The sequence below is a fragment of the Nyctibius grandis genome, chromosome 3 (assembly GCF_013368605.1).
Source record: "Nyctibius grandis isolate bNycGra1 chromosome 3, bNycGra1.pri, whole genome shotgun sequence".
Taxonomy (NCBI): Eukaryota; Metazoa; Chordata; class Aves; order Nyctibiiformes; family Nyctibiidae; genus Nyctibius; species Nyctibius grandis.
In genome coordinates, this window is record NC_090660.1 from 36,256,763 (window position 1) to 36,788,854 (window position 532,092).

Below are 532,092 nucleotides of genomic sequence, written 5' to 3' on the forward strand. Positions count from 1 at the left end.
TTTTCTGACTTGCAAGCCACAACCTCAGGCTACAACCCATGTAGAAGACATTTTAAATTAGCAAAACAGAAAACAGCTCGATGGCCCAAAGGCAACAGGATTCTTGTCCCATTCAGCCCTCAAGCAGGAGATTTTAACCAAGAATCCTAGTAGGGAATTATTTTGCAAGTCTTCAAAAAGCAAATGTTCAAAATTGTCACCTGCAGCCTGAGAAAGATATTTAATTGCTCCCATAAGCATGGGATATGCATGAGTTCTCTGTTTGCCTATGCATACAAATATTTATGATCAAATTTACATGCACATTGATGTACACAAGAGAGATGAGGTAAGACAGAATCACAGAATCACAGAATGTTAGGGATTGGAAGGGACCTCGAAAGATCATCTAGTCCAATCCCCCTGCCGGAGCAGGATTGCCTAGACCATATCACACAGGAACGCGTCCAGGCGGGTTTTGAATGTCTCCAGAGAAGGACACTCCACAACCTCTCTGGGCAGCCTGTTCCAGTGTTCGGTCACCCTCACCGTAAAGAAGTTTTTCCTCATATTTATGTGGAACCTCCTGTGTTCCAGCTTGCACCCATTGTCCCTTGTCCTGTCAAGGGATGTCACTGAGAAGAGCCTGGCTCCATCCTCATGACACTTGCCCTTTACATATTTATAAACATTAATGAGGTCACCCCTCAGTCTCCTCTTCTCTAACCTAAAGAGACCCAGCTCCCTCAGCCTCTCCTCATAAGGGAGATGTTCCACTCCCTTAATCATCTTCGTGGCTCTGCGCTGGACTCTCTCTAGCAGTTCCCTGTCCTTCTTGAACTGAGGGGCCCAGAACTGGACACAATATTCCACATGCGGCCTCACCAGGGCAGAGTAGAGGGGGAGGAGAACCTCTCTTGACCTGCTAACCACACCCCTTCTAATACACCCCAGGATGCCATTGGCCTTCTTGGCCACAAGGGCACACTGCTGGCTCATGGTCATCCTGCTGTCCACTAGGACCCCCAGGTCCCTTTCCCCTACGCTGCTCTCCAACAGCTCTGTCCCCAACTTGTACTGGTACATGGGGTTGTTCTTGCCCAGATGCAGGACTTTACACTTGCCCTTATTATATTTCATTAAATTTCTCCCCGCCCAACTCTCCAGCCTGTCCAGGTCCCTCTGAATGGCTGCACAGCCTTCCGTTGTGTCAGCCACTCCTCCCAGTTTTGTGTCATCAGCGAACTTGCTGACAGTGCACTCTATTCCCTCATCCAAGTCATTAATGAATATATTGAATAGAACTGGTCCCAGTACTGACCCTTGAGGGACTCCGCTAGACACATGCCTCCAACTGGACTCTGTCCCATTGACCACCACTCTCTGGCTTCTTTCCTTCAGCCAGTTCACAATCCACCTCACTACCCGATCATCCAGACCACACTTCCTCAGTTTAGCTGTGAGGATGCTGTGGGAGACCGTGTCAAATGCTTTACTGAAATCGAGATAGACCACATCCACAGCTTTACCATCATCTATCCACCTGGTTACGTCCTCATAAAAGGCTATCAAGTTGGTTAAGCATGACTTCCCCTTGGTGAAGCCATGCTGAGTGCCCCTAATGATCCCGCTATCCTTGATGTGCCTAGAGACAGCACCAAGAACAAGTTGTTCCATCACCTTTCCGGGGATGGAGGTGAGGCTGACCGGTCTATAGTTACCCGCGTCCTCCTTCTTGCCCTTTTTGAAGACTGGAGTGACATTCGCTTTGCTCCAGTCCTCAGGCACCTCCCCCATTGCCCACGACTTTGCAAAGATGATGGAGAGTGGCCTAGCAATGACTTCCGCCAGCTCCCTCAGCACCCGCGGGTGCATCCCATCAAGGCCCATGGATTTATGGACGTCCAGATTGTTTAATTGGTCCCTGACCCAGCCCTCATCTACCAAGACAGATTCCTCCTCTATCCTGACTTCTTCTGGGGCCTCAGGGGTCCGGGGCTCCTCAGGACAGCCTCCAGCAGTATAGACAGAGGCAAAGAAGGCATTCAGTAACTCCGCCTTCTTTTTATCCTCTGTCTCCAGGGCCCCAACCTCATTCATCAGTGGGCCTACATTGCCTCTAGTGTTGGCTTTACCTGCAATGTATTTGAAGAAGCCCTTTCTGTTGTCCTGGACCTCTCTTGCAAGGTTTAATTCCAAGGAGGCTTTAGCTTTCCTAGTTGCCTCCCTACATCCTCTGAAAACAGACTTATATTCCTCCCAAGTGGCCAGCCCCTCCTTCCACGATCTGTACACCCTCTTCTTCCACTTGAGTTTGCCCAGCAGTTCCCTGTTTAACCATGCAGGTCTCCTGGTACCCTTCCTTGACTTCCTACCTGCTGGGATGCTCTGATCTTGAGCTCAGAAGAAGCAGTCCTTGAATGCTAACCAACTCTCTTGGGCCCCCTTACCTTCTAGTACCCTGTCCCATGGGATTTCCCCTAGCAATTGCTTGAAAAGGCCAAAGTTGGCCCTCCTGAAGTCCAGGGTTGTGATTCTGCTAGCTATTCTGTTCCTGCCACATGAGATCCTGAACTCTACCATCTCGTGGTCACTACCACCAAGGCTGCCCTCAACCTTCACCGCTTCAACCAGACCCTCCTTGTTAGTGAGGATAAGATCCAGCAGCGCTCCTCTCCTAGTTGGCTCATCCACCATTTGCATCAGAAAGTTATCATCAATGCACTGGAGGAACCTCCTGGACTGAAGATGGCTGGCTGAGTAGGCCTCCCAGCAAATATCAGGGTAGTTGAAATCCCCCATGACAACCAGGCCCTGTAATTGCGAGACTGCTCTCAGCTGCCTGCAGAAGGCCTCATCACCCTCCTCATCCTGATCTGGTGGCCTGTAATAGACACCCACAACAGTATCACCCCTGCCAGCCTGCCCCTTAATTCGCACCTACAAACTCTCAACTCGCTCCTGATCCGCCCCTGGACAGAACTCAATATATTCTAGCTGCTCACTCACATAAAGAGCAACTCCACCACCTCTCCTTAGTGGCCTGTCTTTCCTGAACAAGACATAGCCATCCATGACCACATTCCAGTCATGCAAGGCATCCCACCAAGTCTCTGTAATTGCCACTAGGTCTTAGCCCCCCGACCGAACACGGATTTCTAACTCCTCCTGTTTATTCCCCATGCTGCGTGCATTGGTGTACAGGCATTTCAGGGAGCGAGCTGAGCACACCGATTTCACCCCAGGGGGATGGGAGGCCTCCTGGTCTACCTCAACACTAGAGTGTTGCCCCAGCGGTGCAAGCCCAGCTACTACCCCATCCCCCTTCGAATCTAGTTTAAAGCTCTCCGAATGAGCCCTGCTAATTCCCATCCCAGCACACTTTTGCCCCTACGACATAAACCTTTCCCATGTATTACGGTCACGCCTGGTGTCTTATAAAACCAGCCATTATCAAAGAACCCAAAGTCCTGCCTGTAGCACCAGTCTTGTAGCCAGGCATTAATAGAGAGAATCCTACTATTCCATCCCACGTCATCACCTGAAAATGGAAGGAGGGAGGAGAAAACAACTTGTGCCCTTCCAGCCCTTCCAACAAATTATCCAGAAAACTTAAAATATGCAGTGTGTATCTGCTCCACATTGGAAGACGCAGACTGCATCTGGTACAATGTCTTATTAGGTTCTATAGTAACTGTGCCCATTCCAGGAAAATATCTTGATTTTACTCTGAAAAGTTAGACGAAAATCCTGCTCTGTGTACACCAGGGGCTGGAAAGGCAAAAGATTAATAAATAAAAATATTTGGATGCATAAAGAATGGGATGGAAACTAATACAGAAAATATTACAATGGATTTATGGAGATGACTTCTTTTTACTCTTAAAATTCTCTCTACAATTTTCATCTTTCCACCCCCCAAAATATAAACTAAAGATACAGCATGTTCAGAGATAGACTAAAAAATAGCAGAGGAATGTAAAACTTCCATAAGAGAGGAAGAAAATACTAGATGTGTTTATTTTACAAAGGAAGTGTATAAAAATGAAGATGACAAAACTATTTAAAACAATGAATGCTGTAGAAAAGGAAAAATACTAATATCTATGTAGTTGTCTTATAATGCAAGCTTTCAAGAAAATTGAAAATAGGGGAATTCCAAAATGCTGATGAGGAACGGCTTTAAAAAAAATACATATTTAGCCTGTGGAATTCATTGCTGTGAGACTGTGGTGAGGTCAAGTACATGTCGGCATTCAAGAAAGGAGGGAGTGTTTACACTGATAAGAACATATGAACTTAGAAAAGTGTATTAAAGAAGAATATTTAAAACTAAAACTGTTGTGCAGTATACAAAATCATCTGCTAAATAGTGTTTATCGTTAAAATGGTATGTACAAATTATCTTGCAATTGCTTATGATGAAGTCTCATGCTCTGGGATAGGTGATATTGGTCACTAGGACTAATATTCTTCTGATTTAACTGTCCCCAGAAATTTGTTTATGATCTTGTGTTTACAAAACTAGTAACAAGTAATTTTGCTTTCGGGATGTTTATATCAGCATAGGACTCTTTATGTCAAAATAAATAATGCTGAATTATCTACAGTCACTTCACATGAAAGTTGATACAAACACTCCCCTGTGTTTTCTTCAAATGACAAATATTTATTCTTGGTCCAAGCTTGGAATACACCTGTTGGATGTGTACACACTGACTGGGGAAAATATGTTAAGCAGTATCGTAATTAACAGCAAGCTAACCTAAGGTGCAAAAGTCCAACTGTGAAGACAAGTTTTAAATGCTGTGGAAGCTCATTTTGTTGATAAAAGGATTGATAAACTGCCAAGCACACCTTCAAGCATTTGTAGTCTTTTCCCACAAACACTTTTCCCCTTGAAATGTGTTTATTTTAACCTTCCTAGATTATAGATCAATTTGCACCAAATGAGCATTCACAATGCAAAGTGGAGACACAAAATGATGAACTATAATAATTTCTCCTCCAAAGTTTAGTTTATACAAGTCACAAAGGCAAAACTCAGCACTACGTTATGAGATATAAAGTGGTGTGATGACAATTACTTAATCAGTGGGTTAATGTTGATGGTAAGATACAAATTAAAGCAAATTTCAGACGCTCAGGTTTCAAACTAAAGTGTGTGGTTTCCCTCAAGGAAAGGCCATTCTTATTTACTATTAGAAAAATACTTTAAAAAATGAACTGGGTCTTGATAGTTTTTCAGGAGCTCTCAGTTATGGTCACGTGCCAGCAAATGGCCACCATGTTCCCGACTGTTGTCTGTTAAAGGTCTGTACTGCTTGTGTCCAGTCTGGCATTTGTTTCTGTCAAACTGAAAAAGCAAAAAAGGTCATCACAGCTACAGTGTTTCTGTCAGTAGGTTACTTTATTCCCATTTCCTTTTTGTTAATTCTTTAATGATAGGAGTACAAATGTGTGTGAAACACAGGCTTTTTGGCTTAGAAGAAAATTACTTTAAAGAAAGTTAAAAGAGCAGTGACAAGAATTCCATCTGAATATATCATTTGTTTGCAAAGTAATGTAAGCCTTGTTAGTCCTCACATCATTAGACCACATACACCAGTAGACTTAATCAATGGCAGTCTCTTCCTATTTTCCAAGAAATACTGATGAGCTGAGTTTTATGGTAAGACTAGCAAGATATCATTAACTTTGATAAAATCAACTTCAATCCATATCAAAAATCAAATGTCAAAGAATACAACTATCTTACTAAACCATTCTCACTGCTGCTTGGTGGTTTTTTCAGTTAGCCAGTTCATCTGCTTTTTTATGATGGAGAAGGAGGATTGTGCTATATTCTTTATCCCACTGAAATGTAATTATTGCTGAGCCAAAAAAAAATCAGTTTGAACAATGCTTTCATCTGACTATTGGGCAGGGAATGACTGAAATTTTTTGGGGGTCCTTACAGAATTTTCCATACCAGGACAGAGAACCAGTCTGTTGTAGTTTCACCTAGCTTCTCGAACTAGCCTTTGCCTCACGTCCTCTCTGAAGACAAAGTTCAGCAAACCTCTGTAACACTGTGCATCGCAACAGTGTGCATCACAGAACGAGTAGTAAAATGAAGAGAAGCAAGCTCCCTCTACGCCCTTCCAGAAAATGAACTTCAAAATTGATTAAACAGTGTTTCAACTCAAAAGCCAGACTGTGTTAGAATACAGGCTAGTATATTTTCGATAAACTTGAAGTGAGGAATCCAGAGCAGAAACAGAAAATTCTTGTAGCCAACTCCTCCTGCAACGTTCTTGCAGCATAGAATCAGACCTTGCTTTCAGTTTTATTTGTAGTCAACTCAGTAACTTTCTGAGTTGCAGCAGACTCTGCAGACTCCTCTCTGCTCCTTAGCAGGTTTTCTTTCCAGCACTTCTGTGCCCTAACTCAGCAACCTCTCTGTCTGAGCATGATTTGCAGGCTCTGAGGTCTCTCCTGTGATCCTCACTCTCTGCCTTGCCATACCCTTCAAGCTGTGCGACCTCCTCCCCCTCATCCTATCAGCCATTTCCAGGAAAGCAGCAACATTCACATCCTCTGGAGGGATCCACCCAGCTTCTTATTTTTAAAGAAGGATAATGAAAAAATGGACAGAAAATCTATAAAAGATACACCATAGTGATAAAAGGGAGGACTTTGATTTGTAGCTTGAGTTTTTGTCTGATTTTAAATGGCCAGCTCTGGAGAATCAGTCATGATTTCAAAAATCACATACGGTTACAGCCCTGTAACGTTACTAATGACGAAGATCCCACAAGCAGAAATAGTTCTTAAGTGATGCTTGTTTGTTTCCCTTTGTCTCTCACCCATGTCCGTAGGACACCTTAGACACTTTTGTGGCCTCACTGACGTCCACGGGCTTGAGAGTTTGAGCAGTTACAGTTAACTAGAATTTGATAAAGATGGATGGTTCTTGGTTGGAGGTGTGATGTGTAGGGTTATCAAGAGGAACAGCAGGAAGCATTCCCTTAGAATCAGAGAAAATGGCTTTGCACACATATATACATGCTTACACAGATGCAGAATAAATTTTCAGAATAAATTTTACTTTACAACTTCATATGTTGCACATCTTTTGATTCTGAGAAAGAATCAGGACTGACTAGCAGGGGTCAGTATCTGCCAGCTCACCCCCTCACTTGTTGAAGAACTTAAATGTGAATGAATCCAGTGGCTTGAAGAATCAGGCAAGGGGATCTCATGATTAAGCCCTGTAAATGCTGACACAGTAAAATTCGAGCACAACGTTAAAGTCACTCACAGTGACTTTTTCAAAGTCTCACTACATATTTCCTCCTTCTCTGTGCAGCCTGGTGTTAGCTGCAGAACATCCATCCACACAGAATCACAGAATCAATCAGGTTGGAAGAGCCTAGGGAAGTGATTGTCCCTCTGTACTGGGCACTGGTGAGGCCACACCTTGAGTACTGTGTCCAGTTCTGGGCCCCGCACTTCAAGAAAGATGTTGAGGTGTGGGAGCAAGTCCAGAGGAGGGTGACCAAGCTGGTGAAGGGTCTGGAGGGTCTGACCTATGAGGAACGGCTGAGGGAGCTGGGGTTGTTTAGCCTGGAGAAGAGGAGGCTCAGAGGTGACCTTATGGCAGTCTACAACTACCTGAAGGGAGGTTGTAGCGGAGTGGGAGTCGGCCTCTTCTCCCAGGCAACTAGCGATAGGACAAGAGGACATAGCCTCAGTCTTCACCAGGGGAGGTTCAGGTTGGACATTAGGAAGCATTTCTTCTCAGAAAGGGTCATTAGACATTGGAACGGGTTGCCCAGGGAGGTGGTGGAGTCACCATCTCTGGATGTGTTTAAGAAAAGACTGGACATTGCACTTAGTGCCATGGTCTAGTTAACATGGTGGTGTCAGGGCAATGGTTGGACTTGATGATCCCAGAGGTCTCTTCCAGCATAAGCGGAGGTCACTGGCAGATGCTCTTTTAACACATAGCATTCTTAGAGGTTTTGAAACCTGGCTATAGGCAAGTCAGACTTGGGCAGCCAACAGCAGTGGCTACTTTTGACATTGTCTCCATTTTGTCTGGTAACACTCCATCCGTAAAATGGAGGTAAAATTACTTCTTCTCTGCAGAGGAGTGCTGTGAAAATAAATTAATAAGTAGTTGTGAAGCATTCATCTGTTTTAGTCCTGAGCACTGGAGGAAATATCTCGAGGAAATTAGTTCTGTCATCAGAACAGAGTTTAAGTAGCATGAAATGGATATGGCAGGAGGAGGCCTTGAGCATTAAACAGTGAAGGTGAAACAATAAAATATCTGTGCACATGAATTAAGCTTCCTTGCCTGTGTGCTGAAGGAGGCAGGAGTCCTGCAAGAGACTGAAGTGTGCTTGTGTAACCAAAGAGTGTATTAAATGGCACTGTGCAGAGTGCACATCATAGAAGTCTCACTTTTCCACCCTTTCAGCAGTGGTTACATCTTTCAGACCTGGCTATCTTAGGGGAAGACCTTGCACAGAAGAAGGTGTATTGGGTTTGCATTGCAAGGTTTAGGCAGTGGAGGGGCTACAGGGGTGGCTTCTGTGAGAAGCTGCTAGAAGCTTCCCCTATGTCCAATAGAGCCAATGCCAGAAGGCTCCAAGATGGACCCACTGCTGGTCAAGGCTGAGTCCATCAGCAACGGTGGTAGTGACTCTGGGATAACGTATTTAAGAAGGGGGAAAAACCTGCGCAACTGCTGCTGGAGAGAGGAGTGAGAATATGTGAGAGCAACAACTCTGCAGACACCAAGGTCAGTGAAGAAGGAGGGGGAGGAGGTGCTCCAGGCGTCAGAGCAGAGATTACCCTGCAGCCCATGGTTGAGACCATGGTGAGGCAGGTTGTACCCCTGCAGCCCACAGAGGACCCCACGTCAGAGCAGGTGGATGCCCAAAGGAGTCTGTGACACTGTGGGAAGCCCCATGCTGAAGGAGGCTCCTGGCAGGAACTGTGGACCCATGGAGGGAGGAGCCCAGGCTGGAGCAGGTTTGCTGGTAGGACACGTGACCCCATGGGGGACCCACACTGGAGACGTCTGTTCCTGAAAGACTGCACCCCCTGGAAAGGCTCCACGCTGGAGCAGTTCGTGAAGAACTGTAGCCCATGGGAAGGACTCACGCTGGAGAATTTTGTGGAGGACTGTCTCCCGTGGGAAGGACCCCACGCTGGAGTAGGGGAAGAGTGTGAGGAGTCCTCCCCCTGAGTAGGAAGAGTGGCAGAGACAATGTGTGATGAACTGATGACAACCCCCATTCCCCATCCCCCTGCGCTGCTTGGTGGGGAGGAAGTAGAGAAATCGTGAGTGAAGTTGAGCCCAAGAAGAAGGGAGGGGTGGGCGGAAGGTGTTTTAAGATTTTTTTTTATTTCTCATTACCCTACTCTGATTTGATTGGTAACAAATTAAACTAATTTCCCTGAGCGGAGTCTGTTTTGCCCATGACGGTAATTGGTGAGTGATCTCTCCCTGTCCTTACCTCGACCCACAAGCCTTTCATTATATTTTCTCTCCCCTGTCCAGCTGAGGAAAGGAGTGATAGAGCAGCTTTGGTAGGCACCTGGCATCAAGCCAGCGTCAACCCACCACAAACCTGACCACGGAGACCATCACACAGTTCACTCACGAATGTGGCCACACAAGTAAAGTCTCCTTGGAATCGAGGGAGGTGGCTGGGTTTTTGATATGGTGAGACCTGGCAAGTTGACTATATTAGACCACTGCCACGAACACGCCAAAGCAAGCGCTACATACTCACCGTGGTGGAAACAACTACTGGTTAGCTAGAAACATAACCTGTAAACCATGCCACTGCCCGAAACACCGTCTTAGGCCTCGAAAGGCAAATTTTGTGGCAACATGGTACCCCAAAAAGAATTGAATCAGACAATGGGACTCATTTCTAAAATAACCTCATAAACTCCTGGGCAAAGAAACACAGCACTGAGTGGTTGTATCACATACCCTATTAGCCACAAGTCTCTGGAAAGATTGAGAGATAATGGACTGTTAAAAACTATGTTGGGAGCATTGGGCAACGGGGCATGGAAGCACTGGGATACAAACTTTGCAGAAGCCACTTGACGGGTTAACACCACAGGATCAGCAAACTGTCCTGGTCCTGCCCAAACAAAACCTCTACATACTGCGGGAGGAGATAGTCCCGAGGTGCACATAGGGAAGTGGTTGGGGGAGGCAATGTGGATTGCTTCTCCCGTGGGAAAAATCAAACCCATTCCTGGGAATGTCTTCGCTCAAGGACCTGGGTGTACTTGGTAGGTAATGCAGAAGGATCAGGAGACCCCGTGTGTGCCTCAAGAAGATTTAACCCTGGGGGAAAAATAATCTGTGATGTGAGTTGTATGTTGTAGGAAGTAATGTATCAGGAACGACCTGAACCAACGAAGAGTGAGTTTTGCAAGGAACCAGATGAGTGCAACAATGACCCAAACCGAGCCGGTGTTGGTGCCCAACAATTGAACATACTGCTTCTCGTGTCCTGAGCACTCATCTTGACAGATGGGGCCTAAGTCATAGCCTGTTCTTCTGAACATCTGCTGTGCTTTGTACTGGTAGCTAGAAAGGTGTTGATAACACCAGTGTTTTGGCTACTGCTGAACAGTGCACGCACAGCATCAAGGCTGTCTCTCCAACATTCCCCCCTCACCAGTAGGCTGAGGGGTGGGCAAGATCTTGGGAGGGGACATAGCCAGGACAGCTGACCTAAACTGACAAAAGGGATATTCCATACCATATGACATCTGCTCAGCAATAAAAATTAAGTGAAAGGAGGAAGGGAGGGGCGGGGAGGGGCATTTGTTATTACAACGTTTGTCTTCCAGAGCAACTGCTATGTGTACTGAAGACCTGCTTCCCCGGAAGTGGCTGGACATCGTTTGTTTACGGGAAGTAGAAAATAAATCTTTTATTTTCCTTTGTTTCCACGTGCAGCCTTTGCTTTTGCTTTATTAAACTGCCTTTATCTTGACCCACGAGTTTTTTTCCATCTCATTTTCTCCCCCCTCCCCAACCTGCTGAGAAGGCAAGTGATAGAGTGGCTTGGTGGGCACCTGGCATCCAGCCAAGGTCAACCCACCAGAGAAGGTGAACTCTGTAGGATCACCATCAGAACACCTAAGATTATTTCCTGGGATTGTATGATCCGTGGATTCAGGGCTTGGTTTTTACAGATCTGTGCAGGATCTTTGGACATTGAGTGGTTTTGGAATTGTGTACCTCGAACTCACCTTCACCACCAACCTACAGTATTAGCCAGTGTTAGTAGCATAAAGTATTACTTCATATACAGCATCAGCCAGCCAACAGGAGAACAATTTTCAGTAAGAATCAACTGTATTTGAATGTGTGATTCTGCAATTAAAGCTCGATTCAGACCACTGACAGTCTTTGGGGCCATTATAAGTCCTTAGCTCCTAAACAAAAAGGTTTCTGTTAAGGTGGGCTTTTCTGTGAACGTTCTCTATGATCCAGTCATATGACATCCAATTCATTTCCCATTGCAATCAATAAGAAAACCACTTCTGTAAAAAAAGTATCATATTAGAATTGTATCTTTGAGTCACAGGCTCCTCAGTGTCCCCATCTGCAGGGCAGGAATAAGCAGGCAACATTTAACGGTAGCAAAGTGCTTTGAGATCCCTGGATGAAGGAGGCTGAAATCCATGGTATTATTCTTGGTCTCGTGACAGACTGGATTTCACTTGCACACCATTATTTTGAGAAGTGTGTTATGTTATTTGCCTGTCCACGCTAACAATGACAATAAATCACTCTCCACACTTCACTAAAAGAACTAAGCGTTATTTACAGATTATAGTGTGGATAAGGCAGAAATACTGTTCCCATCACTACAGTAAAGGATCTGTCAGCACTTTCATTACTGTACTTTAATTCCAGCGGTTTGCAAGCCCATTTTGATTACCATTACCAAATAGACTGCTATTTTTCAGCTTTATTAATGTTAAGTAAATAAATCATGGAAGTTAAAAATGCATTTGTTCTCCCATAACTAAAATTGGCTTGAAGTTGAAAAAATGAAATTTGGAAAGCATTTTATTTTGTCCAAAAGAGAGAGATAAAGAAGCTACTGGCCACTTCACATGCTTACACTGTAATCCCATGATTGTGCATCTAGCTCTGTATTGACAGGATGATATACTGGAAAAACTAATATTCCTATGGAGGTAGTCCAATTGCTCTGATACCGAGTATTATTTTTTAAAACTGCTTAAATAGATATTTATGTTGTGTCTGGGTGGTCCTTATGTTAAAGAATATGCTTTCAATAACTTTCCATCAAACACATATTTTTATTTTTAAAAAAGAGGAAATTAAAGACAAAAATGGTGTTATTTTAACATTCAGGTTTCAACAATAATGAAATTCAAATTTAAGCTTGACACACCATCTTAACTCATTCAACAAGGTATTTTTAAGAAATGCGAATAATGAGATGAGTTAAGAAGAATAAATCAGCCCTAAATGAAAACTCCTAAATTATGCTTCATTCCTGAAAAATGCATGCACATGAAGGATTTCCCCCTTATGTTTTTGTAAAAAGAACTTGGGAGCTTAAAACTGTGAACTCTACTTGATCGTGAGCAGGCTTTGTTTTTTGAAAAATGCTTGGCATGGACTCAGGAACCCCAAGGTCAGCAAGTTACACAGCCCGTCTCGGTTGCCTGCTCCAGGAAGGGGACTCAGTAGTCCATGATACCTCTGAAGGCAAACGGACCACAGCTTGGACCCTGCTGACAATTCCACAGAGCTCCTGAACGCTGATTTCATTCAGCGTGACTAAGGAAAACGCGCTCTCTCTCTGAAAAGGCCTTATCTTCTGTGATGAGAAATGGGGTGAGACAATCACATATGCTGTTCTTTTTGTGTCTCTGATTGTCTTTCCAGATGCAATGCCCATGGTGCCTCATGCCGTGTGCCACTGACAGGCAGTATCTGGCTGTTCGTTTGCATTCTACTGTGTGTTAAGGTCTTTTAAACGTCATCTATGCTCATTTAAAAGGCTGTAGTGGGACAGAAAGAAGGCAGGTTGCCTGCTTGCCTTGTTTTAGCTGCTGTACTGCACAAATACAACCTTGTGGAAGGAGAGGAGAGGAGAGCGTGCTCTGCTAAAGGCTGTAAAGCAGAATGGAGCAGGGGAAGGCCTTCTCAAAGGGCAAGGTATGGCTCTGTAGCAGAAGCAGAAACGTGACTGCTTGGAAGAGGAGGGAGCAAACTACATAAAGCCCTGGCTCAGGCTGATGGAAAAAGACTGTAGCTTCAGAAGGTCTCTGAAGAATATGTAAAAAGGTGGGAAACTATTCAAAAATGGAATTTAGACAAATGTCTCTCCCTCCCTCTACACACACACACACACACGCACACTGACCTTGTAATGTTATCCTGTTTTATTCAGCAGATCTGTGTTTTCTCTTTCCACCTGTATTGTTTTAATTCAAATTCAAATAAAATCCAGCTTCTGAAATTCAAAGGTCTGTAGTGTTTTGGGGATGTTTACAATAAGGAAAAAGCATAGGTAGATGCAACTCAAAGCTCTGGCTCACTCAGGATCCTTTCACATTTATCGTACAGAATGGTTTGGGTTGGAAGGGACTTTAAAGATCATCTAGTTCCAACCCCCCTGCCACAGGCAGGGACACCTTTCCACTAGACCAGGTTGCTCAAAGCCCCATACAATCTGGCCTTAAACACTGCCAGGGAGGGGGCATCCACAACTTCCCTGGGTAACCTGTTCCAGTGTCTCACCACCCTCACAGGAAAGAATTTCTTCCTGATATCTGATCTAAATCTACCCTCTCTCAGTTTAAAACCGTTACCCCTCGTCCTATCACTACATGCCCTTGTAAAAAGTCCCTCTCCTGCTTTCCTGTAGGCTCCATTCAGGTACCGGAAGGCTGCTATAAGGTCTCCCCGGAGCCTTCTCTTCTCCAGGCTGAAGAGCCCCAACTCTCTCAGCCTTGCTCTATTTTCTTTCAAGCAGCCTGGTCACAAAAAGTATCTCCACTGGCCACCTTGTATTTGGAAATCCGGTTGAAGATCACAACGTACAATGTCTAATTCTTCCTTATGGGATTTAGAGTCTGTGGCTAGACGTTTTGATGCTGAACCTTAGAGTTATCTGATCTCTACAAGGATTGCACTCATCCTTCATTTTTGTTTTCTGGTATTGGAGGAAAGACAGCTGATGTTGTCACAGAGACATGTTAAAAAATCTTGGCTTCCCTGATTTAATTAAAACTGCCCCCCCAAATATTAATGCCTCAGCAATGAGACAAGTGCCATATATTAATTAGCAAAAGTCAGTATTAATCCAACAAAAAGCAATCTTACGCTACCTCATACTGATCATTGATTAGCAGCAAACGTACAAATTAGTTTTACAAAATTGGAAGCATAATATAAATGGTAATTAAGTAAATTATGATTAACAAACCCAAAATATCCTGTTTAGTCTTGACTTTACGTGGTAACAAAAATGCGCAACATAAATAAGCAGACAGATATGCAGCAATACTCTGCATACTCTAGTTTTCTCTAGAAACTAAATTGTCAGTACTAAAGCAGAAACAAAATACATTTCTTTGTAAAATACGAATTTTCAATTGCTTAGATATAAAACTCAAAACCAGGACTTCACCATGTGTAACTTTTGATGGTGCATGAGAATCACAATCAAGAGAGAGAGATGAGAAATGGGGTGAGACAGCCCATAGGCCCTTTTTCTTGTCCAAGCTGAGGGAGAGGAAAAGAAGAAGTAGATAAAACATCAGCTGTGAAATATCTGAAACAGTAAGATAGCTTCTAAGTTTTAAAATCCTTCTTGATTTTAGCAATCTTTACGCTGGATGCTCTTTTCTCAAAATACGCATAACTGCAGGCGAAACCGAATCACGACCAGTTAGTTCTGAGAATAACAGAAACAGAAGGACAGACCATATGTGGACAGAAATCCCCTTTTGTCCCAGCGCTGACAAATACTCCCAAACCGGCAATCATTTTGGGAGGAAACAGTTGTTTCATGCAAACACTATGATCTAGAGGTCATGCTTTCTTGCTTAAGACGTATCATTTCTGTGATAAATTCCCCGTTTCTCTCAGTGCTGCAGCTCTTGGCCCACAGCCCTCTCCACGAAGGACGAAAGGATAGGCAGTCGTGAACCATGGCCATAAAGGATGGTGCATCCCCTTGGGTATATGATCAGCCCATGGAAATGCAGGCATTCCCCCAGGACAGTGAGACTCTTTGCTCTCTGTATTTCACCTGTAACATATTTCATGTTTCTTCTCCTGCACCTCGTGCCCCATAGAGTGAAGAGACCAGTGTGCGTGCATCCTTGATCCCCACAGATGAGGTTGCAGACTCTGTAACACAGCAGAGAGCTGATCGCGGAGTGTGATGCTGTGCTCTGCACCTGCCCCAGGCGCCCGTCGCTTTGTCCAAGCCTTTCCCTCAAGAAGGTAAAACCAGGCCTAAGGCAAGACAAAAGCTGAGGTGCAAAGCCAGGCGGATTCTGGCTGTCTCCTGTCTGGGGTGGGGGGACTGCCCAGGCCGTGAGCTCTGGGAAGCCAAATGAACCCTGGTATGTAAAACCCTAACGGCAAAGAGGGTTTTGTACGAATACAGAGAAACCCACCCGACAATCTTGGTCGAATACCCAGGTTTCAGGTCAGTTTCTAATTTTTTTTTTTTAAGTAAGTATTATTTAAAGCTTCCTTTTTGAACTGGATAAACACTACACTAAAGATTTAGGACACTTGGGATGTTTGGGACAGCAAGACCGAGCACAATACCAGCCTACTTGTAACGGGAGGGGCCCTGCGCCCCGCCGCGCCGTGAGGGGCTGGCCCTGCCGCGCCATCCGCCCCGCGGCCCCTTCCCTCGCGGCCGGGGCGACTCTCTGCGCCCCCTCTTCACCCGCTCCCCACAAACCCCTGACGGGGTGCGGTGCCCGAGGCCGGAGGTCTCCGCCCGGGCGGCGGCCGTTATTCCACCCTGAGGCGAAGGTCTCTCGGCCCTCATAGGGGAGGAGGGAAGGCTGCGGAGGAAGGGTCCCTCCCTCTCCCCCGCCGCAGCGGCTGAGGCTAGCGGCCCCGCTTGCTTTCTCTTCCCCCTCCGCCCGGCCCGGCGGAGGCGGGGGATCCCGGGCGGACTCTCCTTCCCGCCCGCCGCGGGGAGGTCTCCTTAGGCGGGGGGGAGGAGGGGGCCGCCCGGGCGCCCTTGAGGGCGGGCGCCGCCGGTGGCCGCGAGGGGGCGCTGGCCGCCCTCCGCCCGGCGCTGCCTGCGCCGGCCGCGGCAGTCCCGCTGCCCGCTCGGCGCGCAGCGGCCGGGCATGGGGGAGCTGCTGCTGCTGCTGCTGCTGCAGCCGCCACCGCCGCCTCCTTTCTCGCCCTGAAGCGCGCCCGCACTCGTGGATCCCGGCGGGGAAAGGGCCATGGGCCGCCTCCCCGAGGTGCGGCGGCTGTGAGGCGGCCAGCGCTCGCTCAGGGAGCCGGGAGGCTGTCCAGCCTGCGCCGGGGGGGCTGCGGCCGGGAGGAGAGTGCCGCTTCCAGCTGGCGGCGGGCACGCACGCAGCGCCTCGGTGTCGGTGACTTGGGGGTGCCCGCTCCGCCGCCCGCGCCCCAGCCGCGCCCGGCCGCGGCGGTGGATGGATGCGCCATGGCCACGCTGGTGTGCCGGGTGCAGCTGCTGGATGACACCGACCCCTTCAACAGCACCAACTTCCCCGAGCCCACCCGGCCGCCGCTGTACACCTTCCGGGAGGACATCCCGCTCGCCACCCAGCTGGCCGGGGTGCACCGCCTTCTCCGCGCCCCGCAGAAGGTACCGAGGGAGGGTGAGGGTGTGGGGGGCACCGGGCGAAGGGCAGCGGCCTCCCCGCGGGAGCCAGCAGCGGGCAAAACGGGCCGAGAGGCTGTGGCTGGCCCCCGGCCCCAGAGGGGCTGCAGCCCGGGCTCCGCGGGGCTGCGCGGGAGGGCGCCCGGCGGCGGGGCTGCCCCGCAGCGCCGGGGGCCGCCGGCGCTATCCCTCGCCCCGGCAGTATAAGTATTTCCTTAAGTCCTGGGGAGAGGCCCGGGGGGCGCCGGCGGTGCTCCCGTGCTGCTCCCGTGTGTTCCCGAACGCCTTCAAGGGGAGCTACTGCCACTGCTTCAGCTGTGGCTGCTGTACGTTTTCCTCAGGAGCACCCCCACCCCCCCCACCCCGCCCAAACCAAAGCCCTGGTTGGGTATCAAATATTACATGTCTGTCCCTTGCAAGTGACTTCTGAATATCTGGGGATATTGAGGAATAACGTGTTGTTTAAGGACAGCCGAGCTGCAGGGAGCACGGTCGCGCAGGCAGGATCTGAGCTTTGCTGTGGTAAGGTTTAATGAGCTAGGCAGTTACAGCCAGGGCTTTGGTAAAAATAGCTGTGTCTGCTGCCCTTGAAACAATTGGTACCGCTAGTCCCCCTTGCGAAGAGCTGAGGCATGTTACTGTGACGGCCCTTGTCAAATCTTACCTATCTCTTCTTGCATACTTCTTCTAGTACGTAGGCTGGCATCTGCAGTTCTGCCCTTGAAGTCAGGCACTCGGGCATGATACTTGAATTTTCAGTTTTCAAAGCAATGCCATTGATTGACATAATAATAATGTCCTTTCATTATTATCTTGTATCTGCACGTTAGTTCTATAGAGCGCACCGAAGAATAAAGGAAAAATGCCCACTTCCTTTTTTTTTCCCAGAAAAAAAAGCAAAGTAAAAGTTATAAAACTTTTTCATTTGCTCTCTGGTAAAGTGGGAGGAAAATACTCTCTTAACATCACTTGTTGTATTGTATCTTGCTCTTGGGAGCTTGTGGGAAGATGACAAAGGGCTGTGTGTGCCCTTAGATTTAAGGATATCCAAAACCCCATAAAAGTATTTCAGAGAAAAAGCTCTTGGAGCAGACAGAAGTTTTTCATTTGGAGAATGGTTTCTCGCATAATAGTTGCCAAGGATACAGCATCCAGCGAGCAGAGCTCTGCCTAATGCACAAAACCTTTGGAAGCTCTTGGTGCGCTGGGTCAGTTCTGTTTTCATGTGCTTGGTCGTCCCCAATTCAGAGACTGGTCCCATTGTTTTCAAGGGAGGCTTTTTTTTGGAGTCAGAGCTAATTAAAAGAAAGGCAGGACAGATTCCGACACCTAATGAAGTAAATAAAAAGATAGTTTTAAATATGGATTTACAGTTCATGCAACCTCGTTTAGAGTATTCCACTATATGTGTTTTGCTTTTACTTTGCTTTGAATACTGTCCTGGCATTTTTTTTTTGTAACCCTGTACTAACCCAAAAATCCCCAGGGTTCAGTGTTTTAGGAACTGCCCAAAATCCACAGCCACTTCTATACATTTAACCCCTGTCCTGTGTTTCAGTGTGTGGCGTGTTTCAGAAGTTTGTTTAATGTTTGGAAACTGGACTTACAGACTTTGGATGAAAGATGGCATAAGTCTGTAGAAGTGCTGTAAAACCAGCTATTGAAAGATAACTACCCCGCTAAACGCAATTCCTGGCTCAGTGACTTGTTAATCTGAGGTTCTGACTCTTACGTTTTGTTTCTGCTGTTTTAATGATGTGGACAGGCTCATTGAAATTTGCTTACATGGTTACAGTTACGTTTGTTTTTGCAGAATCAGGGCCCATTTCTAGACTCCTTAATTATGTCTCTTGGCCTCCTTTTAGCTTCTACAAAGAAGAAAAAAAAGGGTTGATTAGACTCTCTTAACTTTAGTACATATACTGAAAGCTTAGTTCTTTGTGTGCGCTTGCTGTCAGTGCAGCCTTTCTGTGTTTGGCGTTACATCTCTGTGTTTAATTTTTAGAACCAACTGGTTTATATCGCTTTTTAAGGATAAGCTTTTCATGTTCTTCTTTGGAGGTAGAGATTTTTTCTGTAGCTTTTCCTCAAGACCATCACCTGGTCTCTAGAAGATCACCATGTTAGTTGACCGAGAAGGATTTTGCTCCATTTCTCCCAGAGATCAGGACAAACTCGCTGATCTGAGGAATGCAGCTGTCAAAGCACAGCGTAGGTTGAAACTCAGGTGTCAGTTCAGGTTGACATATTTGAGCTATTGGACTGATGGTCCATTTAGTATCTTGATGGTGACTAGAGCAAAATATCTTGAAACGGATGTAGGCGTTTATAACTCAAATACTTAGTAACACTGATCTCTGACTGACTCCTGAAATCTTCTAAACTGTTGGCCTTTTTGCCAGCAAGTTCAAATGATCAGTGCTAGTTTTCTTTAGTTTTTAAGTTATTGTCTTTAGACTTGGATGAATATTCACTTATTCTCTGAACAGAGGTGACAACTTGCTGCCTTCAAATCACCAGCTGGTTTGTACAGTCTGCATAGATGATGCACTGCTGTGGGATATACTTGAGAGAGTGAAGTCAGTAGCGGGAATCCAGCTCACTTTAGTGGGTGTCGGATTTTGCCGTTGCTGGGATGAAATTTGTAGTGATGACAGTGCTTTTTGTAGTTAAAAAAATAATTTGTATATTGCAAGTCATTGTAAGTTAAATATTATAAACAATTATTAAGAAAACCATTTAAGACTCAAATGCTTTGACATTCTGACCTGTCACAGTGTGGTGTTAGTAGCTTTTTTGTAACCAATAAATGTTGTCGTTTGACTCCAAAGGTCAGCTTTTCTTTGGAAGTACAACTCTTGATTTCATATGCTGGTTTTGCTACTTCTTCTCTTTAAACTTACAAGTATACTTGAGTCTGGGTGCAAGTCTAGATCTATGAAGTGTCTTCTGAGTGGCAATGTTTTTAGATCCTTGTGGGGGAGCGCAGTGAAGTTAGGTGACTGAGTTCCCTGAACACTGACTGGGATGGGCTTTACTGCCCTGAACTCCTCAAGCATCTGGATGAGGCAGAGCACCTAAACTGGTTGACAGGGAAAACTGAGGAGGAAGGTATCTGCAATCCTTCTTTTGCTTGGAATTAGGTGCTTAATTAAAACCTCCTCCCTCACCCTTTTCCCCACCTTCTCTCTGTGCGCATACCTTTCCCTTCAGCCATATCTCTGGATGAAGCAGCTTACTGTACCCTGGGTTGTGCTCAGTTTGCCTTGTGTGTGCGGCAGCCGTGCCCGGCGGACGTGTGCCGAACTGAACCCCATGGGGCAGGGCACTGCTGTCTGGAACGCTTGCCTTGGATATCCCCCATGGTGTCAGGTGCCCTGGTGCTAGATGGTGACACACCATCTTAGTTGCCGATGCAATGATGTACCACAAATTCTGTTGTGGTATTTTTAGCCACATCTGCACATTCTCGCTGAGTAACTAAGCCACGTTGCACAGCTTTTGTGGGTTGCTTACATTGATTTGACTGCCCAAGGTGCCATTTTGGATATGGCTGCTCTGTTTCTGAGGATTTTAGGTCTCTCTTACTGTCTGTTGTGTGAACGAGAACTGGATCTAGTCTGGGCTCTGAATTCGGATGTCCCTTTTGCCCATTTCTGTGAACCTTGGGAAAATTCAGAACTGGATCTAAATTTCTTGCTCAGGCCCAGTGCCAATAATGCGCTTTGAATCTAATTTGGTATTTTGGGTTTGTTGGTTTTGAATTGCTTTGAGTTACTTGATACTTGTGACTTGCTGACACAGGGTCGTTCAGGAGAGTAGATATATATACATGGCCGATGTCAACTGGTGTGCTTTTTTTAGAGATCTTTGTTATAACTTATTCATATAATTACAGAACACTGAGTATGTTGCTATATTCTGTTTTCACATCCCACGGTACTGGTCAGTGTTGGGGAAGCTCTGTAAGAAATACATATTTATAATAACACAGGAAATCACACTGTCTAATTTATCAAGAAAATGTAATTTGAAGTACTTCGAGTAATAATGGAAAACCAAAAAAATCTCATAGTGCATATGGTGTACTGGTGGTCATGGTGGAAAGGGGAGATACAATGCCGTAAGGATAGTTGTTTTGATCTCCTGTTCCTTCTGAGAAAACTGGAGGCAACTTCTGTGTTTAAATCTCTTCCAAGAATTTGTAATTAGGAACAGTGTCATTCAAAAAAGAGTGGTATAAGCAAATAAATCCAATGAGCACTAGAGGGAATCGGGAGATTCATTCATAAAGAAACCATCCAGATTTCTGTCTTCAGCTGCTGTGGTTTAGCCCTAGATTAAAGCCTGGACTGACTCTGGGGCATGGAGTGATGTAAACTGATAGCAGGGGCTGTTCCACTGGTTTTTGTCCTGGCATGAAGCTCAGCTGTGGCATTGAACTCAGTGCCAGGCTATATGCTGGCATCAGCTTCAGGTTTGCTGAGAGCAGAAGACCTACCAACTGGCTCCTTTTCCCTGGGCTTCCTTGAAGCACAGTGGCATGAAGAAATGCCTTGGCACCCGGAGGCTAGGCAGAAGAAGAGAGGCTGGTTTGGATCCTGATCTGGCTGGAGGTGGAGGTAAATAGAGCAGCCATTCTCTGAAGAGAGCACTTTTGGGTTGGTCGTTATGCTCTTCATAGGAGCTGAAGAATAGAAGATAGAAACTGGAATATCTTTGTCCCTGGAAAAATGAACCCACAGGCAGGGGAAATTAGCTGATATCTTCTGCAAGTATCACTGGTGAGGCTTGGGGTGGGTGGTTGGGGAATATTTTGGTCAAGGGCTGTCAAGACGCCTAGGTCTTTCATATTCTTCCTGAAGCAGGTGAACACCAGCCATTTCTCATCATTCAAGAGAAGAGGGGATTTAACAGAACAGTTATTTCCATCAGGTTTCCAAAGTGTTCTGGATCTAGCCAAGTATTTCTGGAGTTGACAAAATCCTGTGCTTGAAGAGATTGACCCTGTAGTGATCGTGTGTGTGCTTGAATTTTCTAGGGAAGTGTTTATCAGGGCAAAGGGGTTAGGATCCAGGTCTGTCTTTCAGCTTGAAAGCACGAGCTGCATCAGAGTCCTGTGTGAAACACACTCTTCTGAGGCAGTATAAACACCCGCCCAAAAGCACAGCTGTGAAAACCTGTGTGATCTCAGGCAACTTGTTCTCTTCTGTGTTGTGGCCCTTCGAAGGAGCGGAGATACCTGTACAGCAGATATGAACTGTCAAATGCTGGGCTTTATCTCCAGCAGTTTAATATAAGAGGTCTTTGAAGTTCTTGCGAGGTTCTTCTGACAAGTTGTAGTTTGGGCAAGTTGTATTTCAGTTCAGTTGTTTGATCTAGGCATAAAAGCAGGAGAGCAGACCTATCCTGGAGGTCTAATTCCTGAATTTGACACTTCTCTCTAAAGTTTCTCAGTGTGGCTGCTCGTAGCTCAAGAGTCTTTGTAGAGCTCAGTGTCAAGAATGATGGGAGCGAGTGTGATGTCAGGAGGTAGTTCTCAGGGTTCCGTTCAGTTTTGAAATCACAGATTGGACAGATGCGGTATCTGGAAAGTTGCATCACCATGCATTTACTGGAGGTTTGTAATCAAACAAAGGAGGCAAATAGGAAGAAGTTAGACCTTGCTTTGAAGTCTTGTACTTGCAGTTACAAATTCCAATGTTTTCTTTCAAAACCACTTTTAGATACCTCCTTTCTTCCAAACTCTGCCAAAAGTGCTGTATGAAGATAGCCAACAGCTTCAGTTAGACTAAGATGATTTCAGCCCATCTGTATGTTGGTGGAGGAATGGTCAGAGAAAGATGTGGGACCTGGCATGTTGCAATCTCCTCTTCCATGTTGTCCCAAATAAGAACAAAAGTTCTAAAAACTTTCAGGAAGAGTTTTCTCTTTCTGGTGCTTGCACAACTGTCCTACTTCACAAGTAGTTAGGGTCTAAATGAGAGTCCCTGTTCTTTCTGTCTGATCTCACTCACTGGTTGTGAGGATGAGTATTACAATCCTTGTGCAACTGTGTGCAAGGCAGTCAGGCTGTAAGTCAACCATCCATCGCATTGTCACCTGTGACAATGTACTTGGTTTTACAGACCACTTCTCTGACTGGAATTCAGCCAGGACAGGTTGGTACCTCTACTCTTTCAAAAAGTGTCATGTATTTTTCGCTGACCCAGAGTGGTCTGGGCTGGGGCTATCCACTTCCTTTGGTAAGCAGTGCTTCAGTGGGCTGTACCCACGTGCTAGGATATTACTTCATTACTGGCTCAGAGGAAAGGGTGCCAGCTACTACACCTCTGTCATCACTTTCCACACCACCTGGATTGCATTATATTAGTACTAACTTTATATTGTATCACAGTTATTAATAAGACAGCAAGGAATGTTGTTACATATTTTTAGCAGAGGAACAAGTTGGGACAAAAGTAGCAGTGAGCTCTCTAGTAGGCCCAGCTACCTAGAAACATCTGCAACTATCTGGCATATGAAACTATTGAAGTAAAGGTGAGTGAGACTTGAAAGTTCACTTTGCACATGTCATCAGCTTAACACATATATATTAAAAAAATGCATTGCAGTTTCCAATTCCAAACAGTTAAAAAGAAGTAATTCTGTCATTCCCAGCATTTTAAGAATGCTTTTTTAAAAAAAAAGAAAAAGGCTTAGACCTTTTCTTTTACCTTCAGTAAGACTACTTGGCTTTAGTAGTCATACTTCTAAACTGACCCTTTATCCATTTTGTGAGTAGGATATTTATTTGAATTACAAAGTCCTGGAAAATTGCTAATTTTGATCCTGGATGCCTAGTCACTATTGCTAAACAAGGGCAACGTATTATTAATCTTTTGGTCATATAGGTCATCATTTTATATGGTAGTGCTCAGTAGGCTGTATACAAAGAGTGCGGTGACTGAAAAAGCAGCTTCATCTCCTTTTAGTCATAGTTCTAGAGTGATTTTTGAGGCAAAGTATATATATACTTGGGAAAATGAGACTTGGACAGTGTTGCCTTGTGTTTACTAGCAGTTAAACTGTTGATATCAGGAAAATGAGAAGAAGGTGCATAAATAAACAAGTTGTAATACAAAGTCAAGTCACATACACATGATTACATGCAGTAGTGGAGGGGTGCGTATGGTTTGAAGCTTTATGATCATCAGCCACAAAGATAGTAAGCTGTATCTTGTGCTTTGTGTAGATAAACCAGTTGTATTGCTTTAACTCTATTGATACAGACAAACCAATACAATTTTCCTCTTGTACGTAGCATGTATGATTATATTGGCATAAAATGCACTTACAGATAGCTTCTTCCCTATTTAGGAAAGAAAGTTATGCCTTCATCTTGGTTTCTGCGCTATCTTCTGGTTTTAGAAACTACAGACTATGCCAGTTAAAAAGATAATTGTAAGTAACATAGGTATTGTTTCAAAAATAAAAATATGAGACATTTCAGCACTGTTCTTTGAAGCTAGGTACCTCAGATTTACTAATGAACCCTTCAGCCTTTGGAAGTGAAATTGAGAAAATATGTATTTTCTTTAGAATTGTAAATTTACTACTGCAGCCACATGTAAACACTTCAGAGGTAAAGTAGCTGCTTCAGCTGCTGGTGAGCTGCCTGGGGATTTTGTGTCTAGCTTTTTCTGATGCCTCTGTTACCAGCAAGGGGAAGATGAAGTTCCTGGCCTCTCTGGTGGGATTGCTCAGTGTGTTCATTGTGAACCACCTGGCATGATTTGGGGGCTGGCAAAAGAGGAAGCTGTGGCTCTCATAGCTGTGCTAGCAAGGTTGCTCATCCAAGGGTCCTATGCCAGGTAAGGCTAGCTGAAAAAGCACATCCTGTCTGTTTTCTTACTTCATTACTACAAGGCTATTTTACAGTAAGGTTTGAAAGGAAAAAGCATAATAGCAGGGCATGCAATCAGTACACCAACAGGAATCTCATCTATGCCAGGGAAATGCAGAACGGGGACTTGGGCCTGGTTTTTGTCAGGGTGGAACAGAAATTCTGAGTTTTCTCCAGAGCACCAGTGATGACCCCATTCTAGCTGTGGGATAGACATAAATAGACTTCTAGTACTCAGAAACACTTGGCATTTTATGGGAAGTGGAGAAATTGAAACAGCTACCTATCTGCCCTCTCTTTATTACAGTACTGCAGCAGCTATCCCTGGAGCATGACCTTTGGCTCCACGCACAAAGGTTTTTTTTCCTCCCCTTTATCTCCAGCTTTGTGAGGGAGTTGGCTTGCAAAAATCTGGAGTCCACTGCCCTCTTTATGGGAGGTCTTGGTGTCTCTGGTCGGGGAGACTTTCCCAGGTTTGCCAGGCAGAGAATTAAGGATACCTGTTGAGCTTTATTCTTTGAACCTGAGAGGTGTAGCAGTCCTGCAGGGCCTGAGCCATTAAAGGCGATGAGCAGATGGAGAAGAAGAGGGAATAAGCAACAAAGGAGAAGGAAAATGGTGTTATTTCCTGCCACCCTTGGAAGAAAGGGGAGATTTTTGAAACTGTGAGGATCATCTGTGCTGCCCTGTCTCATAGGTATTGAAGACCTCTGTGGCTGACCATTGCCTATCAAAAGTAAGTGATTTTGTGAAATTTTCTTAGTGTTTTGGTGCGGTTTGTGTTTGTTTTTGGTTTTTTTTTTTTTAACTTGGTTGCTTGCAAAAGTGCAAGGACTGAGAAGCCTGGTAGTGGTGAGTGCCAAGGAAAGGAAATGAGGTGCAGGCTCACCCACTCTGGTTATGAAAGTGTGTTGGTCCTAAGGCTAGTGCCTTCTGAATTTCAAAAGTTTCCCTCATGAGGTAGATTTCGTCAAACTCCTTCCTTTGGGTGTCTTTATAGGAAACTGTAATGTGATTTGAAAATGTCCGTTTTTTGAAAAACTGTGTGCCTGAGGAAGAAAAGTTACTGCTAGGGCAAATTACCCTATTTGTGCTTTTCACTCTCTACACGTGTTTCTTCCTTGTTTTCATCATTCTTTCTTTCAAGTACACTGTATCGTGCTACCAGTTGAGTCAAGCTTCTCTTACGAATGCAGAAGGCCTCTACCTCTCCAGAGACCACAAGTACAGCATGCAGGCTTTATTCACAAGTGGAAAAGCAGGGTATAAGTAAAACATGGTATTTTGTTTCAGACAGACGTGACTGATTTAACCTGTGTTAGTATTCTAAATGATTAATGTATTGCAATGATCATTGCTGGTCACAGCTGAAGGACTCTCATTTCACTGTGAATTTTTTGTTCTGGTTTGATTATAATATATGAGATGTTAGAAAGATGCAGAAAGAAGTGCAGCTTTTCTGGATTTAGTATCCACTGTTCTGATTGCCTGTGAACCAAGCATTCCCTTCCTGTCTTATGCACTCTTCATTTTATACTGTAATGCTCTTTGTTATGTTTGCTTGTTTATGTCTTTTTTGCACATTGGGAAAGTGGAGAGGGAGGTGCTGATCTCTTCTCCCTGGTATCCAGTGAGAGGACATGTGGGAATTGCTCAAAGCTGCGCCAGGGGAGGTTCAGACTGGACATTAGAAAGCATTTCTTTACCAAGAGGGTGGGTGAACACTAGAACAGGCTTCCTAGAGAGGTGGTCGATACCTCATGCCTGTCAGTGTTTAAGAGACATCAGGACAACGCCCTTAATAGCATGCTTTAACTTTTGGTCAGGCAGTTGGACTAGATGATCATTGTAGGTCTCTTCCAATTGAAACATTCTATTCTACTCACATTTTTGAGCAGAAGTGAACTTGACTTATTGAAAGTAGTGCATTTAAATTTGTTATAATTGCTTTGTAGGCGGTAACTTATTCTTGTTAGATGCTGAGTTCAACTGGGTTTTTTAGCCTAATTAAAAAGTTAATTTGTCTGCACTATTGTTTCAGCTACTGTATGATGGTTTTACTGAGTGCTATTCTGCCTTGTGTGTGTGTGTTACTGTAGTTAAGAAGCTTCTTGTAGTTTTAATTTTGGCTTAGAGAAGGAAAATGAGCCATTTTTCTGATGAAGCTGAATGTTGTGGGGGAAGTGGTGGAAGAAAATCCTGAACTTTCAGAAGGTAGAGGAGTATAGTTTCTGAGACTTAGACTGTGTTTCTCAGTTCAGATGCTACTGAATTATGCTTTTAGGTTTCCTGTTGTCTTGATGGAGTTTTTTTTGCTTGCTTTTGAAATGTGGAGGAAAAAAGCCACCGCAGTTATGAATGTGAATTCCTGATGAGCCTAGGGTATGCCCGTATCTTTGCATTTCTGAACTTTACTATTCAGATTCTCAGAGTTCAGTTTTCCTAGTGCTTTTATTTCGCTTGCTGAAGAGAAGTGATCAGCACTCAAAAAAGTGCCCTTCAGAGAAACAACACCCTGCGGTATGATTGAAATCTGAAAATGGACAGAATTATCTCAAGATGTAGATATTCTTTGTTTGCTAATTAGATGTGCCTTAATTTATATGTTTGTTGAGCTTGAAAGTCTTCAGAAACATGTATGTGTTCCTTGTAGTCTTTCTTTTGTTAAGGGGTCTATTTTGTAAGGAAGCGTCTCCTAATGTTCATCTGTACAAAGACTTTGAAGAGGAAGAGAATCCTGTTTAGGCTAGTTTTCAGCAGCTGTATCAAAAACAATTAAAGCTCCTGGAAAAGTGGTAATGAAACACAGCCTTACTCTTCCTCACATCATTGATTAGTATTCAGCTGCAGCTTTAGTGTATGAAAGTAATTACTATTTGATAGATCGTTTAGATATATCCTAGAGGATAAGTGATCACATTGTGGTGTCATTTTTTTGTCTGAAAACATTAGGTTCTATAGGTCCTAAGTCTGAAGCTGTCTGTTACACAGCAAGCTTAGGTTTTTATCATTAAAAAAAAAAAAATAAGGTTGTATAGTTGGTAGGGGAAAAGCCTGAAAATGTGACTCCTGAAGATTAAAAAGACAGCAAGAGCTTAACATTTTTTTAGCTAAGAGTTAACACTTGAATGCATAAAAACTTCCTGGCTTAAAGAAAAGAAATTTAAAAATATTTTTATTCAGTGCTACGAAGGATTTAAAAGCATCCTTGCAAATGGTGTTTCAAAACAGGTCCTGTAACTCCTACCTCAGCACAGAAGTTCAGGAACATGCAGGGTGAGGACTGAGTTGTCTCCTCATTGGCAGTATTTTCAGGGCGGGATTGAAGTGGACTACTTTAGCGTTAACAATGCTAAGTCATCTGAACAGCTGCCAATGAAGGTAAAAGGATATTGATTTTCAAGGTTGCCAAAATGTTGTCTGTCTTTCATGAGCGCTAAATTGTATGGAAAGGAATTGGAGTAAAACTGTCATTTGTTTTAATGTTTTCCTTCGTGGACTATTAATCAAGATGGGCGAGATGCGAGTGTGTGCTCTGCCAATAAAGACATCCACTAGTGCAGAGCAACTGTGTCTAGTGCTGCTTCTCCCAACCTTGACTCCAGTTTACAATCACGTTCTCAACATGTTTCAACATGTAATTGCGTTGGCCTATATACAGCAATGTGGCTGTCTTGAGCTTTCATCCTAGCCCTTCTAAGTGTGCTGATTGAATTGCAGGCTAAAAATAGGCTCTGCTCAGACTGTTGCGTGCTATCAGTTGCGCTCTGCTTTGGCAGTTTGTTGGTAACATGACATAATTAAAAGTTGACAAAGGCAATAGGCAGAATGCTGTCCAGCAACTTCTAGGATTTTATAGTTGAACAACATATTTTCTTAACTTGATGAAGTTGGCTAGTATGGTTATACCTCAAATAAGTGACCTACTGCATTAAATTCTTTGTTAGTTCTGGTAGGCTGCTGAAAGAATGTTCTTGCCTTAAAACCATTCTTTAGATTGATATTGCTTCTGTGGGAAAGACACTGGTAATAGACCATAGCATTTGGAAATCATTACGGTTAGGTGTTATTTGAGTGACAAAAAGGAGATTAGAAATATTTTTCAGTGAAGTGTAAGTTGAGCTATATTTACTTCCTTTATGTTGTTATGGTTTGTCACTGATATTCCAGCAAATATTTCAGAAAGATATATGCAGCTGACGAGGGGAGAATAGCTTGCTATCTCAGAAGTAGTCATCAGCTAGTGTTATTTTAAGTTCCAAGGGAGATTGATTAAAATTATGCTCTTGTGTTCCTCATCCACCAAATTAGATTTCTTGAAATAAAAACAGTAATCAAAATCTCTGAGATAATTAAGCACCAACTCATAAAATATAGTTTGAAGAGGTATTTAAATGAAAAAACCCTTTTTCCTCAGTGAATTCTTCTGAAAGAACTGGTTTGGAATGCAGGCTGCCAAGTACTCAGTCTTTGTGTTTAGATGTTAAAATCAGGGAAGGGAAAATAAACTACAAAAAATTGCTGTAAAAAGATTACTTTCTTGGACGATTTTGTGTATATGTAGATGTAATCAAAGCAATGTTATACCTACATTTGTTTTCTCATGTTGGTTATTTGTCCATTTCTTCTAAGTCAGCCGAGTTAAGACTGAAGTGTGTTCTGTAGGTGAGTCACGGGAGGTTATTATTGAAGCTGAAGTCGTGCCCGCATGTTACTTTTTAACCGTCTGGCTGTTTGACAATTTAAAATAAAAGTGAGTGATCTCATGCTGTATTTCCATGTGGCTACTAATAATTTCTGTGGTTTGAGTTATTTCTGAAGGCAGATTCCTAAGAGAACCAAAGGCTGATGGAGTTGGGGTGATTGTACATGAGAAGAAGAAAAAGAGGGAAGTTTTGTTCTATAAAGGAAATCTATAAAGTTTTCCTGGCCCAGAAACAGGAATACAGTCATGAGGAGGCTGTTAGCCAAGTTTAGTATCTATTGTAGACTGTACTTCGTCAGTTGTAACTTAGTGAATAGGTGTCATGTCAAGACATTTTGCAGGAGAATCTGTTCTAGCAAACTGTAAGCCTTGATTATTTTCAGGTATCTCTTTTAAATATTGATAGGATTTGTAGTGAGAAATTGTAATTAGCTGCTTGGGGGAGTATTTGAGTGATTTGGCCTGAGTATTCTTACCATAGCCTGTAACAGCATACTTGTGTAACCTTGTGACTGTCCTACCAGGGAATTTGACTCTCCTATTTGCTGTTGCAGAGGAACCTATTTTGGCTTGATCATAAAGCTGTCATCACTGGGCAATGACCTGAGTGGTGCTCATATTATTGTCTGTCTTTATGAGCTACTAATGGAAATGGAAAAACCTATTTACTTAATCAGATGCTATGGAAGCTCATTAGTGTGTTTAGTTTGTTACGGAGAAGGGAGGTGAGTGCAAATCCCCAGTCACAGAATGTTTATACAAACACATTGAGGTGTTTGGGCAATTTCAAAGGCCTGTGTAGCAAAGCAATGTTTGTGCCATCTCTCATTCTTCCACTTGCTGTTTTTCAGTATTGCAGCCCGCACTGTAGCAGGAGGTGCAGGCTCAGTTTACAAGTGGTGGTGGTTTGCAGGTCACTGTGAGTTGGCCTCCTCAAGGAGACAGACTTTGGCCGTTGATGATAACTACTTCGTTACTCTTGATGGATGAAACCATGGTGATGGGTATTTTGTGCATGGGACAAGTACAAGTAACTGTCTCAAGTAAACAGGGCCTGCTCCTTTCTTCCACTGTAGGTAACAGTGGAAGAAAACTAGCCTGGAGAGAGGCTGTAGTTTTTCAAGAAAAGTGCTTATTTAAAACCTAGAAATAGTAGTATTATAATTTTTTGGTTCTCACAAGCAATTTCTAGAGGGCTGTCTATGAAAAGAGTGCTGCCATAACCTGCAGTGCTAACAAAAAGATAAGCTAGTAATGAAATTACGTTTAAGTTGTATATTACAACCTAATACTGAAAGCCTTGTGTACTCTAGCCCATATTCGTTAGTTACAGTTGGGAAACATGTACTGGTAGTTGCAGAGATGCTTGCACAGGGTAGCATAAATCTTGTAATTTTTTGAGGTCAATGAGTGAAGAGCTTCTGTTTAAAGTTGAGGAGAGCTAAAGTTTTGAAGCCTTTATATGCAGATAGATGGGACTGGTAGAGTTACTACAGTAGTGCAAAAGGAAAAAAAAAAAAAAACAAAACACAAACCAAAACCCTTGTAATGCAGACAAGGCCTACCTTGCCCTTGGACGCACACGTACATTTGTGGCAGAATGGGGAATGCAAAATAAATGTTCTGTTTCCTGTATTAACTCTTGGACAATAGCCATTCCTTCTTCCCAGAAACACAAGAGGTTTTGGAGCGTGGGCTATCGGCTTTTTGGGCGCAGGAGCGGGTGGGTGGGAGGAGGAGAGCGGTGCCTGGGATTCCAGGAGAAGCTCCTCAGCAGAATGTCTCCTTATGGCAAAATTGACGTAAAGTTTAAATACCAGTGTTGCTGCTGGCAGATTATGGAGTTAATGTTCTGTTTATGCAGTTCTCCTTTGGGTGTTACATTGTGCCCTTAGCATAGTCTCCTAAAGCTGTACAAAACCAAACAAAGTACTAAGCTGATGATCAAGCTTTTATTGGCACCTTGTTTTGTTCTTGTCCAGGAGAAAATAGGTTTGTACTTACTCTGTTATTTTATGATTTGGGGGCAGGGGAATTGTTTTGCTATCTTTAAATTCCTCAAGCTTCTGTAAGTGAAAATAAGGTTAAAGAAGTATATCTATTGCTTAGAAGAAAAAATACTAAGTCTTTCCAGCTTCCCTGAAATAAGTGTTACAGCTGAGCCAGCCCCTGAGAAAACTTTTGCAACTCATTTCACAAATGAATTGGTATCCAGCTGTTTTATTGGTCTGGAGGAAAAATACTTATGTCTCATCAGTGCCATAGCGGCAAGTGTCTAAATTTGCTGTGAAGAAAACAGTGTGTTTTTAATGTATCTTAGATGAAACATGTTTAAGTTACGGTTTTAATATACTAGTTCAATGTAGTAAAAATGCCCAGTTAGTGCAATAAAACTGTATCTAGATGGACTATTTTTTTCCTCAAGTGTAAACCTCATATATTTGAAAGTAGTTAGTTGAATATTTGTTGGAAAAGTTTTTGGGATGAAAGGTTTTACAGAATCTGTCATGATAGCAATGTCAATAAGTGCTTAAGCAATTGATTTGGAAATGGAGCTCTTGCCAACATTGAGTCTTCTCCTTTGCCCGAAGGGACCTATATCTCCCATTTCTCACCTCTCAGGAGAGGGCTGTTAAATGGGAGTGGACCATTCCAAAAATAGAAATCCAATGTCCAGGACAGTGATGATGTTTGACAATATGACACAGGCTGTGATCACCCTAGTTTGGGCATGTTGAATTATGTAGTTCACACAGGGAAGGTGTTAATGAGACTTGCCTTTGGGATGTGCTTTTTTTTAATGGGCTTAGGAGCCTTTTAACTGTTGTGTTTCCTATTAGAACGCTAGTGATATTTGGAATTGATTAATGAGTAGGAACTCAGTTTAAAAAACAGTATAAATTTTTGCTATAGCAATTTAAGTCATTTAAATTGGAAGAAGGTAGGAAGGAACATATAAATTGGAACCTAAATAAAAATATCACATTAATCTTAACATTTGATTTGGGAACAAGAGTTTTTGAACTACCCTCAGATATTGGGAGAGACCATAGAAAATGAATGATGGAAAGAGATTTGCTTGCAAAAATACTTCTTGTTGAAGGAACACACCATGTTGGCATATGTAATGAGAGACTCTCTTGATGTGTGAGGTGCTCTCAATGCAAATGTATTTTAGTTAATTTTAATCTTACTTACCAGATTGTTATGGGACGGTTGTCAGAGGTGAGAATATTTTCTCCATACTCTTGGTGGCACAGTGCTGGCTATTACTTTGACACCAGGCCTTACAAGAAGTAATTTTGGTACTTTCCTGGGTGTCTCCGTAGCATGGTGATCGATGACTGGTACTTGGAAGACGTTTTCCTAGTTGCTTAGCTATCACCACTGAGGTTTTCTAGATATGGGTCAGAGAAGGCATTGTTCTTGGAAGTTTGAGTCATCTGAAGTAGATGCAGTGGACTAGTGGGCCATGAGTATGGCATTAATGTGCGGCTCATCTAAACTTGCGAACGTTATTTTTCCAAGAGCTCTTTATAGTGAAGCAACGGCTTAAGCAGTAAGTTTCTGTGGTAACACTATCCTTATGTAAATTACAGTAATTGTTTTATTATCCAAAACCAAGGTATTTCTTTCAAACATACTGCAGATATTATTTGATTACTGAATGGACACTTAGTGCCTTTTGAGCACGGCTGATATGCATCCTTCATCCTGCTTTTTCTTCTGATTATGTACTTACATCGTCTGTTACCCCTTTGTTAATCTGCCTTGATCATGCTGTCAAATTATTCAGTCTTCATAATGTAAGACTAAACAGCTTATAGTTTGTACTTGTCTGTTGAACTTCATAGTTCTTCTGCTTTTTCTCCTTCCTGGAAAAAAAATATACCCTACTTTCTACTGGAATGGCGGTTTTGTCACGAGCCATCATTTAGGCTTGTGTAACAGTCAGCCAGTAACTGCTATAAGCTTTGCATGGAATTTGTTGCATTTTTTTTATATTGTTTTAGGTTTGTAAGCAAATGAAATGTTACTGAAGATTATAGAGCTATGTGAAGCTTGAAATGTTTAAGGGTAACTCAGCAGAGTGGTTTGTGAACCAAAAGTACTCTCAGCACAAGTTTAACCGTAGGCAGTAATGAATATAGATTCCTTTCTCTTAGCATCCTGTTGAGGTTTCGGCAGCCACTATGTCTTTTCCAGCCAAAGGGGCTCAGCTTGTTATCGTGACACCTTTGTTAAGCAATCAGGGCTGACCCTTCAGGAATGGAAATTATCGAATGACTTGATTCCACTCTTCGGAAGATGATCATAGTGTACCAAAAAGACCTGTAACTGGTGAAAAGAATCTTGTGAATATTTTGTGCTAAATGTACCACTGTTCTGAAGTGCGACTTGTGTCACCTGATGCTGAATTCCAACCAAGGCTGTAGCGGGAGGGAAGCAGGGATGCCTGTGTCAGCCCCTGACGTTTTATGTTTTCATTTATATGCTGAGGTGCTCTTATATGCCTTTCTGCAATGTGACCCTCTGTGCCCTAAAGCTATGTAAGCTTTGTTGTTGTTTTATGGATTCAGTTTTCTGGTTTGGTGTCTCAGCAAACTGAGTGACTGAGAGCTGATTCTGTCACTCTCGCTTGGATGGTTGCCTTCGCTTAGCAGGGAACCCTGCTCCCCCCACATCTCACAAGGCAATTAAGGTTCACAAATATCTTTAAAATCTAGACCATCTCAGTACTGTTGGGATGAAAAAGTTACTGCATATGCCCAATGGCTGAGATCTTTAATCCACTGATGCTTTAGTTCTCCAGAGGAGCCCTAGGTCTCACTGGCTGTGGTACAGGCTGGCCTCTGACCACCTCTCCCATAAGAACTGGCAGGAGGTTGCTGGAGACCACATCAGGTGTTTAAACCAAAACGCAAGCCAACGAAGTGAGTCTGCTAAAATTCAAATGAATTAAAAACCGCCCAAACAAAAATGTAGGTGTTACTTAGCTTGATGTGGCCTTGCACCCTTGTCGCGTGGGCCATCTCCTTCCCTTTGCTGCCAGCTTTCTGGAGGAGAGCGGCCAGCTGTGCCTGTGTAGCCTGGCACCATTCCTCACTCAGTTTGATTGTCACCTAGCAGAGACTGAGGTGGTTGCTGCTCTGGTGTCTGCCCAGGGAGCTTGTGGTGAGACTGAAGATGCGAAAGTTGCTTTTGGGACAGGGACTGTCTGTGCCAGGGCCCACTAGCCTCTGCTTTTCTGGCATTTTGAGGGCTGTGGTCACAGGCAATCTTTCTAGGTTGAGCATAGCAAAGGGGTAAGGAGGAGGGAGGCAGGCACAGACCAGGAAAGGTCCTGAAACTTAGGATCCAGTGCCTGTGGCGGCCAAGACTGCAAACACTAAAGGAGGATTTTTGCTCCCCTGGTCTACTACAGACAAGAAAACTAGCATTGTCAAAGCTAACGGGGGGAGCCTAATGCTGGGGTTCACAGATACTGTATAAGCTTAAATAGCAAATCTTCACTCGCAGGATTTCTGTGTGTCACGTACTTGCAGCATTGCTGACTTTTGTATGCAACGCTGAACTTTGTGTCGTGGTTCCCCTACGGTGTAAGGACAAGGTTACCACTTATATAACAATTGCAAAGTACAGTAGAAATTGATTGCAGATCTATATTGTAGGCTGTTTACAATCCCCTACCCTGATTATTTAATAAGTTGTTTCTAAAGAAGGACTATATTTATTCACTAGTAATCAATATTTTCATATGGTTCTGGAAGGGCAGTCAGGACAAATGAATTACGTGTATTAACTTTTTTGTTGGTGCATAGAGCTTGCAGTTACTCATCCAGTTGCTGATCAGTGCAATTTGTTGCTCTAAACATAGTGCAATTTCATATCTTAATCATTATGTCTGACTGGAAAAGAAGGGAGTAAAAGAGAAGTACCATAGATTTCATTCTTGTGCTAAAAGTATTTTGTGCCCCAATAAACATAAAATCAAGATGTTTAAATTTTTTACTAGTGCAGCTCAAGAGATTACTTCTTACAGTTAGTCTATTTTTTTTTTTTAAAAATCATTCTGTTAAAGATTACCTTCTCTGAATATGTTCAGGGAAAACAGCTAATTTAGGCAAGAACAAGCTGCCTTCAGAGCTAAACAAAATTACATACTCCAAGGAAATCCTTGTAAGCTAGATTGCCAGAGCTCTCTACTTTGCTCTGAGACTCGGGAGGTATAGAAGACGACTGTGTATGCAGATTTGTGGAAGAGCTGGGTTTATGGTGAGAATGAGAAGTCAGTGTACAGCCATGGTTATGATGAGATCTGACTCTCATTCCAGTGAGGGAGAACACTTACTTTTTTGTTTGCTCCCTGTAAATCAGGACCCTCATCTTTTCCTGCTTGGTATTTCCCAGTGTATGTTTTTGGCAATCTGAGACATCTGTGCACACAGAATCTGTCTGTCCCTACAGGTGGCCGTGTGGAGTCCCAGTATCTTCTTTGGGAATTGTGCCTATATATCTATGAGGAGTGGGAGACGTTGCCACCAGAATAATGAGACAAGAGTATGTTGAATAAACCTGTGAACCCAGTCTTATATAGTGCTGCTCAAGATGGCAGCTGACATATTTCCTATTTAAGAAAAAGCATGTGATATTAGTTTTTCTTTCCAGCATTTCTTGCTTAGAATTCTTCTGCCACTCTCTGAGGAAAAAAAAAAGTCTAAAATAAGCAAAAACCAAAACTGCAAAGAGAAGTAAGTAGTATTCTTTTCTTAAATGGGTATGTGAGCCTTTACTCAGGTCTGAAATAGAAGTAGGAGCTCTGAGGCCTGAATGTCAGGAACACTTGCTGATAGCTTAACTGGATCATGTTAACACGTTAAACAATTTGAGAGGTACGATGGCCGATAACTGCAGTACAGAGACAATGTTAGCAAATGTAGTTAGTCCCTGTCCTGGTGGGGAGAAAGAGGCAGAAGTTACTGCCTACAAGACATTGGAAAGTTACCTATTGATGAGGAGGTACAGAGAGAGACACAACATACTGGCTGCTGAAAAATCATGACCATCAGGGATTATGCATCTTATTACTTAAAAGATAATTTATAGGTCTTCACATCATTAAAGATACAGTAAGACTGTCTACTCAAAATAGTAATTTACAAGTCTTATAGAAATGGAAACAAGCCCTTCTTTTGACCTGCTTCATGTAATTGCAAATAGAGATTGTGTATTTTTTAAATTATATTCATTCTGTCAAATTTTGCCTGCCTTGGTATGCCAAGCAAGGATAGAGAACATGCAAGATACTTCTGAGATGCAAGGATTAGGAAGACTTAATTGCTGCTCATTCCATTAAATGATCCTAAATCCATGTGGTGCTGTCTGCACCCATAACCTATGAATACATTTATAATAATCCCATAAGCAACTTGTTGGAAAGAAAATCCTCATGGCTGTCATGTTGGAAGAATAAGTTTGGACTATTAGATATCTGAGACATCTGGAAGGGCCATGAATTTCCTGGTGGAAAACACCTCAGTGAAACATCTGGGGCTTATTTCTGTGTCTAAACCCAAATAACCTGAAAACTGTTTGAAGCATGTCTTTAAACATAAAAGCTAGCGGGACATTTGCTCTACCAGTGAAGAGTAATGAAATGCTTCAGAAAAAAAGAACACAAAAAACCCAACCTGAAATACTGCTGCTATAGAAATTAAAGTATCATTTTCAAAAAAGGAAGAAAGAGTAGGAATGTCTTCATATGCATGTTGCTCTTTGCACTGAAGTAACGCTTAGAGAAAATGCTTTCTGATTTTTTTCTCTTTTTTTTTTTTTTTTTTTTTTTTTTTTGTGGAGGGGAAAAGTGTATTTTTAATTTCTTACTCTGAACCTTCTTCATGCATGATGAAAAGGTGCATTCCTCTCCTGGTTTAGTATGATTGAGTCAGCTATTCCTTGCTTGGCCAAGCTGAACAACCATAGCTGTTGTTTTCTTTTTAATTGGGATTCACAATGGCTTTTGGATCATCAGAAACTTCCTACTACTTAGGTTGTCAGCAGTTTTCCAATCTGTGGATCTTTGTTGTTGGCTTGTGTTTTGTTTGGGTTTTTTCCTTTGGACCACTGCCAGGACAGGCTTCAATGTTGCCTCTTGCCTCCTTTTTTTTTTTTTTTTTTTTTAATTTATTTTTTTTGCTCTGGAAGGTGAAAGCTCAGCCAGAGGGACCGGAGGCAGGAGAAGCGTGGGTCTCCATGGCCACACGGATGCCCCAGGGTGCCCAGGGTTGCCATGGCCATGCACCAACCAACTACAACAGCAAAGCGCCTGTGGAGAATTTCAAAACTCTTTCCTCTTTCACAGACTGCCTTTTGAATACATCCCCAAAACTCAGTCCTTTTTTTTTTTTTTTTTTCCCTTTTAAATAGAGCAGGGCTAGTTTAGCAACAGGGGAGTGTTTGAGCACTGAAAACCAAACAAATGTTTGGTCCTTCTTGCGTGTTGAAGGGACCTGTTTCTTATTTCACTGACAGGCTGTTGGAGAAGATGACATCATCCCTGTGGAGCCGATAAGGTTACACCGGTGGATACATTGTGAGCTTAGAATGGCACCAAAGACCTTGATGCTTTGCAAACTGCGATTGTTTTTCTGTTTGTTTTTTTTTTTCTTTACTTAAGAGTTTTGCCTCTGTCCTTTTACGGTGTAGTATAAGATGGCAGCTTAACCAAGCCAAGCTACTCTTCCCACTGTAAGAATTGCTTTCAAATTAATGGGCAGACAAAAGTACCATGAATAAAACAGAGCTTTGTGCTTCATGTTTCAGAGTTTTTGATTATAGCTAGCTGTCGCTGGAGTGTGTAAGCTGTGTGAGACATTGGCCTGTAGTGAATGAAACTGGAAGGATGAATAGCTACAGCTCCGAGGTAAAGCTCAGTTATGTTTTTGTGGTGTAATAGCAGTTAAGGTTATACTGAAAATAAATCAGTTCTTGCTGTAATTCATAGTAAAATCGATACTGGAGAGAGAGAGTAATGGTTATGCTTTTTTTTCTTGAATGTGTTGTTTACTTGTTTCTGTGTTTTAGGGTTGTGCTACTGGGTTTTTTTAAGTCAGTGAAAAGAGAGTATCGTGATTAGAAAGGGAATATGGAAAGCGAGAGACATACCTGTCTCTCCCCTTCCTACTAGTCGCTCAAAATGCGTGCTGTTTTTATCAGAGAGGAGGGGTTTACATTTTGTTTGAGGCAGGTACTTTTTAATGAGATTAAAGCTACTTTGTGGAAGGGAAACCTATTTTGTTCACTGTTATTAGTTAACATGATGCTTTTTTCTAGGATAAGGTAGTATATAATTATTTCTTGTGTCAGAAGAAAGCATATACTTTTGTTTCCAGACTTCTGAGAATGCATCAAGTGCCAAAAGGCCATATTTGGAGAGGAGGGATGAGCTTGTGACAAATGCCTTGATCTAAGGCTTGGGAGAACATTTGCTCTTTCTGAATGTGCCAAAAGCTTGCTGTTTGACTGTGGGTTAACCACCTTAGGGTTGATTCTGCTGTGGGAAGTGTGACTCTTCCCGCTGCTTTAAATTTACTCCTAGCTTTGTTCCAAATTGCAGGTATTGGGCATGTTTCTCCATGTGAAAACCTTCAAACTCTTTTCAACATTTAGTATTAAAGGTGTCTCCTCTACATGCAGCCACGTTCCCTTTATAAACTACATCCACATTCTCATTCAACTCAAAAACATAAATCAGTGTCTTTATTGAGTTTTGGGTTTTTTTTGCCAAAGAATATTCTTCCATCACAGAGTTGGGAAGTCCCTAGTTTTGTGAAGTGCAGGAGTATGGTGTTCCTGCACCTTCTGGGAAATACCTAACCAACTGGTCCGTACAGCTTCAGGACATATGTGTATGTGATAAGGTATTCCAAATTATTTTGCTACAGGCGGCTGTGAGGAGCACTTGAATTCAACGAAATGGTTATCAAGGCTTATCTATGGTACAAAATGTTACACCAGTTGATTTGGGAATAGAGAGCTGTGTGCAGTCTAGGCCAGCTCCTTAGAGCATACTCCTAAGGGCCAGATTCCACCAATCCACTTAGTCATCTCCAAAATAATTTTGACAGCTTAGTCTTCAAAAGATGTCCACAGCGTCTTCCTCTTCCTCACTAATTCTCGGATATGTAGGGGTTTGTAGTTCCATAATACATTGGCTTTGGTGGCACGTCAGCATCAGACACTTCCAACCAGCTGCTCCTGGGCTGTTTTTACAACTTGATGGCCAGCTGCATTGCAAGGAAACCCAACCATTTGTCATGAGGTAGGTTGTCAGTGATTTAAGTTAAAAGTAACCACAACAAAGTTGTTGCAACTGCTGGACAGAGGACTGGAGTACATACATGAGGCTATTGGCTCTAAAGTTGACAAGTGCCAGCATGGCCAATGACAGCATTTAGGTACACAAAGGTGCCGTGTACGTTTGGTCTGTAGGTGTCTGTGAACATTCCCAGCATCTTTTCTGCAGGCAAATCCATTTGGAATTGACAAGCTAGACATCTGTAAGTTTAATTAATCAAGTACTGCAGAAGACCATGTTCAGTCTTAGTGGGTTTGACCCATGTTATCTATCAAAACCGCTATTTGTGTTTTATTTTGGTTATTTGAATATTTTTTTAGAATATTGGGAGCAAGCACTGAAAACAAGTGGATTGGTTTATATGAGCTTTTATAGCAAAGTACAGGTACATTTTGGTGCTTCTGTGCATAGAAGAAAGTGATAACTATGGCAGCGATCTACAGTAGCTAATACCAGATGGTTTAGAGGGATACTCGAGTACCACCCTGATGGACCAATTTAAATAATAGATACTGGATGGCTGATGTCTTGAAACATACGTGTTTTACATGCTCTTAATTACAAGAAATTAGCCTTCCTTTTCCTAGTAGTATTTAATTGCATTTGATCTCTAAGCTTTGAACTCTAATTATAAGCATTATTGGCCCATTATGTACTGTATTTAAGGCTCACTTTTAACAGTTTTGTATTTCTTTCATTTACTTATTCCTTTGTTCTGAAAAAGGCTAAGAGGATAATTCGCTTTTTTTTTGTTCTTGAGTACCATGATCCTTTCTTGCTTTTTCCCAAACTATCTCAGTCTTTTTGTTCTTTTATGGCATTGCCTTGTCCTTGCTGATACTATTTAGAGCCTGTCTGCTGCCAAGGAAAATAGATCAGGAGTTTATTACTAAAGCCATTTGTTTCTAGTAATTTTCTCTCTATGCCCTTTGAAACAGGGTGATGATCAGAGTGTAAGCAGGGAATGAATATTGTTGAGATATGGCTGGTAATGCTGCATTCATTCTTTCCTTACAAACTTATATTTTACTGAGTTGGAGAGTGTGGTTTTCTGTTTCAGTATTGTTCAGATGTGATCCTAATGAATGCAGAGGTTCTCTTTTGTTTGCCTGTTCTAGTCCAGACAACTGTTTTAAAGCTGGGGGTTGAAGCTGCTTGGCAGCTAATCAAACAAGGAAGAAATGGATGATTAAAAAAAAATAAAATGATGAAGCATAAGTGCCAAATAAATTCTGCTCAAGGGTAGAAAATCTGACTTTAGATCCCTCGTGCTTTTATAAAATCTGGAAGTAGTAGTTAAGGAGAGAGTCTGCAGGGTACATGTACTTTCACCATTTTTTCAGTGTTCTTGTATTGAGTTTCATTCTCTTAAACTTTTTAATCACGCTCTTTTAATGACTTCCCAACTGATGTTTGGTTTTGAAAACACAAAGCCTTTAAGAGGCAGTCTAAGTATTAGGAAGAGTTGATGGCTGTAGTCATTAGAATATCGTTAGTAGGCAAAATCTTTCATATAAACCTCCAAGATTCAGGCTGTGTCTGAAAAATGATTCTGTTGACAAGTGTATGGTGTTCTCTTTGGTAATCCTGCTATGCTTTATTTTCTTTTGTATTCCATACAAACCTTTGGTGTGAATGTGTTTAGTGTATTTTCCTGTATCTTAACCCATGGGTTTGTGCTAGTGTTTTGGTTTGATTTTTTTTTTTTTTTTTTTTTTTTTTTTTTAGCTTTCAAATAAGTAACCAGAAGCCTCTGAGTGAAATTTTGGTTATAACAAAAGACAATTTACCCCGAGCTTCCTGTTTCTTTTACTGACTCTATATTTGACTCTCATCAACTCCTAATTTCCTCTGCTTTGGCCCTCAGAAGTTTGTGAATTTTGCCAGAACTGCAGTCGTTTCAGGACTACTACCCATTCCTCTCCCCCTGAAGCTGTCTTGTTTTACCCAAAACCTCCCTGCTCTGGGTTTCCAGATGGCCTGGTATCTTGTCTCTACTTTTTACTTTTGATTTTTTTGTAGAGGAGGGATCATAGATACAAATAAGCTCTTCTCTCAAATACTGATTTTTAGGTACAGCTTACCTCAGGACTGATGTTTCAGCTGCATTATTTTTAAAAGGGTGCAGGTGTGAGTCATGTGGGTGGAAATGCAATCTGCATGTTAGGTTAGGGATCGGTGTCTTACTTTTTGTGGAATATTGTCTAGTGGGTGCTTAGCCACTGTGTCAATGAAACCACCACTGCTGAAGATGGGTTGCGTTTGTTGCTTACTGTGTGCTTGCTGTGCGGCTTTAAATGGTGCGGGCGGTTCTGCGGGAGTCCAGTATTTTAGTTTTGTGATAGGGTAGTGAGCAAGCTGTGGTTTCCCAAATGCAGATGGAGTAGTGATGGTGAAATCCTTAGAACAACCTGTGTCTTTTAATTGTTCAGACAAGGTGGAGGGAGGATACTAATAGCTTGTTCTTTTTCAATGAAGTACTTCACAGTTTTTATATTAACAGAAATACAAAAGAAGCCAGCTGGAATTGTTTGCCACAAAATAAGTATGATTTTTGCTTTTCTGGACTACTTCTTACCTTTAAAAGAATAATTTCTGAGATTTTTAACTCTTTTTTTTTTTTCCTATACATACATACACACACTGAACAAAAGACTCCTCAGATGATAAACTCCATTGAAGTTAATTCTTTCCCTCCTCCTCTCCCTTTTCTTGACCTGTCTTCTTCTTAGAGATTATTTCCATTTCCTTGAATACCTTCACAGTAATTCCAGCCAAATGGTAATGATAGCGTGTCAGCTGTAGACATCCCCTGTGTATCAACCAAAAAGCTGTATATACTTCCACATAAAGGATCCTGGTTTTATGGCCCCTCTCCTTTCTGTTCAGCTGAAGATGTACCTAACCACAAAAGTGGAAAGAGCTAGCCCTTTGTTGTCTTAGTTAGAAAAAGCTGAATACAGATGGGGAAAGGGAATGGAAGAATCTAGGTGCCAAAAAGTTAATGACAGGATGCAGAGGTTAGGTTATTCTCATCCTGTAGGTTCATTGTGTTTACTATGGGAAACCTAGAAAATGCAGTAGGTTTTTTGGGTTAAAGAACTGGAGAGTTTTTGGTCTAAACAATTTGACTTCGCGAAGTTCTACTGTTGCATTTGGTTTGCATGTCATCTCAAATTTAACTTAAAATAATTGAATTAAGTGGGGGAGAAAGAATGTGTGTTAGTTCCCCATGCAGCATGGAATTCTGCATAGCTTTTATGCAGAAATACAATTATTTTTAGTGTTTTCAGTTAGCTTTTAAAAGTTTAAATTAAACATTGCAGTAACCCCTATCTCTAGATGAATTTGTTTGGCTTTCTTATTCCGTGGCTGTTGACATTTTGAGCACTCGTGCTTTCTAACAATGCCCGTGTGGCTGCTGTTGGAAGCCACGGTGTCATATTTGGACACAGATACTCTGGTAAACTCTGAACTGTTCCCTGTGGAGCACGGTGTTAAAGGAAATCATGAAGCAAAAGGTCTGCGAGTCAGTGACATAATTGTCTAAAAGTAGCAACAGGTAGGTATCTATGCGTTACATTTTTGCTGTGGTGTGTTGCGTGTATTTCAGAGCCCCCCGAAAGAGCAGTTTCAGAATTTTGAACTCTGAACTTCCTTCTGTTACTCTTAAGTCAAACCCCTGATATTGGTATAACAGCTTTCTGTGTTTGTTTTCAGTGTCTTTGTTATTTCAGCAGAATATTTTTATTGGCAGTGTATTGTTCCAGTAGCTCTTGAGGATCTAATGTGGCATTAATGTTTCACTTCATGCACTGTATTACCTGACCCCAGGAGTATTTTGTGGCGTCTACAAGACCAGAGATAAAAGCTGCTGTTTCACATTAGGAGTGCAGACTACATTCAGAATACTAGCGTTTTCGTGTCAGATTAGCAATTTTTAAAGCAATTGTGCTCCGACAACCCTACGCCTGATTGTGCAAAACTTTGGACTATACCTTGTGTGTAGGCACGGCTCCGTCAATGCAACTGCACATAAGCTCCTCAAAGTGTACAAAGTTTGTGAAGTAGTTTGACAATGGCAATTACAGTGCTAAAAATAAACCAGAGGTGCATTAGCATTAATAATTACTCCTACAAGCTATGCTAATCATTACTGAAGAGCTGCAAAATTGGGGAATACTCTTGTACCTGCTGAATTACTTCTTATAATGTTAAGTCACAGATCTAGCAAATCAGTTTGTTTTTTTTTTTTTCCTCCAACCTCTAAATGAGTATGGAAAAGCAAGTTTGCTGGAGTTCAGAAACCTTGCTGACTTTTCTGAGCATGGATGGCTGAAGGTGGCACAGCTGCCTTCTCCATAAGCAGCCTTCTATATAGAGCATGTGCCTGACCTTACTTTTAAAAGTCTGAGCTCATAGAAGTATTGGGTTTATTGCAATTTTTAAAGAATTTTTAAGAAAAGACTGTGAGTTACAAAACTGTATTTAAAAAGAAAAAAAAAGTGTGGGGAGGAGTATCGTTTTGTTTTAAGGAATTGCAATGGAGCTTCTTGGAGCATAGGGACTGTTAGATCAAGACACAGTGATTGTATGTTGGGTTGCTATTATACTTGAAGATGAGAGCAGTTTTTAAGAGTATACTTAATTCTGGGCACTAACATTTGGCTTACATACAGATTACTTGCTTTCCTTTCATCTCAGAATCACAGAATCAATCAGGTTGGAAGAGACCTCTGGGATCATTGAGTCCAACCATTGCCCTGACACCACCATGTCAACTAGACCATGGCACTAAGTGCCATGTCCAGTCTTTTCTTAAACACATCCAGAGATGGTGGCTCCACCACCTCCCCGGGCAGTCTGTTCCAAAGTCTAATGACCCTTTCTGAGAAGAAATGCTTCCTAATGTTCAACCTGAACCTCCCCTGGTGAAGCTTGAGGCTATGTCCTCTTGTCCTATCGGTAGTTGCCTGGGAGAAGAGGCCGACTCCCACTCCGCTACAACCTCCCTTCAGGTAGTTGTAGACTGCAATAAGGTCACTTCTGAGCCTCCTCTTCTCCAGGGTAAACAACCCCAGCCCCCTCAGCTGTTCCTCATAGGTCATACCCTTCACCAGCTTGGTCACCCTCCTCTGGACTTGTTCCAACACCTCAACATCTTTCTTGAAGTGCGGGGTCCAGAACTGGACACAATATTCAAGGTGCGGCCTCACCAGTGCTGAGTACAGAGGGACGATCACTTCCCTAGACCGGCTGGCTACACTATTCTTAATAGAGGCCAGGATGCCATTGGCCTTCTTGGCCACCTGGTCATTAATGTCAAGCTTTTTACCTGAGGTGGGTCATGTGACGTCACTCCTGGGCTAGATGCTTTGGTCTTTCTCCATTGTGTTGCCCCAAATGATGATGACTGGAACATGCATAACCATGGCACAGACCAGGTAGCACCTACTCACAGGAGAAGGGAGAGACTGAGGCACTCTGTGAGAAGGCAGTCAGTGATGGCTCTGAAGCCAGATAATTATTCTGATAGGTTGGCTGTGGTCTGTGGGATGCAATTAGACCATTCCCTTTTTTCCTTACTTTGTGAGAACTAACAGGGACAGCAATCCTGTTACATTTTAAAGGGCCAACCATGTGCAGGTGCAGAAAACTTGCATCTGCTGATCTGCAACTCAAAAAATTTAAAAAGTGTTAAAATATGAGGCCTTCTGGATGTAGCATGGTCATTCTCAGACTGAAACTTGGCCTTGCATGGTAAAGTATTAAATATTTATTTGCACAAATCAGTTTGTGCAGTTTGCTTAGAAATATGGAATATGTTTGGGCTGGTAAGCAGACAGAACTGGTGGTTTGGGTTTTTTTGGTGGTTTTTTTATTTTTTTTTCCTTGAGTAGAATTGGTTTTAGTAAAGAAGGGGAGGAGATGGCAATGCAGAGGGAAAACTGGCATTTGTTGGCCTTGGTAACAGGATCATAGTTGCACTAGAAACAGCCGAACCAGAAGGAAGCATGTTTAAAAACTGCGTAGCTGGAGTGTGCAAATGTGTCAGGCTTGTGATGTGTAAAGGAAAACAAGGCTTTGGATTTAGAAAGGAAAAACTGAGCGTAACAGAACTTTGCTTTTTATCAACCCTACTCTGCAAAGCATCGTGGAGGTGAATAAGGAGCACGCCAACACTAATGAGAAAAATTACCAGCCAATAATGTTTAAATGAAAGATGAACTGAGACATTTGAGTAAGATAAGGATTTTCTGAGTCTGTGCCAGAAGCTAGAATTCAAGAGGGATTTTTATTTCTGCAGCTTGATACTGGATTACTCTAATCTCTCCCTTTCTTTCTCATTCCTTTTCCCTGTAGTTTTGGAAGCAACCAAATGAGCAAAATAATCATCCAGTAGCTCCAGGTAGAAATACTGGAAATCTGGTGACAGTCAGTTGTACTTTCAGCTAGTGGCTGCGAAGTCAAGTGACTCCGGTGATTTATAGTAACACCAGTAAACAAGCGTATCCTCCTATCTGGTCATGTAGGGAGCCCTTCATCCTATGAATGTGATCCTTGAGTGCTATCTGAACTGAATTTTTGAATGGTGCCTACCTTTATTTAAATGGAAGATAAAATCATGAGGACGTTTGGCTCTATCTTTGCACACACTGGCTGCTGACTTGGTAACACCTTCTTGGCATTTAGGGGAGATGTGAAAAGCCACTTATCCAAAATATGTTCTTCTGACTGGTTTCTTGGGGCAGGGGGATTGGGAGTGAGGAAAGAGCAGCTCTCCATGATTGTTTTAGAAAAATACAGTTCTGTGGTCTTTGAACAAACAGGGAAGGAGAAGCTTTTCTGATGTCTTGTGGCTCTGCTGTGCTTTTTGAAAAAGCGGGAGGGTGGCTCTGGCATTTCCCCCCCCTTAACCTTTGCCAACCTACTGCTGCCTTGGGACAAAGAAGCTAAAACCAGCCAAAGGAAAGTCCACTTTGGATGTGTGCTCATCTAGCAAAGCCTTCTGGAAGAGGAGAAAACAGACTTGCAGGAGCTTCTGTTGGCATGGTAAGGTGCGTGTTGCCTCTGAGTTGAATTATTTACCCACTGGGCTTTTCGAGTGAGAAGACTGGTGTGCACGTGGAGCACTCACAAGCATGTGCAAGGAGGGCTGGTAGCAGTACGTGGTCGGAGGGTGGATGTGTGGGTTGCGTGTGTTGGAAGCAGACATTTTGTTCTTTCCTCACACCCCTCACCCTCTGGTTTTAGGTGTTTCTCTTGGATTGTAGGAAGCTAAAGGCAGTAGATGAAAATGACTGAACTCAGTTGTTGGGTTTTTTTTTCTTTCATTCAGCTAGTTTCTGAAAGTGTCAGTGGTCGTTTATTGGCATCAGGTAACTGGCTGGTGGTCACCTTTTCTTGATGCTGTTCTTTTTTCCCCTCTGCTGTTCCTTGATCCTTTTGGTGATGTGCTTCAACTCTGAAATTCAGAGAACTGGGGAGCTTTCCTGTTGCACAGCAACAAGGTCTTCTTTATGAAGAGAAATGGGTGTTTCCTCTTTCTGTGGGTCAGTGCTTGAAACGAGAAAAAAGTCATCACTGGTGTACCACTGTCAAACTATTTTGAGCCTTCTTAAGCTTTATAGCCTTGTAGTATAAATTATTTTGGCCCTACAGGTTGAGGGACTGGGCACTGCTAGCTGGATTTGCTTACCTGCGACAAAAGAAGACAAAGCGAGCTTCTGCCCTATGTTCTTGATTTTCTGGCAGCCTATAAGGAACATGAGCATGAGTTGGTTGTTTAACTTTCCAACCTGTGTGTGTTTACGTGGCAGACGGGTGCATTGCCGCTGAGGGCTCTCTGGGTGCTGGTGAGGTGGGGAAAACACCCCAGGCAGGCAAAGCCTGAGCTTTGCAGCTCTGCCCTTGCTGTGCCTGTTTCTGGTTATAATTGAAGCCAGGACACCCTTCTCTTGTTGTATGGTACAGTTTCACTTTGTAATGGGTTAAACGGCAAAGGATGAGGGAGTAGGAAGCTCTGCTTTAACTGTTTAATCGGAAGGTTTTTTTGCTTTTGCGTGGTTGTGTACAACTTTTTAGAGTTAAACTTATAACAGTGTAACTATAAACTTATAATAGTGTAGTTATTGCTTGTAATAATCCTGTGGTCTTTTTATGTACTTCCTGTTCATTTTTCTTACATTACCCTTACATTTTCTTACATTTCCATTCTTCTGTGGGAAAACTCTTTCAGGGTTATTTAAAGAGTTTCTAACTGTGGTGATGACTCACAAGGGCATCAGTAAAATTTCTTGTGCCGAAACTATCATTCTGTTTCACTGTTTAAAAAACCTATTCTTAAGTACTTATGTGGAGACGATTACAAGACTTAAGACAAACATTTATGGTACACAAAATAAAAATTGTGAATGTAACCTTGATTTCTTTTTTTCCCCCCCACTGGGACACGGACATTATGAGTCGGGCATTAGTGATATGATCACATGCTTCTTAATTCTTCATGCCTTGTCTTATTGAAAGCACAGTGTGATTCTGCTCTGAGAACACCTGCACAACAATGTGTGTGACCTGTCTCATTTCCTTAAGATGTTTAGGAAGTGAATGAAGAGGGAATCTGCAGGAGAGAAAAGTATGTTGTGGTTGCAGACAGCGCATGCTGCTGTCCTGAAGTTCTGGTGTTTATCTGCACTTGTTTGGCTCTGGCTTCTGGGACAAAACTGTTCCTTCTCCTCTGAGGGCTCAACTTTTGATTCAGGGATCTGACCCTCAAATTCAGTCAATTGTTACTTTTTTCAAAACTGCAGGGAAAAATACATGCATATATATATCCATATATGTGCATACATGAAACTGTTGGGATGGTGATGTTCAGGTCCATGTTGTGTGCATGATGCTTTTTTGGTTTTCCATTCGTGACTGTCATGGTTGGAGCATAGGTACTATGATGGCTGGATCGTGTGGGTCAGTTACTACTGTGTGGATACCAGCTATGATGCAAGAAAGCCCAAACATCTCTTGGTTTCTGTTTTGGAACATTTACTACAGAAAAACTGGTTTAATATAGTAGCTCTACATGCATTTCAGGCTGTCTTATAGAAACATCTGGTTCTCTCACTGTTTCTGTTTCTGGTCAATTATGGAAAATCAACAAAGAGCTAGTGAGGTCAGTGCTGCTTAAGATGCCTTTTCCAGGTTCTCCTCTTGTCTAAACTAGACAGCTATAGATCAGTGAATCAGCACCTAAGTACCTCTACTTCTTGATACCTGTCTTGTCATGACAGAGTACAGATCTTAACGTTTCAATGAGGTTTCAGTATGAAACTGAAGGTGGTAATTAGCACATGAGTTAAATATTTAGTGAGGAAGACTTGCATGACAGTCTCATTCTCCTTGCTTCCTTCATGTAAACCCAGTGGGAGGATAGTTGCTGATAGCTCTGACCATCCACAGCTGGTGACACTAGCTAAAACACTTGTTTTGGTGACTGTTGCATATACCTTAGCTTTTGTTCCTCCACTCTTGTGAAAGAGACTACTCCTAGATAGACCCACTCTTCAAAGAGACAAGAGAATTTGGGAATATCCATAGGGAATGAAAAATATGCTCTGGATATTTTAGAATCACAGGATGGTTTGGGTTGGAAGGGGCCTTCACGATCATCTAGTTCCAACCCCCCTGCCATGGGCAGGGACGCCTTCCACTAGACCAGGTTGCTCAAAGCCACATCCAGCCTGGCCTTGAACACTTCCAGGGAGGGGGCATCCACAGCTTCTGTGGGCAACCTGTTCCAGTGTCTCACCATCCTCACAGTATAGAATTTCTTCCTAAGATCTAATCTAAATCTACCCTCTTTCAGTTTAAAATGGTTACCCCTTGCCCTATCACTACATGCCCTTGCAAAAGCTCTTTTCTCAAGAAACTGTTAATTTGAGAAGATGAGAATGTAATTGAAATGCATACATAGTTTTTTATAGCTTTACAGAGGCTTATATAATCATTTGATGCTTAAGCTAAAATTTAAAAACTTGAAGTCTTGCAGAAGACTGAGAATGGAGTGAACCTGTCTTTGACTTGTAGAAGTAGCATTACACTTGTCCCATTTCATGGTGTGTCTCCCTGCTGATGTTTCCATGATACCTGTAGTATTCTTTTAATGTGACTATAGGAAGGTATGGAAAATTGCTGTAAATCTACAGGATGAGTTGCATTTAAATGACTTGTATCAATCTTTTGGCTTTCTGATCAATATAGAAAAGTGTGATACAAAAAATGATAGATGATTTGAAGGGACCGGCAAGACAGATTTTAGAACAAATGGGTTTGTAAGCTTATGAAAAGATCTTGGAGAATCTGCCCTTGTGGCAGTAGTATAAAAGAGTTATGCAGTTTAATAACAACAAAATGCAGATCTGAATTTTGGTACCGGTAAGGAATACTGAAGAGTTAAACAGAATTGTGAAGAACAAAGTGAAATAAATGGAATTAATTTCTAAAAAGTTGAATAGCAGTCTTGTTCGTGATTATGGAAAACAGCTCAGTTAAATGTTTATTGAAATACTGTCTTTATAGATTCTGCCTTTTGACTGTCCTAAGAGAAGATGTCTGTTAATAAGGATTTTAATGTGAATTATGATCAATGGGAAGAGCATATCATGAATGAACTGGATGGGGCCATTTGTGAGGGTCTCCAGAGACAGAAGTGATGCATAGCAGATAAATACAGGATTAACATTGAGCAGAGGGGAGAGACCAATGTCCTGAATTGTTACTAATAAGCACTAATGAGTTAACATCAGCTATCCTTTGTGCTGAAAAAGGCAGGCGATTTACTAATTAAAAATACTTCATAAGGTGGCTTCCCTTTTTTTAAAATATGTGACCAAGTGAAGCTTGGAAGCAAAGTGATCCTATATAAGGAGGATTTTAGAGTTAATTGCCTTAATACTTACGCTCTTTTTAAAAGAAGTGGTGTTTTGCTCCCTTCCATCTGTGTGTACACATGAAGAGAAGAAAAAATGTTTTTAGCAAGACTCGGTGTTAAGTAATGGAAATAAAAGATGTTGCCGTTTCTCCCATTAGCCTAACTCCTATTAATGGATACAGTGTATAATGCACAGTGCTTTAAAGCCTGAATGAATACTATGTTCAACTGAAACTATGGAGATGAGATGAAAGCAGGTAGAATGTACTATTCTTCTTCATTTTGTACATGAAGTACTTCCTGTTCTCATCGTGCTTTTTCTACACTAAAGTCATAAGACATTAATAAAGCACAGTTCCTTTTCCCTAATTATGGAGTATAATTGGAAATTGTGGGCAAATCTCCTAATCTCCATAGTGACAGCAGAACATTTATCTAATTAGTAGTTTGCCTTTTGGCATTACTTTGAATAAATTAACATTTCATTAGATACCCTGAGCTAGTGGGAAAAAGTTTCCCAGAGTAGTATTTAGTCTGTCTTCTCTAAACAGTGTATTTTGAATTAGCATAGGTTAATAATATCCTTTGTAAGTGGAAAGATACAGAGCAGTAATACTGTTGTTAATATCAGAGGGCTGTGCTTGGAGGTTCTTTGCTTTCTTTAATCCCCAGGAGTCAGAGTGAAAACTTTTGTCACCTTATTTGATGACTTACTCTTTCCCAAGGGGATAAAAAGGAAAGAGAAAAATGGAACATGTTTGAAATACAACTTGACCTCCTCCCTCTACCCTTTCCCTCTCTCCAGAGGATGAACTTTTCTTTCAGATGGCAAACAGTGCAAAGCATAGTGGTGTGGACTAACTCAAAAGTCACGCTCTATCTCTTGCTAATTATAATGAGCTCTTCTGCAATATTTCCAATGCAGCTAATCCAGAATAATCAATGACTATGTGTATTCTTGCGTATATAAAGCAGTGATAGGAAGCTGGGTGACGAAGTTTTGGTATTGACTGCCAGATAAGAAGTATGGCTGGTTGTCATGCTTTCCTGAACAGCTACTGGGAACCCCTGACTTTGATGGGAAGTTAAAAGAGTTAATTCATCAAAGATAGATTCTCATTGATTTTTCTTTCCTAGTGTTAAAAAGAGCAGAAAGAAAAATTCTTGCATGTCATAAAGGGTTGTAATTTCCTTTCCTTGAGTCACTGGCTGTTTCAGACCCTTGCTTACCCCTTCAAAGAGTCATTGGCTGCCACCTGTGGCAGAAGATTGACTGGAGGTATGGTGTTTAAATATTCTTCTCTTCCCAACGTGGCCTTTGCAGCAGGGACATACATTTACACCACCGTTGTCACAGTTGCCTTTTGGTAGATAGAGGCATGCAAAGGACACGTCAGTTTGTTTTGCCAAACCCAGCGGAATGAAACTTCTTCTGTTTGGCAGGTCAGTCTGAGACTGCTTGGCTGTCAGACTGGATTTTGTATCTAGTAGCACAACGCATCTGGGGCTTACAATATTTGTGAACTTGGAGCCAGTTACAAAAGGACCCCCAGCGGGGTGTTGACATGCAAAGGTCCAGAGCAGCCTGCCTGGGTGGGCTCAGTGGAGGCAGTTTCTCTGCTTCTGGGCTGGCTTCTCTGAGTGGATGGTCACTTCACAGAATCACAGAATCAGTCAGGTTGGAAGAGACCTCAGGGATCATCGAGTCCAACCATTGCCCTGACACCACCATGTCAACTACACCATGGCACTAAGTGCCATGTCCAGTCTTTTCTTAAACACATCCAGAGATGGTGGCTCCACCACCTCCCTGGGCAGCCCATTCCAATGTCTAATGACCCTTTCTGAGAAGAAATGCTTCCTAATGTCCAACCTGAACCTCCCCTGGTGAAGCTTGAGGCTATGTCCTCTTGTCCTATCGGTAGTTGCCTGGGAGAAGAGGCCGACTCCCACTCCGCTACAACCTCCCTTCAGGTAGTTGTAGACTGCAATAAGGTCACCTCTGAGCCTCCTCTTCTCCAGGCTAAACAACCCTAGCTCCCTCAGCCGTTCCTCATAGGTCAGACCCTCCAGACCCTTCACCAGCTTAGTCGCCCTCCTCTGGACTTGTTCCAACACCTCAACATCTTTCTTGAAGTGCGGGGCCCAGAACTGGACACAGTACTCAAGGTGCTGCCTCACCAGTGCCAAGTACAGAGGGACGATCGCTTCCCTAGACCAGCTGGCTACACTATCCTTAATAGAGGCCAGGATGCCATTGGCCTTCTTGGCCACCTGGGCACACTGCTGGCTCATGTTTAGCCGTCTGTCGATCAGCACCCCCAGGTCTCTTTCCACCGGGCCGCTTTCTAACCACTCTTCCCCCAGCCTGTAGCGCTGCATGGGGTTGTTGTGGCCCAAGTGTAAGACCCGGCACTTGTTCTTGTTGAACCTCATGCCGTTGGTCTCGGCCCATCTATCTAACCTGTCCAGATCCCTCTGTAGGGCCTTCCTACCCTCCAGCAGATCGACACTCCCGCCCAGCTTGGTGTCATCTGCAAATTTACTGAGGGTGCACTCAATCCCTACGTCTAGATCATCTATAAAGATATTGAACAGCACCGGCCCCAGAACTGAGCCCCTGGGGAACACCGCTAGTGACCGGCCGCCAGTTGGACTTTGCCCCCATTCACCACCACTCTCTGGGCTCGGCCATCCAGCCAGTTTTTAACCCATCGAAGAGTCCACTTACTCCATAGTGGTGAGGTAGGACAACCCTGTACTTTCACCTGCCCTTTGGTAAATGTTTTCTTGTTTCCCTGTCCTGGGAAGGCTTTTTTCTTCGTTCCTTGTGATTTGACACTGGGTTATTTCATGGTGAGAGAGGAGCTCATGTTACTTTCTAGCTCTTCTCTTGGGATTCTTCAGTTACCCCTCTCAATCCAGTAATTATTTTGTATTCCTGTGCAATGAGTTGGCCAGAGTTTTGGGGTGGATCTTCCCTAGACCTTCTGTGATGAGCTCCCTGTAAAAAAATCCAGAAAACTCCTTTTCTAATTTTGATCAAATCTAACTATTTTTAACAGCTGAAGCAATTAATGGAAAGCTTGAAGATAAGGGAAGACAGGAAGTAAATAAAGGGTTTATTAATTGCTCTCTCTTTCAGCGTCGTTGCAGGCAGGTTTCTGCTTTCAGGTCTGGTCCTTGGTTACCTCAGTACCTTTGCAGGAAGCTGGTACGGGTGTCCAGTCCTCCCCTGGCCAGTGCCTAGAAAGGTCTTCTCTGCAACCTCTGAGGCTGGTTAGTGCCTGGCCCTAAAATGAGAACACCAGAAAATGTGGGTCTTGGTTGACTGCACTCGATGCAGGACCCCAACTCTGGGCTGCCACACCTTGCTCTGTCCCTTGGCTGTATCCTTCCTCATACGGGACATTCAGTAGCTCACAAAAAAGCTGCTTCTTCCTTCCACCGCCATCCAGAGGCCCAGAAACTCTATTTAAATATACTGTAAGAAAACAGTCATTCGTATCTGAGATATATATATTTAAATTAACTTCTCTTTCCTTATGGGATTCTAAAGGCACTGTGATAAACCTTTCTAATCTCCTTCTGTGTGTTCAAATAAATAAATCTCTCTGTGTTTGTTAGTTGTGTTGATATTGTTGTGACCAAGCATGGTCTAGTGAATGTGGACTTGAGATTGCATAAATTGCCGAACTGCTGAACAGCACCTGTTTTATTATACACTCCCTAAATATGGTTTGTTTTAGGGAGATCTTATCTGGGGACCTGGAAAATGGGAAGACGATGTTAGAATGACTGCTGTAATCTAATGATCTGAATTTTGTTCTACAGCTTGATGACTGCACCCTGCAATTGTCTCACAACGGTACCTATCTGGATCTAGAATCCACCCTAGCAGAACAAAGAGATGAATTGGAAGGCTTCCAGGAGGATGCTGGGTAAGTAAATGTTTACTAAATTTAGATAAATAAGCGTATTTGTCCAGAAGCATTGAGGTTTCAGGAGTGTGTGGTTAACTTGGTATGTTCAGGTCAGCATAGGAACAGAAAAGATGAAATTCTGCCCCTTTCCATGATTAAGAATATTATGACTTCTCTATCTACATTCACTCTTAGGTTTTCTCTAAAAGATGGCATTCTGTAAGAAATCTATCAAGATTAATGTCTTGACTAGTCTAATAAATTTTTATAGTTACTTGGAACTTGATAAACGAGGGTGGTTGGTTCTGAGAACTTGGAGATCTTTCTTATATGATAATAGATGGTGTAGATTATATTGGGATGGTGCCCCTGAAGTTATAAACTCAATTTCTTTGTGCCTTGAGATTTAAGTCCTCCTTCTATGTTCTTGGAGAAAAGACCTGTATTGATTTTTTTTTTACTCCTGGCATTGATTTAGCCAGCCTGGGGTGTGTGTGTGTTGTGTTGTTGTTTTAGGAATATTCTCCTTTCTTGCCTTTTTTTTTTTTTTTTTTTTTTTTTTTTATGATTGCTGGAGCACATGGATTGCTATGACACAACTTTCCATAAACCATCTCTGATGAGAACTGAAAGTGAAAACAAAAGTTAACATCAATCTGTGTCTGTGTGAATGCACATATAAAATTTGCTTTTTAGAAGAATTTTTTTTCTGGGCCTTTTAGGTGATTGTCTTGTTAAAGACATGAAATGAACAGACAGTCTAGAGCTATTTTTGCCTTGCTGGTTCCTACCTTGGACTGGATAGTTGCAGTTAATTTTATGGGTGTGTTTTGGCATGGACTTCTTGCGTGTGAGTAATGTAGCTGTGCCGGAAGGAAATTAACTGCATTCTGAATTGGTCAGGGCTTGTTAACACTAAGAGATGCAGCCCTTTTGCATATACTGGTTTCTCTACTTTTTGTGATAGCTGTCTTGCCTTTGTTTGATGAATACTTCTTACAAATTTAAACTGTGCATCTGAAGATTATTTTATGTGGAGAAGAATTTTAAAGAATATGTTAAAGATATTAATGTGCGTGCATTTGTGTATGTCTTCTTCATTCATACCAGTTTTGGACATGTTTTTATAACTATTGAAAGATAAAGAAACTGTTCTGTTAGAAATTAAATTGGTTAGAAGAGAGTTCTTCAATAGACAAAACAGCCAATACAGCTGAACTGAGCCTCCCTTCCTATGCAGTAGGAGTGTTGAGTATAGAAGTGGATCTAGTCTTTGGTTTTATGCAGAGGTGATAAAAATTGCTGCAAAGAACAGCAAGCTCTTATTTCCAACTAACTTTATAATTAGTTGAAAGCAAGTAAGACGAAGGAAAAACTTCCTATTTTGATAGTTTTTTTTGTAGTAATATGTGTGAGTTTGTCACCGTTTTTTCCTTTCCATTAATAACTGCTATAATTCTAGTAACTTTAACTTCATTGCTTTTGATATCCCACAATGGCCTTGCCGAGCAATTCCGCAAGCTAGAGACTGGTTGGTGCTTTTCCTGCCAGACTTTGCACTTGAAATGGCAAGCTACCTTCCACCCTGTTTTAATTTCTGCTTCCTTTGGGCACATAAAGTCAATGATATGAATTGTTCCTGAAACATGATTCTAATTTTCTCTGTGATGGCTATCCTAGGGAAAAAAACCCAAGAAAGCAAAGCATGTGGACCTAACTGTGCTGCTTGGAATTGCATGTCTATGGCGTTGTTTTGAGCTCAAAAATCAGATTATGTTTTTGTGTACTTTGCATGTGTGTGCAGGTCTCCTCTTAATTGTGCAACCTGTTGTCAGCTGAGTAATCGCTTCTTCCAATGGCTTGTCCTGCCAGGTCATATGAGGTCTGCTGGAAGGTCCTTCATTCCTCTGCAAAGATGAATAGGGAGGTATGAAACTGGATGTACTAAGGTGCATCACAAAAGCTTGGGCTACGAATTATTATTGTAATTATCTTTTGAAATGGGTTTTGTGAAATGAAAGAGAACAACTGTTGTGTCTGTTGTAGTCATGTATGTAGCCCTCACCTTCACTGGTCTTGTCCTCCTCTCTGAAGTTGTCCATTTGGTAATTGTGGGCCAATAGGAAGTGCCGTGTGTTCATGTTTCAGCTGCCTGCCTTAGGTGCAACACCAGGACTGGCTCTTAGGTGCAACACTGAGACAGACTGTCTTAGATGCTGCCATTGTAGCTGTTGTGACCCATCTTTCTTTGATGTCTTCCCACTACTGTCCTCCTTCAAGCCCTGCTTTCTTAGCTTTATGATAAATTACACAGGTAGTGGTAGTTGCAAAAGGCTGAAGTGGTGAGAATGGAGGGAAGGAAGAATGAGGGGTGTATTGGGGGGTAAATCAGTGAGGGAACCACAGAGGAGCACAAAAAGACAGATGTGCTCTGCTGCAGAGGGAAGAGGGGGTGATTGCTTGGAGGGATGCTCCTCTTAGCACCTCTTCAGAGGTGCCTGTAGGTAGAAGCAGTATACTTCCCTCGGATAATCCTAGCTTGTGCTTACCCTGCAGTGCTGCCTAAGGACATGGGGGTTGTGCTTTAACTTGATTGTTGTGAGGTTGAAGATCTTTGGTTCCATCTCCCCTACACACACATACCCAATAACTTGCAGGTTGGAGCCCTGAACTCCTAGCATTTTGCTCTGCTGCGGTGGGATGCAGGTCAGTGAAATATAAAACCTTGCATTTAGGAGTAATTGGCTAGAGGACAAGCAGGTACTGATGAAGCAGAAAATGAAGAAAGGGGAACACCTGACTTGTCAACAGCTTGGCAAGAAAAGAGCTGACATTTTTTTGGAACAGGAGGCTGAAAGCAAGTCAGTGATTATGGTGCTGTGAGAAAGGTAAGGGCATCCTAGGGTATAAAGGAGGAATTTAGCCAATGAAATGCAATCAACTTGGTATCTTCAGTACGAGTGAGGCTTCTGCTGGATTTCTGATCCCATTTTTGTCCACATTTCAGGAGAGAATAGGAGGAAGATTAACAAGAACAACAGAGCTTTTAAGAATCTGTGAGATGGCTTCCCTATATGACTTGATCACATCGTCACTTCAGAGTAAATGCAACTCATGTGACGTTATCCAGAAAAAAGGAATGTTTTAGACATAGGGTAGCAAATGCAATCAGAAATGTCTCCCTCCATCCCAGGTTCTAGCAAACTAAACTCTCTTCTTGGGTCTTGCAGCACCTTGCAGCTCTGATCTTTTGCCCCTGCAGAGACCAAGGCACTGACCTGGAGTGCTCCCGAGCTGGAGCTGCTGGATGCCGGCATTGGGTTCTTAGCAGCAGCCTGCTGTCTGTGAGGGACTGGCCACAGAAACCACTTAGTCTGTCTCTTTCTCTCTGGGTCATTTCAAGGTCTTGCTCTTAATCCTCAAAGCTTTTAATTTTCTGAGATTAGGCTACCTCAGGACCTGCATCTCTGCCATGCCAAGGCTGCTGTGCTCATCAGGGTCACTGAAGCTTGCTGAACTCTGAATAGAGGGATTTAGTAGCTGGATATTCATGGCATTTTGAAAATTTTAGATCCGAAACTGTGGAAACTCCCATTGAAAGTGAACAGGTTGTCTTGCAGTCTGTTTTCAGCATCTTTTTGCCAAATGTTCCTATTTGCCCAGGAAAAGCTGTAAAATTTTTTTTTTTTTTTTTAACACACTGCTGAAAGGAGACTTAAAAATAAATAAACAAACCATGCAAGAAACACAATCTTACAGATTTTTATTGGTGTGAGAGGCTGCAGGTATCTGTTTTCTCTTGGAAGAATTGGATGACTGTAGTGAAAAATGAGAACGATTTTTCTTCAAGAGGAAAGAAAATGATGGTGGCAGTTAGGCTGGAGGTCTGTGATGTGTATCTGTAAATAACAAGTGTAAGAAACACATGCACTCAGACACAATCTCAAATGAATCCTCTTTCATTACTGAATATAATGAAAAGAGGCTTTTCGTAGTTGCTATCCACTCTAGCAGAATCTAAACTTCTGTTTAGGGAAGGAGAAAACCCAGCACACAAACCCTCTTAGCCTGTAGAGCTAACTCTGAGCAAAACGTGGACAGGGACAGGACAGTTCTCCTGTGTCCACAACTCTCACTGCTGCCATTTGCACCCTTGGGAACAGCTGTAGGATTCAGGAGAATCAGATTGTTTTTACATGGGTGTTTTTTTTTTTTTGGGACAGTCAGGGTGAACAGTGGGGCCAAGCAATGAGGCAGGCCCTGCAGACGGTATCACGACCAGGAAACGGGTCAATAAGAGCATGTAGGGAAGCTGCCTTGTTTTTCAAGTCTGGCATGTATTCATGGTTTGTTTGCTTGCTGTGGTTTTTTTTTTTCCCCTTGCTCCCAACACAAGTTATTTTGTGGATGCTTAATTGTGTGAGGAGGTAATGTGGAGGTAGTTTAGGTGAGCTGGCGGTTTTGTTAAGGTGCCTGTGGCAGGTGATGCTCTTTTCCTTTGTTTACTTGTGATTTTATAGAGTGAGCAAGAATTGTCAAGAAGTTTATGTATTTAAATTACCATATAATTGCCCAAGTTCTTTTTATGGGCATGTCTTAACAGGCCCTAATGGTAGTTACCCACAAGGTAACTAAAGGTCTTAAACTGCAGAACACAAAAGCTTCTTCAGACAGCACACTGCACAATGGAGGTTTCGTCAGAGAATACATTTTCAAGACTTCTGTTCAGGAGATAGATTGTTTCAAAGTACTTCTGACAAATCACTTCAGTGCTATTTTTTTTTTGCATTCCTTCTAGACACCCTGTCCCAAGCCACTTTGGCAGGGTGAGTCCCATTTAAGTTGGATACCGGGCATTTTCTCTCTGGATGCTGCTGTTCATTCTGGGCTCAATTCAGAATCTGTGGAGGGGAATGGAGTCTGGCAGGGATATTTAGTATTCTTTTCCTGCTTATGTACTGTATTTTTTGCCAGCTTAGACTTTGTGATTAGCACAATTGTGAAAATAAAAACTTTTTGTCATTTTTTTACATGAGGAAGTTGGGGATGCATTTGAAGATTAACTTGGTTTTTGTCTAATAAAAATGATGTGGCTCATTTTTTGAAGCAGTACTGCAAACTAGCAGATCCTATGCTGATTTTTTATTAGTTTGGACAGAGTGTATTTGTATTAGTTCACTGTTGGAAGATGCTCTCAACTTATGACAGCTTTCTCTCCATGTTTTGTCTTGATATCGGTTCCATAATGTTTCTCAATTCAAACAGCAAGAAAAATAAGGGAGGTGCCTGTGGGAGATTGTGATGGTGTTGCTGCAAACAGTAGAGATCGTGACTGCTCATTGCAATGATTTACCCCATGTTTTGAAAAATGCATCAGTTCATCTGAATATTTTTATTTTTGTGATATTTAGTTATTACTCTGACCAAATGCTGAATCTGAAAAATGTAATGGGTGGTCACAATAAAAACATGCAACAAAGCAAAAAAAGCCACAAACAACCAACAACCAAACCCACAACCCAAAAAACACCAAACCAAAAAACCCCAACAAAACCCAAAGAAACAAACAACCCCAGTCAAGACAAGCTTCTTTCTATCAAGAAGACTGAATTAGTTTAGAAAGCCACTGCACACTTAGAGCAGGTAGGGTGTGGAAGCCTTTCTCGTATTTTGCTTAAGGTGCTCTTTATATGTTGCATGACATCATCTGTACTTATCCAGGTGCAAGGACCAGAAAGGCTCAGAACTCCAGAGGAACATGATGTTGCATGGGGCTGAGCCACAAAGTGATTCAAATGATGCTGCATTTGATCTCAACCCTCTTAGGTCTTGAATAGCCTGATGTGTTCAAGGATCTCCCTAAGTGGGACCCTCCTGCTGTCTCTCATGCTCTTTGGTTAGAATCTGGATGTATTCAAGCTGTCATATAGCTGAGAGTTTATGGTAAATTTTGGAAGGTATAAGACTTTCTACAGGGTAGCAGTATTCACAGAATCACAGAATCACAGAATGTTAGGGATTGGAAGGGACCTCGAAAGATCATCTAGTCCAATCCCCCTGCCGGGGCAGGATTGCCTAGACCATATCACACAGGAACGCGTCCAGGCGGGTTTTGAATGTCTCCAGAGAAGGACACTCCACAACCTCTCTGGGCAGCCTGTTCCAGTGTTCGGTCACCCTCACCGTAAAGAAGTTTTTCCTCATATTTAAGTGGAACCTCCTGTGTTCCAGCTTGCACCCATTGCCCCTTGTCCTGTCAATGAATGCCACTGAGAAGAGCCTGGCTCCATCCTCATGACACTTGCCCTTTACATATTTATAAACATTAATGAGGTCACCCCTCAGTCTCCTCTTCTCCAAGCTAAAGAGACCCAGCTCCCTCAGCCTCTCCTCATAAGGGAGATGTTCCACTCCCTTAATCATCTTCGTGGCTCTGTGCTGGATGCCATTGGCCTTCTTGGCCACAAGGGCACATTGCTGGCTCATGGTCATCCTACTGTCCCCTAGGACTCCCAGGTCCCTTTACCCTACGCTGCTCTCTAACAGGTCTGCCCCCAACTTGTACTCATGCATGGGGTTGTTCTTGCCCAGGTGCAGGACTCTACACTTGCCCTTGTTATATTTCATTAAATTTCTCCCCGCCCAACTCTCCAGCCTGTCTAGGTCTCTCTGAATGGCAGCACAGCCTTCCGTTGTGTCAGCCACTCCTCACAGTTTTGTGTCATCTTGCCCCATGCGTCTGGGGATAGAGTCAAAAGCCCACATAGGCTTTTGGGATCTGGGGCATCACCTCAAAGCCCAAGCAGTAAAATGTTCTATGGTCTGGTTTTGTCCCGTGGAGGTTTTTTGTGGATATTTTTTTGGTGAGGGTGTTTTTCTGTTGGGATTTTTTGAGAGCTTGACTCATGATTTTATAGCTTGAGGTTGTCAATACTGAAACAGCTGCATCTCCTCCTCTTCCACTATGCCCCAGAGTTTACTCACAGCTCTCTGTTGTCGAGGGAAAAATCTGTATCTGTACCAAGATGTCCGTGGAAACATTTGAAGATTTGCTATTTTTGAATTTGTGATTACTGCTGGCAAATGAATGCAATAAGAGCGCTTTTCTTCAAAAAGGATTTCCATTGGAAAATGTATTGCAAAAATACTGTTGTGCTTAGCTCTCTCCCAGCCCATTACGTACCAAATACAGTGCCAAACCAAAAAGCGTGTGAATAATTCTTACAGTTTTTCCTAGGACAACCTTCTAAGATGGTCTAATTTGGCATTCAGGTTTACATATGAAAATAACAGAGGAGTCCAATATTTTAGAGTGGAAACTTAAATAAAAACAGCTTATAGAAACAGCTGATGCCAGATGTTTTATTTAAAAACATATAATTTTATTAACATTGAAGCTCCTTAATAGCTGTGTTTGCACTCTGCCCTCCTCATCGATGATGAGGTTATAAGCTAAGTGAGCAGCTCTCGAGGCTTGGAAATGTGTTTCTCTTCAATTTGTGAGGAGGAAATCGCTTCCTCTCTCCATAAACAGATCATCTGTGGGGCTTCAGGTATAGCTGCCAGAAAGCACTGTAGGACTGCTCTGAATTCAACTCCTGTTGCGAGTAAAACCATTGATTTGAGGATCTGCACCTTGAACACCACCACCAGGTGCACCCACCGTTTGCTGGTGCAGCTTGCAAATGGAGGTAGAATTGCAGTGTAATTGCCCGCAGTGTGCAGGCAGCCGAGTGAGTTTGAGCTGGGTAATTAGTAAAAGCTGTGACCTTGCTACGCTTCATATTCCACAGCAACTATTTGTGTGTGTGCTCCTACTCTGGAGTAAATGCAAAGTAGATTTGTATAGGCAAGCTCACACTCTGTTTATCCCATGGGAATTTGTCTGTGTGCTTGGTGTGTTTATTTGTTTTGCCACCAACTAAACTAAGGTAATAATCTGCTTCTGATTAAGTAAGTGTCTCTAATTTAACCTTCAGTTGTGAACTAACAGCTTAAACCACTGCAAATCTGTGACTAGACCAGGATCTCCAGTAATGAAGCCGTGAAAACTAGCGACTTCTGCCAGGGTGAAGACCACAGCAGTATGGCAAAACAGTGATTTATTTCATGTTTACTGCTCAGTAATTGCGCTCGCTAGCAAAGGCATTGATGGCTCGGCAATGAATGGAAAGTCCATTTCCCAACTGGAATTAATATGGACAGATAAGTGGCTTGAGGGCAAAGTGTTACATTTAAGAACTTGTATGTCAAGTTACGAAGGAGCCCTTGCCAAATATGGTACTGATGGAAAACTTCCAAAAAGCAGAGAGAGACCCAAAGAACCATATTGTTCAATGCAAAGTAGAATTTATTTTTATGTACTTATACTTACATACACACATGCATGTCCTACTGCAAAGTAGGACAGTTTTAAAATACTTCTTGCTGAGTCTGGTTAAACCGGTCACATCCTGAGAAAGAGCATAATTGGCAAATTAAGCCAGTAGGACATTGCTTTGCAATGTGTTCTGTGTCACTTTGGGAAATCTCTTCTTCAGGTTATTATCCTTTTAATATCATCAATTACATTGGAAAATCATAAAAGAATAGGGGTTGTTTCCTCAAGGTATTAGAGAATGATTTCTGATAGAAGGGGGAAGTTCATGAAAAATTATTAAAGACATTTTTTTCCAATCTATTTAAGTCATTTTTTTTATCATTTTAATTATGAAAAAAATTAGAGCTCTTTTTCGGTACTGTAAGTCAGAGTTAAGTAGGGTAGCAAGGGTCTTTGTGAGAATGAAGTGATTGTACAGGTGCCCTTTGCTTCTGCTCTGCACCTGTGGAATTTTTCTTACGGACTCAGTCTGGCACTTTGTTCTCCTGGAACCAGAACTGTGGGTCCCACGATGTGGCTGGGAGCACCAAAGGAACCCTTTGCCTGGAAAGATGGAAGCATCAAGTGACCCAACTGGGAAAGGGTAATTTTTTTGTACTTTCCTCCTTGCCCCTTTGTCCTGTAGGTTCTCCATTAAACCTTCTGCTGGTTTTTGTTTGTTTATTTTTCAAAAATCCTTATATTTCAAGGCATCTGTTTCTCCAAGTTTTTAAATGAAAAGGTTTTAAATGAAAATCCTAGTGTAATACAAACTTCAAAGTGCAGGTGATAGCAAAACCACAAGACCAGAAGTTACCCAGTGTAAAGATGCCTGGGAGGAATGTGTAGCCAGAGTTTGAGAGATACTGACAGTGGTGGGAAATACATAACCTAAGAACTGGAAAGCATTGGTCAAGTGATGTGTCATCTCTGCAGAAGAACATGTTGCAAGGTTGACAAGAAGTGAGGAAGCAAGCCTTCTGTTTTTGTGTTTTACTCAGAAGCAATATTATTGTTAAAATAGCACTTCTAACACAAATCTCTTCACCATTTGCCAACTCATAAAGCTTGTGTTTTCTTAATGCAAGAATATAAGGTAGAGATTTAACTAATCATACCATCCGTGTTTCACAAAATGACAGGATAAACTTCCCGATGAAAACAATTATATATGGGTTGAGCTTTTGGGGTGGGAAGGGACACAGCTTTATTCATGATTAAGGACAGCTCTTCAAAAATGGTCACTTGCCGACTGTAAAGGCAGCAGTCAGCCCTCAAATATTTTAGGGGCTGTTAGAAGGTTATTGTTTTAACGTGTGTAAATTGAGCCATTAACAACTGGGAAATAACCAGCATGATGATTTAGAAAGTAAGGGAAGGCGGTGGGGAGGGAATTCTCGTTTTCCAGCTTCTGATGTTTGCTTGCACAGAAACTACTAAAAAGGACAAATGGAACAAATGGTCCCCCATTTTAACTTGCTGCATTTCACAGTGTGTGAAAGTGATTCATTGTCTTTTGGCAAAAATCATTGCCTTGTGGTGAGGTACACAGAAGACTCCACCCAGATCTTTACCGACATATACTCAGAACACATTAGTAATAAATAATTAGGCACTATTAATGTGGCTTATGAGGCATACATGGTGAATCCCTTGAATGTTTTTCTCAACCCTTTTGAGTTTCTCATTTTCTTCCCCCTTCTCCTTCCATCCTGTTTAATTTCCATTTAAAGAAAGGAAGAACAAGAAAGATGAAACCTCTGCCTAGTAAACATGCTTGGGAAGGGTAGGTGGATGTAAAAACCCAGCACCTTGTAGTGACAGTCTGTATGTAGTCCTTATATGCAGAGTTACATGGGCAAGGGTGTGTCAGCCAGGGTGTTCTTCCTTGCCTTGGCATTCACATGTGACTTTTTGCATGGTATATAGGTGGTTAGTAGGGAGTGAGGCAGTTAATTGCTAAATTCATGTTGGCAAACACAGAACATAATATTGGAATAATCTGCAGGGGAAAAAACATGTACAAGTGCCAGCATACTTTGTTCCTTTGCATACTGTTGCTTATACTAATAATCTGCAAGATTTTGCCTGCCCAGTTTTTGTTTAGGGAATATGCCATTGGATTATTTCTACCTGGATTAGTCAAGTTTTAATTACTTTAACTTTTTTAATGAAGAGTGAACAAGCATCTGAATAGTCTCTGTCTGTTTACTTGTTTTTAACCACTCTTGTCAAATGATTGTTACTTTAGTAAATGTGTTGTGGTCCAGGAATGCTCTGAATAAAACCACTAGTTTAAATGATGAGATGTCTTGCAAGTGTATTGCAAGAACAGGATGCAGACACATTCTGACTTCACAGTGAGTTTTTAGATGGAAAAACTGAGGTAAGAAAGGAAAGTCTACTGACTTCATTTAAAGATGAGTGTGTTTGCCTCCAACTGCCTGTCATGCACCAGAAAGGGTGACTTGGTGCTGTCGTCCATTTAAAGTGTGTTGGAGGTGAATCTTAGCATTTAAAAGACTTTTTAAAAAATTTATTTTATTTTCCAAGCTCCTTTGTTTCCATTATTCAATGAGAATAACATGATCTTGAACATGACAGTTGGATCATTGGATAATGATCTGTGAAGAACTTCAAAAACATTGTTTGTTTGGAGAAGATTTTCAAATGACTTTCAGAGAGATTCTTAATTCCTTTCTCCATGCACATGTGTGCTCTCGCGCTCTCTCAAAGAACTTGGCTTTTGTACAACATTTTTTTTTTAAGTGTCAGAATTTTTTTTTGCATCTCTTGAGTCTCCAATTGAATGGAGAAGCATATCACATTGAAACTGCAGTCAAACCGTATCTTAACAGCTTTGAAATCAAAGCCTAGGATTTATGCTGTCTGATTAATAGCAGGTTAAGAAACACTTTCCTTATTGTGTGTGTGCTGGCTTGCAGATCTTTTTCAGGGAAAACTTGATAGACTTGAGTGCTTGAACTCTGGCAAAAATTTCATCCCTTATGCATTCAACAAGGCGTAGTTTGTTTTCCACTGCTGATGTGGAGTACCTTAAACTATGAAGCGATTGACTGTGAGGCAATACCCCATTGCAGAAGCATTTTTCACTCCCTGAAAGGTGAAGATGGAAATGCATAGGTGCTGAAATGAAAACGTGAATGCTAGTTGCAAAAATAATGCACTTGAGAGTGTGTCTGTTGCCATGCATTTGCTTCTGGTGGCATGCTACTGTCCAGGCTTCTTTCGTGGGATTCAATGGCTCCTTCTTGAGCTTAGGGATTGTTGTTGATGCTGTTCTCATTAAGCTACTCCTCTTGAAAAACGTGGATGTGATTATTGGAGAAGGTTGATGGTCCACCAAGAAACCTGAGTGCTATGAGAGGCTGTAACAAAATGTGAAGCATGTGTTAGGCATGTGTGCTTTGAAAGCTTTCCATGAAGAGCAGCATCTGTGTTAGGTTTTCATAATGGTTAGGTTGTTACATCAGGCAGAAGTAGATGCAAAATTCTTATGGGATAAGTTGTCAAGTTAGTCTGGCTTTAAATGTTGGCCAAGTCTGAAAACATTTTTGATGTTATTAAGTTGAGGTTAGTTTTCATCCAGCCTATGTCCTCTTTGGGATAAACAGGCAACAGCCCATGGTGTTAGTTTAGCTTGATTCCGTAACCCATCGTGTTTACTATGCTAGTGGTCATGAAGGATGATGAAAATATCTTATTATTTCAATAGAGTCTTGTGACAAGGTAAACTGATGCCTGGCTGATCTGATACCACGTGGTTTAGAGCTGGCCTTGCTGTGAGCGACTTACTGGTACTGAACCAAATAACAATATGAAACACTGATTTTGGAGGGAGGTTTGAAGGATGGGGGGTGAGAAACCTTCCTGTGTAATAACAGTTGAAACTAATAAAAATGCAAGGTGCCCATAGCGTTTGCTAGTATCTGTTTTCATCTTTATTTTCCCTAATTTGGTGAAACTGAAGAGGGCAAGCCTTTATCTAACACGTAGGTTTTTATGTAGTGTTTCACAAGTTACACGCAGGCTACAAGCATGAGCAGATTGGTCTTTACAGTGCTCCTTTGAAGCAGGATGAGGAGGAGTGGATGTGAGGAGGGAGCATATAAGCTGTGCTGTCAGCCCAGTGTAGCGGAGCAAATAGGAATAATACGGTCCATGCTCTGGACCTCCAGACTTAGAATCCCTTTGCTGCTGCCGTTAGTTTAAATGGAAACTTTTAGGATTTGTTTTCCATCGCATCCAGGCTGCCTTGCCAGAAGCTCAGCTGGGATCTGAAACCTCATAGTTTAAAACACCAAAACAAAATCCTCCCAACAAGATGCATCACTCGTAAAGAAAGTCCAGTCACCAGTGTGGTAGGCTTAGTGGTATAACCCAAATTATAGATCACAGAGATGGGGGATTTCTCTTATTTGCTGTGTAGCCATATGAATGTGTGTAGCACTTCACAGAAGATTCAGATCCAAGTTTGCTGTTATAGAGTTAAGTTTTCTTGTATTCTTTAAATACTTAAAATAGGGAAGAATACACAGATACTAGCCAGAGTAGAGCTTAGACAGTCTTATCTACATTGATTGAAAGGTTCCAAGTTGTTAGTGAATTAAAATTGTGGCTTTTAACAGCACCAGACTTTGCTCCTCTTATGATGACCTTTTTATGATTCAGATACCTGTGCTACTATGAAGAACAGTAAGTTTGCTTGCTAGAGAGTGTTAAAACACTTGCAGTTGATCTGTCACTGTGCTATAGACCTGTGGCTTTTTCCATGGTTGTAGAAAATATCGTTTAGAAAGTGAAACAGGAGGAACCCAGAAGGGTGTAGCACAACCTGTTCTTGTAGAATTAACACCTTCTATCTAATGATCTCTTATTGAGATGCTAAATAATGATTAAGAAAGCTTGAAAAGTAATTTTCTACTTCAGTTTTAAATGATAAAGTAATGTGTTTTCAGAAGCATGAGTATTTTAAAAGAAACTAAATTTATTGAATTGAAATATCTAGGCCTTTATCAAAATATCAGGAGATCTGAAAGGTTGCCTGTCCTGAAAGAAAGGTTTGTCAGGAAAGAAGGAAAACGTTGAAATAGAAAATGTATGCTAATTGATGCATTCTCTTATTGTACAAAGATGAACTTTGATAGGGAAGTGACTGTGGTCTTCCTTGCTAATAATGACAATGAATCATAACTGGATATTTACATAAAAATCCCCTTTTTGATACCAGCAACTCTTTGGTATAGATCTGAGGAGGAGGGATGTCTGTGTCATAATAAAATAGGCTCCTGTAAAAATTCCTTTCAAAATTTCCTTGAAACATTAAGAGGAAAACAGTGGAGGAGTTCTGGGGGGTTTGGCTTTTTTGTTTCTTGGTTTGGTGTTGTGTTTTTTTTTTTTTCCCCCCCTCTTCTTTCTTCATTTTTTCTCCCTAATGCAACAGTCTCACTGTTTCTCTTCTGGTCAGGGGATTGCTAGGCTCAAACCTAGGCTTTATTTTGGAACAAATAACCATTTAAGACAGCCAGTCTAGGTACTATTTTCAAAAGTCATATAAATAAAGTTTTGGAAGTAGATAATTGAGTGCAACTATTTGTAATATAGCACATAAACAAGGACAAAATAAAGCATTTGTATTCCAGGTGACGTGCACTTAGGGAGCTGTTGGCGTGGATTTGTTTACGTTGACTTATTAGAGAAGTCGAATATAGAAAACATTCTGTATCTTGGTAACTCCAAAGACTAGAAGTTAATCTGGTAGCAATAATGATTTTGATATCAACGTAGGTGTCAAAAGAATGTGATGTCAGTACAATATGTGAAATTTATCTACTCTAATCCTGCTAATTGCAGCTATTAAATTAACTCTATTAAATACTGCTTGGTTTTTTTTTTACAAATACTAGCCAGTTGCACTCGCTGGAACATTTTATTTCTTTTTGTTTTTTTTTTCAGAAGTCATATGAAGAAAACTACAAGCCTTAGTTAAGAGTAGGTTACAGGCTTTGTTACATGCCTAGGTTTTGTTTTTAATAAATGAAGCCTGTTTGTTTGAAATAATTTTTCCCAGTATATTTTTGAATCTTTTTTGTTTTTAATGCAAATGCCCTGTCTGTCCCACAGTACCCCCTCTCCCCTCTCCAGGTATCAGGACAAACTCGCCCACAGCCATGGTATTTAATGCTATTTGACCAGTAGTTCGTGAAGCTATGAAATCATGGATGGATTTAATGTTACTCCTTTTTTGGTATTTATCATTGTAAGATGCTTGCCACTAAATTGATGTGTGTGTCCTTTTGCAAAAATGTTATTAACGCTGCATGATAGTCAAAAGCATTCAGCAGGGAATTGCATAGTTTTTGGTGTTTTACCTGTTATTAGTCTTATCGTAATTAGTTTCTGTGTGGTAAATCTAGTATGTCTAAAACCATTAAATGCCTCTGTAGTGAGTTTTCAGCTTTGTAATTTCTGGGGTTTGAATCATATTGATTTTTGGTAGGCTGGAAAAGTTGACGATATTGTAGAAGAGAGCTTGCTCTAAACTTTGCTCTAAATTTTCAGGGCTCTTTGTAGGGAGGTGATGTAGTGAGGGAAGTAGCACCACTGTTGAAGCTTGGTGAACTACCAAAAAAAAATTGTTTATATTGAGGAACATCATGCATTAGATTTTTAGAAAAGAGGAAAAAAACTATTAAATTGTAATGAGCCTGAATCTCAACAAGCCTTATAATGGTGCTGATTTCTTAAGTTCTTGTGTTCCTTCAATCTCTTTCTGATGGCTGAGCACTACTTGCTGTCCAGTTCTTCCCCAGACCTGTAGATTTCAGCAGAGAGCTGGTGAACTCAGCATACTTTGTACCCTCCAGACTGCTGAAGCACTAAAGAATACCATAATAATAATGCCCGTTATATGTTACTTTAAGACACTAGCAATTTCTTTTAGTTGATTGATTTTTCAGGATGGGAGGAATGATCTGGCAGATTATGTAGGCTTCCTTTTTCTTCATTAACTTGAGCAAAACTGATCTGGGTTATCTATTTACAGTTTCTGTTCTGAGATAGCAAAGCAAGTGCTGCTCAATTTTTCCATTTTCTGGTTTTGTAATTTTGGAGGTTTTGTGTATGTCAGGAGTAACAGAGTTCAAAAGTCTGGTTGATTAGGACCCTGAAATTTACGTTGAGGTAAAAGAAAGGCAATTAGAAGGTTGGAATAGGTTGAAAAGCTGAACGTTGGACCTTTGATGTTAGAGGAGCTTAGTTTTGGGTCCCGGAGGGGTTAAAATGGTCCTTCATCCAGCTAGTGGGAGTTAGATTAAATTGAGCACTACGCAGTGTGGGGAGGGTATTTTGGGAACATGTGTGGAAACAGCACTTCTAGCTTTCCATGTAGCACTTCCAACTTCTGCTGTATGAATGAATAGTCACTCCAGAGAAAAGACAAAATCATCCAAAGGAATCAAATCCAGTTGACAATGTAAGCAAAAGTGACTGTCAATAGTGCGATGCGTGCTGAAGCGGAATGAGACCCTTTGCATTTCATGGCAAGCCGGAGTCCAGTTCTGTTCCTTCGTTCCACAAGACCCGTTTGCTGTTAACCAGATGTTACACAAATTTGTATATTTAAAATGGAAACTTTTAGTGAATTATGTAATAGTAATAGGGCAGCCCTATAGCATCTACATGGAAACTAGATTCAGGATGCCTTACGCTATTTTGCAGTTTGTCTTCAAAACTGTCACCACAAAACTGCTTCACAGAAATAGAAAGAGGGGACTTTCAGAGGTGGGATGGATTTTAACACTTCCATTGGAGTCAAAAATAGATAAAAAGTGTGGCAAAAGCTTATTATTAACTGGAAGTGTCTACCAAAATGTCATCAGTATTGTTTTTAGCTTCTAGTCATTGCAATATTAAAATACCCTATATAATTCTGACTCTTTATAGGTATTTTCAAACTGAAATTAAACCAGAAGTGATACACTGTTCTCTATTTTTTGTAGTTTGAAGTACCTATTGATACCTCTGGGATTTAAGTCATTGACAAATTAAAGCTGAGTCCTGAATTTGGAAATAAGATGGGTTATGTGATTGTATCGGGTTTGCATGGCAAGGTTTTGGTGGCGGGGGGGCTAGAGGGGTGGCTTCTGTGAGAAGCTACTAGAAGCTTCCCCCATGTCTGATAGAGCCAATGCCAGCCATCTCCAAGATGGACCTGCCACTGGCCAAGGCCGAGCCCATCAGCAATAGTGTAGCACCTCTGGGATAACATATTTAAGAAGGGGAAAAAGTTGCTGTGGAACAAGAGCAGCCATGAGAGAAGAGTAAGAATATGTGAGAGCAACAACCCTGCAGATACCAAGGTCAGTAAAGAAGGAGGGGGAGGAGATGCTCCAGACACCAGAGCAGAGATTTCCCTGCAGCCCATGGTGAAGACCATGATGAGGCAGGCTGTCCCCCTGCAGCCCATGGAGGTCCACGGTGGAGCAGATATCCACCTGCAGCCTGTGAAGGACCCCTTTGGGCACATGCAGGTGCATGTGCCCAAAGGAGGCTGTGACCCTGTGGGAAGCCCATGCTGGAGCGGGTTTGCTGGCAGGACCTGTGACCCCGTGGGGGACCCACACAGGAGCAGTCTGTTCCTGAAGGACTGCACCCTGTGGAAGGGACCCATGCTGGAGTAGTTCGTGAAGAGCTGTAGCCCATGGGAAGGACTCACGTTGGAGAATTTCATGGAGGATTGTCTCCTGTGGGAGGGACCCCACGCTGGAGCAGGGGAAGAGTGTGAGGAGTCCTTCCCCTGAGGAGGAAGGAGCGGCAGAGACGACGTTTGACGAACTGACTGCAATCCCCATTCCCTGTCCCCCTGCGCCACTGGTGGGGAGGAGGTAGAGAAAATATGGAGTGAAGTTGAGACCGGGGGAAGGTGTTTTAAGAGTTACTTTTTAGTTCTCATTATCCTGCTCTGACTTTGACTGGTAATAAAATTAAACTAATTTCCCCAAGTTGAGTCTGTTTTGCCTGTGACGGTAACTGATGAGTGATTTCTCCTTGTCCTTATCTCAACTCCTGAGCCTTTTGTTATATTTTCTCTCCCCTGTCCAGCTGAGGAGGGGAGTGATAGAGCAGCTTTGGTGGGCACTTGGCATCCAGCCAGAGTCAACCCACCACACTGATAAATCGCAAATGGTAATTATGGGTAGTGTGGGGCAAGGATGACAATGGTTTATATAGTTGAATTTCAGCATAACAGCCACATCTCAGGGAGGCTTTAAGCATACCTTTACATATGCTGAAGTTTTGAAGTAAGTTCCTGTCCTGGTTTGGCCTAAACCAGGCCGATTTTCCTTTCAGTGATTTTTACTTTCAGCTAAGTCTCCTCTAAGTAACTGCACTTTCTGAAACTAACTGCATGTTTTTGCAGACAGTGTCTGCTTCCAGGACTGATAACGCTCGAAGTTTGTAGTTATCGCTGAGGCACCGGTAGGGATGTTGTGCAGTAAGGCTCTTGCTGTACTTTTTTTTCTTAGAGAAACCAAGGTCACTGCTGAATTCCTCACTGCTTATGAGTGAAGAGCCGAAGGGGGGTCGCAGCTGCAGGGGGAAGCAGACAGGGCAGGTGACCCAAAATTGACCAACGAGGGTATTCCATCCCATACACGTCATTCTCGGTATAAAGCGGGGGATCACGAGGGTCTCGGGTCTCTTGCTCTTTTCTGCTATGGCCGGTGTCCAAGGAGGACTCCGACTGTTTTCCTGCTGCCCCCGATCCCGATCTGTGCATCCCTGAATCCAGCTCTCGACCGTTGCTAGGCCCAGCCTGGGCCTTCCCGGAGCCTGCCCTGCAGTGCCAGTGGTGACGTTGCTGACATCGGGGGAGCTCGATCTTGGTTTTGTATATATATTTGTATATATTTGATTATTCCAATATTATTATTATACTCTTTTTTCATTATTATAGGTTTATTAAAACTGTTTTAACTTTCCAACCCGTAAGTCTCTCTCCCTTTTCCCTTTCCCTTTCCCTTCGGGTGGGGGGGGAGGGTTAACAGAGAGCGTCTGCTGCAGGTTTAATCGCCAGCCCAGCTTTAAACCGTGACAGTTCCTCCACTATGTATTCCAAATCAGCACCTAGAAAGTCAAGTATTGGATATAGTATCCAGCTTTTCTGGATCCATCTGTGTATGGATTTACAGATTGCAGAACATTGGGCTTTCTCCTTCCCCATCCCTCTACAGGGACATCAGCATTTTACATATTCCATATGTTTTTATACTTTCCTGAATGCATGCCAGGGCTAATTCTATCCTTAATACTCTCTCTGTGATACCAGGAATTGGAAATTAGTCTGCCTGCTCCTAGTCAATAGTCTGTGAAACTTGAAAGAGATGGGTTTTGTATTATTGGCTTAACTGGTCTTCCAAGCTAAGTCTTGGAGAGGAAAAAGCAAAACACTAGCCACTCTTTCTTCATACTTCTTACCTATTCAAGGAGGGGTGAAAGGAATGCAAACAATTTTATTTCTGATGGCAAGATCTCAAACTCTTATCCTTCATGCTTGCTCAGTGTAATTATTACTATTCTTATTAAATGAATAAAAGTATGTCAAGAATATCTGTGAGAATTTTTTTTTTCAATTAGTAATGCATCAGCTATATAAAATCTCATGGCAGGTAGTAGGAAATACAGCTTCACACTGAGGGAATTAAGTGGTCACTGCCCTAAAGTAGCAGGCTACCATGCCGCTGTCTTGGTGGAAGGTAAATAAGTGTTTTAGATAAACCTTACATGTGCAGGCATTGAAATCTCGTATATAATGCTACCTTTACTGTTACGTTATTTGCAAAAACGTGATACTAGTTTATATATGTAATTGTTATAGCAAACGGTCTCTTTTGATCCTCTGTCCCATGCCTTTGCGATTTCCTGTTGGTTAGTGATGCTTTCTGGAAGAAGGATCAAGTTTCCCTTATCTATCTCAAAAGCCTCAATGAGCCTTTGATTTGGATTAGGAGAGCCTACACAGTAACATAAAGAATTGTAGACAGCAACAGGCATAATATTAAAAATAAGCTTCACGTTAGTTTCAAATCAGTGGATAGACTTTTGGTATAATCATGAAAGAATCATAAAAGAAAAACTACTCAACTGTAGTGAGAGCAAGTTTTAAAGTTCTGACCTGTGTTGCATCTAATTTCCTTGAGCCTTAGTAGGATTTTTCCAGTGGATATAGTGCCTGGACTGGAAAATTCACCCCAAACTACAAGTAGAGCCTTTTGCTTAGTGAAAGGAATTAAAGCCCAGGAGGACTCATCCCTGTTTCTCCCATGTTGTTTTGTTCCTGGCTCAGCCTAATTGCTAGAACCTCCCTCCTGCATCACTGGCTTGTCGTTCTTCTCCCAGCTTGCGCTATTTCTTGTTTTACCAATAGCTGTGATTCTGTGATTCTGCCTCACCGAGTTTCTCTCTTCAATATTGAATGACTTTGTCGGTGTTTCTGGAGAATGGGGTTTCAGTTGACATTGTGAAGAAATTTGTCTGAAATTTAATGTTAGGAGTTTTTTTCTGAGTAGTGATTGTGGTTTTTTTGCTTTATTTTTTGAAAGGTATCTATTGGGTAAACTCATTCCCTCCTCCTCTTTTCTTTACTAAACTTTTAGGCATCAATAGTAAAATTAATTATGGACCAGGAAGTGAAGGTGCCACACACTTACCTCCATTTGAAATAGGTCATTTTTCCTTGCTCAGAAAACTGTGCCTTGAAGTTTATGAATAGACTATGAGTAGTTCCATGAAGGTCAATGAACTTACTCATATATTTGAGGCTGTGTATAGAAGGAGAAATTGAATTGCACAGCTGTTTTGGGGCCTTAACGTGAGATGTTGCCTTTGAGGATGGGTGCTTTAGATTTTCAGCAGCTTTGAATCCTTGAGATCAGACAAAAAGGTTAGCTGTTCTGTTGGTTGCATGGTCCATTAATTTGCTCTTTCCTTGTCTAGTAACTGGAAGGATGCAACTGCGGCTTGGCAGTTGCAGACAGTTTCATGGAAGAAAGCATCTAATCCAAAGAATTTAGCGAAGTTATTTCCCATTTCCAGAGGTTTCAGTGACATGAGGAGTGAGGAGCATATATGAAGGGTCACAACACCTCATAGTCATTTTTGCATCTGTTGTGTGCCATTGTAGATGAGACTGCCCTGGGTGAGGCTTGGCAAACAAGTCCATCAAGGAAGGGAGGCCAAGAGAAGCAGTTTTCTGTACTAATCAGGTGTTGTGGAGGACCAGGGGTTTAGTAAAGGGCAAGACTTCCAGTGTAAGATTGGTTTGGACAAAATTTCTGGAGTCCTGGGTGCTTATGCCCCACCCCCCCAAAAGTAAAACAAAGAACCAAGCAAACCAAGTGGGGAAAAAAGCAGGAAAAAAGTAACCTAAAGGGCCTATGAAATAGGCCTCTTGACCTGAGCAATGGCAGGCTAGTTAGTGGCTTACTGGATTCTTGGCTGGGCATCTTTCCAAGGTGCCTGTAATTCAAAATACTCAGGGCTTCTTGATCTTTTTTCTAGTCTTCGCTTTTTGATAGCAACCCCATCTCCCTGAGACCTCCTCTCCCATAGTATTCTGGTCTTTGTTTTCATTTTTCTTCTCTTTTTTTTGGAATAAGCAGATGGATCTCAAACTAAAGAAGTTCCAAGTGCTTCCACTGAAAATATCTTATATGCAGGTACTATGTAATGACATACAAGATTTTGTTGTTGTTTTTCTGTGTGTTTATTTGTCAGCCTTACAGCAGGATCTTAAAATGGATATCCTTTTCTTCTTGCTTCCTGTTCTATGGCTCTTGGCAGAGGTCTTTGCAGGCGGCTTTGCACAGCTCAGACTGCAGTATGATTTTGTTCTTTCCTAGTCAGCCTGGATCCTGCACTTGTTGTAGTAGTCATACATGCACTGACTCTTCTATACCATTATTATGTTTTTGTTCCTGATGTTCCAGTGCTATAGAGTATGTCTAGCTGATGCTTATATAAAGGTTTTAAGCCCCCCCTCTTCTTCCTTCCCCCATCCTGTAGTCTCAGAAGAGCAAAAAAGTGGTCATGCAATGGTCAGAGAAGAGAAATCACATGGAGAGCATCGCGTGGAAGGTGTACCCATGGGTGATGTAGGCTGGCAGGACTTGCAAAACCAAGGGTGAACCTGCTGGTGTTCCTGGCTTAGTGAAGGTCTGAGTAGAAGTGTCTCAGTGCTCTCCCCACGCTGAAATGGTGGCTGGTCATCATTAAGTCAGCTGTTTGCTCCCACCACCTGTGGGCAGCCTGCAGAGCAACAGGCCACCCATGAGGCTGCGGCAGGCTGAGTGGCTGTGCTTTCCTTTCAGTAGCAAATACATTTTGCTTTCTTCTACTCAAAACCCCTCTCTGTAAGTCAACAATCAATTTTTAGGAGGGGGAAAAAAAAGGCAAATTTGCTTTTGGAGACCTATGTAACTAGAAGCCTTTGTTGCTATGTTTCATCTTATTTTTGAAGACATGATCTTCTGGTGAAGCGTTCGATGAAGAGAGAAAGATAACATTTACAGCTAATTGAAATGTTTTACTGTACATTGTCTTCTGAAAAAGTAATGATAGCTGTTTATTTCTGTCCTCACACCTACTATTTTTTAATCCATACACCCCTTAAAATCACTTGTGTAGACCTCCTGTGAAGGCTGTATGGTGCTTAAGTAACAGCAACGTGTAAGGACTCAACAAGACTTGAGTCCTAAAAGAAGCAGAAGGTGGGCAGCTGCCACGGTCCCTGTTTTGCAGATGGAGGACGCAGGGTGCAGGGAAACTAAGCTTGCATCCTCAGAGTAGCTGAGGTCTGGCTTTTGATGTGGCATGTTGACATCTCTGTGGCCTGGCCTTACTTGCTCACAACTGTGCAGGGAAGCAGTGGCTAGAGGGAAGTTGATAATAGGTCCTTCTTTGTCCCAGATAGAAACCCCAGTCCCTGAGCTGTTCCTCTTTTGTTTCCATAGGAGAGATTTCTTCCTTTTGTCTCAAGTAGTAATGGAGGGGGAGAGGTTTAGAAATCTTTTGTTTTATTGTCTTTCAAAGAATTACAGTGTACCCTAGTAAGAATATAATGACTCTTGTGTAAGTGAGGTGATATATCAGCAAGTGAGGCTAGTATTGTTATTTTAAATTTGGTACCCTGTCAAAGATTCCTCACTGCCTTTGCAAATTAAATATTCCAGAGGAGTTCTGGCACCCCTGTGGGAAGGGGCAGCTGTTAAAAATCCACAGGACGTGAGCGCAGGCAAAGGTTGTGTTCAACCAAAGTGGCAGGAGGAGTTTAGGTGGGCAAAGGATCAGTTCTAAACCTGGAACTGCTCCAGGAAACTCTTGTGGGGGAACTGCAAGTTGCTGCTTGGCACTTCAAAAGTATTAAGAGAAGGTTCACACTTTCCCCACTTTATCCTAATGATGTTCAAGCAGACAGACCCCTTAAAGACCAATTTCATTTAAGACTGGATTTTTTAAAATTATTATTTTTTTTTTTTAATCTATACAGGAAGATAAGTCCTTTATTAGCAGGCACATAGTTCCACATTAACCACTTTTTTCAGTTTCTTAATGTGCTTTTTTTCCTGTGTTCTTCCAAGAGCAATATTTTTCTGAAAATATCTGTCACTACTTCACTGACCTGTGTTCTCCTGCAAATTTTTCGTCGAAATGATATAAAACATGTTCTTTTTTTGTTGAAAGTAATGAAAGATATTTTTGTTCCTCAAAACAACTGTGGGCAGGGATACAATAAAGTGGGGAAGAACCTTTGTTGTTATCTGGAAAATAGTGGGTTTGTTATGGCAGGTGGAAAATTTTGCTGAGTGTCTGTGCGAAAGGTTTGGTCCTGAAATCTCTCAGCAGAGTCATAAAGTGTATAACTGATGAAGGTTGTGCTGAATTTGTCTCTAACTTGTGCATGGAAATGGTTCTAGGATTCGCATGACACAAACTAAACTGCATTTGAATGTGTTCTAAAAACAGTTTTGCTTCTCGCATGCTTTCACATGATAAGTTCACAGAATCACGGAATGATTGAGGTTGGAAGGGACCTCTGGAGGTTATCTGGTCCACCCACCCTGCTCAAGCAGGGCCATCTACAGCCACTTGTCTAGGAATTGCATCTTTTATTTCAGAGAAAAGAGGGAGAATATGCTGCTGTACAAATGGAAAAGACATTTGGCTTTTTTTACCCTCCTGCCTTCCATCAGATGAGCAGGTTTGGGTGCTGAGGCAAGATGCTGGCTGTGGCCTGATGCCAGTTTGCAGGTGTAGCACCTAGAAATCAAGAGCAGTGCTGTTGTCCAGATTGAAAAAATGCAGCTAATACTAATTTGTCTGAAAAAAAAAACGAGGAATGGACCAGCTAATTAAGATAAAGTCATTCTGTTTAAGACCAGGATGGAACTGAGGGCCAGAATGAAGGAGGACTCAGTTTTGCTTCTTTGAATGAAAAACACATCTATCTTTGTGCTTTAAAAGACCGATTAGGGTACATGAGCAGATTTGTGAAAGTGTAAGCAACCTCTTGTTTGACCTTGCATTTTCTTTTAATGCTGAACTATACCTAGCTTTAAAATATTTCTGTAAAGATTAAAATGTGCAGTCATCACTTGGTACTTCTTTAATATAGATTTATAGAGTCATTGTGGTGGGTTGACCTTGGCCAGCTGCCAGATGCCCACCAGCTGCTCTCTCGCTTCCTGTCCTCAACAGAAGGGAGGGAAAATAAGATGAAAAAACTCATTGATTGAGATAAATGTAGGAAGACCACTTCCCAGTTACTGTTGTAGGCAAAACAGGCTTGACTTGTGGAAAATTAATTTATTGCCAATTAATATAGAGTTGGATGATGAGAAACAAAAACATAACTCCTCACCCTTTTTTCCTAGGCTCAATTTCACTCCTTTCCCAATTCCTCTATCTCCTCCCAACACTTTTATATATTTTTTTTCTCTTTTTAGGAGGGGCAAGAAGCACAGTATAATTCTTAGGACCCAGCTGTCAGTGAGAGTCCATGCCTGCATTGGTAAGTGAAGTTCCATATGCCTGAAAAAAGAGAACAAATAAACAGAATTGATCTCTGAGAAGCAAATCTGGGGAGTATGAATCAGTCTCGCTGTGTTCCAAGTTAAGGATAATGTCCAATAAATTGATTTGTTTGTTGGGTTTGTTGCGTGCTCAAATTAGATTATATTAGTTACATTACCCTAAAACTATATAGAATAGCCCAGGGAAGTAAAGCATTTGACAGTGAAGTGTGATGGTTGGGGGTACTTTGGAGAATCTTGGATTATCTGTCTTGCCACAGCCTTGTGTGTGCCCAAAGAGGAGTGTGTTCTGAATTGGGAAGTCTGAAGATTCGTTGGCTGACAGCTAACTACTGCATTTTAATAGCATGTAATGTTTGTTACTTCACATCTTGCAGATCTTGGCCATGTATTTGTCGTTATCACACTGTCAGTGTCTTAAAAACCCTGGTTAGAACAATGCTATCATGAGGAAAAGTCTAATGAAAGTCATAATGTATGTGTCATAAGAGCTTTAAGGTAGCATAAACGGAGGCTGATGTGCTGTGATGGTGTTAATATGTTCTCCAGTGTTCTTCAGAGCAGCATGTTTCACTGTTAGCAAAGCTAATGCTCATGTTCTGGTGACATTATGATAGATGTTACGGGTGACTGGTTGAAAAAAAAATAATCCTATATGTATGTGCTGTAGTTGCCTGTTTTATTTTCAAGTTCTCCATAGTAGATTCAATGCCCTAATGTGTTTAGCTCATTGTTGGTCTTGCTTCAAGAGAGCGTAGCTGAAGCATTGAAATATAGATACTTTCCTTAAAAGGAGGAGGGGAAAGTCAAAATTTTGTGTAATTTCCACAGTGCTACTGCTGTCAGAGGATTCAAGCTTTAAATACAACTAAACTTCTTTCCTCTGCCCCCAGGACGTGTTATGAAATGGCCTTTCTGGGAATTTGAACTGCGCATAAGCAACCTACAGAATTCCTCAAATACCTCCCAGTGAGAGCAATCTCTAGGCTGCATCATGCAGGAACAAATTCTCCTCCACTACCATTGACTTGAAGTACAGTAGAGCAAGCCTATGCATTAAGTATTAGAGGAGGAACAGAGATGCTGTGAAGTCTAGGCTGATTTTATAAATATGAATGAAATTAAGAACAGCTTGGATAAGCTTGTTCTTATTAGGTCTGGGAGTATCTTTGGCAAAACAGACCAGTGCAGCAAGACAAGATTTCATATGTTTCCTGGATTGAGGTTTTACAAAAACAATTTTCATGTAAAACTTTTTTGTCCAGAGTGTAGCTGTCGAGGAATTGGAGCACACCAGGTTCTGAGCTTCCATGTGTGGTTGTTTTGTTTTTATCTGTTTGCATTTAAGCTCACTGTGGGCAACTATGCGTATTACTGTGCATGTATTTTAATTGTTTCTGTATGAAAGTGCGTTCCTTTGTCAGGTGCTGTTACTCTCTGGCGGTAGTGATGCATTCAGTGGTGAGTACAGAGGAAGCTGGGCTGCAAAACTTGAGTCCAGATTTCAAACTCCTAGAGCAGAGGTGTGTTTGGACATGGGCTTTTGGCTTGGTTCGTTACAGGCAGAAAAGCCAAATGCAAGATCTGGTTCTAATTTCCAACCCCCCTGCTGAAGTTTAGATTTTTAGGATAAGTTTTTGTTTCAGCCTGTAGCTTGATGTAATGTAGTTTCTTTTCTCTTCCTTTGTTTTTCATTTCTACATATCAAATGTATCTTATTTTTGGGATGCAATAGTGTGAGAGAGTCAGGGACTGCAGTTTTTAGTACTGTCCTCATTTGGTGACCTCTGCCTGGCAGTTAAACTTGTCACAGAATAGGAGGTTTGTTGCACTGGCACAGGGAGTACTTTTCTTCATCTTGCACATACTTTCACATCAGCTGCATGCTAACGTCTTGTTTGAAATACAAGCATTAGGTTTTGAGATTAAAATATGTGTTACGTATTTGGAGCAGAAGCCAGGAGCTAGAGCAATCTGAGATGGTGTTACGTGGAATAAAACCATCTTGCTTTGGGTATTTTCTTTCAGCCTTCACAATATCCTTGGAAAGCATTGTGGTTAGCAATGTTACTGACTCTGCAAAATCCCTCGTAGGTACCTAGGACTGCTTTATGGAAGATGTGGCTTGTTCTATAGTGCCCTTACTGCAGAGCCTCCTGTCATCCTTGCATTCAAGGTTTTACTTTGCTCTGAAGAACTGAGAGGTGTAAAGAAATAGCTTTCCTGTCACAAAATCTCCCATTTAGAAGTTGGACCAATATCCTTTTTTTTTCTCTCTAACATACACTTTTAAATTGTGGGAAATACACAAGTGTTTATGTTCAGATGTCCAGATAAAGTTTCCCATCATTAGTGAATTCAAATTCCCGGGGAATTCACTGGGCTTTAATGTCGGAGGATGGATTGACTACAGGCCAATATTTTAGGAGACTTAGGAAGCTTTAGCAAGTCCCATGTTGGGTGGGTTGGGTTGGGTTTTTTTGTTTGTTTGTTTTTGAGCAGGGCAGGGAAGGAATAAACCTTAAGAACTCGAGCGCAGAAGTTGTTAGTGGTATTTTCTGCCCTATTGCATACCAGTCACTCTTAGGCATCTCGCTCAATGTAATGCATTAACACCCTCCCCCTCAATTTGAGTTCTTGTCATATGTTCAAACTAAGGACTCTCAGCACAGAAGAACAAATTTTCTTTTAGATATCACTCTACTTATTTTCCCATTTTGGTTTGATCCTGATTAAATTGTCAGGACTAATTAAAAGGTAATTTCAAAAATAAAATCTAAGTGGTTTCAATACAAACTGCAATATTTGCAGTGTTCTTTTATATCAAAAGACTATTGCTGAAACCAGTTTTGTTCATAGAACATAACTAATTATAGATGTACTTCTGTACCTGTTAATGTTAAAAGACGTTAGTGGAGGAAGATCCAATCCTTAAATCACATGGTATCAATTGGGTTTTTTTTCACTATCTGTCAAATTTGACCTTTTATTCACATCAGATTTATTGTGAGTCAGTATGCTGTGGGAAAAGTCTTTCTGGTATTTTTTGGTAGCTGTGTGACTTTCCTTGTTTGTATTTATTTGTGTCTTAACATAATTTTAATTTGTATGTATTTAACAATTGCAGGGCTCAGCTGAAGCCTTGATAAAGTCCCATATAAATGAGGATGTAGCTGTACAGAGCCAAAAACTGTTGCCCCTGAGACTAAATGGAAGGTTTTAGTCAGAGCAACTCTTTGACAGTGGAGTTTTAAAGATCTTTAAAAGCTCTTCCTCGAGAGCGACTTGGTTTATTTACTGTGTCCTTGCTGGGACGACTCTGCGGCTGCTTCTTCATTTGTCTGTTCATTGCTTCTTGGTATTTTTGTCTCAAAATCTGAGGTGGTCTCTGAGGGAAAGGGCACCATTTACTCTTCCATATCTGGATGCAGTATCTAGCCCAAGAGAGTTCCGTCTCCTCTTTTAAAACACGTACGCCTGTGATGGGGAGTCAGGAGCATTGCTCTCAATACTGAGAATGAGGTTTGGACAGGGACCCATGGCAATGACTTAGAATGATTCTGCCAAAAGAAGTTTGACATAAGCTTCAGGTGTTAATATAATGTAATACAAGAAGAATGCAAATAACAAAGGTTGATGTAATTCTGGATGCATGTATTGGCCTGGGATTGCTCAGAGTACTGTAGCTTGGAAGGTCAGCAAATGTTGCAAGGTATATTTTAAATTTTATTTTTCCTTTGTGTCAGTTTATTATTTAAAAAAACCCCAAAAACCACACCACACCTCAACTGCTTATTTAAAATGGGTTTTTTTGCATTTTAAAATTATGTTTTTGTGTGGTTATAGCTCCTTCTTGTATTTATGCGAAGTCTTGCTTTTATCTATCTATAGATTAAAAATAATAATTTGCATAGATATTTGTGTGTATTAAGTTTCATACCTTAAGCCGGCTAGGTCCTTAAACAGTGTACAGAAGGATATTATTGCAAGAGTCTTGCTAAATGTATAATCTGGCTTCATTATTAGTCATTATAACTGTTTTATAATCCTGTTCCATTTGCTTTTGCACATAGGCTGTTGCAGATTTACTGGGGCATGGTGCTTAAGTGATCTACAGTGTACCCGCCCTTCCCCATCCTTCCATGGGTGCTCAGTAGTGGATTATTCCTGAGTATGGGATACCATAGCTGCCATGCCACACGTTTCTAGTCCCTGTTATTAGGGCATCTGCTTTAACCAGCAATGTTAGATGCAATAATCCAGCCTTTCCATGCAGCCCTTTGGATTGTCTTTTTGACATCCTCTCGCTCTTGATATCTTTTTTGAAATGTAATCATAGATAAACAGCCATGAGCTGCTTTTGTTCTGTGGTACCTGAGGGAAGCTGTGAGCTAGGAGGCTAGTAGAAGCTAGCTGTTTTATTTGTCCTCTAATGGCTGAAGTATGCAGCTAGTCCTTTTTTCCATGTAAAGTTTTCCCTTCTGTTATCCATTACATGGACTTGTTGCATGTAGTACAGCAGATATTATTGGGTCCTGCGACTATTTATGCATTTATTGAACCTTCTGGTAGGATCTGTCCCTCCAAGCACTTGAGATGCAAGTTTCTCCCCAGTGGAACCACAGTGCTTTCCCAAAGACAAAGTCATAGCTCAAGTCTGTCTGGCACTTGGTTGTAGAGAGGTCAAGATACACAGACAGAAGTGGGGGAAAAAACATGGTTTGTAATTTTCTGAGTATAGTATTGATGTGTAGAAAAACCAATGCAATCAACGTGTAGAAAAAACAGCGCAATTCTGGTTGAGGAAACGTGTGAAACAACGTTGTGTTTCACTCTCTGAGGGCAGAGTTAAGCTTGTGCCTACAACCCATGTTATTGGTACTGTCTCACTTGAGGTGATTCTCCCTACAAATATCATTAGCGTATTGGATCTGTCTGGCGTATGTGTTTGCAGTGTGCTGAGTGCCTGAGTAGAGTTCTCACAGCCATAGACACTGTGAAGCTCCTCTAGTTCTTACTTCAAAACTTTCTGATTTCTTTTGATTTTCTTTTTAAACAAATAGCTTATTGAATTTAAAATAAACAGGTTTTTTTTTTTTTTTTTTTTTTTTTTGTGTAAAGGAGTTTCTGAATACACTAAGGGTCTAATTAGAAAGCTTTCCTAAAGGAAGCTTAATTGTGGCACTAGATCCTTTCTTTGAGGTCTTCATTTGGGCAAGTAGTGATTGATATGTTCAAATGATGAAAGTCTTAAGAAAGAGCCTTACTTTGGGTTGTTTGAAGGGCATTTTACAGTTTTCTGTTCAGTGTTAGGCATTCCTAATAGAAAACATTTTCAGTTTGAGAGAGGGAACATGTGGAGAGCATTAGCAGTTCAGCAAAACGTGCAACCGATTCAGATTTAATTTAAAGGGAACAAAAGAGGTGCCTTGAGAATTTGTCGGAAGCACTGTGGTTTTGCCTTCTTTGCACTGATGGTAACAGGAGAGAGAGGTAAGTTAAAATTGCTTTATTGAATATCTTCTTAGCATAATTGGGACAAAAAAGACAGTGATTAATGGTTTTAATGGTGCTGCACAGGGATCCTGCATGCATTATGGCTTTGTAATCATGATATGCTTCCTATGACTCTTGCAGTAACTTGGAGAAAAGTTCTGGCTTAAATGAAGATAATAAACAACATGTTTATTAGATGTAAACTGACATCACACAAATTGAAAAAATGTGAAAAAGAATGCTAGAGCTTGGGGGGACTTTTTTTTTTAAGGGTTAGGCTTTTTTTAATAGAATAACTTGAGTTCTGGTGAAGACAGTGCACACAGTACTGGGGCCTGCTTCCAGATGTGATTGGAGAGATCTGGTTCAGCTCTCTTTCAATTTGAGTGAAACATGAAATAGCTGCAAAGGCTATGATAAAAATACCTTTTTCAGCTTTTTAGGATTATTTAAATTTTCTTTCCTAAGAATGTGGAACACAGATGCTCTAAGTAAAATCCCCTGGTTCCCAGATCAGATTGCTTTGTGAAAATCTATCCATATAAATAACTTGTGTTTTTGCTCTGAAAATGTACATCTCTTTAAACTGAAATGTTACACTTTTGTTGTACTCATCGTGCATGCTTTTAGTCAGCCTCCTTTGTAGGATGAATCATGGTACTTCCCCATAACCTGTGATCTCACCGCGAAACCTCTGGGCCAGTCCTGTAGGGTCTCAGAAGCTGTTTGAGACAAAACAGGGAAATTTCCAAGAATTGTCTCTGCATTTTTCATTTAAATTATAATCCTTAAAATAGGCTTTGCTGCAAGAAGAACCAAGAAGCTCTAGAGCAGATAAAGCCTCCATTAGCCGTGAGTTGTTGCTTTAAAGCGGTGGATTCCTGCTTTAAAGGGGCTTGTTCCAGATTTGAAAGGACTGCTGTGGAGCGTGCTAGTGGGATGCTTTTCTCGACTTGGGAAGCTTTGCGTTAAAATGTGAAAGCTTATCTGACTCAACTCGCACCGGGAAGTACTGTAGAAAAAGCGTGAAATGTCTTTGAATTGGGATGTCTTCTTTCTGACTTCTTTTTTCTTGATAACTTAGATTTCCATAATTCTCTTTTTATTTCTGTAATAATTCACTTTTCTTACGATGTCTAAAAATTTGCAAGGGAAAAGGAATCTACTTTTGACTCATAAAACATAGTGAGATTTAAAACAAATCTTGTTTCTGGACAAACAAAAATCCTCAATCATCTTCAGTGGTACCTTAAAGGAAACCATCTCCTTGTAAAGCCAGGAAGGAAAATTAGTAGTGTGGTACTTTGCTTTCCACCTGCCAACACAAGCCCATTTAGGCTTGTTTCAGGTATTTTTTTTTTAATTGAATTACTGATATGTGAGTTTTCCAAGTGGATCCTTTTTTCATGCAGTCTAACCGCATGTCTTTTTGAAGATGAAAAAATTCTAATGAAATACAGTAATGCTTTTATTCTTTGCATATTACCCTCTACCCAGTGCTTTGAAAGCACTATACATCTGCTGATGAATAAAATTTCACAAAGGAGGAGGACTAAGTTAATTAGCTTGAAATTACTAGGGTATACTGCCATTGCAGTTTCTAAAATTTCACGTCTAAGAGAGTTATGTTGCTATTGTTAGGACCAGATTTACAACCTTTTTGTAACCTAAGGGGAAACAGTTATTGTAAATTTAACCTCTGAGATGAATGAGAAGAATTTTGTAGCATTTTAAACTGTTCATAACTGCTCATAATGGACCCCAAAATGTTTAACTCTGGAAATAACTGGTAACAACAGTAGTATCTACTATGATGAGGTCTTTGTGGTTTTTCTTTTTTTAATAGAAAAGCAAGCAAAGAATTGATAATTTTGATAGATGATGTAAGCATTTTTTGAGCAACTTCTGTGTTCTGTGATTATTGGGTAAGTATTTCTCAATCTAATAAATGAGCACAGCCTAGGAATTGTCTCTAGATGTTCCTGTTTCAATTCTAGAGATGTTGCTGAGGCTGGTCCTATGTGACCTGTGGGAGCTCTTTGTTGTTAAATGTTTTGAGAAGTCTCTGTGTGTGTGTGGCAGGCAGGGGAGCATTTGGGGAAGAACCACAGAGATTTCAGAGCTGCAAAACTCCGTGATCAAGGCAACCTCATCAGCTGGTTCTGCTACTGGTGATGCTGCGTAACTGGGATTTTGCAGGTCCACGTTGAGGTGCGAAGCTCCCCTTCAGCATTGCTTGTAGTTGATGCGGCCTTTCTCTCACCTTGGGGGGTGTCCTGGGCGTCAGTCTGTCCCAAATCACAGCTCATGATTCTTGGGTCACGTGTCTGGGACTGCGTGTCTTGCTGGGGGGTAGCTGTAGCCATCCTGCTAAGGTAGGATACTATACAAATGATTACTGCTGTATAGCTAGGTATGAATGTGACAAAGTTACTTTTACTTCATCATAACAGTCCCCAAATTTTCAAGAGGGTAACCTAAATTTCATTAAATGTAGGAGTTTGTGTAATTTCCTTAAAAGGAAAACAAAATAACAAATTTCATGCAACCTCTTGCATCAATAGCTGTTGTTAGTTTTCATGTAGTTTCCCTTTTTAGCTATTTGTACTTCCCACTTACTTTATAGATCTTTGTATTGACAGACAAAGCAGTTGTTATTCTTATGGTCTGTGTTCAGACAGTTGAACTCATTTTGCTGTAGACTGAAGCACAGCATGTTCAAGCCTTAACTGGGAAAAAAAAGTTAAGTTCATATTAAATATCTTCAAATAAATTAGCATTACACTCAGAAGAGAACAGAATGATTTGTTTCCTGCCTCCATCTAAACCTCTTCTATACAGAAGATAAAAACCAAACAAATAAATAGGGTTCAGATGAGTTCTCTTGAAATTGTGTACCACTCAGGCCTATTTAAAGCTTTACCCTGTGAAACTTGTTAAACAAAATTAAGCATCTAAACTATGGAAGAGATGTTAAGAGCTGGTACTTAGAATCTGTGGGTTTGGAATAGGAAGTGTTGATATTTCTTAGGGATGTCATTCTCAGCGCTGCCACTGATTTAGCCTTCTTTGTAAGGAAAGCAGAGTGATGCTGATTTTGCTCAAGTGGAATTGGGATAAATACAGTTCCTACCTCCCTGAGATGTCCTAAAACGCGTGGACAAAATTTGCTTTGATTTGCCAACAGTCTCTAAGCATGTATACTAAAGACTGTGTTAACGTTAAGTATACAGTTTTTGTCCACTAGTTTTTGTGTTTAGAAATGTGATATCCTTCATCTTGCTCAGCTGTAGGTTTTAGCTCTGGATTTGCTAAAGTTTAAGGAGCTGCATAATGATCCTGTAAGTGACTGTAATGCAAGTTGTGGCTTTCTCTTCCCAGAATTTTTGGGTAGAGAAAGAACTGGCTTAGTGGTGTTTATTTTTCTGCAGCGTACTTCTAGTGTAATAAAAGAGCAGAAGTGGTGTTAGATTGTAAAGCCAAGGAATCATGCTGCTATGGAAAGGAAGCTTCCATGTGGAAGCCCTGCAAAAGGGTAGAGTTTTTAGCATAAGGCAAACTTTGTATATCCTGTTTAGTGCTAACAAAATACTAAACAAAAACCTCAACATGTCTAGAGAGTGTCTGGGCTGGTTTTTTCCCCCCAGTCAATGACTGAGGGAGTTGCTGTGCAATAAATACGGAAACGTTTCCCAACTATATTCTCTCCTGTATGGTGGGTTTTTCTCATTCATTGCATGTCTGATTTCTGTTTTTTGATGGATGGTTTTGATCTGTTACTTGACTATAATATGCTGCAGATGATGACACTCTGCCTTATGATTATGTATTTCATATTAGCTTAAAAAAGAAAATGTATGCATGTTATTTGAAACACAGGGTCAGGAGATGCCTGTTTGAACATTATCCATCTGCTTCGGTCTGCTTATCTTTAAAAATAGTGAGCAAAATGTGCAAACTCATGGTCAATGATGCTTCAAAAATGGATACCGCTTGCTAACTTTTTGTGAGCTCACTACAAGGCCAAGTATGTGGGTATCATCTTTTCAGACCAGGGCTATGTTGTTTCCATCCTTATATGTACTGAAAGGAGGGTTGAGTTTTGTCACCACCTCAAGATCTTACAGTTGAAGTTGGTATAAAATACATGTGGTTCCTTAACATTGTTGGACTGATTTTTCATCTGGTTTATTAACTTTTTTTTCATTACGATAGGCTTTGTTTAATGCACTATCTCATAATTCAACATCCAAGAAATAGTTGCGCTCTGTTGTCAAGTTTTCATCGTGGCATTCAAATAATGTGTACTCTTCTTTCCTTGCCTTCAGCTATCCTTTTCCTCTCTCATTTGTATCCTTTTCATCTTTTTCATGTGCAGCTGCTTTTATTTCTGTAGAAATTAAGATGATTTAATTTGTAAGCTGTGTGCCTCTCAGTTTATTTCTTTCTTGAAAGAAATACTTCAAAGACTGAGGAATTTTATTTAAATAGGTGGCATGCTTCCTTGATGTAATATATGTTGTCTTCTGTAAGACTTTTAAGTGAGGTATCCACCAAATCCACCCAGTATCAAGAAGAAAATGTGTACTATAATGCAAAATATTGCTATAGTGCCTTCAGAAACATTTAGATAAAACGCTAATGTTATTTAGATAACATTTAGACCAAAATCGTGGTCTCAGAACATACCAGGGTCAGATGTGGTCATCAGTGATGGAGGAATCCCACCACTCATTATCATTATGGTTTTGTACTTGTACAAGTTTGATGAAGTTGAGGACACCTTGGTGTGTCTGTTTGAAAAAGGGAGAGAGATACGGGATTTTGTTTTGGAGCATTTCATTGGCAATATTGTAAGCATTATAAAATATCGCGTATGGAGAAGACTTCCTTTATTTCATAGCTTTTCATGTCTTCAAGTGTTACTCTAATCATGAGCTGCCTTTTTCTGTTTGTTTGTTTGTTTTTTTTATGTACAGCATCTGTATTTTAATAATGATAACATTTCACAGAATCACAGAATCACAGAATGTTAGGGATTGGAAGGGACCTCGAAAGATCATCTAGTCCAATCCCCCTGCCGGAGCAGGATTGCCTAGACCATATCACACAGGAACGCGTCCAGGCGGGTTTTGAATGTCTCCAGAGAAGGAGACTCCACAACCTCTCTGGGCAGCCTGTTCCAGTGTTCGGTCACCCTCACCGTAAAGAAGTTTTTCCTCATATTTAAGTGGAACCTCCTGTGCTCCAGCTTGCACCCATTGCCCCTTGTCCTGTCAAGGGATGTCACTGAGAAGAGCCTGGCTCCATCCTCATGACACTTGCCCTTTACATATTTAAAAACATTAATGAGGTCACCCCTCAGTCTCATCCTCTAAGCTAAAGAGACCCAGCTCCCTCAGCCTTTCCTCATAAGGGAGATGTTCCACTCCCTTAATCATCTTCGTGGCTCTGCGCTGGACTCTCTCTAGCAGTTCCCTGTCCTTCTTGAACTGAGGGGCCCAGAACTGGACACAATATTCCAGATGCGGCCTCACCAGGGCAGAGTAGAGGGGGAGGAGAACCGCTCTCGACCTGCTGACCACACCCGTTCTAATACACCCCAGGATGCCATTGGCCTTCTTGGCCACAAGGGCACACTGCTGGCTCATGGTCATCCTGCTGTCCACTAGGACCCCTAGGTCCCTTTCCCCTACGCTGCTCTCCAACAGGTCTGTCCCCAACTTGTACTGGTACATGGGGTTGTTCTTGCCCAGATGCAGGACTCTACACTTGCCCTTGTTATATTTCATTAAATTTCTCCCTGCCCAACTCTCCAGCCTGTCTAGGTCCCTCTGAATGGCAGCACAGCCTTCTGCTGTGTCAGCCACTCCTCCCAGTTTGGTGTCATCAGCGAACTTGCTGATAGTGCACTCTATTCCCTCATCCAAGTCATTAATGAATATATTGAATAGAACTGGTCCCAGTACCAACCCTTGCGGGACTCCGCTAGACACAGACCTCCAACTGGACTCTGTCCCATTGACCACCACTCTCTGGCTTCTTTCCTTCAGCCAGTTCACAATCCACCTCACTACCCGATCATCCAGACCACACTTCCCCAGTTTAGCTGTGAGGTTGCTGTGGGAGACCGTGTCAAACGCTTTACTGAAATCGAGATAGACCACATCCACAGCTTTACCATCATCTATCCACCTGGTTACATCCTCATAAAAGGCTATCAAGTTGGTTAAGCATGACTTCCCCTTGGTGAAGCCATGCTGAGTGCCCCTAATGATCCCGCTATCCTTGATGTGCCTAGAGACAGCACCAAGAACAAGTTGTTCCATCACCTTTCCGGGGATGGAGGTGAGGCTGACCGGTCTATAGCTACCTGGGTCCTCCTTCTTGCCCTTTTTGAACACTGGAATTTCCCTTAATTCTCTTTTTTTTTCCTGTTTAAGATTCAGTAAGGCACATAAAAATTTAGGCTCTGAAGAGATAAAGTTAAAAACTCTCAATTTAAAACCCCAGCAGAAGTTACTGTGGCTGAGCAGCATGCTGTTGTGAGTGGTAGGATGTCATAAACCATGGCAATTCATATTTAGCAGTTTGAGATGACTCTGTATGAACTTATATATCAGGTTTCTTTTAACCTTTCAGACATGAAATATTTAGCTCTGATCTTACTATTAGAACATGAAGAGGAGTGTGTGGATTAAAAAAAAGATCAAAACCTCTTTCTGTGGGTTTATTTCTGCCCGTGGCTGTTTACAAGGATTACACTTCAACTTTAAGGGCCAGTTATAACTTCAGAATGTCTAAAACTGGCATATCAGGTTAACTTGTTGATGTGCTGAGGAGGAAAATATGAATGTTGGATGTGGTCCTTACTTCTTCCATAATCCTAAATTTAGGTTCACCGGCCATTTAAGAGCCTGTTCAGCGTCAAATACCACTGGAGAGATTTGCTTACCGCTTGACTTTGTGTGAAACACGGACAGCTGAGAGTGTGGAAAGCTTCTCGGCAGGTTGGGCACGGGAGGAGGTCTGGGACTGATCTCACTCATGCCCAAGGGCGGGGGTTTTCCGCAGCCCTTTCAGCAGTAGAGCTTATTCCGCAGGGTGTGGGGGCCGGACGAGGTGTTCCAGGCAGGGGAGGATGGTGACGATGCCGGCAAGACGGCAGTCAGCTGTCATTGCTTTTCTACTTCTTGCCGCTTAGAGGAGCGTGCATGAGTGGTTCTCTGTAACTGCATCAGAAACACGTTGGGAGGCTTTCCTGCTTCCTTTTCTTTTGCTGTCATGCTGAAATGCTCGGTGTTGCACTGAGGAAAAACTTGCTGTAGAAAATGTGTGTGTGTTTGCATGAAAGGTCTGGCATCATATGTAACAACATCCTGAAAAACTTTGGTTAAAACCCTCATAAAGGAATTCTGCCATATGTTGTTCACTTCAGTGTTTATTAATTCCCAATATATTAAAAATATATGAGATACCAAAAGAGTGGGTGAGGAAATAAAATCCCTATATCTATGCCAGGAATAGCTAGGTACTACTGTAATATTCTCGGGGGCGGTGTACCCTGGGAAAGCGGAGCCTCAGGGATGCTCCCTAAAGCCCTGCTGTGCTTTTTGTCCAAAGGTTAGTACAAGCAATGAGTACACAAGCACCCATGGCTACCCTAGATAACACACTGTGAGGCACTCTGATAGCAGTGACTGGGTCTCCTGGATTTTCACTCTGAGGTTAGTGGTCTGCGCATTACTGTTACTATAGTCTTGCTGTTTTATATTGTGTATCTCTACTCCAGGTGTTGTGCGTGGTTTTCTGTTCTGTACTTTGCGTGTTCCAGGCTCCTTAGTCAGCATTCAGTCATTTAAATATCTTCACTAGGACTTTAGGGGAAATTTCCTAACCTAACAGCTGTAAGGTTGAATATTTTTGTTTTAAAGCCAGTAAAATACATATAATTTGGTACCAACTCAAGGACCTAGAGGAACGTCTATGAACTGGCAGTACCTATTTGACTAGCTGTCTGTTACCTCAGGGTGCCTGGTACCCATTTCCATGGGGATGCTTGTCTGGAGGCAGGAAGTGTGAGCAATCCAAACACAGAAATGCCTGAACAGTTCCTAAATTTCTCTGTAGGGAAAAACAAAACAAAATGCCAAACAGAAAAGCACATGCTACACACAGAACAAGATTTTTTGTAGTTGCATCTGTTTTATGAAGACTGAGAACCCCTATTCTTACTGTTAAAAAACCCCCAAAAAACAAAAAGACCCACCAAAAAAACCACACCCAAAACCCCAACCCCCCAAAACTAAAAAACAAATCCAACAACAAAAAACCAAGGACTTAGTTCTTCCCTCTTCTCTGCTTTCCTTTCTCTTTTTTGCAGGAAAGGAGTAGGAGCCTTACAAGCCTAATTCAGGTGACAGGGAGCTTCAAGGCACTGGGCATAGTTCTTTGTTTTCATATTGCTTGAGTTACTCTCAACCATGGTGCATGTAGGAAAATAACTTTTGCCTCTAGGTGAAGCTTTATTGCTGTATCACCACCACGAGTCCTCTTCTCGTCAGCCTCCCAGTCATGCCAGGCATGCAGCTTGGCAGCTGTGTTAGCCACCAGGCTCCTCTGTCATCGGTGAGCAGAGTCTGTCTAGAGGGCACTTCAGAGCATCTCAGTTATGTTCCTGCCCTGAATTGCTTGTGTGCCATTGACCATAAAGGGAACAGATGAGGGAGAGGAACTGCCTGGCTGAGAGGTACACGTACTCTCTGTTGTCACTTTCTGGTTTGTGTCTTCAGAGTCCTGATAGTCATTCGTGGATGACAGCAGCTTTCAGTGAAATCTGCTTCTTTGCCAAGATCTGAAAATAGTTGCACTGATTTCTTTTTTCCTAGTTTCTATCAGTATCTGATATGTAATTTGTATATGTAAATTTACTTATTGGAATAACTCCTATGAAGTTATGCTGGAATGAAGTTTGGTAAGAGCAAGTAAGATTCAGGGATTCAGGCTATGAGTTACCTCCATTGGAGACTCTGAGGCCCATTGTATGGGCAGAAGCAAATGGAACCAGTGTCTGCTCCGTGGTTGTGCCCAAGCGCTTTGCTAGGACTGAGGCAGAAATCTGGATGTTGGAGCACAAGACTCCATCTGGGCCAATCCTCACCTTGCGTAAGACGGTTTGGTGTGAGAGTTAGTCCATTCTACCCGTATGGAACACCATTCTTACACTTGAATGAGATGGTGCTTTTTGAGGATTTGTACCAGTCTGTTTCCTGGAGATCAGATTTGCAGGCACATCCCTTCCCAGGAGAGGAGGAAGGTTTTACTGTTCTGCTCTGGTTCCCAGGATGGTGTTTCTGATGAGACCTGCCTCCAAGCAAGCAAGCTGCTTCTCTCATTGCAGGGCCTGCCACGTTACCCGCAGAGCTGCGAATGCTGAAGAGGAGTGTTTCTTTTCTCTTTGTGTGTCTCCTGTTTCTGCTGTTACTTTTTCATATTGCCTGGTGTTCTTCTGAGCCTGATGCCACGCAGCCGGCAGTTTCCAGAGGCGGCCGCTGCCTGTGACACCTGTTGACGGAGGGGCTGGTGGCAGGCGGTCAGGTGGCACAGGCACCATGCACGCAGGTGCTTTCCCATCCCTCCCTTTGAGGGTCAGGTCAGCTGTACTTCGGCATTAAACTCCCAGCTGAAAGGTCTTTTCCATATTTCCTATGAATAACAAGGAAAAGAAGGAGAGAGACACTTCGCAGGCTGTATCCGTACCTGCCCTCTCCCCACTGAGAAAACAAGGGTTCTATTTTCAGGGCAGCTGCGCGTCCTGGGCATTTAGAAGTGATACCTTATCAGAGGCGGCTGTGGCGCATGTCAACATTCACCCCTTTCACGCTGGGTTCTTGGTAGATAAAGAAATCATGACTTTGACCTGTCAATTCTGCCTTCACTGTGCGATATCACAGCCAGCATTACAGCGACCCAACTATGTGCTGGTGACTTCATGGTATCTCTTGGGGTTTTGTACCACTCTTCTTTGTGTGATTGCGCATGCATGACAACATTGCTTTTCACTTTCTTACCTCATTGATAGGAGGTTAGGGTGTATTGCAGCCTTAGTACTTCTTATCAGCGATAGCTTGTTTTGTATAGTAAGAAAAACAGTAGCCACGTTTGGACGAAGAGCCCAAATTCCTATCCACCCGCCCTTTCTTTTCATGAATTTCTTGGGGTTAAGTAACATCAAAATTATGCAGGGAAACCGATACTTACTTTTGTCAGCCTCTAATTTCTGAATAAAAGTAGCTGTTGCGGATGGAGTATTTGCTCGCAGATCTGTGTTTGCCATTTTGGAGCACCATAACTGATTCAGGCTTTGGGTATTTTGATGTTACAAGGAAGTGGCTGACTTCTTCCCCCAGAACCTGAGTCTCCCAAGCCCCTGCCTCTTGTCTGATAAAGTGGGCAGCTTGGTTATGGCTTTCAAGGGTTTAAATCATACTGAACAAAAGCAACGCTGGGGAGCAAGGCAATGTTCATGTTCTTTAATTGACTCCTCAAATGTCCTGCAAGTGACTGGTTCAGTTCTTCCTTTTTGATGTAATTAGGGTTATGTTTCGCATGTTCACTTCCTTGACAGTCTTGGTCAAATATAAGAAGATTGAATTTCTTGGAAAAACGGATTCTCCTGAGAACAGGTATTACTTTTCCATTTTGATTCAGAAGGTTTCCATTACAGACTTTTTAGTGAATAGCCTAATTTTTTCAGCCTTACGTTTATTGTCCCGTGCTCTCTTGAATTAGGTAACTGCCTGGTACTTTGGCTGCTCTGAACTGCACAGGTAGGAAGGCCATGGTGTGCCAACTACATTTGCAGAGAATGAATGAACACCTCTGAGAACCTGCAGAACAAATGTTGGTTGTTTAGACACTTGATTCTCTGCTTCCAGCTCTAGCAACTTCCAGACTCTTTTTTGTTTTTTAATTTTTTTTATTGCCACCTTTTTAAAGTATATTTTCTCCCTGATGATCTCCTGAAACCTGTTGCAATCTTCCTTTTAGCACAGTGATTAGCCTGCAGGGAGTCTATGGGCAGGATCTGTGAGAGCATTCATTGGTAACAAGCGATATAAAAGCATAAAACTACTTCTGTTTTCTAAAAAGAAAGTTTTTCCTAACCCCTAGCAACCAAGTAGAAAGAATAATAATCTACCCAACCCTTGCAGCATGGGTTTTGCAGATTTGGAAAAATAAACAGGTAATAATTTAGTTGGAAATAACTCAGCATCCTCAGGAAGCAGCTGTTTGTAGGGAAGGTGTGTGTACATTGTCTTGCTATTGTACTTTAGTGAAATACAAACTTGCAAGCACATATGGCCAACAGGTATAGTGCAAGTAAGTGCAGAGCTATTTTATGTTATCTTGCATGATCAAAAGAAACTATGAAGGTGATTGCTCTGTTTTGTAGAGGATTATTTTCCAGAAGTATTCAGGTTATTCCCAATGGATAACTTCTGAAAGGTTTTCATCTTCCATCTTACAAAGAGTGGGCAAGCGTGAAGTGAATCACAAATGGGCTATAGAACACAACGGCCTGGCTGGTTCAGATCAAAGGTCCATCTAGGCCAGTTCACCAGTCCCCCCACTTCTTTCTTCAACAGCTGCTAACAGTTGCTGAATTGAAGAATCTAAGAAGAGTGCAACTATTCCACCAGACTGGTTTCCAGCCTCTGGCAGTTTTGAGCTTCAGGGACTTTGAGGCGATGCCTTTACAGTTGGTCACCCTCTGTGGATTCTCCTTCCAGGAACCTGACCAGTTGCCCTTCAGACACCCTTCAAACTTTTAGCATATAGAAAATATCATGAGTTCCATCAGTTCAACTGCATTCCGGGTGAGGGACCAGCTCTTTTTTTGGTTATTTTGGACTTGAAACTTTAATTTGATACCATGTAGCCGTATTGGAAAACCAGTTTGTTATTCACCTTCAGCCTTCTGTGAAGGCTTAATAGCCGCTTCTCACTGTTCCCCTCTCACCCTCTCCCCAGATCATCTCTTTACAGGGTGGAAATCTCTGTAAAGAATGGGAAATCCCTGTAAAGGATTTAGTAATGACCTAGGTGGCCATTCCTCCACTGGAAGCTGGACTATCTTCACTACGTGATGCTTCCTTAAAACACTTCAACAATTATTTGCCATTAGTCAACCTTGTCGCAGTTTTCTCTATCTTTTCCAGTTCTGCAATGTATTTGAGACCCAGGGACTCAAATGTACCCACTATTGAAAATGCAGGTGCACAATTTATTTAAATAGTGTTCTAGTGATGATTTCTGCTTTGTTTTGTGTTCCTTTTGAAATAATTCCCATGATCATTTAGCTCTGGAGCAGTTAAAAAGCAGTGTTGCTACAGAACTGGTATTACCTGAGCACCTTCTGAGTGATAAAACTCAATACAAGGCCATAATTATATGGAAAGTTTGGGTGATTTTTTTTTTTTTTTAAATGTATAACACTTCTCTGCACTGAATTTAGTCTGTCATTTTTATCATCCAGTCAGTCAGTACTGGATGCTCCTTTGGCATTTCTTCACAGCTGAAACTCCTCTTACCAACTTTGAGTAGCTGGGAATTAACAAACTTTATTCCCTTTCCATATACCATTTTTGTTCATGTTCTTTATGGTTATGGTGATCAGCACAGACCCATGTACCAGTTAGTTAGTTAGACTCTGAATTAAAATTTTCTAAATATAAATTGGATATAATTTTAGCTCTGGACTTTCTGAGGGGTTAGTGAAGGTCTGAGTTTGCTCTAATACATCTGTTCTGATGTGAAAACAAAGGTGTAACCTGATGCATGTTCAGGTGTATTGAAGGAGCCAGAACTAACCCTTATGTTCATTGTGCCAGGGTGGCCTTGTCTTAACTTGAATGTGATTACTCACCACACATCTGTTTTCTATTCTAATCAAAATGTAACTAATACCTCTTCCTGCATGTTCATCATCGCTGGTTTTTCATGGATTTTCAGTATATTTGACTGAAATTTGAGATAATTTTTCTCCCTCTCAGAAAAATCACTTGAACATGACCAGTAAATTTTAATTAATGTTGTTTAGTAAGAATAATGACTATAATTTGACAGAAAGCAGGTCTTTGCTGTATGAGCTCATTACCATATCAGAAATAACACCACTCCTCTCTTACTACACTTTCCTCTCCTCTTGTTGAACTGCTGTAGATGCAGCACTTGCAGGGATGATTTTCTCTTCTTTCTTGTGGTGGTAAATTCATAGGGCCTAAATGCAAGAATTTTCTGCAGACATTTGCTGGGGAGATTTTTGTGTTTGGAAAGGTTCAGCAATTCTGTGACCCTGTTGATGACTTTTAATAATTAGGGTTTTAAGAAGGGTCAGGGTAGTGACCCAACTATGAGGAGCAAAATGAAAGATAGCAATAGCTGTCCACCTCATGGTCAGTTTGGTGTTTTGAGGGAGCTGGAGGACCCTGTGTGCATTGGGGGTTAGCTAAGTTCAGGGCGTGATTTTCAAAGGGAACGTACCGAGTGCTGCCTCCTGCCCCTCCACTGTGTTTCGCCATCCTCTCGGTCAGACGGGCGCCTCTGCTGGGCTGCAGAGATTCCTGCTGAATCGCCAGGGCCCTGGGATTAACTGCGGTCTGTGTCCTGGCACAGGAGGGAGATGAGGGAGATGGAGTTTAAGTGCAGATGGCTGGATTCATTCGATGTGCAGAGCAGCCACCCCCTCCTGCAGCCGTGTCACTGTCAAGGTTGTGGAGGTGAGAATCTGCAGCCTGAGAAACAGGGAACAACAGCATTTCTGCCACTAGAAAAAGCTTGTCTTGTGGTTGCACAGTTTTTGGCAGCGTGTGCAGTGAGAATGGGACTGCTCTAATGGCTTTCTACTGGTGTGTGTGGAGAGGCTGGCTCCATCCCTGCACCTCTCTCCTTGCCTGGCTTTGCTTTTGGCTAGAAATAGCTTTGCTTGTCGCTTTCTGAAATACATGACCGATTTGTTCCCCTCAGATGGCATAAATAACTAAATTTGGATTTTTATGGGGGCTTAGAAATCATAGAACCATAAGAATGGTTTTGGTTGGAAAGGCTTTAAAGATCATCTAGTCCAACTGCCCTGCTGTGGGCAGGGACCTCTTTCACTAGATCAGGTTGCTCAAAGCCCTGTCCAACATGACCGTAAACACTTCCAATGGTGAGGCATTGTAAGTGATGACTTGATATGTCAAGAGCTTAATCATACCACCTGGAGAGGTTTTTTTTTGTGGACTTTAAAGGCGTTTGTGATTAAGTAGGACCTCACTTACATGAAGTTTTGTTGATCTCACCGCTGGCATTAAGCAAGAGGTCAGAGATATCTGGAGATGTCAAAGTCTTGATCAAACACTGAAGGTGATAAACTTAGTCCATATGTAATGGAAGAGATGAAAATGGAAGGCACATCTTCTCTACCATCCTCTGAGGAAGTTCTGCGTTGCATAAAAATCTTGCTTGCAGGCCTGTGTCCCAACTCTGGGCAGAGTTGACACCAATGCAATGCTTGGTTATCCCGGATCTTGCTGGCTTAGGCTGCAAAATGAGTGAACTGTTCCCAAGGAGTCCTGAAATGAAGTGTAGAAAAACATAGAAATTCTCCTCTCCTTTTTCTAAAAAGGAGAACTATTTTTAAAGAAAAGGTGTACTAATGCTAAAAGATGTTTTATGCGCTACTCAATTTTAACCACAAAAGATGATCTTCCTGTTCTAAAAAATTATAATGCTTTTCAGGTAGATGCTAAACTTATGAGGATTAAGAAAAAGCAATCAACTGTGCAAGCTGGGAATATGTCATCCAAACCAGTAAAAATGTTCTGTTGAGATAAATTTTTCCTTGTCCTGCTTTATCTAACACATTTAAAAATCTCCTAATCTCTCTGTTCTCCTGTTCTTTACACACTATGAACAGATTTTTCCAAGTTTCCATCTGGAAACAGTTGCCTTAATTTCTGTTGAAGCTCTGGGTGTTTAGCTTGTCAGAAATCAGTACCTTCTTTTGTCAAATATTAATATTTTTAAGAGCAGCTTTTTTTTTCCTTTCTGCTTTGCAGTTTCCTAGAGCTACACACTTCAGTCACTGGTACTTGTTTCACCAGCAGGCAACGTGCTGATGACTTCAATTTTATTACTTAGTTACTTGGTAATTCTGAATTTCCATTTGAAATTGGTTGAAAATCCTAAAGCCCCACAGTCTGTTTTCGTGTGTAAATCTGTCCCACAATGGCACAGGAAAGTATGAGGGCGTTGAGGGCAATTACCGGGGATCGGGGAGGGCAGCTGATACACCCTTTATGCAGAAGAGATCAGTTTACCATGGAAACTCAGAAAAAGTCTCTGCAGATCTGCTACATATATCAGAAATATAAAGCTACTCGGGAGGTATAAGCTTTGCTTTCCACAAGAAAAAAGAAATCCTCTACAGCTTTAGTTTTTATGCACGAGAGTGTTTATGGATGTTAATTTGAAAACTCATGTGTGTTTTCAAAACTGTGTGCTATAATGAATGTGCTCTGGGAAATCAATTATATTTTGCACTGTTCTGTATTAAAGTTAGTTTACTACATCACATCTAGTAAAAATCACTTTAGAGAAGTACTTCTTTTCTGGTGGTCTCTATGCAGGGATTTAAGACTGGAAAGGGCATCCTGCGAGAGTAGTGCTCTGCTGTCCCATGTTACGTAATCTCCTCTATAAAGTTGCTACCTAATATACATAACGTAGCAAGAGCCACTTTTTTTTGCTTCCAGTCGCGTTTACGAATTGCTAAGTTCACCCTATAGATCCTGGATAAAACTGAATTTCTGTTGGCTGTGCGGGCTGAGATTTCATTACTGCTGACCTCACTTGGCATCCTGAGTTTGGGAACAGCTGTGTGTGCTGAATCAGATCTTCAGCCTGTCCAAACTAATTCTCCTGTAAGTCAGCTGAGAAGCTGGTACAGCCTGTATGTCATTTCTCTCACGTATAGGTGCAAAACACTTATGCTGAACGTTGTTGTTGCTCGATAGATTTTGGGTTCAAAGCAGCAAGGAGCTTCCAAGGTGGAATCTCAGGGTGAAAGGAAATGAATATAAACATGATTGGGGTAGGGATCAACGGTTGAAGAGTAATTAAGGTCTTATGCTCAAATTTCAGATTGAACATTTCTGTTCAGCAGCAGTTCTCCTTAAGGGATTCTGCAGAGGTTGTTTTATGCTGAGTATATTCTTATTGCATTTATTTTAAAGAGCAGAACATTGCACGTGGCATGTGTTCATTGGACATTGACAATTTAGGAACATGTGGACAAACTTGTTTCAGACTTGTTACACACTTGTAGAGTGGTGAGAAGGAAGAGACTACAACTTGGTAGCTGAGTCTTGAATTTCTGAATCTGAGCAATTTATCTTTAGCAAACGGTGATAGGGATTGCTGCTGGATGCTGTCGTGTTGCATGCCCTGCAGGTTTCCAAAGGAGCAGCTGTGAAGGCAGTTAAATTCGGTGAGACTTTCACTGGTATTACAGTATGCTATTTGGCACTGACAATGAAATATGAGGATACAGAAATATTCTCGAGGCTACTAAGCTAACTCAAGGCAAAAAAAAAAAAAATCATCCAACCCTTCCCCCCCCCTCCCCCCAAAAATCCCTAAGGGAATGCCTGCTTCTGAGGATGAGGAATGTGTAAGTGGGTGTATATATACATTAGAGTGGTCTTGGTCACCATCATATCCAAAACGAACACTTGGATTTCCTCTTTGCCTTAAGAATAAATGATGGTGTCACCGGGGGTAGATGTGACAGGGCTAGTTGAGAAGCCCTGAGTGCTGCTGTAAACAGATACCTGGATTGAAATGGAGCTGAGATAATTCAATACAGGCTCATTCCTAGAGGACAGATCAGTTGAGCAGAGGTAAAATACTGCTGTAACAGATGGACAACTGCTTTGGAAAGAGATTGAAATGGAGTAAGGTAATTAGGGCAGGAGACAAACATATTGCATGACGCCATGTACATGACTAGGGCTAGAATCAACAGTTACCTTCCTGGAGGTCTTTGGCTGTAACACCAAAAAGAAGGAGTATAAAAGTGGAAACAAAGCAATATTTCTATTACAATTTCTTTTCTACACTTACATGCAAGGTACTTTCCAGATACTTGAAAAGGATAACCCCTGCTTCAAAGCACTCTTTTTTTTGACTACAGAAATGTAGACAGAGGTTAGGAGAAGGGGAGCTAAATAAGGAAAGTATATGTAATTTAAATGCCTAATTACACATCCAGAAAATATTTGAAACAGTCAAGGTTAAGAGTTAAACCCTCAAAAGTTAGGAAACACTGGAATTATGGTAGACTTCAAAGCTTTTATTATGGTATATTTCAAAGCTTTTGATTGTGTTTCTCTCTTCTTGGTCACGCACACTATAGATGAAAGAAAGGCTGAATGGGGATGCCTGCTTACAGAGTTTAGCTCCCGCTGTTTCAGGCCCCTGCGTGCATTAGATGCTGGGTGAGAAGGACCTGCGAAGCACATACCATGGGTATGGGTATCGCAACCTAGGAGCAACGGTGGGCAGTGCAGTTCCCAGATGCGGCATTATATATTCCTTAATTAAGTATGGCATAGAAGTGTTAGAGGAGTTGTATGTTCAGCTTGCAAAGGTTTGTGAAAAGGACTCTGGAAAGTTCTGTGGTGTGGCACCCGAGGCTGGGTGCAGTGCTTCTGGGGAGTCTTAGGTGAATCTGTGTCGTGGACTTCTTGGCGCTGCTGGTACTGCCCTAATGGATAGCAGGCGAAGGTTGAGGTCCTCTGCAGGAACTCGTATTTTGCCAGTTGTTTTCCCAGTTATTTGCTAATATCAAAAGTATGGTGACATCGACAAACTGGGGTTTAACTACAGGTGCTGGAGGGAATTTGCTTTAGAAGCCACAAGTTTTCTGTGGTGGTAGCTAGATTTTCTAGCTACTGGTAGAGGAAAAAAGGGACAAAGCAACGTTTCTCTGTTCTTGAGAAAGAACCGTTTTCTCTCTTCTTATCTTTCCCGAACTCCCTTTTTGCCTCCCAGGAGCGAGAGAAGAGGGGAGAGACAGCAGACCAGATGGTTAAAGTTTGGTTAAAAAAATAAACAGTGGAGAGCAGGGTCTTACAATAACAAGTGTTAGGTGACATTAACAAGAGGCAAAGCTACCAGACTGACTTGTAGCTAACCTACTGATGTTCTTCTGGGCCAGAAATGTCATTCAGAGGGTGCTACAGGTGGCTGGTGAAACAGCTGCTTCTTTACTCAGCATGGAGATCTAGAGAGAAGATTCTCATTAACTAACAATTAAACAAATGTAATTTCAACTTTCTGACATTTCTCTTAATGAAACGAAGTTGGTTGGTGCAGTCCACCATTGAACTATCCCCCCCCCCCTATTTTTAGGGCAGTAGTTACTCAGTGGGATAATTTACATCTTTTGGTGGAAAGGTTATGCAAGAAAATCTTATTCTTTTATGGTCTGCTTTCAAGACCATATTCAGCTGCTTGAACATCTTTCCAAAAGGAGGTTGTTGCCAAGGACTTCTTGTGGAGATATACTATGCGTGACTGCCAGTACCTCCAGCAGGCAATTTATTGCAGGAGAAGTGCCACGTTAAAACATAAGTACCTCAGCTGCCAAACCTTGGATTTTGGACTGTAGTGTTCAGACTTGCAGCTCTGTGTGGCCATTGTGTATGTTGTGTGCTATCTCAGAAGTCCATTTCATTCAGGTTAACCTCATTTACTACTTTTTCTTCTCCACTCCCCATCAATTCCCCACTGTTCTAGTTACAGTCCAGAGACGTGTACAAGTCTCTTTCTTCTCTGTATTGATACACAAAAATGTCAGTCAAAATATTCTACAGTTAAATATTTTTTTTTTCCCTGCTGTGTAGCAAACCAGCCAGGAGTGGAGATATAGTGTATTTTAAATATAATCTGCTTGTTTCTTCATGCCCTTGTCTAGAGATGGTTAAAACATTGGGAAGATGAGAGACTTTATTGTTACTTGAAATAAAATTAGTGAAATTATGTGTGTGATCCTAAAGTTAAATGTAAATAGATGATATGGCTAACGATTTTGCAATCTAAATTTGACCTAGTTGTATTACTTTAATATTTTTTTCGTATGATGACTTTATGTATTCAGGTATTTGTAGCTCACTAATTGGTTAGGTGTCTGATTCTCCAGAAAAAAGTATCTGTTCAGCTTTTTCCCCCTTTTTAGGAGATGTACACAGTAGCAGTGACCTTGGTTTCTCTAAGACTAATTGGCCTGGTTTGGGCCAAACCAGGACAAGCATGTACATCCATTCCCTTTTTACTTCTACTTCAATTTAGATACCTTATGGAACCTTTCAAAGAACTGGTTTCTGTAAAAGTCTTAAATAAGAGGTTGGGAGAAGTGCAAAGCACTGCATTGCAATCGGATGATTGCAGGCATTATGAGATCCATTGACTTCTCCAAAGCTTTAATTTTCACTGTTAAGGCCAACTTGTTACGGCTGCCCTGCTGTTCCTGCTTTCTGCAGCCCCCTTCGGGCTGGCTCCTCGCTTCTGCCATAGATTGTTTCTTTGGAAAATGCTCTGGAAGAGCAAACATCTCCAGGGGCTCAGGTGAGGAAGGATTTTAAAGAAATGGGCTAGGGCTTTGAAACTTTACTGTGATCGGACTGGCAACTTGTCTGAGGTTGCTGAATGGTGTTTTGAGTGTGTGGCACGTAGTGTGTGAGCTGCTGTGTGCTGAACTGCTGCTTACTTGTCTTTGGACGAGTACATACCTCAGAAGCAGAGTGTGTTGCATCACGTTATTAAGTGTCTTCTTGGACCACCTTGACAGCATGGGGATGAGTACAGTCAGTCTGGCTGGCACACAAGTTTCCGCTGTTGCCTCCAAGTAGCTTTCTTTCCCTGCCCATGTTATTTCTGTCTTAACATCTTAAAGAAAAAGAAATAAAACCCAAACTCTGTAGGACAGGGATTCCCCAAGCTCTATAAAGGTTGCTTATTCAACTCGACATTACACTGCGGCAACTGCATAGTGAAGCTGTTATGCTATACACACTTCAATTACAGTATTATAATTTAAGCCCCTTTGGCTTTAGGGTACAGTGGTTTTGTGGATCATGTTTCGGGAATCAGATAGAAAATACAAAGCCATTGAAGTAGCATTTTTGTTTATCTACCTACAGGAAGGGTTGTGACATTTAAAAAATTATCACCTGTTCACGTGGGTCTGTGTACACACATAGCATACACAGTTGTGTGTACGTCCCCACACAGCAGTGGGAGGTTGTTCAGTCTATGGGAAGTATTGTACTCCTGTTGGCAGAAGGGCGCAGCAATGAAAAGTCAACAAGCGAGGATATCAATTAAATCTCAGTATTCAAAGGAGGAATAGTCCTTGCCTCATTTTTCTTTGTCATTCTCTAGAAGCTGGGGGCACTTGAGTTGTTTCTCTTGATCTGAGCAACCAATGCAAAGCCCGGTTCCTTACATGGTTCTTCTAGAAGAAATAGTAAGGCAGCAGCATTGCTGTTTGTTTTCACTGTTTAAAAAAAAAGTTAAATACATATAAGTTGCAAAAGCATTTTTTGCTGTAAGAAAACCTGATAGATAAAAGTAAGGAGTTACTAACTACTGTAAACTACAATAAAATTTACATCAGTGCATCTCAACTCTCATTATCTTGTACATTAATTTTTGTTAAACCTGTTGATTTGTTTCTGTGTCATATAATTTTGACAAACTTTATCATAGGTTAGTGGACTCTTACACCAGGTGAAGATTCGTCTCCATTTCCCAAAATAGTTTGTTCTTTTTTTTAAATAGACCAGAGAGCTTGTTCCTCCTTCAGAATCCATGAGCTTCTGAATTTGGAGTGGCTATATACTGATGTGCCACAGCAATGCAAGAGCTCTGTAAAAATTCACCAAGTAAGTTTTCTAATGTATTGTGGAATTATTTTTTGTCAATGACACAAATCAGGCATCCTGATTACTTGCTAATTTTATTACTGAAGTTCAAGAGAATCCTGTTACAGGTAAGTTGCTTCCTCCTTTACTAGCTTTTCAGAATACTAGTGAAATATATCCTGGATTAGAGTGAGCAGAAAGAAATAGTCAAATTAATACGACACTTTCTCCTTTGAACCTCTTTTGCTTTCCTAGGATTTGGATAGCAAATGTAGGTAATCAGATTTGTTTCCTTGCTGAAGCATTTAGCTGGGCACTGCCGGGCTGATCTGTCTGTCAAAGGAAATCAGATCTCTCTTGTGTAAGCAGAAACCTGTTAAGATGGAGGGAAGTGCAATTACAGTTAAAGTTGGATACAGCACTGATGTTGTCTTATGTCTTCTTTTATAATAGGTTTGTTCTTTTATGACCATTGACAGTCTTGTAGGTAGGAGAGCTGCCATAAGGTTTAATAGATTGTACAGGTGGTCTGTGTACAAAAGGGAATTGTTTTCTTCCTCGGTATTAACAGTCATTGAAACCTGCCCAATACAACTGCTCTCAGAGCTTGAAAGGATATGGAAATGATAAGAGCTTGTACTTAGCAATTGTATCTAAAGGAATCGGGTAAAAGGTAGAACAAGATTTTGAAAACCAGCAACACCACCTTTCCTCGCCTTCCTGAGCTGAAGTCAGGACAGCCCTTTGGCATCCCAGTGCCCTGCTTTTGGGAGCAGAGCCCTGCCCAAACTTCAGTCTTGGATGTCAGGTCTTCCTTCAGGGTGAGAAGATCTTGAGGTGTTGCCAATGATGGTTGAAAACAGACTGTGTGGCAACTGAGCCTGTTGGAAGCTGTGGGGACAGGCTGCCCCTTAAATCTTAGCCCCTCCTGTGGCTCGGGTGCTCTGTGTGCACAGGACATGCAGGCTGAAATCTGCCCATGGTGGTGAGTGGGGTCAGCAGGTCTGGAAGGCTTTTTCCAGTTATGAAGCAGGGACTTCTCTTCTGACGCATGGTGGGGTAATGACCTGCTCCTGGTGGGCTGGCAAGAGCTTGCTTACCAGCACCTTCTGACTGACCACAGGAGGGATATGTGGGCAGCCTTCAACAACAGGAGTTTTGTATGTAATTTTCTTTTTTTGAGACAGTATTTTGGGCTGTGTCCTTCAGTTAATTTCCTCATTGAAATTTTGAGAATATTTGTTTTCCATATAGCGTAAGCATTACACTTAGCTACATTACTTATTCCACAGTATGTATATTAGTCTTTGTCTTTACATTGGTAAGTAGAAAGTGTAGTCTCCTGGAGTATATATATTTTTAGCTTGATTGTATGTGAAACAGAGTTTGTGTCTCCTCCTCTGTTGAGGTTCCAGTCCTCTCAAAGGAAGAGGAACATCTAAATCCCAAGTTGTTATTGTCTTTAGATGTGCTGTATCACTTTGTTTAAGAAATAGTTCCCTTGTCACACTGCAGCTATAACTTCAAGCCCAAGTCAGAGGTTGAGAAGGCAAAGCAATTTTCTTGAATAGAACGAAGAGGACAAATAGTAGTATGAAGTATTACTAGTGACCTGTAAGTCAGTTACCAGGTATGTAATAGTGTCTAGAAATATGTTAAGAAAAAGAGCAGAGCAATAGCTGTCCGAGCTCTATCTTTGCTGAATGGAGGCTAATGGAGATCTTTTCAGCATTGCTTGAAAGTTAGATTCAGGTTTCTCTTCTCCTGCACTGGAGAAAAGTATACCTCAAAGAAACGCTAGTGTGACTTTTCTTGCTTGTCTTATCCAAGCGCTGCTGGTTAATAAATGCTTGTTTTGCTGCTGGCATGGATTGGGAAGCTCCAAATGTCTCATGAAATGAAAGTTACCCATGGTAAAGAGCTTCCTTCCATTTTGTCTGAAATTGATTCTTTCTACGCTTTTTGCTGCTTGAAGACTGCGTTCTGCTAGGCTGGCACAGCCCAGCCTGCGGCGAAGACAGATGCTAGTGGTGGAGTTACAGTTTTTAGAAGCTTTGTGTACCTTCAGGTGAAGTTATTCGTTTATTATTATAAAATAAAATCAGTATCTCTCTTGGAGAATAGATGGTAGTTTGTAGAAGAAAGCAACTGTGGTGATAGTACCTAGCCTTCCCCCCAGAAAACTTCAGCGAGAAGTTATCCTTAATTTTCCAAGAGTTTCACATTTATCCTTTTCACTCTTAAATGTGGATAGTTTCTGTTCTGTGAGAGCTACGTATTATGGGGTGGGATGAGAGGACAGTGGCAGTCTGTCAGGGCACATGTTTCAGGTGTGGATGGCAGTCCTCATGTACTGCTGTGGGGGTCCCCAGGGACTTTTTGGTAGCATGAGTCCAGCTGTACAGGAGTTGTGTAACAGGAGACTTGGCCAGGAGTTTCTAGTATTTCCTACGCAGTTTTCGTCAGAAAACGGGTTCAGGGCTTTTTTCTTTTCTTCTTTAGGTTTTAGTAATTGGGGGGATCTGGGTATATGTTTTTACACTTGGGATACACAGTTACGATTTTTCACCAAAGGGTTTCAAAATAGGACTTGGGAAACTGTAGGATCTGTAGAATCTGCTATAAATGTGCAGGGATTGATTCGACTGATAGAAGAATAGTTACTTTTGAGTGGGGGACAAACATTCTGGGTTGAGTATTTTTTGCTTGCCTTTTCCCAACTGAATACAGTGGATAGCTGGAAGTAAACAAGAACAGTAGCATACCTAGAGGAACATACACAGATAACTAAGATGATGATTAAAACTGGAATTTGTGTGAAAAAAAAAAAAAAAATTGGTCATCCCAAAGCTCTGATTTACAAGGCTAGCCATCAGTTATTGCTGGGAAGACAAAGGTAGCAGAAGATCAGATTTTTAACTTCCATCTCTGTTGAAGCTGGTAGAAAACTTCGGTTTGAAAAGTGCTGAGAATTTGTTCCCTTTTCCAGAATTATTTGCATAAATTTTGTGCAACACTATCCATCTAGTGAAGATTTTACTAGACTTCACTACCAAATTTTACTCTGAATTCTATATCTAATATAAGCAGCAACTTCTGCACTCAAGTTTAGGCTACCCATATTCATCCTGTGCAGTTTTATGCTTGAAGATGCCTCCTTCTCTGTAGGGATTACAATGAATGTCCTTTACTTCATGTATTCCTCAACTGGCAACTGAAAGTGGCCTAGTGAAAGACTGAAGCACGCACTGCCAAATATTTCATTTCTAGAATATAAAAGAAAATTCAATGAAAGCAGATAAGTATCTTGCTTACTGCCAAGGAACAGGTTACATCTAATTGGAAATAGAGCCTGGCAGCTTTAAAATCTTGTTAGTACTGAAATGAGGTGAAGTTATACACACTGATAGCTGTTTTTCTGGAAAGATTTTGCAGTACCTCACTGCTGGATGTGGACAAATTCCATGAAAGTTGCCACTTCTATGAAATTGCGACAGATGCATTCTTTTTTTGCACAACAGTGTGGGAAGAGGGAAGCCTCGGAGTGTGACGTTCATTCTTTGTTCCTGTGGTCAGCACTGCAAGATCATTAGTACTGTCCTGAGTGAGCAGGAGCTTAAATTTTAAGCCGTTACTGCACGCTAGAGTTTTGTTAGAGAGGGTGGTATTGGCTTTACCGCTCTCAGTAGTACATAGGGCAAAATTGGCCTTGCTGAGATATGTGCTCTGTGTTGCAGAAACTCTTGATCTCACTTGGATTGGGTCTCCTCTGGTTGCGCTGCTGAAAATGAGAACAGCTGTAGAGTTTTGAGCTTGATCTCTGCAATATGTGGGGAAATGTGTTGTCGGTGGCACATTTCTGTCCAATGCTAGCAAGGTTTTGGAAAACAACATTTAAAAGGTTTTCTCTAGCGCAACTTTGTTATCTTTTGTTGTTTGGAGATTAATGACTTAGCATTTAAATACAAATGTTTTGATAATGTGTACAATATACTGCCCTTGATCATTAATGTTGTAATGGTTGTTTCATGAATTGCTAATTTTATATCATCAGAAGCAATCATACATTCATAAAATGATAACAAAGTTTAGATATTAAATTATATTCTCTGCATACAGTAGCAGAATTAGTTTTAACTTGTCATTTAACTGGTATCAGAGTAGACTGCTCAATGGATTCTGATTGTGTGAGTAGTTTGATTTATTCAAATAAACTGCAATATTTGGTTAATTTAAAGAGTAAGGTCATGATCCCTTAAACTTTGGGGAACTTGAACAAAACTTGGCCTATTGTATTCTGAGATCTATCAGTAAATTTTGGAGAGTATCTGGGCAGGAGGTTTTTTTGTAGTATGCATATGACGTACTTTGAGATGTCCTGTTTAAAGGGCAGGAATGTTTTAGTCTAGATTCCTATTTGATCATTTATTGATCTCTAGAATCCAGATTCTAAGTATGTGCAAATTAATGAGTAATTTGGTGCAACACAATGGAATCTGGTCACTGATGTGATTAGGCCTCTCATTCTATACTACATGCAGCTTGGAGTCTTCAAATTGTATTTAGTCAGTCCCCTGGGCTGTCTCACCCTAGCATGTGTGTCGCTCACAGCTGTAGAATAGACCAGTCATTGATTTTGACTTTCACTTTGTCCTTAGGAGTTTGAACGTATTTGGTGTGTGGCTGGAGCAGGGCTTCTAGTTTAGTTTGTCTCCAGAAGGAGATTATGTTAGCGTGCACCAAAACTGCTCTGTGAACCAAACTAAGGAATGATTAGTGGGAATGAGTGGGGGCTTTTTTTTTCTTCCATCTAGCCTGTCATGTCTAGCAGCATCGCACAAATTAAAAATAAATACGGTTCAACAAAGTGCTGCTATTGGTGTCTTTCCTTCTGGTATGGTAATCATTTGCCATCGGCCAGAAAATTTTCTGTTTCTGTCTTCAAGGTTGGTACCATTGGTTGAATGAAATAGAGAAGTGCTGCTCATTTACATTTCTGTTGTCAGGCTCCAGGCCAAATGGAGATCCTGTACCTTTCACTGCCAGGCTGTTATTTCTAGTGATTTGCAGCGGTGGGTTGTGTTTGCTGGTTAGGCACCAAGACTGGAAATGCAAGTACACAAACTGGAGTGTTATTTCAGAACTGGGGTTTCCCGCATACCTAATATGCTGTGTAAAAGCAACCTGGGAGTATATCAGCACCCACCCTCTAAAAGCATGTTAGCATCAGCAAGCAGACATTAGGGAATCAAACAAACCTGAGATCAGTTGTATTCTGCTTGGCTAGTGGGTTATAAATTCTGGTTTATGATACCGGTAAGAAGTCTGATACTTCTACTTTTAATTTCAAGTAGCAATTGAGTATTTTGAACTAGTTTATTTTCATAATACCATAGTAATTTATTCTTCATAAGTTGTTTTCAATTAATTTGATTATTTTTTTCGCTGCTTAATTTTGGCTGTGCTATAGAAGATGCTTGAAAGTAGTGTTAACTACCATGTTTGTGGGGTTTTTTTTCTTAGTTTTTGTTAAATCTACATGTATTGAACAGAGCAGATCTCTAACTATGTATATTTATCTTCCATGTATTTTTCTGTATTAACATGGGAGTTACAGCAAAATTCTCTCAAAATAGCGCACTAAATTTATTTTATGTTTCTATTTTCACATCAACTTAATTATTAAAGGATTAAAAAGTTGGAAAAAGATACAAGATACTTGTTTTCAGTTCTGTGCCAGAAGAGAGAAGTTAATGTTGGTAAATTATAGTGAACATGCCCCGAAATTTCTATGTTCCAAGTGAACTAGTTGTCATCATTTCGCTATATAATTAATTAGAGAGATTGCAGGTCTTCTATGTTATTAGTCTAATCTGGCAGAGCACTAGTACATCTAAATGATTTTAAGCATATGCACTGACTTCAGTAGTTCTACTTGGTGCACTCTTATGCTGCAGTTGCTGTTCTCTGGACCAGGGTCTTGGAGAAGTTAACATGCCAGCAAACTGCAATAATTTTGCATTTCCCAAGAGAGAAGTATTGCTTTGAAGCATTCATGAATGCCTAAACCTGAATGACATGTAGCATACATATTAATAATGAATACAGTCTTCATATTTCCCCATTTTTTTCCTTGTTAGTAGTTTGTATGTATTTATTAAAAAACATATTTCCCATACATGCATTGAAATGCATGTAAAACCATGCATGTTAAACCATACTGCCCTTAATATAGCACTCAACTCTTTAATATGATGTGGCTTTTTGTCTTCAGGAACTTGAGAGCATAAAGGGTCTGTACTTGACCACTCAGAATTCCACTTCACACAGTGTGCAACAATACAAACAGAGGTTATGGGCTTTATTACATTAAGCACTCCTGTAATTTCAAATAAATGTGTATAATGTGGAGTGGGAGTCTGTCCTAGGAGAAAAACATACACCAGGTATTTCACAATTACTGTGTCTTTTATTCTGAATAATAGCACTGCTGCATTTCTTTCAGTGTCGTAGTATTTAGGCTGTGCAGTTTGCACTGTGCATAAATACGCAACTGTAAATTGTATTAAAATGAGGTAGAAATTGTGACTAAAAGAACTACAACCCTAAATTCTGGACCTGCTTCGTTCTTGGCCACTTCAATTTTAATCTTTTTTTTGAGGGGGAGGGTTGTTTTTTTTTGGGATGTGTGTGGCTTTTTGGTTGTTTTTTTGGTGACTGTAAATCTAGAGTGAATTCAGACTTGCATAGATTTATTCCGTTTCAGGAGAATTGCACTCATATGAACTGTGATATCTGGGCAGAATGTCAAGGTCTTTGAATTTCTCATCTTTAATAAGTTTACTTGTAGGTCTAAAAAGTTATTTTTATGCATTGCTTTGACAGTGCTAATATGATGTCCAAGTCCAGCAATCTTGAAGCTTGTGGAAAGCTGGAGGCTGAAATGTGATGCAAAAAAAGAAAAACAGAAAACCCTTAACCAACCTACATTTGCTGTATCCAAGGTGAATAAAGGATACAAGTTCCATAACGGTCTTTGCAAAATCATGGCGGAGGAAAGTGTATACATAGTCCGTGACCACGCTAAAATTCAGGGCGAGTGAAAAATAAAAAATAAAGTTTGTGACTAACTTCTGAATTTAAGATATGAATCCTTTCTGCGTTCTCCTGACATGAATGCCTTTGGTTACTCTCCGTAAATGCCAACTGTGAAAATTACGTTGGGAAGATACCATGTCATTCACCAGATCTTTTCTTGGCATTGAAATAAGTCTTTAGAAATGCAGACATGCCCTTTTCATGAGTGTTATAAAGTAAAAAGACCAGACTTTTTTTCTTTGGCTAATGTATTTTTTTTCTAGATCTGAAGCTGTTGGATCAAGTCTATGGGAAGGTTTTATCAGTCACTTCATATCTGGTCCTGTATATGTCTTTAATGTGTTCATATTTTCCTTTAGCCCTCTACATATCTTTATTCTTCCCAGTACCACTCTGAGAGGAACATAGCAATTTTTCTCTGAAAATATGGGGGGTTATTTTCTGTCCTGCTAAACCACTTTATCAGGGAGGTTTTAACCATACGTTGTGTAATAAATTAAGAGTTTTAGCAAAACCAAAGAACCAAAAAAAAAAAACCCTCTTCTTGGGTGATACTGTGTAACTATGAAATGTATGCAGAGTTGATCAGAGATATGAACTATTAATAAGAGTTAAGTAAAATATTCTCACTCATGAAAGGGATCTGGACAGCTTAGATACATGGGCCGAGACCAAGGGCATGAGGTTCAACAAGAACAAGTGCCGGGTCTTACACTTCGGCCACAACAACCCCATGCAGCGCTACAGGCTGGGGGAAGAGTGGTTAGAAAGCGGCCCGGCGGAAAGAGACCTGGGGGTGCTGATCCACAGACGGCTAAACATGAGCCAGCAGTGTGCCCAGGTGGCCAAGAAGGCCCATGGCATCCTGGCCTCTATTAGGAATAGTGTAGCCAGCCGGTCTAGGGAAGTGATCGTCCCTCTGTACTCGGCACTGGTGAGGCTGCACCTTGAATACTGTGTCCAGTTCTGGGCCCCGCACTTCAAGAAAGATGTTGAGGTGTTGGAGCGAGTCCAGAGGAGGGCGACCAAGCTGGTGAAGGGTCTGGAGGGTCTGACCTACAAGGAACGGCTGAGGGAGCTGGCGTTGTTTAGCCCGGAGAAGAGGAGGCTCAGAGGTGACCTTATTGCAGTCTACAACTACCTGAAGGGAGGTTGTAGTGAAGTGGGAGTTGGCCTCTTCTCCCAGGCAGCTAGCGATAGGACAAGAGGACATAGCCTCAGTCTTCACCAGGGGAGGTTCAGGTTGGACATTAGGAAGAATTTCTTTTCAGAAAGGGTCATTAGACATTGGAACGGGCTGCCCAGGGAGGTGGTGGAGCCACCATCTCTGGATGTGTTTAAGAAAAGACTGGACATGGCACTTAGTGCCATGGTGTAGTTGACATGGTGGTGTCAGGGCAATGGTTGGACTCGATGATCCCAGAGGTCTCTTCCAACCTGGTTGATTCTGTGTGATTCTGTGAGGTTGTAGCAAGGTGAGTGTTGGTCTCTTCTCCCAAGTAACAAGCAATGGGACAGGAGGAAACGGCCTCAAGTTGCACCAGGGGAGATTTAGATTGGATAGGAGGAAAAATTTCTTCACAGAAAGGGTTATCAAGCATTGGAACAGGCTGCCCAGGGAAGTGGTGGAATCACCATCCCTGGAGGTATTTAAAAGATGTGTAGATGTGGTGCTTAGGGACATGGTTTAGTGGTGGACTTGGCAGTGCTAGGTTAACAGTTGGACTTGATGATCTTAAAGGTCTTTTCCAACCAAAACTATTCTATGATTCTATACTTGCAGTGCTTCAACCACCTTTTTTATTTTTTCAAATCCATCAGATGTTTTAAGCAAAACCTGTTTTTTCACTAATTAAATATAAAGCTGCATCACCTATCTGGATAGAACATATTGTAACTCAGCTGTGTGAGTGGGGACTCTGTTGCCTTCTTAATTCCATAGTTTTGTTCCACTTGTTTCAGAATTTCATATCATAATTATGTTAATGCTGCTAATCTAACACACAAAATTTCCCCATATCTTAGCAAGGCCTCATGTTTTTTGTCAATGAACGAAACTTTTTTAAACTACTGTCTTTCATGTTTACCATTAATAAATAATTCATGATTAAAGAACAGAGCTAAACAAGCCAGCCATTGTAATATGTTCACATAATATGCTGATTTGTGTAGCAGCTCAAGCACTCTCTTTCCCATTTGCAGAAACTGTCACAGCTAACACCAGAAAGCTTTGTGTTTCTAGTGCCCATTTAAAAAAAAAAAATTCCCTCTTGCTTTTAGTGTTGAAGACACCTGTTTCAGTCTGCCGTGGCTCTGCTAATACAAGATACGCATGGGATTCACAGGGGCTGGATGGGTGCTTGCTTTCTGTGTGCGTGATCTGGCATAGTTACACTCACTCTGAGTTGCTGCTTTGGTTTGCTTGGTGCTCATGTGAGGCTCCTTAAGACTGTGGCTTCTATGCTGTCTTCAAGTTTTAGAAAAAGCTGTCCTTACTCATTAACATTCAAAATACATGATGCTAAAATTCTGTGCATAATAAAACTATGCTTAGGATTTATTTAGCATACTTAGATTGCTACTGAGTGAGCATTTGGCAATTACAAATCTCATTTTGTAGCAAATTATAAAAGTCGCTTATGCTATTGTATATCCAGTTGCATTGTGCTGGAAAGCTGTAATTATACGTACATATTAAGAGTTACACATCTCACAACGGAGCTATTTAGGAGAAACAAGACGACTTCTACAAATTCTTGGAAAAATGCTTTTTTGTAACTTCTACTTTTGAACACAGAAGAAAGAAGAAAATGGGAAGTGCTTTGTCGGGACATCCTACTTGTTAGGAAAACTATGACGAATGTTTTCCATTTTTGTCTGTGGAAGGACTTGGATTTGTTGAGGGCAGGTCTTCAGTAAGCATCCGTCAGGACAGATCCTCTGAAGCCAGCGAAGCTGTGCTGGTTAAATCCGGTTTAGAATTGAGTCCATAGGAGAAGTGTCAACTGTCCTGTGTGTGACTCCCTCCTGTGCACCTACCTGATGCATTTCTAGTGAAATCCTGTGCTGTCATTTCTCCTTGCTCCCAGACTCCTGCATCTCTTTTGTTCCATCTGAAGGACCTGAAGGACAGAAAGGAGCACTCTGGGAAGGAGCGTCTTCCAGCTGTGCCATTGTGCTGTCACTTATACCAAGGTGTGTGCGCTCATCAGCACAGAAGCCAGAAGAAATTTTAGATACTTCTTGTAGTTTTCAGAGGAGTTTCAGCATTTTTGTAGTATTTTTGGTGAAAACAAACCAATTGACTTGACCTGTCAGATTCAAGGGGTGGGATGGCAAAAGTTTTGAATTTAGGGGGAAAACAAAAGGGAAAATTTCTTCTAAGTGAACTTGATCAACAGAGTTTATTTTATCAGCAAATATGTAGGTACTGCCTTTCAAAGGCAAAAACAGGGTGGCTTGCTTACTCACTGGAGTGGAGATGAAGAGCATTGCCCTGGAAAGATGACACACTTGGCCTGCACAGAGACACTTGAGTGCACTTGCGTGGTCTTGTGAACATGGAGTTGCTCAGCAATATTTTATTTGATGTGTACATCCTAAATGCTGTCATTTTTGGTGGGAAGGATGTGTAGTCTGCTGTGTGCTTTTTGAATGGAAAATTGACAGTTCAGTTCTGTTATGTTTTAGCCTCTGAACCATGGGTATTTGCACTCTCAGCACCATGGCTTTTGCAGGAAAGTCATGCTACAGGCATTTGATAAATGGCGACTCTGTATGCCCAGCACTTCAGGAGAGTCCTTAGAGTGAAATCCTCATCCCAGTCAAGTCAATAAGAAAATTATAATCAGCTTCAGAGTTGATGTTTCTACTAGAGGGGTTTTGCTTGTCTGTAGGCAAGTTGCTCATGTCAGAAGGAAAAGAGAAGAGTTGTCTGATTATGCTAAGAACAATTTAAAAATCACTTGAAAATAAGTGAGCATATGTTCAACAAGGAGGTACTAGAAGTTTTAATCTTTAGTTATCAGTGCTTCTCTCTCTTCACAGTATCAATGTCTACAGTAGACTACTGTGACTGGTTCACTGCTGTGGTTTAATTTTAAATTTTCCCTTTTGTCTTTAAATGTTAGACCTCCAAATCCATCTGCAAAACCTAATATTCATGCTTGCGTGCATGTGAATAACTGGAAAAATTTTGCACATTAATTCAGGAGTTACTACAAAGGCTTTCCTTTTAAGCTGTGCTTTTTAAGGTCTTTGGAAAGATTAATCTGATGCATCAAAATCACTAACGTACGTTTGAATTTCAGCATAATTGCTTGACACTTCATGCAGAGTTTGTTATTATCTGTTTCTATCTCCTTAATTTGCCATCATTACGTTTTATGTTCTATCTTAAGCAGCATGTCACAGCAGAGGAAGGTACATACTTGTGAGGAGATGGTGCGTTCAGGCTAAGTTTCTGTTTTGAGCTAGTAAATAATTGCCAGTGGTCCTGGCTACTAGGGAAAGTGCTCATTTACTTTATTTCCTTCTGGCTCATATAGTGTGTGAATAAGTTAACCTTTAGTTTTCTTTGTGTATATCTCATCTGTGTATGAGCACAGGTTCTGATGAAGAGCTTGACAGTTTGATGCGTCTGTGGAGGAGAGTGCAACCTCCAGCCGTCCATCTGATTTCACGCTTCCTTCCTTTAATCTGTCATTGAGTTAGTTCCAAGTTTTAACCCCTGGGCAAATGGAGCCATCACTACTGACTTGCAGCTTCTGCCATCCAGAAAGGAATTATTATGCAAAAGCTAACAAAAATAAAGCTTAATTAAAAGAAAAATCAGGGTGTGATGGAAAGGTTAAGGTGACTTGCAGCATTGTGCAAGTTGCCTCTGTAGCTGGAAGGAAGACAAGGTTTTTTGTTAGGTGTAAATATTTACACATATCTCTCATTTACTTTTATATCCCATCTACATATTTCCAGAGTAAGCAAGAAAGATGCTCTTTGAAAGCTCTGTTTAGTGTTTGATCCCAAGAAATTGCTCATGTTTTGTTTTGCTATATGATTTTGGCATTAGTGTTACCGAGTAGCATATCATGTTTCAGTCCAGTGACTGAAAAACAATGAACAGGATATGGAAATAATAAATTAATTTTCCTAGTGTTTTACAAATAACGTGCATTTTTTTCTAGATTTTCTTCTGCTTTGAAGTGTGGAAATAGAGAATAGTTGAAACCCATTTTTCCAACAGATGCTATGATGGGTAGGATCTGTTCGTGCACACTATTTCTGCTCCCACCGTTCTTTCACACTCGGGTATTTTCCACAGATTTTTGTAACCTGCAGAGTTTACTTAATCTACATTCTCTCCTATGTATTCCTGTATTTCTGAAATTAGGCTTCAGAACATCATTATTTAACATACTGACATCATTATTTAGCAGCCTGAACAGAAGAGCTTTAATTTACAAAACAGCATCAGCACATGCTCTTCTGGTTAAAATCTTGGGAACACATTCATGTATTTTGAGGGTCTCTGAAAATTAGTCAACTTTTATTTCAGGTAGTGGTTAGGTTTTCAGCCTCCAATTTGAAAAATTTGGCTTTAGATTGTCATCCTAAACTGGAGGGGGAAAAAAACTGCAGTTTGATTTCTGGGTGTGTTTGTAATAGAAGGGAGATGCAGCTTGTTCAGGTTGAAGACAAGAGTGGAGACTCTAAAAGCCTTGTAAGGTATCTACCTACATGATGACTTATGGGTCTGACTTAGCTGTAAAGTTGCATAGCTCTACAGTGCTTAAGTTCCACTGCAACTGATTGGAAAATACTAGCACATGAAGCTGGACTGATACAAGAAGGAACTGGAGCCTATTATTAGGCAGTGGCTTTTATCATTTGCTTTGGGTCTCCGAGTAAGTTGGAAATGCTGGAATTATAGCTCTGTGTGTGTATATATACGTTTGGAGTATTTCTGTGTTCGTTCATTTGGGAAGCAGACAAAAGTGAAGTTTTTAAGATTTTTCTGTTGTTATGCTTGAGAAGAATTGTTGTAGCCTGGAGTCCCTTTCTCTAATTCCCCTCACTTGTTTTCTTTAAGTCTTTCACATAACCTCCAGGATAATTTCTTCTTGCCCAGCAGTGCCAGCATTCTGAAGGGATGCAGGGATGCTGCTCTGGGAGCCACAGACGTCTTTATATTCCCTCCTTGAGGTGGGACTGAAAGATCTTTGATGCCATTTGCATGTCAAACGGCAGCTGGGAGTACCGACGATGGACGCACCCGGTGAAAGGCCTTTGCCACCCCTGGCACAGGGGGTTGTGGGAAAGCAGCGAGAGCAGCTGGGGCTTTGTGCTGCTGGCTTTGTTAAAGCCCGAGCCCCATCAGCGGCCACCTAATGGTACTGGGGACAAAAAGGTAGTGACCTGAGAACTGTTGCACTTAGGTAAGCATGCAGGCTGTTTTTTCTCCATGCTGAAGTTAAACTGCCTCTGAAAACAAGTGAATATAGAATTGGTTAAAGTAGGTGGTGTGAATGTTCCCCTGAAGTTCTTGCGCTTTATTAACGGTGATTTAAAAAATAATTTGTGTTTGCAAATGGACTATTGCTCTTTTGTAGTCCCACCTACAGAAGTTGTAGAGACTAGCCCGTTAATGCTTCAATTATTTTGAAATTAAGACAGTAAAGCAATGGGGAGTTATATCATTCATTTCAAGTACTAAAAAAATTAGGAAAACTGTTGCATTTCAGACAGGGAAACATTTAAAAATCCTAGTACCTTTGTATAATGTAGTGTATTAATCAAATTTCATAGCAGAACTGTGATATAGGTAAGTTTATGTGTCTGCACAGCTGCTAAGTCCACCAGAAAACAGTTCCAGTATCGTACCTGTGCTCATCTGGAGTTACTGGTTAGGCTGAAGAAATGTGGCTTGGCCATAGTTTGCAACAGGAGGTGTTCCTGTGCAAAATATAGTCCATGCTTCTCAAGTGTAATCTTTCTGCAGTGCGCTTGTAGTCTAGACTTCCTTAAGTAAGGCATTCTGCCTTGCATGTTAGAAACAATTTTTCTAAAGTTTCAGTTAGCTCTCAGAAGGTTTTGGTTTTTTTTTAGCTGTCAAAACCTGTTCAATGGTGAGTATGTTAAGATACCATTAAAATGTTTCTGGATTCAAGGCTAAGAGTGCTTCAGGTGTTTTAGGGACGTTCTTTGTGAAGAATATTCTTTCAGTAGTTTAGTTTTGGTCATGAAAGCTTGAAGAGCATTGCTTTCCACCTTTTTTTAATTTTATTTCTGGGGTGAGATTACTGCTACGTATTCCAAGTTTTTCATGAAATGCCATCCTATAAGGAGAAAAACAAGTTGTTATTTCCTAAGACTAGTTTTAGACAACTTATCACTGGAGTCAAATCCTATAAACTTTACATTTGGCCATTTGACACACTGATGCATCTGCATTGAATCTGAATGAGTAAAACTTTGTGAGACACCTTTATCTAAAATAGAATTTAGGAAACACTTTGTAATTCTTGAGCTTGGGTCCTCTGAGTCGCTATGTGTAGAGTTCAAATTATTTAACTGTATTTTCTGGCTGCTTCACTATCTGTTTTTAGAGACTTAATTTTCTAGTCAACCATCTTAAAAGCCCATTTGTTTATGTTAGTAAAGGAATACAGTATTGCTTATGCTGGACGTCAGGCATGTATCATCTAGCAAGATTTCCTTGTTCAGTGCCTTCGGGTTAGCACTGAAGAATAATGAATGAGGAACAAGTGCTCGTAGCTCTTTCTCAGAAAAGCTGCAGTAAGGTGTTTCTTGGGACTACAGTTCCTGGTGGTGGTCTGTTGGATTATTTTTGTATAAAATTTTTGTGTGAAGGAAAGGTATCAATGGTGTCATATTTTCAGCTCTGCATGGTGGGATAAGGTCTAAATGTTACTCCTCTTGATTTCTTTAGATGGAGTCAAAGGCCAGTTTAGCCCATGCATTTTTAAACAGAGTGTTTTTCTTAGTCTGCAGGTGAAAAAGCCCTTAAGAGGAATATTTCAGTAGGCTGTAGCAACTTAAATGAGGTTTTGGCACTGCTGCCATCTTGTAATAATATGTTTCTGACAAGTTGCTTTTGATCACTTGATGCTTAAGAGCATAGTTGTTAATTCTCTGGAAAAGACAGAAGAAATTTAACTTTGTCAATGGTTTCAAATAGTGCCCTCTCGAATGTTTTAAGACCTCACCCTGCCTTCAATTAATTTGAGTTTTGGAAGTACAGTACTGTCTTCTTCATAACTCTTAAGATAATTTAAATTAATACTTTGGCTTTGGTGTGGTGTTTTTGTTTTTTTTTTTTTTTTAAGAAGAAGAAGTGAGTGAAGAGGAGATGCTTGCTAAGGAAGAGTAGGAAAAGATTAAAGGAAAAAAGAATATATATTTTTGTATGCTTTAAATGTCAGGGGAAGGAGGCAACTGAGTAGCAGTTTTGTCTTAAGGTCTTTTTAGATTGTGTCATTTTGATCAGTAAGATTATACATGCTTTCTTATGGCAGGTGTTGTATTTAATGTAACACCTAATGAGAACTAGCTCTTGCAACTGCATAACACAATCCAAAGGCTACTTAAGTTAGTTGGAATCTTTCCACTTGCTTCACTGAGCATTGGATCAGAACCTCCAAAATCAGCTTTCAGAAAGGCTAAACCTGAGAAACCTTTGAAACGCAAGAAGTTGCATTTCTGGGTCCTCTTAAGAAATTGTAAAGGAGACCATACTGTCAGAGGAGAAAGCCATTTCTGAACCCTTTGTCAGCCATGGCTCAAATTCAGCCCTGAGACAAGACCTCTCATGGGACCCAAGTACTGCTTGGACGCCCAGTTTAAGGCTTCAGAGTAAGTTGTGTATAAAATGTACATAAGCCTGTTCGGGCATTTGCCACAGGAGCTGGACAATTGGTATTCACGCCTTACCAGAAGTAGATAAAACATCTTCAGTCTCAGGGGTCAGTGACTGAGGTGATTTGTTTTGGGTTTTTTTTAAGCTAAAATTTATCTTGTAAAAATGACAGCCAGAATTCATATGCAATTTCTGGATTGCAGGAACTGGTTCTTCAGGAAAGAATATTCTCTTAAGAGTGAAATACTATGATTCAGCGGGTTGCAATGTTGTGCTGTTAGTTTTAGCTACATTTTAGTCTTGCCTAAGGCTGCAGTTATTCATATGTAAAAGTTTATCTATCTTTGATTATTCTGAATTTTTGTTTTTAGTAAACCTGGGCTCCCGACGTATTATGTTAGTGCCTATATTCTATTTTATGCTAAACTGATCGGTTTATTTTCTTTCATAATTAGTATATATATGTATAAGTTAAACTTAGCAGGATCGCCTGCAAAACACGTTACCTCATTGCTGACGAGAAATCAGCTGTGCCCTGTGTGTGATGTTCACTCTCTGAAGATGCTACAGAGCCCAGAGCAGTAATCTGCATGGTGAATTTAAGCTTGACAGTAGCCTTGCATTTCTTAACTGTTGTTTGCATACCCCTTTGAAATGGTCTGTGGACCAAAGCTTGAAAAAGGGCACTATAATGTAGAAAATGTTAGAGAGCCTATACCGCAGAGCTCTTGGAGTAGGATGTAAATACAATGCGTGTAGCATAGCTGTGCCTACGCTTGCAAGCGCTGGCTGGAGCTGGGTGAGGTGTCGCCTGCATTGTGCAGCATAACGCAGAGACGCGCTTCAGATGCTTACTGTGACGAAATTTGGTTTCTATTTACAGCTGGCTATTGTATAGTCTGCATTCCTGCCCAAATCCCTCTGTTTCACTGGAGTGCTGCTCTTGGGTTGAAGTCATTAGAGAACTGCTTGAAGAGCTCACTTGTACATTCTCCGTATAATTTTAGCAGCCTGCTCACAGGCTTAGTTATGCCAGGCATGATACTGAAGAGCATTTATTATCTTTTGGAAACCGTTGACATGACAAAAACATATGGGCTGGAAATTGTTCTGTAAGCTAATGTTGTAAGCAGTTGAAGTAAGCCATAGATAAAAACGTCCTATCTGTTCTCTGAGTTGTCATTTCATTGATAAGTATTGTGAAACTATAGTAGACTCAGAGGGCAAAATGAAAGAAAATGAAATCATACGTTCTATTTTATTCTATTTTTGTCATAATGTTAATCTGTAATTAAAAAAAAAATTGCAACAGTTTGTAGGTGGCAGCTTCGGAATATTACCTGCTGCTTTTAATTCCTAATACTCTGTTGAGCCTCACTTTGCAAAGATCCTCCCATTTGCCCCAAAGTTCAGGAAGGATGAAAAATCTTGGTATTTGTGCTAAATGCTCTTTGAATGCTGGCCAATACTTGTCATTTAAGTTGACTGTGGAGCTGAAGTCATAGTGATGCTAAAGGTAGGACAATTTTAAGGTGTTTATACTAGTCAGAAAGGAGTTAAGGTCTTTAGTTCCCAGAAAAAAGAAAATCTTCTTAGATGATTTCTGACTGAAATCATGACCTTTCTGGATGCCAGTGTAAAATTAGCATCAGTCAGATAAGGGTGGGGATTGAAATGTTAGGTCATTAGCATTATTTGATCAAGTAGCAGCAGGTTTTATTTCACAGTTTAAGGGCTCTTTGAATTCCCAGCTTATTCTGATATTTAGTTCTATTTCTTTATTTGACAAAGTAGAATGTACAGAAAAGGGGAGGGGAAGGATGTTTGTGTGGATGGATGGATGGATGTACTCATGTTAACTAAATGTATAAATGCGTTAAAGAGGAAGCCAGAATCTTGGAAAGATTAAAAATGTACGTCAGTGTAGTGTTGAAAGAGGAAGCTATTGTTAGAAATACAACACCAAGTGGGATTTGAAAATGCCTTTCTTGCCAGAAACAGGAATGAATTCCATTTTATTTTCCTGCTCTTATTTCAATAGGAAGGATTTCTCCCCATTCCTGTGGGAACGGTCACGCTTTTGAGTAGATTGGTGTCTCTCTAAGATCTTGGATATATCACTAACCAAAGTTTCCATGTAACAAATCCTTCTTAGAGAAATGCGGATGCTGTTTATGTGATTTTATTTCAGTTTGAGCTTGTGAGAGAAGGTTACAGTGAAGACACAAGGTCAATGATGAAGCGTAGGATGTAGTTTGTGTTCATAGGGAAAGGGGAGATAATGAAATAAGATAATTTATGTATTCTGGTTTGTGTTATGTTCTCTCTTTCATAAATACAGGATCAAGCCTGTGTCTTCAGAGCTTTTAGTATTGCAAGTGGTTTTACGAAAAGAGGTTCTGGAGTCATACATATGCCTCATGAAAAAAGCATCCCTTTTTGCAAGTCAGTTAGCTGGTGGAATATAGACACTATGTTGCGGAGTAGGTTTTCATGTACCGTATCACTTCATCCTCTGTCCTGTATGTATAGCCTCCATAGTATTTTTTCATAGGTCTTTTGATTTTCCTCTTCTTATTTTTACCCAATGTTCACTTAAAAAACAACAACAAAAAAAAACAAACTTGGGAAGTTTTGGTGTACTAATGAGCAATAAGTGTTGGTGGTAGGTGTATCACTCATGCCCAGGTACACAAGGCTGGAGCTTTGTTGCTGTTGACTTCCTTCAGTAGTCCGTGCAGCAGTGCTTGTATTAACAGTAAAGAAAGAGTCTTTGCCCTTCTTGTCTGCTGTGACAGCCACAGGCCTGAGTTTCAGGTTTGTCTGTAAGTAGCTTGTGGATATCTAATTTCATTTAGACCTGCTTTACACAGATTGGAGCCTGTTATGAAGTGCAGGTTTGGCTTTTGGGTCAGCATCTCATATACATGTTCTTGTAAAATGACAACTGAAGTGATTCCAAGCAGCATTTCTCGGAGATTAATCCTCCACAGGGGTACTGCACTCGTAAGGCACTACCACTGTAATGTCCTGCTTCAGAGCATGTTATAACTCCACAATACACAGTGATCGCCAGGGTGAAACTAGATATTTGAAATCTCAGTCTGAACAAGGGGAAGACTTTTAGAACAAACAGAAAAATCCATATCTCCATTTTTCTTAGTGTTGAATGAAGTCAGACCCTCAGAGGGGCCCGTGGTTATATGTTTATTACATTCTAATAAATATATGGCTCATCTGTATTGTCTTAGCTTTGAAGCATACACATCTAGGATAACCTTCTCTGCATCCATGCATATAACATTTTTAAAGCTAAATTTTAAGAAAGTAGTAAGTATTTTGGCAGATAATTTCTATTCATGTTGTTTACAGACCTTCATTGTCCAGCCAGCCTAATCAGTAGGATGTCCATGTTGCATACTCCAGAGTTGTTAGATATGACATGAAGAATAAATATTTACATGAAGAAGCAGAAGTGCTAACTATCTTGAATCTCCAGGAAGAGAATGTGACAATCTGGATAAAGATTTTTGTCTCTCTGAGATGGTGTTAGATGTACACCACCTCTCTTCCCAATTATGTTAATTTGCAATTAATGTAAGGTTCTTCGTGTAACACTTAAAACCTCTTCTCCAAAAGGACATTTAAAATGCCCTGCAAGCTGGCAGGGTGTGTTTGCAGGGGGGTGTGTGTGTAATTACACCATATACAGGATAAAGAAAAAGTTTGGGAAGTGGTTGTCAGGCCTTTGAATGGGCTGTGTAACCTTTTAGTAAGATAGTGCATTTAAGTGGCCATTTCTTTTCTTGGTCTGTTTGCAGATAGCAAAGGGCTGCTTAAAGGACTTCTGAAATGTGGTGCTCAGGTTCGCTTGTGCGGAGTATTTTGGTAGAGTCTTTTGTTTGTGTGTTTGTTTTCAGAGTTCATTCTATTTATTTATTTAGTGTGAATACCAGGAATAGTTAATTCTTTGGTTTGCAAGAAGACTTGTGCGAAGATAAATAGGAGTTGCTGCTTCAGATGTCTTTTTAGTAGTTCCACTTTAGTTGAAGGAGAAATAACCTTGACCAATTTGTATTTTCTTTTGGAACTGTTGTTAGCTGCTAGAAATTATGTGGAAAGTACTGAAACTTCAAATTCCTGGGAAAAAATATCTTCTGTTCTCAGCTGTTCAGTTTTATTTTCTTTATTCTTATTGTACCCTCATTTTACTACCTCCTGTTTAATTGATTGCGGCATCTTCCTGCCTGAAGTAATTTGGTGTGGGAATGGGAACAGTTTTAAGTGCTCTGGACTCTTAAAAACTACAGTGTCTGCTTGTCATGCAGAAAGAAAGATGCACATCCCAAGTAAGATAAAAGAATAGACCAGTAGGGGTGTTTTTTACAATTTCAAGCAGTTCTTGAAATTTTACGTGCCAAGATTTGACGCATCATAATTCTGTCGCTATTGCTCTCCCTCCCTGGCAAGAAGGAGAGGAATAAAGTGGGGCAACGTGATGAAGCTGCCATGTAGCGTGCCTTATAGCTGATAAGAAATATTGTGAAAGTAGAGAGAAGAGAAGGGAGTTTGAGAAGGGAATTCAGCAACGTTGCTGACATGTTGCTTCCCCTCTGCATGTCGGGAAGGCTGATCAACGTTTGCATCCCTCTTTCACTAGAAAGAAATGGGTATTGAGAAGTCCTGCTTACATTGTATCTGCAACTGCTTAAGGCGAACTGATCACAAAAAACTTGTCCCCTGAAAAACCTGACACAGAGTTGGAATTTACAATGTATGATGGACAAACCACTCCTGAAATTCCGTTTTCAAACTGTGGCTCTGCTAAACTCCAGTGCTTTAACATCATTCCAGAGAGCAGAGGACAAAACACAAGCACTAATTCATCTGCAGATTTTTAGCGTAGTAACGTGTGTGTATGTACGAGAGAGAGAATGAGCTCTTGACACTGTTTGGCATGCGTTACAGTGTACTTATGAAATCGTGTAACTTTTTGAATGTATCTTCCTATTACTTCTCTAACTGTATGTATTTACATTGCAAGGAGAAGGAAGGAGCTGCTGTACATGTGCTGGACGTTCACCCTCACCATTACTCACTTGCTGGTGTGGTAGCGTTTGGGTGGATCAGCACAGCTCAGGTCTGAGCTTGCTTTCTGTTGCCACAATCACAGGCTGACATAGATTTAATGCTAACTTGAAGAGGATGATTTACTGAGCAAGCCATAAAGTTTTGAAGATTTTGCCTTTGGACAAGCTCACCTTTCTTTGTATATAGGTTTGAAGCCACCCTTTGTAAGGATGCATGTGATTTTTGTGAGATTTGTTCTGTACAGAATTTCTTTTCCAGGATCCTTTTTGTTTTTCTGGAAAAAGGCTGACCGACTTTACTTCAGCTTTCTGTGGATTCAGCGTGCTCCCAAAGCAGATGGCTTTCTGGTGGTCTGGAGGAACATCCTTGCTGTCTGCTACAAATCCCTTTATTTTCCATACATCCTCCTTTTGGTGGGAAGATGAATACTGTTGCTGGTTTTCCGTGAGTCTGTCTGAGGCTGGCAAAGGAGCCCTCAGCCCAGCTCTTATGTTGGTATTGGAGCGGCAAAGCAGGTCTATCAGGAGGTTTCCAGTGGTACCAGCATGGCATGGCCAGCCTGGGAGGGTGCTGGGTGCAACTGACCCAGCTGAACTGCTTGACCATACCTCACATCCCAGATGTACGTGTAGGGTCTTGGAGAGAAAGATATGCCATCCTTCCTGCTCTGCTCATGTTTACGGAAAGGCTGGGGGCCTAACCCATGTATTTTGCTCTTGTTCCTTGTTATTTGAAACACATGACTATAATTCAGTTAAATACTTTGTGCTAGTGCTCTCCATGCCTCTTACTCTAACATAAATGTACTGGTTTGCAACATGACTTTTTGATCTATATAAAACCAGGAAAGGGATTGGGGGGGAGAGATGTGGGGTGAGATTGAAGGGGAGGAAATTTGGCACGAAGACAGCAGGTGGAATACTTTTTTGCCTACTTCATTGAGATAACCTCAAAAAATAACAGAGGTTTTGGACGTTTTATTGGCTAAGTGCCTGCTGTGAATAGAGATGTATTTCTTTAACCTGAAGGTGGGTTATATGCCTTGCCACAAAGCTGTTCATGTTCTTAGGATCAGGCAAACATTTCTTTTCTCCTAACTGTCTCCTCTCTTCCCCTGATGCTTGCTTGAATTAAGGTAGTCTTACTGAGCCAGAATTTGCTTTGGTATAAGATGTTTCGTGGTTTACTGTTGCTGCAATTTACTGAGGTTTATTTTTTTCGTCTGGTGAGAGAGGTTTGTTCCTCCCAATGAGACATGTATTACTTCTGCCTGATTTCTCTCACTCAAGCACTGAGACATTATGGCTTAAATGTGAGACAGCATTTCTGCTGAAACAAAACAGTAGTACAACATGTTAACATTTTATCTGATCTTTTGTAAAACACTTTTTTAATACCATAGTTTTATAGCCTTGACCACTTCATTGGTGATTTTTTTATTATGTTTTAAGTTCCTTCAAATGACAAAAATAAACTACAAAATTAGAAAAGTGCCACCAAGCAACAAAAAACCATTTTGATTTTCTTATTCTATTAAAGGTACATTGTGAAATATGTTCAGAGCTACTTGGCTGCAATAGCATCTTGCACTAGAAATGGGAAGGTGGTGGGAAGATTTACTAAGTGACTGGTCTTCCTGCCCAGATCTTGCTTTTAACACGTCCTGTGTTAGATGCTGAATTCTTCCTTGCTTTTATGGGTACTGGGCTCCATCACTATTTTAATTTCCTTCATTTTCTCCTTTTCAAAAAAATCCATGATTTTTGCCAAGGAATTTTACTCCCCTCAAAGTAAGGATGAGACTTACACTGCTGGTGCTTAGCTATTGTTTAGCTATTGCCTGCAGAGCAAAGCAGGGAAAAAAAATCTAAACCACATCCCAGGCCACTGATACTTGTTTCATTATTGTATTGATGGTGTTAATTTAAAACAACAAAACAACAACAAAAAGAAAAAGCTTGTTGATTTGTAACAGAAAGACAAACAATAAAAGAATTTGTTTTCTTCTGCTTCTCTCCTTCCCCCACTTAAGGTTTCAAAAAGATGTTAAAACTGTTCTTAAAAATCTAATACACAAATGCCTTTTTTCTCTTTTGTGTAACTTCATCCAGCAAAATTGGGACTGTTTGTGTCCCTGACTGACATTTTCTCCTATGAGAGGCAGGACAGGTTGCATCGCTGGAACCGGGCAGGGGTAAAGCATATGGCACAGGACGGCAATCTAAATCAGGTGCCTGCTGCGTTAACTGCCTTCCCTACAGTTGCTTTTGGGTACAGGCAGTGAGAGAGATTTTTGTGATGAGTTGGTTTCAAAGCGACAGATTCTCTCAAATCATGCTCGCTGAAATTTGTCCGTTCATGAAATGTTTTTATGGAGTCTTTGAGAGTTTTCATTGGGTATGTGTGCAGTTTTAATGGACCATGCTGCCACTTTGAGAGAAACTGAAAAATAAATCCTAATCTTTCTGTCACTGTTAAGCTTTAGTAATATTCCAGAAAGGATTTTATTTTAGTAGCTAATTAAACTAAATTTCTGAAAAGTAGTTGAAGGATGGACATCTGAACACCTCTGTGAGTTTGCTAAGTACACCTATCAGTGAATTTCTTTTGCGTACAAAGAGGGAGTATTTTGTGTGGCTGGATTCTGAGTTTTGCCTGAGCTCAGCCTAAAAAGCAAACAGGCGATCTGTGACAGCTCTTCATCTGCAAGAATGATTAAATAGCAAGAAATGTCAGTATTAGCAGAGGAACAATATTGAACAGAATATAGAGAAGATGTTTGTTAAATGCATCTTGTGAAAATTCAACTGAGTGTTCAGAACGTTTAAATAAAGAAAAAATAAAGGAAGCCAGTCCTGGCAGTTCTTTGGATTTGATGATTTTTCTCCCCTGCCCCCTCAAGGTTTAAGGTATCCACTTTCTTGACTTTGAAAATGAGACACCATTCTGCTATATTTTTAAGAACATTGGTTTTGGGTGTAAACCAGTAAACTCTAGGCAGCCCTGGCAAGTGCTGCAAATGGTGTGAGTGAGTGTGAAAAGGACTTTTGTTTGCTGCTTCCTGTGTGCTATTGTATTTGTTTGCTGTTCAGTGAATAGTAGGTAGGCATAGAAAAGAATACACTAAAATAATGAACAGCGAAGTCCTAAAGAAATTAGTTAACGTCTTAAGTAGCTGAATGGCTCAAAAAAATGCAGGCTTGCTATTGTCAGTTTTCATTTTCCCCGGGTGCATTTCACGTGTTACTTGCATCAGTCATCATGCAGAATAGGGCACTGGGTGTGCCTTAATTCTTTGTGACAGTGTATTTTCTACTTGTGTTTATTCTTTGTACTTTCCCTGGTCTGTCTTTTAAGATCCAGGAAACAAAGAAAGATGCCTGACCTCATCACAACTTAAGAAATTTCATCATTCAGATCCCTTCTTTGTACTTGCTCTAAAATATCATGGATCTTCTTGTATGATCCGGGTGATGATGTTCTTTGGTTCTTATTTGGGGAAAATATGCTGTAATGAGTTTTGGCTACTCGGTAATAAATCTGTAAACAGAGATGGAAGTGTTGTGCTGCAATTTCTTTTTTTTTAAAGTAATATTTTAATAAACATAACCATTAATAATGATTTAATTAAAAATAAGGTTTCATTTAGCAGCTTTTTTAAACTGGTCTCTTTGCTTTCAAGAAATATGATCTAAAACTACGAGATAGCAGATGTGTCAGCAGTGAGTGCACCCTCAAAGAACCAGACAGATCGTGCTTAGGTGGCAGGATTTAGGAGAAATGGAGACGCTCTGAGAGCGCCCTTATTCTTGCAAACTAGACAGTACCCATATTCTACTGCAGCTTTGTGCCAGCCTCTTTAAGCTGGGCTGTAGTTAATTTTCATAACTAATGACGGGCTTGTCCATATATAATGAAACTGTGTGCTCCTTGGCCTTGCGTCTGAGGTCTGTTTCTGCCTGAGGTTGCCAAAAAGCTGATGGTTAATACCTCTTGAATGTGATGTACTTGAGATGGTCTCAGACACAAAACCCGGGAACTGATGGTATTTTGAGAAACAGAGAAGTTCCAGTGTAAATGTTAACTCTTGATGTCGGTGTGCTCTCAGTGGTGCCGGTATCAGAACTGGAATGGGCAAGGGGCATTCCCAAGTCTCTCTGTTACAAGTTAGCACTGGGCAGCTAGTTTGAGTTGTACCACAGCTGAGTTGTTTACCTCGTAATGTTCTCTTTTTAATCTGTGGAGGAGCTGTGCGTGTGTCAAGTTTTTGTCCAATACAAGTCTGGAAGAAATACAGATACTTTAATTACTGATAATTTAAAGTTTAACATGATCTGCAAAACTGACCTGTGGCTGATCGAGTTTTGATGTATTGAGAAAAATATGCTGTAGAACAGTATGTTAAAGAAAAGTAGAGATATAACTATGGGAAACAAAACACATACATTTAGAGGAACTTTTGGCATATTTTTAAAACACTGAGTGGTTAAGTAGCTTTAATACCATTATGCCAGAAATGGAACACAGGCTGCATGCTGCAGTAACTTAATATAGAGAAAGGGAAGGTTGACTTCATGAGTATGCAGCAGCAGTTACATAAGACTTGAGTCTCAAAAATTCACTGTTTACAACAAATGCAAAGAGTTTTATTAAAATACACCATGTTTAATGCAGTTCAGCAGCTCTGTAAAATCATTACCACGTATTCTGCTGACCACAGTTTGCTAATCACTGCTGGAGCGGAGTAGGGGATCTAAGATGGAATGTAAAGTATAATATTAGGGGCTCTTGCTTTGTTTTTCCTTCATCATTTACAATGTTAAACAGCAGGAAGGTTTCTCATGAGAGGCTCAGATTTTCCTTGTTTCCAGATATCTCCAATGCCATCAAATTACTGAGCATTATAAAGTCATTTTGTAATGTTGTTTATCAAATTAAACTTGAAGCAGTTATTCTCAAGCTGTTTATCTTGGAAGTTTGTTACTTCTATTTTGGGCTTGAAGAAGCATTCGAATTTCCTCTGCATTTCCTTGCGTCTCCTAATTGAGTCCATTGCTGTGCTATCATTCTCTACAAACCCTGCTTTGAACAATATACTGCATTGAAAGGAAAAATAACAGCAAAATTGTTAATAATTGGCCTCATCAAAAATTTCTCGAGAAATCATAAACATTTCATTTTCAGAAAGTTTAAGCATTTTGCTTTTGAGGGCCAGATTCCAGTGAGGTTTGTCCCTAAAACTGGGGTGCCTAAAATCTCACTTCATTTTATAGCTCTGTTGGGTCTAGACCAGTTGAAACAAGTTTTATAATGTAAGTTAAAATACTGAAACAAAATCTTTTGAGCAAAATGGAAGCCAATCTAACTTCAGACATCCAAGGTAAATGTTCTTATCTACCCTCTGGAGGTACCTGCCTTGCCCAGTACACGCGTAGGGTACATACATAAAGACAAGTACTTGAGTCTTTCTGTAACACCAGGCTCATCTTTTCTGTCAGGAGTTTAAAGATCCCCCACAGCATGCCTAAGTGTGGTAAAACCTTGCCAAACATAGCCACAGTTGTATTGAAATAATGTCGTTCTGTACCAGGAGTTATTCCTTGCTGAAAAGGAATGAACCAGACCAGTCTCAGTCTCCGTGGCACTAATGTAACTGTGCCCATAATGACGACTGTACCAAAAGAGCCTTTAGCTGATTTGAAAAAATGAAATATAAACAGATCAGTAATCTAGAAACACCACCCGTTCAAAAATAAAATCTTAAGGGATACACCGGACTTAAGAATTTGAATTTTGGACAAAAGGTTTCCATTCTTATATTCCAGTAATCCTCAGAATAAAGGTTGAGCTTTCACTTCTTGAGAAACCAAGTTTTCCAAAGAAGCCTGAATAATTTCTGCGTGATAACTTAAACGTTGAATGCAAGTTACTGTCTTCATCATCATCTAGCAGTTCACTTTTCATTTCTCCATGTTAATGAGTTCTCAACTAATTTTTTAATTTTCTGTCATTTTTTTTTGTCTTTTATTGATGGTGGATGTGCTTTTCTGCTCTTGTTCCATTGATACACTTATACATCTTCTGGAAATAATTTATGCAATAAAAAACAGGTCACACAGCAATAATCTGCAATTTTGTTAATTATATTTCTCTTCAGTTACTTACTGCAAGCAGGGTCTGCATAATTCCTGCAGGTAGTGCTTGTTCTCTAGCTTCTTTGTGAGAAATTCATTGCAAAGAGCAGTATTTCAAATCCCAAGCTGTGTTGTTGACCTCTAATAAAGCCCATGGATTAAGTGGGACTCTGATCTGTTCCCCACAGTAAGAGCCACTAGATTAAAGTACATTTATAGTGTAAATATTTGTGTTTGCTTTCAAAATTCTCTTCTGCAGAAGTTCTCAAAATAATATTCAATGTGCATTTTTTTTTTCAGAAAAGCCCATCAAAATCTTCACTAGCATCTCGATGCAACACAATTGCTACAAGCTCGTTTTTCTTGAACCTGTTTGAATAAGCCTCCTCCCCCTATAATCACCCATGATTTTATATCATAACTAAACCTACATGTTTTCGTTGTTTTTTTTCAAAGTTTCATGCTTCAGTAATTGTTGATTCCGGATTTAATCATCCTGTAAAGAACAGCTCATTTGAGAAACTTTTCAGATATTTTTAATTGATGAAATCAAATACCAGACTATGGAAGATGGCTGAAACGTGGTGAAGAGTTTCTAGTACCGTGTTCTTGTAACAGTTCAAAAGAAGGTGTGAAAAGCTCCAGTACCGCTGCTCGGTCAGTGGCATCACTGCTGTTACTTCAAGTTCAGGCTCACCAAGATTTTGTCAAAGATAGCTTCATTTACACAGGATTTTCAGAACAGCGCTAGGACAAGGAGATCATTCATTCATTTTCTATTAAACCATCTATAGGCTAAAGAGCAGGAGGAAACTAGTGCTTTTGATCTGCAGTTGTCCTCCACTGTAGACCTCCAACTGCTCTCTCCTAAGAGCATCTTGAACTGTGCTTTTCTTCCCCAAACAGACGATTCCTCGCTGTTGCGATAGATGAAAGCCTTGGCATCAAAGTGAAGCAGGTACTTAAGGAAGAAAAGGAAACACAGGATATCTGAGCAAGCACATGTAGATAAGCAGTAGCAAGCACAGGTGTTCACCTAAGAGCAACTGGCTGTTGGTTTGGAGGAGGTGAAAGGGCAGTGCTGGAGGGAGCGAGAGGGCAGTACTTCAGGTGACGCTCCTGGGCATAGCATCACTGCCATTCACGCGTTAAGCAGAGATCACGGCAGCAGAATACGCTACAAAGCAGGCCCGTGACTGGAGGTGGGCAGTTTCTTTGAACAGCTGCGTACGAGCACACATGTGCATGCACTCAGCCCGTAGGAGCGTTTGAAACCAGATGGAAGGTCTGGTTAACGTTCACATCACCTCATAGCATTTCACATGTGGCTTCTTCAAAGCGGTCAATAGTAGCAGTACAGTGCAAGCAAAGACCTTAGCTCAGTCACAGACACAGCTTTGCTTATTATCTGAACTGGATGGTGCAGATGCCTTCTAACAGTAAATACATGGCAGTAATACATTATGTAGGATTTGCTACAGTTGCCACGGGAGTGCCACAGATCACTTGCATCCAACAAATTAAAAAGACAAAGCAATGCCATGTCTATTTCTACATGTATGCATAGGAGTAAATTTTACTTACTGATTGAAGTAAGGCTTAATTAAGAAGATTTTGGGGAGGGAGGGCAGGGAATAAGGAGAAACTAACTTAAGTACCCCTCAGAGTTTTATGATACAGAACCTTGTATGTCTGCATCAGCAATTTAAAGGGAATCTAGCTTGACTAGTTGGCATGCATGACTGAACTCAATCTAAATGAACCTACTTACTCCCCTGCCAGCTGCAGAGATGTAAGGAACCCAAGAGTGTCTGCTTCAGGCCCGCAATCTGTTCATTTGCTGTGAGAAAATTGCTAGCCTGGACTCAGTGTCAGCTGCAAGAGCCTCACATGGGTGAACTGTCTGAAACTTGATTTGTCCTAACCTGTGGGATGTACATGTAGTGGCATCAAGGAATTTGTATAAAAATGGAGGTGCTAGAAATCCCACCTCTTTTGGACCCACTGACTTCATGCACACGCACGCAGGCACACATGTAACTGCAAATACACAACATCTGGAAGATGGCTGTAAATGCCATTGGCTTTTCCGAATTGGAAGATTGGATAATGTTTTATGTGAGCTTCTGATAATATCATTTCTAAAGAATATTATTCACGTCTGAATCATCCATTTGTTTTCATGCTGTTCTCTGTCACTACAGCTACTTCAAGACTTTCTCACATGAGCTGCCAAAAATTAGTCACTGGCCCTGTGACGTTGTATACAACCTCTTCTTCTCCCAAGGGCCGAGGATTTTATTCCAGTTGTATTGTGGTGGTTGTTTGGGTCAGTGCTTTTTTGTGGCTCTCTGGAGATGGGTTCTCAGATTTTGGCTGTTGTTTGCTTTAGGAATCGAGAGGGTATAAAAAGATCCTGTTGTGGTAAGACAGCAGAAACATCTCCTGAAGAGTGAGAGGAGGAGGAGGAAGAGGTTGCTAACCAAATGCAGCAGTAGGGAGCTTGCAGTTCCTCCTTCTCCTCCTCCACTCTCACCACTAGACGTGAACCTGCCGTAATAAAAGGGCTGGCACCACAACACAAGCTCCAAAGGGAAACAGGTCTCAGGTCAGCCAGCTAGAGAAACCTCAAAAGAAAACATGAAAACTGAGTAAGCATTTGAAGTAGTTTTGGTAGATTAATTCACTCCCTTCTATCCCTAAAGCACTTCGGAAGATGTGTGTAGACTCCAGAGAAGGAGAAAGCAAGGCCAACTTGTGCAGTCTGCTACTTCTGAAAGTAAAGCCAACCATTACACACCAAACTTTTGATTCCTTTAGCAAAAAATGAGGGAAACAGATGGGGATCAAAAAATACATAACTAGAGGTAGATTCCAAATCACACCCTGAAGTAACCATGTGAAGCACATGGCCTTCTCATTTGCTGCAGCTGGGTGCATGCAGCCAGTCCTTTCCTTGGCCGGATTAAGGGGTGGGAATAGGTTGCAATTCGTTTATGTACAGCATGCAGAATGTTTTATCATCATCTTAGAAGCAAGCTGCTGAATAAATTAATGATGATTTATTACTTTTATTAGGATCAGAAGGCAGAAAATTCTGGGAAGGGGTGAAGAAGATAGGGAGGTAGGTTTCTTACGAAATGAGCCAAAAATCCTGATCTCAGATGTTGCAGGTCAAGCTTCCTACAGGAACAAAACAAATATACACTAGAAATTTTGTAAGCAAATATTAGATCATCTTACTGAGAAGATTTAAAAAATTAGGTGAAAGTTTTAAGTTCCCACCATCTAACTTGAAGGTCAAATTGTTGGCTTTCATAGCTTTACCACATCCTTTCAACTTACTGATTTAATCAGTGTTCACACTGTCAGGACAAGATGCCGAGAGCCAGCGCGGAAACCAAGTAGCAGTCTGTGTGTTTGATCTCCACTCTGAACACCACGTTTACCCTTAAATCTGCAGCTCTATCTGCTGCGAATTCCTTTTTATGGGATTGAAAGATGATGAAGATGGGTGGGATTAAAATGGAGCAGTTGTCCTACCTGTTCCGCCTGGTACCTCTACATGTTGGGTGGCAAGGTGGTCAGGAGGAGCAGAGCAGTGTCGGGGTGGCCGGTGTGGCGTACCCCGGCTGTCAAGCCCCAGCCCTGCGGGACGTCCAGCTGAGAGGTGGCAGAAGCTGCCCTCGCCCTGCGCTCCCCAGCCTGGGGAGAAAAGGGCAGGACTCTCAAATGGGTTGTGAAGCCCTTTTTTTATTTCTGTTTGCTTTTTAACTGCCGCTGAGCAGGGGTTGAGGAGGAAGGCATTTGACCCTGCTATGCTGCGAAGCTTGCTGTGTGTCCCTGGATGTACTTGAGAAGAGACTGCCTGCAGAGTCTCTGCACCAGCCAGTTACAGTGAAGCATCCACCAAAGATGTGTTTATATTCTAAATACTTACATGTGAATGAACCTCAAGATTGCAAATACTTTTTTTTTTTTTTGTAGAGGGCTCCACAAAATAAACCTCAGTGTGACTGCTTTCTCCATTTCTTTGGAAAGCAGAGTCCTTGTGTAGTCATCTTCTGTAGATGCTGTCAAGCAAAGACATGGTTGTGTTTCATTGGAAGAGCTCTTGTGAGGATCAGTATCTTAAACCTGTGATTTATAATACCATAAAGCATTCGCAGTAGTGGGTACTTAGAAGACCACGATTAATGAAGTAAAACTAATAAAGTGTAAATTTGTATCCAGTTGAGGTAATACACATTTTGGATCAAAGCTGGTTTATAGTCTTGCATGTTGGCTGTCAAAATAACACACCAGATTGTTACCAGGTATTGTAGATTTGACAAGTTTTACCTTTAAGCGGTACAGACAAGATGCAGAGCTTATAGTTGACACTGCGCTTCCTGGTTGTGCCTCAGTAATCAGGCCCAGGTTTACAGCGAAGCAAAGGGCGATATGGGCTTCACAGCGCCCTTACCTGCCGTGCCTGGAGTTTCGGTGAGCATTGCTGCACCTTAGTGTTGAAGGATGGGAAGGAGAGGGGCCATCTTTATCTCTAGTAATTCATTTGCGTGCCAAAGGAGGCAGCAGATGTTATAATGGGCACTTCAGCCTTTTAGTTTTTACTATATTAAAGGTAATGGGAAGCATTTTTGTACGTGGAACTTCTTGTCTTGTCACTATTTATATTTCTTTGTAAAAGGTCCTTGTTTCTTACAGGAGAAGTGAATCAAGTCCAGATTGCAAAGGAGCCCAAAAGTTATATATTTCATCTTATATTTTGGTTGGTTTTCTTTCTCTTTGCTTAAAAAAAAAAAAAAAAAGCTCATTGTGGTTTAACTTCCTTTTTAAGACAGTTGAAATTACTGGTCATCTTTTGTTTGTGAAAGCATTGTTTAGTTTGAAGAGGAAAGAGTATTTAGGGATAGTAATTTGCGACCCAGGTCAGTCAAGAACTCTTGCATTTTGAAAGTTAAGTTGCTCTCATTTCTTGATAATTTTGGTTGCAATTTTCCTTTGTGCTTTTTTTGGTTTGTTTTTGATGTACTTTTTTTGTTTTAAGTTTAAAAATTTCCCTCCTCCTCTTTCTTGTCATTTAGTTAGAAATGTTGAGGAACTGAAGTTCCTAAAATCCCAGCTCATGGAATCATGGGTTTCTACTGGAGATGTCAGCTTTGGGTGGGAGCATAAGTTCATATATTGTTTTTTGTTTGCTTTTTGAAATGAGTGATTTCAAGTTTTGATCTGCCTAAAGTAAGCAAAAACCTCAAAAAGGAACTAAAATAATCCATGATGTGCTGCTCATATAGAATGGAAATTGTTAGTAATTTTTAATCCTCTAAGAAATTTTAGTTTGAGTTTTGATGCAACATGTACTGGTTTTGGGGTTTTGTTTTATATCCTTTGACACTTTCTGGAACCTAAGTCATTGCTTTCTCATCTCATCTTATGAGGAAAAAGACCAATTTCCTCTTGCAGACTTGCACTTGCCACCTGGCCCGAAACCATTTATTCATCAGTGATGAATATTCTCCTCAAAGCTTTCTAGCAAGAGAAACTAAACTTCTTCAGATGATTGACTAAAAAGTCCATGTGAAGTCTGGCTAGCTCAGAAAATGTTGAGTTGTGAGCTGGTGCTCTGGGATGTTTTTACTTGGTTTGAATGTGGTTTTGGCTATGTTTTACGCTGTGTTGGCACTGCACCGTGAGACCACTCTGTGTGTGACATGTGGATACTCTTTGATGGTGGCTCAAAAGGGCAGTTCAGCCTGTAGCTGATTTCCTGGTCACTAAAATATGAGATAATACAAAGAATGAGGGAGCATGTTGGTAAAACACCGAGCTTTTTATTTTCTTGCTCCGTAGTTATTCTTCTGTGATAGCATATAAAATAAATGAATGAACTAATTTTCTGGAGCTGAGCAGTGCTGGGTAAACTGCTTGTATTTAATCATTGTAAATGTACCTGGTGTTAAACAATGTTTTATTTCGGTGGCTGGTGGTCTTTTGCGAACACATGGCGCTTTCAGAGTCGCATCCCCTGGCGCCCGCTGCCAGGCCTGTCAGCGCTTTCATCTGAGCTGTCCTTACTTTTTCCTGCTGTGAGAAAGGATGACAGCTCATCTTATCTGCCTTGTGAACAAATACAAAAGCTGGATTTCCTGCATGGTGGGTTTTTTTTCTTCTCTTCTATGGGGATGAAGGCTTGTCTATGAAGAGACACTGATTAATTCCAGCTGTTTCGTTTGCAGCTGAGGACTGGTCCCAGCTGAAATGCTGGAGACATTCACCACTGTGAGAACCTGAGCCCAGTTCTGAGATCTGAAGCTGTTTGCCTTCGATAGGCGTTTCCAAATCCAGAGTTTGAGCACCTCAGACATAAGAGATAGTAAATCTAGATTTTAATCTTGAGGCTCAGTCTTCTGCATATGTGTTGTCTAATCTGTGTTGTGGACTTAATCTGTGTAAACATGATTAAGCCATTATTAACACTCAATATCAAAATGTTTGCTGCAGGTTTTGTAAAAAGGAAATGATATACCACTGGAGGTCTGAGAACAGAGATGGTTGCAGAACAAGTGACTGATATCAGGCTTTTGATACAAAAGCTGATTGCACCAGCACCGTTCTTCACTTCTGCCCCCTTTTATTTCTGCCCATTTTAATTTTATCCCATGTCATCCCTCTCCTTTCTAGAAGAAGCCATCAGCAGTTTGTAGAGAAGGAACAAAATCTTGGCAGTAGAAGAGATTTTTAAAAAGCTATTATAAGAAGGGCATCTTTCTAGGCAAACCTGACGTATTTTACATATCCTTTCCCAAAGGGGAATGAACTCTGAAGAGTACACTAAAGTTGGTTTGTAAACTTGATACTATTGGAAGGTCAGGGCAGAGGAGAAGGGGGCAGATTAGGGGCTGGGGAAAGAGGATTAAATATCCAGCAAATATTTATATAATATAAAGTGTATCAAATCTAACTTGAACCTAATGGGATATATCTGTTTATGTGCTTTGCTTTGGTTTTTTTTTGCATAATTTGTATTCTAGAAACTTGTGTGGAGTATTTATGTTACTTGGAGCATGAAATTCTTTCTCCAGCTTTGCTGACAGGTAGTTGTTGATACTTGCATGGGTTATTGCCACATGCTGTAGGCCAGGAGCAGGGAACTGGCTCCTTTGCTAAGTGCCAGTGAAGCCCTTTGAACACCCTTTTGCAGGCCACGTGTTAATGCATATCTTTATGTTATCTGAAGATAGCATACAGAAAATCAGCCATCGGCCATATGAAATTAAGCTGTAGGCTGTATACATCCTGAGAAGTGCTGGCTGCTGACTCCTGTCTGTTTAATTTATATTCTGTCTTAATTTGATTCAAAAAATTGAACTCAGTGCTGTATGATTCTCATGGTACACAGCTAAAACACACAATGCAGTCTTTGTCCTTTCAGCCTGGTTCTGCACCGTACACTTCTTTTTAGAAAGAAAGAAAACTTCTTCATGTTCATATTGATTTACATGATTCTAATGTAATTTAGGATGCCTGATTGAAACTAGCAGGAGAGGGAACTGTAGAGTTAATTGGTACCATACAGGTTTGGTTCTCCATCCCCAGGTGACTGCACATGGTGCTTTCTGAAGACCTGTCCATGCTAAAAGCAGATTGGAGCATGTTCAGCTTTGAATGTTGTCATTAGTTTTTGATGTAAGCTTGAATTTTGACTTTGGGCATTTTTACATGTTTTCAGCATTGAAAGAGACAGTACAGTCCTGTATCATTTTTTGCTGTAACATTTAACATTGATGTGGTATATATTTTGAATTCCACAAGATAATACTTCACTTTACAATAATACCTTTAACTTACTTTCTTGACGATCCCATTCTACTCTTTCTGCTTTCCAATAGTTATTTGGCACACTTCACAAAGAAGTTAAGTATCTTTAAGAGAAATGTATTTTGCAATGTGGCAATTACGGCTGGCATGGAAGTGGCTCAGAATTATTGGTTTTATGGATAGCCTGTTTGGTTTGACTTTTTTCCTTTTAAGAGGGGCTCAGATTACTCTTTATTTTTACCCATGATGTTTACTGTGATCTATAATTTTCTTTCAATCAGATGCTAAGCCAGCTGGATTTGTGTTTCAAAACAAATTGTCGCCTTTTCTTATTTTAAAACTTTTTTTAAATTCCCCTCTTTTTAGTAATCTTGTAACTTGGCAGGCACTTCTGATTTAATAAAACACTTGGTTCTCTTGGGGGTGTTATGGCCGAAATCTTTGTTTTTTCTCTGTGGGAATAAAATCCTGTTTTTAATTTTATTTTTCATTGTTTATTCTATTAAACTGTAGATGAATTTTGCAGAGTTCCAGTTTCCTTGGGCAATATCTCAAAGATGATCCTGTCTTGCACACAGCTGCATACTTTCTCCAGCTACCTGCTTTTGTGTTGCTCTTGCACATTGCTTGGACTTTGCTTGGTGCTATCATGGGGCATGTACAGGACAACCAGGCCGTCAGGCCCAGTCAGCATGGGTTTATGAAAGGCAGGTCCTGCTTGACTAACCTGATCTCCTTCTGTGAAAAGATGACCCGCTTACTGGATGAGGGAAAGGCTGTGGATGTTGTGTACTTGGACTTTAGTAAAGCCTTTGACACAGTCTCCCACAACATTCTCCTGGAGAAACTGGCTGCTCATGGCTTGGATGGGCGTACACTTTGCTGGGTCAAAAACTGTCTGGATGGCAGAGCCCAAAGAGTTGTGGTGAATGGAGTTAAATCCAGTTAGTGGCTGGTAACAAGTGGTGTTCCCCAGGGCTCAGTATTGGGGGGCCAGTTCTCTTTAACATCTTTATAAATGATCTGGACAAGGGGATTGAGTTCCACCCTCAGTAAGTTTGCAGATGACACCAAGTTGGGCAGGAATGTTGATCTCCTGGAGGGTAGGAAAGCTCTGCAGAGGGATCTGAACAGGCTGGATCGATGGGTCGAGGCCAGCTGTATGAGATTCAGCAAGGCCAAGTGTCAGGTCCTGCACTTGTGTCACAACAACCCCATGCACCGCTACAGACTTGGGGAAGAGTGGCTAGAAAGCTGCCTGGCAGAAAAGGACCTGGGGGGGTTGATCGATGGCCGGCTGAATATGAGCCAGCAGTGTGCCCATGTGGCCAAGGCGGCCAACAGCATCTTCGCTTGTATCAGAAACAGTGTGGCCAGCAGCACTAGGGAAGTGATGGTCCCCCTGTACTCGGCACTGGTGAGGCCGCACCTTGAATACTGTGTTCAGTTCTGGGCCCCGCACTTCAAGAAAGACATTGAGGTGCTAGAGTGAGTCCAAAGAAGGGCAACAAAGCTGGTGAAGGGTCTAGAGCACAAGTCTTATGAGGAGCAGCTGAGGGAACTGGGGTTGTTTAGCCTGGAGAAAAGGAGGCTAAGGGGAGATCTTATTGCTGTTTACAAGTACCTGAAAGGAGGTTGTAGTGAGGAGGGTGTTAGTCTCTTCTCCCAGGTAACAAGCGATAGAACGATAGGAAATGGCCTCAAGTTGCACCAGGGGAGGTTTAGATTGGATGTTACGAAAAATTTCCAACCAAAACGATTCTGTGATTCTGTGACTTTTTCCTGTGTCTTCCTTTGTGGATGTGCTGTGTGTCCTTTGCTCTTATTTTCCACTTTCTGTATAGCTCCCTGCAGCTGGTTCCATTGCGGATGAAGGTTTTGCAGCTATTCTGTCTGCTTTCTGATAAAACATAGAGCACTGTAGATGACTGTGGTCCATTTCTGTTACTTACAGGGCTTTTTCATGGCAGCCTCTACAGAATGAGGATAAAGGTTTGGACAGAGAAATGCAGATTTAGTTATAAAGGACTGTGAAAGGTGCAATGTAAATCAGTATGTGGTGCTTTTAGAGTAATTTATAAAACTTGTGAATAAAAAGTCAGTGTCCCTCCTTGAAAGGATAGCTGAGCCTCTAAATCACTGACATCAGTGGATGCTGTTTGTATGGACTTTGGGAAGCTTTAAATCAGGCTGTAAGAGAAGGGTGGTGGGAAAACACCGAAGACATTGAGGTGATATGGAAGAGGATGAGATGAAACGGGAACCAGTACAAGAGCTTTAAGAGTGGCCACGTGCTGATGGGGCTGCCCGTGGGGGAAGCCGAGGCTCTGCGTGCCGGTTGGCTGCTGACCTTGCTGTTTGGCCAGGCCATACACCTGCCTCCCAGGCACTTCCCTCGCTGCCCGGGGGATGCAATCTGTACAGCCAGGAGAGAGTCAGAAACAGAGAAAGAGACATGAAAAAACAGGAAAAGAGAGAAAAGAGGAATAGGAAAAGAAAATGCATTAGTAAATCCTAAAGCAATGCATTGTGTTGATGTTGCTGTGCATTTATGCATGTTGATGTTGGCTTTCCATTGTTTTTGTTAGAAGGATCTGCTAGTGTTTGTGAAGGCATTTGAAGATGAAAAATGAATTTCCTCAGATATATTGATGTGGTCATTCTAGGTGAAGCTTGAGGCGGGAACAAATGAGACTTTAATCAAGTTGCTGCTTATATTTGTATAAACCAGTGTCTCTGACCTATTTATAACTGAGAGATCTTAATATCATTTCACTGAAAGACTTGTTTTACCTGATTATTTTTTTTCATTCAATCATCCTCCATTGAAATAACATGCTTGTGTAAGTAACCTTCCCCATAAGAGGCCAACAAGAAATATGTGATGAGTTCAAGTTCTGTATAACCTGTGGCAATCAAATTGTAAGGTTAAGGCTGAAAATAAAAGGTGTTAATGGAGATAGGATCCAGGCTTGCACACAACGGCAGACTTTCTGAATTGCTTAGAAAATTGTAGCAATAGAATATTTTTTTAAGGTGCTGTGGCATTCAGAACTACTTTTCACTTAGTGTGTGGGAAGTCATAAGCTCCTTTGAGAGAAGAGAGCCCCGCCTGGGATGTGGTGCCAACTTGCAAAATATAGGTAGTTCAGGATTCCCTAGTCTGCTTCCCAAGGAAGGATAAGGTATCCAGTGTAATTTCTAAAAAATGAATAGCAAGATATTTGGACTAAGATATCCCAATGAATATTATATATTATAGATCATTGTTTTGTTCCATGGAGCAGAAATAAGTGTTACTGTATTTGCAAGGTGAGGCCCAGAAGCAGGTTAGACTCCACCTCCCCACCCTCAAGATTTTTGTTTGAGGGAAAGCTTTGTAAAATTTCTGATTCAAGGATCTTTTCAGTTTCCATGACTGACGACTGAGCACTTGAAAAAATATGTATTATGGCATAGATGTTGTTTTGAGTCCCAGTCTCGGCTCTGATCTTCGGTATCAGCTTTTGCCATCCCTCGTGGGCGGTAGCACAGCCAGCTCCCTGGGATCCTTCCAGTTGCCTTACAGGAGATTTCTTTTGGAGAACATATTTTAGGGTAATTCCCTCCAAAATAAGAGAATAGTCTTTGGTCTTCTCTGGTAAGCGTAAATGTTGGCCTGACTTAGGATCCTTGAGGAAGAAAAAAATGGGAGTGCTGATTGGCATTGTAAAGTAGCGTCTTTTGTGTGAGAGGCCCTCGGCGCGTTACAAGCATCTGGTCTTTGGAGAAGCCTCTGCCCAATCAGTCAAACATTGCTGCCAGCCCAAATAGCTCCGGCGAGAGTCAATGAACACTCTGTTGCGTTCCCTTTGGCCACATTTTAACAAAGCGCCTGTGTTTGCAGAGTGGTGTAAATGCCATTCCTTGCCACAGTAATCTAAATGGAGGCTACACAAAAAGTTTCCATCTTTAGTTTTTCTTAAAATAATGAAGGGAATTGTCTCGGGCAATGTTGATATGAAGTGAAACTTCGAACTATTGAGTAAATAAAGCCACCGAGCATATGTGCTTTGAAGTTTTGAAGAAGCCACTGTGAAATGGTTGGAAGTTCTTCTTGCCTCTATCTGGAGCTAGACATGAAGCTAGCTAAAAAATAAAAATATTTTTTTAAAAAAACAGGGTTTTTTTCCCTTGTCTTTAAGATAATCAAAGATTCCATCTGACATTTAAGAATCAAAGCCTATGTATGAGCAGATGAAAAGCTGCAGAGTAAGTACTTGGGAAACTCTGTGGCCTTCCAGCTGAGCCAGGCTCCTGGCTGCCAGGATCTACAAGCCCCTGGCCTCCAGCCCTGCCTGGCTGGGGGCTCCGGCTCCCTGGGCTGTGGGCGCCCACCCTATCCCAGCCCACAGTCCCTGTCTGCGCCGCCTCCTCGCAGCCCTCCCTGGGTGCCGGGCGGGGGGAGGTGAGCTCACGTAGCCCCCAGCCCCGCTTGTGCCAAGGCAGCGCCTGTGGTCAGTCTGTCCCTGTGACAGGTTGTCCTCGTGGCAGGAATCTCTCGAGGGGTGGGGAATGAGAGAGGAGAAGCCTGACCCTCCTTTAGTTGGCCTCAGTTACGTTTATTTTCTTGGCAGATTTAGGCTGTTTATAGTAGCAATTTCCTGACGTTACAAAATGTGGGAGCTTGGGAAATTTGCAAAATGGAGAAGGCTAATAAATATTTTACTTGATATTTCCCTGCAAAAGCTTTTTCTCTGCCTGGAATGAGTGAAATATGTGTGTCAGAATGCCATTTAGTGAAAATCCTTAGGGTTTTGGTGGTGGTTTTGGGTTATTTTTGTTTTGATTTGGGGTTTTTGTTTTTTTTTTTAAAAAAAATATATATAAAGCTATGAAATGGTATGAGCAGTTGATTCCTAGCAGACTTGACTTGTAATTTAGATCAATATAAAGCAGGTATTTCTTTGATCTTTTTTGCTTATTTTTTGATAGAGCTAAAATAGATCAAAGTAGTACAGATTTTAGAGAAATAACTGCATTTGTGTCAGGTTAAGTTTTACTGGAATGCACTGACGTCTTAGCCAAAGCAGGTAGATCAGTGCTCAGCGTCGTGTAGTTGCCCAGTATGGCACGTATGTTCGTAAGAAAGGATGGGAACAAAAGCAGCAAAGAGAATGCAGTATACAGAAGCCTGGAGAAAATTGCTTTTCCACTTAAGTCGCGTAAATTTGGAATACTTATTTCTTAAAAATAAAGATAAAACCACTGGGATTCATAGTGCATTGTTTTCTTTTTTCAGTTTTTGATAGAGCTTACTTCTTCATACTTTCCTGAGTATTTACTTGGAAGCAGTTTTTATGGTATTTACGGGCTTATTTTATGGTATTTATGAGCTCCATGTTATGCAGCTCAGTGTTAATTTCCATATTCTTCCCCCTTTAATTGTAAACATCGTCCCTGTCCTTCAACTTCCATGGCTGCTGTCTGATAGCCTTCTTATTATACTCCTGTTTCATTTGAGCATATACATTGTTTTCTTGTTATATGGAAAGATGTTTGAAGGAGAGCTGAACTACCCTCTTCTGAGCAGTAGCTGGTAGAGCCATAAGTCCAGTGGCAGCTGTCAGTCTGGCTGTTAATACACTCGGGAAGATTTTCCTTACATACAGTAATTTTGCAGCTGCTGTGCATCAGTGCGTTGTGGTTTCAGTCCTGGGTTTGAGGCTTGGTTTTCTTTGTTTTCTGCACGTTCTGAATGTACATTCTTCACATACCGTTTTTTGTTTTGTGATGTGTGAAGCTTTTCTTTTGGCTGGGTGGTACCTGGTTTTCACTTTTGCTGTTCTGTGTAGTGGGTGGACCTCTACCTCTTGGCCATCCACCAGCTGCCGAAGATGGATATTTTGGTACTTTTGTTTAAGACTGAGTTTTACATTCAGACATCTCGTGTGTTTGGCTAAGTAGTCAAGATGCCTAAAGCAATATTTGCTGCCATTTCTACTTGAGTTAATTAACCAGAATTTGCATTGACTTTAATCACACTGGACTTTCAAGAGTGTGAGTGAAATCTGAATCTCTCTCATCTTTTTCTAATTTCTGACTTTTCTGGAAATTGCAGTAAACAGAATGAGTAACTTCACAGTGTTTATTGACTTAAACTCTGCAAACTCACATCATGGGTATCTGACTCGCTATCAGGAACTGTTCCTGGACTGAAGTGTTATTGATGGTAAGCGAGTCAGGGTATGGTCCTTGCCCCTGGCCCAGGGGCTTTAGTGTGTAGCTGGGATTGCCCCTGTTCAGCTGCAGCACTCCAGGGACAGGTGATAGAAGTATTTTGTTCTGGGGAAGACAGGGAGCTGCGGTTGTACATGTACAACGTCCACGCCGAGTAGGCATTGCCATTCATTCCTTTGAATACAAGTAGCTTTGTGTAATATAGACCACGTAGCACGGATAGAAAGTACTTTCTGCTACAGACAGTTCCTCTGTATCTCAGCAGCTGGGAAATGTGCTGAACAGTACTTAGCATAATGCATGGAAAAGAATACATTTGTCAGAAGCAGCCAACACATATTTGGCACTTTTTGCTCTTCTTCTCTTTTGCATTCTTTTTCTTTTATTATTTTCTCCCCTCAGGCTGTGCTCTGTGGGGGAAGCTTGTTTCTAAGAAACAAAAATGATGCTACAGTATTGAGGAGGAGTGCAAAACTCAGCACTAAAGCTGCTTGGCTAGTTGTAAAGTCTCAGGAAGGTTCATTACTTCACATTAAATAAGTTCTTTCACACTAGGTTGCAATTTCCTACAGACTTGTTTCCCTTTCACTATAGGAGGTATTTTTAATTATCAATAAAGTTATAAAATTCCATACTTGAGACCCTAAAGCGACATGTTGTTCATTCAAACCGAAGGTGGTGGGGTAAAACCCCAGCTGTTGCACAAGTGCCACAGACCTCGCACCTCACCCTTCTGGAGCTGCTGCTGACCCCAGCCTGAGGGAGGGGGTGGGACACCAAGCATGCCCTGGGTCTGGTTGGCATCCCAATTCCCTTCTTCCTAGAAGATCCAAGAATAGTTGATTGATACTCGTTGTTGGTAATATTAACGAGTCCTATAATAAAGTCATTGTTTTTAATAAAGCCAGTCTCAGGAGAGAGGTGATTGGGTGAAAATTTGGGGTAAATTTTTATTAGAAGGAAACTTTCGACTTTCAGTGTCTTGGAGGTTCATGTGAAAATGTTTCCAAGTATCTCCTAAGACTTGAAATGAAATAGGAAGTAAAATAATCTCTAATTTACTAATTTTAAGATGCTTTGATATTTTAAAAACCTTAAGATTTCTGAGCAGCAGAGTTTGACAGCATTGAGTAATGACAATCTTTGAAGATGTCAAATACCTTGACTGTCACGTATTTGTATCCAAAACAAGAGTAAGAGGCTGCAGCCCATGGCTGGTCTCAAGAGGTAGCACGCATTCAGAGAGAAAGCAGTGGCTGTAAATGTGGCAACATTCTTCTGACAACTTGGTGTTGTGTGGCTGGGCTGCAGCAATGCCAGATTTAGCAGCAGCTTTATTAATCTGTGATAAATCTTATACTCCCTTGAGTCTAGACAGGCAGAAAGCTGTAAACTATACAGTGTAGGGTTGGGACAGCATTATTCTTCTGCTGAAGTTAATCAGTCACTGCTCCAGCTGTTGGCATTGCTCTGCACTTAATGCTCATGAAGACAAAGATGGAAAAGAAAAGAAAGGAGTGTTCTTTGTCACACTCAGATTTATGTTATGATTTTGTCAGATGCTTTTGGACAAGCATAATTTTTTTTCTGTTGCTGAAATTTAGGACCAACTTAAAGTGAATCTACTCTTTCTCATATTTCAAAGCGGAACAAGAAAATTTGATGGAACTTCCAGGGGTTGAACCAATGCCTACGATTTCTTTCTAATGATATTTCATTATTGTCTTTTTTTCTTTGCATGACTGAGATGCAGCCAAGACAATCTCATCTTCATTCCTGACATTCAACATCTCATTGAATTTTGACTGCAATGAAATTTATCTGAATTTGCCTTCAAGCCTGTTTTTTAGTTCAGTTTCAGTTGTGTCCAGATATTGTCTTCTGAAACTAATATACTTGAATTGCTTAAGCGGGAGAAATACAATTCAGTGATGCATGTTTTCTCTTGGACTTGCTGCCTATCAGGATTTAATGTGGTCTTACAAAACAAGGAAGGCAACCATATCAAAGACTCCTAGTGATGCCAGAAAGTATCAAAAATCCCATATCTGTTTAGTATTGAAAATGTGTCCATGCACTGGGAGCATTTTTTGTTTATTGATGTGGGATGCTTAATATTTCCACCAAGTCTCCTGAGGCAAAAGCAAATAAAGCAGTGTTGGGACTGGTGTTGCCACTTGGCTTGCAAAAACCGACTGTTTTTGCAATCCAACTGCGTATAAAGGAAAATGCATTTAATAAATCAAAACAAATGGAACAAGTAAAGCTGTGTAAAATTATTGAATTATGAGGGTCTGATGAAGGTACAAGTAACTGCCAGTTCCCTCGGTTATTTCATGCAACTCCACTTTTGAGTGGGGGGCAAAAAAGTCTAGTTCCTTTGAGGCACAGGAGGAGCAGTAGTTCGCTGAGAATAGAAAATGGAAGGGAAAAAGAGCTTTTCAATTAAGGCTCAGTCTTTGAGAAGTCCACAGGAAGACCAGGTTAGCAGTCCAGGAGGCTCACAGAGTCTGAGGTTGTTGACCACGTGCCAGAAGGCCTTCAGGCATTTTGGAAGGAGCCAGGAGAGTGACAGGAGACTGAAGGAAATATTGAAGGTCTGTGAGCTCAGGGAAACTTTAGAGGAGTTTCAGATATTTTTATTTTTTTTTCTTTTTTTCTTTTTTTTTTAAATCAGGCCAGGACTGTATCCAAGTTTCTAGTCAAGTGTCAAATGTGCAGATAAAGGCCCATACGTAAAGCTGGCTCATAGCTCCTTTTTCCATTTATATATATGTAGGTGACATGTTTCAGCCATTTCTTTAACCTTTTCTGGTCTAGTCCTGAAAAACTAACACGACAAATCTCCTAAATGTTACTGGGTACCTTAAAAGAGCAAAAGGAAAGCAGAATACAGGTGTCCAGCTCTGTGGGCTGGATGGGAAGCTCTGGACCTCCAGATCACCAGCTGCAGCCCCAGTGGGTAGGGAGGATGCCCTTCATCCCTGGCATTGCCAGTTAATTTTTGTTTCAGTTAGTGTAAATGAAAAGACATTTTGGTTGTCAAAACAACACCGAGTTTCAAATCTAGAGCAAATTTTTGCTCATGGTACTCCAGCAGCCAAAAATTTATTATTTCCTCATGTCTGTTGAGCTTGCAGGGTAGGAGAGCGCTATGGGGCTAACCGGAGTCACCTGGGAGTCACTGATGTTCCTGAAAGCACAAAAGATCAGTCTCGATCATTGATTTTTCTCAGGCCAAGGGTCCTTTACAGCTGCAGTCTCGAACACAGGAGGTGGACGAAATTTTTTTCTTGGCCATGTGAGGGGTGAGATGACTGAGATGTTTGTCCGGTGCTGTTAACAACAGTTTACTTGATGCAAAGTGGAATTCCGATCTGCACTTGCCTTAATCCACATTCCTCAGTTTTCACCCGACTGCAACCAACCGCATACCAGCGCTACAATAACATGTGCTGATTATGGCAGCGCACCTGTGTTGGGTAGGTTTTCTGGCCAACTTTTTGTTATTGCTTTCCACTGATTTTATCTTTAGACTGTAATTATTTTATTCCTTCCAAAGATTCTCTATCAAGGTAACGAATTTCTTTTGGAAAATGACTTTATCCAGATATGTGCAAAACTAATCTCTTGTTGAAGTAGCTTGCTGTTAGTCTGTTAAAGCTCCTCCTAAGAAGTTTAGTTAGGTAGAGAAAAGTGTCTGAAAATTATACTACCTTCAGTTTTCATGGTTGTAGTATTAAATAATTAAGAAATAAAAAAGGAGACAAAATTGCCGAAACAACGAACAAGCTATCAAAATGTGTGCTAGTGTTCTGACTACAAACCAACAATTCTGCTGCTTGAATGCATTTTATGTCATGAGAACTGTGAAATATGAGCAGCAAAAGAAAGCAAATTTTATTGAAGAATATACTTAAGGTCTGCTAGAAATAAAGACAAAGCTTACTGCTGCAATTGCAGTGGAGCTGGGGTGTAATCCCTTGTTCCTTAATAAAGGAATGATGTCAGTGTTGCCAAATAATGAATGTGAAATGAACTCTTTTTGTTCATTATGTTCACTTTTTTTTGTGTGCTTTACATCAATGTGTTTTAAATCATCAGTATGCTTACAGAAGCTGGTGTAGGTTTCATTCATTTTCTTAATCATTACTGCTTTCCACTTCAGCTCCTTCTGAGCGAACTCAGCTGCCATCCCACTTGGTTCTTAAATGGAGCCAAACTGTTCTTACTTGTCATTGCTTTTTAATGTGTAGTGACATAAGTGTCCAGTGGCAGATGAATAAGCTTTTTAGGGCTAGTTAGAATAAATGATCTGATACTATATGAAAGCTTTTACTATTTTATTTGACTTTCATTTGCTTAACAGAGATATTTGATTTTGTTATTATTCTGTAACTAATTTTAGTACTACACAAAATCAAATTTAGGAATTGTTCGGCAATGAAAAAAATCTATGAATTCCCATGTCCATTCGAGTCCTTCTGAAATGGAGCACAGAACTGTTTTTAAGTTACAGTAGACCGTATTTGCATAGGTCTCTCTGAAGTACACATACCTGCTATGTTTGCCCTATAAAGATTATTTTCAAACTTGTAGTGTGTTATCTACCTTGAAGAAATTCAAGCAAACACCATCCCTTTCCATATGTCGTGCAATAGTTAGATCAGAAAATTCAGTGGCTTACTACATCTGTCACTTATGGGCAGCCTGGTGGTGTTGGTTCACTTAGCTTTGGTCAAGTTTTCTATTTTAAATTTTGGGAGAGGGATTTTGGACTTACAGTCTGGGGATTCATGTAGTTTCATTTTTGTTGTCATAGAGTCTTCCAGTGTTTGACCTTTCTTTTCCTCTTCCCTGCACATTTAAAAATCATGAATATTATTTCTACTTATAGTAAATTTCACTGCATGGATTAAGCCCTGAGTACCATACAGATAAGAAATTCAGGTGGAAAGATTAGGTGAGTCCTGCCAACCAGGAGGACCCACCCATGGAGGTGAGCCTGATGATGAAGGAGTTAGGAAATTTGTTTAATGTTTTCATATGGGTTTTTAGTTATGAAATCAATTGCAAAAGCAGCTGTCAGGACGATTGATTTGAGATCTGTGTTAGATGATACTTTCAGATGCAGGTGAAGCAAATTAGGCTTCTTCCCTCAGTGGTGGCAGTGCTAACACCACCAGCAGTGGCAGATGAATTGGAAAAGAGATTGAGAAATGTTGTCATCTTCTAGCATGTGCTGTGGGATATACTCAGTGCAGAGAGAAGCAAGTAAATCAAGTACAGTGTCAGGGAAACAAAGGCAAGCATCAAGAGGAACCATAGAGAGATATAAGCCATCATAGGGGATACTTCTTAGAGAAACAGGAATAACAGATGCAAATTACATACTAAAAAGTTATTATCTGTATTTTAGTATATTTCAGTATGTTGTTTCATCACCAGTAGTAGTAGTACTGCTTTTTAGCAGTGGCTAAAACTGAAACAGCTCTCGTCTGTTGCATTCCCCGCCAAAAAAAAACCCAAAACATCTCTATGTTGAAAGACAGGCATTGAATTTTAATGCTTGTGGAAATCCCCCAAAGGACAAAAAATGTCATTGTCTACAGCCTGGATAATTATCTTTGTATTGATATGTAAGTGTTGTGAGCAAGTATAATCACATGCTCGATCTTTAAAGATCTGAATCATGCTTACTACCCTAGGCATAAAAAAAAAAGTCAAAACTTGTGATGCATTAGCCCCAGTCTATGGAATAAAAGATTTTATGAATAGAGGGCTAGAGAATAAGGTGCACCTTACACACAGGCCAGTGACTACACAACAAATATTTATTTTGCAGAAGTATCAGAAATTATATGTATTGTTTTGCTTCATAAGAAGCCATCAAAATGTGCTCTGAGTCTGCATTAGGTGTACAGGTTGAAGTGAAACAGACAAGTAGCAACACTTAGCTCTTTAGGCCATCAGTAATTTTACTGAATGGAAACAGTACTTTCTCAGGAGGAGAGTAATGAAAATGGTACCAAAATGGCATGTATTGCAAGACCTGCAAAATAAGGACTTCCTTAAACAGTATTTGAAATATAGTGATATATCTTCACCTTTAATTCCATGTTTGACCAGTTGATACAATTCCTAGAAATCCGAGATTTATTTCTCCTTTTATTATAAGCTGATAACATGATCTTCGTTCTTCCTCTTCCCAGATTTACATAGTTGTTATTACTACCAGGGCATCAGCATTCTGCTGCTTCAGTAATCTTAGATCTTGCTTATAATTACGAAGAAAAAGTGGTAAAATAAAGAATAGCTGCCAAATTCCAACAGAAACAACATTCACATGAAAATACTTTACCTGAAAAGAAGAGAGAGTTTATGTCATATTAGGGAATCTCATTTCATTTGCATGGTTTTGTTCAGTATATATTATTTAGAGTTTTTGGAGACTACTTGTTGTATTAGGAAAGCATTAACTGGAATAGCGTGTTATATGGTTTATTCTACAGGAGATGTTTAATCCCTGGAGATTCCAGTCATGCCTAGGCCCAGTATGCTGCCATCTCTTTTAAAAATTTGAAGTAAGCAACCAACCACTTAAAAAAAACCAAACCAAAACAAACAAAAAACCCCGCTTAAATTAGTTTTACTCTGAAATGTATATCATTTATTCCTAACAAAATGTGTGTACATCCACCTATATACATATGTAGAGCACACCCATGTAGTTGCCTGTACATATGCGCAGAAACACATGCATTAATAGATCATGAAACGATTGCACTCAAGTAAAGACTGTATATAAATTATGTTTTGGTAGCAGACACTCTTGTTTTGTCAGATTTGTGGAACTGCTGGTTAGGTATAAGGGAAGCATGTATCACTTGGGTTAGTGATACCGTCATTATTTATAACAAACATACACCCCTACCTTTGTGGTCTTTTGACATATGTTACTTGAAAGATTGAACTCCCAGAGAAGAGATTCCTCAGTAAAAGTATTTCCTTAACACTGTTAAAAGTCTCTCCCTCTAAATCTTAACCTTATGGAATTCTCAGAGCTTGGTATAGTGTTGAATTTATAATCTCTTACTAATGATGAGGAAATTAAAAATTAATGTTTACCTATTTTAGAGCATTGTTGTGTATTTTGCAATGTAAAAGTCTAATGCTCCTCTGGAAAGTTTTATTAATAGATCTTCCCAGAGTGGAGGAGCATTTTGCTGGAAGTAAAATGTATGTGTAAATCATATGGTTTATAAGCTATGCTTCATTTTTTGTTTTTCCCCCCAGCCAGTCTTATCTCCTCTGGGCCCCCGCATTTCTGTGTCACTAAATTCTTAACTTTCAGTTTTCTGTATACAGTGCTGTCATGATCCTGGTGAGGATTCAGTGGAAGTATCTAATGAAACTTGCCTGTCAAATTTGCATTTAAGTCTTACTTCTGTGCAGTGAAGGAGTAGAACCGTGCTTCATAAAGGGAGTTATATTTAAGCGTCTGACCCTCTTGAGGAGCTGACAGAAAACTTCTAGCAGAAGGTATCAATGTGTGAATGCTGATGTTAACTTACAGCAACTGCAGAATATAGATGCAGAACTGAGAGAAACTGAGACACTGGCTTAGGTGGTGCTATGGTGAAGATCTTGGTATGAATGTGTCTCTTCATTACTAATTCAAGGAACGATAAGTGTTTCCATTGTCTTACTAGAATATAAATGGCGAGGAAGAGTTTGATAAGATACAATAAAATAGTCTGTAGAACCTAATGTCTTTTCTAAATCTATTAAACATATCTAGGATGATAAACATTACATGCTTATCAAGGGATTTATTTTTATCTCTTTGGATCACTTTATGCAACTCATAGATAGCATTTCAGACTCGAAAAAAGAATTACACGGTGCTTGTCTCCTGGAGGACCAAATACATTAAATGCTCTTGAAAGCATACGTAGCATGCTCCTGAGACTTGCATTTTGTCCTTCAACTGGATTGCCTTCCTGAAGTCAGGTAACAGGGCCAACATTGTGATGTTTCACTTTAGTTTTGTGTTCACTATGGCTGAAGATACCCTGCAAATCCTTTCAAGTAGAGAAAAAAGAAGCTTCATTTTGCAGTGGGTTTAGTTTTGGTGGCTTGAGTACCAGAATCCACTCGGTTTCTTATTTTTTTTGAACATTATTTCAAAATATTTCTTTTACTAGAGGATAATTTTGTTGCCGTACTGAAATAACTAGAGAAAGGACACATTTGATTGATGTTATCATCCTTTTTACTCAATGGCAGAGGAGTTGGAACAAGATGATCTTTAAGGTCCCTTCCAACTCAAACTATTCTATGAATGTTTGTGCTCTCTTTTATAAGCTTTTGCCAGTACTGAGGGGCATGAAGTGCCAGGGTTACTCAGAGCTCCTCATTAGAGCAGGTTAGCACAGGCGAGCGTCTTGTTCGGGGCCACCTGTGTAGATGTACACCCCACTTCTTTCCACTTGCCTTAAAAATTGATCTGATGTTTTTCCTGCTCAGCTGTATTTTGGGTTGGATGCTCAGGGTGAAGGAGCCAAAGTGCCGAGATTATGACTTATATAGTTGATTAGATGGAAGCCACAAATAAGATTTTTCTAAAGAGTAGTCTGAAGGATGTCTGCCTTTCAGCAGGAGTCAATTCAGTTATGAGGATGTATCAAATTAAACTTGAATGCAGGTGAATCTGTTGAACTGAGTTGTTTCCTCTGCTTCTTTACTAGCCTGAATAAAATATCTCTGTGTGTGAGAATGAATCATTGCCCTGGTGCTTGTTCCCCCAGGGGACAGGGTTTGGCTTGTCCATACCTTATGACCACCCAAAATAAACTGGCCTAAAAAGTTAAAATTCAGACTGTTAATGCTCTGAGACACTGGAAATGCGACTTTTCCATAGATGCATCATATTCCTGTTCTATTCAGATTTCTTCATCTGATAGCAGTCCTATTCCCTTAGCTGACCTGAGAGAGGTGTTACAGTAACCTTTCCAATTTGTGAGAAGAGGGTTAGTGGTAAAATATTTAACCTGTTCTTGTGCGAAAAAAACCCCAAACCAACAACCAACCAACAAACCCAACAATCAAAAAAACTTGTGTGATTTAGCCCCCTGTTTGATGAACTTCCTGTGACTTTTGGAGGCAGAGTTACAGCTGTCAAATTTGATTTGGCTAAACCAAATTTGGCTTTGTCTCCTAAAACTTCTTAAAATAGATGATAGCAAAGACTAAATTTGTGGGAAAAACAGATTTTATGATAGCTCTAATTTAGGAATGCAGAAGGTCAAGGTAATTGAATTGAAAAATTCAGAGGCATTTCAGTTTGCATTTCACATAAGAAACTCCTGTTTATTTTATATATTATGATTAACTTTGCTGGCATATTTGTTCATTTTGGATGGTAGGAAAAACTCTAAGGCACTTCGGTGTTTTGAAATGAATCACTATAAATTTTGTTTACTAAGACCATGAACGATTAGATACATAGTTAAAAAGAGAAGCCTCAGCTTTTTTCAGGAATTTATAAGCATTGGAAAGACTTTTTTTTTTCCTTTAGTTTCTAAAGAATATTTTGCTAAAATTCCTAAAGAAAAGCCACAAATCTCTTAGAGATTTACTGGTAGTTATCGCAAGAACAATAAATGTCTGCTTATATCATGATTGCCCTTTTATTTGATGTTGAGTGCCTATTGGCAAAGACCCCAGATACTGACTGAGGCTCTACATGTGAAGCCAAATAATTACTCCTGATAGGGATAATATATCAGCACTGGGACACTGATAGTGGTAATTCGCCATGTCATTTAGATAGTAGATAACAGCACTACAGCAACTGATAAATTATTAGCTTAAGTCGTGAAATGAGGCATATGTGTGTTTTCCTAGTTAGGTGTGTGAGAATTACAGTTAATTTTTATTTATACAAGCCTCTAATTTAGACAATGATTTTAGGTAATGGATTTAGTGAGTCAGGAAGAGAAGAATGTTTTTTCAGCTCTCTGCTAAAGATACCCTTCATTTTCCTTCAGTATTTCAGAGCATGTGGAGAGAAGAGGAAAGCTCTACAGGTTTTACAGAGATGTCCCTGAGTAAGACAGGCGTATGTATACCCCCTTGTCAGTCTGCAGTGAGTTTCCAGACATCCTCATATTAATAGGATGCTCTCTCTTCTTATGCTTCTTCCAAACCTGAGTCAGAGGGGAGGTGGAAGGAAATGTCTGTCTTCCTGCTTTCACTAAGGTTTTGGACACATGGAAATACCCAAGGAACGGGATTAAAGCTCTACCCCTCTGTAAATCCTCCTCATTCCCCTGTAAATCTGTGTCTGGTTACTCTTCGTGAGGATATAGTAAACCATTATCTGTCTTAATCCAATCTCTTATCTGTTAGAGATCAAGGCGTGCCTCAGGATGCTAGCTGACATCTGTCTGTGATGGAGGTCTTGCAGCCAGCTCTGGAGCAGCTGGGCTGTGCAGCTGTCAAGCGATAGTGCCTCCACTCTATTTAATATGGCAATTTCTGTCTTCCTCAGTTTTGGTTTTGCCTTCCATTGTGAACTGGTTTTGACTTAATTCTGAAATGATGAGGAAAATTATGTATAAAATATTCATCATGCATTCTTTAATGCAGCCAGATGTACTTCCTTAATGAAAGCAATGAGCCAGAGGTAATGAATTTATTAACAAGATAGAAAATTGATCCTTTGCTGCCCAAATGAAGTACTTGCATACACTTGGAGCATGGAAACTGAGTATTTTGTATGCCTTTTGCTCCCTGTTAAATGATTTGTTGATAGTCACTGATTTTTGCTATGTATTTGAATGAGTTTATATAAGGAGAGTGGTAAAAGGTGCATGATAAAACTTGAAATTAAGCCAGGTATGGATGTTCTTAAGAGGGGTATTACCTTCATACCGTTTTTTTAATATATATTTTCGTCTCCTAAACTGTGGCTGGGTTGGGCTTTAGCAACCGAGTCTGAAAGTCTGTCTGTGTTTGATGAAAAACAGAATATCCTGTAAGAGACGTAGAAAAATTGCAATGAAAGAAGCAACGTGGAAGAAAAAGCAGATTCAAACAATTCTTTCAGCTACCCACACTTTCACAACAAGGCTTCAGGAGGGAAAGACAGAGGTTTTGGAATTAATGCGGTTTTGTTCAGAGCTTGGAAAAAAACCTATAGGTCATATTATAAGGGCTGTGTAGATAGATGCTCATGGTGCCAGCAGTGATGCTCTTACCCATGCTCACTAGTGCCTTCCTCCCTCCTAAAGTTACTGGGACTGCTTAAACAGTGCAGCGCTCTTCAATGCATTTATGAGTATTAAAGTCATACTTCTGGCTGCAGAGGTAGTTTTTGGCAGAAGCACTGCTTTTTTGAATATTTAGGGGAGAGAAGTGTAAAAATGGTGTGCTCAGTCCAAGCCACCCAAAAGTAACTACAGCTGACGCAGAGAGGAGCAGTCAGACTAGACTGTATAATCACTTCTTACACATCTTTTTGGCTGCTGGAAATGTGATCAGTCACCATAAATCCCGTTTTATATAAAGTTAATAAGTAGAACTCATTACAGCTTTTTGGCTGTTTATGTTTCGCTTCTGGCTATTGATACATGATAAGGCAACGTTGATCTTGTCTCTCTGGCAGCCAGTAGAAGAAAACTGCACATGGGCATCCAGAGGCTGCAGAGAAAGCACAGAAATACACACACTGGAAAAGGTGGAGAGGTCAAGTTTAGCATTCAAACCCTGCTCTTGACTGACTTAAAATATTACCCTTCAGCTGCAAAAGGCTGGATTTCAGCAGCAGATTTGACCAGACGGACCACACAATGAAGTCATCAGTGCTGAGACCCACCAGCTTGAAAAAACAACAACCCCTGGTGTTAAGACAAATGCTTTGAAGAGTGGCTGATATTAATCAGGTGGTGCTACTGGTTTGGAGTTCATTAGTCATTCTGTATGAATAAAAATGCTGATAAAGGACATCATAACATTACAGAGCCAAGGCAGTTTTGTAACACAAGAAGCCATAGATCTGAATCCTACTTAGGGGGAATTGGTCAGGGTCCATTTCAAAATTCCTTAAGCCACATTTGTTTCTGGACTAACTCCTTTGAAGTCACTGGGGTTACACAAGGAATTGATTTGGCCCTTTGGCTCTGTACGTTAGCAGAGATCTGAATAGTGATCCTGCTCGCCGTGTCAGAGGTTTATCGTTTCAGTGTGGTTTCCTCAGAGGGAACTCCCAAGACAGCCCATTGCGTTCCCACTGGGGGCAGCCATTGTCTTCCCCACCCTCTCTTCCCATCTGTTTCTTAATTGCTGTGTTAACAGCTGAACAATTTTATTTGTTAACTGTCATGTACTGTGAAAATATCTCCCTTTTCGTTTTGAATGTTTGCCTACAACTATATTTGGTAATCTGAATCAAATTTCTAACATGTCAAAGCTGGGCATGGCCTTGGCTCACTGAGAGAAGTTAAAATTCAGTGTGCCTGGCTGTGCTTGGACTGGAACGTGGGGTTGGATCCAGAATTGCTTCAGTCTGATGAAGTGCAGTGTCTGTTTCTGTCCTCCTCACAGCAAGCAGTGTTTGTCCAGCCGCGTGGTGAACTGGACCAGGGAACCAAGTGATTGAAGATTAACCTGGAAAATCCATGTTCAGCTAAATCCATTAGCTGCCCCTCAGCAGAAGAGGATGTGGTAGCAGAAACAGAGGGCTGAGACCTGGCCGGTGGTGTGGGCATGGCCTCCGATGCCCTCGGTGGTTCTTTTGACCATTGAAATAAGGGGGAGTATATTGGGTTTGTGTGGCAAGGTTTTGGTAGCAGGGTGGCTACAGGGGTGGCTTCTGTGAGAAGCTGACAGAAGCCTCTCCCATGTCCGATAGAGCCAATGCCAGCTGGCTCCAAGGCGGACCTGCTACTGGCCAAGGCTGAGCCTGTCAGCAATGGTGGTAGCACCTCTGGGATAACGTATTTAAGAAGGGGAAAAAAAATTGCTGTGCAACAACAGCAGCCAGGAGAGAAGAGCGAGAATATGTGAGAGCAACAGCTCCGCAGACACCGTCAGTGAAGAAGGAAGGGGAGGAGGTGCCAGAGCAGAGATTTCCCTGCAGCCTGTGGTGAAGACCATGGTGAGGCAGGCTGTCCCACTGCAGCACATGGAGGTTAACAGTGGAGCAGATATCCACCTGCAGCCCATGAAGGACCCCATGCTGGAGCACATGCATGCACCCAAAGGAGGCTGTGACCCTATGGGAAGCCCACGCTGCCGCAGGCTCCTGGCAGGACCTGTGGCCCTGTGGAGTCAGGAGCCCAGGCTGGAGCAGGTTTGCTGGCACGACTTGTGACCCCCGCAGGGGACCCACACTGGCTCAGTCTGTTCCTGAAGGACTGCCCCCTGTGGAAAGGCTCCACGTTGGAGCAGTTCATGAAGAACTGCAGCCCATGGGAAGGACTGACATTGGAGAAGTTCGTCGGGGACTGTCTCCCATGGGAGGGACCCCATGCTGGAGTAGGGGAAGAGTGTGAGGAGTCCTTCCCCTGAGGAGGAAGGAGCGACACAGATAACGTGTGATGAACTGACCACAACCCCCATTCCCCATCCCCCTGCACTGCTCAGGGGAGGAGGCAGAGAAATGTGGAGTGAAGTTGAGCCCAAGAAGATGGGAGGGGTGGGGGGAAGGTGTTTTAAGATTTGGTTTTTATTACTCATTACCCTACTCTGATTTGATTGGTAATAAATTAAATTAATTTCCCCAAGTCGAGTCTGTTTTGCCCATGATGGTAATTGGTGAGTGATCTCTTCCTGCCCTTATCTTGACCCACGAGCCTTTTGTTATATTTTGTCTCCCCTGTCCAGCTGAGGAGGGGAGTGATAGGGTGGCTTTGTTGGGCACTTGGCATCCAGCCAGAGTCAACCCACTGCACAGAGGAATCTCCAGCCACTTCCAGCTACCTGTGTTTTTTGCTTTTGGGTGGCTGCTGAGTTTTGTATGTCCCTCGTCTCTGTCAGTGGCTGTTAGGAGGGGTGACAGGAGGAGAAGTGCCTGGCAAGCTAATGGTAGGGCAGAGGAGCTGCTAGCAGCTGATGGTGGTAGTCCTGGCAAAGCCAGAGGTGCTCAGGGAGCTCGTCTGGTGAAGCTGTGGGATCTGAAGGGAAAGACCATCTTCAGGGATTCCTGTTTTGCCTGTGGGTGATAACATCTAAGTCCCACTTCAGGGATCCGTATCCATTAAGCAGCACTCTAATGACCTGTACAGGTGTTAATGGATGTCCAGAGTATATGTTTGTGCCCGCCGTGCACAGTGCTGAGCCCAGGCTAGGCTCTCCAGCTGCACAAACGTACCCGAGTGAGCGTGTCCTCAGAAGCATTAACAGAGCGCTTGCGTCTAGCATGCTTCTTCCTGGGAGATGGGTCAGATGTCTATGATGAGCATGTTTCATCAGTCATTTGAGGGATTTTTATGTATGTGATGAAAAGCAATGTAAACTGGAAAGAGAACAGTACTGGTGTCTAGCATTTCTATTCAAATCCTCCTAGAGGTTCAAAACATGCAAAATATGTAACAGCGTAATTTTTCCCTCACTGAATGTTGCATACAACCAGGGGGAAAAAAGTTTTACGTAGGTATATTTTAGGAAATGAGAACAAGCATTTATGAATACTGGAGCAAATAATTTTTCACCTTTTCCTCTCCATCTCTCTCCCTTTCCCTTTTCCTCCTGTTTTGGGGAGAAGGTTGTCACTCAGTTGCCAAGTTGATGACATCCATCTGCTGAGGGGCTGCTTTTGTAGAACCAGACCCAAAGTCTGGTCTGTAAATTACTCTCATATTTAACATGACCAGCTGGGGTGGGGGGGTGTTGTCTAAGAGTAAGATAATATGATACTTCGAGGAGCTGAAATACCCACTGTGATGCAAGTTAAAAGTTGTTTGGTTTTTTTTTTTCCCCATAGAAGAACATATTAAAATATCACAGACCAATACCTAAATATTATTTCTCAAAATATATTTTGTTGTTTTATACTTGCTTCTGTCAAAGGATACTTTGGATTACAGTCCTGATGCTATCTGAGGCTTCCCCTGAGAAGTCTGTTTTTCCCATGAAGGAAATATACACCGGCTCTGACTCTTATCAGCCACAGATCTTCCAGGATGGTGAGCAATGGAATAGTTCTCCAACTATGGACAGAAGATGCTTGAGAATGTAACTTCTCCTCTAACAAACAAGCAAACAACAAAAGAGCATAGTAACACAGGGAATTATGAGATGAAAGTTCACTCTGTAATTGAGAATTAATAGTAAAAATCTTAATTAAATTATTTCAGTTATGTTTGATTTCAATCTGGTTTTCACCAGACTGTGTCAAGTGGATACTGGCTTTGCAATTTTGCTTTTATATTTTTTTTTTGTGGTATTACAATGTATCATTCAAATAAAATGGGTAAGGTGGTGAAAAGGATATGAAGCTGAAAAAGTGAAGTTTGTCAGGCCTTCCTGGAACAAAATGACATAATCCATTCCAGTTGTTGAATCAACAGATCACTGTTTTCCATTTCTTTTTTCCTCCAAAATAAATTGTTTGGGCTTGGTCATGAAATTAATTGATGTACATATCTTGATAGGAGTGAGACATGCTTTCACCTATACGCTATAGCACCATGCAAGTAAAAAATGCAACGTGTTTTGTGACTGTTGAAAGGACAAGGCATCATGATTAGGAGATGATTAGTTGGAGGTCACTCACTGGGTCGATGGCTTTCCCACTAACAGAGTGAATTTCCTCGTGATGACACAAAATTGGGAAGAGCTGTTGACACCCCCAAGGGCAGAGAGGCCCTCCAGAGAGACCTAGATAAATTAGAAAGGTGGGCAATCACCAATCACGTGAAGTTTAACAAGGGAAAGTGCCAGATTTTGCACCTGGGACATGGCAACCCTGGATATACATACAGACTGGGGAATGAGAGGCTAGAGAGCAGCCCCATGGAAAGGGATCTGTAGGTTCTGGTTGACGGCAAGTTGAACATGGGCCAACAGTATGCCCTGGCAGCCAAGAGGGCCAACCATGTCCTGGGGTGCATCAAGCATAGTATTACTAGCCAGTCGAGGGAGGTGATTGTCCCTTTCTGCTCTGCACTGATGCGGCCTCACCTTGAGTACTGTGTGCAGTTTTGGGCGCCACAGTGTAAAAAGGATATGAAAATACTAGAGAGTGTCCAGAAGAGAGGCACAAAGATGGTGAAGGGTTTAGAGAAGAAGCCGTATGAGGAGCAGCTGAAGTCACTGGGTCTGTTCAGTCTGGAGAAGAGGAGACTGGGGGGGAGACCGCATTGTGCTCTTCAACTTCCTTACAAGGGGAAGCGGAGGAGTAGGTGTTGACCTCTTCACCCTGGTGACCAGTGACAGAACTCGAGGGAATGGCAGGAAGATATGCCAGGGGAGGTTTAGGTTGGATATTAGGGAAAGGTTCTTCATCCAGAGGGTGGTGGAGCACTGGAACAGGCTCCCCAGGGAAGCAGTCATGGTACCAAGCCTGACAGCATTCAAGAAGCATTTGGGCAATGCCCTCAGACACATGGTGTGAATTCTGGGGTTGTCCTATGCAGGGACAGGAGTTGGACTCGATGATCCTTGTGGGTCCTTTCCAGCTCAGGACATTCTATGATTCTATGAACCTGCTTCTCAACATTTGAGACCACAATGGAAGAAGCTTGCTACTTGGTGTCCTGTACGACACCAGCTGGCACACTGATGGCTGTCTTCTCTGCGGGAGAGCCCCTGTCCCACACCTGGAAATGGTGCCTTTCCAGCTTAGTGTCTTAAAACTATGGTTTTATTAATACACCTGTGTCCTAGATTTTCATCGTTTGATCTCCAACTTCATAGCATATGTGGTATTCTTGATACAGCGATGAAGAGAATTTTTGATCACACTGAAGGATTTTGATAAACTGAAGCCATTACTGCTCAGTCATTTCTTTCAGCATTTCTGCTGCGTTGCAGAAGATAGCAGGTATTTGACTCTTCCAAGCTTTCGAGTTCAGAAAATGTGTTCTTTGAAATAAAGCACACTTCTAGGTTGTCTAAATAGTACAGCAGATGTTACTGGAAATAACATGACATAGATTGTTCTACCAGTCTGTATCTAAGTGAGAAGAAAGATATGATTAAAACCCCCTGTTAATCTTCATGTGGTGCTATTTTGTGCTTCTGCAAATGTCAGATCATTTAAATTATTCTCTCTTTTTGTACAGCAAATATTTTAGATCTGAATCTGAAATAGATTTATGCAGGTGCTTAATTTTAAACACAAAATGAGATTACGCATGTACATGAAGTTCACTATGTGAGTAGATCATGGAGCTTTGTGTAGGGTTAAGGTAAGCTCCTGCGATCTTCTGTGTGCAAGGGATCTCTTGTGTTTCCTCTGAAGTCATCTCTACAGAGTGGTCTCATATACGGGACCCGAATCCTTCACCTGCCAGCCTGATAAATCTTTCCTTAATGCAGACATGTTAAAAGGACAGTGCCAATCTGAAAGTTGTGAGAACGAGCACAAAGACAAGGTTAACCCTCATTTCTGGAGTCAGCTGAGCTCTGTCTCTTTTGTTTTTTAATGTTTGAGTGAATCCCAATGAAAATCAGTGCATTTGCATCTTCCTTCTGTGGCCAGTTTAGTAGCTGACAAAGCTCCTGTCCTCCTCTGCCTGGCTTCTGTGCTCCCAGGGGAGGCTGAGCTCTCCTGGGGGCTCTGGGCGGTTGTGCCACCAGACCTCGCTTTGGGCTGCAGTTTTTTATGCTCACCTGGGCCTTGTTGGTGGCGGCAGCAGCACTTGCAAGGCTGTAGGGCTGCAAAAATGACAGGACACATTTGTCTGGACTGTGTGAAACCTCTACAGTTTTGTTCTGCTTTTGGCTTTCCTGTGGTTTGATCCTGTGCGGTTCCACATTCAGTGTTGTGGACATTTTGCTGAACCCCTCTCGAGCAATCAAGTGAATTTCAAGAGGTGCACTGGGACTTTGAAGGGATGACAGTCAAATTTTAATTTAGAATATTTGGGTTGCAAGTCGTCCCTGATCCCATTGCTGCTGTTTAGCTTAGTATGTTCTTACTTCCAACAGAACTATAGATGTTTTTGCTGACCTTGGAAAAAAATGCAGAAATGATACAAGAAATGGTGGTTATGGAAGCATATACGCAAAATCCTTTCTTAGGTAGAAAATACACAAAATAAGCTGGATCAAGTAGGGAGAAGTTGTGGAAAAATAGCTTTTATTTATAGTATAATCTTTTGAAGGTTCTTACTACCTGGAAGGTAGAGAAACATTTCAGTAAGAAATGAGAACATGTTTATGTAGGTTTTACCCAATGACCCTTGGCGTATGTGACAGGGAAATACACATATTACAGAATCACAGAATCACAGAATCACAGAATGGTTTGGGTTGGAAGGGACCTTAAAGATCATCTAGTTCCAACCCCCCTGCCATGGGCAGTTTGGTGTCGTCACACCATGCTGAAAGAGAGGACTGTGGCCTGCTGTGGTCTAACGTAGCGAATTTCCATTGGTCTTTAAAGACCTAAATGAACTTGGGTTTTCAGAAGTAAGCGACATCTGAAGCAAAGTTGGGACCTGGAGTTTCATGGACTCTTACAGAGTTGGCAAGAAATCCTCTGGCAGGCTTGTTTGCTGTATTTCTGAGGAATTTATAGACAGTAATTGAGTACGGTAGTGTACTTTTTTTAATTAAATGCTTTGTCTGGGGAGGTACAGAGAATATTTTAAAAGTAGAGGACAACCACTAAAAGATATGATAAAATGCCCGACGATTAGGGTTTTTCAGGATGACAGTTCAGTTGTCATGGTTGACAAGCCGTTCCTTGCAGTGCTGGCTCTCAGAGCTTGTTCTTCCAGTACTGCTCAAAGCCTGGACTAAATGGACCCCTTCTCAAAGGAGCTGAGCTGGCTGTCGGTCAATGACTGCTGCCCACTGGATGCTGATCACTTGGAAACGCAGCCAGCATTGTCTGCGCCAGTACTTGCAGAGGTTTCAGCATGTCTCAGGGTCAAACATTTATGTGTGCCAAGCTGCGGGCTCTGCAGTCTTTGCTTTCCAGGTGGGAGCTGGTGTCCACCCATTCATACGTAAATTACGCAGACAGCAGCATTCCTTACATTGTATGAGGCATTAGTGCGCTCTCCCTTACTGCTTCGGGATAAATACATACCCCGGATTCAAGTTGCAGCAGGCATTAAAAAATGAAATAAAATCCCTGAAATAGTATTTATTAAGCGCATTTGCACATTGTCTTTTGAAGAGTGTACGGAGGTTGAGTTAAAGGCTCGTGTCCTCTGGTTTTTGTTTATAAGAAAAACCACTTTGGTTCACCTTTAAAGGGTAGTGAAAATGAGTCTCCTATTGCTGTCTGTGATTTTAGTGTTCCTAGCACAGTTTGTCAAGCTTTGGGTGGAAGTTATGCTAAGTTTCTGCTTATTTTATTCTGCATGCATGCTCTGCAGAATACTTTATATTTTGTTAGACAAATGACAGAAGGAATTTAAATATAAAATAAAACTGCATAAATCAATATAACTTTTACTAGAGCAGCATAGTGGTGAAAAGAAAATCATTGTTATTACCTAAGGTAGATGGGCATGGACGTGTTAATTTAGTAGAACTGATGTATGCAAATCTATGGGTATTGGACTGAGACTCAGTGGACCTGGATTAACATTTATGAAATGCTTTCCTCACTGGGTCTCATTTCAGATTGTACAGGGACAGTGTTTTTCCCTGCTGCTTTCCTTCCTGAGTAACAATTATTATTATTTTTAGCAAGTCAGAATTTGTACTTCTTGAGAAAACAAAAGCAATTAAGGCAGTAACAGCTGAATTAGCAAATGAGCACTTAATTATCCATAGAAGCCAAAGCTGGAGAAGCCCAGGGGGATGCAGCCCGTGTGCGTTCCCTGCCAGGGCAACATGTCAGAAACTCCATTATCAGAACTGCAAGGTTAAATCCAGTTTTCAAAATCTAATCTTATCTTATTTATTTATGGCATCTTGATGGAAAAGCCTCTTGAAATGTGGAGTACTCCATTTTTCTTAAATAGCGCTTCGTTCATGAAGTGTTTAAAAATTTATTTAGTGGAGCATTTTGTTTGAATTCTGCTCTCTTGCCTTATATGGCTCTTTTGCAACTATGTGCTAGGTTGAAATCTTAGACTATGCTTTGGTTGTAACCAAAAAGGAATTGTTTCTTATCTTTTCTGGACCTGACATTCTGTTCTGTAGCTTTTGGAGAAGCTATTTATCTTCTTTCTGCGCTCTTTTTATTTTTCCTCCACACTTGCACAGTGGCTTTTCCTGGACCCAGTCTCATGTTCAGCTACCAACACAATCCCTGCCCTCCGGTGAGAGCTGTGTGAGGCCAAACAGGGTGCTGAACCATACATGCTCTTTATTTCTTTGTTTTTGTAGGGTTTTACAGTAATTTTCTTACTGTAAAACTATAAACGTTTTTCTCATAAATTATTTTTATATATTTTAATAAGTGTTTTGACTGTTCTGACTTAAACCAAAACTTTGGGGATGAAGGTGAGAGAAGTCTTTTAGGAGGGTAGGAGTTTCAAAACTATGCTGTGTAATATATTAATATGTTATAGTATGCTATAGCACAGTATAACTCCTACAGTTGCCAAAGCCTAATGCCAATATATAGTCAATGGCATTGTAACCCTTCTAACAATTAAAAACCAGGAGAGAACATGCTGAAGTAATCAGCCAATTTTGCGACATTGCACACTGGAATGACCAGTTTTTGTCTTCGAGTATGACATTTGATGAAATTATCATCCCTGAATAATCCTAGCTGGGTTGTTTAGGTCTTATTTTGGTAATTTACATACATAGTCTAATCAGAGAACACATTTAAGATGCAACTAAAGCAACTAGATCTCATTAGTTTTTTATAAAGTTTTTTTTTCAAGTTGCTGTTATTGTTATATTTATCTACCGAAAGGGAGAATCTCAGGAGATTAATTTTATGTCATTGCGAGATAAAATCTTGCGCAGCTTTAGCTTACCTGAATTGGAAGGAAGACACTGCCACCCCACCCAAGGTCTAAATTCAGAAAAAAGGGAGTTTTTTCAAATTCTAAGTACAGCTTATCCCTCATAAAGAAAATATGTTTGTTCCTGTATTATATTGCATGATTTTTTTTTCTTTTATTTCCCTCCCCTCCCCTCTAGAAATAGTAATTCCTCCTAGGGATTGTTGCCGTAGTAATTTTGAAGTCACTTCGTTCAAGGTGGCTTTTGCCCCTGCCAAAACCTTCTGACAAAAATCAGTCTCCTGAATTGTACTCCTTCTAAAGCCCTTATACATGTTGTGAATATGTATCCATCTTCTTCCAAGCTGTTTTTGTAGTATGCAAAACAAAAAACTCCCACTGTTTGATCTAAAAACAAAGATTAGAAAGACAGAAATAATCCCGATGTGCTCTGGGGTGTTCCCATCTCAGTTGCCTTCACCCCTCCCCATGCAGCAAGGGAAAGACCTTCCCACCTGTGTCCGCTTCCATGTGGAGGGTGTAATGCAGCCTGGGGACACCACCACGCACACCGCAAAGAAATCCATGGGCTGAGCAGCCGATCCAGTGCTGCCAGCTGCACCTAAACCTCTTTTCTGATTTTAGGAACGGGAACTGGTGCTTTTGCTCTTACTTCGCCCTTTGTCAGTTACACACGTTCACGTTGTAAGCTCATGGGGGATCCATGCTAGGATCTATATGGTGCCTGTCACTGGGAGGGAAATAGGATAGGAGTGCGTACGAACCCAGGCTCAGTGGCTCAGGTTCATCTCCAGTCTGCTCCGCAGCGAGGCGACCCATCAGATGGACGCCAGTGTGGGGTCAGAAATCGAGTCATCCAACGTGCCAGCTTCTCCTGGCCCTGCCTCCTGTAGCACGTCACTACATCCATCTGCGGCTGCTTTCATTCGGCTTTGGTTTTGTCTCAAGAGGGAAGGTGATGCTTACAAGAAAGGCTATCTAGAACTAGGATGGATAAAAGCCTCTCAGCTCCCTTCACGTATCTGGCTGCAAAAAAGATTTTGGCCACTGAAATCTGAAGTATCTCTGAGCTTTCTGAAAACAAATGTGTTTTATAGGCATTACAGACCCCCTTCATCCAGCAAATGCTCATGCTGAGAGTTTTCACAGAGATGCAGAAGCTGACATGTTGGCCTTAATTAACTGGATCCAGACTATGGTCTTCACGTCACTTGGTCTTATTAAACATTTATGTGCATGTGAAAATTCCCCATACTAATTCCTTATTCTAACCAGCGTCTAAATATTTCAGACATAATGAGTAATAAATGAGGCTGAGGAACCAGTACTGACTAACGAGATAAGGGTTAGATTGCCAGTGCTTGGTGATGAGTGAATTATGATTCACAGGGTGGTGAGACTGGCTTGCTGATGCAACATGAAATTTCTGCTAAATGAAGAAAAATCTTTTTTTAAATCTTGTTAATAGATAATCAGTAACCAAAAAGCTTTTGTGTGTAAAGGCTTTCTCTTATTATCATGCTGCAAAACAAGACCTGTGTAAACCTCTGTATTTGACCAGTAGCAGTTTGGAGAAGAACAGCTCACTCAACAGAACAGAGAATGAGTAAAAATGATGCGGGTTCACTGGAAACAGTTGAGTAATTTGGTCTGGCTGAGCTGGTAGGCTGGCACTGTATTATCAGAATATTATGGAGAAGAGAAATAATTTGTAGGTATGTTCACTTCCCTATTTTTTCCCCCTCATGTAATAGAAAAACACCAGTTATTACAGAAACATTGCAGTGTAATACATGTCCATCTAGTACACATCTCACTGTAACAAATGACATGTTGCAGGCACTCTCTGTGTACAGACACAGAAGTAAATTATAATGATTTTCAAATCTAAATTCCGTTTGCAAAGTTGAATTCAATTAAGAGGCAAATTTGGTAAAGACTGAACAAAAATAATACATAATGCATATCTGTATACAGTAAGCAAATGACTGTAAAACCCCACAAAAACAAAGAAACAAACAGCCCGTACCGTTCAGCACCCTGTTCAGCCTCACGCAGCTCTCACTGCGGTGGGCAGGTTGTGGTGCTCTGCCAAGGAGTCGCCCAGAAAAGCTTAGAGGCTTTTCTGTATCTAGGTTGCTTTCTGTATGCTGAGGTGGGGGTGAGGGAGAAATAAAACCATCCTTTGGAGGAAGACTTGTGAAATTCTGAGCAAAATGGGAGTGTAATTTTGTGGTGCCTTTGTTTACACTTGCGTGATTGTAGGTGTGAATGTAGTGGCCAAAGCGCTCTGTGCTGAACCGAGCAGTAACAGTCTTGAGTGCAATCTTCTCCATGGTGAAGTCTGTGTGCAGAGTTGGGTCCAGAGGCTAACATCAACCACCATGACATTTTCTCTCTCTCCACACCTTTTTTTTCCTTTTTTTTTTTTATTCTTCGCTGTAGCAAGCAGAAACTTCTTGCAAGATAAATGAACTGTGATGGCAAAGGGAAGCTGAATGCTTTCCAGGATTTAAAGAAGAGGTGTAGTATTTCAGATTTAAAGAACACTTTCTGAGAAGGAAAAAAGTGTGTGTTGTGAAAGGTTGTTGACTGAAATACTTCACATGTGTTGCTGCTATATTGCCTAAAATCAGAGTGGAAGGCTTTTGTTCAATTTGCAGAAGAAATCAGCAGTGTTTTAATGTGGAGCTCTGCAGAGGCACGAAGTTTGCGGTATCTAGCCTAGAGGGCTAGGTCGACAGAGGTTATTTGAAGGATGGAAACAACTAGATCACTTAAAAATGTTTGTTTGCTAGCTTTATAATACCGAGTGACAGGACGGAAAAATCCCATTGGCCTTCATTTAGAAAGCAGCACTGAGTTCTGCCCACTCTCTGGTGATGGTGGTTGTAAAATCGGTGCCCTTGGAAGCGAAGCCCTTGCTGTCCTTGGGATTTTCTGTCTGATTTGTAACTGCTGAACTCCTGACTACGATGCATGTCCTTCTAATGCTTTGCCAACTTGCAAAATTGTTTGCTGCCCATGATTTGCAAAGGAACCTGAGTTCTGGAATTGTGCTGACCCGGTGGTTTTCTCAAAATTACTGCAAGAGCACAGCAGGCCAAACAGGACAGCATCCAGGTTACCTTGTGCTGCTTCCAAAAGCAATGCTGTTAGAAAAGCTGAGGGAAGCACTCTCTGAAATGGAAGAGGACATTGGGAATGTATAAAATGTGATTAAACTCAAAAATCAGAACATACCGCAAAAAGGTTTTACTTTTAGCACACAGAATCACAGAATCACACAGAATCACAGAATGTTAGGGATTAGAAGGGACCTCGAAAGATCAGGATTGCCTAGACCATATCACACAGGAATGCATCCAGGCAGGTTTTGAATGTCTCCAGAGAAGGAGACTCCACAACCTCTCTGGGCAGCCTGTTCCAGTGTTCGGTCACCCTCACCGTAAAGAAGTTTTTCCTCATATTTATGTGGAACCTCCTGTGTTCCAGCTCGCACCCATTGCCCCTTGTCCTGTCAAGGGATGTCACTGAGAAGAGTCTGGCTCCATCCTCATGACACTTGCCCTTTACATATTTATAAACATTAATGAGGTCTCCTCTTCTCTAAGCTAAAGAGACCCAGCTCCCTCAGCCTCTCCTCATAAGGGAGATGTTCCACTCCCTTAATCATCTTCGTGGCTCTGCGCTGGACTCTCTCTAGCAGTTCCCTGTCCTTCTTGAACTGAGGGGCCCAGAACTGGACACAATATTCCACATGCGGCCTCACCAGGGCAGAGTAGAGGGGGAGGAGAACCTCTTTCGACCTGCTAACCACAACCGTTCTAATACAGCCCAGGATGCCATTGGCCTTCTTGGCCACAAGGGCACACTGCTGGCTCATGGTCATCCTGCTGTCCACTAGGACCCCCAGGTCCCTTTCCCCTACGCTGCTCTCCAACAGGTCTGTCCCCAACTTGTACTGGTACATGGGGTTGTTCTTGCCCAGATGCAGGACTCTACACTTGCCCTTGTTATATTTCATTAAATTTCTCCCCGCCCAACTCTCCAGCCTGTCCAGGTCTCTCTGAATGGCTGTGCAGCCTTCCGTTGTGTCAGCCACTCCTCCCAGTTTAGTGTCATCTGCGAACTTGCTGACAGTGCACTCTATTCCCTCATCCAAGTCATTAATGAATATATTGAATAGTACTGGTCCCAGTACTGACCCTTGAGGGACTCCGCTAGACACAGGCCTCCAACTGGACTCTGTCCCATTGACCACCACTCTCTGGCTTCTTTCCTTCAGCCAGTTCACAATCCACCTCACTACCCGATCATCCAGACCACACTTCCTCAGTTTAGCTGCGAGGATGCTGTGGGAGACTGTGTCAAACGCTTTACTGAAATCGAGATAGACCACATCCACAGCTTTACCACCATCTATCCACCTGGTTATGTCCTCATAAAAGGCTATCAAGTTGGTTAAGCATGACTTCCCCTTGGTGAAGCCATGCTGAGTGCCCCTAATGATCCCTCTATCCTTGATGTGCCTAGAGACAGCACCAAGGACAAGTTGTTCCATCACCTTTCCTGAACAGGACATAGCCATCCATGACTACATTCCAGTCATGCGAGGTGTCCCACCAAGTCTCTGTGATTGCCACTAAATCATAGCCCCCCGACCGAACACGGATTTCCAGCTCCTCCTGTTTATTCCCCATGCTGCGTGCTAATAAAACGACTGTACCAGAAACTTTCTAAATGTTGAACTTCCACTCCCAAGAGTACTTGGATGGATTTGCTTTTAAATCAGGTCTAAAATGGGTAAGGATGATCTTCCATTTCTGATGTCGCTGGAAATCTTCTAACATGATGAACCATCTCATGAAATTCTTTGGTCGTTTTATTATCACGTGGTGATAAAAGTGCTTGTCGTTTATGCACAAAGCAGCAGCAGAATAGATGGTCGCCATTAGACTGAACGACTTCTTTCTGGCTTCCTTTGCTCCTCTCTAGGTCAGAGAATCCTGGGAGAACGTGGTACCAGAATCAAGGGCAGATTCCTGTTCCACTTACATCCTCATCTCCCTTTTTCAAACCCACAACCTGTCCTCTCCCACCACTTTGGTAGGAACTTGCTTGCATTGAAATAATCATGTTGTCACCTCTTTGGGTGAGACATTGACAGGCTCTGTGGCTGGTGTGTGGGTACTGATTTAGGGCAATTAAGGATCTCTCATTGTTTTAAAGGGAGCAGCTTTAATCATGTGACTAGCTTTCATTCAGAAATCCATATTTCATTCAACATGGATTTGCTGTAAGAAAAAACAAGTCTGGCTGACATGGCAAAGTGGTCATGGCTGATTCTCCCGGACCTCATTGGGAAAGAAGAAAAGAGTTCAGTGAGAACTGTTTGCCTCAGTGAATTGCCAATTCATTAGAAGGATGAGAAGAGATGGATCAGACTCATGGCTTGTTTTAAACTGGTGCAGAATTAGTGCTCTTTCCCTTTCCTAATTTTTTTTTTAAATATTATTTTAAATTATCATGTACATTAAAAAAGCGGTAGCATTACTATGTGCAGGTAAAAATGCGAGACCTTTTCCAAACTATTTTCTGGAATATCCAGGGACCTGAGAGCATAAAATTGAGACCAGGAGTGTTAGATGACAATTATTTGAAATTTCACAATAGCATAGTTTTGTTTCTACATATTGATTTACTTATTTTGTAACTTTGAATGTTTGAGGGTTGTCTTTTTTAATTGCAAACTTTAGAAAATTGAAGCAAACAAGTTAACAAAGACAAGACTAAAATAAATAAACCAAACCCACTGATGGTAATACGCATTGTGTGACAGAGTTCCACTGATAAACCAGAATAAGAGACTATGAATACAAACAGATTGTTACCGCAAATAATAATATGCAGCATATGTCTGTGGTTAACAGCATGGCTTAGATGCCATGGGAGGTTGTGGTACATGTTTACTGTAAAGAATGCAGTCATTGTTAGTATGAACATAAAATTTCTGACTGTACCAGAAACTTTCTAAATGTTGAACTTCCACTCCCAAGAATACTTGGATGGATTTGCTTTTAAATCAGGTCTAAAATGGATAAGGATGATCTTCCATTTCTGATGTCGCTGGAAATCTTCTAACATGATGAACCATCTCATGAAATTCTTTGGTCATTTCATGATTTGACTTCCAAAAAGTGACCATCCTTTGTTAGCTTTTACTGTGTGGCAGATATTTTTCAAGCAAAAGATGAAGGCGCATTCTAGAAACGTGGTGAATTCCACATGTGTGTGTATGGCCATGAAAAACCATCTGTAACTTCATTCTTGATTATTTCCTGCTCCTACTATAGAGATAATGGAAGATGAATCTATTTATTTCAGGATATATTCTCCAGTTATTCCATGGAAATATGAACTTATTTTAATCATCTGAAGGTTTTGAGACATTTTTCACAAGCAGCTGCTGAACAGATGGTAGAATATTAAACAATATATTTCAACATACAGATATCTTCTGTGGGTTTTGTTGTTCAGCACTTTTGAAGCAATTGTGTTTAAAGGATTTTTAGTGACTTACAGTCTAAAAACTTTCCTCATGCTAGTGTTTGTTAAAAGTTGATTCACTAATTGGTTTCTGATAAGTCTTCTGTTGATGTGACTTATCCTGTGTTTTTATGAGAAAATATACTGTGTTTAATGATTTAGATGTAGTAAGCAGGAAGCCTCAAAAACATACTACTAGCTTAAGAGTTTGGATTGTAGTGTCCAAGAAAAAACAAACTAGTTCTTATTATTTGACTTCTTGGAAGATATAGTCATATTTGGGAAAATTTATGCTCTCCTTGCATCCTGCTGACTTAGTGCGGGCATACAAGCTTGAAGAGGGGGTTATGGATGTTTTGTGAGCAGCTGTGTCACCGTTGCATATGACAGCACTCTTACTGTGTAGCAATTTTCTTAAGATGAGTTGGAAAATTTCAAAGCCATTGCATTTCCAGTAGAATAATATCTGTATTTAACCATGCCTCTCTGCATAAGCCAGGTCTTGGATGGTGATGTCTGTCCATGGCTCAGAAAAATCTGTGTTTTGAGATCTCCATTACTGTCTGAACTGCATCTGGTTCTAAATAGTTTGATGTTTTTGCTGGAGAATGGAGAAATCGTGGTGGAAACCGCAGAGCCAGTTGGGATACGAGAAGTAGTATGTGTCAAGTTTTGGAATTTAGTTTCCTCTGAGTCAGTCTTTTGAGGTTAATAAGCACTCATGCTGCTTTCTGTGGGATAGCTTTCTAATCCTTCCTTCTGTGTTCTTTGTTGACCGCAGGAAAACATTGCCTGGAAATAAGGGAAAAAAGAATTTTATTATTGGCTAATTGTAGAGTTAGGATACAGCTAAGGGTGTAGTAAGTGGTCATGTTGATGCTATTTTCATAATTTATAGGCTATTTTTCCATTATTAATTTATTTATCTAAGAATGATGCTAAGTGGTCTGGGTTTTCTATTGCTAGACTGTGGTGTAATTTTCACAAAAGTTTCAAATTTAGACATTAGCACTTATATGGGCATAAGATGTATAAATTCATAAAGACAAGTACAGAACACTGATATACTAGATGGATAATTTAACCATTCTAAAAAACCCATTATCTGTGTTCCTCAGGAGGGTCTTTTCAAACAGTTTTCTATGAGTGGCAGTCCAGCAACTGGAGAAACCTATCTATTTTGACTGAGAACGCCTTTAAAAGGCTAACATTGCAGAAAACAGATTAAAATCAAGGACAATTTTAACATCAAAACCAATTTTCATCTCTTGGTAATTTGACATTGGCAGAAGTGAAGAGCTTTCGGAAAGGATGGCAGCCCTTTTTGCCTCTGAAATTGCTGTCACTGTTTTGTCTTTGTGATGAATTTGCTGGTCATCAGAGTCAGTCACAGGACAGCTGCCACACCGCCTCTCTGATTTGGTTTATGTTAATATATTACATTCGGAAAAGGAGAATGTCAAAGTGATTGCGAGGTCTTTCAAATACATAATTGCAGGAAGGAAAGGCCAGTTTTGCACCTTAAATACACATGAAGAAGAAAAGCTAATGCAGACTATGACCTCATAGAAGAGAGGACACTTTGGAAGTTGTAGAAGGCATGGCTAAATCTGATGTATGGGCAGTAAGATTAGATTTATAGACCTCAAGGATACAGTAATAGATGTTCATGTTTAAGTTGCAATTTGAGATTTTTCTGCTTATTTTCTTTAGGGTGCTGGCAAAATAAGTATTTTACACAAATACTTGGCTCAAATTGTTTTACTTTATTCTCCTGTGGGTCTCGAGTAGTTACTTGAATTGAGCAAACTATTTGGCCCTTGAAGCTATTATATGACAGACTGCTAACATATCTGCTAATCTGAAATACAGTAAGCATATAACTGAAGTGTTTATTGCCATTATGAATATGTTCTTGAATCTTTTTTTGGAAAGAAAAACCCTTGGGTGATGGCAGTCTTTGTTCTCTAAGGTTTTTGCTTTCCTTTTCTCTACCTTTCCCCCTTCCCTCAAGATGCCTTACAGTAAGGCTATCCATGAATTCTTGCTTTGGCAGTGACTTGCCAATTGTTCATCTTCTCTGAATTATGTAGACGTGGCAAAAAAATTATTCAACTCCTACCAAGAGGGTTTGCAAGGAAGCTTTTGGTCCTGGATTGCTCTCGAACCCCCTTGGGCATTAGAGGAGAGGGCAGTACGTTCCCTTGCTCATTCTCCTGTTGTGACCAATGTCCTGGGTGGGAGCCTTGCTGCTTTGCAGCCACAGCCGCATTGCTGTGTATGGCCTTTGGGGAAGGCTTACCTGATACAGCATGCATAATAGGGTTGGTAATTGAGAGAGCATTCTCCTTAAAGTTCCTAAGATAGCTGCTGTCATGGCTTGTTGGGACATTGTTTTTATGTTGGGCTTTTAGTCACCTTAGGATGAATCCTTCAACTCTTCATTAATGGACCGTGGCTGTTCAGCTGCAGATCCCTGCAGGTCTGTGAAATTGCTTGAACAAGCTGGGCTTTAGCTCAGTATTTCCTGTCCTGTATTTCTTGGTGGTTGAAATAGAATTGTCCAGCAAGCAGGCAACTTTTACAACACAAGAGGATAGTTTGTGCACAAGGTTTTTGCAGTAAGTATACAAGTTTTGGGAGGTGCTTTTATAGTAAGCCTTGGAAACTTAAACTTTCGGAGTTTCTCATTGCTCTGCCCATATCTCACCCCCACCACTTACTTTTGTCCATCAGTCTCACGTTAGCCAGTTCTTAGCTGGAGTTCCCTTAGTCTGGATTACAATGGTAATCTTTATACGCTGTAAAGTTTTTATTCTGGTTCACAAAGTCTGTTTTATATCCTCTTTCACATGAGAACAACAGTGGTCTATTACATTAATTTTTACATTCTAAGGGAATTAGATTAACTCTTGCTCTTTGGCCTGGGCCCCAGTCCAATTTTGAGAAATGAAGCCTCATACCCAAGTATCAGTGCTTGCTTCTGTTTTTTTTCCATGTATTTGCAGCCTGGGTCTTAGATTGGATGATACTCAGTAACTGCATTTCTGGTGCTTAGTCTTCAGCTACCATTGTCTTAATTTTTGCAGGAACCTAATCATCAGCGTGTCTGGAAGGATATACATAGCATTTATGCAGGGAAATGCAAGTCACAGAATCACAGAATGGCTGAGGTTGGAAAGGACCTCTGGAGGTCATCTGGTCCCACGCCCCTGCTCAAGCAGGGCCACCTAGAGCTGGTTTCTCAGGACTGCGTCGAGATGGCTTTTGAGCATCTCCAGTGATGGAGACTCCAAAATCTCCCTGGGCAATCTGTGCCAGTGCTTGGTCACCCTCACAGGTTCCCGATGTTCAGATGGATCCTCCTGTGTTTCCATTTGTGCCCATGGCCTCTTAACCAGTCACTGAAAAGAGCCTGGCTAATGAAGGCTAATTAGTCTTTATGTATTCCATGATTCTCTTGAATCAGTTTCCATCAGTGCTCCAAACGCTACGCAGCTTGTCAACTTCTTCCTGTTACAGCTCAAAATGCTGATTCTGATCTTTACAGTCCTGGGCCACACAAGGTTTTTTTTCTTTTCCTGTGTAGTATCAGTGCTGAAGCCACCCTTAAATATGACAAATATCCACATGATTTTCAGGATAGAGGTGTGTAGGAAAAATGCTGACATCAACATGGCTGTCCTCCATCTTAATCTGAGCAACCAAGCCACAGGTATGTAATATGAAGTGTGGCATTCAAGGAGCTTCATACCCTGCATCTCCTTTTGGTGGCCGAAATGGATTCCAGCAGATAGAGGGTACAATAGCCAAGCTTGGCCTAGGCAGTTCTCAAGTGCCTGCCAAATTATTGTCATGAGTCTCTATTGCTGTAAGTCAGCTTAGTCTTGATTAAAATTTCACATAACTTTCATCCTAGGCATTTAATCAGCTGTTGAAATATAAAAGAAACATTGAAGTTATGTTTTTGTCCTGCAGATACTGTGTGTGAGTCTGTGATTTGTCTTGGAGCAAATGCAGCAACACTGCATGAAAGGGAAAAGAGAATTTTACCATGTTTTGCCCATCACTAAAGAGAAGTGTTATTAAATTATAAACTTTCTGTTATTGTGAAGCATAAATGGAGGAAAGAAGGTAAAGAAATAAACTCTCTGATCTTATTTTATTAGATTTTATTGGATTCTGTCAAACCACGAATATGAACAACTTATCAAAATAAGACTGTCTATCTGGGCTTAATTTTCATTGCAAGTGAGAATTTCCCAGTCTGTAAGATAAAGAGCTGAGATGAGTTTGCTGAGTTAGGATCAATAGACGTGGCCCTTTCTCTTCCTGTTTGCAAGTCAGTCTGTCTTCTAACAGTACAAAGAAAAATCTGATTTGTAAACTGAGCAGCATGGCTTGAATGAGCTCAGTTCTTCACACTTTTCTGTAAGCATTGTTTTTCCTCGAAGATTCCAGTGACAGAAAATCCGTTTAACAATAGCTGAAATGCAATTAGAAAATACACAGACATGTTCTTCACCTCTTTTCTTCCTTTTATGGTCCTTTTGCAGAACATCTGTGCTTGACTCCCTTGACATGGAAGTAAAATGATTAACTTTTTTTTTTTTGAATATTAGCTGTAAGTCAGTGGGCTAAGACTTTCTGAGGAGTCTTGAAAACCAGTGTTTCATGAGAGCCAGAGGTAGAATATACAGATATATCCCATACTCTTTGGTTTTTCGTTGTTGTTGACATTAGGTAAAATACTGGTTTTCATGCAGTTTAGCTTCTTTTCTTAACTTCAAAATACTCAGGTTCTTGTATTTACTTTTGTTGCAGTCCTGTCTGATTTTTCAGAGCGCTATGTTTGAGTATTAGTATTGTTAGAAAATAATTTGCTAACAGGAATTAACCACATGTGCAATCCACTTAAGCTGGTGTTTGCTGTGGGAATGGAGCAGCTCGTTTCTCTCCGTCCAGCTAAGGCCTGAGAAGTCCTGCCTCATAGCTGAGGGACTGCTGTGCAGGCAGCGGGGTGGGTGGGTCTGTGTAAAGTGATGGTGGAAAAGATGACTCGAGGTACACCAACCATTTTTTTAGGATTCTTATTAATTTCTTCATCTTGGAAGGATGGCTTTTCTTGAATTTTTAAGTGCAGGAGTTTCAGGCACATTCCTTACTTTCTTTGATGTTTGCTTAAAAATTATCTTGACTTAATTCTCTAGAGACAACCAAGAAAAAGAGAATACCTGTAAATCTTATTATTCAAGGCTATTCGTGTTATTACTCTGTAGTCTCTGAGGCCATTTGTTCACGTAGTTTTAGCGAAGCTGGATCATAAATACAAAACATAAATGTGAAACTATTTATGATTATTTTAATTATAATTATTAACAACCCCCTAAATCAGAATGTTCTCTATTACATATTGGGAGGCTTTTTGTGTGTCATTTCCACTTTTTGTGTAATGGTAATCTGTATGAACTGCATTTGTTTTCTGTACAACATCTTCTTTTTTTTCCCCCTCTGTTTGCGAAGCAACTGTCCATCTCCACCCTGCTTCTGTAGTCTCCGTGTTGACCTGTGATAGCTTCTGGGGAGGGCTGTGGGGACCGCGTCCCCTTCCTGACTAATCTGGGGTAAAGAACTTTGTTTATTGTTTTATCTCCATTTGTGCTGTATAATCTCTTGTGGTATGTAACGCGAACACGTTTCAGAAACTCCTTGAAAAACTTGTTATTGTTTCAACTGTCTAGTGTCACTGAAGAAGCACTTTCTAAACCAGGAGTGCACAAGAGCTAATGCCTCTGGAGCACGGTATGATTGCACTGGAGGTCCCACGTCCAGCAGGAGGGAGTGTGGAAGCTTATCCGAGGGGCTGGATACAGACCCAGGAGTGCCTACTCAGAGCGAAGGAGATGTCGAATGTACATGCCTTTCTCTCCCCTCTGACACGTCAATCAAAGCATTGGTGAATTCATGACAGTATTTGGGCCTGAAAGCAGTAGAGTTGCGTGAACGCAGGAGTCTCCGTTTCCCATTGCAGACATGCCCAATGTAGGGATCGACAGGCTGGGCACGGGCAGCGGTCCATGGGTAGATGTTGCATGGCTCAGCAGATTCAGTGCTGCCTGGGGAGCCGGGGTGCGTAGCACCTGGAGAGAGGTGTCAGCCCCAGGAACTGACTCAGCTTCTGCTGAGTTCCTATCTGCATGCTCTATCACTAGCTTGGAAAAGAAAAATTATGTCTTTGATACTACTGTTAAAGCATTTGTGATCCATATCCTAGATTACTTTTTCAAAATTTGACCCTGGCTGTTAAGTCACTTCACTGCTTTTGAAAGTTGTCCTGAAGCCTACAGCTGGATTTTATTGTACCACTGGGCTTTCGTTAAGTCCTGGAAATAGCAAGTCAACTGTCAGTTTTGCTTTTAATAGGTAATAGAAACAAGTAGGAGTTTGATAAGTACTTGGTTAAGATGTGTATACCTGTTTGAGCTTTTTATTCATTTGTTGGCAAAATTTGGTCAGTGGAAGTGCATAGGAAAAAAGTAGTTTTTAAATGAAGATCTGTTTGAAAATGTGAGTAGCTTGTAATATTGCTGGACTTGTCGGCTCTGGGGAATGAAGTGCTTGTCCGCAGAATATTGAATGCTGCAGGTCAGAAGGAACCAGGATTCCCCAGGTCATCCTGGCAACGTGATTCAGCGGACAGCTTTCAGCTCAAGAGGTGACTGCTGGCCTTTGGTGTAAGCGTCTCATGTTCCATGGGTACTTCTTCCTTGGCCTGTATTCTGAAAGCACTAACCACGTGGTTGGTTCACATAAGTTCTGGTAGTCATTTTATTGGTAGGTGGTTGGTCTGTGAAATAGCCCGTTCTCCTCCGTCCCTCCCCATCTGTGCTGGAGTTGGCACAGATAGCTCTTTACCCCATGGCTTTCTGGATAACACAGCTCCTTGTTCTTTTCTAGTAAGTTTGACACAAGATGTTGTTCATCTCAGAGCTGGAAAAGACATGGGAAAGTGGAGCCACAAATATTTGTATTTTTGTAAATCCCCCCACCCTCAGCCCCCCCCCCCCCTTGGCTGTCTTCTCATTTCACGTTTTCATAGCACTGGAGAAATCATTGCCACTTTGAAGTGTTTTCCCAGGCTGTGCAAAAATCTCTTTTCATAATTTATAGCCCTGAAGTAAAACTTTTCGTGGTGTATTCTCACGTTTTACTAAATGAAAAAGATGTCTGGTTTTTATTTCCATACCTGGAGAATGCAGGATTATGATCAACATTACACATCTTGGGATACCTTGCCACTTTACTGGTAGACGTATTTCAGTGAATTTTTCAGGCTGATGCTTTTTGGCCTTGTTAAGATGGTATGTTTTAATGATGGCTACAAGACAGGCTTCTCCAAACAGCGAGCCAATGATAGCAGCAGCTCTCCCCAGGCCCTCTTCTGCGGAAGGCTGCTGAACTGTGCGCGAGCTTTGTTCTGCTGCGGGCGATGGAAAAGACACAAAAGGTTGTGTGTAACTGAGGGCTGAAAGAAATGGGTCAGGAATATGGAGAAGATTGATTGCCTTCCAGTAATGTTTTGTGCCTGCGTAGTTTCCCAGTATTTTCCTGTCAGTCTCTTCAATCTGAGGGGGGTTTCAGACCGTATTTCAAACCTAAGGCCAATTACAGGACATGCAGTGATTTTAGAGAATACTGAGGGGGGATCAATCAATCTTATCAATACTTACAAATACCTTAAGGGCGGGTGTCAAGAGGATGGGGCCAGACTCTTCTCAGTGGAGCCCAGTGACAGGACAAGGGGTAATGGGCACAAACTGAAACATGGGAAGTTCCATCTAAATATGAGGAAAAACTTTACTTTGAGGGTGACAAAGCGCTGGAACAGGCTGCCCAGGGAGGTTATGGAGTCTCCTCCTCTGGAGATATTCAAAACCCACCTGGATGTGACCCTGTGCAACGTGCTCTAGGTGAACCTGCTTTGGCAGGGGTTTGGACTAGGTGGTCTCCAGAGGTCCCTTCCAAGCCCAAACGTTCTGTGATTCTGTGATTCTATAGCTAAAAATTGGATCTGGTGCTGCAAATAACTCTTGGAGCCCAAAAGGTGATGAGAACAAATGATATGCTTAGCCCTGCTATGGAATTTGTCTAAAGAATATAGAATAAGCCAAGATTAAAGAAGTAACACCAAAATGTTTGGTGCAATTTTATATTGAGTCTTCAGGCTGCAATTCTAGATCAAATTATTAAAAAAAGAAAGTTAAATTATGTCTAGGATATTTGCCCAGAAAGATAGCGTTACCCCCATAATATCTTTTGCGTGTTTGGAGAGAATAGTACATACAGAAAAGCCTGTTTTGTGATCAGAAGTAACTTTTTATGAGACATAGAAAGCACTGCCAACTGCCAAGCTATTCGTACTACCGTGTTATGGCTAGCAGAGGAGAGCAGGGTTGCAGTAAGGCTCTCAACAGTCCTAAAAATATGTCATTAGGGATGAGCGCTGAATGCTGATCAGCATTAGCAGAACTTCAGGCGTGGAAACTGCATGCAGCATTGCTCACGTACACACACAGTTACTCGGTTATCAGCAGAAACGCAAGGACGGATGCAACGTGTGTCTCACCATCATTGTTAAGAGCTGAATCACCTGAAATTACTGGGTAACATTCATAGCTCGCTAACGAGGCGCAGTTCAGCTCCCCGACTGCAGGATGCCTGTGCTGTGGTGAGGTCTCTCTTGTTTTCGAGGGAGGTGTTTATAGCAGAGAGGAAGTTAAAACATTTGTGAAAACTTACTTTTGGTTTGGGGAAGCTTCACCTTTCAATCTGCATCATTAAGTGCCAAGGTATTTCAAAACATTTTCCAAAGTAACTTCTGAACTCTTTGTATATTAACTGTGTGTTAATGTGTTATTGCTGGAGAAGTATGAAAGGACTCATAGGGAAAGAAAAAAAAAAACAAAAAGCAAAAAAAAAAGTTGAAATAGTTCAAATTTACAGGATGGAGTGTTCAGCTATGGGAAGATCCACAGGTGTCTGTACTTATATGATTTTCTTCAGGTATGTGATTTTCTGCCGGATTAGAAAATGAAGCAACAGCTTCAACTGGTAAATGTACAAAAACTACTTCAGAGTTGGGAAAGTTATAATCCCAACTCATGTTGCCTTTACGGTGATAATATGGCAATAATTATAACTTCAAGACTTTAAGAACTGGAATAAAATTGTTGTCACAGTAGACCATTGCAGGTTAATCTTGATTACCCACTTACTGGAATGTTTAGATATATATATGTCCAAATAAAAGAAATGTCCCTTGAAGGATTTCAGGTTCTTATGAAACATGAGAATTTCACAGACAAATTTTCATCAATGGAGTTTGAATAGTGGTTTGATCTAAAATTGGTAGCAGGTATATATCAGATTGCCTTTGTAAGAGCTTGGTTATGGTTAAGTTCTGATGTGAGCTGTTTATTTTATGACATTAAATCTTAACTGCTTAAATTGAAAAGATGTCATGAATGTAACAGGTCATGGTATTTACAAGGTTCTGAACTCAAATGTTTTACTTTAGCATGACTTCTGAGTATTGTTTTTACTGTTAACATGGATCCAGATATGCCTACCCAGATAAAACAGAAATTTTCAATTAAACGACATCCCTACTTACTGAAAAGGGGAGGTATCGGCTGCACGATGGGACTGATGCTTATGTATAAATACCTGAGTGCAGATAGCCACGTGTTTCTTCCTTTGTCCATCCAAACTGCAGCCTCATTGCGAGACACTTAATCTCCTCTTATCGTGCCCCGAGGAGACCTTTCAAAAGTGGGCGTTTTAAATACGTTACATTTTAAACACTAGCTAAATAGCAGCATTCTATTTCAGTGCTTAATTATGGCTGAATGTACCCTTTCACCAAAGGTGTTACTGCAGCATTTCTGGTTTCACTTCATCTGGTGGTGCTTAGGATCTGATGTGATAACATTCACTGTTTCATGCTCTGCCGGAGTGTCGGGTTATTTTTGTTGCACTGGCAGCTGTTTGATGGGCTAAATCTGAGTGACCAGAGGCTTATTTTCTGTAAGGAATTACACAATTGGTGTTTTGGTTTTGTGCATGAAATATCCTGTCAGCTTGCTGCCTGGAGACCACAGGGTCCATAAGCAGAACAGGTGGACGTGGGCTTTCTGTTTTGGTTACAGCCCATGTCACCCCCTGCTTGGAAGCCACCCTCCAGCCCTCTGTGCCGGGATATATTCCCTGTGACAAAGCAGCTCTTGTCTGAAGGTCTGTTGCTGTCATTAGAGCAGATACTTAAATGGTGAGAGAAACACCAGGAAATAAGTCTGAGCTGTGGTAGAGGGAACCACAGAGTTACTGTAATTGTATGGTTTGTCTGAGGGATACCTTAGAAAAGCATCTGTAGAGGAAAATCACAAAGTCTGCTTGATGTAATAGGCAAGGAGTATAGATGACTTTATTTCTGTAAAGCTATTTTGATATCCAAAGACACGTACAGTTAACGGAGTAATTGGCAATACAGTAATGAAATAACTACCAGGGTTCATGCAGAACTCAAATATTCTGATAGGACAGAGAGAGGGAAAACTTTAAAGCAAAAAAGTGTTTAAAGCAAATCAGATAGGCAGATTGGTGAAGTAAAACAGAAATTCATGACTGTATAAAACCTTTTGGAGCAAACATGAAGCTGTCCATTGCTTTTCAGTGAAGGCAGGATTACATCGCTCATCCTGCCATTTGCTCAGACATCGCACTCCTGCAGAAAGCCTGCGTGGGGCACGTCAAATGTGAATTGAATAAACTTGGCAAGCTGTTGGAGCTACTCACTTGTCATGGCAATGGGAGCAAGTCCCTGAAGTCCCTACCTTTTGTACCACTGAGAAGCACTGCCATTTTAAAACTGAAACTCATGCAGTGAGAAAGACAAGGAGATGAAATAGGAGCCATTTATCTCTAAAGTACCCAATCTTTTAATAATTATTCAAATGCTTTCAAAGTCTGGAAACAAGAAGAGTTCAGTCATTAATGATTTCTTGCTCTCCTGCCTCTCCCGCCCCTTGTTTTTTTCACCCATAATTTGATCACTTCCTACATTTATTCTCTCGGTTCCAAACATTTATTTCTGATTGCTTTCTGATCAGCTCTCACTTTCAGCTTGAGTGAGATGATTCCTAGTGTATATATTTTTTTGCCCCACCATTGCCCTGTGTAAATTTGGGCTCCCTTTTAACCACGCTCTGTAGTGTCTCACCCTTTGCTTCTAGCAGTGTGTTTCTGAATAGCCAGTCAGAGCTATTTCAGTGTAGGAGCCCAAGCAATTTTAACAGCTGCAGATTCTTAGATGTAATGGATGTCTTTGGCTAGAAAAAAACAGCCCTTGAATGATATGTTGCTTGCATTCGAGAGCCATTCAGTGGAAGAAAGAGGATCACAGAATCACAGAATCACAGAACGTTAGGGATTGTAAGGGACCTCGAAAGATCATCTAGTCCAATCCCCCTGCCGGAGCAGGATTGCCTAGACCATATCACACAGGAACGCGTCCAGGCGGGTTTTGAATGTCTCCAGAGAAGGAGACTCCACAACCTCTCTGGGCAGTGTTCCAGTGTTCGGTCACCCTCACCGTAAAGAAGTTTTTCCTCATATTTAAGTGGAACCTCCTGTGTTCCAGCTTGCACCCATTGCCCCTTGTCCTGTCAAGGGATGTCACTGAGAAGAGCCTGGCTCCATCCTCATGACACTTGCCCTTTACATATTTATAAACATTAATGAGGTCACCCCTCAGTCTCCTCTTCTCCAAGCTAAAGAGACCCAGCTCCCTCAGCCTCTCCTCATAAGGGAGATGTTCCACTCCCTTAATCATCTTCGTGGCTCTGCACTGGACTCTCTCTAGCAGTTCCCTGTCCTTCTTGAACTGAGGGGCCCAGAACTGGACACAATATTCCATATGCGGCCTCACCAGGGCAGAGTAGAGGGGGGAGGAGAACCTCTCTTAACCTGCTAACCACACCCGTTCTAATACAGCCCAGGATGCCATTGGCCTTCTTGGCCACAAGGGCACACTGCTGGCTCATGGTCATCCTGCTGTCCACTAGGACCCCCAGGTCCCTTTCCCCTACGCTGCTCTCCAACAGGTCTGCCCCCAACTTGTACTGGTACATGGGGTTGTTCTTGCCCAGATGCAGGACTCTACACTTGCCCTTATTATATTTCATTAAATTTCTCCCCGCCCAACTCTCCAGCCTGTCCAGGTCTCTCTGAATGGCTGTGCAGCCTTCCGTTGTGTCAGCCACTCCTCCCAGTTTGGTGTCATCAGCGAACTTGCTGATAGTGCACTCTATTCCCTCATCCAAGTCATTAATGAATATATTGAATAGAACTGGTCCCAGTACCGACCCTTGAGGGACTCCGCTAGACACAGGCCTCCAACTGGACTCTGTCCCATTGACCACCACTCTCTGGCTTCTTTCCTTCAGCCAGTTCACAATCCACCTCACTACCCGATCATCCAGACCACACTTCCTCAGTTTAGCTGCGAGGTTGCTGTGGGAGACCGTGTCAAACGCTTTACTGAAATCGAGATAGACCACATCCACAACTTTACCATCATCTATCCACCTGGTTACGTCCTCATAAAAGGCTATCAAGTTGGTTAAGCATGACTTCCCCTTGGTGAAGCCATGTTGAGTGCCCCTAATGATCCCTCTATCCTTGATGTGCCTAGAGACAGCACCAAGAACAAGTTGTTCCATCACCTTTCCGGGGATGGAGGTGAGGCTGACCGGTCTATAGTTACCCGGGTCCTCCTTCTTGCCCTTTTTGAAGACTGGAGTGACATTCGCTTTCTTCCAGTCCTCAGGCACCTCTCCCATTGCCCACGACTTTGCAAAGATGATGGAGAGTGGCCTAGCAATGACTTCCGCCAGCTCCCTCAGCACCCGCGGGTGCATCCCATCAGGGCCCATGGATTTATGGACGTCCAGATTGCTTAATTGGTCCCTGACCCAGTCCTCATCTACCAAGACAGATTCCTCCTCTATCCTGACTTCTTCCGGAGCCTCAGGGGTCCGGGGCTCCTCAGGACAGCCTCCAGCAGTATAGACAGAGGCAAAGAAGGCGTTCAGTAACTCCGCCTTCTTTTTATCCTCTGTCTCCAGGGCCCCCACCTCATTCATCAGTGGGCCTACATTGCCTCTAGCGTTGGTTTTACCTGCAATGTATTTGAAGAAGCCCTTTCTGTTGTCCTTGACCTCTCTTGCAAGGTTTAATTCCAAGGAGGCCTTAGCTTTCCTAGTTGCCTCCCTACATCCTCTGAAAACAGACTTATATTCCTCCCAAGTGGCCAGCCCCTCCTTCCATGATCTGTACACCCTCTTCTTCCACTTGAGTTTGCCCAGCAGTTCCCTGTTTAACCATGCAGGTCTCCTGGTACCCTTCCTTGACTTCCTACCTGCTGGGATGCTCTGATCTTGAGCTCGGAAGAAGCAGTCCTTGAATGCTAACCAACTCTCTTGGGCCCCCTTACCTTCTAGTACCCTGTCCCATGGGATTTCCCCTAGCAATTGCTTGAAAAGGCCAAAGTTGGCCCTCCTGAAGTCCAGGGTTGTGATTCTGCTAGCTATTCTGTTCCTGCCACATGAGATCCTGAACTCTACCATCTCATGGTCGCTACAACCAAGGCTGCCCTCAATCTTCACCGCTTCAACCAGACCCTCCTTGTTAGTGAGGATAAGATCCAGCAGCGCTCCTCTCCTAGTTGGCTCATCCACCATTTGCATCAGAGGATCTGGTAGTTTTCTCTAGGGCAATGGAGACTTCACAGTTAGATGTAGCCAACTGTGGTCCCATTAAAGGGAATGCTGGAACTGGGTGTCTTGGCATTTTCTGGTTTTATTGCATACAGTGAAGCAGCCAGCTCACATGTAGCTTTTCAGAGCTCTGCTTTGAGTGGGGGTTTGGACCAGGTGTCCTCGACTTCCCTTCCAACCTAAATTGTTTTTGATTCTATAACTTTATATGTTTTTTTGCTGCATTGGGTGTAGAAGCATGTTTGCACCTTGAGTGTGCATAGCAGGTATGATCAACGAAAACCATGACACTTTGTGATTAAGGTGGTTCAAGATTTGTTCCATAGACAGATGATGCAATAATGATGATTAGAGGAGCTCTTGGTTGACACATCTGATCTGTTCTTCTGAGAGTCCACTTCTCTCTGCATGGCATAAACAGAGATCTGCTGCTCCCTTCTTTTCCTTCACCCCTCAGCAGGACCTGCTGCTTTTGCATTTGCAACAGCACAGAAGTAAGCACAAGAGAGAAGACCTCTGTGAAGGACTGAGCTCTGGTTTCTTGTTTCTCAGTGCAGTTAGCCAGTCTGAAGTTGTCTTGTGGCTTACACAAACCCAGACTTACATCGGAGACATTTTAATCTCACGTTCTTCATGTTGCATATTCCTGGGCTAACACGAGAATAGGTTCTCCGAACTAGGACCTGTGAGCATTCTGCACAGCAGTGTAACCTGTGTCGCTCTTTATTTAGTTTGCAACAGCGTTAGATCAGGGATCACGAATCCTCTTTTAATGTACCGAGAGTAGTGTTTTGCACAGACGAGTTCTGCACCCCTTGTGTAGATATTGTAAATTTGGGCTCTGTGTAAGAAGCTGTTTGGGGGACACAACTGCAGCAGTGGAGCCTTGGTATGAGGGGCAAGGGGCAGGTATCTCAAGTAATTGAAGTACTCAGAAAATCTGAATTCTTCTGGTTCATTGATGGAAAATTATTTCTTTTACAATTTCTCCTTTCCAGTGACTGCACCCTAGACTTGGTGCAGCTCTTTTGAGGATTTGCTTATTCTTTTTCATGTGTTAGGCTTGCTGTATTTTTGTATGGCTGTAGAACAGGACACTGATTATTTGTAAATGTGTTTTACACAAACAGGAGTTTACCACTATCAAAACTTGTAAAGTTAATAATAAAGAAAAACTAACTTTGGGTGGGATTGGCTCCCATCTCTACCAAAACAAGAAAAAAGAAGCTAATAATGAATTCAAGTTGAGGAAAAAATTCATCAGAGCGAGAGTGAAGGAGTGCCAGAGCAGATGCTCTCCAGAACTGGTATGGGAAACTGTTATTTCATGTGAAAAGCAGTCTGTTTCAGCCGTCTCCTAGAAGTCAAGACTGAATCATTTTGGGAAGCTTGGTCATCTGTTTCCACAGAACTAAACAATGAAAATGAAGCTTTGAATCAGATGGATTTTCAAACAGATATAGTGAAAAAAAAGAGGTTGCAAATCCTGTCATCCACTCACAACTTCCACTAATGTTAAAGGAAGTTGTCCCGTTTAGAGTGATGGAGGTGCATGGCCCATCCTCCATTTAAATGTGGCAAAGTAGCCAGTAGTGGCTTTAGCAAGATCTGGTGCTGCTTTTTGTTTGCAGTACCTTTGTGTTGAGCTACCTACCCCCTTCATTTATTAAGGAGGTAGGTCCCTCAGTATTTTGAAGTTGCCTGGAGATGCTTTGAACTCATTTAGGCATTGGAATACCTTTGAAAAGCTGACATCTGCCTATAAATATTGAGAAAACAAGATAAAATCACCTTGGTTTTGTTAGCATAAGCAAATTAACCAGATTGTGTTACCAGCTCGGAGATTCCTAGACTGACTCCATATGGGCTGTCTTCAGTCAAGTGAGGCATGGTAGCTCAGGCATCAGACATCGCTGTCTTTTTTTGTTAACTTGACACTGAATGCAATGGCAAGTGTGGTATAAAGTTGTCTGAGCTTGATTCCCTGAGATAAAACTTGGAAAGCAATAACATTATGCATATTAGTTCTTTAACAAGAAAACCAGTGTCTCCCTTTTTCCACACTAGTACAACTAGTGGAGAGTTGACTCCAGCAGAATATGCTACTCAAACCTAAAATCCCGACTTCTGGGGTCTAATAAACTGCACAAAACCTAAATACTAATAATGTTTGTGTTTAGTGCATGCGACTCGCATGTGCTTTGTACATATATGATTTTTTTTAATAGTGTCCTAAATTTTGCAAGCTAAGGTTTTGAAAGAGGGATGTCTTGGGATTACATTTGGGGAAAGAATCACTGCAGGGCTGTGAAAATGTCTGTTTCTGATGAAAGACAAGGCTTGATAAAGTAGGGTAGTTGATCTGTTGTCAGTAATTTTATTATGCGTTATGGGAGACATTTATCCAAGAGTTAATAAGAGACATTCCAAGGTATATGATACGCTGAAGACCAGACAAAAGACTCGTGGTATCCTCCTGAGCATTTTTTCCTCTCTTAATGGTGTTCTGGTAGTGCCCACAGGAGAGTAGTGTTCTCTTCACTGGTATTTGAAACCAGTCCAGGCTCAGAGTGGCTTATGCTCCAAGAAGATAAATGATGGGGGAAAGCTGCAAAGATTATTAAAAAAACCTTACTCAGTCAAAACACGTTCTTCAAAATGTAACCTCCAAACCTGGACAGTATTAGTGAGCTAACTATTTTAGGCACCATAGCACAGCAGGGTTTTGGTGAGAGTGTCATTCCTTAGCTAGAAATATAATACAAGTCTTTTAAAGAATTTCTGGTCTGACTAACAAAATGAGATACATTTTCATCACAGAGGGACACAAGGTGAAAAGTTCAGGTCTGGATCCGCTTTGGGTTTGGTCTATTTATATGGATCAATGTGATAAAATGCAGCTGAAAGCTTTGGATTCATGTTTTTCTAATGTTTAGGAGAACTCGGAGTCAGTTGGGTTTTGCACCTTCTGCAGTTTCCAAGCGTCTGCTGCCAGGGAAGGAGCGGTGCCACTGAACAACAGAGCTCAGCTTCTCGTGTGGGACTTATGCGGGAATCATGCTGTTTCAAAAGTAGAATGAAATCCCAGATCATAGACCATTGGAGCTAAAGCATCTTGACAACTCCCCCTGCACCCCCCCTTGCTACTCAAATTATTTTCAAGTCTAAAATCTGCTGAGTAATAAAGCAGGATGCCATTCAGGTCTCTGATCTGTGTCTGAATAGCAAGAAAATTGCTGGCTGTGCAGCTAAGTCAGGTTCCAAGTGGAACAAAATTTGTGAAGCAATTTGGCTCTCCAGTAACCAGCTGTTTGAAAACCCAGGTGTAAGCGGTGCATAGCAGCAAATCACATACCTCTCAGGCTGGAGATTGACATGTTACATAATTGTGTAGGATGCGTCAGATTTGCCTCTGCTCCCTTTAAATTAAAACTAATCTGTTCTGAGTGTAACAAATGTTTGGTGCCATCCTGCATCCATTAAGAAATCTATTTATGTTTGACTTGTGCTTGTAAATCTATCGTAAAACAGCTTAAAGTAGCCTGCTCCAAAAGCATATCTGAATTTCTGTTAAGTATGAAAATATTGTTCTGCCTATTTTGAATAGGAGAAACCAAGCAAAAGAATAGCTAAGCAAAGATTCTGCTGGACTAATACTTAATCTTTGCACACAAATAATATTTTTGACTTCGGGGCTTCATTTACAATTAGCAAGCACTGAGGAATTCATTGGGTCAAGGCATAGCCTGCTTGCAGGAGTAGGATTGTGTTGGGGTTGTCCAAGTGCAAACCAGATCTTCAGCTCCAAGATCACTTTCTTTGTTATTATTTCTGCTCTGGGAGAGAGGATTGTGACGATACTTAAGGTGTAGATGTGAGCACTGGGGAGGTGGTAGTTGATATGTAAGGAGAAACAAAAAGACGGACATGTGCATTCAGATGTATCTCCTACTTCTCTCACCTGAAAGCTTAAGCAGGTGCTTACCTTGACAGGATTAGCTTGCAGCTGGCAGAAGCTATCAGTTGGGATACTCAATGGGAAGGTCCCGATGGGACTTAAGAAGAACTTTAGTGTGAAATAAAAACTTACCCTGAGTGTACTGGCATGCTTGGGAGTTGTCTTAGCCACAGTTGCTGTCTTTTGTGGAGCGTTGTTTTGTCATGTGAAGCACAAGCTCCACCAGAATAGAGAAAACATTCCTGGCTGTTCTAGAGAGTTGTGGTTAAATTTAATACCAGTAACATGATACTTGCTACTTTGTAGGGCACGGGCAAAGAAGTGGGATTATCAGTTGAAACACAACCTTGAGTTTGTGTAGTCCTAACAGTTGCTTTGCAAGAAGTTTAGAGAGGGGGTACTGAAGGAGATAAACCTTTGAGGCTGCTTATCAGTTTAGGGGCTGTTAGTGACAGTGAATTCAGCCTATGAAAAAGCTTGAGTTGACCCTAAGACCATTTGCGAATATCCTCAAGAAAAGCTCAGATCTTCTGCAGAAGTCTGCTAAGAAAAGGCTGTCACTATACATACTTATTTGCAAATTTAGCTTGTTTTTGGCCTGTTTGGGCTGGGGGGGGCAGGGAAAGAAGGTGGACCGACTCCTCCTGCACATTACCCCTATGCAGAAATGGCATTGCTGCTGCTACCCTTGCCAGGGGAATTTGGTCCCACCATGTCCCCAGGGTGCTGAAGAGCCTCACAGAGCCCTGCCACTGTATGGGCCCTGAAAACCCTAAGCCATGGTGGTGGCTGAGCAGGAAGTGTCCTGTTTGTCTCTCATGTTGGAGTTTGGATCCTGAAGCAGATGGGAAGGAGACCCAGCAGGCTGTGCGTGCTGCAATGCAGCAAATGGACTGGGCACAGTAACAGTTTGTTACCTAGTGTTTTATGAAAAACACACGCATTTTTGTAACACCGCAGGTCTCATTTGTAGGAAAGGTCAGGGATTTTATTTGATAATTTTATCTACTTTTATCATTCCTTGGTGAATGTATCGCAGTAGGCCATGCTGAGCGTGAAATCAGCCTTGTAAAGACAACAGCTTGTTTCCATTGTGACAGTAAATGAGCACTAAAAATGGGTTTCTCTAGTTACAATGGCTGAATCCCAGCATCACCCAAAGTTACACTCATATACTAACAAGAAATTTCTCATTTCTGCCTAGCGTAGGAAATAGGCGTGTGATGGGGAGGCAGGACCACAGAACTTGTTTTATCCCTGCCATACCTTCCTCTGCACCTGAGTCGCTGGCATCTGCATTGCAGTAATAGCAGATGTTTATAAAATGTATTTTCTTCTAAGCCATCTTCTCAAGATTTTATTGTGACAATGCCAAATCCCAGACAGCATCACATACCGAGTCTTCTTTGTAAATTACCTCAACAGAAAAGTTTGACGTGTTATACCCATCCTCATCTGACAGTCAAAATCTGTGCCTCCATCAGCATAGGATATTCAGATTCTGCTGTGCATGGATATATAATACAAATTTCTTGTGGATGTCTTGATCCCAGCTGATGAGTAATTCAGTTCCATTTAATGCACTGATGTTTGTGTGAGTTAATAATTTAAAGCTGTACTTGCAATTTCAGAGAAATGCTTAGTCTGTAAGTTGTACCCATAAATTTTCCAAGTGGCTTAGCAGTTGTATTAGCACTAACAGGCCTTAGCTGTAATAGCTGTTATGGAGCTGATAGGAGATCAGGGCGCCCCAGCACTGAGTTCAGCTCAGAGGAAAGCAAAGCTGATAGTCAGAGTGGAGGGGTTTGGCATCAGATGGAAGGCAATCAGTGAATCAGATCAATAAGCTGATCCATGCTGAACTGGAGGAAAAAGCCCCCCAAAATTAGCTAGATGGCAGAAAGCAATTCACAGATTGAGCTGCCCCAGCCAGAGCCAGGTGATTTGAATATATCAATGAGTCGTTTTGAAGAGATTTGTTTCTTCTTCCAGAATCCTTTTCTGCATTTTATAAAATAGAGAAAACTACCTAGGGTGTCAGTTGTGTTGAATGACAGAGCTGTTTGCACTGTGTCCAGAAATATACAAAAGAGAAGACAAATTCTGCTTTCTGAAATATATCAGACAGTGTGAAGGTTTTATCATAGATCCTGCAATCACATTAAGCACCAGGAAAACGTCATTTTTGTTTCCTGACAAGATACGCAACCAGACACACACTTTTCAGTTGGGGGAACGAGGATCCTGAAGGAAACCAATGTTTTAGAACAGTTTTTACAATCGCCAGATGGGGAAGGAGTCTAAATTTTAATATTTGTGCACATCTGATCCCACCACTGTCAATGGGATTTAAAATGCCTACTAATCAAAGTGATACATATGGTAGATGTCACGGAGTGACTGATGCAATGTAATGCAGTAGCCACTGTCCACAGAGAAGCCTCCCATGTGGCTGTAAACATCTGCTTTTCTTATCAGTGACTCTCGAGCTGTCATAGTTTGCAAAGGGGAAAAACAAAACAAAGGGAAGTTTGCAAAAGAGACTTTGAGCTTTCATCTACGTGGAGGCCCTGAGGTGAAATGGCCTGTTGGGAGCAAGCGGAGCCATGTGTGTCCTCTCTCTATAGGTATCAAGTAGCTCCCTCTGTCCTCATCAAATAGTTATTCTTAGTCGAAGGGTCCCAGCTCCCACACACAAATTTCTCTAATGAGGATGTGGTGAACAGCAAGTTTTTGTGCATGCATGTGTGTGAGAGAGGGGAGATTTACAATGTGACGATATCCTGATTTGCTCTAAATGAATTTTCCTGCCCACTCTAATGATATAACTTACTGGTGGTGCGGATCCTCTGACCCAAAAACCATCGCTCAGGCTGAGAGCATTGGGTGCACGCGGTGTGGGCTCATCAAGCTCCCAGCTACAAGGGAGAGGCTCCTTGTGTTCTGGCATGTCTCAGCACAATCTGGAGTACTGTCTTTTCCGAGGGGGGTGTTAAGATATTGACTTCAGCGTCACTTGGGTATATGCCTTTATAGTCCTCGTTTCTCATGTCAAATCTGCAATGCCCACGTCCAAAAGGTGAACCAGCTCACCTCTGAGATGCTGATGAAATGCCATTTTCAAGCACAATGTGTGGACTGTAGCGCCTTGGTGACCTTTCCAAAACAGCGGGTAAAATTTTCATCATCTTTCGTTTGCGAAGTGGAATCTTCAAAGGTGAGGTGGCTCCATCCAGCTGTGTTGTGTTGTTCCGTGTGATCCCAGGAGGGAGGGACAAGAAAAGAGCTCACATTGATTTGCTTCCTGATAGCCTTTTTGCTGGGGCAGGTGTAGGAAGATAATGCTGCTGTGTGTGAACACACTTGCTGGCTTCGGCAGATGAAATAGTATGAGGAGAGAAGATAGGCTCTGGGAAGGTACAGCTCCCAGTACCTGAAAACCTGTCAAATGTTTTAAACTAATGCTGCAATCAAAACATTCACTTGTCATAAACTCCATTTGCAAACTCAGGCACAGGCACTGAGAATTGTGGCAATGATTTGCCTCCATAATCTTCATCTTTTTCACTTCTGTTTATAAAATTAGGCTGTCTGTTATTTTGATATTACACACTGACAAGAATTGTGTGGGTGTGATATTTTAGTATGTTTGTTGCTTCTCATTGCTTAAACAGCAAAATCACCCTGAATCCATTGCAATGGACTATACAGATGGAAAGCATGATCTAAACTTTAGCCACCTCATCGACATTTTTATTCGCTAATGGGATGGTCCTTGTTGCTCCAAACTAGTTTGTAGAAGCATGGGATCTCTTGTTTGAATACAGACATGTAATTAAAGTGACTCCCTTTTTGAGTGTTTTGCCCCATTAGTAGCTCAAGTACCTATTCCCATTTTATATGGTATTGCTCAGATACTGTAATGCAGTCAGAAAACTCTTAAAGGATAGTTTCCATGTAAATGGTTACAGCTGGAATTGGATTTAAGTATCTTTTTTTCTTTTTTTTAAATGGCATCGTTACTTTTCTCCCCCACTTTTCCTGAACACACGTGTGTGCATGTCCTCTTCCTCATGTTCCTTTCTTTTGGATGTAGTTCTTTCTGTGTAAATCCTGTCTCATGTGAACTTTTTTTGATATATAGCTTCTTTGTTTTAAGACAGCTGTAGTGTCAGGCCCACCCACACTGTGCTGTCCCCATTGCTTTGAAGCCAATATTTCAAACACAAAATAGCCATCAAGTCTTTGCTTCGGTTCCGCTTTCTGGGGATGGCATGAAAACAAAAGTTTTTATGTTCTGGGCTTTCATCTAAGTGAGCCAAATGAGTAGAAGATTCAAGGTTTTCAACCAAGAGCTTGTCATGAGAGCTGCTTTTGACTCAGCAGTTAGATAAAGAAAGTGCAAACTGTGTGTACGCATATCGTAGCTCTGTAGCTTTACTAAATTCACATCAGCTTTTTTGTGGGTTTTGTGCTTGTTTTGTAGATGAAAAAAAAAAGCTCATTTTTGCCCTCACTTAATCTCCAGATTTGGACAGAACTTTGTGGATTCTGCAGGCTTGGTGTACAGGAGGAGGGAGGGCACTTCGCCTGCAGATGGTGCGAACTGGCCTGGTGTCAGTTTGTGATCCTGGACCAGCGCTGTGCTGCCCCACCGGAGTGGTGTGGAAATGCTGCCGTGTGAAATCATTCCCCTGCCAAAACACTCACACAAATGTATTCACAATCTTTTGCTTTGCCCTTCAGATAGCAGTCTGAGAGAAGACAAAAACATGACTAGGAGATGCGCAAACATGTTTATTTAGCGGAAAAAGGTTTTGGTGGGTAGGTATGGCAGTGATGCTCTGGAGGCTGTAGCCTGGGAAACAATTTCTATCTACCTGCTAAAGTTTTCTTTTACTTAGGATTTTCTTAAGACAGCATCTCAAAAGGAAATACTCCTTGCAGTGTACTGATTTACTGCAATTTAATACTAAGCAAACAACTGCCAGGGAAAATTGAAGCCAGATACTAGGCAGCTAGGATTCCCAACTGATTTAACCTGCCTCCAACAGCACATGCAGCATGGCTAGAGTGCTACAGCTTCAGGAATGTTGATTTCTTTAGGCAAATTCTGATGTAATTACATAAAAATGGTGCTTGATTTTAATTGCGTAATAAAGTCTCATTTGTTTTGATAGTCTGTAGAAAGAGCACGTTTACCACGTTCAGGCTCATCTATGAATCCAGGGCTCAGGGAGTAATTGAATGTGAAGTTCAGGTCCTGGGTTGCTTCTCACACGAACTTTTTTTTTTTATTTTATTTTTTTATTTTTTTTTCATTACTGTCTTCTAGCTTCAGAGATTTTGAAGTGAGCTGATTTTCCAGCCATGTATAAATAGCCAACTTCTTTATCCAGGGTATTTTACTTATAATCTGTAAACTGTGATCTCTCTGTTGTCACATCCTTTCATGCTGGGAAGGACAGCATGCCAAAGTAAAAGCAGTTGCAGTGGGTATTGCTTCACATCTTTCAGGGCGTGTAATTTTTCAGTGAAAAATCTCTTTTGGGATTCAAGTATTTTATAAATTACCAGCCATATTATCGGTAGAGGAAAACAACAGTGTATTTTGATGAAAAGTGTGACTAAAATTAAGACACCAGAAAGATGAGAATGGCACAATATACTTTGATTATTTACGTGCATTTGTATGCGTGCATATGTTAAGCATTCCCCAAATATTTCTTGTAAATTCATCTTACGTGATTGCATAGTATTGACGATGGGCTTGATAAAGCAGAAATCTATGTAGTTCCTACCTATCCATAGCATTTGATGTCCTGAGGACTTCTGTAAGGTGTGTTATGCCCTTCAAAGCAACGGGATGTATGGGCGTATTTAAAATCTGACTATCTTTGGCAGCGTAAGCACTGTAACTCATCCAGTCCTACAGCAGCTAAAAGATCAATATAAAAACATACTGCTGAGCTAAGGGAAGTGACCTTGTACAAGTGTCATCCATAATTATGCTTTTTGTGCTTCATGAATTTCTAGGTTCAATCTGCTGTGCTCTCGTTGGAGTGGGGTTTAGTTCTGGTTTCTCTTTGTTGCCTGTCTTGTCATGAACAAGCTTTGCTAAGGGTTGAAGAAGCACCCCAGAAACTGGAAGTATGAACGATTAGTAGCTAATAAATTAGCTAGTAAACAGTTTTTTGGATAGCACCTCAGGAGCCAGTCTCTTCCCCTCTAAATTCCTGTTCAGCTCAATAGCAAGTCAGATATGATTCTTACTGGTATAAAAGTGTGTTTTGGAATGAAGATAATACATACAAAATTCAGTGCTTCAGTAATGTTCTGGTTTTTTCACTTGCTTTTAATGTAGCAGTTACTGTAAGCTATGCCAGCAGAAAGGATGAAGAGATGCTGCAGGGTTTGCTTCTGGGCTCCTCTCCTTCCTGTGCTCCATCAGCACGGTCTGTTGTGCTGCGTCTGCAGGAGAAAAAGTGGATTGCAGGAACCAGCAATGGGTTTTTGCAACAAGTCTTATGTTATGTCTCTGCTTGGCCAAGGGCAGTGTTGGCGCCTTGAGGCAAGGCTTGCAGAGTGGGGTTCGCAGTGCCTGTGTGCATGAGCGCACTCCCAGAGCCGTACATCCCGGCAGCCAGGTCTTTTGCCCTGGATCGTTCCCAGATGAATGTCCCGGCGTACCTGGTGCAGAGCTGGCCCCCTCAGCTGGTGGGTGGTTGCTGGGTGTCTTGAAACAGCGCTGCATGGGCAAACAAGTCAGTCTGGAGAGCACTGATGTGTGTCGTGGCCAGAGTGAAAACGAAGGAGCAGGGGAAGCTGCACCCGGCGGTGCTGGCAGGCAACGTGTCAGTTCAGAGAGAACTGGGGGATCGCTAGCGAGGGCACCACGTGGGGAATGGGGACACTCTTACAAGGATGCAGCACTGAAGAAGAGTGGTGGGGAAGGGCTGCCCGAGCCAGGGGGGAACTGTCCCCAGTGAGGGTAGCATGTTTTCATGGAAGTACTAATACTTTCGGGGAGGACCGACCCCCTGGCAGAGCCGCACGGAGGCCAGAGGAGCATCGCCCGCTTCGCTGCTGCGGTTTCTGACCCGGGGCCTTGAGTGGTGGGGGTAGCGCAGGGCTGACGTTGAAAGCAGCGTGCTGGGTCCGGGCAGATCTGCCTGCACACAGGCTCCTTTTGTACTCACCCAACTGAGTAGACACTTGACTGTCCCCTCCTGCCTTGGGAACGCCAGGTGAGCAGATCCCCGTGGGCAGTGGGGGATGCACGAGGGGCTTTGCAGGCAGAGGGGCAAAAGGCAGGGAGAGAGCAAGTGCCTCGCACAAGATTACATGCTCTCCAAAATGTCCGCCTGTTTGAAGGGTGCAAATATGCCTGTCTATGGCTAATGTCCACTTCAGCCCCTATTTGTGAACGGGGCTGAAAAAACAAGTGACTTTTACAGGCCTCTAACCATGTGAACTGCGGGGATTTGTTCTGACCAAAGTTAAAACTGCTTCACCCTGCGGAGCACGCCTTGCTTGTAAGGTGGAGAGATGTGCCAGCTCCCCCCTCAGTTGTTATTTCTCAACAGACTTTCGTGAAAAAAATGCCTGGATGTCGTTATGTCACAGGAAAAGGACAGTTTTCTCCGTATGATTTATTTAATTTGATAAGCTGTTGTCGCTGTTAATTAAACTATTAAATACTCCAAGAGGGCGGCTAGCCAACCTTCCAAGGCGTGCACAAGGAAGTGGAAGGAAAAATAACTGTCCTCTACTGACTCACGGTCTCTGAAAGAATAGAGGAGAAAATGTAAATTACGCAGATATGGTTTATAAAGACAGCAGTCAGAGTAAGCCAAAGTTGCCTCCCATATTTTTCTTTAATTGTGTTATAGGAAATGGTTTTGAATTGTTTTATTTCCTAATAGTCACATCCTTATTAGCCTCGTGTTTTTCCTTCCCATACCCCTCCTGTGGGCTGTGTTGTACGTGGGAATTTCTAGCCTATAAAACCTAAAAACTTGTGATAGAAAACAGTTTATAATTTATAGAATCGTTAGCCTGTGTTCTTGCCCACTCGTCTACGTGCACATGCTGAAGTATCCCATGTTTTATCGTTGATGTGGAAAATGTTAAGAGAATTATGCAGACTTTTAAACTGGCTATTTATGATTTTATCAGTCTGCATAAATGTCCTCTTCATTTTAGGAAGGACATTTCAAAATGCTAGAATGAAGGGATTGAGGAGAAAACTCCATTGTTCCCTTCAGATGTAAATTCTTTTCCCCCTCTTTCTCTGCCTCTGTGGCGTGAGTGGTGCAGCACAGCTCGCCTGAAGTTTGAGCCCCCTGTTGCAGGGATCCCTGTGACATTACCTTTTTGGTTAAATGTGCAAATTCCTTTTTTCCTTTTGGCATTCTCAGAAACTGATGAAATCGTAGCAGACTGTTCTCACTTGAACCCTGTTTTTGTTTTAGAGGAAAAAAAAAGGCTACTAATTTTTTTTTCTTTCTCCATAACTGTGTGTGTTTTCAGTAAAAGCCATCATCTGTGTGCATTCAGAGATTATTCATATTCATTTTGTTTCTCCGTTTTATTGGTTTGATTCCTAAATGTTATCAGTGAGTTAGAGCTGAGCTCTTTTAATTCAAATGGCATAATGCCCAATCCTCGGAGATTAGCTGGCAAGCAGTTCTGGGCATGATGCCACCTGGCATTTCTCAGAAAGGGGCTGCTAATAAAACACCGGAAAAAAATAAGATTGTTCCAGACATGCAAACCCCTGAAGTTGCATGGAGCGAGGACTGACGGAGATTTCACAAACACACCCAATATTCTGTGCTACAGCTCGGAAACTGATTAGGAAATACCATCCTAATACCTCTGCAGAAAAGTGATACTGAAGTAAAGGTACTTTGAGTACAAGTTAATTTTTCCTTTCTTAAATTTGTGGCTGAAATGCACATTTCTCATTTTTTCGGCACTTTGGCTCCAGGTTGGGCTCTCTGGGATTCCTGCAGCGGAGCTTGGGCTCCATGAGCTCTCAGCCTTTTTAGGACCTCGAGTTTGTTCCCTTTTGATTTGTCTCACCATGGTGCAGCCCCACAGCTTCCCACAGCACTGTCTTAGGGCTGAAGACCATATCCTTCCTGTGTCCCCAGCTATGATTAACCTAGGCAAACCTCATTGGGATCCTGTCTTGGCTCTAAGGAAAGTTTGTTGGCTGCGAGAGACTTCGAAGGCAATGTTCCCAACTTAGTGACTGACGTTTTCTGATTATAACTTCTGTTTCATCGGAAAACCTCCAAACAAGCTCAATTCCTGGATAAACAGGTCCCAGGACATTTAGGGCTTTATAGGTCTAGACTAACATCTTAAAACTAGTAGGCTCCCAAGCAGATTATGCATTGCAGATTTAATATGCTCATGAATTAAGTTGCCACTTAACAAGCAAGTTGCCAAATTCTGCACCAGCTGAAGTTTTCTGTACACACTGGAGAGGTTGTCTCATGTACAGCATACGGCAGTAGGCTGTAGGGCACTGATTTGCATAAAAAGCCTAGACAAGAGCAATAAAAAAGAAGTATACAGTAAGAAATAGTTCTTCAGTCCAAAGAAAAATTATATTTTTTTTATCTTGTGATATTTTGTCCCTGCAACTTCACTGTATGCTTTGTGCGTGGAGGATTAGTACTGTTTGCAGACCAGGAGTGCCACTAAGGCAACTTTGGGCAACTGGTTATTTTTTCGTTGTTTTCCTTCTGTAGACGGTAGTAATAATATGTCCTGTGTTTCTTCTAAGAAACCACGTTTTCCTGTTTTCTGAATGTAATAGAATATAACCAGTTGTACAAACCCTATTGTTTTCTTGCTGTATCTGCCCTCTGTACTCATCCCCCATCATCATCCTTATTTTCTAGTGGTTCTGTAAAGACTTTAGAAATAATGACAGAGTGGGAGGTGGAGGGGAGGCAAAGGGGTCAGATCCATACTAGCCCTCAGAAGGTAAAGGCTCTCAAAGGCAGAGGCAAAGATCCAGTCGACTTAAGCGGAGATTTTTTACTCTCAGTTTACTGCCCTGGCTTCTCCCTGGGCCTTGCTCTCCCAGGACACTTCTGTCCTTGCGAGAGAGCCTTTAATCATGTATAATTTGCTCTGTGTGTTTCTCGGCCACCAAGTAACATCAACCCAGTGTAAACTTACAACTGTACAAAACTCAATCTTTTATTTCAAAAAAAGAGAAGCCAGGATTTGTCAGGAACAGTGAATGGATCTTGAATTCCTGTAGTGTGTATGACACTTTTTGAACTACATTTTTTTGAATCTGGAAAGCCTATTAAGATCCCTGAAGGGAGGATCTGGTCCTTTTAATGTTCTTGCAGATCCTAGCTGCTCGCTTGCTTCTAGTTTTGTGGTTATAGACTTGTGTCAGTATGATTAATGAGCAATGCAAAGTCTGAAAAAAAAAAAAAGGAACAATGAAAGATCTTCCTTCTGGAAGAAACAAGAAGTAAAAAGGCACTACAGTGCTTTTACTCAGTTTCACAGAAAGCAGAACAGATTCTACTTTCCAGTTGCAGGATCTGATTCCAAACTACATTGACTTAGTGCACGTGATGCTTATCATAAGTGAATTTGTGAATTTGTGGATTTTATGTTACTATGTTTTCCTATGGCTGGGAATTTAAAAATTTTGTATTAAGTAGCTGAATGTGTGTAGCGTGTGCTGTAGTATGTGCATGCATCAGCTCTGTCAACTGGACAGGAAACTATACAGAACTGTTTGAAGATTATTCGCACGATCGTTGAAGTTGGACGGCACTGCTGGAGATAGTTCTGTCCAACTCCCCTACTCCAAGCAGGGTCAGCCAGAGCGAGTTGGTCAAGTCTGTGTCCAGTCAGGTATTGAATACCTCTAAGGATAAAGACCGCAGAACTTGTTGATTGTTTTAATTTATGTACAAAATATATCCTTATGTTTGGTTTAGCTGAGCTGATAGGAAACAGGAAAACTCTTTGCTAGCTGAGGAAAAGAAACGGTACCTTCACACACACCAGTGTCATAAATCTGTTTACATAAGGGTCACATTGAATCTGCCATGGTATTTCCTCAGTGAAGTAATGAGGGCTACACAAATCCATTAGCTCTTGTGAAGGGTGAACCTTGAGCGACTGTCTGGTGTTCATGGTGCCAACTCCTTGTGTATTTTGCCAAGTCAGCTTTGCTGTTCAGAAATGGTTGCGTTTGTACGTGATTATGGCAAGTAGCTAAGGTTTTGTAATGTTGCTGCGGAAATAGGACCTGTAGTTTCATGACCTTAAGATTTAGCAGGGAAACATTTAGTTTTGTAGCTAAGACAGGAGCGCCTGTTCTGTGAGGCGGGACAGAATTTGGAGGGCCTGACCAGCAGGGATCAGTCAGGGTGAGAACTTCCACATCGTCGTGTGCCTGAGGGATGTTGACTGGTTGCTTAGGGATGCAAATAAGGAAATATGAGTATTTGTTCAGCTGACAGAGCAAGTGGTTAACTTTTTCAATATAACCTCTTGCAACGAGACTATTCCTGCTATAGTGTGTGGTAACACATTGCTGCCCATTAGCTGTAAGCTTTTAGCCTGCAGCAGGTAATTGGAAATTATTCATGTTTTAGCAGAGGGACTACAAATGTTCTGCACTGGGAGACTGGCTTTTGCTTCACAATAAATTGCTGTTTTCGTGGGGTTGCCTCCCAGGAAAAATGGTTTATAAGTATCAGCAGATAGAAGAGAGTGTGTCGTCGTAGGTGAGTAATGCAGGATCAGTTCAATCACTTGATGTAGCACATCAGGAAAGATCACAGAATCATAGAATCTTTTTGGTTCGAAAGGACCTTTAAGATCATTGAGTCCAACCGTTAACCTAACACTGCCAGGTCCACCACTAGACCATGTCCCTAAGCACCACATTTGCACATCTTTTAGATACCTCCAGGGACGGTGATTGAGCAACATGCTGGTGTATAAATAACTTCTGCGTCAGTATCAGTGCTTGCCTGTCTTTTTTTTGATGGACTTTAGAGCCAGCCCTAATCATAGCATTTGTAGTCTTTGAGCTACCACACGCTTTGGACAATGGAAATGATGGTAGCTGTAGCTGAGAAGGATAGTAAAGCAGAAGGAGCAGGAACACAAAATCTGGCATTTCTGAAGAGTTTATTATAGCTTTCACTTGCTTATAACCTGTGTACAATTTTTTGGGAAACCGATATAACCCTAGATTAGGTTAGCAGAGCAGAAGGGCCAGGCCTCAAGGGTCACTCTTCTCCGGTTCTCCATAAACACAAGGGAAAGGAAGGCACCAATGTGGAAGGACTTCACATTTTGCATAGAGAAACACTTTGTATAGCAGCTGGCTGTATTTATATTACAAATGACAATTTGCAATCCATGTGGCAGTTAAGTTTTTCTTAGCACATGGATCGTCTTAAAAAGAAACTATTGCATTTATGTGTGTAGAATATGTATAAAATGTATTTATAACATATATGTATATATAAACATATATAATAATATATATAACTAATGTGCATATATTAAGTGTGTGTATATATAGTATGTGTGTGTATATAGTTGATATTCTCCTGATTAATTAGGTAAGTAGAGCTAGAGCTTTTCCAAGCCAGTGACTGAATTAATAACGAACAGAGAAAAATTTAATACAGCTGAACGCTTTCGTGTGGCTTTGGTCAAATTACTTAGAGGTGGAAATAATCAGTGGTTGAATTAAACGAGAGGCCTGATACATACTGGAAAACCTCCATCTTCTGTCAGATGTTTTACAACTGTGGTGAATGAGTTTGGATAAACAACACGAACATGTGTTAAACAAGTTCAGGCCAAGTGCCGCATGGTATGGTAAACAGAAATTGCACTTTAGGAATGTTTGAAAACATAAATGGATGGTAGGTGGTATGTGGAGAGCGCTGGGAGGATAGCCTTTCCTCTGGGGAGGGTAAAAGGAAAACTCTTCTTACATGCTTCAGAAATAGCTTTTCATTGTTGTTAATGTTTTTAACAAACACAGATTTAGAGCTTTGCTGGTACTAAAAAGAATTGTTTGGGTTGTTCAGCTGTTAAGCTGCAAACGTGGTATTTCGTGCCCGTTGCAAACTTGCCTGGAAACTGCCCTGAACCAGCACAGGACTGAGCCATATGTAAAGCAGCCCAATGGCTTGAGTGACTTTTCTTTTAAATTATGTATGTTAGAAAAACTCTTTGATGTGGAGGGGTTGGGGGGAAAACTTAAGCGGAAAATCAGTCTAAGTGAGGCTAGGAGTGCTCCAGGGTCTGTCTCGCCTCCATCTCTGCAGATGGTGAGAGAGGTGAAGAGCTGGTGCCCCAACGGGCAGCGCACCATTGCTTGGGGAGGCGTTGGCCCTTTGTTCCAGAAGGGGAGATCTGTTGTGAGAACAGTGGGTGGTTTTGTATATAAGCTTCTCTCATGCTGCTATGTAGGACCTGTGTGGCTAATCCACTTAAGCAAACTCACTGATTTCCAAATGCAACTGAGAGAAGCATTTAGCACAGAAGTTTTTATTTGTTGTATTTGTTAATGGGAGTGAAATGATTGCTCAGATATTTGCTTTGTGTTCTTTCTCACTCTTACATCCAACCATATTGTTGCGGAGCCTACCAGTATCACGCATCTTGTTCCTGGAAAATCTGGGATGTTATTCACCTGTGAAAATGGGGAAGAAATTCCAAAAGTGAAGTTCCCACTTGATGAACACGGTCTTTCATCAGTAATTTCCTGATTTTAATATGTGTGGCTTTGGGTACCTCCCTTCATCCTAATCATGGTACTTGGAAAATGGAGCAGTACCCTGCTTTTACCTTATTTTGATAAGGACGTGAACTACCAAAGTACTTCTAGTGTTAAATCTTTGCAGTCTGATGTACAGGTCCTTAAGAGAGTATGAAGGTGTGTCTTCACTGCTGGAGAAACCTTTATATTCACAACCACCTGAGTAGTAATAAAAAATAGCAATTGAAGGACAAATAAATTGCACAGGAGTAAAGGATAGCAACTGCAGTGCTCTCTTGCAGGGCTGTTGGGTGCAGCACATGCAGCTTGAAACTGTTGGTTCCCCCGTGGTGTTACCTCCCTTCCTAGTGTGTCAGGCTTATCACAGTGCCTGTGCCGCGTTCTTGGGATGCCTGTTCTTGTCCCTCTTGCTGTAAGGCACAGTATGGCAGATGCAGCAGCGATGTGCCAGCCACTTGTACCCAGCACATGCCAGTGTGACCCTGAGATGGTGAGGCACATGGTGCAGCAGCGGTAGAAATGCTGAGAGGTGAGTTGTGCAGCAGATAGCGGGGACCTCCAAGCCTCCTCAGACTACTGCATGAGGACTGGCCACGTGCTTGACCTGGCATCCACATCAGATGAGATTCATGCATTGGCATGCATTTAGCTTGAGATCCTAGTAGCTCTGTTCCAGTTTATTCCTGGGGTTTTCTTTTCCTTTCAGTTGCCAAAATGGTACATTTTTCATGTGTCCCAGCAATTTCAGAATGATGGGAAACTTGTTGAGCCTGAATTACTTTGACATCTGCTAAAAGTATTTGTGCTGCACTCTGTCCTACACATCTGATATTTCTTCATTCCCTCTCTGTTGCAAATCAGCCTCTGTTAACTTAATTTCTGTTAATTTAACTATATCCTTCAAGTATCCTAAAGAAGCATCCTTCAAGTTCCCTAAAATGCATCAAGACACACGGAAAAAGACAGATCAAGTTAATTGAACAAAGCTGGTTAACTAGCCTAATATTTATGACTGAGATCACGTCTGCTAGGAACCATGAGACTATTACTTAAGGGATTGTTCTTTGCTGCGTGACTCTAATACTAAAGCAAAACCAAGTCTTCGTCTGTTGAAATGCTCTTTCTCCTCTTTACTCAAAATCAGTAAAGCCTCAGTTGAATTGCTGTGTCAGGCTTCGGGCATTTGAAGATGTGAATTCATTAAAGGATGTATACAAGAACAAGAAGGACTATCAGAGGTTTAGGAAAGATGAGCTACAAGTAAAGTTGTTTAATGTAAGGAAGAGGCTGTTATAGGGAGACATTACAACAGTTTTCAGGCTGCGGAGGTCTGAAAATTAAATTTACATTTAAAAAAATTGTTTTGGAAATCAATATAGTCATCAGTAAATGTAGTGAAATATTGAAATAAATATCCTGGAGATGCTGTGTCATTTCCATTAGAATTCTTTGCTTATTCTTTTTTTTTAATTAATTTTGGGGAAAAAAATCCTGTAGATGAAGCTCCACTGGAGTTGGGTGCCCCCTCTAGAAGCTTTCCAGAAGGGATCTTCATGACTGCGCAGCTGATGCTTCTGGGTGATGCTGAAGTACAAATAAATACTAATCCTTAATATATATTGTGCGTCTCAGTTACAGGCGCATCTACTGGTTTTTGTATGCGAGGATTTTGTGGTGGATGCTTGGTCTTGACCACTCCAAATGGTCAAAAACCCCTCAACATTGAGTTGGAACCCGTCGACCCCAGCAGCGTGGCTGTGGGTCTGGAAAGTCTCATATGCAGGTAGGCGGTGCAGGCTCAGGTATTTAAAGATGCACACACCACTGCAATCACTAGCAGAAGTCTGAGGAGAAGCAGCTTTATCAGGTTTTCACCATCAGCTCCTGCCGATGCTTTTGCCTGTTGCCTTGCTATCTGATGAGTGGTCCATACCTGCTGTCTAAATTTTTGAACGAGCTCTGATGGAGTTGAACACATGCAGTTAGTTAGGAGGCTGCATTCTCTGAGGTCCGAAGGCTGGTAAAACCTGATGCACTTCCTGCGGATGGACTGGGATCACTGGAACCAACCTAGTCTTGGAGATAGACTCTAACATATTTTGGCATGTCTTGCACAACAGTAAAACTTGGTCTGAACTTGAAGCTCAGGAGCTCATTCACGTTCTTGGCACAAACCTGTGATGTGTTTGCGCTAGGATGTTTTGCCTGTTGCCAAGCTGTCAGCACGGATAAGGCATCTATAATTCTAGGGATAGTGAGTGTGTGCCTAAATATTTTGTCTTTTTTTTTGGTGATAGGTTGCTATAATTTGCTTGTTGCTCTTTGTTTACTAATACTGATGGAGCATGCAGGGCAGCATGTTGTTTAAAATGGAATAAAATCAGAAAACTCAAATCATGACTAGCATGTTGTTACTAAGTACTTGTAATCCAAGAGGCACTGATGTGCTTGTTCAAGCACAAGCGTACAGGTCAGCAATTCGGAGACCTAGTTGTAAACTGAAACAAACGTTAAAGATTGGCCTCAACATAGGTTTTCTATTATTTTTTTTAGCCTCAAATTGGTTACAGTAATCTCTAAAGAAAGCAGCAAGTTCTTCTGTATTATTTTCTTTTCTAACAATATTCCCTGGCCCCATTCTCTTGAATTATGTAACCTATATTTTAGTATAACAACCACTTTCCTACTGTATTACTCTCTAGGGTACAATTTTGCATTAGTAGGGGGATGAACAAGATGACCTCTTAAGTCTTTTCCATCACCACTTGCTGTAATACGGTGCTGTAGTATTTGACCTTGTTATGCAGCCTTTTCCCTTCTGTAACCCTTTGACTTTTACAGAAGAGCAGTCACAGCATTTTCTGGACATGCAGAAGTGCCCTCCTTTGAAGTTATCAACCCGAAGTACTGTTTCCTGCACTTCAGAACTAGAGAGCGTATCAGTGCCTTTTGCATTCAAGTGGAGAGGACCTGTATAAATAAATCATTGCAGGGAAGTACGCTGCAGTGGCTGTTCCATAGCTGGAATGAATAGGCTGAAGAGGATCTTTATTTTGTTAATATGTTGGCAAGGCTGTAACTTTCGAATATGCCTTTCTAGTGTTGCTTTTTATTTCAAGGAAGGAAGGCAGACCAAGCTGCTTGAGCAATTTGTTCTAGATCTGTACCGCGTCCATGGACCTACACAGTGTACTTACTTTAGTGCCGTTGTTTCCAACAGCAGGCTTTCCCCATGTGTCCAAAGTTATCAGTAGATATCAGACTGGATGGAAAATGAAACTGTAAAGGGGAATTCTGTATTCTAGCTTGCAAAATCAGAAAGGATACATGTGAGAGACGTAATTTGGAAATGGAAAGAAAAGCTGCGGTGATACTCAAGTGATAAGTGGATTCAAAGATGCGTTGCTGCTCTCATTTGTTCATAGCTTTCAGCTCACAGTGGGCAGCAAATGCTTTTTGTGGCATGGGCCTGGCAATAGTTTATCCAGCTCCAGCCTGACCACAGAAGCCAGTTCTAAAAAGGATTTTTTTGCAATGAACACCCACTGCATTTTCTTTATCTCTCCAGAGAGAACTCATTTATAAAGCCTGGGGTTTTTTAATGACTGAAATGCTTGAGCCATTCAAGTATCTTGGGGTGGTTGCTGCTGCTTTCTGTGCAGTTAAGTGATTCCTCATTGACTCTGGGTTTTAATGTCCCATTCTAATTTTTACATCGTAATGTAAGTAAAACCTGCTGTTGTGCTCTCCTGCTGTTGGGCTTTTTTATTTCTTATGTCTTTTTTTCCACAGCAGCAGTAGAAGACAACTGAGACAGGTTTCTGCAGTACGGAGCTGGGAAAACAGTAGCAAGAACAGAGGTATAAAACTAAGGGAAAAAGTACTAGCCCTTTCTGTCAGCCAGCTTCACCCTGCTCTCAACCTACATCAGCTTATAGGTCCTTCTTGCTCTTGCTTATGAGCAAGCAGGGCCTTAATACACTAAGTAAGTTAGAAATGGAAATAGTGGAAGGAAGTTTTGACACCATCAGTTTTTAAGATCTTAGCATAACACAGTGCAAAATACAGAGTACCAGCTTCCATAGCTGTAACCCCCAGGATCCAGCAGATGAAAACTAAGTTTCCTTTTGCACTTAACTATATAAACACTTGCTGCGTTTTAGCATCTCCCTTTCGCATTAATCGTTGGCATTTGTTTGCCATAGAGTGGATGGGGCTGCAGGAGCAAAGGCATAGTAATTTAGAGCTTTGTGAAGGCAAAACTCTGGCTAATGGTTTATTGTGACACATGGTTTGCCTGAAGCCAAGCAGAATAAACAGAAGTTTGGTAGAAATGGTCAAGTGGAGAGATCAGTTTAGACCTGTTAGGCTCCTAGAGTGGAGTATGATGAAGACTGGAAAGTCCCTTTTACCATTTATATGTGTAAAAGTCTCCTTCTTTTAAATCTCACTGAATTACTTAGATGTTGCTGTAGTTTATCTGTATGTTGGTAATCAATCTCAAGCATTGACTAAACCCTGGAACCAAGGGTGGGGGAGTCTCCAGGATATTCGGGAATGATGTGTTCAGAAAGAAAAGGACCTACCTTGAAAGGATGTTTGCGCTCTCTCTGTTTTACACAAATGATTCAGTTTCTTACTCAGTCTTTCCGTGCTTCCTAATTCTTAAGTTTAGTTCTCTGTAGGTGATCGTTTAAGCATTACTGCTTTCTTTCAGCATTATTTTTTTCATATTAGTGGCACTCCAGACCTTCACCTCTCCTGCTGTCTGTTTTCCCTCTTACTGACTCCCCTCTGCTCTTCTGTACTTCTCTTGCGTTGTTTCTGTGTTGTTGCATGTCTCTGATTCCTCATCCTCAGGGTCATTGTTTTTCTCCTCAGTCCTCTGGAGTTTTCGTACTGTTATTCCTTTTCCTGTAAATGATTGAATTTCATTTCATATCTCTTGGAAATACAGGAGCAAGAATCAGTGTACGCTTCATGGGGAGGATAGTTGCATGTGGAGGAGTGGATACATTTGCCACTGAATTTAAATGTGTAGGCATTCTTGTGCTGATAGTTTTATGTTAATTCTCTTGTGATAGAAGTTAGGACGTTTGGCGCTCCAGAGAAATGTTCAAAAAAGGTTAGCTCCAATCCTTCTTCCCAAAGTGGGGTTTCTGCCCTGTGTGCTCTCCCTGTGGAAATCCAGGAGACTGTTTCTGCCGGTTGCTTCTTGCAGCAGCAGGAAAGCAGACTTCTGCCCTTGAAGAGGCAGGAAACTCCTTAAGTGTGAGCATACAGAATTGCTGGGAAGTGCTGGCCGTATCGGGTATTTTTCATTCCCAGTGGAGATCCCACTGTGGACTTCTCCCTGCTTGCCTGTCCAAACCCACAGGCTCCCTGGGGTTTGCAGGTGGCTCTTTGCACCCTCTGCTTTAAGCCTCTACCAGCGTGGCTTTAGGGTATGGGATAGGAAAGGATGTCCAAGGCTATTTTGTGGCTTTCCCTCCTCTCACTCCACACCTGCGGATGAAGGCTTGAAGGGGAGCTCTTCTCATATGCAGGCGTAATAGGATCCTGTTCCCAAAAAGGATCCCCCTCTCCCAGCAGGGGCAAAGGACCCCGCTTGCTGAGGGGACCCGCTGTCCCAGATAATTAGCTAAGCAGCTGCTCTGTGTCTGAACAAGAAGGAGAGGGAGCTTTTGCTCGGACAGGGAGCCGGGGCAGCATTCCTTGGAGGCAGCCTGCACATTCCTCCAAAGCAGTCATCGCGGCCGGTGACGTGGGCTCGGCGTTGTGTGGCCAGGCTTCCCGAAATTTGTGCATGGCCACTTGTTTGGCCTCGGGTCCTTTATTGTGGGAAAACTCCTTTTCCTCGCTAAGTGCTAATCATTTATCCCTGGATCAGTGGGGAATATATAGCTTGAGTTCACATGTGACGTGTTGCCCTAATTAATACATAGCAAACTATTTACAGAGAGAAAATAAGATCCAATTCGGAGGAAAAATGAAGACTTGTAATATGCAAAACGAAATAATCTCAGCAGAAGTAGCAATTGTGTTAATGCAATAGTGGGCAACGTGCCTGTGAATGAATCCCTTCTCCGTGTATTTTCTGGGGGGTCCGGGAGGAAAAGGAGAGTGCCTTGTCTGGCCAACACATTTATGACTAGATTTGTGGACAAAAGCAAAACTGAAAAGAGAGCCTGTTCTTGGCACAGGGCCACGTCTTTTCTTCAAGGACTGCTTTAATTTGTTTGACGTACAGTGAAAGACTGGCACACTGCACTAATTAGTTTTATATACAGTTGTTTTATAGATCTGCAGCACTGTATGTATGCGTGGGCCCACTCCAGTAACTCAGTGAAGTCTACCAGGCTGCTTCCTGAAGCGTGTTCACAGGATTGGACCCATACGCCCGACTTCTTGCTGTGCTGCTCAAATTTTTACCCAGCTTTATAATTGTGTAAATTCATTCAGGTAGAATAACAGCCATTTAAAATTGGAGTAGTGTAGTAATACATTTGGAAGTGTGGTACTTGGCATTCGCAGAAAGAGGGTTTTTTTATTGTTATAAACATTTTTCTTTGTTCTTTAATTTTTTTTCCCCCCATCAGTGCTGGTGGAAATCTAGGAGTTCATTTAAATTCTAAAAGACTATTACTGTTACTTGTATCACTAATACTTCTTCCTAGTGAGCACTTAAAGTTTTATTTGTTGTTGCAGGGACAAGAATTAAGTTTTTAGTTTCTAATTACTAGCCAGTTTGCAAGTGGCTAATGGAAGCCAGAGAATATAACTACTTCTGTCCCGTGCAAGGACTTTAGAAATGAATGGCAGGAAATGTTTCAAACGTCGTTTAATTAGATCTGCACGAGGTATCCTGCTAATGTAATCAAATGTGGAGTTAATCTCCCTTTCATGTTTTTGTAAGGAAAGGAGCTTCATCTTGAAATTATAGTTTAAAGAAAAGAGGCATGGATGGGAGACGTGGAGGTCATTCAGGCAGCAGCAAGTGAAGCAGAGCAACTCCCATTTGTGCTCAGCCAGATGTTCACGAGCCTTTGCCAATAGCTCAAAAGGCTGATGCTACATAAATTACTATATCCCAGGGACTAATTCAATGGGTGTGATGGAAGAGGAAGGGAGGAGGATGGTACCCTGTCGGGCAGAGGTCAGGTGTAAGACATGGGACTGAACCAAGCAATATTCAGCCAGTTCTGTTTTGTCTTTTATTATCGTGGATTGAAAACACTCATTTTCCCATAGAAAGCAGAAGAAAAGTCAATACTTCCATTAAGAATATAAAGACCAATTATTATTTTCTTTAAAAAGTCCCTTTTCCCATGTAGTCATATGAGTTGAATACCCAATGAAATTTGAGCCTTTGACAGTAGTCTTTGAAAATATAGGATCCCCTTTGAAAGCTACCAGTGGTCTGGTAAAATAAAGATCTTTAAAGGCTTCTCTTGCTTTCTGAAAAGATGCCGATTGCAAACCAAACTGCCTCCTCTCCACCGCCACATTTGTACCAAATTCATCTAGAGAAATCCCTTTTCACCTAGTGTGAGTTGTTTTCTTTTGCTCTCTAGGAGAATTATTTTTACAAAAATAAAAGTAAACAAAAACCCTGAGTAATACATAATGGTTTTCTTTTAGAGCGTGAAGCCTTCTCTCGACCAAAGTGCTGCTGTTGCAAGAAAATAGGCACTTGTAGGTTGCTACCTCTCACTTGTGTCTGTCTGTATCACAAGCCTGGCTATCTTTGACACTCTGCCTGTAGAAAGAAGTGGTCAGCTAAGGGAATTTCATTCAAGGATATACACCTGCCTATTAAGATGTGAAGGATAATTTAACAAATGTGACTCTTGCTCGTTACAAAAAGGTAAATAAAACTCAAAACCGTACCAGTACCTGGTTTTCTATCAGATAGTTTCAAAAGAGTTGACTCTGATTTTGGATGTTTGAGGTTGGCTGTGCTGACGCTTTTTAGTTTCTCAGGATGTCCTACAGTATACAGATAAAAAGCAGGGTTTCAAGGTTAATGAAGTCCCAGCTCAGCCTCCCAAACAGTATTGCTTAATCAGTGGGAAGCCCATGGAGGGACACAGAGCCTTTTTTTTCCCATAAAATAAAGAGATAAGCAGTGCCCTCTAGTGTTAGTTAACATCAGAGGGAACCACCAGGAGAATTTTCTATTGTCTAGCTGTCTGAGGTTAAACCTATTTCACTGCCGCAGATGCAGCTCTATTTCTTGAAGAAAAGTAGTAAAAAAGAACTGCAATAACATAGCTTATCAGGACATAACTGTCAGAAATGCAGTCATTAATAGGTAGATACAGTCAGATATCTCAAACTCCCTGACCTGTTTTATCTTCTCTAATCTTGAAGTGTATGAGTCTAGTGTGTCTCCAACCTGTACCTGACCTGGGGAAGGATGGGAGATGTGTTTTACTAAAGGGCAAGACTCATGAAGTTTCAGGGAGAGGTGTAGCAGCGAATCTTCCTGCTTGAAGTTTGGAGTTCAATTTCTGTCATAAAGCAGTCCTGCTGTACGTACTCAAGCTTGTCTACAACACGTTATAGCAAGTCAGTGAGCAGGTAGGTCTTCTGGGCTGTCCTTGGAGCACCTCAGAATTTTTTGGTTCTGGTGATAGTAGCCAGTTGGACTTCTGTTTCAAAGCCATAGGCATCATTTGTTTCAGTTAAGGACAACTCTGCCAGGGATGCACCATGGGAATTACAGCCACCTCTGTGCTTTAGCATGGAAGGCTATTTCTTAGTCTGTTTAAAAGAAGGCAATGCTTTAAATTGCTGATGTAAAACAGCGAGCATTAAAAAGCATTTGCTCTGTGGTTTCTCAGTTGTCTTCAGTGTGAAAACTTCGTAAGCAAGTGTGCCTTTCCCTCTCTGTTTTTAAATTCTATTTTCTGCTGTAGAAAAAGAGCTTACGAGTGATTATTGCCTTTCAGTTTCTGTTGATGCATTTTCATAGCCTAGGTTGCAGTCTGGGGCTGTTGGGATGAGCCCTGAGGTCCCTGTGGTGTTAGAGTTATTGTTGACAAATGGGAATCCTGTAAGGCCTTGAGAGCATCTTACCGAGTGTCCCTGAGCTGTAATCTGGTATATGTATTTATCGTTTTCTGAAAAACAGCATACAGAAATACAATAAAAGTACAGTCTGGTACTGTGACCCATGTAGTACCTTGGCTTACGCAGGCTTTCCTGCCCTGGGTGAGGTTTGCCCTGGACTGCGGTTTTCTAAACCAAAACATCTTCTGATGCAGCACGACTCTGAGGAGTGACCATCTCACTTTCCTCTTTGGGTTATGCTTTGTGAATGCTTTTGATGGCTACCAGCACTATAAGATGTTGGTGCCAAGACTTAGGTAGAAAGTAAGTACATTGCCCATGTGTAAGAATATCAGGTGAAGAGGTTAGGAACTTGTATTTATGAGCTGGTTTAACAAGTTTAGTGCCACGTGAGGAGGGATCTGTGAATGTACATTGTCTCTGTGTAGATTGCTGCGCGCTGGTAGTAGATGTCAGAAATGAGATGACTTACCTGGACTGTTGCTCCTCAAAAGGGGTGTCAGACCAGCTCAAGCGTTTGTGATACTTGCTGCTGTCTTGTTTCCACTGCTGTTGCCAAACTTGATACTTCCAGCAGTTATTGATTCCTCAACACTAATGATAGACCCCTTTTTGAGCTGCAGTTAATAACTTCTGTCCTCCTTGCTACACACGAGCAGGGAGAGCGTTGTTTGTGCTGATTGCCAAGGATGAGGTTACGCTCTGTGAAGAGACCAAGAAGAAGAATGTTCGGCATTGTTCCTCTGAGATGTACCAAAAATCTGCACGCACCAATGAAAGCAACCAGCGTTATGGTATCATAACAAGGGTTCGTTAGGACTTTACCCCAGACTGGAATAATGATTGTTCCTGTTTAAGACCCAAGACCAACAGATGGCATTTGTTAGGATGTTGATATTTATGTACAAAGTTGCCAGCACTTTAAGAAGTGGTGCCTTTCTTAATTAAGATGATAATGTACTGCCTTGTTTGGAGAGATTCTGCTGGTAATGATGCTGGTGAATTATGAATAGAGGGAAATCAATAATAACAAATGCCAGATGGAGGTATCTTTCAAAAAGGAATATTTTGTGTAATATGGCATGTAAAGTTGACAGACCGGGTCTTAAAAGACCTTTATTATTCTTTAAGCTTTCCTGACAAAATTACTCTTTATCCTGCCAAGAAATGTACTTTCACATGCCAGTGCATTTTTAAGTGAGAGTAATTAAAGTATGCCTCTATTTTATAGCTTGAAGTGAAATCCATTTCTCCAGTGTTTTGTCAGGATTCTATAAACAGTGTAAGGAAAGAGACAACTTATAACAACAATAATTTTGCCAATTCTACACGTTCTGCCTTTGAAATCAGAGGCAATTAGGGATGAACAAAACTACTTTCAAAGTTTACAAAAAAAGTGTAAGTTTTTCTGAAGTTTTACTTCACATTTTTCCTTTGGTTAAAGATGACTGTTGGGAATAAGAAATGTTTTTCTAAAATTAAAACCGACCTTATTTGATTGAAGTAAAAAATGATTACTGAGTTATAAATGCATTGAATCCTCAAATGCTAGGCCTTTTTTTGTAACTTCCTGAGAGAGGGAAATAAAATTGTATTTGATTTTGTCAAGTAAAGTATTAGTTAAAAGAGAAGTAGACAAGGGAGAGCAAGAAATAAAACTTTGGGGTTTGATATTTCATTTTCTCATGAGAATATTCCCACTCCACGGGCATTCCAGCTTTGATCTCATGACCTGCTGGCCTTTCCACTGCAGAGAAGGTCCTTTCATGATGATCTGTGGGTGAGGCAAAGTGTGTCATGGGAGGTGACTGTGAAGATTTGATTTTCCTTTGTGATTGTGCTCAGATTTTATTAGTGTAATAAAATTCAATTTAGGACTGTAGAAGCGTTGCATATAGTCTCTATCAGATATGCCAAATGTAGTAGAACAGGAAGACTTGAAGAGCATACCTTCTGCTCCATCCATGCATAGTCACAAATCACTTCCAAATGCACAATAATAAACTTGAGATGTATAGTCCAAGACTTCTTCCAAAGGCACAAACATTGTTGCAGAGTTCAGAAAGATAGCAGAGGAGTTGCTTTTGTCTTGTTTAAATTATTTCTATGAGTATGCATTAGTAGGAGAATAAATGAAGTAATATATTTCAGTATTGGATGATGAAAAGAAGGCTTCTGCTTCATTTAGAAAAAGATCAAGATCAGTTTTCATGAGAATAAAACACTGTTTTGAATTATGCTTAGAACAGACTGTCCAACTATTTCTGTTATTAATGTTCATTGCCATTGCAGAAAGGATTTAACAATAGAAAGATGAGAACATGAGAAAAGAATGTCTAGAGGGAAGGCAGTCAAGGATGGGATTCAGTGGCTCTAGCTTTGATAACAAAAGCAAAGAGTGCTCTCAGTTGAGTCTTTTGAGACTAATCTGGTACTTTCAATAAACCCTAAATTTTCCTTAATGCAGAAAGAGCAGTATTTCTAGCCATTTTCAAAAACTCTTTAGAGCATTGTTTCTCATTGATCTTGTTAAAGCTATTGTGAATTTACCTGGGAGATGCCATCGGAAGTTATGGATAACTAAACCCTGGTTTTACTTGCACTTTTTTAATGAACGAGTCCTGTATATATAAAAAACAAAGCTGCTTTCTTTAACAGCAATCTACCTAATGGCAAATGGGCGCTATGACTCTTCAACTCTTTTGAAATCCGTACTGCTTTTTTGACGTGTCATCAGGATTTTTTATACTGAACTTCTTTCTGTTGTCTTTTTTTTTTTTCCAGAAAAACTTTACAATTCCAATGGACGGGAGCTGAGGCGGGCACTTTTCTCCTTGAAACAAATATTTCAGGTGAGCAAATAATGGCTGTCCATTCTGTGATTTGAACATGAATTGAATTTCTTTTTTTAATGTAGGGAATAACTTGCAGTTTCTGGTAAAAGAGAATTTTAAGACTTCATTTGTAATGTGCAATTAGCAAATTGCTTCTTAGGGTCTTTTCTCTTTATGGTCTGCAAGCCTTTCCCTGATCCTTCAGTTTGTCAGAAGGCAGGACCAGATGTGGAGTAATGGCAGAGAGAGTGGTTGGAACCTGCCAGGAAAGGAGAGAAGAAAATTTGAACTCTTAGATGGAAACTTAGGCTGCTCGTTAGACAGTGGCATAGTTCTGTATTGGGAAGACTGAGAGGGGGACGTGAAAAGAGGAGCATGGAAACAATGGGTCAGGGTGATGGCCCAGCATTGGCCTAGTAATTGGCAAATAGACTAGGTTCAAACCACATCAAAAACTGAAGAAGGCTGTGAGAGACATGGGACAGATCTGATGAGTAACCAAGATGTAGTGGGAGAGCTCTGAAGATGTTAGAATTTAGATTGAGGTTAGAGGAAATGATTTATTGATTAGCTGAAAAGATACTTTGTAGAACTGAGGAGGGTATGGTAGTGACTGATCAGTATAAGGAAAGGCATGGATTTGAATGTGAGTGTTCGTTGTGGAGGAGACCTGATATCAGCATGATTTTGGGTCCTGTGCAGAAGTAGCCAATGTGATAGACAAGTGGTCTGGATGATAAGAAAGTGAATTGAATAAAAAGCTTGGATTTCAGATTGATTTTACTAGATAAGAAGAAGGACTCAGGAAGGTTGCAGGACTGGAAGGAAATCTGTTGGAGAGAACAGGTCAGGAAAAGTGAAAAGAAAACATCGTTGAGAACTAGAGCATACTGCCGGTGTGATCCTAAAATGGAATTCGGGCTGACACGTTCCATTTCTATCAGTAAATATAAGTGAAATCAGTAAGGAAAGCACCTCTCCTCCTTTATTAATGGATCCAAATAGAGGATGACAACCTATAATGTTTTTCAGCTACAACAGGTAGGTGCAAGGGTTTCAACCTGTTAGTTTAGCTTTTTTTGGTTTGTTTTAAATAGACATTTATTCTAAGAATAACAACATTTAACAATTATGCAAGAGTGCAGAATTGCAGTTTTCCAAAAGACACAATGCTTTTTGCGGGTTTCAAAGTTAAGCATTCAGAATTTAGAAAATACCAGAATAAAGATTTTCTGAACAACAGGAGAAGGGTGGACCATTTAATGGAAAATTTTGGTAGATGTCTTCTGGGTCAGAAGCAAGTCCTTGAATTTTGAAATTTTTGGATAAAGAAGGAGTTCCAGCTTCAAAACAGCCTAGTCATCTGACGGCCACAGATCGGGAAAACCATTATCTCTTCATGGCAGTTGCAGGGAAAGACTGTTTCAGAGTCACAATGATGCAAGTTGGATTTCCCTGTGAGCTTGCCAATTGGGTGGACTGTGTGCTCAGAGGAAATTAGGCAAGTTTCCAAGAGTCTTCTCTGGTTTCTTCTCTTTTTGTTCACCTCAGCTGTTTCTGGGAAGTATTTGTATTTCTCTGAATTTATGTATTCCACAGAATAATCTGGGCACTCATGCATGAGTGCTAAGCCTGTCTTCCCACCCATCCCACACGTCCCATACCTTCCATCATGACTTTTCCCAGTTTGGGTATTCATAGATATTCTCTTCCATGTAGGTTACTTGAAGTCTAGTAGGTATTTCAGAGCACATAGTGCTCCGTGCTTTTAGTGAACACACCAGTAAGGTCTCTGTCTTACAGTTGATCAGCTGTTTTCATGGAAATGTTGTTTACATATTTATCCTAATAAATGTAATTGGAGGTGACTGGGTTGAAGAGTAATGAGAGCGAAGGGAAAAACAATTCACACAAACACACACTGTGTATGAATTTAGTTTTTAAGTGGAGCTTGTCTGACAGTTTCAGAACATAATTTTCATTGAAGAATTTGACTTCCCTGCTTCCTAATGTATATGATACGTAAAGGAATTTGGGAATTATCCGTTACCACTTTAAGTAGCTAGTTCTGGTAGAACTGTGGCTGTTTGTCGAACAAACGTACCCTTCAAAAAATCTTCATGTACTTTCAAGGTACAGGTTCTCATTAGTGGATAACTGAGGAGAAGTCTTCCTCAAGTTGTAGAGTATTCATATTGTATGCTCAAGTATTTGAGGTAGTACACTTCAGACTGGAAAATGAGACCCTGTATGATGTAAACTCCTGTTTACCTGTCAACTTCGTTGTCCTTAACAACAGTTACTGGCATTGCTAAGGGCATCTTCTGAGTATGATTTTAGTTTATCTCATAATGAACCATGAGAGAGAATGTAAGATAATTTTTTTGGTTTAGAAAGAAAAGGTATTTCAATTTTTTAGTGAAGAAAAGTACAAGTTTTTATAAGGTTATATTATAGGCCAAACACTATTGTCCAAAAGATCATACCTAATTTATTTTTCAGTCTATGACATTAAAGCATGTCAGCATTAGAAATCTATCATGTTAAAAGTTTTTTAAAAAATATATTTTTCAACATAAATATCTGTTTGATTTTGTATCTCATTATATTTAGTATTTTAAATTCCTTAAGAGTATAATATTTGGAAATAAAATGTTGACTTCAAAACCAGTCTTTATTTTCATTTTAACATATTTTCAGAATGTTATGGAGACTTCATTGTTTCTGTAAGTGCCAAGATGGTTCATAACACCATGTTTTTATAATCATTTCATCATAGCTGAGTTAATTTGGCACAGTTCTGTGTCAGTATCATTTTTAATTTAAAGAGCTTCAAGGTAACATGCAGGCTCTTATTTGCATTAAGTGGGAACAAGCCCAAGTTTTACATCAAATATGAATTCTAAATAGCTGGAGCTCTTGGTTTTTCACACGAGGCCCCAGCGAAGCTTAGCAATATTTGGCAAAAGCAATGCCTTTGTTTCAGATTTTAAATGAAAGATTCGTTTGGCAAGATCAAACTTGGATTTTCTCTTTGGTTTCTTCAGGTGGGCTGGTTTTGGCAAAATGATAAAGGTTATGTGGAGCATTTTTTTTGACAGTAGTGCCATTCTGTTCCTGTCATTCATTCTGAAGGGTTAAGATAGCCACATTCATCATCTTTTACTGGATTGTACTGCAGTATTCTTCTTCTGATTTACCAGTATGCTTTGTGACGAACAAACTTACAGAGTTAGGAAAGTAATATTCAGACTAGAAGTATATGAAGCACTTGACCTTAAAAGAACTGAGAAAAGATGTACAGATATAACTGACAACCTGTTGGAGTACAGTTTAGCACCCTTTGAACATATTTTCTAACAGACTTCTGAGTTGCCTGGTTCTTCTTTATCAGAGATCCGTGAATTTGTGGCAAAGTGCTAAACTCCCAAAGGCATCCGGGGCAGAATCCAGCTGAACATGTCACTTATAGATTCAGAGTCGAAAAACATTTTTATATTTCCTGATGGTGATATTGTAAGAGAGATAAAAATACAGCTGCTTAAAACATTTAATTCAATATCAATCTTAAAAGCAGAAAAATTGAGTATGAGCACTATAATATATGTAAATAGTGCTGCGCAATTTACATGATATTAAAAAAGTTTATTTAACAAGACCTCTGATACAACTAGATTTAATATAAAGCAGGCATGTTTTAGAACCTATAAAGAGAAGTGTGCCTTATAGTTACAAAGCATTGCGAAGCATAGTTTCAAATCATGCTGATGGCATCATTTCAAAATGTGGAATAACTAGATAGGAATATGGTGTTGTAAGAAAAATAAGAAAGCTATAAAGCATGTTTCAAGTCTGTTAAAATCTATAATCATGTGTAAGTCTGCTTCGTTAAAGTTTTGGAAAGTATTTTTAATCAATCAATTGGCATTAGGTTTCTGGAAAGCAGACCTAAAGAGCATATTTAAAGTGTTAAGGAAAAAAGCCAGTTTTCTTTTAGGACTGTTTTCCCTACTAAGTGTCATTTGACAAATGCAGGAGATCTTCCACTACTTTTCTTGAGGAGCCTAGCTTCCCGTTTTGTGTTGTGATCAGAATATCAAGCAACACAGTTACAAAATTCTCTTACAGAATATTCTTCTATTGTTGAGAAATTCATTAATCATTGAACAATTGAGCTTTGTGTAAAACGTCACAAAGTACAGCTATGTAGGGGCCCCAGAAACTTTAACTAGAAGGTGTTTGGATAGACACAATCTTATCAGTGAGTGAAATCAAATGTCACACACTTCAGCTGCTGAGGAGTCATCAATCATCCTTAGGAGAGCAGAAGGAGTATACTGGGTTTGCCTCATTGATCTCAAGGAAGGAGGCTGCTCCTTCCCCTCTTGCAAGCATGACTGATGACTCCTTAGGGTTTGAAGCTGTGTGACACTTGATTTAGGGGCTGCTGTCTTCACTTGTGAGGCAGGCTGCCACCTCTCCCCTTTAAGAGCCCTCTTGGAAGGGTTCTTGACTAAGTCATGAAAAAGAGAGAAACCTTCATTTCCTTCCCAAATTGAATTCACCACAGTTTTGTGTAACAGTTTACGTATCTGTTTAATCCTATTTTACAAAGGATATGTCTCATTACTGTTAAGAGATTATAAATAAAATAGATATGACACATTAAATGTCAAAATCAGTTTCTCGTTTTCATTGGCAAATCGAGCGTCTTCATGCCTAGGCAATGTTATGGGCTGAGATCTAAGCAGTTCTTAATGAGACTATAAAATGTGAACTGATTCCACCAGAAGGACAGCCTAAAAACTTGGGAAGCCACCATTATTCGTTCTCTAATCTGTGCGAATCTGAACTGAAACAGGAAAGCTTGTTTTGTATGGACCCTATCTATTTTAGCTTCCTCAGGTGTGTACTATAATGTATGAATGTTGTTTGATCTGTTGCTTAACTGCCATGAAGAATATCCCTGGTAGGGTCTGGTCTAGATAACTTTTCTAGTGATTTTTAATTCCACTGTTAACTGGAAGGAAAAAAACACAGTGTATTGATGTATCTGCTGTCTACTCAAGATGCAAAGGGTGAAATTCTGTCCCCATCAAATCAGTGCCATAAAATGTCTTTAATTTCACTATTATTTTTACCTGTGGTTGAGTGTGTACAGGTAGATGGACTGTGATAAACAGAGAAAGCGACAGCAGGACTTTTGTGTTCCATTTCCTGCTAAATGCTTTTTCTCTCTAGGGGAGACCACCAAAGCTTTTTGGGCTAATAATTGTATAGATTAATCTGATACTGAGGTGTGACTTACTTTTGCTTGCTTGCTTCTTGCACTCACAGGGGAAAAAAAAGTGATCTTGGGAAAAAGATCCTGTAATTATCTGCACCTTCATTAACTGAAATAATAAAATACTGAAAGCAGAAAGTTACTTCCAAATTGTTCAGCTTGCTGAAATAGTAATATAGTTCCTTTTCAATGTTTTTTCTTTCAGCCTGTTTTAAGAATTGTAACAGTGTAAAAATACCGCTTCCACACAGAAGTAATGAGTTGAGAAGGTGTAAAGGCTGGGGAAGAGAAGCAAATACGGAGTGTGGAGTCAGCACAGGGGAGTGTAGGGAAAAGCATGGAGGGCAGAGGAGTGGAAGCTGTGGCACAGCCGGTGAGGGCAGTAAAGTAGCTGAAATGCATTTGCAATCAACAGAGGTAGCAAGGGGAAGGAGCTTCCATTGAGGGACAAACTGGCTGCTTGGTCCCTGTCAAACCCTTTACTGCTAAAATGCTTCTGCCACTGCCTCAGTTACCTCTAGCAGCTGACTGCAGTTCTGGGACATCCCAGTCCAGGACACCCTTGTTCTCAAGGAGTTCTTCTTCTAGGTGTGCTGGTGGGAGTGTGGGGGAAGGAAGACAGCAACTGAACTTGCCTAGCGTCCTTACCTTGGGGTAGTTTCTGAGTTGCCAGGTATCAGGGAGTGAAAATACTTGTCTTAGAGATATGGACTCTTTGTGACAGCAGAAGACTCTCCTCCTGCTTCCCCTGAGAGCTGTGTTTGGTTCATCTTCTAGAAGTAACATCCTGACTGAAAGTAGAATAGAGGTTTCATGGTTTAATATAAGACTTGCCTGCTTAACAACCAGCTCATCTGATCCATACATATAATTGTTTTGTAGCTCCTTAAATAATTTAGGTTGAAATGGCAATACAGTCTTGAGGGACTCATAGGACTTCAGTTTATGTATGTGTGTGTGTGTGTGTGTGTGTGTGTGTGTATGTTTTTGGAATCATTTCTTTCCAGATTGTTTTCAGTAGATGACTTGCTTTTAAAATGGACTGAAATAAAACAGTGACAATTGAATTAGATAGTATTAGGCACTTCTGGATTGGCAATCTATTGTTTTAATTATTTCAATAATTTTGGAGTCCAAGGAACAGAACTATAGTTTAAAGTGTGGGAAAGTAACTATAAATTATATCTTGGCGGTTCATGCTCCTTCAATCACTTCCTGACTATGTTTACTCAGTTTTCAAGCCAAAATGAGCTTTTCTAACTGCAAACATTGCAAGCCAGTCTCGATCTATAAAATGCAACCTGTTGCTTAGGCAGTGAAAAAGCTGGACTCCAGAAATTATCTGGGATTTCTGTTTCTAATAGAGCACGGCATAACTCTCTCATTACTACATCGTTGTAGTCTTGTCAATGGGAGTAATTATTTTGCTGGTAACTTTAGCAGATGTGATGCATACTAAAGGCAGGTAGAAATAGTTAAAAATATTCTTGTGAAGATTTTATTGTGGTATATTTCTAATGTAGACTCTGGGGTCACAGAGCTAGGCAGCTGAAAGGAGGGCTGAGAGGAACTGGCTGTTAATTTTCTATGGCTACTGGGGCAGAGCATCATATAAGCATTTGAAATTATATGGGGAACCTGTGGATATGAAGGCTCTCGGGTAATGGAAGTGCATTCTGGTCATAGCCCTGTGCTGCCACATTGCTACTGCTGTCCAGGGCAGTCAGATGAGGAGCAAGCTGTGGGGTTGTTCTGTTTTGTTTTTTTTTTGTATACATGAGGGTTTGTCACAGCCAGAGGAATGCTTAGAAAAGAAGATCAGTAGATTTCTATTTTCCTTGCACTGTTAGGAGTAGGAAGAGTGGAATAAGGACCTAGCCATAATTGATGCTATTGCTGACAGAAACGCAGATTTTATCATCCTGCCTTTATTCACTTAGTAACAGAGGAGGCTTTTCAAGTATATTGGGCAATAGTCCTGCATTTTATTTTCGTGTGGTGGAGTGCCAGATGTATTGTCATTTGAGATTTATTCCAGCAAAAGCCTGCAGTCGCGCATGGTTTGCTCTTTGACCTGCCGCCTCCTTCCTCCCTTTCCTCACCAGTCAAGCTGCTGTCCCTCTGCCACTAATTTACATCCCCAAATGAATGAAGCCTAACCCCTAACCCTTAATCCTCCTAAACTGGCTGAACTTTGTGATCCTATCTTGACTTTGCAGGAGATTTTTTAAAAAAAAAGGTGAAAAAAAAAGTCTTTTCAGTTCTAAAAAGTGCGGCCTTCATTTATATTTTTGGGGTGACTTTCTGTGAGTGTGCTGGCATTTCAGTGTTCCATGTATTTTTCCTTGGTTGTTTTGGTTTTTTGGGGGTTTTTTGGGGTTTTTTTTTTTTTTACATTAAGCATAATCATCTGGGGTTTCTGTTTCAGTTCTGCCTCCTTTCTGTGCAGCGTATACTCCTGGCAGGAGAATCTGAGGAAGAGGGATTTCCAAAGAGACTTCGCTGTGTTGTATTAATGTAGGGTGGGGACAGCACACTTTCCCCACATACTGTTTGATAGATGAACATTCCAATGAATAGAGATTTCCCTAGCTCCCCCTTTTAAAAAGTAGTAATTTTTATTTCTGGAGCCAGGCAGTGTCTGAATGAGCTGTGCCCTTTCTGCCTGTAGGGCTCTGTGTTGATATGCTGCCAGCATCTTGTCCTACAAGATTTGAGGCAGCAGAGGAAGGTGTTCCTCTTCTTTGAATCCAATAGGTTTTACATTTCTCCTCTTCCGGTACATTGCACAATGAATTGGCAATATTCACTTTGTCTTTTGCCTAGGTGAATTATCACAGTGTTAAAACGTGAATGCAGTCTATCTTCGTGAAGTTACCGTTTTTGGTCTACAGACAAAACCAGGGCTGGCCTGAGCATCAGACTGTAAATCTCTCTTGATAGGGACGTTGTAGAGTGACAGAGCAGAGAGGGAAGCTCTTCCTCAGACAGAGGGTGAAATGCATCCTCTGCGGGAGCTCAGTGTGAGTGCAATCCCCTCCTGTACGCCTGTGCGTAAAGCTTAGCAAGAAGATTCTCATGGCTGTGACTGGTACCCCAGCTGCCTGTGCTGCTCTCACTTTTAGGCTGGATTATTGCAACTGCTGCATTTTGAAAGGTTTGGTTGGTACAGAATGTGATTGCTGACTCACTCAGTAACATGTCATGTGGAGAGCACAGGCTGGGGAACCCCATGGTCCCTTATTTAAAGAAATGAACATTATAAAATGTGCAATTATTAACTTTGTAACAGAAAAAGGAGAGGATTGTACAGCATAGGATTAAATATGGAAATTCTCAGGCAACCAGAAACAGTGGGGTAGTTTATGAAAAGAAAGGAAAAAAACATAAAAATTAGGTTCTCCTTGGTGGAAATCTCATAGACACGCATCTTGTTATGATTTCTTGAAAAGACAGTACTCTGCACAGCTGTTAGCCACGTAAGAGAGAAATATGTGTGTGCGTATCCAAATGTGAATATTCGGTTACTAATCCAGTTTCCCCAAATGCTTGTTAGTTAAAAAAACAAAACAAAAACAAACAAACAAACAAATACAAAACAAAACAAAACAAAAAAAACAAAAAAAAAAACCCCAAAAAACCAAACAAACAAACACACAAAAACAACAACAAAAAAAAACAAAAACCACTTGCCCTAGAGAAACTGTGCTCCAAAACCTTGATTCTTGTTAGGAAGTGAAGCAACTTTCTTGTGACAGAAAAATAATCATGCTTTGGGTAAATGTTTTCAAACATATGGCCCACAGAAATAACAGGCTTCAGAAAGATTTATCTTTAAAAGTACGTAAACAATTTATCTTTGCATGTGGAAGCTGCACATCAGATAGGATGCATTCTTGCAAAGTGCCATTCCTTGAAAAAAAGTCTTCAGTCTCCATCTTCAGATAAGACCCCGCAAAACTGCATTAGAGAATATATCAAATGGTACAGAGACAGGAGAACAGGTAGGAAAGACGGGAATCCTGCCTACACTTCTTATTCTGCTAGTGGCACGTGAGCGTACTGTATAGACTGCTTGATTGCAGGGTCTGTGGGGTCTTTTTAATAGCTAGGCTGAGTTATGCAGGTGAAAGTATAATCTGTGCATTTTGTCAACCACATAAGCAAGCTTTAGACTCACCAGTATGAATATAACCCTTTCCCCTCATGGAAAGGGTTATCAAGCAGTGGAACAGGCTGCCCAGGGAAGTGGTGGAGTCACCATCCCTGGAGGTATTTAAAAGGTGAGTAGATGTGGTGCTTAGGGATATTGTTTAGTGATGGACTTGGCAGTGCTAGATTATCGGTTGGACTCGATGATCTTAAAGGTCCTTTCCAACCAAAATGATTCTGTGATTCTGTAATATAGTTAATGTCTTTTTCATTATATGTTGGACAAAAATAGAGCTCTATTACAAAGTGTCATATACTATTTTGTTTTTTCTTCCTTCTGAGATGCCTGAAGAAAGGAAGAGTTGCGATCTATTCCAAATCCGTGAATGAACGCATAAAATATAGTTATCTGACGAGGCCACTGATATCTTTTCATAAAGACTTTAAAAAGTAGCCAGCCTTTGTGTCACTGCACAATCTTTACGGTTGCAGGAGCTTAGCAAGAAGCTTAGGGAGCTTTGCCTGTGTTTTGCTGCTTTTCTCATCAGTGCTTTAATGCCTGCTGATTAAGCGGTCATAAATCTTTGCGATATTAGCGGAGGAGTCCATTTCCATAGCAAATGACAACCTTTCCCTGCCTCCTTTTAACTGTTACCACACACATGCGGCAGCTACTTGTACATATCATTGTCACACACACCATATATTCCATACAATGAATGCTCTTTTCCTGGAAACTTGAACCTCTTACCACTGCTAGAGAGTCGCCTTTACTCTTGAGGTCACCTAACTTGGCAAGTCAGTGAGTTAATGGGTCTGAAAAGATTATCCTACACCAAAATTGATGTAAACATTCTCCTTTCAATGTAGAACGTATGGGCTTGGATGCCTTTCATCTTTCTTTGCACATTCCAGATGTTTGCTTCTTTCCTCTCATCGTATATACATGATGGGATAGATAATATACTGAGTTCAGATTTATGTCTAGAGCATGCTGTGTTTGTACTCTGCTTCATTACACCTTCTTTTTCCCTTTTATTTGGGAAAGGAGAAGTACCTTAAAAGCCTTTTTTAATTCAGGTTTGATTTGTTTATTCAGTGCTTTCCAAAAGCAGTCTGGTTAGAGTCCCTCGTCCCCTTCATTTCCTCTGCTGTTCCCCTGCAATGTATCTCCTTTCAGTCAAGGATGGTTCATGCTGTACTGATTTACTCCTTCAGCTGCTTTGAAAAAGTTCAAGAAGGCAGATCTCACAATTTGCTTTGGGAAAGTCCTTGTTTAAAAAAAAAAAAAGAAAAAAGTCACCAACGTAAAACAGATCTTTAGCATTAGGTATTTTGAGAACTAAATGCTAATTTTTCCCTAGGTGATACTCTAATATGCATTCACATCTTAAAGTTCTAATGGGTATTTCAGTTTTTATCTTTTAATGAATGTCAACAGCTCTTAATGGCTATGTGCTGTTAAAAATTTTCTTTTGCTTTTGGGTTTGACCTGCAGGTCTCTGAAGCTGAACTACTGTTAACGTCTCTAGCACAGGGACAATTTTTTTTTGTATCATTTGAATGTCTTATATTTTTCCCAAACAGGCATGTTGGGTCTATTAACAAACGTCAGAATCTGCAGACCACGGTTATTCCTCCTTTTTCCTGTTTTTCCAGTCTTGCTTATTTGACTGTGAGTCAGTCCAGAACAGATTTTTTTTTCCCCTCAGCTCAAGGATGGTGCAAGCACACTTGATGCAAAGTCAAAATGTCTACTCAAGTATCAATAAAAGGTATTTAAAGAACAAGGAAATGTTCTCTGAGCTAGGACACCATTACCATCTGAAAAAATAATTTTGGTTATTTCACTGAGTAGTTTATATTATTATATATCTTGTTTCTCTTAAATTAGATAGTGCTGGTGTCCAATAAAATATGCATCTATTTGTTATTAGATTTGTAGGAAAACTTTAGGAGGATGCTTTCCCCACAGCTTTCTTGATTCTGCACTATGCTACCGACTTCTGTTAGTTTTTCTAAATTCTGCATACTCCTGTCCTTTCTGTCCCTTGCCCTTGCTCCCACCACTGCACATTCTGGGTATGGGAAATATGGCACCTTCTCTCTTTAGCAGCAGGGAATTTTCAACCATTGACCTTGGCATACGGTACAACTTACTTTCTAAGTATTCAAACTCCTTGTTTGAGGAATTGAGGAAGATGGTGAGGATGACAAGGTTGAATGTCTATGGGTAAAGATCAGGGGGAAGGTCGGCAGGGCGGCCATTACAGTGGGAGTCTGTTATAGACCACCCAACCAGGATGAGCAGGCGGACGAGGCGTTTTACAAGCGGCTGTCAGAAGCCGCCCGGTCGCCGGCCCTTGCACTCATGGGCGACTTCAACTTGCCGGATGTCTGCTAGAAATACAACACGGCAGAGAGGAAGCAATCTAGGAGGTTCCTCAAATGTGTGGAGGACAACTTCCTCATGTAAGTGGTAAATGAGCCCCCTAGAGGAGGGGCCCTGCTTGACCTGTTGTTTGTGAACAGAGGAGGACTAGTGGGAGATGTGAGGGTCGGTGGCCGTCTTGGGAGTAGCGACCATGAAATGTTAGAGTTTTCGATAGTGGGGGAAGTAAGGAGGGGCAAGAGCAGAACTTCTGCCTTAGATTTCCGGCGGGCAGACTTTAGCCTGTTTAAGAGGTTGGTGGACCGAGTCCCTTGGGAGTCGGTCCTGAAGGGCAAAGGAGTCCAGGAAGGCTGGACATGCTTCCAAAGGGAATTGCTAAATATTCAGGAGCAGGCTGTCCTGGTGTGTAGGAAGACAAGCCGTCGGGGAAAAAGACCGACCTGGTTAAACAGAGAACTTAGGCTAGAACTCAAGGGAAAAAAGAGAGCATACTTGCTCTGGAAGAAGGGTCAGGTAACTTGGGAGGTCTATGGGGACGTTGCCAGGTCGTGTAGGGAGAAGATTAGAAGGGCCAAAGCTCAGTTAGAGCTTGATTTGGCTGCTACGGTCAAAGATAACAAAAAAAGCTTCTACAAATACACCAACAGCAAAAGGAGGGTCAAGGAGAGCCTCCACCACTTGCTGAATGAGGAGGGTAATGTAGTGTCAGGGGATGAGGAATAGGCAGACGTGCTCAATGCCTTCTTTGCCTCGGTCTTTAATGTCAAGACCAGTTGTCCTCAGGAGACTCAGCCCCCAGAGCCTGAAGTTAGGGGCGGGGGGCTGTGTGAACCTCCCGTAATCCAGGAGGAGATGGTTAGTGACCTGCTGTGCCAGCTGGACACCCACAAGGCTATGGGCCCGGATGGGATTCACCCCAGGGTAATGAAGGAACTGGCAAATGAACTTGCCAAACCCCTCTCTATTATCTACCAGCAGTCCTGGTTAACTGGAGAAGTTCCAGCTGACAGGAAATTAGCAAATGTAACGCCCATCTACAAGAAGGGCCGGAAGGATGATCCAGGGAACTATAGGCCTGTCAGCCTGACCTCGGTGCCAGGCAAGGTGATGGAACAGATCATCCTGAGTGCCATTACACGGCACATGCAGGACAATCGGGGCATCGAGGCCAGCCAACATGGATTCATGAAAGGCAGGTCCTGCTTGACCAACCTGGTCTCCTTCTATGACCAAGTCACCCACTTAGTAGATGAGGGCAGGGCTGTGGATATAGTCTATCTAGACTTCAGTAAGGCATTCGACACTGTCTCCCACAGCATCCTCCTAGACAAACTAGCTGCCTGGGGCTTGGATGGGTGGACTCTTCGATGGGCTAAAAACTGGTTGGATGGCTGAGCCCAGAGAGTGGTGGTGAATGGGGCAAAGTCCAACTGGCGGCCAGTCACTAGCGGTGTTCCCCAGGGCTCAGTTCTGGGGCCGGTGCTGTTCAATATCTTTATAGATGATCTAGACGTAGGGATTGAGTGCACCCTCAGTAAATTTGCAGATGACACCAAGCTGGGTGGGAGTGTCGATCTGCTGGAGGGTAGGAAGGCCCTACAGAGGGATCTGGACAGGTTAGATAGATTGGCTGAGACCAACGGCATGAGGTTCAACAAGAACAAGTGCTGGGTCTTACACTTGGGCCACAACAACCCCATGCAGCGCTACAGGCTGGGGGAAGAGTGGTTAGAAAGCGGCCCAGTGGAAAGAGACCTGGGGGTGCTGATTGACAGCCGGCTAAACATGAGCCAGCAGTGTGCCCAGGTGGCCAAGAAGGCCAATGGCATCCTGGCCTCTATTAAGAATAGTGTAGCCAGCAGGTCTAGGGAAGCGATCGTCCCTCTGTACTGGGCACTGGTGAGGACGCACCTTGAATACTGTGTCCAGTTCTGAGCCCCGCACTTCAAGAAAGATGTTGAGGTGTTGGAGCGAGTCCAGAGGAGGGCGACCAAGCTGGTGAAGGGTCTGGAGGGTCTGACCTACGAGGAACGGCTGAGGGAGCTGGGGTTGTTTAGCCTGGAGAAGAGGAGGCTCAGAGGTGACCTTATTGCCGTCTACAACTACCTGAAGGGAGGTTGTAGTGGAGTGGCAGTCGGCCTCTTCTCCCAGGCAACTAGCGATAGGACAAGAGGACACAGCCTCAATCTTCGCCAGGGAATGTTCAGGTTGGACATTAGGAAGAATTTCTTTTCAGAAAGGGTCATTAGACATTGGAATGGGCTGCCCAGGGAGGTGGTGGAGTCACCATCTCTGGATGTGTTTAAGAAAAGACTGGACATGGCACTTAGTGCCATGGTCTAGTTAACATGGTGGTGTCAGGGCAACGGTTGGACTCGATGATCCCAGAGGTCTCTTCCAACCTGGTTTGGTTGATTCTGTGAATTACCATGGTGTGTAGCCTTAGTGTACCTGAACCCTGAATACACTTTACTTTAAGCTTTGCTGACAAATTCCAGGGCTATGTTAGTTTCTCTTGAGTTTTAGGAGAAAAAAGATTCAAAATTCTTGAAGAACAGGAGATTACTCAAGTTTCTTTAAGTTAAAAACACCATATAGAAAGGGATGTATGGGAGGGAGCAGTTGCCTGGCTCTGAGGGGTGTCCAGGGAGGAGGCTCCTCTGGGGCTCCTGGGTATGGTTCTGCCTCCCTGCACTGTTGGAGGGTGACTTTCCATCGTACAAGATGAGCTTGAATGTTTCTTGCTATCCAGTGTGATTTGGATCTGTGTATTGCATGCATGCATATTTATTCATGTACTTATTTGTAGCTGCTTAATTTTAAATCAGATACCCCAAGTCTGAGGGGGAATGAACCTGAGATACGGCTTTGAGTATCAGAAAGCGTTTTATCTTGTGCCCTTTTCTTATTTTTCCAGGACTCCAGTTGTTGTAAAATGTTGTTCTGGAAGTTCACGTTCTGAATTTTGGCATCACTTCCTGCACAAATTAACTTGAGCTAAATTGCTTCAGAATTAAGGGTTTGGTCCTCTCAGCGATGGCATTTGCGAAGGGCTTTGCCAGAGGCCACTGCTCAGGATGGGACAAGCAGAGGTCCATGTGTCCTGGCTGACCATGCCCTTTCCTAGGCCCCTGTCCTGTGCATTGGGACGTGCTCTTTAGGTTGGCGGCTTGGCCAAAAGGTACAGCAGCCTATGTGCCAGCCAAAGGTCCCCTGCTGTAAAAAGGTCTGTGGCTGCTCAGTGTAAACAGCTGTCTTAATTTTTCAGTTCTCTTCTCGAATGGCAAAGGGAATTCCCTGGTGGGCTGCAGCAGAGGGAGAGCCATGCCTGCACCTTTAAAATACCATTATGTACCACAGAGGAAATCCAGATGTAATTAGTGCTGTCTGTATTAACAGCTAGATTGTCTGTGTACTCTACTGGTAATCCCGTCGTGTTTTGAGTATGGCAAATGGCTAGATAGAGGAAATCTGTCATCTTCATAAAATTGAGTGCTTGTGTCTGTAGTGCTCTGGTCCAACATGGGAGTTTGTAAACTTCCTAGCTCTTCAGAAAACGTTATCAAGGCTTTTATCTATCTAAAGAAAAAAATAACACCCTCAAAAAATAAAACATTGAGACTAAGAGTAAATAAAATTTTTAGCTCAGGTGTGCGCAGCGGTGGATTTTATCTTACATATTTTCGCGTTTTACGATATACTTTTGCAAAGATGTGGGGAATGATTGTATGCTTCCTCTTTATATACTTTTTAAAGGATAAATCACCTTTATCATGTGATAAATTTGTGTTTCTATACGTGGCTGTAAAATATGCATTTAAATTGTTTTAACAATTTGACCTTCTCCTGAAACATTAAACAGATTTTTCTCATAATTTCTACATTTCTTACAAATTGCTAGATCACCTTACAATTTTAAATATCCCGTTTGGTCAGCGTTAAGAATTATGTAACATCTTTGGTGAAACAAGGAAATGCATAAGAAATAATCTGTCAGGCGGTAAGAACTTTGCGATAAGTGAATTGTCACACTGAAAGGGACTTGATTATTTTATTTCCCTTGGCAGTTTTCTAAGTGTATGTGGTGAATTCAGAAATCACTCTCACAAAACTAGCTGCAGTCTGCATCTTGGCTTCTCAGGTCAGTGTTATTGGAAAGCTGAAATTTCTATCTTTTGTGTATGAAAACATATATTAAAAATAATCAAAAGAAGGGATGCAGCAACTATAATGATTTTGTCCACAGAGTACTTATCTTCCATTAATATTTTAAGCTGGTTTTGTGCCTAGTTTGTATGGCTCATTCATTAGGTGCTGTTTAATCAAGTTTTTGGTAGCCTTTTGTTTGTCTACATGAGCCTTCTGTAAGAGGAGAAGGCAAGCTTTAGATACGGTGCTCTATAGCCCCTTGGCATAGTAGTAATATACTTGGCATATGCATGTAGTGCCCAGCAAAGCCCTCCTCTCCCTGGTGTGTGATACGGGGTCATTCTGCTGCACGGAGTAAAGGACTGATGGTTTAAAAAAAAGTGAGTCACTTTGACAAGTTTAACTTCTATCAAATACTAAGGAGTATTTTCTCTTACCTTCACTGTGTTTTCCATCATAATGTAGGAATATTATCCACTAGTCTTCTTATATTCAACACTATACTTTCCGTTCTAAATATAATGAATTAATATTATGTTAAATAAAGAATATAACGTTACATTGCAATAAACACCAATTTTAAAAGTTTTTTGTATGCACTTCAAATACTGAAACTGGAATTACGCTAAGGCATGTAGATGGCCTTCTCTTGTTGATACTGACAATTTAAGGCTTTCAGGATGTCTGTTTATGTGATATGATGAGATTTTAATATCAAACAGAATGTCTGCAAGCCCTTAATGAAAAAATCAAAAGTCACGTTTTATGGATATTAATCTTCTGTAGTTGACTTAAGGGTAAAAGCTTATTTATTCTTGCTTTGCATCAGTGTATTTAATTCTGATTTTAAAATTTAGAATTCTGCTTCTGATCTTCTCTATGACAACTTTCATATCAACTTGCTTACATCATCTGAAACACAAAGTCAGTGTTACAAGCGTGCATTTGGTTTTACATTGTGATATATCCTGTTACTTTGTCTTTCAAAATTCTAACGCAGCTTTTCCTTTCTCCTGTGGCAGGATGACAAGGACTTGGTTCATGAGTTTGTTGTCGCTGAAGGTTTGACTTGCTTAATCAAAGTGGGAGCAGAAGCCGACCAGAATTATCAGAACTACATCCTAAGAGGTAAAGGAAATGGATGCAAAAGTTGTTTTTATTGCGCTGAAGGTCTCACTGGTCTGCTGCAACTTGCCATGTTAAGTGTCTTGGAACATGTTTCTCAATTTGGTCCCCATTCTTGCATGTTATGCAAGAAAATTAAGGGGGGATTAATACTCACTGCTGAGCAGGATGAATTGGAAAATTCAAATATTGTTAGTCTCTCCATTGTCCAGCTTTTCTTGTGGATTATACTGAAAATCTGTAATTCTAAGAAAAGGCATTCTGAAGCTTTCACCTGATAATTGTAAATGTCAAAGGGCACAGAGCAAAATACCTTCTTGGAGTGGGATTAGTAGCTATGGAATAAACAGTGAGAAGGTCATGTCTTAAGGTCAGTTGGCTGGAAACAATTTTTAGCTGTCTGATATTTTGGAGGTAAACAGGTAGTCAGAGGTTTACGTTCTGTTCTTTGCATTTAAAGATAACTGGCAAAGGTAGGGTTTGGACAGTGATGTAAAAAAGGTGTGTTACTGGATTAGAAAGCTGATTTACTGGATTGTAGCCCAAATGAATGTGTGCGATTTTCACCTAACCAGGAAACCCAGGCTGCAGACTGGTAGAGTTCCTTCAGTATTTTGAAGGGTTATGAGTGAGGGGAGAACAGTCACACCAAGGGATCTTTGCTGCTGGATGATCTCATAGTACATAGAGAGCGCTAATGAGTGCATAGTTGTGGTGGATTGCTCGTTTCAATTTTCTTAGACTGACATAATAGCTGTCTTTAAAAATGTCACTTTGATGTATTTAGCTCAAACTGCAAATTGAGGAGTAAAACAAATACAAAAATAAGAAGGATTTTGTAAGAACCAGAAATGCTAACTTGATGAAAGCAAGGATGCAAATAGTAAGTGTGGCTTCATGTGAAGAACTTGAAGATTAGACTGTACAAATATCAGCTTTTGGGGGTGTATAAGAAACCAAACCAGTACCACAAATTATATTCTATGTCAGTAGTTGTACAGTGATATAAATGTACTTGAATAGTAACTTGTATATACTCAAAAGTAAAAGACTATGAGCCCCAATGGAACTAGACAAGGACACAGAAACATGAGAAAGAAAAGCAATTTTCTTTACAGCTGAAATAAGTTGTTTCTGGGAGGAAACTGGCCATAGATGCTCTAAGAAAATTCAGACTAGAAGCAAAATAAAGGTGCTGTATAGAACAGTCTGGCCTTCAGTCTAGTTGTTTACTTCTTTATCAGCTCGGCATTCATCTAGCATGGCTGGGTGACATCTTTGCCCTTCAGATGGGTTTTGCAGCCACGTATTGAAAATTCAAAATAAGGAAGCCTGATAGGTGTTTACACTACCTGAGTGTCCAAGTGGCCTCATAATCCAAACACTGGATAGCCCTGCAGCTCTTCTGCTCCAATGTCAGATAAGGTCAAGGGCACTGAGCCTCATGGTTAACAGAATGATCTGCTGATACGGGAGAAGTCAGTCACATCTGAGTGATCTCACCACACTATTGCACATGCCTTCGTCTTACTGAGATCTCATTTGACATCATCCAGGTATGGATTGAGAAGAGTTAAAACTTCCTTCGACATTGATTGCTTTTTCTTGTTACTAGGATATACCCTAAAGCATCCAGAATTCAGGGAGATCACAGCGGTCTCTTTCTTATTGTGGCTTCTCTAGTTGTGCTGTTTTTAAGAGCTTGGTGTTCATGGTCTGAAGTTAGAGATGTTCCACTGAATTCAATGAATGATAAAACAGAGCCTTAGTGCCAATGTCCACAGCATCGTAATAAGGAAACTGCAGACTTATCTTGTCGCATTGTTATTAACAAGTGGTCACAGCTTGTTCAAAATAAATGTAAACCAAACAAACCATCACACCACCAAAAGCTAACCATATGGAAGTAAGCCATAGAGCTAAAAACTTTAAGAAGGTGCTTTTAGGGATTAGTGTCTTCTGAAATCAGGTCTTTGCCCCCCCCTCCTATTTTGCTGGTGCAAGAAGCTGAGATTTCTCTCTGGGTAGTGTATCCTAGCATCTATTACAATAATAAGATTTTTCTGTGTGACGTGGCTTTTGTTTCGGAAGTTAAATTTGTCTTGATTGTCTTTCAGGAAGTTCAAAGCTTGTTGCAACTCCAAGATTATGTCAGCTGGTTTGCAGTTCCAGGAGCCAGCATGTACTTTCTGAATAGGTCTGCATGTGCAATGAGATAAAGATAGGTTTGGAAGTACAGTGTAGCCAGACAATCTTATCCAAATGCATTGAGGAGGGTGCTGAAAAGAAACATTAAATACGTCATGTAAGAGTGTTTTTCTGGTATATTATTTTTGGACAACCATAGCAATTGGTTGGATTTTTTTGTGACAGTCGTGTGTATTATTGCAGTGCTGCATTTTACTAAACTCAGAGTACTGATGAATAGGTTAATAAATTTTACTGACATCATAGTTAGCACTGAGGTGGTCTCACAAGCTTAAACTCAGTGTTAAGTTACGGAAATTTAAAAAAAAAAAAAGGTCATCTTTGTCTAGAACTTTTGTTCCTTACTGCTGTGGTGTCCTTGTCCTGCAGATCCTTTTGGAATGAAATACATCCTCCTTATTTTCACTGCATTTAGCCTGAATCATAAAGGGATGTGATTTCTCCTTAATTCCATATTCTGGCTGCATTTCTCCAGCACCTTTAGTGTAATTCACTTTTTTCCTCTTGTGCTCCTAATCCAGCTTGCAGGGCTTGTGACGGTAAATGGCAGCCTTAGGCACCGCATTGCCCCCTCCGCCCCCAGGGCTCACCTGTGCAGGGCTGCCTCTTGACTGAGCGGTTTCTGAGTGTTTCCTGTGAACTTATTTGCCTGCACTCTCCAAGAAATAGCTTTAGATCTAGGAGGGAAAAATAGAATGGAAATGTATGTGTACGTAAGTGTTGTAGGTGGTTCAGTGAGTTCCCAGGTACAAGTTATTTCTTGAGGACATTGCTTTCCTTTTTCTAAAGGTCTGCGTTGTTTCACTGTAATGTTTCCTGGTTGTGAATTTCTGCTTAGTGTTTTTCACTTGGTTCAAGCCAGACTGAGCTGCCAAAAAAGTGACTAACTATGAGTCAAAAAAGTTTTAGTTGCTTTAATGGGTAAGTGAAGAGAAGCGTGGCTTTTACATACAATACTGAGAAATCCAGACAGCTTAGTCGAGTGCTAAGGACTGACTATTTCTGCTCGGGTCCCCTGCACTAGGGTTGTTTGACAGTACCTTTCCCAAAGCATTCCCTTTTGTCATGGTACACTGTATAGACCCTAAACCAACAGTAGCAAGGGCTTCTCTTGAGAGTTACTCTGTTGAAAGACTAGTTTAGAAAAAGCTTTTTTTTTCCTCCATACTTATTAGTTCTTTACCCTAAATTTACTCTTCAGCATTGCTTTTAATTAATATGGAGATGTAAAGAAACTCTGTGTTTTGAGGGATTTTTTTTCCCCCACAGAAACAAGCTTGCTGCTGCTTTTTTTTTTTGCCCTCCTTTCTTTCCCTTTGGTGACAATTATCCATAAGAATTATGAACTTCACTCATAGCACTGAAGTTAAAAGTTTCTGTCCCAGTTACAAGATTGCGGTATGGTGGGTGTTGCTGAAATATTCATAAATAAACGGAAACGAGTGAAAGATAGATGAAAATGTCCACAATTGATGAAGATTAATGTAAGTCTTATGTAATTTTGAATATGCTTTGGATATAATTTTGAAACCTTCTGTTTCTTGCACAGAATGAGAAAGCAACACATGAAATGCCATGGCTGAGCACAGACTAATTAAATAATTGGTAGAATTATGGCAGTCTTCAAGTTTTCTGTTAATTTAGCTAGTGCTATTGGGAAGGTGAGAAAGAAAAGCAGCTTATGTAGACCAGGGCTTGATGGTTTTAAAAATATATTGATTTGTATATTTTTTTTGTATATTTAAAAATATACTGAGAGATGGGGGTTCAGGAGTCAGTTTGCTGACACCATGATGTGAGAAGTTCTACTTGGTGGGATCCTGTCCCATCTGTCCCTCACATCCAATGAGGAGGTTGTCAAAAGGTCATCCAGCCTTTTTTGTAGAGTGTATTTGTGTACTTGGATTGCTAATTGCCTGCTTGTGGATTCAAATCAGCATTTAGTGGTGCCCATAATTAGACAAAAGCTAGAGTTAGTTCTTGTGGTCTGAAAGCATAGGCTAGGTGTCCAGTCCAAGCAGGAAGAGACCTTGATCTTGCTATAGCACAAATGTCGAAGAACTAAGGCTGAGGAAGAAATGAGACCATCAGTCTGTGCTTATACTAGACCAAGTTTGAATCAAATTCTGCCTTTGGATGCAGGTGTCTGATTTAGTAAGAGCTGTGTGCTTATATGGGGAATAAGAATCTGGGTTTAAAGGCTAGATGAGAGATGGCTTTCATTTTGTTTGGTTTTCTTAGTTTTTTACTTTGTGGTGCTTGTCAGTTTTTTGTTTGTTTGTGGTTTTTTTTAAGGAAATATAGGATAACAAGTGCTTGGAAGGAGGCTAAAAGTTATGATTTGAGGCAATATTTCTGCTCTAAGTTACTCCCTCTTCCAAAAAACAAAACCATTATTATAATCTGAAATTAAAGGTAAGGTATATCCAAAACTTCAATAAGCTATACTTCATTCAATAATCTGGACAGAAAAACTAGGTTACAGTTGAACCAGTTTTGTTTTTTTCTGTCACGGGCCCACTGCACTTCTGATGAAGTGATAAAGTCCTGGTGGTCCCTACAGATGTTGAAGCAAGCGTAGAAGATGGTCCTGGGTGAGGGATCCGACATACTCCATACTCATGTGTTGTATGTACAACACACAGCTATGTTGTACATACTGACAACAACAAAAAGTGAGAAGAAATTGCTGTAAAAGCTGCTGATTGTAAAGCAGAGAGTGATTTTGCTGTTGGAATTAGGAGATGCTGAGCTGTTTGACAAAGGTGGTCAAACATGGACAGCAGCCACCAGAGTGGTCAGAATTGCTGATGAATGCCCAGGCAGGGGGTCAGGTTTTCTAAAGCAACAGGCAAACAGCTCAATCACTGACATGTACGAAAGCCACCGACGGTTAGGCCTATTTATAAAGCCAGAGGCATGCGATCCCACCTGCATGCCAACTTTAGAACGAAGGGCTGTGCTGCATATTCTGGGAAATCAGATTAAATTCCTGAAACAACTCAGTGCTGAATGGTAAAACACCATCTGGTTACTGTCTGTCACCAGGACACTGTGTGCCTGAAGATGTCAAGGAACTAGAGGAAGTCGAAGGTGAGGGTGAGGTTTTGCAAGCGGGCGGTGGAAGCTCTGCTGATAACCCTCTCATTCTGAAAGCCAGATGTGAAGTTATCAGTGAGCTGGTGGCATTTCTGCATCGAGCCAACTGCTACTAGGAATGCTTGGGGTTTATAAGTGTGCTCTCTGTAACAGGGGGATGATCCATTTCCAGGAATCGTCTGGCTGGTTTTATCAAAAAGACCCCTCCTTATTACAAGGATGTGAATGCTTCCAGTGCTCTTGGATTTTCCTCCCTCACCCAGATAGATTATGTGGCTTTGGCCTTTGCATTAAAGGTTAGGTATTACAAAGCATTTAGCGTGGGTAAGCACTTTCTTCTGCAGTAAATGTATGTGAAGCATTGTATCATCAGCAGGATTTGTGTAAATATCAAAAGACTAGAAATAAGGTCTGTGAGAGGCTATGTCTATCCTAAATAGATGTATCTTGCTGGGTTGGTACCACATCAGTAAAACAGACAGTAGTAAGTTTAGTAGTGAAAATGGAGCTAATACTGTGTATCGTGCATACCTTTGAGTTATTCCTGTTTCAGTGTGAACTGGAGAACCGTTTAAAGTTTTCCATCTGTAGAAATGTATCCCAGCCCTAAGTAAATAGGAACAGACAGCGCACAACTAGACTTACCTTTGTATTTCTTTCTTTTCATGAAGCCAAGTACAAAAACTTTCCTGACTTTCTTCTCGTAGCCGTCAGTGTGCTGGTGTCCATATGTGACTGTGAAGTTCTTGCACATAGTTCTACATATTCAAGTTGGCTTCTTATGTGTAGTCCTTTAAAATTACGTAAACTTCTTAGTTGATCTCAAAATATCTGTAGTAAGAGCCTGTGCTTTAAAGAGAATCAAGGATCTAGAGCTTGATTACTTCAGTGTTACTTCTGAGAGGGACTTGCTGTCTCAGTCTCCCTGTAAATTGAGTTCTTTGATCTTTCTGTTGAGTCCATCAGAAAGCATACCAGAGTTGGACACTTGTCCTGCAGGGATTTGAACATTCATATAGTAAATTTTATGCTGGACATCAGACAGAAGTCCCATGAAACCATACCAACAGACGGCAGCCCCATCTGGAAGCTGTTATGCCCACATAGTATGGGGCAGCTCCACATAGAGATACAACTTAGGTTCCCCACTACCACCACTGAAAAAACTCAAAACAAAACCCACTAAACCAAACAAACCGCAGCTGTGTTAGCAAATTAGTGTACCTGTGCTATTAAGACCTGTTAATGAGCAGCACTGCTGAGCTTAGGTACAGCATCACTGTGATGCAGCCATGCCATCTCCCTTTGTGAAATCAGCTGCGCTGCCAGCTTTCCATCTGTGAGCTTTGTAAGTGCTATTTGTTGTAGTTCATATCAAAAGTAACAGTCCCAGAAAAGTCAGACCTGTACCTGATGGCTCAGTACCTCTTCCTGCTACATGTGTGCAGAAACTTCAAGATGTGCCTCTTTTTGTGTCTTGAAAAGCCATGGAATAAAAAATACAAATGGATTGGCATCCTGGTTCATGAACTCTTTAGATTAGAAATGAGACTATAATGCTCTTCATTGTACCAGAAAAGAGGGCACATTATAGTATCTTTATGATTAGGAATATAAACACTAAACCTCCTTGGCTTGGTAGCTGAATCTTCTTTCACTTCTGCAAATATCTCTTGAAGACTAAATGCATTTGTTTACTTGTACAAAGGTAGCTGGGAGAGCTTGACCTTGGAAACCATGCAGTTTAAAAAGAGGGAAAACATCCTCTTTGCTTTCCGGTCTAAGCTTTTAACATTTCCTTTCTTCATTTCTTATCTGCATATTTAAAAATTATATTTATTAGACTCGATCTAAGCATGCGTTGCACTGAGTTTCCTACCGAACACAACCTTAAGTGTTCCCTTAGCTTGTGGAGGAAGCCCTGCCCCCTCCTTCTTCCCTCTTCCTCCTTCTCCCTCCCTTCTCCCTGGGTGTGATTCTGATCCATGATCCATCTGGAAGCAGAGCCAGATGGTCCTAACACACAGCGTACAGTACAAGTCCTCCCAGTCTGGGATGGGAATTGGCACTGAAGCAAATTTGAGTTCAAAAGTTTAACCACCCCACCATAGTAATTTACACATCTACAAATAAACGGAGCTGTTCCTTGCTCTGTGCGTTATATGAAATGGCCTTTCATGTTGGGACTGTTCGCAAGGAGGAAATGGGGTTCTCATGGTCTACGTGGAATTGAGCAATAACACCACCATAAAATTATGGATTTCCCTTGTTTTTAAAGCTGACAGAGGCTGGGAGGCTGTGGGTTGCTTTCTGTCTCCATGAAAATGAATCTTCAGGTTTTGTGTAATTTTTTTTTATGCTTTGTGAAATTCCCATGAAATGTGACACCTCAGGCTATGCAGACACCATGTAAAACGAGGAACTGAACCGTGAAAAATGCACATCCTTAACTACTGAGCAAAGAATAAGTGCTTGGGAAGTAGTCCCAGGGTCTTTTAAAGCCATTGTGGATGTGATATGATTTAACTACTCAAACTTCATGAACGAGCCTTGAAAACAATGTACCAATTCCAACTGGTAGAAGTATATTACAGACTATTCCTGCCTTTTTGTCGTAATCTTTTAGTCTGAAAGTATCCAAAAGCTGATTCATTAGAGAAGGAGAAAATGTGCGTAAAATAAAGACATTCATAAGCCAGCACAGACATGAACGCTTGCACAAAGTATGCGGCTGCTGTCGATTTCACTATGAACTTACTTGTATTGAATACATGCCGTAAACCACAGTAAAATATGGTTGGGAAATAGTGTTTGATTATTCCCCATTTCAAGATTAGGTACTTCCACAGGTATTTGTGATGGTGATTGCTAGGCTGCCACACAGAGTGCTTTATCCTGATATGGAAGCAGGGAAAAGTAAGGACTTTAAAGGAGGTGGAGGGGAGGTAGGATCAAATGTGTAGGATAATTAGAAAGTGCTGACTGTTATTCCATGAAGGTAATTATTGTGTGACATAAGGACATGTCAAAAATAAGATTCTTGAAATGTCTTCAGAGTTAATTTCCATATCCAGATATGTTTTATTTATTTAAAGTTACATCTTAGACCTGTCTTCTGGATTTTTTGCAAATGTGCAGGTGTATGCATTTCTATCGGTCATGTTCTCATAGGTGCAATCAGAAAATGGGAGCAGTGGACTGTAAACTCTTAAAATACTTATTTTCATTACCATGAGACAAGGACCTGCTTTAAGCCTCTGATTGCTACTGCATCGAAATATAGATAAATTCAAGAATTTAAAAGCTAAGCCATAGGACTTGCATGTATTAGCACAATATTATTTATGAACCTATCATAAATGCTGTGTTCGTTACATGTGTCCTAAGAAAACTGTACAGTATTCATTGGCTGATGACAGTGAGGGATAATCTTAGTGAGCATATGGGAATATTAATGTTTCTGTTTGCTGCTGTGGAGGGTTTCTGCTTGCCTATTCTTCTGCATAGCCATGAGGAGCACAGAAGGAGTAGCACGTGCCCCTTGGGTAGGCAGAAGTAGCTTATAGCTGTGTGCTTACACAGGCTGAATGAGAAAAGATGGAAACTCTTTGCTGCTTCATAATGAAGTATAAGGGCCAGTTTACCATCTGTTAGTGCTACTTACTGCCCTCCTCCTCTCCCCCCTCTGCCACCTCCCGTATGCAGGACTGGAGCCACTGATGTTGGCACTGGAGTGAAGAGAGGAAAACACGGGCTGGCGTCCTCCCACGCCACATGTGTACGTGAAGGTTGTCAGTGGGTGCGCAGGCAGGGGTTGAGCAGACCTGGAGAGGCAGCAAAGCCAAGGTGCGTGGAAAGGCAGACAGGTTATTGTTTATTTAAATGACAGGTGGAGTCTAAAGGCCTCTGCAAGCCAGAGATGAGAGGAGTTGTGGTTCGGGGTCCCTGCCTGCTAGTGGGGGGAAGCACAGGTTTATCCCATTACAGAATCACAGAATCACAGAATCACAGAATCACAGAATGTTAGGGATTGGAAGGGACCTCGAAAGATCATCTAGTCCAATCCCCCTGCCGGAGCAGGATTGCCTAGACCATATCACAGAGGAACGCGTCCAGGCGGGTTTTGAATGTCTCCAGAGAAGGAGACTCCACAACCTCTCTGGGCAGCCTGTTCCAGTGTTCAGTCACCCTTACAGTAAAGAAGTTTTTCCTCAAATTTAAGTGGAACCTCCTTGCTCCAGCTTGCACCCATTGCCCCTTGTCCTGTCAAGGGATGTCACTGAGAAGAGCCTGGCTCCATCCTCTTGACACTTGCCCTTTACATATTTATAAACATTAATGAGGTCACCCCTCAGTCTCCTCTTCTCTAAGCTAAAGAGACCCCAGCTCCCTCAGCCTCTCCTCATAAGGGAGATGTTCCACCCCCTTAATCATCTTCGTGGCTCTGCGCTGGACTCTCTCTAGCAGTTCCCTGTCCTTCTTGAACTGAGGGGCCCAGAACTTGGACACAATACTCCAGATGTGCCTCACCAGGGCAGAGTAGAGGGGGAGGAGAACCTCTCTCGACCTGCTAACCACCACCCCTTCTAATACACCCAGGATGCCATTGGCCTTCTTGGCCACAAGGGCACACTTGCTGGCTCATGGTCATCCTGTTGTCCACTAGGACCCCCAGGTCCCTTTCCCCTACGCTGCTCTCCAACAGGTCTGCCCCCAACTTGTACTGGTACATGGGGTTGTTCTTGCCCAGATGCAGGACTCTACACTTGCCCTTGTTATATTTCATTAAATTTCTCCCCGCCCAACTCTCCAGCCTGTCCAGGTCTCTCTGAATGGCTGCGCAGCCTTCTGGTGTGTCAGCCACTCCTCCCAGTTTTGTGTCATCAGCGAAACTTGCTGACAGCGCACTCTAATCCCTCATCCAAGTCATTAATGAATATATTGAATAGAACTGGTCCCAGAACCGACCCTGGCGGAACTCGCTAGACACAGACCTCCAACTGGACTCTGTCCCGCTTGACCACTACTCTCTGGCTTCTTTCCTTCAGCCAGTTCACAATCCACCTCACTACCCGATCATCCAGACCACACTTCCTCAGTTTAGCTGCGAGGATGCAGTGGGAGACCGTGTCAAACGCTTTACTGAAATCGAGATAGACCACATCCACAGCTTTACCATCATCTATCCACCGGGTAACATCCTCATAAAAGGCTATCAAGTTGGTTGAGCAAGACTTCCCGTTGGTGAAGCCATGCTGAGTGCCCCTAATGATCCCCCTATCCTTGATGTGCCTAGAGACAGCACCAAGAACAAGTTGCTCCATCACCTTTCCGGGGATGGAGGTGAGGCTGACCGGTCTATAGTTACCCGGGTCCTCCTTCCTGCCCTTTTGAAGACTGGAGTGTGACATTCGCTTTCCTCCAGTCCTCAGGCACCTCTCCTGTTGCCCATGACTTAGCAAAGATGATGGAGAGTGGCCTAGCAATGACTTCCGCCAGCTCCCTCAGCACCCGCGGGTGCATCCCATCAGGGCCCATGGATTTATGGACATCCAGGTTGCTTAATTGGTCCCTGACCCAGCCCTCATCAACCAAGACAGATTCCTCCTTCTATCCTGACTTCTTCTGAGGCCGCAGGGGTCCAGGGCTCCTCAGGACAGCCTCCAACAGTATAGACAGAGGCAAAGAAGGCATTCAGTAACTCCGCCTTCTTTTTATCCTCTGTCTCCAGGACCCCCACCTCATTCATCAGTGGGCCTACATTGCCTCTAGTGTTGGCTTTACCTGCAATGTATTTGAAGAAGCCCTTTCTGTTGTCCTTGACCTCTCTTGCAAGGTTTAATTCCAAGGAGGCCTTAGCTTTCCTAGTTGCCTCCCTACATCCTCTGACAACAGACTTATATTCCTCCCAAGTGGCCAGCCCCTCCTTCCACGATCTGTACACCTTCCTTCTTCCACTTGAGTTTGCCAGCAGTTCCCTGTTCAACCATGCAGGTCTCCTGGTACCCTTCCTTGACTTCCTACCTGTTGGGATGCTCTGATCTTGAGCTCGGAAGAAGCAGTCCTTGAACGCTAACCAACTATCTTGGGCCCCCTTACCCTTCTAGTACCCTGTCCCATGGGATTTCCCCTAGCAATTGCTTGAAAAGGCCAAAGTTGGCCCTCCTGAAGTCCAGGGTTGTGATTCTGCTAGCTATTCTGTTCCTGCCACATGAGATCCTGAACTCTACCATCTCATGGTCGCTACAACCAAGGCTGCCCTCAACCTTCACCTCTTCCACCAGACCCTCCTTGTTAGTGAGGATCAGATCCAGCAGCGCTCCTCTCCTAGTTGGCTCATCCACCATTTGCATCAGAAAGTATCATCAATGCACTGGAGGAACCTCCTGGACTGAGGATGGCTGGCTGAGTAGGCCTCCCAGCAAATATCAGGGTAGTTGAAATCCCCCACAACCACCAGGCCCTGTAATTGAGAGACTGCTCTCAGCTGCCTGTAGAAGGCCTCATCACCCTCCTCATCCTGATCTGGTGGCCTGTAATAGACACCCACAACAGTATCACCCCTGCCAGCCTGCCCCTTAATTCGCACCCACAAACTCTCAACTCGCTCCTGATCTGCCTCTGGATAGAACTCAATACATTCCTCCCAAGTTTTACAAAAAGTGGGGACTGATAAACTATGAATTTATTGTAATGATTTCTTTCTCACCATTTTTCTGTGCAAGAAGGAGTTCTTCCTGTTTTCAGTGTGTGAGGCATTTCCAGCTTTTCCCATTTGAATTCCAGTAGCTAAAGCCTGTGCTGTCAAGCCAGGAGAGGATACTGTGCCCATCTCCTGCCCCCGAGCCATATGGGAGTGCCGGCTTGCACTACCTGCTGAAAATACAGTACCTCTGTTGTTTAGGATGGGATTTTCAATAGTTTATCACTCTGAAGTTTCTTCCCAGAGATTTTAGTGAAGAGAGTTTACTGGTGTAGGTGCCGTGCAAAACAACTCATTTTTTTCTTTTAATTTGTTGACAGCAAGAAAACAAATATTCTTTCTTCTTCTAACTGTATAGGTACTTTGTTTTTACCCCCCCCTCCACTCCTGGAGACGATGAAAGTGATTAAAGAAAAAAAGGAGGAGGTATTCAGGGTGTACAGGAGCAGGGAGAATTGTAGGTCTGTAGACTTGAGACCAAGGCAGGAACGTTTCAGTGCCACAGATTGGTGTTTCCAAAAAGCAAGGGGAAGGGTACAGGAGTGGGGCAATGTATGGATGCTGAACTTGCTCAGTAAGCTAAAAATCTCTGGATGAAAGAGAATATAGAGGAGTTTAAGGTTTGCACCTTGGTGACTCCCAAGTCATATCAGGCCCGAAGGGACGCGTTAAAGGAAGGAAAATCATATATGAGCTAGTGAGAGGGTCTCCATAAAGAAAGGTCTCCCTGCAGCCAGGGAGCCAAGGAGCATTAACATGCCGCAGGAAGGATTACTGTTTAAGGGTAGATCCTAAGGGTTACCTTTAATGAAAGGCTGGGATGAACACTTTCTTTTGCAGTTTACTGTTTTTTCTTTTGACGTGTCACAGTTCCCTGAAATGGAGAAACTTTAAAAATATTGCTGTTTGCCAGGAGGAGTGCTGTCAGATGGCTCTGCTGTTACAGTGAACTGACTTTAATCAATGAAGTGATACTCAGTATTTAGTATATCTATAGCATGTTTTAGGTGGGTTTATTTAAATGACAGGTGGAGTCTTAAAGGCTTCTGCCAACATTGAGCAATATCCTGTTTCCTCTTACTTAACCTCCCTCTTACTATACGTTATCACCTGCCTAGACAAGGATCTCAACTTCCTCCCTCCCTCTCTCCCCTCTCTGACCCCATCCCTCAATGCCCTGGCTTCCTAATTTTGTACTGCAAATCCCTGCTTCAAAAAGAGCTCTGTCATTTTTAAAGTTATTCCCCAAATTGGCCTTAGGTACAGCGGAGTTACACAGCACTTAACTCCTGACAAGCTTCAAGTATCTGGCGTAACAAGGGTCCCTGTCTGCAGACTTTTCACCCTGGGTGCTCCAAATCTCAGTAACCTGCCCCTGCGTGTAGAGAGCAGTCTCAGGGAGCAGACTCTGCTTTCTCACCCGGGCACTACTGTGGACCAAAATTTTGCTTTTAAGGCAACAACATTGAGACATGGTTTCCAACTTCTCAGAATTCAGTAATGGGTCACCATAAGCTTGCTTTTAGTATTTAGATTAATAGCTATGATGGAAATATTGATTGTAGTATTTATTAACTAGATATATTGGGTTTTAAGAGTATTCTTTTGTATGTGCTTTTGATAAAGGTTTCTTATGTTCTCTAAGGTGATCGTAGACAAATACACTGAGAATACTGTTAAGGTTGATTAATAAAACTGTTGAAAATTAAGAAATACCTATATGATCTTACTTTGCAGGCATGCATGCCGCATTTGTGTGGAAGCTGATCTAGTCTTTGATCGCACAGTGGTACGGCTTTTTCCACAGCTGCTCTGCTTCAGTTCATGAGCACCATCACACCTGTGCACTTAACAAATACCTTTTAAATAGCTTGTCTTATTATCAGTGCCTCCCGAGGCTTTGGGATTTATTTCATACTATGCAAACTCTGTTATAAAATGTTTGTTTTCCTCATGGATTTTTCTGTGGTTTGTCACTAAATGTTATCCAAGAGCTGAAAGGGCAGCATTACTTTTGTGTTCAGATGATAAGAAAGTGAAGCACTTGAGAACAGACGTATTCTGAATTCAGAAAGATTCAGTAAGCCTAAGTGCTGGTTTTGGGCTTGTCCTTGGGCTGGTTTTCCAAACTTGATATGGTACTTTCTGTTTATGCCTTTTTAATTTTTACTCTTGGGACTTCTTTTCCCATTTAGACTCTTGCCAAGCCTGTCCTAGTTCTCTTTCTGTGATCTGTCTATACATTTTCCCCTTCCCACATCAACTTCGTTTCACCTTCATCAGTTTATTGGGTCATTTACATCATCAATCCATTCATCAATATTCATCAATTAATTTACATTAATTTCTTCACCAATTTAACCTAGTTTAAACATCTTTTCTTCCCACCTCTGCACTCTCTGTCCTCGGTTCTGGCACCACAGCTGTGGTTGTGTGATGGTGTAATGAACTTGACAGAGGAATGTGTTAGTCTGAAAAATGAGGATGAAAAGGTGGATATTTTGTGTGGGGAAAAAAGGTGGATATTTTGCTGTTGTTTTGGATTATTTTTTTTTTTTAGTACTGTTGAATTGCCCACAGGTGGGATGCAAACCCCTGTGCTAGGAAAACCCTGAGTTTGGCCTGAGACAAATCGATAAGAGTGTTGCAGTGTCACTATCAAGTATGTAGTCACAGGTTTGGTCTCTTATCTCTTGTCCATTTCTTTCTTCAAAATTGCTCACATTAGTCCTAATCCCTATGTTCCCTCCAGCCAAATAGCTTTTAGTCTTTCCCATTATTTCCCTCATTTATCTGAGTCACTTCATCTCTTTTCATAACTCTCAGATGCTCATCAGGCTTTCTGTTAGGGTTCCTCCCTTAACTCGTTCACTTTTTTTGAACCCCTCTGGGTTAAGTTTTGTTTCCTTTGGCGTTCAGATCAGACTTCTTCTCCCCACCATCTGAGTAACCAGGCAGTTCCTTTAAAAAAAAAAAAAAACCACAAAAAAAACAAACCCAAAAAAACCCTCACAAGCTGTCTGCTCTTATTTTGAGTGCCATATCCTTCCTTGGTGGGCAGCAGTTGGGAGCTTTTGAGTATTCAGAAGTTTTAGCTGATTGCATGTATTCAATGGAGACTATTGTAAGTGTCAAACAACAGTTATTCCACTTTAATATGGTCTGTACGAGCTTTTTCACTGACATGAGATTATAATTTTCCTGAGTTTTCGAAGAGCTCAAAATCACAAAATATTCCAATTTCCAAAAGTATTTTCAATTCCAGTGAGATGTTATCTTCCTCCTCCCTGCTTTCCACAAACCCACCCTGAATATAATAAGTGTTAGAAATTTTCCATGAAAAAGAAAGTGTGTTTCAGACACCACAGAGAGAAGGTTTCAGTCCAAACTCAAACTTGAGGAAATTATGGCCGACTAAACCCAGAGTGTTTTCATGGGAACTACCAGGCAATTTTAGTAACAAGCAACAATACCTGTTCATATGTAATGAGCATTCAATTTTAGTTTCATGAGGCTGATAGCTCACTTTAAATACTGAAAATGCATACGAAGCTAGTACTTCATGGCTAGAAGTATAAAATGACTCTTGTTGCTTTTATTTTGGTCTTTAACTGTAGTAATGTGAGTTGATGGGGTGACTACTACACCAGTTACACTCAAAGTGTAATTGTTTGGTTTTCACATACAAAGAACTGACCTAAAAATCTTTTTGGAATTTAAGGAGTGTTCTCATGTTGAGTTCTTGTGCAACAATTCATCATGAATTAGCAGAGCAAGACTAATTGATTGAGAAAGTAAATGTTTATCAGAAATGTCTGTTGGGATCTTACCTTTATATCAATCCTTTGGAGTATATAAGGACAGTTAAATATGTAGTAAGTATCATTTGAAATAATCCCTTTCGGATGGATTACAGGGCACAATTTGTCTCACCTAATCCAGTTACCTTATCTCAAGTAGTTAGCTAGATTCCTTGAGCAACACAGAACACAACATGCCGTTGTGATTGAACTGGATTTGCTCCCTGATTAGCAGTTTGCTTCATATCTGCTGTTATCTTTGTTTCTTCGTTTTCCGTACAACGTCATGAGCGGTGTCTGCACTTACAGTTTTAACATAGAAGGGACTTGAGTATTTGATGTAATTTAGTTCATTTTAATGTGAACTAGTTTCTCAAGAACAGCAGAGGGAACTCAGCAGAAACTACTACAGACCTATATGCTTTCTCAATTATGACAAGAAAGTCATTGGTGGTAGAGAGTCTCAGTCTGAATGTCCATTGTCATTTCCCTCAAACAATGAATCTAGTCTGTCTCTCTTTGAAAAGTTTGGACAAGCTGTTTATAATTAGCTTTACTAAAAGTATTTGTCCTTCAGTGACTTTCATTGCATTTGGGGTGTGTGTGGAGGGGGGGTGAGATGAAGAAGGAGACAGAAAACCCCCTGTCAACCTGCCCCTGAACTCAAGAGTTGGAGAGCATAAACACATGGACTTCACATTTTCATGCTTTGGGAATCCTGGTGATGCGACGTGCTTATTGCTGTAGTTGATAGGCACAGTCAATGCTTATTATAAAAAGCCATGGCACCATTATGTGTTCAGTGCGTTTAATGGTTCACTGTCTCATCTAGTAAAGAGATCAAGACTTTCCCTTCGATTTTTAGGGGCATGACAGGAGGACTGAGCTCCTATATTTGATGTCCAAAGTTATGTACTGTGAATGTCACCTTTCCCAAGATCTCTATAGACAAGTAGGAAATGGAATGCATGAAAGAACATAAGACTAGGAGCCAGCTTTGTAATGTTTTATACCCATTGGACAGGGACATGTACTGTAGAAACAACAACCCCTGTGTAATAAACACCTTTTAGCCATGCTGATCTGAAAGAACAAGTTGGGAAGGACATTTGGACCACCTGTAAACTCAGAGAACTTGATTTCCTATGAGTACATGCAACTGTTCTGACATGCTTAGGACTGCCAGGCTGGTCAGGATGGGAGTCTGCCGGCCCCACAGGACTAGATTGGAAAAAGACTCATGTTCTGTACTTGATTCCACTGGAACTGAATGACACCTAAGAACCCTGTTGCTGGACTTAGTTGCTTTCCACGACTGGCATTCATGGATGGCAGAATTGTCATTTCAAGGGGTTTTAGCCTCATTGGCTCAGTTGAACAAAGACCTGAGTAGAAAGACTTGGGATTTCCAAAATCAGGAAGGCAAGCCAGAGTCCTGTTCGCTAATCCGTGCCAGGAGAGCGAGCTTTTGGCCAACAGAACTATAGTGCATGTCCTTCCAAACCTGACATAAGAGCTGTGTGGTTGAACGTGCCACGTAGAGCCAAAGTCGGTGCACCTGGTAGCCCATGTCGGCCCAGGGTTGGTTGGCTGAGTACCATGGACAGGGGCAGCTCAGCGACAGTCTGCACAAGGCTTGGAGCTCAACCACGTTGTTGGAAAAGATCTTATAAGCTTGCACAGTTGGTGCCAAATCAGCAATTATTAATTGCGTGTAAAATAAATAAACCCTCGTAAGCTCTTTCTCACGAACATTCCAGATTCAGTCCTCCTGTGTGATTGTGTTTGGTCCAGAGCTATTCAAGTCCCCTTAAAATGCTGTCTGATAGATAAAGAAAGCTACCCCTGCCCAAAACTGAGAAAGCACTGCACATGTTCATGGAGTCTTCTTTCAGAGTGTTTCGCACTTTATGCTGAGAAAACCCTTTTCTAATGCCTTTTTGTTGTTGAATTTATTTCAAGAAATCACGGTCTGTACTCTTAATATTTCATTGGAATACAATGATGCTGTGATCTTAAGTAGCCTTTTCCTCAAGCAGTTTTAGAACTTCATGTGAGCTAACTTGTAGCTAGAGCATTGGCATGCTTCTTCCAGATGTGTATCCGAAGGTATTACTTTGTTACAACCAGAGTATGCAGACTATTGTTTGGATGTGATTACCCATAGATGGCTGTTGTTAGAAGCATGCGCTTGCAAAGGTTGTGGCAAAATATAGGCTGGGATTATTGGTTTTGTTTTGTTTTGTTTTTTTTCTTATCCTAAAATATTTCACTAATGGCAGTTGTCATCATCTGCTTGCTTCAGACAAGACCAGGTACAAAGAAAGAAAAAAGTGATATATTTGGGTTAAGAAAACACAGAATCACAGAATCAATCAGGTTGGAAGAGACCTAAGGGATCATTGAGTCCAACCATTGCCCCTGACACCACCATGTTAACTAGACCACGGCACAAGTGCCATGTCCAGTCTTTTCTTAAACACATCCAGAGATGTTGACTCCACCACCTCCCTGGGCAACCCGTTCCAATGTCTAATGACCCTTTCTGAAAAGAAATTCTTTCTAATGTCCAACCTGAACCTCCCCTGGCGAAGCTTGAGGCTATGTCCTCTTGTCCTATCGGTAGTTGCCTGGGAGAAGAGGCCGACTGCCACTCCACTACAACCTCCCTTCAGGTAGTTGTAGACTGCAATAAGGTCACCTCTGAGCCTCTTCTTCTCCAGGCTAAACAACCCCAGCTCCCTCAGCTGTTCCTCGTAGGTCATACCCTCCAGAGCCTTCACCAGCTTGGTCACCCTCCTCTGGACTCGCTCCAACACCTCAACATCTTTCTTGAAGTGCGGGGCCCAGAACTGGACACAGTATTCAAGGTGCGTCCTCACCAGTGCCAAGTACAGAGGGACGATCACTTCCCTAGACCGGCTGGCCTACACTATTCTTAATAGAGGCCAGGATGCCCATTGGCCTTCTTGGCCACCTGGGCACACTGCTGGCTCATGTTTAGCTGGCTGTCGATCAGCACCCCCAGGTCTCTTCTCCACGGGCCGCTTTCTAACCACTCTTTCCCCCAGCCTGTAGCGCTGCATGGGTTGTTGTGGCCCAAGTGTAAGACCCGGCACTTGTTCTTGTTGAACCTCATGCCGTTGGTCTCGGCCAATCTATCTAACCTGTCCAGATCCCTCTGTAGGGCCTTCCTACCCTCCAGCAGATCGACACTCCCACCCAGCTTTGGTGTCCATCTGCCAAATTTACTGAGGGTGCACTCAATCCCTACGTCTAGATCATCTATAAAGATATTGAACAGCACCGGCCCCCAGAACTGAGCCCTGGGGAACACCGCTAGTGACCGGCCGCCAGTTGGACTTTGCCCCGTTCACCACCACTCTCTGGGCTCGGTTCATCCAGCCAGTTTTTAAGCCATCAAAGAGTCCACCCATCCAAGCCCCAGGCAGCTAGTTTGTCTAGGAGGATGCTGTGGGAGACAGTGTCGAATGCCTTACTGAAGTCCAGGTAGACTACATCCACAGCCTGCCCCTCATCTACTAAGTGGGTGACTTGGTCATAGAAGGAGACCCAGGTTGGTCAAGCAGGACCTGCCTTTCATGAATCCATGTTGGCTGGCCCCGATGCCCCGATTGTCCTGCATGTGCCATGTAATGGCACTCAGGATGATCTGTTCCATCACCTTGCCTGGCACCGAGGTCAGGCTGACAGGCCTATAGTTCCCTGGATCATCCTTCCGACCCTTCTTGTAGATGGGCGTTACATTTGCTAATTTCGTCAGCTGGAACTTCTGCAGTTAACCAGGACTGCCGGTAGATAATAGAGAGGGGTTTGGCAAGTTCATCTGCCAGTTCCTTCATTACCCTGGGGTGAATCCCATCCGGGCCCCATAGCCTTGTGGGTGTCCAACTGGCACAGCAGGTCACTAACCATCTCCTCCTGGATTACGGGAGGTTTCACACAGCCCCCCGTCCCTAACTTCAGGCTCTGGGGGCCCGAGTCTCCTGAGGACAAACCGGTCTTGACATTAAAGACCGAGGCAAAGAAGGCATTGAGCACCTCTGCCTTTTCTCATCCCCTGACACTACACTACCCTCCTCATTCAGCAAGTGGTGGAGGCTCTCCTTGACCCTCCTTTTGCTGTTGATGTATTTGTAACAGTGTTAACTTGAGAGAGAAGCTTCTTATTTTTGGTATACTCTAAGGATACTGAAATGTACGATGCTACCCATGCTGAAGATACCTGAGGAAGAACTAATGGTTACTCTCAAGAATCCTGTAACTTCTTGGTGTGTGGTCAGTGTGAATACGGCAAACACATGTTCTGTCCTTGATTTATGGGTTCTTTCCCCGTGCTGCACTTGTAATTGTCAGGGAATGAGAGCAGTGTTATGGCTGCTCTGTCCCTTTGTGCATGGTGTAGTGAAGAGCCATGTGCCAGGTCATAGTGGATTCAGGGAGAATGATCCATACTTGAGCACAGCTTCAGCACTGTAATCAGTGCATGGGCTCTGGCAGGATGTCTGAAATGTTATTTCTCCCCAAACCTATGCAGGGGCATGACAATGATGATGTTGGCCTTTGAATTAAACATACGTAAGAATTAGGGTGAAAGTAAGTCCTGGGAAACTATTTATAGCTAGGTTGCTGGTTTTTCCTTCACTCCCATGTCATGTTATTTTGCATTTACTGGACGTAATTCAATTTACAGTTTGAATTCCATAAAGAACGTTAATTTTTAAACTTCCTTATCTATATATCAGTCCTTTGCCCAGATATTCAGGAATACATTGATTCAGTGTGCGTTCTCCAGCTAGCAGTTTTTTTCCTGCAAAACTGAGGGAGAGCATGGCGAACACCAATGCTCTGAAGTTGTAAGACAAGCTTAAATAACATTGAGTTATTAGAAATAAAACGTACTGAATTATTTTGTGTTTGCAGACTGGTTTCTGCACATAAAGGATATAATATTTTTAAGTTTAATTCTGCAGTCAAAAGACCAAGAAGCTTGGAGCCGACTCTCAGCTAATGACATCACTCCAGCACCTGAGGCTGTAGTTAAAAATAAAAAGATTGCTATGGAGTTACAGGCAACTGCTCCTTATCAGGTGATGGTGTTGTAAATACTGTTCCTTCCGACTGTAAATGTCCCTTTGAACAGCTGATGTGCTGTGCATAGGGCATGATGTAATGTCCATGATGACCCAGTGGGCACAGTCTGTCTTTGAATTTTGTAAACCGGGCTGGATTTTACCAGCAGGAATTGGCAGTTTATGTTCAAACTAGGTTAAGACCTGATGGGCTTGATTGTGCTTTTGTTTGTCTTACTGACATGAATAGGAGTTGAACTCTTGACGTGTATGAAACACACAAATTGGGTCCAGAACGCTTAAATAATAAAAAATGTAGGAGTCTTTTTCATAGTTATTTGCCCATCATGTTTAATGTCTCTAGCAAACAAAAACACAGTCATCCTGAGAATTATGTTAATATTGAAAACATAAGCTTTGTTTTTTCCTGCAAGAAAGATCTGTCTTGATTGTGTTGACATTTACGGGCCATTTTTCATTTCAAAGGCACTATGATCATTCCCGTGAAAACACAAGAGCTTTTTTTTATGTGAAATAAAATCTTTGGAAAGTTTCATTTAAAATAATCAGGGTAATGCTAGTGCTACTTAGCTAAAGCTCTCATTTTTCAGCGCTGTTCTTTTGAGTTTATTCAGAAGTTTTTAAAAAAGTCTTAAATTAAAACATCCCTAATTACTGGGTAACCCTGTGAGAACAACAAACACATTACTGTACATCATGAAATGCCAGTAGATGTCCTTACTATATACTTTAATATAGAATACGTAGGACTTTGGTTTCTCTAAATACAGTGATTTTTTTTGGCATTTATACTCTTACCCCAACTTTTGAGTTCTCAACAAGAACCACATTATGTCTGAGGGTTTTTTTTTTGTATGCTGTAGTAAATTGAAGGAATTTTAAATCTATGTTCTTCTTGCCGCTAATGAAGAACATTGCATGCTACATTTTTGGAAATGTTCTTTTTTTTTTTTGTCTTATTTTTTTGAGTCAAATGAAATTCAGACAGCTTTCAGTCAAAGAAAAGAAATGTCAGTTTTTAATTTCTTCTCCCTTGATTCATGTCTTCTTTACACCACCCACTACTGCCAGCAGAAAAGATCCAGCAAATCAAAATTGTAAAGACAGCTTTACTTTTATAAAGCAATATTCTCACTGTAACAGGCTTTCCTTTGGCATCACTTTGCAACAGTATGGTATTATGTATGCCTGTCAGTGAAAAGATAGCTTCTGCTGCCTCTACTCACTCTGGAAGAAGTTAGGGAAAGCATTACTTTCCTGTTACAAAAAAAAAGCAGAACAAAATGCCAGTCCTTCCCCTTGTCCTCCTGAACTATTGCTGTTTTGTTCCCATATCCCACACCATCCACTCCATTGGTCTGGAATGTGGAGCTGGGCTGGGTTAAATTCACTGGGTTACCTAATTTGGTGGGCCGGTTGGACTTCCTTTCAGTTCTTGATCCAGTTATTCATGGGCAATGTATCAAGAGCTGCAGCAGCACAAGGGTAAGCAGCTCCCTTGAGCAGGAGAGGGCCATCATCTTCCAGTGATGGTGTTGGCTTTTTCAGAGGGCGAGTGAAATTCTTGCTCCAGTGACTGGGCTGAAACAACTTTGTTTTCTTCTTGCTGGTACTGGCCTGTGGGTTGGTCTTATGCAAGGCAGTTTTGACTCCAGCTGTTTCAATATGACCACCTGTAAAAACTTCACAGAATCACAGAATCACAGAATCACAGAACGTTAGGGATTGGAAGGGACCTCGAAAGATCATCCAGTCCAATCCCCCTGCCGGGGCAGGATTGCCTAGATCATATCACACAGGAACGCATCCAGGCGGGTTTTGAATGTCTCCAGAGAAGGAGACTCCACAACCTCTCTGGGCAGCCTGTTCCAGTGTTCAGTCACCCTCACCGTAAAGAAGTTTTTCCTCATAATTTAAGTGGAACCTCCTGTGTTCCAGCTTGCACCCATTGCCCCTTGTCCTGTCAAGGGATGTCACTGAGAAGAGCCTGGCTCCATCCTCTTGACACTTGCCCTTTACATATTTATAAACATAATGAGGTCACCCCTCAGTCTCCTCTTCTCTAAGCTAAAGAGACCCAGCTCCCTCAGCCTCTCCTCATAAGGGAGATGTTCCACTCCCTTAATCATCTCCGTGGCTCTGCGCTGGACTCTCTCTAGCAGTTCCCTGTCCTTCTTGAACTGAGAGGCCCAGAACTGGACACAATACTCCAGATGCGGCCTCACCAGGGCAGAGTAGAGGGGGAGGAGAACCTCTCTCGACCTGCTGACCACACCCCTTCTAATACAGCCCAGGATGCCATTGGCCTTCTTGGCCACAGGGCACACTGCTGGCTCATGGTCATCCTGTTGTCCACTAGGACCCCCAGGTCCCTTTCCCCTACGCTTGTCTCAACAGGTCTGCCCCCAACTTGTACTGGTACATGGGGTTTGTTCTTGCCCAGATGCAGGACTCTACACTTGCCCTTGTTATATTTCATTAAATTTCTCCCCGCCCAACTCTCCAGCCTGTCCAGGTCCCTCTGAATGGCTGCGCAGTCCTTCCGGCGCGTCAGCCCACTCCTCCCAGTTTTGTGTCATCAGCGAACTTGCTGACAGCGCACTCTAATCCCTCATCCAAGTCATTAATGAATATATTGAATAGAACTGGTCCAGAACCAACCCTTGCGGGTACTCCGCCTAGACACAGGCCTCCAACTGGACTCTGTCCATTGACCACCACTCTCTGGCTTCTTTCCTTCAGCCAGTTCACAATCGAACTTGTGCTATTACGTTTACTATTTTTTTTTTTTTTAAGTTTGTGGGCAAAATTATGTACTCACGGTGTTTTCTTGAACATGCATGGAGAAGACACAAGGCTTTTTCCCCATTGTGATTGAAATTGGATTATGCTGCTTAAGGGCAGGAGCACCAGGGCCCTTTCTGCTGAGGAGGGCTGAGTTGGAGAGAGCTGGGAAGTGAGCTGGAGAGCTCTATTTGCTGCTGCTCCAAAAGAGATGGAGGGGAGCGGCAGGTGGTTGCTACTGCTTGAACACATCTCCAGTGATACCTACCACCCTTTCAGCCTTGCCTCTTCCTTTTTGTTGCAACAGTCTGAATCAACCTGGTGTTTTTAGCACAGGAAGCAACAAACTGTGTCTGACTTCACTACTAGTGTGCTGCCTTAGGAAAGTGCTCATACTATGGGTGTATGTGCTTATGACTATGTTTCTTGAATCTATTTCTCAGATGCCAGTGGTTCTGTTAGAGACTGGGTTAGAGAAAGGGAAGATGGGAGAAAATACAAGTTAATGTTTTTCTTGTCTTTTTTTGGAAAAAAAAGGAGGGGAGATGAAGTATCACACTATTCAACATTACATACCTAACCTGGCTAAATGAAGAAGCTAATTTTGTTAGGGCCAATGGGTAACTGATAGAGACAGACCTTCTCAAGAGAACCCTGCAGAGCAAAGCCCAGTTTTTTATTCATTTACTTTAGGAGACCAGCCAGATAATCACTTAGGTACCTAAAGCCAGCTGATACCTAAGTGTAGAATTCCTCACAAAGCATGCCAAAGAACCTGTAAATGCTTTCGAAATAATGCACAATGCATAATAGGCATAATATTTGTATTAGAGTGCGTCAGAGAGAGGGTGGGGTGGATATCCGCAGGAATTCATATACCTTCTTCTAAGTACTCATACATGAAGCAGGGTTAAGGTTGTTAGAGATTGCTTCTTCCTGTATCACACTAAGAATGTAACAGTCCAATAGTTATTAGCATTGTGCTATGAGACACAGATTACAGTGAGGATCCAATTTTATTTGCCATTTAACTCTTTTCTATGTCATTTATTCAGAAACAATGGTATTTCAAGGGAATGTCATTTCATTGCTGAAGATGGAGGAAAATTGACACCCTCTCTTTGAATCCAGTTTTACTCAGGTGTTTGAGATGCAAACTGTAATTCCCTTCCTGATATCCTGATTGTCATGCTTAACCCAACCCAGTCCTTTCAGACAGGTTCCACCTGTGCTCAGTTTGCCTCTCAGGAATCAGAGGTTTTGTTGTCTTGTGGGAATTGCTAATATGTTGGAGGTTCCATCGGTTCCTGCCTTTTGCAGCACATTTTAGTTTCAGAGCATGGTGCAGCTAGTGCTGTACAGGCTGGAGAGCTGCGAAATATTTCTTCAAGGTTATGTGGATGACTGGCATTCTCTGTATCAGAATGACTGTATTTTAGGTCTCAAACTAAAGCTCTTTCAAGCATTTTTTTTTCCTTAAGCAAAAGGTGACTTATAAAAATGGCAGCTGACTCTCTACTTCAGACTTCTCTTTTGGATTGTACGTGAGAAAAAAAGCCCCAGACTAAATTACCTGCAAAGGAAGGTTGTGTTTATTAGTGCTGTATTCATGTCACACTCGATTCTGCTAGGCCTCTTACTTCCAGTGAGACAGGTCACATACGTGAAATCCTGCTTTCCAGCATTGAGCACTTACAAGTCACGTAAGCTGCAACAAGCAATCATCACTTGATATCTCATCTTGGAGATTTAACAACAGATTCAAGTGGCATCTGGAGTACTTAAGTGAAAACCAGCCCTTAATTAAGTAGGTTGTTGTCCCTTTCATTAACAAACCAACAAGTAGAAGAGGGATGGTCTTTGCAAAGCTGTTTTCTGAAATTAATATAAATTAATTATGATTTTTCATTGTAGTCTTGACCTCAAAATACTGGGACATCCTTACCAGACCTATGAAGATGTGACAGTGCCCTTTTTGTCAATGCTGTCAGTGAAATTTATTTGTATGTACTTTGGCAAGGTTATTGTAGTGATTGCCCCTTCTGGTGTTCTAATTAATTTGTGTTCTTAATCAATGATGCTTCTGTCTCATGGAAGGGAAAAGGTAATTTAGGACCCTGGCTGTGACTTTCTACGGAAGAACCTGATTCCTTGATATCTGTGAAGGTCAGGGGAAGAAGTGGTCGTAAGCTGATAACTGATGGAAGTTTGCCGGAGGAAAGGCGTATCCCTCTTCAGCGGGAAATCTGTTTTCTGCTATCACAGAATCAACTAGGTTGGAAGAGACCTCTGGGATCATCGAGTCCAACCTTTGACCTAACACCACTGTGTCAACTAGACCATGGCACTAAGTGACACATCTAGTCTTTTCTTAAACACCTCCAGGGATGGTGACTCCACCACCTCCATGGGTAGCCCATTCCAATGCTTAATAACCCTTTATGTGAAGAAATTTTTCCTAATGTCTAACCTGAACCTCCCCTGGCTTAGCTTGAGGCTATGTCCTCTAGTCCTGTTGCTAGTTGCCTGGGAGAAGAGGCCGACCCCCACCCCGCTACAGCCTCCTTTCAGGTAGTTGCAGAGAGCGATAAGGTTTCCCCTGAACCTTCTTTTCTCCAGGATAAACAACCCCAGTTCCCGCAGATGCTCCTCATAGGACATACCCTCTAGACCCTTCACCAGCTTTGTTGCTTTCCTCTGGACTCGCTCCAGCACCTCAATGTCTTTTTTGAAGTGAGGGGCCCAGAACTGGACACAGTACTCGAGGTGTGGCCTCACCATTGCCAGTACGGGGGGACGATCACTTCCCTTGTCCTGCTGGCCACACTATTTCTGGTACAAGCCAGGATGCTGTTGGCCTTCTTGGCCACCTGGGCACACTGCTGGCTCATGTTCAGCCAGCTGTCCACCAATACACCCAGGTCCTTTTCCACCAGGCCGCTTTTCAACCACTCTTCCCCCATCCTGTAGTGCTGTACGGGTTTGTTATGGCCAAAGTGTAGGGCCTGTCACTTGGCCTTGTTGAACTTCATGCCATTGGTCTTTGCCCATCTGTCTAACCTGTCCAGATCCCTCTGCAGAGCCTTCCTATCCTCAGGCAGATCAACACTCCGACCCAACTTAGTGTCGTCCGCGAATTTACTGAGGGTGCAATTGATACCCCCATGCAGATCATCTGTATTAATGATATAATATAAATAATCTGCTATATTACAGACACTGTCATAATTTAGTTAAATTACACTGTCTACATAGCTCTGCTACTGTAATTGTCTCTCCTGAAAATAAAACTTAACAAGAAGGTACTTCAACTTATTAAGAAGCAGTAGACTCATATAATTTACACTTTTGACATTGCATTATGGCTTTTTATAGCTATTCTGTAAGTCACTCAGAAAAAGTCAGGAACAGGGAGATGATGTGCATTATTCCAGTTTTCTGCTCACTGTTGTTTCTCTAATGATTAATCCATTAATCAGGTTTATTTTAGCCAGTAGAATCAAACGTGCTCCTAAATTGGTATCATCTTCTATAGAGTCTCTCCTCTCTCTGTATGCGTGTACCTATTATCAGTGGAAATACTCAGATTTCCTGTATCTCTTTTATTCTTCCATTTTCCTGCTCTTCAGTTATGCATGTCATTCCTTCTGCTTCTTATGAGATCATTGCAAACCGTGTTCTTCCTGCTTGCAGAAAGAGTTGTGTGGTAGAATGCATCATTTAGGCCTATTGAAAGAAAGAAGTCACAAGCGTTGCTCACGTGTTTTCATATTCCTTCATTTGGCTTCAGAAACTTCTTGTGGCAGTTCCTCTTTTGTTTACTTTCTAAGAGTGACATTAGTTATGACTTTGATTAGATTGACTTTTTGCTTTTTAAAATTCAGGCTAGAAAGATGCCTTGCATTGAAACTCTGAACATGAAAGCAGCAGAACCATTGTTCTTTCACTAATTACCATTAAGTTGTTGTAAATAATGATTTAAAATTTAACTTTGATAAACTTCATTGAAGTGGGAAGAAAAGAAAGAGGAATATATTTCTAGATTGTTGGGGAAAGGCTAGATTTAGAAATCTGATTTTCTTGAGCTTTCTGATATCTCCCTCTGCAGCCACTGAAATGATATTCTAGTAGGAGTCAGTGATGAAAGTGGTGTGAAACATAAACTTTTCTCTCCACATACATCATTATGTTGGACCCTAAACAAGATGATGTCATCTGTTGTTTGTAGCATGCATTTTGTCGTAAAAGTAAAATTCTGAAGCCACTGTGAAGGTCTGGGCTTTGAAAACATGATTTGAAAGATCTTGTACAAATAAACAGTAATCCTTTTTTTAAACTGATTGTACACACGTAAAAGCATTTATCATGAAGTGGCTGTGTTTTCTTAGTCATACTGTAAGACTTGAATTTTGAGAGAGGGATGTGTAAATGCAGATACATATAGTTAGATACGTTTATCTGCAGGTACACATCTGTATACATGATGTATATTTATAAGCAAAAATATGTGCACAAACGTACCTAAACCCAAGTATTTGTTACTGCAAGATGCAATGAGCAAAAAAACCATTTCTGGACTGTAGAAATTACCTGGAAGAAATAATTTACACTGCAACAATGCATTTAGTCTGCATTTGGAGATTTCCTGATTTTCTAGCTCTCTGAAATTTATTTGCTTAATCATAACTGTAGCTGCTAATGGGAGTGGGTTTGGAAAACTGAAAGGAAAATGTTATCCTATTTGGAAGGCACAATTCTTTGCATAGATTTTGAGTGGCCTTGCTAGGTCCAGAGTGTTTGTGAGTGGTTGTGCAAGGAAACACGCAGTAGAAAAGGTGCAGGAGGAAAGCACCATGACAGTCCGTCACACAGAGAATAAAATATAGCCAGCCTTTGAGTTCTTCGTTCTATAAACTCTGTATTCTCATGTAAATTAGATGAGGAATATGTATGCTGTGTACAGAAGGCTTGTTAAAGTTGGCAGTGTAGATTTAAGAAAAAAGGTGATGAAAGAAGACAGAGGAGGTAAATGCAGCCATATCTGATTTCAGCTTTGTAGTTGTCGAGGGCTCTGAGGGCAGGCAAGCTCAATGTGACCTTGGAAATCCACTTGGGACTCTGGTAACTCGCTATGTCTCTGTTTTACATTTTACTCTCCAGCTTTATGAAATGTCGTGTAATTAAACACTCAAAGAAGTGAAAGGTGACTGTTGAATCTCCTGAGTTTAAACATGTCATTTTTTTCCCTTTTCCTTGAATTTCACTTTTTAGTGGTCAGAAGATAGAAAGACATAGAGGATCTACAACTTTTCCATGTGCATTTAGGAACAAGGATTTTTAAGGAGATGGTAAACACACCTCAATTTGAACAGTTAGCTCTACCAGTGCTGTTTCCATGAAGTGGCCACTTTTCACGGAGCATGTGAAGTGCATGGAAAGGTTTTGCTTGTTTTATTAGTTGGATCATTTCCTTCAAGCATGTTCTTAAAGCCCTTTGACTAGTGAGAAAACTATAAAGTGTTTCTTTTGGCAACAGATAAATAAAATACCATGCTGGAAGTCATCCCAAAAAAAGAAGACATTGTCGGTGTTCAAGAAAATCCCATCTCTCACCTTCTGAAAATTTCTGTTCAGAGAATGAGTAAGAACTCCTCCTTGTGTTTCCTTCTACAAGGTGGGGGAAGGAAGGGAGAAAAGTAAAGAGAAAGGGCAGTGTGCATGTGGTCAACACAGAATTAATTGCTTTGCTAATGCTACCATTGCTCTGAGTGACCTTCCCAAGGTGTTACCATGTTTACATTACAAGCTGGACCAGCTGCCTGAGCTAGGTTGCATGGTGGTAAATGCCGTTCCCTCCCTCTGACCCCGCTCAGGAATTCAGGAAGGGACAAGGGAATTAATTGGGTCTCAGAGGCGGCTGCTGCAGCGGTGTGGGGTACCTTGTTGCTGTAGGGTTCATTGACAGTTTGGGGGCTAGTTTCCACACTCGTTTCATTTAATAAACACGTTGCAAGGAAGGAGAGTCATTCTTCTAAGGGAAGATGTGGCAGGAAATGATTGAAGATTTGGTGGGAAAAAATAGCTCTCTACTAGCCTTTTCTGCTGAAAAGCAGCATGAGGAAGAACTGGAAGGTTTTGTGGGGACAGGGCCAAATAATCTGGAGAGTTTGTCTAGAGATTTATGTAGTTTGAATAAGCATTCTGGCTCTGAGCCTTTCTGTATGTTGAACTTGAAATGAGATTAAGGAAGGCGGGAAAGAATAGACTTTATTTTTTTAATGCTTGTACCAGAAATGTTGATTCTTTCTCTCACCACTTCATGTTTTATTTCTTTTTGCAAAGTCATATGGATTGGTTGCATTTTAGGCAACTTATTTATATAGCCAAGGTAGAAGCTCTCTCACAAGCTGATATGCAAAAATGGAGCTCTCAGAGGTTCACAGACAGTAATATTTTGGTGTCTCAAGTCTTTCTCAGGAAGATATAAAACAATTTAGTAACATTTATTATGCAATGGTTGTGAAATAATTTTTTTCTGGTTTAAATCTGCTGTAGTACTGCAGTGTTGATTTTGTAAAGCTCTGAGATTTTTTTACACAGTAGCAAGCAGCTGTCCTTATTTAACTGATAGCTATGGTTTACTTTTATTTTTTTTCTGCCGTTTGACCGCAAAATGTGGATTACTGGCTTTCAGGCTTTTCTGTTGCTTTTGCATTTTGCGCTAACGTAAATGTATTTGGATTGAGCAGTGAATCAAAATGAGTATATTTTAGTTCTACTTTATTTTCTTCACCAATAAAGCAACTCAAATTTTTAACTTTTCCATTATTTGTACTGTATTCATTTGTATGAAAAGTGAAAGACTTGAGCAATCAGAAAGGGTGAGATTAGTGAAAATTAATTCCCAGTTACAACTATGGAACAAAATTAACAGCCCTAGAGATTGTAGTAATCATTTTGTGAAGAGCAAGGACTCTTTCCAGTGAAGAGAGCATACACCCACTTCATAGTTTAGTTTTATGTGGACACGAATAAATAATTTACCCCATTTTGTTTGACAACTTTTCATTTAACAAGCAGAAGTTGTTCTGGATGGCAATGATGATCAAAGGGTTAGCGAATTCTCCCAGGAGTGAGGATGCGAGTCCCAAAAAAAGGTGAGGTGTTTGTTGAACAGATGCTTAGAGCTAAAGATGCCCTTCTAGGGCAACTGGGAGGCTATAGGAGCAGCAGCCTGGAGGAACAGTGGCCTGGAGCAGATCAGGGGTCTCTCCCCATCTCGTAATCTTCCTTGCCAGAGTTTGCTGCGAAGAGCTGCAGGATGCTCTTCATTCTCTAAGAGTTCAGTAGGGTGATGAGAAGGTTTTGGAGTTTGATGACATTTAATCTGTGCTGCTATTGAAGAAACAGGGATAAAGAGGATTTGTCCCAGTAATGGAAAATAGATCAGAGGATGACAAAGCCACGCGTAATGGTTGATGGGTGATGTTTTGTGGAATGTAGGAAGTAGCTCGGGGATACGAAAACTCTCTGATCTCCAAAATGCCTCTGGATGTATCAGCTTGAATTATTGTCCATCGGAAATAACTTTTGCTTCTTCAAACTCCAAGTATTGTTGCAATGATGGCCTGAACTTTTTAAGTGAACCAATTTCTGACAACGTGACTTCTATTATAAACCAGAGATGGTTTGTAGATTTGTTTCTTGTTTTGCTTCAGGGTGTGTAAAAAGTTAATAGGGGATGTATTTATTCTGTTAAATGGCAAAAAACAGTGTGATGAATCTAGCAGTGTCGTTCTACTTGGGCATGATGTGGGATTTTTTTAATGCCCCCCTCTTTTTTTTTTTTTAATGAAACAAGCATACCAGCTCAAAAAAACACAAAAACCCAACAGGTAAAGGAACATAATATTTGTAAACCCACATTTTCCAGACACTGGAAGTAAGGATGCCAGTCCACAAAGTTCAGTGAGCAAAAAAGGATGGTGGTGTTACTCATTTTAAGGTTCCTGACATGAGGGGAGAGAGATTTTAACTGAATCCCTGCCATAGTATTTGTATGTAATGTACTTGCTAGGTAAGTAATTTCAATTCAATTTGTAAGAAAGTATCATTATGTTTCCTGTTCACGTGTGTTCATTGTTTTGTGGCGGGCTACTGTACTGCACAGAGCTGAACCTAAACTCGGTTGCAGCTCTTCTGCGGGCGGATACTTGAAGTACTATTATATCAAAGGGTGTTCTCAAAAATCAGGTGTCAATGTATTGTCAGGTGTCTCAGATGTGACGTCCAGAGCTAGTGGAAGCTCTGACTTCTCTGCAAAGCAGAACAGAATTGTTTCTTTACCTCATCGGTGTGCTATGCAGAAAATGTGCTCAGACCTGTGAAGCACTTGGTGTATTGATGAACATCATAGAAAGCCCTGCAGGAAATGAAATATTCTGTCTTCGCAGGAGATTTGCACTAAAAAATTACTAGGACTACACACTGAGGAAGTGCTTTTTAGACAGTGTTTTCCAGCACTTGCTTTGAATGAGGTAGTACTCCAAAGCTCCGAAGTAATGTTTCTTGGAATTGATTTTGATGTAGTTAAGTTTGTGCAGAAAGCAGGCTGAATGAAGTTTTCTATGGGAATCTTAATTCTGTCATTTCTTAAATTTCAAGTATTTGAATTTTATACACCTAATGTTATTTTAATTTCTTCTTAGTACCCAGAAACTGTTAATTACCCATGGTGGATGTGTCTTGATCATGGACTAACTATACCAGAGATGCGTAGTCTTCTACGCCAGATATGCACAGATGGTTTGGGTTCAGCCCACATCACTTACTGAAGGAGTGTTGTGCAGAAGTGTCCGTGATACTTACAGGGCTGGTTTGGGTCTGGAAGTAATTTAGCTGCTTCCATGCGGAGCCCGAGTTTATTGCTCACAGAGCAGACCTTGGCAACCTTGCTCCGAACTATCTAACACAAGGAGCTGTTCAACTCCCCTGTCTCCAAATTGCCTCTGCACCATCTTCTTCAGTGTTCATGTTATCCAGGGATCCCAGTCCTATGTAACTCCTGCTTGTCAGGTGCTGACCAATAATAGAAGCATGCTTGCATTCATACTGAGGATTACCAATAATGCCGTGGTCACTGAATCGTAATAATATCAGCAAAATGGAATAAAATCACCCCAAAATGTTTTTGGAAATAAAATGTGATTGTTCAACTGCGTTTCTCATTTACGTCGTTACTGGTAAATAAGAAATGTAGACCATCAAACTTGAATAAATCCACCACCTTCATCTTCATGTTCAGCCAGTACATGATTGTCTGTCCCTGCCACCACACAGGTGACCACTAGTCACCAATGACAGACCTCACATTTTTAGGTCAAATGAAGCTTATGCCCCCAAATATTTTTCTTTTATTCTGAATCTATTTTATTCACTTTTTTATATGGTAAGAAGATAAAGTGAAAAGCAGAGAGTCTGTAAACTGTCTTTATGTCAATCAGAAATTAGGATTTAATAATTTGTTGTAAATGTATCTTTACCTGAGAATTTTGAGAAGGAGGAAAAAATGGCATCAGTGTGCATTCTGCTTAGCTATTCACCTATCTAAATTCAGAGAGGAGAAGAGTCTGAGCATGACACTGATTAAGATGATTTCACTATGTTTCTCTTTAAAATGGGATTCAGTATTCAAAGGAGTTCTTACTGTCACCGTGCTGAAGGGAAAAAAAAAGAATAGAGGGATTAGAAGAGAATTACAGTTAATTTGGAAGGAATCTTTGCTCATTATCTGAGATGAATGAGCAGAGACACAAAACAGCATTTTCAATCAATATTTTGGAAGAGTGTGAGCTCTATACTTAAAGGGATTTGTAATGATGTCTCTTCCCTGCACCTATTTCTCATGGGAAGTCCACTTCAAATGGGAGATATGAACTTGTGACTTGAGCACATTCTTTACTGTGAGATTTGAAAGGAAACTGTGTAACCCTAAATTTCACATAGCAGCAGACATACTTGAAACAAAAAGAATAAAAAGCACATCTAATGAAGTGTTGTATCAGTTTGCTTTCTAGTGCTGACTTTGGCTTTGGTTAGCCAGTACTTAAGGAATAGTGTCTTTCATTAATTTGCCCTAACAAGCATAAATTCAGGAGATGAAAGTGAATTCTTTAATAGCACACACATTACTGCAAGATGGAGTCTATCTGAAATGTTAGAGACAGGCTGAGCATGCTGAAGATCAATAAATATCTGAAAAGTATATCAGGAGTTCAGTTTTGGCATCTGTCATGGTGTAATTACGATGAAGAAAATTAGAAGGATATACTCACTGTTAGTTTTTAAGGCAACTCAATGAATAAAAAGTGACAGATGCCTTTTTTCTTAAAATCACTTGATGCTGGGATGCATCCCTCAATAGACAAAGACACAGAGGTCTTTATTCAATCAGCTTTTATTTTCTGGCTGTTTGATTTTAATCTTTTGTAGCCAGCACACTATGGTGAGGAGGCTGGGACAGTGTGAGACTTCCAGCCTTGTCTTTGCTTTAAACAGACATGCTTTCTTCTCCCACTTTGCTTAAGAACTATTTTAATTTAGTTGCTGAACCTAAAGCATAGTGAATTCTTGTTTATCCTACTGATTGCTGCTGTTGAGTCAGTCCTTCCTGAGCAGGGGGCGAAATCAGTGATTTTGGATAGTTTGGAATATAGGTAGACAGGAAAAATATGACTTCCTGTGCTCCTCTACAGTGACCTTTAAATCAGTTGGTTTCAAGATGACAAAAGCATTGAAGAAATCTTAAGTTTATATTGAAAAAAAAAAAAATTAAAAAGCAGTTTTGCCACTAACGTTTCAAACACTACTCCTTAAGTGTCCCCAAAATGATCTTAATACTTCTGTGCTCTGTTCACTTATTGCTCTTGTCTGTTGAGATGAAGACAGACAGTGCATAACTTCATAGGAACTTGTAGACTTGTCTAAAATCGTGTAGCTGTTGTCACTTTAGCAACAAGTATTGAGAAATATTAGAAGTGATACCTACTTGAGGTGTCTTCTACTTCTTCTTAAAATAATGTATCTTCTTCTATTGTGCGAATTGTTCATACACAATCCCTTATTTTGGGAGAAGAGGGAACACTGTTTGGAATACATTGCCAGGTGATGAAACTATGTGGGAGTTAAAAACCAGCTTAATATAGAAAGAATATAGCTGGAGAAGTTTACTTGTGCTTTTTGTTCCCCAAGCACACCTTACACTAACAGATACAATAAATAGTGTTTGAATTTTACTGAAAATTGGAAGGCTACCGAAGTGTCACTTTTGACAGTACATTTTGTTTCCTGCAAAACCCTCTGTGGGAAGTGATGTGAAACACTGATGATAGGATTACTATTTTTATTGACTGTCATTCATCTTTCTTTTTTTTGTATTCTGTTCTTCAAGAATATAGTGTGTGTTATTTTCAGAAGTCCATGCTTATTGAGAATATACCACAATAGATGAATTTTGGAGACTGACTTTTTGGTTTTGAGTAACAGAAGTAACTTTACATGCCCACGGAAGTAATTTTGACTCTCTGTAAGCCTCCCTGCCAAAGTCTAGTTTAAGTGTATTTAGCTACCTTACTAATTGCAATGCTGTTATTTCAGGATGCTAAACTTGGCCCGTGTTTACCTGCCCAGTGTAGCTCCTTGGAGAATGAAGTTGAGCTTAAAAAACAAGGAACTGCAATCTTGGGAAATACTAGCAGTCATGATAGCAACAACACGTTGCTACATGACAACAAAAGATCAATGATCAATGTTTGTGCTTTACAAAGACTGTGCTGAAGTCTATGGGGTAGAGCAATGTTTGAAGTTTCAACTAGCACAGGAATTTCTCTTTTATTCTTCTTATTATACAATAATGCTGGGAATTCTTGTGTTTTCTCTTTTTGCTTCCCGAGAATCTTCCTTTTTGTTTACAAAAAATGTAAATATTAGGAAATGCAGCTTTTTTTTTCAAGAAAAACAGGAAAAAAAAAGAGCAATCATTGAGAATCTATCAGTTGTTCACTTCAAAACTGACAGGTTTCGTCCTGGAAGGTTTACTGTTGTACTAACAAAAAATACTGTTGATGACTAAAAATGCTTGGTATGTGAACACTTTTACCCTGCCATATGTCCTTTTCTGCTCTGGTGTTAGTCCATTTGTTAAACAGCCCAGCTGTGTTACCCCTTGATTCCCTTTACTTTCCACATAGGGCAGGAACCCCAGGGCAGTGTGCTTTTTTTTCATATTCACCGCAAAAGTGCCTGACTGCAGTCAACAAAGATCCTACTGGCATATAAGAGAAAAAAATTGTTTCATGTATTCCCTCAGAGTTTTCTGTGCTCCGGGTGCAAAAGCACACAGTCTGACAATCAAAATAAGCTACTTTTGATTGATAAGACTGAATCTCGATTGCATTTTCTTCCAAACTCGTATCTGACTCTACAGTGTTTCCCAGTCCGAATGCTGAGTTCATTCTCAAGGCTTAGCTTTTTGGCATGTAAAGGAGATACTGGAATTCCAAACTCCTGTGCTGTATGTAATTGATAATGATTGATAAAAGACAGCTAGCACCTGCGGGACCTTTCTTTGTGCAGGGTAAATCAGGTCTCAAGAAAGGGAGCTGCAGAAATTATCTTTTCCATTCTGCAAAGGTTGGTTTGTGTTTCCCTCTTTGTACCTTCAAAGTCAGGATTAGTATTGTTTACACAGACAGAAGGCTTACATTCATGATGATTAATGGAGAGGGAAAGGCCTTGAAATCCATCACGTCTAGCACATTGCCAGACTAAATTACTCGATCGGCTCCCAAATAGAAGGGCTAAGGTATCTCTTCTTAACGTGGGAGTCTCACTAAATTTCCCTAGTTTAATCCTAAATTTAAGGTTAATTTTCTTTCTGGCTTCTAGCTCAGTGTTTCTTGACTATGGATTAATCTTCAATTTAAATTCAGTTTAATTCAATTTAAATGTTATGGGAAGGGCTAAATATAGGAGGGAGTAAAGAAGACAGACAGACTTCAGTGGTGCACAATGAAAGGACAAGAGACAAGACATGGGCACTAGCTGAAATACAGGAAATTCAATTTAAACTTAAAAACCAAACCAAAAACCCTGTGAGGGAGACTGAGCACCGGCACAGGTTGCTCAGAGAGGTGGTGCGGTTTCCACCCATGGAGATATATTCAACACCCAACTGGACAGAGACCTAAACAACCTGCTCTGAATTTCTCTGGTTTGAGCAGGGAGTTGGACTAGGCAGTCTCCAGAGGTGCCATCCAACCTCATCCAGCCTGTGATCCTCTGATTCGATTTTACTGCTGTTGTAAAGCACTTGGATGCCTAAGCGTGACAAATGCATTATAAAAAGCATAAAATACATGTAAAGATGAGTCTTCTCTGAAACAGATGTGTGAACTATTTTATTGAAGATGAGAAGAGACACCTAATAGTTAAAAACAGATCTTAATCTCTACCCTAAAAACAAACCACTTCTCTTTTGCTGCAGCATCAGTACTCAGTGCAAGAAGTCATAGCTGGGAGTTTGATGTAAGCCCACTGAGGTTAATTCTATAGTATTTCCATGAGTAGTGTCCTGTACTGGCATGATGCTTTTGCAGAATAACTCACTTCACAAGAAAATCTCTCTGGCAGTCTCACTATTGCATCCTGCTTCTTGAGAAATGAAGTTCTATATATGCATACATTATAACATGTCATCTTAATTCAGCACTACCACACATTCTCCTTTTCCACAGGAGTTTTGCTTCATGAAGCACCAAGGATGAATGGTCATCTTTTAAAATCATCTAGTTAACCTTTTATTTTCTTTTTTATTTTGTCTTTTTTCCTTCTCCCTTCTTCCTTTTTTTTCTTTAATTCTTGCTTTCCTTTTTTTTTCTTTCCTTTTTTTTTTTTCATACTTTCATACTTTTAGCTTGCAATATAGTGGTCTAATGCTGTAGTAGATTTGCTCATTTATCAATAAGGTATTTTAATTACAAATTTCTTTTTAATGAGGAAATGTTTTTACCATTTGCTATATAAGCTTTACCCATCTTATTGTACATTAGTAAGTGTTATTAATCATGTAAAGCATGCTGGAATATAATGCGTTTAAAATGTGTGGGCTACAACATAAAATAATGATTAAAACAATTATGACTGATTGTGCAAAGCTTTTATAATGCATATACATAAGCTAGATTTTGGTTCATATAAAAAGGCATTCAGCAGGTTAACTGCTGACAGAGTCAAGTGGGAACCTATTCTTTCTTTGCAATCAGGTAAATTGTAAGAAATGCCACAAAAGAAGTGTTAGAAGAGGTGCAATTCTGATGTGCTCCTTTGGCTACGGTGGGGCTTGTGCACTGCCACAGGTGTTGTGTGGTATGTATAAATGACCAGCTTTTGCTGAAACACTTGAGCTAATGAAAGCTGCCTTATGTCCTTTGACCTTGCTGCCTGCTGTTTTTTAAAGGGAGAAACACCAGAGGAAAAGGGTGGTGGAGAGAACATGAAGAGGAGAAAATTCCTCTATAAGAGCTTTCTGTGGTCATGGACTTGCCATGTGTTGGCCATCCCTTGGGAAAGGGCTGCTTTGCTCTTCACTTGAGCCTTGGGGACACTGAGAACCATTGGGAAGTAGGCTTTAAGGAGAGGACATGCATGTGTGAGGTTGAAATAGTAACTAGAGCCTTTCTAGTTCAGGAGCCTCAGAACAGGGAGTTATGGAGGCACTGACCACGAAGGTACCTTTCCCTGAAAAAGAGAAGGGGAGGGGACCCGCTACCCCCCAGCCCCAAACCACAGTCACAACCTGCTTTCAAAGTGAATAATTAGGCTTGTAAATGCTCTGTGGTCCCTACACCTGCTTTATTGCCAAGGTGTTACCAACAATCAGTTTCCGAGGTCCAAAAATGTTTGTCTGTGTTCTTTGTGGATCACTTCTGAGTAGCTGCAGCACAAATGACTGTAAATGTCATCGAGGCTTCAAAACTTTGACATGTTTTCCCAGACCCTTGGTCAATTGAAGCTCTGCTCCGAGTCCAGAGTTGGCAGCCTGTTTTCATGTAGTAATCAGTAATGAAAGAGAGTTTCTTTGCTAGCAGAACCTAGGGTTCACCAAAACTAAGGTTGTTGTTAAAGACGGACAATTAGGTAGAACAGGATAATAATAATAATGCAGATCTAAAAGTCTCTCCATTGTGCCAGGGATGTCAGCGTTATAAATCTCCTCCAGTATTTTCTGTGGGTTTTTGTGGACAGTGGAAACTATTGCTAGGCTGTGCCATTTAAGAACATAGTGTTAAGCAGGGAGTTTTAACGGACTGATTGAAATAATAAGTGTCAAAATACATTTGTGCTGTCTCTTTAGAATTAAAATAACAGCAAAGGCACGTTTTTGGCCACCAAGTAAAGAAAGGATTTTTGTTTCTTGGTGACCTTGACCTTGATTTTTAAATAAGATATGCTTTTAAGGGCAAGTTACAGTATGCTGCTGTTGTCCCCACTCAGTTATAACCGCAGCAGCAATGTACATTGCAGGGCCCGAACGTGCTGCAGAAAGCAGTATTGATTGCACCAGAGAGTGGCATGTCCAGCCTTCCAGGTTTATTTGGCTTTGCCCAGGGGTGACCTCTGGATGGCACTTCCCTTGAGCCTGTAATCCAGGGGAAAATTCTGGTTATCACTTTTGTCACTCATTTTCAGCATTAAATAACAGATGAGTTTTATTGTATCTCTGTATATTGTGCCATTAAAGTAGATGGAAAAAAAAAATTAAGTTTGATCTAGAAACCCTTTGTCTCTGCAAAAGATCTGAACTTCCAATAATACTTTAGGTCTGAAACTAGCATGCAGAAGTTTCCAAATACTTACGAGCTATTAAAGTACTGCATAAGACTAAAAGCTGGACTTTAAATAGTGTCAGCTAGCATAAGAACTTCTGTTTTACATTATCAATGTAATACATTTATATCTATGCAGAACTGTCTTTGCAGTTTTAGTTTATAACATTAGTTCTGTGATGTGTTTTTTTTTTTTGTGAGAAAGTTCAATTCTTCATTAATACAGTTAATACAGGTTCAGTACATGGTTAATACAGGAGTTCTGCAAATTACTTAGCATGTTTCAACTATGATGTTTGTGATAATGGAAAGAACAAATGAACAGAGGGTAAAAAGACAAGATTAAGAAAAGAGTTGAGATTTAAAGAAACTTTGATAAGAAACAAAATATTCCTGCATTTGTGGCCAGGAATAAGATTGTTTTTATCTTCCTAGGTGACATTACAGATATCTTCAACAGGAGTAAAGAAATGGGAATAGGTGTATAAACAGCAGGTTTTGCACTGAAGCTAAACCCAACCCATATGAGTAGTAACAGAGGAAAAAGCAAAACAAACAAAACCCCAAACCTAAAAATTTTAGCTGGTTCTAGCCCTGTGGAATGAGTGTGAGTCATAAGGTTTGGCACAGTGCTGCTTTGTAAGATCATTTTCAGAAGCAGTGGAGAGGCCAGGTCATCTATTTTACCTGATGTCACCTCTTAGAAGCAAGGAGCTCTGCTGCAATTTTGTTAATTTTCAAGTAGCTGGATGGTACAAAAGTTGTATTCAATAATGATTTCTCATCAGGGAAAAGACTATCCAATATACTTGGATATTATGGAGAAAAGTAAGCTCTTCCCTGAGGGTTCTTGTGCAAGTACTGTCTGTGGGAATGTGCCACAACCAAAAGTAGAACCTCCCAACATCCAGCGTGTCGGGGCTAGGCTGAGCTAAGCTGGAGGTTTTGTGTTCAGGGCAGTCCCGCTTGGTAGCTGTGCTCTTGCCTCTCTCTAGTGAGGAAACACGGAGAAAGAAGTTTGAGGTAGTTTTTTTTCTTCAGAATTATCACCTAGTGCTTTGTAATAGAATACTAGATAACTGTATTATCTCCCTCTGGGGATCCCTCACTAGACAGATACTGAAATTTTGTTCTTGATCGGGGTGTTTACTTTGATGGAGTATGCCTTTTCGGTGGCCAGGATAGCGTATGTGAGCTAGTAATCTGTTTTCAAATAAAATGAAGGCAATCACACAGACCCTTAATTTCTCATGGATGATGACAAGATTTTAACTAGCAAAGAAAGATGACTTTTAGCAGCTGGTTCTTCCCCATTGGTTTCGTAGCAGTTCTGTCTGTCGTTCATGCTCTCCTGTTGTTGTATACAGCATGTCATGTGTACCACAGCTGCTGGTTATGAAGTGCCTGATGAACTTGGGCCAGAAGGTTCCTCGGGAGCTGAAACCTGTGGTGACACGGTCTGTCTTTGGCCTGCTTCACCCTGTATGTTTGCTTATTCTGATGGAAACAAATGCAAACACAAGATGCATCCCTGCCATAGCTCTTAATGTGATGAATGGGGTTTTGACTCACAGGAAACTGTAAGAAGATAGTGTTTCTGCTCATTCAGTTCTGTTGTTTTCCCTAAGTTAGTCTTGTGGCAAAATATGAAGCAGATAGAGCACATTAGAGGAGCAGGTGTGTGGGCAAGAAACAGCTTTGAAACTTTTGACACTCTGGGAAAAATAGACTCTTACTCAAAGTGATGTTCATTGTGATGATGTTTTGTGCTAGAGTTTTTCCCCTTTGGTCCTGTTAACTTTATATAGGAAAGATCCCAGGAGAGTATCAGTGCCAATACTGGCAAGTTTTTAGAGGCTTTCTTAAACCTCTTATTTCACAGAAATCTATGAAGTTTCTGGCTGGTCTCTCCTTTTCTAACCTAAGCCTTTCCTAAGAAATCCAGCAATTTTCCACTTGAAAATAGCTACGGGTAAAGTCAGAAACTACTTTCACATAAGATTAAGGGTTTGACAAGGGTAGCGGGGAAAAAGAAATTCCAAATTATGTCTACTCCGTATTTAAACCCCCCTATCCCATCTCCCTGTTGCACAATAGCAAGCTTTCGTAATGCAAGTAGGTTGTTGATATACTTCCAGAAAGAATTCCAGTTAGCTGAGAGATGGGATTAAATGGATTAAATAGCCTCCTCTTTTTTCAGTCAAAAAAAAAGCATTCAGTTGAAGACACGTACAAATGCGAACTTAAATGATTTGGACTAGATTGGCCTTCTGAACAACCTCACATTTCCCTGCAAATTAGCGTGCCCTTTCTTGGTGAGTCCCTGCATGTTAGTGGTGGGTGCATGGGTGCAGACACACGTACGGGGCGGTGGGTGCGTGGAGTTTGCACTGTAGCTGCAGCCATTTCAGCAAACTACGATCATGGGCCAGGAGGTAGGCTATCAGTTAGGTAGAAAAGCTACAAAGAATATAAAACAGTGCAGAGTGCCCTGTGGCCAGTCTGTCTCCATTTAGTGCAAAACTGGTGTGACCTACTTAGCCAGACCCGAGCCCTGGGAGAGCCTGAGAACCTCTAGTCCACCAGCCTGCTCCTACACGAGCTTTTTTGGTGGCCTCTTCCATTTTGCCACTGTGTTGTGTGGTTACTAGTCCTCAGCACAGACACTTGACATGGTATGAAAACCAACATTCTCCTTCTTTTAGGTCTTCTCGTGGACTTCTTTTCCTCAGAATTTATAAGGCATCAGCTTTGTACAAAGTGCATAAAGATTATCCCTAACTTTTCCTCGTAATGAAAGCTGATTTCTTCTCAACCCTGCCTATCATGTCCTGCTTTCATTTTTCTGACCCCAGAAGACAGGAAATAGCAGTATGAAGCTCCACGCCAAGGACTGTCAGCAGCTGATAACTTGATGTGTGGCAAGTAGTTACTGGAGTCATGACTTGTATATGGACAGCATGACTCCATAGCAAACCTATCTTGATCTTGGTTGTCCTTTGTAATTCTTTGTACTGTGAAACTTGTTGGCACTTGTTGAAGCGGCAGCAGTAGTGTTTTTTTCATGTGCTACTAATCTTTCACATATATCTGAAAGACTCATTCTGTTGCTGGAAAGATATAGATACTGCCATATACTTAAGGTAGCATTGATAATGAAAAAAAAAAGGTGGTGGGAGGGGTTTGAGGGAGCAAGATTAGCGGTAGCAGATGAAAATTCTCAGGAATCCCTAAAACTTTTTTTTGGCTTCTTTCTAAGGTCTACTACTTTGCGTTAACCTGTTGTTGTTATGAAGAGTCACATCTAAGAGGCTGAAGACTAATGCGTCCCAGATCTCACTTATGGTCTAAATGGTCTTAAGTATAAGCAGTGGAGTAATTTTGTATTGTGTGCATGTTTTCCCTTTAAAAGCAGACTTCTTGCTGTCTTTGATTTCTATATTAATTTGGAAAGCATGCGCCAAGAGTAAAATTTGTTTCACATTTGTTTCAAATTCAAGTTAAATCCCCTCACCCCCAACCAAAGAATATGCCAAAAAAAAAAAAAGGGGGGGGGGGGGGGGTTACCTTATCATGACTGGATCTCATCCTGATCAAGGGCCAAATCTTTTTAGCATTGAAAGGAAGTAAAAACAAGAATTAAGAACTTTCTCTGATTATCACTGGGATAGCAGTGTTCTCTTATTTCTTCTACCTGCAAGGAAATGCTTCAAAGCAGCCATTTATTCAAGCAGCGTAATTCTTATCTCTTTTTACTGACTGGCTTACATCTTTTATTTTACCTTAACACTTGGGCCTGTGTCCCTCCCACCTGATTTTATTCACTTGAGACACGCGTCTTCAGAGGGCGGTGAATGATTGCTTCCTGGAGAGGAGGAGCAGAGAGAGATGGCCATACCTCAGCGGCACTGCAGCCTGCCTGAAATTTATCTCCTTGCTATAGCCCTCTTGCTCACTTTTCCTCTGTCTTCGTTGGCCGTGTAGGTTGACTTTGCTTCTAGCTTGGTGTAACAGATTAGATAAGGAATATAAGTACCTAAAATTAGTACCTTGGCTTTTTTTTAACTGTAAGTCGACCAACTAGAGCAAAGGAAAAAGGAAGAGACACTGTGAAAATAAGTTAGCTGCTTAGCTGTAGGGGTACTTAAGTGCTGGCCTAACATTCATGTCTTTGAAAATCTGCCCTCAAGGAAAACCGTGCTGCACTGTGCACAACCTGTGCAAAAGTTAGCAAACGTTGGGAATGTGTTTGGAAGATTAATAATGTCGTAATTTTACTCACCCTGTGGGTTTTTTCCTTTTTTTCCCCCATAAAGCAGTGTACTAGGGGCTCGTCAGGTTGTGTGTTAGATAATTGGGTTGTTCTGCCAACAGGCTGTGCTGAAAGGTGTTACATCAGTGATTTCTTTTTCAGCCCACTGTGCTTTGATCTCCTGCTATAAAGCAGAAGGTCTAACAGTGGAAACTTTTGAAGGTGATAGATGAATTTTGCTAATCCACTTTTCATAATCCTTACAAAAAATGTCTGCCCTTATCAGTCAGAAAAGATTTAATAGCTGTTGTCTCTAGAAAGTCTCTTGTCATCAGGATAGCAAACTATGGAATTACTGTTATGAAATATTATACTAGCATGTTTTGAAATGTTGTTGTAAATGCTTTAGAATAAATGAATAAAGATGCTTCTTTGTTAACCATGCTTTATTGTACTTTCTCACTAAAATGCAAAACTTATTTACAAGAAAGCACTTTGCAATGGTGAATATTTGCTGTCCTTATTGGTGTTAATTGCTCTGCTTTAATTTAATATTATTGGAATTCACTGAAACATTCAATCCAAATATACTAATTCCAAAATTATATGGTGCTGAAACAAATGGTAGAAGTCTTGGCTCACAAGATGTAAAGCGTTGTAGCTGATGGAACCATTGCGACAGTAAGCAGTGTGTAGAATACTGTTTGCAGATTTTGTGGCAATAAAATGTGGCATCTTCTAGGAAGGAACAAGTACCTGTGCTTGACCCTGGATGAAATTCACACTTACATCATCCAGATGAAGTCAGTCAAGTTACTGCAGTTGCCCAGGATTTTGTCCAGCACAATCTTGCCCTATATATCTTTCGTTAGTTGAGCTCCCCAAGTCTGTGGAAAACCCTGCTTATAGAAAACTGCCAGCAATGCTTAGGATTATAGAAAATATTCACCAGGTCTGATTACATTTTATCTTTTTTCTTCACAATAGCTTTGGGCCAGATTATGCTCTATGTCGATGGCATGAATGGAGTAATAAATCATAATGAAACCATCCAATGGCTGTACACACTTATTGGGTCAAAGGTAAGACACTCTCCAAAATTCTCAATTTATATGTTTTTGATGTTCTTTAAATGCATTTTATTTGTATTATGTATGCATTTAGGGTATAAACAGACTGCGTGTTAGGTTCTAAATGAGTACATAACACTCTGCATGGAAACCAGGGCACACTGAGCTGTTATTTCTTTTCTACTGTTTATATACTCTTTTGTGCTGTTGGCTCATATTCTGCTCTTAAAAGCAAAGATACCAAAGATGCCCTCTTACTGTCTGTGCTGCCGTTGCAGTTGACCATGGAGAAGTTTTTCTAGTCTTGCAGTTGCAGTTCCCAAGACATTCTTTGTAACCATTTTTTGGGGTGTTTCGTTCTCCCTTTCTGTTCTAGGAATGCAAATCCTTTTCTACAGTTTCACCATTCTGCACTGCTCAACTTTGCTGAGCACTGGGGGAGGACAATTCAGAGTGACTTCCTTCTTAGAACAGAATAGTTAGTTGGAAGGGACCTACAGTGATTATCTAGTGCAACTGCCTGACCATTTCAGGGCTGACCAAAAGTTAAAGCATGTTATAAAGGGCATTGTCCAAATGCCTCTTAAACACTGCCAGGCTTGGGGCATCGACCACGTCTCTAGGAAGCCTGTTCCAGTGTTTGACCGCCCTCTCTGAAAAGAAAAGCTTCCTAATGTCAAGTCTTATTGTGCCTGAAGAGTCCTGGAAGACTTAAGTCTGGTACCTGCCAACACTGGATTCTTTGTTGGTCCCTATATACAAGGAGGCAAATGCTGAAGGCCAGAGTATATGCTGCTTGGGCTGGTCTTCTCCCATGGAGCAGTGATTTATATAGTGCTCAACCCACTTTTAAGGCCATCTTTGCTGGAAGTTGAAAAGGAAGCAGAACACAGATTCTGCTGTCGTGCTGTCCTGAAGGACCGTAGGGCAGGTAAGGCCACAAATACACCATTCTCCACTCTGTTGGCTCTCCAACTTGAGGAAGTTTATTAAGGCCTGCAGGGACTGCTGCTGCTCTAGCCATGTAGACCTGCTTGGGATAGATCTGTATGACACAATAGCTCGAACAGGGCATGTTGCCTATTGTTAACAACTTTAAAGTTGCTGTAATTGGTGGAGTTGAATCCATAGTTAGAATTACTAAGTAATTTCCAAGAGCTTTTCCTCAAGTGGCTGAGTCGCAGAAAGTTGCTGTTGGATACTGTAGTGACATAGAGATGCTGCTGCTCTCCCTCTTTCTGCTGCAGCAGATTATCAAGTCAAAGAACAGATGCTGCAGTATTGAAAGAACTGATTTATCTTGGGTTGACATACCTATATTGGTAGATATGTAGTAAGATAATTATGGTTATCAAATCTCGGGGTTGCAGGGTGTGGTTCATGATTAGGAGGAGATGAGGAAAAACTTTACCCCCATGTAAAATGTTCCACTGTTGGCTGGGCGTTATGCTGGGCAGTTTGCCCTCTTGAAACAGGGAATGCTAGCCATGGTTGGAAAAGCAGCGCAAGACAAGAGAGAAATGGTTTGCTTGGTATAGATCCTCATTTTCTATGGAACAGATAAAAGAAACAAGCAAAAAAGGAAAGAAGAATATTGCCATGTCCATGATTATTTTAATTCTCTAATGCACCTAATGGGAGTGAGATGGGGGAGAAACACGACTGTATTGCTACCTTGCAGATTAAATTCTGTCTAGATTTTCTTGACCAGAGTATTTCAGCTCTCAGGTCCTTAAGCTCCTTTCTCCCTCCCCCATCGCCAGCCGGAATGATTATCTCCATGTCCTGGCTCAGTGCCTGCAGCTGAGGAATGCAGGCAATGTGCTTTGAATAGTTTGGTTTCAGGTAGCATCAAAGTTGCTTTTTCATTATTCTTTGACTGTCTTGGAAGAGATCTAAGTCCCTGTCTGTGCCAGAAGTTAACCGAAGGTATGGCAGGCTTACTGTCAGAGTGTGGTGGGACAGCTGCTTTATGCACTTAAAGGTGGTTTCGACTTTCTGTGAAAACTGAACCCCTGGAATTCGCAATGCACCTACGGTCTGATTTGCAGCCCTGCTATGCTGTTGCCTTCTCTGCAGTGAAGGCAGCGAACAATATGTTAACACTGCTGAAGAAAAAAGGAAGAGCGAAATTTCCAATTAAGTCTTGGGACAAATCCCTCTAATGGGATGCAGGAGGAATACAGTCATTCAGCTGCCACAGCTGCGACACATGGTTTCTCGCCTTCTCAAAAGCTCTGACCAGGTTTAATATACTCAGCAGTGGAGGTGGTTGAATCTTTTCCACTGATTTTTTTTTTGTCAAATTCTCTAAGGGTTTTGACCCTTTACTGTTACTTGCTCTGCTCTGTTTGCCTAGGGCTGCTGGCTCGGTGGCCCTTGCTCACTTCAAGTAGTGTATTATTGCATGTACTTGTCCACTGCAGGACGCGCATTCAGCAGAGGCCCTCAGGGTCTGTCACTCTCGGCACTGCAGCAGCAGCTATAATTTTGGCACCCAGCTCCAAGTTCAGTTTAGGCACCCAGAAGTACTTCTGTAGGGGTATAGGGGAAGGGGACAGGAAATAAAATTTGAAATTAGTGAGAAAGAAGGACTATAAGCAATATACTGAAAGCCTGTCTAGATTGTTGTCATATTCCTTACTATTGCTAGTTCTGCTGCAGTTTTACCCCTCTAAGCATCGATAGATGCTTATATAGATGGATTATCAGAAGTTTCTGATAATTTTAGTACTGTGGTCTAAATTTGCTCTGAACAAAGTTACTGGGGAGGTGATTAAAATTCCAGAAGCATGACTGCACTAGTGCTGCTGCCCTTACACTGGGTAAGAGGCACCAGTGGTGTCAGGGTGAGGAACTGACAAGCAGGAAGAAAGTTAATCTTAGATGACTCATTTGTTAGTGGTGAGAAGGAGCCTCCTGTTTCAAATTGGTATTATATAGATGTTAGACTGGAAATTTGAAGTTAGCAGAACCCTTCTTCTGACGTGTTATTTAAAGAGAAGAGCATTATCAGCAAATCCCAGGCTCTTAGGGCCACTGCTGGTCCTTTGCAAGACACATCCAACCATGTGTGACCACGCCAATGTGTGCCAGTGGCCTGTGTCAGGCTGGCTATAGACTGCTTTCCAATCATCAATGGCTAATAGATCCCGGGCATAAAACATTTACAGCATAATCCCAATTTAAATGTACATTACTACTATTTCATCATTAGTTATATAGGCAGCAATTCATCAGTCTTTCCCTGTTTAACAAGGCGTTCAAGTATGTAGTTAATTATAGGTGTATGGTTACATGCTGTTGGCTTCCAGGGAACTTTAATACATAACTGAGGTCAGCAGTGTACTGCTGTAGGAGTGTAAAAGAGGGCTATAGCAGGGCCAAGGCTCTGGCCGTCTTATATAAGCTACAAGTTACGTAAATAAATATCTATGTCAACAAAGTTTTCTTTTGGCATTAATTGGTAGCATGGAACATTCACGCAAGATAGCTTGCTTTTTAAAAGACAAAACTAGGAGTCAATGAATGTTAGTTAACAGTGCTTTCAGAATTGCTCCTTAATTTTTACTTTTTTTTTAAGGTGGGTAAACTAACCTATCAAGGATGTTGCCTTAACTGACCACGTGCCATAACACAAACCTTGATTCAATCTCACAGCATCTGCAAAATATTTCACCACATTCTCGGTGTTTCTGCCAGCTATATGTTGCTGCTGCTGAAGTTGGAATTAAGTTTTTACATCGTATTACAAGTTATATTTAGCCTGCTTGTAAAGGGACATTAGGCACTTGTTCATGCTGGCAGCTGTCACCCCAGAGCCCTGTGGAGCTCTATGGTGAATCACCTGGAGGTAGTGTCTCAGTTTGATGGTGATGGCAAGGACTGTTGGAAAATTTCTCTTACCCAAAACAAGGGACACCAACTCAAACACGTATATGCAGTAAGCCATATTAAGTCCTTATAATGTATTTTTCATCTGTTAGAATGTATGAGATAATATATATTATCTTTCATATGCATTGGTATTCCCTCTGACCTGGAAAAAGAAAGTGTACAATACTGTATCAGTGCCTTACCCTCTCCAGGACTAGCTACCGACTGTTGAACCAAACATCCTGGAAAACCCCCAGGTGTTTATATCGTCCTCTAGAGAAGCAAACGTTCCTTTGCATCACAAACCTGCAAGCTTTTTCCACTCCACCTCAGTCTTCAAAGGCATGTCTAAAACATTAAGTGGTCCAAAACCTGAGTCTGGTTTCATCTTTTCTTTCCCCACATTTCTGACTGCTACTGATAATGATTATTTTTTTCCCATTTGATGATCCAGGCTGTTCTAATTTCCCCCAGGGGAGCTAAAGCCCCTTTTTGTCATTGTTTTCGGTGGAAAGTAATCCATTTTCAAAGTGGTGCTGGGTAACCTCAGCAGACTGGGTGGAATGCTGTACTCAGGCTGATACAACGAGGTTGATTAAAGATTCCTATCTCACATCTTGTTTTAATTTTTTTTTCTACTTTGCTTCTGTCTGGGTCCTAGATTGCAAGGTTAAATATGAATTTTAACTAGCAAGTTGTTCTCTGTGCCTCGTGTGAATCTTTTGCTTCCCTTGGTATTGAAGTAATGACTTTTTTGAATGTTTTAAATGTAATTCAATCCAAAAGAAGAAAAAAACCACAATTTTCAAACAGAGCATAGTTGTAGTGGGTGATTTTGTTGATTTCAAAAGGAAAGGCCAGTAGGGCTGCTTTTCCTGCACAGTGCCAGTGACATGCTATAACATGCACTGGTTGGTAAGTCATTTCATGAGAATTCTGAGAGAAATAATATTCTTAGTCACAAAAAGCACTAAAATTGATTTTACAAATGAATCATTTAAGGTATGTAGAGGTAAATACTCAGTTTAAGAACTTGTATTAAATCAGTCTCCATTTCACAAGTCATTTGTGCATGTGCTTGACTGAAGTCATAAGCAGAGCAGAGAATACCGTAGAACCTGAATTTTTGCTTTTCTTTTCCTCGGGAAATTTCTCACCAAATCTTACGCAAATGGGTATTAAAGTGGGTCTACAAATATATACTGATACTACAGATATATACTGATAAGTGGTTTATAGTTATGGAGAAAATGTAGGGGCTTAACAGGTATGAATGGGACTAAAAATAGTAGCATTAGTAGTACTGAAGCCCAGAACATGTTAAATTAAATCACCACCAAAACTGGATAGTATACTCTTTTGTTGAAGGTCTTGGAAATATGATGTATTAATTTTTCTGATGATATATTTTGAAAATCATTCTGTGTATGGATGGCCTATTCTGAGTTAACATTGCCTGGACGATGAGAATGAATATACGTAGGAATATGCCTGATCTCTGTCAGCAGGAGGTTGCGCTGTAGCATTATTCTGCACTTTATTCTCAATGTATTTGGAAGGTGATCTAGAAAGGCTGGCCCACTTAAAGAATTAAGCATCCAGGAAAAATTACACAGCTTGGGGACCTACTGTGATTAATTTCACAAGTTGTCTTCTTCCCAATCTGCTGCCTCAATTGTTAACAAACTCCTTTGCAGCCTCTGACAAATGAAACTCCAGTACTAGATGTCGAACGAGAGTTACTTTTCATATATAAAAACACTCAAAAAACAACTGCCTGAAAGATGAGAATAGTAATTTCAAAAGATTTCTTTTAAGATTAACTCCCAGAGTGCTGTGCCTTGCTTTTCATCTCACTGGAGTTATTAGTCATCTCTCAGATGGCTTAACAGGGATGGTCATTGTACTGTAACCCTGGGCTCCGGTTGTGGGGATGTCCTTATGTCGTAATTAGAGAAAAGATATTGCCTCAGAGAAAACTGTAATATAAACATGAACTGCTTTGGCTAGCATTAATCTGTTTTGATATGAAGTGATCTGGCATCATGGGAAGCCAAAGAAGATTTTCTTCATGTGGTTTACAAACAAAAGAGCACTGCAAGACTACAGAAAACTCACGAGGACCTAGTGGCGGGGTATCAGGACAGTTAGGAGCCTAGAGTATTAGTAAGCCTATGACACAGCGTACAAGGAGATGCTGAGTAAGGTGAGCTTGTTTAATCTGCAATAAAGGAGGCTAGGGGAGGGAATCTGTGAGCAGCCTAGAACTTCATTGGCAGAAGTTCATCGAAGGATGACTACTGCCAACACTAGATCAAGTCACCAAGTTTCCAGCAAAGTTTTGAGAACTTTCAAGGGTGGAGATTCTACTATACCTTTGGGTACCATTCTGCTGACCATTCTGTTTTAGTGTTACTCTTCTGTCTTAATGGAGAATTTTTTTCTAATATCCAGTCTGAACATCCCAAACCATAATATGCGGTATTTTCTCCTTGTGATATCATTTGTCACTGCTGAGAAGCATCTGGCTCCATTATCCTTGTAACTGTCCTTCAACAGAAGACTTAAGCAAAGCTGAGATCTCCCCTTGAGCCCTAAAATCAGTGCAGTCTCACCCATGGGCTGCCCTGTGCTTGAGACCTTGATCTGCGGTGAACAGGTACAACTGCTTTGAGTTCAGTGAAACTGCGAACATTCATGTCAGCTTAGCACCTGACTCTTAAATTTAATACACTATGCATTTGGCCATTGAACTGTTGTTATGGAAATGGTTGTGTGAGGGAGAAACCAAATCCTGGATTTACAGGAACTTTCCTACTTCCTGCCTCTCAAGGGCTTGAGCCAGTGCTCACCGAAGCTGGTGGAGAGCTTCCCTCTGTCTTTCACTCAGAATCTGTAATGGCACTGTTACATGGACAGAGTTTATTTTGAATTGTACTTAATTATTGCTTTGAAGATAAGGATCAGGATGTTGCAATAAACTTGGAATAGGATACGCCAGCCAGTGCAGACTACGTTATGCACTTGCTTTGGTCTGTCCAACTCAGCAGGCAGACTGCTACGAGTGCTGCTCTTCTTCACCAACCGTATTTGTAAGGGGGTTTCAAAGTCGTTCCATCAAACGTGAGAGTTTGCAGTAGTCCAGTCCTGCAGCAATAACTATTCCTGTAGCTCTGCCTGTCACATTCACTTGAGTATTTCAAAGGGATAAATACACATTTTTCTGTGCTCAAAATGTACTCTTGTAGATTAAGGCGATACTAGAAAACACACAGTTCCCCCACATTGTGTCAGAGATCTGATTTCAACTCATTTGAAGTGGAGAATGAGAAAATGTAATGATTAACTGCCAACAATGTGGCAAATGTTCAGGCACAACTTTTCATTCAGTTTCATCTGTTCAAATCTGTATGAGAAAATGTCCCGTTAGTGATGAGTGAAATATGTCCAAATGTTTCCAGAAAATACCATGCATCTATGCAGATATACAAATTTCTTGTTGCAAAGAAAAGGCATGAAGAAAGAAAAAAGCAAGTGTTATACTAGAATTAAGTAGGGGAAAAAACTGTAAAACAACCTAAAAATCAGTGTTGGCTTTCAGAACTACCATGGTCTTGCTCACTAATGTAGTTCAGTGTCACAGATCTGTTACCATTCACATTTGTGAGCAAATTATTGTGCCACAGGCCCTAGCTATTAGTATTTTCTGTTAGCTACTGATGTTTTCTAACAAGCATTATGTCCAGCATTCCTGTGAAAGGAGAAGATGCAGTTGGAAAGTTTGTCTGTATTGAGGGATGAGACTAAAGAAAATGGAGCCTACTTTTTCCAGCATGCTTGAAGCTACTAGTGTGAAAGGTCTTTGACTATAAGATCAATTGCCTGAACAAGAAAAATAGAAAATTTTCAACCATAAGCTGTCACATGGAAAAGAGTGAAGAAATATGAGAGTTACTCAAAGGATAAAAAGCAGCTAGTTATAATCCAAGCTTATAGTACACACCTGAGGTTTTTGTGCATATCTAAACACAGAAATCAACTTGGCCAATATAAAGCACATTGCAGTCATTATGCCAAACCTTTTGGGATAGCCAAGTTATCATTTTTCAGAGTAAAAATATAATTAATCTTAAGTCAGGAGTTTAGTAAGCTGCATTTTAAGGAGTGTTTTAAAATTAAAATAAGCAGTTATGTCTGAACTTTTTCTGGAAGCACTGTTTCATGAACTCGAATGCATAATGCTACAGTTTGCAGGTTTGCCTGTTTTCTGGTCTGCGTTACTCTTAGGTGATACAGGGATGTATCTTTCCTGACAGTGGCTATGGGGCTTGGCGGAGGGCATGTGGACTGTTAGAAAGTTTTGATGAAGAGCGAGGAAAGCTCTTCTGGTGCATAGTCAGTTTTTGAAATGCCACTGAATTCAGATTAGTTAGCTCAGACCTTTAGCGAAGGTCAAGTGATGTAGTTTTTTAATGTATTTAATAGTTAAAATAAGTGTATGCAGAAAGTTCAGGTCATGCTTCAAATGAAGTACTTCCTCTGAATTTCTCCATGATTTTTTTAATCCTAATCATTTCCCTTTAATCTGGTCCACTCGGTCATGACGATGTGTAATAATGTAATGTTAGCCATTTTTAGCACTGTCGCAGAACTAGCATGTGGACCGCGCCGGTACGTGCCTCTTCGTGTAGGTGTCCTGGTAGGGAGCCATTTGGCAATCCTTCTTCTCTCCCCGGAGCCCTGTTCTCCAAGACTAATACTTTGTGCTGTGAAACTCGACAGCTTCTGACATTGGAAGATGATTTTGGAAGTCATTTTCAGTCTGAAATGACCTCATGAATTATCAAATATGGGTGTACGGTAAGCTAGCTACTTTGCCAGTCTATCAGATCTCTAAGTCTGGTTTACACACTTATACTCATCAGTAAATGGGTATCAAAAATCAAAGTCCTAGGCTCATCTCAGTAGCAAACATCCTTTGTACTGTGTCCTTGTGTCCCCTTGAACTCACTTGCCTCATTTCAGCAAGCCACCTTCAGGTGTGATCAGCATATGTACTTTCATGCAGTGAGGCCTTGAATCAGGGGGAATGGGGCCTGTGTCAGTGTCACGTGTGGTACATGAGATAGATCAGTATGGAAAATAAGAAAACAGACCATAGCGAATGGGTATGCTTCCAGAAAGTGCTACGTACCTCACCTGTACTTATTGACAATTTGTTATATTGTACCTCTTCCCTCTGCATAGTGAGACCAGTATAAGAAACAAACCTGGCATACAGATCTCCTGAGGCTGAATTAAGTGTCCTGAGTTTTAGATAGAGTTTTTGCTTGTTCTGCCAACAGAAAATGCAGGGCGGGGGATCTGTGTCCTACAGCTTTGTAGGAAGAAAGGAGGTGGTCAAACTTTTGCATGCTTCAGTGTATATTAATTTTCTGGGGGTTTGTGACCATTAACGTACATTATGGTTTATTTTGAGTTATTCCTTCAGATTTGAAGAGTGTAGGTAGTCCTCCTTATATTAACAGAGCTTTGGGCTTACCTTACATATTTATCATAATACCCTGAGATATTCATTCTGTGACAAGCATAGTTTAATTAATTTATAGGATTTGGATATGATGCTTTTGTTAATTGCTTCATTTTTCTCACTGTTTTTAGTAAACTTTTGGAGACTCAGACTTTGCTGCCAAGTTGGTTCTTCCTCTCACCTCTATTTTGATGATTATTGAATTGTTATTAAAGATTTTTGAGAACACCACTGTTGGTGTGGATCCTTTTTACAGGATTTTGTAGAATTGCAAGTACAGTTTGTGAGGAAACAACAACAGAAATTCCACACAACGTGTGTTCAAATTTTTGGCTGTGCAAGAATCTCATACTCCTCTAAAAGTATGAATTGAATCCGCTGTGTACTCTGTGTCTGCTGTGAGGCATATAGGATCGATCTTTTTCTGCGGAGATATGCTGCTTAATCTTATCTCTCAATTTTTTTACTGAATGGCCTATCTTTTTGGAAACTCCTTAAGACAGAAACTGAATTAGTCAATGCAGCATTGCCTTTATTTTTCATCTTAAATTCATCTTAATTTTCTTCTTAAATTAGTCTCTGTCCTGGTTGCCATATATATAGTGCAGTAGTGGAATCCTGTCTGCAGGAAAGAAGGTGGTATCCAGCATTTTTCGCAGAATCAGGTAAACCAGATCTGAGACAGTTCAGCCAACATAGCAGTTAATATACCAGTGTTTTGCTCGTAGCTTAGCCTGGAAGAATGGCCCAGCTAGGGAGGGAGTCCATACATTGGGAGACCCAGGCTGAATCCAGCTTCGAGGCACATTCTTGAACCAGTTTCCAAATCTCTTTCTGCCCCAGTCCCTCATCTGGAAAATCAGTGTTTGGATTTTAGAGCCCTGGGGGAAGAACATGAGGGAGTGGAGGGACAGATTATATGTGTTGAAGACAGATACGTAGGTGAAAGTTGAACCTAATACTAATTGTTACACTATCTGTCCTTCTGGCATCTCTCAAAAATGCTTGTCATTCCTTTATTTAGATATAGTTGTTCTTTAAAGCAACAGCTACTAGCTGAAGGTACTTGGATAACAGTAAAAAATATGCAGTATCAAAAATTGAAACCACCAAAACACATATGATGGCTTATATTCAGCATGTAGTGTACCCCAAAGAACCTCTGAGTTGCAAGCAGCTCAGGTCCCTGAAGTTACCTCACCACATAATTGCCCTAGGACTCATCGTGGTTACCTCATAGATTTTGTGTTGATCTCTTCAGTTACAGGACTAGTCCTTAGGAAGGCAGATGTCTGATAAAATGTGTGGACTTCAATTACTTTTCATAAGATCAAGATCAAAAGACAGGTTCTCTGATACATTTTCTTTCTTTTTTTTTTTTTCTCTACAGTCCTCTAGTAGTAGTTTATACCATATAAAGTGTTTTCAGAATAATTTCCAGTGTACCAGCAGGTTCCTTAGCTGGCTCCCATGATACACTGAAATGAGTCTCATCTGGACGTGCTGTGCACTCTCTTTTTATATTCTGATCCTCTTTGATCACAGCAATTGAACAAGGAGTTCAGATGCTTCCTGGTTTGCACCCACTCCCCGCCCCCCACCCAATTTTCCTTTTTGAAGACCACATTAATGAAAAAGAAGAATGTGGTGTTCAATATAAAAAATACTGTTAATGCCTCATCCAGCATGGAATTTTTATAGATTGATCCCTTTTATTTTTGAATTTCCTCTTCTTATTAAAAGACATAGAACTGTAGCAAATGTATGCTTTGTCTTTTTTTTTTCCAGCAGCGTGTGGCTGCTTCCTTCTTTAGTTTAGTAATAAAATGAAAGCATCCTCTTCAGAAGGCCTTTTTTCTCCACTGCACTTTAAATTTCACTGTGTGGTTGTCTAAGCACCTTGTTGTTATGATATTGCAGGAAAATGCGCTTCTTCATTAATTCACAGTTTGAATACTTTCCCAGTCACACTTTGCATATGACAACCTTTCTTCCAGAATGTAAATAGAATGAGTAAAATGGGACAAGAGACCCCCACAGGTATTAACGTATGGGACTGCCTCAAAATGATTAATCCCATATGGGTGGAGTTTCTGTTCACCCTGTTTTCCTTTAAATAGAGAGAATAGAATTCCACTTCTTCATATTTTTTTCTCCTCTGTGTCACTACCACTCTCCGTGGTTTGCAGTGGTTTGTGTTCTGGTTGCTGCTTCTTTTTGTCTTCCTCTCAAGGTCTAGCTTCCCCATGTGCATCTTCTCCTCATATTTGATGTCTGTTGGGCCACTCTTCCATGCACAGGGGAACTGTAGAGCTCCACTGTAGTAAGGATTCTCCATGGCTGTAGGGGGAAAGACGTGATAGACCCCCCTGAAGATAAGTTTGCCTCTAGATCTGCACTGCCTGGTGATTTGCTCAGATCGACGTCTGTACTAGGTGTGGATCTGATAGTGAGATTTGTGCCAAACTTGCTTAGAATCATTATATACCTTGACTTGCATCACTGGCATGCATGGCATCCCTTCTCATTTCCTTGTCATCCCTTTCTGATGTGGGGATGCAACGCGAGTGACCAAGTTTTCAGTTTCTGCCAGTTGAAGATCTAAGTTCAGAGCAAAGCATCAGACAGAAAATGTCAATTTACTAAGTAGAAATTACTGTGTATGTCAAAGAGGATAGCCTTGCCATTTACTCGTGTGGGTTTTGTATAGGAACAGCAAACACTCAGAGAGCGGCCCAAAGCGTTGGGCTATGGGACAGGATCTGAAAACTGAGTGCAAGGTTCTCCTGATGTCATCACCTGATGTGGTAATACTGCAGTTACTCATCTGAGGGGTTGTTTTGGTTTTCTTCCCTTTTGCTCAGAAGGGCAGTTTAGGAATATTTGGCTAAACCGACATGAAGTTATGTGGAACAGATGGACATCACCAGGCTGCCTTTACATACAGGTCATTAGCACAACATGTTTTGACAGGTCTAAATAGTTCAATCCCAGTCTGCACCAGTTATCGTACTATGGATGTTAAAGCACCAATAGCATCCTGCCATTTCAGTTATTCTTTAGTTCCAGAACAAAAATGAAGCCTAAAAAAGCGTTGTTCCCATTACCTCCCCTTTCAGAGGGTTGCCTTCTAAAGTTTTTACAGTAGTTTGCCTTTCCTCATGGAAGTGAGTTGTGGTTTGAGAGGAAAAAAGGGTGATATTTCACTCATTGTTGGAGCTTCAAGAGGTTTTAGACTTACCCTTTTGTTTGAAACTGTGCTGTTAATTTGTGTGTCTGATTTAATTTTAAATCCTACTTTGTCAATAAAAATAGTTTGCTTAAATGTCCGGTATCTTTAGAACCAAAGGAAAATGAATATTTGGAAATTTTTAGAGTAGATATTAATACCTCCTGCCTCCATCTGAGATTCCTGCTTTCCTGCATGGGTATGGATGTATGCAGATGAATGCTGACACACGCACATTTTACTGACTGCTCTGGAGAAGCAGCATCATCAGTGGTGGCCACTGCATGACTGCAGCAAGTAAAGAACAAGAAAGGAGACGAGACAGGACACATCTTATAGGGCCAAGACACAGAAAGTACTGCAGCTTTTCTCATGTAGAAGGAAAAAAAATCAGTGAGGGGAACAAAAAAAGCAAGCTGCCTTTTCTGCCTGAGAAAAGCCATCCCACAGCACCACCTAGCAGACACAGACGGAGATGAATAAACAGACTGAAGCAAAACGCTACTGGGAAAATACGATGTTGAGTACGACTGTGTGCTTTGAAACAGCTGTTCCACCTAATACCTAACACAGGTCACTGATACGAGCTGAGCTGTGCTGTCCTTCCCTCATACAGCTGTTACCCTTTAGTATCTGATATTTGTAGCCTGATGCAGCTAATTAATCTCTCTGAATATTTAATGAAACACATTTCCAGTTTTGGGGGTTTTTTTGTACTCTGGAGTTGTGCCCTTTGGCCCCATCTGTTTTTTAATACACCTGGCTTAATTGAAGTGATGGCATTCTTAATCGTCTTGTGATTTATTTATGTTTTTGTCTGCATTAGTCCGAGGTGCCGGGGGGAAATTGCCCAGCAATGTTAGAAAATAGTTAAGCTGCAGTTGCTGGCTGCCTCTGTTTTTAAAAGTAGTTGTTGTATATGTTTGCTTTTCTAGGGGGACCAGAATGCAAGCTTGCTTTTGGGCTGCAAATGTGAAGTTTTATTTGTGAAACTGTAGCAGATCTCAGCCTATGGCCTTTACTTTGTTACTTGATTGATCTTACTCATCTCCGTACCTTAAACTGACTTTTAGCCTTTGCCCTACCATCCTAAACAGGTGGGTATGAAAGGCTCTGGCAATGCCCACTTGTGGGAGGCTGTCTAGGAGCTCGAAGGAAATATGCAGGTTTCAATTAAAGAGGAGATTTCAGAGCACAAGTTGTGCTGAACTGGAGCAGCACTGGTCCTCCTACGAATGGTGCTGTGGATGTATGGGTTAGAAACAACATGACTAAGTAACAGGAAGGAGTTGTAGGACTTTCAGCTTGCAAAGATTTTTAGGTTGGCATTATGCATGCGGGAAGATCTGCGTTTACTACTCAGGGGCAGTACACAGAGATCTCTGGCAGCAAGACTGAAATCCAGTCCCTTCCACATTATGAGATGTTATTTTCCTGGTTCAAGCAGGGAAGTGGCTATTGAGACTCTAATTTGCTCTGTAGCATTGGGAAAACTATTATTATTATTATTATTATTATTATTCAGAGCCAAGAACTATACAACTAAATCCATGTGTGGACACCTAAAATATTCTTTCAGATGTTGTGAGACATTTTACATTTATGAAAGGAAATGTGCCTATGCAGTACCTTGGAAAATTAAAAGAATACTTTTTTCCTGGTATTTCCATGATCACTGTGGTAATATCTTTCATGCCTTCACACAGTCGCTCCGTGATACTTCTCATCTCTTTTATAGAACTACTGAGATGTTTAAGTAAATGTTCCTTGTCAAGTGCTGCGAGAGCCTACCGTGATACACTTTCTAAAAGCAGGAAAAATAACACCAAAATTAGGAGTTCAGTGTGATTTTAGTACTCTCAATAAACTCACCTCTTCAAAAATTGTACTGTACTGAGCTGAAAGGGTCTAAATCTCAATTACATTTGCTTTTGGCTAAATCCATAGGAACCATTCCCGTCAGACATTACACAGCTACCGCAGCGCACTTCAGTTGAGCTTTCTGGGATACAGAGGATCATGTTCTGCAGCAGTTTATTTTACTGCTTTTGTGAACTGCTGCCCCTCATTAGAGCATCGCTGTATTTACTGAGTTTGCCTGCAGTTACTCTTGACTTCAGAAGAAAGTGGAAGTAATCTGTTGTGGTTACTTCAGGAAAAAGAAAGGCTTGGGTTTTGTTTTTTTTCTTCTCTTCTCTCTCCTTCTTTCCATCTGTACTGCTCCCAAAGAACTGAAACAACAGCCCAAAATTGATCTGTGATGCAAGTCAAATCACTCCTGATTATGATCTCATGCTTCTGTGGGTTCAGCTCTTTGAATGACCATGGCAATTACTTGGCTAAAAACTGTACAAGTCCCAGATGCTGAATAATTCTCAAATACTACATCTCAAATATGTTTCATTCTGACAATAACAAAACTGAAATGCATGTTAAATAATGCCACAATAAAGGCATGTCCAACTGTGCAGTGGTTTGGTCAAATGTGCTTAGTCCTCAGGTTCAGAGTACGGCACTGAGAAGGGTCAAGAAGAGAAATCCGGGCTCTGCTGCTGTGCTAGCAGCTCCCCTGTCCTGGTTACCACTGCTGCAAACCTACCTGTATCTTGGTAGCTACAGCCTCCTAGGAATATGCAGGCATATATTAGATTTCAGTTATCTTATTACATTGCTGTTTGATATTTTTAGACTTGTGGCAAGAATAGTCACATTTCAGGTGAGTTTGGAGCATGTTCTGTGGTACTTCTGAGGCTCTGTTATCTCACTTGGGAGATAAGAAACCTGGTCCAGGCTCGTCTTTGAGCTGCACATGCAGATTTCCAGGAAAGCAGGCCGTAGGGAGAGCTGTACACACACACAGGTGTGAGCTCAGAAGACCTACTGGACCTCTCAGTTTTGAAAATGAGTTTCTGAGCCTTAAATACTTGTCATAGCCATGTTCTGAGTCTGCTATATAGAAAACATGTTTCTAACCTTTTTGGTTTGCTGTCAAACCAGACCAAAAGGATTGCTGTCACTGTGATGCTGATGAGAAATTGAAACACAAGTTCTGTAAGTCATAGAAGGTTCGTTAGCACGTTGCTCAGTATTCTCTAAAGCGTTTGGGAAAATTAAGTCACTTAAGCTACAATACCACAGTACCGTAATCCCAGACCACACGTGGCATGCAGAGAACTACTAGAATCTCATTGCATAAAAGGTCTCGTCTTCAGGTGATTTGTGAACTGAAAAGTACATTTTGGGTATCTGGATGGACATCTGAATCTTAATGCATGCAGGACTACTCTGTTATACTGAAATTAGGTGATCACTATGATCTGGTGAAAATAACAAGTGTTATGGATCTTTTTGCACCCTGATGTCCCTTTCAGTGTATGTGTGTTTGGGGTGTGAGAGACAGAAGATAAGTTGCTTAAAAAAAAACAGAGAGTGCTTGAAAATAAAAATCCAAGGGTCTCTATTTTGTTATTCATGTTCTTGATAGAGCTGTTATCATTTATTCACATTTAATCATTTAGACATGGTCTTGGACAACTAATTCTAGGTGGCTCTGCAGGAAGCTGGACAAGACGACCTCCAGAGGTCCCTTCCAACCTTCAGCTGTTCTGTGATTCTGTGAATCACCCAAGGTTCCTCCTCCTTTTTCTGCTGTAGTGGTACCCACCACATACATATGCCTTATACTATGAAGAAAACTGTAAAAGCCAGATCTTTTTTTATGAGTTGTAACAAAGAAATTGACTTTTAGTCAAACTAGAGTTCGGATCTGGACATGGTGAAGAATCTGGACATCAGAGTCCTCTCAAGGATGTTGATGAAGCTGAAGTTGACATTATCTATCCTGCAAACCTTTGGAACACAAGCGAACATGAATGTGATTAGAGTTAAACCCAGCTTGGCCTTGGGAAGCCATTCCCACGTTACCAGGAGGAGTGCTGTATAGCAACACTTCCATTTCTATTATCCAAGCAGGAGTCTGAGGAGTTTCTTTGCACCTCTTTCTCCTGTGATTCAAAACCAAGCCTACGTCTTTTCAGTTTGCATGTTTGTTTGATTTGCTGTAAAATTTAAGGTGGATGTGATGAGTTTGGTTGATACAAGTCAGAGGAAGGAAGAAGCTTGAGATGGAGGAATTACATTATCTCCTTGAATGCTGAACTTTGTATCTCTTCCAAAATACTTAGTTATCACTGTGACATGAGAGTACTGTTGCCTACCGTAATAACATCACATAATCTTGCCATTCTCCTGCTGTATGCAGAAGTTGCATATCTGCTACTATTTATGAAAACCAAAATTTTAAATATCTCCATCTCTGTCCTCTTTCAATGAAGGAGGGAGTTAGAATAATGTGAAATTGCTAGGGCTGTGTAATTCAGCAGTGCCTTAGCTGATATGCAGTGACTTGTGCCCCCATAAAAATGAGGTTTCTAAATGCTAGCCATGTGAAAGATGCTGCCACTCAGCTCAGAAACCCACCACATGGGAAGCTGTGAATGTGTCTGGGCTCAGTTACATTTTTTGTTTCATCATGGAGTCCCATGGATGTAGAAAAAAGCATCTGGAGTATCATGATTATGTGAATTAGATTTGAGGATAGCCACCTTTTCCAGACTTGGGAAAGCTGTGACAAATAGATAATTGACGGAGAAATGTGACTGCTGCTGTTTTGTTTAGATGCTCCTCAGAAAGCAGCTTTATTCATTAACTTTATTTGGCAAGTTGTCCAAAGGTAAATAAATGGGTCTGGTTTTTCAGTCAAACCGCTGCTTCTGCGTTCCTTTTTGTGCCTGATAATACTCAGGAGTTTGAGAATAGAGAAAAATCTTCAGTCTATACATGCAGTGAGATATTAGTACTCTTACCATTCCAGTAATAAGTGGAATATATACATATATCTCTCCTTTCTTTAGTTTTACTTTATTAGTTATTCTTTCAAGAGGAACTTGTGATGGGTTTGTTCCATGGTTTTATGTATCATGTTTGTTCTTTCAACAGTTTTATAGTTTCAGTAGTTCAGTAGTTGTTTTTTAGGGTGCCTAAAAAGGATAACCTGTTAACAATTGTTTACTTAAGAAATATGTTGCAATAGACAATATATTATAGCTTGGACTCTTATTAACACACTGTCTTAAACCACTTCCACACATTTTATACATAGGTCATTTTGATTTTGAGTTTTTGCTGTTGAAATGTTGTCTATGAGATTGTCCAGTGTCAGGAAAGGACTGCCAACCATATCATTAAACTTACAGGGGTTTTCAGGTGAATTTATTTAAACCCAGCCATAGTTTTGGTATTTTAATATGAGTACTTTTTAATGGAACCGTTGAAAGAACAAATTTCACGTGTGTAAAACCACAGAATAATAACAGAGTAGTTTTCCACTGTACTTGCAGACTCAAATAGTTTTTTCCCCTAGGGCCCTTGAACTCAACCTTGATATTATTTAAACAGGACATCGCCAAGGCCACTAACTCTAACAAGTTGTTTCATGACCAGTAAAACTAATGAAGCAATTTGTTATCTTTGTTCTCCACCTTCCTTGTTTTTTCTTTCCCATCCCACATGCTCTCAGTACCATCAGTTCTGCCATGTATCCCATGCCTGTCTTTGGTACAGCTGGCAGCCTGCAGTGTGGCTGGTGGAAGGCTTCAGGAGGACTAATTTTCTAGCTGTCTCCCTTTTGAAATGGCTGGAAACTTCCTTTTCTCTGATGAGAATGCTGACTTGGGGGTCTTTTCTAATGCAGTTTTCAATTTGAGTAGGAACATAACTCGGTTACTGTCAAATGTGACTGAATTCAGTGGGCAGATCCTATAGTTACAGGGAAGAGTTAGTCTACAAGCGGACAGTGGGAGGCACAGCACAGCTCTCTAAGGAAACAAGGGTGAAAATGGAGTGCTCTTCATGACTGTCATGTGTTTTAGTGGGTTTAATTTTGTAAAGGGGCTCTGAGGGAAGGTACTCTGATAGTCCTTATTTCTCTGTTTTCCTCTGGCTTTGACCATAATTCAGCAGAGCCACACATTTTATTGGTGATGACTTTCACATGCAGAGACAGGGTCACCTCTGAGCTCCACCTGAGCTGTTCTGTGTGTTGGCCAGGAGGAAAACTGACTTCATGAAGATGCTTAAGTTGTGAGATGCTGCTTTGTACACAGTTCCCATATGAAACGTACTGCAGGTCGGAAGCTTGTGAAGCACTGTCTGCTGGTGCCATGAGGAAAGTCTTTTTTGCATCACCTACAGGCCAGCGTGTATAAATCAGAGGTCTGGCTATGATAGGAGGTCGGTCTCAGAAGAAAGTGGTTTGATATGAAAAATTGATGTGAAGCAAGTGGACTTCCTTCTGTGTAGTTTCTAATCACTCATGAAAATGTTACAGTAGTGATTTAATCTTAAATCTAAAGCCTGCATTTGGAATTTAAAATATTTCTGAAAACACACATTAGTCAGATATTTATTTGGAGGCTTAAAAAAAGGAAATAAGATGCAACGTTACATCTTCTATTTGCCTTTTAAGTTCACAGAACTTCTGCTTTCCCATTTGTAAAATGCGGTAAATTGATGCCCGCTTCATAGAACTGTTGCATGACTTGAATAATTGTAGATGGCTTTCAGATCCTTAAATGCAAAGCATGCGATAAGTAACACATCCGTAACTTATCTTAATATTTTGAAGTATTAACAAGTCATCTAATCCCTTCTCTCTTTAAAATTGATTGCCTTTTGCCTTGAGTACAGTGACATTGTATTACAACAGATGCCTTCACAAACCAAGATGTCACTCAGCCACATAACGAAAGCTGGAATAGTGTGATATGAAGGGGATTTTGGAAACAGGAGTAAAGAGAAACTCCTGTCTGCAATTTAAGTTTATAAAAACTCTTTTCCCCTCCCAGGTTTTTTGATCACAGCTAAGGAAATATCAGCTCGGCCCTGCCCAAGGAAAAGAAGTTGCTGAAACTGCTGTTCTCCCAAACTTTTCCTGTTGCCAGAGGTTCAGCCCAGTGACCATCAGTTGAGGACAGCATAGGTTAAGGCTAATGTTATACATCAATGTAGAGGGCTGGTGGGAAGGCTCAGCCTGCAACCCTTCTATCATTATAAAAAGCAAAAAAGAAAAAGGTGCCAAATGGCCTTAATCGTGTTTCTCCTATGTAGGCACATACACCCCATTCTTGTGATCAATTTTAGTTTGGAAATTCGTCTATTATGTGGAATTCTAATTCCCTGTGGTTTCATATCTTGTTGCTTATTATCTACTTATTTTCCTATTACCCGAACATGAAATATCACTGTTACATCTGTTGCTGAACAGATCATGGGGGTATTGTTCAAGAGAGTCAACGTTATTTTTCATTCATTCTGCTTGTCAGAAATGCACATTTTATTTAATAGACATATATCTAATGCCTAAAGACCCTTCTTGTTTAAAAAGTGGGACATACTCTTAAACTGCTTTGACTGTGACCTATGGACCTTAGGGTCATGCATTTGCAGTAACTACTGAAAAATCGCCTAGTCAGACAGTATGTTTCCAGATGCTAAGTTGCATTAGAATGACATTATACATGTCATAGTATTTCTTTTATTTTTGCATGAGGCTAGTTTAGTATGTGCCCAGCGAAGGTTATCTAATGAAAGGAACAGACTTTACTAGACAGTCCTACTCTATGATCCATAACATGAAAATGCTCAAAAACCCTTGCTATATATAAACAGTCAGAAGTGCATGTTTGTAGAAGGAAAGGAGAGAAGAAAAATGTCTGTTCTTTATCAAAAGCTGTTTGATAGCACATTATATGCTACCATGAGTTTTAGCAGAAATGGCTTCTCACGTTACTGTTGTTTCTCTCAAGCTAAGTGTTTTATACCTTATCTAAGATAATATAATCACAATCCTTACTCTGACACAGAAGGCAGGTCTAGATGTACTGACGGTGTTTATTTGGCTGGAGTCCTAGAAGATACCAGCGTTTGGGAAGGGTTAATAAAAGCATCAACAGGTTGAATACGATGAAATTGCACAATTTGAGGAGAGAAAGAAAATAAAATCTTGACTGTAAATCTTTACAAGTGAAGCACAATTCCTATTCTGGGCACAGGCTGATGGCAAATTTCCAGTGAAATATTTTTGTTTTGTGTTTTGCAATGGAAAAAGCTAAAAATGTAATTGAAACCAAACCCTTCTGTTTCAGCAGTTTCTGAAAGAGCAAAAGAGAAAGATGCTTAAATCTGGGGAGTACCTAATAGCTCTGTGGTTGGGGCTCTTGACAAAGGTGTGATGACACCATCTCAAGAGTCACCTGAGAATAAAGAAGTTTGATCCTTTAATATCCTGTAATTTCCATGTCCTGTCCCATCCTCCTTTCTGGGTGAATAATTATATGTAATTTTCATGCAATGAACAGTTCTCACAGGAGAAACGGAGGGGATCGGTCTGGTTGTTGGGGAGGAAAACAAGAAAAGACTTCTCTCACTTTGTCTTTTGTCCTGCAAAGCTGTGAATGGTCTTCCATTCATACTGTCGTAAAACAAAGAAAGACGACATTTTGGACTATTTCATAGGATGAGAAAGTCACTTCCCCACCTCATGGGAAGATGGTTGTTGGTATTCCAAAAGGAGGAGCGAGGAACACCCAAAAAAACCCTGTAGCATCTCCTGTCTCATTCCAGGATCTGCAGCACTTCGATTTTTAAACTATGTCTGTATGACATTGATGATTGCTATATGAGAAATGTAGCTACATCGTTAGTTCATTACAAATGGCTTAATACAGGGCCGATTTCTACCTCCAATGTATTCTTTCAAAGCTCTCATCAGAATTGCATGTATTCATCTGAGACCTCCTTTGGCCTGTATTATGCTTTGATTTGTTGTATGAATTGCCTGCTTGCTTCTGTGTACAGATTTTTTTCATTTCCCCCCCTTCTACTTCTGGACCATGATTGATGATTTAAATAATCATTTCCAGGCATGAGCCTTTTTTTTTCCTGTTGACCATTCACTAATCACTACTTGCTCATCCCTGTGTTTTGTTGGTAAGCCAGATGAATTTCTTTTTAATGACCGCCTTTCTTTTCATGTCAGAAATCTCACCGCAGATAAATGACAGATACACACCACGTATGTGCACAGACCTTGTAATCATTATCCAGTACGCTTACAAAGTTCTGAGAAATTTCATTTTAAGAACAGTAAATGCATGCATTTCCCTGCTATCCCTAGCATTACATGCTCTGAAGACAGAAAAGCTTAAAGGAACATTCAGAATTAAAAGGCTGCTGTTTAATTAAAATTTTTTAGCTTCTCATATCTAAGCATATAGGGTTTTTCATCTTGATCTAATTCACCTTTCTGCAATGTCCACGTGTTCTGTCCTGAGCCTGCAAGGCACTTAACAGTTAATTTGCCTTATTTAAGCATCTCTCTTTGAAGACTTGAGCAAAAATGGCTGCATATTAAAATGGGGTCTAGGATTATTTTAATATATGCCAACAAAAAAAAAATTCCAATGCTTAAAATAGACACGGCATCATGCACATTCTTGTTTGTGTTACTAGCATATCAGCCCACAGATACATAGATCAGTTAATAGTCATAGTCCTAATGAAATAAAATGCTTGAGTGTACACAATATTCAGTACCTAGAATGGAATATTTACATACTTTATTGTGCTGGTTTCATTGGGATTTTGTTTCAGTTTGTGGCCAGCCGTGGTGATCAGGGACATTAGCAGTTAAATCCAGGGCAGCTGACCCCGGCTGGCCCACAGGTGTATTCTGTATTATTAACAATCAAGTTCACTATAAAAGGGAGGGCTTGCTGGGGAGAGGTGAGGCTGGTTTTGCTCTCCTCCCTCCTGGCCTCTCCCTCTCCCTCTCCCTCTCCCTCTCCCTCTCCCTCTCCCTCTCCCTCTCCCTCTCCCTCTCCCTCTCCCTCTCCCTCTCCCTCTCCCTCTCCCTCTCCCTTCTTCTTTCTCATTGCTAATGATTGATATTCATGGAACCTGCTGCAACTCTGTAGCTAAGTACACTTTTGTGTGTGTTGTGTTATCACTTATATTGGTTTCTTTATTTTATTAATTAATTTTAACCCCTGAGTCTCCCTCTTTTTCCCAATTTCCTTCCTCGGTTGGGGAAGGGACATTGGGTGAGAGAAAAACTGCTATTGTTTAGCCCCGGGTGTGGGCTAAACGAAGACATTTGTGCATACTGTATTTAACTGTTGCTTCCCACACATCTCAGCTTTGTGATACCTCCACATGCCCTGCACACCCTGTGACTTGGGCATTTCTTGCCTCACTGATAACAGAGTAGAGAAACTGGCATGTCTTCATTGCAGCCTCAAAAGCAGGTTTTAAGGCCCCAGCGCATATGAACTCTTTCTCCCTTGAAGGGTGATTACAATCATTTGAGAAGTTTTATGGTGTTCTTTAGGTTATTTAGACTTTTAAATTTTTCATAATTCTCCTTTAAAGAGGCTGCTTTAAAGTTTAGATGGAAAAATTAAGCTGACTAGAAACACTTGGCTCAGGTGACGCAGAAGGATCTCATTCTTCTGATCATTCTGGCATTCAGGAGCCACGGATAGAAAGGAACTGGATTATTAAATAGAGTTGTCACCCCTTTTGGAATAAAGTAATTGACCTCAAATGTCGGTTTTGGAGAAGAGAGAGAACAGAAAACACTTGGTTTGTTTCTTTGCTCTGTAAGGCATGTGCAAATCCTATTAACAGGGGTTTCCAAATGTTTTACCCCCTAACGTCCTTCTCCTTGTTTGACACCCCCATACCCCCCAATCTGATATATTTTTGTGTGAATTACGTACACACTGTACAACATATTTACAAAGCTATTTGCTCTTGCTGTAGACATTATGGTTCTTTCCCATGTGTAGTCATACCTGCGTACTTCTGAGATAGCTGGTGTCTAGCCGTCATATCAGAGGTGGCTCTCCCTGCTTGTGCACCCAGTGCTGGCTGGCTGAAATCAGTACCAGTTGGTTTTCTGCCATGCCAATGTGAGAAAGGCCCAGTAAGATGCTGGCTGCAGTGGAGACATCCTTGTTACATAAACGTGGATGAACAGCTTGTGAAATACTAAAATGACATTGTTCCGGAGATTTGAGAAATTATTTATATTATGAGAATGAGAATGAGAAATTATTAAGTATTATGATTAATACTTATAAGAAAATACTGTGATGTTGTATGTGTCAGGTAAATTATGTTTCTAAAAGACTGGCTATGGATACACATCCCTGGCAAAGGGCCTTCATATATCATGCACATACCTGGCACTGACCTGACTGAGAAATAAGATCAGCCTCCTGCTTTGTACACATCCTGTTTTATGGACTGTAAATACCTTAATTTCTACCAAAGCTGTGCTATGCAAAGGGATGCCAACATAAGATTATCCAGTTGTCCTTCCTCCTCCTCATCTGTTTTCAATATTAGATTTCTGATTTCAAGATTAGATATTTCTCTGAGAACAAGGGCAGAAGTGTTCCAGATGCATTTTTATCTTTCAGGGAAAGAAAGCGAACAAGCTGGCACGGTTCTGGGATCTGCCATAAAATACAGACACCTTATGCCACAGCACTAGTAAGATAAGATTGCATTGTGCCATCGATAGAGGCAAACCGTCTTTCATACAGAACAGACAGCTCTCATTGCCCATATCCAGTAATGCTGAAGTTGAAGCACAACCCTGAGGCCTCTAATGCCATGTAAACCAACAGTAAAATAGTAAGCTAGTAGCAAACAAGTAGGTAGAGAAAACAAAGTTTTCTTCTAGTACATATATTCTTCTAAAATATGTACTCGTCTCTTTGTATATGTGGAAGTGTGTGTGTGTATTTTTAGATGTCTGTAGTTTTACCAAGTGCTGAAGGAGCTTCTTGACCTATTAGCAACAACAAATATGGCAGGAAACCAAAGAGATGGTTGCAAACTCTGGTTGAATCCCAAATTATAATTTGGAAATGTTAGAAGATGTTTTTCATCACTGCTCCACTGTAGAGCTTTTTCTTTTTCTTTTTTCTTTTCTTTTCAATTTTATCCTTGCCCACCTCATGAGATTCATCCAGAGACATGTAAGCCAAAGCTGTGCTTTGGTCTGACTCCCCTGTCTGAAAAGGAGACAAAGGATGAGAACAACAGATCTAGAAACATATGGAACATGTAAGAAATCCTAGGAGAACCTCATGTTTTTTTCGTTATGCACATCTAACTTTTTGTTAAAGTAAACATGTCCTGTACTTATTTTTGATGGCCTTGGCAGTAATGCTACAAGCTCAAGGTGAATGTTGTTAGGACTAAATTTTCTTATGACAGGTTTTAACTGGCACTTCTTGTACATCTTCCTTTTCTTCCTCTTGTCTTTTTTTGCCTATGATTCTCCCTTGAAAAATACCCTTTACTGGTATTGAGTCCTGGTAACTCCTCCTAAAAATCAGGGAAAATTATAGATAACTTCTTGTAGCATCACAGTATTTAATTCTATCTGCTCATTGTGAATAAGAGAATGTGAATTTGAACAAGAGTTAGTAGTGTGTCTTTGTGTCAAAGAAGGCCAACCGCATCCGAGGCTGGGCTGGTGGGAGCAGAGCCACCAAATTGAAGAAGTGCCTCTCCCCATTCAGTGCTGATAAGACTGCATCAGGAATTCAGGGCTGCTGTTTTGGACTCCTCAGTATGAGAAAGATATTTACCTACTGGAGCGAGTCCAGCAGGGCTTCACTGCAATGGTTAGGGGGAAGAGCACGTGATATATGACAAAGGGAGCTGGGTTTGTTCATCTAAGATGAGAAGGCAGGTGGTGTTAGGTCCCTTCCAATTTAAATTATTCTAAGATTCTCTTAAGCTCAATATTTATGTTTCCTTTTCCTTGCTTACTACGAAGGAAAATATAAAATTATTATATTATTATTTTATGCTATTTTATATATATACAATAGATATTATATATATGATTTATAGATATATATAAAATCTTCTGTTCTAGGAAGATCTTTCCTTCTCTGGTGAAGGAGAGGGTGGTTTTATCCACTTGTGAAACATGAAACTGAGCCACATTGCAGGTGCTGGCTGTTCCCGCAGCACTAGATCTGAAGTCAGGGGCATCTTCACACCCCACAAGAAAGAAGGGTTTCAGCTTTTCTGCGCGTCTTCCACCGTCCGGTTGGACGCTTGCTGCACTGCAGGTTTCTTTAGTTGCAGCTCCGCCTGGCTGCATTTTAGCAATGTGATGAGTACATGGCCTATAAGGCCATGTCCATGCTTGGATTAGGCCTCAGAGGATTTGGCCATAGTAAATCTTTAGTTAAAAATTCAATGCTCATTTCTCCTTTAAATTTGACTAGCATAAATCCAAAGCAACTACATTGCCCTAAGTGAAATATTAAGTTTTTAGTCAATTTTGGTTTTGCTTTCTTCCTTTTTTTTAAAAAAAAAAAAAAAAAATCTTCAATTTTTAAATCTGAACTTTGCAACTATTGCTTTGGTCTCTTAAGTCAATGAACTTTCTGGCAACATTCCATGTAAAGGCTTAAGCCTTTCCTGGCAAGTGATTAACAACTGGGACAAGCCCTTCCATGAAACACGAGTTTTGTGGGCTGCTGTGTGGTCTGTTTGGCTGGGTCTGTAACACATTTCCGATTGTCTAAATATAAAGAGATAAAAAGGAAAGGGACTGCCAAACTCCACTGTATAACATAAAACGAGTCGGAGGGACAAGGTTTATAATTTTTCTTCTTCCTTTTACATTGCTGGCTACATCTTATCTTTAGCCAGAAGATGCTAACATCATTTCCTCTCTATAAATTGGCTCACACGTAATACAAAAACACTATGACTTTTTTTTCTAATTTAATAAAAGTTTTCATACTTGGATACTGTGAAATTCAAGAATCCTGATTTAATCTCTGAACTGTTAAAACATTACTTTACTGAGCCAGTGGGTGTGTATATTGCCTCAGTGAGCCATCTTAATATTTGGGGTGGAAACTGGAAATTAATCACAACCACCTATGCTTGCAAAGTGATGATACCCAGGCTTTTTTTTACTGAGCTAGCACAAGCATATTTCTGCCTCTTGTATTGCTCTTACGACATCTAGTCCTGTTTGAACTAATAGCGTGAATTCCCCGTGGATTTTAACAGAACTGCATCTCTGCTGAAACTGATTCAGAAAGCACCTTCGCTACTGAACGAAAGCCCAGTAAATCCCAGAAACAGCCTTAAAAGCCTTCATGAAGTTTTTAACAGTGATTCAGATGAATAGTGATTCACCTACTCATGAATGAAATATGAAACCTGCTTCTGTTGCTCCCATTGCTGTGCCATCTGGGTACATCATGTGAAATAAAACCATACCAATGACTGGTAAAAACTCTCATGGCTTCACAAAGGGAAGCAAGAAAGTCAATGAATTACTGCTCTTTTTTCCTCTTAAGCAATCTCCCAGTTTTGAGATTTACAGTTACTTTATTTGCAATGTAGCTGTGTACTATTTAAATAATTGAAAAGGCATGCCCTGCAAACACATTTTGTAATTCACTCACGAAGGTATGAGGATCTCTCACTTTGATAATCATCATAGTTAATCACAAATAAAAACTTTCTTAATAGCTCTGGTATTTTGAAAGTTGTGAAACAGGCATTCTTGGTCTTGGTTGAAACCTTTCCCGTTGCGATACCCTACACTTAACCTGTCACCAGTAGCAGACATGAGCTGCTACATGCAGGTCAGCCCCACAAGGGGTCATGAAGGGATCGTTTAACAGGTAGGTCATCACATTGGAGGCCACGTAAGAAAATACACCATGCTTCACATGGGTCTTGGCAGCAAGTATCACTGGAACAGACCTTTCGGAGACTTCTTGGTGCCATGGTAGATAATCAGAGTTGATTTTAGTGTGAGCATATCAGGCTCTGGACTGTCCTTGTGATAGGGGGTGACAGGTTATCAGATGTCTTGGAGAGCCTTTGGCTGGCTGAAGACTTCAGTTTCGAAGGGGCAGTGCAGCAGCTCGATGATTGCCTGCTTCTATCAAGAAGCACTATTAAAGCAGTATTAAAAAGCCCCATTGTCGGATGTGTGCAAAGGTTGTGTGTGTCACAGGTAGCTAGTAAGTCCCCAGTGTAGGCATTGTGCAGCTTAGTCTAGGACTGCAGTATTTTGGTGTTGTGCTTGCCCAAGGTGTCCAAAGAAGCATGCAGGCTTAAAAGTGCCCACAGGGGTCTCAAAAGCCATTTTATATCGAGCAGGAAGGAGCGTGTTTTAAATGCAGTTTTTCTCAAAGCTACTGGCTGTGCTGACTACCAGCAGAAAACTGCCGTGGTATGTACCATCACCTACAGACACCTCCACTTCCCAGGGCTGATTGACTATTTTGTGAGGAGTTGGATAAACCCTGAAAATTTGCACGTTGAGGAACTGAACTTACAGTGTCCTTCTACTAGCTAAGTGGCAAGCAAAACATAGCTTTTCTAATCACTCCTTTTCTCTGCAACTGCTTCTGGATGGTATTTATTCCTTACTCTGTCATCTGTTAGGTTGTTAAGCACAGGAGGTTGACATCTGCAGACAGCACCTTAATAATCAGCCAGCTTGAGCTTTGGTCTGGTGCACCTGCAATGGGCTGCCCTGAGGCTTTACAAGGTTCGCAGCATGACAGTGGCAAGGTGTGCAGGGACAAGCTCCATATTACCGCAGCTGCCACGGCCAACAGGCAACAGTTAGAGCAAAGGTGTTGCAGAAGTCCTTCTTACTTTCTGGAAGAAAAAGAGATTTGCAAAAAGCAGACATAAGCCCAATGTGTCCCCCACTTATTGGTGTCAAATGGAAACGTAAGGGAACTTTGTCATTGAGTACTTATGTGTAAATGCATTCCATTGCCACCATGTGGCCAAGCCTTGAGGTTTTAAGGACCATCAAAAGTAATATCCAAGATTTCCTTTCTAGGGAAGGGATCCTGATCAATTAGTAGGTAGTACACAGGTGTTTTTCTGGGAAATATGTTAATGCTAGAATTGTTTACAGTAATCTGATAACTCCTGTTTTATGAAGTAACTTTACAAAACAAGTAGAAACATGTTGGAAATTCTTACACTACGTCTATTAAACAATTGAACTTGGTTGCTGAGGGAAATGTTATTGCAGAGCAGAAACAGTGTGGTATTGGCCGGCCAGGCAAATGCACAGATGTCCAGCACAACTGTGAGGAAGTGATTTGTTGGTGTATCAGCAGTGCCTTTCCAAGGAACAGTTACACTGTGTGTCATCGGATTTCTATTTCCTTTAATTTGACTACCCCATGTATCTATGAATTATCACTGCAGCAGTACAACCGCAAATTAGGCTAACCAGGTGTCTTAAGGGACCTGGTCAGGTTTGTCACTGGGGTTTCCTGGCTGTCAGCCCTAAAAATAACCAATTTGATGATACATCAAGTCTGAAAGAGTCTAGATTCTACAACAGAAGATTTTACATTGCTAGGTAGTATCACTGCTGTGCATTGAGCTCAATTCAGCAGAAGTGGGTAAAACCTGAGAAGCCAGGGAGAGATCTGGGTCAGTGTTCACACTAAACTCAGTGTTCGTAGCAGTAAGCTGCAACCTGCATTTTAGCTCATTACCTTAACGTGAGCTTTAGTACATCTCTGTGAGTGGCAATATGAACACAGTAGCTTGAGTCTATGCCTGTTGCACTTGCAGTCTTTTTTAGAATATAGACACAGTCGCTGTCTTTACATCTAGAAAATGATTAATGGTGATTGTTTGCCTCTTAGGAGAGTTGTGTTGCAAGGCCTTGAAAAAATGAAGGAATGGGAATGAGCTAATACTAACAGAAACTATACATATATGTATATATATCCCTGAAAGAGTTTAGCAATACAGTATATTGATTTTTTTTTTTTTCCTTTCCCTCTGGGTGAGACATTTTAATGACCAGGTGGTTATGTTTCAGAGTGCCTAGCAACTTAATGTAATGAGGCAAAGAAAGGGATTTTCTGGACTGTGGCTTATCTCTACATAAATGTGTCCTAAAGTAGATTTTAAAATCTGTCAGTGGCAAAGGAGAGTAGTGACCACATTACTGTAGCTGTCTCGTTAAAAATCTTACACGCTGTTGGATAGGTTTGTTGCAGAACAAGGTAGCAGAAAAATACAGTAAACTTACAGATACCTGTTTTTCTGGAGCTTGATTCAATCACACTAGATGGGAAATTGTGTTTCTGGGACCAGCAGTGTATCACCTTTTATTTCGCTTTAAATCCATGATTTAGATTGAGGATATAACAGATTTGACCTGGAATCAATTCTCCTAGTAAAAGTCCTCTCAGCTGGGCATGTAGAGCCCTGCCTATTAAAAACTCATCCTCCTCTTATTAAAAACTCCAAATATTCCCTTAAGTAAAGAGTTGTTTTTTCACATACCTGATCATGCCAAGCAAGTCCCTGAAAAATCTTACTCAGCACTTTGAAAATTATTTAATAGTCAAATGATCATCTCTGGAAATGGGAGAGCTGTGATGAAGCTGATAGAGATTGGCTATTGATTTCCAATAGGTCTGTTATATCGATGTCGAGTCTTTGCTGAATTCACACTCCTGGGGATGTTCAAAAATGAGTTTGAAAACTTACAGAAAGCTCAGCTCCAGTAAATCACACATTTTGTGACAGGGTGGGATAGTTGGAGATTAAACACAGTTTCTCTCCAGTTGTGTAAATAATGACTATCAATGTATTAAATTATTTAAGCATTAAATATTGACATTGTAAGAAAAGAAAAAAAGCACGAGGAGAAAATCATCCCATCGTACAGCAATTTGACATCATTAAAAGCTCACAGTGAAAGAGGGAAATAAATGTTGTGTTGAGAAATAGAGGAATATATGTGTTCTTAGCTCAGTAGATTCTGTGTACATCAGGCTTTGGACAACAATGTTGGGGATATACATAGATGCATGCATAAGTGTTCAACCTTCTATAAAATATGGCAGCGTTAAGCTTTCGTTTGGATTCATTGACTGTTGAGACTTGCCTAGGAGAGCACTGTCCAGTGAATGAAATTTCCAGCCAACTGTCTACCTTTCATTTTTTCGGTCCTGGCACGGCTTTATCTCTTCAGTTCGTGTGTTACTACCAGATTTGAATTGCTGCGCTTGCATCTTGCTCAGTGTCATGTAGCACATCTGGAAATGTTGTGGTTTGCTGAATGACAAGTCACACTCTTTCCTTACAGTTCCGCCTGGTGGTAAAGACAGCGCTGAAGCTGCTGCTGGTGTTTGTGGAGTATACCGAATCCAACGCACCGCTTTTAATCCAGGCAGTATCTACCGTTGATGAAAAGAGAGGTGAGTAGCCTTACATGGGGGGTGCAAAATCCCAGCGCTGCTGACATCAGGGTAGCATTTCATCATTGATTTCAGTGGTTCTAGGGTTACTGTCGTGATGCCTGCTTTGTGCGACATACCCTTCATTTCTTGATTAAAAGCATATTTTAAGTATTCATGCAATTTAAGTTTGTTTTGAGGAATGAGTTCTAATGGGAAGGTGAAGAGTGAAAAGCTGAGGAACCTGGCTGCTTCTCTGTGCACCGCAGTCATTGCCCCTTCCCTGCACCCACACGCAAAGTGAGCCCCATTGCATCTTCCGACCCTGGAGGCTCCTCGGGCCAGGCTGTCCTTCCACTTCCTTCTGAGAAGCAGCAGCCTGATTTAGAAGAGAAAATTATATCTAATCAGTGTAATCCCTTTGAAGAGAAAGACGAGGTCAGTAATAGTACAGGCTTTATAGTAAAAGTAAAACCATCTGTTGTTACATTAAAATAAAGCCCTTGAGCAGATATTGTACTATGAAATCTGTTACCCTTCAGGCTCATGAAAAATACTTGAATATATATATTGTATTTTTTACAAATAAATAGAACAAAAATGGTTCGTTCTTGTTCTTCCCACAAAGCCATTGCTAAGCTCCCGGGGCATTCTCTCTTGATGCAAAACATTCCTTTGCCTCAAGGAGAGTTTTTGAGGTTGGAAGAGCCATTGTTGTGGTCTCAAACACATGGAGGTTGAAAGCAAGATCCCCTCTGTGGAGCAACTGCCTCCATGCTGAACTTGTTTGAGCGACTTGATATGGTAAAAGTGAAATAAAAAAAGTTGGGGGATGCGGGGAAGGGTGGTGCCAGAAATAGGAGAAAGTAGCTGGGTTTTACTTTCAGCTATCAGCATGAGTGTGTTGAAAAGACCCCCCCAAAAAACCCCGAATTGTCTCTTATGGCAGGGGAGCAGACAGGGGCAATTCAAAACCAGTGTAACACTTTGAATGGTGGACTCTTCAGGTTGGCTTTCTGTTTTGAATTAAACCACCTTACAATGCCATAAGCAGAACTGTAATTACAATATTCATATAATTGTGAGTTCTATGATTTGTTTTTACAGGCATACTTAGTATTTCCTCAGCTCTCTGAACTCACTGGTATTCTCAACATGTTCAAATTGCTATCTGTTCACATGCTAGCAAATCTCATTAAAGAAAAAAAGAGAGAGAAAGGAGGACCCTAAACACACTGCCATGCACTGTGTATTCCCTTCTGTATCTGTAAAACAGCCTCAGGCAAACATTTACATGCCTCAAAGTAATAAAACAACTTCAGTAACAACAGAATACATGTTAAAAAAAAAAGTGTTGCATGTAGTTAGATGGATGCTTGTTAGGAGCATGAGGAGAGGGTTTATGGGAATTCTCATACCTGTGGGTTGATGGATTGTCTCATGAACTCTTGCAAATAACTTAGCCCAAAATACCCAGTTTTCCTTCCTTCCTTTTTTTTTTTTTTTTAATTATTAAGCAGTTATGCTTAGCTACAAAAGAGATGTTTTTTTTCCTTGTTTTAGACTTAGTTCCTTTTTTAGGTCATCAATATAATAGCCCTTCACTTCTGGCTGTGGATGTGCTATGTTTTAATTTATATTTTGAAATTAGGGCGTATAACTGAGTACCTGTCTTTAATGACTGATTTAATGGAACAGAAATCCAGAGGAAGAAAAAGCGATGTGCCTTTTCTTGAAACATTGTCATAAATCTTGCAGGTATATAATTAAGTTTAGCACTGCTTTGAAAAAAGTCCAATGTTTCATGTACATACAAGGTGATGAGATATGACATAATTCCTCAACATGTGTACCACACATGATTAACATAAAGAACCCCATAATAACTCAGCCTGGTTTCAAAGCGATCCCATCTGCGGTTTTGATGTGAGAATACATCCATATGCAGACTGAAGCACAGAGATCCGTGGAAGTGCTGGCTTTACTCTCAGATACAAGCAGACCATAAGTGAATAACTGCATGGCCCTCATCATATAGGAAGTAGCTTGTAGTTATACTTCCATCTAGACACCCCTTCCCCTGCCCTTTCTTGTTTCAGAGCCCCAGAGGAATTTGATCTCTTTTCAGTTTAAGCATACCGACACTGTGCGGGCTCTGGAAAGCAGAGCTGGCTTTGCACTCTGCTGTCTGGGGCTGCTTTATCACAAGCATTTTTTAGGCCAGAGATTAAAGCTCTGTGGCTGACCTGGACACTGTCACGTACTGTTTGTGAATTCTCACTTCTTTTTACATTATTTATAAATGGCCCACGTCATCACTATCTCCACTTTTCCTGCCATTTCACGCATAATTAGATATCCAGTAAATTAATGCCCATATTATAGGTATGATGGAAGGCTGTATGTTCACACATATTTAAAAAGCCAGGAATACAAGATGTTGAGGTCTCTCCAAAAGCATTAGTATCTTTTCATCCTATGGCAACTAGAGACAGGCACTCTGTAAGTTGGTGGCAGTCCTCATGCATGGTTCTGGCCTGATGCAAGGCTTTCCATAGTTTATACATAATGTGCATGTCCTGTGTAGTTATGATGTCAAGATTTTGTGTAAGGCATTAAATTAATTTTTTTCTTTTTCTGAGATTCATATGTAAAAACATTTAAAGGAGAAACTAAGAAAAGACTGAGACTTAAAACAATAGGCATCAATATTCAATAGACTGTATTAATTTAATCTAGGCTTAATTATTACAACCCCATAGTTCTCCGCATGTTTATGCTCCATGCGTGACTACTTGGAGCGCTGTAGTAGCACCAGGATTGAGGCTCCAGCCTTCCTGTTGGAGTAGCCACGATAATGAGCTGTTACCAGTGAGCAGCCTGTAAAAGGCAGTCGAGCAGTTCTCATTTCACCCGTTAGAAGACAGGAGAACACACACAAAACTTGACCTCTGCCGTTTTACTTCAGTGAGCCTGTTTCATCACTCCCATCAATTTTGCTGGGAGTCCTGCATGGAAGTCAGAACCTTATGGGAACATCCCGATCTGCTCCCAGTGGAATTGGTGGGATGCTACATCATCATTCTTTTACATCATCATTCTTCTACATCACGATTGGGTGGAGGAGACAGGCTGGAAAGTAGACCTTTTTGAGAATTGGCAAGCGTGAATGATTACACTTACTAATCTTAAAAATAATCTCCGTAATATGCAAATATTAAAGGGATTACGTTTTTTACTAGGAATACGTATGCATTTCCAAGCCTAGATTTGAATTTAGGTTTTTCAGGATTTTTTATATTTTGACCATTACACAGAAAATGGAAGCTGTAGATTTTAGCTCTGCATAATAGTTTCCTCAAAGGTTCCTCTTAATGGAGAGCTTTTAATATTCTCCATGATACAAATAGCCTTTTAAAGGAAAAAGGAAAAGATACCTCATGTTTTTCATATCTCTTGTATGAGCATCATTGTTTTACTACAGCAGCAAATGAGTTTAGAAAAGTCATCAAGTTTTTTAGTCTGTGATTTTCCAAGGTATCTTTCAGAAAGTTTTTCTATGCAGCTTTAAGGGAGAAGGAGTTCTTTCACTATCATCCTATCATTTTAAAATATGCCTTCAAAATTGATTTTTTTCATGTAGATTCCAGCCTGTGGTCTCATCGTTAAGTGATGACTCTGCAGGAACAACATATTTGGAAATCCAAGCTCAGGGCATGAGAGTGGCTGAGAGCAGACACCTGCTCTAGCTCTGCCCATATCCCATGCTGTCCGTATCATAGATTGGAAACTATAGGCTCTCATTATATATTAGCAAGAAATATTAACCCAAGTACAGTAATGCAGTAAGTTCATGGTGCAACTTCCACACCAGAACTGCCTTGTCCCCACGTGGGTAGATGGTCTTATGGCTATTTCCATCTTCACTCCTTGGCTGTTCAGCTTGAGATCGTAATGAGGAAATTAGCATTTGAAAATAAAGGTTTCATCTGGTACAGACTGGAGTACCTCTATTGAAGTCATAGACGGTACTGCCTCCTCTTGATATTAGTTAGAGAATAGATGAGGAATTTCAAATTTAAAGATAGATTTTGGAAATTGCCTAAGTTTAATTGCAGCATCTTAATTAAAGCCTTTGAAAGAGGGGTGAGCTATTACAAGGCTGCCTTACTAGTAAGTGCACCTGATTAACAATTTGTAAAAATGGTATTCTGAAACAGAGAAGCAGCATGGGTAGAAGAAAATTGTATATCATCCTTGCAGGAAAACAGCCAGGCAATCCTGAAAATGTCTTTATGGTAACGGAGAAGTATCAAGACATTCAGGCAAAAAAAAAATCAAACACCAGGATGCTGTCTTTAAAAAACAAAGCAGGATTGTTCCAATAAGAATAAAACGTGCCTGCAAAATAAAGGCATGTTTCCCTAGAAGGACTCTCACTGAATAATGCAGTAGGGATTAAATAATTATTTTTTCATGTTTTTATCAACTTGCTTTTTTCCAAATGGCATTGTTATAAGTCAGACTTGCATGGTTTCCCCATTTTGTTTCTCTTTCTTATTTTCTTACATTTTTATTTTTCACTGGAAACCACAGGAAGACATTTTTGTAGTGAGGATATCATTCCTGCTGTTCATATATCATTTGTGAGCTGGGTGGATTTGTTCCACATGTCTTTTGAACATGTACTGCACAAAATGTCCGGTAATATAGAGAATCTAGTAAAGAGATGTCTAGTGTATTTTCATTACAGTTGTGTATTTGAACTAGTATTTAATTAGTAATGCACATAAATACATTTGGAGAGCTGAGAGTGAAACCCTCCCCCTTCTTTGACTTTGCTCGAGATAAGGAAGTTCTGATTTATTATTCAGTAATAAAGATCAGAGAATGTCTGAAAAAGAAGGGAAAAGAAAACAAGTAATACTGCTGTCTGTGTGATCATTAATAGACAGGTTTTTCCACACAGTGCTCTGCCATCGCCTTGAAAATGGAGATCCTTGGTTAGCAGAGATTTTATGTCTGTGTAGCAGGATATATATATAATATCAGCATGAATAAACAGTGACTGTTATCACTGTGAGAGCAACGCAGAGTTTTAACATCGGGGTCACTGACCAGTCAGCAACAGGTGGTTGTGATGAGACATTTGCATTTTACTGCCTGATTATACTCAAACTGTCGTCATGCCTGTAGTGTTTAGGGGATGCGGGCGGTTGGAATGCTCTGCGTGTTACGCTCTGAGATTCAAAGACTCTCGCCGTTATGCTTGTGTAGTTGAATTGAGTATCTCTAAGTTAGGGTTAGCTTTCTGCTTTGTCCTCCTCACCTTTAACTTTACTCCAAACAAAACACTGAATTACAGTCTTTCATTATTTACTTCAGTTTCCTAGATAAAATAGTTATGTGGATTTTTTCTTTAGTAAATGCAATTATCTGCCTTTTAGCCAAATTAAATAGGGTGGTTTTACAAGGTACATTCCACACAAGAGATTATCTTGAGTCTGACTCTCTAATGTTTTTGGCACAATAACTCACTAAGCCATTTTGGTTTAGGCATCAGATAACCATGCAAATGCAAATCAACATGCAAATCAAGCAAATACGTCATAACTAGAAGCACAAATGTTGACCTTACTTAGTGGAAAAATGAGAGAAATGTATCTGAAAGTTCTGTAGAGGGGATTTTTATTAAACTGATTTGAGTAAGAACCACAGCCAAAATCTTTTCCCCTCATTGATCATTTCTTTTATCCAAGACACACAGCCTGTAATTTGAGAAAACTGTGTTTGTCTGCCGCACTGTTTTGTTAACAGGACTTAATGCAGCGTAACTCAGTAATAGCACTACGAATGTGAGCAACAAGCACACAGAAAGCATAGCATATAGGTTTTTCTTGAAGATTTATCTAAGCCCATGTGAACCTATGATAGGTGGTGTAAGATTCCTCCCACTTGATTTTTAGAAGTTCACTGTCAATTAAACTGGGCTAACAAACTTCCTTCATCATTGAGGGAAAGAAATGGGTACCTCTGAAGAAAGTCCACCTGACATATTTTAGGTCCTTGTATTGGGATGCGCCATAGCTTTCACTGACTGTATTAACTTCACTCTCCATGAAGCAGGGCAGACTGTAGGGGAAGCTGGAGCTAACTGTCTGTCAGATTGATCGTCCACCTGGCCACATCGTTCCACTTTGTGCTACCTCTTGGATAAATGTTGATGTTATAGCTTTCCATTTAGATCACACATCACCAGTGGTTTCTGCTTTTCCTCTAGGAGCCAAGCTGTGGTCCAACATCATGGAGATCCTGGAGGAGAAGGATGGGGTTGATACCGAACTACTGCGTTTACACAATGCCCTTGGTAACAAGGTTTGTTTACCTTTTGTGGCATAACTGGTGGATATAATGCTGGTATTTTCAGTGTATAATGATCTCTGTTGAGGACTATGACAAAGGAGACCTGTCCCAGGAAGTTGCAAGACAAGCTGTAATCAATCAGCACACTCTTGTAACTTGTGTAGCAGTCACCAGAGGCAGCAGCTTTGAGCAGAATTGCTATTTTGCTAGGTGCTGTGCAGAGACGTGTAACGACATGGCTCCTCTCCTAACGCTGACAACGCAGTGCAAAACAAAACTCAACGAAGTAACTCAACACGTTATCCAAGGGGAGAAAGAAAGCACGTGCTGGTGAAAAGATCACATGCTCACAAAGGGCTTGCATTGTGCACAGTTTTCTAATTCAGATCATTTAAATTTTTTTTTTGCTGCAAAACCAAATATGATGGTTTTAACAGGTCTGAGTGTTAGTAGGAGTGTTTCTGCCTTAGAAAAATGAGGTTACATTTTTTCTTCTTTCCTTATATTTTTGGTGTCCTCTATTACAAGTAGTAGTTTTGCAGTAAAATCAGGACATTTTCCAAAGTACTCACTTGATGCTGTGAGGAGGGAGGAAGTGAAATGCCCGTAAAAGTTAGAAAATTTATTAGTGTAAATTCCATAAAAAATTAGTGTCTAGTCCTAAACAATTCTTAGGGTGACTAAAATTAAAAATAGATTTTTTTAAAGAGCACAGAAGATCAACATTCTACTAGCAAATCAAAATAACCATATGTTTTATGATTATACTTAACAGGCCAGAGTATTATGGAATATTATTATTATTCATTATATTCATTTAAAGATCCTGAGTTTGTTGATGGAGGTCATAAATCAAGCTGCCAGCTTAGTGCTCTTGGCTACATGGGTGGGGCCGTGGGTTGCTTTGATTTATTTTTGATAAAATAATTTCTTAATGGCAGATATTGTCCAGCAAAGATGCCTAAGAGGGACTAACCTCTCCTGGTGACATCACTGATGTTACTGTACTTTTACTTAAAGCTGCCCTTGCTCCTGCTTACATGATAGTAAGGATCCTCTTGACTTCAAAAGACCACCTTATCTCACTGATGTACTCTTTCTGAAAGGCATCACCAGCTTTATATGCTTCTGTCTGTAGCTGCTATTAAAGCCGAGGCAACTAGTTTTTAACGTCTCCATTTTACACCTCATTGTTTAATGTACCAGTTCCTCTTTTTGAGATAATTCTCTTCATCATTTGCGCAGTTGTAATCTACCTGATGTTGGACTTCTTCAAAAATTTTGTTCTGTGTTGACTCTTATTATCCTATGGTTGATTCCTTTAGTCTGAGTTTTTCACTACATTTAAATCTATTTTTAGGAGGAGGTAGTTCTTTAAAAGCACACAAAAAGAAAAATCTTCTTGCAGTTAAAGGAGCAAGGCCATTATGAAGATCAAGGAAGAGAGGAATCCCATAATGCCACACTTATAATTATGATCTGGCTTATGGACAGCTTTATGATGTTTTTCATGGGATTTTTTTCATGATTATAGAGAAAACAGCAAGCAGCATGTCACAGTTATAATTTTTTTCCCTCACAGAGAATACAAAGAAGGCTCAGATGGTTTCAACTTCTCTAGGTGAGGAAATGTCAAAGTTTTCAGTGCAGGCAAAGTCCTCAGGAGGGATTTGTCTAAAGGAAGCATACTTATACTCCTTTTTCTTTCTCCATTTACACATTGACAGACTGTTTTCCTTCCTGCTCAAGAGCAGAAAACACATCTGCCCAGACATGAGGATTTCTCCAGTCCTTTTATCCTCTCCCTCTCTTTTGTTGATGCTTAACCAATTTACTTATGCTAACATTTCATTAACCCTCTCTTAATTTGGGGGGATTTAGGTATTAATGAATCTCTTAATCCAGATTGATCCCAATGCAGATACTTCCAGTTATGTATAGTTCCAGTATAACCTTTGTTGTCTTCTTTTGGTTAGTTCCTAAGATCTGTTAGATCTTGTTCTAATCTCTACTTCCTTCATTTTTGTTATTGAGGTCCAGATAGATGAAAGCCTTTGTGTTTCCTTTATATAAAAAAAAACCCATTCATCAAATGCAGAAAGAAAATTCTATGTTGCATTCAATTCACTTTATATTTACTTGCTATAAAACCTCTTCATTATTGAGATTACTCTGGAAGCTTTGTAGTTGTAAGATTACTGTTGATTTTCTTTTTACCTGTATTTAATATTGCTTGTTCTCTCATATGGATTGTACAATACATTTAAAAAAAAAGGTAGATAAAATAATTATGAGGTATATAAAAATTAATGCTTTTTGGTATAGTCAGATTAAGCACTGAATGTTTTTTAGCAGTGTAAGACCAGTATAAAACTAGAATTTAAGCACCAGCTTCCAGGCCAGTGGTTACTAGTCGGAGCTTAGAGTAGCATCCACCAGCAGCCATCAGCTGTACTTGAGAAAGTGCCATTTCAGGCCAATGTGGTGTTAAAACAGCATCTGGCACATCGTTTTTCGGTGACCTGCCTTACGAACATCGCAGCTGCCACACTGGGACAATGATCATCGTGCATCCTCTGTCTGCCATTGGTCGCACCAGATGTTTTAGAAGTTGCGGTTCCTGGGAAAACACATACATGAGAGATGCTTCTTGGTATCCCAAAGCAATTGAAAACTTGGCTAATGCCCTTAGTGTATTTATTTACTGTGTAGTGCTTTTCACTGTAGCATGTAAGATTTAGCTAATGTCTCTTTATCTAGTGAATGGGTCCTGTAGTGAAGCCCAGTCTGATGGATGTTTAGTAATCAGGGCAGTACTCTTATATTACTTGGACTTGTATGTAAAGCATTGCACACCAAATTGACTTTCTGTTGGCTGTATCCTCTCTGTACCACTGCTTTATACTGTGATTGTTTTGTAAATGACCAAAGGCACTATGCTTACTAGTTTTACTAACTAGTATCGTCCAGGGCTACACATTTTTAAAACTTCAAATAAAGGGAGTCTTTCAGTCTGAAGCCAGGCGTAGCCTAACAATAATTTATGTCAGGTTTTGTTCAGAAACGTAACTGAGGATATGTAGTGATAAGAATATTGTGCTATTACCAGTTGAGTATGTCGTCTAATAGCTTTTATCATCTAGGAAAACACTGGCTGTTACACTCCATAAAACTCTTTTTTTAACCCCTCGATACAACTTCATTAGTTTTCTTGACTTTCTTTCCATTGGGACTGTTACAGTTAGTGGTAGGTAAAACGTGTTGTTTAGGCTTTGGTAAAAATGTTGTTAAGAAGATAAATCAAGCTCAAAACCCTTGGGCTAAGGTTTTGGTTTTAATTTAGTTCACCATTCCAAAAGCAGCCGCTTGAGAGGGAAGAACTCAAAGCTGTGCAGGCTTTCCTGCAAGGGCTTAGGAAAGCAACTTGGAAAATCACACAACAAACAAACAAAAAAAACACGTTAATTCAGGGATATTTCCTCAAACCAAAACTGGATAGAGGCATAGGAACGAGTCTTGACATTCATATTCATGCTTCCTTTATACACCTGAGTTCTGAAGAGTTTCAGATTTGAAATCCCAGTTTTGGTCTAGGCTAGCAGTAATGTAACAAAATTCAGCAGGCAAACGACAGAGTATGGTTTAAACACACTTCTCCAAATGGCTAAATTTTAATTCTCTAGACAGGTTTTCATTTTGTACGGTTCAGTCTTCAGAGCAGGAGGAAATATTTGGGACTTGTATGTGTATTTTGATATGGGAGTATCATTTTGAACTTAACCAGGTACTCAGAAAGGAGCAAGGACCTTGGAAGCACCTGCCCAATTTATGACCTCTGCTCTGCTGGTTGCAGCTTTTGTTTCCTTTATAAAACCACCAGGAGTATGCAGGCCCACTCTTGTTTTCTAATATCACAAGCCAGAATTAATCAGGCATTTATGCAAGCACTTCTGTGTCCTTTGTGTTAGTTACTGCAAAAATCTTTCTCCTGAGCTAGATTGAACTGACCTTGTTGTGACACCAATGGTTCCCTTTTACATCCCATTTTGTAATGTTAGAAATTGAATTTGATATGCATTAGGCTCCAAAAATGGATCTGTAAGTTTAATGACACACCATGCAAAGGAAAAATATTTCATTTCTATACTTGGGAGTTCAGTTGCCCAATTCTGGCTGCTAGTGTGCAGTGAAAATTGGATTTCCACTGCTGCATGATTTAAAATTATATTAACCAATAAAAGGCTGCTGACAAAAGCAGGGTTGCCAGTAAATACTACCTTATGCTGCTGTTTCCCTTGTCTACAGCCTGCCTGACCTCAGATTTTAAAAAGGCTATATTTGAAGGTGGGTGATCTGCATGTCAACATTAAGACCATTTCCTGATATTTTAAGAAGTAAATGCTCAGAAGATCTGTGCAGAAGATCTGGCTGTTTGTCCACCCTTTTGCACGTAAGACATCACATCTTACTGTGCCTGAAAACACTCAGGTCATCGTAGCCGCTGTCTACTTCTTTCATAAGTAAGAGAAAGCCTGATAGACATTGTTTTCTGTTATAGTATTTCCACATCTGTGTTAAAGCTGCATTGAATTTACAGTGTGATAATTTCATCTGCTGAATCCTCAGATTTCTACTCAGTGCTAGGTGTCAGTTTAGGAAAGAACAAAATGCACATGGTATCTATTTTCAACACTGTTTGGGAAAATATAGTTCCATGGTCTTTGGTGGGTTTTAAACGGGCTTAAATACTGCCCTGAACAGAGACAAATTCTGAATTAGAGCCTGAGCATATAACCCTGAATGTATAACCCTAACACTTCATTAGTGTTTGTGCTAAGAATTCCTGTTGTGGTGGACCTCACCAGACATCAGACTGAAGAAGATGTTGCTGTGTCATGTTTAGTTTAAAAAAAAGTAAAATTATATTCAAAAGTAGCTTGGTGATGCACATTTTCCAGTGCCTCATTTCACAGGAGAGAGCTGCTTTAACAGGGCAGAGTATGTAATCTGTCTGTTATTTTTCACATAATTCAGATCAATTTTTCTGAATGTTAAGTTCTTAGTATAGGGAGGCAGTCTAGAGTGTCTGCTCTCTTCTGCACTGTGCTGCTCAGAGCCACTTTGGAAAAGTCGGACTCCAGAAAACCAGTATTCTCAGAGCACAGTTTATCCCATCCCGGGCACAAGAAGATTAAACTCTTTCTGGAGAGGGCCAGGTTTTCATGTGTACTGTCTCTCTCTTTCATGGTTTCTCCCCTCTACTGCAAGTATAGATAAGTTACTTAGCTAATTAAATAGGAGAGGGGTAACTACTTGAGAATAAGCATCTCTCTGGGGAGCTAATCCAGAATAACTGTGTTGCTTCCAGTGTGCACTCTCCTGTATTTTGCAGAAGCGGCGCTATGTAGACTGATTCTTGCGATGAGATATATGTTGCTCTGCAAGAAGGTTGCACAGTATGTTCAGTAGTTTCTGCTCAACATGGGCAGAATTAGACTCATTTTTCTGCATCGTGCGTAAAGAGCAGTAAAAAATCAGCACAAGCTGAGCAGAAATCAATGGCAAACCAGAATAGTAGTGTTTTCTGTTGTCTTTGTAAATGTCTGCAGGGCTCTGATGGATGAAGTTCACTTGTGCTCTGAACAAAGTTGTCCAACGCCCATGTTCTCTTCCCACACAACACTGCAGTAAAGCTGTGAGTGGCTTAATTTAATCCCTCTTGCTACATATGCTGCAGTGGCATACTATGGTATACAAGGTATACTGCAGACCACCTTCCTTTTCTCAGTTTTCTGAATTCACCAGAAAAATGGGAAATGACTATGGTAAGAAAAGTGCGCTCTCTTGAGCATAGAGCAGGTGCCATAGAAAGCTCTGAACTCAACAGTTCATTTTCAATAGCTGCTATTACTGGCATTCTTTATTTTCTAGTGTGCAAAAGCTCCTCTCCAGTGTCACTGGTAACGACTTACCCCATAGTTCAGGATTAGTAACTCTTTTAATATTTTATAGGAGTTAAGGAGTCAGTGTGCCTTTAATAAGACTTTTCAAGTTGAAAGGGAGGAAGAGAGGAGAGGAGTCAATACCTCTGTGATATAAAACAATTTGTGCATTGGGAGGATGACCTCTGCTGCAGGTGTGGAGGACAGTAGGCACATGGTGCAGGATATTTCCTGCTGTCCTGACATCACACAGCTGTGCATTGGGCTTTTTCTTCTTAAGGCCAAACTTACAGGAATCAGTAGGAAATCAGCTTCACTGGTTTTAGCTAAACTATTTTTTTCTCTCTCTTTGCTTTTATCCCTGTGTTTGATGCTTTAACATTCTCTGTTGTTTAAATCTGTACGTGAATGAAGCCAGGAAGAACCCAACTGTGTATTTTAAAGACCCACATTTTCCATACTTTTTTGTATGAAATAACAACATTGGTTTGTTTTGCCAATTATTCATTTTTCTACACAGTGCACACAGTTGTTTATTAAAAGCTATGCCACTTGTTTTTTATTTTCTAGAAGTGTCTCTAATCCCACATCACGGGTTTTACTTTATTGAAATCATACATAGCACCACTTGCTACCCGCTTTTAAAAACCTTTGTTTAATTCTTTTCAAAACAAACAGATTTAAATGTTTTTCCTTTGATTCTTAGACGCTGTTGGGGTTGCCAGATCAAGACTCTTTCTACGACGTGGTGGACTGTCTGGAAGAGCTAGGCATTGAAGCTATTTCACAGAGACACTTGAACAAGAAAGGAACAGACTTGGACTTAGTTGAGCAATTTAACATTTATGAGGTAACATAACATGCCCTGTTTTATGCATCTTACAGCTTGTGCAAGCTTCAAAGTTGGGAGGAGGGGGGAGTGTAGCCTAGGTGAAATTTGGTTATCTATTTTATTTTAAAAGAAAAACATCTGGTTGCTAGAAGTATTATACACATTCATATATGTGACCTGCTAAGGTACATAGCTGCATTTAATGTAAATGCATTTCACACTAAAGCTGGGGCATACTCCAAGGCAAACCAGCACATTTAGTAGCCTCCATAGAGGCAATTCTGCCTGCAATTAAAACTTTCTCAGACTGCTAGTTACACATCCTGAAGTAAGTAGAAGTTCTTTCCATATGCAAAAGTATTCAGCTCATGAAAACAGTTCAGCTGAGCTCAGCTTCACAAATACCACTTGTTCTGCAGCTGAATACCCAGCAAGTCCTTGTTTACGAGTTTACACTGGACCAGATCCTATACAGTTTGCAGAAATGGAGTAATGAGTTACTCCACTTTCACCAGTTCTGGAGTATTTATATGTTAGTGTAGGATAGCCAGTTTCTTAATAATTAGCCTCTTTTCAAACTTCGGGAACTGTTGGAGCAGGGAGGTTTAGGCTGATGTTATATATTATAAATGTGAGTTCATGTTCTGGTGTGATGAAATGAAATTACTTTATCTCCATCTAAGTCCAGCAAAGGATTTGGCAGATTTGTTTCTCCATTTTCTTCATCAGCTCTACACCCATGTCACTTCACTAACTGTAGCAGAGTTTCACATACAGCAGTTTGCAGGGAGAGTCAGGCCAAAACAGGGATGTGAGAATGACAGGCGTCCATGTTCGTCTTTCTTTCTCTATTGTCAGAGGCATCAGCTCATAAAATCCTTTTTAAAGATGATCATTAATATTAAATGCAGGGTGTTTTATGCATGCTGTGCCTACTGAAAGACTTGATTGCAAAATTAGCAGTTGGCTTAGTTGGGTGCCAGCTTTCTCCTGATGACCAGACAATTTAGACATGCTGTGTGGCCAGCAGGTCGAGGGAGGTGATTCTGCCCATCTACTCTGCTCTTGTGAAACCCCACCTGGAGTACTGCATCCAGCTCTGGGGCCCCCAACATGAGAGGGACATGGAGCTGTTGGAGCGAGTCCAGAGGAGGACCACAAAGATGATCAGTGGGCTGGAGCACCTCTCCTGTGAAGGCTGAGAGAGTTGGGGCTATTCAGCCTGGAGAAGAGAAGGCTTCGGAAAGACCTTCTAGCAGCCTTCCAGTACCTGAAGGGGGCCTACAGGAAAGTGAGAGAGGGACCTTTTACAAGGGCATGTAGTGATAGGACGAGGGGTAATGGTTTTAAACTGAAAGAGGGTAGATTTAGATTAGATATTAGGAAGAAATTCTTTACCGTGAAGGTGGTGAGACACTGGAAGAGGTTGCCGAGAGAAGTTGTGGATGCCCCCTCCCTGGAATTGTTCAAGGTCGGGCTGGATGGGGCTTTGAGCAACCTGGTCTAGTGGAAAGGTGTCCCTGCCCATGGCAGGGGGGTTGGAACTAGATGATCTTTAAGGTCCCTCCCAACCGAAACCATTCTGTGATTCTACCCTATGATTCTAAGCATATTCTTTCTTTTTTCTGCCAATGGTGTTCTTTGTCTGAAAAATCTCTTCTTCCCCACTGAAATAGATTTTACACTCTGAGCAGAGTTATCACACTTCCCCCTGTCTTTGTTTTGTTAAAGTAACTTCTGGTAAGAATTACCAGAATAACAAGACTAATAGAAGCAAGAAGATATGCATTCTTCTGATCACCCACATCGCCGCCTTCTGTACCTCTGCCTATTTGAATGGATCTTTCTCATATAAAAATTACTGAAATGTTATGCTGCATTTCAGATGAGATCCACCAGTAACTTTGTTTTTTCTGCCAGTGATATCTCTTTTTACATACCCTAAGGTAGCACTTGCTTTGTTTCTGTTAGAGGTATGTCACACTGGCATGTCATCAGCATGCTGTAGTTCAAGATACTAGGTGTTGCACCCGTATTTTACTCCTCTACTATTTCCAACTGATGAGCTCACAACCTGTGTCAGAAGTTTCTGTCAAATGTCATTGTGGCCATGCTATTCTCAGCATCATTCTTTTCTGATATTATACATATGCTCCTCTGTATTGACAGTGCTTCTGAACTGGCAGAAAATACTGAATTTTCCACTGAAAAGCATGTGTGAAAGTAATTACGTTAACCTAAAAATTGAGAGGCTTAGAGGAAATGTGTGGTCTGTGTTTTTTTCTTTTAATCTGTTGTGCTACTGGTTCACAGAAATAGTTTTGTTTGTTAGGTTTCTTTTCCTTTGTTTCCTTTGCAGGGAGATCTGTAAAAACTGAGATTTTTAAGGGGAATGCAATTACATATACATCTGCTGATCTCTTCCTTGGTTGGGAAGAGATGATGGCACTATTCTAAAATACTTTCTAAAGTAGTAGAAGGTAACTTGCACTCAATCATTACAAGTATCATGTCTGAACATGAGAAAATGTTCAATCAGTCAATGCATGAGACTTTTTTCTGTTGATTTCACCAGAGCCAAGGGCTCACCTAAGTATTTTGGAAGGAAATAAAGAGAGCTTGGTGTCCAACACTGCTCAGTTTCCTTGAAAATTACGATCCTGTAGTGTTCTATACAAGACATCAGTATATAATTCCATTATTAGAGCTGCTACACTGCACTAATGGATAGACAGCAACTTACAGGGATAGCTATAGAAATGGTGGTGCTAATAGGAGTTAATCAGGTTGAGATCAGTTAATTTTTAAAGCCTAGGTGTGAAGACCTGTGGTACCTAAAGGAACTCTGTCAGAAGCCTCGCCTTTCTTCCTTTCTTCCTCAGATGACACTGAGACACGAGGATGGAGATGAGAGTGCTGACCCTCCTCCCAGTGGGCGCAAGGACCGGAGAAGGGCCAGTCTTGGTGCTAGTGAGCGGAGGGGGTTAGAGCGCCGACGGAGCCGCAGGCACTCGGTACAGAATGTCAAAAGCACTTTATCAGCCCCTGCAAGTCCATGTGGCCAGTCAAATCCTAACTTCATGCTAGGCCACGGACAGCGCGTTGAAGATCTCAGTGAGAGGTAAGTGCATGAGCTGGGGAATACTCCTTTCTTTTCCCGTTACTTTCAGTTATGTTCATTACAGTTTATTAATCTGCCAGACTTTTGGTTTTTTTTTACCTCTTCCCATTGAACTGAAAAAGAAAAAAAAAGCATATTTAAAGTTAAAACAAAAAAAAAAAAACACCAACAACAAAAAGAAATGGATTTATAGATGACTTGATTTATCTACCTAAATAAGTTCTTCGGCACCATCTACCTTAGGTAAATGGACCCAAACCACGTCAGGTAGAGCATTTGATATGGGAACTAACCAAGATTAATCTTGTCCATTGACAGATTTTGTATTCAATATAATGACATAATAGAAGATTGTAACAAGAGCATAGTCACGTTAATGCAGTCTTATTTGTCCTGTATATGTTACAGTTCGTTCTTCTTTTTTTCACCCTTCGCAATCAGCATTCCAGCATAAATATTTTCCTTTGAAGCTACACTGGAGAATTTATCTAATGTTTTATAATTAGTGAAAGAGAAACAGTAATGACTAGTTGAGCAGCAGTCTGTAACACTAGAGTCAGTCAAAGCCAGTGTCATTGCCAGTCCCATAATGGTTGGCTTGGGCTACACATGCTTAGGAGAAAAGGGAGCTGCAGATCCTCAGCGTGTCTGACTACCTCACAAGCGGGCTGGAATTAATTTTGCCTAAGTCAGATGTCTGATCAGCTTGCCTCCCTTTGATGTCAGTGGAGTGCAGCAAGCCCTGCTAGGCCTTCAGTTATCTAACGTATTCTACGTGCCTGAAATGTCGACCAAGATGAATCACACTCCGAAACTGGCGGTTTCTCTCTGTTGACCATAAAGGGAATCTGGCAGACCAGCTCAGGTGAAGATACATACGCTGCAGATAGCTAAAGCTGGACACATCTGTCATCCCGTGGCTCAAGGTGCAATTTGCAAAACCAAAGCATGCTCCATGAAGAGCATATCTTGTGTTGATTATAACGTTTGGGAAGTTCTTTGGGAGGTTCTGTTGGTTAGCACCAAATGTGAACTTAGAGCCTTAAAACCCTGTGTTATGTGTAAAGCAGCCCTTCTTGCAAAGCAAACTGAGTTGACTAAAGCTTAATGGTTTCAGGCAATATGAAAATATAAGACTCCAGATAATTTAAACAGTAGCTGTGTGTTGTATACCACATAATGGCTTTTTTTTTCCCCTTTTTTCTTCTTGCATTCGGCAACACATTCATGCTTGTTTTCTGTCACCTTCTATTGTCTGGGCCTTTAGTGAGCAGGAGGCTGAGCACGCCATGGTCTTACAGGCTGATGACAAGGATGACAGTGCATTTGAGGCTGAGTTTAAAGTGTCTTCAGTGTGAGTACAGCTGGGGGCTCCAGCCGCTCTGCATGGAAAGCCTCGTGCATGAACTTGGGCCCTGCTTCATGACTTACCAATGTGATTGAGAATCTATACCCACAGATGTGCAGCAGATATTGATCAGTTAAACTGATTCATTTGGATTACAAATAAGGGGGTGCTTCAACTCTACAAAAATTGTTGATTCTCTTACTGTAGTTAAACAAATACAAGCCATGCAGGGTAACAACTGCTACCAATACGTTTTCTCACTATTAATGTTTGCTTACTAGCTTTATTTTGCAGTCTTCAGTAATTCCTAATGAATTTGTGTTTGAGATGATTTTTAGTATAAGAGCAGTAGAAACATGGCAGATTAGTTTAATAAGTTCTTTGAAATATTTTTTCATCAACATAGCATAATTTCAATAGTCATCTTCCTTTTCTGAAAAAAATTATCCAGTTCTGCTCTGCATTCTTCTTGAAGCCAACATAATTTAAAGCCTAATTTCAGTTTAAATGCAAGAAAGAAATCTTTGTTTAAGTAGTCAAATTTAATTTAATGTTGCAGTTGTCCTTAGAATCTTCTCCAGGAAAATAAATTCTCTTTAACTCCATTTGGAGTTACTAACTTGCTCATGTGCCTCTCTTAAGGAAAGAGGCATTCAATTAAAAGTTTATGTAACACTGATCTTCACTTTGGGTAGTAGTTAAATAAAAATCCTTTCCCCCCCCCTCGTCCCCTTCTCCGACCCTTTTATCAAGTAAAGACAGGGAGTATTATGTGTAGCTAGCAAATCAGGGTTGTTTTTTTTTTTCCTGTTGGACACTACAGACCACAGAATATGTTTTGGTACCCGAAGATGCAAGTTCTGTGCCCAGTGAAATTTTCAAAGTTGCCATAACAAGAAGCTAGTTGACTGTTGGCTCTTCTATAAATCCTGCTGGGTTTCTGGTAAACAAGCATTTCGGAAAAGCTGATTCTGTCCTTCACATTTTTAGTCTCATCATCTACCCAAATCTGTAGTTGTGGTAGGCAGCGTAAAACCAGCCTTCCTGCTTTATCATATCCTAGTGAGTCTCTCAGCTTTCAGTGAGATAGTCCAGATGAATGCAACAGTATCTCTACATCTGGTAGCTAAACTGGGACAAAAAAGTGAAGTAAATGCTTCATGGCTTCTGTTCATCGACATTTAAACAGAAAAATAGTGAAGTTGAATGACTCGTACAAAGTTTTTACATGTTTATAAAGTTTGAATTAACCTTAAGCGGAGAGAGGTTTTTCTCTCTGCATTGTTCCTACTGGAATCAAGTTTTCAAATTTGAGCGCATCGTCTCTGGTGTAATATCTTTATTCATTTAAAGGATTTTAATAGAGCATCATAAGTTTAGTCCTTGCTGCAATTTGTAATGAAATTTTAAAATCACATGCTAAAACATGATGCAGGCATCAGCTGTTTTTGTCAAAAGAAATGCTTGTTGTGTCCCTTCTGATTCAAACATAAGTGTTGTAGAGAGGAATCTGTACACATAGATAAAAATTACTTATTACCTCTCTAAACTGAAAGTAACTTTTGTTCATCCAGAAAAGATCTGTCTTCTGCTAATGACCTTCTTGTGTTTCATAATCCTAGTCCCTCTCGAGGAAGGAGAGTTTTCAGTAAGTTTTTGCAGTGCTGTATTTTCTAAAAAATAATCTGCAAAATGGGTTTCAGTCTCTTTATTCCTTCACTACATTTTCTTTAACAATAGGAAATATGTAACAATTTTAATGATAATCTTACTGTGTTGCTCCTTCTGGTATCTAAACTTTGTGTGTGGTTGCAGATGTCTGTGTCTGGTTTTTTAGTGGATTAGCACCATGAAGTTCAATGGAATTGCTTGTGATGGACATGGTTAGAGATTAAAAACACTGTACTAAATTTTATTTTGGTTATTTTTGGACTTCACTACCAAAATCATTAGAAGGTTCAAGTTGTTCCTCAGCATTCTCCTTCCCACAGTGTTCATGTTTCTTTTATTCCTAACTCCGTCAGCTGGTTTGGCAGTTACTTTGCTTTTGTTTACCACATCAAACAGGTTGTCCACAGTCATCTGCTTTGTGTCAACCGATAAGTCTTCCAAAAAGAGAAAAATCCACAGTGCCGGTAAAACAAAAAAGGACAATATTGGCCAAATTCTGTTCTGTCTCACAATCCTCTATATCTAGAAAAGCTGTCTGAAGTCAATGGAGTTGCTCTGATTTACACCAGGCTAATTGAGAGCAGACTTTGGGTTTTGAGCTGGGAAAAGTTGACCGTAAATGCTAAGGGCAACCAAAACGAAAACTTGAAGGCCTTTTTCATCCATTTGGCAACCTTCTTCCAAACTAAATGTATTGCTTTTTTGCTTGTGGTTCAAAACAAATAAAGACCCAAATCTGCTTTGTGTTAAAATAGTTTTCATGGAGAGTGAAATCCAGGCTAATGTGCATGTAACTAAATAAATAAAGAAGTTGATAACGACTACTAACTAAGAAAGGCTGAAGGTTGGTTTAAGGACATATAGCTACTGCAGTGTACTTTAAAATGCCAGTCCTGACCACCAGCAGGTTTGCTTTGTTCGAAACTTCTTTCCTTACCCTGATGGCATAGAGGACCAAAAAGCCGAGGGGAGCTTCAGTCCTGTTAATATGATGTTTTAAATGCTTCACTGAGGGCGCCTGCTAAGGTTTTCTGCCCTGGTCCAAATTAAGTGCTCTCAATCTGTGGTCTAGCATGCTGTTTCTTAAGCGGTACACATTTAAACAAATTCTTCCATGGGTTTTTTTTTTCTTCTTTTTAAAGTAAACCTAGCTTTTTCCAACCACACAATGGATAGAGTCGGGGAAAAATATGAAGAGTGGCATGGAACTTGCACATCCCCGTCTCTCTCCCTGGGTGTCCCATCAGAGCCATGTCAGCCAGACTTAGCAAACATACTCAAGGAAGCTTCTGTGAGATTTACACTGGCACCTCTTACCTGTGTTTGGGTGAATGGCTCTGTCAAAGCTTTGTGGAATTAGTTACAATCAAAGACCAAGGTTTATAAAGTTGTGAATAGCTAGGATTAGGTATTTACCTCACTTTACTAGACTCTTGGCTTTCTTCTTCTTTTTCATAGCTTTGCTTTGGTTTATAAAATTGAAAATCATGAAAGAATTACTAGGATCAGTAATGAAACACTACATGTGTTCATTTGGAGATAACCAGGTCTTTCTTGTCAGTATTCCTGTGTTTGAAATCTAACAAACAGAAGAGCTGACAGCCATCTTAAGAACCCATCAGAGCAGAGCCTGCATCCTGAATCAGTGACCGAAGCTGGATTTAACAAGCTATCTTTTCTAGACCGTGAGGCTAAAAAGGCATGAGGAAGACCAACTGTTCAGATTCACCCGAGGCTTCCAGATTTTTTCAGTCTGAAGAAACTTGGCCTTCAGGAGAACTTTACTGAGAAGGAAAAAACAGCAGAAGACCAAACAGGGAATTACGTGGCTATGAGCTGTGCTTTTGTTAGGGTCCTGCCTGGAAGGCTGTTACGACTCTTAGTCTGAGCAAAGAGTAGCACAGGGAATTTCAAAGTTTCCTGCAAATTTCCAGGCTAGCTGCACACAGCATCGTTGCATGGTGCAAACTGGGCTCAAGGGTTTTCACAGCCTTCACAGTCCTAGGAAAAATTGGATAATTGTTGTCTAAATAAAGGAAAGCTGTGCTGAGAAGTCATAAGTATCTGTTTGTTAGAAAATATATGTTTCTGATGCTTGAGGATTGCTGAGATGCAGGAATAGATCATGACACTATTTTGGTTTTACCAGAAAACAATGAACACAGCTGAGCCTCTGATGCTAAGCATTTTTTCTGCTTAACTTTGGATTCCTGTCGAGTTTCTAACCAACGGCACAGACCTTACTTTGGCTATTATGCCCCATTAACTGGTTGTTCAAATTGCTTCATGTAGAGCCAAGCCTACAGGGGTGATTTGTCCAAAATACAGCTGAGACTTTTTTTTTTAATTGTAATTTTCCATGTTTTCAGACATCCTAAACCATAACTAATCTTTGATTTTTCTCTAGCATTTACTATGGCAAAATTCTAGGTTTTGTCATGATGCTTCAAGTCTGGTGATTTTTCACTACACTATGTGAAAAGTTTTGATTATGTAAATACTTCTGGCTATAAATCAAAGTGCTGCTTACAGTGGTGGGTGGGGTTTATTTTATTTTATTTAGGATTGGTACATTCCACATCTCTTAAGAGTTACTGTCTGTGACAAACATGGTGAGTGGTATGATAGGTATGAAACAGCAAAGTGGGGAGACTCAACATCATCATTTAATGCAGGACTCAGGCTGTGATACAAATTATTAAAGGCCCAAAAAATAAATCAATTTATTTTTATTGCTGTAACAGAAGGAAACAAATGTGGGTTTTTTTCCTAGGCGTTTATCTCTGGTTCCTAGTTTTGGATGTTTAAAACAACTGAGGCATTAATCTAGACAAAGAAAACGTCTCCAGAATAAACACGCAGTCACATATCTGTGGATATAAGTATGAGCTGAGCAACCTAGCATTTGGGGGGCTTTGAAATAGAATGGTGTATGATCAGTTACAGGAGAGATATTAGCTTTTTTCACAGTTTGGTTGGTATGGGCAAAAATGGAAATAGGACATTTTGGAAAGAAGATTTATCCATGAAATTTAAAGTCTTGGTAAGGTAGCATCTGTTTATAGCATCAGACCTTTATTAGTTTTTGACAACAATAACATACAAAATCTGGTCTGCTACTTTAGGTTTGGGGCAGGGAGGACACGTTTATTTCCCTTGTGCAGGTAGGGTTATCTGAAGCATGAAGTCAAGCAGATTTGAAAGGAGAGAGAATAAAAAGGTGAAATTTGTGATCTTACTCTTTGTAAGAATATCTTGGAAGCTCCTGCAAGGAACACAGGGGAGGAAGAGACATGAGACAGGTTAAGAAATTTGTTTCAAAGCCATACCATAAACAACAGACTCCGTTGATGTATAGATAGAGATTGACCCACTAATGCATGAGTAATAATTAAAAAAAAAAAAGTTACAGCTTGATGAGTATCTCATGTGCTGGTCCTACTACTGTCTCAGGTTGATGCCAGCACTTTTTATTTGTATTAAAATATCTCTGTAGAAATGTCAGGTTTTGTAATAGGGGTACTCTTTGCTGTTTGTGGGTCTTGCTGAAAGGAAAAGTTTTATACTTGGTATACATGCAGAGTCCAGCTGACAGCAATGAACTTTGCTGTAAAGGCAATGGTAGATTTTGCCTGTTTGAATTTCAAGAGGAATGAAGAAGGCACTGAAACTTAAACGAGGTTATAGCTGCATGGCACATGAAAGCATAGCGCCACTTAGCCTAATTTTTCTTTTTTTTCTACTGTATATTTAGCTTTGGTGAACTACCTGAAGAAACGTAATACCAAACCAGGATGGGAATACATTTCTCTGGAGGTCCATAGTAGCATCTTATGCACTGGACTATACATACCTTAGAGAGTTCAGCTCTGCAGTATGTTCCCAGTATTTGTATACATGCTCCTCTGAGGCCAGGAAAGTTTTTTTACACATATGATGCGATGGGAGGAGAAAAAAGACAGCAGTTTGGCAGGATGCCATTTCCAGATCCCTCTCTTTGAAGTAAAGGGGCAATAACAGTAACCTTCAAGTGTCAACCAATATGCAGTTCCAAGCTCTGAAAACACCTTTTCTCTTGTTCTGTATATGTTTCAGTATTTATTGCTCCTAAAGTCTCTCTACATCATGATTGTGTTTCTTTACCTCTTCTGCTCATCCAGATGTAAAAACAGCAGTGCTGCTCAGTGATCAGAGAGTTGGGACTCGGAAGTCTTTGCACAGCCTTGCAAGTATCTTAAGCAAGACTCTGCTGTCTTGCTCTGCTTTGATATGTCCAAATAAACCAACTGCATCAATTTAAAAAATGTGGAGGCATTACCTAGGTATTATTTAGGTGTGACAAGTTGCTACTGGTTGTATTTTGAGGATAAAAAAATAACAGTAACCTAAAGATAAAGAACAGCATATCATGAAGACATAGAGAACACACCTACTTTACATTATTTGTCATTTCCTCAACTTTTTTTCCAAACATTTTTCTTTATTTAGGACAGAAATAGTAGGATAATTTTCCTTTTGACCTTTGTAATTATGCATCTTACTTTCCTTTCTGTGCAGAAGGCCAAATTTTGAGGCTTCGCAAGTAAGTTGTTATCCATATCATTTCGTGTATTTTCGTCTTCACAAAATTGCACCAACTGCAGTGGTCTATTAAGAGGTAGCAGTGGAATGGAAGTGGGGGGGTTTAATAGATTGTTTCTTCAGTTTTGTTTTTAGTGGAGGAGGAAAGTATATTGCCATATCTTTATACAGAGTAATAAATGATGAATTTAGATTATTGCCACTTTTGGCTTTCACATAAGAGACTAGTTGAATCTGTTCTGGCAGCTAGGATAGAAGAAGGGAAGAAGAAGCAGGAGTGTACCAAAGCATTTGTTTGTTTTATGAGGACTTAGGGATTTGGCTATGAATTGTGCTGTCTAACCTATGAAAGTGGAATTTCACTCATAAATTGAGGACAATGACAAGTGATTGCAAAAGAAAATAAATTTACATCCGCTGTGACTTGTAAAGATCTCTCCTTGATGGAACAATTTTTCATTTCTATTTGTTCACCTGTGAGGGTTTCAGAGGAAGCAGCTTTCCAAGTGCTGTGCAGAGGTAAAACAGGTCAGAGGTTTGAAGGGGGGAGGGGAACAACCTTGAAAGAAAAATTTGTGAGATCAACTGTAGCATTTCATTTAGAATAATACTGTGGAATGGCTAATGGTGATCTTACTTCAGTGAATGTGGCCTGTAGTCCTAGTCAGGAGCTGCTTCTCTGAAAGGCAGTGACAGTTTAAATGAAATTTAAAGAAGCTAAACTGAAAAGCACTTGACTTAATTACAAAGAGAAAGGGAGAGAGAAAATTCCTCATCAGTAATTAATGGCACGTAGGGTGATTTTCAGAGACTGTGGGAATAATGGCCAATAGCTTTACAGTTCCCTAGTCCTTTCTTCTCTGGGTTGCTTCATAATTTCAAGCCCTTTTTTCACTGAAGGCCAGGTTCACGTTTCATGGGAATTTCTGTATAATTCTGTGGGTGGTCGCAAAAGGCTTAGAAGTACACATAAGGCCTTGCCTAATAACCTGAAATATTTAGTAAGACTTTAGTAATGGTTAAATGAGCCCTACACAAATGGGAATCATCTACCAAAAGGGAAATATTTTATGTGCTGTTATCTCATGAATTAACTTTATGTGCATTATATGTGCAGACCAAAACACTGGTAGACTAATTATGGCAAGACCAATCCTTTTTCCTTTTATTCTATTCAAACATTAGTGGTGAACTTCTTCCTGAATTAAAATGATTTAGAGCATATCTTACACTTTAAAATTTCCTTTATACCAAACAGAGCAGAATGTGTTTCTGTGCTTATGCTTATTTTCTGGCTTTGGGTTTTGTTGTTTTGTTTTTTTATTTTCCTTCAGCACAGCCTTTGATTTTTCTATTAGCTGCATCTTTGGGGTTTTTTTTGAGAGGCAGGGGAGTGAGAAACTTGTGTTTCTGGGCTACAAGCTAGAACAAAGAAAGCCTGAGTTTCTTCAAGCTGCATTTGTCAAAACTGCATGAAGGGAAGAGTTTGGGAGGAGCCTGGAAAGAACAGTGGCTCGATAACCTTGTACACATTGTTAATCTCTAGGGACCAGTAAGATGGAGAGCATTTTTTGGTGCTTTGAGTTCTTCTGGAGTGAGAGTCAGTGAGAATGGTGCCTTAATTTTAAAATTATCTAGCTGTGACTAGGTTAGGTGTGTGTTAGGTGTGATGCCTAGCATCTTATGGACTTTGTCTCTGCTTTCAGCAGAACCTGTAGATGAGTCCCTTGATTATCATTTCCTCTCATCAATCTGTGTTTGTTAGTGTTTGTGTATCTGCAAGTTAGAGTAGCTATTTAAGACCGGCAGGACAAGTTTGATTGGCACTCTTTTTCTTTTTTTTTTCATTTATTTTAAAAAGGAGAAAGGTTAATCCATTAGTTCTAAAGCCTTTGACTAGATTTTGTTTTGATGCCCTAGTGGTTCTTTATCTATAAACTGCGCTTTCATAGTCTTTTTAAACATGCCCGTATTTTAAGGGGCTATAAATACTTTAAATGTCAAACTTTAGTTGAAACACTGAGCAAAAACTTTCCCTAGTAGATACATGTTAGTTGCCGTGACTGATGATATACTTTATAAAGATTTGTGGGGTTTTTGGCTTTTGTTTGTTTGTTCGATGGGGTATTACCCTGTAGCAGTAATCCATTTTAAAGATGAAAATAAACACAGTGATTGTTTTGAATTTATTTTCACTGCTATAAGCTTTTATTTAAATACTTCTAATCTGATTCTGTTATCATGGAACTGAAGTAACCCAGCAATAACCTTAAGGTTAGCTGAATATATCTGATCCTTCAGCATTAGCTGAAACCCTCTCTCCCTGCCTCAGGATAAGTATTTGCCTTTTGTTGAACAGGATAGATTCCTCTGCGCTACTGAAAAACATGCTGGCTTCAGCAGCCTAGTTTAATTGAAAGCCTCCCTATGAATAATTTTTCTTAATTTAATTCTGCTGTTGCATTGACACCAAATTTGCACGTGAATGTGGGAGGGAAAGTGTTTTCTACATCATCCCTTCTCCATTGCACGTGAAAATGGACACATAACCCTGAAGGGTCCAGATGAATTCACCAATCTGCTGTTCTCATTGAGCATCTGTCTTTCTAACGTTCTTAGCTTTACAAGAATGTCATCTGTCTGTAGTTGGTGTTTTCCTGTTTAAACAAATAATCAAGTGGAAATTTTCCTTTTCTACCTCTTGGGAAAGATTTAGCTAGCAGGTATTACTTGTTTTCATGGACAGAATATCTGCTCTCTTAACAATGCTGAGAAACAACTACCACTATTGCTTTGGCTGAAAGAAGAGCACGCTTGATTGCTGCTTGTGAGCTTACCCCTCTCCTCTGGTCTGAATCTGATCCACTTTCTGGGGATGGGCCAGGGGTCTGAAACTGTGAGTTTAGTTGCTGAAAGAGGACTTTCCAAGTGTTGAGCATCTCTCCTGAGCATGCACTGATCCTGAGCAATCACTGTGTGATTCTGTGATTCTGTGATTCTGTGATTTCCATTGTGCAAGTTTCCCTCAGCTGAACTTGACTCCCTCAGGATGGGGAGCCTGCCCACCTCCATGCGCAACACCACTGATCTCTGCAGTCGACACACGCAGAGCCAGCTCCTTCCTCTGGCTTCTCCAGCCCATTGCCATGTACCCACTCTCCTCCTAGAGGTAATATTAGCAGAGGAAGGGAGCGTGTAACGCCTGCTTGGTGCATTCCGTGAGCTCTGAGCGGATGGGGTGTAGTATCATTTGCATATGGTCACTTCTTAGAGCCCACCCAGTTAATTCAGTTTTCTTTTTTATTATCCACAGTTCAGATATATGTGCAATAATCAATAAGAGATTGACTTCCAACAAAATATTCAGCTTGGAAACAGTACCCATCAGGGATGTGTTAATGTCTGATTATAAGCTGTAAAAACAAGTGTGCCACACAGAGTTGCTGTATATGCATATTTCTTTTGAAATATGATATTCTCAAATAATGTACAAATTAAGGGACTTTTACTCTTGATCTACTCCTTTAGAGTACAGCAAGTCATAACATCTAAGAAGCGGGGTCTTGACTTTTTGCTTCCTGAGACAAACTTGCAGATAAACATCACAGCAGACAGAGTATTTCCTTCATGTGACATTATTAATAGTTCGTTTCCTTCATTCGACATTATTAATAGATGGATGTCCTCCATCATGAAGGAGGACAGGGGTTAAACGTTCCCTTCAGCTCCATGTAGGTCATATCACCTCCTGGTCTAAGTTCTGTTTTTCATTGTAGGCAGGAGTGTTTCTCTATCTGTAGACCGAAACCAAAACCTCACAAGTCCCAAACTGGTTTTTATGTGCTAATGGTTTTCAGTTCAGTAACTGACTTAAAGGTGACATTAATTACCTGTTTTATAACTTAGCCTTCAACACATGGATGTATTGCACAGCTTACCTGAAAGAAGCATGTATGTAAGAAGCTAAGGTCCTTTAAGCATAGCTAGCTTATATATATTCTGAAGAGCTATTTCTGTTTTAATCATGTTTTTAAGTAAATGCTAGTGCTTATGGAAAATACATCATTGATGGCTCTGGAAATTGAGATATCACAGTTCCCTTTGTCGGTATGTTTTTCAGTTGTTAACCTGAGCTTATATGGACATTTCTGTTGTAATTCTAAAAGCTGCTTGATTTTCAGGATTTTTTTTTGGACAACTTGTCCTTCCAGGGTAAGGTGCAGTAAATGTTTTTGAGGGACTGGTCATATATCCTAATTTTATGAAGACTATTATATATAGTCTTAATTTAGGGTGTTTTCGTATTTATAATTAAGCTAGTTGTATGGGAATCAGATTTTCCCAATAATGGTTTAGGATGATGCTTTACAAAGCAGTAAGAAACCCAGATGACTGTATTTTAATTGATTACTGCTCACCTGTAGTATTAAATAAATGGTTCACTTGACAGTTGTACACTTTCTCTACAGAAGCTTAGCATTTTCAAAAGCCAGGTGCCTAAAATTAGAATACTAAGTCGTTATTTAGTTCCAAACTTTGGCTGGCCCTAGGGAAATAGGCTGTAGGGTAAAAGTAGTTTTGGTCCTCTGGATAGCAATTAAATATCCTATTCTGATAAGTCGTGATTACAAAAATTCTGAATGGTGGGGAAGGGCACAGCTTTCACTTCTGGTAAATAAAAGACTTGGTATCAAGACTTTAAATGGTAGGTTCAGGGTTATAGACACAAGATGTAAAGACAGGATGATGAGATCTCACGGAAAATACCCGTGATGTGTCGCTTGCCTGGCAAATGTTTGTTTAGGGACCTGATGACCCTGTGTTATGAAGTGATCCTTAACCATAAGCTAACCCTCTCAGTTCTGGATGCTTTTTTCTTCTCACCTTCTCTTTCCATTCAGTGCAAATATAACTCCCGTGGTTCCCAGTTCAACCCATATTGTATAACTCCTGTCCTTACTACCATGCACTCCTGTGAACGAATAAACTCTCAAAGAACCCTTTCAAATTCATGAGATCCACCACATCTGATGAGTATTTCAGTTACAATTTTGGGCATTTTGAGACAGTTGAGGAGAGCAAGGAATATGACATCATCGATCTGGAAACCTGGTGGGAGCTTAAAATATAGTAATAACAAGGCAGCTCTTCTTTGTATTAGCAATAGCTGTGCTATCAGCATTATAGGAAGAATTGTGTTCTTTTCAGAGAACCGTGATCTCACAGAGCTTCATGAGTTATTTCCCAAATGTGATTGCTGTAGGACTGGCAGATGCAGACATTTGCCCTTCACAGGAGATAATAGCAAAGCTAGTATTGAGCTGGTCACTAGTAAGGAGAAGGGATGATACGAGTGCTCACTGGTCAACTCCATTTTGGTTTTGTTTTTTTTTTTTAGTATACCAATGTATACGTGTGTGGAAGTTGAGATGTGTCTCTATAGGGGAGATACTTGTTTGTGGAGGAGACAAGGAAATGGAGGGATGACAACTGAGATGGTTATGTCACTATGATACCTTAGGAATGGTTGAAAGTGTCTACCTTATAGATGTTTGCCAGAGTATTGGAAAAGTTCCAGGTGCTGCCATTTTCCTGATTATTCTATAACTAACTCCATACAAATGCAACAAATTTTGAATTGACCTTTTGCATTGCACTCACTGAGTTCATGATCTCACCTTGTAAATATTCATTATTCTTATGACATGGAAACTAATTCTAAATGGAGAAAATTGCACAGAGCATCCCTTCAGAATCAGAGAAAAGAAACCAGCTTTCAGGAAAATGCAAGGAATATGTGTGCTTACAAACTTTATTACTGTTTCTATGTTTTACTTTTTGCATGGAACATAACCTAATGGTATTCATCATTAAATCAAGCGGAGAACTGGATCACCTACAAATGCAAAAGAAGTCCAAAGAGATAATATTTTCTAAATCTTTCACAAGTCTGTTGGTTTGAGGAGGAAGGGCATAAATGGGAGGGAGAGGAGGCAGACAGTGTAGCCTTTTTTATTTTGTTTAATATAGTTTTCTTTTTTACTTAAGTGGTTTGTAGGTTATGGAGGCGTTATGTGTGACTTACAATTCTCCTCTGCCAGAATTACTGCTGAACTGAAGCCTGTTTTGACCATACTAATGACTCTTTACTGAAATAGTTCATGTACTGGCATCCAACAACTTAAATATTGCTATTTGCAAATAGTCCTGAACTGATTTGGTCTCTCTGTTGTTTCTAACTTAATGGTTCATCCTGTTCTGTTTTCCAGTTGAGCTATCGGCTGCTTAACAGGAATGTTTTATTTGTGTTAATTTAGAAAGCGTGATGTCCAGTGCCAGCTGTCCCATGCCAGCACAGCGTGAACTGCCCTTTAGGCCAAACAGACACAGCTTAATGGCTAACGAGTTGAACATTGGTATTGTCATGAATGTTTTCCACTAACGCCTCTGCAGGTAGAGCAGCAGCAAATGGAAGGCCAAGCTCGAGAAAAAAACGTGGCATTTTGGGGGTCTTAAAAATTAATAGATAAAATGTAAACAGGGAAGAGGATAAAATTTTTGTATTGGTAGCTACCCTTGCGCCAACACATACTGAGCAGGAAGTTTTAAGTGGCTGTTTGTCTAACATAGCGGGGCCGTAACTCCCCTCCATGTTTTCCTTCCATTTCTAACTTCATTGCATGTCTTTTTCTGGGGACTCAGATCGTTTTCTCTTCCATCTTCTCTTTCCATCCCACTGCATGCCTCTTTCCTTGGTCTGACCTCAGAGAGGATGAAGAGTATGAAGAGGAGGAAGAAGAACAGCCAGTCACAGAGCCCAATACTGAGGATGAGGGGGAGGAAGAGGCCAGTAGGCAGGTCAAAGCCAGGTACCGGGATTCAGTGTCATCCCTCCACCTTTTCCTCCACCTCTGGCATGAACTCACGAGCACAGTGTGCAGCAGCATCTGCCTTTTCACTCACATTCCTAGATCACCTGTTAAAGCCACTCCCCAAGGAAATCCTTTTGCATTTAAAAGTTTTGTTGGTGTGTGTGTATGTTAATGGAAATACATTTAATTATGCAGGCTCAATGCACCAAGAACTGTTTGCACTCCCTGCCTTTGTACAAAATGAGTAACACTCACAAATCTTAAAAGATTTAGCAGAAGGGATAACTTCTAAGCATGGCTTAGGTTTATCTTTTTACTTAAGGCAATGGTGAAATGTTGCAGTGCTTCGCTGAGTTAGGATGTTGCTTGGTTTCTTAGGTTTTCATCCCTGTTTTCATGATACAACCTTATTAGCAATATCTATCGCTATGAAGAAGGTGGACATTTTTTGAATGCTGCCTATGATTTCTGTCAATTTTGTTCATGTTTTAATAGGACAGAACTACTTAGAGGCAGAGCTGATAGATATATATCATTTTATACATACCTGCCCATCTGTGTATATATGGATATAAACAAACCACCTATCAAAGCAATATTCTCATGTAAAATTTTCCACTTATTTCTGAGGTATATGTGGATTTGGCATCTGGCAACTGTATCCTAGCAAATTGGAAGAAAGAAAATATGTTCTTCTTTCCAGACAGCTATTTGATTTAGGTTAAATTGTTTGGCTTTGCAACTCGGCAAATGAGATTGGATTTTTTTTTAAATAAACCACATTCATGCAGATGATATACAGCATGGAAGGAAGAAAGGGAACTGTTTAATGTGTAAATTCCAAAGAAAATACTGTACTGTTGTTATTAATATCTTCCAGTCTGCGAATCTTGCCAATGACTGCCTGAAATTTCAAAATTAAGTGATAATTTCCTCAAATCTAATTCTTAAAAGTCAAAGCTAAGACACAAGTTATTAGTAAATCGCATGAATATACTAAAATACTCTTAAACAAATGAGAAAAAGCCACGTACAGGGCATGATGTGCTTTTATGTCATCAGTCTTTTAAAGTAATAGTCACTTTGAGATAACTGAGTGATATTTCCATGACTTTTCTAACTACCTCCTTTCACTGTCACTGTAGCATAACAAAAGTGATCTGTACCCTGGCCATTTGTGTTAGGTGCTGTCAGGATGGGTAGGACTAGCCTGGCTTCAGTGACTCCTGTCATGCACAGCAGCTGCAATGGATGAAGGTTTCCAAATTGCCCACTGTGCTTCTGTTATGAGAATGATGACCTGGCATATACCTGATGATTAACTTCATAATATCCTAACATATATAACATGTATTATGCTTTTGTTGCACACTCTGTGCCAAACCCACACTCCTCAGATATGGGCCATGCCTTGCATGCCTGTAGGTGGATTGCAGAGGTGGTCTCAGGAGAATGAAATCAGCCACCTGCCAAGTAATCCATCCCAAAGTCCCTGCACAGTGTTTATGCTAGAGATACTAGTGAAAACAGATAACCTGGCATGCAGATCCCATGGCTTTTCACCTACCTTGCTACTTCTGTCACTCACCAACACCTGCCTTCATTAGAGCAAAGCAGATGTGTTTTCTGTTGCACTTGATGCAACTCTGCAAATCTCTAACACCAACACAGGATGCTGACACTCAGAGAAATTAGTGCCTTCATACCTAGACAAATTATCTGGTAAGGTATTGCTTTTGAAATCATTCTAAACCTTAATTTTGACAGAACCGTGCTGATTGAGTATTTTTTATTTCCATCTTTGGTGGATGAACGTTTTTAGTAAAAATACCAGATCACCAGGGAGGATTATAATCAGATATCTGGCCTTCAAGAAGCAGTCATGCAGATTGTATCTTGAAGCACCTATACTCTGTGGACCGTGTTACCCAGCATGTTGAGACTGCTTTGTACTGCTCGGACAATGCTTACAACCTAACTTGAAATAATTGAAAACTGTTCAGAATATGGTTGTGAAACGGTTCATGAAAATTAGTTCTAAGTCTATGGGTTAAATCCCTTCCTTTCCTTTAAGCCAAGTCACTTCCATTCTTCAGTATTTCCAACCCCAAGAAGAATCCCACTGGGATACAAAGATGTGAATTCTCTTACTTCATTTAAAAAGAGATTATGATTGTCTAAATTTGGGGAGTTTTTGTTTGTCTGACTCTCCTTGACTTTATTTTTTTTCCCTCCAAGCAGTACTATCTGTTGATCTCTCTTTTCCCCATTTTTCTCTCCTTCCCTTCCTTTTCTCATGACGTTTTCCTCCTGCAGTGGGGTCCCAGGTGCGCAGGAGGCTGTGAATGAAAACCTTTCACGATGTTCTGATTCTTCAGTCGTCTCCAGTGCCATTTCTCCAGCTGAGAGGCCTCTCTCCTGCTCTAGAGCAAAGAGCTCTTCTAGCAGCTCCTCTTCTGTGCCTGACTCATCTGTCTCTCATCATAATTCTGTCCTTTCATCACCATCTTCACCTGCAGCAGCATTGCTAAGCTCTTCCCAAAATTCATCAGCATCCATTACTCCAAAGGTGTCTCCAACGGTGGAGAAATTACCTTATGTGCCACATACTCCTTTTCACCTCTTCTCATACGACTTTGAAGAGTCTCCAGCATCTGTGAAGGAAAAGGAAGCAGAGGTGATGAGGGAAAACAGGTAGATTTTATACAGTTGACATTAATGTTTGGATAAATGAATAACACCTTTCAAGAGTTTTATAGTGGTAATAATGCACTCTCTCTGTTGTATTATTTCCAGAACATACTGTATTAGTTTTAGTCCTGTAAGCCTGTATTTTGATTTGATTGATATTCTCCCCTTGCCTTTGTTGCCTTCATTTCATCTTACTCCTCTTCAAAGTCTATAGTTAATAAGTATCCTGGCCTCCTCTATACAGCAGTAGATAAAGAACCTGTGATTTGGGATATCACAGAAAGGAGCACTATTTTGCTCTCATTGACAACAAGGTAATTTGCAGACATGATTTCATGAAAATTAATGGAGCTCTTCTGCTATAAAACCAAGGGCAATCAGATCAGCTCAGGGGTGAAATCCTGGCTTCAAAGACTGAACTGCCAAATCCCGAATTTGTTGTTAGATTACAGTGCATATCCCTGTTGTGCAATTTTAACTCGTGCTTGTAATAGCAGAATTAGATTAAACCCTATAAAGAGAATATAGCACTCAAAATAGACAGTTTTCCCTCCACAACATCTGCTCAGTTCAGTTGTTCCTCATGCATGTCTCTTAGTTTTTGATTTTAATTTTTAATTTCCCCATCCCACCCATTTAAAAACAAAAAGAAGTTGTTTTGTCTCAATCTGTTTTCAAGTAAAACAGATTGACAATAGGTAGCATTAAAAACAATGCTAGAGAATCACCTTGAAAAGAAGTTGATGATTTTTAACTGTTTCTCCCAATGGTCAGTGTTCTTCGGATTAGGTGCTGAAAATGTACACGTATATTGTGAGCAGATTTATTTCTTCCTTTCTCCAGCAGTCCTTCTGAATTTCTGCATGTGAACAAATATTGTTATTCCTTTGATCCTTTTAATTTTTGATCTTTCTCTTCTAATAGGTGGGTGGTTTTTGTTGCTTTTTCATTTCGCTGAAAAGCCTGTAAATCCAAGTAGCTGTTGAAAAGGGACTTAGTTCACATGTCTTTCTTTACGTGCAGCTTGAACACTGGGGTCCCTCTGAATTTACGTTTTCCTGTATAGATGCAATTTTCCTTTAGGCCTCTCACACTCATTTATTGCTCTTCTCATTGCTGCTGCTGTTAGAGTTATACTTTTTAGAGAGTAGGTTCCTAAATACCTCCTGTTCGTGCAATATTTAATATTCCTGCAGTGATTTTTTTTCCTCTGACTGTCCTTGCACTTCTAGTTACCAGATAGGATCAAGGGCATGGTCTGGGGAGGATTGTGCTGGGTTTGTCTGGAGAAAAAGGAGGGCAAAGCTTGCATGATTTGGGCAGTAATGTGTTCATAAAAGAGGTAAGTGTCTGGATGACTGGGGTTTCTTCAGAGTGAAGGCTTCTGGGACAAGGCCATTGCATCTACATTGGTATAGGAGACAAGAAGGGGAAATGGAAGTAATAGCCACCACAGGAAGGTTAGAAAGATAAACATTGGGTACAGGATACAGACTTACCCTGGTATGCTGCTTTTGCCTTACTACTCTTCCAGCATCTCTGTCTCCCTCTAAATTTGATATATAGGGATGCCGTGTCCAGGCCAGTGCCTCCGAATTTGATTTTGTTAATACTTTTAGGTCTGAGTCCATAGAAGGTGTGTTTTCTCCATTTTAATGAGAGTTATCTTTGGACTAATTGAAATTCCTTGGTCTGAAAAAGGATACTGTGCTGTGTCAGCTTTTTCATGAGGCAGAGGAGAAGAAAAGCAACTGTAATGGTTGATAAGAAGATCTTCTTTCAGTTGATTGAAATGGAAATGGAGGTTTCTGTTAGTGTCAGGAACACACCGAATGAGCTCTGAGTTGTTCGCAGGACAACAGAATTTTCTCATTGCTTACTCAGTACAGGCGCAGGCAGAACATTTTTTGAGCTGAGCCTGCTAGAGAGAAGACCCTTACCAGGTCTGTGCTACCAGGGAAACCCCGCACTGCCCAGCTACACAGCCCTCCAGTGGGCCACTGTCTCTAGTTTCTAGTTAGTTTTCTTCTAGGGCAGGAATGTCAGGAAGGCAATTATTTCCCATTCTGCAAAATTCCTTTTGTAGCTCAGAAACATGTACGTCAGCATTTTTTTTCCAAAATTATCCCCCTGTTCCTGGGCAGTCAGCATGGTGTCTCAAAAATAGCTGGTGGTGGTGGGGTGTTTTCTAAAACATAAACTTGGAATGGTTGCCAAAGGGGGCATGTTCTCTAAAGCATGATCCCTTCCATTATAAAAACCCCTAACTGAAATAGATTCTCATTTTAACACGGGCCTAGGCAGGCAGCAATGCTGTTGTACCCCAAGGAATGAAGGTTGAAACTCTGAATGAAATTTTGCATGGCTAGATGAGTGTGCTAAATGGAGCTGAAGGAAACCAACCAGCCTTTTCAAAGAAAATTGCTGAGTGAAATTACTGAGTGCTGATATGTGTGGGAGAAGAAGCAGCAGAGAAAAGATATGGTGAAGGAGGGTATATTATATCTTATGAATTATAATAAGGAAAATGTTGTTGCCCTTTTTCCTGAAGTGAATTTTGTCATTTGGATGAGTTGGCCTTGCGGACTACTCACCTGCAGAGCATCATGCACTTTCCACGTGGGAAAATGATATCATCTGTGAACAGACATGTTAATGTTTTCCCAAATTAGCATCTCTCCTTGACATGCAACTGTTTAAGTATGATGGTTAAAAGGCACAGCAAAGCAACACAACTGCCTTTTCTATTCAGTACATGAGCCAGGATGAAAACAGTGGTACAAGGGACTCTGGGGAGGTGGCCATTCCAGGAGCCCTGGAAACAATTTCTCTTTGATCAGCAAGCTTATGTTTAAGTCAAGCTTTTGTTTTTTTTTTTTAATGGAGGGAATGGTAGAAACTCCTAAAGCCATGCTTCCAGAGCCATGTCTTTTTTAACCATTGTGATAATTTTTTACAGATATTGTAAGAAAAGGCACATAAGCTATGATTTTTGTTGGGGGAGGGGAAAGAAAATACCACCTGCTTTAATTGAAAAGAATGTGGATGCTTTTCATTTATAATGCAAACATTCGCAAATCGTGGACATTCATGTTCAGATCATGTCTTGGGAACGCTGCTGTTTCCTTAATTTCACTAGATATGAATATGCTGACTGGGACCGGTTTGATCCCTTTTCTAATGGCTGGCTATCGGCTCCCAAACAAGCTAATAAATTTGAGTAACTGAGTGGTAATTTTAAGTATTCCTGCTCCAAGTTGACACTTGGGAGGACCATTCTAATATCTCATTGGTTTCCATACTAATAGCTCACTATTTGAATCAAGTATGTCCATAACATGGTTGATATTAAAACGAGATTGTAGGTTGCATATTTTGAAGCTGGGATTAGAGGAGTATTTTCAGAAGATGGATGTTTGAGAAGTCCTGGGGTATGGGATCACCGCCACCCCCTAAATAAGAGGATTTACTGTTGCGTGCTTACTTGCTAACGTATTCTTTCTGCCTCTCCCTTTCTCCTACTTCCCTTCCCGTTACTACAGATACAATAGCTACAGCAGCAGCTCTTACTCTTCGCCACGACCTTACCCTGGTGTGAGTGCCCCTACGACACCCACTTCTCGTTATGGGACAACTCTCTCGCCGCCTCAAGAGACCAAATCTGACAGGTTTGTAAATTCATCAGTGTTTTGATGACAGTTCCTTTACAGAGAGGACGAAGGAGATAAATGTAAGCTGTTCTGAATGGGTACTGGAAATATCTTGTAGCCTGATCTTTTCTAACGTTGGAAAGAGAATGTACAAAAATCTAGACGTGTTCATTTCCCACTCATTCTCAAGCCTTTCTCTGACTTGGTGTTAAGGGCTGGATGTATTTCCATCCCACTTCTTCTGCTTCCGCTTAAATGGATAAAACAGAGTTGCTTCACTCATATGCTGTTTTAAGTATTAAAAGATGAATTAAAGCACATTTTATTTCTTTCCCTTTTTTAAAATAAATTCAGACAGCTCTATTTTCACTTCAGTCATCTTAGATCAACTATAAAATCTTGGAAATGTTCTTAGCTCAGACTTTCCTAGGCCATAGCTTTGTCCTGCCTTGAAAATACATGATACATCTCATTGTATTTCATCAAGGGCAAAAAGTTCCTTGCTGTACGTAAAGGAAACTCATATAACCTACCAGTTATCGGCTCACTTAAAAAAAAAAAAAAAAAACAAACAAGGAAATAAAGCCCACACCAGCAACTAAAAAAAGTAGTATTTTGAACAATCAAAATACTCTTTTGAATTATGTAAGGTCCTAGGGAAAGAAAAAAAGATAGGAAAATGTTATGGATACATGAAAGAAATTCTTCTTGGCAAGAGATTTGGACCACCAGAAATTAACAGACTATTACAACCTGAAAGTAAATGGCAGCTTCATAGGATGTCATGCTGAGTTTAAGGAGAAAATGTAGAAGTTTTTACTTAACTAAATAATTTAATATAATTCAATTCAATAATTTCCAATTAGGCCAGGTAGGCTTTGGATTGTTTGTTGCCAGATTGGCCTCTATTTTGTAAAAATTCCATCTCCCATCCCTTTTTTGAACTGAAGGCTTTTTCAGGATCCTTTGTCTATATTCCAATTGATTTTTAATAATGATTATTTTTAGTATTTCTGTATGTGTACAGAAATACATGTATATATGTTTGAACCTACCTGATGCCTCACATCCTTTCCAGTCTACTACTCAGAATGGTTCAAGTTAGGTTTTTCCAGCATGCATGTATTTCTAGCCCTGAGGTATTGATTTAGTCCTTTTTTCCAAGTAATTTCATTATTTTTGGAGAAAGGCATTGTTTCTCATTTGCTCATCTTCCTAGAGTAATTTGCCTTGATTTGTCTTTCCTAATCTGAATTAAATTATTGCCGAATGAAACCATAATAAAAACTCTAAACCATCATTTTCACCCCCTTTTACCTTAGCAGAATAGATGCAAGATAAGCAAGAATTAAAAGTATCCCATTGCTTTTGAAGTTTCAGCTTTCTAAGCCCCTCTTGTTGGAAGCTTCTGGTTGCTACTGAAGCAAAGAAACCCCAAAGTGGTCAAATGCTGAGATGGCTAAAGATCATTGGGCCTGTCCCGCAAGAGGTTGATCATTCTCACCCTGCTCCAGTAAAGGAAGCAAGTTTTCATTGCAGCATGCACATAAGTGCATTGCTGGTTTGGAGCCAAAATGCCTTGGCCCCACAGGATGAAGCTGTAAAATCCACAGATTCATGGAAAGTCAGGCCAGAGGGAAGCTCTGTAGTCATCTGTTGTGACCTGTAATGAGTCTCACAGAAGCTAAATGGAAGCCCCCTGTACCTTCACATGTTTTCAAGTGGCAGCGCATGACTTCTGCTGGAAAACATTCCAGTATTTATCATCAGTTCTAGGAAAATATTTCATTATTTGGAGGCTGGTTTGTCTAGCAGGATCTTCCAGCCATTACATGTCATTCTGTTTTTCTCTGTGAAACTGGAAGGTGCTCTGCCTTCAACTATCAGATCTCTCTTACGTGTTTGAAGTGTCTGAGCACAGTGCTTGGAGTTGCATCTCTGTCTTTCCTTCAGGTTACGTTTACCGCTTTCCACCTCGCATGATAAAAATCTCGCTTCTCTTGTTTAAATTTGCACCTTGCTATTCATGGTAGTTGAACTCACCAGGATTTCTGCATTCTTATTTTTGAGGGATGTTACAGCCTGATGCTTTTGGTATATTGGTCTCTGAGAAGTGTGAAAAATGTGTGTATGCCACAGCTGCACGTTGCCTGCAGAATAGATGCAGTTATTTCTTGTAGCATAATTAAATTTACAGGTTCAGATGCCATTTTGCATCAAGTCTGTTCTTTGTGAGTGCACTGCTACTACCAATATATTGCACATGTGTAGTTCAGCAGTCTCTAATGGCATGACTGCTTTTAAGAAGGGCAGAAGCCTTCTTCTGTTTAATTTACCTGAAAGATTTGTGTTGCAGAAACGCCCACATAGAGATGAATGGATAGAAGTTTGCTCACTGGAGAGTAGGCTGTGCAGTGCATGACACAATGCTTGGCGCTACTTAGTAAGTGGAAAGTATAGTGAAAATTCTCACAGTTTTCTGTCAATGGTGTTTGCCTTGTATTATGTAAACATGATTTCCTACCTTCTGATGGTAAAAATTTACACGGATTCAAACACAAAGAAAAGGTAAAGGATGAGGGAGGGAGAGGAAGACACTTGATAAGAAGCAGATGCATAGCTATGGTTAGCTCCAAGGTGAGTTTTCTGCTTTCAGCTTACAATTACAGTTATCCAAAGCCTCCACGGAAAGATTCCTGTCTTTCATCATGCAGAAAAGAGCTTCAGATGCAGTTCCTGGTACTGTTTATCTGACCTTCAAGAATGAGGAGGAAGGAAGAAGCAGCATTTAGAGCAGTGCCCAGCGAAATGATTCATGCTTCATTCAGCTACCCTGACATGCCTTTCAAACCCTTGGCTGCATTTTGCTTATGTAAAAAAGAGCTACAACTTAGGTGGAAAGAAGCAGTGTGGTTGACATTTTGACATTCGTACTTTTAAAACCCTCCTTGGCTAAGATCAGTAGGGAATCTGAAAGAGCAGTATAATTCAGTGCAAAAGTAACTAGATTTTGTTCTTTGAAATCCACATAATGTATATATTTCTGATTGTACTGTGGAAGAAAAGGCTTACTTGACTGTTTCTCAGTTTCTAAATTCAGCTGCAGCCTTGTGCCAACTTTTTGCAATACTGTTGTTCTCTCTCATTTCTCTGGGTCCCCTGTGGAGAGCCATGCTTCTGAAGTCCATATTGCAGCCATCGGAATTCTGCTGAAGGAGGGCAAATTGCAGGGCGCTTTCTGTTCAGCCCTTCATTGGGTGAAAAGAAAGGATATATTGGTTCTCTCATACTTCTTGGCTTGTGAAAGTCGCTCCTAATGCAAAAGTATAACCCAGTCCTCCTGTTTTCAGCTGCCGAAGACTGCTTTGCTCCATAAATGTACTGTTCCCACTATTCACAACTTAAATCACTAATTAACTCTCTCCCCTGTTCCCAAAGGAAAAAATAAATTTATCGATCTCAATTTCTTAACCTCATAAATTTTACTAACAAAGGGGAAGAGCAAGGCATGGCTGGAGCACGCCAGGGAGAAGAGCATTTTTCTGTACCTCTGAGTTGCCGCCTTGCCAGGAGGAAGAAGGTGTTGTAAGACTCTCCTATATTTCCATGCCTTGTGCTCACCTAGGATATTTCTGTTTAAGCAAAGATTGCCTCCTCAGACTTTGAATCTAAGATGCTCACTGAAATTGAAAGCTGCAGCCTGGAGTCTGTAGCTGGACAGCAAACTCATTACTTGCAAAGCTTCACACCCCTTCATAGTGTGTTTTTGGTGGTAAAGTGTATACGTTGTTGGTCATGGCCATAGTTAAACAAGACCCTGAAGGAGTCTAGCTTCTAAGGCAAGAGCTTCTGAACTCGACACCAGCTTTAATTCATTTCATTGCCAGAAAAGTATCCTTTGTTTCCTGCCGGTGCATTTGCCAAGGTAGGTTTCTTCTGATGCATTTGCCAGGAGACGGTTCCCAGTGGGCTTGATAGACAAACAGTAGTGCAGTTAGCCTAGCTCAAAAAGCCTTCTCAGGGCACTGTGTACCGAGAGAGCAGGAGTTCATGGTTGCCATTCTCTTGCCTCTATCTGTTAAATCGAGTGCCAGAAATTTCAGCTTGCAAACCTGCCCTTCTGGATCCTCTTGGCCAGTCAGCATGAGCTTAGTCTCCACCTCTGGCTGTTCCCTATGAGGTTCCTCCAAATCTCCAAGCTTGGTAAGGGCCTGCCGTGGTGTTTGCAAATTATTCCTGTTTGATGCACTCTCCAATTTTTCCAGACCATTAGAAAATAGACTTAAGAAAAACAAAACATGTTTCACATCCTTTAACCTGCTTTCTGTCTTACTCGCTTTATGATCTACAGCAGTTCGTTACCTTGGGCTCCCATGGTTCAGGGCCTTTGAATGTTGAGTGTTCATCTCCATGTTCTTATATATCTTTTAAAGGAAATGTACCTTCAAGCGTTTATTTCTACAACAGGTGCACACAGACACTGAGCTTAGCATGACTAGATTATAGGTGATTTTTTTCTCCTCTGCTTTTAAAGACACTTTAAACACCGTACCTGAAGCGTAAACATGAAATGCAGCAAAAGTCTGCAAATACTCTTCTTTTGAGTTTTAGTCCCACTCCAGGTGCCTGAAACAGTGATTTTTCTGGCAATCTGGTGCTTTTTTCAAATTTGTGTCTCTTAAAAGCAAAACAAAACAAAAAAACTGCTTGAGAATGCTGAACAGCTTTTCAGTTAGACTTTCTACTAAGGTCCCTGTAATTGACAACACCAGGGAGGTGCTGCTGGATGAAGCCTCTTGGCAGGTTCTCTTTTTTTCTTTTCTTTTTTTTTTCATTAGCCATCTATCACTAATCTGCACTCTGGAGTTACCTTACTCCAGCTGTTAAGCACTAAGGATAAACAAGAAACCTATGAAACAAAACCCACTATACAGCCTACAAAGCTTCTGCACTTCCAAGAACAGCTCCTCTTTCCTTGTTTCTGTTCTTTCTGCTTCTGCCATCTTCTGTGTGTCTTAGTACGTACTTCTGGGCTCTCAGACCAGAGACCTTGGCTATTTTTTCTTGTGGTAAATGCCAAGGACATCTTTCACTCTGAATAACATAATGAGGAAAGGATAGCTTGGTAGTTGATAATAGTGGCCCAGGGCAAAAGCCTCAACTTTATTGCTGAGAATTTAAGAGGAAAAGCGACTTTAGGAATTACTTGATGATTTACAATTTGGGAAGCAGCAGTGGCTTATACTGTATAATCAAGAATAAGCAGTATTCTTGATTGCAGCTTTGTAGGCTTCATCATGGGTCATATGTTTAAACAGAAAGCATGAGCTGGGTTACGGTTTCAGAGTACAACAACGTCTTGCTGGCTGAACACGCAGTGGAGGGCACCGGTCACCCCCGGGTACCCACTGTGCTGATGCTCAGGGTACACATACCTTAGCCTGGATCTACAGGGCGGGGAGCTCTGCAAGCCACTTCCAGGTGATTTGTGACTCATGTGAGGATGAGAAGCCACAGGTTGGAGAAAGAGAGAAACACAAGGTAAAACCTGTTCATGTCAGGCTGCAAGAGGAGCGTTCATGTAGAAAGTCCCTGTGCATTGCCCTGGCTCTGCACGGCTCTGCCAAACTGTAGCTTTATTTTATGTCGCCCCTCAGGCCAATTAAAAGTCTAACGTTAGTCAGTTCTTCTCTTGGTCATTCTCAAGTTTCATTCTCAAAGGCAGCATTAGTCAGTAGTTTCTCAATTTTGTGTTTATTTTTGAGAGAAGTTTTGTAAAGATTCCTCCAGTAATGTTTAGTCTGTTTGCAAAATCTTATATCAACATGCTTTTGAATTTGCCGTGTCATGTAGGGAGACATAACACACGGAGAGTTTCTTTAACTGTGAAAAGCAATATGGCTCTTGGCAGCTTTGCCTCCTCTTTTGTCTATTTTTAAGCTGGAAAGCGGATTTGTTTTGTTAAAGCCAAGAGACAGTTAGAGTTATTTAAGGCCTGAGTAGGAGCTGCCGACTGTTGTTCCCTCTCTGTAGCATTCCCATGACTGCTGGAGCATGAGCACTTTGGAAAAAATGGGTAATTAGTGCTTCCTTATTAAGGTTACTAATGATTCTGACCCTTGTTATATTAAAGAAAATCCTGAATATTAACCTTATGACCCAAAGGGATTTCCTCTCAGAAGTCATCTGTTAATTTTTTTTTTAGCTCCTAAAAATATACATTTGTATCCTTGCTATAGTTATCCATTTCCATTTAGCACATTTTAAAAATTCAACTAACAGAGGAAAACACAGCCACAAAAGTAGTGTATTTCAGAATTAACGTGAATGAAGAATATTTGGAGTTGATAATTGCAATTTTGATGTAACAAAGTAGCTTAGAGTAAGATAGAAATATTTCCTTCAATTTTCAACAAGATTAGAGTAATCCAGGTCACAAAGTCCCTTTCACAATGTATAGTCTGTGATGAAGTATTGTCAGAAAACTGCAAGTACTTGCAAAAAAAGTGTGAGATATCTTGTGTCTCCCTGAGCTTGTGTTTTTAATAATGATTACTAATTCACTGCTGTGTTAAATGCAGTAGGTCAGGTTAGATGAATTTTTATTCAGAATAGTTTTGGCCTACAATCAATGTGTTGGCTTTGTATCCTCTGCCCTGTGTATATTTTTTTTGCCTTGTCTTTCCTTCCAATTTTTTCCTATTCTTTGCTCTTTCCTATCTTTTTGCAAGAAGATAAGTGACTAATGACCTCTTTGTCCCCAGGTCCTAATGCCATGGTGTGGAGCTATATTCACAAATCCCCAGACTTAGACATATTCTTTCTGTGTGTTTTCTTTCTGGAATGAGAGTATAATAACATAGCTTGGTTAGCTTTTGCTGGTTTTAACAGCAGGCAGAAGAAAGCTTTTCTTAATATTTTTGTGTTAACAGTCCATTCTTAATAGCCTTGTGCTCTCTACAAGACTAAAAATAGAAGTCAGAGTAAGCATCCTTCTGGATTGTATTTGTAGAACTGAACAAATGGTTGATATTACCAGTTGGTAACATATGACACCAACACTAAAGTGCTGGCATATATTAGCTATAGCCCCGTTTTTTGAGTGATCACTCTGTTATGCTTTCATTGAGTATTCACATACTCTTTTCTGTTAAAATCTCTTACCACCTTTGATTCAATGCCAGATTTTTTTTTTCGCCTTTTCCTTGCTTACTCATTTTTAAAATCTTAGTACGATAGTAAGACTGGAATATTGCTGAGGCCTGAAGGTACTGTCACCCTTTCAACAGCATCAAAGCACCAAAATTACCTGAAGGCTCAGCCCAAGTCTTCCCGCTGGCTGGTTTGGCCAGTCCTGCTGCCATTTGCAATTCAAGTACAAGTTCAGCAAAAGGGAACATTTACTTTAAGCCTTATTGCCAGGAGGGTACAGAGACAAAAACCCAGATTTTACAGACAAACTAAACATAGCCAAATCCCTTTTCAAATTGTTTAGAATATTTGAGGAATACCTCTTACCACTTGCCTTTCCTTTTGGCTGTTGTATGGTTTTGTACACCCTGAAAGTGTCACCTGTTTCATCCAGGTTTCGTTTATGCACATGTAGCAAATTAAGGATGGAGTTTACTGGATACTAAAATCTGCTCATTTGCAGTTGCAGTTCACATTAAAAAGAGGATTGATGCACCCAAATACCAGTGTTTCATAGCAACAGTGAAGCTGTGAGTTCATGAGGTTTCATAAGGCACATGGTCTCAGCATTTGGTGTGAAGTGTGGTCTTCACCGAGGGGAGATGTGTCCAGTCAAGTGGGCTGGACACTGCAGGATCTAACCACTAAGTGAGCACTAGCTCAGCAATATCAGTGCTGTTTATTTGCGCGTTCTTTTCTAAATGTGACTGAAAACCCAAAACCTGACTATTTGTGTTTTAAGAAGGCAGTGCCACACAAGAGGTTGTATACCTGGCCGTATTCCTGTCTGCTTAATTATAACCTGTTTCAACAGAACCTTCTCACAGCTTTGACTGTTAGTTTTGACCATTTCATGCAATAAAATGTTGTATGCAATGTGGCAGTCCAGAACTGACTTCATTTGGGGCAAATGAATTGAATCAGGTATGTATGTGCATGCTATAATGTAGCTTGTAACTCAGCTGAAGTATGGACTCATAAAATAACCAGTGGAAAATACCAATTTTGGGCTAGTTATTACGGATTTTATTAGTTTCCAAGAGGTGGCAAACTAATATGGCACATGGATATTCATTTTCAGTTTCTTAGACATTGGCTTTTTTTCTGGCTCTATGACTGTGGATCTTTTATTTAGATTGTGAGGCTGATGTTCATACATCTGCAAACTTTAGCCGAGTGAGCAAGCTAGCCAAACTGTGCTACATCAAACCTCCAAACAAGGTGTTTTGGCACGTGGAGATAGTTTGCTACCAGGGTCAGGTTAGAATCCTTTCCGCAGGACTGAGCTGCACATCTCCATATGATTCCCCTGTAATCCCTTGGATAAGAACGTGCATTTATTGTGGAGCCCCAAAGAGCTTAGTCAGAGCTGAAGGTTTCCAGCCTGCTAGATGCTGTGCGGATCTACAATCACTCTTTTGGTCTCTCAGCATCACCCCATCCTTCCCCTTAATTTTCCTTCAGGTTTTATTAAGTCATAACTTGCTTTGATTCCAAATGGAGTTTGCATACGTCAGGGCAGCTGGATGAGATGGGATGAGGTGGGATAGCAAGCTAAATACACAGAACAGATACGAGCACAGACTTCATAGGGACCCTCTTTTTGCATCTCTTCCAGTTTATATCCAGATGTTTTCATGTGGAGGCACTGTCCAGTTTTCCCCTTCCTAGAGCAATTTCTAATGATATATCCAACCTTATTGCCATGGTTTTTCATGCTAATGCAGGGATGGAGCTCTAGCTCTTGAATCTTAGCACAGTGGTGCCACTGTTTCTGCTGAGAGCTTTCTCTTGCAACATGCACTAAAAGGTCATAGGTTAAAATAAATTTAAAATATGTTCAAGGGAAAATTCACCACACGTACTTGACTGTCAGGGTTTGGGAATTTTTCTTCCCTTTTTCTTACTGCTGAGGCATATTAGAGATTTTTATGGTTTTGAGTGTGATCCAGCATTGATACTGTAGCTCTGGAGGAGTGCCAGCAGGGAGGCTTACAGAATATCAAGTTTTATACCATCTTATGTAATGTTTATGCGGGTGGGATATGACATATTGAAATTCAATTTATTGAAATTATATTCATACTGCCCTGCTGCCAGCGGGGCTGCAATAGCTATGTTTTGTGGCATTCCTGCTTGCACAGACATAGACACTTGGGGATGATAGGTTTGCATTAATGTTTTTGTCTTCTCCTGCACCTATTTTCACTGGTGAACTGGTGCTGTTACGCTAAATGTCTACATTGTGGAGCCATAGGCATGTAAATAAATAAGGGAAAGGGTCTGAGTTCTTAAAAATAACTAAAATTTATTCAGGTTTGCATTGCTGGTTTGGGAACCTTCCTTTAGACAGGGTTTAGTTTCTTTTCAGAAAAGGCAGTATCTATTTCTCTCATTAATCCTTTCATTGCAAAACTCATGTTACAACAATGCACAGAAAACCGCTCTACATGAGTTATGTCTTTTTGATTTTATCAGTCTAATTCAATCAGTGTGGATACATTTACGTCTGTATAAAGCTACCCTGTACAATACAGATTTTTCCTGTCTAAGAGACAGAAAAAAAGACATGTTTACTCTGAGGTCACTCTGTTGACATGTGAGAGGTTGGTGGTACCAATACCACCATGTCAGGGGAAGGATGTGTGAGAAGAGCCGCTCTCCTAGCCAAAGTACTACTTGCAGTAAGAAAAATAAAAAATCTGTGTCAAGCCCAAACTACAAGTGAATATAAATGTAGTTTTTTTAAAGTGTATTTGCTACTTGAAGCTGTTTCAACTCAAAGAAAAAATCATTTATATATTTGAGAAGTCTTTACTGTAGAAGCTGCCATTTCTGACAAAAAAAAAAAAGTCCCACTTTTTCGGCTGGTCATTTACTCACCTTATCTCATGCATCTTAACAGCCTCCTGAACAACAGCTAGAAGTTTGATATGTGTTGCTGGTGGGGATGCTGAGCCTTATTCATTACAGTAACCTACCATGGAGCATCCAGTTCATAGTTATGGTCAGAGGACTGCAGAGTAGGTCCCCTTTCGGACTGATTCTTGCTTAGCCATAAAGCAAGTGGTAGTAAACTGTTCTTTTTGTTCACTGTGGACAGAACAAGAACAAATGGGTCTAAATGACAAAAAAAAAATTAGGCTAGACAGCAGAGAAGCCTTTCTTGCTGGCAGGGGTAGTTGAGCACTAGATGGGTGTGGTACACCCATCATTAAGGATTTTTAAGGCAGGTCAGACAAACAGTATTCAAGAATAGCTTGAGAAGTCTAAATCCTGCCCTGGGCAAGGAGAGAAAAATGAGTAATCTGTTCTCCTCCAGCCCCATTTCCTCTGATTTTTTATAACAATTTTGATGCCACTTAATGTTTATTATAACTACCTGTGCTGTCCCTGTGTATTTTACTGATATGTTCCTATACATGATTCATTTTGCTCTTGCAGAATATGCAGCTAGGAAATCATGATAACAGAATTTGTTAATGGATAAAGGAAAAATATGCCCCTACTTAAGAGAGCATTCAAATTCTGAAGGGCGGTTCTGACATCTTCTTTTACTTTTGTTTTTCTGCATACAGGATTCTCAGGTGTTTGTGACATATCTGTTTTCAACATCGTAACATGTTTGGGAAGTGCTGGAAAAATATTCCAGCTTTTTTTTTTTTGCTTTAAAATTTAAAAAATCCATTACAGGATTCAGCTTTTCAGTTAACAGGACTATACAGTAAAAAAAAATATTTAGACAATATTGCAGTTGAAATAGACTGAAGAATTCTTACACGTACTTTAGTTGTGCTTCAGAAATTTGGTAATTTAAGAAGCCTACCCTATCTGTTGTTCTTAAGCTCATCACAGTATCTAAAATCAATTTAGCAAGAAGATACTTAGCCAGTGCTTTGAAGCATCCATACATAAATATTGCCATGTCATTCTGTTGGTTGGGATTATGTTACCTGCTGAATGATTGCTACTCATTTTTTGCCAGTGTAATCAATAAAAGTGACACTGAGAAATCTGATCTTCCATCTCTGCAGGCCAGCTTTGGGTGGTCTCCTTACATCATCTTTTCGGCAGCACCAGGAGTCCTTGGCAGCAGAAAGAGAAAGACGACGTCAGGAGAGAGAAGAAAGGTTGCAAAGGATAGAACGTGAAGAAAGAAACAAATTCAAGTAGGAACCAAATTTGCTTTCAGTCTGTTGCTTTAATGTGTGATGGATTTGTAAATCATTGAGACATTCAATTGCAAAGTAACTGAATTGATGAGTAGTTAGCGTGTCTCTTTATATACCTTTCTTGATCTAAGTATCTTAAGAATTGGTATATTAAATGTATCATGATGACTTCTGGCATTTAATAAACAAGCGATTTTTTTAAAGACAGCTATGTATTTGCCAGTTATACTGACTGGATATCTGCAGAGGCCAGGTTTTATAAGCTAATATACTCCTCAAAGTATAATCTCAGTGAGGCATAGGGTTTGGAGATTAAACAGCGGGAGGAAGGTATCAAGAAGGGAGGAAGGGACAGCACTGAGACATCTTTTTGCTTTTAGTTTCTGCAAAGTAAAAATGTTTTGCTGTCTTGAGATATATGGTAGTGTTTTTAAACTACTTTTTCCTGCTTTTCTGAACACGTGTCTCTTCCTCCTGGAAACAGCAACTGACAGAAAGTAATTATCAAAATTATTTCTCAAACCGTGGCCAGACAAAGGCCCCAGCTGAATACAGGACTCTCCATTTTTTCATCTGAGAACATGTTGTGTGCTGTGGTATCCCAGGGTGTGCGGCCTGAGAATAGTAAGAGACAAGCCCTCTCCTCCTGTTAAATGCTTGCCTGGAAATCCCAATCCAGGCATTAGCAAATACTGCAGTGGGCTTAGGGTAGATAAGGAGCCTATACCTGAAATGATTTGCCTACTATCTGAAGAGTGTACACTAAGAAACCAATTTATTTCCTCATAAACAGGAGTGAAAAGTAAACATATTTTTAGTAGTTAGAAGACATAATGTAGTAATCTAAAGAATGGTAGGATAAATGTTTTGTAGCCTTAGAGTTGGTATTTATGGAAAAGATGGCACTGGGTTTCATGTGAGCTTGTTTATTAGTATGCAGGATTGTTTTCACTGTAATCATCTCTTCAGTAAGAAGTGGAAATGGTCTGTGTCATAGTGAATTTGGAAAGAGGAGTAACTTACCAGTGGGTGGGTGGTTGGTTGGTTGGTTGAAGAAGATAGTCTCCTGGCTCCAGAAGATAGCTAGTTTAGAAGAAAATGAGAGGCGGAGAGAAGGTGAAAGAGCACCATAATAGGATCTTTGGCAGCCAACAGCTGCCCAAGTTCTTCTGAACAGAAACAATCAGGTCTCAGTCTTCAAGCCTCTTCCAAAAAGTGTCCCTCTAAGTGGTATCATCAGGCTGCAGCAGACTGCCGTGTACAGCCAACATGATCTTTCAGAAAGGAAACTCCCAGACCAAAAAAGCCACCGGGACATTTGGCAGCTTGACCTGTTTGAATAACAGATCTGCACAGAGGTTGGCTACAGTAGTTGTTCTGTCACTAAAAGAACTTCCTTAAAGTCAGAAAAACTATTCTTTTTTAAATATACGTCTTCCTCCCATTGCTCTAGATTCAGAAACTGGCTAACTAAACATCATTGTTGTGTGGCATATTTAAGATGACAATTTTTCAATGCCCAGTGTTTTCATCTTCTAGATTTGAGTTCCCTGGTCACCAAAAGTTATAACTTGTGTTTATATAGAGGGTCTCCAAAGCCACCAAACTTTGCAGACAGACAACATCCCACAGTTGATTAAACAGTCTGGCAGGAGAAGGACAAAGCCAGAGCAGTCATGGACAGTTTCGTAAGAGTTCTTGGGATTACATTATTGTATCATCAGTCTGGCTAGAAACCCAGTCTCTGAAGATGTATTTTTGATTAAAAATAGCACTTGCAATTCACAGCCTTTAAACTCGTGAGCAGTACTGGATTTACCATCATGACTCATTTGTTATCTCATTCTTTCCAACTCTGCCTCGAGAACATTGCACTAGGTTCTGGCACCATTATTGACAAATTGAGGATAATTTAAAGGAGAGCATCACCAGTTGTGAAAGAGCTTGGTTTTAGGAGAGGTGTTAAAAAGCTTCATAAGCTATTGCTTGCAAAAGGAATGCTTTACATAATGAACATTTTTCTCAGTAGAAGGACTATTGTACAATATGTCCTAAAATACAAGGGTTATTCTTCAGCAGTAGGGAAGGGTGAAAGTTGTCAGAGGGGAAAGAGTAATGTTAAATTTGCCTGCTGAAAAAATCCTAGATTGTATTTGTTTTTCCCTTGGAGTTATTCCCACAGCTATTGTAATTCCAAAGAATACTCTGAAAATATGATAAAAGTATAACTGGTTCAGGGATTCAAAGGACGTGGAGATAGCCTGAAACAGTAATGCGTGTGTTCCCTATTAATGGGCTTTTGAAGAGCACTTGCAAGCAGATGTTTGATAGCTATTGGTGTAGTAGATGATAAGTAATTCATTTGATGACACAATATAAAGAGAAAAAATAGTGGTTTATTCGTAAATGGAATAGTTCTGAAAATCTTTCTGGTACTCACAGGTTACGCTGTGAAAGAATCTAACAGATAAGGTGAAAGTCTCATCAGTTTTCTTCACCAGATTCAAGAAAATATTAAAAATATATTGTAAGGAGCTATCTTGCTGTGATATTGAGGTAGGCTGGATGTTCACTGGGTTCTGCTGTGCTCCGAGTTAAATTTGCATCCACATTTGTGGATGTAACAGGCCTGCCTGAAATCACAGTGCTCAGGCATCCAGCAAAGTTGACTTGGCAAAAGCTACGTATCTGAGTTACTGTGAGAGGGGCAGCTGAGACAGAGGGAGGTTTGTACCTAAAACTCAGGGTGAAAAATAAAGAAGTGAAAGGTTGTTACCTGTCCGATGATCCTGCACGTGCCTTGTAAGAACTGTCCTGCTTGGTAATACCAGTCTGCTGCCCCGTTTCCAATCATGGCGACTAAAACACACTGAGGAAAGGTATATTAGAAAGAGGGCCAATACCGTATGCACCCTGCCTTGGTCTAGCCTGACAGGTGCCACAGTCACTGTTTCAGGGCATCCTAGATGGATCAGATGAGGAATGGTTTAATAGCCTCTAATGTGCCTGCTCATTATGGATGGGTCTGGTTCATTGCGTCTAATTTCAGATACCAGGTTTCAAAATGTGCTTCATATTCTTCACATTTTGGTTTTTTTTATAATTACTTGTAATGACCTTCCAAACTACTTATTTGATGTACACATACCTGCGGTGTATGCATGGATAAGTGTACACATGTACCTTTCAGCCTTTTTTACAAAAGCAAACTAATAATTTTTGTTGACAACAGCCTTCATTGTTTCTGAACAGCTTGTTTGTGCTGCTCTTGGTTTCTCCTACTGTACTTATACTTGTGTTACCTTATTCTTCTGGTTTCCTCTGCAATTTACTGCAATTCTCTTTTTAGCCGTGATTATTTAGACAAAAGAGAAGAACTAAGACAAGCAAGAGAAGAGAGGTTTGTATATAATGCATCCATCCTTCCCTTTGGTTGTTTGCACTTCCTATATTCTTTACTGTGGAGCTGTCGTGTTATTTACATTTTTAACTCTGCATGCACAGAACACTTTTATTCCAAAAGACTTCTATAAGACAGGGGTTGTTTCATTAAAGAGGAGAATGAAGTCCAGCTGTAAGCACAGCAATAAATGAGGAGCAGTGGGACTGGAATGCATAAGAATGATTGATGATCTATCTTTTATCTATTTGTGTGAGAAATAAGCTTACTCCATTTGCCTCAGAATTTTGCCCAAACTTAGTGTAGTTATAAATTGAATAAGCCTGTGTTTCTCACCCAGTGGGTCGCAAGCTTTCCGGAGGGTCAGAAAAGGCAACTGAGGATAAAGGAAATTGGGGTCACAGGCATTGCAAAACTGCAGTCACAGGCTGATGGAAACAGTTCTGACCCACTCCCAGAGTATTTTTGTCTTTCAGGGCCGAGTTTTCTGTGCTGGTCTCTCTAAACATCATCGAGTAAATTACAAAGCTTAGCAGTGTTTATCATTGGAGCATTGTTTTAATTTTATTTAAATAGCGTATTTAAAGGTACTGAGCTTTTTTTTTTTTTTGTCCTTTCTTTAATTCAATTAAATAGTTTAGAAACTCTGGGCTAAGCTGGGACCTATGTGCTTATGAAAGCATGGTTTTCAAGGAATACTCGGCTAGAGAGCTTTGCCTTTCAGTAGCTTCATCTCTACCTCCACTAGTAATTACACGCTGGAGGGAGCTCTTGTTTTTACCTGGAAAATATGCACACTACTGAAGAAATAGTAGGTGAAAAATCATCCAGATTGCTTCAGTTCTACTTTTGTGGTCCTCTAGAGGTTACTTTCTGGAGGTAGTTTTGGATTGTCAAGAATTGGAATTAATTATCGAAGTATGAGAGCAGCCGTCTCAGAAATCGTTGTGTTGCTGTGTTTTGGTTTGGGTTTTTTTTTTCACAAAGCCATCATACAGGAGGCAATTTGTTTCTGCAAACTAAAGTCTCATCTATTGTGGCTGAAGTAGCTAATATTAAAAAATTATTTTGACATCTCTAAGAGTAAGAAAAGGTGGATGGGCTTTCCTTTGTCCTTCCAGCCAAAACAATTACAAATACTTTAAAGCATTTCTGAAATGAAACGCCTCTGAACACATAAGCATCATACAATGATCTTGGCTGAGTAAAACCTTTTACAGCCAGCGTGCTCGTCAGCAAGATTTGAAACAAATTAAAAGCGAGCTCTCCAGCACTTTCAAGTTGTAAGGGAATATGCCAAATAAACTGGAGTATTTTGGGGGGAGTGTTCACCAGCAGGGCATCACTGCTGTGCAATGTGAGACAGTTTCACTGGTCATTAGGAATGTGTCTTTATCCTTAGGGCTTTTTTGAACTGAAATGTTAAACTATCAGTTCATCCTCATAAAGAGGAAAGACACGTTTCCTTTGACAGCACATAAATATTGGAGGCAACTTCTGCAAGTGAAGTCTTGCACCAGTAGTCCATTACATTGGCCTTCTGTAACTTTTTTTAATTAACGCCTTTGCACAAATGAAGTTTAATTTCGTATAGCAAATTGCTTGTTGACTTTTTTTAAGAGAATGCATGGACTGTAAGAAAATGCTGTAGCCAAGGTGCTAAAATCCTAGTTAAGATCTGGATTGTACGTTTCTTCCGTATCAGTTTGGAAAAGTAGAAGGAGATAGGAAAGAAGCACATAGGAAAGTCTCTATTAAAAGCACTAGTTTGTCTAAATTCTGTCCAATCTTTGGAGCATTCTGTGTACTATCACATTACCATAGAGTTCCAGAGTACAGGCACCCACTTTTCCAGTGGCTCTGGGGTGGCCTCAGTATAGGTATGAAAGATTCCTGCAGTTTCAAGGGACCTGAGTGTAACTCAGCACCATTCATTTCACGTGTTCATGCTGTTCAATGATTTGAGGCCTTTTTTACTTTGCTTGGTTGGATGTTTTCCAGTGGTAATTTCAAAATAAACCCAAGAAAGGTGAGCTCCCAATCCCTCTCTTGTGTGATTTACAGCTCAAATGCTCTTAACCCCGTGACTTTGTTGGTACATGAACATTTTAAGTCACCCTCAGGGCATTGCTCATAGACCTAGAGAACTCGCAATGATATTTTCATCTACTTGAAAATGATAAGTGGAATGTCATGTTCATGAAGTATACCAAATGGATAGCTGACAGACTTCTGGCTCTTTGTCTATAGAGGAGAGTCAGCATAGGCGTGATGATGTCTGCAGGTTTCCGTGATCTAAAGGAACATGGCAGTATATACAGAGGCAATGTGTCAATCCTGTAGTGACGGAACTAATTGCAGCAGAGGGATGGTAGCTCATCCTTTCAACTTCTTCAGATGCTGGTCTTCATGAGACCTTGTATATTTGATGCTGGCTTTCATCATTTTCATTCAGAAACAAAAAATGACCTAAATAAATGTCGTGTATCAAGTGTGAAGTGTCGATAACTGATTATTGAATGATTTTTGTTTCTCGGTTAAATTGCTCTATCTGCTTATTAGGCTTCCCATTTGGTAACTGGTTATGCTGATGTGCTGCTATGAGAGTTGCTTTTTTCTTTCAGTATAATGAACAGTTACATTTTGAGAAGGCACATCTTGATGATAGTCCTCTTCTTTGCTGGTTGGCTGTGCAGCACACAGCTACAGAAGCTAAAATGTTAAAGCAGATGAAAAAGAGCTGAGGACAATAAAACATTGTAGCTCCCCCCCCTTATAGAAGCATCCATCCAGATCTTTGTTGTAGTCTGTTGGCAAACTGCAAAACCCTCCTCGGCGGCAGCCAGCTGGGCTGTACCTGTTTGAGCTCAGTGATCAACAAGAATGGTTCTTTATGAGTCTGAAATCCCATGTGCTCTACTTGTGAGGAGGCGGAGGGCGCAATACGTAAGTGACCAACGTCAAAAGAAAGACTGGCTTCATGAACTGTAACAAAACTTTATGCTAATGCCAGCGAAAGGCTTTCTCCTCTATTGAAAAGGCAAAAATCATTCTCAAGAATTGGCTTCATGTTAGAACTGTAAACAGTTCCTATTTTATAACCATACAAGTATGTGGCTTGTTGTATTTTCATCCAGAGTCTGTAGGGGTTCTTTTTCTTGCAGAATTTGTTCAAAGCCTGTGCAGACCTCTGGAGGAATAAAAGAAAATGAGTTTGTTCTTCATTACTGCTACTTGCAATAAAGCAAATTGCCTCTGAAAACACAAGGACTGCTCTTCAAAGACACATTTCTATGCTCTATATGGATGTTTGCAAATGTGCATGTGTGTGTGTGGCTACCATATCTACTAAGCATGTTTGTTACCACATATGGCTGACTTCTTTACCGTGCCTGCTTTTATTGCACCCTTGTACACTGACTTGGGCTGTCAGTGAGGGAGAAGAGGGGAGGAGAGGTGTTCCCTGTTATGAAGTGTTTACAACCATGGGTTGTAAGAGGATGACCACAGTGTTTTGGGGACGTAAGCAGTAGGCTTGATTAACCTGTTTAACAGTTCACTTGTGGGTAAGACAAACAGTCTAAAGCCCGATCCAGCTGTATTCATGAATTTATTCCTTAGCAAATAATGGTGGATAAAATTAGCAGACATCTGGAAGAGGCACATATTTCAAAGTTATTTTGGTGGAAATGTATAAAGCACACTATGAAGAATATGATTGGTAGCTGGTCTTAATAAACAGTTAGTGAGTTCTGCCTGCCTAAAATGCAAAACAGATGTATCTTTGTTCTTTTAAAGTGACTTTGATGAATAAACTACATGTGACGTCAGGTCCAAGCTATTGGATGTCTGAGTCCGGCAGAGAAATTTTTTAGAATAAAAAAAAGAAAACTTTCCATTGTAGACTCTGGAGAGAACAAAGTGAATTCCAGTGCATTGCTCTCAGAGCAAATAGAAGCAGGTTCAGAGACTTTAGATAGTCAATGCAAACATTTATTATTGGTACCATTTTCAGGGAGATCTGTTTTTGTCTGCTGCACTGAACCCTTTTCCTCTCCTTGCAGCAAGTCTCAGACTTTGGCTATTTGCATCAGTATTAAGGGGCTCTGGCTTTGGAGGGGTTTTTTTGTTTGTTTTTTTTTTTCCCCTCCCGTTTTAGTTTTGGGAGAGGGAGGGCTGGAAGGAGGAGGAGGAGGTGAAGGAGGAGGGTGAAAAGGAGGACAGACAAATGCTTCCAAAAGGAGAAGGACTATGCAGACACAATACTGTATCTAAGGACTCTCTAACTCCGCTGTTTTTTGCTTTTGTTTTGTCATGAGCAATTTAATGTTTTTCAGAGCAGTAGTCTTTGCTTTGGTGTGCATTTTTTGGCAGATTGACCAGGCAGGCAGTTTAGTGCTGTACCTCTCGTGTCAGGAAGTCAGCTCATTCTCTGCAGGTGTTTCATCCATAAACAAGCATCAGCCACAGACTTCTTTTTCTTTACGGAAACCCTCTGGAATTTAACTTTCAGATACAAATACTTGGAGAGGTTGGCAGCGGAGGAGTATGAGAAGGAGCTGAAGAGTCGGAGCGTAAGCCGAGGCAGAAGTGAGCTGTCATTGAACCTGAGATCTCCTTCAGCCCCATCCTCGCCTGTACCCCAGTGCATCAGCCCAGCATCCATAGATTCACAGGAAGAGCTGAAGACCCCTTCTACCCCTTGTGGGACCTCTCAGCCCTCAGAAGGTAAGTGAAAAGGAGGGCAGGGGAAAGAGCGGTAGTTTTATCACAGTTTCTCTCAGGCTAGCAGTGATTTTTGATGCATGAGTGCAAGAATATAACCTCTGAGGTGCCAAAGTAAAGGGTCGTCTTATATTGTTTCATGCTGTCTTCCTAAATTTCCTCTCTTTTTCCATAGATTTGGATGTCTTCTAGTCTATCCCAGCAAAGAACACACTGCTAGTTGTTGCTATGATTTATACGGTCATTGTCTGTTGCTATTAGAATGGAATAATTGGAAAATACAGCATACAGAGGGTCTTAATTTTAGCATCATGTTCCTTGTATATTAGAAGTTACTGAATACTAAACCAACAATATTCCTGCCAACAGATTTTGCTTATGTGGTTTCTCTGAAAGAAATGCAACAGATGAATGCCAAGATTATAATAACCTTCCAGCAGAGCACAGGCTGAATGGGACAAACAGAAAAGGTCTTGAATTGAAGGCAGGGAGGGTATGCTGGTTATTTTTAACACCAACAAAAACTCTTAAAATTGTAGCACAAGTAGTAAAGGACTTAAAAGAGGCCACAGACAATTAGTAAAAAGGAAAGTATAATTAGTGTTTGTGCGGTTGGTTTGCTGTCATATAATTTATTGGTGCACAGAGCAATATTTTTTGTGTGCACGTCATTCTGCCACTTGCATCATGTACCCCTCCTTCAGTCCTCAAAGAAACACCCACCATGCAGATTTATATTTGCACCACATGATTTTGCATTAACATTGCGAGCTAGAATGCATGTTGAGGGTGAATTATCACCATCATTCATTTTTATTTTATTTGATTTCCTGCTATGTGCTATTGGTGATTAATGCATTTGTAACTTGCACTGCTTGGTTTTATTGAGTGTTATGGCTGGTAGCACGATATAAAGCAAGGCAATTTAAGAAAAAAGTTACAAATACTGTATGTTGCATGTGTTTATCCTCACCATACTAAGTAGGTGAAGTTTATTTAATTTAGGTTTATCTATTTTCCTAGTTATATTCCCAGTTTCCTTGTGTGGCACCTTAAAAGTCTCAGCGGAATCATTTGAGCTTAAAAAACATGGATATTTTCCTGTAACACTGATATTCAGAAACATCCAGATACCCATTTTTTTTGAGTGCAATATTGCTTTTAGAGCAAATAAGCTGGATTTTTCCACCATTAGGATTTCAGAGCTGGATAGGGAGCAAGTATCTCTTTTACTATGATTATTTTAGCATATTTCTTCTGGAAGCATTCAAAAAAAATTGCAGCATGAAATGGAGCAGCACAGTCCATTTGGAGAATATATTTAGAGCAGGTGTACAGGGCAACTTCAGGCAGCCACAATATGGCAAAGCTATCACCACATGGGTAGACAGGACATCTCTACTAAAACTCCTGGCAATATCAGTAGGCATCAGAGGGCAGTACCTGGAAGCCTGGCAAATGGACTGCAAGGAGAGAACATACGGATGGGGCAAGGTAAACCTCCAGCCAAGGGCAGCTGCAGACAGATAGCCAGGACAGCACCAGAACAGGGGCCTCAAAGCTGCATACTTCTGTGAGAGCTGTGCATGAGGAACGACTGCTGTTTCAGGCCTACCAAAAGTATTGAAAAGGTCATATGAAGTAATGAGCGTGTGGACAGGGCAGGCTCTCTCATCTGGAGGTGGCCAGATTACTGGATATCAGCCAACAGCTGGCAAGCTTATTTATAGATTTTGTGCCACGGCCTCTAGACGATTATCTGAGTTCCTTATGCTCCATAATGAATTAAAATCTCAAGCTTTACTGTCCTTAGGAAATAGATAGAGAAATAATAGATAGAGAATAATAGATAAGAGAAACTGAGGCATTACCTTTCTTAAGCCAGTTGTAGGAAAGCTGAAGTAGGGCCACAGACAGAACCCAGATTACTTGCACCCCAAGCAGTTACTTTGAACATGGGGATCACCATCTTCCCAAGCCAAGGATAAAACTGCAGAAGGAAAACACTGCATCGGTTCTGTTCATAGGACCCTCCAAAGACTCTTCAAGAATGGTGTTACAGATGTGTGATATTCTTCTGAAGAATTCAGAACCCAAAAGTCAAACGGGAAGTTGTGTTCCTCTACTAGCAAAACAATAAGTGATTTTTGGAGTCAGTTTTATTTTATGCCATTTGTGCTGAAGTATACTTTGGCCATCCAGTATCTACTGGGCTTTAGAAGGAAATGGCTTTTTGTCTGTGGAACTTTGTCCCACGCTGTGAACGTCTCAGTATCTTTACCCAATATAAAAATCTGGACTGAGCTGAAGTGTTTTTCTCATATAAACAATTGGTTCCACTAAAGTAATCAAGTCTTGTAAGACTTACTCTTGTAAACTTAAGAGTATGGCATTCAGAGGAAATGAAGGCAGTACCATAACTGCAAAATGAACGTAGTATTTTTTTTCAAGCAGCTACTTCCTCTTTTGTAATTTCATTGGAGAATATTTTATGAAGTGCACATGTGCAGTAAAGGAGAGCACAATAACCAAGACATCTCTGAAGTCAATCCACAAAGGAATTGGAGATGAACCCTTCTCTGAGAGGAGCAGCTTTTCTAGCACTTGAGAAAGTAAGCAGGCCAACCCAAGTGCACATTGTGGACAGTAGGAAACCTTCTGAAACATATTAGTAGCTGAGCAAGGTTGAAATACTGCCTAAAGTATGACTAGTGAAAGCATCTCGGAGAAGATGGAGAAGCACCAGAGCCTGAGGTCGCAGTGAGGCCATTGCAGCCCCAGTTGCAGAGTCAAAGGACCACAGTACAGAAGGTCAGAGAAGGAACTGGGGTGGGGACAAAGAAAGATAATTTCTGACTTGATGAAGGAAAGAGCAGGTTCCCTACTGGTGATCACTCTGTGCTAGTTTTTACCATCACAGGAACGGGAAGGAAAGATTGGAGTGGGGGGTGGAGAAAGAGAGAGAGTTCCTGCTAAATTCACAGCAAGAGGAATCCCTGTGCTGGAGGAACTGAAGGGAGATAACAACCAAGACTTTAAGCAATGCCCAAACAATTGAACCAAGAGGACTTGGGTAGGTATAGCCGTTCTTCAGACTTACTGTATGCATCCTCAAGAGACACTTAGCATATGTATCTCCCAACTCCCAAGTAGAGAGCAGAGAAAATACCTGAAGATGTGGTTGCCTAACCTGTTACCCTGGCAGGGGATTAGATGTGAGCCCGAAGGGATGTTTGTTCTATCTGAGCACTATAGGACTGAGGAATTGAGGCCTTATCAGCAGGTGCTAAGGATATGACATCTTGTGTCTGCTTCAGTGTCCGTTTATAGTTGAATATCAAAAGAAAAGTCATTTCCATCCATGTCTCTGTATAGCATTACAAGTTCGTAGCCATGTTTTTCAGAAGGGCGCAGCTTGCTGTCCTGTCTAACGTCTCACTCCAAAGAGGGCTATCACCAATATCTGATCAGATCATAGCAGATCAGATTGCTAGGGCTTTACGTGGCCAAGTCTTGAAATGTCAGAAGATGCAGATTACACCATGTCCCAAAATGACAAAATCTTTACACATTCATTGAGAGACCCTGCTACTGTCTCTTTTTGTGATGATGTTACACAGCTCCTCTGGGAGGTTTCATTCTTCCAAGAAGTCTTCGCATTTTTTTCCAAAAACACATTTTTAGAGATTCAGTTCTGGCAGAAAAAGAAGTGGGCATATGACTCAAAAATTAGTCCTTAAAGCCACATTCAGTTTTCCTCCTCCTGATTAATCCAATTGCAAGTAAACCTTCTGCTCATTTAAAGACCACAACTCCCTCATTTGTTTTAATGGGGGGGAAGGGGCAGGAAAGCTAAGCCTTGAGAGAAGTGTGAAAAATAAAATATGCAAGTGAAAAGAGATTACCTCTACGACTGAATCTGGCAATCCCAGTTCAGATTTTAAGAACTGTGTATGTGTAAGAATTGGGATTTTTTAAAAAATTAAATATGTTGCTTTGTTTCCAGCTAGTGTTTGCTGACAGATTTGATTAGTGAACTGCTTTTAAGGGAAGCGTCTATGGTCTTATCTCAGTATTCTTAAGTTATTTTGGGTTATTGGTGGAATTGTTTGATATTATCCCTAAAGAGAGAGAGAGATTGTCAAAATGAGTGTCAACATATCCATGTTTTGTTCTAGAAGTGCTTAGATTTTGATACTCCTTGAACTCAAAAGAGCAACCTGTGTCAGTATATTGCTCTTTACTCTTTGTTATATATTAGATTTCGCTCAGATACTGCATCTTTCTGGTATGTGTGGAATATTTCTTGTTTCAAGAGTATCCCCTGACTTTATCCTTTTGAATCTTCGGTTTAGCTTCATGATGACAAAGGTGCCATATAGCATTAGCAGTCCTGTCCATGTTTAGTCAGCTGCTTTCTCCACATGAGCTGTTGGAGCTGACCTTTTTGGTTATTGCATGACAGCTTTTGTTTTAGAGAGAAACATCTAAAATTCATATGAAACTATGACAAATTGATTACATTTGTATATATGGACCATTGCAGCATGGCAAGTTCAGTGTCTTTCATGCTGCAGTACCATGTTAGTTCCAGGAACTCCTGAAGGATTCCTAACCTTGCATGTCAGTTGTATTCAAATCTTGACTTGACTTTAAAACGCTCTTGTGCTATACCTACACACTGACAGCTGCAGTCAGAAACACACCACTGGGATTCAGAGTGTCTACCAACTTCTTGCCAGCTCTCTATAATTTTGATTCTCTCATAGGCAGGGTACAGTCATAGGTAAGGTACATTTAGAGAGACAAGGCATGTGTAGAGCTGCTCGCGTATCTAATGTTAGACTTTTAGATGCTGTCTATGTAGAAGACTGAGAAAGGTAAGCTTCTAATTGTGAGTGTTTTAAAACATCTTAGAGGGATTTGAGTGAGCATGGGCTATATATTAAACATATTATGTGTACATTTCTTTTATATAAATGTATTATATATGCATGTCTGGTTATTTAACTAACTACACATTTAAAATCGATTGTGAAAGTGTAGAAGCTTAACTCCAGTTAAATCAGTAGAAAAAAAATCATTTGCAATTTTGTATGCTTAAATTATGTGAAATGAAGCGGAATAGTGTGGCATTGAAGATGCGTTACTGAAAGATAGTTTAAAAACATATGTGTTATTGTAAAGATAGGCACAGGCTTTGTTAGAAATCAGTATTCTTTGTGCGGGTGTCTCAGAAAATAGGATAGGCACGCAACATGAAACAGTCTTAGGAAAACATTGTGACCTTCATTATTTTGTCTTATACTTTCTCGGGATAAATCTATTTACCTGCTCCCTAGAGGACTGAAATGTTTGGGTTGCATTCCAGTGCGATACTTTTTTCCCTTCAAAGATTCATGTAGTTCTTGAAGAAAGTCTGATCATACATCATGCGATCCAAAGACCATGACAAGTCCAGAAGGCTCTTTTGCAATATTGTAACGAAAAGCAGTTAACAGAGGGAAAAAACAAGTATGACTTGGTCATTGTAGCTCAGCTACCCAGCATAAGATATAGTACAGAGGAAATCTGGGGAGTATGCAGAACTAACATGCATGCCCATTTTCATCACTCTTGCATGGCCATTTCAGTTTTTCAAAAAATTGTGAGCTGCTTGATGTGAATATATGTGGATGCTCTTCAGTTTCTTTGCAGCATGCAGAGAATATTTGCATGTGAAAATCTGCTGGTTTAGCTAAAAACCATAAAGATGAATGAATGAATTTCACTGTCAGTGATAAAGCAGGAAAGAAGAAACCAAGTGTACTATCAACAGTGTTTGCTGTGTGCCAGCTGATAAAAAAGCTCATCGTAAGCCATGTGCTCGCCAGTTGGAAACTAAACTTGTGCCATATGCCAAGCAGTTGGAAACTTCGTTCAGTTTTGATTTGGCTATTCTGAAGCAAATGTGCATGAAAAAACATATGGTTTTTGTCAGCCAAATGTGTGACAATGCCATTTCCAGACTGTGCCATTCAACTGTGTTAATAAAACTAATACTTGTATTTTTTTGTTGAAGTGTTTCTCATCAGGTAAAAAAAAGAATTCTTCCAGAACCCAAAGAAAATTCACCAAAAGCCACAATCTTACCTCCTTTTTGTTTTTTAAACGATCTTTTCCTTCCTGGCTCTGTCTAGGCACTGAGTTGTCAATGTCATGCTCAGGTGGGATGCCCATTTTCTGCGGATTCATTCAAATCCTTATGCGAGTCCAACACTCCAGCTATGGAAGCATGTGTAAAAACAGTGGGCTTGGCTCCAGACAGCAAGCGAGGGGGTTTGCCAGGCCACTCTCACATGCAATGCTGTCATCACACAACATTCATCAGTCTATTGCTCCTAATGTTCAGCATGCTTGTGGACTTGCTTTTTATTTTCTTTCCATAAGGCACTTGTACAACTTTCACATCACTGTCGTTTAGAGGAGTGAGCCTGAGACGATTCTGTCATTAAGTGAATCTCTTTCTCCCGTTGTTCTCTCCGCCAGTGAGTGCCAGTGAACCCGAACCAGAGACAGAGACAGAACCAGAACCAGACCCAGAGCAGGAGGCTGAGGCTGAGGCCGAGCAGGGAACGGAGACGCCCAAGGAAATAGAGGCTACAGAGGTGGGACCAGAGAGTGAGGTGGAGCAAGAACCAGAGAGAGAGCCAGAAGAAAGTGCAATACTCAGTGAAAAAGAGAGGCAGAATGAGGAAGTGAATGAAAAAGACAACTGCTCTGCATCCAGCATATCCTCAGCAAGCAGCACTTTAGAGAGGGAAGAGAGAGAGGACAAGTTAACCAGTGACAATGAAACTGGTAAAGTGAAGCTTTTTCAATAATGAAGAATTTCTGGTGGAAAAAAATGTTAAATTAGCAGCTCTGTTGTTGTGTTAATTAGCTAACAAACTCTCTGTACCTGCCTAAGACTCCCATTACCCTGGACAAATCCATTTCCATTTTCTGCTTGGAAATCCACAGACTCTGATGGGGTTTCTGTGTTTGAGGGACAATAAGGCCTTGATGAAATGAGGTTTCCTGTGACTCAAGACCATTTTCTTCCTCTAAGATTAATGTATTAAGTATTGAATCATTGTGTTGCAGCAACTTGCATCTCTAGCTCCCAGAGAATTTATTTGGGTTTGCTACACATAAAACAATGAGAGGAGGGGCCCTGTTGGTACGATTTGTCATGAGATGCCAGAAACCTTTTCTCATGCTGGTAGTGGAAGAGGAAGAGCAGTGAGGACTGGGATGTTTGTTCCTTCCCTGCAGTTTTCTGTCTTGGTTAGACCGCAGAAAGCAGAAAGAGATACATAGGAGCTGCTGAAGATAGGTCTGGGCTGTGACCATCCTTAGCTCTTGTGGAGGAGGCACATGAAATAGACCTTGTCTGGAAAAGACCAGTTCTGTAGTGACCAGTGGTTCTGGTCAGATATGCCACCGGGCACCTGTAAAGGGTAGCCGAGCCCAGAAAACACCTTAAGAACCGTTTTTGTGCCTGGAGAAATAATGACAACCAGAGCTTGACATGCAGCCCAGGCAGGGAGTAAAAGGCAGATTTTGATGTTCATTGATTAATTACTCTTTTCTACTTTTTTATAGAGAGGTAAAGGAATGTAATGAAATTAGGGCATTTGTTTTCCAAGTCTTCTTAGGGCTGAACAGGGCGTGCATTGTCATAAGTTTTCTAAATCCTAGATAAGAAAAAAAAAATTGCTTCATAGTGTGTCACGGTTTAAAGCTGGGCTGGCTATTAACCAGGTGGCAGATGCTCTCTGTTAACCCTCTCCCCCCCCCCCCAAGAGAAAGGGAAAGGGAAAAGGGAGAGAGACTTATGGGTTGGAAAGTTAAAACAGTTTTAATAAACTATAATAATGAAAAAGAATATAATAACAATAATAATAGAAATAACCAAATATATACAAATATGTACAAAACCAAGATCAAGAGCTTGGAAATCCTCCTCAGGCAGAGTTGCTCCCCCCAGCACAGGCAGAGGGGAAAATGCAATAGCTCCACCCAGCACGGGCAGAGGGCAAAATGCAATAGCTCCCTGCCATCACACCTGCAGGCTTTTAACTGGAAACTGGCAAAGCTGGTACCAATCAGTGGGAGACAGGAGGGCCCCTCCCTCCTGGGCCCCACCTCCAGGAGGCAGTGGGTTAGTGATAAATAGGAAAGTGAGAATGACATGTATGGGATGGAATACCTCGTTGGTCAATCTTGGGTCACCTGCCCTGTCTGCTCCTCCCTGCAGGTACGACCCCCCTTCAGCTCTTCACTCATAAGCAGTGAGGAATTTAGCAGTGACCTTGGTTTCTCTAAGACTAATTGGCCTGGTTTGGGCCAAACCAGGACACAGTGTCAAATAGTCTTGCTCTTTCCTGAAAGTAGAGGGATGACACTGAGTCACAAGGATTACCTCACAGAGATAAACTGTCGGATTGTACTGTTCATGTTTAAACCCTATCACTTTTTTTGTGTGTGAAGCATTAAGTTAATTTTATTCTAAATTTTAAGATCTATCTTCTTTTCAACCTGCACCAAGATTGAGTTACTTAGAATGCTATTGTACTTTTAAAGAATGTAGATGGATATGTATGTAGGAAGGGGAGGGGAGGTATGACAGATGAAGGATGTTGTTACACTGTGGCATAGTCCAACATAATCCAAGTGCAAGTAAGGGCTAACAGGTTACAGGTTTTTTCCCCTCATCTTGTCTGTTACCAGCCTGTGACCACTCTAATTAAAGTGCTTACGTACTTTTTGTTAAAAGCTAAGAAATGTACTGGTATCAAAAAAACAACATCTTAAAATTGACCTACATTACTAGTAGACAAGGATTTATTATGTTGCGCTATGTAAGAGGTCTCGTGTAGCAAGTTGTTTGCTATCTAGTAGGTGAGGAAATTTGGAAAGCAAAGGAGAGCATTTTATCCAGCAGTTCTTACATTCCCAACAAGAAGTTTGCCATTTATGAGGTGTCCCATTGGTTCTGCCCAGATGCATTAAGGACAAAGGAATAAACCCTTTGGTCCTGGCTCCCTCATTCGTTAGCCATCCCGATGAGTCTGGCTTCAACAAGTCTTGTTTCTCCGATGGTATTTCAAAGCCTTCACCTGTGGAAACGAGAGCAGAAGAGACCACCCAAGGTAGCAAGAGTCTTCACAGCAATAATCTTTGATCAGCTAGGGGAGATGGAGGCAGACTGGGGAGCTCAAATTAGAGATTGTGTCTGGGGAATTTTGATGAGCAGTTTTGCAAAGGAATTAATCTTGGGGCATCCCAGCTGGTGAAACTGAGAGTGGGTAGGTCATGTGGGATTTGTAGGAGGGATCCTGGGAGCAATCTTGAACATCTTTGAAGGAAAGGCTGGAGTAGGGGGAAATCCTCTGTGGGGGCTCAGCTAGGTAAAGTCTATGGTGTGGGGTAGGAGTTGTCTAGTCACGTTGTCTAGTGAAACTACCTCAGAGACAAATCTGAGAGACTACCTCAGGTGACAAATCTTGGTGAGAAAGCAATCCCATGGGTAAAGTCTGAGGAAAAATAAACAGGTAATGGAAGCAGTCAAGCCTCCTGCAGGAAAGTCGAAGGAAACAGTTTTGGAGGTTGTATCCGTTGCTGAAAAAAAGTCGTTCTTTTGTCTGGGGTTAAACCTCTGAACTCACTTTAAAATGTGTTTTAGAGGTTGATCTGAATAGAGGTGAGAGTCATTGCTGTCCATATGCTTTGTGCTGTGAGACCTGTCCTACATTTTAACGTGGTGTTATTATAAAGGGGCAGAGGGAGTTGTGGGGTCCTGGATGTGGATCTCACCAAGGGGACACCTTCTCAGAGCACAGGGCTAGATGTCGTGGTAAGAAAGTGACTCTGTTGATGAAGGAAGCCATAAAAGATGTTTAAAACTCTGAAGTATTGAAAAAGGTGGGAGTATAAGGGGAGAAACAAAGATAAAATGGAAGTTTAAGAAAAAGGGCAACTGATAGGTACAAAGAAAATCTTAACCACAAGAGACCAGAAGGAGGGCAGGCTAGCAATCAAAATAAAATGTGTTTAAGAAATAGAGTTTATATAAAAATATATTAATAAAATGTGTAAAGACTATGGGGAACAGAAGGAATCTCATACAGGAAACAGAGTAAGTGTGAAAAACTTATCTTTCTCATGTTTAATCACTTTCATATGATGCCCACTGGAAAAAGAAGCACCATAATTTTTAGACATATTATCCACATTGGTTAGCAGTATTATATTCAGGGAAATGCAGTTGAAGAGACACTTATGTCATTTATTTTTACAATTTGACTGCATAGTTTGTTATTTATGGTGCTGTCTCAAACAGTGTATTTTTGCAGATTATTGTTGAGAAACGCAGTAGCCAGAAAGATGAAGCCTTCATTACAGTGACATGTTAAATTATTGTGATGTGGTAAGAAGGCCATTAGGCTTTCAATGCCATCATGTATTACGGGGAGAGTAACAGTGGTTGATGAGCAGCATTTTCAAAAATCTTTTATGAAGCTGCTCATATTCCTAGAAATAACTTTAAAAATCTTGCTTATGCCTATACTCACTGAGTTGCCCTGAGCACTGTACCCTGGGTATGCAGCCTGCTCTGGGATTCAAATAGTCCATGTTATGAAGATGGCCTGAGTACCCAGCCGGGGGGAGGTCTGAGGAACAGCCAGATGAGAAAGCTGATGAGGGAGGAGGAGGAGGAGGAGGAAGCAGTTACATGTTGACCTTGACAGGGAAGATCTCTTTTATAAGGAAGTTTTCCTGGAGTGGTTCCAGTTTATGGCCAGGTGAAAACTATGACGATAACCTCTTTTGTGCCATTGTCCTGATATTTAAGCCCCATTACGGATTACTAAAGATTCTAGGCATTTATGTACTGTATAAAATGAGCTGGGGTAGTAACTACAAAGTGAAACCTGACAGATTTCAGGAGAAACCTGAACCTTGAAACCCTGACAGTTATATAGTCCCTCCCAAGCTACACTGATTATTTTCTGCTCCCATTCCTTTTTTGAGAATTACTCCCAGCCCGTCAAGATTGGGCCATTTATCCGCACTGCCACTTATTTCAAATTTTTTAAAGCTACTGCTTACCCAGTTTCAGACTAAGTGTGCATGTGTCCCCAGATTTTTTCTGGTGGGTTGAAGAGTGTTCTTGGTGCTCTGGCTTCCTCCCCTTGACTCTTCCTGTCTGTGTGTGTGTGATTGCAGGTCCATGGTCGCAGACCATTCAGGATGCTGGTGTGAATGAGCAGTGCAGCAACATCCTCAACAACAAGCGTTTTATGCTGGACATGTTGTATGCGCATAACAAAAAGCCCAAGGATGAAGAGGAGAAGGAGCTGGAGGCGAAGGAGGAAAAGAAGGAGACGGAGGAAAGCGAGGAGTCACTCACTAGCCTAGCCAGTAGGATCTCTATCCTTCAGGCCACGAAGCAGGCCAAAGATGAAAGTGTCAAAAAGATGGAGATCGGAAATCTGGACAACCAAGGCAGCGTGAAAGCCTTTGCGGAAAAATTCAACAGTGGTGAGCTGGCCAAGGGGACAGCCATGCCTGAAGATGAAATCAGTGAACAGGTCCCCGAGAAAACACCAGCACAGCCAAAGAAGGAATCTGACTACATCTGGGATCAGCTCATGGCTAATCCTAGAGAACTTAAAATCAAAGACATGGATTTTACAGACTTGGGGGAGGAGGATGATGTAGATGTGTTGGACATGGATATGGGTCCTGGGGACTCCCTTGTTCCCCCTCCTCCACCTCCACCTTCTTTTCTGGGTTTGCCTCCTCCACCACCTCCCCCGCTGTTTGGATGTCCGCCTCCACCTCCACCCTCTGCTAATTTATTGGCTCCTCCTCCGCTGTTCAGCACTCCTCAGGGTTTAGGGTCACCCCAGGTTTCTAGGGGTCAGCCAGCATTTATAAAGAAGAAGAAAACCATCCGTCTGTTTTGGAACGAGGTACGGCCATTTGAGTGGCAGTGTAAAAACAACAAACGCTGCAGAGAATTCCTGTGGTCGAAACTGGAACCCATTAAAGTGGACACTTCCAAACTGGAGCATCTCTTTGAGTCTAAATCCAAGGAACTGCCTGTCACAAAGGTACAATTCGTATTCAGCATTCTATTATTTTACTATTGTATTGGTATTCATTCTGACTTAGATCTAGGTGATTTATGTTGTTTATATGAAGACAGTGGAAATAACTGGATGTCCTTCTAGCTTGGCCTATGACGGAAGATATTCCATGGCCTGAAGCTGGGAGATGAGGCTAGGGTGGTGTAAGTGCCAAGCTGCCCTCTTATCTCAGGTCTACCGGTTTTGGGATATCACTTCAGGTGGGGTATACCAACAAATTTTACATTAGGATCTTCATAGCTGAGTGCCAAACTAGGTACTGAAATCTGAAATATCTTCTGTTACATTCATATAAAAGTCACAGCGTGATGATTCATATCTGTGTATTTGAGAGTGCTTCACTTGGTAATGTCTTCCTAATCGCCATGTAGAAAGGTTAGAATATCAGACTGCATCTGCTGCAAAACCTACATGTGTGCTTTCTTCTGAAGGATCTGTTTATCAGCTGGACCAAGTTTACAGGTAAACTCTGCAGGGGTGTTGGGGATTTGTTTTATACTGGTGAACAGTCCTATTTTAAATCCTTAATTTGTACAGTGTGGCTATCCAAATTTTAGGATAGAAGATGGCACAGGAAATACCTCTGTAGCTAGGATTTCCTCTTCCTTAGGAGCATTGTTATAAAATAAATAAAAATCTAGTGACATGTCTGTTTAACATTAGACTCAACAACAAAGGGAAGTCTTTTATAGTTAAATTTAGTAGGAATTTGAAGTAGCATTAAAAAAGTTATTAGCTCGAGCATTTGTTTTTCATGTCTACATAAACTCTTTTTCTTCTAAGCAGAATAATCAGTATCAGGGAAACAATGTTTTTTTCCAGTTAAAATGCTAGTAAAAGATGTCCATCTCTCTTGCTTGAAATAAATAAATCTCTTGTATGTTTTCCATGTATGCCTATATGTTTTATAGTGACATAAAAACCAGTCAGTACCTTGAATATTTTACTTCTCTTTGGCTGGCAAAAGTTGTTATATATATTAAGTATCATATATATTATGGTTTGCTCTTAATACGGGGAGACTGGATGTCTCACAGTAAAAGTTCTCTGTGTTACTTTTCTGGGTTATTAATGCAAAATTTTCTAATAGTCATTCTTGATCTTCTTGGCCAAGTGGAAACATTGCAATTTGAACAATCAAGCCCCTCATTAAGTACCTGGCAAATAACAGGTACATAAATACATGGCTCGTGTGGATCCTGCCATTGCTGTTCTTAGCTGAATTTTTTGTGACACAGATGTGTGTAGATCTGGAACGTATGGCATAGCAGCTCGAAAAACACATTCAGCTGATCATTCCTTTGGCCAATGCGAGATGAATTTCTCTCTCTAATTATTTTTCTGCTGAGGAAGGAATGCTGGTGACGTTGTGGCATGTTACTCCTCATCTCTCTCCCTGTAAATACAAATCTGCCACAGATGGTTCGTAGATGGAAGGAATGAAAGCGTTTTCTTAGATCCATAAAACATTTAATTCCTCGAATTGAATGTGGAATTATGACATATTTGCCATTTCCACTCTTCAGCTTTGTGCTAAATGCCAGTATTGTAATGGATCAGTCTGGCTGATTCTTAATCTTTTATTCTCACCCAAAATGTTTGATAAAATGTTAAATTGTTGGAATTTTGACTTGTTTACTTTTCCAGTCATTTACCGTGCACATTCCCGAAGTACCTTTGGCCATTTCCCCCACTCCCCTCACACTTTCTTCCCAAACCTGCCTGGGCTGCCCAATGCTTTGGCACAGCTTTTGGCTTCTGGCTGGAAGATGAGTGAGCAGGTTTCTTTGAAATTAGTGCAAGTCTGAGGAATGATTTAGGTGACTGCTTTCCTCTTGGAGACTAATAACTGCTCTCTGCATGAGTCGTTTTGCTTTTGGCTCTCTTTCCTCCCCGTCCCGTAACACAGACATAGAAGTCTCATTGTCTCTGCAAAGAAGACAATGGTGACCAAGGATTACCGTAGTGGAGGTCAACTCAGACTTCTGAGACTCCTGCATGGTTTTGGTGAATACCAGCAAATCTTCCAGGGTAGGAGATGGTCCTTAGATCAAGTGAGAGAGGGAATAATTAAGCAGACCACTGAATCTGTAAAAAACTTGAGGTTTGGTACAAAGATTGAACTCAAATTAGGATAGCTCTCGCTTTTTCCAGACTGCTTGGTTTATTTCCAGGGAGCACATTCCCCGTTGTGTCTAGTTTCTCATGTCCAATGGCTGCAATCCAAAACAGGTTTATTCTATAATATCGTAAAGTCTGACTCACAGCTCAGTTGGTTCAGCTGAAAAAAAAAAGAGCGCAGAGCAACAAATCAAAAGTCAAATCTCCAGATTTCATAGCAATAGATGGAAGCAGGTGCATGGAAAAGGAACAGTCCAGAAGGATGAGAGGAAAAGCGAAGTCAGGCTATGTAGGGGGGAGCTTGGCTCTATCTTGTGCATACGCTCTTTCATACAGCTGTAACCAATTTTACTACAGTTTCTAATCCTTCGCTGTGATTTCCACAACACACAGCTGTAAACAGCTACTTCCTGGCTCATGAGAAGTTTTTCATTAAACACCATAGACTGCAATAAAATAAAGTGGATTTTAAATTGTAGGATATAATATAGGAGTTTGGGGTGGGGGGGTGAGCTGGGAGGGGAGATTCTTGATTTTAGGATCACTTATGCCACACTGGACAACTCACACATTGATGATAGTTAATGGAGCACCTTTAGTTGCAGAGTGTTTATTTTCTGGAATACAGGACCATGACATTATATTTGCGAATAGAAAGAGAATGATCAGGTATCCCCTCCAAGCCGGTCTAGAATTTCTTTCCTTCTCACTCCGCCAAACAAAGCAGGTATTTTGGCAAAGTACTTCAAAGTGTTTATTTTTCTGTGAAGAGAAATGAAAACACGCAGACACTACTGAACCAAACGGTGTTGATCAGCCCTTCTGCCATCCACTTGGTTCTACGTGTCATTTGAAAGTATTATCTTGCTGATTCACCTATACCCTGTGGGACATAGTGATCCATCATGTGCCCACAGACGTAAAAACTAGTAGGAGTGAAAAATTAAGGAACGTGTTTTCATGTACACGTGTATGTATATATATGCCTAGACACATATTCCTTTTGAAAACATTTGTTGCCATTTGAATAAATGCCAAGGCAAGTCACAAATGTGGGCCAGAATTTCTGAAAAAGATTATATGTGTGTATCCCAGACAAAGCCAGTGGCAGCTGAGTGATTCCATTTTAAATCCCCAGTGCTAAATCCTTGCTAATTGAGATACAAATAAAAAAAAATTGCCATCTTGCAATTAAGGGATTGCCCATTTTTTCCTGTACTACTGATGCAGTTTAAATGCAGGAGATATTTCTGACTTGATGCTCGTATATAATTACTTATTTATATGACCACTGGAAAAGTGACTGAAATTTTTCTGCTTCCTGTATTAATTAATGCAAAGAGGCATGTTTCAGACTATGTGCTCATCGGACTACAGATCACTTTCTGTGGGATGGTGACAGTTTTTGACTAACCTATCTTGACTATGCAGCCTTCAATAGAGGGAACAGAATCTGGCCAGTTAGGTCTTGTAAAGATCTTAATTCACTGCAGTTCTTAATGCATTGCAGGAATGTTTGTTTCCCACAAATTATACCACCTGATATATTTATGTTTTATAATTAATTTTATATTTACATTTAATAATATAATATTCAGCAATTCAGGGTTTACATTACATACTGGCACATTAAAATATAAAATCAAGTGCACTAGTGCACTGTTCCCTCAAGCATTTGAAGTCATTCTCTGTTAATGAACTTATAAAACAGAGCCTGAAGTCACCTAATATGGTAACAGAAGTTAATAGTTGTAGCTTATTTTAACAGTCAGACACTTACACATGTGCAATTTCATTGCAGACAAAAAGAAATTCCTTTCCTAACGGTAGGGTAATAAAGTTCATAGTAGTAAAATCTTTCTCTTTTCTTCGTCCTTTTATTTATTTGGAAAGGATTTCTTTGTAACTCAGCCATTGTCCCCAGAATGGATCCAAAATCTCTTCTGCCCCTGTTTTTGAAAAGCGTTACTTAACCCAAATTTTTATACTCCATATGCAGTTATAGCTCTGGAAAATACCTACGTGCTTACATCCCCTATACAGCTCATCTGTCTTTTGTAACTCATTGCTAAGGAGTGAGTGCACTGTTGCAATCATAGTCATCCCAGCGGTTAGCGTCATGTGACCCTCGAATGAATATGTCTCTCTTGTCAAACTTAGGAGCCTAAAAACAGAGTTGCAGATCTGAGGCTTACTTAACCATACCACATGTGGGAAGCCTAAATTTAACTCCTTTCCCCAGCCTTTTCCCTTCTGCATAAATTCTCTGGAGCTGTGTAATTCTGTGGTGCAAAGGACAAGGTAACAAGTGGTGGTTTAAAAAAGGCTTAGTGTGATGCAGACTCAAGAGGAAGCAGGCTCTGGTGAACCCCACTTGTTTTTATGTGGTCTTGGCCACAAACCGTGGTCCTGAAAATGTGATTAATGGCCCTGGAAGTAAAAATGAGTGCTTTAAAGGAGAAGCTGCATCTCCGATCCTTCAGGTTGCTCCTCAAGAAAAGATGACTCTCTTACTCAAAGAAGGGAAAGCTCAAGAAGGCTTCAGGGATGCTTTTAAGGTGTTAAGAAGAGAGTGGTTCTGACAGAACAGACATAGAAAAATTGAAAACAAATGTTATCTTCGTTCTCCTAAAATTTATCCTGCATACTGCAAAAGTGTTGGGTTTTTTTAAGTTTTAAGGTTTTTTTAAGTTTAAAAAAAACAACCCTGTCATTACTTTCACAGTTGCATCATGCCATGTTAATCATGTTGGTATGATGGAAGGGCTGTGGTGCCGCACACATGCTGGGCAGGCTGCTGGGACCTGTGGGCATACCTTTTCCTGTGCAGGCAAGGAGCTGGGCTATGCCAGAAAAAGGCATCTTTGTAATGGTGTAACTGCATTCCCATTACGGGCTGACCCACAGCTGGAGGTACTTTGATACAATCGTATTTACTAACTTAGACAGTTCTTCCAATGCAGAAGCAGCGCGTAGACCTGGCAGTAGGGCGTTTTTTGACTCAGTGGTGGCTGTGGTGCAGACCCAAAGGAAGTGGAGAACAAAGCTTCATGGTCTAAAAAGCAATCCTGAGCACAGATTGAGACTCAGGCAGTAAGTCTCCTCCTGGGCTTCCCCCAAATCCACAGCAGATGAAAGAGGCACTACTGCTGTAGACAACACAGATGATTCCCTGTTCTGAACAGTTATATGGGCTGCCACATTGCAGCCTGGAAAGAGGGATTGCTTAGTCTCTCTCTTTGCCCCTTTGAGGTGCATCTGTGCTAAGGCTGCTGGTGCCGGAGCCGCTAACCACAGTTCAGGTAACAGGTTCTACAGGGAGGTCCTGTCTCTGCAGCCTACGCTGTGCTGAAACACGGGTTTATATATAGTGAAGCATCTCAGCACTTGCTTGCATCAGTGTGCTGGTCTTCTCACTACACTCCTGTGCTTGACAGCATCCTTCAGCCCATCTCTGACAGGGCAGAGGAAGGAGAAACAGAGAAAATGTGTTTCCAAAGTTAACATCTATGGAGAGGGAGGAAAAATCCTTGTATATGAGGAGCAGAGTCCTCTCCTCTTGCAGCTGCCTGGTATATGACATACGTAGTTGCCAAAGAGACACCTTCTAGCACGGGACAATGAGAGAATGAGAGACATGCTGGGGCATAAAAGCAAAGACCACATTCAACACTGTATTATGCCATATAAATGGTTTGTGAGTCACCTTGCCTAGTTGGTTCGCATTTTACCACTACAAAGATGGGGAGAGAGAGAAAGAAATTTCTTGGGTCTTCTCTAGAATGGAATTTAAAGTGTATGTTGTTAGTCCTTTGTGCTGTCATTATTATTTATACTGGAGGTAAGATCCAAAGATTATGTCTAGTCTCAAATAAAACTTTGAAAAAAGCAGAAGGTTGAAGTTGTTCTGCACCTGTGAAGGACTTGACGGACATATCATGAGCAGCAAGGTAGAATACCCTTCCTCTGACAGCCAGAGGTCAGAAAACCCTGCCAATGTCTCCAGAAAGGCCTCTACAGATCCTTTGCCAGTGCCTGAGGTGGATTTATAATGCAGGAGAGTGCTGGCAGGCAGGTGGGAACCACCCTGTCTGTTTTCCAGACAGCCACATGGGCGAGAGAGAGTCGGTGGCCACTCCGGGCTGACCCGTCCAAGGGGGAATAGAGCCCCGGAGTCCATTGCCACCTGGCTGCTGCCCTCTGGCCCTGCGCCGGCCAGCCCTGCCTCACGGCAGAGCTCTCACCCGGCAGAGACAGCTTCAGGCTTTTTTCAGACTGACTCCTGCCCTGAACTGCAGCGTTCCCAGCCCTCGCAGGGATTCCTGTGTCTCAGACTGGCTCGGCTTTGCACAGCATCTGAGACTGCGTTCAGCTCTCTGGTTAAATCCCGGCAGCTCGTGCTAATACCAGCAAGGATGTGGTAGAAGAATTCGGCTTTTTCGGATGACTGTAAATGCATTAGATTTACATTCAGTGTCAGCACCCTTGAGTAGGGGAAGTCATTAGTGAAAGGAGTGATTTTTTCTTCATAAAACAGGCTGGAGGAATAATATTCTTTTTCTCTTCTTTACCAAGAAAACTGCTGCAGATGGGAAGCGACAGGAGATCATTGTATTGGACTCAAAACGAAGCAACGCTATTAATATTGGCTTGACTGTGTTGCCCCCTCCCCGGACTATCAAGACTGCTATTTTGAACTTTGACGAATATGCCTTAAACAAGGAAGGAATAGAGGTAAGAAAGAGTAGTCAATGTCTTCAAGTCTATGTTTTCAATGTTTTTTTTCAATGTTGCACATGGTACAGGCCAGACTTTTCATGGAATAGGGAAAAGGGGATGTATTATATCATGACTGAGAGTTGAAACTTGTCAGATCAATGTAATGTGCTCAGAAGCACATAGTGTTCACCTGATGTTGGGCATGCTCAGTAAATGTGGATTTCTCAGCTTTGTTCGTGTCTAAGTTTGAGTAACGGTGGTGTTAATTCCTGTCAATATTTTCAGAGTATTATCTGTTTCTCTGGAGCTTGACTGAAATGTTGTGAGCAGAAAGAATAGGCAGTGAGTTACTAGGGCTGATGCAACTGGTACAGGGTTTAATAAAGTTCATGCCCAGCTAGCTGTTGGAGTCATTCTGGATTGTATATCCAATGGAAAACAAATACAGTGACTAGTTCTGCTCAAAATAGCATTTCTGTGTTACTGTTGTTTGAAGAAAAGCAGTTGGTATAAAGATTACAGATGATGTAATTTTTACCATTACATGTTTGACTTTGCAGATATTCTTACAGAGATCCAAGATGAGCTCTGTTTATTATTTTTTTTTATCAAAACATCTCTCTTCTATGCAGTGTAAAAGAAACCTGCTTCTCCCCTGTTTTTTTTCATTGTGGTTGTATTCATTTCAAAACTTATTTCTTTTTTATTTTTTTTAATAAGCCTATGTCATCTAGTAAGAGTAAGCTGCACAACTACAAATCTCAACCAGTGGCTGAGCTGCAGAGGTCATGTATTGATTCACAGTCACCTTTCAGTGGTTTGGCACTGTGTTTCATGATTTCCCCCTTTCCACCTTCACTGTGCTGACGACAGAAGAAAATGAGAAAAGCTGGCTGGAATGGAAATGGAGTTACCAACAGTTATATGCAAAAGAAATACTTAAGGCAAAAGATAGTTCTAGCTAGAAGGCAAGGCCTGATTTATCCCTACTGGAATATAGTTTCTTCTCAAAGCTATAGTACTTATTTGCTATATACATACCTTGCTCATATTGTGAAGGTGACAAACCAGGCTAAAAAAGTAATTTTTCGTGACCCAGCCCATGTACCCCCCGCTGCAGTTTGCAGTACTAAGCTTTAAAGTGTTGGAGAGAAGTACCCCTCCAGCCAAGCCCAACTCACAGACCACCGGTTAGATCTCAGTGCTGTAGGCAGTGTTTCCATACAAAGTCCAACATAAAATGGCTGATAAAGAAGGACACGTCTTTATTATCTTCCGTATATCACCTCCTTTGAATTGTGTCCTTCTCTGGCATGCTTAACAGAAGTTCGGCTGCTCTGCACAGCTCGTCCTTTCCAGTGCCAATATTTGTAGCTGGGCTGTCCATCTGCCAGCCACCTGTGGTGTCCACAGTTGTGACTGCCTTGTACCACCACACCGTCCTTTGGATGGCCTTTCCATTAGCTGCCAGAAACCCATAATTTCATTTAAAATATATATGCAGGTAGCTTTCAAATTGAAGAATTCAGAAACCAAGAAATGATACACTGTTGATACACTTGCCCAGTGCTAAAGAAAATGGGATTTCTGAGTTCTGTGTCCACAGCTTGAAGCTAAGGATGTGAGTAATCCCGATGTGACCATTCAGATACTTAAAATCAAGAGAAAGGGAATAAGCTGAATATGAGCCGGCAGTGTGGCCAGGTGGCCAAGGCGGCCAACAGCATCCTGGCTTGTATCAGAAATAGTGTGGCCAGCAGCACTAGGGAAGTGATTGTCCCCCTGTACTCGGCACTGGTGGGGCCGCACCTCGAATACTGTGTTCAGTTTTGGGCCCCTCACTACAAGAAAGACATTGAGGTGCTGGAGCGAGTCCAAAGAAGGGCAACGAAGCTGGTGAAGGGTCTAGAGAACAAGTCTTATGAGGAGTGGCTGAGGGAACTCGTGTTGTTTAGTATGGAGAAAAGGAGGCTGAGGGGAGACCTTATCGCTCTCTAGAACTAAATGAAAGGAGGCTGTAGCAAGGTGGGTGTTGGTCTCTTCTCCCAGGTAACCAATGATAGGAGGAGAGGATCAGCCTCAAGTTGCACCAGTAGAGGTTTAGATTGGGTATCAGGAAAAATTTCTTCATGGAAAAGGTTATCAAGCATTGGAACAGGCTGCCGAGGGAAGTAGTGAAATCACCATCCCTGGAGGTATTCAAAATATGTGTAGATGTGGTGCCTAGGGACACGGTTTAGTGGTGGACTTGGCGGTGTTAGGTTTACAGTTGGACTTGATGATCTTAAAGGTCTTTTCCAACCTAAATGATTGTATGATTCACAGAATCACAGAATCACAGAATCACAGAATGTCAGGGATTGGAAGGGACCTCGAAAGATCATCTAGTCCAATCCCCCTGCCGGGGCAGGATTGCCTAGACCATATCACACAGGAACGCGTCCAGGCGGGTTTTGAATGTCTCCAGAGAAGGAGACTCCACAACCTCTCTGGGCAGCCTGTTCCAGTGTTCAGTCACCCTTACAGTAAAGAAGTTTTTCCTCAAATTTAAGTGGAACCTCCTGTGCTCCAGCTTGCACCCATTGCCCCTTGTCCTGTCAAGGGATGTCACTGAGAAGAGCCTGGCTCCGTCCTCTTGACACTTGCACTTTACATATTTATAAACATTAATGAGGTCACCCCTCAGTCTCCTCTTCTCTAAGCTAAAGAGACCCAGCTCCCTCAGCCTCTCCTCATAAGGGAGATGTTCCACTCCCTTAATCATCTTCGTGGCTCTGCGCTGGACTCTCTCTAGCAGTTCCCTGTCCTTCTTGAACTGAGGGGCCCAGAACTGGACACAATACTCCAGATGCGGCCTCACCAGGGCAGAGTAGAGGGGTAGGAGAACCTCTCTCGACCTGCTGACCACACCCCTTCTAATACAGCCCAGGATGCCATTGGCCTTCTTGGCCACAAGGGCACACTGCTGGCCCATGGTCATCCTGTTGTCCACTAGGACCCCCAGGTCCCTTTCCCCTACGCTGCTCTCCAACAGCTCTGTCCCCAACTTGTACTGGTACATGGGGTTGTTCTTGCCCAGATGCAGGACTCTACACTTGCCCTTGTTATATTTCATTAAATTTCTCCCCGCCCAACTCTCCAGCCTGTCCAGGTCTCTCTGAATGGCTGCGCAGCCTTCCGGCACATCAGCCACTCCTCCCAGTTTTGTGTCATCAGCAAACTTGCTGACAGCGCACTCTAATCCCTCATCCAAGTCATTAATGAATATATTGAATAGAACTGGTCCCAGAACCGACCCTTGCGGAACTCCGCTAGACACAGACCTCCAACTGGACTCTGTCCCGCTGACCACTACTCTCTGGCTTCTTTCCTTCAGCCAGTTCACAATCCACCTCACTACCCGATCATCCAGACCACACTTCCCCAGTTTAGCTGCGAGGATGCTGTGGGAGACCGTGTCAAACGCTTTACTGAAATCGAGATAGACCACATCCACAGCTTTACCATCATCTATCCACCGGGTAACATCCTCATAAAAGGCTATCAAGTTGGTTGAGCAAGACTTCCCGTTGGTGAAGCCATGCTGAGTGCCCCTAATGATCCCCCTATCCTTGATGTGCCTAGAGACAGCACCAAGAACAAGTTGCTCCATCACCTTTCCAGGGATGGAGGTGAGGCTGACCGGTCTATAGTTCCCCGGGTCCTCCTTCTTGCCCTTTTTGAAGACTGGAGTGACATTCGCTTTCCTCCAGTCCTCAGGCACCTCTCCTGTTGCCCATGACTTAGCAAAGATGATGGAGAGTGGCCTAGCAATGACTTCCGCCAGCTCCCTCAGCACCCGCGGGTGCATCCCATCAGGGCCCATGGATTTATGGACATCCAGGTTGCTTAATTGGTCCCTGACCCAGCCCTCATCAACCAAGACAGATTCCTCCTCTATCCTGACTTCTTCTGAGGCCGCAGGGGTCCAGGGCTCCTCAGGACAGCCTCCAACAGTATAGACAGAGGCAAAGAAGGCATTCAGTAACTCCGCCTTCTTTTTATCCTCTGTCTCCAGGACCCCCACCTCATTCATCAGTGGGCCTACATTGCCTCTACTGTTGGTTTTACCTGCAATGTATTTGAAGAAGCCCTTTCTGTTGTCCTTGACCTCTCTTGCAAGGTTTAATTCCAAGGAGGCCTTAGCTTTCCTAGTTGCCTCCCTACATCCTCTGACAACAGACTTATATTCCTCCCAAGTGGCCAGCCCCTCCTTCCACGATCTGTACACCCTCTTCTTCCACTTGAGTTTGCCCAGCAGTTCCCTGTTCAACCATGCAGGTCTCCTGGTACCTTTCCTTGACTTCCTACCTGTTGGGATGCTCTGATCTTGAGCTCGGAAGAAGCAGTCTTCCGAGACTTTCTATGGAGCCTTCCATAGAAATCTCCGAGTCTTTTCCGAGTCTTCCGAGACATTCTATGGAGCAGAGCCCAGATACTTTGCACCTTGAGGGATGAAGCCGTTATTGGTTGGGAAGGATGATGTTCATGGAGAAAAGAGCTTTTTTTTTCTCAGTGTTTCATATTTATTTACTTCTTATCAAGTAAAACCCTGCGCTGAATTCAGATTCCTTTCCCCAATCCCCAATTTAGAGATTTTTCTATAGCACGTTTTTACAGAGTCAGGCAGAGGTTTATAGTGAAGACAGAGGGCTGGATTAAGCTATGCCGAATTGGCCAGGAGGTGCAAAGAGAGATAAAGAAATGCATCATTGTGAGTCCCACTGTTTTCAGCAGAGCCCTGCCTCAGTTTTCCTGTGATCTACAGTGTAGACGAGGTTTGTTCCTGTTTCTCTTCTCCTCTGTATCCATCTGTTCACTGACTTTAGCCTTAGAGTTAGCTTTGAAGGAACAAGGGTTGTCTTTTCAGTCTAGATTTTTAGAAAGTTTTCTGGTTCATATCTACATATTAGGAAATATCTAAATATTAGGAAATAATTGGTAGTGATGATGAATGAATCAGTAACAGTGTAAGCATCAGCTTCATTTATATAAAAATGCAAAGAATAAAGCAAATTATTTGCTATATAATATACTTTATAGCTAATCTGTGGGTTGAATGAGGCAGGACTGGTATGGAAAAAAAAATTACGCATTTTGTCTAATTGAAAAACTTCACAGTGGGTACTCAAAAGCCTTTCTGCATAGTTAATTGTCTAGAAGAGACGGCATGATTAGTAAGCAGAAGAGAGAGATGTAAGGAGAGCAGGAGAAGAGACGTGATGTGTGCAGTGAGGACATAACATTCACTGCTAAAATTGCAGAGAAGCTATAACTTAGGATCATCTTCAGCTTTTAGAGGATCCAGCATGGAGCAGGGCACCAATAGGGTATAAAGTCACCTGAGCCATCCGTTGTCTTGGCTGTGAGCTCTGTGCTATGTCCCTTGCTGAGGAGCATCGTCACTGTCGTGTTAGTGTGTATGTGGCTTCAGTTCTGCACCTTGGTGGATAAGTTCAGATTAAATAGCATCTTAAAACTGATTTTAGCAATTCCTTTAAGGACAGTGGACTAAAGTAGTGCTGACAGTGGTGCTAGCAACAAGGTAATGATGCAGTGGGATGCAGGCTACAAGTCTGTGATAGCCCAACTCATCATCAAGTTCCTAGTGACCCAGTAAACTCTCTGCTACTGTCCTACATTCTGCTGAATGCTGCTTTGCTTGTGCCATTTAACTCTTGTTAGTAATCCATACTTTGCTTTTTAATTCAAATATGTAACTAAGTTAGGAGAAAAAACTCTCCAGGTCTTTTAAAGCCCTCTATACCCAAGTATGTTGCATATTTTAGACCATGTGTTTGAAGTGGTTAGGTGAAAAAGGGCAGAAAATGGGGCATGGTGCTGGAAAGGCAGATGTAGTCCATTTAGTATGCAGAGCAGGCACTGTAGAAACATATTTTCAAAGGAAGGCACAATGTGTGTCTGCAAGCATGCATCAATCCAACTGAAAAAAATTTTTGCCACCTTAGGTTTGCCAAAGTGGTTCTGTTTTCCTTTCTTTGAAAGCTTGGCATTCATTGTGTTCAAACAACTTGGAGCTCACTGCAGGATAAAGAACTGCCTGCTTAGCATGGATGAGGGCTTTCTGTGAGCTAAGCAAAAGAGGCGAGCTGAAAATCCTGGCACCTGATTTTAATGAAGTGCATCACAGGCAACTGCAAGAATAGAGTCCACCAAACCAGTCCTCGGTGCTTGTCTTTAGTAAAGGAAATGAGTGAGTCCCTCTGTAAAGTGCTACTCAGTAAGGGAATGTGGATCAAAATCCAGTTATACCATACCAAAGAGTATGATTAATGTAGCAGAGTAAAACTGGGGTAATGCTGTGAGGAAATTAAGGTGGGTTGCTTTGTGGTTTACGATATAGTTTTCTGAATGCTACACAGTATTGCATTGCATTGGTAGGTATAGCTTTTAGTAAAACTGTTTGAAATGAAAAAACTCTCCAGGTATGCTAGGCCCTCCATACCCACATTTGTTAAGTGCTTTGAAGTCCATATGTCTGGAGTGGCTAGGTAGCCCTGAGATGTAAAAAGGGGTAAGAAATGAGAGCCTGGATGGTGACATGTATAAACAAAAACCAAGATTTTAGATTTTTGGAAACGATCAGGGTATTTAACTTTTTGTTCTAACAGTTGCCACGGTACGTTGGCATTTGCAGTTTCCAATTTGTTTAGCTAATGCTTTGTGAAAGCGTGATGGGATGTTTCCGATTATGCTAGCTCGCGTGACCTGAGAGGACACCTCTTTTCACAAGTCTAGACAGAAGAGAGAACGTACACCCACGGTCAACGTATCGCTGTCCTAATGAGTTTCAGACTTTATTTAAAGGAAAAAAAGCTACGCTTTCACTCCTTGCAGCAAACCAAAATATCTTCTATGGTTTCTGTGACCAGCAATGGCACGTTCATGTATTTCAGTAGAGAGCTGAGGAAGCGGAGCTGTCTGACCCAGGCAGCAGCTGTCAATTCCTGATTTACAGGGATGGCTGTCAGGCATTGTAGGTGTAGTCCCTTCTCAGAATTGGATCATTTTTGGAAGGGTTGAAGTAAAATTAGTGCAGGCAGCCTCACTTACTGTGGAGTCCTGATCTTCATATGCTTTTATATTTTGTTAGAGTTTCTGCAGGTAATGCAGTTTCTGCAGGTAATGCAAACCACCGATGTGTCTTGTTAATAGATGCCTGGAAAGCTGAAGTGTGAGAGCCTTTTTAGAGCTGAATTGTCTGCCGATGCCTGTCAAATATGCAATGAAATACCCACTAAGGTGTATTTGGTTATGCAGCTTACTAACTTGTGGGCCTCGAGCCACAGAAAGCTTTGGACCCAACAACAACCAGATATTTAGTTTACTACTTTTTTTCAGGCTCCTGTTCACCTGGTAAAATCAGCTGGAACAAAATATGAAAGCCAAGGCATCCCTGCAACCTCATCATCACTGAGAAGCCCCATTATCTCTTGAAAGAAATAACTTAAGCACCTAATTTCTGTGGAGGCTGCAGGCTATTCGCAGTCTCTGGTTAGGTGCTTCCTTGCGTCCCACACTGAGGCCTGTAAACCCCAGGCATATGGGGGTTATAAATGTTGCCCTATGAGCCTTGTAAGGCTTTCCTCTTAGAAATTTTTGGAGATCATACGTCAGGATGGCTGAGTCCAGGAAATAAGCAGTTTGGTCCCTTTGCTGAAAGTTCAAGCAAGTGGCTGGGTCCAACAGTCTGGAAGGAGAACAATTAGGATCGATTCTCTCATGCAAATGGGATCTCCAAAAATTACTTCTTCTTCTCCATGAAAATATTTGTGCACTGTTTTTCCTCAGAATGTTAGTCTCTGGCCCAAACGGTTGTGTGAGAATGCATGGAAGTGAAATATGAGTATCACACATATTAGAGGATATGAGCATAGGGTTTGTTGATAAGCGGTTCTTCTTTAATCTACCCGAAGAGTGCCGTACAGGGGAGAGCACTATGAACTAATGATTAGATTCAAAGGTACTTCTGATTTAATGGTCATATCAAGTGCCAGTAACCTTCTGCCCTGCTGTGTTTTTATGCTACTTTTATTGTCAGTGATGTTTAAAAAAACAATAAGAATAAAAATAATAATAAGCTGGCAGATGGTGTACTCATCAGTTTCCAGCGCTGAACAAATGGCTCAAATTAGTCATAGAGTGGAAAGCAAGAACAGGAGCATTTTACCACTTGCTCAGGGGCACACCAAGGATGATGACCAGCAGGATAAGAATTATTTGCCTAAGCAAATTAGAAGTGCCGGTGAGTAAGTCATCGCTATGGGGACAGTTGTACCCTGGATGGTGTGAGACCTGCCAGCAGCTCTGGTCCCGTCGAGGCAGGGCTTTCAGCAGCCGGGGTGATCCTTGGCAGCTGGCACTGCAAGACCAGGCTCTTTCACTTGGCATTCTCTGTTTCACATGCTATGGCACGCAGCACAGCAGCCTTGCAGTACTTGGACTCGAATGTTTTTTGTCAGCTCCATCTGGCTTGTGGTGTTTACATAAAGGAGGAGGAGAGTCCCTTTGGAAATAAAGCTTAATGTTTCATTGCTCTCTTTAAAATGCCCGAAAGCAGTGCAGAATCTCTGGAGTGAAGGCCCTGCACCACCACAAAATACTTGTGGGATCCCTGGGTAGCTGCCAAAAGCCCTAGTTATTTGTAGGAGGCAATTGAGAATACTGCTGAAGTCTTAGCCTTCAAAAATGCATCAGAAGCGTTTTTACATCCATCACATGGCTACTGCTAAACTCGCCATGTATGGATGTTCATATGATCCCATTTGCAAGCTGCCCTGGCTCAGCTGAGGGAGTGTTGGCTTCTTGTTGAAGAGCGGAGTAGGCACTAGGAGGACTGACTTCAAAGGACGCTCTGTGAAACACCTCTTCTGACGAGTTTCAGACTCAGTCTCTCTTTTTTATGAAGTTTTTTAGATGAGTATTGGTTAAGCACTGAGAAATGCCCTGAAGCAGCTACTTATAAATCTCTAGTTTGTTGCTAGGTATGACATGTTACAGATTTCAGTGTGTGCGGATGGATGGATGGGTGGATGGATGGATAGCGCATCTCAAAATCAATACACAAATGCTATCAGTTGGAACAGGTGTACATCAGAATATTTTCCAAACAGTCATTGAGAGGGGAAGAAAAAGCACCTGAGTGTATTGAGGGATTTTCCTCCTTTTCTTTTCTCCTTAGGATATTAATTTATTAAAGTAGAAGCTTGCACTGTCCAAGCAAGGAGGCACTTTGGCTTTTTTTTTTCCTAAGCTGAAAGGCAGAGCCAACATTAACAGAAATAAATGCTTCTTTATTTATGTTTATGGAAGTCAGCATAAGAAGATGGACAGCAATATAAATGCTGTGGCTGAAATTAAGTAAGTCCCAGTTCAACAAATTGAACATTATTTTCTTGCTTAACTCTTGTTCTTCACCTAATTGACCAGGAAAAGTCCCTTGCTCTCCACGCTTAGCTCCAGCACTGTACAAGGAGCCAGATGAATTGTCAGTACTGGAAGGGGGCAGTTGTGCTCCTTTGATGAATTGGCTACGTCCAGCACTGGAACAAGGCTGTAGTTTGGATTGGCAGGTTTGATCTCTCTTTGGCTGTATTTTTATTATTCTCTCCTCCCCTCCAAAACAGCCTCTATCATTATAGAAGGCTACAGCAAAAACATGTCATTCCTCAGATGAATAAACATAAGTTGTGTTGAAAATCTGCTGCTTTGTTTTAATGAGGCATTGATCATCAGGGTAAAGACCTCAACTTATCTGATGCCTTTATGTTGTTTTGCTTTTCTTTCTCATTTTAAAATGCATTTATTATGTTAAAAACTAATTAGGAAGCAATACCTTTGAGAGAAATACTTTGAGAAGGAAAGCTCCCCCATGTGAAAAAGCATGTAAAATCCAAGAATTAAAGGGAAAATATAAATATTTTGAGCCATACTGACAGCAGAAACTGAAAATATTGAGATCCTTTTTCATCAATATTTTAGACTTTTTAGATCAAAAGAGAATAAGGCCATATGTTATGCAATGCATAATACAACTTTAAATTCAATGTGTGTTCCTTGGGAAGTTGTCCTCAGTTCAGCTGAAATTTTTGGGAGTGACCTAATAGGCTGCAATAGTTGTCATATTTGGTGAAAAATAAAACAGAATGATCAAAAAAATAATAAATAATGAAAGCAGCAAGGGACAGGAGTCCTCCAGTTATCCCTGTATACCTACAAGTGCACTGGGTTCGTAGATGTTGAGGCTAAAAGGGACCTGCTATCTAGTCTGACCTGCTGTAAATCACAGGCCAAAAGATTTCGCTCATTCTACCCTCACTTCTATATTTAATTTGCAGAAAGGTGACTAGTTCTGATTTAAAGCTATGAAAGCTGAGGAGAGCAGTCCTAACCAGAGCCCTGTCTTTCTTCAGTGTTTGGTCCTGGGATTAACCATATCCACTGACTACAAATTTTAAAACATGCATGTTAATACAGAAGTGGTTTTCAACTGCAGATGTTCGAGATAGCAGACCTACACTAACCGACATTGGTTACTACAGTGCTGTCCTGATTTACCAGCCGTTGACTAAGGACCTCTGCTGTTGCTGCTGAAAAGTCACCCAGTGTCACAGGAGCTCAGACAAAGTCCAAGTGAAGATCGTCGTGTGAGCCTACGCTGCAGGAGCGCTTGCCACAGGAGCATCCCTGTGCCACTACGTCCAGCCCTTGCATGCCTCTTGGCCCTGCTGCTGACACCTGCCTTTTGTCTCCCTTTGCAGAAAATCCTGACCATGATCCCGACTGAGGAGGAGAAGCAAAAGATCCAGGAGGCGCAGCTAGCAAACCCTGATGTCCCCTTGGGCAGCGCCGAGCAGTTCCTTCTCACCCTTTCCTCCATCAGCGAACTCTCTGCCAGGCTCCAGCTCTGGGCTTTCAAGATGGACTACGAGATAGTGGAAAAGGTGAGGGGAAAGTGGGGAGGCAGCCTCTTCCGAGGCTTTGCTTAATGTTTCCCTGACCTTGTTATTATATGAGCGTATATTTTGAGGAAATGGTAAATGGGTCGCTTTTGTTTCAGTGGCCAACCGGGAAACAGCTAAAATGATCCTTCATAATCTGTTCCTTCTATAAAAGAAAATTAGAGATTATGTCTTCCTTCCTTTAATTAGGCAGTAATGACATTGGAACAAAGAAGAGGGCTAAATCCTTACCACATTTTCTCCAGATGTTGTTATTCAGGAAATTCTTACTTCAGAGCAGTAAGAATTTTCCTTTGGATGAAGATTGAATGAGGACTACACTATTCAGCCTTACATCGTAAAATGAGAGTATTGATCTTGCATCCATTTGAACTAAGGAAAACACCATCCATTAAAGTCATTTCTGTTTATAACTCTCTTTCAAAGTTATAAACAGAAGATAAGACATACTTCAGGGGTGCTCTTTTCAGTTCAGTCACAGACAGTTGTTGCCACCTTCTTCATGGATGGCATTTATTCAGAGAACCCTATAATTGGGTTGTCTGTCATGTATGATGAATCACAGACAAAAATTTCCAAATGAGAGCGTATAATTTCGATGCATAGGTGAAGCAGAATGAAACTGTGTAGGCGATTTCAGCTACTTGCTGACTTTCACAAGCTCTTTCGGGAATCTCAGCTCAGGAACTTTCTTCACTGCACTTCTGGTGCATACCCCACACACTGGTCTTCAGGCAGCTCTCTCCTACTTATATTAATTATGTATGTGTGTCTGTGCGATACGTGTATATTAAAAAATCAGTGTAACTTTTTGTGACATGGATTCAGAGAAGTGGGACATGGTTCTGAGAATGCCTTATGTTTGCCTAGCTTTGATTATTTAACAAGTTATACAACAGTGGACTGATTCGCAGATGAAACTGTCAAGATTGCTCAACCTCTGTTTAATTTTCTTAGATTTTAGGAAATACAATCACACTAATATTCAGGATTTTTTAATTGTGACATTTTAGTCATAGGCATTTTTACATTTATGACTTGTAAAACATAAAATACTTGTATGTGGCCTGAATACCTTTTTGCCAGGTTTTTTTCACTCTGGTACAGCTATTTATTCTGCTTTGAAGTTAGCACAAGGCTAAATTGTTCCTTTCATGTGAGCTGAGTTAACTGTAACTGTTAATCTATGTCCATACCTAGAATTTCTAGCTTCCTCTTAATCAAAAAGTAACATCTGAAGCACTGCTAAAAGCTAAAGAAATTCTGATAGTTTTCCTGTTGATGATCCTATAATGTTTATGCCACAAAGTTAATGAATTGCCACCTAAAATCTATGTAGAATGGATGTTAGTATAAAATGTCTCAAATACATAAATTACTCAAAGCTGGAGCGAAGATAGGACCAAGATTTTTATCCCTGTTGAAAGGCAGACAGGCCTAAGTACAGCACTTACCATAAAATGGTACAGGAAGTAACATATGATAACTCTGATAAAGTAAGAGGAGCATGTGATAAGAAGCCTAGCAGACAAGCACAGGTGTGACAGACAGCTTGGATCTTAGTTGAGTGAAGAGGAAAATATGGCATCAGATATCAGACATACAAGAGTGAGCAAGCAGTTGGGTCTCTCCAGTAACAAAAGGTTAAAGTCAGAGTTTAAGTTCCAAGTAACCAACAAACATAAGCGTTATTTAGACTGAGATAAGGTACCATGAACATATGCAATTAAAAAATTAGGTAGTTTGCATTAATGATTATGATAATAAAAGAGTCCCATGACCTACTAACATTCTTCTGTTCTTGAAACTATGTTTTTGCAGAAGATTCATATGCAAATGGGCAAACTCTTTGTGAAACTTAGGTCCCAAATCACTTATCTCCCCAGTTTTTGTAATTTTTTTGTCCAGCATTTTCTTGGGTTTTTTTAAATCTATTTTTAAATTAGGAAAATTCGTAACAGTTCAGAATGCACTCACATTATTTATCGAGTCACACATATATTTTATGTAAGAAATGAATGAACCTTACTATTACTTCCATGAGGGTGGACATTTTAGATGGTCCATGATGTCAACAGTCTGAAGTACCTGAGCTGTTGATGTAAGGCTGGGGTTCTCATTCATGAGACTCTTTTGCTAATCAGCCAAGAACAGTTTTACCTAAGTAGGTCTTAGCTCCATCTCTGACAACCTGAAAGAAAAACAGCATGAAATTGTTCAGGAAAAGGGTTAAGTGAGATATTGTTCATGTTTGTAAAAAAGCTTTGCAGGTGTAATGAAGGAAGTCATCTGTCTTGGACTGAATTTAATTAACTAAAGCAAGTCAGGGTACATTTATAGGGAGCAGTCTCAGACTGTGAGGGGCTGAACTGGATGAATGAATACTCATTATTTGCTCTTTACAGAAAATAAAAAGTGAAAACCCTTTCCAAATGATCTGTTTGAAAATGTATACAATGTTTTGAAATGTTAGCATGTTATCTAAGCTAATGTATGCCTACTGGAGGTCATCAGCGGAACAATAATTTTCTCACAGTTCTTTTGGTATGATATTTTAAAGGCATAGAAAAAAGAGGTAGAGTTTCAACTTTAAATCTGCATTTTCAGACTTTTGATTGCTCTGAAAAATTACACTGTGTTACTGCTAGTTCTTTGTACTGAACTATTTATGATGCAGGTGTTGTCAAACTTCATTATCTCAAAGGGAGTTTAAAGGCCTTTAGAAAGAGGAATAGAATCTTTAGTTATCCTAAATCAGATATGTTTTTCTTAAGGTCACTGTGGGCAAATATATCCTTATTGCTGACAACTTTAAAGGATCATAAATGAATATAAGCAGGTGTAGAAATGAGAAAAGTAGAACTGGTAGAGAAAAGGGCTTCCTTCAGTTTCTCTTCTGAGCAGAAAGATTACTCCTGACTAGTCTCCCTGGACAGTGTGCTAGAGAAAAAAGTATTCAAAAAGGTTGTATTTTTGAGTGATACTTAAACTGTCTGAAAATTTTAAAAAGTGCATCAGAGCTTTTTTAATTTTACAGTATGATCCTGTTAGTTTCTGTTGTTTTAAAAGGGTATGATACTTTATGCAGGCCAGTCTTGATTTTGGTCGTTTCGAAGTTCCCATCCCAACCAAGTTTTACCCCTCCCAGAAAAGCATGCACATGAACTTGTATAGATGCAGTAAGCTAAACTTGTTACCAGTATAGCAGGTTGGGAACAATGGATATGCCAGATCAGCTGTACAGAACATGTGTGCTACATCCTCCCTGTCCCAGGGCCATTGGATTCATTGCACACATATAGTTGAGTTTATCAGGCATGATCAGATGTCTCGCAACCAGAAATTCCGGACCAATCCTCAAATTTCATTCAAGTATAATTTTTAGGTGAAAGATAAAAACATGGTAAATAAGGATACGTGGTATCTAAGGATATGAGGTAGGTCTGCATTATGTATCTGCCCTCTTTAGGTAGAAAGTGAGTTTTATAGGGAGCAAGAATGGGTATTTCGTCTGATTATACAGTCTTTAGCACAATGTTTTTTTATTGTTTTTTAATGCTACAATAAAATAAAAAATAAAGAGTAATTATAAATCTGTACTATATGCAAGAAAGTCCAAGTTTGGATAACTTGCATGTAAATAGCTAAATGAAGGGCTACAGCATGACCTGCTTTGGAAGCCTTCTATGCTACTTTTTTATTCACCTTCAGAATGTTTTAAATTAACTTTTAGGAATGATTTTTTAACAGGTTGAAAATTGATACAAGTAAAATAGTTCAAAAGCCTGTGTTTACAGCAGATGCAGACCAGTTTCTTTCATCCCCGTAATGCAACAAAACAAGCTAAATCAACCCTGACTTTAAAGCAATTCAAAGAATTTTGTGCAGGAGTTCATTGATTTTAGTTTAACTTGATAAAGTCTTGGATTATTTAACACCTCTCCTGTGATGTATAAATTACTTCGCTCACTATGCCATCTCTTAATTTGCCTTGAATTTGCCATATTCTTTTCTTTTCAAGAGTTTAATTGTTCTGTAGTGACTAGAAATGTATGTTTCCTTCATCTTTGTGCTGTTATTTATGGTAAAATATCACTACAGTTGTTCAATGACCCATTGTATTTCTTCAAGAAAGTGAATTTCTCAGCTATTTTGCCTCTCGGTCTAAAATAACACTTAATTTTGGCTTCTTGGCTCATAAAAAGTGTAATAATTTGAGAAAAGAATGCTGCTTACGGATGCTTAGGATGGCATTTGGAGATAGAAACAATGTGAACTGTTACTGTGCATACAAAATAAATAACCCTGGGCCTCACACAAAGACATAGAAATAAGCTCCGTCAACTCAATTACTCTCGCTCTCTTCCTTTGAACTCTCTGGTGTAGTTCACTTCCTGAGGTAATGAAACAGAATTTATGTTTTCAAGCCTTCTCAGTCTACATACCTGTACTCAGATGACATGTGTGGATGGAAGATGCATTAAGTTAAAAGATTAAAATAAGAACACTTGAAAGCTTGACGTTTGCAGTGGGGTTTTTTCCTGGTGTTAAAGTCACACAAGCACAAAACCATATCTAAAACTTAGAGGTGGCCATCATTTGAAGAAAGATTTCGGGTTAGGCTACAAATGTCAAGTCAGCCAGGGTTCTAACTTTTTTGTTTGTTTGTTTGTTTTTCAAAGATTAGAAAAAATAGTGAAGCTTTTTTATCAGTTTGGGCAGGGGGATGTTCACGCATCTAACTCAAATGCAGCAGCCCCTTCTCTGATTCTCTCTCTCCTGTTTGGAATCACAGAATAATCCCCAGGACAAGTAAGGCAATTGCATATGTAAAGAGGCAACATTAGGAAAGTATTTTATGTATTTTTTTGCTGTCCTTGCGTGTGATTTATTAGCTGGAACATGGAAGAAAGCCAGCACACATGGCCAGTTTGCACTCTGCAAGACGCCAGTTCAGGAACTTTTTGCAGTAATTAATCTAAACCATAGAATTAAAAACTTAAAGCAGCTATAGCCAACTGCAGCCTTCATTTTCTTGTTTCTGTTCTCATGGCAGGAAGTTGCAGAACCACTTCTGGACCTGAAGGAAGGAATGGACCAACTGGAGCACAATAAAACTTTGGGATTTATCCTTTCTACTCTACTAGCCATTGGGAACTTTCTGAATGGAACCAACGTAAGCCTGATGTCCCAGCATTTCCTCTGCAGCTTTTTCCTTCAAAAAACAAAAGTCAAAACCATTATGACAGTTGCAACCCTGTATTTATTTTGTACCAGAAAAATAATTTAGAAAACAGAACCTACTTTTTATTGTGTGTCAGGGTGCTCTTTGCCACTTTCAGCATAACCTGAAGGAAATGTGAAGCTAGGCACTCTTCTGGTGTAACTCCCCTGAGTTTAGTGTTGAGGATCCCCATTCAAATTGTGAGACCTGCGTCATGAATCATTTCACTGTAGATGGAGTGGTATTAGGCCTACTCTCCAGCAAGTTAAAATTAAATAAAAGTTTCTTCTCCTGTAGGATTCTTGTTCTTCTTTCCCCTCTGCCCCTACTTGGTAACCATTTTTGTCTGATAATCTGCATGGGAAGGAGTAGACATTTTTGTTTTTAAATTTCTTCCCTTTTTTTCCCCTTATAGGCCAAAGCTTTTGAGTTGAGCTACCTCGAGAAGGTTCCAGAAGTCAAGGACACAGTGCACAAGCAGTCCCTTCTGCACCACGTCTGCACTATGGTGGTGGAAAAGTTCCCAGACAGCACTGATCTTTATTCAGAGATTGGGGCCATCACTAGGTCAGCCAAGGTAGGTCTAGTGGGTAAACATATATATATGGTTTTTAAAAACCTTCTTTAAAGTGAAATATTTAAGATTTTGTTTTATTCTTTGATTTTGTTCCTCCCTGGTCACAGCACTTGTGGATTCATTGTGTCATTCCCACTGAATTTCAAAGATGCCAGTACTCTCTCTTCTGAGCTTTATCTCTGTCAGGTCGTTTTCTCATCAATGCACTAATAGGCAGCCACGTTATGATAGCCATTTTAATGTTATATACATTATTAATGTATATAACTATTAGAAACTATTTTCAGTTAAAATTTTATTTGACCGGTATCTTCAAATATATTTATTCTGTGATTTGGGGGAATCTCTTTTTTTAAGGCAGATGCCTGATTGTATTTTAAGGGCAATGGAAGCAAGGAATGGTTTTGGTAATAAAATGGTTTCCAGAATGAAAGTGTCCTTGAAATATTTCGTTTAACTCCTTTTCTGTTCTCCTTCTGACAATAATTTTGATGACTAGGAGTTAGGGAATATAAATAGAAATAAAGGAAACTTGTGGCAGCGCCTCATTTTAAAAAGTGGTAATCCCTTGACTAATCCATAGGTCTGGTCAATGGCTCAATTTGGTATGCAGATTATTTATTATTGCTGCTAGCAGGTATGATAGAAACACTGTAGCCTCACTCTTGGAGCTCTCAGAGTGTGCGATTTCATGGATGACCCTTAAAAACAGTACATTACTTGATTAACGGAGTAAACATGACAGAATATCATCAGGAGATAACAAACATGAAAATTCTGGTTTGGAATCGTGTATCATGTGAAAATGGAAATAATAACGGCAGATAATACTAGTATCCATCTAGTCCAGTGTCTTGATTCAGACAGTGGCCAATATCAGCTGCTTGAGAGGAGAGCACGAGAAGCTTCAAAGGAGGAGGAAGATCTCTCCTAGAGAAATTTTATTTCATGAGCCATAATACTCATTATATGCATCAAATGGAGGAATGATTTCTTTTCCAAAAGCCACTTTGTCTGGATATGTGGGGAGAGGGGAAGAGCCCTGTATAATACAATTTTTTTAAAATGCAAAAATCAAATCTTATTTTGGCTTCTAGCACAGTTCTTGTGACAATGAATTCATAATCTGATTTTGCCTGCTATTGAATTTGCCAATTTCAGGATGTACTCTCTGAATATATTGAACAGTCGAAACTTTTATCTCTCTGTTTCACAGAATAATTTAAGTTGTAAAGGACCTCTGAAGGTCCTCTGGTCCATCACCCTTTTCAGTGCAAGACCAAATTAAACCAGGCTGCTCAGATCCTTGTCTAAGTCTCAAATAATCCTTCTACATCTTTTTTTTGAGACCATTTCCACACTTTTTCTCCATCTTACCTTTTAGAACGGGTTAAACGATAGCGAACAGTATTCCAGCCTCTCATTACAGAAGTTATATGCCTACTATGTTTGTGCATTCTGCTTGTGCTATCTTTTGTTAGATGTCCTGAGGTTTTCTTTGTGTTTTTTGACTGTAGGTATCCTTTTGACACCAGTTGTCTTTGAGTAGTTCACAAGGACATCCAGGCAGTCTCCTGAGCTGACTGGGCAATTCAGAACTCAGCCCAGTGCACAGAGGAGTCCGATGCTGCCTGAAGTGTGCACTGCATTGCGATCTACAGTAATAACCATGATCTGCTGAAGCAGATTTACTGCTTATCTCTCAAACCCCTAATAATCTTAAATCAGGACTAATCTGAATAATTTCTTGCCATCTGTAGATTTTACCCTCTCAGTGTGCTTCCTTGTTTCCAAATAATTTTGAAATACAAAGTACAAACCATGAGACACCTGCTGTTTACCCTGTTATCAGATGAGAATCAATATGTATTCCTTCTTTTCTTTTCCTCTCTTAACCTCACACTTCATAGGTGGCCTCCCATGAGGCTCTTGGAAAGATTTTGAAAGTCTAATTTCCTTTACTTGCTCTTATCTGTCCACTATTTTGTAAACATATTCAGCATCTAGTGATTACTTTGATGTAGGTAATTTCCTGTTATTCATCCTTTCAGCCAGGTTACCAGGTATAGTAATAAACCTTGGAGCTTTACAGTCTCCTGAATCAACCTTCCTGCTTTTGTAAATATAGGTGAAACTTATTGCTATCCTCTGATTCTTTCAGTTACTAAGTGTAGTGAATTTTGTGGCTCAATTTCTTTATTTTAATTGCTATCAGAATTCTTGTCTTCTGCTTGTTTACAGCTTTGTAAGCTATCGTCCTCCTCTAACACATTTGTTCCTGCTAGCAAGTGTTTGAACCTTGCTATTAGTTCACATCTATTAAAAAATAAAATACAGAAAAATAAAAGCAGGTACCAGAATAGGTTTCTCCCCAACATCCTTGACAGGCTTGAGAGCTGGGCCTGTGCGTGAAGTTCAACAAGGCCGAGTGCAAGGTCCTGCATGTGGGTCGGCGCAATCCCAAGCACAAATACAGGCTGGGCGGCGAATGGATTGAGAGCAGCCCTGAGGAGAAGGACTTGGGGGTGATGGTTGACGAGAAGCTCAACATGAGCTGGTAACGTGCTCTTGCAGCCCAGAAGGCCAACCGTATCCTGGGCTGCATCAAAAGCAGCGTGGCCAGCAGGTCAAGGGAGGTGATTCTGCCCCTCTACTCTGCTCTCATGAGACCCCACCTGGAGTACTGCGTCCAGCTCTGGGGCCCCCAACATAAGAAGGACATGGAGCTGTTGGAGCAAGTGCAAAGGAGGGCCACAAAGATGATCAGAGGGCTGGAGCACCACTCCTGTGAAGAGAGGCTGAGAGTGTTGGGCTTCTTCAGCCTGGAGAAGAAAAGGCGCTGGGGAGACCTTCTAGCAGCCTTCCAGTACCTGAAGGGAGCCTACAGGAAAGCGGGAGAGGGACTTTTTACAAGGGCATGTAGTGATAGGACGAGAGGGTATGGTTTTAAACTGAAAGAGGGGGGATTTAGATTAGATATTAGGAAGAAAGTCTTTCCTGTGAGGGTGGTGAGACACTGGAACAGGTTGCCCAGAGAAGTTGTGGCTGCCCCCTCCCTGGAATTCAAGGTCGGGCTGGATGGGGCTTTGAGCAACCTGGTCTAGTGAAAAGGTGTCCCTGCCCATGGCAGAGGGGTTGGAACTAGATGATCTTTAAGGTCCCTTTTAACCCAAACCATTCTATGATCCTCTGTGGTGAAGTTGGGTGAAAAGAAGTCATCTTGCTTCCCTTCTCTAACTTTTGTCTTCCTCAGTTTCTTTCATCCCCACTGATCCAGGACCTCCTACATATTTTCTTTTTTTTGGATAACATAAAGGAATTTGTGGCTTTTGTTTTATATCCTTAAATAGTTGCTCTTTGGATTCCATCTCTGTTCTCCTAATTTCCTCTTGTACAGCCTATGTTTAGGCTCTGTTTTATTGCCTTCGCTGAGGTTGGTTTGTCATGTTTGGAAGGTTTTAATTTTTTTTTATGTTTTTTTCTTTGAGTGATTCTCCATCTCATAACATTTAGGTACATTGGTTTCTCACTTCCTGCTTCTTCTCTTTGTTAAGAAGTTATTTCACTTTTTTTTAGATTGGGACCAAGTTAATCACTAAAATGAAAATCACCATAAAAGAGAAGAGCCCTTATTTTCCAAAATCCACACCACTATGTATGGTGTACTGTCAAGTGAATCTTCTATTTTTCAGTCTTAAAAAGTGTAAGAAAGCTTAACCTAATGCTGTCACTTATAAAAAATTTTTAGGTCTAAGAGCATACAAAATTGAGCACAGTCTTTCAGTCTGTGGTTTGCTGATCTAGTGGCCGTGCCCAAAGCGGATGAAATTCTGAAAAGGCCAGACAAAATCACATTAAGAGAAATTATAGCCTTAACCTTCCCCGTGACGCCCAAGGTCTCCCTCCTTGGGATGTTCCTGCATGTGTTATACCGCTGATGGATTACTATAACAAGCTCTATTCCCACTTGATCTTAGCTGCCACAAATCAAAGAGTTAGGACATGGAAGCCATCCAAGCTGCCCTCTTCAAGGGAATGTTCACAGACGAGGCGAAATCTTGGTTTAGGAAAGCTGACAGGAAAGGAGAACTAATATTTCACTGTGGATTAGGCTGTATTTTGAGCTCCATTTTGTCTGCAAACATCTTTCAGAAACCACAAAGGCTAAACAATTTCCATCCTGTAGATAAACAGAGATGCCCCTTCCCCTGAGATGCACATCATATGAGAATTTCCTGAGCCTTAGTTCATTTAAAAAAAAACATAAAGAAAACAGGCCGCCTCACCAGAAAGGAGTTAGAAAGACCAGAAACAAAATGGTATAGTTATTGCAAAACCTGTGGCTTTTTGTTGAAGGGCTGAAGTAATATATGTCAAAAAAAAAGCAGACAAAAGTGAAAAAATGACCAAAAAATGGAATTCTAGATAAATAAAAATATTCATAGTTGTATAAAAATATATAAGATCATGCAGGGCCACTTATTGTTTAGTATCCCATGATTAAAAGCACTTACTTTTTTCTTTTTTTTTCCCTTTTTTTAACCTATTTTAACTTGTTTTTTTCACTGGAATTGTACCAGAACTGATGTACCTAATACTGAAGCAGACCCCCAGATTTCTGCTCAGTATTGTTCCTAGAAGTTTCCGTATCAGTACGGCAAGGATGGGTTGCATCAGCACTTGTATCTTCTCTGTTAGTGAATAAAAAATGTATTCTTATTAAAAATGTTCATCTTCTTTCTCATCCCCATAAACGTTTTTTCTTCATGCATCTAAAAGCTGGCCAGCTCCATAGAATAAATTAGTAATTGTCTTTTCTCCCTCTAATTTTAATTTACTTACAAAGTGCCAAACTTCTGTCTGGTTTTAACCCCTGCAGCAAGACACTTGGATTAGTTGCAGATACTAGGCAATGGAGAAGCAGGCAGCTTTTAAAAGTAAGCAATGGGAAATGTTAATGGCACAGAGGAGGGGACAAGGATTGCTGGTAGGAAAGAACTTGGAACGAGGCTAAGATGTACGCAGGGGAGTGGGAAGCCTGCAGCTGCCCTCCGAGGGATTCGGCAGGGAGGCGTGGGGAGAAAGGAGGTGGCTCAAACAGAATTGCCATTCTGGCATGCTGTAGCTTCTGCTTGAGATGCTGGAAAGCAGAGAGAGGAGAAAAGAAAAAAAAAGCAGGGAAGATCATGCTGCCTCTCATGATGCTTCAGTGGGGTTTCTCTTGTCTCACTTGACAGGAAGTATTTGTGTGCAGTTATCATTCAAGTATGCTTTCTCTACGTTATTTCAAACAAAAATAAATGCCAAAAGTCAAATTCTTTTCCATGGAAAAAAGGGGTTGGGGGATGCAAAGTTTCTTACAGTTGTATCATTCCCTGTGGTGCCAGCTGCAAGGACTGCTGCTGCTGCCTCAGTTCCTGGCACAGGCGAGCGGGAGCAAAGGTGAAGACAGAGCAGGATAAGGCAGGGACTGCTGGTTGCAGGGCAGGCTGGGGTGAGGGGAAAGGAGCTTCAGTGGCAGATGAGACTTTGAGGTTTTGTCTGAAAGAGAGCAAATGAAGTTTAGCACATGTGCCTGACAGCATTGCGATGTTTCAATAATTTCCAGGTGAAATGACTGCAAGTAGCAACGCAGGTGCTAACGCCAACTGAAGTGACCTACATCACCACTTACTGGTATTGCTTCTCTTCATCCCAGAACATGGGAACTGTCATACGGCACCTTCTAAAAGATCCTGTATTAATGTGTTTATTGTAGATTGTTTGGGGAGCTAAAATGCAGTGGAGATGTATATAGAATGGGATAGATTCATCTGGTCATACCTCAGTAAGCATCTCTATCGTTTAATTTTTAATTAATGGATTGATTTAGGTGTTCTCATTTCCAAAATTATGTGGCAGGATGCCACCTCTTACCCCAGAATTGGAAATGTCTGGACAGAACCTCCTTTAGATTTTCCTTGCTTTTGAGAGCTGCCATCTACTTTGCTTAAAATGCGTGACCAACAATGTGCAAGTTGGACTAACTTTGGTCTTGGGATAATTCTTGTGACACTTGGTGAAGTTAGCCAGCGTGGAAATACTGGAGGAGACAGAGTTTTGAACATACGCCACAGAAGGTCGCTGCACTCGGATGACAATGTGTTTGCGAGGAGCAATTCTCAGAATTTCCTTTGGCACTGAACCAGCTCAGGAAAAGAGGAAGATTTTGTGTTCCCTGCCAGAACGCATCCCTGTAATAATGTGAGAACGAGCGGTCTGACCCTAAATTATAAAGAGCTTGGAGTGTGTTGTGGTCCACTGTAGAAACTGTGTTGAACTTTGAAGAGAGAAGGATTTTGTCTGTGATCATCTATATCTTTCTGTGACATGCGATAAAAGAGTTGTCTTTTTGTGGATTTAAGGCAACATTTGTCATTGTGAAAGCATCAGTCTTCTATTTAATGCACCTTGTGGGTAGGATAAAAATGCAGAGAACTGGGTCTGTCTTAGAAAATGTCTGGATTTGATATGTCCACCACTAAAAGAAACAAGCTGTAGCAATAAACAATAAATATAGTAGCAAGCAATAGCAAACTTAAACAAGGATACTGAGGCTACATAACAGGTTATTCACTGGCCTTCAGAACAAAACTTTGCATAATTTACAGTGGTTTTGAAAAGAAGTGCTTTTTAAGCAGAAATCTCAACTTCACCACTTTCATTTGGTTTGGGTTTTTTTTACTTCAATCCAGTTGTGACATTTTTGACCCTGTTCAAGGGCTGAGTGTAAATACAGGAGGCAGGAAACGTGAGTGTAATCAGGTGCAGCATCTTTGATTTTAGGACAGTTTTGTATTCTCAGTAGTGGTGGAGCTTAGCTCAGAGACTAGAGGAGATTTAGCTGGAAGAGGAAACGTGTGTGTAAAGCACATTCCAGCTGAGGGAACGCTGAAGAAAAATGACCTGTTATCTCAGAGCAGCTACAGTTGTATGCTGTGCATGACAATGAATCCCTGGAATTGTATATGCTGCCTTCGGGAATATACAGCAGAAACCCTTTTAGGTTTGAGCCAACCCATTTAATTCCCAGTGTCACCTCAAAGCAGCTCTTCCTCTCCCTCAGCAAATAATGAGTCCAATTCCTGTGTTGCTGTGAGATATTTGTGGCCACACAGAGAAATAACATCCCAACCCAAAGATCAGAAAGGCTCCCTGATACACGTCCTGCCTGAATGACTAGGGCATGGTCTAGCATTTCATGGATTAAAAAGTTTTGAACTTATATACGCAGCAGGTGATATTGGATGTACAGCATGGAGTTGAACTTGGAAAAAATAAGCCTTTTAAAGTACCAGTGTTCGTGGAACCTGGGTGGGCAGGGAAGTAAATGCTGAGCCACTTGACGGTGGTGGTAGTTTTAGAGTCAGGTGAAAATCAGCGAGAACAGAAGTCATTTGGGCAGTAGGTGTATCGTGTGATATTTAAGTCTCAGCCCAATGAAGTGAGAAACCTGGTAGAATTCTTTTTTGTGTTGTTGTTTATGGTGGAGTCATCTGTTACTATGGTAGCAAGAAATAAATAATGATTTAAGGGGATTAAAATGAGTGCTGGCATTGCTCACATGTGGTTGGAGGGTTTTATTCTTGGTCTGAGTGTCATTTGTGCAAAATATAATGGTGCATTAAATTGAAAAAAAAGATATTTTTTCTTTTTATAGTTGCTCATTAGTGACTTAATGGCAATGGTTTCCTGAATGAAGCTGACCCTGCAGGGCTTGCATCACGTAAACTAGTCTTTAAATCCTATTTGGATAGATAGTCTCTGGCTACTCCACTCTGATGCAACAGTGTCGACAAAGCATTTCTCAGAAGACTGAACAGTGGGCCTGGCAAGAGATTTCACAGATAAATAACAAATAGTTCTGAATATTTTTCAGCTAGTGTGGTTGTGAATGGAGAGGAACCTGGCAGGAGAAAGGAGGAACGTACCAAATATATCCCAGGAGCAACTTTAGAAAGTTGCTTTTTCTAAATTGGTTTACAAATGCAAATAAACATTACACAGTGTCTGAAAGAAAAGTCATTTTTATTTTGCATAACAGCCTAAGACTGCTCATTCTTTTGCCTGAGTAAAAAAAAAAAAAGATTTATTTTTAAAATTATAGCAAAAGGTAACAGTAAGCAGGACCAGAAAGCTGCATGTCTTTTGCACATATGTGAACTGAGTTGGCAAAGAAGAAGAATGCATGTTACCACCTTCCTCCAAAACCTGGGGCTGGGCACAACAGCTATCCAGGGAGAAAGCTGTAATGACCATTTCAGATTACTGCTTCCTTTTATTCAGTGGAGCACAGTTACGAAATAATGCCACAGCAGTTCTTGTCCGAGCACCTTCTATGCTGAGGTCTCCTGGAGCCACAATGTGATGCAAAACTCACCTGAATTCCTCCTTAGCCCCAGCATGGCCTTCCAGCTGCAGGCAAGAATTGGTGCATCTTTCCTTTCAAGAAAGAAAGAATGAAAAAAATAAAGGAATCATGTCTTTCAACCATTATGCAGCATTAATTCTTTTACTAAAGTGTCGGAAATAAAGACGTAAATGAAAAGGTGCAATCCTTCTTCCCTTGGGAATGCTGTGTGGACTGGCAGGGATGTGCTATGGTATTATATATGCCTTTTCATGTTTCCTTTATGCATATTAGATTGAATAATTGTCATTATTACTCCACACAAGTTCTTGTTCTCCATATCACACGGACACATAGTTGAGGGATCATTTCTCATCATTGTTACTGTTGTATTTGTATATAATACTTTCAGTGTTAGAAGACATCCTAAACAGAACAACAATAATAACAAAAATGACTTAAAAAAAAAAGGAAATTACAAGGATATTGCTAAACAATATGACTACTTTTAAAAATTTGTGCACAAATATTAGATCTAGGTTTGGACCACTGTGCTCATCTTTCATGGTCAGTTACCTCAGTTAAAGTGAGGCTAAATTGTTGCTTTTCAGGTGGATTTGTATTTTACTTACATTTTCCACTGATGCAAGTACCTGCTGTTTTATGATACAAATGTGCATACAATGGAGAGGCTTGTTGGCCACGTAGTCATTGGACTGCTGCTGCTTAGAATATGATAGAAGCTGCTTCATGTCCATGATGGATTTGGCTTCACAGTAAAGACCGAAGAGGATCTGAGGATGTCAAATTCCTCAGGATCCTGCTTTTCAGGGGAATCTGGTGCTCATAATTAAGGGAGTTAGTAGCTGTCTGTCTTGGTTAATATTCTAATACATTACAAGGCTTAGAAAATGTAAGAGTTTGCAGAATAAGAGCATATTACTTCAACAGGATTTTGGTGTATTTTATCAGTTAATAATACATACTGATATTTCAGATAGCCATGGAAAGCCAGTCTTTGTGAAGACTGATAAATATGTTTAAGAATCACTAATTGCTGGCATGCAACCTCGATATTATATTCCACTAGCCTAGAAAAAACTATCACCTGGATCCTGTGTACAAGTGTCTGCAATTGCAGGAGAGTCCAGTTAGAAGATCAGTGGTCAGTGGATCTTTGGCTTTACTGTGCTACGAGGGTTATGGCTAATTTCTTCTCTGAACATGAGCACTGAAGAAAAAAAGGGGATAGCAGAGGTAAACATGAGGGCAAGGTTGTAAGTTTAGGAGAGAAGAGGTAGAGTGAGGGTGACCGTGCTTGTGACATTACACCATTTCCCATTGGAGAGCATCACGTTAGTGCTATTGCTGTAGAGAAAGGGGCGGGAGGAAGCTTGTTTTCTGTGGTTTGAAATGTCATGCAGGTAGTACCCTAAAGCTGCAAACTATCAAATGTTTTGATACATTTAGTAGAAGAGTCCAAATATTTTTACCTTCAGAATTTTCCCTTTGAGCTGATCCAGCCTGAACATTTAAATCTCACTTCTGTGAGACCTGGTAGGAAAAAAATCTTGTCAGCAGGCTGATAGATGCTAGTCTTTTTGTTTGGTTGCTTGGTTTTTTTAGAAAGATCTGAAGACTTAACTTTGATTTCTGGCACTCTGTTGGGAGACAGTTTCTGCACCTGGGATAGAGGAAAGGGATGTTGTATGGTATATCGCGTATGAAGCTTTGCTTAACTCCTTGCATGTAAGACCTAGAGCAGACTGAAACGCAATGGATTCTGTGCCTGCCTGCAAAATTTGCACTGGTGAAATAGTACTTTGTGAAATATCAGGTGGGGTTCATGGTTGTCTCTGAAAAATTTTAACTTTTACTATTTCACACATGGATATTTTTCTGTAAGTGTATTCCTTTATGTCCAGAAACAAGTGACGAAACTCTGGAGAGCTGGCAGCCAGACAATTTTAGATTTTGTGAAGGTTTGTCACGTTCTTGTGGGCACAGGAGAGTTTGCATGTGGGGAATTCACAGGCACGTTATCCTACTTGGATAACTTTTGGATTTCCTGCTTTACTCCTTCCAGGAGTTTACAGTTTCTGCTCAGGCAGAGCCACCTGTGCTCCACAGAGGTTTATTCCAGGGGAGCTCAGGTGGTATTCTCCCTCCTGTGGTCTCCTTAGGACTTCCCCAGAGATCTGAATTTTTGATTGTGTTCAAAGATTCCTGTGCATCCCTTAGCCAGACCTGCCATCCCCAGTCCCCACTGAAACTGCCCGCTCTTGTGAATGCTCTGGCTGTTGGCAGGTTTCATGTGGCAGGGAATTTGCCACATCTTTTCTGTTCAGGGATGTGGTTCTCCAGAGATGTCTCTTGAACTCCTACAGGCTTAAACCTCGGAGCTTTTTGATAGATTAAAATTTGTTCTGTTTTCAATGAAAGTTAAATTTGTCTGCTGCAGAGGGCAGAGAGACTTCCCCGACCAGGTTGAATAATTCTTACTAGTAAGACCTAGAAATACCTCCTTTTGGCTTTTTTTCTTAATAGGAATGCTAGTATTTTTCCCCATGTGTGTTTTAGATATACCATCTATGGAGAGCAGCAATGTGTTTATCATCAACAGTGAAAATACTGACCTGGAAAGGACTTTTTTTTTTTTAAAAACATGTGCATTGATATGGATATCAGGAAAACAAAAACCCCACAGCTGCTCCGCCTGCAGTGCTTTTCTGAATAGCAGGATCAAAGGATGTTTTTATTTCCTTGTGAAGAGGAAAAATTCATCACTTTATAAATCACAGCAAAAACAAATCAAATCAATACCAGGAGCTTTATAATAATAATGCATTTCTTCTGGCTATCCTCAGTATAGATCTCAGCAGTGGATGCTGCACACAGCTAAAAAGAGTGAACTAAAACCTGTCTCTGACACTGGTTTTCATTTAACATTAAGGAATTAACTGGAGTACCACACTGTAACATCCTAAACACTGATGTGTTTGGAATCTGAGGGCTAAATCTGTGTTTTATAGCTTGAGTTCATCTGAACTGTGAAGTGGTATTATAAAATAAATTTTTCCGTTCTTCAGAGTTCAAGAACATGTTGGGTAGTCTTACTTTTTTCATCTGTTGTGTTCATATATTTGTGTGCTGTGGCTGGGTCGTTAATGCACTTTGTCCAGTTGTTAGCAACGCATCCTGAGTGTCTTCTGTAGACTTTGCAATTTGAACACCTTTTTTGGTTGATGAGTAAAGGAGAAGCTCTCTGCCACCCTCCGTGGAATGTGTTGGCTTCTAACTCGATGAACGTTACTGTAAGATGCAGCCATTTATTTTAACTGTTTTGATAGACTTTCAAAGGCATTATATGATCTTGTTACAAGCCAGCAAATTCGTACTGTTTATAAGGGTTGAAAGTTAGTGCTGAGATCACTAAATAACACTTACTTTGAATAGAGCTTTAAAAAATTCTGGCCTGTGAATTTTGTAATTAGAAGTAGATTATCTGTTAACAAGTCAGTGCGTGGCTAGGGAATAGATCCAAGTGCTTCCTAGATTGGAGAAATGTTGGCTGGGTTACAACACTGAGCAGTAAGCAGGGTATAAAAACCTGAGTAAAAGAGAAAAGGATTAAGGAAAAGAGAAAGTTTTGTATTACCTCAGAAATATCTGAGTCATGCAGTTGCTTGGTGTAGCCATGAAGTTATTAGCAAGGGAAAAAACACATCACAATATTTTATTGTCCCTTCTTTAGGTACTAGACCTCTAAGACCAAAACCAAATCTATACATATATGGGTATATTTCTTTTTTTTCAGTTTTCCTTACTAACATTTAATGTCTAGACAAAGTGCAACAGAAAGCTATTTCTTAATTATTTAGTAGTAATTAATAATGTGAATTAATGTTGTGCTGCCACGACATTGACCCGTTCTTATACATAAATTACATTGTTCAGATATCCAAGGATACTACTGCAGTGTTTTTGATTAAAGTGTTACATTTTCTTTTCATTTCTTTTTATTCAGGTTGACTTTGAACAACTCCAGGAAAACTTGTGTCAGATGGAAAGACGATGCAAAGCATCATGGGATCACCTTAAGGCTATAGCAAAGCATGAAATGAAGCCAACTCTAAAGCAAAAAATGTCTGAGTTCCTTAAAGACTGTGCAGAAAGAATCATAATCCTGAAGATTGTTCATAGAAGAATAATTAACAGGTACAGAATTAGACTGGTGACAGCGATATCTTGATGATAAATGACTTGCTAAAATTATAAATTATGACATCATAAATATGTTTTTATAAGTGTTTAATCCACATTCCAGTAAGAAATGTTACCAGGATGTATGTGGTGCTTACTTTGTTATAGACACCATTTAAGAAAGATCCCCACTCCGTAAAGTTTCTATATTTCTGATGAAAAGAAGCAAAGATAGAGGCAATCATTTGTTCCCAAGGTGCAGTATTGGGTCTTTTAACTTCTAGCCCCCAAAAGCTAGCAGCTTTATGGTTAAGTTGCTATATTTTTTGTCCTTCCCTGCATGCTTCTGAGTGGGGTTGGCTTGTTTGATAAACAAGAACAGGCTGTAACAACACATTGAAGTTTTAATGATAGACTTGTTATATGCAGAAGTTGAAATGCATCTGGTACAATGAGTTCTTATAAGCAGCACCACTCTTACTTGCAAGATGTATGACTGTGTGTTTATGCCTGCACAGCAGAAGATAGAATAAAGATTCCTCTCCTTAGGACTTGCTGTTGGATTTAGTTTCATCCAATGGAGTTAACAGTAACTGCAGTGCTGTGAAATGTACATATTCACGATAATTCCAGAATACACCTGACCTTTTTTTTTCCACATTCACAATTGTAGCTGTATGAGTTCAAGTCATTTGAGTAATTTATCTGTGTTCAAGTTGTTTATTAGTGAAATTTTGAGAGATTTTCCAACTCCTGAAGAATTTCCAAATTGCTGTGATCAAAATTAGGATCTGGAGTCCAAATGATCCCAAATTTGTGGATATACACTTGAGAAGTTGCTTCAGCTCTTCTTTTTTTTTCATGATGACTTGTTTTTCATGCCATAAGTAAGCGGAAATCCAAATTGCAGTAGTAGGGAAGTGAATTCACCAGTTTCCTGGTGTGTTTTCCATATGCATTGGACAAATAAGAAAAATACTAACTTTTATTATTATGCCCTCTAACTACTACTATAGACTTCTCCAAAAATGTGTCCATGAACTTGCATCTTTCTAGAAATGGGAAGACTTTTTATCGTCAGGGATGTAGATGCCATTAAAAGGAATTCCCACACATTTTCAAACATTCAGTGTGCTGTTGTAAATCATGCAATATAGAAGCAATAATAAAAGTTACAAATAGTGTGAAAACTCTGAATGCCACAGAAGCAGTAAAACTGTGAATTGCGAGTATCCCAAACTAAAGTACTTGGTAGATAATATAATTTTATGGTCAGTTTTGTGAACCAGAAATTCTTTCCTTCTTGTGTTTGCTAGCCCATAAATCTGCATTCTTCTTGTCTAGACTTTCCCCAGCATCCTAACAGCCTCTTTGAAGTTGCTTAATACAAATAAATAGAATTGAAACTTAATGAATATTTTTTCTATAACTGAAATGAAATTGGTCATTCACATGCCAAATTAGTCATATAAAGTAGATGGAGTTCCATAAACATCTTATCTCCTGCATCAGCCTGGGAAAGTAGACTGGGATGAAGTTATCATAGACTAGACTTTCATGGTTTTAATTATAAAACATGCCAGTGTTATGCAAAGCATCCACGAAAATTTTGTAGCACAAAAGTAGTGATGGAAGCTTATAAAGTAATAAATAGATTTACTGAAATGTGGGGTTTTTTTTCCCCAGAAACCGTCAATAAAGATTTTTCCCTTTGCATTTATGAACTCATTGTTTTCCAGGTTTCACTCATTTTTGTTATTTATGGGCCATCCTCCCTATGCAATACGTGAAGTCAACATCAATAAGTTCTGCAAAATTATTAGCGAATTTGCTCTGGAATACCGCACCACCAGGGAACGAGTTTTGCAGCAAAAACAGAAACGAGCTAACCACAGGGAAAGAAACAAGACCAGAGGGAAAATGATAACAGATGTAAGTGGCAAAATATATCTCCCACAGTGTGGATTTTTAAAACTTTCTTGCATCAAATGTTGTATATGAAGTGTTGTTACTCTTTTATTTGTATTCTGAAGAGGTTCTTCTACTGTAAGTAATGAAATCTGTTCTGTTAGAATACAAAACTTGCAAGTCCTTGATTGTGTATATTTTTTGCTTCATACTAGTTTATAGAATGAGAACAAACTGAAATTAAGCATCCGAAAAGAGCATCTCTGTGTTGCGCAGACAGTGCCCAAAAGATCTTGAAGACACCAGGAGCTGTGTGTACCTGATCAGCCAAGAATACGAAAAAGGAAAAAAGCTAGAAATTAGGCTCCTAATTGAGGACGTGATTTAGATGATGACCCATTGTAGTCATTTAAGTGGTTACAACTGAATTTAAATGGATTTTTTCCCTCCAACTTTGAATATTCTAATATAGTCTTTAATCTTGTATTTTATCTATTTTTATGTATATATATACATGCATGCACATGCACAGCAATTTTCTTCTTAACTTTAAGGCACAGAATAGCCAATTTTATGGGAACAGACTACTTTGGGGTTCTGAAAGAATGGACCAATTTATATTCACTGTAGATGTTACTCTGCAAACATCTTGACAATGATTGCATACTGATAGAATAAATTAAAATAAGATCAGTTTTCTCAGTATAGTAAGCTTTAAAATCCCCTCCATTTTTTTTTACCTTTTTTTTTAAGTTGATGTAGTTCGACTCAATCCAAATAAAGTTTTAAGAAGTGCCAGTACTTAATAAAAGTTTCCAGCTGTCTCAAAATCCAAATCTGGAGTCTCAATTAGATGCGAGTGGTTCGTTGCATATGAAGCTAGCCCTGCCTTTGGCCTGAAAGGCCTTAAGCTGATTACAGTTTTATGACTCAGGCAACGTGGGTCAGAATATATTTATATGTATTGAGACTGATATAAATTGAGATTGTATTTAAGTGATTGACTCACAACCATTTGTAGATCTTTCCTGGCAATACCCTCTTTAAATTTGGAAATCTGCCCTGCCTAGAGAAAATGTTAAACCTGTATTATTATCTCAAAAAGATTTTCCTTTTGGTCTAGCCTCAGGGTTAAGTAAGAGGCTCTGATTTTATGTGAAGGGCATAATATAGTCATACAAATTTTCAAAACTACCACAGGGGAGCTGAGATCACTTTCTTCAATTGCTTCTCGGTTTTCCTGACATATTCTAGAGGAGCTAAAAGATAGCATTAATGAAAGAGATTGGTAAATTAAAATTTTCATTTCCTCAGGTAGCTTCAGTACTTTTTACTAGTTTAAACATACTGAGACGTGAAGGCGTTACTGTTTTCCTACTATATGTTTTATCGTTCCTGTATTATCTGTCCAGAAGAACAGGCTGTGGCAGGACAGAAAGCTTCTCTATGTCCTGTTCCTGCAGGAAACCCTGGGGGGAAGGGAAATCTGATCACTGGCAGCTGGGTTCAGGAAGCAGAGAGAAGGGACCCTTTCAAACCAGAAAAAGGCTGAGGGTTGACAGCTAGTCAGTGAGGAGCAGAGCCAGGACAATGGCTGTCTTCTGAAAAATGTAAGAAAGGAGGCAGCTAGGCCTTGCCCAGAAAAACCTATTATTGGAAGAAGGTGTCTTGTTCAGCTCAAGATAGTGTTGAGATTTGACAAGAATTAAATGCCATCTGACAGCTAGTGTTCCACCTAAAAATATCTTGCAGGTCCCCAGAAAGGGAGCATTTTTTTCCTATTACTAATTTACAATTATATAATTGTCCTATTAGCTTAAAAACAAAAAGCCTGCTGGAGTAATAAAACACATTCTTTAAAATTCCCGTTACAGAGCTGTTTTTTAAGGGAGTTATTCATGTGGCCATATGGTTATTTCAGGACTTACTAAATCTCTTATCTGTAGCCCATTAATATGGCCTCATTTACCATTCGTTTGATTGCAGTACATGGTAAAACAGAATTAAAGTTGCATCAGACTATTTGTCACAGCTTGCTTTGACAACTTCAAAGTCAGATCTACCTCAAAACAAGTTTCCAGCTCGGCAGGAGGGAAGTTATTTATGTGTGAAGAATGATGAAAAAGGGGAGTTTTATTGTAGTCTTGTGTTGGCTTTGGTTTGTATCTGGTCTTGATTTTCTTAGTGTTTTATATTTGAAGGCATTGGAAAGGGAAGATATATCAGTAATGCATTGACAGTATGTTCAACTAGTTACAAAACTCTGATAGAAGAAAGTTTAGATCTTGACATTGGAAAGAAACTCTTTGTAGAAGGTAATTCTAATAAGAAGTTATGTGGAATTTTAATTTCTGCTTCTGGTGACTGAGAAGGATTGTGCGGTTATTTGATATTTACCTCCCTGTCCTTTTGAAAGTTTCCTCAGGATCTCATTTTTATCACCTTACAGTACATTGCTTTTAGGCAAAAGAAGAGGGATTTTAGCAAAAATGGGAAAGAAATAAGCCAGAACCATCCCAGTTCTTAACGAGAAGGCACATCTCTCAAACCTTGGTCCCCCCTGCAGACTTGGAAGGGAGAGGGGTGCTGGCTCTTTGCTTGGAGAGAGTCTGTTGGCTCTTTGCGTGGAGAACTTGCATCAGCTTCAGCAACTGTTCACACAGAGTAGGGCTGAGAAACACGATGGGGAATATTTCCAGTCTTTCTTTCAGGCTTTTACCACAGAGATCTTTATATGTTCTTTAATAGCTGAAGTGAACTGGGCACTGTCAATTTAAATCTTGGTGAATGTTGTCTGGAACAGAGAGAAAGATGGAGGCAGGGATAAGGAAAAAAAGGGAGAAGAACAGTGAGTTGACACAGTTTCACAGACAAAATTGCCTAGTCTCTGTAACCTTATATCTGCCTTTAGCTAATGATAGCACTCATTTCAGGCACACTAAAAATAACAAGCAAGCAAAATAGTGAAGAAATGCAATTATAGATACAAGTCTGAGCTTTTTAATGATTTTTAATAATAGTAGGTAATATAATCATCTGTCCCCCAGATTTATGAAGCTCTGCTTTTTACGATACTTAAAAGCTTCAAATCCAAAATTTCTATGTAACAGAAATAATATTTTGAAATGGCAAATCTACCACATAGAAATTCTAGCCTAAAGGAAAAATGGGAGGGAGGCAGGGAGGGAAGGAGATCTCAGATTGTCCTGCAACATCCAGTATTTGATGACAGAAGAATCAAGCAGCCTTTTTTTCTTAAAATTAACATCTTGTGCCTGCTTTAGGTATTCAGTATAGCAATATTCTTCTAGTGCTTTTTGGTAATATTACATGTTAAAAATTTCCTAATTTATTAACATTCCTCGGTGTATTTATGATGATGAAATGCAGAAGGAAATAAAAGGCAGAAAGCACACACCTGGGTGAGAGCAGATCCCCTTCCTGAAACAAAAGTTTGATTTATTTACTTCGCTGCTTTGACTTCTGTTGTCAGTATTTGCTGGGGGCAAATGGCTCTTCAGAGATGGAATCATGCTGGGGATGGTGAACTGCTCCTCCTGTGCACTGGAGTAGCTTTGGGCATAGACGAACAGTGATTCTAGGTGTGAGCCCCCTCACCTAGAGCAGGAGGAAGGGAAATGGTAATATCCTGGGTGCTGGAGATGAGCAAAGTCAGAGAGGAGTACATTGCCCTTAATTTAAGTACACAGCAAATCACTTTTAGCTAGATAAAATGGGTAGGAAGGCCAGCAGCTGGGACCTTCCCTGTAAAACTCTAATTTGATGTAAAGTAATAATATAATACATTTTTGTTTGGAGCACAGTCTTTTTAATGTGTGTACTCTGCTATTTCACCTTTCTCTGAGTGCCTTTTGAATAGTTTAGCTTAATTTGCTCTCCTCCTGCCTTTTATTTATTGGATAGAAGTACATATGGATTAGAATACAAGTATGTTCTTGCTTCCCATTCTTCTCCTTTCTGTTTCTTATTCATGCCAAAAAGTGAACAGTGGCCTTCTTCAGAAGACTTGCTTTACAGTGTAACTCCCTGCCCCCCCAGGTGATGGAAAAAACAAATGGATCTTTTCATAATGTAAAGGGAACATACCTGCCGAGGTCCCTCTGCAAAACATCTGCCTGTGTTTCTGTCAGTGCCACTGTGTCCAAAGAAAAATAAGCATCTCACCCTTTGAATAAAACATACCCTTAAAAAGTAATGTTAATGTGCTGCTCAGCACTCTGACAGCTAATCTTCTTATGGAGATTGTGCTGAAACGAAGATGAGGGCCAAAGTAAATCAGGCTTTCATTTTTAATGATGAATGTTTCTGGAACAGAATGTATCAATCCCAGACAGAAATCATAGCTGAGATGGAGATAAGGTCAAAAATATGTGTTAGTAACACTAGGGAGGAGAACAGAATTGGTGGAATGTTTCTAAACAACAAAACAAAATCCACAAATAAAAAAGATGCATTGAATTTCTAGGCTATGTTTGCACTGTATAAGCAATCAAACTGAAAATTATGGAAACAAAGAGCCCAGATACTTGAGAAACTTTATTTTGGGAACCTTCCATGTAGGGCATCTTAACAACCCAGTGAAGAATTCCCCAGGCATTTGGGAATACAGCTCTAAATATTTTGCTAATTCCCTGTAAATCCCCAAATTTAAGAACACCCCATACGCCATAATATTTTGATACACCCATTGCATTTAATGTAGTGTAACTGTCAAGATAGTTTTACATGCCTGCTGTCACAGAGGTTGAAAGCCCTGAATGACAAAGGATAATTACATCTCTCTAATTTCCAGGATCTGGTATCAGGCAGCTACTGAAGAACTTTAAGCATTTATTCCAAGACCACTTGAAGTTGAAAAGCCCCAGCTTAAAAAAAGGAATTAAAACAAGCACTTAAGTGTAGAGAAAAGGAATTGCCAAGAAGCCAACCTCTGCACTGGGAGAAAGAGCAGCCAAGACCTCCCTGTGCTGAACAGAGCTGGAAAAAGGAGAGAGAGTCCTTCCTAGTGCTCTCAGTTTCCACTGAGGGCAAAAGTGGGCAAGCAACCGCATGACTCGAGAGAGAAATAGGATGGGTTAGGGGTAGTTTCAGTTCGTAATTTCTCTAAGAAAAATCAGGAAATTCTGATATACCCTACTGACAGGGACAGTGTTCTGTGTACAGTTAGTTAAAAAAAAAAGCAAGTTGATTGTCTGAGGAATTCATTCCTTATATGCTTTGTATTTTTATGTCCTTGTATAATTGCATAAACAGTACCATGGTTACTTACTCTGTTGTGATTTGACCATACGGTCCTTCCTAAATCTTGCTGTTTGTCCTTCTGCACCCTGTCCTTTGTTTCCTGTCGCAGACCGATGAAGAAGAGGATGCTGAGGTACGGTTCTCTGAAAGAGCATGTTATTCCCATGTCCCTTGTGTGCTGTGACATCTAATTTCTAACACAGATAGTAGGGACTGCTCAACTCCATCTGCTGAACTGAAACTATGAATCGTGACATTTTTCTCGTAGCTTTTTGGCTCAATCGTAAGAATGCATTTTTACAGTCAGCTTTAACCATATGCATACCTGCTCTCTCGAATAAGGATATCTTGTTCTGAGGCCTTAACAATTGTAAGGTTCCTCATTTCTTTTCCTTAATGTCTGTTTACTAAACTGCAAAGTATCCCCACTACCCAAAACATCAGTGATCTGAATGTTATGGGGATCATCAGTTACCTTGGGCTACGGATTACCATGATAATTACATAGTCATTAATATATGTAAGTCCAAATGGTATTATTTTATAATGTGTTCAAAAACATCAGGATATAGGGATACAAAGCAAATTGTAACGGTTCTCCTTGCTGTATGAATTGCAAATAAGGTACTTCAGTCATCATACAGGTGAGCCATGGAGTAGTTCATATATTTGTCATAAAGTGCTCCTGAAGGTGATGTTGAAAATGCATAAAGGATTGAATAAATAATTTAAGAACTGTGATGTACTAGCTATATTCATAATAAAACAATTTATTGGTTTGAGGAGCATCTGTTGTGCAGTGCATTTTTTGTTCAGCATTCAATTTGCTGAACATAAACAATGTGGCTTAATGCTCATTGTTTCATAATGGCAGTCATTTGCTCAAGAGGCTGGGATTTGGCCATTAATCTACAGCAACATCTGAAAATTAAGGATGTGAAATAAAACTTCTGACTATACAGCTTCTCCCCCAGTGATGATTTGTGCTGTATAGCTTGAGGCGCAGAAAGAAAATTACATGAATTAACCTATATATGCCCACATTTAACTAACCTGTGTGAATTGTAGCTAACAGTTATGTGAAGACTTTATCATTTGGGGTTTTTTCTGAGGTGGTATTGATTACCTTTACAACCCATTGTGTGTAAGAGAGTATTTTTAATGCAAAAATGGCATGCACTTCCATAGAAGTTTCTCTCTAATGTTTTTCTATCTTTTAATTTCACATGTGAAACTCTAGCACTTGCACACTTTCCCCATCAAAATGTTATAAGCTAATATTTTAACAAGAAAACAAACTTCTCACTATCAAAAATAAACCTCACACTGGTATATTTAGCTCAGTGCCTTGTAGGGAATATTATTTTGCTACTCAGTTAACTTGCTATCCTACCCCAAAAAGTCATTAAGTTAAAATAGAATCATCCTGTCATTGATTTCCAGATTAAATATTTTCAGTTTGCAGTCTTGACAACCCTGGGGATGCAATCAAAGCTCTGAAAGTAGGGCCCAGTCTTTTTTCCAATTTACCATTCTCTGACAGAAAGGCTCTGCAGGTTTCCATCCCTTTAACTGACTGGCTCAATACCATCAAGTGAATAATTAATGTTGTTTATTATGCAAACGAAGAAGAGCATGCAACACACGTTCTTTCATCTGTGCTGAATTGGTCAGAGTAAGAAAGATTAAAAGGAAAAAGAAAACATATTTCAGTTTCTGATGCTGGACTGATATGACAGAATACTGACGGATGTTATTATCTGTTGATGCCTATTTGCTGTTGACAGAGCCAGTATTTTCTGCAGCCAGGACTGTATTTTAAATGTGCTTCAGCCTTTCTGTAGGTAAGAGCAGTGGAGCGAATACCAACATCACAGCCCTTTGTAGGCAGAGGGTGGGAAGGAGAGCAGCCCAGCAGTGCAAGCTCTTCTTCTCCTTAGAAAGTATCCCTTTCTGCTGTTTTCATCCATTTCTAGATGGCTGTTTTCAGGAACCGGTGGAGCTGCTGCATCCACGCACTATTCATGCCCAGCTAATGCAGCCACTGTTGTTCACGTAGTCGTGGTGACAGGGAAATCACAGGGGGGCTGGGGAAGCAGAGGGCAGATTCCTATATCTCTTGTAAGGTTTTGTTTGTTCTTCTAACCGCTGACTGCAATTTTTGTGTTTTGGCCATGAAATAATTTGGCTGGGTGTTTTGGGACCAGGGATTTTTTCAGCGTTACTGATAATGTAATTTAAGGTTACTTGTAGGTATGTGTGTTTTAGAGCAGTTTGAGAGTTTTCTGTGCAGCAATGGCGAAAGGCAAGAGGCAAAGGTCTCTCTTCCTAGACTGCTCTCCCCATTTTGCCTTGTTACTGAAAGGTGATTGTACAGGAAAAAAGAAAACAATTTCTTATTTGTGTCAGGTCTCATGCTGTCCCCCTCGGTGTCATACCTGACCCCAGATCAGGCCCAGCCCAAGTCAAAGGTTTCAAAGCAAGTCTTTGCTTTGTACCTTATACTCTCAGAAGGTCAAAATTATAAAGATCGAGCTATTGCATTTGATTTTCCTCTGATTGTGTCTGCTCCCTGCTGTCGCCCTGTTTCCAGTTTATTTCTGCTCAGGATGCATGCTCTGGGAGAGGAGCAACTGTTGCCTGGCTTTTTTGGGAATAGCTGCACTCAAAACCAAGCCTGGGAGGATGCTTTTCTCCTTGCAATTTGCAGTGGAGACTCTGGCCTATTCTCCGTGCTGTTTTCTGTTAAAACAACAAATCCATTTTCCTCCCACAGTCTGGCAAGTTCTCCAGCAGCTCACCCCCCTGCCAGAGCCAGCCCCAGGGGCTGCAGTATGCCGAGGATGCTGCAGAGCACGAGAACATGAAGGCCGTGCTGAAGACCTCCTCCGCCGGCGGAGAAAGCACCACAGCGCTCGGGGTCCGTACTCGAAGCCGGGCCAGCCGAGGTAAGTGCCAGCAGTTTCCTTTTGGCTGCATTTCTTGTGGCACAGTAGCCTCACGGTGGCCCAAACTTGGGTCATGGCCCCCTTGCGTAGTGCTCGCAGCAGAAAGGGTCGAAGGGGAAGGAGAAGACCCCAGTGGTGTTTTGATGCTGGAAGTGGTGATTTGGGGCACGGGGATGTAGAAGAATTGGCCTGAAGTTTTAACATGCAGATCACAGCCAAATTAGTGCCTGGGGACATTAGGAGTCCAAGCCTGCAGAAATTCCCACCTCTTCCCCCACCATGAATGTGGCTGCCCACTAACACCCTAATTTTTATTCTTGTTCTTATCATTAAAGCAAAATGGGGCATCCAGGGAATTCATGATGTGGTTTTCTTTTTATTTTCAATAGAAGCAAGTAGAAAGTAGCAATTCAAATTGAAGTGAAAGGGCCTTGCAGCATTTTAGGAATGACTGGGGAGAGGAAAATGCATAGGAAAAAGATGATGAATCTTTTAACCACCTCCCTGCTAAACGGCAAAGGTAGTGGATTAAGTGGAGACTAGGAGCATAAAAAGCTGCTGTGGACAGCCCTGCATCTCCTTGCTGTCCTGACAGATAGCTCTTTCTCTGAGGTCCATGGCGCTCTGCTGTTTCCAAGGGTCAGCATGGGTGATTGCTGAAAGCTGACGGCGAGGAAATGAAAACCTGACCCAATCTGCCCCTTCCAACACCTGATACTCTGACAGAAGAGCTCACTGGTACAACCATTCTTGGCAATGAGATAGCCTTGGTTTTTGTCCAAGACATGTTTCGCTGGTACATCTTTTCATTTAAGCAGCCACTAAACCACTTTGTTTATGCTAAATCATTTTACAGTCACTGGGTTCACCAGTTTATTTTCTTTCGTCTTCCCCTCACCCCCTCCCATACACAATACCTGGAAGATGGTTTTGGAGTAAAGGTGATACACCAAAATTGAAGTCTTCAGTTTTCTGTTCTGATATTTCTTTTCCCTCACATCTAGATATCTTACACTCTCTTGATTCTTTTTTGATACCACTAATAGCACATCCAGAGCATCCACCACTAAGTCTGTGTGTGTAGTTTATTAAGGCTTGAAAACATGATCCTGTCTAATTTAGAGGTTTCACAGCCCCAATTTAGAAGCAAGTCAACTAGCTAAAGTACAAAGATGAAATAATTCAAGCTGCACTGCAACAAGATGAAATAGCTGAAGTAATCCATTGAATGCTAATGAGCAGTGTGTCCTGATAATGAGAGTCAGCTTGCGTTCCCCTGAAGAACAGCAGAGACAGAGGACTGGTGAGACAGACAGAAGCTTGCCAGGAGTGCTATCGTAATACAACTGCTCTTGGTGAGAGCCAGGAGACAAGCAGTAGAGCAAAGGTCTGATCAAAGCTGTTGTTTATTGACATCAGGTACATGATACAGAGTGGCCTCGCCAGAGAATTTTTAGCTGCCTGCACTTCTACCACACCCACTCTTTGCAAAGCTCGCTGTCAGTGTTCACGCTGCATACTAGCCTTCAAATTATTTAAAAACAAAAAGCACACGGAACAGTAGTCTGTAGTGGAGGAACCCAAAGATGCGTCTGACACAGCTCTGTGGAGTAAGGAGTGCCAGAGCCTTGGGTTTCGAGACACGGCTCACTTGTTTGTTTGTGGTTTTAACCAAAATTGCTTATTTAGCTTTTCAGCTTGCCAACAACTCTTGCTTTTCTGCTCATAACAGAGCACGCGCAGTTGTGCCAGGACACATACAGCTTTGTGATGAGAAGGTGACTTCTTCATTGTGAAAGGGATGACGAGACATGTCAAAGCACCCTTTTTTCCCTTTTCATGTCTTCTTTGCACTAGGCTGTGATACAGATGCTCAGAAATGGATTCTTTCTCTCTTTGTTACAAAGGACCTGTCTTGCTGCTTTGCATCAATTTCTAACGTGTGCTATGTCTTCTAGTCTCTGTGTAATAGGAGCGGAGGGAAACATGGTCACACAACTCTAGCAATCCTTGGCTTATAGACAGTCTCTAGCAGACATGTGCCAGTTGTATGGTCAAGAATAAGACTCTGAGGCTGAAGGGAACAGAAAATTATAATTACATTTGAGCTCTCGGTTCTCTGCTGATACAGCAGAGAGTCTAGGGTATTATTTAGAAATAGTCTCCATTAGGCAGAGTCTTCTCCTTTGGCCAATTTAAAGTAGCGATGACTGAGCTGCCTGCTGTAATTCCCCAAAAAACCCAATTGCAAAACCAAAGTGACGCAAGAGACTTTCTGTTTTCTTTTCCCTCAATTCATTTGCTCGACTTTTCCAGGCCGTATCAGTTCGTGGAACGCTGGCAACGACGATTCACCTAATGCGACGGATGACGCAGCAGATGAGATCATGGATCGCATTGTAAAGTCTGCCACCCAAGTGCCAAGCCAGCGAGCGGTGCCTAGAGAGAGGAAGCGGTCACGAGCAAATAGGAAGTCATGTGAGTGTATGGCTATTAAATTTCTCAAAATAAGCAAATGTGCAAATACTTATGTATATTGGTGTAGAAACCAGGCCTTTAGTAGGCAGACATGCATTGGTAGTTCATAGTAGCTTGAGTGTATACTTATGACCGGTGTATATTCCTCTTACTATTGTTTAAACGATGTTGTATGCAGTGGGTGACTCTGTCTTCTACAGAACTTGAAATATCCTTAGCCATAAGAGAAGAAGAATGGTTTACGGTGCTTTAGAGCTGATGACAGTACTTATTCATAACTAGAGAAGTCAAATCAGGACCTCAAATGGAGACTGCCTAAAATGCTATAAGGTGCTGTGAACTGGCATAAAGATTAATAGTTGTATCTCTAGCTGAATTTATTCAAAAAGCAAAAAGTAGTTTGAGGTATTTCACCATTTAAAATCTTTCTCTCTTGTGCTCTGTACTATCTTTCCGCAGCCCTGAAAATAAAATGTCTACCGCTGCTTGACTGCAAAGCAGTTATAGAGGAGCTTAACTTCCACTGGGAAGAAAAGGTAGCACATAAGGTGATCTTTCAACAGTGTAGTGTGGCCACTGGGCTGAGCTGCGGCACCTGAGTTTGAGTAGTTTGACTTCACGCTTTAGTAAATACAATGTTTAAGGGGTGATAATCTTTCTGGGTTTTTTTTCCTTATATGCAGAGACTACTGTGATTACTATGAGAAGGATAAGTACACAAAGAACATAAGCTTTTAGTGTTTAATGTCATTCACCATATGTGGCTTTTTCACTACCTTTCCATCATCTTTTTAGCATTTCTGGGAAGTTAGGACAAAGAGGAGACAACAACAGTGAGTGAAAAATCACAGATTTTCTTTTTTGTGGAATTGTTCTAACATAGTGGGTGATCAAAAACATTTGGTATAAGCAGTGATTGCTATAAACTAGCATGTGCTGAAAGCATATTCACTTTCCCCAACATACTAAGAAAGGAAATTCTGCATGTGACAAGAGTAAAAGCAAAATGGACACTCTGGTTAGATGAGCCAGACTCTAAGCAAAGAAAATGAGCTGGCACTGGATTGTCTGTCTTCCCATCATACCTTCCATCATACACTGTGCCGTACCTCTTTGTGGCATCACCTCCTGCTGCTACCCACTTCTCCACACGGTTCTGGTGTTCTGCACGTGCTGACTGCCCTAGATAGCTTGTGCATATCAAATAAACCTCCTGTATGTTTGCCTATTTCCGTGGTTTATCCCATGCTAAAATATTTCCTCTGTTAGCAACACTACCTTCATGCACACACACCAAAAAGTCTTATTTCTGCTTTTTAGCAGGTACCTTTTTCCCAAGGAAGCACTTGCTGCAGGACAAAACAACAAAACAGGATAATGATAATAAAAATACTCTCTATTTTTCCATGGGGCTGGCTTTTATATTCAGTAAAAACATTAACAGGGATTAAGCATTCGGTAAATGTTTAGGCTGGGACTGATTTCCATTGTAATTAATCATGACAGAATCCAGCTCTTTTGCTTGTTTGTTCTTCAAGATCTGGATGAGACTGTTAAGTGGATTAAAAGGCAGTTTCAAAACAAACATAAAGTTCAGTAGTTTAGCATCCCTTTCACCTGACATGTGCTGAAAGAAAGTGTGAAAGGAGAATATATTAACAGAACTGTTTCGCTCTGATAGATGGTCAATATACCTGGATGATGAATAAATGAAGTAGTTTAGCTCTAAAATACACTCAGCTGGACTGATAATATGGCATCTCCAGGAAATGAACAGAGACCAGCCCTTGCCAATGCATGATGTGAGTTAAACAAGCAGAAGATCTTCCAGGTACAAATATAACACTGGTCCTCCATAAACATATTAGAAAGTAGATTTTTAGGCATACTTTAATGATTTAGATTAGCAGACACTATGATATTTATTATCTGCAGAGCAAAGAGGCCCTATTATCTGACGGGTTTGATTCACCACCTTCAATCTTCAGGCTCCCATACACATCCTTTGGCTTTTGCCGTGAGCTTGGTATTCAATCTATTCATGGACATCAAAGCAAAACTCAGTTGAAAGGAATGATTTCCACTGTGCATCATGTTGCATATGTCTCATTGCTTTCAGTGCAGAACTGGAAATCTTGTCAGGCTTACTTAGCATTCAGCAAAGATTTTAGTGAACCTGAGCTGAGATACATGTTTTTAGCAAAATCAGAAACCCAAAAGATTTATACGCACGTGCACTGCAAACATTTCCTGTGGTTCAGGTAGAAGGTTCTCATGGGCAAGGGATGACAGAAAGTCAGAAAAATGACAAAAGACAAAAAAATGTGAAGTAAAAAGCAAGTGATACTCAAACCATTTATAACTAGGGGAAAACAGAAACAGGAACATGGAAAAGGTTAATTTAAATTCAAGAAATAGTTGTAATGGGAAAATGAGACGTTTTGGCATGTTCATTTGAACCATTTTACCTTTTGTAATTGTTGAGCAGCGTGGCTGTATCTGGTATGCAGAGAGCTTAGTTAGATCTTACTGACGTAGAAGAGTTTGAACTCTCAAGAGTTATCAGCAGAACTATAAATTGGGAGGAGTAATAAGGCAGGGAGTCATCCAACAAAAGACAGATGGAAACGTCTGTATCTGTTGGTTGAAGATATGAAGGGTCACTGATAAATCCAGATATGACTGAAGTAAACTGAAATGGACTACAGAAAGCTAAGGTACATGGTAAGTGCATAACAACTGAGTTCCTGTGATGATCTGCAGAGAAAGAACTTAATTCTGTGCTAGACCTTTACACAGTGAAGGTTTTTAAAGATAAAATTTGACATTTAGAAGTACAGTAACCAACTGGAAGTCTTTGCCTCATGACGGGTGTTCAGTGACCTGCCTACCAGACATACTGGAATGGTGTTATATATGAGAAAACAACATTACGGTTGTATTCATTCATTAAAACCCTCATCAGCCACAGGATTGAATGAGCCACAGAAACTGAAATGCTCTGTCACCTCTCAAGGTGGTCATTCAAAGACAGCTTCCTTGCCATGGGACGCTTCTGCTGTTATTTTTCTCTCTGACATCCTTATTCTGTGTGTAAACAACAGACGTCAGCCTCTAGAGATGTCAGTTCAGCATATTTTAAAAACATAAAATACAAATCAGGTTGAAAATATACTTTTTCTGCCCCCTCTTGAAGACTGAGGGCAGCTTTCTTTGAGAGTTTTTTATAACATTATGGGGAGCTGTTCAACTTAGCAAAGAAATAAAAAAATATATAATTAGAATTGTCTGGTTCTCCCATAAGGTTAGGATGACCTTCACAAATGATGCTGTAACAAACAATGAGTTTAAAGGAAAATTGGGATAAGGAAGTTTTAAGAATCCAAATTCCAGTGAATACAATTGCTGAAGTTAATTTTAGCAGCTTACAGAACAGTATTATGGGCATTGCACCAGTGGATTTGGGGAAATAAAAATGAAATTTTCTGTATGAGATACCAGTGAGATTTCAAAAAACAGTCAAGAAATGAGATTATTTAATACAGAGAGCTGAATTTAAAAAAATAACGTAAGGTAGATAAGCAGAGTTTGTTGTGAAGATTACAAGAAGTGAAGTAAGAGAAGAAATTATATAAAGAATAGGGCTGCTTAAAAAATTCTGTTACTAAATGAATTTCACACCACAATGAACCAGCCTGTGCTAATTGCTTCCAGTCGGGGGAAAAGAAAAATAGGTCTTATAGCCATAGCAGCTTTGAGTCAACAGAAGACACATAAGGCTAGCAGTACCATCCATAAGATAGAAATTTTACTTAAGTACATTTAATTAAAAGAAGCCCCCCAAAACTCCATAGTAGACAAATAGGAAGATAATGCTGCTTTCCATCTTGTCCTGGCTGTTTATTTAAAACATCCATCCCCTAACGTAAAATCAGTCCTCTCAGGATTAGACTCTTATGGAGGTGCCGTCTCTGTGTTGATCTCATTGAACTGAATGGATGTGTCTCAGGAGAATGATATGAGTCCCATGAGTCAGCATCATGAAATACCATACTCCAGTTTAATAATCGTGAATAAGTATATGGAAGGTATTCACACTAATTCTGGCGTACACAGAGCAATACTTGGAAATGTTGAGCCAAACAGGGCTGATTTCTTACCTCTGTGAATGGCCATGGCAGGGCTCTGAAAAACGACCAAGAGAAAGTTCTAAGGATTCGTTACCTTGTTCGAGTGCTGATTAAGCCACAGGGTAGCAAAACCAGACCAGCTGACTAGCAATTAGCTTAAGGCTAAAACATGAACCTGCAAGTATCTTCCTCCTTCTTCACAAATTGTTAGTGTTAGCAACCTTCATGCCTGAAAATATGTCTCCTGGCTCCCTGAAGTTAAGGCAGCAGTCAAGAGTGGGGATCCTGACACAGTCTTGCCAACAAATAATTTCAGATAACTGCGCTAATGACGTAGCTCTTTAAAGACAGCTTGACTATACAGCACTGTTTGCATCTGGATCTTCAGCTGACCCTGAACGGTAAATGACAATGTAGGGCCCAGGTGTGACTCATATTTGATGGTGAGTAGCACAGTGGTGGCTGTACTGGATTCTGCTGGAGACACTGCATGAGGACGTTGCAGAGCAAGAGGCTTGTTTCCCCTACATTGTTTTATCTCAGAGTGTCTCTCTTATTTCTCTTAGATTTTATTAAAATAGAAAATCTACTTTAGATTTGAGTTAGAGAAATGGGTTTGGAGCAGATAATAATTGAATCAGAATTTAATCCGATATTTGAATGAGACTATCAAAATAATTTGTGATGTTTAGAAAAGAGAGAGGAGAGACGTGATAATGCCTTGTTCTTTTATTAGGCTTTGGAATCACATGTTAGCCTAATAAACCTTGAGACCTTTGAGATATGGAAACATCTCATAAGAATTTAATGATTTATTTGCGTAATGACTTGAAGGAGTAAAAAATTCTTATAGTCATTACGCAGAAATGGATCTGAGGCACCACGCAAGTAATCTGTCAGACTCATATGAGTGGACTGTGGAGGAGATAGGAATTGAGTCGAGATTACCTGAATCCTAGACAAATAAGCTCAGGGCTGGTGGATTCAACTTAACTACAGGACATCCCGGGTCAGGTATTTCATACTAAATTCCACCTTCAGTAAAAGTGAAATAGGAGTTAGCACACTGTCATCAGGTGCCGAAACATGGGAGAGAGCCCTGCCAAAGGACCGGGCATGGAGACAAGCTTTAGACAAGTTCTAGTAACACATGAAGCGCTGCTTTGGAATAAATGTGTTTGTAAGCGAACAAAATACTAGATGGGAGACTATTTGAATCCAAAGGTGTGTAATTTTTGTTTGGCATTCATAGGGTGCTTCAGTTAACTTTTTCTTCTTCTTTTCTTTGTTTTTTTATTATTTTTCATTTTCATGTCTCTCCACTTTTTCTGGCTATGAAAAGACACAGAAGTGCCAAAATACCAGGAGGGAGACTGTTCTGGTATTTATAGCCTGACTAAAAGCAGGAGTTAATGGAAATTATGCTTCTAAAAAAATAAAAGAAGAAAGTCTATATAAAATGCTTTAAAGGCAAGCAACTTCACTTAGAATTTGCAACTAATTATTTAGGATTTGAGTAACTGGACCCTATCAGGAGTTAGAGGAGGGGGCAGAGTAATCTCGTTAGTGATGCACATTTAGCAACAATTCTTTGCATTTAGAAAAAGTAAATGTATCACCGATGGTATTTAGTATAAGAGTCTGTTTGTCCTCACACAAAGTACTGAGCCTTCAGAAGGTCAATACCCAGTTAATAAAAATCTAATTATTGAATGAAAACAGAACGTGAGATAAAGCCCGTACAACTCTGGCAGCTGGAAAGTTATCTCCATTAGATGCCAAGATAGCTAGTGTCTTTTGGATGCCTTTTAAGTAATACATTCTTTCATCCTTAGGATGACAAGATCTTTGCAAAAATGACAGAACTAAACTCCATGATCTACAATAAATAAAAATACAAACAATAAATAAAAATTATTAATAATAGTTAATGAATGAATAATAAATACAGTTGACCACAGTAAGCTGTAGAAATTGATGTACCTGATCAGGGTGAGGCCTGTGTAGTCCCGTATGTCATCTGTGCCAGAGGCCAGCATCAACAGCTGTAGGAGGAAAAACAGGAGAGGTAGAATTAGTTGAGTAGCGTATAGGTCTCATCATGAGTTTTAATAACTGTAAATCAGTGTATTTAATTGAAGCATGAGGCTGAATAGCCCGTTCCATATTTTCAGTTTTGTCAGTTGTAATTGATGACATATATAATTGCGATTGTTGATATTAATACCATTTCTAAGCAGATAGGTATTTATTTATGAGTGTTCTGTTTCTGCTTTACAATATGTATTACATTTATTTTTATAGCTTTCTTTTAAGATAACTGCTCTTGACAGACGGGGTGGACATTCTGCTTTTTAACTGTTCAAATCTGTGGTATCTATGTATTTTGTTGGCAGTCTCCATGAGTTTCAAACTGTATCTTTAATATCTCAAGTTTTGTTCAAGAGTGTTTGCCTGGTCCTAGCACTGTGAAAGTGTAATTGACATCATTCTGCACAGTTCTACATCACGTAGCCTTCAAAACAAAAGGGTTTTTAAAGCCTGGTTTAAAAATCTAGTAAAAAAATTTGCTTGTAAAAGAGGCTTAAATTCATTTTCCAGTCACTGTTTTAGAGGATTCTATGAGACATTTCTATAATGAGTTTTATTCGGATATAAATTATTTGGTTTGGGGCTCCTATACTCAAACTTTCTGCTTGAAACAGCTTTATCTTTTTTATATAAGGAAAATGAGATATAAAATTAACCCAGCCTGTACCATTAAGTACATTCCTTAACTTTGCATTGGATTCCAGTATCAGTATTTAGAGATACTGTGGGATCTAGTATTTGCTCAAAATTGAGCAGCATTGTTTTAATACAACAACTGAAAAGAAGGTGAGAAGTCATGGCATTGATCTGTGAAGTCAGAACTAAGTATGTAATGTTTACAAAAAATACTTATCTTTTATCCCTGATTATTTCAGTTCACAGGGAGAAAACAGATGTTGAACACTACACAGACACTCACATGCTCATGTATGTTACATTACCCAAGCACAGAGGACATGATGTAGGTGCAAGGAGAAAACTGCTGCTATAATGGGTTGTCCCTAGTGATTTTGGAGTGGCTGTCACCTCATGGGATTAAATGCCTGCCCAGACATGCTGCTCTGTAGAGGAAGAGGTAGCCACTGCTCAGTTTTTGCTCTTAGCAAAGAGTGCATCCTGGTAACAGGTGAAGCTTGTGTCCCAGCAGGATCCTACAGCATAGGCAGACCATTGGCATGTCCTTGTGCTCTGTCTCCGGCACTGGGAGAACCAAAAAGGGGGAGTGCTCTGCAGCTTCCCCTGGGCTTCTAGATAAGGATTTACAAAGGCTGGAATTTCTCTGGCCATCTCTTCTTGTCCAAATGGCACTTTCTTTATTGCAGGAAAAAACAAGCTGCAGGTAATGTGGGAGAAACTGGCGAGAGATGAGCAGCTGATAAAGAGCAAGTGATGTCAGTATACATAGGAAATAAAGCTGTTCATATTCCCAGGGCACAGAATATTGGTATTGACATTTTCTGTATAAATACTTTTGTTATGGTATACACTTCTGGTACTTTTTCAACCGTAGTTCTGTAGAAAAAAACTAATTTTACTTCATTTGTTTGCATCTTACAAGAGATACAAATAGTTGTTTTCACTTTTGCCAGTTTGCCATTCACTGCGTCAGTGAATTCATCTATGTTACCCTCTGTTTGCATTTTAGTTGTCATATTTTAAAGGTATATTTCAAGGCTTTTGAATTCTTGACACAGGATTCATTCCCAAAAGTGGGATACGTGAGTTTTAAGTATTAAAAAAATATGTATGTTTGAGTTGCACGCTGTTAGCCCTAAGTTGATAGGATATGTATTTTGTTTGGTTTCTTTCCATATTAAAGTGGCTTTCAAGTTTACCTCCAGTCAGTAATTTACTCCTTGTTTACTCCTGAAAGATGATGATCCTTTTCAGCATCCAAGTAAGAAATCAGCAGCAGTGAGTTGCTGGCTGGCGAGATCACAGAGCTGTTACGGAAAGTGCTTCACATGAGAATGAGAAAAGACAGGGAAGTACAGGGTTGCTTTTCAAGTGGCCTTACAAAAGAAGTGCAGTAACAAAAGGATTTCATATATGGCTTTCCAGAAGAGCATCGCGATATCCCGGCTGCCAAGGAGAGCCCTCTGCTGCCACGTAGGGGTTTAGCACAGGGATCTGTGAAGGCAGGAACTGGACTACGCTTGGATGCGAGTGTCAAACGTGTTTGGAGGGAAGTCTCTCTTAGAAGATGAACAAAAATGTTTCACACACAGCTATTTTGAATTTATCTTGCCCCAGCACTATGGTAAAAAAATAACATATATGTATATATATGGCTTTCTCTAAGCAGAATAACACCACCTGTTTAGCATAATTACAAAATTGTTTTGATCATAGTTATTTTTAATCTGATTGGCTTGTAGAGATGATGCCATTTACTGTTCTATTTCACAGCACGGATTCCTAATGGAGATAATTAATTTGCATTCCGTAGAGCCCAGGTGGTCAAACATGGTCGCACTCCTCTGCCGAGTCACTCTCCGACAGACAGCTCTTCATTCACAAGCCTGAGCTACCCTCTTAGTGGGTCATTTTAAAATTTCAAATGGAATGTATAGGCCGCATGCCCGAAACACTTGGGTTAGATGGCTTACTTTCTGTATCCCATCTCCTGCCTTTTTTTTTTGTCCTGTGCGTTGTAAATCTGATCTTGAAAATAGTATATAATGCTTATATGCAGACTCGGTTGTTGGTAAGCTGTATGCTCTTGATGCTTTACCTATGAATAGTGGAATCACTTCTGACTGGTGAAGTTAAGTGGGAGAAATGATGAAAGAGATAGCAGCAGTAACTTTTTACAGTGGCGTTCACAGAAGTCCTAAAAATTAGGGGGGTTTTGTCACAGAAGGTTTTCAAGGAAGGAGTTAAGTCTTCTTTTCTTCTTCACTGTTGGGACTATGTAAATGATGATCTGTGAAATACATGAAGTTGGAAACCTTAACAGTTTCACTACATGTTAAATATTACTTTAAAACCAGTATATTCTTCATGCAGCCCAGGTTCTCTAAAGCAATGTTACTTTCTGTTCCCTATAATGTAAGCCACCTGGAGATGAAACACAACTTAAGCTTTCCTTACAAAATGCCACTTTGTCCTTTTCCACCGCTGGGCTCCTCTGTATGTCACAGCCACCATAAGTTACACCAGGAGACGGTTGTGAACTACAGAATTTCTTGTTAGGAGAGACTTGTGCCATCTATGAAGTGCTGTCAGGACTCAAAGCAAAGCTGCATGGTAATAATAATACATAGTAATACGTTGTTTCCTAGAGTTTTCTATGTGGCTGACCCAGATAAAGACAACATTTCAGTTGGCTGTACTTCTTCAGAGAAGAAGTGTAAAATTTGTGTAAGAAAATTTCTACACATAATGTTTTAGTGTTTTTATTAAGCGTTTAGGCCTACTCATATTAAACAATGATACATGCATAATTAAACATGAGTATAACTTATATAGATAGTGACATAAAAATACACAAATGCAGAAAAGGATTAAAATGAGAGAATATGAGCGTGACTGTCTGGATTGAACCTTTGAGTTGCAAGTTGCAATTGATGGACTCATTGGAGTAATGTCCAAGCGAATATATTAAATGTAAATATATGCAAAAATAGACTGAGTGTGCAAGCTGGGTGTGGATAAGTAAAAGAAAATAAAACTAAGATACATGAAATGAGATGATGGAGCTGGCCTGTGTTGCCTCTTATAATCTGCCTTTCCTGCTGCCCTCACTGTGTAATTTACAGCCACCTGGAATTCTCTTTGTTCCAAATCCGCAATTACCAGCTGTATAACTTTGCAGCTGAGCCCAAAAGAAAGTTCTGTGGCTGCTACATCCTTTTGTAATAGGAATGACACTAATTCTACACTACAAGTGTAGACACACATGCCAAAAGCCATTGCAAATGCAAGAATAAATGGTGCCAGCCAGACTGATCTTAACTGTTCATTGCATCTTAAAAAAAAAAAACTTAGGGAGGGGGAAATGGGGAATGCTATTTGCTCTTTAAAAAACAACCAACCCCTAGGTAATTGTATTCTCTGACAAAGCTACACTTAGGGAATTACTCTCTTTAAAAAAACATTCCCAGTGTACTGTGAGAGCTATGTATCTGTGTAGATTTTGACCCAACAGGCAGAGTCAAATTCATTGAGCTCATCATAAGCACATTGCATTCTGCCAGGATATCAAATAAAATTCTAGATTTCCCGATTAACAAAGAATATCATGCCCTCTGACCCCAGAAAAACAACATTTAGTTTCTTGGTTATGGGATCTCAGCAGGCCTTTCTTGTGACAAGAGTAAAAGTTATTTTCTCTCTCTGTTATGTTTCTTTAGCAAATGTTTTAAAAATTGCTTAAAGAACCTAAAAGGTCATTTGAAAGTCTTATTTTTATTGTCACTGCCTCCAAAATACATTCCATAACTCAGTTTAATGTGATCTTCAGCAGGCCAAGAGTTTTACAAGCCAAGATACTATGTCTAGTCCAGTTAGAGACATGACAGAGTTCAGTGAAGAGGGGAGAGCGAAGATCTAGTTTGAGAAATGTAATTTTGCAATGCCTATAAAACATGGAAGGAAAATATCTCTCTGCATTCAATTTTGATGACTGAACGTGTTCATGACCTTTTCTAAGATATAGGAACCCTACCAAGCGCTTCATGATGAAACAAGACAAATGTCTGAAGACATCTGCTTAACAGCATGTTAAGACAAGGTTCACCCACCTCCCAGGGTAGTCCCTGCTCCTGTAGATAACTCAACTTTCTCCTGGCTTCATCACCCACAAGCTTCCGTAGTCCACAAGCCAGTGCAGAGAATAGTGGGGCAGGAGCTTGTGCTACTACTGATACCGCATCTATCCGCTGTATCTTCAGATGAGGAAATGTACTGTGTGTAATTTGCACATATTAATTATAATTTTCATATAAAGAGACCCTTTATCAGGCCACTTTCATCTCCCTACGTACAAAATACTTCAAATTACAAGTGGATTCATCTGTGTCAGATTGGCCTGTTGCATTGTAGGGGCAAGAATTCACTCATTTGAGTCTGGACCGTGATTCTGTCAGCTGTTATCCTTCCAGTTACCTGCTGATGGTAGACAGCTTTAATCTTGCCAGTAGTCACAGTACTTTGCAGTATTTGGCCCCACACACTTAGTTTCTACAAGTCAGCAGCCATCACTGTTTATGGGAACCATTGTCACTGAAAAAGCGTATTTGCTTTTTATTAAGAATTTTCTTGACAATCTCATTATGACCGCCAAAGTCCTACATTGTTTGGAGGTCTTTTCTCCTAACTGCTGGCCTTAAAAGCTTAGGTCGCTGGAATATCTTAAACCCAAGTCATCTTTCTCTGTATCTGGAGATTCTGAGAGAAATCTTGCTCGTGTAAAGAAGACTCCTTAGTTTTCTTCCTTGTTTTTCCATGAAGATGGTTTCTACCATGGTATTTTAACTCCCGATAACGACTTCTGAATATAAACTCCTGTAATTTTCTTCAGAGAGACCTATATGTTTTTGTAAATCCATTTGGCTTTTCCTAGTAAACTACTAATCCCATAATCTAGGTTTATGGAGGAATTTAAACAACTGTATTCTGCTTGGTGGTAGTTACAGAGGCACATGTTTCCCTTCCCTCTGTTAGACAGAGTTAGTCAGCCCCAGTTACTTGTGCAGTAGTAATTCTACTGATCTAATTGTACTGATCTAAATAATGTAAAGATTATTCCAGATTTACATTGTCATAAATAAGACCAGAATTTTGCTTATTCTGGTACATGACCAGCGTTAGCTGAGCACCTTAGTTCCCATTTAATGTTTACAAACAGGAATAATAATTGCTTGTTCCCTCACTCTTCCTGTCTTACCATCTGACCAGAAAAATAGCTTTGTTTTACAGTGGTTATTGTGCTCAGTTTGCAAATGTGAGTGATTGTGGTCTGAGACAGTTGGTGATATGTGTGAGTGCAGTCGTGAATATGTTTGGTTTGACACTTCTGCAAAAGTGTCTAAAATGTGGAAATTTGTTCTGCATTCAGTTTCCCAGTTCACTTTTGCCTTTGGTGGGAAGATGTAATGTCATCTAGACAGCCATCCTGTGAAAGTTCAGTCTCCTGTACGCATATTTTTTCTCTGATGATGGACAGGCTCCTTGGTTGAACAGTATAGCTGCTGTGCATAATTCATGTCCACAGAGGAGGAATACTCTATTACGGAGCAATGTCCACTCCCACTTTGAGTCTAGTGAGAGAGACATTTGGCTGGTCTCTGGTAATCTCTTTTGCAAATCAGTTGTATTAGTCTGTGTTAACATGACTCTACTGTTTGGTGGCCGAGCTGGCTATGGTCTGCGTTTGGATCCCGATGCATGTTATAGAGGGTACAGCAAAAAACATGTTCAGGGGAGAGGCAGCGCAGGCAGGTAAGCAGGTGAACTGCACAGGGAAATCTTTGCTTTTAATGAGACAGAAATGTTTCTAGCGGAGTCCCTCAAGGGTCGGTACTGGGACCAGTTCTATTCAATATATTCATTAATGACTTGGATGAGGGAATAGAGTGCACTGTCAGCAAGTTCGCTGATGACACCAAACTGGGAGGAGTGGCTGACACAACGGAAGGCTGCGCAGCCATTCAGAGGGACCTAGACAGGCTGGAGAGTTGGGCGGGGAGAAATTTAATGAAATATAATAAGGGCAAGTGTAAAGTCCTGCATCTGGGCAAGAACAACCCCATGTACCAGTACAAGTTGGGGACAGACCTGTTGGAGAGCAGCGTAGGGGAAAGGGACCTGGGGGTCCTAGTGGACAGCAGGATGACCATGAGCCAGCAGTGTGCCCTTGTGGCCAAGAAGGCCAATGGCATCCTGGGCTATATTAGAAGGGGTGTGGTTAGCAGGTCGAGAGAGGTTCTCCTCCCCCTCTACTCTGCCCTGGTGAGGCCGCATCTGGAATATTGTGTCCAGTTCTGGGCCCCTCAGTTCAAGAAGGACAGGGAACTGCTAGAGAGAGTCCAGCGCAGAGCCACGAAGATGATTAAGGGAGTGGAACATCTCCCTTATGAGGAGAGGCTGAGGGAGCTGGGTCTCTTTAGCTTGGAGAAGAGGAGACTGAGGGGTGACCTCATTAATGTTTATAAATATGTAAAGGGCAAGTGTCATGAGGATGGAGCCAGGCTCTTCTCAGTGACATCCCTTGACAGGACAAGGGGCAATGGGTGCAAGCTGGAACACAGGAGGTTCCACATAAATATGAGGAAAAACTTCTTTACGGTGAGGGTGACCGAACACTGGAACAGGCTGCCCAGAGAGGTTGTGGAGTCTCCTTCTCTGGAGACATTCAAAACCCGCCTGGACGCGTTCCTGTGTGATATGATCTAGGCAATCCTGCTCCGGCAGGGGGATTGGACTAGATGATCTTTCGAGGTCCCTTCCAATCCCTAACATTCTGTGATTCTGTGATTCTGTGTGTTTCTGCTGCAGCTTTCTTGTATTTGTTCTTTCACTCCTGATATAGTTCATTTTGATATAGAAATAAGCATTGGGTGATTCACTGAGACCTTAAGACCCTAAGGTATTTCATAGCTCATGTCTAAAAATTAACATTTGTCACCGTGGTCATTTGGATATCAAATTTGAGAAGTAAAAAGGATGCCAGTGACTCAAAAGTCCATGTTAGGTATTCTGCACCATGGAGACGAGAGCATTTTTTGAAGTGTATTGCTTTTCTGGTGGTACTTTTTTCATCTTTCTTAATCTTAGTACCCTTGTGCTGCTTTAAGCTAAGCTTTGTTAAACTTGGAAGATGTTGCTGATCAGTATTGTCGGAAAAAGTGGATATCATAAAAGGCTGCCATGCAGACTCATAGTGGTGTTTTAGTAAGCATGTAAATACTGTAGGAGAAAGGATGGGGCCTGGAAGAAAAACTTTCAAGTATGGGTTTGATAATGGAGAAATAATGACACATGTGGCACTCCCAGCTCATTTGATTAACCTCAGTAGCTGATGAAAGCAGTTTGACAATCAAACATAGATCACATTCGTCCTACCTGCATGGTACCACATGTTCAGCTACGCCGTATTTTCCCTTTCTCTTATTGTTGTGTTTTCTATACCAATCCATTCCCTCCTCTCACTCCTGCTAGACCCTTGAGTGTGACCACCCAGTTTCAGTTACACGGACTGAAAATCTTAATAAGTTAGAGGTCTTAATTGTGCTAGATGATAGCGATGCAACAAGTCCTTAACCTCTGCCTGCAATTGGTTTCTCTAAGAGTTTCCTCTAGGCTTAATTATTTTGGGGCTCCAAATATATTTTGTTCCACATAAAGTCATTGTTTATGCTTTTCATGCAGCTTAAACTTCTGAATGTGCGTTTTGTACTTGAGGGACATCAAAGTATGGAGTGAAAACCCCATTTGTGTCTTGAACTAAAGCCTATTCACCAGAAAATTATGGCACCAGAAAAACTAGGAGGACACTAATGCTCAGTGTGTGCAGTCACATAGTCACTTGTTTCTGAATAAAAAAAAAAGGCAATCACACATTTTAAAAGTTTTATGTCGGGACTAATGTTCAGAACACTTCATAGAAAATTAAGAAACAAGACTTTGGCCTAGATTTATCATTTAAATTCAACTAAAATGCTGCAAGCTACTAATGGCAAAGATGATGCAAATAGGGTTAGGATGGGGGAACATTACAGAAGAAAGTGGAGCATGTATGAAGACAATAGTTTTAATGATCTGAATCAAGTATAAAATAGTCACATTTTTAATCTTTTAATTTTTGATTTTTTTTTTTTTACACCTTTAAAAGGATCACATAGGATTTAATAGTGATAAATTCAACTGAGCCCTATAAAGATCCAAAAGCTCTTTTAAAAAATATTTATGAAACTATAAAATAATAGTGCAGGTGATACTTCCTATAGACTGAAAATTAACTGATACAATTTCAGAGAAAAAAAAAAATCTTAAAATGCTGTGGTATTTTTCCTTAAAAGGCTAAATGTCAATGACAAATGCCTTTTTGCCTGACTGTTTGGAGTTGGTGGGTACTTGATGCTCCCATGAGTTTGGCATAGGGCATTACTAAGTATTTCTGAACTTGAGGCCCTGAGTACATAGCAACTTTTGATTTGACTCAGCTTGCATGTTAACTGGGTTTTTTTTCAGCTGAAAGTCGTGTAATTATCGCTTCTAATTGTTTGCATTTTCTTTATTTTTTTTTGCCTGCTTTTGGAATTTATGACCATCCAGTGAGAAGGACACTAAAGAGTGGACTGACACCAGAAGAAGCCAAAGCACTGGGCCTCATCAGCACCTCTGAGATGCAGGTTTGAAATCCCAGAGGAGGCAACAAGAAGAGCCGTTCATCTGAAGCACACAGGCTGACAACCCTTCAGTGCAGCATTGACCTGCCAGCCTCCTCTGCTGCTCCCAACATCCCATCCTCTGTTAGTTCGATTTTAATAAGCAACAAAAAGTGAAACCCCACAGCCAGGGCAGAAGAAGGGTGTGCTGCATCTCAGCACGACATCCGGACACTAACTGAGAAAGTATTTGAGTGCTTGTAGGTGAAAGCATATGGCTTCTTCTCTCATGGTGTGTTGATGTGGGTACGAGGGGACTCTCTCTGAGTTATCTGTCATGTGAGCTGTGTTTACGTTGGCTTTCCTTGTGCCCTGTTTTAGTCATTGTAAATGTATAGCATTTTTTCAATGCAAGGAACAGTTCTTGAAGAGGCAAAATAACTCCTGTTACAGCAACCCCAATTTTCCTGAAGCAGATTCATTAAGCAAAGATGCACAGTCTGTGCAGCCCTGTGGTTTGTTTGGGGTTTTTTTTATTATTTTGCCACCAAAGAATGTAAAAATGTATGTGTACCTTTGTATATGTACAGAATGAATGTGTGGACATGTGTGTGTGTATCTATACACATACAGTCATGGTGTGAAAACATGCTCCTGCTGCAGCTAGCTGGACCATGATTTTCACTCTGGGGCCTTACCGTTCCACCTGTACAGGAGAAAAAGAATGTCTTTTTGTAGGAACTCAGTGTTGTTCAATGGGATTCACCCTATGGGGCAGGAGATGGCCTGCAATACAAGTGGAAAGTTTATGATCCTGAATTCATGTGTATTAATGCACACTCATACTGTACATAGCAGCATGCACATAGAGGAGGGGACACAGAATACCTCCCTCTTGTTGAGCTATGGCTGTACTCTGCATTTGTACAGTTTCAAAAGAGATCTATGCCAACAATTTTACATACTCTATAAATGCATTCAGATGCTAAGATCAAGAAGTTTTGTTCACTTGCCTGTGCCCTTCGTGCTGCTTTTCTTTGCTGCAAGATAATGTGGCGGTGATTTTATTTCAGATTAATGGATCTGAATATGAAATAGCCCTGCTAAAAGCCTGCTGTGTTTTTGCTGTTCTTTACTCTTTTTTTTGTGATTATCCTTGATGCAAGTGGAGAGGGTGCCACAGTGAACACTCCAATATGTTTGCCCTTATCTCTTGTTTTATAACTGACTTTTATAACTACCCTCAGCACGTGTTTGAAGAATCTTTAGTCAACTCATCTGCCTTTAAGTGGAGGACATATACAGCAGCAAAGATTAATTGAACAGTCACCCTAGCCAGTGCAGAAGCATTTTGAAGAGAACAGCAAATAAAAATAACGTAAAAGGAAACTTTTTAAGCCAAAGTCTGTGTATGGCCAATTGATCCTCAAGGATGCACAAGATTATCTCTTTCCATTGCCTTAGCCTCTAAGATTAAGGGTGTGACTGCACATCAGTAACAGCTGAGGCTTCCTTCAAGCTAGTTAACTGGGGAACTAGTGAAGTAGGGTAGCGAGTTAACTGACTTCGATTTTGGCTGCAAAACACACTTGAGAAGTAGAATTAATAGTCTGTGCTGGGCTCCTCATGCCGTAGCTATGTTGCTGCTGGCACCGAAGCTAGTTCAGGTACATCAACAAGTTGTTCTACTCTGCTGTCATTAAGGACAGGATAATCACTGAAGATGAACACAACAAACCTTTGAAACCTCAGTCATCTTTCACATCGCACTGAGCACAGCATCCAAGTGATCAGAGAACCAGGTAGCTGACAACACTGCAATGAGATCTGTGGTGGAACATCCTATCTATGCTGTCCCTGTCTTGATCCTAACATTTCATTCTTTATTTGCTGTTGCCTTGGATCTTCATGTGTCAAAATCCGTGGGTAAAATGTCACTAATGAGCAAAGGTTCTTAAGGATAGCATTGAGCTTGATCTGATTTTCCCCTCAGCTTGTTAAAAAGACGATTGTACAAGTAGGCAGAAGGTAGTAGTTGTGTAATTAATAAAATGTGTTGTGTATGAAAAGGAGGAAGCTGGTTAGGAAACAGAAGCGGCGTATAATTAATCTCACTGTAAAATAAGGAAGACCTATGAGCATCCTCATTTTAAAGTGGATGTTTATGTGCTGCTTACCATTATGGACTTTTAAAATCTCTCTTAAGGATGCTTAGAACAAAGAAATGAAGGTAATAGGGGTTTGTGGAGGTCTTGGAGGACTGAAACAAGAGGAAGACACCCTGAATGTAATGGTTATGTTGAACTGTTATACTGGTGAAGTGATAAAAGAAGCCAAAATGTAACAAAATGCGTTTATGTTGACAGACATCCTATATTTGATTGGAGGGAGAAAATCAAACAAGTTTTTAAAACTGAATATTTTAATTAAAATATGCTGAATGTGCATAGTAGGTGGCTGTTGGTGACCACTTGCTAACAGGAAACAAATTTGTGTTTCATTTAGACATAGTACAGCATCTGTGTCTGAAACATAACATAGCTGATGAATTACTAATAGTTGGGCATATGTATTTTCCAGGAATTGTGCAAAAATTGTGTAAAACTTCATATACTCCTTATCGAGGAGAAAATTAAATATGGGGAGTGGGGTTAGAATAAGTTCAGGAAAAAAAAGCTGGTTTCTTTCAGATTCTTTGGATGCAAGTGTCTCACATGTGAAGTATATTCTTCCTTGTCCACTTTTCCATTATGTTTGTTTTTCTGTATTTTTGCCTAAGTTCCTGCTCTCTATCTGTAAAACTGATACCAGTTTTTCTGAAGGACAACTTGGTCTTGTTGTGCAGCAGTATACAGTAAGATTAATTCCACTGTCCTCAGTGTTTATTGCAACAAGATCATCAAACACAGTAACAATGCAGTAACTACCCAAAAGTTTTCCATTTCTGATCATGATAAAAAAAATCTGTAAGGTGGCAGTATTTCCTCTGGAGTCTGCTAGCATGTCCTGACTGTGGGACCCTTCATCTAACTAGTGGATTCCAGATGAAATGGAGGAATTGGTTATATTGGCATGCCTTTGTCTGTCTGTCTAATCAGGTTGTAACCTTCAGGATTTGAGTTCCTGCCTGTCCCTCCATCATCAAAAGAGCCCACCATAAGGATGTAACAGTTGTTTTAAAATGTGTGTGAGATATGGATTGGTTTTGTGACAAATACAAAGCTCTTGGAAACACGGTGTAGTAACACATGTTCCCATGTCTCACTTAAGAGATCCGTGAAGGCTGTTTAAACACTTGCAGGCATAATAACTACCTCTCTTCTCTTACTCATAGTACCAGTCAGCTGCAAATATAGTGCCCAGAGTTTTGTATCTCCACCAAGCTCTCAGAGTCACTGCTGGTGTTCATTTCAGCACCCATCTGCTGCCAATAACTTGTCTGTCTACCACCATAATGCCTTCCTGATTTGGATGCCGAGGTAAACTTTAGCGTATGAAGTGGCCGACAAAGGGAAGCTATCCTAATTTCCTTTCATCTCCCTCAATGTTTAAAAGCAGACTGCATAAAAATACTTCATATTCCCTCACTCCCAACTGAGGGATAACTTTCAGTAGCAGTTATGTGGCTGCGGTGAAGAAACACCCCCAGGGAATGCTGTGTGCCACAACAGAGAGTGAAAGATCCCTCACAAAAATTAAACTCATCACTCTTCACCTTTCAGTAAGGCCAGGCACCAGGCTCATGGATTCCAGATGTTTTATAGCCCCTTGGCTGCTACATGTGACCCTTCTTTTTGATAGATTCCTGTCCATAATCCAAAATCAACAAAAAAAATGGTGTTTTAATGAGGGTCTTTCTTGCTCCGATAAATACTGGAAACAGCGTCAAAAGCAGTTTTCAAAATACATTTCTTTTTCTCTTATGAGCCCCTTTTATTGTAAATCTCTGTAGTGATTGACTCTTTCAGCAAAATAAGGCATCAGATTTGTAGATAGAACAAGACTTTGGCTTTAGCTTAATAGAAAGTCACATGTGAATATCTAGATAAGAGTTCATGCCCCAATTTAACAGAAATGTGGAGTCAGAGTGTTGATGTGACTGAACAGCAAGGGCCTCCTGCAAGGTGCTCCATTCCCCCTCAAGGTACTAGGTAACGTGGCAGGGACAGCACCTTAAATCCCCTGTGTGCTGTGCTCTAAACGTAACCTGTTGAACACTAAAAGCCTTTGAAAAGTCACAAGTGAGGACTGCAACATCTGCTCTACGCCAGTGTCCCCAGTAGTGTAACAGCAAGTGTCTGTCCAAAACGCTTTAGAAACCATTTGGCCGATGGTAGTAGTCTGGATTCAGGTGCATGTACGCTGTGTGGTTATTGTTTTTACAATGCTTTGATTTCACCAAGATGAAATGGGGACCAGGTGGCAGCCTACCAGTTTCACATCCTTTATCCTCCTGCTGCAACTCGTAGGCAGCCGTACACGCTGCCTGCCTGTATCTAGAGGATGTAAGGGGACATGGTGTCAGACAGAAGAACAAGCATATTCCTCTCTCTTTTTCACTCCCATACGCTCACTACACACGTACTGCTCCTCTTGTTACCTTCGAGGCGGGTTGTGAGCAGTGAGCCTGACCCCGTGCCATGTTCGGATGATGGCTCTGCAGTTCCAGTGTCGGGATGCAAGAAACACTTGCCTAAGCTGTAAAGACTACAACTGTTGATGTCTTTCTGCAGGGAAAACTGCCAGGTACTTACAGACTCTGAAAGAAAATAAACTGAAGCATTTTTGAAACAGAAAATGTTTGGCCATAGGCAACTGTTGAAAATTATTTGCAAACACTTGAACAACATGTAAGGCCTACCTTGCTTTTTTTTGACTGGGACAGCAACTGGCTCAGTTGGCATTTCAGATGTGATCCCAAGAGGTTTTTGGCAGGCAGTTTAATAGTTACATAGCAAGTAATGCGAGGAGTTTCAGAGTTGTTGTATAGTTTTATGTTTACGCAAAAAAAAAAAAAAGTTATTTCTAATTAGTCCATTTCACATTGAGTGGCAGATAGAGATCTATTTTGTTTAATCACTATCTAATACAGAGGCTTCTGTGAAAGAAAAGGTTTATTTGTAGCATTGGGTGCATTTCTCCTTTTTAAAGACTGTTTTTGCACGTATAGTGTCCTTTTTTTGTGAGCTGGGAATTGTAAAAAAATGTAAAGTAGAAAAGAACGTGTTTCTTAGACAAAGGAGAAATACTGTAAAATTGTGTAAATGTCACTACTCATGTTTTTTCGTGTTCTGTGTAGCATAGTGTAAAATAGGCTTTCCAGCAGTGTTATTCTGTGAATTGTAATTTAAAAAAGAAGCCATGCATGGTCAGAGATATTATCTACAGGTCCTTTTGGTTGAGTTTTTGGTTTTGTTTGTTGTTTTCTCATTTTAGGTGAATTTGTTTTATGTTAAATTTAATTGTCCATGAAACTGCATTTTTGTTTCTCAGTTTTATTTCATAAAGAACTTGAATTACTCTGTAAGATTTTATTACACACGAAGCTCACCTACCGTTTGTATTGATCCTTCAGAAGCTTTGTCACATTTAGGGTAAACCAGGGGGATTTTCTTTTTAACACACCCCTCATCTGCCTCTTCTCCCCTGACTCTCCCCACTTTACTGTCTGGAAAGATGCAGTCACACTTTTTTTCTTTTTTTTTTTCCTGTGCCATGCAGGGTCAATGTGGAAAACTGACCGCAGACCTGTGTTCAAAATTTCTTAAGTAGTTTAAAAGCTCACCTCTACAGCATTATGTAAACACATCTTGCAATAAAGCTTTATAAAGCACTGACTGGGCTGGTTCTGATTTTGTTGATGAAGCCAATCATGGGAGCTTTGGTGGGAAATGGGTGGGAAGGGTGCTCATGGGTTGTTTTTCTCATATCCTCTAAGTACCTGCAAAGCCACCATGTGGACAACAAAACAGCTGCCATTAAACTATCTGGGTGGTTGGATCATAAAAAGCTGATCTTTTACCCCTGGTTTCACAGTTTGAGCCTAATTCCTAATCTTCAGTGAAGAAAATGAAAAATGTGTCTCTGGTTCTCAAGGATTTCAGTAATCCAGCCCTACAGATCCTCACTAAACATACAGGGTTACTGCTTGCTGCCATTGGCTTGGAGTTGGTTCCTACGTTTAAAATACTCTGTGCACAGAGCACATGGCGTAAAGGTATGAGCTTTATAGAAGCAAATACATATAATGAAAGACTACCTGTGTGCAGGGGAGCATTTCAGATTGCCCCTGCATCAAGACGTGAAACACTTGCCGTGTCTGCCAGGGCTTCATAACTGTAAAGGTGGCCAGTAAACGGGACATGCCTTTAACTTGGCTGAAATACATTTCATGCGTCACCATGGTATGTAATTTTCTGGTGGCCACCTATGAGTGTTCTGGGACAGGCAATGGTCTTGCAGCTTTCTCTATTTGCTGGTGTCTGATTCTTTCTTTTCTTGCAGTTTCCCAGCACTTGAGAGAGACCGAATTGACAAATGGCACATCCCTGTCCCTGCAGAGGGTGAGCCGTAGCACAGGGGCTCTTGGATCTGCTCTGCCTGTGGGTTTGGTGACTACGATGAGGAGGGGGGTCAAGTGACATGTAGAAACTCAAAATGCTCAGATTTCCACTGCTAGTCCGGCAACAAGCTACTCTCAAGTAATTGCTCTTTAGAGTTGCACACGTAATAAAAACAAAATACATTATTCAAAGACAGCTACACATGTTTATAGCATCATCCTGGAAGATAAAGTAGGTTAACTGAGCATCTGAGAGAGAATTTTCACCTATGGTTTCTGAGATTGTAGGAGCTGATATAAAATGCTAGGTATGTAAGCCTCCACAGGGAAGAACACCACCTTCCTCCTTTTTAATTAGTTTCTAAAGTTATTTCAAATAAAAAAGGTGCCTTTTGGGATATGGCTGCATCACTGAAAGAGCTGCTTAGCATTCCAGATGCACTGGTGTAAAGTCTAGAGGATGAAAGGCTACTAGCCAGAAATGTGGTAATGCTTTTTAAAATAAATATATAAACCAAGTTTATTGGCCAGACACTTTTCTATCACAGTAAATCCATTAGCAATTCTAAATTCCAGATGTGCAATGACAATGCGTACATATATTTTTCAGACCCGGTGCCCAGTTAGAACTCATATGTTGTCACAGAGAAGCCTCTGGCCTGTAGTCAGGAACGAGTAAGTATGCAGATTATCCATTGCACAGCTGCATGCCCTGGTTTATAGACCCTTCAGAACAGCTTGAGAACACACAACTAAAGAAAAAAAATACATTTTTTTCCTATTATAACTTCTCCAAGTTTTCTGATGGGAATGCAGTTTGGAAAAGGGAGAGGGGTGTTCGTGAAGCTTTACCTCTTGCGAGTTTCTTCGCAGGAAATGAAGAATGATGGCTGTACTCCGTCAGTCAACTCTCTGATGAGATGGACCTCTGCTGGGAAATCCCAAAAGGAACACAGTCTACATGAGGTGTCATGCCAATGAAGGCCTCTCTTCCTGGCTTTTTCTGAATGATTTTTGAGCAGGACTCATCTGTCTGTGGAGGTATTCTTCTCAACAATATTGTTTTTCAGTTCTCGGGAGCCAGAAGGGGTTGTTCTCCTCCCCTGCACCCACCCCTCTCCCACTGCTCCACCAAGGTTGCTCTCTTGCTTGAGCCGAGTCAAAAGCCTTTCATTTATTATTTATCTGGATCTATCTGGAAAACACCATGGAGCACGTCAATGTACAGAAGACGTGTACCAGCACTGTGGAGGGTGAGACCCTTCCAGTGTCCCAGGTGGGACTCCCAGGATCACTGGGCACATCCTGCGCCATTATTTCTGTAATGGTGACCAGAAATGCTTTAAGTGTATGTTAAAATCTTACAAATAAGTTTATAGCCCTCTCTTGGTGAGTGTTCAGATATCTCTGCCTAGACAACAGACAAAATGACTAGTCTTAACTTTTATATGTATTTTCCTTTGTTTGATCCATACTTAACGTAATACAAGAAGAGCAGCAGTTAACAAGCAACAAAGAAAAAGAAAATACCAGTGAAATCCAACGGCACTTGAAACTGGACAAACTTGAAGGTAAAGGTGAGGTCAAAGCCATGTCATAGCCTCCAGTAAACATTGTACTGGATGTGTCTCAAGGCAGAATTAGCAAAGCTTGTCTTGGAAGAGCCCCTCATTTGTTTAACAGCAGTGGTTTGAAATCTTCTCCCTGGTATAAGAAGCACAAAGCACTTCCAGAGCCGGGCAGGGCTCAGGTTAGGGGCCAACAGGTGGCAAAGGTTCTGGAGTGTATCCATCACCACAAAGGCATGTGCCGTGACTGCATGTTGGATATAAATATTTGTACTAAAAACCTCGGAGTAACCTGTGAAAACACATTTCCAGTAGGTATCCAAAAGCTACAGGAGGGTGAAAATTCTCCTTTTTAATAAAGCAATGAAATATTCAGACTCTTGAACGAGAGGTCAAAAAAATGAATCCTCCTTCCATCCTTGTCCAAACTTCCTATAAATATGCACTGGGAGGCTTAAATAATCTTGGCAAGATATAGCAAAGGAAAATTATTGTTAAAAAGAGGCCCTGGATATCGTTTCAACAAACTTTTTCCCCACATAAACTTACGGAAAATTATTGACCTCATAGCAAAGTCAAGAAAGAAAGAAACCTCTTCTTGCAAAATGCCAAGATACCTATTTGAACGCAAACTGGACTGCTTTCACATAGGTTTGTCTGGAACACCTCCCAGGTATGCTGCGTTAATTATAAGGAACAATAGCTGTGCAGGTAAATAAATAAAAATTAAATAATCGCAGTGTCAGCAGTGACGATCTATATAAAGCTAGCTGTAAGTATAATAATAGAGAAATTATATTGACTATCAGGCAGTAGTGACCAAAGCCAAATGAAAATTTGATGCTACTGGCTCTATGAGCAGTGGAAAGAGCCTGATGGACTTCAGTGAGGTTGAATCAAGCCCCTGAAGGTAACGATTAGAATGTTAAACTTGATGGAAAATGGAATTGTTTCTCTGACAAAAAGACCCTAAATCATTTTAACCTCACCAGTTTCACTGGGGCATTCTCTTTCAAGAATGGATAGCACGCTATAGCCTGAAAACCAAGAGTGAATCCTTGTTTGAAGAGAAATTATCTCAAATGTGTTCAGATTACAAGCATGTGGGTTGAAACACAGCTAGCATCCAAAATTATATAGTCTGGAAATTCGATGTCTTTTTAGAAGCCAAAACACTGCAGTCTGAAAACAAAACAACCTGAAGCAGTCAAATGCAATATTATTTTTTTTTTTTACTATGGAACATGGCAACCATTAGATTTCCTCATAGGAAAATAAAATTTTAGTAGAAAACCTAGCATTGTTGCAAAATTCTTTACCACATCTTTACAGAAGCTGGTAGATGGGTTACTAGAAACTAGTAAGTTTAAGTTTAAGGCTAGTCTTAAGAATTACTCATATAAGAACTTTCTTGCCATGAAATTTTGCTTAATGTACTAGTTCCTTTTCCATAGAAACATAGAATCATAGAATGGTTTGGGTTGGAAGGGACCTTAAAGATCATCTAGTTCCAACCCCTCTGCCACAGGCAGTGACATCTTTCCACTACACCAGGTTGCTCAAAGTCCCATCCAGCCTGGCCTTGAACACAGCCAGGGAGGGGGCTGCCACAACTTCTCTGGGCAACCTGTTCCAGTGTCTCATCACACTCACAGGAAAGAATTTCTTCCTAATATCTAATCTAAATCTACCCTCTTTCAGTTTAAAACCATTCCCTCTCGTCCTATCACTACATGCCCTTGTAAAAAGTCCCTCTCCTGCTTTCCTGTAGGCCCCCTTCAGGTACTGGAAGGCTGCTATGAGGTCTGCCCGTAGCCTTCTCTTCTCCAGGCTGAACAAGCTCAACCCTCTCAGCCTCTCTTCATAGGAGAGGTCCTCCAGCCCTCTCATCATCTTCGTGGCCCTCCTCTGGACACACTCCAACAGCTCCATGTCCTTCTTATGTTGAGGGCCCCAGAGCTGAACGCAGTACTCCAGGTGGGGTCTCATGAGAGCAGGGTAGAGGGGCAGAATCACCTCCCTCGACCTGCTGGCCACGCTGCTTTTGATACAGCCCAGGATACGATTGGCCTTCTGGGCTGTAAGTGCACATTGCCGGCTCACGTTGAGCTATTCGTCAACCATCACCCCCAAGTCCTTCTCCTCAAGGCTGCTCTCAATCCATTCTCTGCCCAGCCTATATTTGTGCTTGGGATTGCCCTGACCCACATGCAGGACCTTGCACATGACCTTGTTGAACTTCGTGCAGTTCGCATGGGCCCAGCTCTCAAGCCTGTCAAGGTCCCTCTGGATGGCATCCCTTCCCTCCAGCGTGTCGACCCCACCGCACAGCTTGGTGTCATCGGCAAACTTGCTGAGGGTGCACTCAATCCCACTGTCCATGTCGCCGACAAAGATGTTAAGCAGGATTGGTCCCAATATCTACCCCTGAGGAACGCCACTTGTCATTGGTCTCCACTTAGACATCTAGCCATTGACCACAACTCTTTGAGTGCAACCATCCAGCCAATTCCTTATCCCCCGAGTGGTCCATCCATCAAGTCCATGTCTCTCCAATTTGGAGACAAGGATCTAGACCTGCATCCTCCGTGAAATGTTAACTTACAACATCTTTAGGGTTTTTTTTCTTTCTTTCTTATGGTGGGAATGAGTTGATTTGCATATAGAATGATGTGTTAATTGCTTATTATTCAATAATATCCTATAAATCTTTCTAAAGGTAATCAGGGTATTCATAAAGCTGTGATTACTTGCTATTAGTTAATCTGAGAGTGGGCTTTACATTAAGGTATGTAAAAACTAAATATTCGTATTTTCAAATACCTCTCAGCAACATTATATAAATTGTTTGTGGGGAGTGCATCTCTGTGCATATTTATGTTTATGGCACATTACAAGTGGATTTTTGAATATGGAAGTGGATTTTGTAATCTGGTAACTTGTTATTTTGATTTCTGAACATACTTTTGCAAGGTGGAAAGGCAATGGGATGGTTATATAAGTGGTTTAACTTGTGCAAAGTATTTATTGGTAAGGGAGACAGATTGACAGCATAAGAAAGTAGCAAGGCTTATAGCTCTTTGTATCTTTCAGAGCACGAGCTCTCCAACCAATGATGAGGTAGAAGACGTGGTACACTGGGATAGGGATCTCCTGAAGAATGATCAGCAGTTTGTTACCTGTTTCTTACACGTTCTTAGTGTTCACTTCTACAATCACAACTTCTTAAGCGTTTAGACATCGTAAGCTCACAGGGTCCCAGTAAAGGAGAACACTGAGGAACATGTGAAAACTGCAGACTCCTCCCTGCAGAAAGGACACTGTGGGAGAAGGAATGAACTAATTTGGGTAACAAAAAGGAAAGCAACATCAATACCCAAATCAGCCGTGTAGGGTAAGAATAAGAGAGAGAGGATAAGAAACAGGACATCATACATTTCCTGAGTGTTAAGTGTATTTGCCTTAAGCAGGGTACCTAAAATCTGTTTTAAAAGAGTTTGATAATTTCCCAGATTTCTTTTTTTGCAGTGAGCACCAAAAATACAAATGCAACATAAATAAGGCAAGAGTCACAGAAAGGAGCCATTCTGGATGTTGCTGCCTTCAGTCAATCACAAATTATTTCAGTGCGTGGCAGTGAGGGCATCAGCTCTTGCTGGGCTGTAGTAAAATCCTGACTGGGGTACATGGGGTGAGCTGTGATTCAGCTGGTGTTGCACCTCTGTCTTTCACAGAAGGAGCTTGGATTCCTCAGCCTCTGGGATCACTCTGCAGGACTCTTGCTGGGGTGAGCATCATCAGCTTTGTGGCCTGTGACTCTCCTGTTTTCAACATCCATATTAAAGCAGCAGTGGGCACAGAAATAGCCCTTGGTAAAGGATACTCTTCCCCTTTCCTCACATCAAGTAGCCTTAGAGCTACTTCAAGTAACATTTTATACCCTTAGGATGGCTAAAAAAATTGATACAGCGCTACTAGAATTGATGAGGGCAAGGATCAGAACAAGTTGGAGGCTGCAGGCAAGATGCCAAAGAGTCTTTTAACCCCAGCACAAAAGCGCAGAGAGCCCTCCCATCTCAAGAGGGGTTGAATATTGTGGAGATGGCTAGACCATGCTTCATGTTGCACAAGACCTTGGTAAGACGTATTTCAGTCTTCAGCTGGGAGGATTTTGCAAATGTGTATCTCCCCTAAGCAAGCAGAAAGTAGAGTAGGAATATGTCGGTGGTTCTGAATGCTCAATGAAACATGCAGTTGGTCACGCCCCTTGTAGTCAGGGATCTCAGAAATATCACTGACAGAACCTTTGGTTAAACTTGGGATTGTTTTCTCCTTTGTCAGTCACTCTTTGTCCACCCTGATGAAGTTATTCTCTCTTAATAAACTGTCGGGGTCAGCAGATACAGGCAAAATTTAATGCAATTAATCCCCAGCTGCCAAAACTGATCAGAGGAAATAGGAAGATGAGTGTCAAATAGCTCTGTGGTCTTCCCAGTCAGACTGTTAGCAGCTTAACTTTCTCCTTGGCAGTGAAAAGGATGTAATCGTGGAGAGGAAGCTGGCTTACTGCAATGCAAAAAATGTATATGTTTTCTACATATAAGGACCACAATTTACAGGAAACTCTAAAAAATCTTTACAGAAGGTATATTGTTCCTGACAACATTGCCATCTTTACAGTATTCAGGTGTCGGTTTCTTTCAAAGTCAGAGTACAAAGACAGTAAAAGTCCTTGAGAAATGTTTCTAACTCCAGGTAGGTAGTGTTTGGCTTTCTCTTTAATCAGCGTAAAGGTTCCCATTACTCATTGTCCTGTGTTTTTGTTTCTGATATTTTTTTCTGGCAATAGGTTCCAGGAATTTGTTGCACACGATCTATATGTTTCCTTGTGTGGCCTCTGATGCCAGAGTGCTGACCCAGGCGTAAGAACAGACTCCCCGGAGCAGACCCCTGACAACACGCGATTTCCCAACTAATATCTCTGTGCTCCCTTTCTGTGCTTCCTTCCTGGGATCCGTAAGTAAGTAAGCACATACAGGCCCCTTGGGTTGAGCTACTCATTTTCTAATGTCAGCTTAATATCTAATACAGAAACTACTGCTAGCAAGTGAGGAAGATGCTCCTTTCTACTTCATGCAGAAAATTTTCTGACTAAAAGTTCTATGATTACTGGCACAGACAAATGTAGAGACTTTGAAAAGGAGAACTTGAAGGTAAAAGTCATCAGAAAACGCAGAATGTTAAAGGGCAGAAGATCAAAAATTGGGAGGGAGGGGGTACATTATGGAATCCAGTCTGGGAAATCAAAGTAACTAGAACTGATTTGGAATTTCTTGACGAAGAAACTAAAATCAGCACTGTTTGAAAAGTTGGTCAGTCTCAGTGACCCTCCTGGAAAAAAAGCAAGATATTTTTAAAAATATGTTTCTATGTTTTCAAACAAAATTTATGTTTTTAAAGTTCAAAAATTGATTAGTTTTAAAATTCTGATAAATATAAGAGAAAGTGTTAGGAATCTGTGAAAAAAAACAAAATCAAGATTTTAATTTTCCAAAGATTTGAAGCTTTTTACTTTCTTTGTACTGTTTAAGACCCTGGGACCATTCTAATACCTCAAAGGTAATAATGGGACAGGAAATTCATTTTTTGTCAAGTTATGGAGGTGATAGGTTTGAAAGCTAAGTCAGTCTTGATATAAGGATGTAATGGAATATGAATTGCTCATGTAAAGGAATAACTACTTATTATCTACAGTTTGCTTATTGACATATTTCACTGGGAATTTGAGACCTCATAAAACTGAAGTTGGAAGAAAAAAGGTCAAATTTAGAAGTCTATGTTCACTGTACTGCAGCTGTTGAAATCCAGTAGCAAAATCAAGTGAGCCAAAAACTTCCGTAAGTCATCTCTTCATTTAGATGGAGACAACATGGAAAATTATAGGTAAGACTAGAGCTTCAAAAAGTGTATAAGATGCTACTGCTAATACCCATACTCATGGTAAGGGTTCAGGAATGCTCTCAGAAAAAGGGAGTTTAAAACAGATTGCTCTGACGTAATGTTTTTGGACTACATAAATGGATGTATAATTTTTGAATAGGTGATGGATTAAATTTTGTAGGCAATTGCATCTGCTCAGCTCTGTTGACTTGGCAGATAAACAGAAAACAGAATTTGAGTTTCAATTACCACTCCTTTATTCTGATATCGTAAGATTTTCTTACACTTTTATGAGCTACAGGTTAAGTTCAAATTTGACCTCAGAGCACAAACTGATGAAGAGAATTTCTTCCTTCTGCTTTGAACCACATGAGACATCTTTGCAATTTGGAGCCATAAATGCATTTCAGAGTAGACTGTAGTACCGTTAGATACAGAATTGTTTATATAATGTTTAGTCATGGTTAATTATGGAGAGGCTGATGTTGAATCAGAGTGAAGGATGCTTGTGCTCAGTATGACCATAGTATAAAATTGCACTTTGCTACAGTAACAAGGAAAAGAGGAAAAGAGGAAATCTTTGGTTGTTGCCATTATAAATGTGAATGCAATCTTGAGTGCACCGATGTCAGAAAATTTCTGCGTGTCATTAAAGCCTACATTATTCTTAAGTGGATTTTCCACTGTAGATCCTTTTCTGAGATGTTTTGACTTTGTAGCACATCATAGCAAATAACTTTTTAAAAAATACATGATCCTTAAGAGCAGCCCTATCAACATTTCAAATGTTGCAACAAACCAGTTCAGGTCTCTTAATTGAGAGGACTGTGGCTGCAGGATAACTGCTTTGTGGCATATGTTTTCAAAGTCCTTACTTATACTTGGCAGAAATGACATTATCCACAGCTTTGGAAAGAACTTTTGGCTGAAGTTTCTGGCTGTGATAAACCTCATGAGTATAGTTATGCCCAGAGGATAATTGGAGTTGAAGTAGACCATGAGACTTTGGAGACTTTTTTTTTTTTTAAATGATGATAGTGTTCTCTGTCTGTCACCTCTGAAGTTTTAAAATTTGTGTATGAGGGTAAAAAATATCACAGAATCACGGAATCAATCAGGTTGGAAGAGACCTCTGGGATCATCGAGTCCAACCATTGCCCTGACACCACCATGTCAACTAGACCATGGCACTAAGTGCCATGTCCAGTCTTTTCTTAAACACATCCAGAGATGGTGACTCCACCACCTCCCTGGGCAGCCCATTCCAATGTCTAATAACCCTTTCTGAGAAGAAATGCTTCCTAATGTCCAACCTGAACTTCCCCTGGTGAAGCTTGAGGCTATGTCCTCTTGTCCTATCACTAGTTGCCTGTGAGTTCTCGCAAAGCTGCTCGGATTGGAGAAGGGAATGGGACGTTGTTGGGGCCATGATCAGTCAGGCACCCTCAGCATCCAAATATTCCCTTATAGTTGGGGATGGAGAGCAGATAATAAGCCTGCCCACAGGTAACCGTAATGTCCGCCCTGCCGACCTTCCCCCTGATCCTTACCCATAGACATTCAACCTTGTCATCCTCATCATCTTCCTCAATTTCGAAACAATCCAATCACTCCCTAACATACAACGCTACCCCACCACCTCCTCTGCTTCGCCTGTCCCTCTTAAAGAGCTTATAGCCATCCATAGCAGCACTCCAGTCATGAGAGTCATCCCACCACGTTTCTGTGATGGCAACCACATCATAACCTTCCTGCCGTACAGTGGCTTCTAGCTCTTCCTGTTTGTTGCTCATACTGCGTGCATTGGTGTAAATGCACTTCAGCTGGGCTAAAGGTCTTGCCCCCAATGCAGGCCTGTCACCCTTAGGTTCATTTGTGGTTGCCCTGATCTTATACTCTTCCCCCATCAAACCTAGTTTAAAGACCTCTTGATCAGCCCTGCCAACTTCTGGGCCATAACCCTTTTCCCCTTCTGATTCAGCTGTTCCCCATCCGGCATAAGCAGGCCCGGTGCCATGAAAGCCACCCTGTGGTCAAAGAACCCAAAATCCCACCTACGGCACCAGTCTCTTAGCCACATATTAATCTGTTGTATTTTCATAGTCTCTTCCCTATTTTCGCCTAACACCGAAGGAATTGAGGAGAATATAACCTGTGCACCTACCCCCTTCACCAAACGCCCCAGGGCCCTGAAGTCCCTTTTGATTGCCCTGGGACTTCTCCCTTCAATCTCATCCCTACCCACCTGCAATACTAATAGTGGGTAGTAGTCAGAGGGCCTCACCATCTCAGGAAGCCTCCTGGCAACATCCCTTACCTGAGCCCCAGGGAGGCAACAGACTTCCCTGTGAGTTGGGTCTGGCCTGCATATAGGGCCCTCCGTTCCCCTTAGCAGGGAGTCACCTACAACAATTACTTTTCTTTTCTCCTTTTTGGAGCTGGTTGCAACCCTCCTCGTTGGTTGCTTCTGTATAAGTAGCCAACCCTGCCATCTAAAATGTATGTCTTTTAGATTATAATGGACCGATTACTGCTGACCTGTCAGCTGGAGAAGTTTCAACTGCTACGATTTCATTGTGTGTAAACAAGGGGTTTAGTATTTAATTGTAGACCAGTTGCATCTCAATACAATATGCCAATGACTATTTGAGCACATAACTGTTTGCTCAGATGGTCATACAGCACAGCTGAAATGAAAAAACAAACAAACCAAACCCAGCACAACCAAACCAAATAATTCTAGAAGAAGGTCCTGACAACTCTCCCAGGGACTGTGGGTGATTTCACACTGCAGTATACTGCATTTTTGATTAACTTCTCGTCAAGGAGGCTTCTGAAAAGCAGAGCTGATGCCACACCTCACACAGGTGGCAGGACATCTCAGATCTTCCAGACCACCTGGAGAAGCACTTAGTAGAGACAAGCTAGAGGGCTTAGGCAAGGCTTGATGAAGCTGAAATGCAGATGTCATTAAGTGAGTGGCACTCTCTCTGTTTATGCTACAGATCATATTTTGGCCAGGGACAAGCAGGTGACCAAATTTTGCTGTGGGTGTGAGTAGCTCCCAAAAGCTTGAGGAAAGCAGAGAATGTGTGTCTGAAAGAAGGGCTTAACTAGTGCCTTTAGAGCATGACAAGTACAGCTCAGAACAGATAATCATCGCTTAGCATAAATGAATATTGTTCTTTGCACCTACACAACCTCTAACATGTGCCAGCAGATTATCTGCATGCATAAAAACACCTTTGTAAACAGGCATCAACGGCACATGGGGCTTGGCACTGTATAGGTAAGTAAGGCAGAGATAGTTCTTGCCTTGAGGAGTTAAAAAATTTGATAATGCATTTGCTTTGCATTATAGCTGAAAATCAAGTAACTACAGCTCCCCTCACTGTACTAGAAGAGCCTAGCAAAACAGCTATGGGATGTGGAGAAGTGATGGGATGGTTCATTCCACTTGCAGGTTGCAACAGCACCTTTACCTGATGTAGTAGGGAATATCGCAGGGTCCACGTACGAAGTGGGTAGGACGGTGGCTCTAGATACCACTGGTCACAGATACGGCTCTGCTATTTTAATGCTTTGCTGTCACGCGTAGATCCATGTGTTCATATTGCCACTAACGTGGCGATCACTGCTGCCTTGATATCCTAGTCTGTTGGAATATGGCACATCAGAAAACCAGTTCTTAATGCATTTGAAGTCCTCTGTTGATGCTTTATAGGATCCATTTGTGTTAAAATGAAATGGAATGCATTTTAAAGAGTTAAATGCCTTCCAGAATGCCTAATAAAAATTATATCTGCTTCATTACTTTTATAATCCAATCTTGTTTTCTCATTAAGTAATAATCTGTAGTTTGTTTAAATGAACTTATTTCCTGCAAAAAAGCACACATTAATTATATCGCTGTCCTTGAATATCTCCAGTTGGGGCAATACCACATTAATTTTTCCAGTTATTTTGTGAGGGATTAACAGGAGCCTGCTGTAGTCCACCGGGTTATCCCCCTCGCCCTCCCTGACTCCTGCACAGTGTTTGCACTCTGGAGCCCTGCTGGTATTCAAAGTATTATTCAAAGTTCATTCCCCTGGACTAAAGATCCCCCAGCAAAAAGTTTCAGGACTTTTGCATTCAAGATATTCAGGACTGATGATTTTTTCCTAGTTTCTCTGTTACTGAATACTGCTTTGCAGAGTAGTTAAAAACAAACCTTTCTCTTATGAGTATCTCATTCTGCTTCTTTCCAAATAACAGAACTATTAATGCCATGCTTCTGTCTTTTCTCCATCAATATTCCTACATTAACAGTTTTACTGCTAATGAGCTCCCCTATTGCAATGATTAATGTCCAGTATATGCAAATTTCTTCTTAACATTCGTAGCGCTGCCAGTCATCATTTCTGTTTCTACCATCATCTTTTTGTTCATTTAACATTTATCACCTTACAGATTTCACTTTACCACTAAAAAAATAATAAGCTTTTAGGCAAAGTTATCTTCTTTCCTCATTGGAAAATCAGGAAACCCAATTATCTAATCAACAGCTCTCACAGAACTCCAAGTTTTCATTCACAGTTTTCTCTCTAAATTTTCCGTGCTGCTTTTTTTCCTCTTTCAAATTTTTCAGAGTTAAATACCAAAAATAATATTACATGGAGCTATTCTCCCTGCATATATAAGTTGGTTATGATCACAGTGATTTAATATATTTTTATCTGTCATTAAAAGGTTCAAAAGTTAGAAACAAAAGTTAGAAAGTGTTAGAGAGTTATAGGGGAAACAGGGATTCAGTTACAATGAACATCCAAAAAAATCATGGTTGTAAATAATGAACATGGCAAGGTTCTTGAACAAATTCCTGTACTTATCTACTATGAGATTTATTGGGCAAAATGTAAAATTGTAAAAATGTCAGTAATCACAGTGCACTTTTTCTGACTATGGTTCCACATACATACTGTCTATCATAAATGCTGTAACTACCCATTTTTCAGTCCAGTCAATCTGCAAGCCTGCCAGTTAGATTCATACATTTTGTGACCCTATTGACTTGAGGGGAAGGTGAATTAGAGAAGTAAAAGCTTAAAAGATGCATGGAGTATCAGTGTGTCCTTGCAGAATGGTAGAATTGTTTTTAGTAGTTCTTACTCGCTGACAGAAGGAGGCATGGTTAAAATTATGCTAAAAGCAAGTTTCTATTTCTGCATACCAGTCCTGTATAAGTTAGAGCTGCACTGTGCTCATGCAGCCAATTAAAGCTTGAAACTCTTGCCTTCACTTGAAAAATGCCACTGCAGAGCTTATTACCAAGGTAAAGCTTTTGCTTCTGTGCACTGAAGGAGAGAGCACCCTGTTGGACCCAACCTGTTGGGTGTAGCCCAGGTTTGCCCATGCAGAAATTCATGTGTACTAGGGAAGGCCACTGGTCTCATTCTTCTTCCCAGGAAACTCCAGACAAGATGAAGTCCTCATGTTTGAGCTCTATACCTACCTGATTCAGATCCTAGAGTCTAGCTTAGAATAGTTCACATTTAATCCAAAATGGTTTTATTTTTATCACTTGTTCACAACAGTACTTCAATAACACTTCTCATTAGTAGTCTTATTCCCTTGGTAATCCCTTTATTTGTAAATAATCTATAGGAGGGATGAAACAAGCCTTTTGGAAGTTTTCTTGTCATGATGTAGAGGTCTAGCAATTTTAGGTAGGTTAGATATAGTCTAGGGAGCTTCCTTCTCCTAGAAGTTTAGAATCCTACAATTTTCGTATTAATCTGGAAATGTCTTTGGACATCCTACTTTTCTAGCCACCTAAGGAAAACCCAAGAAAATATTTTAATCTACTCTGAAAAGTCTATAAAATGTAAAACGGTGGCTGGGAATCCTGCTCCAGCCAATGACCTGCGATTGCTGTAGGCAGCTGTGTCTGCCTCCTGTCTTCTTTGGTTTTCCACTCAGGAACAGTTGGGTCAGGTGTAGGCTTCTTGCTTCAGAGTCCCCAGACAAGAAATCTGAATCAAGACCTGCATTGCTCAGCTCAGCTACAGTCACAGAGGGCAGGGAGATCACCTACGCCAACATGATTTCAGACCACTGCGTGCTCCCAAGCCCGATCACTTGTTATCTAAGCAAACCCAGGCTCTCTGTTCCTGCCCCTCCTTCTGTCATTTCCCGTTTTTTTATCGCTTCCTTCCTCCCCCCATTCTTTTACTCTTTCCTAGCTTTTAGCTGCTGGCAGAGTCAATTGGTGTGTCCTGCCTTCAACTGGAAGAGAAAAAGCATCTTCTTCTCATGGGGACGTGGGTGCAGCAGGTGGGAAGCATGCACGGAACGCCAGCCAGCTCACATATGTGCCTCTCTGGGGAGGGAGGGAGGACCATGGCACATACTCTGGCTTCTTGCCAGGCTGCAAGCTATCTCTTGACTCTACTGCTTGTTTGAAACCCCTTTTCATTTCTGAATTTTTTGAGTGAACACTTCTGCAGTTTGAAATGATTCAGGGAAAGTGGATTCCTTGGCTTCTGGGCAAGCTAGGCAACTCAGTCTGCATCCAGTCTGGGGACACGGTTTAATAAATTGGCTCATAAGCTGATTGCTTTTGTACCTTTAATTCTATCTGCACACTCGCTCAAAATTGTCCAAACAGAAAATCAGCATCTCTGACCACCACACTGGGAAACCATACTCTGTCTCACCTGCCTTTGACCACACTGACTGCCCAAAACATTATTACCAAGTTGGTAACAATCTGCTGACTTTTGATCCCACCTCCCATCCATTAAGTTTAGGATTGGGCTTTTCAGCTCGTGGCTCTCAGAGGTGGTGTCCACCTCCTTCATATGACACGAGGAACATCTCTCAGGGAGGAGGGTGCTTGTTCTCACTGTGTTTCCATGGCTGCCGGAGCAGATTGAAGGCCATCTTACTGACGTAATGGCAAAAAAAGCAGCCTTATATCTTGGGAGCTAGATGCTCCAGAAAGCACAAGGCTGGAGAAATATCCATGCACAATAAAGGATACTTCCTATCTGTGACAGCCTTTGAGATTTTCTTTGGCTTTTGGATAAATATTACCTTAATTTTACTGCAATACTAACCAGCTCTGCCACTTAGTACATTTAACCATAGCTGAGGATGGAGTCTCCCACTGAATATTCTTTATTCATTTACTGTGGATGAAGCTGTCAAACCAAGCAGAAGGTTGCTGTCTTTTGCCTTCCTCTCTCTCTTTTTTTCTTCATTATCTTGCAGGCCTGTATTGCGAGAACAGTACACTGTGACCTGAGTTAAAGAACTGTCAATATAAGCAGCCTCATGCTGTCCCTTCTCATTTTAGTGCTTCCCGTTGCACTGATGATTGTATTCTGAGGGTGTCCTTGGCCAAGGATATTCCAGGCTAGTATATGGAACAAAGCTTGAACCTTCTGTGTCTACAAGCCTTGAGAATTTGAGGAAAAAGCCTTTCATCTTGAAAGCTAGAGACACTAAATAAACATCTTTAAGCTATTTAATCAGCAGAGAGGAGATGTGGTGGATTACTGGGTTACACAGAACTGTGTCTTATTTGGAGGGGGCAGCTTTAGGACAGGAGTGAGTAATATTAGTGCACTCATGAATTGATGTTGAAACCAGATACAATTAAGATGATCTCCAGGGTATCCTTCCTGATCCTTTTTATTACTTTGTTGTCGGAATTGTTTTCTGATATTATTTATTGTCTCAAAATATCACGTTCCCATCTCTTGAAGAAAAAACGCTGCCCAGTCTTTCATCTTCTTCTGATTGTATTTCTTTGCCTCATTACACATGTGTTTTTATGAAGTATTTGATCATATTTTCCAAAAATTATTTAAGCTTTGGGTATCTTTCTAAAAGATATTTTTTAGTTCAGCCAAGAAGTTATGGGCCTAAGGCCCATCTCTACAATGACAGAAATCAGACAAGTTAACTATTGTGATGGATGTTGAGTGGGCCATAACAATGTATAAATACACTGCTGACCTTATTATAGGGTAGTCACTGTACGAGTACATTGATTAAGTCTAAAAGGAGGCTATAAGGAAACAATGACTCAAGATAAGCCATTCCACAGGAATAGGATAATAGGAGACCAACTGGCTCTGAGAGCACTGGCGTGATTTCCTGCTGAGACTATTGGACTGGTTTTGTCTAGAAGGGCAACAGCCCAAGAGCTGACAAAAACAAAAGGAGTCCCTCTTTCCAGAGAGGAGCTGGTTAGTGCAGGGGGAAATCATACGGGTGTCAAGACCCACAAGGCCCCATATGTAGAATGAAGGCCTGTTACTAGCAGATGGTAAGGTGAACATAAACATAGTATGACCTATGTTTAAAATAAATGCACCTGCACTTTTTGCTGGTTTTAAAACAATTTCCAGGGTTTCTTTTTATTCTGTCATAGCTAAGGGTGCAATATGCAGGTCTCTGATTTGCTGTGACCTATAAGCAGATTCTTTGGTTTTATATCATTTTCTATCCCCTCCTTTAGTAAACTGTGTTTGTAATGAAGCTGCTGGGGTTATTATCTGCAGTGCATCAGCAAATGGAAGGAGTTTCTGGAGCAGCAGCACTGTGACGTGGCTCCCATGTGGTGACTTGTGGCCACAGTAGTGGCATGATCCACTTCCTCTCCTGTCACTGAATAAGGTGTTTCCGAAGAAATCTGTCACCTCTCTTTCACAATTGCCTAGATATACAAACTTAAAATTGTCCACATATACCACTTGTAAACTTACGTTTCTCAAGTATTAGGGAACATACTTAACCCCCAAAGACCATGTGTTTCTGAACTGCGGTTGTCCCTTGTGTACGTTTGCATCAGTATTTAGTGGCATAACAAGTTGGAGTTTTGAAAAAGCTCTGCTGGTACAATTCATTTTTGGCTGTTCAGCCTGAAAGTTGTCACCTCAGCCTCCTACTAAACTCCACATAAAAGACAATCTGTTTCTATATATAAGATAAAAATATGGAAGTTGAGATATTTTACCTGGTTCCTCTTTTTGTATAATAATTCCTCTCTCAGGTTGCTTTAGTTACCATCAAAAGTTATCCAGGTGACACAAGTATTTAATTACAGTTTTACTGTTTGTTGTACATGGTATAATGACATTTTGGGCGTATGTGCTCCTTGCATTAAAGCTTGACACCTGATAACCTCCCCTACTACAGGTGTGTGCCCGTGGGTGTTGTTTACCTTGTTTCAAGCTGTGAGGGAGGAATTATCGTGCTCATGCGGATGACTAAAGGGGTCCTGAAGGTAGAACTACAGCCTGCATCTACTTCTTTGACAAGCTTTGATCAGGCTCAAAATCTCGAGTTGCTTCTTTTGCCCAATTGCTAGGAGAAAGGCCAGCACTGGTCCCTGATCTACACCACGCACGTATCCTAGACTCATCTCAGTTTTCACATCTGCAGCCTCCCCTGCAATGCAATGCAACCGTTCTTGTAGTAGCAATACAGAAGACTGAAAAAATTCACTCTGCACCTCAGAGCTCAGCTGGAGAGAAAAATACCAAGCACCTCTGCAACAGCAATCACTGTGAAAGGAAGCAGGGGCTTCACAAAATGTTATTTTGTTAGTTACTGTTCAGAGCAGAAAACAAGTGCAAGCCTACAACCGTCTTCTGGTTTTATGCTAGGGATACAGAGAACCTTGAGTGTCTGAAGTCTGGGGACTAACGTGTGTCTGGGAGCTTTTCAGGAATCCTGTTTAATTACAGTTGTGTTGTGATAGTCTCTGACAGGGGATTGTTAATCTTCAACAAATGCTATCCCATCCTTCTAATGCTTTTATTAAAACCATCACTCAAAGAAGCAAAAATACCAAGGGAAAAAAATGCTAAAATTCAGTGTGTATATACCAGCTATATTGCAATGTTCTTCTGCTATTTTGAGAGCAACAGCAGAAAATGAATGTAAAAGTTGAGTTAGCTTTCCAACATTTGTATAACTGCCCTAAAAGATGGCCTTGCAATTTCCTCAAAGAACAGATGGATGATTTCAGTGCACTCTCCTCAGCAAGTAAACATGTCCTCTTAGTTATTCTGCTATATTCTGGCTTCTGTGAAACTGAATTGCCTACACTAGACTTGCTCATTTAGCTAGGATTGTCCATAGTGCCAATGTCTAGTGTTAATTTAACTCTTTGGATGGCAGAAACTGTTGATAAACATACAAGATGGGTTTTGTTATGTTAGTAGCTCATGGACAAATGCCTGTTTGTGTTGATAATACTGACACTGACTGCAGGCAGAAGCTCTGGAAGAAAGTACACTTGGGCCAAACCATCAAAGAAGACAGTGTAGCTGAGGCATGGCAAACATATCGACAAATGATCCAGCTTAATGCTACCTGTTGTTTGTATGAGGAAAATAATACATCATGTAAAGTTGGTTGCTGTCTTGAGGTTGGAATGTAACTTCAGCAACAGAAGGGCAAATCGTTACTCTGTGACTACTGGCAAAACAGACCTGTATGAAACCTAGGATGCGAATGTGGACATGCACCTGTTTTCTTGTGCTGAGTCCATGAACAAGGTCCATGATTTCCCCTTACATTTTATACTTCATTCACTTTCAATTATGATATTTTCTTTTTTGGTAGTAAGTAGATGGTGACATGTTCTTTTCCAATGCATGTAATTTCTGTGACAAGTCCACATGCCTGACACTTTTCTCCATTCCACTTTAATCAGGCAGCTCTAGCATTATGAGTAGAGAGCAGACTTTTGTTTAGAGCAGGTGCTTAAGTGCATGTGTGTAGACACAAATGTACACACACACACACACATATCAGTGTTATCAACTCATCCTGTTGTTAATGCAGTATCATTCCAGTGGGACGAATATTATAGTTTTTTTACTGCCAGAATTCTTCCCTATTTCTACCGTGACATATCTGGCCATACAGCCATTCTTCTGCCTTATGTTTTTATATTGTGCCTGTAATTAAGATGAAGGTTCGTCTGCTCCATTTTAAGATATCCCAAGGCAAACCATAAACCCATGATTTTGCATACCTGATACCATGTGCTGTCCTCTAACTCCTCTACAAGTCACCCACCTGGAGCCAAATTTTGTCTTTTCCATACTTTCGTTTTATTCGAAAGCCTTCTTGCATGCAGAGGGGCCTCGCTATAGTTCATTCTCATGATAAAGTAGAAATGAGGGGCTCATATCATCAAACATGTTTGTCAAATACCTTTCCACAATATGGCACTTTCTCTTTTACCAAATGCCTGGGTCTTGCAGAGCTCTAGGAAAAATTTCCACACACACACACAGAGTCTGGCTATGGTGCTCAAGGATTCCCAGCTACATACGTGCAGTATGGAGAAATAGGCCCTGTAGGTGCTTCATTCAAGCTATGTCAGGCTGTGCCAGGTGGGTAGCCAAGAATTCCTCAGAGCAAAAGTTTTTTCCATGCTCAGCACTTTAAAAGTCTGCATATACCAAAGATTTTCTGAGCTCTTCTTGAATTCCCACACCAATATTCCCTACTGCAATGTATCTTTCCCCTTAGCTTCACCTGAAGGATTCTTTATGGCAAAAACGTATTTCATGAGGTATGTAGTTTTCATGGTTGCCTTGCAAACTTCCAAACTAGAAACTTCAGCCAGCATCATTTTGCCTGCTGGTGCCAGTCCCTCTGCCCTGACTTCTAAAACATATAGAGAGAAATAGGAGACTGATATAGAAACTTGTCATAAGACTTACTGAAGCGGGACACCTTGTCATCCATCATCCCACCACAAGGATAATATTTTTCTCTGAATGGTTTCTAGATATTCTTGCAGGAATGTCCTGAATGTGTCCATAAACAATTCAAGTTCATCACCATTCTTTGGGTCTTTCTCTTACATGTATCTGCTTCATCCCACTGCCAGCTTCATTCATTGATACAAGATACCTCTGTCCAATTGATTTGATTCTCCTCTAAAGATTTCTTGATTTCATTTTCTAGGAACTGCTCAACTTTTTATGTCTCTTTTTAGATGCTACAAATCTTTCTTTTTATTGCAGATGTACTTTGAAATTTCAGACTTACAACAACAATCTTAAGAGAAATCAAAATAAGGGGAAAAATTGAATCGCAGCAAACAAATATGTTTTGCTAACACACTGTGATATACACACCTTATAAATTGTCCTGAGTAAGGTATTCTTGGCTTAGTCTGGTGAATAGCTTCTGTTTCTGAAAAATCATCTCTGACAACTTCTGTCAGGCTTTTGTCTTCTACAAAACCCTTCTCAATTTTACATGCTGCATCGTTGCTCTGACAATTTTTGTGATTGCTAATAAATCACTAATTTATTTTAAACAAGCCCATATAACAGTGTTCAGGTAACTTGCATGTCCTCAGTACTGTTTCTGTTAGGATTTGGTAATAAAATATGTTGCAGTGCATAGTAATAAATGCAGGAATTCTGTTTTTTACAGAATTAAGAGAATGAATCCTAATGTTGTAGGCAGATATTTCTGGAATCACAGGAGCGTTTTCATAGATTAATCAATTCCATATTCACAGTAGCTAGTACATCATAAAAGGCATTTTCAAAACATATTTAAAAGTATTAGCATACATACGTGTTTGTATGTGACCATTTATGGATGGTGTACTGTGCTGTAGATGTTATTTTTTCTGTTTTTCTATAGAAGGCAATATTAGGATAGTTGAAGCCAGGTTTCAAACCTATCAGTACTCTGTCTTTTTTGAGGCTGAAAAAAAGAAAGGAATATAACTACCTGTAAGTTTGCTGTATGGGTTGCAGGACATCTGGTGTACAGCTGCTTTCTAAAGAAAAAGTTATACAGATAATCTCACTGAATAGCTTTAGGGTTCTGTCTAGCAACAAATGGCAGAAATGACCTTATTATGGCTCATACCTAACGACAGCCAAAATGTCTCTTTTTTTAAAAAAAAAGTACTTAACACCCAAAAATATGCAGCAGGGCATGTTTCCTTGGCATTTCACAGCATTAATACTTGCAATCCTGCTGCCTGTAAAAGCTGCTCTGAAGTCCATTTGCAAAATTGATTGTTTCTCATTAAGGACCTACATTCCCTTTGGTTGCTTGCCATGAAAGGAAACAGCAGGTCACAAGTTATGTGCAAAATCGGTAATAAGCCCATGCAAAGGAAATAAATACACCACAGCATGTTGCCAGCAGTTTTTGGAATGTTGCTCAGCACTTGCACATCGTATCTTCAAAGCTCTGAGGAAAAACTTTGGGGTGGAGGATGCTCAGGCATACCTCAGCACACTTGTTCTATCATTTGCACCATGTCTTTAAAATGAATGAAAATCTGAAGAACACTCTTGAAACATCTCTCTCCCCTTTAAACCTCCTGTGTGCTTTATCCTGAATTTGAAGATAGACAAGAGTTGTCTTTTCTAGAAAACTTCGGGATAGGAGACGTAAGCCCTTGGCAAGCTCTCACCTTGTTGGTACTGTCATCACAGATCTGAGAGCAGCAGTAGTTGCATGGAACTGATAGTTGAAGTGGGGAGAAAAAAAGATGGAGGTGTAGTTTAAAGTGCACCTGAAGCACTGTTTTGTAGAAGTGAGACACTGGATGAGCAGTTGATTAGCAAAACAAATTTGTGAAGTTTCATGTAAAAATTTTTTTGTGTACCCTGTTCCAGGGTGGTGGTATGAAGTAAATCAGGATGCAGCACAAGTTACTCAGATACTTTTATGTTGCCACACAGAGAACTGAATAAGTTTATGGAAGCATGAGATGGAAAGTCTTAGAAAATAGGAATAAACCTCCAGAGCCATCCTGTCTAATCCTCTGCCCCACAGGAGGACCAATCTTTCCTGAACGATCCTTGGCAGAACAGTACCTAGCCTGTTCTCATGTTTCCAGAGATGTCACAGCCTCCCAAACAAGTCTTTCCAGAGCTTTGTTAGCCTCACTTGTAGAGTTGTGCCAATGACTAACTTAGGTTATATTTTTATTTACTGTAGACATGAAGATGGTGCATTCCCCTAAGTATCTGAAGACTACTCTCCTCAGACTAAGAAACCTCAATTTTTTTCTCATGGGCCATGTCATCAAGGAAAAGCACATAAGTAGCAGTGCTGGTGGAAGCTCTGGAAAGCTATACTTCACAGAATGGGACCTGCTATTTTGTGCTGTAAATAAGCCATATGCTGCACTTTACGAGGTGAAGACTCATTTGAAGTCCATCACACATACAATCTGGTCTGTATTGTAAACATCTCTTTAAACAGGCTCATATCCTAATATACAGATGACTTGTAGGTCTACGGTAATTTTTGTTAGGAATGTTAAGAAAACAGGCAGAGTTTGTTATACAGTAAAAAAAAAAGTACATATGGCTCCATATGTCTCTCAAATCTCCAAAGATAGGGAAGTGCTGTAAATGCTTCACTGACTCTGTGCCAGATTCTCATGTTGAATCTTCATGTGTGTAGCAATGTGATGATAGGTCCAAAAGAACCTCAGATTCAGCTGTTTTAAAACTTTTCTCTTTTGAATGGTACCTTAAGAAATTAAGGCAATTAGACAACAGAAGAAACATTCAAGTAATAGAAAGACTACAAAATGCACACACAAATATCACAGCCCAATTTGATTAACTTCTAGACAGTGCTTCAATCAAGTGGATATTGTGAGCACATTCACCCTAAAGAACAAACTGCATGTGGAAGAATCAAGATCGCTTCCACAAAAGGCTATTAGTGCCGATTACAGTTGAAATTTGTCCCTATTTCTTTTGATATACTTAGGGCTAAAGAACTGATTTAAAGTCTCACCTCCAATTTTCCTTGCTTCTGTTAAGAATCAGATTCCATAGTAACAAAACAAATGTTTTGTTTTTTCCAGTGGTTTAAACTCTTTTTTACCTCTCTGGTGAGGGATTCTTGAACTAAGACATGCCAGTGCATATGAGTGATACAGATAATAAGTCTTCTTTTCTGTAGTATAGGCTATAGCTGAAGAGATTTGGAAATAAATAACATGAGATACTATGCAGGAAATTCAACTTTTTAAAAATGTTCCTCCTTTACTGTAACTCAAAGTGGATGTAACATCAAAAATATTTTCAGCGATGGATTACATCTTTATTTTTATTTTATAATAATCATTATACTCCTGTCTAAAGTAAATAGGGGATGTAGATCAGCACTGGAAACCACCTTAGTAGGCTACTAGACCAAGAAGAAAGGTCCTACTGACTTACAGCTTGGCCTTGGAGAATCGCATTTAAATTAGTATTAATTAAGATTGCACAGCAGAGCTATATTTTCATTCTGATGAAGGGAAACTTTTCAAATGCAGTAGCTTGCTTCGGGGCTCAGCCATTTGTATGTACTCTCTCCTCTGCCATCTCACTGACAGCAGAGCTAGAATGACAACATTTGGAGTTCATAGCCACATATTTTTGTTGCTATGACAAGCTCCATCTGGAAAGTCAGTTGCACAGCAACATAACGAAGGAAGTATTTGCAAGAAGCGCTCATCCAGAAGACAACTCATTTCAGAGCTGCTTTGACCAAATTTTGGGCCATAGGGCTGCTCTGCTTTATTAGCTACATTCAGTAAAAGCCATCATGGGCGATTCTACTCTGTCAGCATGTAAGGAGTCTCATTTTAAAGGTGTTAAAAAAAACCATGTGCAAATACTGATTTTAAGTGTTAAGAATAACGTGAGGAGAAAAACAGTATTGGTTGATTCTAATAAGCAGTTAAATTAACATCAATAAAGACGCATGTCTCTCAAGTGGCCCTGGTCACTTCCGTGACCATACAGAAGTGGTGGCCCAGATGCTCCCCACCACTCCATTGCACTCTGTTATCTTTAAGGAGAACTTGCCATGATGTGAACAATTCTACTTCTATTTTGTTGAAACTGTCATTCTTACAGGGGTGACTTGATTTTTATCAAAACAACATTATTTTCTTTAAGATCATATTTGCTTTGAAAACTGTGTTTTCTTCTGTGATTATTATATAGTGTATTGTAAAAGACTTCTATAGTCTTCTTCATCTGAAGCCATATGTGTGAAAAAGGGGTGAAAAACAGCAGCAGCCACCACCAAAGCCTGCCAGATAATCCCTGTGTATTTACATTCATTCAGGGTGCATGAGAAGCTCAAGCATGCCCTGCCATTAGAGATATCCAGTCGCTATTCACCATGAGTCACACCAGGTGCCACTCTCATCAATTTCTACCAAAGACTTGACATTTTTTAAAATTATGATACAAAACCCAGTACTCATTCTTTAAAATTGCAAAACTTAAATTACACTTATATTATCTGCCCTTTCTTTGAAATGAAAAGACTAGCATGACTTAAAGAACAACTTTCCATACTTAGGATGTTAGAGATGTTTTGATAGTTAACATTTTCAAACTTTTAAAGTTCAGTATGTAAGCCCTAAGTCTACTGAAGGGCAAGAAAGGCTGGTAGGTCCTTCGTTTTCACCTACCTGCCTCCCTTCCCTGGGTACATTTAGAAGGGCTACTTTGACCTGATGCCAACAGTACATTGCCTGTTGTAGTGGTATACAACTTTCCTTCTTCCTTAGTTTGCTGGCAGTCTCCTCCCCATGGCCTTTCTCTTTATTATGTGGTGGAGGACGCATAGCTGAAAAGCAGATCAAATGCATGACATCCATTTACATGATTTACACTACTAGTTTTACTGCAATAGACATGCAAACAGATGTCTGCAAGAGGAAAGTGTCTACTCAGGTGCAATACAGATTTGTGTGACAGAAAGCTTGGCCCAAGAATAGAGATAGACAGTCTTCATTTTGAAATGTGTCGAGGAGTGCATATCTCGCATATTGTAAGTTGCCCATCTCAAGGAGGTTCAGAGAAGGAGGATAAATTTTCTATTTAGACTGAAACATTCAAGACAAGTGTTGACTTAGCGAATATTTGACATACTCAATGTATTCTTATTATTCAGTTTAAAAAAAATGCAAATGAATTTTTTGCTCTGCTTCAGCTTCAGGCTGACCTTCGGTTAAAGTGGGAAACAAAAGAGCACTGTTCTCCTTGGGATGCAGGAGTCTTTTTCAGGTGAAACATCAAAAAAAAAAATCCTGAATTCACATGGTTTCTAGACTCCCTGACCTTGTTTCAGTGTTAGAGATGTCTAGAACTGGGATTCAAAAGAGCACAGCAAAAATGATTTTGTAATTGTTACATGGCATCTGTCATGAAATGGGCATTTTCCAAGGTAACCCAGCTCCACTGCCTTAAATGGTATGCAGCTGAATTCATACTTTTGCTAGGAGAAGAGAATAAATGTTTCTTCAGGTCTGTTTAGACTGATACTTTTTGTCCACAGCAGACAAAAGTCTGGCATCTTGCTTGTGGTTAGAACATAAAACTTTTCCCATTACATTTTTGATAACATATCAAAAAAACACTTCTTGTTACAAGGAATTCAGAGTTGTGACTTAAGCAAAATAAATGGGAATTAAATGAAACCCCCAAAAGTGCAAAACTAAAAATTATAAAACCACAGACAACGAAACAAAAATTCTGAGAAACTTAAATCTTCCCTAGGGACAGACACCAAGAGGGACAGGAAGTAGTGATATACTGTGTGCACGTCTATTAAGATGCTTATTCCTTAACACAAGGAAGCAAGTTAGATTTATATTTGTTGGGGTTTTGTTTTTTTTTTTTTTTACTTTTAGCATTAATCTGCCTCACTCATTTTCACCATAGTAAGACTTTTGGATAAATCTTCTTTATTTTGCTCTGCTGATTTCAGTATTGTTGAACCCACCATATTTCTCCCCTCTGTGTGGACTTCCAGGGAAAAATGGAACTGGAAAGCTATGGTCTTTTCTGTATTTCAAACGTGGTTTTGTCCCTCTGAAACTGATTCAAGGTAAAGGAGATGCCTGCATTTACTGAATCCACTGAGCAGACATGTCTCAAGCAATTCTTCTCCCTACATGAAAAAGATGAATTGGTGTGGTGATAGTAAGTCCAGGTCCAGTGTGCTACTCTGACCTTCCAGCCCCTACAACTTTTATCCTACATCGGCATGGGAGGGGACCCTCAGACCTTCCCTGACAGCAAAGGCAGGCCTAAGAGACACAAGCTGTTGCTACCCCTTGGTTGCACAGCCAGTAGCTGTACAGGTGAACACTGGGGCAAGGTAAACAAATGTGTGTGCCTAGGTAGCGATGCATGCCAAGGGATCTGCTTCAGTGGCTGCAGCTGTAAGGATGGCTGCAGGTTATCTGTGTTTGCAACCATCTAAAGATGAGCATAACCTTTGGGTTCAGTTCAAGTTCAGTTACGTTTTGCCAGTCTGTTTCTCTGCTCTTCATTTTTCCAACAGGTGATTTTTATATATATATATATATATATATATATATCTATCTCACTGCAATGACACAGAGAAATATTTATCCTATTTTTCAACTCATGATTAGAAAGTATGGAGTATACTGCCTCCATGTAACACATCACATTGGTGACAGAGCCAAGCATTGAAGGCAGAAATCTGGAACCCCAGGGCAGCCTTTAACCCACAAGGTCTTTGTTGCACTTGGAAGGAGACCACAGAGCCAATAATATCTCTGCTGCAGTATCGCTGGGAATTCTAGATAGCCATAACCTTTATCATTCACTAGCATAGTTGGATGTTACTCTGAGTATATCTGAAATGTGACAAAATAAGAAATGCTGCATGGAGAGAAGTTGTTTTTCTGCCATAATTCTGATCTATATTGCTTCATTGAAATACAAATAGCTGAAAATTCATGTTAACAATGCATTTTCATGTCTCCAGTATACAGGCTTATTAATGCTGCGATGATAGGATATTCCCACTTTTTACTAGAAGGTATAATTTTAACAGCTGAAAGTCAAGAAATCCAGGAGTTTGTCCTTTAAAATATCTTTTTTTACTACAGTAACCCTATAGACTATTCACTATATCACGCTCATTTCCTTCCTAAAGATGAGAAGAATCCTGCAATATGACTTTCTATTTTTTCCCTCCCTCTTTGTGGCATCTCAGGATGATTTGAGTCATACATAAATATATTTCCCCTCCCCTGGCATTTTATATAGTCTTTGCAATAAAAGACATAAGACTTTCAAAGTATTAAACCAAAAGACATTTGGAAAAAGAAGTTGACTTATGTCCTGTATTATATACTCTCTCAGTATTCAGCAGCAAGGAACTGATCTTTGATCATACTTCCAGATGAAATATTTTTGTTACTTTTTTTTTACCATATGAAGTATTAATTGAACAATGATGCTTTAAAAATGTGCATATGGAGACAGTTAGATCCACCCATGTTATTGTAAAGCGACTTGTTTGATGTTTCATATTGTTCAGCACAAGAACATCATTAGAATATCCTGCCTGGCAAGAGAGGCTATCATGTTGAAAATGAACCTTTGCCTCAGATTTTTTTTTTTTTCCTCTTTATTTTCAGTCTAAATCTGAAACCCCTCAAATATGCTGCTGAACTGTGTGTATCAGGCTGTATTCAGAGATCTCTGCTGGTTCATATGGACCAGACTGCCTGTGCCCAGAGGGCACTGCAGGCCCTGCTGGCCCTGTCCCCCGGGGCTCCTCCTGTCCTGCCCAGGGCCCAGGACCCCATGTCAGTCCCTGCAGCATCAGTCCCTGCCCCAGTGATGCCGCAGCAGCGCTGGTCTCTGCACCCACCAGTCCATGATGATGAGCCAGCTCTGGGATGCAATGAACAGTGTGCTGAGTGAGTTAATGCCAATATTTTGGCAGAAGTCTTATGGAAACATCCAGAAGTGGCATTAATGAACATAGCACTATGCTCCATTTGCAAATCAGCTGCAATGTTTTGGCATTAGCTTGCTGGGAACTGCACCTTGAATATGGAAAACACCCCATGACTTGTTATTCAAATGTGGAACCCCAAATGGAAATTTTTTAAAAGACAATTAGTATTTTAAGGTTACATTACAATCTTCTTTACAAAGCAGGTTTCAAAAAAGGAAGTGGGGGGATAGGAGGTTGAAGCCTACAATGGAGCTTTTCCAAAGATTTTTATAGGCTTTGGTGGCTATTTCCTATTATAATTACTGCACTTGGGAAGAATATCTCAGATATTACTTGTATAAATCCAGTCTTTCACAGTTTACTAAACTGAGGGCAGTCACTGAGATAGCTCAACAAACATACGGACCAGTGGTGTTTGACAAACATCTTAATATTTATCCAGTTTCCTTGGTACATTGGCCTGTGAGCAGACCACATCCCAGCTGATGGTGTTTTGGTTAGCTCGTAGTATTTTGGATGTGGGCAGTGCATATATTTGTATGTTTTGCCTGAGAAACAGACTACTTTCTAGAAAAAAACAAGCTCCCAGATATGTATCTTTGCCACTGACTGGCAATTGAGCCAATGCATGTGATATTAAAATGCAGTCTGATGATTTCTCATGTTAATGAAGTGGAGAGAGTCCAAATTGCCCCAATAAAATCTTCTTAGCAGACATGGAAATGAAAAGTCTGTGTTATCCTCCCTTGCAATCAGTGTTGACTCAAGAAATGGATAGGGTAGGGTACTGCCTAGTACAGAAGCCCATGGATCACTGCAGCCTACCCATCCTTTTAGCCCTAATGACCTGCTACTGTGTCCCCAAAAAAGAAGGTGGCTCCATTTCCAGTAGCAGCAATTGCCCTTTCCTCTAACCCCACCAACACCAGGAGAAGAATCTGCTTTATCTGGGGATTCTTGTCATTTCCCCAAACTTCATGCTTTCCTTCACAGTGAGGGGTAAGGGGCACTGAGCAGGAAAGAAGACAGGAGAGTAGACTTTATAGGGGGGACTGAATCCTAAAAGTCTGGCAGGGTCCTTTTTATGGGGAATAACAGAGAAGTCTTGAGCTGAGGAAGCATGAGACTCCCAATTGTCACCCCCTATTGTCACTGTCCTCTATTGTCTCAGAGATACTCTCTCCCTTCAGATTTCACCATGCCTTTCCACATACCTCATCTACTCTCCCTCCCACTGATACTACAGAATCACAGAATGTTAGGGATTGGAAGGGACCTCGAAAGATCATCCAGTCCAATCCCCTGCCGGAGCAGGATTGCCTAGATCATATCACACAGGAATGCGTCCAGGCGGGTTTTGAATGTCTCCAGAGAAGGAGACTCCACAACCTCTGGGCAGCCTGTTCCAGTGTTCAGGTACCCTCACCGTAAAGAAGTTTTTCCTCATATTTATGTGGAACCGCCTGTGTTCCAGCTTGCACCCATTGCCCCTTGTCCTGTCAAGGGATGTCACTGAGAAGAGCCTGGCTCCATCCTCATGACTCTTGCCCTTTACATATTTATAAACATTAATGAGGTCACCCCTCAGTCTCCTCTTCTCTAAGCTAAAGAGACCCAGCTCCCTCAGCCTCTCCTCATAAGGGAGATGTTCCACTCCCTTAATCATCTTCGTGGCTCTGCGCTGGACTCTCTCTAGCAGTTCCCTGTCCTTCTTGAACTGAGGGGCCCAGAACTGGACACAATATTCCAGATGCGGCCTCACCAGGGCAGAGTAGAGGGGGAGGAGAACCTCTCTTGACCTGCTAACCACACCCCTTCTAATACAGCCCAGGATGCCATTGGCCTTCTTGGCCACAAGGGCACATTGCTGGCTCATGGTGTCACAGTTTAAAGCTGGGCCGGCTATTAACCTAGTGGCAGATGCTCTCTGTTAACCCTCTCCCCCCCCCAAGGGAAAGGGAAAAGGGAGAGAGACTTCTGGGTTGGAAAGTTAAAACAGTTTTAATAAACTATAGTAATGAAAAAGAGTATAATAATAATAATAGAAATAATCAAATATATACAAATATATACAAAACCAAGATCGAGAGCTTGGAAATCCTCCTCAGGCAGAGTTGATCCCCCCAGCACAGGTAGAGGGGAAAATGCAGTAGCTCTCCCCAGCACAGGCAGAGGGGAAAATGCAGTAGCTCCCCCTGCCATCACACCTGCAGGCTTTTAACTGGAGAATTGGCAAAGCTGGTACCAATCAGTGGAAGACAGGAGGGCCCCTCCCTCCTGGGCCCCACCTCCAGGAGGCAGTGGGTTAGTGATAAATAGGAAAGTGAGAATGACGTGTATGGGATGGAATACCTCGTTGGTCAATCTTGGGTCACCTGCCCTGTCTGCTCCTCCCTGCAGGTGCAAGCCCCCTTCGGCTCTTCACTCATAAGCAGTGAGGAATTTAGCAGTGACCTTGGTTTCTTTAAGACTAATTGGCCTGGTTTGGGCCAAACCAGGACATTCCACCCCTTATTCCATACCATTCATGTCATACTCAGATCACCACTACCTTTTCATTTCAAATATATATACACAATATCACTAGTTTATGATTCATCTCTATACAAAAAGTTCATTAAGTTCATTTGGTTCAGGATTGTGGGTTTCCATCTGGCTAGCAGTCTCTCAGCAGTCTCTCTGGCTAGCAGTCTCTCTTTTGTCATGGTTCGTGCCCACGGGTTGCAGGTTAAAGATGTCAGACTCGAGGAGGTTACTGGATGCCACTTGATGAAGCTAGCTCTGGTCTCATCACCACTGTCTTAACCTGAAAGACACTTATGCAGCAACATCATACAATTCAGAATTAAGTAGTCTCACCCAGAATCAGATCACCTTCAGGGACACATTGGACTTCACCATCTTGCAACATCACCCACCAAGTACGTCCAGGTCCCTGAGCAAAAGCAATCCCACAAATGGGTTTACCTTCGCCCATTGCAGGAAGAACCCAGACAGTTTTTCCCAATAGATTCCTTTCATGCACCACAGGGACTTTATCTCCTTCTACTGTATGTAGAAGGTCTGACTGAGCAGGGCCAGCTTGATTGATAGATCCCCTGGTATTAACTAACCAGGTAGCTTGTGCCAGATGCTTATCCCAGTTTTTAAAGGTTCCACCCCCCATTGCTTTCAGGGTAGTTTTTAACAGCCATTATACCGTTCAATTATTCCCAGAGGCTGGTGCATGATAGGGGATTGTGGTATAGCCATTCGATGCCATGCTCTTTGGCCAGTTGTCTATGAGACTGTTTTTGAAATGAGTCCCCATTGTCCGACTCAATTCTCTCTGGCGTGCCGTGTCGCCACAAGATTTGCTTTTCAAGGCCCAGAATAGTGTTCCGGGCAGTGGCATGGGGCACAGAGTATTTTCCAACCATCCGGTGGTCGCCTCCACCATGGTAAGCACATAGCGTTACCCTGGCGGGTTGAGGGAGTGTGATATAGTCAATTTGCCAGGCCCTCCCATATTTATATTTCAACCATCGCCCCCCATACCACAAAGGTTTTAACCGTTTGGCTTGCTTAATTGCGGCGCATGTTTCACAATCATGGATAACCTGTGCAATAGAGTCCATGGTTAAGTCCACCCCGTGGTCACGAGCCCATCTGTATGTTGCATCTCTCCCTTGATGACCTGAAGTGTCATGAGCCCACCGAGCTTAAAATAGTTCACCTTTATGTTCCCAGTCCAAATCTATTTGGAACACTTTAGCAGCCTGATCTGCTTGTTGGTTGTTTCAATGTGCCAGGCCATCGAATCCACACAGTCTAAATAAACTCAGGTTGTCCCTCTCCTCCCCCTGCTGGAGGCAGGGCCCCCCTAATTAAGAAATGGATTCGTGCTGCTCACAGGACTGGACCTTCATTTCTCCTATTCACACTTGGGAAAAAGGAATTTGGAGGCCCATCTCCCCTGACTGGGGTCCTGCTCACTGGTAACTGGAGCAGCCATCCTTCTAGAAAAATTCTCTCTGGTATTTCTTTTAGCTTGCAACTCACGTACTCGTGCCTGTAGGGTACTGGTAGGTTGTCCATGCCATCTGCTCATGTCCTCCCCATAACCACGCAGGGCAAACCACAGGATACCTCGTGATGTGTTCCGTTTCCTTTGAGCTGGTCCTGTAGGAGAGCGTTTTCTCCTAACAGCTGCAACACGGGCCTGTGTAGGTAGAGAGTCAAGTTTATTCTCGATCCTGGACAGTTTGTCTGACAGTTGTTTAAATGAGTCCTTGTTTTCCTTAGTCAGTTTTTCCACAGCCGAGATGTGTGCCTGCAGTGGGGAAGAAATACTATCTTCATACTGTCGCATACAGTTAGCCATTTTGCCCACACTAGATCGTGCCATAGCATCTTCTCCCCAGACTAATATTGACAATGTATGGGTATATGTCGGTGGAGCATTCTTCACAACCTTCTGGAACATGGATCGGTTGCATTCCACTTCATCAGGATCTACAGGATCTACAATGTCCCGTGGGTGTCTATAAATGATCTCTTGCACAGCCAGTTCTCTAAGATAGTTAATACCTTTTTCTATAGTGGTCCATTTGCTTAGGTGGCTCATAACATCATCTTTATAGGGATACCTGCTCTTTACAGCTGACAAGAGTCACCTCCAGAGACTGATAGTGTTTGACTTTCTTGCGAGCGCCTTATCAATACCACCATCTCTGGACAGGGATCCCAACTGTCTGGCTTCTTTGCCATCTAATTGCATGCTGTCTGCCCCATTATCCCAGCATCGGAGCAACCAGGTAATAATAGGCTCACCGTCATAACGGCTGAAGTCTTTCCTTATATTTCTCAGGTCCTTCAGGGATAAGGAGTGGTAGGTTATCTCTACGTCCGAGTCCTCCTCCTGTGATAGTTCTGCTTTAGAAGGACCTTTCTTCTGTGATGGGTCTGCTTTAAAAGGACGATTGAGGAAACCCCTATCTGTGTCAGGCCCTAACTCTGCCTGAGAAGGGCCCTCACCTGGGTCATATGATGGCTCTGCCTTAGAAGGCTCTGAGTCATCATCCTTCTCTTCAAGAGCTGATTTCTTTTGGTATTTCTTCCTGGTTACAGGAGCAATTGGTACAGATTCGATAGATGCTGGAGTCTGAGTAGATGCAGTGGCTGTCGTGGGAGTGCTGAGAGTCTGAGTAGCTGCAGTGGCCATCTTGGGGGGTGTAGCAGCTGTGGTACAGGCTGCCAAGGTTTCAGTGGGTTTAGTGGCTGTAGCGGCAGTACACACTGTAGGATCTGAGGTGGCTAACACCTACAACTGTCCCTACACCGATATTTAATCTTATCCCACATCAGAAACACATTCAGGACAACCAAAAATAAAAACATGCCACCTAGACAGCACCATCCTAATCTCGCAAAATGTAGTGGAATCAGCTTGGCAGAAAAGGAGAAGGTACTATTTCCCGAGGTAAAACTGGAAGTGTAATCATTAACAGAATCAGCTAAAGGACGCCTGGAGCGTGCAGATGAAGTCGCTGCTACTGATTCGCGATTAAAGCTGCCCATCATTGTGTCATAGAGATAAGAGATCGGAATATTAACTGCCCAGTTTATCACAGCATAAATCAGTATCAAACCCCATACCAAAACAATACATTTCGACCAGCGCCCACTGCTAAACTGCATGTAAACATTCGTAAGAAGTAAGCAATAACACAGTGCCCACGGCAGGTAAGGCATCATTGCAATACTCAACTGTGAAAGAAAGTCTATAAAAAGACAAGATAACACAGCATTCAAAAATGACATCACCATCTTCACTATCTGTTTTAATTTCCAGCCCCTCATAAATCTCAAAGGAAGAAATCTGTTACTCTCTCAGCTGAGCTCTCCGGGTCTCCTCCCCCCAGAGCCAGGATTCAACTTATCAGAGCAACCTGTTGGAGCTTCTCTCGTGCCCCACGTTGGGCTCCAATAAATCTGTCACAGTTTAAAGCTGGGCCGGCTATTAACCTAGTGGCAGATGCTCTCTGTTAACCCTCTCCCCTCCCCAAGGGAAAGGGAAAAGGGAGAGAGACTTCTGGGTTGGAAAGTTAAAACAGTTTTAATAAACTATAGTAATGAAAAAGAGTATAATAATAATAATAGAAATAATCAAATATATACAAATATATACAAAACCAAGATCGAGAGCTTGGAAATCCTCCTCAGGCAGAGTTGATCCCCCCAGCACAGGTAGAGGGGAAAATGCAGTAGCTCTCTCCAGCACAGGCAGAGGGGAAAATGCAGTAACTCCCCCTGCCATCACACCTGCAGGCTTTTAACTGGAGAATTGGCAAAGCTGGTACCAATCAGTGGAAGACAGGAGGGCCCCTCCCTCCTGGGCCCCACCTCCAGGAGGCAGTGGGTTAGTGATAAATAGGAAAGTGAGAATGACGTGTATGGGATGGAATACCTCGTTGGTCAATCTTGGGTCACCTGCACTGTCTGCTCCTCCCTGCAGGTGAGAGCCCCCTTCGGCTCTTCACTCATAAGCAGTGAGGAATTTAGCAGTGACCTTGGTTTCTTTAAGACTAATTGGCCTGGTTTGGGCCAAACCAGGACACATGGTCATCCTGCTGTCCACTAGGACCCCTAAGTCCCTTTCCCCTACGCTAGTCTCCAATAGCTCTGTCCCCAACTTGTACTGGTACATGGGGTTGTTCTTGCCCAGATGCAGGACTCTACACTTGCCCTTGTTATATGTCATTAAATTTCTCCCCGCCCAACTCTCCAGCCTGTCTAGGTCTCTCTGAATGGCTGCGCAGCCTTCCGGCATCTCAGCCACTCCTCCCAGTTTGGTGTCATCAGCGAACTTGCTGACAGTGCACTCTATTCCCTTATCCAAGTCATTAATAAATATATTGAATAGTACTGGTCCCAGTACCGACCCTTGAGGGACTCCGCTAGACACAGGCCTGCAACTGGACTCTGTCCCATTGACCACCACTCTCTGGCTTCTTTCCTTCAGCCAGTTCACAATCCACCTCACTACCCGGTCATCCAGACCACACTTCCTCAGTTTAGCTGCGAGGATGCTGTGGGAGACTGTGTCAAACGCTTTACTAAAATCGAGACAGACCACATCCACAACTTTACCATCATCTGTCCACCGGGTTACATCCTCATAAAAGGCTATCAAGTTGGTTAAGCATGACTTCCCATTGGTGAAGCCATGCTGAGTGCCCCTAATGATCCCCCTATCCTTGATGTGCCTAGAGACAGCACCAAAGACAAGTTGTTCCATCACCTTTCCGGGGATAGAGGTGAGGCTGACCGGTCTATAGTTACCCGGGTCCTCCTTCTTGCCCTTTTTGAAGACTGGAGTGACATTCGCTTTCCTCCAGTCCTCAGGCACCTCCCCCGTTGTCCACGACTTAGCAAAGATGATGGAGAGTGGCCTAGCAATGACTTCCGCCAGCTCCCTCAGCACCCGCGGGTGCATCCCATCAGGGCCCATGGATTTATGGATGTCCAGATTGCTTAATTGGTCCCTGACCCAGCCCTCATCTACCAAGACAGATTCCTCCTCTATCCTGACTTCTTCTGAGGCCGCAGGGGTCCGGGGCTCCTCAGGACAGCCTCCAGCAGTATAGACAGAGGCAAAGAAGGCGTTCAGTAACTCCGCCTTCTTTTTATCCTCTGTCTCCAGGGCCCCCACCTCATTCTTCAGTGGGCCTACATTGCCTCTACTGTTGGTTTTACCTGCAATGTATTTGAAGAAGCCCTTTCTGTTGTCCTTGACCTCTCTTGCAAGGTTTAATTCCAAGGAGGCCTTAGCTTTCCTAGTTGCCTCCCTATATCCTCTGAAAACAGACTTATATTCCTCCCAAGTGGCCAGCCCCTCCTTCCACGATCTGTACACCCTCTTCTTCCACTTGAGTTTGCCCAGCAGTTCCCTGTTTAACCATGCAGGTCTCCTGGTACCCTTCCTTGACTTCCTACCTGCTGGGATGCTCTGATCTTGAGCTCAGAAGAAGCAGTCCTTGAATGCTAACCAACTCTCTTGGGCCCCCTTACCTTCTAGTACCCTGTCCCATGGGATTTCCCCTAGCAATTGCTTGAAAAGGCCAAAGTTGGCCCTCCTGAAGTTCAGGGTTGTGATTCTGCTAGCTATTCTGTTCCTGCCACATGAGATCCTGAACTCTACCATCTCATGGTCGCTACAACCAAGGCTGCCCTCAACCTTCACCTCTTCAACCAGACCCTCCTTGTAGTGAGGATAAGATCCAGCAGCGCTCCTCTCCTAGTTGGCTCATCCACCATTTGCATCAGAAAGTTATCATCAATGCACTGGAGGAACCTCCTGGACTGAGGATGGCTGGCTGAGTAGGCCTCCCAGCAAATATCAGGGTAGTTGAAATCCCCCATGACAGCCAGGCCCTGTAATTGAGAGACTGCTCTCAGCTGCCTGTAGAAGGCCTCATCACCCTCCTCATCCTGATCCGGTGGCCTGTAATAGACACCCACAACAGTATCACCCCTGCCAGCCTGCCCCTTAATTCGCACCCACAAACTCTCAACTCGCTCCTGATCCGCCCCTGGACAGAACTCAATACATTCTAGCTGCTCACTCACATAAAGAGCAACTCCACCACCTCTCCTTAGTGGCCTGTCTTTCCTGAACAGGACATAGCCATCCATGACCACATTCCAGTCATGCGAGGTGTCCCACCAAGTCTCTGTAATTGCCACTAGATCATAGCCCCCCGACCGAACACGGATTTCCAACTCCTCCTGTTTATTCCCCATGCTGCGTGCATTGGTGTACAGGCATTTCAGGGAGCGAGCTGAGCGCACCGATTTCAACCCAGGGGGATGGGAGGCCTCCTGGTCTACCTCAACACTAGAGCGTTGCCCCAGTGGTGCAAGCCCAGCTACTACCCCATCCCCCTTCGAATCTCTACCCACCCACCTCTCTCTCTCCTCTCTCCTGAATGAGATCCCAGGCTTCTGCCACCATAAAACTGAGTTTCTCCCTCTCTGGCCTAGAGGCCCTCAGCCAGCTCCATCTTACACACTTTATTCATAAATCAATCAACCATGCATATAGGATACACATAATCTTCTGATCTTATTTTAGCCATAAACTTTCAACCTGTTTCATCAAGTTCTACATATTTTGACATTGACTTATACAATCTCTGATGATGCAAGAAGTTCATTTGAGCTCTTAGGAGTTTAGTGTTTGTTTCCCATATTCTGTACTGAATTCTTGCATTCAGCCCTTCTGCCTTTTGTTTCTTTAGTTTTTGTTGAAATGGATTAGGAATTAAAAACTTCTTTCTCATTTCAGGCCATCCTTGTACTCACATTTTACTTTGGCCTTGTCAGTCATCAGTAGGAGCAGCATGTAAATACATCTCATCTCACACTTATTCTCATTAGATGCAATATATAGTGCATGTAGCTCATTTTTTATTTGCTCTGGTTAGGCAAGTGAATCTGTAGTATCTTCTACTGGATGTGAACCAATTCAAGTTTCCTGTTTCCAAAGGTGCTAGAGCTGCAGGGCTCTAATTCTCAGGTAAGACTACAAACCACACAAGGCAAAGTACCTTATTCTACTTCTCCTCCACCACAGATATGGAAATGGATAAAAATCCACATACACTTAAACATATATCAAAATTTTGTTAGACAAAGTCACTCTCTATTCTTTCATTCTCCACCATTTTTGGTCAGACTAGGAACAAAGTCCTCCAACATCACTGAACAAATTGTTTTCAATCAGATTTTGGTGCAAGTAGCCACTAGAAGCTTGTGATTTGCATGGTCATGAACTAACTGGCCAAGATAACTTGCTAATTTCGGGGTACCTTTACTGAGCAAACCTCTGAATTTTTGAGAAAGAATTTATCCCTGAGAACTACATAAAGCACATTGCATCTCCCTCCTGACTCCTTTAAACTGTTTAAGCTCTTCTGTAACATAAAGATATACTTAGTGTTTAATAATAAAATAATTTTTAATAATAGAAGGCTTGAGAGATTGCTATAATACTCCAGTGTTACATACTACAGATCCATTGTAACTAGTTGGACCACAGAGCCATAAAGTTAAATAAAATTGATGAGCTGTGTCCTGACTTTGTGTATATTAAGCTTTTAACAGAGATAATATTCAGCTGCTGGTTGTCTTTTAAAGCTATGCTCAAACCTGAAGAGCAACCAGTAAAATAATATTCCTCTCTCTCATAAATGACTATTTTATGTATTCACAGACGCAGCTACATTTTTTCAAAGGGTTAAGTAATGGATGGGGTTTCAAGCCTGATAATCTGGCAAAAGCAACACAGGTTTGGGATTCTGAGCTAGAATATATCCAGTTTTGCCTATCAGCAGCAGAAATATTGGCAACTAATAGTTACTGGTCACTGAATTTCTATTGTTGATGACGAATAGTTTTGCTTGAATGTCACATTTATCACTGGGCTTGTGCAGCTCTGTATGTACCATCTTGATGGCGACTGTGAGGCTGTTTTAGCTCTCAGCTTGATGCTGTGACAAAACCAAGAGAAATGCCTGTTTATCAAGGAAAAAGGACAGTAACTGGCACAGACCACAGAAATAGTTCTCCTGTTACTGGGTTTGTGACAGACCTATTTCCTCTTTAAATGGTGGGCGTTGACTGGGAAGCTATATTTCATGGTTGATGGTTAGAGGGTTGGTTAGAGCTTTGAGTAAGCAAATGGAAAATATTTGAATCGGGAGGAAATGAAGGGCAATAAAAAAGGAACCCCACCACAACTTTCAGCTGGGTAGCTGCTCACAGTAGAACCATAAGTGAAGGACACTCTCTTCCAACTGAAAAATCCAGTGTATTTCTTTCATAAAAGACCTGATCCTTAATGAGGCCTTACCCTGGCCTCCTTTAGTGTAGGAACAGATACAGGGGTATAAACTGAGGCTGAAGGAAAACGTCTGGCGGGAAAGGAGGCATATTGCCTTGAAAGGCAGCATTAGCATTGTATTTTGAAGGCAAACACAGCTGTCAGGTTGCCAACAAGATCACATTCACATGTCTTAACCAGTAGTTGTTGTCCCATGCAGCTAAAAGCCCCTATGTTTTTTCCAGCTATGCCTTATAGCCTACAAATACATTATTTTGCTCCATGAATCACTTAGATCCTTATGTCATTGTTGTTACAATGGCACTGCTACTACAGCAGGGAATCACACATATAACTCCTGCTGTTTTTAAACAGGAATTTGGCATCCAGCTCCTCATCCATCAGTTTAATAATTTGCCATTTTTTGTCTTAAGATTTTCAGTATAATTTTAGAATTGAAGAGATGATCGCTTTTCCAATAAGTTGGTAGGTGACTGCACCACTTGACAGAGATCAGTGTTAATGTGAACTATGTGGCTAAATGCTCTACCTACCATTCTCCAAACTTATCCCAGATCTTGGAATGCTTCCTCGCTGCTGCCTAGATAATGCAGTGATGGTGGATTTTTTCCTTTGTACAGATAGATTCCCCAATAAAAGTGGTGTTTTTTCCTCTTTTATAGTGGCCTTTAAAAACATCCTTTGATGCCAAATACAGTAGATACTACACATGATCTCAGTAAATGGTTCTTTTCAGAGACTTCCTTGAAGACTCTCAGTGGCCTCTTCTGATATTAAAGTATGCCACTAGGAATATTAAATTACTGTCCCACCTGTTTCCTATACTGTCTTATGTACTCTAAAAGCTCTGCCAGAAACATGAATATAGTTACTGTGTTATCAATAAAAGGCCTTGAAATTACATTACATTGCATACACAGGTATTGTTTTGATATGTTTACAGATGCCTTTTTCTACACTATTATTAGAGATTTTTAATTTGGTAAACTATAAGGGTAGTATAGCTGCATACATCTGTTTGTCACAAACAGCAAAAATATACACAGGTGAAAGTTAAAGTATTTCTCTATAGCCTGTTCTTTGTTCTCGTTGAATGCTAAGCCCTCTTAGTATGGAAGGGCAGCTTATTACAGTCACCGCAGCCAAATTGTTTTCATCAACATCATTTCAGGGGCAAACAGTTATTCTCTGGGTTAATCACCAAGTTCTGCCAAGTATTATCTGGCTGTTTCCCAAATTGTTTATTTAGAACTCTGAACATCCATAAGTTCTAATCCGCAAAGCAATGAACATGATAACATCTAATCATGATACCAAACAGTATTTTCAATCAAGTATTCATAAACTACTTTCCATTCTGCAAAGAACAGTGAGTGGGGATGAGCTTTACTTTTACTGAGATAAACCTATTTTCTGGAAAAGCTAAAGAACCTTTTCTTTTTAGCTCTCTGATGCTGCTCATTTCAGAAAGCTTGCAAGGTAGGGGCTCATCTTCACCAGAGAATTTTCCCAATACAGTTTAGACAGCCCAAGTTTTGCTACCGATCACATTATGCAATCCTTCAGCTGAGAACAAGTTTGCACCTCTTTAAACCTGAACAGGGTCTGACTCAATACTTAATTTCATTGCTATTAGCAAGGCAACCTGATGTATGGAGGGAAAAAAACCCAACAACCCACCCAATATGCTTTCAGCTATCAAAGCAAGAATGTCAAAAGGAACCAGAATAAGTACTGCTGTTGCCATAGTAACACATGAATTGTAAAGAAATGGCTAGCCCTCTAAAAGCTTAAATGCATCCATATGCAACAGCTTATATGTACATATGTGATTTAAAGGATTCTTGGTCTTTTCCCTAGTAAAATTATATGTCTCCAATTGGAGGTCTTTTAGTATCTCTTAGTTTCTCTAATGGGTCAGGATTAAAGGGCGGGCAGGGACGGGAGACATTACAGTGGGGGTCTGCTACAGGCCACCTGACCAGGACGGCCAAGCCAATGAGGCCCTCCACAGACAGATAGATGTAGCCTCACGTTCACAGGCCCTGGTCCTCATGGGGGACTTCAACCACCCTGACATCTGTTGGAAGGACAACACAGCTGGGCACAAGCAATTCAGGAGGTTCCTGGAATGAGTGGATGACAACTTTCTTCTCCAAGTGATAGAGGAGCCAATGAGGAGAGGTGCCATGCTGGACCTTGTTCTCACCAACAAGGAGGGGCTGGTGGGGGACATGAAGCTCAAGGGTAGCCTTGGTTGCAGCGACCATGAAATGGTGGAGTTCAAGATCCACAGGGCAGCAAGGAGGGTGCACAGCATGCTCACCACCCTGGATTTCAGGAGAGCAGACTTTGACCTCTTCAGGGACCTGCTTGGGAAAGTCCATTGGGATAAAGCCCTGGAGGGAAGAGGGGCCCAAGAAAGCTGGTTAGTATTCAAGGACCACCTCCTCCAGGCTCAGGAGCAATGCATCCCGACAAAGAGGAAGGCAGTTAAAAACGCCAGGAGGCCTGCATGGATGAACAAGGAGCTTCTGGATAAACTCAGGCACAGGAAGGAAGCCTACAGAGGGTGGAAGCAAGGGCAGGTAGCCTGGGAGGAATACATGGAAATTGTCCGAGAAGCCAGGGACCAGGTTAGGAAAGCTAAAGCCCTGATAGAATTGAATCTGGCCAGGGATGTCAAGGACAACAAGAAATGCTTCTATAGGTATGTCAGTGATAAAAGGAAGACTAGGGAAAATGTGGGCCCTCTCTGGAAGGAAACGGGAGACCTGGTTACCCGCGATATGGAGAAGGCTGAGGTACTCAACGACTTTTTTGCCACCGTCTTCACCGGCAAGAGCTCTAGCCTCACCACCCAAGTCGCAGAAGGCAGAGGCAGGGACTGGAAGGATGAAGAACCACCCACTGTAGGAGAAGATCAGGTTCGAGACCATCTAAGGAACCTGAAGGTGCACAAGTCCATGGGACCTGATGAGGTGCATCCACAGGTCCTGAGGGAACTGGCGGATGAAGTTGCTAAGCTGCTATCCATCATTTTTGAGAAGTCGTGGCAGTCTGGTGAAGTTCCCACTGACTGGAAAAGGGGAAACATAAGCCCCATCTTCAAGAAGGGGAAAAAGAAAAACCCGGGGAACTACAGGCCAGTCAGTCTCACCTCTGTGCCTGGCAAGATCATGGAGCAGATCCTCTTGGAAACTATACTGAGGCACACGGAAATCAAGGAGGTGATTGGTGACAGCCAACATGGCTTCACCAAGGGCAAATCATGCTTGACAAATTTGGTGGCCTTCTACGATGGGGTTACAGCACTGGTGGGTAGGGGAAGAGCAACTGATGTCATCTACCTGGACTTGTGCAAAGCATTTGACACTGTCCCACACGACATCCTTGTCTCTAAATTGGAGAGACATGGACTTGACGGATGGACCACTTGGTGGATAAAGAATTGGCTGGATGGTCGCACTCAAAGAGTTACGGTCAACGGCTCAATATCCAAGTGGACATCAGTGACGAGTGCCGTTCCTCAGGGGTCTGTATTGGGACTGGTCCTGTTTAACATCTTTGTCGGCAACATAGACAGTGGGATTGAGTGCGCCCTCAGCAAGTTTGCTGATGACACCAAGCTGTGTGGTGCAGTCGACACGCTGGAGGGAAGGGATGCCATCCAGAGGGACCTTGACAGGCTTGAGAGCTGGGCCTGTGCAAACTGCATGAAGTTCAACAAGGCCGAGTGCAAGGTCCTGCATGTGGGTCGGCGCAATCCCAAGCACAAATACAGGCTGGGCAGAGAATGGATTGAGAGCAGCCCTGAGGAGAAGGACTTGGGGGTGATGGTTAACGAGAAGCTCAACATGAGCCGGCAATGTGCGCTTGCAGCCCGGAAGGCCAACCGCATCCTGGGCTGCATCAAAAGCAGCGTGGCCAGCAGGTCAAGGGAGGTGATTCTGCCCCTTTACTCTGCTCTCGTGAGACCCCACCTGGAGTACTGCGTTCAGCTCTGGGGCCTCCAACATAAGAAGGACATGGAGCTGTTGGAGCGAGTCCAGAGGAGGGCCACGAAGATGATGAGAGGGCTGGAGGACCTCTCCTATGAAGAGAGGCTGAGAGGGTTGAGCTTGTTCAGCCTGGAGAAGACAAGGCTACGGGCAGACCTCATAGCAGCCTTCCAGTATCTGAAGGGAGCCTACAGGAAAGCGGGAGAGGGGCTTTTTACAAGGGCAAGTAGTGACAGGATGAGGGGGAATGGTTTTAAACTAAAAGAGGGTAGATTTAGATTAGATATTAGGAAGAAATTCTTTCCTGTGAGGGTGGTGAGACACTGGAAGAGGTTGCCCAGAGAAGTTGTGGCTGCGCCCTCCCTGGCCGTGTTTAAGGCCAGGTTGGATGAGACTTTGAGCAACCTGGTCTAGAGGAAAGATGTCCCTGCCCATGGCAGAGGGGTTGGAACTAGATGATCTTTAAGGTCCCTTCCAATCCAAACCATTCTATGATTCTATGAAACCAAACATGCTAGAAAATGACACATAAATTGCCTTCACCACATTATACCACTAAGAGTATAACTGGGTACTAATTTAGGTCATGCAAGGTAAAAGGGAGCCAGAAGTGACATCTAGTCAGCTTTCCTGCAAATATTTTGACTAGAGCAAAAAGAGCCTGGGAAAAGTTTGTGTGGTGAGCAAGCAAGATATCTTAGCAGATAAAGCTTGCCAGGCTCAAGATCTTAGGGAATGAACAGCATCTCCAGAGAAAGCAGGAGAGAGGACAACACTTCATCGGAAACCAAAGATAGGAGATAGAGCAACAAGAAAAAAAACACACAATATTCTCTAATCGAACACACTGGCTGGTCCCTCCATAAGTCATCTTTTAGACAACCCAGCAAAGGAGCTAATCTACCTGGGACCTTCTTCAAAGGCAGAATGGCAGCAGCCCATATACAAACATGCATATTTGTTATGAATGTGTCTAATTTTTAAATAACTGTAAAGAAAGGTTACTGAGAGAAAAAACCTTTTTTTTTTTTCTACAAAGCAAAAACAGGCTGTAAAAGCCCTATGCCACAGGCAGCTCTAGTCTTGGTCCAAAACAGCTGTTTCCTATATTTACCCTTTTCTGGATCAGGAGTAGATTCTCTGAACTCTTTCACAGCTAGATTTTAACTAGCCAAAAATAAATGGGAGTAGATGCTACTTTCGGTTTCTCATAACTTTTCAAAATGCCTTATGCTCTGTCGTTCTCATTACATAGCTCAAGTCTTTTCCACTCAATTCAGCATGGCCTGTCCGCAAGCCTGGATTCACTTAATGGTAATTACACAAGTAGTCAGGGGGCTCAGTCAGGACAAATAGGCAGCAGGCTCACGGCAACCTGGAGGTTTGCGGCATATGGAAATGCAGACTTGGCACACAGTGCCACAGTGGGCACTCCAAGGTTGTGGAGATAGATAAAACGTGCCTAAGCACTCCTATTTTCTGTTTCATGCCAGTAATACGCTATGATTACATGCCATCTGCCCACAATACAATCAGTAAGCTCCATTTGCTTATGCATGCTCTGCAGCATATTGATTTCCCATGCCCAACCAAACTGTAGTTCTCTCCCTTGCTCCAGAAGTTCTGCTCAGTAGATTGTTTCTCTCTGTCACACTGTTTCCACATATGCTGCTTTTTATTCCTTCTCCATCCTTCTTCCATTCACTCCTCATTTGTTCCCATTTGCAACATTTCCCTGCTTCTCAGCCCTCCCCTTGTACAGTCCCTCTGGAGGGGACAAGCCCAAAGCAAAGTGAACATACCTCAGTTGGCACCAACACTGGGCCCAAAACACTATAGCTGTCCCCCAGGCCCTGTGCTTCCATATACGCATCCCTCTCATCCCGCACTTCTTCACGGTACAGTTTTCCAAAGTCCGCCATGCAGTCATAGGCAAAGGTCCCTTTTGGAAACCTCTCTGTGGCACATTTTCTTTGCTGTATTTACCTGAGAGAGTGGGTTATGGTGGTCACGGATATTATACTTAATGTTCTATCCTTATATAGATATGAATTGGATGTATTGAAGTTGAAAATAAACTTCATTAACTAGTTCTTCATTTGCTAGAGAGTTTTGGAAAGTACACACCAAAATATCATACAAAATATCATGTATACCTTCCAAAGAATGTTCTGGTATGGGTTTGCATCCTTCTTGTACTGACCAAAGACTTTTTGCAGTTTTTTTTCTTTCTGTTTTCATGCTGCCCTTTTTTGAGAATCTACCATTGGCTCAAGACACTGTGTTTCTTCCAGACCTCATCGACCAGGCTCAATGGAGCATACGGTTCACCATTCTCCCTGTCTGTGCTTTTTAACTTGTATTTTCAGTGTAGACTTTCTAGGGAAATACATATACCATTCATGTTATATTAATGATAATTAGCTAATTCTATAGCCATTTGTCGTGCAATTGCATGGCTTGCCCTGGGAAAATAGCGTGACTTGGACTCTCCTGCCCCATGCACAGTTTTTGGAGTCTTTCACTTGCTGGTTGTGGTAGGTTCTGATAATATTTTTTTAATTGCATGGCTGCTGGTTGTAGCTGTGTACTTGTGCTGGTCGATAAGCATCAAGTCATATGTATGTCTTAACATGATGTGTTGTATCAGACTGCTGCTAATGCCTTGGGAGGGAGTGCTTCTCCATGCTGGAGAGGATGCTGATATTTTCTTCTTCCACACTCTTTAACAGAATCAGAGCAATTGTAACTGTCTGCTCACCTTGGCCTTTTGCCCATCTGTGGATGTTGATGATGTGATGTGATTGAATTCCCATTCACAGGTAAACTGTACAAATTCACTGGAATTACATTCCTCTGGGTCCTACTTTTGGGGCTATTTTAGTGGCTGAAAAGCTTTAATATTTTCTCTAGGGGTGGCTGCAGGAGTGTCTGACAGATTGTCTGATTCCCCAAAGCTTGAATAGGTGCATTATAGTAAGGATTTCCCACTTTTCCGTCAAAGCTAGCTACGAATGCTGTGTATGCTGGGGAGAGGGAGGCTGGGTGTTCTGATGTGTTGGTTCGGATTTTCTCTGCTGCCTGTTGGCCTGCGCTGTCCCACATAACAACCCTGGTCATCTTTGATCACATTTGGAGAGAAGGTAGTGCATCTGACTTTTGTGAGAAACTCCCTTCTCTGAGCTGGCTTACAAGTATTTTTGTGATTTGTTCCTCTTCCCAGCGATCTGGGTATGATTACTCAAGTGCTTGTATATATGATGTTATGTTGGACACTTGGTTTCTCTTAAGAGTCCAGTATCTTTAGGCAGGAGGTAAGGCTTCTCTCCTGCTGTCTGGCTGTTCTGGCAATATGATGGACGTGAGCACTTGTAAATCTACTTTGTGTAGTTTGCTCTAACATTCCTGCTAGCCGCTGTGCAGAAACTAGCCTATGTTGACATATGGAGGAGGGGGCGTAGCCGGAGGCACCGTGGGCGATTTAAACGCGGTGAAACCAGAACAAACAGCTGACAGCGGCGGCAGCAGCGAAAGCGGCGGCAGCAGCGAAGCGGCGGCAGCGACTTAAGGTTAGTGCCGGGGCGAGGGCGACATCGGGCTTAACCGGGCGGTTTTTCGTGCTCTGGGCCCCCCCTGAGCCCCCCGCGAGCATCAGCCCCGAGCTGCTTCCCTCTGACCCCGGACCTGGACCCGGAGGTTCCCGGCAACGAATCAGGAGAGGAGGGGGCGTAGCCGGAGGCACCGTGGGCGATTTAAACGTTCCACCCCCTGTTATCGTTGGTAAAGAGCCCCCTGGAGGGCAGGGACTAGTCCCTGGCCAGAGGGGAGAGACTCAGCAGTGCCTGGGTGAGTCAGCAGTGACTGGGTGTGTCCCAGGGCGGGAGAGGCTGCAGTTGTTTGCAGCTCGTTGGGGAGGGTGCTGACTCCCTCCCAGTGCACAAGGCGAGGAAGGTGCCAAGGAGCTGTGAACCAGGGGTGGCACCAACAGGTATTTCCCAGTTCAGTGGAAGAACAATGGTATCTACCCGGTGGAAGAAGACCAAAATGGATGTGGGAACCCAGACAGAGCTCCCACGGAAGGAGGCGATGGTGCAGGTCGCAGGCTGCAGGGAATGCTACAGCGTCTCTGTGGTGTCAGGGGGCTGTGTGCGCTGTGAGCAAGTAGATGATCTGCTTGGCCGAGCGGCACAGCTGCAAAGCCAGGTTGAAAGGCTTCAAGCCAAAGTAGAAAGGCTTAGGAGCATTCGGGAGGCTGAAATGGAGATAGACTGGTGGAGCCAGGCTCTGCCCTCCCTGCAACAAAAATGGGAGCACCTGCCGGAGAGCTCCCAGGATCGAGGGACCCCTGTACTCTGCCCCTCTCAGGTGGAAAATGATAACCTAGAGGAGAGGAGTGAGTGGAGGCAAGTCTATGGCTGTGGCAAAAGGCGAGTGCCCTCCTTGCCTACCTTGCCTCCACAGGTGCCTCTGAGCAATAGATATGAAGCCCTAGTGGAATACAGCCCGTCCATTGGGGATGTGGTGGAGAGGCAACCTATATCAGAGGTCCCACCACAGTCAGAAAAACCTGACGGGTGTATAGCTACCTCCTCCACAAGGAAGAAGAGAAGAGTTTTAGTGGTTGGAGACTCCTTTCTAAAGGGATCTGAGGGCCCAATATGCAGAGCTGACCCCCATCACAGGGAGGTCTGCAGCCTGCCTGGAGCCCGAATCAGCGATATCACCAGGCAACTCCCCAACCTGGTGAAGGCCACAGACTACTACCCCCTGCTGATCTTCCAGACAGGTGGGGAAGAAGCTGCATCCCGTAGTCTGAGGGGGATGAAGAAAGACTACAAGGCCCTAGGACGGTTGGTGAAAGAGTCTGGGGCGCAAGTTGTTTTCTCCTCCCTCCTTCCATTTTCAGGTGATGATGTGGGATGGAACAGTAGGATTCTCTCTATTAACGCCTGGCTACGAGACTGGTGCTACAGGCAGGGCTTTGGGTTCTTTGATAATGGCTGGTTTTATAAGGCAACAGGCGTGACAGTGATACATGGGAAAGGTTTATGTCGTAGGGGCAAAAGGGTTCTGGGACAGGAATTAGCAGGGCTCATTCGGAGAGCTTTAAACTAGATTCGAAGGGGGATGGGGTGGTAGCTGGGCTTGCACCACTGGGGCAATGCTCTAGTGTTGAGGTAGACCAGGAGGCCCCCCATCCCCCTGGGGTGAAGTCAGGGGGTGAATCTGGGATGAAATCGGTGTGCCCAGCTCGCTCCCTGAAATGCCTGTACACCAATGCACGCAGCATGGGGAATAAGCAGGAGGAGTTAGAAATCCGTGTTCGGTCGGGGGGCTATGATCTAGTGGCAATTACAGAGACTTGGTGGGACGCCTCGCATGACTGGAATGTGGTCATGGATGGCTATGTCCTGTTCAGGAAAGACAGGCCACTAAGGAGAGGTGGTGGAGTTGCTCTTTATGTGAGTGAGCAGCTAGAATGTATTGAGTTCTGTCCAGGGGCGGATCAGGAGCGAGTTGAGAGTTTGTGGGTGCGAATTAAGGGGCAGGCTGGCAGGGGTGATACTGTTGTGGGTGTCTATTACAGGCCACCGGATCAGGATGAGGAGGGTGATGAGGCATTCTACAGGCAGCTGAGAGCAGTCTCGCAATTACAGGGCCTGGTTGTTGTGGGGGATTTCAACTACCCTGATATTTGCTGGGAGGCCTACTCAGCCAGCCATCCTCAGTCCAGGAGGTTCCTCCAGTGCATTGATGATAACTTTCTGATGCAAATGGTGGATGAGCCAACTAGGAGAGGAGCGCTGCTGGATCTTATCCTCACTAACAAGGAGGGTCTGGTTGAAGAGGTGAAGGTTGAGGGCAGCCTTGGTTGTAGCGACCATGAGATGGTAGAGTTCAGGATCTCATGTGGCAGGAACAGAATAGCTAGCAGAATCACAACCCTGAACTTCAGGAGGGCCAACTTTGGCCTTTTCAAGCAATTGCTAGGGGAAATCCCATGGGACAGGGTACTAGAAGGTAAGGGGGCCCAAGATAGTTGGTTAGCGTTCAAGGACTGCTTCTTCCGAACTCAAGATCAGAGCATCCCAACAGGTAGGAAGTCAAGGAAGGGTACCAGGAGACCTGCATGGTTGAACAGGGAACTGCTGGGCAAACTCAAGTGGAAGAAGAAGGTGTACAGATCGTGGAAGGAGGGGCTGGCCACTTGGGAGGAATATAAGTCTGTTTTCAGAGGATGTAGGGAGGCAACTAGGAAAGCTAAGGCCTCCTTGGAATTAAACCTGGCAAGAGAGGTCAAGGACAACAGAAAGGGCTTCTTCAAATACATTGCAGCTAAAACCCACACTAGAGGCAATGTAGGCCCACTGATGAATGAGGTGGGGGTCCTGGAGACAGAGGATAAAAAGAAGGCGGAGTTACTGAACGCCTTCTTTGCCTCTGTCTATACTGTTGGAGGCTGTCCTGAGGAGCCCCGGACCCCTGCGGCCTCAGAAGAAGTCAGGATAGAGGAGGAATCTGTCTTGGTAGATGAGGGCTGGGTCAGGGACCAATTAAGCAACCTGGATGTCCATAAATCCATGGGCCCTGATGGGATGCACCCGCGGGTGCTGAGGGAGCTGGCGGAAGTCATTGCTAGGCCACTCTCCATCATCTTTGCTAAGTTGTGGGCAACGGGAGAGGTGCCTGAGGACTGGAGGAAAGCGAATGTCACTCCAGTCTTCAAAAAGGGCAGGAAGGAGGACCCGGGTAACTATAGACCGGTCAGCCTCACCTCCATCCCCGGAAAGGTGATGGAGCAACTTGTCCTTGGTGCTGTCTCTAGGCACATCAAGGATAGGGGGATCATTAGGGGCACTCAGCATGGCTTCACCAACGGGAAGTCTTGCTCAACCAACTTGATAGCCTTTTATGAGGATGTTACCCGGTGGATAGATGATGGTAAAGCTGTGGATGTGGTCTATCTCGATTTCAGTAAAGCGTTTGACACGGTCTCCCACAGCATCCTCGCAGCTAAACTGGGGAAGTGTGGTCTGGATGATCGGGTAGTGAGGTGGATTGTAAACTGGCTGAAGGAAAGAAGCCAGAGAGTAGTGGTCAGCGGGACAGAGTCCAGTTGGAGGTCTGTGTCTAGCGGAGTTCCGCAAGGGTCGGTTCTGGGACCAGTTCTATTCAGTATATTCATTAATGACTTGGATGAGGGATTAGAGTGCACTGTCAGCAAGTTCGCTGATGACACAAAACTGGGAGGAGTGGCTGAGATGCCGGAAGGCTGCGCAGCCATTCAGAGAGACCTAGACAGGCTGGAGAGTTGGGCGGGGAGAAATTTAATGAAATATAACAAGGGCAAGTGTAGAGTCCTGCATCTGGGCAAGAACAACCCCATGTACCAGTACAAGTTGGGGACAGAGCTGTTGGAGACCAGCGTAGGAGAAAGGGACCTGGGGGTCCTAGTGGACAACAGGATGACCATGAGCCAGCAGTGTGCCCTTGTGGCCAAGAAGGCCAATGGCATCCTGGGGTGTATTAGAAGGGGTGTGGTCAGCAGGTCGAGAGAGGTTCTCCTCCCCCTCTACTCTGCCCTGGTGAGGCCGCATCTGGAGTATTGTGTCCAGTTCTGGGCCCCTCAGTTCAAGAAGGACAGGGAACTGCTAGAGAGAGTCCAGCACAGAGCCACGAAGATGATTAAGGGAGTGGAACATCTCCCTTATGAGGAGAGGCTGAGGGAGCTGGGTCTCTTTAGCTTAGAGAAGAGGAGACTGAGGGGTGACCTCATTAATGTTTATAAATATGTAAAGGGCAAGTGTCATGAGGATGGAGCCAGGCTCTTCTCAGTGACATCCCTTGACAGGACAAGGGGCAATGGGTGCAAGCTGGAGCACAGGAGGTTCCACTTAAATTTGAGGAAAAACTTCTTTACGGTGAGGGTGACTGAACACTGGAACAGGCTGCCCAGAGAGGTTGTGGAGTCTCCTTCTCTGGAGACATTCAAAACCCGCCTGGACGCGTTCCTGTGTGATATGGTCTAGGCAATCCTGCTCCGGCAGGGGGATTGGACTAGATGATCTTTCGAGGTCCCTTCCAATCCCTAACATTCTGTGATTCTGTGATTCTGTGTGACATTTGCTATGCACATTGTATTACATGCTGATTTTATCACACTGCAAGTCTCATTTTCCTTTCTTGTCACTGTATTTTCATGCCGCAAGGCTAATTGAATGAAACTTCCTTTACAAATTTTTCACCTCCTCCCTGCTCCTAAGCTACAGCATTGCCATATTGGTAGACTGTAGTGAAGGGGTTTTAGGTAATCAGCAGTGACTTCTGAACTATGGTCTCTTAACAGTTTACCGTCTCTTCTTCTTTATATTGTTTCTTTTGCTTGAAGGGTTCCAGTCACGTTTTTCTCGTGTGAACACTATCTTGCAAAATAGTATTTTTCTACTCTGGACATGCCTGTTGCACTCTGGGGGGAAATTTTATATCTTAGCACTGATTTCTCACAGTCATAGTATCCTCATTTTTGTGTTCTCTTCTTCTTTTGCCTTTGGTCCTGGTTTGTTTTAAAAACCATTTGTTTTTGCTGCTTTGCTCCGCACTCCTGACAGTCACAAGTGAAACCCCACCTTCTGAAACACCGCATCATCCCCCAGCATCCTGCATTTTTCTCTTTTGGTGAGCTTTGATACAGTTTTTGTGTCAGCCATAGTTACATGACCCAAAAGCAAGGCACTTATCAGTATCCCACTTGCTCTAAAAAACATATAGGTCTTAGGTTTATCTCTTTTGCTTCTAATTGTTGATTTTGTTTCAGTGTGATTTTTCTTGTAATTTCATGCTGCTTCCGTGCTACTTTATGAACTCTAGCTGTGTCTACTCCATTAACGGTTAGCCTTTAGGTGCGTTTTGTTCATTGACTCGTCTCCACATCCAGTGATAGGTTTTCAATGGCTCTTTCAGTTTTCGCATCTTTTGTCTGTTTCACTATTTGCTATTTTCACAAAACAGGCCTCAACCCCTCAGCTTAGGGTGGCTGTTCTCTTGCTTTTCCAGGCTTTTGAGCTTTAGTGCCTAAAGACATTTTTTCATTTCTTACACAAGACATTTCTTAGGAACATCATATATTACCTCAAGGATTTCACATGGCTTATCTATGTCTGCTCCAATATCTCTTGTCCATTACACATAATCCTGTCATTCTTCATATTTTCATTTTGCTTCTTTTCTAAACCTGCATCAGAAATTCAAAATTCTTCCATCAGGATCTAAAAAGTATCCAATTTATAAAAAGCAGTCCTTCATGGGAATTGGTTGTGGATCTGGGATGTTACCATGACAACTTTTTCTCTCATCTTATTTCACAAAGGTTCTTTTGCAACATTCTTCTATTCCTTCATTTCCACAGCATTCCCACATTCTGACTCCACCAGCCTTCTGAGTTGGTTCACTTCTCCTGCCTTACTCTTTTTTTTATAATATACAATGATAACAAAAGCCAAGGCAGTGGAACACTCAGGTTTTACTTCCTCTCTTATTCACACCACTACTTATTCCCAATTCCCTGTTTTAAGTAGTAGTTTTAACACTTAATTAGTCCTTTGGAAAAATGCAAATAAGTTATCCTAGGAATAAAGTCTAGAAACAGCTAGCTTTGGTTCCCATATTGACCCCAGTGAGGTCCATACCATACCCACCAGCCTAGAAAATAATTCCTTTGCTAAACCTTTGTCTGTGATAGCTTCAATTTTTAATTATTCCATTCATGTTGTAATAGCTTTGGTAAGAGAAAGAGCCATCACACTACTGCATAGCCTATGAATGAACAGGTAGGTACACAGCCCTCAGTGGAGTGTCCTGAGTCCCATCAAGGATAAAAGTTAGTCCTGGGTGTTCCTGTATAGAAGGAGAGTATCAGCCCAACAGTTATTTGAAATGAAAAAATGACTCACTCCTGGTTACTGAAGGACTTAGGTGCTTGCCATCAGAAGACCATTCAATGCTGTTAATACTGAGTTTTACAAGTGTTTATCTTGCCTTTTTCAGGGCTCTAATCTTCACTTTCCTTGGAGTTGACTTACCTTTCTTTTCCGTGGTAGTGTATTTTCCCATTGCATTGTGAAGCGGGGTAGTGCCTAGGTCAAGACTGTGAATTCTCTTGTGGCAGCAGGGGGCACAAAGCTGTGGTTTCTCAACTTGTGGGTTGTTCACCAAGGCTTTTAGAATTAGAAAAAGCTGTATGTGTTAGTGTAGAAGCAAGCAAATACTGGCTGCAAATTTTTACACTACATGGGGAGCTACAAATTGTCCTTAATTATTTCCAGCTTCTCTCACCTGGAAGAATGTCCACACCTACAGGGAATAACCACAGCTTCTCCCCTCTCCCCCACCATGCAGCAATGACACTGCTGGGAGAGACTGCACTAAAAGAGAATAACACATTTAAATATCTGAGAAACACTGTGTTAGGCATTGTAATTTGTAGTGTTGCAGTGCCTAGGATCCCCTGTGGAGAAAGCTTGCTTTCCTATTTAGTACCGTACCAAAGTGCCTCCTAATGGAAGGCTGATGGATTATAACTCTATACATAATGCCCAATGGGAGTTTGAAGCTAGTGTTGTATGACCAAAGGCCAAGTGCCTGTTACCTGTCATATCCCACCCAAAACCCACCTCTTTTTGCAGGACCACAAAGCATTGAGCGTTGCACAGTCACCATACCTGTAAAGACAAAAACCTATAATGCATAACACCATTTTATCCAGGTTGTTCTGGTGCAACTCACCCTCTCTGCATGTGGAGGGAGGACCCAAGCCAGGGCACTGCTCCCAGCCTTCCCCTACCAGTGCCTTCAACTTGATGCCACAGTATCTGCTGCTTGCCCAAGCAAGCACTGTTACAGCAGTCCTCTAGCTGCTTTAAACTAAATAAGCTTGAAATGACAATACTTGAGGTGAGAAAAGATAGTCCAAGATGAGAATGGTTTTGCTCTCACATAAGTTCTCACCAGGCCTGAGTGTAAGAGGAAAAGAATTTACAGTCATGAAATACCCTTGAGCTTTCACTTTGGACGCAACCCATTCAGTCCTGAGTCATCTGCACTTGTCTGATTTGATGCTTTTCTTCAAGCTCCTTGGCCCCAAAAATGAGAGAGATCATAATGGCAGACAGTATTGTAGAGGGTTGGTGTGTTTTAAATAGCTGCTTTAGAGGCAAAAAAATTCCTTATTCTTTGCCTGGAGCTGGTGTGATTTTATTTAATGTTTTCAGCATAGTTTTAAGATTTGGGGCCTCATTTTGGTCTAGTGTTTTTTGTTTTTTTTTTTTTCTTCTTTTTTTTTTCTTCCTAGCTGTACAAGTGTCTTGTGATTTTTGGCAGGTGTTCTGGGCTTGTTCTTTAGCACAAACTCTGGACAATGAGCTCGGGAGTTCAGAAGCATTTGCTTGTCTGAGTTGGGATCTCTGGCTTGCACCTCATTCCAGCACTAGTTTTGGTGCCATAGAGAACTTGCTGGCTGGTTCAAAATGATGACACAGACAACACTATGTGCTTAGAGGAGAGTCATTCCAACCGCCCAGGCAGGAAAATTAGGCCGCAATACTGACAAAACCAGATTTAACCTGCAGCTGAATGCTCAGGGCCAGATTCTCAGATAGATTAAATCATCATTAGGTCATTCATGTTAATGGAAGGATGTGCTGATTTACCTCTGCTGAAGGTTTTAGCTGGCCTGTGTATGTGCCTGTTGAAATGAAGAGGGCCTTCCAACAAGTGATGTGATTTTGAGTCATTTGTTTAGTACATTTTTTCTTTTATTCCATTTTTACTGTCTGTCCTTCGCTTACCACGGCACTGTCACCCACTCACTGGCCCACTCAAAGATTACAACTTTCCCCTTTCCAGGTCTTGGATAACCAAGCATTAAACAATTGCTAACACCAGGCCAGGATATAGATTATTTGATATCAAAAAGCAATCCTTTGTGGTGCAGCTCTTAGTGCTTTCCTGTAAACAATGTGAAGTTTAAGTCCCTTTGCCTCAGCCACTGTCCGGGCGATTTACACAGAGCTTAAATCTTAACCACAACAAGGTTTCATCTATAGAAGAGAACCAAACATATTACTGCTATTCAGGATATTTATTTTGGCTTCTCTTTGCAAACAAGTAAGAAGATAAAAGAGCTCCAGTAGGTAATTGTTACAAACCGTTTAGAAAATCATGAGTGCTCTTTGTACATTGGATGCCTGCAGCTTTCCTCTCTGACATCGTGAGAACGTAAAGAAAGGTACTGAAGGGGAAGGCAACACATCAACCCTTGACAAAAAACACATCTTCTTCATAATGCCCGATTAACCTGTGGAAGTCACTGTCATAAGATACTACTTAGACTTCAAGAAATAGGATGGTTTCAGTATTACAGCCAGACACGTACTAGAATGAAAATACTCTGTACTCCAGAAAACAGCAATGGGGCACTGAGCAGGCTTTTCTGCCCACTGCATTTGAAATTTATTTCTGTCTAAACTATTTGGTAGGGGCCTTCTCAAGAAGTTAGTTTCATGCTATGATTCAGCCTGCCATAGAAAGTCTTATATTTCTATATTTTGATACGCTTATACAATATGCCTTTGCCAACTAAGTAGCAGAACAGTATTCAGTATTTATGTAAGACTTTTTGTCCATATATCAAAATACTTTCCAAATAAAATTTATGGACATAGAAACTAAGACTTAAAGGAACAACTCAAGTCTTTTGGTGTTATAGATCACAAATAAAATACAGGTTTCTTAAATTAATCTAGTGACTTTTTCAATTCTTCCTGCTTGAAGATTGACTTGGAAAATTCATGTGCATTTCTAATTAACTTTGCTTTGAAAAGTCACCTTATTTTTAATAAAATCAATTTAAGATAGAATATTTTTTTCAAGAATAATTGATTTTTTTACATGTTGCTAATGGTAATTAATACATTATTACATAACAGGAATGTCTTTTGGAAACGTGAATAGTTCCAACATAAAGGTCCAGTGATGTGATAAGAAGTCTCTTTGAGAAAATTGTATGGTAGACTAACAGGCTTTTTTCTAAGAGAGGTCCTAGGGACATCAGAAAGTAAAACCAGGGGTTAGTAGACTTCTGGCAATCCACAGACTATTGGTAATTAAGACATGAGCGGTAACTAAGAACAATAAACCTATTATGAGTAGGATTATATTTGCTATACAGCAAATTGCAGCTCCACTGGAAAATGTGTAAGGACCTGCAAATCAAACAGGACTGAAGGGTACTGCTCTAAACAGATAGCATGTTCCTGCTCCACAACAGGCACAGAACTTGAGAGAGCTGTAACTTGCTCTTTTGTTGTTTTTGACTTTCAAAATCCAAATCCTGGCTGCCAAAGGCTGTATAAGTTCAAAAACTTAACTGAAGAAATTTGTGTTAGGAGATCCATTGAAGGCTATGAAGGGCAAAGAAAGAGGCAGTCAGCTGTAAATCAGTGCAGGCGGAGAATATCCGCTGGGGAGTAGCACTGCATGGTTGTCCTGCTCTTGTGCTCCTTTCTCTAGGCATCCAATGGAGACCACTGCCAGGGATGGGTACTGGAAAAGAGAGATTTCTGGCCTGCCCTGATAGAGCTGTTCTTATGTTACCTGCCTTCACAGATGGACACTGTCAGGGTGGAGTCTTTTTGCACAAGCAAGCTGTATCTCACCAGTTGCATGCTCTGTCTTCTATGTTCAGCTCTGTTTTGCTTTGTTATTTTCTATAACATCGTGTCCTGCCCCATTTCTTTCAAGGACTGGAGAAACAGTCAACATTGTCTGTTTGTGGATCAGTAACACATTTTTAATTCTGTTAATTTCAGAGTGCTAAAAGTCTGAAAAGTGTGATGAAAGCAACAGTTCTGGTAAGGAGTTTTCAAATGATACTGCACACAGTGGCCACCAAATCAGGAAATCTGGCAGCCGTCCCCTCAAGAGAAATTTGCTTGACATTACAGTACATACATGGCCTCTGAGAATAGATCTCATAGTGGTGCTGGCCAACTTTCTCATCTGAAGTAACCCCTTTTGCCACTGAAGCTGTTTCTCCACATCGGGCAGTAAGTCAGAAAGTCCCTGTCTCTGGACTATTTGCTGAGCTTTAGTCTAGACTTAGAATCAAAAGTCTCTAGTTTCTGTGCCGCTCTCATAAAAGTCATTTCCTAGAACAATAAATAACTAGTTCAGGGTCTCAGATACTTTAAAAGCTACACTTACAGTTACAGTTGAACAAATACTGCACATTTTTAATGTAAATAAACGCATAAAGTTTTAAATGGTGCATGGGTCAATCTCACACTCCTTTTACATTCGTTTCTTCGGAAACATAAAAGTGGTGGAGTTTTATCAGCACTTACGTTTGTGGGAACAAATTTTTGAGGTCATATATAGTAACATATTAGCATTCATGAAAACCAGACTGCATATGTAGCCACTCAGATCAGAAGGGCCTTTGGTTCACATCCCTACTCCAGCTCAGTATTTGTTTGTGCATTCTAACCATACCCAGAATTGCATAAGTCTCTTGTTACCCCAAGGTGTACATAAGCACCTCATAAGAACTTCAAAGCCTTGAGAAATTTCAAAAAATACCACTTAGGTTTAGGTCCTTAAAGGACTTAGATATGTAAAGATTGGCTTAGACACTCGAGTCTAAAATGTAGATTCTCAAAATCCTCAGTAGGTGTTTATGTGTTAAAGTCTGTCAGTGCTCAGGCTTCTGATATGAAAGCTTCACAGGTGCCCAGAAAGACACCTGCTGAATTAATAACCATTCTCTGAAAGAACGGAGTGACTCTCCTCTGGTTTTCTGACGTATGGCCTCACACACCACTCTTGAAGAGACTGCAGTTTAATGAATCCAATGTAGAAGAGATTGGCCCATCAAAGGAAGGACTTAAGGCCTGCTGCTGCCTGAATGCCTTTTTATTGATGAGTTTCATTATTTTCTTGATCTGAAGCTCCCAACTCTGTGCAATGTGTGAAGAGTCCCAGTATCTAACTTGAACTATGGGTTCTGCTTGAGGGTGCTCTTGTATCAGATGCCATAGTGCCCATGTTTTTTAATGGGCCTGAATCTCTGTACCCACCTCCATCTTGGGGAGCTAAGTGCCTATGTACATCTGTCAATTCTGCAAAGTGTCTTTCTGAATCTTTAAGCACTTCGTTATCTTGGAAAATATGACTAGCAACCTTGCCTGTATTTGATACCCACAAATAGATTTAAGGCACCATATTCCTACCTCACAGAGTTCTTTCACTTCTTCGTTATTTTTATAAAGCACTAAACTACATTTCTGATGAGAAGAGGGTGTGAGCTGACAAATACTGAACTGAACAGATCACTAGTGTGCTGCAGCAAAAAAAATAGATTATGCTGATCAGATACATTTGTTACAAATTATTCCCCAATTATGACTTGTTGTATAAATGCACCAGTGCGTAGTCTCTCCATAATTCCCATCTTGCCTCTTGGATGCTTCAGCACAATAACAACAAAAGCAAAAGCATCTGTAAGATTAGGTGCCAGTGGTGAAATCCCTCAAGTAAAAGCTTGTATTGACATTAATTGAGCTGTTATTTTCCCTCCCAGACTTAAATCCTGACTTTTTGGGTCTTGACTTAAACACAGGATCCAAAAATTGCTGACTGAAAGGACATAAAAAATGTAAGATGTAATATGGCTGATCCTCCAGTGTGCTTTCTGTACGGTCTTAGTACAGAACACAAAGGCTTTTAGGAGTTTAGCACCTTGCTGGATTAATCTGAAAAATGAAGAAGGAAAATAGTTCTATTGAATACAGAGCCCAAGTTCACTTCCCTGTATGTTAGCAGATATTTTATCAAATAGTAGTGGGGAAAAATTAAGAAGGACTAACCTATGAAGCCATTTAAAGAGCAAAGTGAATCAGGTATACATGTGAATAGCAATGGGAGTAAGGATCAGAGTGTAGTTTTGGAAAGGTTTTTTAAATATGTGCTGCAGACATTCTTGGCTGCCTGCAATCATCAGATAAGAGCCTACATAAGGACGGTGAAAAGAAGAATAATAGCCACATTTAGAGGATTTGCATGCCTAGATTAATAATTCAAAGCTAGAAGAAATTAAGTTGATCTGTAAGCAAGCAATATTTAGTAGGTGTGAGAAAGCAATTCCAATCATGTCTTGAACTGGAACATAATTCAAATCCATGAAAAGCAATCAGTGACTCAGTACCATCAGCTTAGAAATGAAATGTAATGAAGCACTGAAGTTAAAAGAAATCTCCAGGCCATATTGAAGAGACCAGGCAGAGCCAGAAATAGGTAACACAGCCTTGGCAGAACTTCATCGTAAACAGCTGAGCCTCAGATATCGTCTGACATTCCGAAGACAGGACAGCAAGATAGCAACCGTTCTCTCCAAAGTGAAAATAAACATATGATTTTGTTCAATTTGAAGTGGCACTTGGTTCCATAATCAAACAACATGAAACTCAAAGAGATGCTAAAGGTACATACAGCTGAATTTGCTACATATAACAGTTCAGAATACCTATAGCAAAATGACTGGTTACAGGAAGAAAAGTCACCAGTACAGCCAAGAAAACTATCAGACGTGAGTCATAATAACAGAAAGACTCTACAGTTCTTGTTATTTAATCGTTTAGAGATATCCACTACTTAAACTTGCAGAAGACTTGTAAAAGAAATAAATAAGCATTGTTTTTTCCATTCAGCTGATGTATAAACTCAGGCACAGACAGGTTTCTCTATAGTTTCTCTCATCAGCAATGCTGTCCCCTGAGATACATGGCTTATCGCAGGCTCGGCGCAACTGTTTTTTTGTGGGAGCTCTTTAGTAAATTACTAAGCAGCATAACACTGATTTGACCCTGGTTATTCAACAGTTATCATGAACCATGAACTGTTCTGGGACATGCAAGCTAATATTACCTTCCCTAATCTCATTTGGCCTCGGCATTAGACACCTGAGCCAACAGCTATTCTTTTCTGTCAGGAAGAGATTGATCGAAATGACAAATTGCAAATAAAGTTTACAGATTTTTCCTTTTAAATGGGACCAAACCAAGCACTGTGGGGAGATTTTTCATTTGATCTGTTGGAATAGTCATTGGAAAGAAAAAACACCCTACTCCAAACTGAACATGTTGCTTCAAATCTCCATAACAATGCGAGAGATCTATTGGCAGAACCTGTTTTGCTCCTGAGAAATAGCATCCAAACAGTGAAGTTCTGACAATTCTTGTTTACATTTTTCAGTAGAAATTTGATTTGCCAAAAATTGCACTACAGAAGAAAAGGCCTCAGTAACTGAAAATTTAGGCTTGTATTCATTTAATGATTTCTCCTGTCCTCCAGATGCCATTTTAAAAGACCTCCATTCCTTATATTTTTAGTAATTTCTAAGAACATTTAAAAATCCTATTCATTTAACTGGTTAGGATATGGAAAAACAGAAAGCCACACAGGACAATGAAACTAAGGGGCCATTAAGTTTACTAAGTGATTTTTCTGCAAATGCATCAGTTTCCGAGCTCTTTTGTCCATGCTGAAGATGGTTGACTGTCTGCAACCCCGATCGAAACCAGACTAGAAAAATCAACAGCCAAGCAGGCAGGAGATGGGTAGATGAGTGATAAAAAGCACAGAGGTGGTAAGGCAGATAGCTCCCATTTATACAAAGTGCAGTCTGGCTTAAAGGCAGTCTTGCTTGGAAATATTCGCAGAGTATAAGAAGCAATGTCTTTATACTCACACATACACACCCCTCTACATATGTACAAAAGTAGTTTTTCATACGGCAGCACGTTAGCATTCAGCTCTGATAGCAACTGCGTAAAGCAAACTTCGGACTACTTCTCACAAGGCTTGCAAATCATTTGCAGGCCCTCATTAAAGAGAACTTTGCTTAGCACAGTATGCTAAGAAAGCATTGCCACAAGATGAGAGCATGCTAAAGCTACAGTGAACCATTAGAATCAGGTATCACTTTTTCCATGTGCAACGCAAGACTTTCCAAGTCAGTGTCTGGAATTCAAACCCAAATATGTCTGAATCTCAGATGAGGCTTTTATCTGGAGGAAAAATACTCCCATGAAACAGGATTTCAAACTAAGAAGGGGGCAGGCATAAAAATCAGGAATGATTTACCTTCAGTCTCATCTCCATATTGGCTTGTTCGCCAGGATCGCAAAACCTGCAGTATATCAGTGCAAGCCCTCCCCAACAACAACAAAAATGCCAGGAAAACACTGAATACACAAGATATTTTCAGCACCTGTGCCTGTTCCTTTGCAGCTTTCTATGGTTGAATTCCATAAAAAACGCAGAGTGCTGTTGGCCCTGATCATTGTAAGCCCTAAAGCCTGACAGCTGATTGGCTTCGTTATGGTGCCTCTGTATTTGGAAGGTAATCAGCACAGCAGAGAACACACGCTAGAGTTCAACCTGCTAAAAGGGCCTTTCAGAGTCTGAGAGAGTTTCCCGGAGAGGGACTGCAGCACGGAAAACTCTTGCACAGTGAGTTTCGGCATTTGATCAGGAGATACTGGCAAGGAGCGAGCACTGTATTCCGCAGTCTCCCTGTAAGTTTGCTGCAAGGCTTTTTAAGGAAACAGCAAAGGCTGCAAATGTTCTGCTGAGCCTTTTCCAGCATTTCTTCTTTTCCACAATAAATCAGAAATACACAAGATTATAGAAGGGCGACTTTCCAAAATGAAAGAGTGTTCTTTTCTCCCCTACAAAGTTGTCAGAAGGCTGCATGGACACTGCAAAAGTCCAAAGTCATCAGAAGCCCTTGAGAGAACAAAATGAGAATGAGCTGAAAAGCTATTCCCAAATTCCAGCTGCAATCAGAAACTATAAAACACCTCAAGCTCCTGCTTTCTTGATGTTTGAGAGTTTGGAGATAAGAATTAGGATAAGAGCTGACATCTGTGGGGTAAAGCTCCTTCATGTTCTCCAGTGTATGAGGAAAATGGGGAGAGACTTCTCCTTGGAGCCAGTTACTGGTTCCAGACAGCAGGGTTCATTCTCTGGCACCCGTCCAGACTATGTCAACCAATCAATTCAAAAAAGAGAAAAATGTAACACTGTCTTCCAGAGGACAAACAGCAGTTCTTGGAAACACAGCAAGGAAGAGGCCACATGGTGCACCACAAAAAGATCCAGCCCCATTAACCTTCCTCAGCCTCCAGGAGAGAAATCTCTCTGTGGTGATAATCACACCTCCTTGCTTCAGGTAATCATCTCAGACGACAAAATTAGTAGTCCAGGAACTTCCTAGGTGTCTACAGTCGATGAGGAAAAAGAGTTTCCCAGAATGTATAAAATGGGCTCCTTCATTGCCTTGCTCTGGAAGACCTTTCACCTTTCTCTGTTGACTACAGAAGGATCATAGCTGATGAGTTGATTGATGACTTCTACTGAGCTTAGACTAACTTCTCTTCTACTGCTGCTCTGTGCAGTGAAGTCAGAAAGAAATTCCAACTGAGACAGTGAAATCAATACGCAGTTTCATAAACATTTCCAAACACTTAACACCTTCTTCCCTCCCTACCCCTCAATTTCTCAAGGGTATTCTGGAAAGCTTTTTTTTTTTTTTTTAAGGAAAGCATATAAATGTTTCTCTTCCAACAGACTGTCCTGACTTAACACCTTCTTTTGCAGGCCCTGGGATGGGAAATGCAGAGATTTCTCAAAAATGTGACTTTTTCAGACTGACGAGCTTTTGCTCACAGCTGAGTGCAGCTGTTGCCCATAGGACTCAGAACTGCTGTTTGTGAGATTCTATAAACAATTCCAGGTTGCATTGAATTGTGAGTTTTATTATTTGATAAATCATTTTAAAATACATAAAGTGTAACTTTGCTTTAAGACATAAATACAAGGGTTGGAATTAAAGCAGAGTTTTCAAAATTCACTCTGCATTTCCTGCCTACTTGATTTAACAGTCTTTGCTTTGCTTTAGTGTTGGTTTTGCTTAGAATAGAAAGTGCTGTATCCTGCTTTGTCAGCCCCAAACTCATAGTTTAGACCTCTTTATCCCCCAGGTCACCTAAAAACCCCATCAGATTGGTTTAAAATCAAAATGCTTAAAAAAAAATAACATCACATTATCTTTTCATCTGCCTTTTTATTTTCCAAGCACTTAATGAGCCTTTCTCAGTTGGATAGGTGGCAAATTCCCAAATATGTTCTATGCTGGCTGTACTCCCAGGTGTCTAGGGTGTTAGGATTCACAAAAACTCAGCAAGGACAAGTTGATGGGTAGGAATATAGTGGTATAAAGAAAAAGGGTTCCTAGGATGCTGTGGACTACATGTTGGCTAGAAACATGTTCTACAGGTTTCACATGACAAAAGTTAAGACAGATCAGGGTTTCCGGAAGCTGTTAACATGTTTAGGACAACATCAGACTTTTTATGAACAGTATCTGCTGGTCTTGGAAAAGATGGTGCATAAAGGCAAAATCAAATTTCAAATCCACGGGGCTGCTGAGGGAATTCAATAGCAAATCTATCTGAAGTTTGATTGTTTTTCAGGGATCTCTGAGCCTGCTAAGTGACATGAATGAGGGCTGATAACATTACAAAACGCCTGGCTAGCTACTCTCATCTCTTCTTATGTCAGTCAGGCATCTAAGAATGTTCTCTAAGACATTCTAGAAAGATGTGAAGGTCCTGAAACATGACCACAGAAGAATATAGATGATCATTTGGCATCCTTGCTGTGCACTGTATGTCTTATTTCAGAAGATGAGACTGTTAGATGCTTCACCCAAATTCATTGACTGATCTTCAACAATCTAGTACAGGGCATACACCAGGAGAGCCTCAGTGAAGACCCTGGAGTAGAACAGCTGCAAGTGTAAGTGGACTTCATCCCTAGATCTTAGTGACTTCTATTAATCACTTCATTACTCAGTGTATTTGAGAACTTAGCCTCTTTGCTAAGTATCAAGGCAAGCTGGTAGCAGCTTGTGCACAGAGTTGAAAAGCAACCAGACACTTGGCAGGGAAACGCTCAGACACCCAGAGCATTGGCGCAGTCTTATAAACCTTTATTATGAGAATGCTTTGTTGCATCTATACTTAAGGTAAAACTGAATGGGAAGAATACAGCACACCCTCTCCAAACTTACAACATATGTCTACAGGACATTCACAGTGTTTTTCAAAAGGCAGCCTAAAATGATCTCAAATGAAGTAAAAATGGGTTCTTTTAAGAATGTTAGCATCCTTTATTTCATCTTTCTTTCCAACAATTGATACTTGCAGTACCTGTACTGTCATGGACCTGAGCACATCTCCTCCCTCCTGGGCGTCTGAGTTCAGGGCCAGTTGATAACAGAGATGTCCAGCCTTAAACCAGTGCTGTGGGAAGCTGCAGCAGGGGCCTGCCCCTCCTTCAGGTGGTACTTGCTCACGGATTCAGGCTCTTGCTCTCTGCCTGAGCTACGTTGCTGGTTCACCTGTGCCCACTCTTGTACCTCCCTGATTCTGGTCCTGATCCTTACCCACTGGCTTGACTTTCTGGCTTGACTTTCTGGCTTGACCTTGAACCGTCCCCATCCCTATGGACTTGCCTGGTGATATGGACTGTTAGCTGAAGCTGGTTGTCATTGCAGGCCTGCTCTGTGAGATAAGAGAAGATGAGCTGAGAGCCAGGAGTCACACCAAGGCAGGCAGAGGCAGTGACTGTACCCACACAGGCACAGATCCACAGCAGTCAAGCCAGGAGGAGCAGGGCAGGTCCGGTCTTGGCAAGATCTACTACTCAACATCTTTTTTACTTCAAACATGAGCAGCATTGCCTTCTGGCTTCCTCTATGGCTACTGAAATACACCATCTAATGGATGATGCTGGTCAAAAGAGGGACTTGTCTCATAAAATCTCGTCTATATCCAGCACTGGTCCTTAGACCAGGTCATTGTACAGATTTTTCACCGGCTGGATTACTTTAACTATTGTATGGGAACATGTCTTGTGGCGAGGCAAAAGTAATGGTGATCATTTACAAAAGAGCCAGACATCGTGTCATTCCTATTGGGGTCAGAACTAGACATAATGATTCACGATTACTATGAAGACATAGAAACTCAGGAACACCCATATGCCATATGAGATATGGCAGCCAACTTGCTAGCAGAACAGGTTACCCAGCCCCCTGAGCCCCCAGGGATGGGGAGCAGAATGAAGCCCCCATAATCCAGGGGGAAATGGTTAGCGACCTGCTACACCACTTAGATACACACAAGTCCATGGGGCTGTATGGGATCCACCCAAGGGTACTAAAGGAGGTGGTGGAAGTGCTCACCAAGCCACTTTCCATCATTTATCAGCAGTCCTGGCTAACGGGAGAGGTCCCAGTTGACTGGAAGTTAGCAAATGTGATGCCCATCTACAAGAAGGGCTGGAAGGAAGATCCAGGGAACTACAGGCCTGTCAGTCTGACCTCGGTGCTGGGGAAGGTTATGGAGCAGATCATCTTGAGTGCCATCACGTGGCATGTACAGGACAACCAGGTGATCAGGCTCAGTCAGCATGGGTTTATGAAAAGCAGGTCCTGCCTGACTAACCTGATCTCCTTCTACGACAAGGTGACCCTCTTACTGGATGAGGGAAACGCTTTGGACATTATTTACCTAGACTTTAGTAAAGCCTTTGACACCATTTCCCACAGCATTCTCCTGGAGAAACTGACTGCTCATGGTTTGGACAGACGTACGCTTTGCTGGGTAAAAAACTGGCTGGATGGACGGGCCCAAAGAGTTGTGGTGAATTGAGTTAAATCCAGTTGGTGACCAGTAACAAGTGGTGTTCCCCAGGGCTCAGTACTGGAGCCAGTTCTCTTTAATATCTTTATCAATGATCTGGATGAGGGGATCAAGTGCACCTCAGTAAATTCGCAGACAACACCAATTTGTGTGGGAGCGTTGATCTGCTTGAGGGTAGGAAGGCTCTGCAGAGGGATTTGGACAGGCTGGATCGATGGGCTGAGGCCAATTGTATGAGGTTCAAAAAGGCTAAGTGTCGGGTCCGTATGGCTTCCTTATACCTTTTTCTCTAGAGAACATTTTTCCCTGTTGTGGAATGAAAAGAACAACCTAAAATGTCAACTTGTTAAGCAGAGTGAAAGAGATTGTCACCTATGTTATTTTGACACATCTACATCTATGCTAAATTAGCTCTGGTAGACCAAAATAAGATTTTGCTTTTGAACCCTGGCATATCAGCATTTCCCTGTCTGCAGCATGTGCAGGACCGAATGTCTTTCTAAAAAACAAGAGTCAAAAAAACTGTAACAGTCTTTGCCCATCAATGTTATTTCATTATTAACTTGGCCCTGCCTGATTTTTACAGCCATGGTGCTGAGCTTCATTCTTTTGTCATCCTTTATTTACTTCTCCAACAGTAGTTACTCATTGCCAGAAATTACATATGCTGGGCAGATGCAGAATCCAGATATTATTGCGAGTTTTATTTCTCCACGACTGATATCTGATTTTACCTTTTGCTCCTTTCCTTGTTTGTTTGAAAGCCTTTCTAATGCCCTTTTTGGCTGGTATCATGGCTTTTCAACAGCAATTTCACAGGTAGTGCCAGCTTCTGGGGTCAGCTGAAAAGAATCCGAATGCTGTGACTCAAGACCATCTCTGAAAAAATACATGTATGACTGAAGTCTCTGCTTAAATGCTTCAGGAGCAACCATTTTAGGATCTAGTCTTGTTCAGACTCTAATTAAGAAAGAATTTTACTGCTAATTTTTGGGAAGTAGGATGATCCCTGTATAATAGTTGCAAAATTTGGGGAAAGAGTTTACTTTCTGATTTAAAGAAACTTCAGAGGACCCTAAATATGAAGAGTGGGCATAGAGGAATTTAACCAACAATCTTAGTAATCTCCAATTCTGTTCTTTCCTTTATGGGCTCTGAAACAGCCTAGGCAAGACACATCAATATTCTGTCACATAACATTCCTGTCTGTAGTGCAAGACTATCATTAATGTGCAACAGAAACAAATTAATGTCTCCCATTACATTCTGGAGAGCATCTGAGACAATAAATCATCTTATTTGGATTTGTATGTGCTTGCAAACAGCTTGCTTTCTGTTTACTAAGCAACACGGCTTACTTGTTGATTGATATACTGCATCCCAAGTAATGGGTCCTGTTACAGCAGTCTACGTCAATATTACTCGCTTCATGCCTTGTTTCTGAATACTGATTACATTGCTGCAAGTTGCATCCAAGCGGTTCCAGAGTAAGAGCAATTCTGCAATGATCCTTAAATCCCATTGATTTTGACAGAACTATTTATATTTATGCTGGGCACATGCTTGAATATCTTGCTAAATTAAGACTTTAAGCCACTATGTTCACCCATTGCTTTCTTTCATCCTTGTGTAAAAACATAAAACCTCTTAAATCTGATATTTGAGCATAATTCTTGAGACACAGACATCTGGGACAGCTTCTATTACAAATGTATCATTAAGCAATTCAATGACTGGAGTATTACACAGTTATCCTAGGCAGTTAATAGGTTTACTCAGCTGGTACGACAACCCACACCTTACTCTGTACTAACTTCACTGCTGCTGAGTGAGTATCAGAAATCATTGTCTAAATGATAAACTACTCGTCTCCAAGATGATGTTCTGAAACAGGAGTGAGAAGCTGAACTTCCTCACTGTATGCAGGTGGATCTGGAAAAAGTTACAGCAAGGTACACCTGAAAAGGGATTATACAGAGAGGTGTGAGGAATGACTAATGTAAATATCACATTGTCTAATCCTTCTAATGCAATCCAATAGGAATGCATAAACTATTTGAACAATAAAGCTTTGAAAATTGTTATTATTAATGACATGTACTTATGTTGGCAAAATAATAACGCAATTTTGAACTTTCTGGATTTGTTTTAGCACAATAACAGGTGTAACCACAGGTAAGTGCTATTGAACTTGTCTTATGATGAGTGAATCCAAGATACAGAGAGGTCAATTTGTGGCCAAAAGTGATGTTAGTTTTCCTGATTCTCAGTACGACCACTAAATATTGAAACAGATTCTCTGTGTTCTCAAGTCCCCATTGTGGCAATCAAAGTAGAACAACAGGTGCCTCGAGGAGGCAAGTGAGGACCACCCTCCTAGCTCCATCTCTCTCCCAAAGGACAAGGAATCCTGGAGAGATGGTGTGGTTAGATGTCTTCTGTTTCCTAACAGGGCAATCGTTTCTGGATGCTTTACCTTTCAGTAGGTGCCAATTTTTTGCCTTGTTTTAGTAGAAAAGACTTTATCCCAAAATTAAATTATTACAATTTATTTTGTTTTATGTAAATTAGCTAAGAGACCCTGCTGATGTAAAGCTTGGTTTGAGTTCTGGTAGCTCTCTCTAGTGAGACTGAGTCATCAACATCAGCCTCAAGAGCAAAGCTATCAAACTTTTCATTACAAAGTCTTTTTTTAATGAAAAATTTACTTCCTGTTTTTTCCCAAATTTTTTAAATTTTCACAGTAATAAACTTAAATTGAATGTCAGACAGATTTTTTTTTCTCTTTTTCCCCCTCTTTTTTGCTTCCTCATATAAGAAATTGTTGCCTACCGTCTTCCCTCTGTTCCTGTATTTTTATACACACTTCTTTGCTGTGCCAGGAATTTTTCAGCACTTCCATACCTTTGGAAAATTATGTGAGTGCAGATCTGATAACTGTTTCAGAATTGGAGCAAGTTTGAATAGTTGTAGAATAGCAAAGAAGAAAAGTAGTTGGAAAAAAAAAAAAAACCCAAAATAAACCTTGAACTTTGTTCATTTTTTTACACTCAATGGAAAAAAGTAGAAACAGGAAAAAATAACTGTTTGAATACTCTTTTCTGAAAGGTCACAAACATGTGGGTGGAAAAACTAAAGTCTCCACTCTTAAGCCCTCAGAATCAAAGAAACTTCAGAATGGCAATACATTTTGCAAAATTATTTTTCCATGATTTGAACCAGCTCAGGACTAAATGTTCAATTCTGGACAAAACTCACGTCAACCACTGTAGTAATGTTTAACGATTAGAGAACTTGTATGAATCATATTATGATTTATACCTTATTATGTGCAGAGAAGTTAATAGGATGCTGGGACAATTGTCAGGGAACTGGTATGATATCTTTTGTGTAGCTTGCCAGCAGGACTTAAGAGTTTCGATGATGTGCTGAAATACTCTTACTTTAAATTACAGAGATATAGCAGTAAGCTAAATAGTCCCTATACCAAAAAAACCCTGCCCAACCAGATATTAATGAAAAAAATAGTGTTGTGTGTATTCAGTCCCAAAATGTCCTTTTTTTAATGAGTACAGATTCATGCAAGATAAGCAATTGTCAAACTTAGGGTTTAGATTTCCTCAAATTTTGCTGTATTTGAAATCCAGAGCCAGATCTGAATTACACAGTTCAAGCCTAATAAAATAAACACAGGTGAAGTCCATGAGCCTTACAGAAATCTGTGGAAGTTCTGTTATGTGCTCCAATGGAGAAAGAATTTCACTCCAAGATGCACTTGGAATCAGGGAGCCTCATTGTATTGCAAAAATATAACTGTGCATGACTGTGAATTGGTCCACAATCAGAGAAACAGATGGAGAATGAAAGGTCCTATTAACTTTGCCATTAAAGTCCAAAGAAAATGCGTGCAGACTACATCTGTTACACCCAGGCTTTTCTAGATGAATGAACACCAGGATTAAATCAAGCTAAATTTCAGAAAGCTACATGTATGTGATGGTAGGAATGCCTCTAATCATGCATGTTCATTGCCAAAAGGATTTTGGAGTCCTGCCATTTCAGAAGGGTCATTAGGCAGTAGTATCCCATAAGGACAAACTGAAAACTCATATAACTGAATTATAATAATACATTAGCAGTTATTTATCATTATTCCTGTTAGGAAATCACAGCAAAACAATTTTGTTTACAATGTATAACACAAAAAATCCATGGAAAAATGCGAAAAGAACAGTCTAGAAATCAAAACAAACTGAGTCTGGCTTTTGGTGCAAATAGCTTTGTCTGTAATTTTCTTTCTGTCTTGTAAATAATAAACGTATTTCTAACACTTGCAGGATTTGGATTCCTGTTGATATAGAGCTCTAACAGCAAGCCATGTGTGACTCCAATAAGACATGATAATATTCTGTCAGCTCATCAGTTGGACCTTTATACTGGAAATACCTGGCTCAGTCACTATGTGAGAAATCATGCCAAGGCATGAAAATAATGTGATTCTTTTAAAGAGGAAAGTTGTTTAAAATCTCCTATCCTGGTTTATAGGCCAAACTCCCGCACTAAACCATCCAAGAATAATTATAATACTTTGGAGCTATTGGAAGGCAGATAAGCTGAAAGCATGTTTATTTCTAAATGGTATACTATATAAAAAGCATTACACGTCTCAGTACTTTTGACGCATCCCTGTTTATTTTGAGTAATGCCTTCTGCAAATTACTTTGTAAATGCTAATCGATGTGATGTTTTGAAATCAGTCAGAGTCAGTGAACCTGGCAGACAGCTTCAAACTGTCTGAGTGTCCATTTAACAACATTTTGTGACAGCGCATGTTGTGCCAGAGCATTTTTCGGGAACGCAATGATTCATCCTATTTACCTAGCTCAATGTAATAGCTAACAACCAGTATTAGCACCGTGCAGAACCACAGCTGTTGTAAGCAGCATGTGACAGGACCCTGATTCGGCCAGGGTGTTAGTGTGGAGCTGTGTCACTGCCTGATCTCTACCCAAAAGGACCATTCAGATAAAAGGAGTCCTGGATAGTATCTGTCCAGCTCTAACTGATTAGACAATTATGGTTTGCACTGGAAAAACAAGGAAGCATAGATAGTTACCACACACGGGGGTTCTACCTGAAAGCACTGCTAAATGAGACCTGACCTACATCTGCCCTCTCCAATGGCTTAGGTATGTGCTGGGAGAACCAGGTAGTGTGATATTTGGAATGAAAAGGACTTCTTCTTCTTCAGACATCAAAGAAACACTGGCTGCAAAATATAGCTAAAAACTATATGCTCATTCACGCTCATGGAAATTAATTCTTTTTTGGTTGTGTTTTCTTACATTGAAATAAAACTAGTAGGGAGTGAAGAAATATGTTTTTCTTTGTGTATTAAAAATACAGTGGGCTAAATCCAGCTTTTGTTGTACAGCTAGGCATGAAATCAACAGTGCAATTCACATAAATAACCTTAGCAGGATTTGGCACTCAATCTTCTATACAGGTAAAACCAGTTCATACGTGAGTAGTGTGGTTCGGCAGAATTCATTCTGCAACTGTACAGTGGATACATCTGCCTTTGACAAAGATGGGATGTGCTCGCTGAAAGTAGAGCATAAAATAGAAAATTTCCTCCATAAAAGGTAGTTCTTTTTCACTCCCATCTAGTCGCACTGAAATTAATGGAAATTTTACACAAGAAAATGATAGAATATTTTGACTACAGTATCACAGGGAGGAATGTCTTGTGAATGAGAGAGGAAAAGGATTAAGTCTCCCAGTCAAAACACAGTATTTGATTTAAAGCAGTCACAGTTTTTACAGTATGTTAAAATTTGGGGTTTTTTCTCTTGCTCATTTAAAACTGTGTCGTTTTACTTGTGGCGTTTCTAGAGAAAAATCCAGCTAAGGATATTTACAAGAACGATTACTCAACACATCGTTACCCAATTATATATTTTTCAGCTGAGATCTAATGCAGAATTTGTTTATCAAGACTAAGATAGTTTCTCTAGCAATAGTAATCCTGCAAAAGTTCTTTGTGTCACAATTTATCCACTCAGGTATACAAAGGCTTAGGATCGAGGACAGGATATACCTCTCGAATTGACTGGTCTGGAGTAATAGCAGTGTAGATTCTATGCCTTCAGGTTTCAAGCTGAGAGATATATCTTGTAGTGTACATCACACCAGCCTTGGGTACCAGCAGTAGCAACACAGGAGCAAGTGTGAGCATCTAAAATGATGTTAGTGTCCGGGAATGAACTACAGGCCTTGGATAATGTTGACATTAGCAATTCTTTAAACAGAAGAGGTCATATTCTGAGGGGTTAAATAACTGCAGTTGTTAAATGGAGTGACTTATTTAAAATAACTTAGGGTCTCAAGTGTACATGAGTTGGAATTAGTCTTCCAGGTGTTTGTGCAATGTGAGTTATTTAGGTTACAGAGGTTCAGTATCATTTTAGTTTTTATGACAAAAACTGCTGTACCAGATGCATATAGGCCAGAATTTGCCAGCCTGGAAAAGTGATGACAGAGTGGTGATAACACAAGTCTGTGAGCAGCAGTGGAGAGAGAAAATGAGTAGAATGTGATTATTTATGGCTCCTTGCAATACAAAAAATAGGGGGGAACTAACTGAAGTTATCAGCAACTTAAAAACACACAAAAGGAAGTAAGTTTTAACAGAGTTCAATTAAACTCTGGAATCCATTGTTATAGGATAATTGTGGACGTCAACGTAAAACTGAATTTAGAAAGGAATTAGAAAAATTCAAGGAAGAAAATCCATCAAACACAAGGATATAACTTCAGACAGGAAATATTTTGTTACTGAAATGGTATTTGCACACACAGTTTTAATAAAGAAAATATATTTTATTTGTGACTAGATTATAACTGTTCCTAAAATTGTTTCACATTAGATATAGATATTTTTGTATCATACATTTTTATAATCACCATTTTTAATGTCTAATAGAAAATATTTCTTAAAATTGCCTTTTGGGGACAGTTTTTTTTCTTCTTTTTTCATTTTTGCCATTGAATGTATAGAGAAGGATATTTCTTATTCTTTATTCCCCCTGATTTTTACCATTTTATTCCCTGTTTTCTTAGGTTTTGTTTGGTTTGTTTTTTGGGGGTTTTTTTTGGCAATTTGAGTTCTTTTCCAAAAATTTGGAACTGAGTAAAAGCTACCACAGGGCAAGGAAACGGGCTTGCGTTTTTTTTTTTTTGAAAAATGAAGAAAATCGCAGCGGAAAAGGAATATAATGGTACTGATGTCAGGGGAAAGTCCTAGTGGACCATTACTAACCGTAGTCAGAAGAGAGGTGCCTAAATCATAACTCTATCAGTTGTTGACAGAGAAGGAGAGGAGAGACAGACATAGTCAAAAAAGAATCCCCAGAGAAGATGATAAAAGTCTGTGGCTTGACGGGGTCCTGATCTCAGCCTCCAGGCCTTTAAACCTCTCTCACTGTAGCTAGTCATTAGTAAAGAGATTGCTCAGAAGAGGCAGAGGAGGAACATGACAAGAACAGGGCAGCGGGAGCCAGAAACACCATGATTAATGATGTTCTGCAGACATACAAAAGCAAACGTACTCCGTGTTCACAGCATCAAACTCAGCTGCAGTTTAACAATTATTCCTTAATTGTTCTCTTGGCATACGGCACATGGCTCTTCTTCTAAAAATCATTTTATATTAAAATTCCTGGTAAACCTTTTATCCAGACCAGAGTGAGCTAAGCAGTGAAGCTTGTCCTGGGGAAAGAAAGAAATAACTTTAGGAAAATGGCTGGAAAAGTGAGGGAGGAGAAGGGTCCATCTGGAACAAAGACTAAATATCATGCTGTAGCCAACTGCACCACTTGAATCGCTTGAGGAGAAGCGAAGTGAAAGAACAGTGAACTTCACACATGCCCTGTCTAAGGAGGCCATTTCCCTGCCAGAGAAAATTTGCCTCTGGCAAGAGCAATGTTTTCTCCTGAGGCAAGTGTGAAGGGTAAGGCTAGAAGTGGCAGGGCAGAACCTGAGGTGCTCTCCTGACGCCCAGGCAGGAGACCTACTCCTCTGATACCAAACCACAACAACCCTGCTGCTGTGCTAGGGAGAGGCAAGGTCTGTTTTGCTGCCCCAGAGTTGGGAGAAACAATAAAAAGGCTTAGTTTTACATTTACATTCTCCCTTCCCCAAAACCAGAAACATAAAAAATCTTGCATTGTTGCTGTCCTTTCAGCAGTCACATGCCACCAAGTCTGTTGACAGATGGTGTTCAAGGCAGAAAATGAACTTTGTTGTTTTCCTGTCATGATCTTTGCCAGCATGGCTATCTCGCTGCAATTTTAAGGTATCTGGGTGGTTCCGCCTGGAAGAATAAATTGATAACTCTGTCACGCAGCCCTCAAATTGGGAGCCATTTTTACCTTTTGCTAGCCTAGCTCTTGGAGCTCCCATCACCACACGATGTAATTCCAATGAAGAAGTTTAACACAGAAAGCTCTAGAATATTCTGAAAGCGATCTAGATGCAGAATACTTAGTCAATGACTTAAGCTTTCAACTGAATGGTTATTCACTACATACCTTCAGCTATTACAGCCCTGGTTAAAGAATAAAGAAAAAACTTGCTTTTCAATCTGCTGTCTTCAGAAGAGGTTTGCTTGGAAGCTCTTGGTTTTCTTCTGGGATATTTTGTCCAAAGATTGCTTTCAGGGTCTCTATTCTATTGTTTTACCATGAAAGCTTTTCCCTAGAATAGCTTTTCCCTTTCTTAAAGCATAATTTTGCATTGCTCTGCCCAAGACACAAAGGTTAAGAGAGTCTCTGAGATCTGATCACAGAAGTGACATCCAGTCACTCTGCCAGTGGGGCTGGCTATAGCTGGAAAGGGATGGAGGAAACAAAGTACAGCTCTACGAGAAGGTGTGACCAAATGCTCATCTCAGAGGATGTTACTAAGAGGAAGGCTGTAACCCTAGCGAAGCTGTAGACGCAGGTAGCTGCAGGCAGCAGAGGTGGTCCCTCTCACTATAGGTAGACGGGAGCTGCTCACTTCTCTGCTTCTTTGAGGTAGATGCTTTGTTTTGGCACCTGCTTTCCACTTGCACTGAACAGGCATTCAGGATTGACTTTCCAGGCATGCTGCATGATCTGCCTGAGCTTTGGGAGGGCTGTGATAGGGTCTGGAATTTACTGGTGAAGGTAATTACAGTTTGGGGTTGATTTAATCTCAGGCTCGTTGGTTCTTGTACTGGTTTGTGAAAGAATAAAGCAGATGGCTTTTTCTTCTATGCTGTTTTTCTCCAGCAGTATAGAAAAGCACTTAAAACTTAGAAAAAAAAAAAGGTCCGTTTTCTTACTAATGGAAAAAGGAAAATAATTGATAAAAAGGCAAAATTTACAGTCTATAAACCAGTGTTTGCAGAACAAAATGAAATACCAACCAGTCTTGCTATAGACATCAACTTTCCATCCAGCACTCCTTAATGAAAATTAAATCCAGTGGCCACATCTAACTTATCAAACGATAACTCAGAGCTACAATCAGAGGTTCTACCTGGGTAACACCTGGTGGCACACAAAGCATTTATCTGAGATGTGTCATCAGAACCTCTCACTTACCACACACGCACACAGAGTAAAAAGCATTTGTTAAACAAATAAGAGTAGAAATGGGAAGATTTATTCTGGAGACTGTTGAAAGCCTAACAGGAAAGCAGATTTTATTCTTATCAGCTGGGAAAACAATTGCAAAATATAATCTTGTTTTGCCTGGCTTGCATTTTGCTCTCTTTCTTTTCATTTTTAAGATGACACCAGCTCTGACTTCTGTGCAACTTTTTCATTTGTTTCACAATCCATTTTTGTTCAGAAATTCTATCACTGTCAGCTACCTTTATGTCACTTTTATTTTTAAAGTTGATGCTTAAAATCTATCCTGTGGCACCAATACAATTAGCAGCATGTTGACTGTTATTCGTTCTGGTTTTTAGTACTCTATCAGATAAATTTTACAGTACAAACAGAAAATATGCAGCTAAGTGGATCTTTTTACAGCAGACTGGAAGAAATACATTGCTAGCAATGTTACTGTGACAATATATATACCATAAAATTAAAGCTATATTTTAAACTGAGAGTAGTTTGTAATCAAGACCAAAGGTAAATGTAAAAAATCAGTGAATGTTAGTTGTGTGTAATTTGAATTTCTGGGGAGTATTTCTTAGATTATGCACAATGAAATTGCGAAATAGAAAAGACAATAACTCAAATCAATAAGGGCTCATTTGAAAACCTTGTTCCTACTCCCTTGGCAAGTACCGCTATCAGCAAAAGCAAAATAGGACCCAGTGTGCCTCAATGTGCAGTTCATTGCACTGCAGTGTTCACAGCATCACATGCCTATCCCAGATCAGAACAATAATCTTGAGCATAGGGAAAGCTCCAGCAATGTCGGTTGAATTCCATTTTATCTTAAACCTGTTGGGCAAGGATATGCATTTAAGATGTATGCTTGCCAGTGACTGACTGCACAGTGATACCAGTGATAGAGGCATGGGCTGTACAAACTGGAGGTGAACTCCAAACACTGCTGTAAGACTGCTATACACTGGTGGCATTCTGCTGAGGTCACTGGTATATGCTCTCACTGGTACTAGTATAAGAAAGATGAGAATCACCTTTGCTATAAACAAGAAACTCAGATCATGAGTTTATGAGTTAAAAAAAAAAAAGAAGAAAAAGGACTGAAGACCTCAGTATGGCCTTGCCATGCTGAGAATGGATTAAAATTTCACTTAGAATGCAGACCTTCCCCATTCTGCCACAAGCCTGATGGCCTCTTGAGGCCAAATACTGTTTTCAGTGGTTTACCAACCCTCAAAGTATACTGAGACTGAAAACATTTGGCTATGCATCTGAACATCACAGGGATCTATAAAATTGCCAGCCTTTTTCAACTGTTAATCTAATTCCTATGTGTTAGGGTGAAAATAGACCTGCAAGTCATGTTTCAGTGCCTGAATGATTCCTACTCCAAGCAGCAAATTGCTCTTAGGCCAGTAAATTTTCCGCTCTAAAAGGTCAAAGCTTGAAGGTAGAGAGGGCAGCATCGACTTTCTGGTATTTTCCATGATGAATGGAAGATGACCCTTAGGAATTTTTTAGCAGGCCCTTTTAAGTCTTGAAGCTATGCCAGTGTACAGCTGACAGGTGGAGAATGGTAAAGAATAAATGCCATGATGGCAAGTAGCAAAGACAGACACATCAGAATGAGGACATTTGGCAGCCATACATTGAATCTTGAGAGGTATCATGCAGTAAAACGAGGTGCTTAGCATATAGGTACAGGAGATGTCAACTCAGGACAATTGTCTGTGGTGTGTGGTTACCCTCAGTGCACATAACAAGCTTCCGATTTCAAAAAAATAGCCTTGCAGTCATTGCGGGTGGGTGGGATTTCATATGCTAACTAGAAGCAAGCATTGATTGCTTGGGGTGAGCCAAATTTCTTGATATCATATGAAGTCTGTTGTCATAGTTCTGGTACCTTATGAGACCAATGGAACTGACACAGCTCAAGGCTGACGGAGTTCCTTCCTTATAAAAGCAGCAATACAGGCAGCTCCGGCAATCAATACCACCCTGTCCTGCCAAGTTCTTCTGATGCCATTCCATATTCATAATTCCCAGATGACTTTCCTGAGCTTTTGGAATATCCTGGGTGGGAAAGGATGCTGAAAATACAGTCTGTTGAATACAAGCAAACTGAGATCTGTCTTAACATGGAGAAAGTACCTGCTTTATATGTTCAATTGTTGTGTTTTGAAAACAACATGACTCTAAAGTTTTGTTTCATCTTATTAGAATATGTATTTATCTGAAGAAAATCTTATCTACCTGTGCCATGAGGACTATGTTCAAACATACAGCTGATCATCCTTCTTTCTTAAAATGCTTTGAGCGATTCTTAGGTCAGACAGCTGGATTATTTCATTCATTTATTCATGAAACAAGAATGACTTTGATCACAGCTAAATAGGTCTGGTGCAAAATACCAGGCAGTAACCAAGAACTATACAATGAGGAATTGCTTCTACATTATTGAAATAGGCTTCAAAATTTTTTATTCTTTTTTATCTCAGCCCTGAACAGAGACGGGAGGAATATCCAGAAATTAGTTCTGAATTGCTGATGATCAGTACCATCCCTCTGTGCAAGCTGAAAATGTGAGGAACTGCTTAAATTTACATCACTGATATAAGGTTCTCTTTCTTCCTGGACAACAGTGAGAGCAGTATTACTACAGCCAAGGGACAGCAGAAGTTGTTGTGAGGTACAGAAGTTTATTCAGGCACTTCATAGCAGCAGAGATCCTTTCTGCAAAGAAAAAACATTATATGTGTCTTAACAGTGTGAATCATTAGTGTGCACCCATCCCTTGATTGTACAGGAGAATACTCCAGTCCATAGCAATGTTATGTACACTTCATTGAATCTGTACATTTTCTTTGAGGAGTGCTAAAAAAACAGATTTCTACCTACACTATGAAACTTAGTGAAGGAATTCTAGGACATAATGATTACATGACAAGTTCCTTACTTACAAGGACTATGCAGGTCTTGGATTTCTTCCACATTCTGACTTTTAAGTGATCTTTGATAACCTACCTTGAAAATAAGAATGTATTATATGACTTTTTTTTTTTCCAGCACCATATAGTTTTGTTATTGTTGGGTATCTGCTGAAAAGGCAACACAGCAGGGTGCAAGAACCTAGGAGATTTCTGGAGTTTAGATACAATTCTTTAATACGGATGCTGGATGGGTCAAGCACTGGACGTGCCTCTGCTAGATTCTTTACTTGTGGATAAGAAAATACTCGTTGAAGATGTGATATTCAATGATAATCTTGGCTTACCATGAGAGGATAGAGCTTAAGATCCCTTCAAGATGGGTAAGAAGGGGGAAATCAGGGGCCTACCTTCTCATCAGCCTAACCTCAGTCTCCAGTAAGTTTATGAAGCAAATCCTCCTAGAAACCCCATCCAGGCACATGAAGGCCTACCACACAGTATCCCACGGTATCTTTCTAGAAATTCAGTGACACATAGGCTAGAGAAGCAGACTACTAGGTGGTGAACAATGACTGGATCACCAGGCTCACTGATGGGTAGTCAGTAGGTGCATCCCTCGGGAGGGACCTGAGGCCAATACCAGGATCAATACTGGTTAATGCCTGCTAATGACCTAGGCAAGGAGACAGCATGTACCCTCAGCAAGTTTGCAGCTGACAGCGCATTGGCAGGCAGATGGGGAGGCGGGGGAAGGCAGTCAATGCACTGGAGGGCAGGGCAGCCATTTGGGTGGGCCTCAACAGGCTGCCAGAAATGTCATGAAGTTCTGGAGAGAGAAGTGCAGAGTCCTGGGACTCTGCAATGCAGGTGCTGCAAAGTCCTGGGGCTGGGGCTAGGCTGGCTGAGGAGAAGGTCTGCAGGAAAGGACTTTCAGGTCGTCGTGGCAGGAAGTGGAACAGGCATGAATAGTGATCCCGTGTGATGATGGAGGATCATCCCGTACTGGGCAGTATTATCGTACTGTGGCCAGGTCAAGGGAAGGGATTCTTGCCCTCTGCTGGGCACTTGTGAGACCATGCCTGGACAACTGTGTCTGGCTTCACGTTCCTCAGTACAGAGAGAAAAGAAAAAACTGGGAAAGTCTCACAAGGGGACACCAGGATGGTTAAGGTGACATACAAATAGAGACAAGGAACCTGTGTTTATTTGGCATGATGAAAAGAAGGCTACAGAAGCATCTAATTTCAGTCTTCAGTTACAGAGAAGGCAGCTTCATGCTGCACAGGGAGATGCACAGTGAAAGGCTGAGAGGCTATAAATGAGTTGCAGGAAAAAGGAGTAGGAATAAAACTGTATCTGCTATTTCTAAACCACTAGTGACACCTAGTTTCCAAGAAAAATACTGGTAGCTACACTAGCACTGCAACTTAGAAAAATGCATCAGATTGCATTTATGATGCTACAGGTTCGGTAACTTGAAGGTTCTGGATAGCATAATCCCAAACTAATAGACCTTGATAATAAAAATATGTGCATTAAATCTCTGCTCCAATAAAGGACACAGAGCTTGCAGGTGTGGTCTCTCAGTAGAAGGCACTGATGCTGTAACACATCAGAGACATTTCCATGTCTGTATCTCTGCTGTCAGGCTAAATCATTAATTTCTCATTAAGGACTGACTCGCTGATTGTCCACACACTGTACATATTGATGTGCACTGAGACACCCTTTGGGGTGCTATCATCTGGCTCCTCAGGTGGGAAATCTTGGACTTGAAGTGGAAGCAGCTTACTCACGTGCAAGTCCTACTCTGACAGGCAACAGAAAAGCAATTGAGATGGCTCTGGCTTGAGCTGCTCTGCTTACAGTACCCCGAAGACACTAGAGTACTGGGAAGGCCATGAGCCTCCTTTCCCTCACACTGGCCCTAGTTCAAGTTAAATCAAAAGCAAAGCGAATGGCCACTCTGGGCCCTGGAGGACTGTCCAGGAAAAGATCGGATTCTCCTTTCTGGGACAAGAGCAAATCTCTGGCAAGCATCTTGGTTTGGAAATTCTATTTGTTGGGGACAGAAAGTCACAGATATGTGACACAGCGTACATGTTCTGACAGCCAGAAGAGGGGAAATGTCAGACGACCATGCCTGTGGGCAGTCACAGTCTCCCAGCATTGCTACAGCACTCTCAGCTACAGCATCCTCACCTTGCTTCCAAACTTTCTTGCCCCCTGCTCACCATTTCCCAAGAGAAATAAGAATCCCACTTCTACAGAAGTGAGGGGCTTTTACTCTAACTGGGCAGCAGCTGTGGCCAGATGTGACAGGAGAGTCACCTAGTGATAAAGCATACGGTGGCCTGGACCACTCCCAGACAATGACAGCGTGTCTGGCCACTGCTTTATAAACCGAAGATGTCTGAAGAAACATGGACTTTCCATTGCATTCACAGCTGACTCTTACACACAACTGCTTATCCATCACCAATTCTGACTACGTTTTGAGTCAGATATGACAAAATTATTGCACAGAAAACAAGTACAGCAGAGGACCATGTCACTAACAACTACTGGCAAAATTACTGTGCTTGAGTCATGTTCCTGAAGATGTTGCAAGAGCAAAGTAAGAACTCCTACTGCTTGCACAGTCTTCCTTTCTGCATACCCTCTCCTCATTTATTGTTCTTTCCTCAAAAAGTGGGCTCAAAAATACAGTTTTGGGATGAAAAAATAAACATCCCTTGCGAACAGCCACCTAGCGCTCTGGCATTTTTCAGGTGTACTTTCAGTGTTAAGGAAAAAAGAAGAGCTAGTATGCATCAAAAAATACATGGATTATATTTATGGACCCCCTGCCCCCCCATACATTTGGGGAAACTGTGGCTACTGAAGTAATTGATTTTTTTGATAACATAACTGATGGCTAGCATTTAGAAGATATGGCTGATGGCTGTGTAGTAACAACTCTAATAGCAGACTTTTCCATCCTACTCTGCCTGCTCATTGATCAGTAGGAGTCTGGGGGTAAGCTCACTCCAGAGGACAACAAGTACTCTCTGTACTGAAGGATCACACTGACATGCAACTTAATCTGAGGTGTTCTACATGACAGGAGAGTAATGTTGCATAGCTGGACAACCTATCATGCTATGTGGATCCAACTGATACAAGCCAAGCAAGATAAACCCTACAGTGTGGATTTGTACTTGAACTTGTACAAGTACAAATCAAGTTGTACAAGTATATTGCTCAGCAAATGTGAATAGTATAGTAGTGTAGTCTAGAGCATTACTGCACCATCTCCTGCTGAAAGCAGGGTCACATACAAAGTCAGACCAGGGAGGTCAGGACTTTATCCAGCCGAGTCTTGAAAATCTTCAAGGATGGAGACTGCAAACCCTTTCTGGGCAACCTGTTCCATTGTCTGATTGTCCTTGTGGTGAAAAACACTTTTTCTTTATATCTAGTTGGAACCTTCCATGTCAGTTTATCACCATTGTTTGTCAGCCTCTCATCATGCATGTCCATGAATAGCTCCATTTTCTCAGTAACCTTGTAGGTATTGGAAAGCTGCCATTAGGTTGCCCCAAAGCCTTCACTTCTCCAGGTTAAACAAGCCCAGTTTCCTCTGTCTCTCCTCCTGGGTTCTGTGCTCCAACAATCTGACCATCTTGGTGGCCTTCTGCCAGACTTAAGCTTACAAATATTTTTCCTGTACTAGAGGAGACAAAAACTGAATGCACTATTCCAGATGTGGTTTAATGAG

General features: G+C 41.0%; 1 protein-coding gene across 2 annotated transcripts; it reads left to right on the forward strand.

Annotated features, from left to right (window-relative positions):
- The first annotated feature begins 16,552 nt into the window (after nucleotides 1-16,552).
- Nucleotides 16,553-450,003, forward strand: FHOD3 (formin homology 2 domain containing 3). Of its 2 annotated transcripts, XM_068396058.1 has the most exons (29): nucleotides 16,553-16,871; nucleotides 54,595-54,701; nucleotides 79,068-79,132; nucleotides 217,976-218,043; nucleotides 235,025-235,130; nucleotides 279,959-280,053; nucleotides 310,939-311,050; nucleotides 317,310-317,404; nucleotides 324,041-324,184; nucleotides 327,049-327,287; nucleotides 328,555-328,641; nucleotides 341,655-341,756; nucleotides 344,076-344,453; nucleotides 347,993-348,118; nucleotides 359,326-359,460; nucleotides 362,813-362,863; nucleotides 367,377-367,591; nucleotides 374,117-374,428; nucleotides 378,842-379,731; nucleotides 386,464-386,622; nucleotides 397,428-397,610; nucleotides 402,685-402,804; nucleotides 403,268-403,429; nucleotides 415,846-416,036; nucleotides 417,761-417,953; nucleotides 423,301-423,324; nucleotides 425,968-426,139; nucleotides 428,456-428,617; nucleotides 444,118-450,003. In XM_068396058.1, exons 1-29 carry the CDS (start codon nucleotides 16,707-16,709, stop codon nucleotides 444,198-444,200), a joined length of 4,941 nt encoding a protein of 1,646 aa, XP_068252159.1. In that variant the 5' UTR covers nucleotides 16,553-16,706; the 3' UTR covers nucleotides 444,201-450,003. The 2 variants fall into 2 exon arrangements, with proteins under 2 accessions (XP_068252159.1, XP_068252160.1); XM_068396059.1 differs by lacking the exon at nucleotides 328,555-328,641.
- Nucleotides 450,004-532,092: the final 82,089 nt, after the last annotated feature.

Excerpts from the sequence above, each read along its gene's own strand:
- FHOD3 (XM_068396058.1), top strand. The coding sequence starts at position 16,707 with ATGGCCACGCTGGTGTGCCGGGTGCAGCTGCTGGATGACACCGACCCC. Across the intron at positions 311,051-317,309 it reads TACCGTTGATGAAAAGAGAG|GAGCCAAGCTGTGGTCCAAC; the intron begins GTGAGTAGCCTT and ends CTTTTCCTCTAG. Across the intron at positions 328,642-341,654 it reads GAGTTTAAAGTGTCTTCAGT|AGAGGATGAAGAGTATGAAG; the intron begins GTGAGTACAGCT and ends GTCTGACCTCAG.